Consider the following 576,716-nt stretch of genomic DNA (forward strand, 5'->3'; position numbering starts at 1 on the left):
GGACGTGCATCTTTATTATTTTCCACATAGGCTCTCAAAATGCAGAAACGCAAGACGCATCATGAACTTATCTAAAAAGGCTTGCTCACGCTTCTTCTAAGAACCATGTACCATAATGAAGAATATAACGGAGACACGATACTAAGGATAGAGCAATATGATATCATAACCTAAAGCGCTCTGCATCAAACGGTTCCACCTATGCACCAGGCCCAAGTAGGCCGCAAGCAAAAGCTTCCATGAACATTGAATGAGCAAGAACTGGGTTGCTGACCCTGCAAAATGAGCCCGGCGAAAGCACACCGCCAAGGGCACGATGTTGCAATCTCGCACGCTGCAAGCCAACGCCAAGGTCGCACCTGCAAGATAAACCAGGCACACAGTAGGAAAACAATAATAATTATGTTGAATTTTGCCTCAAACATGGTCCCACCTCACGTGACAAAGCCAAACCTGACAAGATGCCAAGCCCAGGAGGAAGGAGACGCCTGAATCCCACGTTTCAAGACACAGGCAGATACAATTAAAAGACTCATTGGACATCTGCAGCAGTGGGAGTAGTCGACCTCCCAACATATGAATAAATCCTCACATTGTTTACACCTACCCATATTAAAAAATTGTTGCAAATTACAGGTGCACCGCGAGCTGGGAACAGCGATAGTCCCAGACTGGGAGGCTCGCGAGCGGACCAATCAGAACATGGGGCTCTTATCACTGACGGCATTAACATTGACCAATCCTCAGAGGTCTTCATGTAACAATTTTCATGTATCAAATTGAAGGGACAGCCCAGGTATACCACCTGACTAACCCTCAACCACTAACACCGTTCTCTATATGTGCGCTATACTAACCCTACCACTCGAGTAACCAATCCAGAGTGGAGATAGGTTTTTTGCTAAACTTTCCAAGTGACGCAAGTAGCGCGTCACATTAAGGTAAAAAGGGCCTGCGAGCCCCACGACTGTGTGTGTGTCAGGACGGACGCGTACGCTCCTTGACCCATCCCTGCCGTTTGTCTAATAAACAGCAGAGTCACCTTGCTTCTTGCGTGTGTCTCATACTCTATCTCTTTTGGGATATACGGGAGGAGTTGGGGCCTCCCTGCCCGGAGGTCTGCGGACGGCCCGGCCGACCCCGGCAGAATTTCCCCCCGACAAGTTGGAGGCACTGCTGAGATCTGTTTAAGATCTGCTTTTTTATTTTTACTTTTTTCCAGGTACTACTGTTGCGAGGAGGCCCGGCGGCGCGGCCCCCTCTGCCGTTGCCCCCTTCTGAGGACTACAGGACCATCGCGGAACTGCGAGAAGACCGGACAGCGCAATCCGGATATTGGCCTTCGGGAGCCGGTTGAGAAGTATCCCGCCCGCGGTTGTCGAGTGTCCAGACGTGGTCCAGACGAGGGGAGGTGGCGAGCCTCTTGGAGGGGTGCACGCAGTCGAGCGGCCCCGCATCAAGAGAACTTGGTGAGCATGCCACGCACAACAAGCAATGTGAAATTGTGAGGGAGGGGGGAGGAATTAAATACGGGAGGTGGGAGGTGTTGCACAGGTGCGCGGCGAAGGTTTTGACAATTTAGTGTTGGCAATGAAATGAATGGTAGCCGAACGAGTGCGAGAGCAGTCGGTTACGTTACGCGAGAGAGGGGGGCGGAGCACGAAAACATCACGTGCGGCCGCTCGTAGACACTGATTGGCCTAGGTCGCGACTACGTGTAAGGGTGTGTGTGTGTTTGGTTTCCTACGATTTGGCATTTATTGATCAATGAGTAGATAAGGATCCCTATTGTTCGAGCAAGAAACTCGATAGGTAGATGACGTTTCCCTGTAGGCGGTAGCTAGTCAGTTGCCCAATACGGAAGATAATTGGCTGGTTAAGCCCTCCTGTCGAGGGGCGTATCACACGCGAGGCGACGCAGTGTGCGCAGTCCGATTATATTATTGATTACCTTGTTCCAGGAGTGACAGGAAGACAGCTGTGAGGTTAACGGGGGTAGATTGCAAGTGTATTTTGAACTTAAAGAATATATGAAGAACTTACCAGTAGCTCGAAGAGATCGGTGACGTCACCAATAGGGCTTTCATAGGATATCCCGAGCACAAGGCATCTTTCCTTCTGAGAGTGGTGGGGAAGAGAACTGTGGTAAGGGAGTGGGAACGGAGATAAACGGTCATGAATTGATCAAGGAAAGGCGAAACGGGGGACGTGGCGGCGCACGGAGAACGCCGGCCATGGCAAGTGTAGAAGAAGGAGGAGGAGCAAGTGAAAATAGGACGATTGTATAAGAACGTCATAAGGGGTACGCAGCCGCAGGGGGCTACGTGCGCCTCGGCCGCAGGGGGCCGTAAGGGTGTCGTGTAAAGGAAGAAAGAAAGAAGAAAATATACAAATGTAAATACTATATTTTAATAATTTTCCTTAGCGGACTATCGCAAGTCCCCAAACTTACGGGGCCAGGTAACGATATAAGGCTGTATATTGTAAACTGCTAGTGAGATAACCGCTACCAAATAGGGGAAGGGTAACAAGTGGAGCGCTACTATGTCACACGGGACAGGATCGGGAGGGTGGGGGAACACCCTCACTACCCCACTACAACACATATGTACCACACTGTCACCCCATAGGGAGAAACTGATTAAGTATAGCATAGAATGGACACAGGGGACGGACAACAAAATGATAACACCATGGCCGCCTAATGGTAGCTTCGATCCATATGCCCAACATTCACTATTAAACCATCTGCATAATACATACAAAGGGAAGAAGTTGGCAAACCACGTGGAGGTGTTTAACTTATGGAGGATGTTCCAAGGGTCCCGACCAGGACCAAATGGAATGTTCACTGTGGGGGAAATACCGGAAGAAAAAGAGATTAAGGAGGAAGGAGAGGATGGGAAAAAGGGGAGTGAAGACCCAAAGAACACGGGGAACGGACAAGAGGGAGGAGAAAAGAATAATAAATCAAATGAAATAAAAAAGGAACCGAGCAACGATATACCCCTAGCAAAGGGAGTGAAAACAGAGGGAGGGGGGTTGTACCCTTTAAGAGAATTAGGAGAAATAGAAAGAGGTCAGTTAAGGGCGGCTGAGGGGTACTCGAACCCGGCATACAGCCCTCCACCATATGTGGCTCATAGGAAGATGCCAGCAGGGGAGGGGAGGACTGGAGAAGAACAAACTGTGGAAATAGGAAATGATGAGTGGGTAGCTGCACAGATACTATTAAAATTACAAGGGTCATTAACAGGAGAAGAGAAGGAGGTAATAAGGAAAACAGACGAGGATAATACCAGGGAGAGTGGAATGAGAGGGGAAGAGCTGTTACGACAAAAGGAAGAGATTTTGGAGGAACGACTAGCAGAGTTAAGGGATGAGCAGAATGAACTGATCAAACAGCTCGAGAGGGAGGAAAGAGAGAGAGCGAGGAAAAGGAAAGAAGGTAAGAACGAATTGGAAAAAATAAGGGAACGAACTGAGGAGCAAAGGAGAGAAGCTGAACGGGTAAAAGCAGCAGCAGAAAGGGTATCAAGAGCAGTGCTGCGAGAAAAGAAAAGGGAAGAAGAAGAGAAAGAAAGAGAAATGGCAATGTGGAAGAGGAGATTACTATCAGAAACGACTAAGAAATACGAAGAAGGGAGGGTGATAGAGAGTATATTAGAAAGGGAGAGGGTGAGATGGGAAAGGAAGAAAGAGGATGAAAGGATATTGGAACAGGTGAGTAGTGAAGTAATGGAGGAATTAAAACGGAAAAGGGAGGAAAATGGTAGGGAGATGGAGGAGATAAATGAAGGAGAAAGAGAAGATAGGAGAAGGGAGAGTGAAGTATGGGGGATGTATATAGAGACACAGAAGTAGCAACAACATCAGCGCAAAGGGGAGCGGTTGATAAAGGAGAAAAAGGAGAACTGGACCTAATATACTTAAAAACAGTAACAATCAAAGGGGAAAAAGACCGTGTGGGGGGTGCCGTTTATGACTGACTTTTGTAGTGAAGAAGAGGAAGGAGTGGAGAAGGAAGGAAGAAACAGTGAAAGGGAAAGCCTAGATAAACTATACATCACCCGGACCAACACAGACTCACCATGGATCCGTAGGAGAAAGGATGAACTGGAGAGAAGTGAGGAGGAAGAGCAAGGAATAGCGGAAAGACAGACACATGAGGCTGCACCGTCCCCATCACGCCCTCTCCCATCCCACCCTACATGCTCAACCACCTCACGCTCGTTACGTACAATAAAACTTGCGCCCTTCACAGACGAACTGACACCCTATGCATGTCGGCTTAGAGACCTCCCTAGACGCAGGCAGGAAGGACGAATACACATGCCCACATTAAATACAGGAAATGATGGAAGAAGGGGAAAAGATGGAGAAGAAAGAGTTACGAGCAGGGGAAATACGGACGAAATTGACGATGTAGAAGAGAGGGAAGAAGAGGAAGGGTGTGAGGACTCGATTTTATGGAACACAAAGGGTAAAACGAGACATAACTTAATGCCACTTCTGGAGAGGGGAGGGGTTAGACCACAGTATGTCCCTTGGAAGCATACAGACAAAGAAAATATAAAGTGCAGGCTCCCATCATTAAGTGGAGGTGCGGGTAAGTGGATATATGAAATGGAAAAACACACCGCAGGACAGAAACTGGCAGTGGGAGATGTAAAGGGCCTTCTAATATCGATATTAGGGGATGCAGCGGATGACATTTGGAAGAGAGCGGGATTCCCTGGGGTAACAATAGTAAACACATCGCACGATGGGGCACCATTCGCAAACTGCAGACATGCACTGTGGCAGGCACTGAGGGTACAGTACCCAGACACATCAGACATAGGAGCAATTACCTCACGCAAGATGCGTGAGAACGAAGATCATGTTGATTATATCCAGGAAATCCAAGAGAAGTGGTGCATGGAAACTAGAGAACAATGGGACAAAACACCAGCAATATTTTATCATATACTAGTACAAGGGCTCCCAGAAGGAGTTCAGAAACAACTGAAGAAAGTAGTGGGAATGGAAGCAAAGGCATGGCCAGAAATACAACTGACAATAGTGCATCATTGCAGGACATGGCAAGGAAAAATGAAACAAAAGGAAGAGGACAGGAAAACGGAAGAGGCTAAACTAGTAGAGAAAAAACTCACTAAATACACAATGGAAGGGGCACTAATAACTACGCCTGCAACAATGACCCAAAGCCCCACACAAGTAGTGGCTGCACAAGATCCCTCCCAAATACCACCTTCACAGACTATAACACAACAGATGCCGCCACTCCAACCATACACGACCAACATGGGAGGAGGATACTCAATGCCAGGAGCTGGGTATTATAATTACAACAGGGGGAGAGGAGGAATTATGAGAGGGAGAGGATACGGATATAACACACCACAGCAGGTGGGAGGACTTAGAAATTCCTACCCCACAGGGCAACCAGTATACCAGGACAACACAGGGAGCTTTCCATGGCAGAGTAGGGAACCACCGGTGTGTTGGAGTTGTGGATTATTAGGGCACATGTCACGCACGTGTAGAGTAAGACCAGGAACACCATCATGGAGTGAACAGGGACAACCAAGGCCCACACAGGAACAGCAGGGCATACAGCAACAGCAGACGTTGCAACAGGGAAATGAACAGCAACAACTAATAACACAACAACAGCCACAGACACATTCACTGCCACAACAACAGGTAGCGATAACACAACAACCCCAAGTACAACAAACACAACTGGGTAGGGTGACGGTCCTGGGACACAACCCTTACACAGGAAATGGTCAATCGTTGTACCCTCAATAGGACAGCCCACAGACGGCCTTGGTGTGTCCCATCCTGTCAGTAACACCTAATAGTGCGGAGGAACCACGCATAGAGATAACGATAGGTGACAAAAAATTATCATTCCTTGTTGACACCGGGGCGACCCGGTCTTGCATAAGGGAAGGTAAATTTAAGATGTCAGGCGAAGCCATGAACACCCAAGGATTCTCTGGGGCTAGAGGGTTGGTTCCTTTTACAGATAACATTCCCTTATCTATAGGAGATTATGACATGTCAGTTCCACTTTTATATTATAGTGCCTCACCAGTAAATATACTGGGGAGAGACATAATGAACAGGTTGAATATGACGATCTCCTTTACTGAGGACGGCATAATTTGCTCTACTCCAGGGATTAACATGCTCACAGCACGACAGATTATGCAAGCATACTGCGGACAGACAGCGATTAGGGCGGAGCCAGTAGATGGCAAACTCTTCCAGTACGGGACAGACATGGCATTTGCATGGATGCCAGGAATAGAGGGAAAGATCTGGAGGAGGCCAGCAGCCTATTTGTTCAGACCAGAAATACCAGTCAATGAACCAGAAGGAAAGGTGGTTCCAGTGGACATTGAGAGCATTATAGCAACAGCTGATTACATTGCTGTACATGCCCAAGACAGAGAAGGAAGAGCATGGAGGGCAGTGATAGCACTAGCAGAAGGATGTAGACTCACCCAGGTGTCAGATGAGGAGCTGTTCTCAGAAGAAAAGGAGGAAGGTGAAATGGTGTTTATGATGAGTGTGGAAATATGGCTAAGAGTGGCGTACAAACAAGTAGCACAGAAAATTGCAATGGCACTTGAGACACCCACATCCACCCCAGTTCCCTTCTTTAAGGAGGATATGACAAAGGTACCCACATCATTGTGGACTACTAGCCCCTATGACGTGGGGTGCATAAAAAGTATAGGGGGAGTAAGGATAAAATTGAAAAAAGGTGCAATACTCCCCAGAGTGAAACAGTACCCAATATCAAAAGAGGCAGATGAGGGCATATATGAAACCATAACGGCCCTTATAAATAATGGCATATTGGTCCCCTCAGAATCACCATGTAACACGGCTGTATACCCAGTGCGCAAGGCTAAAGGGGGGTCTTGGCGCTTCATACAGGATCTCAGGCCCTTGAACAACATAGTAGAAGCAGAATACCCCATAGCAACAAACCCGGCCACAATATTGTGTGGCATTCCAGCAGAAGCATCACGATTTACAGTGATCGACCTTAAAAATGCATTCTTCTCAATACCATTGCACCCAGACTCACAAGATCTGACAAGCTTCACTTACAGAAACACAAAGTGGAAACACACCAGATTGCCACAAGGGTATTGCGAATCACCCTCAATTTTCAACAGAGTAATACAGATGGATTTGGGTAACATTGAAGTGGAAAGCACAGTGTTGCAGTATGTCGATGACATAATAATTTGCAGTACAAACGAAAGAACATGCAGAGAGGACTCATTAAAGATGTTGACAATATTGGCTGAGAAAGGTTACAAGGTAGACATGGAAAAGTTACAGTACTGTCAAGAACAGGTACTTTACATTGGTCAGCTCATATCCCAACATGGAAGAAAGATTGCACCACAAAGAGCACAGGCCATTTCAAACACACCAGTGCCACAAACAGTGAGGGAACTGCAGCAGTTCCTGGGTCTGTGCAACTACTGTAGAGCATGGGTATTTGATTACAGTTCATAGATAGGACCCCTGCTTGAGGCGTTAAAGGAAGCTAATAAAGGGGAGAAAAAGTTGGGGTGGACAATGGAAATGAAAGAGGCTTTTTATGAATTGAAAGATGCGATATCAACTGCTCCGGTACTGGCATCCCCAGACTATGAGCGACAATTTTTTATATTTTCACATTGCGACTCAGCAGTAATGAAAGCAGTGTTGGCTCAAAAAACAAGCATGGGCTACAAACCAGTAGCATTTTACAGCGGCCACTTAGATCCTGTGATGTTAGGTCACTTCCCTTGCGAACAAGGTCTCGCCGCAGCTGCTTTTGCGGTAGAGAAAGCATCAGCAATCACCATGGGGTGCCCAACTACACTGTTTGTGGAACATGCACTATTTGCGATATTGAATAAACCTAAGTCCACCCTAACCATGCAAAGGGCATCAGGTTATGAGATCATTTTATCCAGAGCTGAACTATCAATTGTTAGATGTAGCACGGTCAACCCTGCAGGGTTCCTAGCAGAAGTAATTGAGGAGGGAGATTATGCCCACGACTGTACGCAAATAACTGAAATGTACTCATGTACTAGAAAGGTTGAAGAAAACGCACTAGAGGGAGGTGAGCTCTTGTTCATTGATGGGTCATCAACTATCGACCAAAGGGATGGTATAAGGAGGACTGGGGCAGCAGTGGTAAAAATGATGGAGATACCGGTGTGTGTGGCAATGAGATGTGTACAACTACCACAGCATTATTCCGCTCAAGCAGCGGAATTAGTTGCACTGATCTTGGCGTTGAAGGAAAGCTTTGACAAACGAGTGACCATATATTCCGACAGCGCATATGTTACATCCACTGTCCACTCAGGGCTGTCGAAATGGAGAAGAAGAGGGTTTAGGAGAGCTGATGGCACTCCAGTGCAACATGCCCTCCTATTGGCTGAACTAATTGAAGCAATAAATGACCCCCAAGAATTAGCTTTGGTCAAATGCACCGCACACACCAATGGTGAAGACCACATCTCAAAAGGGAATGCAGCAGCAGACGCACATGCGAAGTATGCTGCATACTTTGGTGAGATATGGAACCCCCCAGAGTCACAGAGAGGGAGAGGGAGGGGAATGCCTAAGGAGATGTTGATAAGAGAAGGGTACACCCATCTCCCAGCCACACAGATTATGGAGCTACAAGCGGCTGCACCAATGGCCGAAAAAGAAATATGGCTAAAAAGAGGATGCACAATGTCACCAACCGACGCACTATGGCGCCAGGGTGACACTGGAAAGATTGTAATACCACTGGCACTATTGAACACCGCCCTGAGCCAACTACATTACCCAGCCCACACAGGCAAGGAAGTAATTGCAGCACGAATTAGGGAAGACTGGTTCTGCCCCGAGTTAAATTCTCATGTGTCAAATTTTATCAGCAATTGTCTCACATGTCAACAGTTTACGGCCGGTCATACTCTGAAGGTGATAAGAGGTACTATACCCCGGCCAGAGGGACCTTTCCGGCATCTCCATATTGACTATGTTGATATGATCAACGTATGTCAAGGAAATAGGTATATGATTGTAGTAGTATGCCCATTCTCGAGGTGGATTGAAGCAGGGCCCTGTTCACACCCAGATGCATTTAGAGCAGCTAAATTCCTAGTGAGGGAGGTCTTCCCCAGGTGGGGAGTGTGCGAGGTACTGAGGTCAGACAATGGCCCACATTTCGCAAACGAAATGTTCCAGCACATCACATCCTTGCTGAACATCAAGCATAAATTTGCATGTGCATACCACCCACAGGCCAATGGTATATGTGAACGCCTGAATGGCCTATTAAAGGAGGCAATTGCAAAAATACAACAAACAACAAAGAAGAGTTGGTTGTATTGCCTTCCATTAGCCCTATTTGAGCTAAGGAATAGACCAGGTTCCGACCACCACCTCACCCCTCACGAGGTGGTTACCGGACGTCAAATGCGCCTTCCCCTAACGCCAACATCAAGAGCATTTACCGACCACGAGAGTACTGCGAGTGTCCTTGGTGATGAAATGTACCAATATGTGTCTTCTTTGATTACTAGTGTAGTGTTTGTGTCTCAACAGCTCGAGCGCACGCGGGGCGGGTCTAACAGCGATCAACAAGAAGACGTGGATAAAGAATTGGAAAAGGAAAGACCGTGCAAAGTTGCTAAAGGTGACCACGTACTACTTCGCAATTTCAACAGAAAGTGGAACAGTCCACGATTCACTGGCCCCCATCTGGTAGAGGAGGTATCAACGAGAGCAGTAAAGCTACAGGACAAACGTGCCTGGAACCACCTACACGACGTAAAGATCTACAAACTCCAGACCCGCCCCAGCGCCACCGACAGGGCCACTGGAAGAACAACAACAGCGTCACCAACGGAGGAAGAGACTTCTACCACAACTAACGGCCTAAGTGTCCCCATACCCTGCCACCCCCAGATTCCCCAGAGACAACTATTAGAAAAGAAAGGGGTGATCCCCATACCGCTCACCCCATGGTTACACGATCAAAGGGTAAAGAGACTTCCGCCAGTTGAGCCGCAAACCCTCTGCCCATTGACCCCCTACCCACTGTAGTAACAACTGAACTGAAGGACATTGTTTTGCACATATACACATGTAAACACCTGAATGTTCTCTTTCTTTTCTCTCGCACATGCAGGTACAGCGTATTATTGTACTGTTAAGAAAGTAGATAACTAACCAATTCACTGCCCAGGAGTAGATGGTACCCTCAGACGATAATTACCTAGGAGAATTGTCACACCAATTTGTATATGAAGTAAAAAGGCCAACGTACCTTAAAAGAAGGAGGGTACGTGTCTACTACACGGCATTCCTCTTGGCCATAGAACATTCAATGCCCCACCTCCAACCATACTTGCCTGCCCTAAGAGATAGATCGCTTAGATTGGCGTGGGAACAGCTCTTCGCCTGGGCACTGAATGACTACCTGATAGGGAGAGCTTAAAAAACGACAACTAACACCAATAACAAGCATATTAAGAATTTTCAGGCGGGCAACTAACACGTCGCAAGAATAAGCTGCCGGACTGCAGCAAGGTAAGAGCAAAATGCCGGTGAAATTAGCATTTGTAATAAAATTGATAGGGATTTTAATGATCACCGGGTTCTTGGCTGCCTCTGTATGGCAGTACAGCTATGCTATCAATATTATTGCTGTACCCAAACCTAATACACCCCCACCCCCAGCTGCAACAGGTGTTATGTCAGGTGGTACTAGTAAAATCCCACACAAGGAAAATAGAGTTAAACGCAGCACATACTCAGATAATAAAGGCATTGACAACTACGTACAAGATTCAGCACACATCTCAAACAACATATGGTATCAACACATGACCCACATAGGTAAGCAGACAACAGAAGACAGCTGCTACGTTTGCTCATTGATCCCATACGCCATGAGCGCTTCTCGAACATTTGTTGCCACGGAGATAGATGGAAAAATAGTACGATGTATAATATACCTGGCACTGTTCCAGACGAAAGGAAGATTTCAAGGGACAGTGGTGCATCTGGTGTGGAAAACACGAGATACATATCCATATGAAAACAACTTCCTCAAGACTTATTTGAGTTACCACAAGAGCAGTTTACATGCTGAAGGATTCAAATACGGAACAAGTGGTCCTGAAAAAGGAGAAACAAAGAAGGTAACACTGCAGTACCTACCATGTGATTGGTACTCCACTGAAGTCCCTGGTAAAAACGGATGTTGGGAAAGACCACTGATGATAATAACAGGGAAGGTGTACATGGACAACAAATGGGACATAGGAGTGGTTGGCAGCAACATGGTAACAAAAGAAAATATTTCAACTATTGATGGACATAACCATAGATGTTGGATGACTTGGATCAAGTACGTACCCATGCTCACGTGGATGGAGAAGAATGAAGACCCAATAACAATACTGCCGCTAACTGCGCCTAAGGTATGCTACCAACATAAAGGAGAGGTGGATGTAGGATACAATACCAACTGTGAAAGCGTGATGGAGTTACTTGAGGGGGGAGCAGGAACAGCAGTAGTAATGGACCATTACTGGGCCTCTGGAGACAAGGCGTATCACACACTGCCCCCTTTGTGGAATGGTGTATGCACTATAGTACACGTTAATGTACCATCACTAGTGGTACCCCAGAAGCATGTGAATATGGCGAATTTCCCCAAGATGGATGAAGGGAACAATATGAAAAAAGAAGAGATCTGCACAGCCTCGGAAAGGGCCAGAGAACAGACGCAACGGCAACAACACTGTCCTCAACAGAAGGAAAAGAGAAGGAGAACCTCTGACAGGAAATTACCTGTGGGGAAGGTCGGAAACAGCACTGACCTCAATTCCGCCGGAACACAGACTATTCAGCAGAGCAGCTATGTTCTTCTCCTCAATAATACATCCTGGACTGCAGGCCTACGCAAACGCGAAATGCCTCCAGATAACTAGGTGGGAACTAATGATGACAATTAACTCTACAGTAAATGGATTCAACGCAATAAAAGAGGAATTGCGAGCAGTAAGAATGGTTGCACTACAGAACAGATATGTACTGGACCTCCTCACAGCAATGGAAGGAGGAGTTTGCGCAAAGATAGGACAATCATGCTGCACATTCATTCCTGCTAACGATGCTGACAATGGTACACTCACGGAAGCTGTATCACAATTGGCCCAGATGCACTCAAAAATGATGGATGAAAGTAAAGGTGTGAAAAAGGATGAGAGCTGGTTTTCAATACTATGGTCATGGATGCCATCTTGGCTGTCAGATGGACTGAAGATTATAGTTGGATGTACTATTTTGGCTGGAGCTACACTGATCATAATAAGATTTTGGAAAGCCCGGAAGGCACGCACCACAGACGAGATGATCGAAATGGTTGGTATACACCTCTTGATGCCAACAGATGACGGCCAACACACAGGCACAATCATAAAAGAGAGAGAGAAGTTGCGCAACCAGATCATCACCAACCACCTGGACCCACCATCTGTGAAGCTCGAAAACCCAAGAAACCCAAGGAGCTACATAGAGAAATGGGTATACTGCACTCCTGGAGGAACCTGTGAATATATGTATTGGTCATTTGAAGACCATGTTAACCACTATGGACATTTGGGAGGAATAACTAAAATATGGAGAGTAAGAGGAGATAAAGAAAAGGATATGTTTGTGGTCGACAAGTCGACCAGAGGGGGGACTGAAGTGGGAGAATGGAAGACCAGGCTCCCGCCCTTCCCCTCTCGCGCTTGGCCTAGAGGATCACGGCCTAGACACCCGCCACGAGAGGAGTTTGCCTATCTACCAGACGACCAAATACCCTGGTACAGGAACATACGGATGTGCCCATCTACCTGCCCAACAGCCCGCCCTGTCCATGCCGACACCTGCGGCACGGATCAACTCGACTAAACCTACACGTCGTTAGAGATGCCATGACGACCTAGCCAACGGTCAGCACACCTGTGCAAATAAACACACCGGACACTCCCACACCAATCCACACGAAGAATATACTCAGTGCTATGACGTAGGCGACAGACATACTCACGGACGTGCATCTTTATTATTTTCCACATAGGCTCTCAAAATGCAGAAACGCAAGACGCATCATGAACTTATCTAAAAAGGCTTGCTCACGCTTCTTCTAAGAACCATGTACCATAATGAAGAATATAACGGAGACACGATACTGAGGATAGAGCAATATGATATCGTAACCTAAAGCGCTCTGCATCAAACGGTTCCACCTATGCACCAGGCCCAAGTAGGCCACAAGCAAAAGCTTCCATGAACATTGAATGAGCAAGAACTGGGTTGCTGACCCTGCAAAATGAGCCCGGCGAAAGCACACCGCCAAGGGCACGATGTTGCAATCTCGCACGCTGCAAGCCAACGCCAAGGTCGCACCTGCAAGATAAACCAGGCACACAGTAGGAAAAACAATATTAATTATGTTGAATTTTGCCTCAAACACGGTCCCACCTCACGTGACAAAGCCAAACCTGACAAGATGCCAAGCCCAGGAGGAAGGAGACGCCTGAATCCCACGTTTCAAGACACAGGCAGATACAATTAAAAGACTCATTGGACATCTGCAGCAGTGGGAGTAGTCGACCTCCCAACATATGAATAAATCCTCACATTGTTTACACCTACCCATATTAAAAAATTGTTGCAAATTACAGGTGCACCACGAGCTGGGAACAGCGATAGTCCCAGACTGGGAGGCTCGCGAGCGGACCAATCAGAACATGGGGCTCTTATCACTGACGCCATTAACATTGACCAATCCTCAGAGGTCTTCATGTAACAATTTTCATGTATCAAATTGAAGGGACAGCCCAGGTATACCACCTGACTAACCCTCAACCACTAACACCGTTCTCTATATGTGCGCTATACTAACCCTACCACTCGAGTAACCAATCCAGAGTGGAGATAGGTTTTTTGCTAAACTTTCCAAGTGACGCAAGTAGCGCGTCACACTAAGGTAAAAAGGGCCTGCGAGCCCCACGATTGTGTGTGTGTTAGGACGGACGCGTACGCTCCTTGACCCATCCCTGCCGTTTGTCTAATAAACAGCAGAGTCACCTTGCTTCTTGCGTGTGTCTCATACTCTATCTCTTTTGGGATATACGGGAGGAGTTGGGGCCTCCCTGCCCGGAGGTCTGCGGACGGCCCGGCCGACCCCGGCAGAATTTCCCCCCGACAGAACCGTTAACCGTTGATGACACCCATGGTCACAGAGAGGGTAAATGTCAAAACCTTTGTTTTATGACCACTAGATCACTGTGTGGGTGCTAATAAATGGCTAAGTCGAGGAAGATTACAGTTTAGAGCAATGATGCGGCAGAAGGTAGGGGGTTGTAGTATTTGGCGCTTGGAATCGAGGGGGGATGGGTACAGGCAGACCCACATAACCAATCTCCGGATGTGTAGTGGGGGTCGACCTACATGGCTTAATGCGTGGAAGGAAGGGAAATAGGTTGGGCTCAACCAGGGAGAAGGGAGGGAAGGTGGGGGGGTTAAGTTTGGAGGGGGATCATGTTTATGTTGGGGCAAGGGGGTGGCCAGCTGCCAAAGACACTAAAGAAGTACATTTTCGCAGATGGAAGGAGTAAAAACATTCCGAGTCCTATCCTTAAACCTTAGGGGGTTACATTTCCCAGTCAAAAGACGTAAACTTGGGTCGTACTTGAGACGGGAAAACCGAGATGTAGTAACGCTACAAGAGACACACGTGTCAAGAAAAGATGCAAATCAGTTGAAAATATACAGTTAGGAGCAGGGTGGGTCAGACAAATCAATGACCCCCAACGAAAAAATTGAAAAAGATCATGACCATGACCAACCTATCACTAATAGATGCGTGGAAACGTTTTCAACGATTGATATATGTGGGTTTCGGTATCCTTATTGGGGCGCATATAACAGATTGAAATAGGTCCAATAACTTTATCGGATCATGCACCATTAAAGTTTTCAATTATTCTAGACAAGGAAGGGTCACGTCTGTGGCGATGGACATTTACAGAACAGGAAATAAGAGAGGAAGTGATAGGTAAAGACATTTGTGACAAAATTATAGAATATTTTGAACTTAAAGGAGTTCAGGACTCACCCGAAATATGCGTTTGGCATGCTTTTAGTGCTTAAAGCAATCATAAGGGGAGAACTACTTAAAGAAAAGCCCAAAGGGAGAAAGTTTTAATAGCAACCCAATTGGACCTGGAGACCAAAATAAAGACAGTCATGAAGGAAATGGAAACCAATCAAGGGCCACGTATTCGTAAGGAACATAGGCATTTAAGGGGACAGTTTGTATCTCCTACAGACACGGCACGCCAAGAGAGCCCCGTTATACTTAAGAAAGCAATACTATCTCAAAGCCAATAAGGTTGACTCCCTGTTGGCACGTCAGGTTCGAATGAAAGATGGAACTAGGATCATCTGTACCATAGAATCCGCCCAAGGTTGAATTGGTTTCTCTTCCCATCACATAATAGAGGCGTTCACAGAATACTACTCAGGTTTATGTACTTCTGATAAAGCAGACTTCAAAACACAAATGTCCTATTTACAACAATGTTGGTTAAACAAATTGGATCAAGCTGGTAGGGAACGGTTAGAGGGAGAGATAACACCGGAGGAAGTGCGGAAAGTGATTAAGTCATTGCCCCTTCATAAGGCCCCGGGTCTAGATGGTTTCCCAGCAATATTTTATAAAACTTATATTGAAGAATTGATCCCAGTCTTGACATCTTTGTTTAATTCTTTCAGGGGGTGGGCAACATTACACCCTCAATGGAAGAGGCAAAGGTGGTGCTCTTCCCTAAGCCAGGGAAAGATATGACCCAATGTGGATCCTACGTCCTATAGCTCTTATCAATAGTGATGCTAAGCTATATACAAACATTTTAACTAAAAGGCTGAGCAGGCTACGGCCCTGTTTGATTCACCCAAATCAATCTGGGTTTGCTGCGGGTAGGCAAACATTTGACAACACCAGACGTGTAAGCCATCTGATAGAGAAAATGAACAAGGCGAGACTATCGGCTGGCGTAGTTACACTAGATGCTGAGAAGGTATTCGATCGGGTTGAATGGTCTTTTTTATTTTTTAACAATGGAAAATATGGGATTCGGACCTGGGTTTTTGCAGATGGTGAGAGCAAATTATAAAACCCTGATTCTACGATTAGCTATTAATGGGGACCTGTCTAATGAGATTCGAGTAAGTAGGGGGCCTAACAGGTGTGTCCATTGTCTCTGTTACTGTACGCATTACACCTGGAACCTCTGCTGTCTAGAATTAGGGATGGGGAGAATATTAAGGGTATTCAATTTGGGGGAGAAGATCATAAAGTAATGGCTTTTACAGATGACTTATTGTTAACACTGACTGATGCTGCTTCCTCCTTAGAAGCTTTAACATCAGAATTGACGGAAATTGGTGGAGGTCGCAGGTTTAAAAATGAATATGCAAAAATCAGTTCTGATAAATTCAAGATGGGCAACCAACAGGAGAAAAGCAAGGCCTTGAAAACCAATTTTTATCTACGACACAGTGAATGCGATATCTGGGTATACAATTAACAGACTCCTTGGAGTGTCGAACAAACTAACTTCCTCTCCTAGACTCAATGAGGCAGTGGCTTAAAAAACATAATTCATGGACAATATCGTGGATGGGAAGAATACTCTCACTTTAAAGAATATCAAATAAAATACTCCTACCTTAAAATGCCACCTGGAGCCCTATGTGCAAATGCTAAGCAATCGAGTACCGGTTTCCATGCCGTTTTATAAAGCTACTGGAGGAGGCAAGGTTTGCATCAATTTTGTGAGACCCGCAAGTGCCATTTTGCTTTAGTGTATCACACTGAGCACGCTTTACCCAAGTAGAACCAGTAGGTGTATATATAGCACTATGCCAGAAAAATGTCAACCACAGGGTGAACATATATATTCTAACAGTGTCCCTCCAGTCAACTCCCTACACTCTGCCCTTTGTAATCAATCCTATGTGGACATATAAAATAATTTACAGGAAGAAAACCTCAGTTTACTCCAAACAACACTGGTTTATGAGTATATAAATGAGACATGGCTTCTGATCTAGACTAATTTCTAGAGTACACAAGTTAGGTACTTGGCAAATAATTAAAACTGCAAATAGAGCTGCAAATCTGCTGGCATTAATCAAATGTTGCATTTTGTCTTGATTTAAAATCAAATCTGGCTGTTTCTGAATCTGCTGGCTTAACTCAAAAGTTACATGTTGGCTGTATCTTGATATCAAGTCCTGTTGCTCTAAATCCCTTGGCTGTGCTAAACTGCTAGTCTTTTTTTTTACCTATTTGTGAATTCCAAATCAGAGTACTCTTTGCAAAACACTACTGTGTCAAGTGCTAGGCCTTTTACCCTTACATTTACTGTCATCCTGGATGCTCACTTTTGACTGCTCCTGCTTATTTTGCTCCCCACTGCCTTTGTAACTTAGGCCCTATTCCTCATTAACCCTTGATTTACTGTTTCATTGTTGCATCTGACTCTTCTTCGTCCGACTTGCTGCTAGGCAATCGGGTGAGTTTGTTGTGCAGTCCCTCTATCTGCTCTCCATCCTCCCTTCCTCTATGGTGCTCTCCTATCTACTCTAATTGCTACTCCATTACAATTCCTACCTCTCTCTCAAAGCCTATAAGGAAAAAATGTAAGAAAGCATTCCTGCTCTCCAACCCAGGACAGCCCATTGCTGACACCTACATCAATGCTTCCTCCAGGCAGACTATCACTGACATCCTCTTTAATGTCCCCTCTCCTGACCTATGAACTCCCCATATGATCTCCATCCTCTCTCCTTTTTCTTCCTCACCCAATAATGGTGGAACCAAATGGGAAGTTCTCTTGGCACACTTCTCATCATCTAGGAGTGTATCATTAATGTCTATCAGAATGGAACTATAATGGCCCAGGGCTCTCAGCCCAACCTCCTCCTTCTTGACAGGTGTCTTCCGTCTCTCATTAACTTCCTCCCTTCTCCTGCCATGCCTCCATCTGCCATCTCTGTGGCCTCTTCGCCCCCACCTCGTCCCTGTGGCCTCTTCGCCCCCTCCTTGGAAGACCCTTAAAGCTTAGCTACCCTCAATTCTCGCTCTGCTGTCAAACACTCCTCTGACATCTGTCATGTCCTTAAAGACTTTGACCTTGACGTCCTTGCTCTCACTGAGACGTGGTTCAATGCCAGCTCTGTCACTGCTTTGACACTCTCCTTCCTGAGGGCTACAAGATCCTCTCCAAGTCAAGTTCTAACCGGTCTGGAGTCAGAGTGGCCCTTGATACGATACAGTGTTTATAACGCACCTGTACACAAGTGTTTCTAGGTGCAACAAGGCAAGGAGAGGGAAACAAAGGGAGGACAAAAACAACGATCCTACTAGGCCTTCTATCATTCAGATCGTGCATGTGCAGGGAAGAGGGAAGGGAATAAGTGGCGGGGGGCTAGAGGGCGGAAGAAGTGCAGGAAAATCAATAAGTGCAGCCAGCAGGTGGCTCCTAAGTGCAGAGTGAAGGGACTGCAGGGTTGCAGGAATCGCCCATTAAGTGCTGGGGGAGCCCGGAGTCAGTGAAAGGGCAACTGCACATGCAGTAGCATGAGGCTGAGTTCAGGGGGTATCCAGTTGACCAGTGTGTGGAGCAGTCAGGTACGTCAGCAGGGGAGACGAAAAGCAAAAGCGAAAAGAAAGATCTTGAGTTGCTTCCGAAACCCGCAGTGGTTCTGCTCAAGTTTGAGAGAGGCAGGTAGGCTGTTCCAGAGAGAGGCCCCAGCAAAGGAGAGGGATCTGTCCCCAACTCTCTGCTTGGAGAAGTATCTGGCCCTCAGAGTTGGAGGTGGATGAGTGGAGTGCTCACGAAGGAAGATGTTTTGGAAGAGAAAGTTGGAGGAAGAGGTGTCCCTGGCCCCAAAAAGCCTTGTTGACGATGCAGAGAGTCTTGAACTTTATCCTTGCACCCGCGGGGAGCCAGTGACGACATTTCAGTCCTGGTCAGATACAATTCCTGGGCTTGAGGCCAAGGAAAAGTCTTGCAGTCCTGTTCTGGATAAATTGTAAAGGTCGAAGAGTAGAGACAGGCATATTTGGAAAGAGGCTGTTGCAGTAGTCCAGCCTAGAGAGGACCAGAGCTCTGGAGACAGTGAGCTTCTGGGGGAAAGTGAGAAAAGGAAGAATACCTCTGGGGAGGTGCAGCTGATAGTCTGACTTCTTAGAGACATCAGAAATGTGAGGAGAGAAGGAGAGGGTGAAGCAGAAGATGACACCAAGGTTCCTAGCCTCACAGGAAGAAGCAGGAAGAGAGCCCAGAGAGAGGAAAGGAGGGAGCAGGTGTCCCAATGAGGAGGATCTCAGTCTTACTGGCATTAAGGCAGAGATCGTTGGCGGCACACCATTCATGAATTGCGGCCAGACAGTCTGGTATGAGAGAAGGAGCAGAGGTGGCTGAGGGGAGCCTGAAAGAGAGCTGGGTGTCATCGGCATAACACTAAAAATTGGAGCAGAAAGTAGCAATCCAGTGGGCAAGAGGTGCCATATTGGTTAAACAGCCAGGGAGAGAGGGCAGACCCCTGGGGAACACCACAAGTAGAGAGAGAGATAAAAGAGAGTAAAAATCCCAGTTGGACCTGAGAGGGTCGGTCAGTGAGAAAGGAGATCAACCATGCCAGGGCCTGATCAGTGATACCCAGGTTGTCATGGAGGCCTTTGAGCAGGATGGCATGATTGATCATGTCAAAAGTAGAGGATGGATATAGGAGACAAAGGACAGAAGGGATATTAGAGTCAAGATTGGAGAGCAGGGCTTCACGGGTGTTCAGGAGAGTGGTTTCCATGCTTCTGGTAGCTCTGAAGCCAGACTGGTAGTCGTGGAGGCACCAAAGTATGCAGAATAAGGTGGAAGATGGCCAGTGCTTTTCCAAGAGTTTGCCCAGCAAAGGAGTGATGGAGATAGGGCCATAGTTAGCCGCAGATCAAGGATCGGCTGAGGGTTTCTTAAGAAGGGGGTGCACAAGGGAGTGCTTGTCTTCCCTGAATGGGTCACTGCTTCCATCATACCCACTCAATTCTACTCTTCCTTTTAATGTCTTGTCTGCAAGCTTTGCATCTCTCCTACCCTCATGCTCACTCTTGCTACCATCTACAGGACCCCCTGTGCCAATCTCCCTCTTCCTTTTCGGAGTGGGCCAACCTCGCCTCTTCTCTTCTGGCTCCCCAACTAAGCCTCTGCCTGCACTGCCAGTCTCCTTCTCCATCATTGGACCGATGAAGCGAGATTCGGTAGCTGCTTTTGCCACCTCCTTCATTCCCCCACTCCTGCTATTGACTCTCGCACTGACTCAGTCCTTGCTAACCTTCACCTCCAACACCCTTGACATCCTGGCCCCTGCCAAAAGGATCCGCATGAAACCTGCTTCCAAGTGCAATAGTTGGTATGATTACGACCGTGCCTCATTGAAACGCAAGTGCAAAGTTGCAGAACAGAAGTGGTTGGCTTCTACATCCTCTGACAAACTAGCCTGTCGCCTGCTTCCAAGGCAATACAGATTCTCCATCCACTCCAAGAAGTGGGCCCAATTCCAAGCTTGCATCTCTGGGGCCACAAATAACACGGCTGAACTTTTAAAAATCTGTAAGAACTTGCCAATCCTACTGCAGTCTTAACTTCCCCTCTTCCTTCCCAGGCCCTCTGCATGGCTTTGGCCTCTGATTTCAGTACCAAAACTCAGGACATTCTGTCCAAAGGCACAGAAACTGCTCTCCTGAACAGCCGTGATGACTTGCTCTCAAACCTCGACTCCAGCTCTCCTTCCGTTCTCATCCTCCTCGATCTGTTCTCTGCCTTTGACACAGTCAATCATTGCACCCTCATAAATCGGCTTTGTGATACCCTTGGCATCACAAACCTCTTTCCTTTCAAATCGGCGTTCCCAAGTGCAACTCGGCCCTTTTCGCTCCTCTACCTTTGGCGTCCGTTGGGGCTCTATCTAATCGCTGTGGCTTTTTTTTAAACACTTATCTTGCCCCTCTTGCCTACTTGATCTCCTCCTTCGCTCCTCATGTCTCCTTTAAGCTTCCCTCCCCTTCTTCCTCTCCTTACTCTCTCATTGCCAACTGTCTGACTGCTATTCAGGTATGGTGCGCTGCTAACAATCTGTGCCTTATTGCCTTATTGCCGGTAAGATTGAGATCCTCCTCATTGGGACTCCTGCCCCCTGCTTCCCTCCTACTCTCTGGCACCCACCTGGGGACCCCTCCCCTTGCCCTCGTGTGAGGCTAAAAACCTGGGTGGCATCTTTGACTCCTCTCTCTCTTTCTCACCGCACATCGCTGACCTTGACAAGAAGTCCCACTTTCAGCTTCACCTCCTCAGAGGCAGTCTCCCTTTCCTCACCTTCCCCCAGAAACTCAATGTCTCCAGAGCTCACCCTAAAATCTATCCACTGGCTCCCGGTGGTTGCAAGGATCACATGTCATACCCTTTGTATCATCCACAAGGCTTTCTGGGGGCCTGGGACCTTATTACATCCAGAGTTCGCTCCCTAAGTACCTCCCTGCTAGAGTACTTCGGTCCTCTAGCTCCAACTCTCTGCAAATCAGACATTCCTCCAAGCAGAAAGTGGGGGTAGATCTCTTTCTTTACCAGGAGCCTCCCTCTGGCATGGCCTACCCATCCCTCTCTGACTTCAGCCAGATCTCCTTAAGTTCCAGAAGCCTGTCAATACTTTCCTTTTCTCCTCCTTCTTCCCTCTACCCCTCCCTTGCTAGTCCCCACCGGATGCTGAGACTGGTTGCCTGTTCCTTTATGAGTCTTACTGGGGCCATGCCCTCCTTCGACCAGTCTCCTTCTGCAACCCTTTCTACCAGCACTTGCTCTCGGGCACCCTCCCTGACTATCCTATTGAGTCTGGTCCACCGCTGTATTCACATTTGTTGACCCCCACCCCGGTTCCCTGGGGACTTACCCTCTGGGCTCCCCTTAGCACTTGCCCAGCCCCCTACCTCCTGCACTTCTCCCTCTTCCCCCTCTCCCTAACCCACCCCCCTGCTCTGCCACCTCACCCTGCACAATCCGAATGTCGCAAGGCCTAGTATAACAGTTACTGTTGTTTTCTCCTCTGTGCGCCCCCCCACCCTCCCACCCACTTCTTGTCTTGTGGTGCCTGGAAACACTTTTTGCTGTATAGGTACCTTACAAATGTTCAATAAATAAAATAAAGCCAACAGGTATCATGGGAATCTGGCAGACAGCATGAAGCAGAAATATTGGGATATTTGCAAAAAGGTCTCCTTCTGTAAACATAGCAGCGTTATTTGTAATGGTGCGACTTACTAAGCTTTTGTGTAGTATTCAACCTTTTCTTTCTTATGAGAACTTAATTATCCTGCCCTCGGTTCTCATTAACACACGATTGCACTACTGTAACAGTCTGCTCAGTGGCTGTTCCCACACCATCATAGCTGCTCTCCAGGTTTTGCAGAACGGCGCATTGCATGCTGTTTCCGGTCTTACCAGACGAGCCCATGTCACCGAGGCCAGACTGAGCCTACATTGGCTGCCTGTTCAACTTAGAATCAGGCATAAAATCCTAACTCTGACTCATGCATGTTTGATAAACATGGCCCCCCAGTACCTTACAGCGCGCCTTCAACCACATGTTCCATCTTGTTCTCTCATACCCCAACACCGTCTTAAGGCCTCATTACGAGGTTGGTGCTAGTCATGGCGCTATTAGCGCCATGACTAGCACCACTAACGGGACAGTGTCCGCCCTCGTTCAATGGGGACTTACCGGTCCAGTCCGACCTTGGCGGGACCGGTAAGTTCCCATTGTAAAAGCCATTCCCCATTCCCATTTGAGCCGCCATAGGGCTCAATGGGAAGGCGTCAATAACAGTACCTCAAATTGCGGTACCGTTATTGACCCCAGTATCCCTTAACAGGTACCGTCCATAAAGCCTGGTAAAACCAGGCGTTAAGGGAGGGACCCGCTAAGGGACCTCGGAATAGGGCGCAAAGGGATTACCGGCACCGGTGTCATTACCGGTGCCCGGTATCCCTTTGCGTCAACCTCAGAATGAGGCCCTTAGACTGGTTAAACCCAGATTCATGTTGGAGAAGGCTGGGGGTGCAGTTTCAGTGTGAAAGGCCCTAATTTGTGGAACTTGTTGCCTTCGACTCTGAGAGCTGTGGAGACAACAGCTAAGTTCAAAAAAAAGCTGAAGACGTTTCTCTTTAATTTGCCACCCCATTAGGACCCCTTTCTTCTTTATGAGCCACTCCATGCCGACCCCGAGTCTCGTCCCTGGTTTCTCTCTTCGCAACGTTTTTAATGATACATGTTTTGGTTATTTGTCATGTGGTCTGATGTGTGTGCGTTCTGAGGCCCATGGGCATGTGTCGCAATGTTATAAGAACTTTAAATAAATAAATAAATACAATCTTACCCCCTACATTTACAAAGCCAAACTAACTGGCTTTGCCAGTGCTTGTTTTCATATGCACCCGTACTTCTTGTACTGTGTCGATTCCTTCTTTACTCCCCCTGGATACTACCACCTTTGCATCTCCGCTGATTCCATTTCTCGCTGAATTGTGTTCACAAGGACTGGTGGGTTTAACAACTGGTTGTGGGCCTGCTCATGCTTTGTTCCCCAGGTGTCACTTGCCAGACTAATTGCACCAGACAGTTAAGTTCCGCCCTTTCAGTGCATGATGGTCCTAATCGATCGAGTTTCAGATTTCACATAGGTAGTGATATAGTAGCTAGTTAAGCAATACTCCACTCCATATATGTTCTGGGTTGGAATCTGACACACATGTCAGGCCAAGAGTGGCTAGGGAAGGTTGAGTTGTAATTGGCCTTACCTCAACCTAGAACCTAGAGGCCACAATGATAAATATGGAAGTAAAAGTGGTGTGGTCCGGATGATTGGTCAATTTGTGCGATACCTGGAATTTGAGGGGTGGATAATAAATATACACCCTAGACCAACCAGCACAACCTTTGTTGCTCCGCAGTAAATATAAGTAACAGCAGGTTAGGTTTATGAATATGAAAATTCCTTACCCAATGTAGTCCAAGAGAAATCTCTGTAGATACAGATGAAGTCCAGAGTGAAAGCAAGCCAAAATCATAACATGGGTTTAGAGAGGTTGATCTACTTCAGGCCTCAGGGGCCGGAGCCATGTTCGGTTTTCACAATACCCCTCATTAATATTCATGAGATAAATGTGCATACAGTGATTCTAAAAGCTTGCACATGTTTGCTCATGAATATTAATGAAGGATATCCTGAAAACCCATCAGGATCCTGGCCTTCAAGATCCGGAGTTCAACAACCCTGATCTAAAACAAGGAAATTAGCATCAGGGTCTAACACAGTCAAGGGCACGTGAAGGACGTCAAGGAGTGGCAACTAGGTACTCTAATCTCGGAATAAACTAGACTGGGACTAGTATTTCCATGAATGGTGTGTGCCTTCATGCAGTGAGATCCCCAGCATGCCTAGGAATGGGAATCAGTTTCACTGTGCGACATCCTTTTTGCCAAATGCGTGCCTCTGTAGACAAGGTGGCCGTCCCAGGCCTGCGTCCCATACATATCCTTGCTTCCCCCAAGCGAAGCCTCCTTTTTCCTACAAGAGAGAATTGCCCAGTGTGGGTGTTTACTCATTAGCTCTGCGGCTACCATCTGATGACAAAGTCTAGTGTACTGCAAAAGCTAATGCATTCACCACCTCAGCATAAACTATTCAGTTAGCCCAATAAAAGGTACCGAAACTTGGATCTTGTATGATTTTGATCAATTGCATGAATATTGATTGTGGTGTCGCCATTGTTTATTTGTTCAGAGGATGAGTCCTCTGTTTGTTGCCATTAATCAGTGGGCTGCGACCCACGTGTAGGAAGGGGCGGGGCTACCGCCAGAAAGGCAGTTCGAGGCTGACGGCCATTAAGTAAAGAGGTGTTGCACCCCAGCTCCTGTGTCGGTGTATCCTTGTGTGAATGAGGGTGACTGACTTGCAGTGTGAGGAGGTCCACTTGCGAGATACTACATTGGCGACAAAGCGGACACGTGTCTTCCACCGTGCCCGCCACCTCAGGTCCAAAGCGCTCGTGGTGAGCAGTGAGGCACCACTGGAGCCGCAGGACATCTTCCGGTCGAAGACTCCCGAAGACAGCGGGTTGAAGCATGAAGGCTCCACGCCGTCGAAACGAGCCAAAGCGCAAGCTCAGCCAAGGCTCCAACTCGCACATCCCACGCCGGTGGAGCAGCTACAGCGGCTCCCCGCATATCATCCGTCCGAGCGGGGGGGAAGGGAAAACCTTCCCGCCAATGGCAACAACGCCGGTAGGTGCATCCAATCAACTGCAGGTGGAGCAGCGGCTCCCTGTTCACATCTCCGGGAGGCTAAGGAGCACTGACCTCCCGCCAACGGCTACGGCGATAAACAACTCTGAGAAGAGCGGCAGGGACACGGCTTCCCGATTTTCTCCACAAGTATAAGAAGGGTAACATCATAAACCCCAACGCGCACAAGGCTCCAGGGCACGCTACAAAAGCTAGGCCCCACAGACCCGTCAACACGTGGCACAGCACCCCTCCCCCCCTGGAGTCCCAACAACGGCTGCACACAGGACAGTAGGCCTCGCGAGCCACACAGCTAGTACAGCGCAAGAAGATCAGTCCATGAGTGGATCGGAAGGGGAGTCACTGACAATCCCAGTGACTCCAGCCAGACCAGAGCCCGGAAAGATGACAGACAGCCTCTTAGCCCAACTGCCAGCAAATTATGACCTCACTGACACCGGCACCCTCGTATCAAGATGGAAAAGGTGGTTGAGGGACTTCGAAGTATGCCTAAAAGCGGCCGGACCACTAGAGGATGAGCAAAAACTAAACCTCCTAATCCATGCTGTAGGATCTAACATGCGAGACATCCTTGACGAAATACCTGAAAACACCATAGACACCTACGCCAAACTAAAGACAACGCTCACAGAATACTTCACGCCCCACACAAATGTGGACTATGAACGGCATGTATTCCACACCACCAAGCAGAACAGAGGAGAAACCATAGACGCATTCGTCATGAGATTAAGATCAAAAATGAAACACTGTGATTTCAACAATTACTCCAATGAGGGGGTTCTTTAATGTAAGTAGGGACCAGTCAGGAGGCAGGCAGGTACAAATGGAAGTAGACTTTATTAGTTTCAGGGTACAGTTATGAAGAGGGAGTAGGAGCTATAAAAATCTCCCATCCTGAATCTTAACTGCCATTCATGGAATCCTGAACCAGCAGAGTTCCATGCTTACCTCATACATTCTACTGCCTGCATCAGTGCACTTGATGCAGAGCAGCTACATCCCAACACAAGATACTACACATCCCTTTCCTTTCAACAAGCACACACAACCATAACAAAAGAACAGGCTCTCTCCACAACACATCACATCCACCACAAACCAACCCGACACAACTGCTACACTCGAAACCATCACAAGGTAACTAACATTCCACGTAACTAACATTCCCCAACAATCATTAAAACACTAATCCACCATTTACTCAGATCTCTCACACCTGAGTCTCACAGCTGCCACCTGCAAGCACTAACCAACAACAAACCACATTCCATCACCTTCGCAGCTCCTTCCACTCCACCTGCCACACGGAGATTCGGGCCTGCCACGCCCGCAGCACTAAACTTCATCAACCACAACTTACTAACAATCAAATACACACTAACATACATCATCTGTCCTCACCAAGACCACCACTCATCACAACAATAGAAACCTGTCAATAGCATGGCATAACACTTAGACAACCATTCTAACATTCGCTCACTAACTACCCGGAAGAAAACATTGAAAAGTAGGAAATATAAGAAAAGTTACAAACAACACAAAGATCACATAAAAACAGCGTAACTGCATAGACACAGCACGTGAAAAGAACACACCATGACAGAAAGTTGGCCAAACTACCCGTCATGTGTACAGATCTCTCCATTAGAACGAATGCATTCACCAACATATGCGCAATTTTTCTTTTATACTTCATCTTACCATAGATTTATAAATATATGTTATTATGCCATATAACCAATATCCATACAAATTGACTCAGAGCTCTTCCACAAATTACTCACTTGGGCATCACATACATCCAAATAACTTAACTCTGGCTCAATTTTGATTAACAGACTAACATACCTCACATTGACCAGGAGCGCTACCACCCAGACAACATAACTCATGCTGTAATCTCAATGCCAATTTACTAACGCCTACTCTTGCACTGGCATTGTAATTCTAACATGCCTAACCCATTTCACCATGACCAATATTCACCTAAACACCCAATGTCATGGTCACTTAATTACTAAACGCAAACATCACAATATGCCCATAAGGATTATACTCAAAATACAATACATTTTCTATATTCCACATGTAAATTCACTTACTAACACATTTCTCAATATATTTTCCCATAGAAAATGCTTTAAAATGTATTCAATGGGTGCCTATATGTCCAGGGTGCATAACAACATAATCCTAACCCTGCAAATCCTCAAATTGGTAAAACACTAAACATCCATAAATATTCATATTTAAAAAAAAAATAATTCAACTCACTGCACTTTCTATAACTATTGTGCACCTTCTATACATATTTGCATTTACTAATAATCTCATGACATTCAATATGTACTCATATATTTCTAGATTTACCTTATCATGACATTCAATATGTACTAATATATTCCTGAAAATCCATGGTGCGTCCATGCGTGCACCTTAATTCCTGCAAATCCTCAAAACGTTAAAACACTTACCATATAACCTGTTGTATTTACCTAACACCATAGCACCTTCACAGCAAGGCGCCATTACTCAAATACACTCTTTTCCTAAGCAAAATCGTAATCATACATTAAAGCAAATATTTATTTGAACAAGAATGAAAACTGCATTAACAAGAATGAAAACTGCATTTCACTATGCACCATAACATTACTAAAAGTCCATTAATTGCTCGGAGCTTCTTCCTTAATCAATGGCTACTCCCAAAAACATGTTGCACTTTAACATACCCATCACATTACTCAAAGTCCATAAATTACTCGTAGATCAGTTGCCATGAAAACTTCTCATTGCACACTAGAACATAAATGCCATAAAATAAACAGTACCTCATGTTCCAGTTCCAGTGAAGAAAAAAACAATTCCACACACAAATACATTGCTGCTGTTCGGAACATTGCTGCTGTTCAGGAACATTAATTCTTCCTGTGCACACAGCACAAAACACTTCCTTTCCACAAACCTGTGATACGATCACACGGATTGCCACCAGCTGTCTCCTTCCTCCTTGACAGCCGTTGATTCTGCAGGCATTGTTTCTCCAATGAAACAATTTATTTTCTTTTAAAAAGATGACCGCATCCACACGCGGTTAACCGAGACTGATTTCATTTCCACATGACAATGCATTTCGGCAACTTTGGGGCAACTCTTCATAGAAGCACTTCCTCATCACGTCATGCCGTTGGCCACGTACGCATGGCTTTTCCTTTACTGTAACCTTCACTCAGAGGCAGGCGCTTCAATTGTTACACGTGCAGAACATACCTGCATACCAGAATATCTTGGCTGTTTTAATTTATTCACCCCCACGTTCCAAGGGGTAGAGTCACAGTTCTGCATATGTCAGCATGTTGATGCTACTTACCAAGGGCCATTCCTCGAATGTTTTTTCCTATTCTCTTGATAATACAGTCATAATACGATTTGAAACCGTAGAAAGAACCCTTTCGCATCAGTATTCAGAGCTTGCTGGGAACACTTGTTCAGAAGCGTTCGAACTTCGCCAACACCCCATTACATTCTAATGCGTCATCATTCAGAAGGTGAGTCTCACCCAGTACTCATCTCTGGAGCTGTGATATTTCTAGCGGTCGCAACGACGCTCACCTCTGCATACAATCACGGATCCGGAATCACTTGCAGCACGCATATGCACATTATAGGTGTTGGCCGTAATAAACAAAAGTCACGGCATGAACGTTCCCTTTTGATTTAAAATGCTAGTTCAGTGTCATATGCACTATCAAGGTACTGAATAATCAGAGCTTCACCAGATACCATATGTGCACATCACAACGCGCTATCTCCGCTTCTGTGGCCTCATTTAATATGATCTCTTCATGTATTACAGCCACTCTTGAATTAATCTTCCTCATCTCTGGGGTCGGCAAACTATCACATCCATTTGTCACAGTCATAACACAGTACAGTACCTTTTATTGTAAAGAAAGCAGGTATTTCCCACATGTGGCAGCTGAGGAAGATCAATATGAGAACGTCACTGAAATGAGAGAGAAAGATACGCTCACGAAAGAGAACATGAAGAGAGCTGCCGATGCCACTCGCAGGGCCAAGAGAAGTGACCTGGCACTAGGGGACCTGGTAGTGGTCCGACAACCTCAACAGCGCAAAAACGTAGCTCCATTCAATGAAGAACCACTCATCATCGTCAAGAAAAAGGGATCACTCATCACTGCAGAAGGAAACCGCAGGGTCATAACAAGAAACTCATCTCACTTCAGAAGGATGCCTGATACCCCAGTCTCAGGCAACACAAATATGAATGACACGTTACTGCAATGGGATGCTCCCTATGAAGGAGACAGCGAAGCCTCCGAGGGCGACACAGCGCCAGAAACACGGACAGACTCATCGGTGAAAGTGGATTGTCGACCACAGAGAACAAGAAAGAAACCACATCGCCTCATCGAAGAAATGCAATGAGAGCACGACTAAATGTTTAGTAACGGGAGGGTGTGGTGTCGCCATTGTTTATTTGTTCAGAGGATGGTCCTCTGTTTGTTGCCATTAATCAGTGGGCTGCGACCCACGTGTAGGAAGGGGCGGGGCTACCGCCAGAAAGGCAGTTCGAGGCTGACGGCCATTAAGTGAAGAGGCGTTGCACCCCAGCTCCTGTGTCGGTGTATCCTTGTGTGAATGAGGGTGACTGACTGGCAGCATGAGGAGGTCCACTTGCGAGATACTACATTGATGTGCCTGTAGAACCACAGGCATTGTTTAATGGAGTAAGTGTAATAGGAAAATGTATTAAATTGCTTCAATATTATTATTACTTGTTTAAATATCGTAAACTCTGCTTACGAGTAAAAAAAATAAAAAATAACAAGTCGCTCTCCCTTCTTGTTTTCGCAGGCAGTACCAGCAAGCTCGCTTGTATGAGAACGCTATCAAATATAATCATCGAATTGAGTCTATTGACGTCACAGGGCTGAAGAGAATGCAAAGTGCTCAAGACCCACTGACATTAACCAAAAGGCAGAGCAACAGCAGACCCAGCTGCCACATTTATTTCATATACGACAACTCAATGATGGCAGCCGAGGAGGGCGTAGACGGAGAGCGGAAACGCTTACCGGAAGCGGATCAAGACATCAGCGCAGATACTGCCATTGGGAGGGACACCGGAAGCACCAATGGCAAACACCCCGGCACTATTGCTGATCCACAAGTGGTCTATGTGTAACAGTGAAAATGCACCCAACACAATGTAGCGTAAGCAGTACTCCCTTCGAGTTAGTAAAATGTATGTAGCACCAAAGGCCATGAACACTCTATCCAAGCGCTATGTGCTTGCCCACTTCAAATCAAGCATACCATGTGGTGGTTCAGTTGGAAAAGAAGCAGAACAGAGCAAGAATATTTACTGTTTTTTCGTTCAAACGCCAGCCCCACCAGCATCTCAACTTCATAGGACCCCATAACATTCATTATAACTGGAGACGGGATCAACCCATCTGCTGCCACTGGGCACAGGAAAGGGCAGCTGGTCAGTTTACCACAGAAATATTTCCATGTCAAAGGATTTTACGGCGCCTGCAAAAAAAAAAATATATATATATACATATATATATACGTATCCCAAGACTCCATTCCCTACTGCATGTGCCCATCAAACCTTGCCAGGTGGAGTTTTAAGGGGTAGTAACAGCGATTGCAGTGAGCAACAAATTACTCTTATTACAATGGCAGGTGGAGAGATTCAGAAGCATGTAAACAACAGCTAATTTAATAAAGATCAATACAGATACATTTCTTGTGTGGGTTTTTCTGGAACCCATTCCTTTTATTTATATATTTCTGTAATCTCTGTGTTTTCTGCAAAAAAAAGTGCATTGAGACAGTGGATGTCCCCAGGGGAGATGTTCGATTTCATGTGATATGCCAGTATGATTAACCTGTAAGAGACCATACAAATATGTAAAACCCACCACTAAGGTTTACAATTGGATAGATTCGGTTTGACCACGGTATATTTTTAGGTACAAGGTCAGGTTTCATTCAAACATTGTGGCCAGAGATGGAAACCTTGCAAATTGAGTCCCATGCCCATTGCATATTAGCAGTGTTGAAGCCATTAACGAAAGATGGCAGGTTGCTGCCTATTGCAGAGGTAAAGGTGTTGTATTGGTTTTAGTAGAGAGGATAAGTGAACACATTGTGAATACAGCAACATATGGAAACGCTTCCCCTCTTTAACCCCGCCCATGGCAAAGGTGCTCTACTAGTCCTAGAGTGCCTGAGCGTGCTGTGGTGGTGCAGACATGGCAGATAATTATCCATGCATCCATGGGGGGCGTGTGTGTACGTCCCATCACCAAAGGTCCAGGCCTGAAAAATAGCCACTGCGCATGAAGCGGTAGGGGCTCTGAACTATCCGCAGACTCGAAGTGTGCTGGTCCATGAAGGCCTGCTGGTAGTTCAGGCCCCTACCAGCAGGCCTTACATGCTGGTAGTTCAGGCCCCTACCAGCAGAAAAATCACGGAAGCACCGGCACCATTTTGTAACAGTGCTGGTGCTTCAGTGTTCCCATTCCTGTGGAGTATTGTGGGAACTTACTGTTCCGCTGCCTGTAATATCCTGGTTATATCGGGATGTCGGATGGCAGAAATGGTAAGCCGAGGTTGCCGGTTGGAGGGCAGTAACAAATCTGAACAAGCGCTTTGAGCACAGTGGGGTGCTCCACCCACCCCATATATACACACACTGTTATTCCTGGTTCCACCTCTGTGGACATACCCAGGACAGACCCGCCAGCTGGATACCCCAAGCAGCTGGGGCAAGGCTGTCACAATCAGTGTAAACAAAGCGCTTCCTGTTTTTTCCACGGTGGTGAAACCCAATCCTGGGTGGGATTAGCTGGCGCTGAACCGCACAGGTTCATTGTCCCTCAGAAGCCTATTTATTTAAAACAGTGGGACAGGCGTGAAACAATACGGGGCACAAGCGCGCTATCACTCAAACGCAAGCATTCACAAACATGGAAGCCACTCGTCACACACAAAGGAGGCAGCACCATGACGCGAACATGTAACCCTCGCCGGCACACATCTGCAGTGTGGGCACCACAGAAAGAGTGAACGTTTTGTGATCACCGTACTGGCATGACAGTAAACTGCAGAAATAAAGTACATTTCTTCCAAATATTCAGACTTATTTTTGCTGCAAAAACGTACAAAAAATAAGGTCACGGCACCAACTCGAAGCCCCTCATCATGTTGCGTGGGTTGGCACAAGTGGGTTCCACATCACTAAACAGCACAACAAAACTCGCTAATATTGTATTAAACTAATTGGCAGAACACGACACGGGGGGCCCGGGGGAAACGTTTCCCCCCGGGGAGTTTTTTGGCGATGCACATGGCCAGCGAGTGGCCGTGGGGCAGAGCGCCTCCTGGGGGGTATTTAAGGGCTCGGGGAAGGTTCGGGAGGCAGGCGACGGTTAGGACTTGATGATTGTCCTGTCGCCTGCTCCCGAGCCTTCCCTGCAGCTGGGTCTAGGGTCGCGGTAGGAGAAGAGGTAGGGGATAGCAGGGGTTTTGGTGGCGGGGATAGGTTTAGTAGGGGAGGGTGTAGGTGTGTCGGCGGGAGTTTTGTTAAAAAAAAAAAAAAAGAGGGGTGGTGCTTGCGGACTCCGCATATTAGGGGGGTATTGTACATAAGGTACTCCCCACCCCTCCCCCCCCCTGCTTACCGGAGCAGCCGTCGGTGGTTTTGGATCAGGGAGGGCGGGTCACGCCAGCTGGGGCCGCGGCTTCGGGTTGCCGGGGAGGGAGCAGGAGCGCCGCTGTGAGGTGCATCCCTCGTTGGGTTTAGTGTGGTCACGGGGGGTTCTCTTGGTGGGCGTTAGGGGGCAATGGGTCGGCTGGGGGGTCTGTTGTTGGAGCCGTTGCGTGCCGGGCTTCCCTGGTCCTCGCGCGCGGTGCTGGCTTCTGAAGTGAGGGGGCAGAGCGGTCCTCTTAAAGGGGCCGCTCTCTCTTTCATGTAGTGGGCTGCTAGGCCCTGCGGTGCGGCGAGTGAGCCACCAGGGGGCAGGCTGTGGAGGTGGAAGGGCACGGTGGGGCCCAGTTAGATAAAAAAAAAAAAAAAAAAAATATAAACGGAAACACACAGCAGGCGAGAAGGGAGGGGGGTTTGGGTAGGGGTTTTCTCAGCAGTAGGGATATGATATGGCATTTGAAACGCTCCTATACACAAGTGTTTCAAGGCTGTGCTGTGGCTCCTGGTTTTTTGGGTTTGTTTCTTTTTGGGGGGCATTTGTCAGAAAATAAGGAGGAAGTTTTGTCTGGGCAAAGGTTAGTTTAAAAGAGGTTAAAATAAAAAAAAATATATATATATATATATAAGAATAATGGCGAAATAGAGCATACAATGGTCTCTTTGGGGTATTATTATGTGGAATTAGGTTAATTAACATTCTGGGATACCTTATTTTCTTAGCTTAGTTCCCCTTTCGGGGCTTTCCTTTGCACTGGGTAAGTTCCCACGGGAAGGGCTGGCTCGGGGGTTTAATGGCTAGGTGTAAGATTAAAGGGATTATTGAGTGCACGGTCATTTTATCTGGGCACTATGGTGGGACAGGGAGCTAGTAAGAAGGGCTGGGTGGATGCCAGGGTGCTGAGGGAGGCCCTAGAAATTATTAACAGGGCATCTAAGGCCCAGCTTGAAGGGGCTGTAGTGGAGGTTTCGGGAGAAGGGGAGGTGGGGGGGGGGGCAGGCCGCAGCGTAGGGCAGCGGCGGATGGCAGGAGAGTCATGTCAGTGGGGGTGATGGGGCGCAGAGTGGGGCAATCTGGACAGAGGGGAAAAGGGGGCAAATACCTGCGGAAGAGTGCAGGTGGGAGAAGGAGGGAGAGGTCCCCATCAATTTGAGGAGGTTGGAATGGGGCGCGGAACGGCCCCCCCGGGTAGGAGGAGTGAGGGCGGAGGGCGCTGTGCAGCCCCCGCTGGTCAGGGGGAGGTAGAGAGTTTTACAACGGCCCCTCCTCGGTCAGCGCAAGGAAAGCCTAGAGGGTGCAGTACAGCCCCTAGCAATGAGGATTCCAGGGTGGAGGTCGGAACGCCTCGCCCGAGAGAAGAGGACCAGGCAAGGGTTTCCCACAACCCCGCCGAGAAGACGTCAAAGGGGTGGCGGGGCGGACGCCCCGGGCTCGCATGAAGATCATCAACTCAAACTGGGCATGAGCTCGCATCCGCAATGCTATTTGAGGGTAGGAGCCCTCTATGGAAGGAGAGGAGGAGCATCGGTGTGGACGCCAGACTACGGGCGGCAGGTGTGGAAAGAGGTGAGCGGGAAAGGGAATGGTCATCTGCATGGCAGAGAGGGGTTACAAGTAGGTGGACGGGGGAGGAACGGGCTGGTTTTCAAGGTGTAAGGAAGGAAGTTGGTGTGCAGGCCATTGGAGCCAATGGGGTTGAAAAGAGCATTTGCTCGGTGGAGGTCCAAACGGACAAGGTGAGGGAGCCATTGGTGCTCGAAGTGCAAGCTGGAAAGGATAAGGAGTGTGAAGTGAAAAGAAAGGGGAACAAATGGCCATACATGGGGATAACAAAACCATTGGGGGCGCACTTGAGGGCAGCGACCAGGGAAAAGATTCAGGCAGGGGAATTGGTGGATGTCTTTAAATTGCTCCATAGGGAAGTGAGAGCAAAGGAGGGGTCTAAGGAGGTAGAGAGGGAACTGGCTTCACGCCCAAGGGTCCCGGTGACCATTGAGAATTGGACATCGGCGTTTATTATTTATGCCAGTGTGTGCTGTAAAAAATTTACGGAGCGGTGCGTCCCTGCTTAAATATATGGACGTACTTAGGAAGGTTTTTCACGAGTTGGGAGTTTTGTTTGGGTACGCTATGATGAGGAATTCAGAGCGAGAAGGGCGGAGGATAGTTAGGCGGTCTGGGGGTGAGATAGACATGGATCTTTGGCTGCAATGGATGGCTCCAACGGGGCCTGCCCCGACATTACACACAGCAAGTGGGCTGCCTGTGCCTTACCGGCCCTTTCTTGGTCGCCCCGCCCATGAGGGGGCGGGGGGAGGAGGCGGAGGACAGCCCTCAACAGCATGTTGGGAGTTCAATAAAGAAAGCTGCATGAGGTGGAGGTGCAAATTTAAACACGAGTGCAGCAGGTGTGCGGGTTGGCATCCGGTTACAGATTGTTTTCAGGCAGGGGACAGTGGGTCAGGGCGAAGAGCGGGGTAAGGAAGTGGGGGGGAAGGACCGCATGCCAGGTAAATTGGGGTGTGCTGGTAGGTCGGGCTCAGTTTATCGTAAAGGAGGTGGGGGGCACAAGGTTTGATGAAAGGTTTGTTGGGAGCAAATTGAAGGGGACAGGAGAAAGGTGAGGAGGAAGATGCGTAGGGAGGGGAGGGCCCAGGGGGGAGGTATCGGTGGGAATTTGTTAAGGGAGAGGTAGCTGTCGTTGGGAGGGCAGGGACGACGGTGGTGAAGCCCTCATGCTTGCCGCACGACAAGGTGAGTAGGCTTCAGGCTGCATGGACAGAGGTGCGGGAGCACCTCTGGTGCAGCAGGGGGAAGTGGGGAGATGGGTCTGCATGGACGGGGGTGCACTAAGGCCCCTGGTGCAGTTAAATTAAAAAAAAAAAAAAAAAGTGAAACAGAGAAGCGAGGTGCCGGAAGAAGAATTTATGTGTAATGGTCTGCATCGACGGGGGCGCAGGTTTGGCCCCTGGTGCAGCGGTGGAGAGGAGTAAAGGAAAAAAGGGGGCCTGCATGGACGGGGGTGCACTAGGCCCCCTGGTGCAGGTGGGAAACAGGTGGTAATGGACGCAAGTAGCTTGAAGATGGTGATATGGAAGGAACTGCATGGACGGGGGCGCAGGTTTGGTCCCTGGTGCAGCGGTGGAGAGGGGTAAAGCAGAAAAGGGGCCTGCATGGACGGGGGTGCATTAGGGCCCCTGGTGCAGGCGGGAAAAAGGTGGTAAGGGATGCGAGGAGCTTAAAGAGTTAGATGGAAGGGACTGCATGGACAGGGGTGCAGGTTTGGCCCCTGGTGCAATGGCGAGAGGAGTAATAATCTAAAGGGCCTGCAGGGACGGGGGGGTTCACGGCAGCCCCCGGTGCAGGGAGGACAATGCAGGAATGTAAGGGAATAAAACTGGACACAACAAGTGGAACAAATGGTTTATTGCTTGTAGGGGAGCTGTTTGCGACCTGTTTTACGTGGTTATTGTTTGGGGGCTTTCAGGGCTTCTGAGTTGGTCGGGGGGGAAAAGAGGGGGTAGGGTGACTGCAATGGGAAGATGTTCAAATTACAGAAGAAGGTTAGACATCAAGATTAAAAGGTCTAAGACGGTTATGAAGGGAAGGGGCTCTTGGGTTCGGCTGGGTCGTGGGAGCAAGGTCTTATGCCCAGTTGCAGGTGCTAGGGGTATTGCGGAAGGAGCTGGTGGCAGTGGGAGAAAAGGAAGAGGAGTTTGGGACTCATTACTTTAGGAGGGGCGCAGCATCTGAGGGTACCGGGCTGGGTTTTTCAGAAGACAAGGTGAGAAGAGTGGGACGTTGAAGGTCTGGGAAATACAAGGGGTACGGCAGGGAGTTTGATAATGGGGGTGTTGAAAAGGTGGTTAGGACTTTGTGGGCCAACTGTTGTTGAAATATTTTTTGACTTGTCAGTGATTTTGTATTTTCTTTTTCAGATGCTGCGCGAAAGGAAGGGGAGTTGGCGCATGTTTTGATTTGTTGGCCATTCAATTGTTAAGTGGACTGGGAAGGAAGTGGAGAAAGGGGTTTGGAAGGTAACAGGGGTGCAGTTTCAAGGAAGTGGTGGTGAGACGGCACGGGTTGGGGGGCCTGCGGTGGGATCAGCTGCTTCCTATATTGGCAGGGACGAGGGAACGCTTGGGGTTCCAGAGGTGGTGATTATGCATGCAGGGGAGAATGACCTGGTGAGAGATTCGGGGTTGGCTCTGCTAAGGAAAATGAAGAGGGACGTAGGGGGGGTGCGGGAAATGTGGCCTCAAGCAGTGGTGGTATGGACTAAGTTGTTGCCGCAATGAGTGTGGAGGGGAATGAGAAGGGGGGAGCAATGGAACAGGCCAGGAAGGGGATAATCAGGGAAAGGGTACAATGTTGTGCCTCGGTGGCAGTGCAGGTCATGGACCATAAAGAAATAACATTTGAGGGTCTCCTTATCTTTAGAGAGGTTGGGGTACACTTGTCCGTGTATGGGAATAATCACTACCTGGCGGAATTTGGTGCTTGGCTGGGAGAATGGGTAAAAAGTTTGAGGTAGAAAAGTGGGGGGGGGGGTTGGGGCAGAAAGAACTCCTCGGGGGAGGGTTTTTCTGGTGCTGGGGGCATGGCCCCTTTTGATGTGGGGGGAGGGAAGCACAATGGGGGAATGACACGGGAAAGGATGGGGTGGCGCTGTTTGCACAAGCAGGTCACCCCGGGGGAACAGGTATTGAGCCTGGAGGGGCATGGCCCCTGGGAGAAAGCGGGACGCCTGGAAAAGGGGCAAGGAGACGGTAGGATCCAAGGGATCATTAGGGAGGAATTGGGTTATTTAATTATTTAATTGTTGGGGGAAAATGAAAATGTTTAATTTATTTAAGTGGTGGTTAAAATATTCCTTTAGTTTGTTAGGCCATGGAGCCAGTTAAGCGTTTGATTGTAAGCTTTGGCCTGTCACATTAAAGCGACCTTTTCCACTTTTAAACGAGTCTGGGTTTTTGTGCATTAAGCCAAAAGGGGTGGCCCGGGGGGAACGCGAAGCGTTTCCCCCCGGGGAGTTTTTTGGCGATGCACATGGCCAGCGAGTGGCCGTGGGGCAGAGCGCCTCCTGGGGGGTATTTAAGGGCTCGGGGAAGATTCGGGAGGCAGGCGACGGTTAGGACTTGATGATTGTCCCGCCCTCCCACCCCTTTCAGTTTCGTTAGGGTAGTGTCTGGTTAGGTAATATGGGGGGGGCATTGTTTATGGGATTATGCAGGGGGTTCTTTAGATGACATGGCAGGTTCATGAGTTTTGGGGTCTGTTAAGAAGGTAGGGTTGGTAGTTTTGTGTGACAGGTCAGGGCATTGTGAAAGTGTGTGTAATATATGTTGCTGATGTGGCAGGTCAGGCTGGCTGCAGGTCATAGGAAGGGGGAGTTTGGTGTAGAGGGGAGTTTGAAGGGTGTTGAAGTGGGTCCGGGCGCCGGGGGCATGGCCCCTTTTGATGTGGGGGGAGGGAAGCACAATGGGGGAATGACACGGGAAAGGATGGGGTGGCGCTGTTTGCACAAGCAGGTCACCCCGGGGGAACAGGTATTGAGCCTGGAGGGGCATGGCCCCTGGGAGAAAGCGGGACGCCTGGAAAAGGGGCAAGGAGACGGTAGGATCCAAGGGATCATTAGGGAGGAATTGGGTTATTTAATTATTTAATTGTTGGGGGAAAATGAAAATGTTTAATTTATTTAAGTAGTGGTTAAAATATTCCTTTAGTTTGTTAGGCCATGGAGCCAGTTAAGCGTTTGATTGTAAGCTTTGGCCTGTAACATTAAAGCGACCTTTTCCACTTTTAAACGAGTCTGGGTTTTTGTGCATTAAGCCAAAAAGGCTTCTGTCGTCCACTCTTAACATACTATATACCTCATATTGCACGTAAGCCGGATATAGTGCCCCCTTTTCAAGTGACAGCAGAGCTGCATAACCTGTTTTTGTTGCAGACTGCAGGTGTCCTGGGAATATGAAATAACACTAACACCCTCTCCCCCATTGACACAAATAGTTGATATGTTTGTGCATCGCTGCAAATGTGCTTGCCAGATGCACACACACCCACAAGCGCGAGGCACAGGAGATGACAGGAAGAGCAGAAACAGCTCCTGTCTGCCCCACTAGTTAACTGGATAGGATTTTTTGACAGAGTGGATGCAGTCTCTCGAACTTTAAGAGACATATCGCGTTATACTGCAGACAAGGTATGGATGTTTTCTCATGCTGTCTTCACATTGCTGCAAACTCGGTACTTGTTCAAGTCCTATGGGGTTTCTCCTAACCACAGCAGTATCTTGTGCACGACCCAAGCCGGTACCAACGAGCACCTATCGCCCGTCACAAAATCATCCTGGGTGCAAATCCTGGACTTCCCATCGCAAACACCTGTGTCAGTGCATCTTCCAGAGTGTTATTCACCAATGTCCTCTCCCCTGTCCGTGCTCCAGACCTATGGACGTCTCATGTCTACTCCACTCTACTTTCTCCCCTTTCACATCCTCTCCCATTAATGGTGGCACCAAGTGGGCGGGCTTCTTCTCATCACGCTGCATCATTTATGTCTAACATATTGGCACTATCCTGGTTCAGGGTCCCCAAGCCAACCTCCTTCTCTTTGACCAGATCCTGACGCCCCTCAATAACTTTCTTCTTTCTCCTGCCTCTCCCCCTATCACTCCCTCTGCCCCCCCCTGACTGGAGTACCACACACCTGCACTCCACCTAAAAAAACCTTCAAATGCAGAGGCCATCTCCATGTGACGACTCTTAACGCCCGCTCAGCCAACAAACATTCTGCTGACATCTGCCTCCTTCTTGAAGACACTGACCTTGACATTCTCGCTCTTACTGAGACATAGTTAATGCCAGCCCAGTCACTGCTTTTGACTCCCTCTTACCTGATGGATATAAGATAATGTCCAAGCCGCAACCTCACTGTGCTCTTGGCGGGGTTGCCTTAATCATACACTAGTGGGTTCCTTCTTCCATCTTACTCACCCAGTTCTACTCTTCGTTTGAGATCCTAGTATGCAAATTGGTCACCTCTCCCTCCTCCACCCTGACCATTGCTGCCATCAACCGGCCTCCAGGCACTGCCTCCATGTTCTCTCTTAATGGGCTGATTCTGTTCCTCCTTACTTTCAACCTCCTCCTGCTCCTCTTGGGTGACTTTAAGATCCAATTGGACTCCCCTGGCACAGCATCCACTTTTTTCATTGACCTCTGCACCTCTCTTTCCCTCTCCTTTCTCCCTTCTGGTCCAACTCACACTGCTGGACACACTCTGGATGCCCTCATCCACTCCAGCCTCACACCCTCATCCACTCTGACCTCCCTCTCTCATCCCCTCTGGTCACCCCACTCTCTTCTCTCCTCCGACTTGGGTCCCTATGGCCCTGTAACCGCACCTCCAAAAGCCCTGTCAAACTCGTTATCGAACATCTGCCCAATGAAACGAGTGTAAGCTGCTGCCTTCACTTCCACCGTTATGCCCCTTTGCCCCCCCCAACTCAGACACTACCAGTGACACTGCTCTCAGCAACTTCCACCTGTCCATCACCAACACCCTTGACATTCTTACCCCAGTCATGATGATCCGCCCGAAACCCGCCTTTAAGCACAACACCTGGTCTGACTCCGAACTTGCAGCCCTGAAACAAAAGTGCAGAGCAGTGGAAGAGAAGTGGCAAATTTCAGGGTCATCCTCTGACAAGCTGACCTGCCACCTGCTCCAAAGGCAATGCAGACTCTGTATCCGTGCCAAGAAAAGGGCCCACATTCAGGAACGGGTATCTGGAGGATCCAACAACACGGCTGAACTTTTCGAAATCTGCATGGTACTAGCAAACCCTTCCGCAGTCTTTTCCTCCCCTATTCCTGCTCAGGCTCTCTGCAATGCACTGGCCGCTCACTTCACCACCAAAACTCAGAACACCCTCCCAACCCATCCCTCACCCCCTTGCCTCCCTCGGCCACTCACCCTCCTCCTTTCTCCTTCTTCGCCCTTGTCACACCTGAAGAAGTCACCAGTTGTCTGCTCCATGAAGGTCTCTTCCAAACAGGTTTCCCGTTGCTCACCGAGAACCATCAAGTACAATATTGGCTCTCTTGCCCCTGCTCTAGCTGATCTCTGCAATCACTTCTTTGCTACTGGTTCTTTCCCCTCTTCCCTCAAGGAAACCCTTGTGAACGCCCTCCTTAAAAAAAAATTCAACAGACCCTAACTGTCCAGGCAACTACCGCCCTATCTCCATCAGCCCCTTCCTGGGGAAACTGCTGGAGAAGTTGGCTTTGCCACAACTCCACTCTCGCACTAAACTTGTTGGTGGTCTCCATGACCATCAATCTGGATTCAAAGGCATCTTGAGGCACTGAAACTGCTCTTCTGAACACCCGTGAGGAACGCCTTGCATCCCTGGATTCCAACGCCCCAGCTGTCCTCATCCTTCTTAATCTATCTTCTGCCTTTGACATGGTCAACCACTCCATCCTCATACAAAGGCTCCATGACACCCTTGGTATCTCAGAGCGGGCACTGGACTGGCTGACCTGCTTCCTAACTGACTCCTCCTGCCAAGTCATCCTGGGCACCTTCTCCTCTCCTACTTCCTTCTCAACCTGCGGTGTCCCCCAGGGCTCCATCCTCTTGCCTTGCCTCTTGCCTTGGCTCTTTAACATCTACCTTACTCAGCTGGCACTCCTCATCTTCCCTTCACTCTGGCCTTCCTCCATGGGCTCTCCCCTGCTCCATCTTCTGAAGCCAGAAACATTGGGGTCATCTTCAATCCATTTCATTCTCGATTAGACAGAGTCACGCAGAGCCGCTATAGAGACGGTGTGGCTTCGCTCCCACCAATGATGCATCCCTTGGTGCTCAGCACTCACTCAGCAGCCACATTTCCATGGAGACGTGAGATGTCTCCACGGAGACGTTGCCCACAGAAATGGCCACATCTCCGTGAAGCCACGATTAGACCACTAGAGGTAGCAACTTCAGCGCACCCAGTTTGAATTGGGGACATGTCATGTCACACACTCTGTTGGACAACCCTACCTAATCATCAAGGGGCTTACTCAAGCACTCTGAACGCTAAACCCATAGGTTTCACTGGAGGGAGGGTGGCAAAAAACATGACACACTTAGACGGTTCTTTCTTTTGGGGACGGGAAATTATACCATTGGTCTTTGGCCATAGGTGGCAATGCCTATTTAATATATTTGTCTTTTTCACTCAAAGAACACCATAAGCCAGGTCCTTCCCAATGGTGGTATGCTAAACCCACCAGAAGATGCACTCTAATGACTAGCCTGTTGCCTTGGGAGACATAGGAAAGCGACATTGAATGTAAACTCTGTCCGAGTTTAGGGTATGTATAAATCGCACCACTTCTGTAGACACATGCCACAGGCTCGGCTCCCCCCCATCCATGCACTCTAGAATGCAGCTACTGCTATGTCAAATTCGGTCTAGCTGCTCGCATAGCCGTCCGCACTGAAACCTCTAACGTGCCTCAACACCTCCGCCATAAGTATACAGCGACAACCTAGGAACAATTGGGTCTAGATGTGCACACATTGAGTCTCCTGCACTAGCCCCCTGTCTTAACCACCGACAGCACCTGCCCACATACTTGACCTCTGGGTTGCTTACTGGAGCCTAGCCAGCCTTCCGAAGTCCTACTGGCACAATGCCCACATGCATCTTAAAGTAAACTCTTAGAACTGGAAATCGGTCCCAGAGGGTGTTCCAACCACAAAGCGCATTGAGGCCATGCAAATGAGGGAATAGTGCTATGTACCTGACAACTAACATTTTTTTTAATTGTATTGGACATTTGTATGGCTCCTATACACAAGTGTTTGCAGGCGCCACAAGGAATATTGGGGGAGGGGAACATAGGAAAGCAAGTAGAACATCAAAAAACAGTAATATTGGCCTTGTGACAATCCTACCTTGCAAGTGCAAGAACAAGATGGTAAGTGCAGGGGGGTGGAGGTAGAAGTGCAGGGGGCATTTTTCTTCAGTGCTCTTCAGTGCTCTCCGCAGATGCAATCTTCATTTTGCTCATGAAATATTGCTCAATTCTTTACTTCGCCATCAGATTCTATAAGGTCTATCTACTCTCTTCATTGGCATCTCTTCTGGGTGGGTCATTTCTGCTTCATTTGACTTCGCCAGTCTTCTCTTTCATTCATCTTCATGCTTCTTCCAGGACTTCCTTCAGAAGACTGTCATTTCTTCGTGAGTACATCATATAGCGTTTTCCCAATGGATACCTTGTTTCAAGGACTCTTCGCGGTATAGGGACCATCACTGGCATTGAGCATGTTGCATTTTCCGGTTTCCAACGTATAGGCAAAATGGGGGGGCGGGACTTTCGGTACAGGCATTTGGCTCCTCCTCTACAATAGATTTCACTCACAGGCCTCAAATATTGTACTAGCACCTGGGACAGAGAACACTGGAAAAAGAACCTTAGAACTGTGGGAAAGAAGGTGCTGGATCACATCAGGAGAACAGACCCCAAAATCTGTAAGATTAAGCTCACAATTTATTGTATCCTTTGCCGGGGGACACCTGCCCCTGAACTTGCAGACCATTGTGCTTACTGTGAAGACATGTACATTGTACTTTTGAATTTCACATTATTATTATATATGCGCCTTGAAACACCATTTGCTGCTTATGCGCATTATTTGTTTTAATGTATTTAATGTGATATAGTTTTCATTAAAAACTTTACACATATACAATAAATAATACAAAGAGATAATAGTACACATAAATAAAACCAGAATTTACAAAAGTCACCAATGAGCTATGAACCCAATCAGAGGGTTTGGCTAGCCAACTATGATTTTATGATGTACACTTGCCTCAGAAACTAATACAGTTGTGTCCTGCGGGGAGCAGTTAAGGATTGTCAGGTAAGGGTGCTTCAGTCCGAAAAGGTGTTGAGTACGGAGGCAGTCAGGCACATACGATGTGGCCTTGAGGGATGCAAGGGTGGCATTGAGTGGCTTGAAAATTATCAAGATCACTGTGGTTTTGCGAGATGGGATGTGCAGTGTGCTGTCAGTTGTAGAGTTGGTTTCAGCATGAGTGCAATTCTTTCAGTGAGGGGAGGTGGGGCAGGACCTCTCGTCAAGGGTGTGACACTTGCATGAAGCAGCACTTCTCGACAGGTGTGTGATACTTAGCAGTACTTTATGTGCCGGAGTCCCATCCACTACCCAGGCAATGTTTGAGCACGAGTGCAGAGAACCCACAACCAGCCCTCCTCAAAAATGTTTAAGAAATATGTAACCCATAAACCCATACCCTGCTTCAGGTACTCACGGTGCTTTAAGTGGGGTAAGAAATTGAAGGTAGGAGCCCTCATTTGGGGGCATGCCTTGCATCATGGCCGCGATCTAAAATCTGATGGGCGTGGCCTAAAGACGAACATGTAAAAAATGGTCTGGCCTACATAATTAAGTGCATATCGCAAGACAGTCTGCTTGCTACATTCCTTAAAGTATAACAAATCAAAGCTCAAGGTCATTATTTATTGGACCCTTAACAAAAGGGTAGGTGTTGAGGTATATTAGCAGGTTCATTAGAATCCCGCTACATAGGTCGGGCAAGACAAATCTCCAAAGCCACTACTCTCCTAAAAAAAAAAGAAATCTCCTCTGTCGGGCCTTGAAAGGAAGGGCCAGGCAAGAACCGCTTTTCAAGCGTTACACATCAGTCCGACGACTCGAGCTGTCCTTCATTGTAGGGACTTCTCTGAACCATTTTTTCTTTTTACATACTGACACTTCAGGTACAGGGCTATGTGCTGTAGTGTTTCACAGAGAGGAGGAAGAACAACCCATGGTGTTCATTAGTCGTAATTGCTCCCTGAGGAGACCAGATATGCCACCATTGAGAAGGAATGTCTTGCAGTTAAATGGTCGATGGGCGTCTTTACGTTACTACTTGCTGGGACATCACTTCACGGTCCTCTCTGATCATGCTCCATTGGTTTGGTTGGACTGCCACAAGGGCACCAATCCTAGGGTTCTATGATGGTTCCTGTCCTTACAGCCTTTTTCATTCACTCCCGAACACATTCCTGGTAGTTATCTGGCTCATATACGTCTTGCTACTTTTCCCTGCCCGAACATCAGAGCTTGGTGAGGGGGGTATATGACACATCTAACCAGGAATCCAACCCTCCGAGGAACCCTGAATGGGATGCCAACACCTACCCACGTGCACGGGACCCCGAATAGGAAGCAAACACTCCTCTCCGGGAAACCGAATCTTGATAATCCCAGAATTTGGGGAAAACTGAAAATACAAGTACCCTAGAGAGAAGAGGATTTTGGGGAAATAGCATAACCCCAAGGTTCATGATAGTGGATGTACGGTGTGAAAGTTCTGAACGGATTTTAGGGAGAATTCTCATAAATGGCTAATTTCCCTTACCTAATGAGCCCCTCAGCAGCTTTGCTGGATTTCTAGGATTTATTTTTTTCACCTGGTAAGAGTGTGAACCTTTTTCCCACTCTTACATGTGTTTTGCCATGTGTGTTTTTACCATTTTGTGTGTTCTTGGGCTCTGGAGCCTCACCTACTCCATGAGCACCACATTTTTGTGTGTTACACAGCACCTTAAGTGTAGTAACACAGGAATGTCTTTTAGACTTCCCACTGACTCCATTTTTCTGGGGCTGACTACTGTCCCACAGAAACATGTAAAGTTGCCATTAACTTTATGTAGTCTCTTTAAACCACACACCCAGTACACCCCATTTTACATGGAGTATTGGAAAGGGTTAATTCTTATCCCTTTTTGTCTGTGCCTCTTGGAGCCTTGTTTCTCTCCCTTAACATTAAGACTTGGCTGGTGGCAGTTGTAACTACCCAACTTTCCTACCGCGATTTGTTTTAGGCTATTATATTAGCCTCGAACATAAACCCGCTTGACCAAAACATATTTTATTTTGGCTCCGGCTGGGTTTTTTTTGCCATTTCTTCTTGTTTAAGTCTTTCTCGTCATTTTCTCTGCGCGCCAAACCGGGGATGATTCCTTTGTTTGCCGTCTTTTTGCGGGCTTCTGCACAGAAGCCCTCCTTAAGGCACCTGATAGTCTAGGTAGGCAGGATGTGAGGGAGGGATCTTTGGACCTCTGCCTTGGGTTCCCTTGGTAACCCAAGTCACACTCTTGTCTGATTGGCTATGGGGACTGGCCTTGATTGACATCCAGGCTGTATGAATGGGGGAAAACTGCATAAAAAGCAGGTCTCTGGGATTGGAAAGGCAGAGTCGCCACTGGAACGCAAGAACCAATGAGGAACTGGAAGAAGAGGACCCCTACCACGACTGAACTGCCTGGTGAAGCCCTGCTGCAGGTCCGAATTTCCGAATCCGACGAAAGAGTAGATCCTCCAGGAAACTTCTTCCCCTGAGCTGGTGAGACCAACCAGTTCACCCAAACTACAAGCCAGGACCCCTCCTCTGGTCGAATTCGCTGTACAGAGCTACAGTGGGCGGGATAGCCAGGAAGGTCGGACCCTGCTTGGGTTTTAAGGAGCGCACCTTTTATTTGTTGTTTGGCTCTGCTTCTGGCTTCTTCCCTGGGTGGCGCAGGACCCTCCAGTCTTCCTACTTCGTGTCAGTCCGACAGTCGCTTCAGGAACCATGAGCCTGCAGGAACCACCAGGAACGTCTGCCGCAGCTACAGCTCCCTCTCCGTTTTAAGGTACTGTGCAAATCTGGTTGTCTGTTTCGTTCAACCGCGGTGAAAGTGTTTAAACTCTTTTGCCAATCCGAGGGCTTGTCCTTCTCTTCTCTTTGAACTAACTTTTCCACCAACCAACCTCGTCCGGAACCTGTGCTACGAACTTTACCGCAAACTACCCTGAACTGTGTGATTTGGCCCTAAGCCTTTTCTAGCTGATGTCCTCACTGTAGTTTCTCTTGTTCAATTTCCCTGAGTACTTACCTGTTGGTTGTGCCTAATTTCTAATAACTTTGACTTTCCCTTCCTTTTAAATTGCTGGAGTGCCATTTTGCTCCCACTTCATTTTGTGAGCTTAACTTGTCTGGAATTTAAGGGAAGTGGTGTGGTGTATTTATAATTGTGATTCTCAACTTGCTTAGAATAGTGAAATGTTATACAACTGTTGAGTAAATAAATAAATATATTCTTTTACTTAGAAACCTTGAGTCAGTGTTTGCCTGAACCATAGTAATTGCTGACCTTTGTGTAACTATTTGTACTGCTCACTTACTCTTGAGATAGGTCTGGCTGCTCCGCTACTGCTACCACTAAAACTGTGTAGTACAGGCTTGAAACAAAGGTGCAATTGTACTGTCAATTGTAGTCTTAATTGTGTGTAGTGTTCCCAAAGGGTATATATATATAATTCTGCCTAACACAGGGGGATATACCAGGCATTGTGATTGAGAGTCAGGGACCCGACCCAGAAAATATAAGTCATTTTTAACGCACCTGTACACAAGTGTTTCTAGGTGCGACAAGACAATGGAGGGAAGACAGAGGGAGGACAAACAAACAATCTTGCTAGGCCTTGTGACATTCAGATCATACAAATGCGATATTGCAAGTCCGTGAGGGGGGAGTGAGAAGGAGGAAGTGCTATGGAGAGGGAAAGGGGAAGTACAATCAGTTAGTAGCTGAGTAAAAGGGTGAGTAAATTAGTTTTAGTGCACTCTACACGTGTGATAAAGTTTTGTGAGTTTCTGTTTAGTTTTGTTAGGGAATTATCCAGTTGCTGCATGGCTACATAGGGACTGGTATCCACCAACCAGTCGAAATGTGTATTGGTTAAGGTTTGGGTTCCCTATGCTAGCCTGTGCGCTTTAGGATCAGTTATTAAATTTGAATTGTTAAATACATGAGGCTAGATGCGATCTCATTGTATGTCTGATTTTTATTTTGTTTTATTCATAGTTACATAAAACCTTTATCTCAACATCAATGTGTGTGTTGTAGTACTGTACAATGGTGCCAATGTTTGTATTGTAATGCTGTACAGTGGTGCCAACAATCTCCACCTGGAGGCACGTGTGAGTGTTTCACCCTTTCTCAGGCTTTTTTCAAGGCACAGGTTATACGAATCAGTCATCAATCAATTATTGTGTGACAATACATTTGTCCTAGCATGTTTCATTCATTTTGCAGTCATGTTACAGGCCTATTAATCCTCTTATTTAACAGTTTCATAATGCTGAATGGACGAGTTTCCAGTGTTGCTTTCTGAATGAATAGGTAAGAATGGGATGATCAAATGTTGTGATTGTTGCATAAGCAGATTTGCTCTCTTCTTTGTTCAGTATTAGGGGGGTTCAGTATAGCCCAGAATGAGCGCCCATTGTTGGGCACTCAACGGCAGAGAGCTGAGGAAACGAGACGGGATGACTGTAACCACAGCATATTATATAACCAGGAATAAGGAATAACCCAACAATGGGAGAGAGAAAGCAGAGGCGAAAAGGAAGGTCTTGAGCTGCTTCTGGAATTTCAGGTGGTCCGAAACATGCTTGAAACGGGCATGGAGGATGTTCCAAAGAGAGGCACCTGCAGAGAAGAGAGATCTACCCCCCACCCTCTGCTTGGAGATTTGTTGGATCCTCAGAGACCTAGAGGTGGCTGAAAGAAGGAACGTGTTTTGGAAGAGAAAGTTGGATGTAGTGCGGGCCGCAGCCCCAGAAAGCCATGTAGACAATGAAGAGGGTCTTTAACTTGATCCTTGCAGGCACCGGGAGCCAGTGGACGGATTTCAGGGCTGGAGAGATACAGTCCCTGTGCTTGAGGCCAAGGACAAGTTTTGCAGTTCTGTTCTGGATTAGTTGCAGAGGGCGAACAGTAGAGGAAGGCAGATTGAGAAAGAGGCTGTTGTGGTAGTCCAGCCTAGAGAGAACCAAGGCTATGTAGACAGTGAGCTTCTGGGTAAAGTGAGAAAAGGAATAATTCCTCTGAGGAGGTGCAGCTGGTAGCGGGTCTTCATAGCAAGGTCTGTGATTTGAGGAGAGAAGGAGAGAGTGGAGTTGAAGATGACACCAAGGTGTTTTGCCTCACAGGAAGGCGAAGGAAGAGGGCGGCCAGAGTGTGAGATGGAAAGCGGGAGCAGGGGTCCCAATGAGAAAGATCTCAGTCTTACTGGCATTAAAGCAGAGATCGTTGGAGGCGCACAAATCCTGAATCACGGATGCACAGTCAGAATGAGCGAGAGAAGAGGCTGAGGGGAGCCTGAAAGCGCAGAGTGCCATCCACATAACACTGTAAGTTAGAGGCGAAGGTAGAGATAGGGTGGGCCAAAGGGGCCACATAGACATTGAAGAGGCAGGGTGAGAGGTTTGAGCCCTGGGGAACAGTACATGTGGAGAGAGAGGTGGTGTAGAGAAAGGACCAAGTTGGTCCTGGGAGGGTCAGTCCACGAGGAAGGAGGACAGCCACTCCAAGCCTGAGCCATGATGCACAGGTTTTTATGGAGTCAATTGATCAGGATGGCGTGATTGACCATGTCAAAAGCAGATGAAAGATAAAGGAGGATTAGGAAAGAAGGAAGTCTTGAATCGAGATTAGTGAGCAGATCTTCATGGGTGTACAGGAGAGCAGTTGCCATGCCTCTGGCTACTCTGAAGCCAGACTGATGGTCATGGAGACAACCAACCGATTCAGTGTGGAGAGTAAGCTGGGAGATGGCCAGCTTTTCCATAACTTTGCACAGGAAAGGAGCGATAGAGATTGGGTGAAAGTTAGCCCGTCAGGTAGAATCGGCAGAAGGCTTTTAAGGAGGGGGTGCACAAGGGAGCACTTGCGGAGAAAGGGGAAAGTTCCAGTGGCAAAAGAGTGATTGCAGAAATCGGCCAGGACTGGAGCAAGGGTGTCAATGTGGTCCTTGATGGTTCTGGAGGAGCATAGGAGTGCTTGTTTGGATGACACTTTCATTGATCTGACTTGTTTAGAAACCTCATCAGGTGTAGTCGGAGAGAAAGAGGAGAGGGAGAGGCAGCCAGAGGGGGGCAGAGAGAGAGAAAGAGGAGAGAGAGGACAGGACGTTTCAGTGGTGAAGTGAGAAGCCAGAGCTGTACAGAGTGCCTGGCAAGGAGCAGGAGAGGTGGAGCCTGCAGAAGGATTGGCCAGCTCCTTGTAGATTTTAAAGAGTTTGGCCATCTTGTTAGAGGCAGCAGAGATGCAGGCTTGGATGTGGGGTCCGTTCTTGATCAGGACAGAGAGTCTGTAATGTCTTTGGAGCAGGCGGCAGGAAAGTTTGTCAGAGGATGCGCCCATTACCCTCCACTTCCACTCAGCCACCCTGCACTTGCGTTTCAGGGCGGTAAGGTTGGAGTCAAACTAACAGTTGTACTAGAAAATAGGCTTCAGACTGATTCTCATGACAGGGGCAAGGACATCCAAAGTGTTGCAAATAGAAAGATGCATGTTAGAGATGGCTGTGTCAGAGTGTGAGTCAGCTGCAGGCATAGGAGAAGCAGAGAAAGTAGCGCCAAAGGCATCCACTGACACACGTTTCATGAGCCAAATGACCGAGAAGGTAGGTGGCAGTGCTGGGTGGGGACTTAGCATGGCGGACAGAGAGCGTCAGGTGAGTGGAGAGCAGATAGTGGTCAGTCCTAGAGATAGGAGTTGTGAGAGGGTTCGAGAAGGGGATGTCTGAGGAGATGAGAACATCCCAGGTATGCCCGGGAGAGTGTGTCTGACCAGAGGGTAGAATGGAAAGAGTGTTGTAGTGGTTGCGGAAGGAGGAGGGATAAGAAGCATCCAGGTGCTTGTTGAGGTCTCAGAGAAGTTAAGAGGTAGAGGCAAGGAGAGAAGAGGAGAGGTCAGCCCACTCAGAGGAAGAGGGTGACCTGGCCAGAGGGCCTAGATATGGTGGCCACAGTCAGAGAGGCCAGGAGAGATAGCGAGCCTGCAGACCAGGCATTCAAAGGAGGAGTAAGCCTGCATAAGAATGACATAAGCAGGGACCCACTCCGGAAAGATCAGAGTTACTCACCTCCAGTACGGTTGGTTCATGGATTCAGAGAGGATCTTGTAGTCGTCAGGGAGGAGAATGTCAAAACTTATGACCAAGCTGGCTGTGAACCATGTCTCGGTGATAGCCCTGACACCCAGGTCAAGTTCTTCTAGGGGGCGGCAGATGCCAGAGGAGTGTTTGACAGCAGAGCGAGAGTCGAGAGTAGCGACATGGAGCAGGTTGCCACATTTCAGAGACTTCTGTGGAGGGTTATAAGTATGAAACACATCATGTGAAAGTGGCAGAGGCGCCTACGAGTGGGCAGAGGTGGTAGAGGGAGATGGCAAAGTAGTCGGAAATAAGGAGGAGAGTGCCCAAGAGGTGGCAGAAGAATGAGGTGGTGGAGGAGCAAGAGAGGTACTGGCAGGAGTAGCAGGAGAAGGAAGGAAGTTGATAAGATGCGGGAGACACCTGTGCTGAGGGCCCTTAACCAAGACAGTGCAATTCAGATAGACATTAATGATAGTCTTGGAGGAGTGGAAGGGGGCCAGGAGGACCTCCCACCGAGTGCTACCATTAATGGGAGAGGAGTAAAAGGGAGAGACAACATAAACCATATGAGGAGTTCATAGGTATGGAGAGGGAACGTCAAAGAGGATGTCGGTAAGAGTCTGTCTGGAGGAAGCACTGACGTAGGTATCAGTGATAGGGAGGCCTGGGTTGGAGACCAGGATGTCCCTCTCAAACATCTTCCTTCCTGACTCAGTGAGAGGTATAGGATAGGAGATAGAGTAGCAGTTGGAGAAGATAAGGGAAATGGAGAGCACCATAGAGTGTGTGAGGAGGAAGCAGGAGGAGGGTGCGAAAGAGAGGAGAGATGCACAGCCCATCCCCGCAAAATGCAGGATATGCAGGGGGGGTCACACAGTCAAGAACACACAGAAGGGGAAGATAGGTACACACAACAGCACAGGTCCTAGAGAAGTGGGGGAAAGCCTAGTGGGTAACAGTTTACAGCGGTAACAGAATCACAGTGGGGAGGAAAAAAGGAATACTGTTGGTGTGGAGTTTAAAACTGATTCTCGTGGGTCTTATAATGCCACCCTTTACTTTAAAAAGATTTTTTTAAGTTTTAACACCATTAAAAGAGATCTCTCCATCCATCTGGAGGATACTGCTGAAAATCCCAAGCCTGAGGACTTTCCTGGTTTCAAGCAGGTAGTCAAGAAATGGATCAATCTCACTGATGCATGTGTGACTAAGGAACAAAGACAAAAGCTGAAACAGGTCTTCCTGGAATTCCAAAATATCTTTTCAGTGGACTCCTATGACTGTGGACGCACATCCATTCATTCGACCACCATACCCAGGGACCCCAAGATGGCTCCAGTATTTGTTAAACAATACTGGTCACCTCTCGCGTCCATGGTGTCACTCACAGAGATTACTAAGAACTTAGAATCCCGTGGGATAATTCATCTGATCCACAGTACCTTCAACAACCCGGTACTGGGGATACTCAAACCAAACAGCCAGTGGAGACTATTTGAAGACCTGAAGGAGTTTAACAAACAGGCCCAGGTGTCAAGATGGCCACTTCCCTACTTCAATCAGTGGCTGGCACAGATCCAAGGGACAAAGGTGTACACCACCATTGACTTGACCAACTGCTGTTGGACAGTACCCGTGAGTAGGGAAGGCCAGTACAAGCTTGCCTATACCTTTAGGGGGCAGCAGTACACGTGGACCCGAACCCCCTTTGGATACATAAACTCTGGCAATGATTTCAACATCTTTCTACATAAGGCAATGTCGATTTGGGCGAAAAGGGAAAGCTGGCCTATGTAGGTGATGTTATGATCAAGGGCTCAACTGTAGAGGAACATATAGCAGAGATCTGCTATGTTCTAACCCAGTTGCAGAAAGCCAGAGCAAAACTGTCATTCAGAAGGTACAGTGGCTTAAGATCTGAGTGAACTTCTTAGAGCACGAGATCACCCCTGAGGGTCTTAATCCCCAGGCGAAGAAGATGGAAGCCTTATTGAAATGAAAAGACCTGACTACTTTATTAGAATTGAGAAGCCTTCTTAGACTCACTAATTATAGTTGGAATTTAATTTAAGACTATGCAGAGGTCACTCGATCTTTGGTCCATTTATTAAAGGCCGGGGTCAAGTGGGAGTGGGGTCTGGAACAATCCAAGGCAGTTAAACAACTAAAAAGAAGCCTTTTGCAGGCTCCTTGTTTTGCTTAGCCCATAAAGAACAAGGAGTTCTACTTGGAGACATGTTTCTCAGATACTTGCCCAACAGGGTGTTGTACCAAATGCACAACAAGGTCAACAAAATCATCTTGCACATGAGCAAAACGTTATCCTCTAAAGAGGAAAAATTCAATGACTGTGAAAAGGCACACCTGGTAACGGTGTGTGTGTTGACAAATTACCACCCATTCATCCAGGGTGGATCACATCATTGTCGAGACCCCGCACCAACCCTTGCAATAACTACAAAGTGACAGAATTTGGGCGGGGAATGTTCGTAATTCCAGAATTCCTTCCTTGATTCTGTCCATGCAAGGCTTTCCTGTGGAGGTCAATTATGGGCAAAACGAAAGTCTCCTAGCGCAAATCTTGGCACACTTACATTGTTGTGCTCAAGAAAACGGTCTTGAGGATGGAAGTCTAATGACCAACAACAATATGGAGGCGTACTTAACTTCCCTGCACACGGTCTATGAAGAAGACATGTGTTGGGATACCCACAGTCTATGTGGAGGGTGCTCCTATCATATTGATCACAAGATGGGAAAAGAACTGGTAGCTGGCATTGGGAATGCCTGGTTGAACGATACCCCATTACCTTCTGCTGGTTACAAAACAGGACCCGAAGTAGTCAGGTTGCAGAGTTGATGGCCGTTCGTCAAGCTATCCTCACTGCAGTGCACCACCAACTGAATGCACTGGTCATAATCATCGACTCCGATTATATCAGGAATGGGTTCGTGTGGCACCTGATTAACTGGGAGATTTAAGGCATGCTTTGTGCCAACCATAAACCCTTAAAGCATGCTAAATTGATCCAGTCAATTGAAAATCTAGTGACCTCCAATGAGATGATGGTCTATTGGAAGAAAATAAGGGGTCATTCCAATATAAAGGGCCCAGATAAGACTTGGAATGACCTGGCTGACCAGCTGGCCAAAACCAAAGCTCGGCAGGGGGATTTCATTAAAACCGGATCCCTTCTGGGTGAAATCCACGTGGCCGATATCACCAGGTCACAAACTCATGCAAATGCCTTGCCCATCCGCATCCCATGTGGTGTTCCCCAAGGACCAAACCCTTATTTGACCTCCTGGACAACCTCGGCATATCCTACACAAATTATGCTGATGATACCCAAATCCTTCTTCCCCCGACAGGCTCTTATGACACAGACTCATTATTGCTCAACAGAGTATATTTGACAATCCAGTTTTGGATGGCAACTAACTACTTGAGTCTAAACGATGACAAGAATGAGATCCTACTGGTAGGCTCCCCTGTAGTGCTAAAGAAACTCAGCCTGCAAGTCACATCCTTCCTGATAGATGGAATCCAGATTCCTTTTGCAGATGCAATAAAAACCCTAGGTGTTTACCTAGACGCCTCCTTATCCCTCAACAGACAAGTCAGAGCTATTGCCTCATCAGCAGCCTATACAGCAAACTAATCAGCGGAGCAAGACAATTCCTCACCACAGATAGCTGCATGACCATTGCCAGAGCAATCACGGGCGCAAGATTGGATTACTGCGGCATCTTATTTGTGGGCACATCCAAAAGGAACTTAAATAAACTGTAAGTAATACAAAATAATGCCCTTAGAGCAGCACTGAACATCCCAAAAAAGGACCATATTACAGCCGCCAGAAAAAGGTCTCACTGGCTCCCGATTAAAGAAAGGATTATGATATAGCATTTATAACGCACCTATATACAAGTGTTTCAAGGCGCGACGAGGCAAGGGAGGGGGAACAGAGGGAAGACAGAGACAAACAATCCTAGTAGGACAGGTGACATTGAGATTGCACAAGTGCAGGGGAGGGGAGAGGGAAATGTGTAAGGGGGAAGGGGAGGGGGCAGTGCAGTAAATAGGATAACAATAAAATAAATAAAACCAATGAATACAATAAATAAGGAATGCAGCAAAGTGGTGGCAAGTGCATGGGTAAGTGCAGACGTCAGGTGCTTGTAGGGGGCTGTAGGGATACAGAAACAGCCCCTGAGTGCAAGGGGTTGCCAGGAGGGCAGTGCAGGAGTGCAACAGGCATGGAGGGGACCTGGGCCTGAGAACAAAGGGTAGCCAGGTGACCAGTGCAATTTCAGATTCAGCCAGGAGTTCAGCAGGAGAGAGGAGGAGAGAAAGCAGAAGCAAAGAGAAAGGTCTTGAGGTGCTTCCGGTACCGGAAATGGTTCTCTACAAGTATCAGAGATGCAGGGAGTCTGTTCCAGAAGGAGGACCCAGCTGAAGAAAGGGACCTACCACCAACTCGTTGCTTGGAGAAGCGACTAACCCTGAGGGAGTTGGAGGTGGATGAGCGAAGTGCTCAAGAAGGAAGATACTTAGGAAGAGAGAGTTGAAGGTATTTAGGCCCCAGGTCCCAGGCCCCAGAATTCCTTTTGGACAATGCAGAGGGTTTTGAACTTAATCCTCGCAGCCACTGGGAGCCAATGCAGGGATTTCAGTCCTGGAGAGATACGATACCTGGGCTTGAGGCCAAAGACAAGTCTTGCAGTCCTGTTTTGGATGTGTTGCAGAGGGCAGAGAGTAGAGGCAGGCAGATTTAGAAAGAGGCTGTTGCAGTAGTCAAGCCTAGAGAGAACCAGAGCTCCGGATACAGTGAGCTTCTGGGGGAAGGCGAGGAAAGGAAGAATACCTCTGAGGAGGTGAAGCTGGTAGTGTGACTTCTTAGGGACGTCAGAGATGTGAGGAGAGAAGGAAAGTGTGGAGTCGACGATGACCCTGAGGTTTTTAGCCTCACAGGTAGGAACAGGAAGAGGGCCAAGAGAGGCCGGCCAGAGAGTGGCAGGAAAGGAGGGAGAAGGTGTGCCGATGAGGAGAATCTCAGTCTTACTGGCATTAAAGTAGAGATCATTGGCGACACACCACTCCTGGATAGAAAACAGGCAGTCAGAGATGAGAGAAGGAGAAGAAGTGCCTGAAGGGAGCCTGAAAATGAGCTGAGTGTCATCCACATAGCACTGAAAGTTAGGGCAGAGAGCGGCAATGCAGTGCGAAAGAAGTGCCAGGTATTGGTTGAACAGCCAGGGAGAGAGGTTAGAACCTAGGGGAACACCTCAGGTAGAGATAGAGATAGAGGAGAGGAGGGGAAGGACCCAAGTTGGACCTGGGAGAGTTGACCGGAGAGGAAAGAAGTCAGCCAAGCCAGGGACTGATCGGTGATACCCAAGTTATCACAGAGACAGTTGAGCAGGATGGCATGGTGGACTGTGTCAAAGGCAGAAGAGAGATCAAGTAAGATCAGAACAAAGAGGATGTTGGAATCGAGGTTGGAGAGCCGGTGTTCACGGATGTTCAGGAGAGCAGTTTCCGTGCTCCCGGCAGTTCTGAAGCCAGACTGATGATCATGGAGACAACAGATTCAGTGTGGAGATTAAGCTGGGAGATGGGCTGCCTTTCCAGGAGTTTGCCCAGGAAAGGAGTGATGGAGATTGGGTGACAGTTAGCCAGGCAGGAGTGGTCGGCAGAGGATTTCTTAAGAAGAGGGTGCACAAGGGAGTGCTTCAGAGGGGAATGGAAGACTCTACTGGCAAACGAGTGGTTGCAGAAGTCGGCCAAAGCAGGAGCCAGGGTGTCAATGTGGATCTTGATGGTTTTAGAAGAACAGAGGAGAATCTGTTTTGACGAGACTTTCATAGATCAGACTTGTCTAGAAACCTCGTCTGGGGAGAACAGTGGAAAGGCAAAGAAGGGGGGAGGAGGGGTGGCCAAAGAAGGGCCAGAGGGGGAGCGGGGAGTAGAAGGAGGAGGAGGAGAGGACAGGATGTCCTGAGTTTTGAAGATGAAATGAGAAGCCCGGACCGTGCCCCTGACCCCCTCAGGTATAACAGCCCCTTGGCAGCAGCCCTTCACACTGGCCCCAAGGGCCTAAAAACTCCATCAGAAACATACATGGTGTCAGTCCTGGTGCCTTTGGTGCCAGGCTCATTATCAGGAATAAAGCAATACCAGTTTCTGAACTCGATCCAACATGGAGGCCTACTACGCAGCTCAGTTCTTTAGAACCAAGCCATGCGGTCTAATGTTTTGGGTGTGGCTGGGCCTGGAACTACTTGGCCTGGAACTACTTTACCTGGGCTATTTAAACCACACCCAAACAGCAGAACACGCTTCGCGTTATTCTGCACTCCTGCAGCGTAACGCTCACCGTGTCCAGCTCCTGCTCATCTGCTTCTCCGGCGGCCCGATCCTAAAGCCCTAGATCTGGATTCCAATAATAACCTGGAAGAACAAGAACAGCATTAGCGAGCTAGAGCACTTACCTGTGAAGTAACCGGTCTTGAATCCATCCTGCACTTCGCTTACCTCGCCCATCTCCAGAGTTTGCCGCAACCTGCAAAGGTAAAGAAACAAGGACAGCATTTTTTTTTTTAAACAATTTTTATTATTTTAAACAAACAACACTCCAACATTACAACCCTTTAGGACGTTCGTGATCAATGTTAAAACATTACATTATTTAATGCTCTCCTCCGTCCTCTCCTCTCCTTCCCCAAAAACTTGAGCTAACATAATCTGTCCAAGAGTTCGCTGCTAGCCTTTTGCAACTCTCTGGTCTTAGCACTGTCTTTCTGGGTGGTCCCCCCCCTTTGCATCAAGTCCTCTAACTCTCTTTCTGTTTCCTGCAATTCTCTTTCTATACCCCATTGGAGCCCTTTGGATTTTGATATGGCTACCCCACGTACCACCACCTTGAATGCCTCCCATACTGTTCCCATAGATCGTACGCTGCCGGTATTAATGTCAAAATATTCCGCGATGGCCTCCCTCAGGTCCGCTCGGAATCCCGGGTCCTGTAGGGCCTCAGCTCTGAGCCTCCACGTCGGGATTCGCGCTCTAGGGGGGTGGTGCCGGCATTCCAAGACCAAAGGTGAATGGTCCGAAAGTACCCTGGCTTTATATTCTGCGCTCACCATTTCTCCCGCTATCTCGGCGGCGGCGAACACATAATCCAGCCTAGTATGCAGGTCATGTGGCGTAGCGTAATGCGAGTATTGCCTGTCCGTTGGGTGCAACCTTCTCCACACATCCTCCAGTCTGAGGTCTATCAACAGTGTCCTCAACGCTTTAGCTGCTGGCATGGATTTTGCTAGCTTGCTATCTGACCTGTCTATCCCGGGGTTCAGGGTGCAATTGAAATCACCTCTCCACAATATCGCGCCGCCCAACAGGGGGCTAATTTTACTATATAAAGATCTAAAGTAAGCTGCGGTATCATGGTTAGGGGCATATAAGTTTATGATGTTCACTTCTCTGTTCTCCAGGAGTCCCTCCACCACCACCATTCTACCTTCCGGGTCTGTCGTCGATTGGAGCAGCTGAAACGGCACATGTGGTGCTACCCATATGCCCACCCCTCTTGCATATGCCGAATATGTGGCTCCCGTGACGCTTCTCTTCCATTTTCTCCTAACCACCTCCAGTTTCTCCTTGGTGAGGTGGGTTTCCTGCAGCAGGGCTATATCAATCCTCATCCTCTTTAGGTACATCATTACTTTATTACGTTTTAGGTAACTATTGAGGCCCCGCACGTTCCAGGTTACAACTCTGAGGTTACCCTATTCCATTGACTTGATGTCCTCCCTCTCTCCTCCGCTTCCCATGTCATTCCCGATGGCTCGTTTTCTGGCTCACTTCCCTCCCAACCCCAACAACTTGCCCCTCCCCCCTTCCCCAACCCTACCCCACTGCACACAACTCTTTCCCTCCCGCCTCCCTACCCAAGCCCAACAAATGCCCAGCTCCATCCCTGGATCTCAGGCCCACCCGCGTCTGGTCCTTTCTCGTAGCACCGTGGATTAGGACCCCGCGGGGCATCACCGGACTACTAGTGACCTAACTAAGCGTAATGCTATGGGGGTTCAAGGGTTGTCTCCCAGGAGCTCCCACTTATATAAATAGGATTATTCAGTTCAAACAGATCTTGCAAGCATGTACTTTCCAAGCAGCACATTCCCTGTGAGCCTTACTTAATGCTATATTCTAGTCCCAGTGTCTTGCGCTATGTCCCCTAGGGTGCCACAGCCGCATGTTACTTATCTTCTTCGGCTCCTGTCTGGATACCCAATTCTTGGGGGCGGCTCTGCATATCCAGCCACTCCATGGCGTCCTCTGGCGTTTAAAAAAACAAAGTTTTGTTCCTGTGGAACACCTTCAGTTTGGCCGGGTAAAGCAACCTATATCTATATCCTGTTTCTCTCAATCTTCTTTTCACTGCTCCGAAGTTCATTCTGCTGCAAGGTGTCGTCTGGGTATGCAGTAATCTTTGCAGGCCCCTTTTCGATCGTTCCACCCTCCTGGAAGAATTTGAGTATTTTCTCCCGATTCCGGTAGTTCAGAATCTTTTCAATCAATGCCCTGGGGGGGTTCCCGGGGGCGGATTCCGCGTCAAAGCCCTGTGCGCCCTTTCAACAGCAAACCCCTGGGTCAGTACCCCTCCAGTTATTTCCTGCTGTAACATGGTGTTATGTACTGACTGCTCTTCAATCCTTTTCCTGGCATACCCATTCTAGTTCTATTCTCTCTTCATTCCACATTCTACAAGCCACAACACATGGTTTCCACGTATTCTGTCAGATTAGGCCCTTCCATTCCTTCTGGCAATCCAACGATGCGGATGTTAATGCGTCTGGCGCGTCCTTCTGCTTCTTCCGCTCTATTTTCCAGGTTGCCTACTCACTGTACAAGGACATGGAGTTCCGATCTGTGGGCGGCACATTCCGCTGTGTTTGGGGCCATCTCCTTTTCCAGGTTTCCAGTGCGCTCCGCAAGCGTTCTCATATCTTGTCTTAGTAAGTTCACATCTTCCTGGACCGCTCTGACCTTAAGGTCCAGTGCCACTTTCAGTTCGTTCATAGCCAGGCCCAGTTTAGTCTCCCAGGCAACTTTCAGGTCCGCAATCGCAGCCAGCACCTCCTGGATTGTGCCCAGAGCTTCCTCCATCACAGTGGTAGTTTTGTCCTTACCCCTGGTCCTCTCTGCCCCTGGAGATGTCTTGGCATAGGCATCCAGCGTGGGCTGCTTGCTCTTCAGTCGTACAATTTTGTGCCAACTAGGTGTGGGCCAGCACAGCTACCCCTTGCATTAATGTTGGCGTGATGTTGGGCTATTCCTGATGTTTAGGGCCTGCTTTGACCGTGTTTGGGGTATATGCCTACTGCCTGCTGTGCTCCTGGAATGGGCTGTGTCCTCCCACGTGCCTGCTCGAGCTCAGTATTATTCCACCAGCCCATGCCGTGTTTCTCTCTGTTGCTAGTGGTCGGGCTGCTTCGCTGATTCCACACACTTCTACTCCAGGACCCGACAGGACCCCACTGCCATCTGGCCCACAGTCGTGTCTTTAACGCCTTTATCGGACCCCATGCCGGCACAGGCTGCCTTTTGCATGTTCTCTGGGGTTCAGCAAATGTTCCGGGGTGAGCTGCCTGTTCTACCTCGTTCAATTGGTGGTGGGGTCCCACAGGACTCGCATCTCGTCCAGGCGGCTTGTTATGTTGTTTACTTTGTTTGGTTAGTTGTGTGGGATCCCCGGCACCATGTAGATGGCTCCAACTCCGGTGCAACCCTCTTCCATCCTCAAGCTAAGGTGCACAGTTTCCCCTTTTCGCCAACCTGTGTTCTACTGCAGCACCAGCTCGTCTGCTGCGGACGGCGCACTGTGTTGGGGACCCGTGCTCACCAGCGCACTCCAGGGCTGCATATGCTGCTTTTTGGCCCTATTATGTGCCACCGAGGGGCCCGGCTGGGCACAACCCTCTGGGCGCATCCACTGTCCAATGGAGCCTTGGTACCCAGTGTTTGGGCTCTCTTTGCCAAGTCGGAAATGTGTGCCAGATAGCTGTTATACTCCTGGAATGGGCTGTGTCCTCCCACGTACCAGCCTTGGTTCAGTTCACTGGCCTGTGCTTGCACTGCAGCTCTCCCAGGCGCCGGTGGTCAGGCGCTTCAGCTGGCCTCCACGCTTCTGCTCTGGGCCCAGGTAGGACCCCTCGGCCCCCCGACCGATGGTGGTGTCTTTAGTGGGCCCCCAGGACCTGTGCCAGCACAGACTATCCTCTGTGTGCTCTTCTCGTGTGCGGCGTATGCTTTGAAACGTATTATGCTGGTCTGTCCCGTTCTATGGGCAACCGGGTCTATTGACACCGGGGCCTCGTTTAGGCAGTTCACTGATTCCTCTCCTTTCCATGGAAATCGGTGTGGGCCCTGGCGCCTGGCAGGTGTCCCTGGACCCAGTTCATGCCCCCTCTGACTCTAGGTCTGGGCACTCCGGTGTCCTTGGCTTGACTTGTGCTTCATCTCGGCTGCCGCTCCATGGCTGCGGGTGCTGCCTTGTATCAGGTGCTTGTGCCCTCCCCTACTTTCCAGGGCCAATCGATCGTTCCGGCGCTCCTGCTACGTGTCGCTCGGGAGACCCCCTCGGCACCCCCTCATGGGAACTCCGATCTTCTGTCGGGTTCCCAAGTGTTCGGAGATGTCTCCGGTTTTGGCCTCCTTACTCCGCTCCTGGGTGAGATGGGTCTCCACCCAACCACCTCAGGCATCCACTGAGCCCAGCTCTCGTGGGTCCCTTCGCAGCCGCGGAGCAACTTCAGATTCCGGCCTCGACCACCGGTGATGCGGATCGCCACCGTCCGGCCTCCCCTGGCCCCGACACTGCGGGGCCTCCGCACTGCTAGGTGGCCCTGGATTCAGCCACAAAGCCCCAGGCTCGCAGCGCCCGCTGTCCTGCCTTCTCGTCCTCAGTGGCGGCAGCGCCGCCGGGGGCTTTCCATTCTGGCGTCACACAGTGTTTGGCGATCAGTGCCGGCATAGTCTCTCGCCGTATTTCAGCTTGTCATGGGCCTTGGTGCTCGTCCTTCGATCTGGTTGAGCCGCTCCAGGCGTGTTCTGAGCTCCGCTAATGGACTGGACTTATGTAGTGGGCCTGTGTCGAAACAGGCTCGTTTGCTGCCGTACCAGCTAATGTTGTAACTGCGGCTCGTCCTACAGGACTCCACTGGCCGGGTATTTAAGTCTGCGCACCGCCTAGGCTGCACCAGTAAGCCTGCATCGCAGCGGCTTCGGTCTCGGCCGCCCCAGCTGCTATTGCTGCGGCGGCTCCAGGATCAGTTTATGGCCCTTTGTCCTCCGTCGGCCATCTTGCTGGCCTTTAGGTCTCGGGCACTCTGCATTTTCGGTTGCTATAGCTTCATAGTCCTGCTACTAATCGCCCCCTCTTGGCGCTCTGTGTATGCACCGGCTATTCACGCATCTGTGGATATGCTGCCGGCATGCCTCGTTTCGTGGCATTTTTTTTAACCGGTGTGTAAAGGATTGGAACACACCAGATCACCATTTTCAGGGGAAGACACAACTCCACTCATTCTACATTCAAGGTATGCCCACACGAAACAACATGATGTAGAGTTGCTTTCAAAACAATATGATTTCTTAACAGATTGATTTGGAGACGTGTAGTGAGTATACTAGTGCACACTGGCTACAGTAGAGGCCTTTGAAGTTAGAATAACTTTGTTTATCATGCTAGAATGTCTTTTTGAACTGTGCTTAGAATGGTATATCAACATATACACGACTAATTGGCAATGGTATGTATAGGTTGATACACCGATGTATATACGTGATGTTCATGTGAAAAACACAGGATTGAAACAGTTTCCATTTATTTATGTTTTCCAGTTTAAACCACTTGGCTCAAGAAGAAGGGATGGCACTTTTGAATTGTATACATGGATTATCATTGCTTATCATTATATTCTGTTGACAGCTAATTTGGCTTTTGCATTTTAAGTCTTAATGGTGAACTGATTGTGACTACAATTAAAACCTCTTTGGTTCTTTATTAGATGAATGATCATCTTTGTTATTCATAAAACTAATATATTATTGATTAATAACAACCAGCTTATTTTTTTGATGAACCATCTGGTGATGGATTTAAAATAGAGTGCAGGGGACGGGAGGGCTCCTACCTTTGGATCCTCTTTTCCTTTCCTACATACATGTTGTGGTGATCCTGTGCCAGGGTAACGTTTCCTCCCCCTCACCTGAAAATAATATCAAATTAACACATAGAATTGAGAAAGTTGACTTTTCATACAAAACAGAAGGTAGTGCGCCTACTAATCCTCTTCTTTTCACAGGGAGAAGGAACAAGGTCAACATTAACAAAGCACATACCTAGGCAAGCAGCGCTTCGATCGCTCATCACTCCGGAACATCACCGCAACCTGTACAAAAAAGGGAAGAGAACACAGGTTAGCAATTAACACCAATAAACAGTGCAGCGCTCTGCGCATCAATAACTCACCGTGGTCTTCGCCATCGGCGCGGCAACTCCGAGATCGCAACCATCCCTGTGAAAACAAAAAGAGACATTGTTAGGGAACATCATAGTGGAGCAAGACGCCGAGAAGACAGAGAAAATGGAGGGAATGAAAGAGACAGAATAAAGACAGAAAAGACATTATAACTCACCTGGAAGACAGAAAGCAAAGTCCGAGTCACAGCCGGTCTGGACCCGACATAAGGGCACACGGACCAGTGAAGCAACTAGGTACACGGAACGCCCGCACCAAGCATGCGCCCCTGCACAGAGAGGCAGGACGGAGAGTTCAACGCACAAAAACCTAAGGTGAGCAATAACCCTCAGGGAGTGGATTTGGACCAGAGGGAGGTGGGCGTCCATCCATCACAGAACCAATATCTTAACCCTCCATTCTCCTGTTATAGGTGCTACCCAACATCTGGCACATAACCAAGCAGAGAGGGGTCCGGGATAGCGCTTAGACCTCCATCGAGTATCGTGTGGCGCTCCGTGCATACCAGGTGAGCGTAACAGCCAGCTCCTTGCAGATTTTAAAGAGTTTGGTTGAGTTGTTGGCTGCCGCAGAGATGCAGGCTTGGGTGAGGGCTCTCTTCTTGGAGTGGACAGAGAGCCGGTAATGCCTTTGGAGCAAGCAGCAGTCCAGTTCGTCAGAGGATGAACAAGAAGCACGTCATTTTCTCTCAGCCACCCTGCACTTGCGTTTGAGGGCGACGAGGTCAGAGCCATACCAGGAGTTGCACTTGGCTTTGGGTTTCAAGCGGATCAAGAGGCAAGAACATCTAGAGTATCATACATAGCAGAGTGGAGCATAGAGAGGGCTCAGTCAGGGTTTGAGTCAGCCGAAGGGGGATGGAGGGTAGCGGGTGAGAAAGTTGCGGCAAAAGCCTCAACTGACACACACTTCATGGGTCGGATAACCGAGAAGGTAGGTGGCAGTGCTGGAGTTGGCTTGGCCAGAGGGGTAGAGTGGGTGAGCTTGTAGGAAAGGAGAAAGTGATCGCTCCAGAAGAGAGGGGTGGTGAGAGGGATCGAGAGGGGAAGGTCTGAAGAGATGAGAACATCCAGAGTGTGCCTTGCAGAGTGAGTCGGGCCAGAGGGGAGAATAGAGAGTGAGAGAGAGTCACAAAGGTCGTGAAAGAGTCCAGAGGAAGGACAGGAAGCATCCAGGTGGATGTTGAAGTCTCCAAGAAGGATGAGTTGAGTGGTCGAGACCAGGAGGGAAGAAGAGAGGTCCGCCCACTCAGAGAGGAAGGAGGAGATCTGACCAGGTGGCCGATAGATGGTAGCCACTGTAAAGGATTGGCCAGGAGACAGAGAGAGCCTGCAGATGAGGCATTTGAAAGATGAGTAGGCCTGCATAGGAATGACAGAGGCAGAAAGATTGGATCTAGGCGCAAAGCAGATCTTGTAGCCATCAGGGAGATGAATGTCAAAGCTCGTGACAGAGCTGGCCATGAACCATGTCTCAGTGAGACCGAGGACATCGAGGTCAAGTTCCTCAAGGAGGTAGCAGATGTCAGAGGAGTGTTTGACAGCAGAGCCAGAGTTTAGAGTGGCAATATGAAGAAGGTTGCCAACCTTGAAAGACTTTCGGGGAGGGGTACCAATCAGAGGTACGCCCTGCGGAGGTGTAGAAGAGGCCCGAGGGGTTGCAAAAGAGGAAGGAGGAGAGGACAAGGTATCCAAGGAGGAGACAGCACGGGGAGGTGGGGAAGCCGTGGAGGGGAGAGAGGGGACAGCAGGAGAGGAAAGGAAATTGACGATTATCTTCAAGACTCTCTCTATCACCCACAAATGTTTGAGTAAGACTGCGCCACAGTACCTGTCCCAGAATATTGAAAGACCAAAATCCAACAGGCCAATAAGACCCTTGCATACCCACAAACTATCCAAACAAACAGTGGAAATAGCCCAAGGAGGGGGGCGGTAAGCTTCCCAGCAGTCACAGTTAGCCACTGTAAGTCCCTACCAGCAGAACTAAGAGCAGAAAACTCATACTGAGCCATCTGAAAAACCTCGAAAACCTAACTCTGTGCCTAAACCACTGTCGACCAGGATATTACCCTGCATACAATCTATAGGCCTCATTACGAGAATTGAGGTAGCCATGGAGGTATTAGCTCCATGGCTGTCTCCATTCTGGGCTCCATTCCAGGGTCCTGCAATGGGGACTTGTTACTCCGACATAGGAGGACCCGGTAATTCCTCCTTGAAGGAATCCATCCCCATTCCCATTTGAGCCCACATAGGGCTCAATGGGAATGGGGAGGGAGGTAATAAAGGGCAGATTACATCTGGCCCGTTATTGCCTCCCTCTTCCCCTTGTGGGACCCGGAAAGCACGCCTGATTTTACCAGGCGTGCGATCCTGGTCCCACAATGGGAAGCTCGTAATCGGCGCTCCCGGAATGAAGGGGGACGGTCCCGTACCAGCCCCCTTCATTACGGGAGCGCCAGCCTTATAATGAGGCCCTATGTCTTGAATGTCCTGAACTTCTTTTTCCTAACTGAACGTCTTTGCCCAGTGGATTACTGATATACCGCCTGTTATGAATCAAGCTTGTGTATAAATATAACTGGTCTGCAACAGCTCTCTGGTGCCTGAGGGTTTAGGCGCTCTATAAATGGAAAAAAAGGAATAAAATAATAGTGAACTTTTGACTTCCCAGTGGAGATTTGATCACTGCACAGAAAGAGGACCCACCCTATTATTGGAAAATTCTATGGACACATTGAAGACCCTGTGAGTTTTCCTCTAACAGAATCAGATTATGCCGGTAAAGAGGATCTCTGGGTGTTGATGAGGTTTTCCAGGATGTTCCAGATCCAAGATGGTTTTGTGGTACATAGGGCCCTATCTGAATGTGACCAGTAGGTGGTATCTACCTTACTCTGAAGACTGATGTTGAACAACGCCAAAGATGCAGCCACTGCCGGTCATATCGGGTTTCATATGAAATTAATTAAATCTGTATTGAGGATGTGCAGGAATTGTGGATATATATGCTTATTGTAGAATTCTGTTGTATATATGCGAAATTGATGTGATTTACTAAAAATTCAATAAAGAAATCTTTAAAAAAAAAAAAAATTTAAAAGAAATTTTGTGCAAGGTTGCTTACTAGCCATATATGCACCAGGACGTTGACACTTACCTTAAAGGGTGTCTGGTGTGTGCTCAATTCCAACCCAGTACACTCACACACACAGCTCCCCTACAAAAATAGTTGAATAACACTGCCTTGGTCAGATTGGCAAGTCGATTTCATTGGGCCAGTGACAGAAAACAAGTACATGTTGACTGTGACATGCTTGTTCACAAAGTGGCTGGAGTGTCTTCCAGCCCTGAATTGTAACGCAGAGACAGCTGCCTCACTAATGATAAACCACGTCTTCTCTCATTTTGGCCTCCTGTAAAGGATTGAGTCAGATCAAGGAAGTCATTTTACCAGCGGTGTGATGGCAAAGAAGTGGGAGATTTTCAGGGTAAAAAGAACACCCCACATTGCCTACCGCCTATCTTCGAATAGAGGGTGGGGGTGTGAGAGGTGCAACAAGACAATTGTGAGCATTTTGAAAAGTTTTGTGGCAGACTCTGGGCCTAGTTGCACCATTCGGTTATTGCTTATCCTAATGGCCATTAGATCTACCCCATTTTCTGTAACAAAAACTTCTCCATTGAAGCTCATGACGAGACAATAATGGTGTTACCTCAGCATCTGCTCTATAGAACTCAAGAGCAGACACTGATAACCGCGTCCACTACACATGAATACATAGAAAATTTAAGGAAACACCTCAAGCACTCTTTTGCTTATGCCCAGCGCAACTTAAAAAAGTCGGCAGAGGGAATGAAGACATATTATGATTTAAAGACCACTAAGAAAGAGTATGAGGTGGGGAATAAGGTTTACCTGTACAATCTTCAGAGTAATCAAACCAAGGAACAGAGGTTAGTTCCTTCCTTCCTGGAGGGGGAGCTTTGAGATCATTGATAACATCTCACCTTTTGCCTATAAGATATGCATCCCTAAAGGAGAGAAATGTGTCCATATTAATCAGCTATCATCCCCGGCAAGCTCTGTGACTGATTGAGGAGCCTCATGAAGGTCAGATTGTGGAACCATCTGAAGAATGAAGAACCGGAAAGGAGAATAAAATATCCAGGGAGTAATTTACCACCATGAAAAATGTCCAAAATAAATATATGATAGAATGTTAGCCAGACGTGATATATGCATAAAGGTATTGTCAGTTCTTCAACGTTTTACCTTAGTAATTAAAAGTTGTTTTTGTGGATGTGTGTAAATATTCCGGGGAAATCCGTTCGATATAAAATACTTAACCTCTTGTTTTACTCCTCTGTCTGGACAAACTAACCCCCCTTCAATTTCCAGCCTGTGGAGGACCCTGGGAAAGGGGACCAAAGAAATGAGGGGGTTTTACGTGGCAAGTACTAAAACCTATCAGGAGGTGAGATTGGTTCTAATTGAATAACTAAGCATAGGTTCCATATCTGTATGGAGTAACAGAAAGAGGTAATTGGATAGTTAACATCAGGTAAGGCAACTAGGCCCTCCCTTTAAAATGGCCACTATGAACGTCACTAAATGTACGACGTCCCATTGGCTACACAAACTATAGGGCCCCCAACTACATGGTCCCCTACAATTGGTTGGCTTCTAACCCCCGTCAGTATTTTTCCTACTTATGGTAGCAGCACGCAGACTGAACAACCAGGTGCAGGTCAGCTCGTCTTTGCACCAGCTTCCCACCAATTAAAATATCATCCATCATCACCTCAATGGTCCCGTGTCAATTAGTGCTTTGAAGTTGGCCTTGAGTTTGTACTGTTCTCTGAGAATTTTTAAGAAATATGGGAACTAGCCGGTTTCCGTGCATAGGTGTGATCATCTCACTCGTTCAACTTCTTTCTATCACATGATTGGGCACCATGAAATTGAGCCTTTTTGTGTATTTGATTTTATTCTTCAATAGTCCTGTGACGTCTTTTGTTTTCTCTTGACCTTTCTGAACAGGAGCTTCTGTTCTTTCACGTTAATTGTATCCAATGTCAGCCAATTCCAGTATGATAAGACCTTGGCTCAGAGAACTCCTTAGCTGAACTTTTATTCTGTTTAATTCAATCGCTTTTCTCAACTGCAACACTAAAATGAGGCCTTCTTGCTTTTGTTCAGTACTGCTTATATACGTAGTGGAAACATTCCTCTTTTACTTGTCCCTATGCATCTATAGAGATATATATGTGTATATTGTTGGCGCTTGCCGTGGTCTAATCCATATAAAAGCATGTGGCTAGCTTCATGATTGCTTTGCTGCTTGCGTTTCATTGCATCTGTACACGTTTAAACTAACTAAGTATCTTCATCAGGTCTGTGGTATAAGTCTCTTCACCTTGATCCCAAGATGTCACTTATCCTTGGTACTTCTTTGTTCTTTATAAATCGTCTGCCTCTCTGGTCCGGTTATCTGTCTATATGGGTGTCGATTCAACTTTGTATGACGCCACCATTCATCCATGTCGTTTAGTTTCTTTGTTTAATCAGGAATCTTGTTCAAATGGCCATCATATTGTCTTGGATGCAAGTATGGTTTCCTCAATGAGTACTGTACTTCACCTCCCATATTCTCTTAGGTATAGGTATTCTTATGGGTACTGCAGAGAGTCCACGCTCTTCTCTTTGCTGGTTTAACTGCTCAGTATACGTCACATACTTTGGTTCATACGTTTCAGGTAATGTAGGCGGGGCAGTTGGAGTGGGGGTACTTGGCTTCTCCTCTACACTCCCCCCTCTGGGTGATTTATCGACCACCCTCACATCATATTCTATATCTAGACATCCCGGTCTGAAGAAATGCTTCTTAGGGATCCATATTTTTATGACTCCCTTCAAGCATCCAGCTGATTTCACATGCTCATCCTTGTTCCATGTCATGAGCATGCACTGTCCACTTGGACTGCAATAGATCCATCTTCCCACATATTTCTTATGGTCCTTTGGATACAGGAACTTTGTTCCCTCAGGTGCATGAATACTGGCCTTCACAAAGTCTCTGATTTCTTCATCAATCAGATCTTTAGGCTTCCATCCTGTTTCAACATCAATCATAAACTTCATCCCTATGGCTTTCATTGCTGTCTTCTTGCACTATAAGATTATTATCTTGATCACACAGAATGCAAGCATCACTAATAATGACAAAGCTCCACGAAACTTGAACATATATGCCATCCATTGTGGAACCCATGAGAAGAGTGATCCAAACCAGCTGTCATCAGAAATGTCTTCAACCTCTTCTATCACCTGGCCATGAAGCTTCATCAGCATGTCTATGGCCTCTGTCAAGGTTCCATTCTCATCATCATGAGAAGGTATAAATGTGCAACAAGATTCTCCGATTCTGGCGCAATCCCCTCCATCCATTGCTGTAATCATGTCCAGGATTTATCTGTTCTGGGGGGTCATCAATCTTACAGCTCTCAATTATTCTCTGATTGCATTGAATCCCTTTATGGTAGTACTAATCGACTGCAGCAATTCCCATCTGGTGATCTGAATCCACTTGGTATTTGCTCCAGCCTGGATCCTTGGCATGAAGATCAACTTGAACACTGAAGAAGTCTGGCTGAACAGTCTATGTTCATACGGAATAGCATCAAAGGCTTCTATTGATTTGGCAGAGAAGTAGTTCTCTCTCTTCATTCGATTTATCCACTCCACAGATCTCTTCTTCCTTAGATGAGCATCTGCTTTCGGGAAACTATCAATGTTCAGGTCACCTTTAGGAATCACCAACGCAGGAACATGGACACTCACCAGTTTGCAAATTCCTCCCCAATCTTTACGCAGTCTGATATAGACCTTGGATCCACAAGCCCAATAATGATCCAGGATTACTGCTGTTCCGATATTCATTCCTGGTGCATCGAAGATTCGTTCACAGTTCCGATTCTCTCCCATTTTTCTTGTGCCATTATTCCTGAAGCATAATTTAGAACTTTCCATTGGTACTATCTGCAGGGGTCCTCCTCTGTCTTCAACCCATGTCAGTAGTTTAGCAAGTTTTGGCCATAACGGTTTATACAACATTTGTGCATTCTCGATTGTTGGTTGGTAGTGACCCATTATCACCCAGTCTTTGCAGATTACTTCTCCTTCTTCCCAGCCATCTGGTGATAAGACAGTTGCCCAAATCTGCATCTGGTCTCTGTTTTTCCATCTCCGGATGTCTTCTGTAGAGTGTCCTGGAACTTTGTTTTTTTATTTAATTCTCTTCTTATTCCAGTTCCTTTTACTCCAGGCTTCTCATATCTGATCACAATATTCTTTGTCTTGGCATTGTTTCTTGTCTTTATGTCTTGAACATAGTCATCTTCATTTGGATCTGTTCCTTCAGTTCCCATCTGATAGAGGCTGTTCGATCCATAAACTGGCCTCTTGTGCTACAGAAAGCTAGGTGCACTAAGCAGTGTGCAGTTAGGACATCTATTTCAATAGCTATGAAGATCTTTGACTCCCCATACTGTATGGCAGGAGCGCACATACGAAGCATTCTTCATCGGAGGTCCTTTTTACAACTTCTTTCATGTGTTGGTACCATATGTTATTTCCCAGGTGTGCTGTGCTGTCCAGATAATCATTCAATTCATATTTATCTTCTTGGGTGCTTCTTTTGGTTCTCAAACTCTTCATGTAGTTTTTTATGACTGCGTCTCTAAATGCATCAACATAGCTTCTTCTGACCGGTGTGTTTGCAGGAACACCCGTACGGGTTCCTGCGTAGATGAAAGTTCAGCAAGTCTTTCTTTATCCATCTGTCTCTTTCTGGCAACAGCTAAAAACGGCCTCAAAGATTCTGCTATAATCTCTGCGCGTAACCTTTCCTTGGGTCTTTTGTCACTGGACCAGGTGTGCCTGCATGCATTATCTGTGTAGGCCTAATCTTTAGCAACCCCTTACTTTGCCTGATTCGCCGACCCTGTCTCTGGCGTTTAAAAAGAGTTTCTGAACCAAGTGCAATTTGTGTGATTGATTATTAACAACATCCATTTCAAGCTCAGGTATTTTCCCATCTGTTCTTAGGACAGGAATAACTATGTAGGGTCTAGGCTGCCTTGTAGTTGTTATGCTCACGTTTTCCTTCTGCTCAGCAACATATGCAGGAGTCTTTGCCCCATGTGCTCCTATATAAAATGCAGTTCTCACTGTCAGTGAAAGCAGTACGAGTATGAATATAATGCATGTGTAGATGGTACACTGGTATGTGAGCTTGCAGCATCTACTTCTTGGACAATGTGTGCATCTTTTCTCATGCGGCAACACAACATTGCTATTAAAGTTCCCCATCTAGATCATTTGATGCTAAGGAAGGAAAAACAAACTTTAATGGTTCTGCATTTTTAGATTGCTTTCTGGAAGCTGTTGTCTTCATTCAGCATTCGTCCTCTATCAACTATCTGCTTTCTGGATACCAAGAAATGACTTTATCTTTCTTTCAGGAAACAATTTTTTCACCAGTCAGGGTGCAAATGTTGCTTTATCGTGTAGAAAAATGTTCTCTGTCAGCCTCTATGAAATCTGCTTCATTTATCAGTTCCCAATAGATACCTCGAATCTGCTTCAGTCCAGATGACATGTTGCTTCCCTGTCAGCATGAACAAACGTTTTGTCTTTTATTTTCTTCCTCAATCTGTCCCTCGGAGGAAAGTTTCTACGCTGTTCTGTGATTTCTTTCAGAATAGATTGCCACCTGGATTATAATTCCTTCTAGGATTACATTCAAGTTTGCAGTGTTTCTTGGATCTTTCTGAAATGTTACCACATCTGTGTGTCTTCCAATGAGATGTGGGTATTCTTCAATTAGGTGAAAGAACACCACACTGACCAGTATATGTGCTGCGTTGGTTGATAAGGGCATTTGTGTTTTCTTCACTGTACTCGAGCAACTTCAAAAATTCTTCAGTGATGATTATGAGCAATCTTCTTATGAGCTTTTCAATAAAAGCTGGAATGCGACAAGTTCTCCCCACCAGTGATGGATACAAGTGTAACACCAACTCAAAATACATAAGTATGTGCCTAGGAAGGTCCTCACTGGGCAACACCATGAGTAGAACCAAACAAGACCTCTGTGTAGAAGGAATTGGGGATATTGTACCCTCTTCCAATTGCTGTGTCCACCATCAGAATCTGGCATATCCTTATTCTTATCAAGGTTTAAAAATGCCTCAGTCCAAAGTCAATAAACCTTTCTCACTTTTCTTGTTATTAAGGCTTAAGCATGCCTTAGTCCAAAGTCAATAGCTACTGTGGCTTTTAAGCATGTAGGTCTTCCTTTACTCTGCACCTAAGATGCACAGAGTGTTTGAATGTGTCATTTTACCCTTTTATTTATAGCTCAAAAAGGGAGTGTCCAAAATCAAGCCACAGTCCACTAAAGGGTTCTTTACGCTTTCCACTTGTCAGGTTATGCGTCCTTCTTCCTCGTCATAGATCTCGTCTGCACGTGCTGTGGTTCTTCCCCGATGATTGTAGCTTCTTTGCGGAGGGTTGTAGGCAGTGGGGGTTTCTCCAGAGTAGATTAATGTCCCCCAGGAAGATCCAAGCGTGCCTACCCTGCAATTTGACAGCAGATGGTGTTACATCCTCAACAACAAAAGGACCGTTGACTCTGGGCTCGTCCCACCTTTTCCTTGTGTGGTTACGGACTAAGACCGTATCTCCTGGATACATTTTGGGAAGTTTAAATTCCAGAGGTTGGGTTGTTGAAGCATCTTCTTCTGTGTTCTGTACTGTCCTACACCCTCGTCTCTGCAACTGTCCTGAAATTACAGAAAATCTGGAAGTCATACAGTTCAAATAGTTTTGCATTCCAATCCTACAACTTCTGATGTTGGCTGAGTATCACTTCTAACTCAGGATGGAGGCATTAAGGGTTTTCTCATTCGCCTTCCTGTCACAATTTTGTGCGGCATAAAATGGTGGTCAGAACCTGGTTGGTTCCTTAGTGCATATAATGCCAGTGGTAGGCAATGCAACCACCCTTTTTTCAAAGTAAGCTTAACTTGGCTATTCTTTCTTTCAACAGGCCGTTGAGCTTTTCACAGATCCCATTTCCTTGCTTAAACTGAAGAAAACATGTGTTTTATACCAAGCAACAAGCTAATCTGCTCGAAAATTGTATTAACAAAATGAGGTCCATTATCAGATCTCATTACCTCGCACACTCCCTATCTAGGAAACACTTCTCGCACTAAGAATTTAGCTGCACAGGTAGAGTCTGGGTGTGTGCATGGACCTGCCTCTATCCATCTAGAAAAAGGACACACTACAACAAGTAGGTATCTATATCCATTGCATGCTTGTATCATGTCGACATAGTCGATATGCAAGTGCTGAAAAGGGCCATTGGGTCTTGGGATGACTCCCCTCACTATGCGCAGTATATGCCGAGCCGTGAATTGATGGCAAACAATACAATTTACCATCAAAAATGCAACATGCTCCATCAGGTTCGGTACGAACCAATCCTCAAGATTCTCCCTAGTTGTATGCGCTGGGTAGTGTAACTGTTCTAGCGCTACCCTTAATAAGGTTATGGGCATCACTGGTTTACCAGTGCTGTCTTGTCGCAACAATGCTTCAGAGGGGTTTAAAGAACACCCTCTTTGCTTCCACAAATTCTTTTCCTCTTGGAGATCCACTATCTGTGTTTTAGACATATGATTATATCCCTCACCCACAATCATCATCACATTCATCCTTTCATTCACATCAATGGTTTCAATATTCATCATCCCTGTATCTGTATTGGTTATGCACTTGGCTTCAGCGTCTGCTGCTTGATTTCCACGCGAGATAGAATCTGTCCCTTTTGTCTGAGCTGCGCATTTAACGACTGCTATGCCCACTGGGAGTTGTAGTGACTTAATAAGCCTGTCCAATAAGGCTGTGTGCTGCACTGGCATGCTGTCCACTTGGAGGTAGCCCCTCCTTTTCCAGCGCGCTAATCCTGCGTGCACTGTCAACGTCACATAGGCGAAGTCGCTGTACACTGTTACTTCCTAGTCTGTGTGATTCAACTGCGAGTATCAACGCCAATAATTCTGAAGCTTGCACTGAATAATGAGATGGCAATCGAGTACTGAGAGCACTCAAAATTCTCCATTTGCCAGATGTTTCACCACCGCGGCACCTGTATATCTGTGCCCATCATTTTGATAAATTCTTGAGGACCCGTCAATGAAGCCAATCTCTCCCCCTGCGAGTGCATTTCCCTTTACTCTAGGGAGCTCATCACAGAACTCCTCATAGTTTGGGCAATCGTGTATAGGTTCTCCTTCTGTGATTGGCTCAGCTATAAACATAGCTGGGTTCACTATTTTACATCGAGCTACTTTAATCGCTGGATTAGATATGACTACCTCATAGGCAGTATCCCTTTGAGAAGTCAACGTGCCTTTCAGTTTTTCCAAAATAGCAAATAGTGCATGTTAAACAAATAACGTCATAGAACATCCCATCACTATGCTTGTGGCTTTCTCTAAGGCGAACGCAGTGGCTGCCAAACTTTGTTCGCATGACCTCATTACTGGGTCTAAAATTCCACTGTAATATGCAATGGCTTGTACCCCAATGTGGTTCTCTGTGTGAGTACTGCTGTCATAAAAGTACCATCTGTATGCAAGAATAAAAATAATTCTTCTGCATAATTGGGGATCCCTAGAACTGGGGCTTTGCAGATTGCTTTTTTCAATTCATCAAACCCGTCTTCCATTGCCTCAGTCCACACAATTTATTCTTGTGTTGCCTGTGCTTTCTTCAAGGCCTGTAAGAGGAGCTGTGTATATGAGCTGTAGTCAAAGACCCATGTCCTGACATAGTTGCATAATCCTAGAAAACTCTGCATCTTCGTTATCATGTGTGGCTTAGCTGTTTTTAAAATGGCCTCAGCTCTTTCAGGGGTAACCTTTTTTCCCTCATGTGAGATCAATTGGCCTATGTACAACACTTCTTTTTGACAATATTGTAACTTTTCATTGTCAACCTTATATCCTTTATCAGCAAGTATAATCATCGGCTGAACAGAATTGCGTCTCCACTCTTCCTCTGTGGAGCTGCAAACTAAAATGTCATCTACGTATTGCAGCAAAACACATTCTAAAACAATATTGCTCAAGTCCATCTGGAGGATTCTGTTGAATATTGATGGGGACTCACAGTACCCCTGGGGCAGCCTTGTGCTTTTTAATCACACTTGTCTAAAGGTAAGCAATGTCAAATCTTGGGAGTCTTTGTGCAATGGGATTGAGAAAAATGCATTTTTCAAGTCAATCACCATGAAATAGCGTGCATCGACAGGTATATTACATAGAATTGTAGACAGGTTCGGGACTAAAGGGAACTTGGCTTCTACAATTTGGTTTATCGGCCTAAGATCTTGTATTAGTCTCCAAGACCCCCCTTAGATTTCTTGATAGGATAAACTGACGTATTACATGGTGACTCTGACGTCACTAAGATACCTTGGTCCATCATGGTGGAAATCGTCTTGAAAATGCCTTCATCTGCCGCTCGAGACATGGGATATTGTCGTGCTCGAGGTAAAATTGCTCCTGGTTTCAATTTAATCTTCACTTCCCCAACCCCTTTCAATAAGCCTATGTCATAGGGGCCAGTGGTCCATAATGAAACTGGCACTTTGGCCATATCTTCATCAAAATATTCAGGACGCTTCTTTGCTAGCATCATTCTCTGCAGAACTTCTCTCTTGATTGCCTTTACCCAATAAGTAATGCGCATTTCAAATATCACAAAATCATAAGATAGGTCAATTCCTCATCATTGACATCAATCACTCTGCAGACTTCCATAATGGAAATTATTGTGCTCCATCGTCTACCCTTATCATCAGTTGCATCGAGCAAAGCCATATTTCCTCGGACTATAGCTGCTTCTAAGTCGAAGGGAAAAATGTGCCCCTCCTCTTCGTCCATGGGTATCTGAGGCCTAAATAGAAACTCATCTGGTACTCTTATGGTTCTGCCTACTAGACCTGGTAGCCATGTTAACAGAATACGTACCCCATAATGGATTACCTTGGGTTCAAGAGGTATCGCTCTAGGCGCTATTTGCCCTGCGAATGCCATGATTATTTCACACACGTTTAAATAATGCATTCCCGGTGTTGAGCATGTTATTAAATCTTGTCCTAATATGTTGACAGGTGTTTGCCTCGAATAAAGAAGTGGCACCTTCATATTGCATTCTCCTATGGAGATTGGTAATTCTTCTGTGAAAGGAACTCGACTTTTTGCTCCTGGAAAGCCACGAGTATTCATTCCATTGCCAGACATTAAAAATGTGCCCTCACATATACATGAGCGTGTTGCACCCATGTCCACTAAGAATGAAAAAGCTTTGCCACCTATATATCTATCCTTGGTTCATCATGAGGATTCCGCGTTATAGATAGGACTGAACACATCAGGTCTCCCAGTGACCTGTCCTATCTTGGGTACAGTCTCACTCCATCACTCATGAATGGATTTCCTCCATCAATAGCGACACCTCCTATTCTACGCGTCATAGGCGGTTCTGTTTTCGTGTTCTGCTGAAGTTGCATAGGAGATTGCTGCAATTGTCCTTGCGGTTGATTACCTGTAACTTGCTGTGATTGCAAGCCTTGCCGCACCTCAGCACTTGCTGCTGTACTGTTTGATCTTGCGCAAATCCATTTCTGCTTTGCTGCGAATATGCAAGTGGATTTGGCATTCCCTGTCTAGAAAACTGATCATTCTGCACCATCCCTTGGCTTATACACATTTGAGCCATGTGCCCTGTCATTCCACATGTGCAACATATAGGCGGCTGTCTCCCCATCTGCCCATATTGCATGTTTTGATGACCGTTTTGCATATTCTGAAAATCTCCCTGATTATTCTGCCAATTCTCTTGATTACCTTGCCAACCTCTTCCTCGATATCCCCTTCCTCGTGGAGCATATCCATAATTGGTCTGATCAAACTGTCTTTGATTATTTATCAGTGGCATGTTCACTGCCTGCTGCAAATTTAATTCGCCTACGCTAGTTAACATTGCCCCTTCAATGACGTACTTTGACTGTTTTTTCAGAACTAATTTTGCTTCTTCACCTTTTTTTTCGCGCATCGTCCTTTTTGCGATTCTTTTCCTGCAGGAGTCTGCAATAATGTGCAATGGTTAATTGGATTTCCGACCACGGTTTAGCTTCAAACCGCACTAATTTCTTGAGCTGCTTCTGTACTTGCTCTGGCAGTCCTTGGCATAATATATGATAAAATACAGGTATAGACTTCCCCCAAGCCTCACGCGTTTCAAGCGTACAAGGATCTTGAAAACTCTGACTGTAAAGCAACCGATCCTCTCCTTCTTTCATCTTTCTTGTCATTAAAGCTCCCATATTGGACGTGTCCGGATATATAGTACTCGTAGCGCTTTCCAAATCGCTGCTCTATAATTATTAAACAGCGCTCCAGCGTGCGCGGTGTTGACTGTAGTCACACCAGGGTAACCTACCCGTATCTATACATCATCAGCTCTCTCACCAAGTATGGCGATTAGAAGACCTTTACTATCCCCTATTGCTAATGTATTCCCTTCCTACATTGTTTCTAGCTCATGTATCCATTTTCCAGCGCCCGAATTTAAACTCAGGAGTTTACATTTTAAATGATCCCTGTCCATCTGGGGCCGATGGTATATACTGCGGCCTAGCCCCTCCCTTTTCTAACAAGGGGAACTGTGATGCTCCAAACTCATTCTCATCTCTCATCATTTGTCCATCTACCACCGGGGTAATATTCCAACATCGCCGCCTACCTGGTAATGATCTTAGCCTACTTACATAAGGCAGGGACTCCACCTTCTGACCGTGGGGTTGCCCCATATGTCGGTTTGACTGTGTCAGTGGTTCTGATGCCTTAGACATAGGTATTTATAAATCTGACCATCTTACTCCTTTATCCAAAGGCAAATATCCCTCTGGATCACATATATCACTTCTCCCTTTCTTTGGGCCTCATTACGACCCTGGCGGTAAGGGGTTAACGCCAGCGTTAGCTGCGCCGACCCCTTACCGCCAACTACGAGGTCCCTTAGCGCCATGGCGCTTTTAACACCTGCTTTTAGCAGGTGTTAAAATCCATGGCGCTAAGGGACCATGGAGTTAATTACGCCACCGTAATTTACGGTGGCGTAATTAACGCCTTCCCCACTCCCATTATGCCCTATGGGGCAAAAATGGGAATGGGGAAGGGTAAATGGGGATTGGGGACTTACCGCCCCGCCGACCTCGGAATGGGGCGGTAAGTCCGCCAACCACCATGGCGTAAACGTAGTTTACGCCATGGTGGTAAAGTCACGGCCCAGGCGGTAACTTACCGCCTGGGTCGTAATGAGGCCCTTTGTCTGATACTTCTTGTGCCCAACTCGTGCGACTTCTCTCATCATCATCTCTATTTAATGTTAGTCTGCCTAAAGACAGCTCCTTATGTCTCGCACTACAGGAGGCTTCCTCAGTGTCATACAACTGAGTGCTCTCGAGACAATCATTTTTTCCCTTCCCTTGTTATTCTTTCTGGGCTTGCATTTAGTGGTATACTTATCTATCGTTTCCCCAATACTCCGCGAGTCAAACTCGTCTTCTAGATTTACTCTTGACGTGCCTGGTAACGACTCGGATTTGGGAAAGAATTCTTCTATGTCTTCCCATGCTACCCGTGGATTGAGATTTCTTACTTCCCTTTCCAAATACTCAAGATCGTGTGCTCTCTGTCTTCTTTTACGTTCCATGTAGTCATCGACTTCTCTGCGCTTTCTCGCTTCTTCTCTTACTCCATCTTCCTCTTTCTTTTTCATATCCCTTCATTCATATGCCCTTCGTATTTCCTCATCCCTTTCGTCTTTGTATTCTTTTCTCTCTTATCCATTCCTGTTCATCATCTTCTATTCTTTTTCTTTCTAGCCTTTCCTGTTCATCAGCTGTTCTCTTTCTATTGTCACGTTTTCTTTGCTCCTCTGCGCTCTCCTGTTTTTTAGCTTGCTCATCTTGATATAACTGTTTTCGTCTTTGTCTATCCTTTCTTTTCGCTCCTTCATCCTTCAATCGTTCCTCACTTTCTTTGTCTTTTCTCTCTTGTTCGTCTTGATCTCCCCTTTGTCTTATATCTTCGATACATTTGCCATCAAGTTTAAGTAAAATCTGACCTTCCATCCATTTGTTCTGTAAGAACATCTCATTAGTTTTATCCTTATCTCCTTTCCATCTCTCTGTTTCTCTCCTTGTATTTAGAGATGTACTTGCTCGATCACTTCTCTCCTTGTCGCGTCTCTCCTTGTCCCTTGGGACTTTGGCGGTTATATCTTTCTCAGTATTTTTCACCGGGCCCTCGTCACTACTTTGCGTAGGTGACTCGTATGACGGATTACTATATCTCGTCGCTGCTTTAAGTTCTCTTAAGGGGTATAACCCTTAGTTATTTTTAGTTTTGTTTTTTATTTCAGACGGGGAGGGTGGAGCAGAAGGCTCTTCACCCCCCTCTTTGCATATATTGAGTATCCAATCTAAAGGAGGTTCCTCCTCCTCCTCCTCCTCCTTCTCCTACTCCTCATGTTCATACATTTTCCAAAGCTCTAAACTTGCTGGGCGCTTTTCTAACATTTTTCCTGTGTACGCCGCATGCAAATATGTCATCATATGCTGCAGAACTGCTCTCGATAATGAGCCGCCTTGTGGCCATGGCATAAACATTTGTCTGTGGTCCCCTTAACCCATTCTGCACTGTATTGTTTAAGCTTAAGCGCATGTTTCGGTAGCTGTTTTCAGAGATGCACTAATGGAGTAACTTCTCCCATTTCTAACCTTCAGTTCTCTCTTTGCTACCGCTCGCTTATGCCTTATTTATAGTTTCCAATTTAAGTCTCAATCAAAATGCTCTTATGAGCGAGCACCAATCATCGCAAGCTCCCATCCCGTCACAACACCATTTTTTACTTTAATCTTGCTAAAAAGCAACCATCAAAGTTCACTTATAAAACAATCCATTTTCGCTTCTCAACTTCAGGCTTCTCTATTACATATCATTTTTTCCTTTCAACTCTGACATCATCACTCCTTTCAATCACATAAAACAAACAGACAAACTTGACCGGCCACATGTACTGTTCCACAATCTTTTTCTTAAGACTCGTCTTACCCTCTAAGTCTGCTCCGAATGGAACTTAAGCTAATTCCTTTAAGACTGTCTTGGAACAGGGCATATTCTCTTGTCGCGGCCTCACTCACGACTATTCCTCTTGATATTTTGCTCTGCCACACTCAAGTCAATATCTTGTTTCCCATATACCTATATATTACACTCTTACTGTAACGTTATATTTTACCCCACCTCCCTCAATTACTTTCCACTATTCACTATGCATGCATCCCTTTGCCAAAGTCTTTGGTCTATTCACTCACCGTTCGCATTTTTTTTAATCTTCGGACCCTTGGTCTCACCGCCTTCATTACCGCCTCTTCGAGCCGCTTTCTGATCCGCTACATGTAGATATGGGAGGGGTTTCGATCTTAAAATAGGGGTCCCGTCAAACCGTCCCTTGCAAGGAGTTACCTATTCTAACCACTTATACGGGGAGCTTCACGTCCTGTCTGCCGAATGGCAAAGGTTGTGCGATATTGCGATATTGCTGAGACTCTAAAGTTACTTATGTTGACGGCCGATGGTTTATCTTACCTAACCATCTAATCTCTGCTACCAAGTGAACTGGAGGCTCTGTCCAGCCCTTTAAGATGAGTAGCGGTACCGTTGAGATAAATAGGTATGCAGATGTAATTCATACATCAATAATCAAGACAACACAAATAGTTTGGCAAAAGTTAGTCTGTTTTAATATCAAGACTCTAAAACAGGGAGTACAACGAACATCAGCAATCGGTCGATAAATTGAATCTAACTACTTCATAAAAAACCAAAGTGGTCATCACTGACATGCTGACCTGCGTCATTACTAACTTAATCTTACGTGGCAAACTACTAAAACCTATCGGGAGATGGGATTGATTCTAAGTGACTAACTAAGCATAGGTTCCATATCTGTATGGAGTAACAGAAAGAGGTAATTGGATAGTGAACGTCAGGGGGGCCAACTAAGCCCTCCCTTTAAAATGGGCACTATGAACGTCACTAAATATACAACGTCCCATGGCTACACAAACTATGGGACCCCCAACTACGTGGTCCGCTACAAATGGTTGGCTTATAACCCTGTCAGAGTATTTTTCCTACCTACGTTAGCAGCACGCAGACTGAACAACCAGGTGCGGGTGAGCTCGTCTTTGCACCAGCTTCCCACCAATTAAAATAACATCCATCATCACCTGAATGGTCCAGTGTCAACTAGTGCTTTGAAGTTGGCCTTGAGTTTGTACTGTTCTCTGAGAATGTTTAAGGAGTATGGGTACTAGCCAGCTTCCGTGCATAGGTGTGATCATCTTGCTCGTCCAACTTCCTTCTATCACATGATTGGGCACCATGAATTTGAGCCTTTTTGTGTATTTGATTTTATTCTTCAATAGTCCTCTGACATCTTTTGTTTTTGCTTGACCTTTCTGAACAGGAGCTTCTGTTCTTTCACGTTAATTGTTTCCAATGCCAGCCAAATCCAGTTTGATAAGACCTTGGCTTTCTTGGCTCAGTGAACTCTTTAGCTGAACTTTTATTCTGTTTAATTCAAATTGCTTTTCTCAACTGCGACACTAAAATTAGGCCTTCTTGCTTTTGTTCAGTACTGCTTATATACGTAGTGGAAACATTCATCCTTTAATTATCCCTATGTATCTATAGAGGTATATATGTGTATATTGTTGGCGCTTGCTGTGGTCTAATCTATTTAAAAGCATGTGGCTAGCTTCATGATTACTCTGCTGCTTTCGTTTAATTGCATCTGTACGCGTTTAAACGAAGTATCTTCATCTTGTCTGTGGCATAAGTCTCTTCATCTTGATCCCTAGATGTCACTTATCCTTGGTACATCTTTGTTCTTTATAAATTGTCTGCCTCTCCGGTCCAGTTATCTTTCTATATGGGTGTCGATTCAACTTTGTATGATGTCACCATTCATCATTGTCGTTTAGTTTCTTTGTTTCTTCAGGAATCTCGTTCAAATGGCAATCATATTGTCTTGGATGCAAGTATGGTTTCCTCAATGGGTACTTTACCTCCCATATTCTCTTAGGTATAGGTATTCTTATGGGTACTGCACAGAGTCCACGCTCTTCTCTTAGCTGGTTTAACTGTTCAGTATACGTCACATACTTTGGTTCATACTTTTCAGGTAATGTAGGCAGGGCAGTTGGAGTGGGGTTGCTTGACTCCTCCTCTAGACTAGAAGGTTTAATAAGAGCATGGAGAAATGTATGTAACTCGAAGGATTGTAATGGGTTTATCATTGGGATATATAAAGGCACAGAATGCTTTGTTATAAGGACCCCATACATTTTGGTAGGGATGGGGTGCACTTGTCGAGTGTAGGTCATGATATTTTCCTCCTAGGCATCTTCACAGAACTCAAGAGAGCAGGATGGGAGTAAGAGATCACAATGAGTATGTTTTGCAGTGAGTGGGGGCATTGGCAACTGTAGGGGGGCCACCCCCAGTGTGTGGCAGAGTTACATGCCAGTCCTAGCCAGGGAGGAGACCCGCTGCAGATGCTGCTGCAAGCTTTACCCTCTGGCTGCAGGAGCCACGTTGGAGTTCTATGGGCACTGACACCCTTATGGACAGTTGGGACTTCTTGCAACTGCAGATGCCCAGGGTGACGCTCTTTAGGGGTGTATGGGAGTGACTGTCCTGGCAGAAAAATAAAGAAAGGAGCGAAAAACCAATGTGATGGGTCACCAGTTTGTGTGAAGCCCGGGAATGGCAAAGGGCCACCGCGAGAGGTGTTTTACAGCAGGCCTGGTCAGGGCTGGGGCAAGGCTAAGACCGCTCATGGGTTGACTCCAATAAAGTGATCTATATGTTTTCAAACAGAAAATGTGAGTCTGTGCAATCATTGGGATAAGGGGTGAGGAATACAGTATGTCTGTGGTGAGGAGGGGCAAGTAGGTTTTAGCCCCACTAAGCATCAAAGGCCTTTACATTTTCTTAACAAGCCAACCACTGCCTAGTACACACTAGATGGCTCCATACTGTGACTTGGCACCTTGATTAGGAAAGCAGGGTTCATTGTGTGTCACCATGCAGACACCATGGCAAATCAATTCAGTGATATGTGTGCATCAAAGATTTGTGTGTTGCCCAAGTCACCAACCTGTTGGTTAATGCCATCTATGTGGTGCTCCTCTATTTGACAGCACATATGCCCATATGCCGGTTGTGTCCCATGTCCATACAATAGCACACTGGAACACAATAATGGTGGAAACGTACCCAGGGGATGCAGTTTTGCTAATCATACATGGGCACCACATTCACAGGGCGCAGGAACAGTATGGGGCGATGCCTACTTGCAATGTGGAAGGCTTCAGGCTCAAAATTGAGATGCTCCCAAGGATGAATTGGGATGACGGAAATGTGTCCAGGTACATCCATAAAATGATAGCAACTAAATCTTTTCAGGCCCGCCAATGGGCGAACAGCCATATCACAAGGCATTCAGCAGACTCTGGGGGAAGAGCTACATTCATAGCAACGACAGGGGTAAGTGGCGCTTTCGGAACTGGGGAGGATGGGCCAAACTGGGGGTTTTGGACGAACTACAACCTGCTGGAAATTTGAGAAGGGAGAGCGAACTGCAGGTATCACCACGCATGCAGCAAGTGTGGTGTGGACCATACTGCAGTCAACTGTAAGGAAAGACAGAAACAGGCATCCAAACAGATAGAACAGTCAAAACAGATACAGGGGTGAGGGGGGAACTAGGGCATTTGGAAGGGATCTGATGCAAGTCTACCTGGAAGTATTGCGGCCACTACTTAACGTGTATCACAACAAGGCAGCAGCAGAGACACTTTTGTGTAGATGGGTTTCCCATCCCGTGCCGCGATAGTCCAGGTGGAAGGAAGCCACGCAACCTCAAGTACGCAATTTGTCAGGCAGAGATAGTGGAGCAAAAGATTAAAAAAAAGAGACATAATTGGGGAGGATAGAGGACCCTTTTGCCACACAACCAATGAAAGATTTTGTGTTGTCACCGTTCCGGGTGGTACCTAAAAAAAAAGGAGGACACTCCTAGGCTGATTAACCATCTCTTGTACCCAAGGGAATGCTCAGTGAACAGTGGAATTGTCCCAGAAATGATGCTCACACATCATTTGATGAGGCCTTGGATCTGGTAAAAGCATTGGGAAAGGGAGTACTAATGGATAAGGCGGATGTCAACGCGGCGTTGAGTCTTCTTCCAGTACATCCACACAGCTTTAGGCTTCAAGGATTTCAGTTTCACAACGAATTGTACATTAACAAATGTATGCCTATGAGTGTCCTGACACAATTTGGAGCTATTCCGAACATTCGAGTGGGCAGTAAGAAAAGATGGGTAGGAGCGAAATTGGCACATTACCTAGATGACTCCCCCCTTTGTGGGAAGAGAAAGGAAAGGGGGCTCTGGAAACAGAAAGTAGAGCAGTTCCAGGGGGCAGTGGCAGCTGTCAGAGGTAGAGCAAAAGCGGCACTGGCAGAGCTGCAGAAGTTCATATGTCAGCTCAACTTCGACCCTGGGAGTCGTTGCAGAATGTTCACATAGAGACGGGCATTAAAGATGACCGGCCTAACAAAATAATACCATCATGTCCAGCTGGGAGCAGGAGTGAAAATGGACCTAGTAATCTGCAAAGAATTTCTGTGGTACTTCAATGGGATATCGGTTTGGAAGGAAGGAAGGAAGGAAGCATGGCAGTCTAGCAGACAGCTGAAGCTGTTCACTGATGCCTCCTGGAGGCGGGGAGGGGCTTTCTTTAACAGCAGTTGGTGTTCAGACTCTTGGACAGTGCTGTGAAAGGATGAACACTTGGCAGAAAACATACCGTTCCTGGAGGTGTTGCCAATTAAAGTTAGTTTCCAGATTTGGAAGGAAAAACGTAGACACAATATTACGCTATGACAATCAGGCAAGTACAAGTGGTTAACAGTGGCTCAATGAGGTGCCCCTCTGTGCTTGAATTCCTGAGATTTTCGACGTTAACATGACATTAGATTTTGCTACTGCTATATAAATAATACGAAACATAGGGTTAAAACTGCTGAGGCACTGTTCCAATTCCCCAGGAAGGACGGCAGCAAGCTATCATAGGGTTAAATTGCTAAAATTCCTCACAGGCGGTTTTGCAGGGAAGCAAAAAAATGAAATTGCATGCCATCAGATTTTGCTACCGCTATATAAATAATAAAACATAGGGTTAAAGCTCCAATTCCCCATGAAGGACGGCACCAATCTACCATAGGGTTAAATTGCTAAAATTCCTCACAGGTGGTTTTGCAGGGTAGCAGGAAATGACATTACATGCCATCAGATTTTGCTACCGCTATATAAATAATAAAACATAGGGTTAAAACTGCTGAGGCACAGCTCTAATTCCACAGGAAGGACGGCACCAAGCTACCATAGGGTTAAATTGCTAAAATTCCTCACAGGTGGTTTTGCAGCTGCCCCTTGCTCCACTGCCCAGTGCAACATAGCGTTAACGCTCCACTGCCCAGTGCAAAAAAGAGTAAAAATTTCTGAAATTCCTCACTGGCACAGCTCCAATTCCTCAGAAGATGCTATTGGTAGGATTTTCTGACAGGTAGCAAAATCTGTCATTACAGCTGCTGTCAGATTTTCCTACCAATAGCATTTTCTGACAGATAGCAAAATCTGACGTTACACCGGCACAATTGCTCCAGAGAGGTAAAGTTAGTCCTCTGGGCCCTGGAGAGCAGCATCAGAAACTGCTGTGGAAGCAGTATTGGCACAGCCGTAAAGTACGCTGTGATAAAAAACGCATAGGGAAGAACAAGGCAGAAGTGGAACCAGTGCATGCGAACCTACACTAGCACAGGTTCAGAGTCGTATAAACATTAGAGGAAGGAACATTTGAATGTCAAATGACGTGCTACGTTGTCTCAACTCTAAAGCGTGTTTGCAGTGTACCTAGAGACATTTTGAAAATATGGCCATGCAAGGGATCACAGTACATCCCCCCGAAAATGTCCTTCCCAATCCTGGTCAATGGCAGTTCCTTGGCCAGAGAGGAGGGACTATTGGAGAAACTACATTAAAACTGTTGAACGAGAAAACCTCACTGCAGAAAAACGGAAGTTACTTTTATTACATGTGCTCGGTCCAGAGCGGGCGTGCAAACATACAGAACTCCAAGTCTTATCAGAATTGGATGGTGGACACTTAGACGCACATGAGTGCAACATTAAGCAACTGGATAATTATTACACGCCACAGACAAATGTCGCAATCAATAGATTCAATGTGTACATGAGAGTGCAAAAAGGACTGACTTTTGAAGAGTATGTGTACAAGAAATTGACACTTGCGTGCAAGTTTGGCACGGGTATTTGGATTGAAGAACTAATACGTGATCATATTATCATACATACTGAGGATTCTGCAATTCAGGAGAGGCTGCGGATAGTAGGAGGCTCGTCACTACAAAAGGCATTAGCAATTGCAAAGAGGATAAAACACACTCGGAGGTGGCTCTAAGAAGATTAAAAACAAGAAGAAAAGTGCAACAGTCGGAGGGAAACAAGGAACAACAATCAAGAGAACAGAGACGTGTAAATGTGGTCAGAAAGAAAAAGGAGACACGAAATGAGAAAGAGGAAGAACCCAGTAGTGAGACGCAGCAGGGAACGCAAAGGTACAATTTCTAAAGAAAAGAAGAAGTCAGTGAAGAGGGGCATATACAGGTCAGGAAAAGGAAGAGCAAAAGATAGATGTTTCAGGTGTGGAATAGCAGGGCACTATGCTATGTCCAGAAATTGTCCAGCCATTGACGAGATATGCGCGGCATGCAAGGGCAGAGGACACTTTGCAGTGGTTTGCAGGTATAAAAAGACTATGGGCCTCATTACAGGTCCGGCGGTAACCCTGACGGTGCAACCGGCGGGTTGCAGCCAGAACGGTAATATTTTACAAGTGCCTGACTTCCCGGTGCCACCGTGAGATTACAACTCCAGTGGCCCAGAAAGTCTGGCGCTGGCAAAATTGAAGTCCCCATTCCCTTAGAGTCCCACAGGACTCTATGGGAGTGGGGGCACGGAAGTGATGGCTCCGTTGCGAACGCCGCCGGCGCTTCCGTGAAGTTTTTGCCTACCGTGGCCGCTTTGCCCGGCACAGTCAGACCTGTCGGGCACAGCGGCCACGGCAGGCAAACACAGAGTTTGCCGGTCCAGAAACAAGAGTGCCGTTGAGCATACCGGCACCCTAGTTTCTGGACTGGCAATCTCATGAGGCCCTATCAGTAGTACAAGAAGAGTCCGACACAATCATCAAGGAATGAAGTGTCCTAGTTCTGAAATTGCGGTAAAAAATTGGATGTTAAAGGTGATGGTGGATAGACTAAAGGAAGTGTTTTCTAGTTCAGTCAGAGTTGGGGAGGGGATGGTACCATGTGGAACAAGTTAAGATTGAGGAGAGCTTCAAAAATTGAGGGTTGCAAGAGAGTGCCTGCAGCTGACTGACCCGCCTTGCTGTCGTGATCGCCACTAAAAAGGCAATCTTCAAGGCGAGAAGCCTGATGGAGGTGAAATGTAAAAGCTCAAGCGGAGCTGCCTCTGAAAAAGTCAGAACCATGTTTCGATCCCAATCTGAGACAGCAAAAGGCAAAGGAGTTAACAAGACCCTTAAGGAACTGGGCCACCACTGGGATAGAGAAACAAAAACGTATTTTGGCATCCTTTTAATCAAAGAAAGGGCGGCCAGGTTATCCCTTCACCATACCCAGTTTGAAGCCATGATTTGGCTAAACACGACATCGGGTCCACTCCTTTCACCTTACAACATGCCACAAACTTTCTCAGCTTGCACATATACACAGTGACTTAGTTAATGGCCTGCATGCAGCCAACAACCCCTTTAATACTTCTTCGCCCAGGTCACAGTCCCGTACCTTAGCCTCTGAACAGCCACGCATGCAAAGTGAGAGGATCCGGGTTCGGGTGCAGCACCTTGTCTCCCTGACTGTGACAAGGAAGTCGGAGAGTGTAATAATGACGGTCCTGACTCAGGTAAGACACATGGCCAGTTCTAGAACATCAGGGTATCATGTCCTCCTCACCCATTCTGGGGAGGTCAGGATCAGGCAAGCCCGGAACCTCCACAACCCCGAGAACCCATAAGCTGACCGGTATCGTTGAGAACGCATAGTGGAGCTCCAAGACCCACTACGCCAGGAACGCGCACCCAAGAGGCCCCTGGGGGAAATTTCCTCGAGCAGAACTGTTCACATTTTGCGTTGTCCTTTGTCCGACACACACAGTGGGGCTCTCGCAACAACCTCTGGGCATAGCTCCCCACTCATCAGAGACCGCGCTCTGCCTGCTCGGAGCGTTTGCCATCCCATTCTCCACCCCTGCCAGATTAACTGCAGAGGCAGAGATATTATTCTACAGCATCCAGAACCATAGTTGCATGGCCTCCCTGCCCAGGGGAGTGTCCTCGCGTCTCCCTTCTTGTTGAGGTAGTGCATGGTCACTGTGTTGTCATTCAGGACTAGGATAGGTTTTCCCTGGAGGGAAGGCACAAACGCTGTTAGCACTAGTCTTACAGCCCGCAACTCCAGCAGATTGATGTGACATTTCTCCTTCTGGGACCAGTGGCAGCTGACCTGGAGAGGCCCACAATAAGACCCCCAGCGAGGCGTCCAGAAGCTCTAGAGCTTCTGGCCATGAGGCCCAGAACGGCTCCCACCAATAAGTTTGTCCTGTCACTTCACCAAGAGAGTTCACTTGAAGCACATCCGACGTCTCACCCAAGTACTGAGACCATTGGCTCCTGAGAAGCCACTACAGGGATATGATCCAGAGTCTCGCCTTTGGCACTAGGAATATATAGGATCCCAGGAGGTCGAAAAAGTGCCTAAAAATGGACGCTGGGAAACTGATGGAATTCTGGAAAAGACTAACCAGTTTAGCCACATTGGTGGCTCTCTCCTCAAGAGGAAAAGCCTTCCCTTCACAAGTGTCCAGGACTGCTCCTATGAATTGGACCTTCTGTCCTGGTGAGACCTGTGATTTGTGTAATTTCAGGGACAAGGCCAAGTCTTGTAGCAGGAAGCAAGTGAACACAAGGTGTCTCAAATCCTGCTCTGGGGATGGACCTCAGATTGAAGGGGCCCCTCAGGGACCCTCGAATGTGGAAACAAGGCACAATCACCACACACGAACTGATACGCCAGACACGAGGTTGTATTCCCAAAATCTAGGATTTATTGCAAAGTAAATAGTCCCAGTTGGCCAAATGGTCCCACGTCCCGCGACGTGTGTCTAACACACCTCGGGGGACGCAAGAGAGCGAGAATCGTACATCAGTTACATATATACAAAATGAGCATCTTACAATCAGTAATGACACATTTGATGCCGCCCCTAAGTCATTCCCTTTGAATTGGAGGTGATGATTGACCATAGTGATGAATATGACACCTTAGACCATTATATTTAGCAACAGTTTATAATCTCGGACCTACAGACACAAGTCTTTATTTTAAAGAACACAACGCTTCTGTTTTCGTGGACAAGCTGTGCGTAGGGGGATGGCACATTCCAGGCCTTGCTATCTCCTGGTTTCTATTCACGCTCTAGAGGTCAGAGGTTACTCTCTGGGGATTCACAGTGCTCAAGAAGGGGGGCCGCAAAGAAGAACATAATTTAAACCTTTTAATATTAGTTTCGTACATTGCTATTCTTCTAGGGAGACTCGCTGGCATCTGTGTACTGATTAGAATGACTTGCTCCTCGCCTCCAAGGATACGTGAGGGAGGGAACCGGGCATTTCTTAACAACCTTGGTCCATTGAAGCAGAATAATATCTCAGCAAAGCAGTTTTACATGAGGCAAAGAGGCCACGTTAGAGAAAAAGAAGAGAAGACAAAATGGCGATTTTGGTCATCTTAAAATGGCTCCACTCTAGTTAAGCTAATGACTACATAATGACTAATAACTATATATTCTTAACACTGAAAATGAGGCGGTTGGTCTTCGGCCAACCAAGTATCCTACATTGCCTTCCGTTTGAGGGGCATCTAATTTTTCTAGACTGACAAACCCTCCTCTTGGCAGTATGCCAAACACCTCATCCATACATTGCATCTTACTTCGACCAAGTGTCTGCATCTAATTCTGATTCCAATTCTGGATCCTGCACACTCGTCGTCTCCCTGCATTATCATCAATATCGATCACCATGAATATTGTTTTGGATTCATCACCACTGTTTGTGTTTGCTTTAGTAGTGTTTTTTTCTCCATCATCTGTAAACAATTTTCACTAATCTCTGTGCATACTATAGGGAGACAATGTATGCAACAACAACATGTCATGAATATTCCTAGAATTGCTACTAAGATTGCAAATAGCTTCCATCCCCAGGATCGTAACACCTCCCAAAACCAGGAGCTTACGTTCAATTCCCATCCTCCGTCAGGGGGGTGAAGATCAGAGCTCAAAACATGTAACTTTCTGATTGCCTCGAAAATCGTGGGGGAGGAGTCGCTTACAAATACGCAACACGCTGATGCCACAATTTTGCAAAAACCGCCGCGATCAACTAAGATTACATCGAGGGCCATTCTATTTTGCAGTGACATTAATCTAATTCCTTTTTCCTCAAGGGTCATATTATATAATATGTCGGTTGTTCCATTCATTGTTTCCTCTAATATTCTGGACAGTCGTCTTATATTATAAGAGTTTATTGCTTGGCCCCAAAATGGTATAAATGGTATAAATGATTTTGCTATGTCCTCTACAATCAACTGGTCAATTTGGCTATGTCTGCTGTTGTTGAAAGGAACACCCCAGGGAACAGGAAACCTAAATAACATGTACCTCCCCAGTTTGTAGGTAACCAAGGATATGCTTTTTCTCCACATATAAAGTACACAGGGTCCCCCACATATATTGGCTCTACTTCTTTATGAAGGAATGCTATGTTCTTGCATCTAGTGAATGTCCCCACCTGAAAGGAGCCTTTCTTCCTTAAACAAAAGGGGACAGAACGTGGATTATAATTTACTGTATAGGAAAGGGGATCTGCATCCTTATTTCCTTCTGGGTTCACATGAAACGTGATCACAGATGATTTATAAGGCACAGACAATCTATCCTGTGGCATTATCGCTGGTGTAATCAATCGTGCTTTATGGAATATGGAACAATCCACGGGTTTCATAATCACTTCCTCAAATTCATTCATGTTTGTCATGTCTAACTGACCAGTTTCACTCTCGTTCCATTTCCCATAATACAAGGCACTCAGAGAGGCATAGCATGCAGAGGTCAATGGCAGGGGCTGTACATACCATCCTATTCCCTTACCACCATGCTGTGGCAAGTGGGCACACACCCAACAATTGCTTTTTCTTAGTATTGAGTGTGTCATGTTCATTATTAATAGTAATGTGTTATTCCCATACCCTTCTCTATGTCTCTCTTCCATTGGGGATAGGGTATAGGAAATCACATGAACTGGGCTTTCCATTGTGGAAATGTTTATAACAGGCAAGTGTACCTCTAGAGGGTGCATTTCTTCCAAGTACCATAATACTGATACTGTCAATATTGGGGCCAGTATACTCATTATACACATTATCATTGTTAAACCCAACATACAATTCTTCCGACTATTCCCTTTTTGTAACCTTCTACGTGTTGCGTTTAACTCATTATCAGCATTGGTGCAGGAGGGGGCGAAAGCTGATTCCGGCATCTTTTCTCACGGTTCTTCTTCTTCCACTGTGTTTGTCATGAATATTTCCTGTCGATGCACTCGTTGGAATGTCAGAAAGTTCGATAAATGTCTACAGTCTTTCTATGCCAGTTTATATCAGCCTGGATTGCTCATTCGTTTGGCAAGATTTCCGTGCATCTGCACATCGCTCTAAAGTTTCAGAGCAGTTGCCTTTGTACCATGTGCGCCCCGCTTGTCCGCTCGGGATCAGGACACATGGATTTAGTACCGAGGAGCCGTGTTTGTTGGGCTGTCTGACTCGCACAACCCTCATGCCACTCTGCTCTAGGCCTCCGGTTCCTACTTCATCCGAGAATAGGAAACAGAGGCAACAAAATCACAAAAAGATGAAGAGCGTGATCACTCCTTTTTTCTGCTTCGCAGGTTATACCGATTTGCTCCCGGTATTGTGTGATCGACAAATAGTGCGGGTGCACTTCCGGACTCAAGCTTGGAGTGATCCTGGGGCGCAATGACAGATGATGGGCGCCCAGGCGATGATGCAGGCTGTGGCGCAACAGAGGATGGTGGGCGCAACAGAGGTATACGCTTGGTGTCGGCCAGCAGTGATGCAGAATCTGCTGGACAACGTTGGGGCATTCTTTGCCCTTTCTCTTTTATGGCAATCTCATCAGGCTTTGTTTCAGGATCAGGCAGTTTCTGTGGCAAAGAACTGGCAATTGTTGCTTTCGTTTCTGGAACCGCTGTTTCTTTCTGGTCGCCTCGATCAGTCAAGTTTGCAGATGGTGACGGGACCTTCTTGGCGTGGGTTGCATGTATCCACGCCTTGCGGCCATCCACTCGAATGGCCGTCTGCATTGTCAGAAGTATCAGATAGGGACCACGCTATCTGGGTGCTAACAATGATTTTCTCTCAAAATGTTTAATTAGCACCCAGTCTCCTGTCTCTAGTGATTGTCCTGGGCCAGTGTATCTGATTGGCAATGCCTCCTGCACCTGCTGATGAATCAAACGCAATTTTTGCATTAACAGATTACAATAAATTATGAGTACAAGGTGTTCCACTTCCCTCAACCTTTTCGGCTGAGGTGCACACCAAACATTTGCCGGTCTTCCCATGACGATTACGTATGGGGAGAGCCCAGTTCTCGCCTTCACAGATGTTTGCATACACAGTAGCGCTATTGGCAATGCATCCACCCAACTTAGCTTGCTGCCTGCACAGATCTTACTTATTTTGGATTTCAGGATGCCGTTGTGACGTTTAATAAGTCTGGCACTCATGGGGTGTCTGGAGCAATGGAATCGCTTATCGATTTGGAGGCCTGCACAAATCTGCAGTATTACTGCACCTACAAAATGCGAACCATTGTCCAACCATATGCCACGGGGCAGACCAAAGCGGAAGAAGTACTCCTTCAACATTACTTTCGCCGTACTTATGGCAGTGCAGTCTTTTAATGGATACACTTCGACCCACTTGCTAAATGCACATATAACCACCAGAACATACTTCGAGTTTTGGCATCTCTCCATTTCTATGAAATCAAAATGGATCACCTCAAACGGCATAGAGGTAGGGCCAAAACTGCCTGTTGGAGTCACCGTTCCCTTCCCCACATTGTGTTTCTAAGCATGTGATACAATTCTCTACCAGCCTCTCTGCATTCTTTTTTATGAGTGGATTTTCCCAAACTGTGACTAGATGTTGAATTATTTTCTTTGCACAAATATGAGTGGGGCTGTGAGCCATTGTGACCATTGCATTTACATAGGCATTTGGCAACATCCAATTCCTGCTCTTCTTGTCCACCCAACAACCCTCCAGATCTAATTCTGCAGAGCCCTCAGCCCACCCTTGGATTTCATCAACAGTGGCTTCCACCTGCATCTCTGACAGTGACAGTTCCATTCTCTATCATACAGGGCACTTCCTCCTACTGTACTGTTAACATTTTTGTATTCAAATCAGTGGCAGTTTGTTTCGCATCCTGTCTGCAAATGCGTTTCCCTCTCCCACTTTGCATGTCACCTTTTTATGCGCTTCACATTTCACTATTGCCAACTGCTTTGGACAAGTAAGTGCAGACAGCAATCGTACAATCAAAGGGCCATGTTGGATTCGAGCCCCGTGTGATGTTAAAAACCCTCTCTCGGCAAACAGTCGGCCAAAGTTATGAACCACGCCAAAGGCGTATTGGCTGTCAGTATATAGATTTACACTTAGGTTTTCAGAAACTTCACAGGCTCTCGTTAAAGCAATTATCTCCGCTGCTTGGGCGGAGTTGTAAGGATTTCTTTTACTCTATACAATGCTCTTTGACGTGGTGATGGCATATGCGGCAGTTGAAGTGCCGTCAGGTAATTTAAAGCAGGAACAGTCACAAAACAGTTCTCCATCTGGTTCTTTTAGTGGGGTATCACTTAAATCAATTCTCCCTTTTGTTTCTTCCTCAGTAACCATTAAGCAATCATGGGGGCGGGGGTGGTGATTCATTTCCACCAACTTTTTACCCGGGCATTGGCATTAATTCTGCTGGATTCAAAGCGCTACACCTCATAATTTGGATGTGGGGTGCAAACAACACAATTTCATATCTAGTCAATCTAGCAGAGGTGAGGTGTTGCGTCTGCGTTCTATTGAGTAGAACGTCTATGGCATGTGGCACCATTAAAATTAAGGTGTGCCCCAATACCATCCCTTCTGTTTGTTTCACTGACGCAGCAACCGCTGTAACAGCTCGCAAACATCTTGGTAGAGCGCGCGCTACAGGGTCCAGCGCGGAAGAAAAATAACCACACAGCCTATTTCTTGCCCCTTGTTCCTGTGTTAAAACAGGTAACGCACAGCCTTCACTCTCATGCACAAACAACCTAAAAACATGTTCATAATTTGGCGTGCCCAGTACTGGAGCAGAACATAGTACATTTCTGAGCCAATCATATGCTTTCTGACATTCTTTATTCCACTGTAAAGGCATCACAACATCCTTTTTTGTCAATTCCAACATTGGTTTTACAATTAAATCAAAATTCACAATCCACTGACGGCAATAAGAAGCCATGCCTATTATAGCTCTGACTCCTTTCTGTGTCTTTGGAATAGGCATACCAGAAATGCTCTCTATTCTCTCTGGCGTTAGTCTTCTCCCTTCTTTTGAAAGTAGGTAACCCAAATAAGTTACTTCTTTCTGGCAGTACTGGAATTTCTTTAAGCTTGCTTTATGGCCGTGCGCAGCTAGATGAGTAAATAACAGGACAGTACTTTTTTTACAAATCTCTTCAGTGTCAGCAGCGATTAATAGGTTGTCAATATACTGTAGCAATACACAGCCTGCCGGTAGTTCTAGCATATCTAGCTGTTCTTTTAATGCTCTACTGTATATACTCAGACCTTCTGTGTAGCCCCGTGGAATGTGTGTGAATGTGAATGATCGTCCTCCTAAAGTGAAGGCGAATAAATATCTGCTTTCTTTGTGTGCCGGAATGCTGAAGAAAGCATTCTTCAAATCAATAACACTAAAATATTCTGCAGATGCAGGAATCATTGTCAAAATTGTGGTAACATCTGGAACCAACGGGAATTGAGGATCTACTACCTTGTTTAGTGCACGCAGATCAATTATGAAACGGTATGGTACTTCATTACCACCTTTCGTATACACTGGAAGAATGGGGCTGTTACATGTACTGCCTGTAATCTCTTCAAATCACTCCCAATTTCACCAAGTCAGAAACAATACTTTTCAATCCTTTCTCTCCCTCTGCTGAAATTTGATACTGCGGACTACGCGGTAGCGTTACTCCTTCTTTTAAAACAATTTTCACTGGCTCTATTTTCAGACATCCCACATCAATGTCATTCATAGCCCAAATGCAAGTTGGCACCTCACTCAATTCCCCTGTTAATGGTTTAGACACAAATTCAGATATTGGCACATTCTGTGGAGAAATAATCAAGAACACCCCATCTGGTGTACAGTGGATAACTGCGCTTAGTTTTTTCAATAGATTCAATCCCAGGAGATTTTCCCCAAAATTATCCATTAAAAGAAATGGACAATGTTCAGTAAAAGGGCCTATTGTTACTGCTAGCGGCGTGGACTCAGGATTTATTACTGGGGTACCTGCGAACCCTACTGAAATATTTTGTCGCCCTGACAGTGGTATATCTGGAACTAAGTGATGGTCTATCGAGAACTTTTGCACCCCCCGTATCCACGAGGAATCTATGCTCTTCATTCCCGACTCTCATTTCTACGTAGGGTCCTTTCTGATTCACGGGAATAGATACTTGTTCCGACCCCTGTCTTGGATTGTCCTATTGGGGTAACAACACATCATTCAAAGTGTAGTCACTGCTATTATTGTAGTATGCACCCGTTTGAGTATCAAAAATGTTCCCGCCTCTTCCTCTATTTCCATTTTCCATACCCTGATGATTTTGATTCTGGGTAAAAGTAGTTTGATTTAGAGCCTGGCCTTGATTCTGTGCTCCATTCCCTTGACTATTCTGGTGCTGCTGCATATGGTTTCTGTTGTGGCCATTTGTTCCTGGGTGCCCTCTGTGCTGTCTTCTCTGACCGTACCCACCTCTATTTTGCAAGTGTGGACATTGCGCTCGCCAGTGTCCTTCCTCTCTGCAATACGCACATTGATTTAATCCCAAGGGCCCTCCATGCATGTTCAAATTACACCTGCCCTCTGCATTTCCCCTTCCCCTTTTTTATGTCCTGATACTTGCTGGAGTAACACCCCTACTATCGTTTGCAGGGCTTCTATTCTTATTTGCAAAGAATACTCATTGCATATCTCATTTATCTCCCACACGGAAGTCCTAGGGCTCGACATCCATCTCATTGTTTCTCGTATACACACTCGTAGTCTTTGTCTATCACCTGTCTGCCCTGGTGGCGGCAAGAATCGCTTCTGTCTAGTGGTTACTGCTTCTTTTGTACCCCTCTCAATATCCTTCCTCCTATACTCCGGTGTGGCAAGTATTTCAGAATATTCTTCATCAAGTTCATTCTTAAGTTCAAAAAGTCGGTCCACATGCTCTTTTATTTCTTCATCTCTCTCCCTACAATGAGCTAATGCATTCAAATCCAACAATCGTTGTGGCGGTAACCTCCCAATTAACTTTTTCCATTGTGCCGACAGATATTACCCCATGCATTCCAACAATACCTGTCTTTCATTGCTCCTCCTGAAATCATACATTGACGCTAACGTGGCCGCCTCATCATTCTCGTCTATATACATTTCCGCCTGCTCTTGCAGCTCTCGCTTTCTCTCCTTGCTGATCGCACTGCGGGTTACTCTCACACATTCACTTTGTTCCAGTTCGCTTATTGGGGGAGCAGTCGGGACAGAGACACCCTCCTGAGCGGGAGGTGCGGAGGGGGCAGTGAGAGTGGGAGATGTCTGTTGGGGCTGTGGTAATTGCGAAACACTCGGGGCGGGCTGACTAGTGGGCAGCGCGGTTACTGATGCAGCCTGTGGCTGTGCTGGGGTTGGGAGGGGCTGAGCAGCAGCTACGGACGCAGTCTTTTTAGTTTCTACTCTCGGGCCTTGTTTTGTTTCAGTTAATATTTTATTTATCAACTTGTCTGATGAGTGTAGCTCTCTTTGTGGATATATTTTTGCCATGTTCAACTGGTCGTGTCTATTTGCCTTCCTCAAACTATTACTCCACTCCTCATCCTCCTTTTCCTCCTCTTTCTCCGCTTTTGACCTATGCCTGCGCGCATGTTTGTCTCTACTTCTAAATCGGAGCGTTGCTTCCCTTCTCCAGTCCCTAAGGATATCAAGTGCTGCAGGGCGTGTTTTCTTACTTATCAAAACCTTTTCCAGGTTATCTATTCGGTCCATCTCAAAACTCCCATTCCTCGGCCACTGAAGATCTTCCTGCTTTCTGGTTTGCTTATGCCAAATTTCACAAAACATTATCCCTCCCACACCATACTTCACATACATATCATAAGCCGGCGTTCCCCCGGAGGTGCAACCTGGCCAGTTTCCAAAGATTGTCTGCCGCAGGGGAAAAGCCCCGCTAGGGTGGACAATACCCCAGGCATGTTTTAAACTTACCCTTGGCTAATCAAACTTACTCTAGGTGTTTGATTTTGCAAAATCAACTCTCAACCAATATCAGAATTACTTACAAATCGGGGCACGACTCACCTGATTAGTCAATTTGTCTTTCCAAGACACAATTCGTCCGTATACTGACACAACCAATGACGTTGTGTCTGCATATCTTGGCTCTGCCTCGTTTCGGGACCCTCGCCTCCTTGTTCACTGGCTGGGCACGTCGATCAGGGATCAGCTGTGTGCAGATCTGCAGAAAGTAGTCTCATCGCTTACGCATGGGCGTCCCGAACACCTCTTGATCCTGGCTCGATCGTCCAGTCCTCGCCATTCTTACCGCCTTCCTTATTTCTCAACGTACACGATGGAACAAGTGGGGGAGGGTCCCTATTCGGGCGCCATCTTGAAGGGGCCCCTCAGAGACCCTCGAATGTGGAAACAAGGCACAATCACCACACACGAACTGATACGCCAGACACGAGGTTGTATTCCCAAAATCTAGGATTTATGGCAAAGTAAATAGTCTCAGTTGGCCAAATGGTCCCACGTCCCGCGACGTGTGTCTAACAGACCTCGGTGGACGCAAGAGAGCGAGAATAGTACATCAGTTACATATATACAAAATGAGCATTTTACAATCAGTAATGACACATTCGATGCCGCCCCTAATTCATTCCCTTTGAATTGGAGGCGATGATTGACCATAGTGACGAATATGACACCGTAGACCATTATATTTAGCAACAGTTTATAATCTCGGACCTACAGACACAAGTTTTTATTTTAAAGAACATAAGGCTTCTGTTTTCGTGGACAAGCTGTGCGTAGGGGGATGGCACATTCCAGGTCTTGCTATCTCCTGGTTTCTATTCACGCTCTAGAGGTCAGCTTACTCTCTGGGGCCTCACAGTGCTCAAGAAGGGGGGCCGCAAAAAAGAACAATTTAAACCTTTTAATATTAGTTTCGTACATTGCTATTCTTCTAAGGAGACAAGCTGGCATCTGTGTAATGATTAGAATGCCTTGCTCCTCGCCTCCAAGGATACGTGAGGGAGGGAACCGGGCATTTCTGTCTGGTTTACAGCGCTATGTTTCAACATGCCTTTTAACAACCTTGGACCATTAAAGCAGAATAATATCTCAGCAAAGCAGTTTTACATGAGGCAAAGAGGCAGCGTTAGAGAAAACGAAGAAAAAACAAAATGGCGATTTTGGTCATCTTAAAATGGCTCCCCTCTAGTTAAGCTAATGACTACATAATGACTAATAACTATATATTCTTAACACTGAAAATTAGGCGGTTGGTCTTCGGCCAACCAAGTATCCTACATTGCCTTCCGTTCGAGGGGCATCTAATTTTTCTAGACTGACAGGATCAACCAGTCCAAGTACGGTAATAAGACTATGCCAGATCTCCTGAGGTGGTCCACCACCACTGCCATCAACTTGGAAAAAAAACCTGGGTGCGGAGGTCAGGCCAAAAGCGAGCACCTTGAACTGATAATGTCACCATACCAAACCTGTTCAGGAACTTGTTCAAGGCCTTGAGGTCCAGGATGGGACAGAGTCCCCCCCCACTTTCTTGGGAACCAAGAAGTATCCAGAGTACCAGCCCAAACCCTTCTCTCTGTGGCAGGCACCTCCTCCTCCTCCTCCTCTGCTCCCCTGAAAATAAGGGCTTGTAATCCCTTCTGGAGTGCCTGTTCTAGCTATCAGGTGGGGGGTGACCAGGCTTATTGTTAAGGTGTGTCCTGGGTCACTTTACGAATGGGAGGCAAATCCCTAGCTCAACCACCGGTAGGCCCAAGCATTGGAAGAAGTGATCCCCCTTCATTCGCCTATGAGCCCGCAGACTCCCCCTCCAACCAGAGATGCATGCGGGTGGAGAGCTCTAAGAGGTTTCTGAGGCAAGGGTGCCATCTATGTAACAGCAGGGGCAGTCTGCCCAGACACTCCTCTGCCTTTCCCCAGCTGTGGGAACCTACATTGTCCCAGCCTGGCCTGAGGAATCTGCACCCTTCTCACGAAGGTGGAGCTCCACCTGTAGCCTTGTCCTCTCGAACCAAAAGCAAAATTGTACTTCGCAGGCTCCTGTTGCACCACCAGCCCCAATGACTTTGCGGTCAGTTACATTTACAACTTACATTTCTCCAGGGACTTATTGGATTTTGGGCAAAATAAAAGTTCCCAGTCGAAGGTCAAATCCAGAAGGTTTGCCTGGATATTCAGGGAAAACCCTGAACTCCCAGGATAGGCTGATCTGCACAGTGCCATCATTGTGCTCATGGCATGACCTAAACAGTCCGTGCGGCCTCCAGCCCAGGCAAGCCATATCTTTTCCATCTCCAATAAGATCCAGGAAACCGTCCAATATCTCCCCCCCAATGGGAAGATGTCGGCTGCCTCATTGATGCTGTTCCACAAAATCTGCAAATATTTCCCAAAAGCACAAGAGGCTGCCTTTAGCACCATGTGCCCTGAGGTAATATGTTTTTTGCTAAAGCGTTGACCTGCTTCGACTCCCTATCCGTGGGGAGGGTTCACATCAAGATGGGGGGGGGCCTTGAGGGCTGCACTACAAGCCCTTCACGGTTCTGGTGCAGCATCAGGATTGGGAGATTGAGTCTCGCTGACTTTGTTAACTCGAACACAGATGCTGCCAAAAACGCATGACTGGGTCCATACCAGTAGTGTTTAATGGCAGGGCTTGTTCCGCCTACGGTCTACCATTGTGAATATCGGTTAAGACGTACAGCATCAATGACTTTGATGGAGCACTGAGCCAGAGGCCATGACTACCTACTCGACTGCCTTGCGTTAATGAGCATTAGGATGCGCATGTGGGGCCGCTTGTTGAAACTCGAGGTCTGGGGATGTGTCCAGCCCACTTGTGTCATCGAGGTCCTCAGCCACCTCTAGTAACCCCGCTTCATTGGCCATGAAGTTGGGCAGGGTGTGCATGGCATAGCCCGCTAGTGGCTCCCTCTCAAAAGTGAAAGAGTTGCCTTCCTCATCGAAGATCGAGCTCATTGGGTCGAAGAACTCAGTTTTCAATTACGGCACCGAACTTTGCTGAAGCAGTTAATCCACCAGTTGAGGTGCTTTGTGGTCCCAGGCGAGTGTCGATGGAATCGGCGCTGGTGCAGGGTTCCCGCTTGAGGTTGAGCACAAGGAGGTTTGGCCTCCCCTGGCTGCCTTTGTGCCGGATGAACCGGGCACAGTCGAGCAGAGTCTGCCTGCGGCATCTAAGGATGAAGCCGTGCTAGCCACAGCTTTCTCAAACACCTGCATAATTTTTATAAATTTTCCGTACATGCCTCTATGCAGGGTAGGACTTAACCCTTTCGTCCAACGAGTAAGAATCACATCTGGTTTCTTTTTGTAGGATGAAGAGGAAGAGTGGTGGGACTCACTGTGCAAGTGGGTCTGTTACTTGGATTTCTTATTAAACCTGCCCTCTCGTGTCTTGGGGCAGGCTCTTCTGTATAATGCTGAGGATTGAGACGGACTTACTCAGGGATTTTGAAGTGGTCTACCAATCACCAGATTTTCAGAGCGTTCCTTTACCACCTTCGGATTCATGGCCAGACAAGAACCACAATGCTCCGTATCGAGCCTGACACAGAGACATCACACGCAGATAGTGTGTGGATCAGAGAGGGATATCTTGGAGTTGCGTCCTTGCTGAGCTTGAAACCAGACGGTTTAGGCCCTGACATTCTGGTGTAGCAAGTTTATTTAATCAAAGAATCAAACCAGTGTTCCGAATAGCGTGTTGATCGTGCGGAAAAAAGGATATAAGGTAAGGGGCATAGTGCATCCTTTTAGTGCAGCCATCGACATTACATCCGAAATCAAGCAGTGGTGCTTTCGAACACAAGAGAGTCGAGAGACTATGTCAAGCCGAACTACACCCTCTGTCAAAAACAATTGCAAGCACCTAACGCTGGATGGACATCTATCAAGACCAGGAATCTGTGGGAGAATGCAATCTATTGAAACTCAGTTACTCTCAGAAGATGGAGACAAGTGAGGACATCCACCCCATCCTTGGGCACAACTGAAATGTACTAATCTTACATGCATCACATTCACGCAGCATTCCTCGAGCAGACATTCACTTACCAGTACCAGTATTCTACAAAGAAGCTTGGAAAACGAGTAGAACTAGCTCACAGGACAACCCATACATGTATTTTGCAACTTTTTTCAATTCCACCTTTTCAAACTTTGACCCATGTAAGATGCTCCAAGACCCTCTCGATAGAACCAGTGCTAAACAAAAATTCAAATAAAATCTCGATCAAAGCAAGAGCACAGGCCTTGGCTGCCATACATTTCTGGAATTCTCTTCCTGTTTCTTTTAGAAAGCTCCCTCTTTAGTGGCATTTAGACACCAGTCAAATACATTCTTGTTTCTTTAACCTGCCCACGTGCTCTTATTTCTGTACACTAGTAATTGGTGTATAGATTATTGTTATTTCTACATCATTGCACAATGCACTCTGAGAGACCCTGGACAAGATGAATGCTGAAGTAAACATTAAATACAATAACATTACATTAAAGACTGGGTCCACGGGAGACATTTTCAAAATGTATGCAGTTTGGGGGGCCTGGCCTAGAGCGCCACTGATGAGGCTGCTCCTTTAATGGCTTCTGTATGAAGCCCGCATTTGCAATAAGAAAAGATGCAGTTTCTGACCAGCAATCTGACAGATGAAGCTAGCCACAGTTCCCGGAATGACTTGTGCACTGCTGGCAGTGATCTAAGCATCTAACGTCGCCTTACTGCCCCGGACCGCAGCCAGCGACCATTGCGCCCGTCCACAGCGCACCCAAAGATGGCGGATGGACTTCGCGCACCAGAGAGGAGGAGGTGCGCCCGCCCAGAGTCCAGCTAACTGGCCCGCATTAGACCCAATCTGTACAACAAAGCTCGGCTGGTGCCTCTGACCCCAACACGGCACTTAAGCTCCTTTCAGTACCCCAACTGCGCCTTCACTGCCATAATACGGATGTAACGTTACCTAATGACGTGGGAGCACAAGTGAACTCCTCATGGTCCCGCACCACCTAGTGACACGAATCCTGGCCCCCGAGCACGGCGCACAGCAGGGGCTGCCACCATGTGTACGCCTTCAACACTCAGCGTTCCTACGTGCAACAGGCTTCCATGAGGGACGCAAGTCCTAGGACTAAGCAGCCACTGCAACCTCCATACCCACAATACGGCCAAGGTTTCTTCCGGCATTGCGCTCTATCCAGCAGGGCGAGTACAGATAGTGCTCTTGTGATCTTGGGGACCCGCGCCAGATGAAGGTACGAACACCCGCTCTCCAGCGCGTCAGGCAGTGGGGGCTGCTAGCACTCCCTAAACGCCGGAGGGACCCGGGGCTTCCATAAATCAGCTGATTCCCCCAGAGGGGAGAGCCCTGGCTACCCTGACCAGCCCAGGAACCCCTGGGAACCACTATAGCCACGAAAATAAAACCCACAACATTGAGCTGACAACGATAAGCTGCAACACCACTGCAAACACAATTAACGCCACAGGCTTAGCATTAGCTCCTAATTGGAAGGCTTGTGCCGGAGGCCCTGTGAACAGATCTGAGATCTCAGGATATATGCTACCTTCCCACTCTCCCCCCCCTTACTGGCACGTAAAGGGAGTGCCCTTATAGGGTCTGCAGAACTCTGCTTAACACAGCACCGGGAGAGGGATCACTAACCCGCTCCCGCCCGCCTGGAGCCCCTACCACAGCCAGCAGAGAAACAGGACGTCCCTTGTGCGAAGGGGATCTAGGCGGGAGCCCACATCAGTACCTACTCCTTCAGCCTCCATCCTCTGCACCTTAGTGGGGGCTTTCCGAGGCATTCCATAATCTCACAAAATGGCAAAACACCTTAAAAACCCCAAAAGTGCGGATATCACTACCATGCTGCTTCCAGCAGAGAAAGGGAAGAAGTCAGAAACTCTTAAATCACCGCCTCAAGCCCCATGAGAAGGTGCTGGCCAACTGGCGACCAAAGGAGACATCCAAGCCTTCATGCTGGACATTAAAGCAGAGTTCTGAGCCTGTATGTCGGAGCTCACCACTAAACTCAAACAGACGGAACAGAGGGTCTTGGAGGTGGAACAGAGGGTTGGAGAAATGGAAAATTTAACTCAGGAATACTCTGCGACTCTCCTGGAAGTACAATGCAACATTCAGATCCTAATTAATAAGAATGAGATCTTAGAATATAACCAAGAAGACATAGAAAACAGGGCTTGATGGAACAACCTGCGCATACCGGGGTTCCCCTCCTCGATCTCGGCCCAAAATCTTGCGGAGTATGTGGGTGACTTATTCCAATCTCTGTTGCCACACTTGGAGAAATCTCAACTTCAGCTGGACCGCACCCACAGACTACGCCCTCAAAGGGGGGTAGAAGCGGACCCCCCCCAAGATGTAATCACCAGGGTCCATGTCTACACAACCAAAGAGGCAATCATGGAGATTGGAAGCTCCCGAGATGAACTATCTTTCCAAGGAGCCCCCTTCAAATCTTTCAAGACCTTACTGTGGTGACGTTGCAGAAGCAAAGGGCCTTGAGACCCTTGGCATCATTCTTCCGGGATCAAAACATCAGATACCGTTGGCTGTTCCCAACTGCACTACAATTCTCCTACAAGGGGGTTTCCCGAATGATTGGACATCTGGAAGATGCAGAGATGATTCTGCACCCTACCTCACCGGCGAATGAAGATGGCATCGCCACTGACTCCCCGGAGGGGGGCGCTGCATAACCCCCCCCCTAAACAGAGGCATCCAACCTGGTTGAAGGACCAGAAGGGTCGGAAAATGAAGTGACCAGTGAGATGCGCGATGCTCCGAATGTCTAGATATCTGGCATTTCCTCATTCTAACGGCCTGGCACAGTTGAACCTGTAGACACCAAAAATAACTCTGAATACTATGCATCACTAGAGCTGCGATGGGCGACATGTGGCCCATGCCTGCCTCCAGGGTGGATGTCACCTGAAAACCCTTGGAGTGAAATACAGACAGTTTTGTTTCAGTTGGTTAGGGAAACGGCCGACGAAAGATTGTCAGTATCCCTTAAGTTTGTTGTTCGGGCTTCACGTTGGAAGCCTTGGCTAAAACCCCAGTTGCACTGCGATCCTATCCACCCAGAAGACTTTGATGGCATCTGAGCATAACCCAGATCCCATTGCCCACCCCCAGAACGCAAGCACCCTAGAGGAACGCCCACCTCATCAGAAACTGAATTTTATCTCACTGAATATAAAGGGATTGAACTCTGCCCCTAAATGGAAATCAGCACTAAAATGGCTCCAAGATATGGAAGGTTCAGTGGCCTGCAGGAAACACACTTATTGCTGTAAAACCTCACTCACCTCCGAAACAGGCAGTTCCCACTCCAGTATCTGGCTTCTAATGAGACTAAAAAAAGGGGGTTCATCCATACTCTTTGCCAGAGTAGTCCAGTTCAAGAAACTAGAGACATTGCCTGGAGGGACGTTATACAGCAGTCAAAGGCTTCATATATGGGCAGCTTTACCCTCTCGTTTCTGTCTACGCCGCCAATGAGGGACAGGAAGCATTCTACGAAGCATTCTACGAAGCACTGGGAAGAATCCTCCTCCCATTTGTAGGACAGATAATTGTGGGAGAAGACTTCAATGGGGTCCCAGATCCCCGATGGGATAAATCTCATCCACCGGCTCCCAAGGACGTTAAGATCGCTAGAGCTCGCTGCCACTTGTTTCAAACACTGGGGGTCGTAGACTCGTGGAGAGAGCTACACCCGGGCGAAAAAGACTTCTTCTTTTCACACATACACAGGACATCCTGCCGCATAGACCTTCTGCTGACCTCCCATCAAATCCTCACCTATGTGGACGAAGTAGCCATTGAGACAAAGGCACTCTCGGACCATGCTCCCATCAAACTGACTCTTCGGGCACACAACCCTGACCCGCCACCCAGACACCGCTGGAATCTGTATGACCCCATTTTAAATGACATGCCTCTTTCGAGAGAACCCGGTAGAAGATACCTTCCCAGCCAATACCTGACACGCCATGAAAGCCGTTGTGCGGGGAGAATTGATCGCTCATGGAGTGGCATACCGGAAACGCCAGCAACAGCCCTGCAGGGATCTGACAGAAGAGGTCCAAAAGGCTGAAGCTCATCATAAAAACGGCTGGAGCCCTAAAAATCATCAGGCCCTACAGACAGCCAGGGAAGAAATTGGAGGCCTACTATGCAGAGGATACTGCCCACTTGCTGGCCAAAACTAAACAAGGCTATTACGCTAAGAACAACAAAGCTTAAAGATTGCTGGTGGAAAAAGTAGCGAAGACAAAGCTAAGGAACACCGTAGTGGAACTATGCGATCCTCAAGGCAGAGTCCACTACGCAGGCAGGGAGAAGTTACAACTGGCAGCCACACATCTCTTCGAAAAGATGTCGGCATCCCCCCGGGACAAAGCGGAACAGTTGAGCTATTTGCAGGGTGCCACCCTGCAACATCTTGAGGGGCTTGACAGTGAGGAACTGGATGCCCCAATCACAGGTGAGGAGGTGGAGGCAGCCATCAAATCCCTAAAGCCTAGAGCTCATGGCCCAGACGGGTTCACAACAAGGTTTTATAAAGTATTTTGCCACCAACTAGTAGCCCTGTTGACTGCCATCTTTAACTTGTTTAGTGACACCTCTAGCACGGATTCGGGAGATGAAGATTCCAGACGGTACCAAATGGGCCCATATGAACAACAAAGAGGTATGAGACAGCCTTTTTTAGGATCAGGGGACCCCAGAGAATATTGGGGTCCCAACAATTTCTATCAGAACCGGCACCAATCGGGACGGAGATTTCAACGGCCCAGGAGACGCACACAACAGAGGAGGTGGATAAACAACTGACTCTTCCAGTTTTCAATCTAACCACTACAGAACTTACCAGCAATGAAATATCATTGCTCAGCAAAGGTTTATCCTTTATTCCCACAAGCAATACTGATTGGTACAATTTGGAATTGGAACTAGGCAGATTTTTCAAGAGTCTCTGACTAAAAACTTTTTTCAGGGACAAGGAAGCACAGCAGGAAATTGAGGATACAGGTCTTAGACCTAAATCCACATTTACACCCCATGACAATCAGATACCTAAATAAATATTGGCCTATGAAAAATGTGTATTACAAGAAATCCTTAAACTACAGACTCACCAAACTCACGGCCGCAACAATCTGACAAATGAGGAAAGAGCGGCCCTAAAATCTCTAGAGGTCAATAAAAATATTGTCATTAAACCCACAGATAAGGGTGGTATGGTTGTAGTGATGGAACATAGCAGATATCGAAAAATGGTTATGGACCTACTGGAAGTAGAAACCAACTACAAGAAACTTGGTAAAGATCCAACTTTAGATATCCAGAAGCAAATATCAGAAATTACGGGGATCGGTCTGACCAACAAATGGATTACAGAAGAGGAACATGCTTACCTCAACACGAATGAGGGTAGGATACCATCTATGTATATAATCCCTAAAATTCACAAATGTACCACCAATCCACCAGGAAGACCGATTATCTCTGGATGCGGGTCCATTTTGGAGCCCATTGAAAATTTCTGGACATCTTTTTCAAACCTCTGAGCCAACTCACGGAAATATACTTAAGAGACACTATGGATGCCATTGCATGTTTCGAAGCCACCAATGTTGAGCAGTCTATGGACCTTTTGGTCACTATGGACACCCAGGCTTTGTATACTAATATTCCACAACAAGAAGCAATTGACTGTCTAAGGGAAGAACTTACAGTACAAGAAATACAAAGAAGGGTACCCACAGACTTTTTGATGGACCTTTTGTCATTGGCCCTCAATCAGAACTTCAAGTTCGACAAATATTTTTATTTACAAATTAAGGGCACAGCAATGGGGGCGGCTTTCACCCCCAGCTTGGCAAGCATCTATATGGCCCACTTTGAAAGACTTCATGTTTTGTCAGCTACCAATCCATTTAGAGACAAGATACAGAAGTGGAAACGTTACATTGATGATGTGATGTTCATATGGCACGGCACCCCAGAAGCTTTGGAGGATGTTCTTCTCTGGCTCAACACATGAAACTCTAATATTCAGTTCACGATGTCATGGAGTCAAGAAAAAAATTAATGTCCTCGATCTATCCATTTGGATTGATGAAGAATCCTTGAAATGCACTGTTTTTAAGAAAACTACTGACCGCAACACTTTGCTCCATTATTCAAGCCATCATCCAACTACGCTACGTAATAACTTACCCTATGGACAATATTTACGCATAGGACGCAACTGTACAGACATCAAGGATTATCAGGAACAAGCATCTAGACTTGATGACAGACTCAAGGCTAGAGGCTACCCCAAACACATAATCAGGAATGCACACAAGAGAGCAAGTTGTACCCCGCGGGAGATCCTCCTAGAACCCAAAATAAGGAAACAGCCAGATAACAGGCTCATCTGTGTACATACATACAATAGACAGACTACCAAGATCAAGGACACGATTAAGAAATTCTGGCATCTGGTCCAAACAGTGCTACCTGATGAACTTACTCCACTGATGGCACTAAAAAGATCGAAAAATCTGAGAGAACATTTGACTCGAGCTGGAGGAACACCCTATGGAATATGAGAACTATCCAGGGGCATTTCCCATGCCGTACTTGTAGGGTATGCAGATACACCAGAGAAATGCAGTTTCGTGACCAAAAAGAAAAACTGGACATTTAAACACTTTTCAAACTGCAAAACATTGAATGTTATATATTGCATTCAGTGCCCGTGTGGAAAAAAGATATGTTGGGCAGACCAGTTCACAAGAGAATTGTAGAACACAGGTCAAAAATCGGGTGCAAAACACTAACAGCACCTATGGTGGCACACTATGTCAGGAAACAATACACACACAATGATATTCTCTGGTGGGTCCTAGAGGTGATTACCAACACTTCTAACATACGCAGCACCCTGGACCACAAGGGGGGGGGGTCGTGGATCCACCATTTGAACACGAAGAAGGATGGTTTAAATTAAATACATCTAGTGCTTTGAATATCACATTTAGTGGCTTTTCATCCACTAACCCTAGTGGACACCTACCCTCCCATACATGCGGGTTTCATTTGGCATGTCCATTGCAGTTTTTTATGTGTCTGTATTGGCCCACACTGTGTGCAGCCAACAGGCCACAACCACGGTTTAGCCCACGATTTTGGCAGGGGGTCAGATTGTACTTCTGTTAGTGTTTAGCATATATTAGGTTTCAGTCCTACACCTTTGCACAGGCTTGCCAGTTGACTATTCACTATCATTCTTCCCCGTTTACCATTTTTACATTACATTCCGCCAGACTTTTATTATCATCACAGTGTTTTTAATATGAGTCTGTGACTCTTCTACGAAACAAGGGAGTCTTGTAACTATATGATTTATATAACAATTTTATCTTGTGCACCCTTCATGACTTGAAGTACAGAAGGTGTGTCCCCGTACCTGGACCAGCCCCCTCCTTACCTTTACTAGACAAACTTTGTTGGAGATTTTATTTTGCCTTTGTTTCTTTTTCTTTTTTCGCGGCTGATTGGCCGTGTTAAACATCCCGCACTAAGCAGCCCTGCTAGACGCTCGGGCGGCGTCATAGCGTACAATTTGACGTTCCGCCCACTAGCAACACGCAACTGTTGCTATAGTAACGCCTTCTACCGCCCGGCTCTCTATAACCTACACGCTAGCTGGGTACACGTCCACGATTTCTTTATCGGCTTGCGGGGGAATTGTTGCCTTTCTTCTGTGTAACCAATGGAGTACACAACGAGCATTAGATTGCCGGATGTAAGTATCTTCCCAGACCTCGCCCTGCAGTGTATTAGTTTTCAACAGCACGATCCAGCACACATATCATATATGCCGCTCTCACGTTTCCATCTGACTTTATGGCAGACCTTGACTCCGTGGCTATTGCAGCACCGCTTTCTGGCTGACTGACTTATGCATTTATTCTGGCTGCACTTTCTCTTTTTTTTCTGTCATATAAGTGTATGTTCCATTCTGCTTTCGTTAGCATTTTCTTAATTCTTCCTTCATGGTTTCTGTTTTTATCTCTTCCTTTTGATGTATTCCTACTCTGACTGCATTGATTACTAGCTTTCCAGGCATCTTTCCTCTTGCTGCTGAGACACACCTGAGCCCAGAAGTCTTTTGCTTTATGATCTGCACTAGACATGTTTTCCTATTATCATGTATCATAAACACCTGTGAATTCCTTCATATGGACAAAGGGGCTCCGGGGGGCCAGAATAGAGGGCAGCTTACACAAGACTTTCCTGCTGGACTTGATCTGACAACTATCCAAACTATGTGGATTTATTCACCTATCCGGTGCGTGTGAGCTGGATACCTTTTTATTCTTTTATCGATATGTACCATTTAACCCTCCAGTGGGGGCAGAACCTTTTCCCTCCAATGATTCATGATTCCATTACTACTTTTCTTTTTGTTCTCCTTTAATTTCCAGTCCCTATAATTAGATTGCTGAATTTCTCATTATTTATGCACACTTAGGCCTTTCCACCCATGGCCCCTTTGAAATACTTTCTTGATCCTTGTACACAGTTACCTTTAGCTCGATGTGTATATTTTGAGGAATTTTAAAGCCAGACTTGTCGTCTGTTTGAATGAAACACCTCCTCTTTTTAACTTTTTGTAATTTGTGCCATTTATTATGCTTTTTATTTGCAGCTGGAGTCACTCACCTTTGGGTGTCTTCACAAACTTTGTGTAAAGCTGCAGATTGGCTCCTTTATGTGTAAATGTTAGTTTTTCTTGTTTACTCACAGTTTTTGCTCCAGCCTCTTGCACTCTACATGGGTAGCCCTTTGAACCCTTTTGTTTGGGCCCCCAGTTGAAATTGCAACTATTTTCTTGCTAGGTCTTTGTACACTATTCAGTAGTGTTTGCAATTGGGTACACACATACTCCTTAGTGATGTATGTTTATATGCAGGATCCTCGAAAAGAAATTACTTTTGGGTCCTGATGAAGGCTTTGGTCACCTAAATCCTAGACACCAGCCGAAACGTCAATCTACCTAAAGAAGAAGTTGCCCAATATTCATATTGGGGTCCAATACATGTTTACAAGGATATGATACTGTATTAAGATTTGTTATATTCGCAATATTGCCTGTAGTATAGGTTTCATCGACGTAGACCTGCAGTTAGATTTACATGTATGTTGGGCTGACAAATAATGGACCCTTGTTCCACTCTTTGGTACAGTCTCAACCGTTTTTTTCACATAGGGTTGTTCAATTTTACAATTCATATGATGAACCTATGAGATTTCGTAATCATTCAATGCTTGTGGTTTCACATGACTGTGTTCCTTTGTTTGACTTATTTTTGAACACGCATGTTATGTTTATTTATTTTTCTTCTTTGACTTCTTCTTTTCCTTGTGCGTATATTTTGGTTTTCAGTATTTAAAACTGACTTTATGTATCAATGTATGAATAATGATTCATTATTGATAACATATTTATGTATGCAGAAATACTCAGATTAAATACGAATATTGTTGATTTTGAAGAAACTGCACTAGCAAGGATTGATTATTTACTACTATTCCATGTCCCCTAATTAATGGTTCATAAAAAATTAATATGTCTATGAAAACTATGTCTATGAAAAATGTTGATATGTGACCTAATTCAATACTGGTCCACAGACTGTCCTGTTTTTTCAATTCTGAAGATAGTCGGATGGAAAAATTGTCCACCTCAACCTTTATTATCTTGACTTTGAAGTAGCTTTGCTGCAAATTGCAGCTACATGTTGGGAACTCCCCCTTTGTACCTCTTTAACTCGTTTGCCACCTCAGGCTCCATCACTCCATTGATGCAAGAACCCATAACCATCCTTCTGCTCAAGCATGGTAAACACCTCAGAGACACTGGCTCATATAGACCCATCTCTTTGCTAAACATCGATGCCAATACCTACTCCAAAATTCTGGCAAACCGCCTGGCAGTCACTCTTCCCCAACCGGATCGACCCAGATCAAACAGGGTTCATAATAAATAGGTCCACCGGGGACAACATCTGGAGAGCCTTAAACCTGGTAGACATAGCAATCCAAGACTCACACAAATTGGCCCTGACGTGTCTAAGGCCTTCGATAAAGTTGACTGGACGTTCCTAGAGCTGACCCTAGAAGCCTTCCACTTTGGCCTGAACTTTCGCAAGATGGCTCTGGCCAACTACCGATCTCCTAAAACCTTTCTCCAGGTTAACCACAATCATCAAATCCTATTCCCCTGTCCTGTGGAACGAGACAGGGATACCCCCTCTCCCCTCTCCGGTTTGCTCTGGTGATGGAGCCCCTTAGCCGGTGGATTCGCATGGATCCCTCTATTAGGGTACTGCCCCTTGACGACTCCCAGCACAAGATCTCCCTCTATGCTGATGACGTCCTCCTCTCTATAACAGATATTAACCCTTCTCTACAATCTTCTCTTCGGGAGCTCCACAGATTTGGGAGGGTTGCAGGGTTTATCATTAACTTTGGGAAGTCAGCGGCCCTAGGAGTAGGCCTGAAACCCGAAGAGTGGGAGGGCCTCGAACCTTTATGCCCAATTCAATGGAGCAGGAAATCCATTCCCTACTTGGCGGTCTAGAACCCGGCCCATCCTAAAGAGGTATATCCCTTGAACTGCCCCTTGCTCTTTAAAGAGATGGAGAGAGACTTAGAATGATGGACCGCACAGGAGATTTCTCTTTTTGGGCAGATTACCGCCTGCAAGATTAATCTTCTCCCACGTTTTTTCTATACCTGTTCCTCCCTGCCCACCACGATCCCACTAGCCCCCCTATTGTACTTGCAGAAGAAAATGCTTCGCTTCACATGGAGAGGTAGGAAGGCGAGAATTTCCCAGAAGGTGATGATTGGCAGATCCCGTATGGAAGGCTTAGGGGACTCCGACCTACGGAAATACCAAGTGGCGTCACAAACGGCGCACGGTCAGGCCTGGGGCACAACAGATAGGCCCCCAAAGGGGATGAACCTGGAGCAATCCCGTCTCCCACTCCCCCTCTGCTTTCTCCCACACATCCCTCCCCCGCTCCAGAAGTCCTGGGCAGGCATTCTGCGTCCACCAAAAACACCCTTAGTACTTGGGACTGGGCACTGAAATATAAGGGTATCCCACGGGGCCTAGGCATGTTCTCCCAGATTTCCCATAACCTGGCCTTCTCTCCTGGATTATACCCCTCCAACTTTAAAAACTGGGTAGCTGTAATCCCTGGGGCAACTATTTGAGAACGGCCAGCCCTGCACCGTCAAACTCTGTAAAACAACCTTCCAGTTGGCTGAAACTAATGGGTTCCCTTATTCGCAACTCTGGCACTGGTGCTCCAATCCCCAAATACGACATGAAGCCACGCAAACCCTCAGCCCTCTTGAACTTACCCTCCAGGACTTGCCACTAAAGGGAAAGACCTCCAGCCTCTATAAGCAACTGCAAGAAACCCCGCTTTCCATCAGACTGCCATGTATGGCACAATAGGAGGCAGATCTAGGTCATCCCCTGGAAGACCAGGCATGGTGGACATATGGACTAGAACTCACTCATCCTCTTTCTGTATCCCCAATCTAGAGTGTGCCAATAAATTGCTCTTACGCTGGTACAATCCCCCGATGTGCCTCCACCACTTCAATCAAGCCCTTGACCCTCAAAGGCGCAAATGTGGACAACCCGGCTCATATCTGCATATCTGGTGGACTCGCCCGACCGTGCAAACATTCTGGAACCAATGCCTTGCAGCCATAAAAGACATTACGCAAGTAACAATTCCCAAGGAGCCAGAGGCTGTCTTTGTGATGCTGGAAATGCATTGGAGGGACAGGGCTTCATATCCCTGTCCTTTATTGCTTTATCATGTATGTTCTGTATTGTTTTCAGCCCAGGAGTCCATGTGGGACTCCTGCCAGTGCAGCTCTTCCTCTATTTGGTTTGGTGTATAGACCCTTGGTATACCCTTATGGCTCCCATGGGTGGGGGTACAACCCTGTTCCACTAGTGTATGTTTTTGGACACCTGTGTGTGGCCCACAGAGCAGGGTATGGGCTGGTGGCAGCTCCATGCTAAATTTGACAGGTGCTCCGAGTAGCCACCATTTTGGGATACCCTGGCCCTGTCATTGAAATCAGTTGATTCCTGATAGGAAACCAAATGGCTCCTGTGGCCTCTTTCTTTCTATTGCCTGTTACCTTGTTTTTCCCCAAAGTCCTGGGAAGCCCTGGCTCTGTCCCCCCCCCCCCCCCCGACTGGCTGTTGGCTGGAAGTTCCATATATGGTATTGTGGGGAAGTCCAGGCCAGATTGGCTGGAGCCTTCCCAATGACTATGTTGTGGGTACGCCCTAGGGAAGGGACTTGGGTGAATGGAGTGTGTGACCAATATACACTTCATGTTATAGGTGTCTGGTTTCTGGTATGTGACACAAAGACTGAGACAGCCCTGCCCGAAACTGGTTTAATGCATTATGGAGTGCTGAATGGCTGGGTACTTTTCCCAATACACATTCCTTGTTGTGAGTGTCTGGAGGGAGGAGAATGGCCTGAATGCACTGTAAGCCTGATTGGCTGCCTGCCTGCATGAATGCCCTTCTGAATGATTGGTTGCCTGAGCGTGATCCAGTAGAGTGAATGAGCGACCAAACAGTATATCTGGGATCCTCTCACTGATGGAAATCGTTCAGAAGCTGAAGTTGATACTTTATGCTCAACCTTGAAGCCCACTGGAAGAAGAATTGCTGCTGCTGTCCTTCGCCAATCTGGAAGCTGCTGTGCCTTCAAGAAACTGATCGAAGTGAGGACCTGGCTAGGAGACCTCTCCCCGAGCTACGATCTATCCGACACACTCTCTGTCGCTCCCAATTATGGCAATTCGAATGCCTGATCCCCCTGCCTTCCTGTGAGTCTGTATCGACCGCTGAGCAGCGCTTCTTCATTGCCGCTCTATGCACTGTGCACACTTGCTGACACAGTATTGACTACAGAGCAGTAATTACCGTGCACTGTCCTATTCATTTATTTGCACGTGTTTAGGTGCTGCATTTGTTTGATACCGCACTAACTCTGAGCTGCCTTAGCCTAAACTGAGCCATTAATGTTGCATTTGCCCGTGTTTATGTGCTGCATTTGTTTGCTACCACACTCACCCTGGGCTGCCTTAGCCTAAACTGGGCCATTAATGTTGCATTTGCCCGTGTTTATGTGCTGCATTTGTTTGATACCGCACTCACTCTGAGCTGCCTTAGCCTAAACTGACCTATTAATGTTGCATTTGCACGTGTTTATGTGTGGCATCCGTTTTGACACTACATCTACCTGAATTGCTATAGCCTTAATCCACCCCATCAATGCTACACTGTTTACGAGATTAATGGTGGCCACTGTATTGAACACTGAGTAGTGATTACTTTAACCTGCCTACAGCATTCCCACTACTATGATTGTCCAGCCCACTCCCTCTGGCTATTTGTACTGATAGGTCCTTTCTAATGTTGTGTGCTTCACCACACTTGCTACCTCATCACTGACCTAGCTCCCCACAAACCACCTACCCCTTCGCCCAGTCCAGCCACAATTAGCAACCATCATGTATCCTCATCCATATGCTCCCAGCATTACTAGGTCCCCGCGCCCCTCTCTGCATCAAAACTCACTAGTGGTTACAGCCACTACTGCCTCTTACAGTAACCCTTACCTCAACTTCCCCTCCCTGGATGCAAAGTGTTCAAGCCAATCAACCTTGCACGGGGCCCTTGAGCAATTTCAGACTAGGATCCAGACTATCTCACGCCTCCCACCACCGCAGTATTATCAACCAGCAAACCACCCGACTTCACCTGGAGTCATCAGCCCCCACCCCTCACCACTCTCCCTCACCCACAGTAGGCGTAAATCTTAACTTGAGCACCCAACCCCAGTCCCACCCCATACCCCTCAACGCAGCCCTGATCAATACCAGATCACTCACAGCACACACACTTGATGTGGTTGACCTTATCACCACTCATGACCTTGATTACATAGCTGTCACCGAGACCTGGCTCCATGCAGCTTCAGGCCCACTCCTATCACTAGCGATCCCTGATGGCTACACGATTATAAGAAGTGACCGCAACACTTGCCAATCTAAAGGAGGCGGCATCGCCTTCATACATTAAAAACACCATCAGTCTTTGCCTCGCCACAGTTCCCCAAATCAGCTCTGATGAGTTATTCTCAGTGAAGCTTGCCATCACCCCCAATCAGACTATTACACTCCACCTTATCTACCAACCCCCTGGTCCTTTATCCTCATTCGCTGAAGATCTCTCTCACATCCTTACTGACAACACCAAGACAAAATCCAAAATCATTCTACTTGGTGACTTCAATTTAGGCTACCTTGACCCCAATGATTCACCTGCATACGACATCAACAACCTGCTACTCAAACTAGGCTTCTCACAACAAGTCGACTCGCCAACACACTCCAAGGGCAGGACTCTCGACTGGTTAGCCACTTTAAACTGTGACACCAACATTGTATCTAACTAACCTTGTACCTGGACAGACCACCACCTCATCAACTTTAGTATCCATACTAAAATCACCCACACTGCACCAGATATCGCACTTGCCACGGCCACAAGAAATAAGCGCAACATAACCTGCGCTAAACTACTCCCTCTCATCCTCCCCCCGCGCTCAACGATCTCTCATTCACATGTTCCGTTCCGACAGTCTTGGTAGACACGTACAACCAGACCATGCTGCAAGCACTAGACCTCATCGCGCCTACCAAACTCAAAAAACCCAGACCTCGGGCCCACCTCAACTCCTGGTTCACGCCACAATTGAGATTCCTTCGCAAGGAAAAAAGTGTTTGCGAATCACGTTGGAAAAGTCACCCAACTGATACAAATAAAGCCAGTGTCTCGATAGCTACTCTCAATTACAAAGAAGCCATATTGCAGACCAAAAGAGACAAGTACAAAAAGCACATTGAACATGCCCAATCCAACACCAAAGAACTATTTAGAATACTTAAGGAACTTGAATAGCCTGCCACCCCCCCCCCCCCAACACCTGTTCCAAAGACATCATTTGGTGTACCAACATTCAAAAGGCCATCTTCGGCAAAATCGCCACCCTCCAAATCAAAATCAACGACAAAAAAAACAGCTTGAAGTCTAGCTCGCAACAAAAAATCTTCCAGGCCAACACTAATACCAATCCTGATAACATCAAACCTTTCAGCTTCACTCCTCTATCTATCCCTGAAGTTGAGCACATTATCAACAACATTAAACCCTCAAATTGTGAGGGCGACCGCTGCCCAGCCTCCATCATCAAGGAGGCTTTGCATAGTCTAGCACCCTTCATCACCACCCTATTAAACTCCTCCTTCAGGTCTGGGTCTGTCCCCGACAACCTCAAGGATGCCTGGGTCATTCCCCTCCTTAAAAAACCTACCTTGGATGCCAACATACCCACTAACTACAGGCCCATCAACACGGTCCCGTTCCTTCTGAAGATTCTTGATCGAGCGGCTTACCTGCAGATCCTAGATTGCTTGGAAACTAACAATCTTCTGGGACTTAGGCAATCAGGCTTCTGACCCCGACACAGCACGGAAACCGCCCTCCTAGACCTTAAAACACAGATGAAGACCTAAAAGACAAGGGCAAGTTAGCCCTCCTACTCCTATTAGATCTCTCTGCAGCCTTCGATCTAGTTAACCACCAAATCCTATGCCGCCACCTCAAATCCGCCGCCCACTTCTCGGACAAAGACACGACATGGATCTCCTCCTTCCTGGAAAATAGATCCATGCGAGTTGTCTCCCCCTCGCCAACCCTGCACCGGTCACCTGCGGGGTTCCACAAGGATCGTGTGTCTCCCCAACACTCTATAATGTATTCACGAAACCTCGCTTTGTCATACTGGACTATCTGGGTGTCACATATACCAACTACGCTAATGACACCCAGATACTCATCCCCATCTCTGGTCATCACAAAACTGACACTCTAGCTATCAACTCTATTTACCAAGTAATTCAAGCCTGGATGGCGCAACATGAATTGTGCTTGAACGATGAAAAGACAGAGATTCTCATCCTAGGTTCTCATCAAAGACTTAGCAAATCGGGTCTGCCCTTCAAAGCCTTCACACTTGATGGCAACTCCATCAAAGTAGCCAAAGACACAAAAATGCTTGGAATCTATATATCGACTCCTCCCTCTCACTTTCCAGGCAAATCAATGCAGTATCCTCTGCTGCATCGTTTACTTGCAAACTCATCACGGCCTGCCGGCCTTTCCTATCAACAATCAGAGCGGCATTAAACATCCCCAAGAACTCCCACATCTCAGACTCTAGACGGAGTCTTCGCTGGCTTTCAGTCTCCCAAAGAGTCGCACTCAAAGCGCTAGCACTAACCCACAAAATCATCACGAACCAAGCACCTAGCTATCTGGCCAGTAGATTCTCTCTAAACATCTCCTCAAGACCACTCAGAAGTGCTCAAGTCAAATGTCGCTCCATTCCCCGATTCAACCTCCATAAATCAGGCGGGAGCAGCTTCCCAGTCCTGGCTGCAAAACTATGGAACACATTACCCAACCCACTCAGAGCAGAACCATCCATGTTGGCTTTCAAGAGCAAAGCCAAAGCTTGGCTATCCTCCCTAGATTAGCCTTGATTCCCTGCACCAACTGCTCACTCAGACACGCTACTCTAGCGACACCCTGACAGTTGATCTTCCTCACTGTTGATATTATGTATAGTATTCGTTTGCTAGCCTCAGTTATCTATTTATTGTATTGCGTGTACTCTGTTGTATGTAATTTGCAGTATACCGGTCACCTCAGCGCTGTGCCCCTACTATGTCTGTAACCCATGCGATGCGCCCGTATGCCCTTGGGCCTGGTGCGCTTTACAAATACAAATACGAGGAATCCTCGTGCACCAGCTGACCTTTGCCGAAGCGCCCTGGAAGTCAGTCCTCGAAAGGCTGCCGACCGGAGACTGGGACCGCCACAGAATCATGAAGCAAAACGCCCGGACATTGAAGTCCATTACTGTCGACGACCGCGGTCACCGACCAGAGCCGCAGTGCTCCTTTCCCTAAGAACACTTTGAAACATGCACTCTCTTGCTCACCACCGTCGACCGCTTCCATCCTGGTGGAGAAAGTCAAGGTCGTCGACGACAGAGGAGAATCCGCCAGTGGGTTTCCCGCCACCCGAAGACCGTAGAGACACTGATGACCTTGCTGAGCCAAAGTTGTTCAGTGACTCTTTGCAGCAACAAACTATCGGTGTCGAGGTGCCCCGCACGCCTCATCTCTGCAGGACGTCCACGACTGATGGTCGACGAGCACCGCCAGGACCGAAGCTGCTGCTCAACGCCTTTGTTCATTTCCTCGTGGGATCTCGACGATCCGTGGCTCCTGCCTTAATGGGTGCCATTCAAGAAGGATCCATCGACGACCAGACATCAAAATCTGGGCTTCCAGGTGCATTGGGGCGGTAGAACCTTTTTAGAGGGAAATAAGACTTATATAAACAATATATGGACTGGGCTTGTATTAAATCTTTATTTACAGGTTGCCCAGGTGGGGGGATCCTCACACAGAACTGTCACTATTGGTAGGGGCCAGTATTCTGCGTATTGTTTTAACCAACCTGCTTTCCTCCTATGTCTATTGTTGGTTCACATTATTAACTGATTTGTATGACATTTGAACTGAGTACAGTTGTTGCATTTTAATGGAATCAAAGAGTAATTGTGGTACCACATAGAAACTGTATATATTTACCATTTTAGATTATCTTGAGCACAAAGTGTGTTATTGTGAACATAACTTGAGCCTATTTATATAAACAACTGTGTTTACACTAACCTAGTGTGTGGACATTCCTTTCTGGGTGCTTGGGGACTACACTGTACTTAAGAGCCAGCCTGCATCATCTCCTGAGAGCTAAGCCTTGATAGCTCGTCCATTGCTACCAACAATAGAGAATCTTGGATGGGGTGTTCTGTGCCTCTACTCTGCCATATAGAGGGCAGGAGTACAGATAAACCCTCCTCCAGTCTTTACAGTCTTATTGGGCGCACCGGTCACAGGGGCTTACCCAAGGAAGGGGAGAACGGCTAACCTTCTCACACAACTACTACTGGCGGGCAGAATTACAATTGCCCGCACTTCGAAGACCACACAGGGCCCCTCAATGCTTCTATGGATGACCAAACTCTGGGACCTCCTGGTGGCAGAAAAAGTCACGGGGCCAAGGTGGGCCTCCTCCACTGCTTTACAGATATTTGGGCCCCACTCATGGACTATGACCGCAACCTCCCAGCGCAAACTCAAACCTTGGCTAACCCGACTATCCCTACAGCTCAACTCCGAACCAACTGGGGATGACCCTGCCTTGCTGGACTAAAGGAAGACATGAGCCGGAAAGGGGAGACGAGGAGGGAAAAGGGCGATACAGGGGGAATTGCACAATATTCACAACAGATACGCAGTCATACCTAGCTATGATGATCTGTCCATCTGTGTTCTCTGTACCTATGTGATGTTTACGCTTGTGCAACCGACCTAAAATAAATATTAAAGTGGGAATAGTTAAGAAAGAACCCTGCTCAGGTGTTCTCTTAGAGACTGAGATGGCAGCTAGAAACCACTTCACAGAGAGCATTTTGGAAGACATTGCCCAAAAGAATAGGTTGTGATTGTGAGGGAAGACTTACACTTCATTTGTTGTCCTGAAGAAGGTCGGAATCACGCCTGGCTGCAATTTCAAGCCTTTGTTTAGCCGACCGAAACATATGTAGACAGTGTCAATAAGCTACGCTATTGTACATATATACATACCAATAGGAGATATGGGTGTAATGTAAATAATAGACTCTGTGTAGGAATACAATAAGGTTTCCAATGACAGGTGGACCTTTGTGTATTTTATTGTGAATATTGGCATTGGATGTGTGAAAGAATGCATGAGTATGAAAGGTGGTAAGAATTAGATGTCAAGAGTATGATTAGTTTTTGAAAAATGTGTGTGGCTTTTTAACATTGTAATTAGTGAAATAAACTGATGTTTTTGTACTGAACAACATTGTGAATTGTGTCCGTCCAAACTCATCTCCAAGGTCCATTGTTTGAATACGCTCAGACAGGATCAGCCAGAAGGAACTAACTGGCTGTGATGCTTGAGCTAAAATATGGCGCTGGTGCACAGTGCATTCTCGGGGCACTCAGAGCCATAATGGATATTTATTCCATGCCTCAGTGGAAGCTGCACTTGTACACAAACTTTCAGCTTGGTTAGCAGTATTTCACGTTATTCGTTGCTTGTGTTGGTTTGCATGGCTCATCCAAGGACTCAGAGCTCGGAGAGGCTAGAATCTGCAGGTGCCGGCTGGCACCAGATAAGGTTCGTTAAGCCCGTGCCAAGGTTGAAGATGAGTTATGGAATTGTTTTCCGTGGTGCTTTAGGAGACGGAAGCGCTTTGTTCCTTGGGGTAACCGTCGGTCGACCCGGCCAGCAACCAACGGTTGCTCATCAACGCGCAAGCGCTAATGCCAGAAGGATCGAGAAATTGCCAACACTTTGAGGAGGGCATATAATGCAGGGCTCTGGAAAGGTCAGGTGGAAAAACACAAAGACCTCAGTCGGAGGGGGGACGCTTCGCTCTGAAATACCTGGGGCTGTTGTGCTCTCAGCCTGGCTGTTACCAGGGTCTTCCAGCCGCTTCTGGCGAGATGAGGAATTCAGTTTCGCCCACAGAGATGTATTTTTGTTAGCTTATTATCTTTTCTGTGATTTATTTCTGTGTTATCACTTATTGCTTTATGTATGCTTAACTATGAATAAATAGCTGTATAAGAGAACTTATTCTCCAACTGCGTGTGTGGGTGTGAGTCATTGTTTCTGCCTACCTGCGTTCAAAGTATTTGCTCTGCTGTGCAATGTACTGGTGAAAAATAACTGTCCATGCACACTTGGTGAGCAAGACATAATTTGGCGTCACGAACAGGATATTTGTGATGAATGGCTCCAAATATTTAAGAATCTGTGCTTGAACGCAGACAGGCTTCGCTTACATTGCAAGCAAAAGTTTTTCATTTGGCATTGAATGTCAGACTGTATTAATCAGTGTTTTTTGTGTGCATTTTTGCGCGAGTGAAGGAGTGACTGCAGAGAGGAAAAAAAAAAGGTTTTGCAAATTATTGTAATGATGAATAGTTTGTTCAAAGTTTGGGCGTGCGGCGCGGGATTAAGCGAACCATGGGATGACAGTTTAGGAGAGGCTGCTCTGGCACAAGTAATGTTTTGTTTACAACAGGTTTCAGTGGAGAAGGGAAAGTAATGTGCCGCGCTAGGCAGGCGGGGCTGGGTCCTCCTACATGCCTACAGAAAGCTACATCAGAGAAATGTGGAGCTGAAAGAAGATATTTTGCGATTAGAGAAGGAATTGGCTGTAGAACGGCAGACTGCGTTAATGCAGCAATTACCAATGAAGCTTTTTAAAGACAAGGCTGATAAATATCAGACCGTGGCAGAGAGGGCAGCAGTCAGAGTGGCCCGTTACAAATATAGGAAAAGACGAGGGGGGGTTAATCAAAGGAAGGTGGCAGCTGTAATTGCCACAGCAGGTGTAGATTGGGACCCCGACCGGTGGGTTGGAGACATTTTTGACTCAACAAGCCCCGAGAGCAGCTCGGAGGATGAGTCAGACTCTAAAGCAGAACTCAATCAAAAGACCGACGACTAAGCCGGTTAGAAGACGGCGTGCCGGACCCCACCCACAGAATCCTGCAGGCGAGGTTGTGGATTTAACCACGCTGGAAGATTACAGTCAGCAGGAGGTTGAGGAAATCATTACTCATTTGAAGCAAAAGTCAGGGGAACCTTTACTGACATGGGTGGTGAGATTGTTGGATGGAGGCGCAGCAGGGCTATTGGTAGACACGACAGACTCGCCGCGCTTCCTGCCTTTGTCAACCAACACCAGTGTACAGGAGGTCTTAAGAGAAGGGCCACCCCCTGAGGATGATGGGCAAGCTTCACAGGTGTCTTTGTTGCACCTAGCGGCCCAGGCATGTAACCGCAAGTATCCTTTTACCGTAGACTGGCCTAGTGAGGAAAAGAAGAGGTACACTTTGAAAGAGGCGATTTAAAAAGGTCAGAGAGCATGCTATGAAGGAGACAATTCACATAGATGCACTAGGACACATGGGGGCCGTGCCGATTTCAGTTTCAACCAGGAATATGGTGGTAGGAACTGCCCCACCTGCATACAAAAGTGTCATTATGACATTGCTAGTAGGTATGACGGGCAAACCCACTGATGAAGTAGTGGAGGCCATCCGGCAACTGGCAGACTTAGGGGAATGGGACAAGAGTGAAGACAAGCCGCGGGAGAGAGAGGGGCGTAGTGAGAGAAGAACTGAAGGCAGGAGGCAAGATAGTAGAGACTCCCGAGTGTCCAGAAAGGACATGTTTCTGGCCTTGTTAAAGGATGGTGTGCCACGAGAAGAAATTGATGGCATTGAAACCAGGGTAATGTATGAACTATACAAAAAGAGAGGGCTTGCAGCCAAAGAGCGCTATAAACAGGTCAAGAAACAGGTGGTGACACCTCACCTTCAGCCCCTCCTGAGGAAGAACACGAAGAAGGGTCTATGGGGATTCCTTCCCTGTACGTAATTTAAGGAAGGTGGTGAGTGCAATGTTCGAGGCAGAGTCGGGTTACACTCATTCAAAATTTGACTAGAGTTACGGCCAAGCTCCGGCAGCGTCTGCTCGTATAAAAGTTGATAGGCGGCCTCATGTTAATTTTAAGATTTTTTGGGGGCTGGGAAATACACAAGTGGTGCGAGCATTGATAGACACCGGGGCGGAGGCCTCTCCGATTCATGGAAATCAACACGATTGAAATACAAATCTCTCACTACATTGATGATATTTTGATTCAGGGCAAGCATGAGCAAAGTGTGCAAACCCAGTTAGAAGTCATTATGGAAGGATTGAAGAAGGAAGGGTGGGAGATTAACCCAAACAAAATTCAAGGGCCAGCTGAGACAGTGATATTCCTAGGGATTCAATGGCATAATGGGCATCGAGAGATGGTGCCGAAGGCCCGACAGAAAATACTTGAGTTCACCACTCCAATGAACAAAAAGTAAGCTTAGCAGTTCATAGGGCTGTTTGGGTTTTGGAGACAGCACATTCCCCATTTAGGGCAGATACTGGCCCCTACAAAGTAACACGAAAGAAATATGAGTTTCAGTTGGGGGAGGAGCCGCAAAAAGCATTTGATTTGTCGAAAGACACCGTGCAGCAGGTGCTTGATTTGTGGCCATTGAAGGAAGGCAAAGTGGAATTAAATGTGTCTGTGCAAGACAATTACGCTAACTGGAGTGTGTGGCAAAAAACAAGACAGGAAACGTGTGCCATTGGGGTTCTGGAGTCGTAAGTTGCCCGATGCTAGTAACGCATACACTCCGTTCGAGAAGCAGTTGCTGGCTTGTAATTGTGCCTTTGTGGATACTGAGCAAATGACAGTGGGGCATGATGTGTTGATGAGGCCTGAAATCCCGATTATGCAATGGGTGTTGAGCTCTCCTAAAACACACAGAAGAACAAGTTACTTTCTTACCTGGTAACGTTCTTTCGATGGGATGGTCCGACGACGTATTCCATATCTATGACAGTAATCACCACAGCTGTGCTGCTTCGGAAACTTTTTCGGCGTCTGCGTCCTGCGTCGATGACGTCGATGCGCCGCCGTCGAGGACCTCCTCCGACGTCCGACGTCATCCGATGTGATAAGTAGGACGCACGACGCCAGTAGCCTCAGTTGTAGTTTTTTCCCCCAGAACGTGTGACAATAGTCAACTGCCAGTCCGACACAAAGCCTTGCGGAACGTAAGCTGCAAACGCAACAGAAATTCTGCAGCGGGGAAGGCAGGGCGGGAGCGATATGGAATACGTCGTCGGACCATCCCATCGAAAGAACGTTACCAGGTAAGAAAGTAACTTGTTCTTCGAGGGGATTGGGTCCTCCGACGTATTCCATATCTATGACAGACTCCCAAAGCAGTACCAAATCAAGGAGGAGGGAAAGAATTTAGAAACAAAATTTAGAATAGCCAATCAAATAGCAGAGCAAAGGACCGCCTTGCCAAAGGCCAGATCCTGCCCTCTGATGGAATCGAGGGAATAATGCCGCACAAATGTATGCACTGAAGCCCAGGTGGCAGCATCACAGATGTTGCGAATAGGAACACCCCTCTGCAGGGCAGTAGATGCAGCCAAGCCCCTGGTAGAATGGGCCCGCAAGCCAGCCGGAGGGTCCTTGCCCGCCAAGCGGTAACACTCCGAGATGGCCAAAATAATCCAGCGGGACAAAGTCTGTTTCGTCACAGCTTGCCCCAAGCGCTTACCAGCGTAACCAATAAAGAGTTGATCGTCCACTCTGACCCGGGACATGCGAGAAACATAAAAGCTCAAAGCTCTCCTAGGATCAAGCCTATGGAGCCTCTCCTCTTCCTTACCAGGATGCGGAGGAGGATAGAATGCCGGAAGAACAATCTTCTGGGCCAAATGAAATTCCGTCACTACCTTCGGAAGAAAAGAAGGACGAACTCGAAGGACAACCCTGTCCTTGTGAAATACAGTGAAGGGTGGCTTAACAGAAAGTGCCTGTAACTCACTCACTCTGCGAGCGGAAGTAACCGCAACTAAAAACACAGTTTTCAAAGTCAACAGCCTCAAAGGGCAAGAATGTAACGGCTCAAACGGAGCACCCATAAGAAACCTAAGAACAAGGTTCAAATCCCAACCGGGCACCAGGAAAGGCGACGGAGGGAACACATTAGTGAGCCCTTTCAGAAACTGTGAAATTAAAGGGATTTTAAAGTAAGAACATTCTTCAGATGAGCGCTTAAAGATGGACAGCGCCGCCAGGTAACCCTTAACGGTACCCACTTGCAAGCCCCTGTGGGCCAAAGAAAGCAAAAAGGACAGAACCATGGGGATGTCACATGCAAAAGGATCCACATTCTGAACTCTGCACCAGTCGCAGAACTTACGCCAACGGCAACGGTACAGAGACTTAGTTGCGGGCCTTCGGGCCGAAAGCAACACCTCCATCACGTCTTCAGGGAGGTCCCAATCCTTATACCTCAACCTTTCAGAAGCCAAGCGTGAAGGTTGAGGGATCCGACCTCTGGATGGAGAACCTGACCCCCCTCCCGTGAGAGCAGATCGTCTCGGTAGGGAAGACGACGTGGAGGGCAGATGGACAAGTCGAGAAGGTCCGGGTACCACGTCCTCCGAGCCCACGCCGGAGCAATGAGGATCATCCGGGAACCGAACTTCCGTAACCTCCGCAGCACTTGCGGGATGACGGGGACCGGAGGAAACGCGTACAGCAGCGGGAACGACCACTCCACCACGAACGCGTCTCCTAAGGCTCCTTTTGGAGGAAATTCCCGCGAGCAAAACCTTTCGCACTTCCGGTTGACACTGGAGGCAAAGAGATCCACTTGAGGGGTCCCCCAAAGGGCGAAGATCTCCAGGAGAATCTCCTGAGCCAACTCCCACTCGTGAGAGATCGTGCTCTGCCTGCTCAGAGCGTCCGCCGTCACGTTCTCGACTCCGGCCAGATGAACTGCCGAGATCGAAACTTCCTGCTGGATGGCCCAGAACTCGAGCTGCATCGCCTCCCTGCACAGAGGAAGTGACCCTGCCCCCCCCTTTTTGTTGAGGTAGTGCATGGCCACCGTGTTGTCCGTCAGGATCAGGACACTCTTCCCTCGCACAGTCGGCAGAAAAGCCTTCAGGGCTAGCCTGACGGCCCTCAGCTCCAACAGATTGATATGGAGTCTGGACTCCGACGGAGACCAACGACCGCTGACTGTCAGCCCGTTGGCATGAGCTCCCCATCCCGTGAGGGATGCATCCGACACGATCGTCACCTCCGGCCAGGGAAGCCAAAACGGAGCCCCCTTCATCAAGTTGCCTTCGACGGCCCACCACAGAAGGACCCGGGCGACCGAGGGCGGCACCTGAATCGGGTCCGACATCCTGCCGGAGGACTGCGACCATTGCATCTTGAGTGCCCACTGCAAAGATCTCATTCGCAGGCGAGCCTCTGGCACCAGAAGAATGCAGGATGCCATGAGGCCGAGCAACCTCAAGAACTCGAACGCTGGGAGCGTCTGGGCATGCTGAAACTTGCGCACCATCTGCTGAATGTGAAGAGCCCTCACCTGGGGAGGAAAACACTGCCCCAGGGAAGTGTCGAGCACTGCTCCGATGTACTGGAGCCTCTGCGTTGGCGTCAAATGGGACTTCTTTAAATTGAGGGAGAAGCCCAGCCTGTGAAGGGAGTGGCAGGCGACGGACAGATGATCCAGGACCTGCTCGGGAGAGCTCCCCCTGATCAACCAATCGTCCAGGTAGGGGTAGACGTGAATCCCCCCTTGCCTGAGATGCGCTGCCACCACCACCATGAGCTTGGTGAAAACCCTCGGGGCGGAGGTCAAACCGAACGGCAGGACCCGAAACTGAAAGTGCGAGTCGCCAACCGCGAACCTCAGGTACTTCTTGTGCTTGGGATGGATCGGCACATGGAAGTAAGCATCCTTGAGGTCGAGTGACACCAACCAGTCCTGAAGCTGAAGGGCCTGGAGGACTTGAGAGAGAGTAACCATCTTGAACTTGTCCTTCCTGAGGAGTTTGTTCAAACCGCGCAAGTCCATGATGGGTCTCAATCCCCCGTCTTTCTTGGAAATCAAAAAATAAGGGGAATACCATCCCTTGTTCCTCTCCGCTACAGGCACCAGTTCTATGGCGCCTTTCTCCAGCAGGGCTTGAATTTCCTGCGCAAGGAGCGGATCCGGACACTTCAAAGAGAGGTTCCCCGGTGGATTGTCGCGAGGCCTGTGCCGAAAGGGAAGACAGTAGCCGTGGGTTACGATCTCCAGAACCCACACATCTGAAGTAATGGCACGCCACTCTACAAGATGCTGCGCCAGCCTTCCCCCAACCGGCGAACCATGGGACAAGGCCTCATGACTGAGTAGGAGCGGCTGCGGCGTTACCTGAGGGCAAAGAGGCAACTGCCCGAGCGGCCTTGGCACCACGGGTACCCTGTCGTCCACCTCTGGTACCCCTGCGTTGGCCCCTTTGACTGCCAGCTCCTCTCGCTCTACCAAAGGACGAGTAATAGCGAAAGGAGCCACCCCTCCACTGCTGTCCCCTAGGACGAAAAGGCGGAGGTTGGCGAACTGCAGCGCCCAACGACTTCGCTGCAGCTTTTGAGGTCTGCAACCTCTCAAGGCTCTCGTCAGCCTTGCTGCCAAAAAGATGTTCACCATCAAAGGGCATGTTGAGGAGCCGGGACTGCACATCAGGAGCAAACCCCGACTTCCGCAACCACGCAAACCTGCGTATCACGGTGCTCGCCGCCATGGACCTACTGACGCATTCAGCTAAGTCCAAACCCGACTGAACGGACTCACACATGGCATCCTTACCATCCTGGACCAAAGCAAGGAAACCAACCCGTTCGTCCCCTTCGGGAATATGTACAGCCGCTAACGCAACACAGTTCCACAGAGTGTGCGTGAAACGTGACAAGGCACAAATGGAGTTGGCCGCCTGAAGCGCCATACCACCAGAAGAAAACACCTTCTTCGCCCAGCCATCAAAACGTTTGTCGTCCCTATCAGGAGGGATGGTAGGGTACGACGCCTGCTTTGCCGGGGCCGTGGCCGCCTGCACCACCAAACTTTCCGGAGTGGGGTGCCTGGTCAAGTAGCAGGGGTCGCCACTGGCTGGACGGTATTTCCGCGACAAGGATCTGCCCACTGCCGGGAGACTCTCCGGAGCAGTCCAAGCCGCCGCCACCCTACGCTGTAAAGCCATATGGAATGGCAGAACCGGGTCAGATGGGGGACCAACATCAAGGATGTCCGTCAGATCATCCTGCACAAACTCCCCTGGGGGAGCAGACCATCCCAGATACTCAGACACCCTAGCATAAGGCGCCGGTATGAGGAATCGGCATGGGAGCCAGGCTCAGGCCGACCAAATTCCACCTCCGGAGAGGTGTCCAGACCACTAGCATCATGCAGCGACTGCCTCAATTCGTCAAATTGACTATGGCCCGAGACAATGTCATCCGGCACCTGATCAGGAACCAGGCCAACCGAATCCTCATCCGCCTCCGAAATATAATCCAAGTGGTGGAAAGGCACCTGAGAGTGCCTGCTCTTAGCCAGAGCCTTCCTAGGGGGCACACCCGAGACACGGGGCACCTCCGACACGAAAGGCGTCGATGGCGTCGAGCGAATCGGCGCCGCCGTCGAGAAAACCGGCAACGGCGCCGAGAGGATCGGCGTCGACATCGAGGAAATCGGCGTCGACGTCAGATGCAGCGCCTCCAATATCGGCGGCGTCGACACAGCCCTCGAAGCCGGAGCCCCGAGCGTGTCCCTCGACGACCTGAACGTCGACGGCTTCGACGACTTCCTCGGAGCCGGAGCCTCGAGAAAGCCTGTCGACGCCCTCGACGCCTCAGACGTCGATGTCTTCCTCGAAGACATCACAGGTGCACACGGTCTCGATCGCGTCGAGGACCGGGACCTGGAACGGGTACGGCGAGAACGAGCCTCCTTGTCCGAACGGGACCTCTCCCGTGACTCGTGCCGACCACTCTTGCGAGCGGCGTCTCTCGACCTCACACGGCCGACCCCACTCGGGGGCGCGGACGGTTGAGTACCCTGCGACTCAAGAATCGCCAACATTTTCTTCCCGAAGGAAGCCCATTCCTCCGGCGTCGCACGGCTGGTGGGATAACCGACGTGCCGGGCAGAGTCCTCGGAAGAGGACCTGGAAGGCGACCGGTGACGGCGCTTCCGAGAACGCCTCGAAGAGGCAGAGGAGTGGCGAGACCGACTCCTAGAAGAAGACCGACGAGACCTCCGACGATGACGCGGAGAGTCACCCCTCGAATCATCCGTCGAAAGCCCCGCCGACTTCGACTTCCGGGGCTTGGACACCCGACCTACCGACAATTTCTTCTTACGTTCGCGTAAGGCCTTGGAAGTGAGCGACAGGCAGTCGACACAGTCATCCGTGTCGTGGGCCTCCCCGAGGCACCAGAGGCAGGCGTCGTGCGAGTCAGTCACCGACATCTTGGACCCACACACCCCGCACTTCTTGAAGCCCGGACGCGGGGTTGAAGACGAAGTGGAAGACATCGCTGCGAAGGAATATTCACAAACGAACAGGCTCGAAGAACCAGAAAGAACAGAACTCCAAAGAGTCGAGGCTAGAACCGAGAAACACGAAGCAACACGTTCGCGGAAAAAACGGAACTGAGGCTACTGGCGTCGTGCGTCCTACTTATCACATCGGATGACGTCGGACGTCGGAGGAGGTCCTCGACGGCGGCGCATCGACGTCATCGACGCAGGACGCAGACGCCGAAAAAGTTTCCGAAGCAGCACAGCTGTGGTGATTACTGTCATAGATATGGAATACGTCGGAGGACCCAATCCCCTCGAATAGGACACGCTCAAGAAGCCAGTATAATTAAATGCAAATGGTAAATTCAAGACAGCGCCAAATCAGGCAAGGGTGGGGTTGCAAAATTACATGAGCAAGTAGCCAACATACCACCCTCCGATTACATACCACCGGAAGTGACGGAGAAACGCAAATCTCCCGTGAAACGGGGAGTACCTTATGGTGATTTGACCGTGGAGCAGACCGAGCATGCCTGGTTTACAGATGGCTCGGCTCTATATGTGGGAACCGAGCGATACTGGAAAGCGGCGTCATACAATCCCAAGACTAAAAAGATTTTGACCACGTCAGGGAAAGGGAACAGCAGTCAGTTTGCAGAACTTTACACAGTTTACCAAGCATTGAAACAAGAGACCCCTGGTCGATGTCATTGTACACATATTCATGGCCAGTGGCGAATGGGTTGGCGGAGTGGCTGCCAACCTGGCAAAAGAATGGGTGGAAGATTCATTCAAAAGAGTTGTGGGGAAAAGAACTGTGGCAAGATATTGTGGAAATGTTATCACAAAGTGAAGTCACTGTGTATCATGTAGATGCGCATTGTGCTACAGATTCATTAGAACGTTGTTTTCATTCTGTTGCAGATGAACACACCAAGATTTCATCTGTGGATGTGGAGGCTCAGGAGGACTATTTGGAGAGCCGTTGTGCCAACACCAACAGCATAGGTCTATCCCTCAGATTGTCCAGGGCACGTTGCTAAGAGGAAAGTTACCAGGTCAAATTTGGCAGATCGATTATATTGGTCCTCTGACAATCAGCAAAGGCTGTCAGTATGCATGCACCATTGTGGATACATACTCTGGATATCTGATGGTTTTGCCGTGCAAACGTGCTACACAACTGAATACCATTAAGTTGTTAGATCAGATCATGTTGCATTACGGTGCAACTTTGCAAATTTAAAGTGACAATGGGTCAAACTTCAAAGGCAAATGAATTCAGGAATATTGTCAGGCAAAGAGTATTGAATGGTTGTACCACGTCCCTTACCACCCAGAAGCGTCAGGTTTGATTGAGAGAATCAATGGGTTGTTGAAAGAACAGCTGCGCAAATCCAGAGATGGCAGTTTAGCAGGCTGGCGTGATCGTGTGTTTGATGCGGTGCAGGTGCTAAACAATAGGCCAGTGAATAATCATGAGACTCCATTGTGATTAATGACTGCTTTACAGATTCAACCCAACTCAGTCAGAGAGACCCTATTGTACTGGGAAATTACCCCGGGTTCTTTAGTTCCCTATTGAGCGACCCCAGAATCAGCAGGGGTAGACTTGGATTCTTATGAAGAAATCAGATTGGACCCGAGAGGGATTGTTGTGATTGAAACAGGGATTGGAGTACAAATTCCTCCAGAACATATGGGATGGATTGCCCCTAGATCTTGATTATCATTGAAGGGAGTTCAAGTGCTGGGAGGGGTCATTGACGCTGATTACCAAGGCGAGATCAAAGTCATCTTAATGAATAGTGGAGACCAAGTGTTACCAATTCATAAGAGCGATCGAGTGGCCCAGTTGATTTTTGTTCCGGTTAAGTTGCCCATGATCAAAAAGGGGGAGCCTCTCACAGTGTTAACTACTCGTGGGGATCGTGGTTTTGGCTCTTCAGACAGTATGGTACCAGGTGCAAAGGTGTGGGTCAAAAGACCATGTGGTCCACCAGTGCCCGCAGATGTTATTGCATCAGGCAAAGACCAGGTAGTGTTAGGCAGTATGTGCCCACAGACAAATGTTACCTAAGAGAGTGATTTTCAACACTGATATCTCTTTTCGGGTTTGATTTGTAGATCCTGTGTCTGGCTGGTGTAATTGTGGAACTAAATGGACTCCGTTTGGGAAAGTCAAACGGCATGCTGCAACCAGTGAGAAATGTCACATCTGTGCCAGTGATCCATGGGAAACTGATGATGACGAGCAATGATGTCCGAAAGCAACCCAATGCTGATGCCGAAAAGCCAGCCAGCCGAAGAACTGGATTTGTGGAATGCGGAAAACACGTCCGGTGCAAGGGCAAACAGCGTTGATGCCAGCTATGCAAGGGATGTCCTTCGGGCGACGGCGATATGCACCGATGATTGCCCAAACCGAGAACATGTGGACGTATCTCGCTCAGTACATCCTGAACTTCTCCCATTTCTGCCTGACGTGCATCATGCAGAAGCTTTGCTGACTACCTGTTGAGTAGCGGTGCCGACGCCGGCTCCAATCTTGAGGCACATTTTCGGCGTCATGCACAATGATTCTGCGGTCCAAGATTCCGATGTTAGGCAGTCTTTTTCTATCTATGAGAACTGCAGGTTTTGCCAGCAAACAGATAGCAAGTGGAGAAACTTGACACAAATTATAACATATAACATCACCCAAGGCGATGCGTTTTACATCATGACCTGCAATGCAAGAGAAATTGGCAAATGCCAACAGCTGAATTTAACCAAACAGAAAAATCAAACTGCACTTGGGAAGAGATTGTGTGCACGAGTTCCAAGCACATGTGCCAATGTAAATAACACAATTACCTGCAATCACACAGTGGTAGCTGCCAGTCATTTAAATCATGTGAAATGTCCAACAGGATGGCTTTTCTCATGTGGCAATATAACATATACATACATTCCAGCTAACATTTCTGGAGGTCCATGTGCCTTAACTCGATTAGAGCTGATGCTGTTTCCTCTACACCCAGCAATTTATCGAAGCAAAAGATCAACTTTCGAATCTGTGTGTTTATCTCCAAATTGTGATTCAAAAGTGCATTTGTTATCAGAGGCTGAGGTATGAGCATTGACCTTGTCATTAGTGGGAGTTTGGGGTTTAGCTGCTGGAGGTTATAAAACTTTAATCAAATTAGCGTGTCTAGTAGTAAAAGGACTTAATTATACTTCTCAAGCATTAGAAGAGTTGCTCCTCGATAGCAAAGTTATTAGAAAAGCAGCTTAGCAAAACAGGGTTGCCGCTGATTATCTATTGCTGAAACATAACTTGGGTTGTAACGCAGTTGATGGTATGTGTTGTTTTAATCTGAGTGACCATTCACAATCCATCGAAAGTCCTATTCGAGGTTTGAGGGACTTAATATCCCAAGTGTCTCAAGACCATACTGGGAATTGGTGGGATTGGTTATTTTCATTGATTCCTGATGTTGGGGGGTACACTGCGTTACACCTTTGCTTGCATTTGTATTATATTAGCTATTATTATTGCTGGTTGTTGTTTTATTCAATGCATTCCCAACTTCGTTCTGATGTTTTGTCGGTTTCAGAGACCAGCTCCTCTGCCACTGGGCTATGGAAGGTAAATATCCAAGGGTGGATTGTGATGTTTGAGCTAAAATATGGCGCTGGTGCACAGTGCATTCTGGGGGCACTCAGAGCCATAATGGATATTTATTCCAAGCCTAAGTGGAAGCTGCACTTGGACACAGATTTTCAGCTTGGTTAGCAGTATTTCACTCAAAAACATGTTTTCAACGTTATTCGTTGCCTGTAGTGGTTTGCATGGCTCATCCATGGACACGGAGCTCGGAGAGGCTAGAATCCACAGGTGCCGGCTGGTACCAGATAAGGTTTGTTATCCCCGTGCCAAGGTTGAAGATGAGTTATGGAATTGTTTTCCGTGGTGCTTTAGGAGAGGGAAGCGCTTTGCTCCTTGGGGTTACCGTCGGTCGACCCGGCCGGCAAATAACGGTTGCTCATCAACACGCTAATGGCAGAAGGTTCGAGAAATTGCCATCCCTTTTGAGGAGGGCATATGATGCGCGGCTCTGGAAAGGTCAGGCGGAAAAACACAAAGATCTCAGTCAGAAGGGGGACGCTTCACTCCGAAATACCTGTGGGCTGTCGTGCTCTCGGCCTGGCTGTTACCGGGGTCTTCCAGTCGCTTCTGGCGAGATCAGGAATTCAGTTACGCCAACCGTGATGTATTTTTGTTAGCTTATTATCTTTTCTGTGATTTATTTCTGTTATCACTTATTGCTTTATGTATGCCTAACTATGAATAAATAGCCGTATAAGAGCACTTATTCTCTAACTGCGTGGTGGGTGTGAGTCATTGTTTCTGCCTACCTGCGTTCAAAGTATTTGCTCTGCTCTGCAATGTACTGTTAATAAATAACTGTCCGTGCACAATTGGCGAGCAAGACACTCGCTTTTCTCCAGTGACCCATTACATCAACACTATGACTAGTGATTATTGGGAGCCGGGTCTACACATACTAAATGGCTAGAAGGGTGGCATGGATGGCAGAAAGTCTATGACATCTGGGGTGATTGTGTAGTAATCAAATGTAGTTCACCAGCATTGTGGAAGACATTTTAAAATCTTTGAATTATGATCCCACAACCTGCTCCCAGATAAAGCCTGTACCACTCGGGATCTTCTACTATCCGCATGAGTTGGGCAAATCGCCAGGCTAACGGAGGGGGCAGGAAGTTATTCTCACATCCAACATAGAATGGTACTCTTGACTGTTGGCAAACAGAATCGGCCAATGGGGAATTTCCACAGAGACCATAACTCCACATCATATAAGGATCAATGTAATTCCGGCTGGGCTGTATGGTATATGGAGCCAGAGGCAAGACAAAAGTCTTACAAGAGACCTGCGAAACACCCGACCCCTCATAGTGGCGCATTACTCAAATAGGTTTGATGTTCTAAGCAATTCGGACAACAATTGGACTTTCTCATCGCCATGTACGGGATATGGATGGTCCTCACCCAGCGTGCCGAGTAGTTCTCCACATTGACAATTAGAATATAGCGAACTCTCTGCAAAAAAGGATGACCAAGACTTACCTATGTTTTTAAGAACCCTTGATGTCATCCTTTAGTAGAAGAGTAGGCGGAATCTCCTCCACTGTTGGACGGTTTCACATGTGTGCTTTCAAATGCAAAAAGAGCTGCAATGGGCCGTAACATGGGGGTCTTATTACAGGGATTTCTACGAATTTAGATATTCAATCCATAAAGATACTCCTGTACACTGATGTAATCTTACTCACATAATTGTTACTTAAATGCCGCCATAGCCTTATTTTAGTAAAGTTTGTATAATGCAACAAGAGGTCTGACGAATTACAAATCCCTAGATCATTTTAGGCTGTCGATTGACAACTTCTTAGAGAATAGGAAGAATTAAAGACTATTGATGGGGGGTGGAGGTGTTTAACCTTAAGATAGGCTTGTATAGTGACCAGGACCCCAAGCTAAGCGTCCTGCATTGTACGGATGATATGGAGTAACAGAAAAGTTGCAACTTGGGATTTCTTCAACATCAGGGAGAAGGTGATGGGTGTGTTGCAGGTTAAGTGGGTAGACACCAGATATGGGGTGCACATTTCTATCAGCCATTCATCCCAATTAGAAAAAACTTGAATGTCTGCTAGTTGGAGCAAACACAGCCAGCTTGGTGAAGACACTTGGGGGCGGAGGTAACCCAAACCACATATCTCAGGTGCTTCCTGCTCTTTAAACGGGTACATGGAAGTAGGAGTCCTTAAGGTCCAGCAACACCAGCCAGTCCTGTCGGTCGATGGCGTGGCTGGCCACAAATCCAAGATGAGATGTGGGCCCCCATTCTGCTTTAGCACTCTCAATAAAAAAAGGTTCCAGCCCTTTCCCCTCCCCATGGAAGGCACCAGCTATATGACCTGCTTCAAAGGAAGGAATCAAATCTCCAACAAAACGGGATTCATGCCCCAACACATCAAAGTCCTGAAGGCCACACAAACATCCCACATGTAAGCATTACACTAGAACGTGACAACATTCTGTCACTGGTTTTTGCATAAAGACAAGTCCTATAAAGTTTGAGAAAGCATCCTAATTGGGTCCCTTTTTCTTTGCGGACCTGACATACTCGGTATCAAGCTTGAATCACGGCACACTAGTAAGCCATAGGAGCGTCCATAGACCAAAATGGGCTCTTTACTCCATGTCCAACCTAGTGGTTAGAATGTATGTTCGATTACATCCAAGTGTCCACCCGTCCTACTCTTCAAGGGATCTAAACATAGTGCTTTGTTATCTTTTGCATAAGCATTTTGACGCTGGAAATCTGTGGACCTGAATTCAGTCACATAGAAAATACATTTCCTGATGGATCTCTCTTAAGTGTGGAGAGTTGGCGAGATTCAAGCGCTCTGCTCAAAGGAACCTTTTCTCACTTTCCATAGAGGCAAGGTGGCTTCTGCATTCACTTAATATTTTTTCTGACAGTTGTGATAAAGTTCCACATTAAACAGAAGATCGGTATTCTGGTGTTTTTTTAAAAACATTTTTAAGACTTCCCTTTTGAGTTAGGAAGAACAGCCCACAAGCTCGACATTAACCAGGCCTGAAACATTTATCAGGACTATACAAAGGATACACATCAACCAAAGAGCATTTTGTGATGTATGGTGGCCATAACGCATGGCAAAGGACTTCAAAGGCTATGCCAGAGAGATGTAAACAATTAGGAAAGTTCCACCTCCCTCAGACATTCGTCCCCTTCCACAGAGGACAAAAGCAGCATCGATAGCTTTTTGAAACCATTTCCCTTATGAAGACATTCGAAAGACATACAGAATCCATACTTTGTGCAAAAAATACACACTTGATGCAAATTCTATAACAGATTTCCTTATTTTGCAAATTCCTCCTAAGAAATAGTTTGAACAGTTTATATGAAATTCTTAGTACACATCATAACATCCACTAAGAAGAGTGGGTGCTTACCACTCTCCAATGAGTACGAAGGAAAAGGGATGAAGTAAAGACATCTGCACGCCTAGTTCTCGGTTCCTACAAACTCCTAACCCACCTACCTAGCTAATTCTCGCTCATGTGTAAAAGCCTGACAGTAGCAGCATGCGTGAGTAAGGATATGTGAAAGGGGCAAGCCAGAACATGGGCATGTCATACTGCTTTTTTATATTATCAAAAGCTGCTCACACCTCAATCTGGCTCCATCCTCGTAACATCCTCTTCCATTCCACAAGTGTGGAGGACAGGGAACTTTGAACTACATATACAGAAGTCACTTTGGTGAGTAACATTTGCAATTAATACTACAAATAGACCTTTATATCACAAAAATCAATTCCCTAAAAATACTCCACAATTTGCATTGTATAAATAGCAAATTTATTACATTTTCAACAAGATTAATTATTCACCATTAACATAGGGAAGAACATGGCCGTCCCTACTGATCAGTACAGTGCAATATTTATGTGCATGTCTACTGATTTGTAACATTCTTTCTTTACACAGCCAGAAATTAATGACATTTTGTTTTCATCAAGAGTGCAATGTACAAATCCGCCAGCTCCTGGCATCAATATGCCAACCATAGTGTTTAACTGCTTAAAAGCCTGCACACCCTCATCGACCGTTCTATGGGGAGAATCATTGTCCCACTGAGTACACAAAGTACTTATAGTAGTTGAAAGAAACAACATAAATATGAGTTTGAAAACTTTTATTCAACTAACATAAATAGAAATGGTCATTCAATGAAGTTGATGAGCAGTACATTTGGCACCAAAACCTTTTATAGCCAAATACCTGATGAAGAGCTAGGCAGCAATTTGTAAAGTATGTGAGAGTCTGAAATTGTATCTAATAGTGCAGTTGTAAACTATTTTAAATGGGGAATTAATGTAAAATCTAGGCCCATCACTCGTTTTCTTTTTATTGTATTGTTTATAAACTTGTTTTTTGCTTTTTCACCCATTATCAAAGTTAAAGAAAAAGGCAAAACAGTATTTCCAAATTAGTATCAAAAGGGGATTTTTCCTTGGATCCAGCATATTTGAAACTAGAACGTTTACAGATGTAGAACATGAGGCTGCAAGTGGGTTGTCCTGAAGGAGTGGTTAATTCTGTTTGGTGATGGGCTCAGTCTCCCTGATAAGCCACTGCAGAGCTTCCCTTCGCCCTTGTGTCTCCAGCTCTGCTCCAGTGACTTCTCTGCACTTCCTGTGGTAATTATTCACCCAATCAACCTAAAGAACACAACACATTTGTTAAGTTGAACCTACAGTGAAAGATGTTTTAAAAACACTGGTAAATGCATTTGATGTTTGTACGACACAAATATTCTAATTGTTATAATAATAGGATCCCATGTCGTACCACAAAGAAACAACGTACTTACCTTCAGTAATATTCTTCCTGATGGGTGTAAACTTTGCCCCACGGATTCTGCATCTTTTGAAATACAGCCGTGGCGCAGACTGGGCCAGACACTTTTCAATAGGCACAAGAGGGCACAATGTGGCTCTTGCTTGAGCTTGGCATCACTAGCATATATGAAAGGAGGTGCGCAAGCCACATGACCTCAGTTCCACTGATTTCCCCACACACAAAGGACAAGGAAAAGTAAAATGGCAAAGGACAAGCTATACGTCAGATGGTCATGGAAGGGTCAATGAGGTATCTGTGGGCGGAATATTGCATCAACCAGACAGAACATGGCCAAAAGGTAATTAACATGTTCCTCCAATTTGTGATATCATTATCATTTCCAAAGCATTAAGAAAAGAAAAGGTGGAGGGAAAGCGAAGAACCAAGATCTATAGTATATACTTTTAAAGCACAGCAGGACACACCGTCACGTGCTAAAGAATCCAAGAAACAGTATATGGCAAACTACCATGGGAGCCAACTTTGCAACATGACAAAAGTCCAGAGTGTGAACTCCTTGTTGAATAAGCGAGGTAGCTGTTTGACCCCTCCACCACGTCTCTTTAGTAACAGCCCTACATTATCAGATCCATTGAAGTCCACAAACAGAAAATAATCCATGAAAATAATCCTTCAACCGTCATAAAAACTGAGAGCTCACTCAGGCGAAGAAAATGCTGTGCTACTTGCAGGGATAAGGAGTATGGAAGACCAGTAGATGAACCTCCAGTGCAAGATGGCACTCTGTTACAAGTTTTGGCAAAAAAAAGAAAGTCTAAAGCTTAGGGTTACTCTTTCCATTTAAAATACAAGAAAAGGAGCTTCCACTGACAGTCTGATCACTCTCGTGTCGTGGGGAATGGATTTAATCAAAACCAAAAAGATAACCTTCAATGTGAGAGTGGGGGACAGAACTAGTTCAAAACGAAACCGTGATCAGGAAAAATAAACACATTCACATTTTAGGACAGGACAATTAAAGATTTAGGTAATACAGTCAAACTCCATAAAAACTACATTGCCATTGATCGTGATAAATAGCTAATTTGCTCAGGGTTCTCAAACACAAGTTGCAGCCACATTTCGGTTGACCATGCCAACATTAAGAACTCTTTTGTTGAGGAATAACAAAACATCCAAAACAGAAGCCAGCACTAACAGGAAATTCAAACTAGGAATGGCCAGCTAAAGCACCCTGCCACAATCTTGCAACAGCAGACCCATCCTAAGGGGTAACTTCCAGGGGTACAGATGAATAAGTCCAGGAGGTCTAGGTACTACTTCTTCAGGACCTAAACTCGAGCTACCCAAATGAAAGAGACTCAAAAGTGGTGACCTTTTCATTCCTTTTCAGAGGAGTCAGAAAGCGTGAATCATTAATGTTGATTCAGAGATTAGCACATTTGGAAAATTGCATCTCTAAATTTCCTAGCCACGTAAAGATCGGGGGATAACTCCCCAGAGACGGTTCAGGTCCACGCATCATTTGCTGAAGACCCTGGATCATTGCTTCCAATGTTTGTCATGGTTTAAAGATTGCAGTCTGAAGCAGGAGACCACCTGGGAGTGGCTCGAAAATAATATGGATTTTCAACCTGTCTACTCAAGAATCTAACAGGGTATTATTTTGCTCACAGGGGTTTTAGAGTTGCAACATAAGCATACCTTTTGCAACCATCACTTTGGCTGCCGGGAGGTAGTGTACACCACACATTTGGTAATACTTCGCAATTAAGAACATGAATTAGAGTGGTGTACTTGGATAGAATCAAAAGCAATATCCAGCAACAGTTTTGGAATAGTGAATTGAATGAGTTAAAACACCAGCTGATGGAAGGTTGGCTTGATTAACTCAGTGGGGGTTACATGAACAGGGGGTAAAGCTCCTCTCCCCTTTCTTCTCCATCCAACCTAAATCTACCCTCTAGGGTTACAACTCCCAGATCTGTAAATGTCTTCATGATTGAATAATTTAGAGTTTATTTAGCATTACAATGCAGCCATGGCTTTTCATGAAATAAAATATGTGGGAGAGTATTATTTTATTGTAGGTCTGGTGGGATTATGTAGCGATTGAAAACAGTTGCAATATTAAACAATGAAAACGTAGAACTAAATAAGAAATGAGTGAAATAAATAACCAAGCTAAAGAGGAAGTCACACTCACTGTAGAAAGAGCAATCTCAAACAAACAGCAAGTGCTTAAAGAAGTCCCTTAAAAACAGACAAACCTGCCCTGCTTGTGGTGACTTAACTTATTACGACTCAAAGGCCATATCCAGTTGACCATCTGCCCTTTGGCACGATAATGAGCATATCACGCTTTGCGCACCAATGATATGTGGGGCAATGAGGGGTGTGTCATATTGGTGAACAGTGACTGGAGGAAAGGTTGAAATGAAAACTAACCAGAACACCAACGCTCGAGACCCATGTCCCCACGAACTACAAAGTCGGTCACTGAGTAAAGTACAAAATTACTGTAGAATGGCTCCTCACACTGCCTGGGGCTATTTGAGCACAGGCATTAGTCCAGCATTAGACAAGTTATCGCTAAACAACATTTTTCTCATTTTGGCATTTATCTTTAAATAACAATTTACAGAATTCACTGGTGGAATGAGAAACAGGCATGTTTAAACAATTATGTCTTTATATGATCCCTATCCTTATTTGCAAGATTAACAAAAAGTATTTTACCCAGATTACCCTATATCATAGAATCCTGTTTAGGCTCTGCTTTTCTATGGTAGTCTTTTCTTGGAGGTGGTAAACAATGACTATGTGCCAAAGATTGAACCCTCTGTTAAGGTAATAATGACAAAGCCCCCCAATTTCATAAATCTAGGAACATAAAATGCCAGCGCAACGTGTACAGATGTGTACTCTTACTGCACAGTCCTTACCTCTTTTTGGGTCAATAAATCCACATTAATCATTTTTGCCTGCAGTGGTACCAGTGTTAGTGGCTCAAAGGTCAGACTTCCCCGGTCTCTGAAGTTATGCTGAAACAAAAACAAACACACCGAAACACCAAGACATCAGTTTATTGGCAGCAGTAACTAGCTATAGAATCAGAACTTTGCAGAAAGCTACATGGAATATAAAATACAGTTTCACAAAAAAGTGTAGGTTACAAGAATTCGAAATGGTCTCGCGTCTGAAAATATCAAAAATGTTATGTTTAAATACAAAACAGTTTGCATTGTCTATCATTCATATTGTCAATAAATTGTCATTTGCTTAACCATCCCACTTGACCACAAACAAATAATAGGGAGAGCTAATTTAACACTGCTTAGAAGGAGCAATTCATAAAGTATTTAGCTAAGTGCAGCTCCTGGTTTGCTTAATGAACCCCAAAGCATTGTTTCCATAATTAACTTTAAAAAAATAATTAGGGTATTTATTGAGCGCAGACTTCGCTTCAGGATTTCGATTTCAATGTAAAGCGCCTTGGCTAAGGTGCTCTATAAATGTATGTATGTATGTATGTATTTAGTTTTTATATAGCGCCGTTAGCCCGAGGGCATCAGGGCGCTTGTACAAAGAACGCTGAAAAAAAATAAATATGAATATAATAAATAATGAAATACAATGGCGCACTTTATCCCCTAGGCCCCCCTCCTCGAACGCAGGAACATTTTGTACATTTAACAGATGTGTTTTCTTTGTAACTACTACGTTCTAAACAAAGGCAGCTTTTCCAGTTATTGGAGTAGAACTGGTGCAAAAAGCTCCATAATTTTATAATACAATGAAAATATCGCCTCATACAGCCAAACTCTAAAGGTGACATATATGAAACAACTTTAAAAGGCCTGGCGATTGCTTCCTGCATTCTTTGCCCAGAGAAGTATGTTGTGCGCTTATAAAATGATGACCTGCTGTGGGAGGACAGTCAATATAGATGACAAATTATTGTATCTTTTCTTACAGTATTTACAGGACAGTTTATAGTCTGATTTTCTACATGTGGTTCAGGTACATTTATACATTAGGCGGCAGTATATTTGTCTAGGCAGTGTATATATTTCATTTGTTTTTTGTTTTACTCTTTTGAATGATTGATTTTGCCATGACAGACTTATTTGTTCTCTTCTTTGGAGACCGTTTTTTTGTAATCCTGTTATTTTGACATTCTAGCATTCAGCATGATTTGTGATTATCCTTCCGGGGTTCGTTTTTCCATGTCAGAGTTCAGGCTGATGATGGACCATGTTTCTGGATGCACTGGCCAGATCATATCTGCTTCCATGTAGCTCATGACAGAGATTCTTTCACATTAAAGCATCTGAACAATAGACGGCTTGTTTTCTTGCCATACAATTGATCATATTATTTATGAACGTTTAATGTTTTTTTGCCACCAGTGTACACAAAGCACCAAGGGAGTGGTTCTTGGTCTTCTATTTTGCTTAGCTTAACCTACTTGGGCCATGGTGAATTACTGTTCTCCTAATATTGATTTAAGTGTAATTTTCTTGTTCAATATTTAGGTGGTGTCCACTCTCTCACTTGGATTTGGTAGCATCCGATACTGAAAGGCCTTGCCCATCCCAACCCACAGGACTGCAACTGCAACACATGGTCTAATCTCAGGGACCAGATCTTTCTGTCAGTATAAATAGGTCATTAAAAACCCTTGGAATTTAACTTGGTGTCTGGTCTCGGTTCAGGAAGCAATATGACAGGTGCACGAACACATTGGCACCACTTTCCCAGAATCAAGTCCTATTTTGCTATACTTTTAAAGTCCTGCCTAGCATTCCAGTTTACTCTATAGGCTTGTCAATCATAGCACTTGTGATACGAGGCGTTAGGAAGATTTTTCAGACCCACTATAGAGTTCTCGGAAGCCAACCTTCGTGGACCTGCAAAGTTAAACACAAATGTCTAGCCAAACTCTCTTGGTAGTGCAGTAAGGCTTGGACTAAGGAGATCAGGATGTTGTGTAAATACTCAAAGAATAAAATGTCCAGACAGAAGAGTTAAAAATATACTTATGTAACAATTTGGATCTATTATGATAAAACACTACAAGGTAAGTAAAAAACATACACATATGTACAAACACAGTTAAGGTATCCAATTGGGACATCGATGAAACTTAAGAATTAATGCAGTTCAATGCTATATTATTAGAGCTAAACTGGGAGATTTAAGTAGATATTAACTTATACAATTGTTAGCCAACATCAGCACACAGTTACTAAATGTAATGAGTCCAACCCCAACCTAGACAACATTTATGAACAGAGTTCAAGTTAATTAACCAAGTTTTAAGTACTTCAGAGAGTTTTAAGAATTGGTCCAAATTCTTTCCCTTGGAAATGGGGCTCGAATCGGTCTGAGTGTAGTTGACAGTGACACCGTGTAATAACAAAATCATGTGTTTTCTAGAATGGAAAGCTACCAATTCTAATGTCAAGGGGGACCCCAGCATGAATTCATATACACAGGTTCCACCATCAAAGGTAAGCCTAGGGTAGCTGTGGTGGTGGGCTTTATGCCCAATGGGAAAATGAATAGCATCCAGGAGGACCAAAACAGATATGCAACGCAGACCATGAATACTGATCGAAATGAAGAACGACCCTAAATCTAGCGCACTGGAGAGCACTGCTCTTCCTATTGGTTATGGCATTGGAGATCCTGGGGTTGCGGGTGGAGGTGTTTTTATTTGGATCTAACCGTTTGGCAGCTCCGGTCAGCGACCTCATAGTTCTGAAGACTGCCATGCTGGAATCGGATGAGGATGAAAAAGGGCCTCTTCTTCCGATATCACGATGAAGAGTGTGACAGAATGCCATTTGCGTGGGTGTGCACTCCAAGTCATTTTGTTATTTTTGTTAATGACCGACAAAGCTCAATGGATTAACGTATCATCTTTAGCCCAATGCTAAATCTCTATGCTTTATCATCAACTATGACCACTAACCACCCCCTCTTACACACAATGCCAAGAAGATTCAAGCAGCAAGGTACCACCTAGCACTCCTCTGCAAAGTCAAGTGTCATCCCTGCCTTGAGTTTCAGAACTGGCTCGATCAAGGGCTCCTTGCTTTATCAAGGTTTCTGTCAACAGGCAAATCGAGGCTGTGTACACTGTGCTTAGTCACTAAGGAAGCCCATTCTTAATATTGTTCTAGGAGATCGTGAAACCGCAGAAGCAAAACCAATAATTTCCAAAGAATTCTTCTAATTCATTATGACATAGTGTTTGTGTGGTCAGAGAAGAGCACCCCAGGATACATGAATGCACCAACTCAAACAGCTCTTTCCTTTTGAAAGCTACACAATACCAATGCATTTGTGCTGCAGCATATACAGGCAGGTTGTTCCCAGCTTCAAGCAAGGAGGCCGCTAGATATCAGTCCTATGTGCCGTTATCCAATATTCATTGCAAATTTGCACTTGAAAAACGGACCATAGCCTGGCCGGAAGGTCTTTCTCCATAACTCTATTAGACCACGAGGGCCTGCGCACAACGATTGGGGATGAAATATTTGATTTTGCAGAGGGTAGCTATTCTGAGCCAGGCCATTTGGGTCTTCTTGGCTATGTGTCACTGGAAGGAAGGGCTGTGGTCTGTGTTGAATCGGAGAGTTGTGGATCAAATCTTTCTAGGTGTATATCACTGTTAGACTAGTTGTTCAGCGAGGGGCTAGATTGACAAATTTGGTCTTGGAGGTGTTAGGTTTGAGGTAACCATTCAACATCCAGGACTGGATGAAGGCTAGGTAATTGCGAACACGACTCATGTCCTCTGGGCTTTATAACTGGGTATTGTCTGCGTATTGGTGGATGGCTGTATCAGGATCTTTGAGGAGGGTGCCCACAGGCACCCTTCTCGATCTTCCTTGTCTTAAGGAATTTAAGAGATTATTGTCCCCCAAATCCTAGGGAGTGATTTGTATCTATACTTCCTTCACTGAGGCTTTTGTCTTTTTTCTTTTCCAGTCTCATCATTTCCAATTCAACACTTCTGCCATATAGATCTCCAGAATCAAGGGCATTTTCTTACCATTTCCATCATGTCCTGCAACTATTTTGAGTCGGCCCAATCTCCAGCTAAAGGCCACAAGAGACTCCTCTGGGAACACCAAACAAGAAGAAATCGCCTCATCCCAGCAAGACCAGGGACAAAAATCAGAGAGACCAACCACCTATTGACTAGGCGATCAGGTGATGTGACGTCACATCTGAACACTCTAGGGGCCCCCAAGTTAAGAGCAGAACAGTAAAGAGCCAAGACCAGCCATTGACAAACTTCCTTGCCTTGCTTTATTATCAACTACTTTGACAGTAGCTCTTCCCCCCCCAACAATCTCCTTACCATCGCTGAAACCTAGATTTCCTCGTCGGACACTACCATCCTGGTGGCCCTACACAACTCCAAACTAGCCTTCATTCACTCTCCTCGTCTGAATGGCAGAGGTGGAGGCAGAAATGTACTTGCGTCCCTTCTCAACACCTCAAAAATCTCCAATGTCACATCCTCTCCTGCCTCTTTTGAATTTGCCAACTCTACTACTGCTTCACCTCCCATCATCTATATCCATTGCCTTCTTGGCCCCTCTGGAATGCTCTGATGATCTTGGGAAACTCCTTGATTCTCTTTCCACTAAATGTCAGATCATTCTCTTATGTGACTAACCTTCTCTCGCCAACCACCTCAGAAATCTGTACTTAATTTCTTGATGACCACGCTCTCCACTCTATCCATAACCTAACAACCAACACCAGGGGGTAACACTTTGTTGTTCATTCACACCTCCCTTTGAGCCACTAATACTACTGTCGCACCATCCCTATCTGTTCACTCCATTGTTTCCACTACCATCTCCATTTCACCCTCCCACCTCTCCTCACCACTTGCTTCACCCATTACTAAAAAAGGTAATTTAAACCTTCTGTCATTCCCCGCTCTTTCTCTCGGACCTACAGCTCTCACTATCTCCAGCGTTCACTCAGTTTCCTCTCACTTCCCACTGCTAACCTTCACCCCTAAGACTCAGCGTCCTCAAACATTGGGTTACCCCATACATACAAACTCCACACAGACATGCGTCAGCTTCTGTGCAAATGCAGTCGTGCCCACTCGCATGAGGACTAGCAATTCTACCTCTGTGCCCTTGACTCTATCACCTCCTCTCTTAATAGAGCGAAAAAGGAAATCTACCTCAATCTCATTCACTCTCACTCCAACCATCCTCGTTGGCTACAGGGCACCCTAAACTCACTCCTCACTGCTCCTAAACCCATGACCATCAACTCAAATCTCACAGCTAATAACATAGCTGAAAGCTTTGCTGGCAAAACGTTCCAAAATTAGAGACTGTCTCCTGACTTTCCTCCTCCTACATTCTACACGCCACCTATCATCCTCTGCCTTCATCTCCCACTTTAGTGTCATGATTCCTACCCCGGGCATCCGGATCAGTACCATCTGTCCTAGGAGCAGGCATCCAGATACTTGGGAAAAACCCAGCAGCCCCGGCTAGGGGCTATCTGGGTACAGTCTTGGCGCTGTAGGCGCCAGGCTCATAGAAGGGGTCAGTCCTGGCACCATAGGCGCCATGCTTATTTGCTTTCACTTACCTCATGCAGACCATGCTGCTCTGCATTCAAGCCAATGTGAAGTCTGAAGGGGGACTACTTTATGTCAGGGACTATTTTCTTACTCGGGTGTGGTCTTGGGAACTTCTTACCTGGGACTACTTTGATGGCTATTTAAACCACGCCCGAAGAGCAGCTCACGCTTCGCGTTGTTCTGCTTCCTGCAGCGTAACGCTCACCGTGCCTGCAAGCCAGAATCCAGTCTTCTGCCACGCCCGCCTCGAGACTGGAGCTCCTAGAGAAAAGGGAGAAAGAAGGAAAAAGGTCAGAACAAGAACAATACTTTTTCCTCACCTGATTCTGGATCCATCGCGCCTTCGAATAGGAAGAAAGACATTATTTGATGCGCGTCGCATTGCCTGCTGCAGCGCCGCGCTATACTCACCAGCCTTCGCAGCATCTCCACGATCCACCTCTGTCTTCTTCATTTCTTCGCCAAACCTAAGAGTAATAAAGAACAGCAAGGTGAGCCGAGAGAATATTAAGGCAATATTAGTCACCACAATAGACTTACCTGATTTTACCACCGGAGGCATTCTTCATCTCCACGGGCCGGCGCGGTCTCCTTTCATCTTCGCCAAACTCTGGCATCTAAGGGGAACAAATGGACAGCCAGGTGAGCCGAAAGAACAAACCAAGGGAATCTTCTTCACCATAATAGACTTACCTGATTTTACCGCTGGAGGTATTATTCCTCAAAACACCATAATTCTCACTCAGCACCTGTAATAAGGGAGAAAGCAACAGATTACATACAGGTGTCATTTACCGGACAGTGTTGGATACTACAGACTCTTACCTGAACTTTACCAGCCGCACGAGGCAATCTTCTCTAGGGTCAAGCTGCAAGCTGAAAGGAATCGGACAAGAGTGAATGTCAGACATTTTGAACTCTTACGAACTATATACTTACGGCTCCTCGCCAGGAACCTCAGAGTCAATATTGTTCTGGAACTCTCCAATTCCTTCGGACCAGTGAAGTAACTGGTTATCCACGCGCCCCTGCATTCTACGCAGGATGGAGAGCTCATCCTTTAAAAACCTAAGGTGAGAATATAAAAAGAGACATTGGAGGTGATTAGAGGGGAGAACAGTGGGGGGTGGGGGGTTATCACTCAAATCCACGGGTGGCTAATTCCCTTTCTCCACTTTCAGGAGAATACTTCTTTGGGTCAAGCAGACGAGATTAGGTGGGCCAGTCCAGTCTGTCATCTCTGCACTACGCGTCACGTGGGTGGAAACCGCAGCTGTCCAGTTCCGATCGACGCCCCTGTGGGAGCCAGGTGAGCGTAACATTTAGTCAGACTAATACTGAAGAAGTCCCATCTCTACTGATTAAGGCTAATATAAGGCTAACCCCTCTTGTATCCCATCAGACCCTCTTGCTCCTCAGCTAATCAAGATTCTTGCCCTTTTAGTGGCCTCTCGCCTCGCTGAACTCATCAACCTGTCCTTTGACTTCGATTGCCTTCGCTCCATTTTCACAACGGCCATGATCATCCCTCTCCCAAAAAACAAGGGGCTGGCCTGAACCTACCAGCTAACTTTCTCCCTGTGTCTCTCCTTCCGCACTAGTGCTTGAAAGGATTGTTTAGCAGTCTTACACATTTCCTAAACATCCACAACCTTCAAGACCCCCCCTACAAGCAGGTTTCTGATCCTGACCTTCCACAGAAACTGCTCTCATGAATGTCTACAACTTCATCACCTCTGGTGCGCACTCAAACCTTTGCTCTATTCCAATTCTCCTTGACCTGTCCGCTACCTTTGAACATGGTCGATCACTCGGATCTCCTAAATACTCCCTTTTCTTGGGATTCACGATCAAGCCTTTGCCTGGATTGAATCCTATTTGGCACCTCGCCAATTCTGTCTCCTTGCACAACACCTCTCAACTCACTACTCTTACTGTTGGAGTTCCACAAGGCTCTGTCTTAGGTCATCTCCCGTTTACACTCTACACCTCTGCATTTGGGGCACTAATCTCCGACCTTTGGGTTCTCGTACCAACTCTTTGCGGACCATGTTCTCTTTTCCCGAACTCTCCTCTGATCCATCAACATTTCCAACTCTCTGCCATTATATATTGGATGGCTTTGTACTCTCTGTTAAACTCTAACAAAACAGAGGTGATCTTCTTACCTGCCAAATACTCCCATCTCTTCCCTTGCCGACCCAGTTCATACCCGAGACCCTCCCCCCTACTTCTCTTCGACTCCAAAAATTGGCATCATCTATGTCCCTTCTCACACCTTCTATACTTTCAGCTCCAAAACTGCAACAGCAGCTGACCGCAACCTCCTAACTATTGGGAAAATCAGGAACGTAAGTATAAACATACCACTCTGGTGGACACCAGGTGCAGGCATGGCTACCCGCACACATCAGAATACAGCAACGATCACGACAAATCCCATCTCGCTGGTCACATAATTGTTCCGCCTACTTAAACCAGACCATGCCTCAACACCTCTGCCATCAGTATTCAGCAAAGACGTACGACAAATTCAGGCCAGCTAGACACATAACCAGTCTCTTGTAGTCACGCTTTCTCCTGACCTCTCTCAGCACCCAGTCACATGCCTGACCTCATGGGTTGTTTTTTTAGCAGAGCCCAGGCAACCCTAATAAGCCTTATCGTGGCCAAATGCGCACATGCATTCTAAACCAACTCTATTTCCCAAATTCTGGACCACTATTCCCAAGGGCTTTTTCCACCGCTAGCACATTGTGACTATAATAATGGTAAAAGGCGCTCTGAAAAATGTAAACTACAATACAATATGCTAAAGACCATCCATGCTTTTTCCAAGGATCCCAAATGGACAGAAGCTATTTAATTGTCAAATAGATTTCTGGTTACACATTACAGTCCCATAGAGGATATGGGAATACTGCCTTTTCCAAAGGACTACAAGTGCCAGGAGAGCTGTACTAGTAGGAGTGCATTAAGATTTTGTGAACCTGACCTTTTTCCTTTGGGTCTGCTGCCAACAGGCAGAGGGGAGGGAAGGGAATTCCCCTACTGATTTTAGAAGGCGATAAGGCACCTATTCTCTTTCCTGCCTCATGGAACATGAACTCAGAGCATTCTATGCGAAGTATCCACATGGGTCAGTGCTGCGATTTTTGCATACAGCTAAAAGGAAAGCTCTCGAAAGAAACACAAATGACTACATTTTTAACAGTAGGCTTTCATGTCCTAATAGCTGTCCCTCTTCTGTGACACTGTCAGTGGCTATGTAAAGACTGAACAGGTATTTGGTTTTTCGGGGAGAGCAAAGCATAATTTGATCAAGTCCACAGTTTATCAACATGATAACCATCAATAGAGTCTGAAATCTCAGACATTTTCCTTCTTAAATGTGCAATTCAGCCCATTTTAGAGAAGAACAAGTTACTTAAATATTCTATTGACTGGATGTTCCTCCCACGTATTCATCATCTTTGATATATATATCCCAGTCTTCTTGCAGCTTGCTTTGGAATTTGTTTTTCATAGCATCGTGCAGTGTTGAGTCTTGGTCTTCGACAGCCTCTGTAGAGTCCTTTGCAACATCGACGCTGGTATATGAAGCACGCGTACTGACCGTTGGTTCTGTTCTAGATTTCTCCTCCTTTAAATTGCATGCTGTGTCATACGAGGACACAATCTTGACGTTGCAAGAAAGGAAGGTGTAAGACACAGAACGTCTAGGCAAGTAAGAGGGGATGGGATCGGAGGGCGATGAGGAATACGTGGGAGGAACATCCAGTCGAAAGAACGTTACCACAGGGAAGTAACTTGTTCTTCGAATGGATTATGCCCTCCCACATATTCCTCATTTTTGATAGACTCCGAAAGCAGTATGTTTTAGGGGGAGGGTGCCAAGAATTTTTTCATTTGTTAATATTATGGAGGACAGCTTCGCCAAATTTGGCTTCCTCTCCTGATAAATAATCTACACAGTAATATTTACTGAAAGTATAAAAGGAGGACCAATTTGCCGCTCTGCAAATGTCTTGCAGGGGCACACCTCTTTCCAGGGCTGAGGACCAGCCACCCCTCCTAGTGGAAAGCACCCCCCAATCTTCGCCTGCCAGAGAATAGCCAGATAATAGCATTCTGTTATGCACATGACAATCCATCTAGAGGTCCAGCCTAACCAATGAAGAGCTGGTCATCCTGACTAACATTTGCTGTCCGTGTGATGTAGTAACTAATACCCTTTTAGGGTCCAGACAAAGCCTTTCCTCCTCTTTTGAAGGGTGAGGAGGTGGATAAAAAGTTGGCAACACAATACATTATGCAAGGCGAAACTCCAACAATTTCAGGAGAAATGATGATCAAACTCTCAGTACTACCTTGTCCTTGAAAAAGGATGTGAAAGGTGGTTTAGAAAATAAGGCTTGTAGCTCACGTACCCTATGGGCAGACGCGATAGTTACTAAAAAGGCAGATTTCATAGTGAGTATTCTTAAAGGACACAAATATAAGGGCCCAAAATGAGCACCCATAAGACATCTTAGTACCAGATTCAAGTCCCATGATGGCATGATGAAGGGAGTAGGTGGGAACAATTTTGTTAGGCTGTTAAATTGTACCACACTTTAAAATACAACCCTTCATTTGTAGATCTTTTAAAGATTGACAGTGCCGCTGAGTAACCCTTCACTGTGGCTTGCAACCCAGAATGGTTCAAGCGGAGCAAGAAAATTAAAACACGGGGACGTTTACATATGAACGTATCAAGTTTCTTTTCCCCGCACCAGCTGTGAAATGTATTCCACCAGCAATGGTTGAGGGATTTAGTTGCTGGTCTTCTTAGCTGAAAGCAACACCTCCATCAGGTCTTTACGGCAGGTCCCAATCCCTAGATCTCATCCTTTCAGACATCAGGCGTGAAGATGTAGTGTCCTGATCTCTGGGTGAAGAATGCAAGTGATTCCTTCTCTTAATGCCCAGAACCAGAGCTGCATTGCCTCTATGCACAGAGGCAGCGACCCTACGCCCCCTCTCTTGTTGAGGTAGTGCATGACCACTGTTTTGTTCGTCATTATCAGGACACTTTTCCCCCGAATTGAGGGCAGGAAGGCCCTCAGCACTAGTCTGATTACCCTCAGCTCTAATAGGTTGATATGGAGTCTGGAATCCAACTGAGACCAGTGTCCGCTTATTGAAAGATCTCATGTGAGATCCCCATCCTGTAAGGGAGGAGTCTGTTACAACTGTCGTCTCCAACCATGATTGCCAAAAGGGGTTCTAACATTCTCTCGGCTGGTCCACAACAGGAGATCCTGGGCGAACCTTGTCGGGACCTGGAGCGGGTCCATTATTCTGCCAGAGAATTGAGACCACTGGGATCTGAGAGCTCACTGAAGGGATCTCATTCTCAGATGGCTTCCGGCACCAAAAAGATGCAGGCTGCCATGAGGCCGAGCAACCTTAGGAAGTCATAGGCCGGAAGCTGTGGGGAACTCGGGAATTTTTGGACCATCTGCAAGAGATGTTGATCACTTAATTCGGTGGCAAAGCTCCCCCCCGAGGCTGAATCCAGGACTGCTCCAATAAATTGAAGCTTCTGTGAAGGTGTGTCAAGTGGGACTTCTTGAAGTTCGGGGAGCTGCCCAGCTCATGGAGGAAGCAGCAAGTGTGAGTGAGATGACGAGACTGTTCCAGAGAACAAGACCTGAACAACCAGTAGTCCAGGTAGGCGTAGATGTAAATCCCTTCCCTCCTTAGGCTCGTTGCCACCACTGCCATAAGCTTGGTGTAGACCCTCGGGCTGAGGTGAGCCCAAAGGGCAGAACCCGAAACTGATCATGAGAACCGCCAACCACAAACCTCAGGTACCTTTTGTGCCTCTGATGGGCAGATTAAAGTAAGCATCCTGAAGGTCCAATGATACCAACCAATCCTGAAGTCGAAGGGCCTGAAGGATCTGCAAAAGAGTTACCATCTTGAACTTGTCCTTTCTAAGGAACTTGTTCAACCATCTCAAGTCCAAGATGGGTCACACTCCTCCGTCCATCGCGGGAATCAGGAAGCAGGGAGAGTACCAACCCTGGTTTCTCTCTGCTGCAGGTACCAGTTTCATTGTACCTTTTTCCAACAAGATGAGAATCTCCTGTTGGATTAGCGGATCTGGAACCAAGGCAGATCTGGCTTTCAGTGGGCAATCGTGAGGTTTCTTTAGGAATGGAAGGCAGTAACCATCCGCTACCATTTGTAGCACCCATGCATCATAAGTTACGCCTCACCAACTTCAGAGATGATATGACAATCTGCCTCCTACTACGGATTTGTGGGTGAGGCAGTCATTTTGCTACTCCACCTGCAGCTGCGGGTGTTGCGCGGGGAGTTCTACCTCCCCTGCCTCCCGAGGAACTCTCCTTTGACCCCTTTGTGAGAACTGTCCTCTTCCTCTAGAGATGGAGGAATAGAAAGGTATCAGGTAATAAAATCGCGGCAAAAATGCTGTGGTTTGATCCGGTAAAAGTGTGCCCCATTATACCATTTAAGGGGAGCAGGGTGTCCCCCGCTACCCTTAAATGGTATAATGGGTCCGGGAGTTGCAGGGGTGTACCCCACATATTTTACATGGATTACGGTGCAAAAACCACCGCATTTTTGCCGCAATATTTTGTTACCACAGCAATTTTTGCCATGATTTTATCACATGGAACCAATAGAAACCAAAAGGACATCCTTTCCATCCTTGACCTGAAGGTTGAGGTTGTCTTATTGCCGTCCCTAATGATGCATCTGCTGCTCTAGAAGCCTGAAGCTTCTCCAGACTGTTGGTCAGCCTTCTCTACAAACAGAAAAGTTCCATAAAAATGCATGTCTAGTAAACGTGCCTGACATCCGCATAAAACCCTGGTACGATTGATGGCTACGTTGCGGACCTCTGGTATAACTGTTGCTGCTTGAACAACCAGACCTTCTGGTGTTGGATGCCCGTTAAGAAAAGGAGGATCCAGAGAAGCTGTTCAGAATTTTTTTGTTAAAGGTTTGCTTACCGGGGGAACAGAATCAGGCTTCCGCCAGTTTTCCATAACCCTCACCCTTAAGGCAGCACGAACAGGTAGTACAGCCTCCTTAACTGGACCAATGTCTAAAATATCCATCAGGTCATCAATTTCCAAAGTAAGTGCGGGTTTAGACCACCCCAGATATTCATCAACTTTACAAATCACTGATCTGTAGGAGGGATCAGCATATCCAGCCACTTCTGTGTTACCAAACTCAGTTTCAGGAGATGTCTCCCAACTGCTGGTCTCTAAGTGTCTCTACCAGATTTTGCATCTTGGACTCTGGTGGAATAGGTTACCCAGGATCATTGGGCATCCCATACTCATAACCAAAAGAAGCTTGATCCTCCTCATCTTCCTCGAAGATGGAACCCATAGACCTCAACAAATCAGGTCGAGGAAAGGATTTGAATGACTTGGGCGGTTCAACAATTGGTTTCACAGCCTTTGTAGGCAATAATGTTCTGATGGTGTCAAAGGCGTTGAGGGTTTTGACGACTTACTTGAAGCAGTCAGTGAATGAACTGACTGTTTAGAATGCTTTGATAGCTTCAAATGTATAACATGCCTCGAAAGCTCAGGCAACAAACTTGACGGTTTCGGTACCTTCAATGAAGGCTTCAATTCCAGAGAAGGCAGCATTGAAAGGGTAGCTGCTGGCTTTTTCTTGTGTCGATGAACTCTTTCGACTTGTGTCGAGGAGTCTCTCTTTCCAGGCTCTTAGGTGCGCGAGAATGAGACACATGAGACTCCCTTCTGGTCTTGTCAGACGCGGAAGGGGTGGCTTTGTTTCCCCGACTCCTTGAGAGGGGCACCCAGAGGAGCTTGCCTCTGAAAAACAAGCATTTTTAAGCAGAGAGGTTTTCCTACTTTGCCACAGGCGAAGTCTTCTTGGGGGAACAATACTTTTTCGGGAGAGGAAGATGATGACCTGTGATGCAGTTTCTTACTCTTCTTGTGATAAGAGGACGAGCGTTGTGAACCAGACCTCGATCGTCTCAGATGTTTCAGCTGTTTTCTCTGAGGAAACATTCCTTTATTCGGACAACAACTCTTTTGGATTGGGTAACAGATGCAACGAGTTTCCCCTTCCTTTCCCGCAAGGCCATGACAGTCATAGATTGATAAGAGCCACAGTCGTCCACCTTGTGGCCCATAACCAAATACCACAGACACAGTGAGGGTCTGTTATGGATATTTATGCCCCATAGTCTGTACACCGTTTGAAACCAGTCTTCAGTGTCGGGGACATGTCGAAGAATATCGAATTGAATTGATTGTAGGAACAAACGCAATCGAAAATTCGCTGAGGCAAATCGCTCTGAAGCACGCATCAATGCGGAACAAACAGTACGGTCAGCGCGCGTGCTTCATATACCAGGGTCAACTTCACAAGGGACACTGCGGAGGCTGTCGAAGACCAAGACTCGACGCTGGATGACGCTATGAAAAAAATATTCCGAAGCAAGCTGTAAGCAGACTTGGATATATTTCAAAGATGAGGAATACGTGGTAGGACACAATCCGTTTAGAAATTAGCTTTATCTTTTTTAAATCATACATAGGGATGGTGGATTGCTCCAATATGAGCTACCAATAACGCTAGAAATGGTCTTGGTCCAACAATGGAGCATAGAAAAGATTATTCCCCTAAGTACAAGAGAAGGGGATATGAAGCCAGGGTACGAGATCATCCCTCCACTGTTGTTGAAATAGGAGCTACACAACAAGTACAATGCCTAACACAGAGCTTGCTCCCCGAAATGTTGCCATTTTATAGCCCTGTAACTTTTATCCTAAGCAGAAATTACTCACAATTATGATCTTTCTATCAATTCTTCTCCCGCAGATTGCTCATCTTGATAGATATCCATCATATGCTCTAAAAATGTTTGCCAGGGGGCGTAGTAGACCTCCACTCAGCAGTCGGTCTGTCTTGCCTGGCTCTCGATAGTCAGCTCCGGAAGTGACGCCAGCCGTCGTCTATATAGCACGTCACTATGCATGCCCGATGCTTCAGTTCCTCGCTTTTTCCCCTCTTCCCCCGAGAGCATGAACGCTGCAGAAGGAAAAACCACAGCAGGAGGCTAATCAGCCAGTACACATTTTTTTTTTTAAATTGAATGAGACTGAAGCAGTCATCTAATAGCCATCACCAGATGCCTTCTCCTTTAGACAGAAGTGACAAGCCACTGAACTTTGAGCGGAGATGGATGGTAGGCTCGATGAGGAATTTGCAGGATAAGAATCCACAGAAAGATCATTCCGTTGAGTAATTTCTCCTTCAATGGATTGTCTTTCACCTGCAGATTCCTCATCTTGATAGACGCCTCAAGCAGTTAGAATAACGGAGGAGGGCAGACCGATTTAAACCAGTAGATCCTGTAGAACCACCCTATCAAACCATGCATCAGTTCCCCGGGCAACATCCAAGGCATAGTGCTTGGTGAAAGTATGCAAGGATGACCAAGTAGCTGCCCGACATAGGACCCGAACAGTAAGCAGGGCTGTAGAGGAGGCTGTAACCCCTCTAGTTGAGTGAGCCCTGATGACCGCAGGAAGCGCCCTGCCTGCCGATTGGTAACACTTGGATATGCACAAAATAATGCAACGTCACAGGGTTTGTTTGGTTATGGCAAGATCTTTTCAAGAAAAAGAATGGGCCACAAACTACTGGTCTGACTTCCGAAACTCGGATATGTGAACAACCTAGAAGCTGAACAATCTCTTGGGGGTCAAGGCTGTTGAACTGCTCTTACTCTTTCGACAGATGTGGAGGAGGGTAAAAGTCAGGCACATCAATAGACTGGGACAGGAGAAACTCTGAAACCACCTTAGGTATGAACACGGCCCTGACTTAGAAAGACTCTCGAAAGAATCTTAGAAAAGGAAGTTTGCAGCACAAAGCTTGCAGCTCGCTTACCCTCCTGGCAGATGTGATCGCAACCCAGAAGGCTGTCTTAAGGGATAACAGCCGTAAAGAAAATGAGTGCATAGGCTCAAACAGACTCGCCATCAAGTAGGTCAAAACCAGGTTAAGATCCCAATCTGGGACGACAAAAGGGGGTTGGCAGAAACCTACTGAGAAGGCCCTTCAGGAATTGGGCCATCACCGGAATAGTAAAGAAAGATTCTTTGTCTGGGGAGATCTTGAACATAGACCGGGCCGCCAAATACCCTACAAGGCCAGTGACAGAAGGAACTCCATCACTGTGGTGTTGGGGCAGGAGATGAGGTCAATCTCGCTTTCCCTGCACCACACCTCAAATCTTCTCCACCTGCACGCATACAAAGATCTTGTAGAAGGTCTGCATGAAGCAAGCAACACCTCAAGTACCACCTCTGAGAGGTCCCAGTCATCATACCTCATCCTCTCAAGAGCCACGCATGTAGGTTGAGGAAATCCGGGGTCGGTGGAGCACTCTACCCTCTAACTTGGTCAGGAGATCTAGACACCGAGGCAACCAGTGAGGTGGATAGATGATCAGATTGAAGTACCACGTCCTCCTCACCCAATCCGGGGTGATTAAGATCATGGTAGCTCGAAATCTGTTCAACCTCCTGAGAACCCAAGGAATGACAGGAATTGAGAAAGGGGGTGGGGGGTGTAGTGGAGAGGGAAGGTCCAATTCACCAGGAACGCATCCCCCAGTGCACTGTTCGCTGGGAATTCCCTAGAGTTAAACTATTTGCACTTCCTGTTTTACTCCGTGGCGAACAGATCCACTGCTGGGGTACTCAAGAGAGCGAAGACCTTCTCGAGAACTTCCTGGCACACTTCCCACTCGTATGAGATGTGCTCTGCCTGATGAACTGCCGAGATGAGATTTGGTTTTCCCGTAACCAGAACCACAGCTGTATCGCCTATGTGCAGAGGGGGAGTGGGAGTGCACACAACCCTCCTTGGTGAGGTAGTGCATGGCCACTGTGTTGTTCATCGGGATGAGGCTGTGCTTCCCTCAGACACGGGGCAAAAGCACTCAGGGTAAACCTGATGGCCCGCAACTCCAGACTGTTGATGTGCCACCTGGCTTCTGATGGAAACCAGGTGCCGCTCACCTGCAAATCCTCGCAGTGGGCGTCCAAACCCTTCAGAGACGCCTGCCTGACCACTCGGGTCTGAGACCAAAGAGGCCAGAAGGGTTCCCCCGCTATGAGATTGCAGCGCATGTTCCACCAGCCAAGTTCGCGGGCTACCTGGCTGGACACATGTGAATCAGGAGTGCTCCCAGATACTGAGACCACTGGTCCCTCAGGAGCCACTGAAGGGATCTCATCCGCAGTGTGGCCTCTGGCACTAGAAAAAGGCCATCAGAGCCAAAAGGCGGAGGAAGGAAGCCGATGGAAGGGTGGTGTGGTTCTGAAACAAATACACCATATGGGCTATGTTGCCGACCCTCTCTTTGGGAGGAAAAGCCTTCCCTATCCGAGTGTCTAGGACTGCTCAGATGAACTGGAGCCGAAGAACTGGTGCCAAATGGGACTTCAAGTTGAGGTTGAAGCACAGCCTGTGCAGTAGAAGGCAGGTGTCTTCCAGATGAGACAACACGTGCCCTGCCGACTTCCCCAGGATCAGACAGTTGTCTAGGTACGGGAACATGTGGACCCCAGATATCTGGAGGTGAGCCGCGACTACCGCCATGAGCTTGGTGAAGTACTTAGAGCGGAGGTCAGCCCAAAGGGCAGCACCTTGAACTGATGGTGCTTGTCCCCTATGAGGAACCTTAGGAACTTCCTGTTCTTTTGGTGTATTGACACATGTAAATAAGCGTCCTGCAGGTCTATTCACACCAGCCAGTCCTGAAATTCGAGAGCGTGGAGAATGTCTCAATGTCAACATCCTGAATTTGCCTTAGCTCTGGAACTTGTTTTGAGCCCTGAGGTCCAGAATGGGACAGGGACCTCCCTTCTTGGATACCGGGAAATACCAGCCCAAACCTCTCTGTTCGGGAAGTACCTCTTTCACGGCACCCTTCGACAACAGTTTTCTCAGCTCTTCCTTGAGCTCCTGTCCCGGTTGGATTGGGGGTCTGTCAGGTGGTCTTTTTAGAAAGGGCAAACAATAACCCCAGCCAATCAACTGCAGGGCCCAGGTGCCAGAGGTTATCTCCTGTTTGTTTGTTTTATTCACTTTCTATGCGCGCCAGACCCAGGGGTAGCAGGGTGCAGTGGCATGAAAATACAAAACTTACAGGTTACATCATGGCAAAATGTACATTAAGATTACATTGGGTTAGACAGATCAGGCATACAGTAATTACAGCAAGTAAACAGATTCAAGGGGGTCAAGATACCCGTAGGAAGTAGGAACCCCCGGTCAACAAAGGTCAGTAGAGGTAAGGAGTTGAATAACTTTTTTCCTGAAACAACGGTAGGGCATGTCTGCTCTCAGGTCTTGTGGTAGAGAATTCCAAGTTTTAGCCGCCTTTACTGGGAAACTGTTTCCTCCAATAATGTTGAGTCTTAAGTTTGGTATTGTCAAACAGTTGAAGTTACCAGCTCTGGTGGGTCTAAGAGATGTTCTCCTATGGAGTTTGTCAGTCAAGTAACTAGTGGCAGAGTTATTGAGGGCTTTGTGGGTCAAGGATAGAATCTTGAGTTTTATTTTGTACTCTGTAGACAGCCAGTTGTGATGTCGTCTGGTGGACGAGATATGGGACCTTTTGTTAATGCCTAGTGCCGCTCTCAGGGCATTATTTTGTAATGTTTGTAGTCTCTGGGTTATTTTTTTATTAGTTCCAGATTATAGAGCATTACAATAATCTACTCTGGAAAGAATTAGGGCTCTGGCCAGGGTTAGACAACTCTTGTTGGAGAGGAAAGGTTTACCGGCTCTAATCAGTTTGCATGTGTAGGCCGTGGAGGAGGCAAGGGATTTTAGCTGTTTATCAAAAGATAGGGTAGAGTCAAGATAGAATCCCATACTTGGATGATATTCCCGTCTATGTTGAAGGAGGCAAATTCCTGTCCTAGTTTTTTGATATTGGCTCGGGTACCTAAGATGATCAACTCTGTCTTATCATCGTTTAGACAAAGGCCGTGAGTGGCCATCCATGCCTGGGTGATAAGGTATACCTTGTTCACCAATTCCGTGTCCTTAGCATGATCCCCAGAAAGCGGGAGGAGGATCTGTGTATCATCTGCGTAGTTAGTGTAGGTGATACCAAGATGATCCAGATCGTCAAACAGGGGCTTGGTGAAAATGTTGTATAGAGTTGGGGATACGCAGGAGCCCTGAGGGACACCACACGAGATCGGGGTGGGATCTGCCTCCGCGGAGGGAGAGAAGACTCGCATCGTTCTCTCGCTCAGGAAAGGCTTGATCCATCCAATGGCTTCTGACGAGAAATGAGCGGCGGAGTCCAGGTGGCTACAGAGGACTCTATGATCCACCAAATCAAAGGCCGCTGAGAGGTCCAGGAGTAGTAGGAGTACTGTTCTCCCTTTGTCTCTTAGCTCATCGATTTGGGACTTCAAGTCTATGAGGGCAGTTTCTGTTCCGTGTAGGGGTCGGAAGCACGATTGTCTTTCTCATAATAGGTTGTGTAGTTCCAAGTGCCTTTGAATTTGGATATAGGCGGCTTTATCCAGAATCTTAAGGAGAAACGGCACCGTCGTGATAGGGCGGTAGTTAGTAGGGATGAGAGGGACTAATGTCTGCTTCTTTAGGAGAGGGAGAACCCAGGACTGTTTAAGGTTGGCCGGGATCGTACCTGAAGCGAAGGATGCGTTGATCAGTTTAGCGATAAAGGGGGATAATTCTCTGGCAGCGTCTTTTATCAGCTGTGCTGGGCAGATGTCACCTTTAAAGTTTGAAGGTTTAAGCGACAGGATAACTTTTTCTACTTCCAGGGTGGTCATTTTGGAGAAGTGGAAGGTGTTACTATGCACCAATGAGTTCTTGGTATGAGGCGGATCCTGAATTTTGAGTACATTTTTTTTTTTTGCTTGATTTTATTTTGGAGTGTGATGATTTTATTGGTAAGGGCTTGCTGGATATCCGTACACCAAGGTTTGTCCTTGGTACAGGTGTCCTGAATGGCAACGGGGGACTCGAGTTCCTTTAGAATCGAGAAGAGCTCTTTCATACCGGAGTTGAATTTCGCTATGCGGTCATCATATGAATTACATTTTGCCTGGCAGACTTCTTTTTTATACAGCGAGGAGACAGTGGAGAGTTTGGCTTTATTGTCAGCTGATGGGCAAAGCCTCCAAGCGGTTTCACTCTTTCTTTTTAAGATACGTAGATCTTTTAACTGTGGAGTAAACCATTTGTTTAGATGAGCTTTCGGCTTAACCGGTCTAAGTTTGAGAGGGGCCACTTTATCTAAGGTAGTGAGCATGATAGTGTTAAATTCTTGCACTAGGATGCTGGGGTTTAGGTTCTCTGATAGCGCATTAAGGGTTGGTAATATAGCTGGGATTACTTTCTCTAGGGTGATGCATTTTTTATTTCTGGTTAAGCAAGGAGGTGCTGGTGGAAGGGCCGTGGGGTTGGGTCTGGCGGTAACTAAATTAAAGGACACCAGGGAATGGTCTGTCCAAGGTAAGGGCATTATGGATGAGATAGTAGTTGTACAGTTACAGTCAGCTATCCAGTCCAAGGTTCTTCCCTTTAGGTGCGCAGGCTTATCAACTCTTTGAGTTAAGCCAAGTGAGTGAATAGAATTGGCTATCAGTGTAGCATTAGTATCTGTAGTGTCATGGAGGCCTAAGTTAAAGTCCCCAAGAAGGATCGATTGAGAGCAAGGTTTAAGGTTATTTGTAAGTAGGTTGTGGAGGTCATCTTCGAAAGTGCATAATGGGCCAGGGGGTCTATATAGGAGGTGAATGATAAGGGTTTGGTTATTATTTAGTTGGAGTTTGGCCGATAGCGTCTCACAAGAATGAATCGATTGGGTGGGTACTAGTCTAAGAGAGAGGCTTATTTTAGAGATTATCGCAATGCCGCCACCTCTAGCTCCTACTCGGGCGTGTCTAACTATCGCGTAGCCATCAGGGATGGCTAGCATGAGCGCTGGTCCTGCTGCATTATGTAGCCAGTTCTCAGTGATAGCGAGAAAATCAAGGTTGCCTTCTATTATTATGTGGGCAATGTCTAGGGCATGGGCAACAAGCGATCTCACATTGAGGAGTGCTCCCACAATAGTTGGGGTCTTAGTGACCTCTATGGCTTGAAGAGGTGGGGTAGTAGACATATTAGGTGTATTTAAGATATTGCATTGAATTGGATTAGGTTGTAAGGGTTGTCCAGTATAACGCGGTTTACCAGTTTGCTTGAGATTAGTTTTGATATTGCTAGAGGGCAAGGATCTGCGGGTGGGTTCATGCAATTTCGAGAGTCTAGCACGGAGTCTGAAGTTCCTACAGGGAGTGTCGCATGGGTGCGATATCACAAGGGGCTCATGACTCGGGCATACATAGGAGTCAGGAAGGTTAGTGTTGGGGTGTACTGTGGGCTTAAGAGGTGGCAAGGAGTTAAATGCGTTAGAATCAGGCATGGTGAGTAGTTGTAGGATAGTCCTCAGTAGGGTTGTGTAAATACCTGGTAGATACATAATTGTATGGAGGTAACCTGTCTAAGGTACCACGTTAGTAATTACAGACTAGGCAGTGCAGGCAATCAATGGCTCAAAGGGGCAGTACTCAGGTGTGACAGGCTAGGCAGTGCAGGCAATCAATGACTCAGAGAGGCAGTACTCAGGTGTGACAGGCTCGGCAGTGCAGGCAATCAATGACTCAAAGAGGCAGTACTCAGGTGTGACAGGCTAGGCAGTGCAGGCAAACAATGACTCAGAGAGGCAGTACTCCGGTGTGACAGGCTAGGCAGTGCAGGCAATCAATGACTCAAAGAGGCAGTACTCAGGTGTGACAGGCTAGGCAGTGCAGGCAATCAATGACTCAGAGAGGCAGTACTCAGGTGTGACAGGCTAGGCAGTGCAGGCAATCAATGACTCAAAGAGGCATTGCTCAAACATAGTTGACTATGGAGGTACACGAACAGACAGTGCATGCACTCAATGATTCAAGAAGGCATTGCTTAGGTCTGGATAGTTCAGGCCGTGCATATGCAGGCATTCGGAATCAGAGGCATTACTCACGTGCAGAACGGTTTTGTGGTGGATGGTGGATAGGTAGCTACAGTGACCAAAGTATTATGGGCCAGTGGCAACTTGACTGGGCAGCTTGGAAACGTTAGGTGCACCTAATAAACAGGTAGTGGTCTTACCCGATGATCTAAGTCACTGGTAGGCACTCGAGATTGGACCTGTGGAAGCGGGACCTTCATACTGGCGCTTTCGAGAATGGGCCAGGGGGACTGGCAGAGGCAGAATCGGCACGAAACAGGCAGCAAACAGGCCATGTCCTTAGGCTGTGGTCCTTGGTGCTGGAGGGCCGGCTTCGCCTGCCGGTGACCAATGGCCACAGTAAATGGGACGGCGGGCAATCAGGAGTTGAGATGCAGGGGTGTGAGCCTAGTTACTGCTACTGGGTCTAATGCCCTGCCACTGTTCACCAACCAGTGCATTGTGGGAGGGGAAATCAAAGCGGCTTAGAGGGCACGGGCGCACCCACTGCTGCTGGTTGGCCTCTAGAAGCCTCTCTGTCCCTTCTGGGAAGCGAGAATCGCCTCTGCCCGTGCCTGGCTTGCGGGAGCGGTGCCTTCCTGCCACAGGGTACGTAACGCCTATAGCCTCTACCTCTCGAGGCTGGTTTGGCTGGCTGGGCCGCTAGGCCCAGTGATTTAGCAGCCAACTTGGATTCTTTAAACTTCTCCAAGGATTCGTCATCTTTCTAACCTAAAAGCATGTCTCCCTCAAAGGGCATGTCTAGCAGCCCGTTCTGAACATTCAGGGAGAAGCCATAAGTTTTCAGGTAGGCCTGCCACCTCATTACCACTGCTGAACCATTGATCGGCCAGCGCAGTGCGCTACGTCCAGGCCCGTTTGCAATGATTGCTTGGCTACCTCCTTCCCATCATTCACCAGCTGTAAAAATCTGTCCTGCATGGCACCCTCAGGGACGTATTCAGCAGCATGTTCCACAGCTTTCCACAAGCTGAAGGAGTATTTTGCGAATCTGCTGGCTATGTCGATAGCTTTGCGCGACATTCTGCCAAAGGTGAACAACTTTTTGGCTAATGCGTCCAACTTCTTTCCCTCTTTGTCTGGAGGCAGATTGGAAGTGGATGCTGCTGGTCTGGTGGAAATTGTGGCAGCCTGTATAACCAGCCCTTCCGGGAAATGGTGTGTGTGGCGAGGAAAGAAGGGTCTCCTCTTGCCGACCTATACTTACCTGTAAAATTGGCATTTACAGGGGGAATAGTGCAACGGTGCTGCCATTAGGAGGATAAAGGGTCTGCAATGGCTGGGTTAAATGGCATGTTATGCTCAACTGGGAACCCTCGCCCAAGATGTCGGTGAGCTCATACTCTTAAGAGGTGTGGTAGACTTCTTCAACCCAAGGGTTTCAGCAAACATGTCAACCAGAGCCCCGAATTAGCATGAGTATTGGGGTGGTGTTGCTGCAACTCAAATTCTGGGCCACTAGCGTCCTGTAGACCTTGAGCCAGGCCCAATAAAAAGGCCTGGTCATTGAAATAAATAGACACCACCGGCTCCTGTGTAAATGGGGACGACTTGGTCATCAATGCCGAAAATAGACTGCATCGAGTCAAAGAACCCCACTCTTGACAGCAGTACGAACGAACCATCGCCGACTGTCAAGGCGGGTTTGGATGCCGACAGTTCTTTCGGGGCTGAGGGATGCTCGGACAACCGATTGAAGCTGTGGGCCTCAGCCTTGCAGTCTTTCTGGCGATTTATGCCTAGTAGGCGTGACGCCCAAAGGCGTTTGAAGACGGCGGAGTGGCTGGCTTGGGGTCGGGAGCACAGACGCTGCTTTGCCACGAAAGCTTGCTGTCTAAACCTTTCAATCATAAATGTTTTAAAACGTTCCCACTCTTCCTGAGTGGTCGGCACCGCAAGGGCATACCTCGTTCTGACAAGCTGGATTTGCGCTGATGACTGTGGTGCTGCTTCTTCTGTGAGGAAGACAATGAGGAATGGCTCCTGGAATGGGACAATTTCTTGGTCTTTTTGCAATGTTTTTCCCCCCTTCTCGGGGGTGGAGGCCTCAGTCCCGGAAGATCGGCCAGTCGACCCAAGGCAAGTTTCCCGGCACGCTCACGTAGGGATTTCGGCTGCATTTGAGCACGCCGCCCATGCCTCTGTGTTGTGACCAACACCTAGACACCAGACACATGCTGTGGGGGAGTGGTTACGGACATTTTGGCCTTGCAATCGTGGCATCGCTTGAAGACCAAAATCCGGTGAGATGACGTCAAGGTTTTCTGAGGGAAACAACATTTAAAAAAAATAAAAATGTAGAGAAAACTCGAGATCCTATTCCCGATGCAGCGTGCAGAAAAAAGGAACTGAAGCATGGGGTGTAGTGACGAGCTATATATATGATGCCGGACGTCATTTCCTCTGCCAGAGATCGAGAGCCGGGCAATACGGATCGACGGCCGAGTCGAGGTCCACTATGCCCCCCTGGCGACAAGTTTCCGAACAGCAGAGCTGGATGATGGATATCTCTTAAGATGAGGATTCTGCAGGAGAAAGGCAATCCATTGAAATAATCGTACCAAATTAAGCAACCTCGAAATTATGAAATGCTGAGTGAGCCCATGCTGGGGCCAGAGCTTGTGCCACACAGGCCGACAACAGATCTCGTGAATTGGACCCTCAGTTCATCTGACTGGCCCTGTAACTAAACAGGACAAACACATCTCCTTTGCAACTCTCTCTGTAGCTCCTGTTTTGGTCACAAACCATTTAGTCACAACACTGCAAAAAAAAATGGGAGTGACAGAATATTATAAAGGATTTGTCTTGATGAGCAGAACAAGAATGTGTCTCACCTTAGTCTTGGCCGGAACCACTAAGACCACGTTTTCTATCCGTATTCCAAATGATCCATCTTCGTAGTAGCCAGGCTCTGTAAAGACAAGAGTAAACATACATAAATAAAGCAATACCTGCATCAGATAACCCAACATGGGGTGAGGGAGTGCAGCGGTGGGTGATGTAAATTCAGTGTACTGCAAATCCACTTTTGTCTTTACAAAACATTTGATGTTAGCACCTGGGGTTTGCGCACCAGACAAACAGCATTGGAGGAGTGCAGGCTTAATTGGCAGATGCAAGAGTGCGTTCAATGCTGATGGATGCCTCCTTCAGCCCTGTGGCTCCATTTCACTGTCGCCCTTGCCAACTTCGGTCACCTTTGATGGGCCCCCACAACCTGGACTCCCTCAGCCACCTCCTGAACTTCTGAACTCTCGCCTTCCCCCCTCCCCGTTTACTTTCACTCTGCAGTCTGTGCCACAACTTCCCTGCCTTCTCTACACAAAGGATACGTGCCATGGAAATGGATGAGATGGCCATCTGCAGTGCCATTTTTGTCCATTTGTGTGGAACAAGGGGTCGCAAGCTCACCTTGACGAGTCAGTTCACAGAAATATGCTGCCCTTAGCAGTCCAGTGTTTGGCCCTAGGGACTAATGGCAATAATTCTCCCTTGCAGGCATACCACGTGGTGACATCGCACAGCATGCGCAAAAGGCCACTACGTGGGCATGGGCAGTTATCGTCCAGTTCAGCCCCCAGATGTGACCAATTGCTATAATGTATCCCTCCCCACACACCCCTGTGACGCTAGGGAGGTGAGCCCGCTCTGCAACACCATCCCTAGGAGTCGAGGCAAGTGGAACGTCAATGAGATAGACAGCCCTTGGGGACAAAGACCCTTGTTCCTGTGAAAAACGCTAGAGGACATTCCAACAATGCCTCATTAAACCTATCCTATATTTATGTGAAGAAAATACAAGCAAATGTTATTATCAAAACTATGAATATACCTTTAAAGGAAAAATCCCCCTTAGCTGATACGAGGAGGATGACACGCGGAGGAGAAGAGAAGCCACTGGATACAGAGAAAAAGGAACACAGAACTGTGCCAGGGAAGTCCATAGCTCTGTAATATATTAACGGGGAGGAGACAGGAGACGAGAGAGAGAAGCCTGTGAGTTGAATTGGCTTTCACACTGACACGGAGAGGCTGGAGTCACAGCATCCTACTGTTGCGAGAAAGCAATAAGCCGAAATAGACACGCTTTGCCTTGTAACGGCCACAGGGTGAGAAACAAAACTGGACGTGTCGCATCCTAACACCTGGAGAGAGCGAGCACGTGCACGAGAGAGAGCGCACGAGAGAGTGGTAGTGTGACTACAATAAAATGGACCTGATGTACTGAGAACAATGGTGACAACTCTCTGCAACTGCCAAAGCAATTCAAAACAGTATCCGAAGAACTGCAAAGTCATCTTAGACGACAGCACGAATTGAGAGGGATTGAACGAACACAAGAAGCCAACCTGACAAAATGAAGAGATGAACTTGAAAGAATAGAAAACCCGGTAACTTTATCCCTAACAGCAACAGGTAATTAGGAAAGCGGGACGTGGGAGGGGGACAGGGAATCGCTATTTGAAGGCTCACACTCATCCAAATCGAGATAAAATACTGACATATAGAAAATTGAGTGCCTCTCAAGGAGAAATACATAAATAAGTGAATGAGAGTCATTGTTGGAATGCTCATATTAATATCAGTCAAGATAAAGAAAGAGTAATTTAAAAAAAATGTTTTATTGCTAGTTTATTTTAAACTTTTACCACCAATATCCCATTATCCATACACAAACATTAAATGTCCACAAATCATTAAAATTTAAGATCAGTTAAAAAAATGTATTAATCCTTATTTTTCTTAACCTATAAAACAAAGGATAGACATGAATTTACACAATCAATCCGACATGTGTTTTTAACACTTTAGAGCAAATATTTGGAAATGATCACCTCCACACATATACTCCAACCATTCTTCAGCACCTAGTGATTTTTTTTTTTTAAATTCAATTTTTATTGGTTTTTCAAGGCAACAAAGAGCTCATGCAAAAAATAACATTGGGGCACATGCCCGTGACAACTTCAGATAAAGAGCCATAGTTCTCTGAGGTATTCACCCTGCCTCTCCCCTCCCCCCATCGCCTCCTACCCCCTCCTCCCCAAGCCCCTTTTCTTGGGGCACAAGTTCCGCTTTTCCATGGTTATTCTCTTTGGGCAGCGCCAACCGGGCATATGAACATCAATAATTAGTAAACTTTCCTTAGAAAAGTGCAGTGAGTTTCATGCAAAAACTGGTTTCGGGCCGGGTGGAGAGCCCGTGTTACACTCTTGTCTTGTCCTCCGTGTTGACGAACACCTCCATCAATTGTAGCCAGTCGGCTTCTATCTGCGCGCTGGAGCCAGTGGTCAAAGTGAGCGGGAGAGGTCGGGAGCGGTGCTCCTATACTTTTTAAAATTACCTTGTACAGCTCCTATACTTTTATTTTAAAAAGAAACCATTCCAGAATGGTTTTGTTTTAAAATAAAAGTGTTGGAAGAAGTTGAAACCTTCACTTTCAGTGCACTGCACTGAACGTTCCCTTAAACAGCAGGAGCAAGTGTTTGGGGGGTGTATTGTGTGTGGGAGGGGTTGTGGCAATGGGGTTTGTGGGGAATAGTGGAAGGCCAGCAGGGAACATAGTTCCACTAGTTCTTTTCGTACGCTTTGACCACTGGCTGGAGCCCTGTATCGCTGCTGTTAGTCTATCCATAAAATAGATGTCCTTGGCCACAGTTACCCATTCTTTCCTCGTGGGAAGGGCTGCTCTCTTCCAAGTCCTAGCCCGCGCAGCTCTGGCTGCCAACAGTAGGGAGTGTGTCGGATCCGGGAGTTTCTCCCAGTGCTCGTCCCTTTGCTGAAGCCCAAATATTAGTGAAGTGGCACTAACGGGTAGACCCCCTCTCCCACCTTCTTGAGCCAACAGCACTTCCGACCAGTAAGCTTGAACTTTTTTGCAGGACCACCACATGTGCAAATAGTTGGCTCTTTCCCCGCATCCGTGCCAACACAACAGGACGACGTCTGGGAACATCCTAGAGAGGGTGATCGGGTCATATTGCCACCTATGGAGGAGTTTGATGGCGTGCGTCTTGTATTGGCACGAGATTGATGTCTTGAATGCCCTGCTGCAGATTTTCCCCCAGAGCCAGTCTCCAATGGCACAGCCCAGGTCCCTTTCCCATTTCCCTCTGAGGCTTTTGGTCGTTCCCTCGTGGGGAGTTAAGAGTGCTCCATACAGGAGGGAGATGAGACCTTTCATTTCCGTGTGGGAATCTAGAATTTTCTCAACCGGGGTGAGCTTTCTTTGTATGCGAGGCTTTAGTTTTGGCTTCATTAGGATTCCCTTGAGACAAAGGTATAGGAGTGGGGAGAGTTTGCCAATTTCCAGTGCCTCCTCAAGCTCCTGGATACTTATGAAGGTGTCCTCTCTCACCAATTGGACGACCCTACAAAGGCCTGCGTCAAACCATGGCTGGTAATGTTCATGCCCTGGGATTTCCTCTAGGACTGGTGTGGACCAGATGTGGCTCAGAGGCGAGGGCCATGTAGTGACATTCTCTCCATTTCCCTTCCCAGCTAATGCTTTCCACATCGTACCCAGTATTGGGTGGTCCCTAAATCTTTTGCAGAGCTTTTTCAATGGGACCCATAGCCATTCCCCTACGGTGACTGGGCGAAGGTAAATGTTTTCAATGTATACCCATTGTTTATTGGGGTCCTCTCTAAAATGAGGGGTCAAGGCCCTAAATTGGGCTGCTCTACGGTAGGCTTCAGATCCGGGAGAGTGACCCCCCTCTTTCATTGGGGAGGGTGAGGGTCCCATATCCTATTCTGTGTCTCTGGCCCTGCCTTATGAACTTCATTATGCGCCTCCTGGCTTCTCCGAGGTACGTTTCTGGAGCCTCCAAGGGGAACATCTGGAAAACATACAGCACTCTGGGGAGCAGATTCATTTTTATGGCATTTATTCTTCCCATCCACGAGATTTGCCCCCTGCCCCAGCCCTCCATATCCCTAAATAATTTGTCAAACAGCGGGGGGTAGTTTGCCTGGCTCAAATCCTCATCGGGACAAACTATATTGATCCCCAGGTATTGTATCCCCTCTGCACAAATCTGGAGTCCCAGTCCGATAAGTTCAGCCACATTTCTGTCTGCATCAGGTGCAAAGGGAAATATCACTGACTTGCCTATGTTTACCTTAAATCCCGAGAAGTGACCGAACCGTTCAATCACCTGCAAGGCGGCTGGGACTGACCTTGTGGGCTCCCGCAGTGAAGCAAGATATAATCTGCATAAAGGCCTAATTTGAAGGTACGTTCGCCCACATCAATACCCCATACCCTTGGGAAGCCTCTGAGGTATTCTACAAGTATCTCCATTGTCATGGCGAAGAGGAGCGGGGAGAGGGGGCAGCCCTGCCTTGTCCCTCTTTGGAGGCGAAAAACACACGACAGGCGCCCATTGACTGTGACTCTAGCGGTTGGTGACAGGTATAGGGCCTTGATGGCTTGTTTGATCCCAGTTCCGAACCCCAGCTTCTCGAGTACCGCCTGCAGGAACCCCCAGTCGACTCGGTCAAATGCCTTTTCAGCGTCGATTGATACCAGGACAGGGTTCTCACCCCTCGGTGCTGCCTCCCTCAACAGATGCAGAGTCTTACGGAGGGTGTCCGCCCCCTGCCTTCCCTGTATAAAACCCACCTGATCGGGGTGAATTAGCCTTGGCATATGGCTGTCCAGCCTCGTAGCAATGATCCTGGTGAATAGTTGTGCATCCACGTTCAGGAGGGAGATTGGTCTATAGGAGCGGCAGTACGCCAGATCCTTCCCCTCCTTTGGGATCACAGTGATTAGTGCTTTGCCAAAGGATGGGGGTGCCTTCCCTGTCTTCATTATATTCGAGAACAGACCCCGCTAGGAACCCTCCAGTTGACCCATGAAGGCCTCATAGAAGCCTGCCGTGAACCCGTCCTCCCCCGGGGCCCTGCCCAGCTTCAGGCCCGCTATGGCTCTAAGCACCTCCTCCTCTGTTACTGGGGCATCTAGGGCTGATGCTTCTAGGGATCCAAGAACCAGAAGGGTGACCCCATTGAGATATGCCTCACATGCTTCCTTCTCTGCCTCCCCCTCTCTCCCGTACAGGGTCTAGTATAACGCTGCAAATTTCTTTGCTATCCCTCTGGGTCGGATCTTTCCCCCTCTTCCCCACTCGCTAGTCTTGCCACCCAGCTGTCAGCCTTTTGGCCTCGAAGTTTTGCTGCCAGCATGGAATCAGCCTTGTCCCCTTTTTCATAGTATTTCTGATGTAGATGCTGGAGTCCCGCTACAATTTTGCCCATCTCCAATTCCCGCAATTCTTGTCTTCTCCCTCGCTATGCCAAATTCCCTCTCTTTCTCTGCCTCCTCCTTCCCCTCCGACCTTTCCAGGGAGATTATCTCCGACCTCAACCTGTGGGTCAGGAGAGTGCTAACCAGTTTTTTTGGAAGCCCCTTCACTAATCAGCCTACCCCTCCAGGTTGCCTTTACCACCTCCCACACAATTTCCCGGCTCACTTCTCCCGTGTCGTTTAGCTCGAAGAATTCTCTGATCGCCTTTGTCAATTCTTCCTTAAAGACTGCGTCCCTCAGTAGGAAATTGTTGCATTTCCATAGGGATTCCCTGGGTTTCAGGCCTGATATGCTAATGTCTGACCAGACCATGTCGTGGTCTGACCAGCTAACCGGGCAGATCTCGCAGGCCTCTATTCTGCTCATGTGCTGGTGCCCCGTGAATAGATGGTCTATTCTCGTCCTGGTGCCATGGAGTGCAGAGTAAAAAGGTGTATCCCTTTCGCCTCGGGTGTAGTTCCCTCCATATGTCCACCAACCCCTGTTCCCACATTAGATCCCATAGCCCCCCAGGAGGTCGTCCCCCTCTACTGCCTGGTGGGACTGTCTTCCCACTATGGTCCAACCTCTTGAATGAATTCCATCTGACCCACGTTGGGGCAGTATATCGCTGCTAGGGTGACTCTGGAATTAAGTAGGTTGCCAGACACTACAAAGGATCTCCCATCCTCCCTCCCCCAACAGGACACCTCTGTTAGTTTCTGATTCCTGTGGAGTAAGATACCAACTTTGCCTCTCTTTGCATGGCCTGATGCCCAGAAGGTCGGGCCCACGTGTGATCCTGGGTGGCCCTCTCCTCCCCCCTCACCGTTCTGGTTTCTTGCATGAACAAAACATCTACTCTCCTGTTCCTCATTTCCTTTCCCAGAAGGGAGCACTTTGCTGGGGAGTTGAGCCCCTCGACATTGAGTGAACCCATCCTGAGTGACTCAACCCGGCCCCCTTCCTCATTGTCTGCCATTGCTTTCCCCTCTTGTGTTCATTGCCTTCCCGGTCCTGTGGGAGCTGCCCTGTTTCCTTTTGGAGCTGGATAGGTATTGTGCCCAAAGACCCTTACCCCCAACTCCCTCCCCTCCCCCCTCTCTTCTCCCTCCCCTGTTCATGACGCCTGTCAACGGGCAAGCCACCAGAGTGAGAGCATGTCCATACACCGCAGTTCTCTTGATAAAATCTGTGTCCCCGGCCGGAGTTGCTTATGAACTGACCTTAGCCTTCCAGTTAGTTCGTCTTTATTCATCTAATGGCCTTCAACTTCCGACATCGGGGTGTTTGGTTTCCTGAATTTTCTTCTGCCCTTTGTCTTCTTTGTGGACCTAGGGCCTGCCGATTCTCTCCTGATTTCTCCTAATGCTCGGGTGTCCACCCCATTTCCCTCCTCCGGGGCGTCTCCCTTAAGCACTTGCAGCACTTGCAAGGCTTCTTTACCACTGGCCACTCTGTAGTCCACCCCAGCTCGTTCAAAGGATAGGGCAAAAGGGAAGGACCACCTATATCTTATATCCTGGCTTGTAAGCCACTGGGTGAGCGGACGACATTCTCTTCTGTGGGTGAGCGTGAGGGATGATAGGTCCTGGTAGATCTTAATTGTATCGCCTTAAAAGATAAAGCTCCCCAGCCTTTTTGCCTTATCCAAAACTTCCATTTTCTCTCCATAGCAGAGGAAGCGCACTACGATGGACCTTGGGCTTCCCCCCCTTGCGCCCTCCACCTCGATGCGCTCTTTCCAGCTGGACCTCCTTGCCACCTTCCAGCGTGAAGAGTTGGTTTATCAGACCCTGGCCCTTCCTCCCCATGTCAGCCGCTGTCTCCCCTCTCTCCTGTGTTACGCCCATGATGCGCAGGTGGTTTTGGCGCTCTCAGTTTTATAAATCGTCCATCTTCAGAGTTATGTCCTCCTCTCTCATTTCTAGATCTGTTAACCTCGCCTCATATTTCATGTCCAGCAGATCCGTCTGGAGGGGATTATTTTCCATCCCTTCCATTTTCTCCTCCAGGGTATCCACCCTTCCCTTGAGATCCACTATTGAGGCTTGTATGTCTGTTCGAATTGCCATAATCTCTTGGAGGATGTCCTTGAGGTCATCCTTAGTGAGTGGCGCGGGTGGGGGGGGGGGTCACTGCCAGCGGGCATGATGGCTCTGGGGACCTCGCTTGTGGCTGTATGGGGCCGGCGGAAGCGCTGGAGAGAGATCGCCCCGGGGACTGGAGTCCGCTCCAGGGTCTGAGTCTTCCGGTGCACCCAGGGGTGGCGCCGCTATCAGGGTTTCCCTTGTGGAGGTCCCAGTGTTGAGGTCAGCGGCCCCGAACCTTTTCCGTCGCCGGGGTGCTGTGATCTTGGGTGGTATGCTTTGTGTTGGCTTGTGGCTCTGTGAGGGGTGCCGTGCCCTAGGCCAGGGCCTGCTTATTCAGGTAGGGCCTCTGGGGTGAAGGCCGGGGGAGGAGCAGCAGTTCTCATAAGGCTCAGGCCTCCCTATCCCTCTCGCTGGCTGGGCGAGGCGCCGATGTGTGGCAAGGAGAGGGTCGTGGGGGAGGGGGCGCTGCCCCTCAGCGCTGCATCCACTCCATTTATCCCCCCGCCCACACTCTCCTCACCTCCGCCCATTCACAGTCACTGTGTTGGGCCCTGCCGGGTGGCCTCCATGCCCTGGAGTGCCTCAGTGGCGCCCGCAAGGCCGACGCTCCGGATGGGGTGTTTCCTTCATGAGGGCGGCAATGTGTGGGTCTATGGATGGGCCGCCACGCTCCGGAGGTGGACCAGGGGGGCCCTGGTCCCCGCAGGAGGGGGAATCTCCTTAGGGTGCTGGAGGGCACTCTCCTTAACTTCCCCGTTCTGGTGTGCTGATATGGGGTGGGGGCCCGGGCTGCGTTGTCCTCGGCCCGCGGCTCTCTTTCTTGACGGGGACCGCGTATGAAGGTCCTCTGCCCCGTGCCTCTTACAGTGCGGTGCCACCCCCAACACGCATCTGCCAGGCGTATATCACCCTCGGTGGGGGGCGCACGGCTCCCCGGGCCTCTCCGCGGCGCCGCATGGTCAAGTGCCTCCGGTGTCACTAGTGCTCACCGAGCCCTGCGGCTGGCGTATGCCTGATGGTCCTCCTCTGGGGTCACGGCCCCAAATCGCGCTGCAGCAAGTTCTTGCTGTGGGCCCCCAAGCACCCTCTCTGGGTGGGGCCAGCTGCGCGAGGGGAGGGTCTCTTCCGGCTGAACTCCGTACTCCAGGCCGGGGACTACAAAATTCTGCTAGGCCCTGCGGTGCTGGCAGGAGCGCGAGGCTTATGCGTCCAACATGCTCCGCGCCCCCTGGTGGTCTTTGTGATGTTTTTTTTAAATATACATTTGCCTAAATAAGTTTATAAGTTGTTCTTGGACAGAATAAAGTTTTTACACACTCTACAAACTCGATCTATAAAGTCCCCTTGATTTCGAGATATTAAAACCTCCTTCGTATGAAATATATTCATTGGAAATCTCAAAAACAGTTCCCAGTGGCGAGGGCTAGGGAACTTGGCCAGATATTTTGGATGCACATTGAATTATTTATTTGTATAGAGCGTATACACAATGCGTTTCAAAGCGCTTCAAGGAGGGAGGGAACATGGGAGAATAAAATTACATTATTACAAGTCCTTGAAACAATTCATAATGTGAAAAAAAACTATCCTAATCAGCCTGGCGACATTTCAGATAGTGCAAGTGCAAGGAACAATTAAGGATAAGAGGGGAAGGGAAGAATGAGACAAAACCAGCAGTAACATTACTATGCCCAACGACAATTGATGAAGTCCATGAACAACAGGAGGAGGGGGGTGGGGGTGAGGAGAGAGGGAGGAGGAGAGGAACAAACAAAACAAGCGACTATCATAATAGGTCAGACAACGAATTCAGAATAGTGCTGGGGGGGATTGGGAGGAGAAGACAAGGAGGGAAGGGGGACAGACAAGCTGCTATAATGTAATATACAATGTGTAATGTACACCTAAAATGTAATATTTAGGTGTAAAATTAAGGTAAACTCTTTTTTCCTGGTCTCTGTTTCCATCCAATCTTTGCACCACAACTTCTTTTTAATGGAATTAGGATTAACAGCTGTACAGTTGCACCCATACTTGCCACAATTTCAATACCCAGTCATAAACACAATCCTTGCCATCCTTTAAGATAGAAAATTGAGGCGGGCTATCATCCATAATTAATTTACGAAACAGCATGAGAGATTTCCAAATAACCATATGATGAATTTAAAGAAGACTCAGTTTATACCTTATGATTGTAATTGGCATACAATTTGGCAAGCACAGGATTCTTCTCCAAAAAGTGCACTCCAGTGTTCCCCAAATTTCCCATGGGAGGCACAAAGACGACTCCGTCCCATATGATAAAACTGAGACCACTTTCTGTTAATAGAACTTTAATACCGGAATTAGTGAAAACTCCTTCTGCTGCCACTTTTCGCTTCGCAATCCACGGGGAGTCGGTTACGCTTTAATTTACACACATTCCGAAATATCTTATCACTTCAACCGGTCTTACAAACTCTGTTAATAACTATTGAAAAGGACCTTTTCTTTTTACTGCCTGTCAACTTCTGCAACAGCAAAATCTCAGATTTAGCTACATTTATTTTTAGTCCGTTCTGTTTTACAGAATCCACTGTAATCCAATTGGAGTTTCACCAAGAATGACCAAATCATCTGTGTACATGAGCCATACCACAGAGAGGCCATTTATCCTCTGTGCCAATGCATTTGGCTGATTCAAGACATCTTTCAAGTCCGAAATGAATAGACTGAACAAAGCAGGGGCCAAAGGGCACTGCTGCTTCTGTCCTCCGTAGGTGTTAAACTTTCCAGACAAGTGGCCCGAGGTATTCAGTCTCATTTGAACTGAAGGTCCCATATAAAGTGCTTTGATCGACAAAACAAGGTCTCTTGGACCGTTCCAAATAAGCATTTTCTTCCATAGCAGCTTTCGATGTATGCTATCAAAGGCTTGCTCTAGGTCTAGGTCTATAAAGGCTAGGTATAGTCTACATTCTTCCTACATCACTAATCTTCAATAGATTGATCAATAACAAATTCAAGCTACACCCAACCTCTTTTACAAACCTCATTTGGCGGCCATCATAATACTCGGACCTCAACACCCATTCTTTCAATCTCACAAATATCAATGATGCAAATATTTTTCCCAAAACAAGAAGCGCAATAGGATGGTAGTTTTTAGGATCCCCCTATTGAAGACTGGGACCAGTATAGCCAAATTCGATGATGATGGAACTTTCTTGCCCTTCATGATTTGGCTGCACAGGATCATACAAAAATTCGCCCATTCCTCTGGACCAGTCCTCAAGATATTAGTCCTGACGCACGGGAGGTACTGGCTGTCCTAAACAGAACCATTCTCTCTTCTTTGTCAAAAGGGTTTCCCCATTCTATTTGATCCTTAAAAAGCAGGTCTGGCTCATTTGCTTCCAGGGCAGCGAACAGCCTCCCATAATGTTGGGCCCATTTGTCTTCCGACGCACAATTTTGCTCTTTAGAGCGATTTGGCAATTCCCTGTGCTATTTAAAACTTGCCACAGATTCCTAGAGTTATTGGGAGATAGCATTCTGAGCATTGACTCTGCATCATGTTGGAGGACAATGGTCTTGTGTGAAATTAACCAATTATTGTACTGCTGTCTCCATGTTTTACGACGTGCAGCTCTAATCAGACCAGGAATTTGGTTTCTGATGTCCTTATGTAGCTTTTTCTTTTAAGTGACAATGTCTTTATCATAGGTATGCCTTGGTTTAAACGGAGGTTTCCCCCTTTCTGTTTTAAGTTCAATAAAATCAGAAAGTGCAGAAAAGTAATCAATCCCAATAGGGCAGTGCCTCAACGCGGTCAAGTATTTTTCGGTCAATAGAGGCACATCTGTTGGCTTTAAACGCAACCTGTTGTGTCCGGTTTATACCTCAACCTTAGCCAGCCCCCAATCTTGATTCCTCGCTACAGAACGACACCGTGTCAGCAATATCAACAGATTCAATTGCTCTTAACTTTGCAATATGATGATAAAGTTGCAGCACATTATTACGATTCAATATCAGGCCATCGTCCATGGTTAATATTCTCTCTAGGGTTAGGGTATTCTCTGTGCGGTTCACCCCCTCAACTCGCACAGTCGGAGTTCTAGTTTTAGTTTGATGGGATTGGCTAATGATCCCCTGGTTGCTGTTCTTTCTGTACTCTTTGTATTACCAGTTGACAATAGATCCTTGTTAAATTTCCAGACAGCATGACACTGCTTTTTGGTGGTCTTTCCACCGTTCTAAAGGTGTTGTCTGCCCGAAGAAGTTTTTCTGCAAGAGTCAAAAAACACAGCTCTTTGGTCCGACCTGTTTGAACTTTCTTCAACTTCACTTATGGGCTGTCACTTTATTTGGTTAGCCCTTGTGTAAGAACGTTGATTAACTCCAGGAGGTAAATGCAATGCTACTAGATCTTCCATTTCCTTGTCGTCATAAACTGAAATAATCATTATGTTGTTTCCGGTTGAGATGAACTGTACAGCCCCATTTTCCTCTTGTGTGGAAGAATTTACATCTTGTTTTTGCTATGTTCTCTTTGATCCAACTTTTCTCTTTGGGGCTCTTCATCTATTACAGGTTCTGGCGAAGAACATCTCAAATTACGCAAGAATGTTCTTGAGTCATACGATTTTAAATGTTTCACACGTGGCATGTTTGACTTTGTCTGTTGGTTTTTGTTGGCCTTACTCAGCTGTTTTTCCCCCCTGTTGTGTGTAAAAAAATGGAAAAATGAATATCATCTTGGGGGGCTCCAGATGAGTTTAACCTTGTATCATCAGTCATTTCCGTTCGTTATCCCCCTGGTGAAAGTACATTTGACTTGATTAGACGTTGTTTCAGTAGGAGAGGGATTTCTCCGGGTTTCAATCTCAGTTGTAACACTCCTCTCCAGTCAACACGAGACTGTTAACATTCCTTGTTCACATTTCTTTCTTTCAGATCAACACACAGTTGATTATTGTAAACTTTTTCTATTACCCTTCTTTCTCTACTTTTTTCCACCTTCCATCCAGGTGCCAGCACCTTTTTTGAAATACATAGGCTATTCAGCCGCACAACGAAATCCTCGAGGATGCGTGTGCGTGATGACGTCATCACGCAACAACGTGCTTGCGTCCGACGTCTTTGCGCACACGCTACCGCGCAACGCCATATGCTCAAAACACACCGTTGTACACCAGAACGGCAGTCATTTTCGAACGAGAAGGACCCTTCTAATCCGAGCGGTAAGCCGAATTGCTTTCACCATTATGCCTATCTCTAACAAAATGTCCATCAGGAATCCTAACAATATTTCTGCATTAACTTACCGCTAGCTTTAACCAGCCATGTTCTCCACTACCTGTCTATCTTACTATATCAATGCATTAACTCGCCGCCAGTCACCATTGGCTTTGCCCTTTACCTTCTGCCTATCAAATCTTTATAGTGATACCCGCATTAGTCTTTCACTTTGCCTATCATTGCTACACTTTTAACTAATATAACCTTATAACTATCCTAAGACCATTTCTTTGTGAAAGTATCACAACTTTGAGCCCTTTAAAATAAGAGTACCCACAACTGAGTGCTTGTCATTACTTTAGACCAGACCACATGGAAGAATCTATTCATGTCACACAGACTGAAGCGATCTAACAACTTTCATCATATTGACTCCACCTAATTAGTAAGTACTATGCTTGATGTATTTATCTATCCATACAGAGTGTTACTCACAAGCTCTACAGCACAGGACTTAATGCTCATGCTAATCTACCTTCTCCGCTTCCTCTCAGACATATTTGCTAATATACGTTACACTCCTCCTGAAGAACCGCCGCGACTGTGCGGCGGGGAAACACGTGTTGAGGAATCACTGCTTTATACACCTCCAAGTTGAGGAAATTGTTCGCTACATCACCAGACCTAGTGAATTTAACTAAGGACTTTGAGGAATAGCTGATTTACATACCTCCAAGTTGAGGATTCTGTTCGCAACACCACCAGACTTAGTGAATCTAACTAAAGACTTTCAAATCATCAGGATCCATCTCAACCTAGATAAAGACCTAGTGAATCCAACTAAGGACTTTTCAACCCACAAGGATCAAAAGACCTAGTGAATCCAACTAAGGACTTCTAAACCCATTAGGTCAAAACTTAGTGAAAGTAACTAAGGACTTAGTTTCGTATTGATTGGACTAACATAAATCTAGTGAAAATAACCAAAGACATCGTACCTTTTCATTTATTAGACTTGTCTTGACCTATACATTCCAATTTTGATGTCTACAATTTTTTGATTTATATGTGTCAATCTCTGAAATTTCAAATTAAAAATTAACTATTCTCTGAAGCCTATCATTTGTGTAAATATTATATTTTGAGAAGCGCAACAGGAGGGCTTTTTCTCATCAAGTTTGCCCAAGCCCAGGTCAGCCTCTGTGGCATCCCTCAGCTGCAGCATCTCTACCACCACCATTTTATAATCCCCAAACATTTTCCACTTAGAGCGTCATCACTGTTTCTAAGGCTGATCCTCTTTTTTCCTATAACATTCCTCTCCTCCTGATTCCGAGGTAAATTATCTAGGACAGAAGCTCCCATAGCCTCGGTTGAACACAATGATTACCATTTGTCAGCACTTCTTCGGGCCTCCTTGTATTGGTCTGCATGGTTGCGCCGTTCTTATTCAAGTTTATGTCCTCATTAACTGGCATAGATAAGGTAGCCTCTTCCTTGCTACACTTCTGCATCCTCAGTGCTTCTCTTGTTATCTCAGATAGCAATTTCGTATCGTCCCTATTCTGTTAGGAGATCTAATATGTGCTTGTGTGTATGATTCTCCGATTTGGTTCCTCGCTCCAATCTGGTTTGCATGGATGCTATGAGGAATGCATCATGGTCGTCAAGGTAGCCTGGTCCTTGTTATTACTGTTTATCGACTCAACGTTTTAGGAATGGAGCCAACAATATCGTAAAGGAAGACCATTTGCTTGAATATGTAAATCTGCAGGCTTCTCAGAATTATGAACGCTACTAGGTCTTTGCCTTATACGAGATCTTCTTGTTTTCAGTGGCTCGCTTTTTTTTTTTTTTAATTCTTTTTTTATTAGGCAGCGTGGCAGCAAAACAGGCGAACAGCGCCCAGCAGGTACATACTGACAATACAGTTCATGGTACAGTCATACGGAGATTGCACACAAAATGATTCAGAGACAGAATTACAAACGACATGTGAGGAGGGGTGGCTGAGCAAAATAATAAGGAAGGAGCTCTCACACTAGTGGGAAAGAGCAGGTGAAGGGGGAGCAGCCGGAGTCATGTCCAGGTCGGACAAGTAGGAGCGGAACCTAAGCCAGATGTCCCTAGGCCTGGAGTGGGTAGGTTGCATGTGAGACCAAGTTTCCTCGGAGTCAGAGGCCCAAGTAACCGCCTTTACCCATTGGACATGTGTGGGGGGAAAGGGGCAAAGCCAACAGAGCAGGATGGACCGAACCGCCAAGAGCATGCAGAGGCCAGCCAGTTTTTTGGAGTTTCGAGGGAGGCCAGGGAGGTCGTGGAAGAGACAATGCTGGGAAAGGATCAATGGGGTGATCAAGCATAGCAGATACCGTCGAGCAAACCGCTCCCCAGAACAGTGAGAGGCGGGGGCAGGACCAGATCATGTGGATGTAGTCCGCGTCATCATGCCCGCATCGAGGGCAGCTAGACGGATGCTCACTGGACATGCAATGCAATCTGACCGGAGTATAGTGGAACCTATGCAGCACCTTTAACTGAATGCGTTTAAATCGGGAATTGAAGGATACCCGGTGAGTGCGGTCGCATAAATGTGCCCAGCGGTCGTCTGACATTTCCACCCCCAGGTCCCTCTCCCAAGACCCCCCGAGTTTAGAGAATTCTGGGAAGGATCTGGAATGCAGCATGGAGTATAACCTGGAGATTTTACCTTTCATGGGTGAGGGGGAAGTGAGTTCCCCGATGGCCGGGTCGTCTGGTGGTAACGCAGGGAATGTTGGATAATGACGCTTAAGGGTCTTACGGAGAGACGCGTATTGAAGCCAGACACTCCGGTCACTCCTCAAGGGTAGGGGGAGATCAGTCCACTCAATAAATATGCCCTGGTCAAACACGTCCCGCAACAGCTCATAGCCTGCTTCGGCCCAGCGACGAGCAGTAAGTGGTGCGACCTGGGGGACCCCCGGGAGGAAGTTCCAGAGGGGAAGGTTGCCATGGAAGGCGCGGGCTACTCCAAGCAGCTTCCATGTTTTGGCTAATGCAAGGGATGTGCAGGCGACCGGACTCTGTGAATCCAGTACCAGAGGGGCGGGTTGTATAACCAAAGAGCGAATTTCGCGGTCGCAGACCGCAAGTTTCTCGAGCCAGACATGAGGGGGGGGGGGTCAGTCGTGTTGAACCAATGGGAGATATATTGGATCTGAGATACTAGCCAATATTTAAGAAAATCAGGGGCACCAAAGCCCCCCCTGGCCATGGGGGTGGACAAGGTCTCATACTTAAGCCGGACCGCTCCTGAGTGCCAAAGGAAGGAGTTGATTGTACGAGTCAAGTCGCGAAAAAAGTCTGCGCCTGGCCACAAGGGTACGTTGGCAAACTTGTAAAGCAGCTGAGGTAACACCACCATTTTCAATAGGCCCATTCTGCCCGCGAGAGAAATCGGGAGCTTGTCCCAGGCTAAAACCTTAACGGACAGATGTGTAAGGTACTTCCGAAAGTTCTCTTCGAAGGTTAGTGCCTGTTGGCGCGTTACTGCTATTCCCAGGTAAGTGAATGTGGATTGAGCCCATGTGAATCCCAGAGTGTCAGGGGGGGGGAGAGTGCATTCCGTAAGTGGAAAAAGGGTGGATTTCGAGCAATTCACCCTAAGGCCCGAGACCCGGCCAAAATAGATGATATCCTCCAGCACTGGAGGCAAGTTGAAAGATGGAGAGCGAATGAACAACAACGCGTCATCCGCATATAGGGAAACTATGTCCGCCCTCCCGGCAGTACGGAGGCCTCTGTGGGCATGGCGGTGACGAAGCATGTCCGCGAAGGGCTCTATGGCAATTGCAAAAACCAAGGGAGAGAATGGGCACCCCTGCCTCTTCCCCCTGGCGATCTCGAAGGAAGGAGAGCAGTGGTCACCTGTACGGACCCTAGCCACGGGGGACGAATAAAGTAGCTTGACCCAAGAGAGAAAGGAGGAACCAAATTTACAGCTCTCGAGAACCCGCCAAAGGAATTGCCATGATACCGAATCAAAGGCCTTTTGCATGTCCAGCGTGGCCGCTACAGCCTGAGTCTCTGGGCTAATCCTGTCAATTATATTAAATATACGCCTTAAGTTCAGGGAGGTGGACCGCCCCGGGACGAAGCCCGCTTGATCGGAGTGAATGATGGATGGTAGGATGGGGGCCAACCTGAGAGCCAGGGCCTTTGCGTATATTTTGGCGTCGCAATTTATAAGGGAGAGCGGACGATACGATCCACACTGCGAGGGGGGTTTGCCAGCCTTTAGCAATACTGTAATCGTGGCCTCACGTAGCGAAGGGGGGAACACACCTGTCTCGACCGACTCCTCCCACACAGCCAACAAGTGGGGAAGGAGAAGTGACTTATAGGACTTGTAAAATTCGACTGGGATACCATCCGAGCCGGGGGCTTTCCCCGAGGATAGGGAATCAACAGTGTCGGAGAGCTCCTCCAGTGTAAGTGGGGAGTCAAGAGAGCCCGCGGCCTCAGGGGATAAAGTTGACAAGGGAAGGGAATTGAGAAAGGAGTCGATTTCTTCCACTGATACTTCGTCCGAATTGGAGTATAGGGACTTGTAAAAATTAAAGAATTCCGTGTTGACGTCCCGGGAGGAGACAGCCAAGGAGCCGTCCAGTCTCTCAATCCCGAGAATGTGTGGGGAACCTGTCTCATGCCGGATCAACCTCGCCAGGAGGCCACCAGGGCGCTCGCCCTCCCCGTATTTCCGCGCGATGCCTGGGTTGTCCAGAAACCTCTGTTCACGATCAGCCAGGGAGCGGAACGTAACCAATTCCGCCCCAATGGCCGCTAGGTTACCCGGAGAAGAGTGAAGTGAACACGCAGCCTCCAGGGTCGACAACCTGGATTCACTCTCGGCTAGATCTCTCCGAATCGATTTGAGGACTCCGTTTTCCTTGGAAAGTGCAATCCCTCTAATATAGGCCTTGAAGGACTCCCATAATGTGGCTAGCGATGGTACCGAGCCTGCGTTTACCTCAAAGAACTAGTCCTCGAGCTCGGAATGAAACTCTGGATCGAGTAGGGCGAGGGGTTTCAGTCTCCAACAGCGGGACCGGCCAGGATCAGGAGCCCAGCTCACGGTGATGGTCACTGGAGAGTGGTCGGACAAGGTTCTGGGTAAAATCATTAACTGTTTCACGTCTTTAACCAAGACATTGGAGATCACCCAGCGGTCAATTCGGGAGTATGAGTCGTGGACTGAAGAGTAGAATGAATAAATGCGGGAGTCGGGGTAAAAGAACCTCCATGCGTCCACCATGGCCAAACGGGGTAGGGATGATAATGCAGCATAGGCTGCCCTGGAGAGATGACGGGGCTTGGACCCAGATCTATCAAGGGCTACATCGAAGATAGTATTAAAGTCACCCCCCCAGAGAATTGGGACAAGGGGGAAGCCACCTAAAAGGGACGTGACCTGTCTGTAGAACTCAGGGTCATCGAAGTTGGGGGCATAAATGTTCAACAAAACCACTTCTTTCCCTTGAAGCGTGGCGTGTAACAGAACATACCTGCCCAGGGGGTCAATATGTGAAGAGATGAGGGTGAATCGGAGACTCTTGTGAATGAGGGTCATGACCCCACGACTTTGAGTAGAGAAGTCGGTAAAGAATCTATGAGGGCCCCAGGTTTTGGCGAAACGCACGCATTGCTCCATGCGAGCATGTGTCTCCTGCAAAAAGAGAATCTTGGACCCGTGGCGCTCAGCCTGCAGCTGGAGCTGCCTCATCTTTCTATAGTTCCCCAACCCCCGAACGTTCCAGCTCATAAAGGTTAAGTCCCCCTCAGCCATAGATGTGATAGTGGTAGAGTCAAAAAAGGTGTCCAAGACCAGTGGATGAGTGCTGCACCACGGTCCGCCTTCGCTGCCAGCGCCAATTTTCTGATAATAAAACCCCAAGCATGTCCCACCCCCACCCACATCCCCCTCCCAAACAGAGGAATGACAATCCCAAACCCCTTCAACCAAAACCAAACTAGAGGCATCAGCGCCTGGGGGCCTATAGGCCGGGCTGGCCGCAGCGCTCCGGGTCGCAGCAGGACCAGTAGAGCTTAAGGTGCAACTACAAACATTGTATGTAACTTAAACAGGGTGTCTTGCACTTAGCAGTATGGCACATCATTGAAATGAAAGGAGAAACTTGAACAAGCCGAATCCGGGAGAGAGGATCAATGCGGCACCGGTGACGGGGAAGGGCCGGACCCGGCCGCCCCCCGCAGGGCCCAAGGGGGAAGCTGCAGAGCTGTGGACAGAAGAAGGAAGTCAACCTGGGAAGTGTTAGTCCATAAACTTGGAGGCCTCCTCCGGGATCGTGAAGAAGAACACCTGATTAGCATGTTCTATACGCAGTTTGGCGGGGTAGAGCATGGCATATTTAACGGAGTGATCTCGCAGCCTCCGCTTCACAGCTTGGAAAGTCTTGCGTTCACGTTGAACGGCAGTCGAGAAGTCGGGGTAAAGATGAATCCTCGCACCTCCCAATAACAGCTCGCCCTTGATCCTTGCGGCTCTGAGTAGAGTATCACGATCCCGGTAGTTCAGGACCCGGGCGATGATGGGACGAGGCGGAGCCCCGGGTTTGGGTTTAGCGGAAAGGGCACGGTGCGCCCGCTCAATAGCAAAGTGAGGGGAGAGCTTGGGCAAATCCAGAAGTGACATTAATGTGTGCTCAACGAAGTCCTCCATTGGCTCGTGTACCTCGATCTCAGGGACCCCAACGATACGAAGGTTATTGCGCCTTGAGCGGGATTCCAAGTCCTCGTTCTTCTTCTCCACCTCGAGGACTCGGCTCGAGAGAGCGACAACCTCGGAACGCAGTGCACCCAGTGCATCCTCGGCGGAGCCGACCCGTGTCTCGACCTCAGACACGCGACTATCGGTCCTCTCGATGTGGGCCTTGATCGAGGATATTGTGCCGTTCATATCGTCCAGTTTTGAGTGTAGGGCCGTGAAACCCTCCCTGATAAACTCCATCATGTTTTGGGATTCAGGTGGCACTACGGACGACGACGCAGCCGGGACCCGCTCGATGGAGTCCTCCGGGGATTTCACAGCTGTCTTCGCAAACATGTTGATGGAGCTCTGTTTCCTCGCGCCCCCCTTGGTCATTTTGACAAGTGTGATGGTTGAGTGGGGTAAAGGGGTACCACCAGCAGCTCCGAGAGGGAGACGGGGAGATCCCAGGCCGTGCAAGCCAATAATCCAGGTAGGGTACGTGACAAGAGAGAGAAGCAGGGAATGTCGTGGCCACGCGACTATGCCGGAGAAGTGTAGACCGCAGGGCCCCAGCCCGAACGGGAAGGTGCGGAAGACAACAGTGGGGGGCCTTGAAGGTGGGAGATCCAAGCGATGGGAGAGCGGGGACCCGCGGTATTGACGGCACCCCTCTGCCGAGTATCACTCCGGGTGGAGTGGCAGTAGCCTCCAAAGCAATGAAGCGGGGAGAGGCCAGCCCCCGGTGAACGATAGGGCCACACAGAGCAAGGGATACCAGCCAAGGTAGAAGCAATGTGAAGTTGGTGAAGGCCGAGTAGCCCCCCAAGGGGGGGGGGAGGGCAAGAGCTGGGCTTCACAGCAGGAGAGCCAGGAAGGTCAGGGCTCACCAGGCGGAGCCGGTAGTCGCCGCCCCTGGGTTTCCGGCACCCCTCGGGAGGGGAAGGCCCACCAAAGAGGGGCGACCCCAGAGCCCCGAGGCAGGGAGGCAGGGAGGCGGTAGTTCAGGCGCAAAGATTCAATGGAGCCTCCACAGCTCGCACCCGGAGGCCGCGCCGCTCCAGCAGCGCAGCGCGTGCAGGCCGGGGAGGAAGGTCCCCACGACCCCCCCGCCGGCCTCCAGGAAGAAGGGAAGGAGATCCCACGGCGACTCCCAAGCTGGGAAGAAGGAGCAGTCCAGGCGACTCGCCAGGAATGGCGGGGGCAGCGCGTCCCAGGCCCCCTCCAGCAGATCGCAGATGTAGGAAGGAGTTCAGCGAGGTCCCAGGCGGATTCGTCCACCCTCCGCCGGGGCTGGCCGCGGCTCACAAGGTCACCCCAGGCCCCCGGTCAACGCCCGGGCCGGGGCCGCAGGAGCCCCGAGGCGACGGTCGCAAGGTCGCCCCCGGCGGCAGCGAGATCCCCGCAGCACGTACCTGGAAGCCGCGCCGCTCCAGCAGCGCGGCGTGTGCTGTCGGGGGGGGGAGAGGCTCCAGCGACCTCCTCGCAGGCCGCGGAGACCCTCCGGAGAGGGCAAGGGGGGCCCCCGAGGTGAAGTCTGCAGCAGGGAAGAGAGAGCGGGGCGGCAGCGCCACAGGCCCGACGTCCCTCCAGGGACACGGGGGCAGGGCACCCCAGGCCGCACCGTCCCGGAAGAAGCAACAGCTCGGCCGGCGGGTCACGGTCCCAGGTCTCCGTCGACCCCGCCGCCGGGAAGGATGAGGCACGCCGGCCCCCACCGATGCCCGGCAGATGTGGGAAGCAGCGCGGCAGGGCCTCGGGCGGGTACGTCCACTCCCCGCCGGGGTTGGATTTCAGGCACGCAGGAGCGCCGCAGGCGGGGGGATGGGCACTACGAAGTTGGGGAAAGCCCTTCAAGGCTCCGATTTGCGGCAGGACCGGGTCCACAGGATCCCTGAAGCAGTGGCAGTAAGGTCGTGTGCCCCGTACACGGCAACAGTCAGAGAAAGCACCATAAAACAGGGTTATGAGGTCCGCTCGCCACGGAGCTCACGCATCAGGCGGCCATCTTGCTCGGCGCACAACAGCGCCCCCCCAGTGGCTCGCTTTTAATGTAGTAAGACTGAGAGGATGAGGATCCAATGTCCGAAGTAAGGACTACCCTGTTGGCACCCTCGTTTCTCAAGGGGTCCAAATTATCTAAATGATGTTCCTCAAGGGAGAAAGGCTAGCTAGTATTAACAACCAACATCAGCGGCGACTCAGATAGCTCTGCAGTGCTTCTTTGGAGGCATACTCAGTCCAGTTCCCATAATCATTTGATCGTTTAGGTCAGATTTCTTGCGAGTCACAACCCTACTATTTTCAAGCTGTATTGAAACGTCTGCTATATCCCGATATAACCTTGCAGCCAGTTGCAAGTTACATTCCCAGTCATTTCGGCTTGCACATCTGGTTTGGACAGGCACCGAAATGCAGATTGAAATTGCAGTCTTAACCGGGACAGATACGGTCTGCTCGAATTGAAGTCAGAAGGCAAGTCCAGTGCAATGGCTATGAGCCCTTTCTGCATACGAGGTTTAGGGGTAGATGTTCCATTGGATACATTGACTTCTAACACAGGCTCCACATTAGTAGGTATTAGCATTGGATCGGCCAAGCTCAAAGAGGAGATGACACCAGCCAACAAGTCAGTGTCAGTCAGCTCAGAACACTTTTGCCCCCCAGGAGCTTCAGTTGAGCTCAATCTCTTCACTGACACTCCAGCTCTGGAGCTGGCATCCTGAAAGGAGCAGGTAGACCTAGGCATGGGCAGGGTTATCAGCAGTCTGTTCAAACTGACCGTCGGTAGGGCCAGTTCCACTAATTCTGTGGCTCTACCCGCCACATCCATTGCCTTGGCTACCTAGTCATAACACACTGCCCTAGGGACCCTTGTGTTGGGGTCCAGGCAGAGTCTTCCCCCACGCGAGCTTCCTGGCTCTTCCCCAGTCTAAAGCCTTTCTCAGTTGGTGTAGATTCCACCTCAAAGAAAACAAAGGGGGCATTTTGGGGGGTAGACAAAGGAGGTGGTTACTTGGAACTGTAAGCGGGCTTGGCGTCTCGTCCTCTGCAGCACTCCCATTACTGTGTACTGGTCCTGCTCCACGGCCGACATCTTTTCTCTGCGAAGCCGCAGCAAGCGCAATGTAACACTAAAAGTATGAAGCAAAGAGTGTTTCCCAGGACCTCGCTCTCCAACTCACACAGGGAACACTCCAGCTACACTCTGCGACTCCCAGCGTCTGGGCACAGTCTTTATACAATAGCTCCTCCTCACTTCAGCAGATCAGCAGACAGAAAAAGAAAAAAATGGATACTGAGCACCTCCACACAGGAAACACTCCGCTTAGAAATACTAATTAAAGAAGAGAACCAAGAGATAAAAGAAAAGCCTAAAGAGAAATTTGGAACAGCAAATGAGTTCAAAAAGAAGCCATTGACTGAACTGCATAAAAAGGAAGAGAGGAACAAAGTAGAGAGTCATAATTGTTGGGTAACTTTACATTCGGAAGAGAGAAGAACAACTCTCGATCGAGAGAATCAAGAGGAGAATAATAAAACCCTTAAGAGAAATAATCAAAGGACAGACGAAACAAGAGTTCAGTAAAGTGTTGAAAGAATTATATGAACTGATGAAAACAGTCACTGGAGACTACCTGAAAACTGGCTATTGAAGTAGACGTTTGCAGGAAGCAAAGATCCCAGGAGAAGGGAGCCATTCTCCTGCTTTTAGTTGTTGTCATAGTGGTAGGGTCAGTTGGGCATAGCTTGGACAGTGGACAGATTCTATTAAAGCATTTACCTTAGCTAGTTTTATTAGGGAGGGACGCCTCACAGCAGAGTGAAAGATAGATGTTTATCTTTTTCTTTGATAATCCATTTCAATGAAATATTTGTTTAGCAGCTGCATCATCCTTCTGACCCACCACACAGAACACAGCATTATTGTCATTATTTCAGCAATTTAGGGGAACACAGGCAGCACAAGTAAAAGTAATTTGATGAGATTTGCACTATTCAGGCACTTGGGAAAGTCCTATTTAGATAAAAGGTCTCATTGTTGCACTGTGGAGGATTCGGAAACTCAGCCCCATCTGTTTCCCTTAAGTGGCATTCGTGTTTAAAATCTATTAAGCAGAATAAAAGACCAAACATCAAGCATTTTGTCCAAGAGTTGCTTGATTTGTCTCACATTTACTAACGTGCAATTCTACTTTTTTTCCTCCTAGTTTAGTCTGGTCTCCTTACCTTGGTGTGTAATAGCAACTCAGTAACTGGACATGTTACAATTTTATATTAATTATTGTTAGGGCATTTTATTGCTTTTACTTTTGTCCCATTGTCAACATGCGATTTGCTATGGTGGAATTGTCATGCTTTCTGTATTATTTTGCAGAGTCTCTGAACCAAAAACAATAGTTAAAAGATATGATAAACATCCAATGCTCTTCATAGGTGAAGCCTTACTTTAAAATACATTTTAGAAAACAACATTCAGGAGATCACTAGGGGGAATGAACCAACATGGCTGTGTGATTCTTGGCTCTGGAGACTCCCTTCTTCCCACGATGGGTTAGTGGAGTTGGAATGCCCGAAGAGCAGTGAAAAGCGTCCTTGTGCGACAAATGTTGAGATGAATTTCTAGAATCTGGCATGGTGGACAGAGATTAGGAGGGCACCCTTGTTTTAGTAAACAGATGAACTCTGAGAGGTTAGCCAAACCCAATCAAGGTAAGCATGGAGAGTGGTCAAGACTATTCTCAGGGGAGTGTGAGTGGGGTCAATGGTCCACACAGTGAAGCAAATAATTCTATTTACACTGGAAAGTACAACAATACAATATTTATTCTAGCCCAAAAACAAACTAGGAAATGAAACAAGCAGATTATAACATCACACAATACTAAATTATCAAACATATATACAGTCACCTTTAGATTCTTAGAAATGCATACAATAACAGACAACAAAAAGAAGGTAAGCAGTGATGCAGTAGAATGAAACCAATTCACACGATTTATGCCCCAACGTTATAAGTCTAATCCATATGATGTATGGGGCTTTGTGCCCAAAAGCCACAAAGCTTCTTCTTATGAAATGGAAGCGTATGGGTGGAACATTTTCATTCTATATTTATGGAAGATAGGGTGTGGGGGCAGACAAAGGCTATCCGGCCCCTCCGGTGGGTCAGACTTGGGACTTAGATCTTGACAGGGAGATAATGTACTCTATAATCAGGGAATCAGGGCCACAATCTCTTCCAGAAACGATGGCCCAGATGGGATCCGAACCTCATTATAAAGACTGATCCGAAGATCTGGGAATCTTAATTTTGTTGTTTAGGGATATTGAGAAGTATAACGTGGTTCCCGAATCTTGAAAAATGTCCATCTCTTAACCAAAAAAAAAAGTGGACAGACTGCTGCCGATTAATTACTTCCCCATTGTTCTACTCTACTATACTCATGTAGCTAAATCTCTGCTGCACTAGAACAGCTATATTTTTGGGTTAGGGAGTCTGGAAGAGTAGATGAAAATCAGGTAGGTTTTGGGAAGGGATTGGGCACCTTAAGAAATTAATTTCTCCTGGCTCTTTTGCAGAAAGCAATGACGCAAGATAAGAAGCCTTTCTGTATATGTCTCGTGGACCTATCCTCTGCATTTGATAGTGTAAATGGAGCAACCCAATGGAAAAAAACTACAAGGCTGGGGGTATCGGGGAAACACTGTTGGAGATGCTCAGAGCACTGCATGTGTGGTTAAAGGTGAGGGTTAGGCTAGATGGTAAGGGCTCCCCGTCTAGAGTCATTAGTACTGGGAGGAGAGTGACCAGGGGAGATATCCTGGCACCCTCCCTCTTTAATCTATATTTAGCGTATTTCGGAGATTATATGCAGGAAGACAAAGCCTTTATGCCGTGCTTGGGTTCCATATGTGTCCACTACCTTGCATATGAGACAATATGGTCATTTTTGACCAAACCCTGATAGGCCTGCAGCACTCACTAAATACCTTTGTGTACTTCACGAACCTCCATGAGGTATCTGTGAATACATTAAGAATGAAGATAATTCCATTGGTGAAATATTTTAGGACAAAAAAAATCATACCAGCACTTCTTTATGAAACATATCTGCTCTGTGAAGTTCAGGAAACAGGTTGGCAAGCCGTCGAGGGGCGAATGGTTTTGGGGCTTCCTAGCAGGGGCCCTGAATCAGAGATCAGATACGATTTGGGTTTACTATCGATTGCTGCTCGGATGAACTGGAAGTACCTTGCTTTTATATTAAAGATAATTTGTCCACCTGAGCACTCAGTATTCACCAAATTGAATATCCTACTGGACGAGGAGTGTGTCCCATGTTTAGGGAACTGGGTGGAAAGATTTAAAGCTATTTTGCCCCGATGATATTGTTCAGTTCAATCTATCGAGTCCGCTCCACAACCTGTTAAAAAGGTGCTGTGTGGAGTTAAACGGTGTAGGACAAGATGGGCAATGACTAATTACATCCTCTTTCATGGAGTCCTATCGAGGGACAAAACCCTGTATGATGGAAAGCCGTACAATAGTAGGTTTCCTTGTGCTAAATTTAGAACATTCTTAAGATGAAGGTTCAACCTTTTACAAACTATGCAGGTTATGGGTGCTCGTAAATGGATGGAAACATCTTTAACATTGTACAGATAATGTAATAACAATGAGCACTTGGAAACCGTAGAGCATCTGACCGCGGAATGACCGGCAACACTGGAAATAAGGCAGAAGTCTTTTAATAAGCTCTTAAGCCGCAAACATTTATGTAGACGTGAACATTTCTGGAATAGGATTTTGAATGGCCTAGAAGTTTCATTATCAATTGCAGTTTTAAGATGTATAGAGTAAATATTTTTGATAATGTGTGGATATTAATTGTATTTATTGTTATGGAATTGTAAGATCAAACTAGAAGCGAGGCAGTAATTCTGTATTTTGTTATTTTTTCGTCTTTCTACCTATTGTCAAAAAATTATTCTTGCTATATTTTATGCAAGGAAATTAAATGTTGTTATTATGAATGTGTTAATTGTATTAATTGTTGAAGTGTGTAAGATTTTATGTGATGTGTAAGGTTTTATTATAAGCAATTCTGCACATAGAAAATAAAATAGAAGAGTTCATGTGGCGGTGAAATGTTCCAGAAGATAATAAACAAAGTTACAGGTAGGTAAAATGATATTCCTCTCTTTCAGATGATAGCTTTTAGATTAAATGATCAAAAAGTAATGGAATGGAATAACCAAAGATCATTCTAAGGTTTATTCTAAGGATAACAGGGGGTGGTGAATGCGTTGCAACTAGTTATCTCCACGCCCCCACCCCCACGACTATGATTTTCCCAGATGACTAGGTAGGTCGACTGGGGCGTGGGGGCTGTCGCTAGAAGTAGGTTTTCCCACCGTTGGTTCCAGCAAGATGCCCAGGAGATGTGGGCACAAGGATTCTTCTGGTCAGTTCCAGGAGCAGAGTGAAACCCTTTACCAAGACGAAAAGCAGAAGGCAGGGAAGCAGACCTCTTCAGGACTTTTCACCAGATGGAGGAAGGCGAGTTCTGGTGATGGCTACCGCACGCAGGCGACAGCAGGTGTCCTTCCAGTCACGTTTCAAAAAGACTGTCCAGTGCAGGAATGCAACTTCTACCACGAGCAGGCGACCACTGAAGTTCAGGCGACGAATGCAGAACAGCAACGATTGTACCGAGGTAGCCCACTGGAGAGCTTGTAAGTCCAGACACATATCCGAAGGCTCAGGACTGCTAGATCTTCTAGAATGCTTGGAGACTGGATGGTCCTACAAGTACAAGGGTTGAAGCACTGCTCATGGCCTTTCGCAGATCAGGTTGTCCAGCAGGGATTCACTGGGCCAAACACAGTAGTCATCCATGGATCTTCAGTCGGCTGCTCTTCTACACAGGATACTTGTCTCCAATGCGGATCTGAAGAAATGGCTGCAGGAGTAGTCTTCTTATTATAAATACTGGCTGAAGCAAGTCCAAGCCCACCAATGGTAAGAATCTGCACCATTCCAACAGCCGGCAGTGGTCCAATCAGAGACCACTGTGGGTTTCATTCATGCCACCCACCAAGACGTTCAGGCACCACGGATGTGGAATGCGACCAGACAGTCCCACCACTTCCAGGGCCAAGTGCACACAAAGATATCACTAGCCAGCAGCAGCTTCCCCAGGCAAGTGCATGACCTTATATGGGATTGCCCGACCTGAGAAGGACCCTGGGGTCGGTGGTTGTACAAGTAGAGGCCGAGTGCCCCACAATCCTTTTGCAATCATGGAGACCCTGCAATGTTTAGAAGGCAAAGTACCCTTCCTCAGACTATGGATCAGGAGCCCCATTGCAAAGAGGCAGAGAGGGAGTGGACTGAAGGAGCAACCAAAGGGCTATACATGGGACATATTGCATGAAATCAAAGTCCTCAGGTCAGACATACAAGTGTCAGTTGCAGAGTTGACAGGGAGAGTGGAGACGATGGGGGGGAAAGATGGAGGGGTTGAGACCAACCAGTGAACAGCAGACATCCTTGAAATGAAGATGGATGCTAGGATGACAGACTTGGAAACAAGAGGGGTGGATTTGGAACTCAAGACAGGTGATCCCGAAAACGGAGAAAGGCATAATAGCCAGAGAGTTCTTGGTCTAAAGGCAGTAGAGGTGGAATCCCATGCAGGGGAGGAGAGGAAGTTCAGGGCATCATAAACTTGCCCTTTAACAATGAGGGTGGTAAGGCGATTGGCATTGGGAGGGCACACAAAGGGGGTGATGGGGCCAGATGTCTGAGATCAGTGGTTGTTAAGCGTGCAAGCTTTAAGCAAAAGACTGAGGTGTTAACGAGAGCTCAGACGTTAAGCGAGGTTTAGTAGGAGGGGTCTTGTTGGGACTGACTCTTATTAAACAGGGAAGGGCAAACGGCTCATGTTGTGGCTGAGCAGAAAGGGCGTTAGGTATTGATGGGGATTCCAGTTGGCACTAGTTTTTGAGTTCAGGGGAGAGGACTATTGCATTACCAATGCAGAGGTGGCGGACTGAGCAGTCTGATTTGTGTCAAACAACAAGGGAAGAGCCCGAACTGGCAGTGGTGACCCAAGTAGTGAGAAAGGAGTTGAGAACACTGAGCGCAAGGAAGAAAAATACATGGGATCTGCAAAGTCTGCAGAATGAATACACCCACACTGGTTCACTGAAGTGAAGTGGACATGCACACAGGATGGTAGATGTGTTTGGGGGGAGCGGTGGTTCGGGGGGGGGGGGGTTGGTGAAATGTGAACTGATGGGGAGAGTCTGAGAAACACAATGGACCAGTAGGGGGACATTTGGGTTATGTTGTAAACTGGAAATTCTGTTCATGTAATGCGGGCGTCTCGTCAGTGGGGTTTTCTTTTCTTTTTCTTTTTTTGCTTCAATGTCGTTAGTTAGATTAATATGTGCAGGATGGTGGGGGGAGGGGAGAAGGGGTAATACCTTGGACAGATGTTGGAACTTCACAGCATGGTAGTTAGTGGAGTGGGCCCGAGTTAGAGGGGGAAGGCCTGAAAGGAGGAGAGGGATCGGATAACACTGAGATGAAGGGCGGGACTGACAGAGAGGTCCTGGGAGCCTTAAGTGTGGCCACACCAAAAATGAAGGGATTGCATTTCCTGACCAAGAGATCCTTGGTGGCTTGAGAGTTTAAGAGAAACAATTGGGGAGTCTTCTTCCTGCAAGAAACTATGCTACTGCAGGGGTCGGGGTGTTTAGAGTGAGCGGGCGAGGGGCTCAGGATTCCCAGCAAATTTGTGGAGCTCGCGTTTAGCCTTGAAGACAATAGTATTTACCGTCTGATTTTGTGCACCGTTGCAGGGAAGGAGAGCGAGGCATTATGGACCAACACTAGGGAAGCTTGGGTGTTGATGCGGTGTAGTCGGGGAGGACGAAGCGTCCAAGAAACGTGAACACGGCACCCAAACTGGCGGCTGGAGGCCTCGATTGCACAGGCTGAAAGCAGAGTAGGTTCCAGAGTGAGGCAGCGGTCCTATGCCGACCCAAGCACAAAAAACGGCTGGCAGACAGGACGGACCAAGCCTGGGGAAAGGAGGGAGAACAGCAGAGCAGCGCTGGAGAGAGTGGCGGCTGGAGAAGCCCATGGGCACAGGGTGCGGAAGACCGGAACTGAGCGATGTGCTGCCGTGAGTCCTGGCCCAGACCGAGGTGGTTCAGCACAATAAAGCAAGTGCACCGCTCAGGTGCTGGCTTCTGGACGAAACGAGAAACCTCCGAGCACGAGCGCCGAGCACTGCGGTTCCAGTGGAAGGAACGTATGTATGCATGCCGCAAATCGAGGCGAGACAACTCCACGGCTCCCAAACACGAACCAGCAGTGGCTGAAACATGGGGCATATATCCACTTGATGCATTGCTCAGGACAACTTTAGTAGAACCAGGTAAAAAAAAACGCTGAAATGCTGACCTCAAGTATGCCAAAGGGATGATTTAATGTCCCTGGATTTAGAGCCCTGTTTGCACACCCCAGTTGGCAAATGCAAAACGATTGTTAGGAACGTGCACTGCCCAGTGGGAAAAGGCCATCAGATGTAACTAAGCGAGAGACAGCTGCACGTATCAGCACCTCACGTAGTTCTCGGCATAATAAAGTGCAGATAATCAGCTATTTGAATGAAGCACATGGTGAGAGATGCCCAGTACGTAATGGACTGCCTTTACTGTTAGAAACGAGACGCTGGGAACTATGACATGCAGCGTGGGAAATGGCACCAAGACACTGAACCCAGGTGGCCACAGGGCACACCAAACGTCTTGGGGGACCGGTTGGTGGCGCAGGGCAGCACCACTGGGTACCAGGTCGGCACACCAGGGAGTCGCATTGAAATACTCAACAAGGCAGCTCTCGGAGACAACGTACATACAAGATTTGGAGTGATAACAGAAGAGTTAAGATCACCACTGCGAAAAGAAAGCCAAAACAGTGCGAAGGATGTGTACATAATAGACAAGAGTGAGTATCTGAATAGGGGGTATGTGTGAAGAATTTCTTGGCAGAAGGACGACGTCCAGACACTGGGGGTGCACGATAGGGGTCGGAACTTATTCCAGTAAAACTGCAAGTAACTGGGGTCAGGGAAAGAGAGCAAGAGAGCAAGAGAGAGAAGTTAACAGATCCGCAGGCACACATGCCTGGTGTTGTGGATTGTGGTTGAGCACAAAGTGGTAATACAACCCACCGTGAAGAGCACATTGGTGTTACAATACCGCTACAAGAGAGAAAGTCAAGCCAGTGACACTCAGCAGGGTGGTTGGCGAGCTTGGAGGTAGTTCACCTGTGAAACACACTAGCTGTCAGGAGGGGATTCATTGTGTCATTATAACACCTGCATTAGTTTGGCAAGGATAATACATTTAAATTCCGGACAAGTGTCATAAGGGTAAAGCCAGACAGACTGTAATAGAGGCTTACACCTGCAAACAAGGGGAACAATGCAGTGGCATAGGAAAATCTGAGTGCTGTGTTGGCACCATCATGGATAGGCCCGCAAGAAGAGGGCCCCCCCACCCTGGCAGCGATTGCAGCACTGAAACCCGCACTAGAACACAAGATTGATGCAGTCATAGCAGATGTCTGGCAGACCGATTGGGAGCAGCAGAACAGCAACTACAAGACAACAACTAATATCGCTAGTGCCCAGACTCAAGTGTTAGACCTAGTTGAACAGGTGAAACCCCTAGAACACCGGGCGGAGGATGCAGAGGGGAGGGCTTGCAGGAAAAATATCAGAATACTGGGCCTTCCAGAAGGAGAGGAAGGCAGTGACCTCACGGCTTACAACAAAAATATGCTCCTGCAAGAGGTGGGCACGGGCACCCTAATACAAAGGATTCACTGTTGAGAGAGCGCATAGCTCCCTGACGAAAAAAAAACACCTCTTGGAGACCAGTGATAGCTAAAACCATGAACTATAAATACAGGGAGAGGGCCCTTGCCTTTTTTAAGAGAGGGAGGAATATCGTGAGAAGCTCTTCTAAACTGGTGATATATCCCGATTACACAGCTTTAGTGCAACAATGCAGAGAAATGCTTGGTCCAACTAAAGAATGATTAAGGAGAGCACATTTGTGGTATATGTTGATATACCCGGCCAAATTGAAGGATTTACACAATGGAAGATGTAATTTCTTCGACAACACAACAGAAGCACATTCCTGAATGGACGTGCAGGGATTGCCATAGCTGCCGAGTAGAAATAACAATGTGCCTTATTGTGTTAACAATATAACATGCCAAAACACTGCCCTTTGCTCCTTGTACCGACATCCGCAATTTAGAGGGAAAAGGCAGAAAAAACAACAAGACGAATTCGGAACGCACGTAACAGAGACACTTGAGACTGAGAACAGGTGACCAGATGGCTGCTGCTTTGGGCAGCTGCCATATACCCGGGCTGTAGTTTATGAAGCCAGTAGTAAGGCATTTTAGCTGCTGCAGGATACCTAGGAGGTGGGGAGGTGGGTACGGAAGAGGCGGCCAAGTTGGAGTATGCAATGCACTGCTGGGCTGTTGAAGTTGGGAAAGGTTTTTTGGTTATCAGAGTTATGGTTTGTTGGGATGGGTGGGGAGAAGGGAACAGGCAAATGGGTGGGTTAAGGGGGGAGTGTTTGGTGTGAGGACAGGTACAAGTGTGTTTGATATAATACCAGTGAGGAGTATGAGAGTGGGAGTGGTTTTCAGGCGCTAGGTCACTCAACTGGAGGAACTGGAGGTGGGGCCCTACTAAGCAAAAGAGAGAGGAGGAGCGAAATGTGGCTGGTAATGCAGGGAGAGCGATCCGGAATCAGGGTCCCAGAGGGTAAATTGGCCGGGCAGTGGGAAAATGTAGGCCCAGTCAGCGCTTTTTATGGCAAAGGTGGATGATATGAATATAGTTACCCGGAACATCAGGGGGCTTAACTATGTTAAGAGATTGCACAAGTACATGCTTGTTTGAACAGAATGAGGGCAAAGGCAGCACTACTACAAGAAACACATCTAACGAGTGACAGACAAGCTATGATAGCTAGGAAATGGGGTGGTAAGATGTACGGTTCACCGTTCCCGGCGTACGCAATGGGGGTCCTCATTTGGATTGCTTCCAGTGTCCCCTTTCAGTTACTAGCGTTGAAAAAGGATGATGAAGGCCAACATGCTGTAGTACATGGCTTGTTGGAAACTAGAAGTCTGTTTCGTGAATACATATGCTCCAAATCATTATACCACAGGGTTTTTCCGATCATTATGCTCAGCCATCCATATATAGAGGGGCACACGAGTCTGAGGTGGCGACTTCAATGGCACACTTAACCCTAGATTAGATAGATCAGATGAGAAATATAAAAAAACAGCACTGCCGGCCAGAGCCCTTTGCTCCCTTCTGAGTCACTTATAATTATAGGGAGAAGCACGAGGAGATGGGACTACTACCATTTTAAGACTCCCCCATGGCGTACATGCATAGATAGGCTACATTTTCACTGGGCAGAGAATTTGGGGAGTTTTCGGACATAGATTATATAGCTAGGGTTCTCTGTGTCCACGAGTGACAACATGGCAGGGTGCCGTGCAAAAACAGCCGATTCGTACTTGAGGGTTGAACGAGGCGGCTTCGGCTTGCAGACGAATATAGTAACTACCTGGGGGACAAGATTGAGGAGTATTTTGACATTATCACCAATAGTGTTGCAATGGTAGGCACACTGTGGGACGCATGGTCATGTGCGGGGCAGCGATTGGACAAATGGGGGGTCTCAGAAAAGATATATTACAGGCTTAAACAGACACTGAAAATGCCATTGGGCAGAAAGGGAATGCTGAGGAGCTGGGCAGTAGAGAGACGGTTGAATTGGTGGAATTGCACCAACAATGCATTATGATGTGTGAAAGGTTGGGCAAGTTTGACTTTGCCAGGTATACAGACTCTGCATGCAGAGAGAGACAAACGGCAGGAACCGAAAGACATGATTAGTGCCATCATGGATGAAGATGGTGTGGTCATAAGATCCCAAGGAGGGATAAATTAGGCTTTTTCAAGGTTCTACGAATCCCTGTACTCGATTAATAGAATAACAGAAGAAAGGGACATCAGTGAAGCCCTAATCCAAATACACCAATCTAAATTAGAAGAACAAGCAGATATGCTTGATGCTCTACTGACACGAGAGGCAATTAGGGCGGTAATAGCAGAACTCCCAACGGCCAAAATCCCAGGACCTGACCGGCTCCCAGGTGAATTCTTTTAAAAGTATTTATTTATTTAATTTGAATTTATAAAGCGCCCAGCGGCCCGGAGGCATCGTGGCGCTGTTACAGCAAGTTACTTAGTACAGTAGGACAAGTAATACATAGGTAGTGAAGAGGTTGGTACATGTTCAGTGACAGTGTTGAGAAAGAGTTCCAAGGGTTACAGTGGAACAGGGTGGAGAAAGTACATTTGTAAAAGGTGTTAGTTAAATAACTTTGTTTTTAGCAGCTTGCTGAACTCTGTGAGAGATTCTTCGCTTCTTAAGTTGAGAGGTAGTGCGTTCCAGGCTATTGGGGCAAATACTTCAAAGCTGGTGCCGCCAGCTTTAGCTCTGTTGAACGCTGGGACCGATAGTAGTTGGGAGTATTGGTCACGTTTAGGTCTGTGGGCTGGAGTCTGGTGTATTCTGTCTACTAGGTAGGCTGGGGCGGTCTTAGTGAGGCACTTATGTATGATGGTAAGGGCTTTGGATGTTATGCGTTCTCTGATTGGGAGCCAATGTGCGTCCTTTCTTGCCTTGGAGATGTGCTCTCTCTTGGGTATGCGGAGGGCGGCTCTGAGAGCGTTGTTTTGTGCACTCTGTAGTCTGTTAATGTTATTGGCAGAAGTGCCTATGAGAAGGATGTTACAGTAGTCAAGTTTTGCTCCAATTGTGGCTCTCGCAATGTTAAGGAGATTGCTTGTAGAAAGGTGGGGTTTTACTGCATTTAGAATTTTTGTGGTAAGGGCAGCGGAGGATGAGTTAGGGTAGAGTCGAGGTAAACCCCAAGGGTTTTCACTGATGTGGAGGCTGTAATGGTGGCATTCTCAATAATGAATGAATTATACTTCTCATTCAGTTTTTTTAGCGCTTCTTTGGGGCCTACTAGCAGGATTTCGTTTTTTTCCCAACATCACATGGAATTTAAGGAGGCTTCCCCATGTAGTAGACAGTACTAATCATATGTTAGAAGACTGTGCAGGGGCCTCTTGGACGCAGTAAAAGCTTTCGATTCAGTTTGCTGGGATTGGCTGCTGGAAACTCTTCAGTGTTTTGGGATAGGTGTGGTGTTCTTAAAATGGGTAAAGCTGATTTATAGGGAACCCAGCGAAAACCGGTAGACAGACCTCCAAGGTATGGGAAATACACAAAGGCACTAAACAGGGCTGTCCATGGTCACCAATGTTCTTTATAGTAGCGATGGAACCGCTGGCGGTCTTCCTCAGAATGGAGTAAGCAGAAGCAGGGATAGTGATTGACGGAGTAGAACACTTGATCTCTTTATACGCAGATGATATGCTGCTGTATGTGTGCCAACCAGAGACTAACCTACCGTACCTGTTGGATATCATTGATCAGTTTACAACCCTTTCAGGTATCCAAGTTAATAGGGAAAAATCCTGTTTGTTCCCATTAGCAGGACTTCGAGAACTCACTATGGAGCAGCTACCAGTGCTGGGCTTAAGGTGGACGAGAGATTCCTTTTGCTGCTTGGGCGTCAATGTGTGGCATGATCCAGCTGCTTCACATGAGAATAATACACAAAAAGTATTAAAAGTGGTAGCTAGCTCCATGTGTTATTGAAAAACCTACCTTTGGGGGTACCAGGCAGAGCAGCATTACTTTTATCCATAACCAAGGTAAGCCTATTGGATTTCTCCCACTGCTTTCTATGGGAACTTCAAAAGTGACTAACGGGAACTTAGACAGACAGTACTATTTTTACTAGATGCCCCCGCGGTCCTTGACTTTTTTTTTAGCAATTTGTTGATTTTAGGAAGTATCCGTAATTTATGAAAATGTACAAAAAAAAAATCACTGTCGCTCACCTCCTGGGTAGTTTGTGTATATTGATGCTGCTTTGTTACGCTTGTTTCCTATGGGCCGTTGAGTGTACTTGGACCTGTATTGGCCTATGACACTTGCTTAATTTTATTTCAAATTTGGAAAATTACTATTAATGTCTGCCCATGTGTTTTAACCCTTTTATCCCTCCATGTACTACTATGTGCTCAGCATTACTGTGTTAGAATTGTCTAAAATGTATGGGAGGTATTAGGGAACATTAACTAAGCAAGGGTGGTTGGATGATGAGAGTAACCTTACCTGTGTATACAATTGTTCTTCTCTTCCTTTAGAAATCCAAGTTGTAAGGTGTACCACCAGGTATTATCCCAGACAGTGGTGTAAGGCCCGGGAAGGATCTTCTTCAGGGCCCGTTACCTTTTTTATAATGTACACATCAACTCTTCTGTATTATTGAATAGTACCTATTGGTCTCCTTATAGCCTATGTATAATATTTTAATACAAAATGTACATATTTATAAGCCTGTTTATTCACTAGTATACCATATTCAAGGAACTACTTAAGGTTGGTGACTCAGGGCACTGCCAAGGTGGACACATTTGCAGACAGGGGCAGTTCAATGTATTACAGCAAAGACTCCAACATGGGCACTCTCCTAACACTTGAACACAGGCAATCCCAGGATCTCCAAAGGGAAATTACTACACTTTCCTGGGCAGAAATCCAAAAGACCACTTTAAATCTCCCCATTCACTGCTCAGCTGGTCGATGTCCACCAAATTGTATAGTACACAATGCAACTATTTCACTGTTCAAAGTGACTATTATTAAGTTATGAGTTAGAATTTAGGAGTTACAATAATTGCTCACACTTAAGTTATTACTGATAAAAAGAAGAACACTCATTCTATATTTTAAATGTTCACATTGATTTTCAGCTTCATACCAGACTTTACACTGTTCTTTCAAAAACAATCTTACCATCAGAAACAATCATGCCAGCTTCTAGAGGTTCATCCGCAAACGTTTTATAGCTGATACCACAGGGTCCTTCATGCACGTTGAGAAAGGATCCCACTCCGTGTCCTGTGCCGTGCAGGTAGTCTAGCCCGGCCTCCCACAGCGCTGAGCGTGCAAAGGAATCCAAGAGATGACCTGCCAATCAAAGATGCAACACACAGTAAAACGCACAAACACTTCATATTACATTTAAGTTCCAAACCACTTTGAAATAATGATGATTTATCACTATTGGCTGAGGGTTAACCATCTGAACAAGTGAAGAATGCATTTTTAATTGATGAGACTGAAAACAAAACATAGTTTAATACCACTGTTAACTTATTGCACTTGGAGCTAATCTTTAAAAAGCAAAAATGTGGTAATTGTGTTAACAGGGTTGAATCTGGAATATAAGGCAAAGGACTGGGGATCCGATAATGCATAGATATTTATCAGTGACAGCCATTCACAATGGTTTTTAGAGTCTAAACATGTAAAGGTTTCTAGAAACGGATTAAAATGACTGTTCTACGTAAACTAGTTGGCCACAGATGGAGTAACAACCAGGCTAAGGCAGCAAGGGTGGAGTGAAGAGGCAGCCACTGTGCTCTTCTCACTGCTTTAAGTGTGGCTTGACACTGCAGAAGGGATGTGTGGTGGAGAAGAGAAACTTGAGATCCCACCAATCAGAGGGTGGGTTCCTCTACTTCAGTGTGGAATGTGGTGGCAAGGAATGAAGAGACTGACCAATAAACCTATCGGTCAATGGGGGAAACTCCAATGGGGGGTTTCCCTACCTAAACTAAAGAAACTCTACTCCGCGTCAGGAAGTCTCTAAGTCAAACTCAACAGGCACCGTCCCAGGCATAAATTAGTTTTCAACAATGTATTAGCAGAGTTTGCTAATGTTCACTTCCTTGATTAGCAAACAAACCCATTTGATTAGCAGAGGTATACTAATATCTTTAATGTCACCAGAAGTTTTTTGAACCCAAGACATAAAACATGCAACAATAGATCATTTTTGTGTACCGCTGAAGTAAGATATTAGTGAAAAAGAGTCCGGCCTTGCAAATTCTTAAAAATTCTGCTAGACCTGCAGGTCTAGTAACTTAGTTTACCTACTCCGCCTAAGAGAAATGAACTTGCCACTTAGCAACAGTTGACAAAAAATGTAAATGAACTTTCTGTAAAATGCTGAAGGTCACCAAGAACCCCACGTCGTTTAGCACGCTGCTGCCACCCAAAGGCCAGCCATGCACAGTGAAACGTATTTGACATGTACTGCAAACAAAGTGAATATTACATACAAGTTTCAAATGCCCCCTGCAAAAGGTATTCATACAATGCATCTTCCCCAATAAAATAAAATCTAGTTGACACTGAAATTTAGATAAACTAACCTAAACTTTATTGTAATGCATGAAGACACTGCAGTGTTTTACAGTAGCAATACTGCAATTATGAATTATGTAAGGAATGGAATTGTATGACTGTCTTTTAGAAAATATAAAGTTAACACATACTGATCTTTGCCAGAAAGGATAGTTGGCTTGATAAAAGGGTCATCCTGATTACTTCTGGCTTGCAATTATTTGCTCAAAAGACATTCTTGACTAGCACTCCCACACAGGCCTACGGCACTTAAGATTGGAGGAAATGATTACTGCAGTGATCAGAGTAAAGGGTGGAGAGAGGCCTGAGGGCAAGAGAAATAGCTATTTTTGCTACACAAGTGTCAATTTAATTAGCAAACCTGCAGAATTGAATAGCAAATTGCTATACAACACTGCTTGTTCTATGCCTTGCTACTCTGTCCTTGTCACTACAAAAAATCATATAAAGTCCTGCTCATGCTATAACAGAGGAGAATGTCTCCATTCTGGATGTAAAGTGCCCCAAAGATTCTCATGTTGTTCAAAACAACACTTCTCCCTCTTTTGTCTCTCTCCCCCCCCTCTTTTTTATCTCTCCCTCTACCTCTGCTCCGGCCCCTGCCCCTGCTCCTGCCCCTGCCCCTGCCCCTACCCCTGCCCCCCTGGTGTAACGTCCGTTCCATTGGTAACAGCTGGTCAAGCTGACAGTGCGCTCAAGATTTCCCTCGTGGCAGTAGATCGCATGAAGACTGTCTGACCCAGAATAATAACACATGGTTTCTGACATAATTCTAGGAAAAAGAAGTTTGGGAGATGTTACTACCATATGGTGTCAGGAGTTAAAGGGGCCATGTCCCTGATTCACGTCCTTGTTCCCAGCAGGTGAATTCCTCTCCATGCGTTCCTCCCGCATATTACCACCCCTATAGGGACTATTGGTTAGCGACCTCATGGAAAGGGTCTCCCCCGGGGAGAAGTGACGCAATCTGAAGATCGTCACAGGAAGCAATGATATTCTTCGGTATTCATTGCCATGGCAAGATGTGCGAAAAACTTGTGCCACTGGGTTCTGGAACATCAGATTAGCCCAAGCCTCTAGCAGTTACTGTCAGCTGTTATATGCAAAGGTAAGCAGTAGGCCAGTATCCACCTCTCCCCAATTCCCTGGCATCCGTGCAGTGGGTGTTTCTACACAAATGTAAATACAAAGTGGGAGTGCCTGTGCCTCTTTGCAATATTTTTACAGCTGGAAACACCCCCTGCCCCATCTAGTGCCCTTAGCATACTTGCCCAACAAGGGTAACTGGACTGGGACTGTGAAGAGCCAGGCATGAGATGCGGACACAGAGGACTCCTGGTTTCTGGTTATAAACTTTTATTGAAAAAAATCGGGTTTGGAAAATGCCTCACTATCCCTAATCTAAGAGATTTCCCTACCTTAACCAAAACTAATGGGTCTGTCCTTTGTCATGATCGCCAAAACAAAAATATGTCCGGTGTTCAAAATCCTATTCTGGCCCCCTCACTCCAAAAATAACTAAGGTGTAAAGGGTATTGTCTCGGATTCTCAAAATGTTCCAATCCAACACAAAAGTTCAAATCCATGGAAAAGGGTTCCAATGGACAATTTACACAGTTACAGGGAATGACTCCCTGCCCCAGATTACTTGTAATAGTGTGTCAAATCCAAAAATAAAGAATAGTGAAGTTCCTTAGAACCCAAGAGGATCACGGTCTCCTAATGGCGTGTTCACAGTTCGCTGGGAAATAGCTCCCTTCCCCAGGTTTCTCTTTACATTAAATGTAATTCAGATCCTAAGTGTATGCATCTTCCTAGGGATTCTCCTTTCACTTCGATACAATTTAGATGAGAGTGCAGGCTCTTCTCAATTTACAATAGTTTTCAATCACAAGGTCATGGGTCTTCAGATTCTCCTTTCCAGATTTATAAAAGTTCACACTTCAAGGCCATGAACCTTCCTCGAGATTCTTTTTATTGTATACTTGTACACACACTGAGTTTGCCTGGTGTAATCCGCTGCCAGTGCTTTCATGCAGTCTTTCAAACACCGTTCTTCACCAGGTATACTCTCCTGCAAGGACTTTATTTTATGACTTTTCCTTTCTATCCAGGAAAAAAAATTAGCCTACTTCTGGCTTATCCACTTTTGTTTCACACAGTTCTTTTCAATATTTGCACCCTCTTTCACAAAAGGGTTCTTTGCCCCTTTTCCACAAGAATTTCCTTCTACTTCGCTGGTGGCCTTCAAATACGGGTTCAACAACCCGTTCGTAGTTTGCTTCACAAATAGGCTAACCTCTTCATTAGCCTCCCTTTGTGGCTATCGACTTATTCTTATGAAGCACTACACTTTGTCAGGCAACCTGGTAACCAGTCTGTCTTCCCTGGGCTTACCGGTTGCTCTCTGTGATCCCCCACTTCAGTTCTCTTCCTTCTGTGTTATTCTAACGGAGCGACATAACCAGTCTGTCTTCTCTGGGCTTACTGGTTGCTTCTTGCGTTCCTTCGCTCTGGGTCTTCCCAACTTGCTGGTTCGGCATGCGTTCCAACACCGCGGTGCTCTTGCTGTGTACCTTTCTAGGGTGCATGGTTCCTGCTGCCTTCTGTTCTCGAGTGGCGAACCATCTGCACCTGGGCTTCTTTCTCCCACATTTGGGCTCGCTTTCACGCCGTCTCCTATGGTGTGGTTCCCTTCTACGTGGTTCTTGGCGTCGGCACACATAGCAGTGCAGCCCAGCATCTACAGTTCTCTCCTCCCCCCCCAGTCAGCTATAGCAGATCCTGCTTTAAATGTCCTACGATGATTGCATAGTCTCCAAAGACTAGACCTTTGCGTTGGTTTACCTGTCTTAGTCATCTTTATTGTTCCACTGCTCTTTCTAGTCGTTGTTACGAGACTGTTTCTTGAATGGCGTTGAGAAGGTTTACAAGGTCATTGACATTTGGATGCAGAGACACGGGATGTGTCTAAATAACAACAAGACAGAACTTATGATTTTTGGATCCCGTCAAGCAAGATCTAAATTAGGAGCACAATATAAGGATTTCGCTATAAAAGAAGCCACCATCTCAGTGCTACCACAAGTTAAAACACTGGGGATGATGGCGGAAGCGTCAGTTGGTGCCCAAGCCCAAGTTAATTACTTAGCTAAAAATAACACGTACTATTTGCGCCTCTTAAGAGCCATCAGACCCTTCATTAACGAAGCAAATACTGCAAATATTGCAAGAGCGATCTTACTGTCTCGTCTAGATTATGGCAATGCACCGTTAATGGGAGCTACAAAGAGGGAGCTACAGAGATGTTAGGTCCTGTAGAACGATGCTGTCCGTATAGTTAAGAAAACTAAATACTGTGAACACATCAGCAGGAAGGAAGGAAGGATCTTCATTGGCTTAGAATAGAAGAGTCAATTTTAAGGCCATGACGATTGTCCACAGATGCCACTTTGGAGTGGCTCCTACCTATTTTAAAGAAAAATTCTCGCTTTATATGCCAAAGAGAAGCCTCAGATCAGCAGATGTAGGTCTCCTGATGGTTCCAGATGTTAAACGGGCAGCGGGTCGAGGCAGAGCTTTTCCAGTCAAGACAGCCAAATTTTGGAATAGGCTCCCAGCAACCCTGAGACAGGAAGGAAATTACATCACTTTTAGGAAATCATTGAAAATCTTATTTCAGTAAATCTCTAGGGATTAAGGCACCCTCCAGACATAGCTTTGGTTAATCTAGAATCTTAAACTTCCACCCTTTCATGGGAATCTTATTCTTCGGTTCACCGTGCCCTGATGCCTGCGGGCTTTCGGCGTGTTACAAGCACATAGAAATAGCAATAGAAATAGAGGAAGTTGATACTGGTCTTCAATGGGAGTGATCATTACTAGTCCCTGTGTCTTCCTCGTCCGAATTGTTATACTATTCTTTGTGAGATGTTGGGGAATATGAACTGTGGATCTAGTAAGAGGTTGAGGGAGAGTGCTACAATATGTCATTAGGGCATGTGGAACAGAGGAATCACCCCTAGAAGGGAATCGGGGTAAGTGGGGGGTGTAATACAATTTCCTATAACAATGCCATGTCATCTCCCGGGGGGTCACCTCCCCTCCAGGTGGTGCTCCATCATATAGCAGACCCAAGGTCAGGATCAGGTAGCAGCTGTCGTCCCCTGGACACATAGGGAGAGGCTACCTCAGGGAAAGGAGTGGTGACATTAGATTCATCATAGGACCCATTGCTTAGTAGCTTTCCAGACCTCTCCAGTGATCTGAAGTACTCGGGTACTCAAGTATTCAAATATTCAAGCACCTCAGCAAATGGCTATCATGTTCTTAAATATGACAACCTACATACGTTTTATGTGAGGGTCTATCAGGAAAGAAACAATGCTCTTTGCGAAAGAGACCAATGCTATCCCTCGATTCTCGATTTTACATAACTTAAACAAACTATCATTTGTTACTAGAAGGTTGACATTAATTGTATTCAGGTGAAACATCTTGCATATAATTTGACAAAGTGAGATCCACTAGAAGGGATGTTCCATTTTTGTTTCTTAAGTAATTAAGGTCAGCGCTAGAGGAGATCCAGATTTAAAATGTACATAAACCCAACTGCATGGTTTATGCCATATTGGGCAAGGAAAGCTGAGAACAAGTAGCAAGCTAAGAGGCAACCTGATCGACCATAAGATAAGAATAGCACTGTCACGCCACATACTTCAACACTCCAGAAGCAGGTCTGAGTCTCTTATCTGGAGGGTTGAGTTTGGAAGGGAACAAAAGAGTGACACTTAGGATTCGAGATCTCATCTTTGCAAGAAGGGGCAACATTTTGCTTGATTTTTCACCAATTAGATCTTTCATTCAGTGGGCAACCACTGCAGCCTCTGCCTGTTGGAGAACACTACTAGCTTGGAGGGGGGTGAATGGGAAGAAGAAATGAGATGGGATGACTAACTCCAAGACGGCTGTCCAAATTCAACTGCTCTCTTGGGTATTAATGGGAAGAGCTGCGGGGCAAAACTGCTAAGGATACTTACAGGACCATGTGGACAGTTATGCCTTACTGATTACTTTAAACAACTTTTGGTGCATTTGTTTGGTTAAGTGGTATTTGCTAGCCCCAGAAAATTGCTGACAAGATATATCACCACCAAAAGACTTCTAATTTTAACTAGATCTAGACCAATTTCTTGAAATGTGTCAGAATATGAATAAATTTACACATTTATGAATTACAAAATGTTGTACGCCGACTTTCTATTGGAAATTATCTTGTTTTGGAGACATCACTAGCAGTCATTAGTGAGATAAGGCATTAAATAAACAAGATATGTGATGAAAAAAAATAAAGAACAACAGATGAACTTTGCATCTCAGGGCTTTACCAAAAAAGGATTACTTTTTGGTTTAAACAAATGCTTATGTATACCTTTTAGACTTTCAAACTAAGTACAATATAGGTACACCTTCATGCTTTGGTTTAATTATTCCAATTTGGTTGGCCTTCATGGAAAGCAAAGTAAAGTGAAAGAATCATCTAGCCAGGGATGCAAATAAAGAAATACCTTGGATCTAGTAGGAAACCTTAAAATTGTGCCTGTGTGTTGAATTTACAGACCTGTGTTTTTAGAGGGCCAAAAATAGATTCTGCCTATTCCTCTTGCCAGTCCACAAGGCAGTTTACAACAAAATAAAACCCACTCAGACTGCATTGGGATCACAGAAAAACCACTGATTCTCTGGTATGTCACGATATGTGATGGTTATGAAGCCATAGAGCCAGTAAATTAGTGGTCCTGCTTTACTTTATAAGTAAGCAACACAAACCTTTGGTGCCATTTGGGAAGACAGCTGCACTCACAGCGATGTGGCCTTTAAGGACATAGGTGAAGCACTCCTAGGGGCAAAAAAAGAGCAGAGGAAATTAAAGAACAAGCAAATAAGAAAAAATATGTTCAACACAGTGTACCAGCCGCTAACAACAAAACTGGGGCAAGCAAAGGAAAGTAGTTTTGTGGAAATGGCAACAAGCATACAGTACTTAGAAGACAGACAATCTATGTTACAGGGTCCCTCAATGTGTACACTACAACATCAATAGCTCTTCATGAAGCTCTAACACTGCCACCTGAGAGGTATGTGGTTAACCATAAGGTGTACGCACCTGGAGCCAAAGCGTTTGTGCATCTTTGGCAAATAATACACAGCATTACTGTTTTAAACAATATACGTCAAAATCCACAAAGCACAAAACGCCTTCTAAAACACATCTCCTTGAATCAGCTTTAGTGATCCAGATGCCTGAGAAAATGCAATAATTAGCCTTCAGTATCACAGTTTATACTGAACATGTCCATGTATGTATGTCCAAATGATGAGAACCCATCTACTGGGAACAATAAAAGATAAATCAGCTGCTCATGGAATAGTGCCCACATATGGAGGTCTACCTTAGCGTCTTATCTCACAGTAATTTAGCAGAGGAGAAAGATTTCTTCCTTGTGGACGGTACGAGACTGGTATGCAATCGGCATTGAAATGCCAAGCAATTTTCCTCTGAACAAGAGTATCACAATCAACACCGGACACATGCTTCTGTCTTGCTGGAGGCAAGTGAGGTATGGCTGAGGTTCATAATCTCTCTGAACACAGCACAAAGTCCAGGACTGGATTACCCTTACTAAAGGAGGTTCAAAGACCTAATTAGCTTATGTTCCTTTCTGTGTGGGCACTATCCCACTGAACTGGCTATTTGGCAGCGATTGCTCTCAGTAGCAAAATGCTCCCAGTTTTGGCATATGGGGGACTCTATATGAAAGAATGCATGTAGGTTTTGTAGATAGCATGGGTGACCAATCCACCTTGGGTACAAAAGAACCACTTTTCACTGTGCATGGTAGGGGACAGGTGACAGAGGAAGGCACTGTACTAAGCTTGAGACTGTTTAACTTCCTGAGGTAAGCAGCCTGTCATTGTGGGTCCAAATGGCACCAAAACACTCCACAGCGTGCCCCACCATTTTGTCTTGTTAGGACAGTAACAGAAAGTGAGGGTATTTCTCAGCCTTCTCTTGCTTAAAGGCTTAAACATACATGGCCCATCGGGCTGTGAACCTGTAACTGTTTCAGAGACATTATGAGCACAATACCCCAGTAATAGTCTATGCAGGCTGAGATGTTATGTCGGGCCAAGACCAGGCCTCGCAACCCAAAATATTCTTTGCAGACCAAACAAATGAGCTCTGAGATCCTCGGTGGTCACCCCAGTAGAGCAGTGGATTGCCACAGGAGGAACTGTAGAATCCCATCTGGATCCATCTCCTTCTCCAAAAGAGTTGCTGCGTTGGGGTGCAAGAGTTAAGAGGGATACTTACCTTCTTTACTTTGGCTATGACGAACCACTGCAAGTGATCCAGTGGCACGTGTTGTAAAGACCTTCACACTTCTGAAGTCCCTATTTGAGGGCGATATGGGAAAGTGAATCTTAGGCCATATAGGCGACCCAGTGGTGACTGGATCCCAGGCAATCCAAGCAGAGTGAGTGGGAATCATCCATTGAGAATGGTTGAGTGCATGACCTGCAGCTGTAGAAGCTATTTGGCCAAAACAAACTGCAGAGGAAACAGTGGCAAGCCAGATGAAAAAGAACAAGAATCAGAAAAAACAAGGACAAGCAGGAAAAACGCAAATAAAAATAACTGCACTTGTGTAGGTGTCTGATGCTGTCGGAATAGAAAAGGGGGCTAGGGCGAGTTGAAGGCAGGCAGAGGCAGCAATGTGGAGGCCATGTCCCATATGTGTATGCTGCATCCATGTCAATTTGAAGGACATTTCCTTTGCAGGATGTAGGAAACCTGTGTATATGCATAAATGCTAAACTAATGTTGAAACTACTGAATTGCCACCCTGAGGCAGTGGTAAGAACTGATGAAGAAAACATTGTTTCCTCTCAAAAGAATGGCCCACTCGTGGAACATATTTATATGATTTTTGTTCTAAGGGCAGGATGGCCTGAAATAATCCCAGTAACTAAATAATTCCACTCTGGCACTAAAGTGTTAGGTAGATATTTCATTTTTATGTATAGTTTCCTCCACGAGACCCCCAGCACTTTTTGCTAGACTTGTGGATTTTTTGTCTATGTTCCTGGGTGAGGGGGAACATTTTTACCGCCCACACACCCCTTCTTTCCTCCAAATGTATGGGCATCGGTCAGTGAATTTTGCTGCACACCACTGTGCAGTGTGGCTGGGAAAACTCATATTACCAAGGGTAGGGGGATATTCAGTATCCTTTCCAACTTTTATATTGTGAGATCAACACACCCACCCTTATGAGGAGTGCTGAGGGCTTAACACTGTATCCCCTTTCTCACTGCTCCTGTAACTTTTTGATTACAGTGACAAGCAAACATGAATGGCTGGTGGCAATGGTTATATCCTACCTACATTTGTGCATTTTTTACTTTCCAGGCTGTACTCTCAGCTGTGGCAGAGCACAGAAGGGACACCATTGACCCAAATGGTGGTTGTATTCTTTTTTTTGGCATTTCTCTTTTGCCTGTCCCACTTGGTCCTTCTGCTGTGCTGTGTGAGGAGGTCCTGATTTTACTTTTGTCTTCGAAAGAAATCCTTTGTGAAGCCCGCCATGGCTCCAGTGCGTCTGAGTGCACGAAACGGGGGAGGAGTCAAACTCTACTGTTCTTTGTCTTCCAATGTGCCTGCCTCAAACCAGTTCCAGCTGAGGGGCAGCCACCACCCAGAGTTCGAATGGTGCTTGGGTGCCGATTGGCTGGGTTCCTGGATAAAAGTCTTGGATCCTGATGCTGAAGGCAAGCTGACCACTGGAACTGAAGGAACGACAAGGAAGAAGAGGAGAGATGCCCGGAGACTCTTCCAGACGACTTAGATGCCTTCTGTGGAACTACTGCTGTATGACCCCCCCCCTCCTTCCAACCATCAAGAGAACCCCAAAGGGGCCGACTCTCCCTTAGACTGGTCGGACCAATCAGTCTTGAAACGACTGACATTTTTCGAGCCATCCCACAACAAGCTTTGACCTTCATGCACTGCAAACCGCCAATACCCTGGGACCTGATGCCACTGTGCAGTGCAAAGTCTTCTGGATCGAATCCTCCTGCAACTTTGATGGACTCCTTCCAGACATCCAGAGCCAAGATTCCACTCCTTGAAGTCCCCTCATCAGTGTGTTGGACCGAGATAGCGAGACAGATCGACCCGGTGGGAATCGTTCTTCACTGGTGCTTCCCAACAGGAGCCAAAATCACAGAACTAAGAAGAACTCTTTGCTGGAAGCCTCTTCACTGGACTGCTGCTGTGAGATCCACTCCAGTGTCCCTTCTTTCATCCGACTGACCAAGAATTCAGTGACTGGGTCTGGTGCTGCTACATCGTGGGGGCATCGTGCTGCAACTTCTTCACCAACAAGGTACCGTGAGACTCGAGGTAAAACTGAACTGGAATTCCTGTGCTGCTCTTGTGTTCCTGGAGTGCTGATTCAGGCATTTGGGACTTCACCCATACACATTTGCCCAGGCCCAACGCCTCGGCGCCTTCAGGGAGCCTTCTCTGACCCTTTTTTCCAACCAAGACTGTTAATTGCTGCAGAAGACTTACTCTGTTGGCCGTTGATCAGACCATGCAGTTTGTTAAATATGTTTTGAAGGAATTGGAAAACCGTTGCGAGAGTTTTGGTGTGAAATATCTCCTGTGCTTGGATTCTTCTCTATGGAAGAGCCCGGCTATACGGATTGACAACAATACACTTTCCTGGTCCTCTTGGCAATCTGTCAGTATTTGGATACTGGGGCAAGACCATGATGGTGTGTCTATGCTTGCCTTCCAATTCCTCGTATTCAAATATAAACTTTGACCATCACTGGTATTGTGTGCTTTGTGAGGCTTTAAATAGTTTGTTTTCGCCCTTGAACACTGCTTTGCATGATGTCCCCTCCATTATGCATTTGGCTAGGAGCACACCTCTTTCAGCCTAATTCCTGTACAAACGTCTCACTCCGATAGTTGTTAGCAGGGCAGTGTAGTGCTCCGATTTCGGTCTTTTTCCGATGGTGAATATCACTTCATCTGTACTGGCCTGTATACGTTTAAGCTTGACCTTGATCTGAGGTTTACACATCAGCGGATTGTGCATTGTATTTATTGGACCCCGTCGAGAATGAAGAAGTGTAAACTTGTTCAGGATGATACATGTTGGAATTGTAAGTCATATTTCGGAACAGTTCTGCATATGTTTTAGTCTTGTACATTTTTTAAATGTTTTTGGGAAGATGTCTTGCAGTGTATGGACCTTGTGTTGGGTCTTTTCCTTGCCATAATCCTTTGATGTGTGCTGGGTTTTGGTTCCACTAGTCGTTTGGCTGTCGGCTTGCTCTTCTGGGCTTCTAGAGCACTATTGGTGGCCAAGAAGCATATTTTGACATGCTGGAAGAGTGAACCTCGATGACTGCTTACACAACTTGTCAATTCTTTCATGTGCACAGACACCCCCCCGTCCTTTTTTTTATTTCTTTTTTCTTCTCTCTCTCCTTCCCTTTTCTCTTTTCTTCCTCTATACGTAGAAAATTGCTTACACTTAATGTTTTGTTCTCAATGTTCTGTTGGTTATTTGATTGGATTTTTATTGTTGTATTATATTGAAAGTTTAATAAACAAATTTAGAGGAAAACTTTCTAGAGCTTGCGACTACCTGTTTTGCCCTTCAATCGGACTCTGAAACACTGATAACTAGATAGGAATTGAGTTCTAAATTGTTAGGCCTCTGTGAAAATATTGCAAAGTATTTACTTACCATGTGCTGGTTTGGTTTCATTTATTGTACATGAAACAGTTATCACCCAAGTATTTTACTGCATGCTGCCATTCTCAAAGTACAGAAAAGGGTATTATTTACTGTGAAATTGCATTGGCTATTCTATGTACTGATTGTGTGCTGTAGTACTTACTTTTTACCTTGCCTTAGTGTATATTGTGAGGAGCCATGAATGAGACGCGGACACAGGGGACTCATTGGTTACAAACATTTATTACATGAAAAGGGTAGTGGAAAATGACTCACCCTATTCTAGGACGGGTTACCCTACCTCAACCAAAAAGAATGGGTCTGTCTTTTGTTACGATGTCCAAAGTAAGACTACGTCCTGTGTCTGAAATCCTATTCTGGCCCTCACACTCTAAATCTCATTTTAAGGTGCAAAGGATATTGTTTCTTGTTTTCAAAAGTGTGCAAATGTTCCAATCCAACACAAAAGGTATACATCGAAACCAAAAATCTCCAAATGGTAAATGTTCAAAGCTCCAGGGGATGGCTCCCTTCCTCGGGTTTCTTTTAACAATACCAATAAAATTCAAACTAAGAAAAATCAAGTTTCTTGAAGTTCAAAAAAAGGATAACTCTCTCCTTTGGATACTGCATTACAACAGCACGCAGTCTCACATGTAGGATTCTTCCTTAGGTTTCTTTCTACAGCAGGTTATCTCACACACTGGACTATGCCTGGTATAGTCAGGTCTTGGATATAATCTCTTATGCTGTTTTTCATATAGTTAGCTTTGCCCAGTGTACTCTCCTGAAGAGGACTTGTGGGCAGCTCTTGAAACACTTGACTGTCTGGCAGGGTCTTCTGCCAGGACTTGTGCACATTTGTTTTCAACACTTGACTTAACCTGGTTTACTCTCCTGCCAGACCTTTGCTTTTTGTGATCAATCAGATGCGATTCCTCCCAGAAACCAGGCCTGGGATACTGCTCATGTGGCCAGGGAAAGGCAGACACTTCCTGATCCCGACCCTGGGGATAGTGTACTGCAGGAGGATCACATGGGGAGGTAGGGCGTTAAACAGACCAGGAAGACTGGGAAAACCTGTTGAACCTTCCCCATATTGCCACACTTTTGATGGCTGTTTGCCAAACAGTAGAAGGTAAAAGAACTAACTTTGTTGTTGTGGACTACAAGTCCCATAAACTCATGAGTACTGGTAGGAGGAAGAGGGCTGAAGAGACATGCTGTAGCAGTAGTCAGGCAATAAAGCCTAACCACCCACACCTAAAGGAATCTGGGAGGCATAAAAGGCCCCCTCAGGTAGGAGCTGGAACTGTTGCTGGAGTTTGTGTTGTAGTAGCAGAGGCAGAAAGAAGAAGACACAAAGTTGGCAATCCAGGCAGAAGTGGAAAAACCCGAAAGTTGATGCAGCAGATTATAACTGCTTGTTCTGTGAGGGTCCGGTTCCCCCAAACTCTGGGTTGCAGAGGCTTTGTAGCTGATGGCATTCAGGAAGGCTGCATTTCCCCATGTGAGCCCGATTGTAGAGATTGCTGTGCCAAAGGTGTCCGAGACCGAGGAGCTGGTGTCAAGCCATGGGTCTCAGGAGCGAGAGGGGTGTTAAATGATAGCTCTTTTTTGGTTCTTTATTCATGGGCCTGTGAAGACATCAATTGAGCCACCACTCGCCCATCAACCGTCTCCAAATTGATCTCCTGAGCCTTCCGGTTTCCAGGGATGGAAGGCTAGGGCGATGGAACATAACATCTCTCCCTTCACAATAACAATTACAAACCTTTAAACTTAACAACATGTGAAATTTAAAAAAAAAATTAAACTTGGGAAAAACAATGTCTGAACACATCAAAACAAACGGGTAGCCAAACACATGTAGAATTAAAATGTCCAACAAGACTGAATCGAGTATTAATGGGGTAACATTTCACACATGACCATCTCGTTCAGGCACAAAATCCTGCAACCATTTGGGTTCTCGTCTCCATCCCTTAGATAACTCGACATCACCAGAATCAGTCAGTATCACTTGACACCCTGCTGAAACCATTCTAACATTTAGCCAATTTACCCATTGACCACACCTCCCCTCCTTCCACTATCACCACACTATTACTTACAGCTGAGATTCTCTTAGGACAAATACATTTACTCTCTATGCATGTATGCGTGAACCTTGGATTCTGAATCAAAACCCACTCTCCTACTTTTCATTCTTGTTCCTTCACCCTCTTTACCCCCCCCATCAAACATCTCCTTGGCATTTCTTTTACTCTGTTTTATGAGATCCATTATGCCTTTCATGTCCACAACCACCAAACTCGCCAGTCCTAACCACCCCGGGCACAATTTAGTACCTGGCTCGCTCTCTTTTAATGAAACAAACAGCATTATCTTTGTCACAGAATGAGGTGTGGTGAGATAACTCCACATCATGTGGTCCAAGACCTCCTTCCATGGCAAACCTGACTTCAATGCTAACTGGATACCACCCTTAATAAATCTATTGGTTCTCTCTACAATCCCATTTGCCCTTGAGTGATATAAAGCCGTGCGTGTATCCTTAATGGCATAACTGTTGAGAAACCTCTTCATAAATTACGAACAGAATTGAACACCACTGTCTGTGACAATTTCTGTGGGAAAGCCTTCCCTCAAGAAAATCCTCTTTAAAAATGCCAGCAGTCGCCCTTTGCTTTCACCTTCCTGATAGCACTCAACCCATTTAGTGAGGAAATCTACTAAAACGAACACAAATTTTAACCCTTCACCCAACACTAATACAGGGCCCACTATGTCAGTCGCCACTTTCTTCCAAGGCTGATCAGGAACCAAGTTTAGAATGAGTGGGGTTTCCCCTACAACGTTGGTCTCGTCACTTAAACAACATGGAATACAATTCCCGATATAATTTTCTGCTAACCTGTCCATCCCTGGCCACCAAAAGCTATGTATTAGCTTTCTCTTGGTAGCACTTACACCCAAATGCCCCATATGAGCCATTTCCACTGAGCTATAAGCTTCTCCGGAGGTATGATGCACAACCCTCTTCTGAGCCTCTCATCAATGACACTCATCTTAACTTCCCACCAAATCTTAAACCTCTTTTCTAAAGTCTCTATCCACTCTAATGATTTGCAGGTCTTCATCAAGGTTCTTACAGCTCTCCCACTCCATTTGTTCCACACTTCCTATTTCGACTTCAGCAACAATAATCTCCTCCGACTCCCTGCTCACTTCCTCATCCAATGTTACTGGTATTCTTGACAGGTAATCTGCAACTACATTGCGTTTCCCTGGCAAATAAACTATGAAATCACAACCTTGCAATCCTAAATACCATCTGCTAATTCTTGGTGAGCCTGCGGCTCAGTTTCCACACTCAAACATTTGAGCTAACGGCTTGTGTTCTGATCTGATAATGAATTCCCTGCCCCACCAAAAAAACTTGAAATGGACAATCGCCCAAAACACTGCCATGTCTTCTCTTTCGAGGACAGAATAATTTCTCTCAGCTCCCTTGACTGTGCTTGATGCAACCGCTATCACGCGTTCTTCCCCATTACTGTCATATTGCGCGAGAGTTTCTCCCACACCCAAAACACTTGAGTCTACTTTTAAAACACATTGGTCCTCTGGTGAAAATGTTTCTATTGAAGGTACACAAGGTCTTCCTTTATTCTTTGAATTGCCTCCTCACATTCCGTTGACCACTCAAATGTGATACCTTTCTTGAGTAAAGACCCTTAGGGGTGTGGATATGACTGCAAAGTTCCTTACACATTTGTAATAGTAGTCGGCTAAACCCAAACATTATCTCAGTTGGTCCTTGTGCTTAATGGTATAACTGCCATGTTCGTAGATGCCTTGACTATATTCTGTGATTGTGGCCTTAGCTGAATGTATAATTTTCTCTTGTTTATTTTTTTTCTTCACTTGTCTCCATTTGGTTTCCTTAAATTCTGATCACATTAAGCTTAAGACAGGTCATTTTCTTTTTCTTTAAACCGTCTCAATGTCCTTTAAATAAAAAATGTTGGCTCTGTGCTGTGAGCCCGTTTGCCTGGAGCTGTGTTGTGGGTCCGTTTGCACTGCCTGTTTCCAGAGTGCTATGTTTATAGGCCGGTTTCTATGGAAGCCTTGTGCGTAGTGTTGATGCTCGCAGGTCCTTTTCTCGAACCCGAAAGTGTTGCACAGTACTTTCTGCCAAACTTGTGAGGCCCGCTGCTTACCTCTCCCCATAAATGTGCGGCTGTCAGGAGGGAGACGAAGATTCTGCTCGCTTAGATGGCGACCGTTGATTTTGGCCGAGATCCACCGCTCCTGGCCGCGCATGCGGCCCCAGCTCTGTCCTTCAGCGCGGCTCTCCGTTCTCCAAACATGCAGATGGAGTCTCCCACAGGCCAGAGTACCTCTCGTTGGCAGTGTTATATGATAGACTCACACAGTGAGTGTCTCTTTCTTGGTTCTTTATTCACAGGCCTGTGAAGACATCAGTCGAGCCACCACTCGCCCATCAACCGGTTCCAAATCGATCTCCAGAGCCTTCCAGGTTCCAGAGATGGAAGGCTCGTGAGATGGAACATAACAAGGGGCTCCTTAACGAAGTGGCCGGACCAGAGACACCTTCAATGACGAAGGGTGTGGGTCCCTGTGAAGCCGAAGTAGTAGAAGATGTGCCCGAAGCCCTAGAAGTTTAGCAACCCGCAGAACAAGGATCACAGAGGCCGGCAAGTCAAACCTGGCATTATGATGCTTTGCGCAAGCACTGCCGGCAACAGTATCCAGTCCAATCTTAAATTGCGAATAAGCAGGAGAGCTGAAGTTGATTGTTGAACTTGTTAATGGGACAATGAAAAAGTAGCACTCGCCTGAGATCAGTAATTTTGCTTTTCACTCACATGAAGAGCAAACGCTGCAGAAAGCCATTGTCAAACACTCTAAACATTGTAAACTTTATCAAGACGTGGTCACGTGTGCCTAATTTAACTTTTCTATGGAAGAGTGACCTGCATCTTTATTCATGTGAATGTTAAATGCTCATAGAGGTATTTACATGTTTAAACCATTGTATCTACAGTTGGAGAGAGCAAGAATTGCCCAAGCTAAGATTATTCCCCTATTAAGACCGAAAGCAGCCTTTCCTGCTAATGAATATTATTTGAAGTTGACACAATCTTTATTGTAAAGACTTTAAGCAACAGAGAGAAGCGAGTCATACAGGCACTTAAGTTGTTGTGGCAGACAGACACGAGATGCAAAGAGGTTGCCCCTTTTGAAGAGAGATTCAGAGGAAGAGTGCCTTGCCTATAGAAGATGTTATAGTGAATTAACGTAAATCTTTTCAGAACTCAAACTTGTTTGAAGTCACTGAAGTTGTGGTAGAATCACAAAGGTGGAATCACAAAGTACTGAAACTGTGGTGGCGTATCTGGGTGTCAGTAGATGCAAAATGTCTGTATTACAAATGTAGTGGAGTAATAATGTCCCAATATATATGGTCGCCGTACATAATGTCGCTGGGAAAAGTTGGTGGCGATATATATATATATATACACACACACATACAGGGTGGGTTACCGAGGTGTCCCCTGCTCCCCTTGAAGAAAATAAAAAAGGTTTTGGGGGTTGCAGGGTAACGTTCTTTGGATGGGATGGTCCGACGACGTATTGCATATCTGACATGTAATCACCACAGCTGTGCTGCTTCAGAAACTCTTCGGCATCTGCGTCCTGCGTCGATGACGCCGATACGCCACCCTCGAGGACCTCCTCCGAAGGCCGACTTCACTGGATGTTATAAGTAGGACGCACGACGCCCGTAGCCTCAGTTGTAGTTTTTTCCCAGAACGTGTGGCACCAGTCTTCTGCCAGTCTGACACACAAAGCCTTGCAGAATTGTAAGCTGCAATCGCCTAAGAAATTCTGTAGCGGGAAGGCAGGGAGGGAGCAATATGAAATACATCGTCGGACCATCCCATCGAAAGAACGTTACCAGGTAAGAGAGTAACTTGATCTTCTAGGGGATTGGGTCCTGCAACGTATTCCATATCTATGACAGACTCCCAAAGCAGTACCAATGCAAGGAGGTGGGAAAAGAATTTAGAAAACAGAAATTTAGAATGCCCAATCAAATTGCGGGGTAAAGGACCGCCTTGCCAAAGGCCAGATCCTGCCCACGGATGGAATCGAGGGAGTAGTGACGTACAAAAGCATGTACCGAAGCCCAGGAGGCTGCATCACAGATGTTACGAATAGGAACACCCCTCTGTAGGGCAGTAGAGGCAGCCATACCACTGGTAGAATGGGCCCGCAAGCCGACCGGTGGGTCCTTACCCGCCAAGCGATAACACTCAAGAGATAGCCAAAACAATCCAGCGAGAAAGTCTGTTTCATCACAGCTTGTCCCAAACGCTTTCCAGCGTCACCAATGAAGAGTTGATCGTCCACTCTGACCCGGGACATGCGTGAAATATAAAAGCTTAACGCTCTCCTAGGATCAAGCCTATGGAGCCTCTCCTCTTCCTTACAAGGATGTGGAGGAGGATAAAACGCCGGAAGAACAGCCTTCTGGCCTAAATGAAATTCCGACTCCACCTTCGGAAGAAAGGAAGGAGGAACTCTAAGGACAAACCTGTCCTTATGAAACACAGTGAAGGGTGGCTTAACTGAAAGTGCCTGTAACTCACTCACTCTGCGAGCGGAAGTGACCGCAACCAAAAATACAGTTTTAAGAGTTAAAAGTCTCAAAGGGCATGAATGCAAAGGCTCAAACGGAGCACCCATCAGAAACTTGAGAACAAGGTTCAAATCCCAACCTGGCACCTGGAAAGGTGACGGAGGGAACATATTAGTGAGCCCTTTCAGAAACTGAGAAATTAAAGGAATTTTAAAATAGGAACACACTTCAGACAAGCTCTTAAATATGGACAGCGCCGCCAGGTAACCTTTAACGGTACCCACTTGCAAGCCCCTGTGGGCCAAAGAAAGCAAAAAAGACAGAACCATGGGAATGTCACATGCAAAAGGATCCACATTCTTAACCCTGCACCAGTTGCAGAACTTACACCAACGGTACAGGGACTTTGTTGCGGGCCGTCTGGCTGAGAGCAGCACCTCCATCACGTCTTCAGGGAGGCCCCAATCCTTATACCTTACGGTATAAGGATTGGGGCCTCCGGGCCCATGCCGGAGCAATGAGGATCATCCGGGGACCGAACCTCCGTAACCTCCGCAGTACTTGCGGGATGACGGGGACTGGAGGAACCGCGTACAGCAGTGGGAATGACCACTCCACCACAAACGCATCTCCTAAGGCTCCTTTTGGAGGAAATTCCCGCAAGCAGAACCTCTCGCACTTCCGGTTGACACTGGAGGCGAAGAGATCCTCTTGAGGGGTCCCCCAAAGGGCGAAGATCTCCAGGAGAATCTCCTGAGCCAACTCCACTCGTGAGAGATCGCGCTCTGCCTGCTCAGAGCGTCCACCGTCTCGTTTTCGTCTCCGGCCAGATGAACTGCCGAGATCGAAACTTCCTGCTAGATTGCCCAGAACCAGAGCTGCATCGTCTCCCTGCACAGAGGAAGTGACCCTGCCCCCCCCTTTTTGTTGAGGTAGTGCATGGCCACTGTGTTGTCCGTCAGGATCAGGACATTCTTCCCTCGCACAGTTGGCAGAAAAGCCTTCAGGGCTAGCCTGACGGCCCTCCGCTCCAACAGATTGATATGGAGTCTGGACTCTGACGGAGACCAACAACCGCGGACTGTCAACTCGTTGGCATAAGTTCCCCATCCCGTGAGGGATGCATCCGTCACGATCGTCACCTCCGGCCAGGGTAGCCAAAATGGAGCCCCCTTCATAAGATTGTCTTCGACGGCCCACCACAGAAGGTCCTGGGCGACCGAGGATGGCACCTGAACAGGGTCCGATAACCTGCCGGAGGACTGAGACCACTGGAGCTTGAGTGCCCATTGCAAAGATCTCATCTGCAACCTGGCTTCTGGCACCAGAAGAATGCAGCATGCCATGAGGCCGAGCAATCTCAAGAACTCGAACACTGGGAGACTCTGGGCAAGCTGAAACTTGTGCACCATCTGCTGAATGTGAGGAGCCCTCACCTGGGGAGGAAAACACTGCCCCAGGGACGTGTCGAGCACAGCTCCGATGTACTGGAGCCTCTGAGTTAGTGTCAAATGGGACTTCTTTAAATTGAGGGAGAAGCCCAGCTTGTGGAGGGAGTGGCAGGTGACTGACAGATGATCCAGCACTCGCTCGGGAGAGCGCGCCCTGATCAATCAATCGTCCAGGTAGGGCTAGACGTGAATCCCCCCTTTCCTGAGGTGCGCTGCCACCACTACCATGAGCTTGGTGAAGACCCTCAGGCGGTGGTCAATCCAAACGGCAGGACCCGAAACTGAAAATGAGAGTTGCCAACTGCGTACCTCAGGTACTTCTTGTGCTTTGGATGTATCGGCACATGAAAATAAGCGTCCTTGAGTTTGAGAGACACCAACCAGTCCTGAAGTTGAAGGGCCTGGAGGACTTGAGAGAGAGTAACCATCTTGAACTTGTCCTTCCTGAGGAGTTTGTTCAAACCGCGCAAGTCCATGATGGCTCTCAAACCCCCCCGTCTTTCTTGGAAATCAAAAAATAAGGGGAATACCATCCCTTGTTCCTCTCTGCTACAGGCACCAGTTCTATGGCGCCTTTCTCCAGCAGGGATTGAATTTCCTGCGCAAGGAGCGGATCCAGACTCTTCAAAGAGAGATTCCCCGGTGGATTGTCTTGAGGCCTCTGCCGGAAAGGAAGACAGTAGCCGTGGGTTATGATCCCCATAACCCACACATCTGAAGTAATGGCGCGCCACTCTGCAAGATGCTGCGCCAGCCTTCCCCCAACCGGCGAACCATGGGACATGGCCTCTTGACTGAGCTGAAGCGGCTGTGGCGTTGCCTGAGGGCAAAGAAGCAACAGCCCGAGCGGCCTTGGCACCTCTGGCACTCCTACGATGGCCCCTTTGACTGGCAGCTCCTCTCGCTTTACCAAAGGATGGGTAATAACGAAAGGAACCTCCTCCCCATTGCTGTCCCCTAGGACGAAAAGGCGGAGGTTGGCGAACTGCAGCGCCCAACGACTTTGCTGCAGCTTTGGAGGTCTACAACCTCTCAAGGCTCTCGTCAGCCTTGCTGCCAAAAAGATGTTGCCCGTCAAAGGGCATGTTGAGGAGCCGGGCCTGCACATCAGGAGAAAACCCCGACTTCCGCAACCACGCAAACCTGCGTATCAGGGTGCTCGCCGCCATGGACCGGCTGACGGCCTCACACATAGCATCCTTGCCATCCTGAACCATAGCAAGGAAACCATCCCGTTCGTCCCCTTCAGGAATATGTTCAGCCGCTAAAGAAACAGTTCCACAGAGTGTGCGTGAAACGTGACAAGGCACATATGGAGTTGGCCGCCTGAAGCGCCTTACCCCCTGAAGAAAACACTTTCTTCGCCCAGCCGTCAAAACACTTGTCGTCCCTATCAGGAGGGATGGTAGGATACGACGATTGCTTTGCCGGGGATGTAGCCGCCTGCACCACATAACTCTCCGGAGTGGGTTGCTTGGTCAAGTAGCAGGGGTAGCTACTGGCTGGGCGGTATTTTCGCGGCAAAAAAACTTGACCACTTCCGGGAGACACTCCGGAGCAGTCCAAGCCGCCGCCACCCTCCTCTGTAGAGCCATATGGAACGGCAGTACCGGGTCAGTTGGTGGACCTTGGTCGAGGATATCCATAAGGTCATCCTGAAGAAAATCCCCTGGGGGAGCAGACCATCCCAAGTACTCGGTGACCCTAGACATAAGGCGCCAGTACGAGGAGTCAGCATGAGAGCCAGGCTCAGGCCTACAAAACTCCACCTCCGGAGAGGTGTCCAGCCCACTGGCATCATGCAGGGACTGCCGCAGGTCCTCAATCTGGCTATGGCCCGAGAGAATCTTCTCTGGCACCGTATCAGGAACCATGCCATCATCAGAGCCCTCATCCACCTCTGAAATAAACTCAAGATGGCGGTAAGAAGGCACAGAATGTGGAACAAAGCCATGCTTGACCTTGGCCAGAGCATTTCTAGGGGGTTCCACTGAGCCCAGAGGTACCCCTGTCAAAACAGCCTCGAAAGGCGTCGAGGGCGTCGAGAGAATCAGCGTCGACGCCGAAACGCAGCGCCGACAGCATCAATGGCGTCGACACAGGCCTAGAGTCCGGAGCCCCGAGCGTGTCCCTCGACAGCCTGGGCGCCGATGGCGTCGACGACTTCTTCAGAGGCGGGGTCTTGAAAGAGTCCGTCGATGACCTCGGCACCACCGGCGTCGACGTCTTCCTCGAAGACACCACAGGTGCACACGGTCTGGAGCACGTCGAGGACAGGGACCTGGACAGGGCATGACGAGAACGATTCGCCTTGTCCAAGCGGGCCCTCTCCCGCGAATCGTGCCGACCACCCGAGCCCGAAGGCGTGCAAGCAGTGTCTCTCGACCGATCACGACCGACCGCACTCGGAGGCGCGGACGGACCAGTGCCCTGCGATTCGAGAATCGCTAACATTTTCTTCCCGAAGGAAGCCCATTCCTCCGGCATCGCATGCTTGGTGGGATAAGCGACCCGCCGACTGGCGGAGTCCTCGGATGAGGACGGGGAAGGCGACCGATGACGGCGCTTCCGGGAGTGCCTCAAAGAGGCAGAGCAGTGGCGGGACCGACTCCGGGACCGAGACCCACTGGACTTCCGATGACGATGCGGAGAATCGCCCCTCGAATCGTCTGTCGAAAGCCCTGCAGACCTCGACTTCCGTGGCTTGGACACCTTACTTACTGACAACTTCTTCTTGCGCTCCCGCAAGGCTTTGGACGTGAGCGACAGCCAGTCGACACAGTCATCCGTGTCATGGGCCTCCCCGAGGCACCAGAGGCAGGCGTCGTGCAAGTCCATCACCGACATCTTGGACCCACAGTCGCCGCACTTCTTAAAGCCCGGACGTGGGGTGGAAGACGAGGTAGACATCTTCACGAAGAATATACTTCACAATACGAACAGGTTCGAAGTACCGAGAAAGAACAGAAACTCCAAAGAGTCAAGGCGCGTTGAGATCTCCGAAGCGAACACGTTCGCGGAAAAAACAGAACTGAGACTACGGGCGTCGTGCGTCCTACTTATAACATCCAGTGACGTCGGCCGTCGGAGGAGGTCCTCGAGGGCGGCGTATCGACGTCATCAACGCAGGAAGCAGATGCCGAAGATTTTCCGAAGCAGCACAGCTCTGTTGATTACATGTCATAGATATGGAATACGTCGGAGGACCCAATCCCCTCGAAATAATGTCTCGGCAAAAAAATTGCCATTTTTCAGCAACTTTTTGCATGCCGACATTTTTGCGGGGACATTATCACATGGAACCGGAGAATGTACTCATGGTTAACTTTGGTAGAAGTGAAGTTGTTGAGTCGAAGCAACAGCACTGTGAAGTCATCCTGACAAAGATATATACTGTGAATCCTAATAATGCAACTAGTGAAATAATAGTTTAACCAGAAACTGTCTTTAGCTAGCAATTGTAGAAGTTGCATTTCTTTCGAACTGTGGCAAGTCTTCTTGGATTACTGAAGTGGTGGCAAAACATTGTGGCTGGGAATACCATTGGTGCTATATTGAGGAAGTGGAAAGTTGATATTTCACCAAGAAGAACACACTTGCTATTGTTGGAAGTTTCGTTAACAAGATGTTATCTTGGCATTGAAATATCAAGAACTGATCTGAGACTATCTTACCTGCAGGGATTTCCTTGTTTCTTTTTATTGAACACTGAAGTTGAATTCACTTTGAATCCTGGGGAAGGAACTCATCCAGGTTATTGAGAGGTTATCAAGAAACTGTGAATGTTGTTGATGTTACTTGAATTGCCATATATTTTTTCTTTGTATTGAATGTTTAAGTGTGAGGGCTAGACATCCTGTGTTAGTGTTTTGGTAGGCAGGGAAATCCTCTGGAAAGTAGGGATAGTGAGGCATTTATTATTATTTGTACCTTAATAAAATGGCATGTTTTTGAACAATCATCAAACAGTTGTCTGCCTCGCATTGCTGACCCCTAACAATTTCGATTCAAACACATTTATTTTCAACACCGCGTATCGGTACTTCTCATCAACGCATTATCATTAATGTCGGTTTGGTAGTTTTCATCTGTTCATTCAGCTTGTTTTACAAATATTCGGTAGACCTTTTCATGATGGTGCAACATACATTGTCTTTCTCTGGTTTCCCTCCTTGGTCTTCCCCAAGTTTGTGTTGAGGGTCTGTGCTGCTGGAAATGCATCGGAGGGACAGGGCCTCCGTATCCTTGTCCTTTACTGCTTTTTATCGTGTGTTCTGTCGTGTTTTCCGCGCAGGAGTCCATGTGAGACTCCTGGCGGTGCAGCTCTCTCTCTTTTGGTTTGGTGAACGGACCCGTGGGATACCCTTATGGCACCCATGGGTGGCGGTACAACCCTGTGCCCCTAGTGTATGTTTTTGGGCACCTGTGGGTGGCCCGCAGAGCAGGGTATGGGCTGGTGGCAGTGCCATGCTGAATTTGACAGGTGCGCGGAGTACCCTCCATTTTGGGATACCCCGGCCCTGCCATTGTGATCAGTTGATTCCGGATGGAAAACAAAATGGCCCCTGTGGCCTCTTGCTTTCTATTACCCATTACCTTGTTTTCCCAAAGTCCTGGGAAGCCCTGACTCTGTCCCTTCCCCCTGACTGGCTGTTGGATGGAAGTTCCATATATGGTGTTGTTGTGAAGGCCCGGCCAGACTAGCTGGAGCCTTCCCGGTGATGTATGTTATGGATACCTCCTGTGGGTGGGACCTGGGTGAATAGAGTGTGTGACAAATATGCATTCTGTGTTGTGGATGTCTAGTATCTGGTGGTTGACACAATGACTGAGAAAGCCCTGCCCGAAACCGGTATGAATGCAGCTTGGAGTATTGAATGGCTCGGTACTTGTCCCAATACACATAACTTGTTATGAGTGTCTGGAGAGAAGTGAATGGCCTGAATACCTTGTGTGCCCAATTGGCTGCCTGCCTGCATGAATGCCCTTAGTCGTGATTGGATGCTTGAGTATGACCCAGCGGGATGAATGGGAGATCAACAGTATATCTGGGGACCTCTCACTGCTAGGAATGGTGTTCAGAAGCTGAAGTCCACTACGACGAGTAACTGGAGTAACTGAAGTTTGACCTTGAAGCCCTGCTGGACGAGAAGAATTGCTGTTGCTCTCCTTCACAATCTGAAAGCTGCTGTGCCTCCAAGGACTGACCCAGAGAGGACCTGGTAAGGCGCCCTCTTCCCGAGCTACGAGGGACCATCGTGCACAGCTGCCAAAGCTCTGTGGTAGACAGACCTTCGACACGCTGCCGACCCGAGACGGGGACTGCCGCGGAATCTCAAAGAGAAACACCCGGACTGTTGTCCACCACTGTCGCTGACCAGAGGCGCCGTGCTCCCGTTTGCCTAAGAACTTCATTTTGATCATCGGACGCTCTCGTTCTGCATCATCGCCCGCTTTATCCCGCTGGAGAAGGCCCGACCGTCGACGCGCCGAGGAGCATCCGCCAGTGGGTTTCCCGCCACCTAAGGACCACAGAGAGGCGACGACTCGACGCCCTTGCTGGGCCACAGTTCTCCATCATCTCTTTGCGGTCCAGAACTATCGTCACCGAGGTGCCCCGCACGCCTCTTCCTTGCAGGATGCCAACGCTCTGTCGTCGACGAGCACCGCTAGGAACGAAGCTGCCACTTCACTGCCGCAGTTCCACCTGTTCAACGTCGAACGTTCAACGACCCGTGACTCCTGCTTTAAAGGGAGGGCACTCAAGAGGGGCCGTCGATTCCCCGACACCTAACACCGAGTTCCTCAACGCCTCTCGACGCTCCGTGGCTCCTGCTTTGAAGGGAGTCACTCAAGAAGGATCGGTCGACGCATCTTCGGAGAAATCTACTCCACAGGTACATTGGGGGAGTAAAACCTTAATAGGAGGAAATAAGACTATTGAACATTCCATGGACTGGGCTTGTGCTATATAGCTTTATTTACAGGTTGCCCAGGTGGGGGGGATCTCAACACAAAACTGTGCCTATTGGTAGGGGTCAGCATTCTGCCTATTGTTTCAACCATCTTGCATTCCTTCCTATCTCTATTGCTGGTTTCCTCGTCATTGATCTGTGTGACATTTTAACCGTACAGTTGATGCACTTTAATGAGATTTGATAACATTGGTGGTACCACTTTAGAATTGTATATATTTATCATTATTGACTTCCGAGTACAAAGTGCGTTATTGTGATTGTGTACATACCTTTGAATATTAATTATATAAAGACTGTTTTCAGTAATACAGTGTGTGGACATTCCTTTGTGGGGGTTTGGGGACTACACTGTACTTAAGAACCAGCCTGCATCACCTCCTGAGAAGCTAGGCCTTGATTGCTCGTCCATTGCTACCCAATAGAGAATCTTGGCTGGGGTCCTCTGTGCCTCTCCTCTACCATATAGCGAGCGGAAGTACAGACACCCCCTACCAGTCTTTACAGGGTGCCAGACCCCAGTCTGATTATCTAGGGCCTTTGTGACACAGCCCGACAGTGCTTCGGCATTGCAATCCTTTCCCTGGACTCGCCAGCTTTCTATTCATGGCTGCTCAGCGTTCAACTCGAAGACAGGCATTTATCTAGCTCTCGCAGCTCTCCCTGGTGCTGTCGGTGTCTTTGGTAAGCGTCTGTACTCTGGACGGCGTCCCAGCATCTGCAGCCTTCAGGAAGCACGATTTGCTTCCTCGCGTTCCGCTCCGCCGCCTGCAAACCTCTCCAAAGCGTGTTTGTCGCCGAGCTGCACGCTCACCTCGTAGCTGCCTGGACTTCAGCGCGGCCATCGGTACCTTGCTCTGCTGTGAGCTGGAGAACTCCATGCTCCTCTTCCCAGCATTGTTTTAAATCCCGTCGGGCCAATGGTCTTTTACCAGCGACTAGACCCCTGCTCATGATTCTTGTGAGGAGTGATCATCATCACTCTTCGCCTCCTTCACGTCTCAGTTGTATTGTTTCTGATGTGATGTTGAGAAAGATGGCATTGAACATCATTGGGAGTAATCATCACCGCTCCCTTCTTTTTCTTCGTCCCATTTGTTAATAACCTAGTATTTAGGGGGTATCGTCTTTTGGGGAAGAAGACTTGGTCAGAGATTCAGGGAGAGTGCCACAATATGCCATCAAGGCATGAGGAGGAGAGGGAATAGCCCAAAAAGGGAATGGGGGTATTTGTCAGTTTCTGATGACGCCATGTTATCCCCCTGAAGGTCGCCTCCCCCATGTGGCCCTCCCTCATATAGCCGCCTACTTGGTTAGGATCAGGTAGCAGCTGCCGTCCCCTGGCCACATGAGAAGAGGTTAACTTGGCAAAAGGAGTGATGACATTATCAGATTGATCACAATATATAGAATAAACCATTATTATTTATATAACTTTAGTTTGCAGTGTTTATACACTTTGTACCACCTAAAGCCCTGTCTCATTCCCAAGATAGGCCTGGCTGTTCAGCCATTGCCACCAACATACTTGTGGGGTTCAGGCCTCTACTAAGAGTTTGAGCCGTGTCCCCAAAGTGTGAGTCTTCTAAAGTCCTACCTTTGGTGGACATTTATAAAACTCTAACGGAAAGTAGGCCACAAGTGTTATTACATCTAGCTGTACATCAATAGAGCTTGTTTAATGGTTGGAGCTCAGAACAAAAACTGAGCTATTGTGAATATCAGGACCTTAGAGATTGGATGGGGGGCAAAGCGCTATGTTGTTACCATCTACTTTAGACGAGAATGTATGAGGTTCTGAATGGGCCCTGTAGAAGATCCGGAGCACCTTCTTCGCACGTGCAAGAAAATGTTTGGGAAGCAGCGGGTGTTGATTTACCCCCCCAAACCACACCATTTATATCCATTTCAAATGAACCTCAGAAATGGGAGGCATTTGACCTCTTACACAGGAGGCTTAAAAATGTAATGTTTTGCAGTCATTTTTATGTCTGTCTTTTCTTGCAAAATTGATGAGTTATGTGTTCCTTTTGTGGCTAACACTAGGTTTAGCATGACCATGTTATGTCGCAGATAATTTCCAAAGTGTTAAATCAGTCTGTAATGTACTTATGTGCTGTCTGGTGCTCTTCCTTTAGGTCACCGATTTTGTGATAAGGGGTAATTCGGCTGACTTTTTAAATGCTACTAGCTTGAAAAACGTTTATCTCCAGGTAACTTGTAAAATTGTATCCGGAATCTAAAAGTATCTTTTTGCTTGAACGCGTCATTTATTTGCACTGTGAACAAAAAAACAAATGTGCCTTGTTGAGCTAGAGAAACATCATTAGTAGATGTATTCAAAACAAGTCTACATTACTCTTCCAAACCTTTACTCACCCGGTGGTGCATCATGCTCCTTTACCCCGGAATTCTCTTCCTATTGGCCTACGCCTCTGCCCTCCACTTGCCAATCTCAAAAACTGTTTAAAGGATTACTTATTTCAGTCCATCTATTTTCCTACATTGTAACTTTCATAGATGTCGCTAGCTGCCCTCCCGTGTGACAAATGGTTTCATGAATTGTCCCTTATCTATATTCCAGTAAAGGACTTTTGATAAAAAGTGCCATAAAAACCAAATAAAATTAATAGATGACTAAGTAGTTTTCTAAGCATTGCAGTTTCAGTGATCTCGTCCTATCAACAAAAGGGAACAGATGGAAGGCTCATTTAGCGAGACAGATCGAGCATAACAGATTCATAAACTAGCTGAAACTACTGTAACATGATAGGTTTGTTCAAAAGAACATAATTATCATCCAGGTTTGAACGTTAGGAATTACTTTTGGAATGTGTAAGGCCAGCTAAGGCAATGGCAATTGTAAAATCAAATTTGATATTTAAAATGTTGAATGACATCTGTATTTTATGAGGCATGGTTTACTGGATTAATTTCTAGTTAAATCATTCACTTGGCCTTACTCGATGGGTTTCATGAAAGATATGATATATGGCATTCATAACGTGCCTGTACACAATTGTTTCTAGACACAACAAGACAAGGAGGAGGTAACAGAGGGAGGGCAAAACAACTATCTTACTAGGCCTTGTATCATTCAGATTGTGCAAGTGAAGTGGAAGGGGAGAGTGCTGAGGGTTGGAGTGGCTGAAGTGCAGGTAATTAAAAAGTGTAGCTAGCGGGTGGCTCAATGCAGGTAAATCAGAAAGTGCAGACAACGGGTGGCTCATAAGTGCAGAGAGAAGGGACTGTAGGGTTGCAGATACAGACCACAAGTGCTGAGGGAGCCAAGAGGCAGTGCGAGGTGCAAATGGACATGCAGGAGTCTGGGCCCAAGTTCAGAGGTGGGCCAGGTGACGAGTGCATGGAGCAGTCGGGACATCAGCAGGGGAGAGGAAGAGAAAGCGGAGCAAAGAAGGTGGTCTTGAGTTGCTTACGGAACCGGAGGTGGTTCTGCTCAAGTTTCAGAGAGGGAGGAAGGCTGTTCCAGAGGGAAGCCCCAGCTGAAGATGGAGCTCTGGCCCAAACTCTCTGCTTGGAAACGAGACTGACCCTCAGAGAGTTGGATGTGGATGAGCAGAGAGCTCGAGAAGGGAGATGTTTAGGAAGAGACAGTTGGAGGTAGTGCGGTCCCAGGCCCAAGAAGGCCTTGTGGATGATGCAGAGGGTCTTGACCTTAATCCTTGCCACCACTGGACGCAAATTAAGAGATTTAAGAACTGGAGAAATAAGATCCCTGGGCTTGAGGCCAAGGACAAGTCTTGCAGTCCTGTTCTGGATAGGTTGTATAGGAAAGTAGAGGCAGGAGGATTTAGAAAGAGGCTGTTGCAGTAGACCAGCCTATAGAGAGGACCAGAGCTCTGGAAACAGTGATCTTTTGTGGAGAAATGAGGAAAGGAAGAATACATCTGAAGAGGTGCAGCTAATAGTTTGACTTCTTAGAGACGTCAGAGATGTGAGGAGAGAAGGAGAGGGTGGTGTCGCCTCTGCCCACTTGTCAGGCAGGAACGCCAGAAACAGGCCCAGTTTGTACCACAGTTCCCTGTCGTACCTGGCCAGGATCGCCAGCACGTTGGTCGATTTGACAGTCGACGTCGAAGTAGATGACCTTTTGCCGCATTGCGTCCACCTTCTTCCCCTCGCTGTCCAGAGGGACTGAGGACGATGATGAGGGGTTAGAAGATCTTTCTCGCAGCTGCCGACACCACTGAGTCCGGCAACAGTAGCAACCGTAGGCACCTGGGAGCGGACTCCGGCACCCAGTACGTTTTCTCTAGCCTATCCCGCTTGGCCAGGGGCAGGATCGTTCAACAGCACCAGGCCTTTCTCCCACACAACATCCAGTAGGGGCACCGCCATGATTGTCTTCCACTTGGCCTAGCGCCTCTTGTATAAGAAGCCTTCCTTTTTGGTCTCCTCGGGTGTGAACTGAAAGAGCTCGGAAGCTCTGGTGACCATGGCATGAAATGATCCCACCTCATCCGGTGGTGAGGACCTCGGCTGCAGCAATCTGCCCTCTGTGACGATGTCGCTGTGGCCGTGTCCCTCAGGTGGGAGGGCACCTGGCACGGGTGTGGAGGTTGATGCAACAGTGTTGGATGGCACTTCCTCTTTTTTGCAGGAGGGCACCGGGGCCATCCTTTTCTGCATTTCAGACACTAACGTTTGTAGGGTCGAAAGGATGTCCAGAGATACATCTCTCAGTGGAGTCGGGCGGCAGGCCTACTAGGACCAGCGCCATTGGCGTTGCAGCATTTCCGCCGCAGTCGTTCTCTGCGTCCATCGTGTGTACAGACTCATGGTCCTCCTCGTACGAGGAAGAAGCATCCATGTGTTGGGGTATGGCCTGTGGCTGGCCTGGGACCTAATCGTGCCCCACACCTTTTTGCACCCTGATCGGTCTCATCCAGTTTCAGCGACAGCATCCTCTTTTTCGGTTTCTTCTCCCCTGCCCCTGCCGAGGCCTCCCGCCTTAGGGTAGGGACAACCCTGGGCGCAGTCGGGGCTACCTTAACAGAGTCAGCCCTTTTGGCCTTTGAGAGAGCGGCAATCACCATCTCAATCGTCAGCGACTATTTTTCCTCTGGCACCTGAGCCTTCTTGGGCAGGTTGATTTCCTTTTTGAGGAGGAGCTTGATCGATGGCTGGAGATGGAGGCAGATGGTGAGGTTGATCGCGCCCTGCCCCGACATAAACGGACTTGCAGTGCTTAGCATTGTTTCGGGGCCCCATGGATGGCGTGCCCTCAAAGGGCTTAGAAGCCCGCTCCTCGGACAGGCTGGTCCTGGGCGAGGCATGACCCTGTTTTGGGCACGGGGCAGAGGCCTTGGAGCTTAGGCATGCCGCCAGTCTACTGTGATGATCCTTCATCATTCTCTTGGAGAACCCGAGGCAGATCTCACAATCCCCTTCTTGTGGTCCGGTTGAAGACAGTAGAGGCATTGAAGGTGTTTGTCCTCCACAAACACGTTCTGCAGTCTGCAGCTGGAGCAGAGCTTGAAAAGGAAACTTCCAACCAGGGAGGTAGGACCGATGGCCTTCTGGAAACTTTGATAAAAAATCAACGATCCTTGCACTTGCGGGGCGCTGAAATGCACCGACAATGGATCTCCGCTTGTCGGTCAACGAAGAGAAGAGCACACTGGATCGGTTTTAGGTATTCTTCTCGAAAAAAGCACGAAAACCGTTGAATAGCTCAAGGAGCAAAACTCACAGACTCCCAACACTTGAACGTGCGGTCAAAATCTGAAGATGGCTGGCAGAGAAGGGGCTTGGGGAGAGGGCAGTCATTGGCTGGGGGCACGGCAGTATGACGCAGAGTGCAGTGATTGGTTTAGAGGAGAAATTCAGTTTGTAAGTGAAAGTGAATCTTTTTTCTTTTACATAGGATTCCCAGCATGACGATGGGGAATATTCATGAGCATGTGAATCCACGCCAGACCCCATGCTGGAGAACCACTATAATATTATTGTACTATTACAGTTTGTACAAAGTGCTAAGTGAAGGAGTTCCAATTGCTTAGAAACAGATACTGTTGTAAAAAAGCCTAGTTTTCTAATACAACACAACTATTTCTCTGAGGACTACTGCATCTAGGGCAACTCCAAGCTGATTCATCTGCCCCTGGGAGTAGACATGAATGCTCTAGAAGGGGATGAATGTGCATATATTCATATTTGAGAACATGATGACTAAACTGTGCCATAAAAGTTATGGACAAACAGTCATTGCACCTAAACCATAGACAATAAAGAGATGCGTTAACCCTTGCGCATGTTTTCTTTTCCAGTTACATGGACATGCCTGAAGCTACCAAACTAAGTTTCCTTTTACGATTGGTCTAACAATATGCACTTCACATATGCTTATTGTGAATATTTTCATGTCTTTAAGGATGGAGCACATATCTTGAGGAGAACCATCTCCGGTTCCGGAAGCACCTCAAAACCTTCCTCTTTGCTTCTGCTTTCTCTCTCCCTCTCCCCTGCTAAATTCTTCACTGAAACTGCACTGAATCTGCAACTGGGCCACTCTCACCAACCTCGGTCCTGGGCCCAGCCACTCTCCACTTGCACTGCCTCCCTGGCAACCCCTGCACTGCGGGACTGTCTCTGTATCCCTACAGCCCCCCCTTCACAGCACTTGTCTGCACTTACCTTGCACTTGCCACCATCTGGCCCTATTTATTTTTATTCTACTTACTTTGTACTGCACTTTCCCCCTCCCCTTGCACTTTTCCCTTCCCCCTACCCCTGCACTAGCACGGTCTGAATGACACCTAGCCTAGTAGGATTGTTGTCTGTCTTCCCCTTGTTCCCCTCCTCCCTGCCTCGTCGCGCCTTGAAACACTTCTGTATAGGCGCGTTACAAATGCCATATCATATATCATTAAATGTATATGTTGAGACTGGATCAATGGAGATGAACAAGTTACTTAACAACTGGTAACGTACAAAGTATTCTACATCTTTGACATGTCATGTCCACAGCTGTGCTGCTTCGGCGGGCATCCTGCATCGATGGCGTCGGGTGACGTCATCGGATGTTAGAAGTAGGACGCACAGCGCCTGTAGCCTCAGTTCATCTTTTTCCCTCCACAATGTGTGTCATAACTGAATACCAAGCATCTATGACTGCAGAAAGCCTTGTGGGAACGCAAGCTGCAAAAGCATAGGAAATTCTGCAGAGGGGCAGGCTGGGAGGGCGATGTGGAATACGTTGGACGATCATCCAGTCGAAAGAACATTACCAGTTGGTAAGTAGCTTGTTCTTCGAATGGATTGTGTCCTCCGACGTATTCCACTTCTTTGACAGACTCCCAAAGCAGTATCAGTGAACGGAGGAGGGAGAAGAATTTGCATATACCCAATCAGATGGTAGAATAGAGCCCTGCTTTACCAAAGGCCATATCTTGACCATGGAAAGTATCCCGGGAGTAATGCTTGACAAAGGGGTGGATGGAACACCACGTTGCAGCATCACAAATGTTTTTAACAGGAACTCCCCGTTGTAGGGCTGTGGATGTAGCCACGCCCCTGGTGGAGTGAGCTCGTAAACCCTCAGGAGGGTCTTTGCCAGCCAATCTGTAGCATTCAGTAATTGTGAGGATAATCCACCTGGACAAGGTCGGTTTGGTAACAGCCTGGCCCAATAGGTGTCCAGTGTACCCCACAAAAAGTTGGTTGTCCACTCCGACCCTGCACATCCTAGAAATATAAAAGCTCAAATCTCTCCTAGGATCCAACCTATGGAGTCTCTCCTCTTCCTTACCAGAATGAGAAGGAGGATAGAAAGCTGGAATTACCACCCTCTAGCTAAAATTAAACTCAAGACACTACCTTAGGTAGAAAGGAAGGGCGGACGTACCCTCAGTACAACCCTATCCCTGTGGAACACAGTAAAGGGTGGCTTAGACGAAAGTGCCTGCAACTTGCTCACTCTGCGAGCAGATGTAACTGCAATCAAGAAAACTTTCTTGAAGGTCAACAGTCTCAAAGGAAACAAGTGCAAAGGTTCAAACGGAGCTCCCATCAAGAATTTCAAGACTAAATTCAGATCCCAAACTGGCACCTGAAAAGGAGACGGCAGGAACACATTTGTGAGCCCTTTTAGAAAATGGGTGATCAAAGGAATCTTAAAATAAGAACATTCTTCAGACGAGCGCTTGAAAATAGACAGCGCTGCCAGGTAACCTTTAATGGTACCCAGTTGAAGACCCTTGTGGCCCAAAGAAGCAAGAAAGAAAGGACCATGGGAATGGAACACTGAAAAGGATTGACATTGTGACCCCTGCACCAGTCGCAAAACTTACGGTACAGGGATTTGGTTACCGGGCTCCTGGCCGAAAGCAACACCTCCATCATGTCATCCGGGAGGTCCCAATCCTTATATCTCAACCTTTCAGAAACCATGCGTGAAGGTTGAGAGTCTTGACCTCTGGATGGAGAACCCGACCCCCCCTAGCGCAAGAGAAGATCCTCTCTGTGGGGAAGACGGCGTGGAGGACAGATGGACATTTCTAGAAGGTCTGGGTACCACGCTCTCCTGGCCCAATCCGGAGCAATTAGGATCATGTGGCACCTGAACCTCTGCAACCTCCTTAGAACCTGAGGAATGACGTGGGACCGGAGGAAACGCGTACAGAAGTGGGAATCACCAATCCACGACAAACGCGTCCCCTAAAGCTCCTCTTGGAGGAAATTCCCTTGAGCAATATGTTTCACACTTCCGGCTGGTACCGGTCGCGATCAGATCACTTGAGGGCTTCCCCAAAGGGCGAAGATCTCCTGAAGGACTTCCTGAGCCAACTCCTACTCGCAGGAGACCGGGCTCTGCCAGCTCAGAGCGTCCGCCGCCGCATTCTCCTCTCCGGCCAGATGAACTGCCGAGAGTGAGATTCCCTTTGCCCAGAACCAGAGCTGCATTTCCTCCCTGCACAGCGGCAGTGACCCAACACCCCCCTTTTTGTTGAGGTAATGCATGACCACTGTGTTGTCCGTCATGTTCAGGACACTCTTCCCGCGTACGAAAGGCAGAAAAGCCTTCAGTGCTAGCCTGATGGCCCCCCAGCTCCAAAAGATTGATGTGAAGTCTGGACTCCGACAGAGATCAACAACCGCTGGTGGTCAGCTCGTTGGCGTGAGCCCCCCATCCTGTGAGGGAAACATCCGTCACTACCGTCACCTCCAGCCACGGTTGCCAAAACGGCTCTCCCTTCATCAGATTCCCTTTGCTGGCCCAACACAGAAGATCCCATGAGAACTTGAGCAGAATCTGAAGGAGATTGCCCGAGCAATCCGACATCTTGCCCGAGCATTGGGACCACTGCGTCCTGAGAGCCCATTGAAGGGATCTCATCCACAGTCTGGCCCCCGGCACCAGAAAAACGCAGGATGCCATCAGACAGAGCAACCTTAAGAATTCGAAAGCCAGGATATTCTGGGCGTGTTGAAATTTGTTGACCATCTGGACAATGTGATGAGCCCTCACCTTGCGTGGCGAGCACTTCCCCCAAGGATGTGTCCAACACAGCCCCGATGTACTGGAGCTGTTGGGACGGTGTCATGTGACTTTTTGAAATTGAGGCAGAAGCCCAGCTTATGAATGGAGTGGCTGGTGAGGCTGAGATGATGCAAAGCCTGTTCGGGAGAACGCGCTCGGATCAGCCAGTCGTCCTTGTAGGGGTATACGTGAACCCCCCCTTTCCTGAGATACGCTGCCAACAGCACCATGAGCTTTGTGAAGACCCTCGGGCGGAGGTCAACCCGAATGGCAGGACCAGAAACTGAAAGTGTGAGCTGCCAACGGCAAACCTTTTTTCTGTGCTTTAGATGGATCGGCACATGAAAATAAGCATCCTGTAGGTCCAATGACACCAACCAATCCTGAAGTCGAAGTGCCTGAAGGACCTGAGAAAGAGTGACAATCTTGAACTTGTCCTTCCTGAGGAACTTGTTCAAACAACGCAAGTCCAAGATGGGTCTCAGTCCTCAGTCTTTCTTGGGAATAAAAAAATATGGGGAGTACCAGACCTTGTTCCTCTCCGCCACAGGTACTAGTTCTATAGCACCTTTCTTCAGCAGGGTCAAGATTTCCTGCAGAAGGAGCGGATCCAGAATCTTCAAAGAGTTTCCCTGGTGGATTGTCGCTGGGCCGATTTAGGAAGGGTAGGCAGTAGCCGTGGGCTATTGTTTCCAGAACCCACACATCTAAAGTAATGGCTTGCTACTCTTTGAGATGCTGAGACAGTCTTCCCTCAGCCAGAGAACAATGAGACCTGGCCTCATAGCTGTTTTGGAGCGGCTGCGGCAGCGCCTGAGGGCAAAGAGGCAGCTGATTAAGCGGCTTTGGCACGGTGTCCCCTTTGACTGGCCGCTCCTCTCGCTCTACCAAAAGAGTAGTAGTAACGAAAGGAACCCCTCCACTGCTTAGGGGACAGCAGTGGAGGGGTTCCTTTCGTTACTATGGATGGATGAAAAGGCAGAGGTTGATGGACAGCTGCGCCCAAAGATTTTGCAGCTGCTTCGGAGGTCTGCAACCTCTCAAGGCTCTCGTCAGCCTTGCTGCCAAAGGGCCACGATCGCTAAGGCGTTGGCCGCCTTCACCACGTTAGCGGCCGCCTTGACCGTCGTCGCCATCAAGTAGATGTCCTTTCTACTCATGGAATCCATCTTCTTCCCCTCATTGTCCAGGGGAGCAGATGAAGAAGACGACAAATTCAACAACTTCTTCCTGCCGACCGCCAAGTCCACAGAGTCTGACAATGGTTGCAACGGCAGACACCTGGGCGCATATTCCAGCACCAGGTACGTCTTATCAAGTTGGCCTTTCTTGGCTGAGGAGGAATGGAAGGATCCCACTTTGTCCCCCGGAGAAGCACTCAGCGGTGGGGACTTCCTGCCATCATCGTCGGTGTACGTCGTCGCCGTGTCCGTTCCTGTCCCCCTAGAGGGGTAGGGGAGGGCAGCGACGGTTGGAATGGAGGTGTAGGGTGTCTCCTCCGTTTCTTTGGCGGTGGTGACCCTGGTGTCAACAGGGTTGTCGCTGGTGGTGTCGCTGGTGGTGCCGTCAGCAACTTCTTCTGTATTTCCGACACCAGTGTGTGGAGGGTCAAGAGAATATGCTGTAACAGATGTCTGGGAGCTGCCTGGGTGAACAGGGTCGCTGGGCCCAGCATTCACATCGTCCCGTCGACGTCATCGTAGTCGCTTCCAGTGGACGTCTCCTCAACGTAGTCGTCACCACCCTCCTCCGGGATGATGTGGACAGAAAGTATCTCTTCGTCGGACAAAGAAATGTCTGTGCCCTGGAGTTCTTCCCCATCCCCTCACTTATTTGGGTCCTGAGGGGTCAGTATCGGGCTAAGTTCCGGCATCCTCTTCTCCAGAGTTTTTTCTACTGGCTTGGACGAAGCCTCACTCCTTGGAGGAAGAGCCGCCCTGGCCGCCAACGGGACACACTTAACTGGGTCAGCCCCTTTTGCCTTCGAGAGGGCGCAGCAACCATCTCGATGGAAGAGGACGTTTTGCCCTGGATCACCTGGGCCTTCACGGGCAGGTCGGACACCCTGTCCCGCTTGGCCTTCTCCCGCAGCTTCCCTGTGTAGCTGACTTTCTCTTGAACGAAGAACTGGAGCGGTGGATGGAGATCGAGGCAGATGGAGATGATGAACGTGCCCTGACTGCCGTGGGGCCTGCTTGCGCAGTGACCTCGACTGAAGTAGCTTTGCGTTGCTTGGCCTTGTTGTGGGCCCCCACAGATGGAGAGCCTTCAAAGGACTTAGACGCCTGCTCTGGTTGGCTGGATCCAAAGAGGCATACCCCTGTGAACCACCCGGGCAGAGGCCCTGGCCTAGAGCCATGTCGCCAACCGGACGCGTCGATCCTTCATCGTGCGCTTGGAGACCCCATGGCAGATCTCACAATCTTCTTCCTTGTGCGTCGGGTGTAGACAATACAAGCACTGGGAATGCTTGTCGTCCGTGAAAACATTCCGCAAATTGCAGCTCGTGCACAGCTTGAAGAGGGAAGATCAGTCTTTCTCCTCCGACATGAGCCGGCGCAGTGTAGGCCTGATGAACATCTGGAAGCTTCCAAGAAAAAACACTTGACAATTTCTGCCCTTGAGGGGCGATGAAAGATGCCGAAAAATTGATCCCTGTTCAGCGGAAGGATAAGTGATGGAGCATACGGGCGCAAGTGAACCGAAAACAGAGTTTTCCTACCCAAAATAAAACGCAGAAAGCTCAAAGAGCAAAACGCGAGGACTCCCAACACTTGAACGTGCAGTAAAAATCTGAAGAATCAGAAGATGGCTGCCAGAGGACGGGCTTCGGGAGAGGGCAGTCATTGGCTGGGGGCAGTATGACCCAGAGCTCAGCGATTGGCAGTTTATAAACGAAAGTGAAACTGTTTTTTCCTTTACGGAGGATTCCCATCCGGACGACGGAGAATATTCATGAGCATGTGAATCCATGCCAGACCCCATACTGGAGAATGGTGGACGTTTGTAAGATCAACATTACAAAACCAAAAAAATCAATGGTATTTGGTAACAGAAGCAAGCATAGAGAGTTAAGATTGGCCTTGGATGAGGGCCCCATGAAACAATTTGATTTTTACGATCACCTGGGGGTAAGGGTAATGTCATCTTATAAATGCAGTATACACTTGGACAAAGCAAGGATAACACTGGCAAGGTACACTGGTGCCCTTACAGGGTTCACTAGGGAACAAGACAATGGTGTAGCCTGTTTTTCCCTGAAGGCTTATAAAGCCCAAGCTAGACAATTTATGGTGCAGAGCTATGGGGCAAAAGTTCTTGGCTCTCTAGCTGTTGCAGAAAATAATCTTAAGGATATCTTGGGGCTACCATTCTCTGCGCCCAATTTACCAGCATTCTTGGGAATTGGGATACCGAGCATTGAACACATTTGTTGAGTGCGGCCTGTCTATTATTGGGCTCGGCTATTGTCAAACTGCTCCCTGGTAAAAGTATAAAGATGCTTTGTTGGATGTTATAATTCAAGCTGGCAGCCTTTCCTTACCGTGGGCCATGCACGTTAAGAATGTGCTACGTGACCTGGGCCTTGGGGAGTATTGGAATAAACCAAGCATCACATCCAAGGAAGTGATCAAGGCAGCAGCTCTAGATAAGGTCTTGTGAGACAACAGCTCGAAGGCCTCAGGTTGGACGGTCACGACACCTTATTGCAGCATAAAGGCAAAAGGTTATGGCAAAAAGGTTATGGCAAAAGGTTATGAAGAGTACCTAGACTACGTAAAACCTAAATTTGAAAGATCCCTATTCATTAAGTTGCGACTAGGGATCTAAACGACCGCAAGTCTTCGCCACAAATGGAACAATAATGTCCATGCCACATGTCTGCTGTGTGGTAACAGGTACACAAATATTGATGGTATGCCCAGTAACCTTGAAATTGAGACAACAATATCTAAAGCCATTATTTTTGTCTCGAGGCTGTCAGACAACAGCAAGGCCATGTCAGTTGGTCTTATTTCTAACGATATGCTTGCAGTGTATGACACTTGTAAGTATCTTGTGTGGGCCTGGAGACTAAGAGCAAAATAGATACTGGTGCACTGATAATGCTGTTGGGCTTTTGTAATTTATGAGAATATTTTACTGATTGTTTTATCCAGTTTGGTACATCAATATTTTTTCTCTTTGTGTGTGCATTGCTGATGTTTTTTTGGTGAATGTTGCTTTTATGACACAATTTGTGAAAATCAAGCATTATGAAATGAAATTAAACACATTATTTAGTTTCATCATATACTTTCTCCACTTGTATTGTTGTCTAGGGTTACCAGTTTTCACAGTTAAACAGAGTATTGGCCTACAGATAACTCAAGGGACACCAGTTGTCAATTATAGCAAACTAGATTCTAAACCAGTTGTGGACAAGCTGCTGCCCTCCAGAGAGTTTGACGTGACCAGTTTATGGGTGAATCCCTGTCTAAGGGCCCCAGTATTGGGATTGGAGGAGTTGAGAGAGAGCCCTGTCCCCTTCATGGGTGGAGCTGCACACATACATTGGTGCCTCTGTCTCAATGTCCATCAGCCTCTGTCCCGGCCAGGTCTCTATTCTTTCAGGCGATTCCCAAGAAACTACAATAATTATCATGCACCAGACTCTTAAGACCATGGGATGGACAATGGTTCCTGAAAAGCAGCACTATCCAGAGATAAACTACACACACCTTAAAATTCCTAGCCCCAATGGACAAGGCCAAGCCTGGTATAGGAGGAACAGAAATGGGAATGAACTAGGTTACCCCTTTAGAAATTGAATAGGGGACCAAACACCTATGCCACAAATCCCATTCTCGCTATAGAAGAACACTGGGGCAGCAGTTGAGGAGTAGAACCAGCAGGCAGACCAGAGAACCCTCCCCAAAACCTTTGTAGGCAAAGACGTACTTGCTCAGAGATGGGAACAGAAAACAACAGACCACATTGACTACACGGCAAAGATGGAGGTAAAAAAGGGGCAGGCTAGAGGTCTTTTTGAAGACTTCCAGGGGACGTCCCAGCCAACAAGCGGATAGCTCAGACAGAAATTGGCCCCATGGAATCAGCTGAAACGAGTAGCAGGGGGGAAGCTTCTCGGTAGGAAGGGCAGGGGAACAAAAAGACAAAAGAATCAGTTAACTGTGAGAGGTGTAGGGAGATAACAGAGCAGGTGAAGGAGGACCAAAAGACCAGAGAGGAGGGTGCAGCAGCTGGAGTAGGACTTAGAAGAGGCGCTATAGTCTTTACACACAGATGAGGTAAAAGGGCGTTGGGTGAAAAAGAGGTACCAATTGAGTGAGTGGTTGGAGGTAGTTTTTGAGGTTGAGAATAGGAGGAAGGCACGAGACGGAAGTGAGCATTGCGAGAGTGCATAGACACGGTAGTGTTGGGGGGTGAGATTTGGAGGAAAGCGGATCAGGTTAGGAAGTAGCTGGAAAGTGAGAGACATGAGGAGATGGAGGGGTAGAGAGAGAGAGAGAGAGAGAGAGGGAGGGGAAAAGGGCACCAGGACATCCGACTAAACCTCAAGGTCACCTAGAAAGTCCCTGAGGGAGAAAGACTGCAAGCCCCAAGAACCTGATTTTGTAAACACCATTTTTATAATCAGAACTGAAACGCTATTGGATTTGTCTTGCGAGTCATTGAGAACCTTGTCACAGAGTGCAATCCCACGATTCCTCACTATTGACATTGTGGGATAATGGGTGATGGGAGTTGAAGGCCAACACATCTGGAGGGCCACAGGTCGTCCACCACTGATCTAAACCATTGACATAAAGAGTAAAAGGTAAGTGGGCCATAACAAACCCTTGATGTACTCCTTGATGGATTTCAAACGTGTGGATTCCCATTCCTGCCATAAGTTACACAGCCCTGTATGTTTGGGTACATCTCTACTGTTAAGCACAACAACTGCGTCTCAAACTCATATCTTCGAGTACTGACCATGGCAACTGGCAGTTAACCTTGTTGAATGCCACTTGCAAGTCAATGAAGGCAAGGCAAATTACCCTGAAAGACTCCAAGCTGGTTGTTGAAAAGAGAGCAGCTCCCATAATGCTTTGTTAAACAAAACAAATCGCCAAAAACCAAGTTGACAAACAGAAAGTTGTTCAATTTTGCCCGTTCATAAAGACACAAATAGATTTGCTCGATATTTTAAGCAAACTATTGTCTGTGGTATTGGGGATCACTTTGGCTGCATTTTAAAAATTGAAAGTATAGAAATTGCATCCATGTCTCTGCTAATGCACATTTTGGGATCAATACTTTAATATGATCTGGCCAATGTGCTTGTTGCATTACTCTACCTTCCTTTTCTTACGTGCATAGAATTTCATGGTACCTTTTCGAAGGCTGTAGGTGTGCCAAAGTGCATTGTTCGCGTGACATCTGTGGTTCCATCCCTTTGGAAAAAGAAAATAACATTTAGATTTTAAGATGCAAACAACGTACACATCCCCAAAAATCAAAAGCCCCTCGGGATTCAATGTCAACCCTACACATCTCAATAAGATTACCAGTGGATGTTAGAATGGGGCATTGGTTTGGCCTGATTTTCCTTATCTAAGATCCTTTGATTTTTAAATGGTCAGCACAAGTAAAAAAAAAATTTAAAAAACAGATGAAAGGAACAAGCTACTTACTTGTAACTGTTGTTCTCCAGCATGGGTATGGCATGGATTCACATGTTCATGAATATTCCCCATCGTCAGGCTGGGAATCCTTGGTAAAGAAAAAATCAGTTTCAGTTTAGTCTTTCTACTAATAACAAATCACTGGTCTCTGGGTCATACTGGCCCCAGCCAATGACGGCCCGCTTCCTAAACCCCTCCTCTGGCAGCCATGTTCGGATTTGATAGCACGTAAAGCCGCAGAGGCGTAGGCGGCAGGGTTCGCATGTGAATCCATGCCAGACCCATGCTGGAGAACAACAGTTACAGGTAAGTAACTTGTTCCTTCTCCAGCATGGAGTCTGGCGTGGATTCACATGCTCATGAATAAACAATACATAGTAGTACCCACATGCACAACCATGGGAGGTGGCAAGGATCAACATTAAGCATCTCTTACCTCCTCACCAGGTTCACCTTCAAGCAAACAGGTTGCGCAGCACTGCTTGGCTGACTCTGGACTCCTCCCTGGAATCCCGGTTGATGCAGTAGAATTTCGTGAAGGCGTGCGTCGACCTCCACGTAGCAGCCCTGCAGATGTCCAGCAGGGGCACACCAGACAGGAACGCCATAGTCGCAGCGATTGCTCTTGTCGAATGGGCCCTCGGACGGCCAGGCAACGGTCGGTTTGTCAACCGATGACAGTGCGTGATGCAGCCGGAGAGCCACTTCGAAATGGAAGCCTTGGAGAGGGCCTTCCCTTGGTTCACAGGGCCAAGGTTCACAAACAGCTGTGATGTCTTCCGAAAACTCTTAGTGCGGTCCACGTAGAACTTCAGCGCTCTAGCCACATCCAGCAAGTGCAAAGTCCTCTGAGCCGCCGACGAAGGCGACAGGAAGAAAACAGGCAAGACCAAGGGCTCGTTGAGATGGAAGTCCGATCGCACCTTGGGAATGAAGGAGGGGTGCATCCTCAGCACGACCCTCGTTCCGTGGAACGTCAAGTACGGAGGCTTACAGGAGAGGGCCTGGATCTCTACCACTCATTGTGCGGAGGTGATGGCCACCAGAAATGCTGTCTTCCAAAATAGGAATTTCAGAGGCGCCGAATGCAGAGGCTCGAACGGAGGACCCATGAGCCAAGTCAGCACCGCATTGAGCTCCCACGCCAGGGCCGGAGCCTTCACCGGCGGGAATGAATGGAAAAGTCCTTTCATGAACTCCTTTAACCAGGTGATACGACCACAGCGACGACCGTCCGAGTTCTGGTGTAGTGGGAGATAGCCGTAAGATGCCGGGATCTCGTATCCTCCAAACTTTAGCGCTGTAGGAGCCAGGCCTGCAGGTTCAGTGACCCCGGTTTGTGGTGCAGAATTGCTCCTCCTTCCCTGGCAAGAAGATCTATGTCCACCAGAAGCTTGATTGGAGGGGAAGCTGACATGTCCAGAAGGTCCGGGTACCATTATCTGCCTCGTCACGCCAGTGCGACAAGGATCATCCTCCACCGGGACCATCTGAGTTGACTGATGAGTCGCAGAAGCAACAGCAATGGTGGGAACGCATAGAGAGACAGGCTGTCCCAGGGGAATGAGAACGCTTCCCCCATGCTCCCCGCTGGGGAAACCTGATGGCAAACCTCCGGCACTTGGTGTTCGTCGCCGTCGCAAATAGATTGATCTGGGAATTGCCCCATCATCGAAACAGTAGGTCCACCTGATCCTGCCGAAGCTCCCACTCTTGGCAAGAGCGCAGCTCCCTGCTGAGTGAGTCGGCAACAGTGTTCTTCACTCCTGCCAGGTGAAAGGGTACCAGGAACATCCTCTGGGCGACGGTCCAGTGCCACAGGTCCTGCGCTTACTTGGAGACAGCTGGGGATTTGGTGCCCCCCTGATTCCGAATGTAGAACATCGTGGTGGTGTTGTCTGGGAAGACCCGCACCACCTTGCCCTTGAGGGACGGAAGGAATGATTTGAGGGCCCAAAACACGGCTCAGGGCTCCAGGATGTTGATGTGCAACGACTTCTCCTCTGGGATCCACAGGCCTCTTGCGTGGAGATATCTGGTATGAGATTTCCGGTATGTGCGCCCCATACCTCCAGGGAGGCGTCCGTCGTCACCGTGTCCTGATGTGCTGGGGTTTGAAAGTCTGTGCCCGCTGCGAGATGCGCGCGGACACCCCACCACCGAATCGCTTGACGGAATGTCTCGTTGAGGGCGAGCTTGTCCTCAAACCTTTCCGCCAGTTGCATCCAACGGGCGACGAGGAACTCCTGCAGCGGCCGCATCCGCAGCCTGCACAGCTAAACGAGGTAGATGCATGACGACATCATGCCGAGCAGGGACTTGATGGACCTCACCCTGCCAACTTCCATGGTCAACAGCCGTTGCACCTTGCCCAGGATGGCTTTTATCCTGTCCTCCGACTGTGAAGCTAGGCGTGCCACCGTGTTGAGTCTGGTTCCCAGGAGCCGAGCGTCCTGCGATGGCTCCAAGCAGGACTTTGCAAAGTTTATCGAGAACCCCAGTTCCGTGAGCATGCGGACAGTCCTTGCTGTGTGCTCGACGGCGAGTTCCCTGGACTTCGATCGGAGGAGCCAATCGTCCAGATGGGGGTAGACATGGATCCCCTGCAGGCACAGCCACACTGCCACCGGTGCCAGGCACTTGGTGAAGACCCTTGGTGCCGACTTCAAACTGAAGGGAAGGGCCTCGAATTGATAGTGCTGCCCTTGGACCACGAAACCTTCGATGCCCCTTGTGTATGTGGAAGTAAGCATCCTCCAAGTCCAGCGGCGACAGGAAGTCTCCTTCCTCCAGCTGTCCCAGCACGTGCAGAAGGGTGACCATCCGGAACTTCTGGGATTTGATGTATTTGTTGAGGTGGCGGAGATCTAGAATAGGCCGCCAACTGCCGGTCTTCTTTCGGACGAGGAAGTATCGTGAGTACACTCCGGAGCCCTGGAGCCTTTTCGGGACGAGTTCTATCACGCCCCTTTTCAACATCGCTCGGGATCTCTAGAAGCAGTTGTGGGATGTGGTTTTCTATCCTGGCCACAGGTGGAAAATGGGGACACTTCCTTTGGAACTCCAGGGTCTGTCCGTGGGCCAAGGCATCCAGCACCCAACAGTCGGTGGAGATGGACTTCCACATGCCGACAAAGTTCGCCAGCCGGGCTCCCACTGGGGTGCTCGGGTGGGGGCCCGACGTCATGGCCGGTTCAGTCCTGCTTCGCCGAGGCTGTACCACCTTGAGCTCCTTGGCGATGACGAATTCCTCCGGTCTTGTTGCGGCCTCCTGGGACGAAGAACGGGCCGCTTGACAGTACGAAGGAGAGCTGCCACCGAATCCGTTGGAGGCACCCTGTGACTTGCCTCCGGGAGACCAAAAGGACGGCCATCGTTGTTTGAGTGTGTGCAAGGCACGGGCCGTCTCAGTGTCTGTCTTGATGGCGGGCTGTGACTCGTCCACCGCCTTGCCGAACAAGTTGTCCCAGTCGAAGGGCATGTCCATTACCCTCACCTGTACGTCCTGACGGAAGTTGGTGGCCCTGAGCCAACCACGCCGGCAAAAGCAAACGCTGTTGCCCATCTGGCGGAACCTGGTGTCGGCGATGTCCGTGGCCACTGTGATGGCATGGTCTGAAGCCACCTCGCCTTCTTGGAAAATTTCAAGGGCCTCTGCCCTCTTGACATCTGGGAGAAAGTCCAGGAGAGGGGCGATTTTAAACCACAGCTCCCTATCTAAGCGGGCCACGATACCGAGAGCGTTGGCAGCCTTAATGGTCCTCGCCGACATGACCCGCCGTGCCATGGCGTCCATCTTCTTTCCCTCGCCCTCCGTTGGGGAAGTGGAAGTCTATGCCGCCGACCCTGCTGATTTCTTCCCGGCCCCCGCGGAGACCACTGAGTCCGGGGACGGTTGCGCTCCGAGGCACGGAAGGAGGGAGGATAGCTCAGCGGCAACGTGCTCGCCTTGGAAGATGGACAACACAGAGCCAGACAGGTTCGATCCCCGGTCCGCGCTTAGAAACCTCTGGGTATTAAGCACGTTATAAATAACCTATCATGTCTTCATGTCATGTCACATCGGTGCAGAGTCTGGAACACGGTATTTCTTCTCGTACCGGTCTCTCTTTGCTGGGGTCAAGGATGGGTTCTTCAGGAGGGACAGCCCTTTGTCCCAGATGTCGTCCAACAGCAGGACCGAGAGCACAGTCTTCCTCTTGGCCTCTCGTCGCTGATAAAGGAAACCCTCCTTTTCCTCAGGGTTGAGCTGAAACAGCTCTGAGGCCCTAGAGATCATGGCGTGGAAGGATCCGATCTCATAGGGGGGAGAAGCCCTGGCTACCGGCGACGGGAGATCTGTTCAGTCGTCGTCGCCCATACCCATCGTTGCCGTATGCAGCTCCGACTTGTCCCCCTGCAGAGGGGGTGGAGGGGAGGGGTGGTACGGTGGAGGAGGATGGACTCTTCTCTTAACCGGTGGATCCTCTGACGGTCCAGGCGCCAGAACGCCCGTCGGCGTGAGCAGCCTTGTCCACATCTCCGTGCACAGGATGTGCAGAGCTTGCAGGATGTCCTCCGACCTGTCCGTCGGTAGTGGAGGCGGTTGCAACGGGAGTGGCGTGGGGTCTGGTTCCTCCCCGTCCTGTTTTTCCTCATCGGTTCCCTCGTCGCTCTCCCCATCCGCCTCGTCGGGGTCCTTCCCGTAGGGGCCGGCCTCGAACCCCCTTCTCAGGCACGGTCAGGCCTGAAAAATCCTCCTCAGAAGAGATCTCAGAGTCTAGTTGGACCACTGCGCCCCCCTTCTTCTCGGCCAGGGGCGACAGTGTCGGGGAGATGAACGGCATCTTCATGGGAGTCTTCGCAATGGGCACGAATGACGATTCCCTCCGGGCGGGCAGGGAAACACTCGTCCTGGTGGATGTCTCCTGGGAACCCGAATCTGCAGCCTTCACCAGGGATGCCACCACTCCCTCAATAGACGCTTAGGCCTGGTGAACCTGGGCCTTCACGACCGTAGACGCGTCTGAGGCCTTCACAGGGGGGGAGGGTCAGCACCTCGCTCCCCCTTGACTTTCTCTGTCGGAGACGATCGGGCCTTCTCCCAATGCTTACCCGGTTGCTCCGACTTCCTTTTCTTTGGTGAGCCAGAACGTTGGCTCGTGGTTGACGGCGTCGGCGAAGCTGCGCCCAGTCTGGCTGCCAAGGAGCCCATACCAACGGCGCTCCCAGTGCCCGCAGACTCGCGGTGCTTTGTCTGCTGTTGGGCCCCCGTCGCCGGAGCGCCCTCAAAGTTCTTAGAAGACCACTCAGATTTCCTCTTGGGAGAAGTATGTTGCCAGGGCTCACCTGCAGCTGGGTTGTCTCCAGCCACTCAGCGACCAGCTTGCGACGGTCCTTCATGGTGCGGGCGGACATGTCCTTGCAGAATGCACAGGCCACCTCGACGTGCGATTCATCTAAGTGTAGGCAGTAAAGGCACCGGGAGTGCCCATCTTCCAGGAAAACGTTCCGTAGTCCACATCTTGGGCAGATCCTAAACAGAGGCGTCGAGTCTCCCTTGTCTCCGGCCAGGTCCATGCGTAGGCCTCAAGAATATTCCAGAATACTCAAAAGAAGTGAAGTTCAATGAAAATTTGCCCTTGAGGGGCGTAGAAGCTTCCGAAAACGGGTCCCCGTTAATCGGATGATGAATCGGTGGAGCTTGAGGCTCATTTGACCGAAAAAATTGAGAAAACTCTCTGAAAAAAAACGCAATACGTAGTAGAAGCTCGAGAGCTATAGCACGAGGACTCCCAACACTTGAACGTGCGGTAAAAATCTGAAGATGGCTGCCAGAGGAGGGGCTTAGGTAGAGGGCAGTCATTGACTGAGGGCAGTATGACCCAGAGACCAGTAATTGGTTATTAGTAGAAAGACAGTTCAGAAACAAAACTGAAACTGATTTTTTCTTTACTGAGGATTCCCAGCCTGACGACGGGGAATATTCATGAGCATGTGAATCCATGCCAGACCCCATGCTGGAGAACTTTAAGTTCCTCAGACTGCTTAAAATATCACTTCCAGCCATGGAGTCGCAGATGCATTCTTAAAAGTGACTGACATGTTTTATTTCCCCATGATCGTGAATATTCGTTCAGGGACTTTTTTTTTCCTACATTCTTACTTCATTACTCAGTCAAAAGAGAAGATACAGAAAAAGAATTTAGATGAATTCTGAGATCAAGATCTGTTTCTCCTAAGATAAGTATGGAATAGTAATCCACACAATACGGTTGAAGCTGGTGTGTTTAAATACGGTGGTTCATGTCCTATACCATAGCACTGATGATAGGCAGCTGAAATATTTATCAATACATTGGTTCTGTGTAAGAAATCATGCTCCCCACCAAACCATTCAAACTCCAATCTGTATTGACAGAATGTGTAAAAGGTGGTAGGGTAATATCCCCGTCACTCAATCGAACATCTACTTTTTTGTTACAGAACTCATATCAACACAACATTTTGAACATATTTCGTCTTGCAAAAAAAAAGGCATCAATTACAAACTGAAATTGATGGACATTTAACACTTCCACTGCCAAGGAGTCCACAGAAGAGCTGGGCGGTAAGCCTTATTAGGACAATTAATGCAATGAGGTAATTAATAGTAACCAGCACACACAAAACCTGAAATTATTTCAGTAACTTCCCAGAATACATAATGAAAGGACAAAACAAAACTTCAGCTTTACCGACTGTAGTTTAGGTTAATAACGTTTGCTCATTAAAAATGCTGTAAAGTAATTGGCTCCAAGAGCGGCTGATAGCTGAGAAAAGTTTTTTTTTTTTTAAATGTCATTGACCAGGAATGTACTGAATAACTTAGCAAAAAGGGTGTGGTTTCAAAAAAGTGTTTTTCCAACATGAGGAATAGCTCTGAAACGTTAATGAAAGAGTTTGCTCAGTAAAAATACTAATTAAATACTAATTAACATGTTTTTAGCATGTAACATTGAGGGACAAGGGAAAAGAAATACACAAGAAAAGTATGCAAAAACAAATGTGATTTTGTTAAATAGAATATTTTGTGGAGTTTTACTGGTGAATAAAATGAATTATCAGTGTGGGATCAAATAAGAATAAAGAGATAAGAAACAGGAAGTAATTTCCCGAAAACATTAATGGAACACAGTGTCAAATACCATGTCATTATAGACTGGCATTCCACAAAGATGACCGGCTGAGGGCAAAACAATGTGTCTACTTAATATATGAAATCCTGTTCCAAGGCCTATACTGGGTCGTAAAAGCCTGTGGCCCAGGTTAATAAAGTGGCCCCCGGGGCTGGTACTAACAGGTACAGTCCATGGAACCTTGGAATAGTTTATTATTTCTATTAGCACCACGGGGAAAGAGTCAGTACTGAGAGACTGGGCCTCATTACGAGTCCGGCGGTAGCCATGCCGTAAAAAACGGCAAGCTGCCGCCGGACCAGTAATTCCATTCCGCCTCCGTGATTGCCGGTATCACCGGGGAATTACAACCCCGGTGACCCGGTAATTCTGGAGGCGAAATTCTGTAAAGCCCCATTCCCATGGAGTCCTGTAGGACGCCATGGGGATGGGGAACATGGAAACACTGGTTCCGTCTATGACAGAGCTGGTGTTTCCATGTCCGCCTGCAGGCGGGTGGTGTTACTTCTGCCAGGATTTACCGCCACCGTTCTTTCCGGACTGGCGGACTTGTAATGAGGCCCACTGTCTCTTTTGGTATTTTTCTATTTTTTCAACACTTTATAGCCTATTATAACGTTTTACTTAATGGCTTCCTGGTTACTTTGAGAAAGTGCCAAAGACAAGCTGGTGGCAGGTGTGTGATTTTTACGGTTTATGATATTTTTCTCCTGCGTTTCTGCATTTACCGCAAATAGAAATCCATCTTAACACCACTCTTAGATCTTTACCTTACACCACTGCCACCACCTACCCCCAACCCCACTCCCTACACAAGGCCCTGGCCTACTTACTTGTACTGAGCTCCGGAGTCCAGCAGAAAGACTTCATTTACAGACAACAGCCTGTTTGTTTCCGGAACTGGCCTACAAATGAAGCACAAGAGAATCATAGTAATTCCCTAAATGTTAAATACATATTGCAGATATATGTTCATTCCTGTTACGGCAGACATCAGCGCATACTAACAAATGGTACATACAGACCCTGATAACAACGGCTGGTGGGGCCACTATGGCCGGATTTCCTATCCAGCCACTTCAACTCGCAGGGGTTGCACTTCAGAAGCTGCTCATCCACTATAGTAGGCCACTCCCCCACCAAAGTCCAACCCGGTTTCACTGCTGCATGGTCTAGTAACACCAAAAGACTCCCCTCACCCATCCTCCAATAGCACATTCCCCAAAATCACAGTGTAACGCCTTTGCCCCCCTGACTGCTCCCCTGGCCACCTCACTATCACTCTGCCATCCCCCCTGTACCCCCTCCACCCGAGTCGACAACTACCAAACCTAATATATTGTCCGCCACGGGCATCAAACTACCAAACCGCATAGATACTTGCATGTATTGGTTGGTATTCTTTTTATAGTCCAAGAGCACATTAAAACAAAGAATTCTGAATAAACGTGTCAAAGGCAAGTACATAGGAAGGGAACAGCAAACTGAATGAATGCACTACTGGGGTTGGAAAAATAAGTGTTAATGTTAAAAGGTATTTATACCGCTCACCATCGATGCAAGTCCTTGTGTACTGTTGGTGCGACTTATGTGTTGATTGTTTGATTTTGCAGTGTGTGTGGTTTGCTGTGCGAGAAGTGCTTGTGTGGGTTTCTTGTGAGTTAAATATGCAGAAATTTGAGCTTTGGGTTAGTGGGTTTAGATGTCTCTTAATCCTTGTATTCTTGTTCTATGTATCCGGGTGTCATACAGGCTAGGTATATTTCTTGTCTGACTAATTTCTGTGGGCAATGGCGAGGCTGGTTCCCAGCTGTGTTGTTTCAAACTCAGTAGACTCGGTTGGGCGAGCATTATCTCCACACAGGTATTGGTGCTGTATTTTACCTTCACCCGCTCCCTTCCTATCTATTTACTGTCAGTGGTCCATTGCTGCCTGCGTTACCCTGTACGCCAAGGTGTTTGATAGGTCATCCTTACCCTTTCATCCCGGTCGATCTACAAACTAAAATCATTATTTAGTATGATTCTAGATTATCTATCTTTCAATTGCTAGGTTGGATTGCTGTAGATTGATATACCTTACTTCCGTTGATGGGCGATGGCTTAGGTATAGGGAATCGGTTTCCTCTCTTAGCAGTGTTCAGCTTTGTATAACCTATGGGCATTCTTTCTAGTTATGGGATGAAGAGCCAGGATTTGAGGAGTTCGCAATAGGAGGTGATCTCTTGCGTTACGTATATTCTTTGGTAGTTCGTTCCAGGTTTTTGGGGCGAGGTGAAAGTGGATCCTCCGAGTTTCCTTTTGTTGCATGAGTTTGGCTCCAAACGGATGTCGCTGCTGGATTTGAGTGGCCTTCTTGTGAGATGCAGGTTTATTTTTTTTCCTAAGGAACTCTGCACCTTGGTCGTGGATTGCTGTGCGCGTAATGCACATTGATTTTAACTTGATTCGCTGTTTGATAGGTAGCCAGTGTAGCATTTTCAGGGCTGGTGTGATGTGTTCTCTTCGTGGAAGTTTAAGGAGCAGTCCGGCCGCAGCATTTTGTATGCGTTTGAGTTTTTTTAGAAGTTGCTCAGGAATGCCTAGATATAAGCTATTGGCGTAGTCTACTCTGGACATGACGAGGGCAATGACAGTCATTGTTTTGTTAGTGAATTATAAGAATGGTAGGATCCTTTTTACCGCTCGAAGGAGAAAGAAGCATTTCTCGATTAAGGCGTTTACTTGTGGCTCTAGAGTAAGTATGTTGTTCATTAGGACTCCCAGGTTTTTTATTTTTACAAATCGACGATGGGGCTGGGGTTTCACCAAGTTCTGTTGGCCTGGGCATGTAGTTGTTGTCTTTTGTGATGATCATTATTTCTGTTTTGCCTGGGTTGAGTTTGAGGTGGTTCGAGTTAATCTTGTTGTTTATTTCACAAAGGCAGTTCTCTAATGTTGTGTTTTCTTCTTGTGGGTCTTGTATTGTATAGACTATTTGTGTGTCATCAGCGTAGCCGTAACAGGCGAGGCTGTGTCTTTCTATGATCTTGCTTAGTTGAGACAGGTAGATTTTGAATAGTAATGTGGAGAACGATGATCCTTGTCCTGCATGACGGCTCTCTTGGGCTGGAGTTGAAAGGTTTCATCCACATCATTTCTGTTCTGTTTGTTAGGAAGGGTTGACAGCGATTCCAAATGCTTCCAATCTCATGATGAGGATGTCGTGGTTAACTGTGTCGAATGCTGCAGAGAGGTCTAGAAGTATCAAAGCGGTGCTGTTGTCCGAGTCTACGTTTCCCTTTAGATTATCCCAGATTGAGAGAAGTGCGGTTTCCGTTTCTCTCATAGGTCTTTTTGTCTGGTTTAAAAGCTGATGTTCTTCTATGAATTCTAGGGTTTTTCTATATAACATGCATTACTTAATGTAATAGCATTTCTGATGATTGTATCCGCCTAGACTCACATGCTGTGCATACAGTCCGACATCCAGTGGCAATCGCTGGATGTCAGAGGGCCAAAAGGAGACGCCGACACAGGCACGCCCGCAACATCATCCCCAATGTGACACGCAATGCACTCAAAATCCCCCACGCGTCGAGGTCCCCCTGGTTGCGCTCCTTCTGCCAGGAGGGAGCCTTATGACTATTGTGAGTGACATCTTACTCCTTTCTCCCTTTGTAATCAATGTTCCTTCTACTCCAAGTGGGGAGGAAGGGTGGGTGCATGGGAATCTAAGAAGATACAATCATCAGAAATGCTATTACGGCGAATAATGCAGGTCTTCAGATGCTTGTGAATCTGCCCAGAATCACAAGCTAGGCATAGACTAGTGAGCAGTACCCAGAGATGGTGGTTGGATTGGTGAAGGAACAGTAGTAAAGAGATGTCTTAGTAGCGCTTGTCCCACCTGAGAATCAGACCTAGAGTGTGTATCCAGGCAGTAGTGTTCTGTAAAGGGGTGTACATAACTCCAGGTTGCTGCTTTACAAATGGACTCAAGAGGAACATTTGCAATGTATGCTATGGAAGCCCCAGTGCCCAGAGTAGTGTGTGCTATAGGCTTGAGGGGCAGATCTCTCTTGGCAAGAGTGTAACAGTGTGATGCAGTTTACGATCCACTTTGAAATTGCTGATTTAGAGACAGGATCCCCTTCTCTACCAGCTGCCACTGAAACGAAAAACTGGTTCATCTTTCTAAATGGTCTTGTCTTTTCCAGATAGTAGATGATTGCTCTCCTTACAAGTGTGTAGAGACTTCTTTCTGCCACGTTAGTGGGGTTCTGAAAAAAGGTAGGTAGTTCTATTGATTGGTTGACATGGAACTTTGAAATAAATGTTGGCGCAAATTGTGGGCGAGTGTGCAGGACCACCTTTTCTTTGTGAATCATGACAAATGGGTCTAGGGCTGAAAGAGCCTGCAGTTAACCAACTCTTCTTATTTAAGTGGCTGCCACCAGGGAGACGGTCTTGTAAGTGAGAGTCTTAGGGTGCGCTTATGCATAGGTTCAAATGTAGATTCCATTAGTCTAATTAATATCACATTTAAGTCCCATCAGGGAGATGGGTTGGAAATAGGGGGATGAAGTATTTTAACCCCTTCCATAAAAGCCTTGATTACTGTGATTTTCCACCACGAAACCTTTTTCTGGGACGTAGTGTAAGCTGAAAGTGCAGCTAAGTGGACCTTCAGGGAATTAAAAACCAGACCGAGTCTAGTAGGCGAGTCCAGTACTGGACAATATGTGTTGGTGAGCAGTCTATGGGTTTGATGCTCTTGGAATTGCACCAGATGACTAAGCGCTTCCATTTATTTGAATAGCAATGTCTGGCGTTAGGCTTTCTTGCTTCTCTAAGTATGTCCTTGCATCTCTGAGGAAGTTGGAGGTGTCCGAACTCTATGACCTCAGGAGCCAGGTCAAGTTGAGAGTTTGCGGGCATGGATGGAGTGTTTCCCCAGTCTTGTGATAGCATTTTGTATGGGCATGGTGGCTTCCTCGCAGGGGAGACTGACATTGCCATCAGATGAGAGCCAGGGTTGGTGGGCCCACATAGGGGCCACCAGGATCATCGTGACTGGTTCCTGGTGCATCTTGTGCACTATTTTGTTGAGTAGGGGAGTCGGGGAAACGGGTGGGGGTCACGTAATCAAATTTCCCTGACCATGTTATCCATAGACTGTTCCCCTTGGAGCGGTTCTGCGGGTACCTGGAGGTGTAATCTGGGCATTGTGCGTTCTCCAGAGTGGTGAACAAGTCGATCTCTGGGAAACCCCAGTCTGTGAAGACATTGAAAATAATGTCTTCGTGCAATCACCACTCGTAGTAGTCTCTGCTGAGAACGTCCGCCAAAAGGTTGAGTTCCCCTAAAACGTGTTGTGACAGGAGGAACATCTTGTGTTTGTGAGCCCATTTCCATATGTTCTGAGACAGTTTGGATAGCCCTGGAGAGTGAGTGCCACTTTGCTTGTTCAGGTAATACATGGCCGTGGTGCTATCTCTGAGGACTAGGACTGTCTTTCCCTGGAAGTGTGTTTGAAAGACCTTCAGGGCCTTGAATATTGCTAGCAATTCCAACAGGTTTATGTGGCTGGATGCTACCTCTATGGACCAAACGCTGTGCGCCGTCTGATGAAGGAGGTGAGCACCCCCGCCCATCAGAGATGCGTCCGTGGTGAGAGTGGCTTCTACTGTGGGGGTGGTGAAGGTCTTCCCCTGCAAGAGTTTTTCCCTCGACCACCACAGCAGAGAGAGAACGAGGGCTGCTGAGACAACCACTAGGCCGTCCCATTGTCCGCTGGCCTGACACCATTGGCTTGAGAGCCACTTTTGCATGGGGCGCATGGGCAAACGTGCGTGTGGGACTAGATAAATACAGGAGGGCATCATTCCCAACAGTCGCATGGCTTTGCGTACAGTCACCTCGCGATAGGCTACAAGTGTGGGAAGTGGTGGGTAACAATTTGAAAGTTGAGGTTCAGGGGACATCAATGCTGTAGCAAAAGCTCATACACTATGTGTTTCAGCTGGGAGTCCTTGGGGACTGTCTTGTTCTATGAGGTGGGCCTTGTTTGCAGTGGTGCTGGAAGGTCACTATCAGATGGAGTCGGAGTGTGCGACTATCAGAGCAAAGGTTTGCAATCTAGGTGTTGCACATGGGAGCCTAGAGGTGGGTTGGGTTGAGCATAGAAGGGTTAGGAATGTTTTCTCTGCCCCCACCCCCTCTACATCTTGAGCAGGAATTTCTTAAATTTGGAAGCTCCTCAAGACTTTCCTCTTTACCCCCTCCTTCCTCCCTTCTCTCCTTTGCTAATCTCACAGTTGCTTTGATTGGGTGCCAGGGCCCTTATGCATCCTCGGGCCCTGACCTCCCACACGCAATCGCCCCCAGCTTCTGTCCATCCTCCGCACTGCCTCAGCAAACCCTCCGCATTTGCCTGGGCACAGCCTCGGTCCTGGAGGCTCGCACTTACCTTACCATGCACTACATCTGCTGCTCACCCATGAGCATGGGCACCCCAGCACCTAACCCCACAGACCCTTCCACTGCACTTGCACGTTCTGAATATTCACAAGGCATAGTAGGTTTGTCCTCTTTCTCCCCTCCATTGTATTTATTATTTTATGTATTTTAATGTTTCTCATTACCATGTCCCCTCCCTGTTGCCTTGTGGGCACTTTGAAACAGAATTTACTTGCTTTATAAGCAAGTAACAAGAAGGGGTACGACAGGTTTTTGGCTACTTTGAAAACAGGTTTTCCCATCCATAAGCCAAGGGCATGCTGTGGCAGGCTGAAACAATAACTTAGCAAGCCATGGGGAAGGGTCAAACAACCCCAATCGTTTGAAGGCGTGCGCTCCGCTTCAGCAAGGAAACTTCCACCAACCAACAATTGCCTAAACAGAGAACTGATTCAGCGGACATCTCCTGATCGGTCAGACTACAGACATGATCATTTTCATACTAAAACAGAATTTAAAATAAGAAGAGACAAAAACATTTGCACATTTTTGTACTCTGTGAATGTAAAGCTAAACCAGCATAATCCAGATTTTAATGGACCACAAGACCATAGCACCTTTATATGCAATATATAGAATAAATGTAGAATGGGGGCTTCATTCTGTCCATGGGATGTTCGTTCACCCAACTGATGTAAATCTTCGAAAAGTAATCGTCAAAAGCTGTTTGGCCACTAAAACGTCATCCAATTGCCCCATCACTAGAAGATCTGCTAGCGGGCTGGAACTCTTTAATATACTTGTACAATGCAAATTTGTGCTGGTTTCAGGGGGAAATTGGGATTTCCAGGTTTAAGCCAGCAACAGAAAAGGCAATATCTCAGCACAGGATGGTAAACTTTCCATGACTGATGCATTAAAAAAAGGTGAGAAAACAGATGCACAACTGAGAAGAGCTGTTAAACCTTGAGGTGAGAACTGCTTCAAGCTCAACCTCTTGGATATGAACAGTAAATGCAGCAGCATCCTATACTAAGTCGGAAGGTTGCTGGTGGCAAAATGTTAGCCTACAGGCAGCACAGGTTTGACAAGGGTGCCCTGTCAAAAATATTATCCAAATAGAACAAGGCTTTTGTTTTCCAGTAATAGGAAAAATATAAACCGGTTTCCTTACCGATAGTGAATGATGGCACCATTCGGTCCTGTGCTGGAAATCGTTGGGAAACTCAATTCAACAAAGTCCTCCTGTTGGCTGAAAGAATGTTTTGTTAGCCTTCATGGTTTGCAGCATACAAAAAGCGGCAATGAGAAACACAATGTATCTTAAAGTGAGAGTTTCAGTTCATAAAATACAAAACCTCAATCTTTGATGACCTCTCTGCCATAAAAGAAGTCCCTATTTGTATACTTCCGCACCCTGGTTTATTCCTCATTGCAGGCATCTGTCTATTCTCTGCTGTCTACTAGTGTCTGCTTCCACTAGGTAGCTTTCCCATCTCGCTTTACATCATTACCTCTAGCAAGTACATTAGTAGGCAGAACATATCAAACATTCTTAAAAAGGACCAAACTATCAACCACTAATTCACAAAAACATGTAAACCTACGATGCCAAATTAGAATGTCATAACCCTTGATTACAAGTATTTCTGGGCCACTGCTGAAAATGGATAAACCTCAAGGTGCTGAAAATCTCCCTTCCTTACTGGTACAACACAGGCATTTACAAACTAGCCAGCATGCACCACAGAGGCAGAGTTGTGTCATTGCACCGATCATAATCATAGTAATGGGACTGGATAAATGATGCATTCAGCAAACAGTGTTTAATGAAAATGATGGGGTGGTTTGTAGTTTTAAAAGTTTCAGGTTTTTATTTTAAGGTTCTGATCCTTGATGCAGACACGGTTCCTCGTCATGTGGGGACCATATTTATTAGTCTTGCTCATTTGACTTGAAATGGAGCATTTTCTTGAAAATAACCTAATGCTTTGCTCATCTTTGGATGTAGACAAACGTGGTGCGGGGCCTAGTAGGCTGTTCCAGGGCTGAAAACAAAGGGCAAGAGGGACATCCGGGTTGCTCCCAAAACCAATAGGCTTTGCAGCTGATTGGCACCAGCTCAGAGCAAGATGTCAATTCAAGCAACCAGTCCATGCAACCACAGGGCTTCAGTCTAATGGATGACCACTGCTGTTGGTCACTGAAAAAGTGCAATTCTGGACTGCAGCAGTGCAAAGTCTTCACCATCAAACATCACCAGGTAAAGTAAAAGAATGAAAATGGGACAGGGCACAAGGGGGACGAGGAACCGTAAGCAGGAATATAGATTGAGAACAGAAGGAGACCAAAAAAAAACAAGGGAAGAAAGATTATGAAGAGATGTAAAGAAAAGACATAAGAAATTAAACAAGTAATTAAAATAAAGTCATGCAAAGAGAGAAGTGCAAGGTTAATGGAGTCACAAGCAAATAAAGAAGATGAACTGAATAATTATAAATAGATTTAAGTGGGTCTAAGTGAAAGGTAGGAAGCCCGAAAAGTAACAAAGAACAGTACAAGAAGTTTTGTGGCATGAAAAGAAAGATAAGGTCTGGTTTTATGTGTATTAAAGAGATGCACTCTACAAGAGCAAGCAGAAGAAGAAATCGGATTAGAAAAAGAATGGGAGGAATCAAGGTAAACTCCTAGATTACGAGCGACCAAAAACAGCTTCCCACCATCCCAAAAGGCAAACCCACACAGCAAACATCGCCCCTACCTGCGAAACTCTTCTGCTTTATCAGAGGCGAAGATTTCTGTAACTGTCCCACTGGGAACCTGTGAACATAAGAATACAAGCAAAATGTTCAGATCAACTAGAACCCACAAAACCTCATCATCATCACCCGAACTGGAAAAAGAGGGTTTCTTTTTTTTTTAAAGCCTTGTTAAATAAAAGTGTCAAATATTGCTTGAGGAATGTCTTCCAGAAAAACCACACAGGGAGACGATAAGCTAGGCTTCCTCCCTCTCAACTCCAATAAAGAGGGAATCTCCAATTACACCTGTTGAATCAGTACTAACCCATCCCAAATGGAACACAAGTCCTCCATCACAGACCGAAGAGTCACACTCTTCCTCTTGCAGAAAACAGCAGATGACAGAATACTATGGAAAATTACCTTTACTGCCACACTTGAGATGATCTGTGGAAGCCCCACCTGAAGCCCAGAAAAATCTACCTCTGTGAATATATATGGAAACAATCTCCAATTAACTCCCTTGATCTATTACACAGCATACAATGGTTAACGGAACATCTATAAATCTCTGGGTACATTATTTAGTTTTCCTTAAATCGATTGGCAAAATGAGCCTTTAAAATGGATTTTCAAAACCCACCCTGTTAGATGGTTTTGAGAGGTCAACCTACTCAGAGAACAGTTACTGACACTTAGTCTAGCCAAACTCGATCAAGGTAACGAGAGCCAAATAGTAAGGGAGGCTTCAGGAGCTATGGGGGTGGTGCTTGTTTGTTTGTTTGTTTATTGTTTTTATATGGCGCACCAAACCCAAGGGTAACTGAGTGCAAGCAGTACAAGGAGGCTTTAGGCTTAATGATACATAGAGTTACAGTCATAGAATTACAGTCATAGAATTGCTGGTAGGCGGTTAAGGACATATACAATAGATTACAATATATACAGTTGCATTAAGGAAGGCAGTATAAGGCAGTAAGAGGTGAAGTTTCAGTGCCAACTTATATGGTGGCAGGTGCTGGCTTGATCTGTTTGATACTAAGTTGTTGGGTGAGCGTCACTGGTTCTAATCCATTTCTGTATGTTTCGTCTGAAACTGGGGTACGTTTGATCAGCCAGAAGTGAGTAGGGGAGTGAGTTCCATGTTTGGGCTGCCATGACTGGCAAGCTTCTGCCGCCAGATTTGGCTAGGTTGAAACGTGGTATGCTAAGGTAGCAAGAATTGGAGGATCTAGTTAGGCGATTAGTAGTTTTCTTGGCTAGCCGGTCAGAGAGGTACTGTGGTGCGGCATTGTTGAGGCATTTGTGGGTCAGGGAAGTTGTTTTGAGCATAATTCTGTCTTTAATTGACAGCCAATGGTTTTGTCTTCTGATCGCTGATATGTGATCTCGGTTTGGGATATTTAGTGCCGTTCTCAGTGCGTTTTGTAGCGTTTGGATTTTGTTTAAGATGTATTTGTTGGACCCCATGTAGAGGGCATTACAATAGTCCAATCTTGAAAGTACAGGGGTATTAGCCCAGATTAGTTTGCATGTGTATGCTGATGTGGACGCTAGGGAGTTGACTTGTTTCCTCGTGGTTAGGGTGGAGTGGAGGTAGAATCCAAGTGTTTTTACTTCCTTTACAACCTTGATGGTATTTCCGTCAATGTTGAAGGAGGAATACTCGTTGAGTTTTTTAATGTTGGTCGGGGTACCTAGTATTAGGAGTTCGGTCTTGTCGTCATTCAGGCAGAGGCCGTGCATGGCCATCCATGCCTGAATGAGGAGGTAGATTTTGTTCACAAGAGCCGGGTCAGTGATGTAATTGCCCGAAAGGGGTATGAGGATCTGTGTGTCATCTGCATAATTGGTGTAGATGACACCCAGATTGTCCAATTTGTCAAAAAGTGGCTTCGTGAAGATATTGTACATGGCGGGTGAGACACATGTTCCTTGTGGAACGCCACAAGTTATTGAGAGAGGATCTGCTGAGTCTATCAGGGAGAATACTCGCATGGTTCTATTGTTGAGGAATGATTGAACCCATGGTACTGCTTCCTTAGAAAAGTGAGCCGCTGAGGCAAGGTGTTCGCAAAGGATTTCGAGGTCTACCAAGTCAAAGGCAGCTGACAAGTCAAGGAGGAGCAGCATGGCAGTTTCCCTTTGTCAAGAGTGCCTCAATTTGTGTTTTTTAATCGATCAATGCAGTTTCAGTGCCATGTTGTTGCCTAAAACCTGATTGGCGGGTGCTGAGGAGATGATTAGTTTCCAGATATTGTTGTATCTGTATGTACGCTACTCTGTCAAGTATCTTTAAAAGAAAGAGAACCGTTGTGATGGGCCTGTAATTAGTTGGAATGGCTGGATCTAAGGTTTGTTTTTTCAGCCGGGGTAAGACCCAGGATATTTTCAAATTACTTGGGACAATGTTAGTTGAAAAGGATGCATTGATGAGTTTGGTGATTAATGGTGACAGGTCTCTCGCTGCATCTTTGATTAGTTGTGCTGGGCAGTTGTCGCCCTGGCATCTAGATGGCTTCAGAGAGGAGATGATTTTCTCTACTTCAAGGATGGACACTTGGAGAATTTAAATTGGTCTGGTTTATTGGTTGGTGTGTCGGTAGTTTGGGGGTGAGCATCGTGTTTGGTGAGGGAGGATTTCTTAATCGCAATCTTTCCTTTGAGGAGTACAATTTTGTTGGCTAGAGTGTTCTGAATGTTGGTGCACCAGGCTTTGTCTTTTGTTATATTGTCGGCTGGAGGGATCGGTGGCTACATTTCTCTTAGTATGGTAAAGAGCTCTTTTGCGTTAGAGCTGGCTTTGGCAACCCTGTCGTTGTGAAGATCTTTCTTAGTGTTAATTATTTCTTTTTTGTAGTGGTCGGCACATTTAGTTAGGTTAGTTTTATTTTCTGCTGATGGTGTGTGTTGCCATAAGGCTTCCAGTTTCCTTTATTTTTTCCTAAGTTCTTCTAAATGTGGGGTGAACCATGCGTTTAGGTGTGCTTGTGATTTGCTTTTGCGCAGTTTAAGAGGTGCGATGGAGTCCAATGCCGTGGACATAGTTGTGTTGTAGGTGTCAACTAGTATGTCGGGGTCTGTGGATGCAGATAGATTGCTTAATGAAGGCAAGATAAGTGGTAAGAGTCTGTCCATAGTGATATCTTTTTTGTTCCTGGTGGGTTGAGGAGGGGCTATAGTCATGTTTGTTTGTGTCCGTTTGTCTATTACCATGGTGAAGGTAATCAGGTGGTGGTCAGTCCACAGCAGTGGAGAGATGGAATTGATAGATAGGTTACAATTTAGGTCAGCCACCCAAGTCAAGGGTTTTGCCTTTTGAGTGAGTTGGTAGGTTTACTTTTTGGACAAGTCCTTGTTCTGAGAGCATATTAGAGATAGCTTTGACGTCATTGTCTGTTTGGTCATTAAAGCCAAGGTTGAAGTCCCCTAGGATGAGTGCCTGAGAGGTTGTCTTTGTATTATTGGAGAGGATGCTTGAAATGTCATCCTCAAAGGATCCAATGCGTCATGGAGGCCTATACACTAGGTAGATTGTTAGCGTCTTAGAGCTAGATGAACAAGTTACTTTCTTACCTGGTAACGTTCTTTCGATGGGATGGTCCGACGACGTATTCCATATCTATGACAGGTAATGTCCACAGCTGTGCTGCTTCGGAAAATCTTTGGCGTCTGCGTCCTGCGTCGATGACGTCGATGCGCCGTCCCCGAGGACCTCCTCCGACGGCCGACGTCACCCGATGTGATAAGTGGGACGCACGACGCCCATAGCCTCAGTTATAGTTTTTTCCCAGAACGTGTGCCACCAGTTTTCTGCCAGTCAGACACACAAGCCCTTGCGGAACGCAAGCTGCAATCGCAAAAGAAATTCTGCAGCGGGAAGGCAGGGAAGGAGCGATATGGAATACGTCGTCGGACCATCCCATCGAAAGAACGTTACTAGGTAAGAAAGTAACTTGTTCTTCGAGGGGATTGGGTCCTCCGACGTATTCCATTTCTATGACAGACTCCCAAAGCAGTACCAAGCAAGGAGGTGGGAAAGAATTTAGAATACAAATTTAGCATGCCCAATCAAATTGCGGAATAGAGAACTGCCTTGCCAAAGGCCAGATCTTGCCCTCTGATGGAATCAAGGGAATAGTGACGTACAAAAGTATGCACTGAAGCCCAGGTGGCTGCATCACAGATGTGACGAGAGGAACTCCCGTCTGCAGGGCAGTAGACGCAGCCACTCCTCTGGTAGAATGGGCCCGCAAGCCAGGCGAAGAGTCCTTACCCGCCAAGCGGTAACACTCGGAGATAGCTAAAATAATCCAACGAGACAAAGTCTGTTTCGTCACAGCTTGTCCCAAACGCTTCCCAGCGTAACCAATGGAAAGATGATCGTCCACTCTGACCCGGGACATGCGCTAAATATAAAAGCTCAACGCTCTCCGAGGATCAAGCCTATGGAGCCTCTCCTCTTCCTTACCAGGATGTGGAGGAGGATAGAATGCCGGAAGAACCACCTTCTGGCTCAAATGAAAATCCGAAACCACCTTCGGAAGAAAAGAAGGACGAACTCTAAGGACAACCCTGTCCTTGTGAAACACAGTGAAGGGTGGCTTAACTGAAAGTGCCTGTAACTCACTCACTCTGCGAGCGGAAGTAACCGCAACCAAAAACACAGTTTTCAGAGTCAACAGCCTCAAAGGGCAAGAATGTAAAGGCTCAAACGGAGCACCCATAAGAAACTTAAGAACAAGGTTCAAATCCCAACCTGGCACCAAAAAAGGTGACGGAGGGAACACATTAGTGAGCCCTTTCAAAAATTGCGAAATTAAAAGGAATCTTAAAATAGAAACACTCTTCAGACGAGCGCTTAATTATGGACAGCACCGCCAGGTAACCTTTAATGGTCCCCACTTGCAAGCCCCTGTGGGCCAAAGAAAGCAAAAAAGACAAAACCATGGGAATGTCGCATTCAAAAGGATGCACATTCTGAACTCTGCACCAGTCGCAGAACTTTCTCCAACGGCAACGGTACAGAGACTTTGTTGCCGGCCGCCTGGCCGAGAGCAACACCTCCATCACGTCTTCAGGGAGGTCCCAATCCTTATACCTCAACCTTTCAGAAGCCAAGCGTGAAGACTGAGGGATCTGACCTCTGGATGGAGAACCTGACCCCCCTCCCGTGAGAGCAGATAGTCTCGGTAGGGAAGACGACGTGGAGGGCAGATGGACAAGTCTAGAAGGTCCGGGTACCACGTCCTCCGGGCCCACGCCGGAGCAATGAGGATCATCCGGGAACCGAACCTACATAACCTCCGCAACACTTGCGGGATGACGGGGACTGGAGGAAACGCGTACAGCAGTGGGAATGACCACTCCACCACGAACGCGTCTCCTAAGGCTCCTTTTGGAGGAAATTCCCTCGAGCAAAACCTTTCGCACTTCCGGTTGACACTGGAGGCGAAGAGATCCACTTGAGGGGTCCCCCAAAGGGCAAAGATCTCCAGGAGAATCTCCTGAGCCAGCTCCCACTCGTGAGAGATCGTGCTCTGCCTGCTCAGAGCGTCCGCCGTCTCGTTGTCGTCTCCAGCCAGATGAACTGCCGAGATCGAAACTACCTGCTGGGTGGCCCAGAACTCGAGCTGCATCGCCTCCCTGCACAGCGGAAGTGACCCTGCCCCCCCCTTTTTGTTGAGGTAGTGCATGGCCACCGTGTTGTCCGTCAGAATCAGGACACTCTTCCCGCGCACAGTCGGCAGAAAAGCCTTCAGGGCTAGCTTGACGGCCCTCGGCTCCAACAGATTGATATGGAGTCTGGACTCCGACGGAGACCAAAGACCGCTGACTGTCAGCTCGTTGGCATGAGCTCCCCATCCCGTGAGGGATGCGTCCGTCACGATCGTCACCTCCGGCCAGGGCAGCCAAAATGGGGCCCCCTTCATCAGATTGCCCTCGACGGCCCACCACAGAAAGTCCCGGGCTACCGAGGGCGGCACCTGAACAGGGTCCGACAGCCTGCCGGAGGACTGAGACCACTGGAGCTTGAGTGCCCACTGCAAAGATCTCATCCGCAGACGAGCCTCTGGCACCAGAAGAATGCAGGATGCCATGAGGCCGAGCAGTCTCAAGAACTCGGACGCTGGGAGGTTCTGGGCAAACTGAAACTTGTGCACCATCTGCTGAATGTGAAGAGCCCTCACCTGAGGAGGAAAACACTGCCGCAGGGACGTGTCGAGTACTGCTCCAATGTACTGGAGCCGCTGCGTTGGTGTCAAATTGAGGGAGAAGCCCAGCCTGTGAAGGGAGTGGCAGGTGACGGACAGATGATCCAGGACTTGCTCGGGATAAACCAATCGTCCAGGTAGGGGTAGACGTGAATCCCCCCTTTCCTGAGATGCGCTGCCACCGCCACCATGAGCTTGGTGAAAACCCTCGGGGCGGAGGTCAATCCGAACGGCAGGACCCGAAACTGAAAGTGCGAGTCGCCAACCGCGAACCTCAGGTACTTCTTGTGCTTGGGATGGATCGGCACATGGAAGTAAGCATCCTTGAGGTCGAGACACACCAACCAGTCCTGAAGTTGAAGAGCCTGGAGGACTTGAGAAAGAGTCACCATCTTGAACTTGTCCTTCCTGAGGAGTTTGTTCAAACCGCGCAAGTCCATGATGGGTCTCAATCCTCCCTCTTTCTTTGAAATCAAAAAATAAGGGGAATACCATCCCTTGTTCCTCTACGCTACAGGCACCAGTTCTATGGCGCCTTTCTCCAGCAGGGCTTGAATTTCCTGCGCAAGGAGCGGATCCCAACTCTTCAAAGAGAGGTTCCCTGGTGGATTGTCGTGAGGCCTCTGCCGAAAAGGAAGACAGTAGCCGTGGGTTACGATCTCCAGAACCCACACATCCGAAGTAATGGCTTGCCACTCTACAAGATGCTGCGCCAGCCTTCCCCCAACTGGCGAACCATGGGACCTGGCCTCATGACTGAGTGGTAGCGGCTGCGGCGTTGCCGGACGGCAAAGAGGCAACTGCCCGAGCGGCCTTGGCACCTCGAGTACCTCTGTTTCCACCTCTGGCACTCTTACGATGGCCTCTTTGACTGCTAGCTCCTCTCGCTTTACTGAAGGACGAGTAATAGCGAAAGGAACCTCCCCTCCATTGCTGTCCCCTAGGACGAAAAGGCGGAGGTTGGCGAACTGCAGCACCCAACGATTTTGCTGCAGCTTTGGAGGCCTGCAACCTCTCAAGGCTCTCGTCAGCCTTGCTGCCAAAAAGGTGTTCAGCGTCAAAAGGCATGTTGAGGAGCCGGGACTGCACATCAGGAGCGAACCCAGACTTCCGCAACCACGCAAACCTGCACATTACGGTGCTCGCCGCCATGGACCGGCTGACGCAATCCGCCAAGTCCAAACCCGACTGAACGGCCTCACACATAGCATCCTTGCCATCCTGAACCATAGCAAGGAAACCATCCCGTTCGTCCCCTTCGGGAATATGATCAGCCGCTAATGCGACAGTTCCACAGAGTGTGTGTGAAACGACACAAGGCACATATGGAGTTGGCCGCCTGAAGTGCCATACCCCCCCGAAGAAAACACTTTCTTCGCCCAGCCGTCAAAATGTTTGTCGTCCCTATCCGGAGGGATGGTAGGATACGACGCCTGCTTTGCCGGGGCCGTAGCCGCCTGCACCACCAAAATCTCCGGGGTGGGGTTCCTAGACAAGTAGCAGGGGTCGCTATTGGCTGGATGGTATTTTCGCAACAAAGACTTGCCCACTGCCGGGAGACTCTCCGGAGCAGTCCAAGCCACCGCCACCCTTCTCTGCAGAGCCATATGAAAAGGCAAAACCGGGTCAGTGGGTGGACCGAGATCAAGGATGTCCGTGAGACCATCCTGAACGAACTCGCCTGGGGGAGCTGACCAAACCAAGTACTCGGTAACCCGAGACATAAGGCGCCGATATGACGAATCGGCATGAGTGCCAGGCTCCCGCCGACAAAACTCCACCTCTGGAGAGGTGTCCAGTCCACTGGCATCATGCAGTGACTGCCTCAGGTCATCAAACTGACTATGGCCCAAGATAAGGTCATCTGGAACCGGAACCGGAACCAGGCGGCCATCAGAGCCTTCATCACCCTCTGAAATGTACTGCAGGCGGGGAGAGGAAGACCTCTGCGGACCAAAGCAGTGCCGGACCTTAGCCATAGCCTTTTTAGGGGAAAACCCCATGCCACGGGGCCCCTCTGACACCATTGCCTCGAAAGGCGTCGAGGGCGCTGAACGAGTCGGCACTGGCGTCGACAGAAAAGGCGTCGACATCGAGCAAATCGGCATCAGCTGCAATGCCTCCAGCATCTGCGGCGTCGACACAGTCCTCGAAGCCGGAGCTCCGAGCGTGTCTCTCGACAACCTGGGCGCCGACGACCCCCTCGAAGACGGAACCTCGAGAGAAATCGTCGACGACCTCGGCGCCACAGATGTCGACGTCTTCTTCGAAGACGGCACAGGATCACGCGGCGTCGTTTGCACGGAGGGATAAGCGACCCGCCGACAGGCGGAGTCCTCAGAAGAGGACGGGGAAGGCGACCTATGCCGGCGCTTCCTGGAATGCCTAGAAGAGGCGGAGGAGTGGCGAGACCGACTCATGGAAGGAGACCCACCGGACTTCCGACGACGACGCGGAGAGGCATCCCTCGAGTCATCGGTCAAAAGCCCCGCAGACCTCGACTTCCGGGGCTTAGACACTCGGCCTACCGACAGCTTCTTCTTGCGTTCCCGAAAGGCCTTCGCAGTGAGCGACTGGCAGTCGACACAGTCGTCCGTATCGTGGGCCTCCCCGAGGCACCAGAGGCAGGCATCGTGCGAGTCCGTGACTGACATCTTGGACCCACAGGCCCCGCAGTTCTTGAATCCCGGACGCGGGGTCGAAGATGAGAAAGACATCGCCACAAACAGGTCTTCACAACCAACCGAACAGGTTCAACGAACCGAGAATAGAAAATGGCAACTCCAACGAGTCGAGGCGTACCGAGAACTGAGGCTATGGGCGTTGTGCGTCCTACTTTTCACATCGGGTGACGTTGGCCGTCGGAGGAGGTCCTCGGGGACGGCGCATCGACGCAGACGCCAAAGATTTTCCGAAGCAGCACAGCTGTGGACATTACCCGTCATAGATATGGAATACGTCGGATGACCCAATCCCCTCGAAATTGGTATTTTTTCTATAAGCATTTCACAGGACGCGTTTGGGGGTGATGGTATAAGTCTGATTGCTACTTGTGTTTTAGCTACGTTGGCGATACCTCCTCCTCTATCGTTCGTTTTATCTGCTCTGAGGATTTTGTAGTTTTCAGGGACCGCTAAAGCTAGGGCAGAACCTGCTGCATCATGTAGCCAAGTCTCAGTGACTGCTAGGAGGTCGAGGTTATTTGAGGTGATCAGATCTGCTATGTCCATAGCATGTGCTACCAGGGATCTAGCGTTTATTAAGGCCATATTGAGGATGGCGGACTGGGCAATATGAGAATGAGTTTTGATGGATTTGCTAGGGCTGGCTTTAGGTTTGGCAAGTTTCTGCAGGGTATCTGAGGCTGTTTTATCTGGATAGTAGGGTAGTTTAGACTTGGAGCAGTTATTATTTGGGTGGTGGTCCTGTTTTGATAGGACATTAGCTTGTGTGTCATGGACGCGAGGTAGCCTAGCTCGAAGTTTGATATTCCTTTCTGTGACTGGACAGGGTATGGATTTGGTACTGGTCATGGTCGTCGGGGCGTGGTTTACTGCTAGGCAGTTAGTAAAGGTAGTCTGGTGGATGATTATTATAATGGTGACTGTTAAAGAAGTTAGGGCGAGGTTTCTTATATTCATATTTGCAGTAAGGTCGTCCAATTTGTTTGGCAGTTGTGTGCTGTGCCGGGAGGGGGAAGAGGTGGAATCAGTTCAGGTGGGTTGGTCCTGCAAAGGGCAGTTCACAGTGGGCAGAATGGGCTAGTGCACATTGATCAGTACAGGGCAGGCAAGGTGGGCTGGTGCACAGTAGGCAGTTCAGGGCAGGCAGACTACGCTAGTATGCATTAGGCAGCTCAGACAAAATATGCTGGTACACAGTGGCCAGCTCAGGACAGGCAGACTAGGCTAGTACACATTAGGCAGCTCAGGGCAGGCAGACTAGGCTAGTACACATTAGGCAGCTCAGGCAAAATATGCTGGTACACAGTGGGCAGCTCAGGGCAGGCAGACTAGGCTAGTACACATTAGGCAACTCAGGCAGACTAGGCTAGTACACAGTGGGTAGCTCAGGCAAAATATGCTGGTACACATTAGGCAGCTCAGGGCAGGCAGACTAGGCTAGTACACATTAGGCAGCTCAGGCAGAATAGGCTAGTACACATTAGGCAGCTCAGGGTAGGTAGACTAGGCTAGTACACATTAGGCAGCTCAGGGTAGGTAGACTAGGCTAGTACACATTAGGCAGCTCAGGCAACATATGCTGGTACACAGTGGGCAGCTCAGGGGCAGACTAGGCTAGTACACATTAGGCCACTCAGGCAGAATAGGCTAGTACACATTAGGCAGCTCAGAGCAGGTAGACTAGGCTAGTACACATTAGGCCGCTCAGGTGGAATAGGCTAGTACACAGTGGGCAGATCAGGCAAAATGTGCTGGTACACTAGGTTTTGCAGGCATTGTGCAAGAGAGTCAGTTTAGTAAGGGGGAGCATGTAGCAAAGTCATTTCATGCAATTGTGATGTGCCTTGGGTATTTTATCAGGTTACATAGTGGTATGTGAGGGCTGGAGGAAAATGGGCAGGGTTTTTGGCCCGGCCTCTGAAGCCTCTAGATAGGCTTGAGACAGGCGATGATCCTTGTTGTAAGGATCCTTCTTGGGAGGGTCGGCGCTCACCTGCCGGCGCGTGATTGGCCCTTTAGAGGGGTGGCTGGCCAATTGGAGCGCATATGCTCCGGTTTGTGCAGGCAATGTGCATAAATTATAAGTTACTCACTGTAGTGACTAACATACTCTTAGTCCATAGTCCCCTTTTCTCCATACTGTATGGGCGTCCCTTCCAAGGGACTGGAGACAGAACCTTTTTCACCAGAAAACATTCTTCTTCCCACTTAAATTTAGAGGCGCGCGGCCCAGGGAGCATGCGCTGCCCTGACACCGGCCTCCTGCGCCACACCTCGGTCCTCATTGACGGGTCGACAATAGATTTAACACTGCCTAATGATACCAGTATTATTAGGGGGGAGGTTGGTGCGACGTATGGAGGAAAGGGGACTAGGACTAAGAGTATGTTAGTCACAACGATGAGTAACTTATAATTACTCTTACGTCCCGCCCCCTTTCCTCCATCCTGTATGGGCGGTTACAACAGACTGTAGCACCAGGGTGGAGAGGAGACCCTCTTTAAGCAAATAAGTTCTGGAGAACCGCCTTTCTGAAGGCCGCATCAGATCTAGAGCTGGCTTCCAAACAGTAATGCTTGCAGAAAGTCGAGGGAGAGGCCCAAGTGGCCACCCTGCTTATGACTTGCCAAGGGAGATGGCACTGGATTGCGATGGCCGTTGCCTTGGCCCTGTCTGCGTAGGCATGTATGTTGGCTGGATGTGGCTTGTGTTGGCCCACGTACACTTCTTTGATGGCCGAGACCATCCAGCGGGATATGACAGCCTTAGAGGCCCGATAGCCTGGTCTTGAGCCTCCGAAAGTGACAAACAGGGCGTTCGATTTGTGAAAGCCTTTGGTCCTGTCCAAGTAGAATTTCAGGGCACGCCTGACATCCAGGCAGTGCAGCTCTCTCTGTGCTTTGGTCCTGGGGATCGGGAAAAGACTTAGGAAGGACTATTTCCTTGTTTAAGTGGAAAGCAGACGGAACTTTGGGCAGAAATGCCGGGTGCGGCCGCAGGACTACCTTGTCCTTGTGAAAGGTGGTATACGGCTCAGAGGAGACCAGTGCCTGGATCTCGCTGACTCTACGAGCCGAGGTAAGGCCGACTAGTGAGGCCGTCTTGATGGTGACCAGCCTGATGTCCATGGACGCCATTGGCCCGAATGGTTTGTGCGCCACTGCGCCCAAGACTATGTTAAGGTCCCACACCGGGTGCAGTCTCTTGATGGGTGGGTAGAGCCTAGCGAGTCCGTCAGATGTTTCTTGACGATAGGGTTGGAGGAGGAGAAAATGCCTCCTACGAGTTCCTGTAAGCCCCAATGGCTGCAAGTTATGTGTGACAGGTATCCACCTGCACGGCTCAATGAGCGAGGTGCGCCGAAAAGGAGAGCACGTCATCCAAAGTGCACGCCAAGGGGTTGATTCCCTTGGAGTCAACCAAGTGGCAGAATCTGGTCCATTTGCTTTTGTACTGGGCCCTGGTAGCGTTGCTCCTGGTACCTTGGATGATCTCCAGATTGGCCTGTGAGAGGCTAAGGTGCCCAAGCGTTACCTGCTCAGGTGCCATGCTGCGAGGGCATGTTTCCCTTGGGCAGGGTGGATGACTCCGCCCCCCCTGCTGTGCCAGCAGATGTGCTGGGCCCATTGGGAGGTGAATCGGGGGCACCTCCGAGAGGCTGAGTAGCTCTGAAAACCATGGCCTGGCCGGCCACCATGGAGCTATTAGAATGATGAGGAGTCAGCGAGATTCCTTGATTTTGGAAAATTACCCTGTGGATCAGGGGAGTGGGCGGAAAGGCGTAGGCTTTCATGCCTGTCCACTGGAGGTGAAATGCGTCGCCCAGAGAGCTTGGACCCCGACCTTGCCAGGATGCAAACTGGGGACACTTCTTGATGTGCCAGGTGGCAAAGAGATCCGCGTGGGGGAGAACACACCTGTCGCAGATCTCCTGAATAACAAGGTCGTTTAGCTGCCACTCGTAATTGTCCGCTCCCAGCCTGCTTAGCCTGTCAGCTTCCAGGTTGGATTCCCCCGGGTAGTGGACTGCCGTGAGGCAAATGTCGTTTTCCAGGGCCCATTCCCACATGCTGATCGCCAGTCTGCACAGAGGAGGGGATCTGGTGCCTATCTGCTTGTTGACGTAGTACATGCTGGTTGAGTTGTCTGTCTGGATGAGGACAACCTTGCTCCTGAGAAGTGGTAGGAATGTTCTGAGCGCTAGCCAGTTGGTGTTCAGCTCCAACCAATTGATGTGGTATTCCTGCTCCTGTCGAGTCCAGGTGCCGTGGACCGATGTGATCGTCCAAGGTGGCTCCCCAGCCTTCGAGCGAGGAGTCCGTGGTGATGGTGGCCCCTTGCCCTCCGAGGGGGGCGGGGGGAGACCTTCTCGGAGCACATGTCCCTGATGAGGCCCAGGAATGTCAGAGTCTGTGTAGGCTGCTGCAGCTGTGACTTCTTGAGATTGAGCGAGAAGCCCAGATTGTGCAGTGTGTTCATAAGGGCATGGGATGAGTGGTGCACCGCTTCTGGAGATGTAGTCCTGACGAGAGGGTTGTCGAAGTATGGGTAGATGTGGAGGCCCTGCACTCCGAGGAGGGCCGCCACGGCATTCATGAGTCTGGTAAAGACCCTGGGGGCCGAGTTGAGGCCAAAAGGAAGGACCTTGTATTGAAAATGGTAGCCCATGATCCTGAACCATAGGAAAGCACGATGGGGCTGCCAAATCGGGACGTGTAGGTACGCGTCCTTCAGATCCAGGGAGCACATCCACTCTTCCTTGTCCAATGTCTCCGCTTTAAAAGCTGGCGTAACCATCTTGAATTTTTGCAGGGTTAAGGAGAGGTTGAGGGTGGAAAGGTCCAGCACAACTCTCAGGCCCGCCTGGTTCTTCTTCTGTATGGCGAAAATCCTGCAGTAAAAGCCAAAGCCTGGCTGGGAGGCTGGGACTTCCTCCACTGCCAGGCTCTCTACGAGCGACCGGATCTCTGCCAAAAAAGTTGCTGTCCCAACCTGTGGGAGTGGAGGGTAGGAAGGGAGAAGGGGAGGAGGGAGGAGAGGCTGGGATAGGAAGGCGGTACCCAGTGGATACTACTGATGGGAACAAGGGAGCCGCGAAATTCTGGCGCCAGAAATGTGCATGGAGAGCAAGCCTGCCCCCCACCAGACCCGAAGGGGCATGTCATGCCCTTTTTCCCTCAGAGGCTGTCACTGAGGAGGGGGACTGTAAAAAGCCCTTACTCCCCCCTGCTTTTTGTCGTTTGCGCTGGCTCTGAGATGGCGAGCAATCTGGCTGCCTGGATCTGCGTTCCTGGAAGCCGCGGAACCCTCCATATGTACGACCCCTCTCCGAGCGCTGTTGAGATTGGATGTACGATTTGGGCGTGGTCTTTGTAAGGATGGATAAAGACTTTGCCGTCTGTGAGCCGTTTTTCTTTTTGTCCAGCTCCGCGTATCACTCTGAGCCACTGTGGATTCCATGAGGTCATGCGCCACCAGCTTGGCTTCAGCTAGCCCCGCCTTAAAGCACGATTGGCTCTGGGTGGGGAGTTCCGGGAGGAAGTATGCAATTTCCTGCCATAATCTCTGGTTGGTGGCAGCCAGCATGGCATCGCCGTTGGGTTGACGTAGATGTAAAGAGGCGTTGGAGTAGAGTTTTCCAAGATCTTCTCCTTGCCTAACAGTGCCGCAGAGGAAGAGGCCGAGGACGACTGGGGCTTGGAGTATAGTGATGCCGCAGCGATCACCAAAGAGTGTGACTGAGGATGGGCTGAAAGCAAGAGAAAATCCCCCACCACCTGCATGTACTTGGCGTCCAGGTGTCGATTGACCGGCTGGGCCAAGTGGGGTTTGAGCCAGCCCTTCTTGGCCAGGGAGACTACATCGGTTTGCATAGGAATCCCCGAATTGCAGAGGGGCGTCACGTGAGGACTTCAGCCAGAGCCCCCTCTGCCGGCTGCTCGACCTTGGGTTGGGGGAGGCCCAAGTACTCCGCCAGACCAGCAAGACATTCGTGGAAGGCACTGGCTGAGGATGGCATGTCTGGATCCTCCTCCTCGTTCGTATCCTGCGGCTCTGGAGGATCCTGTGGAGGAGGAGTAGTAGTAGTTGGTGCCGGAGGCTGGGGTACAGGACCCGCGGCCAGAGGCTGAGGATGCGGTGGAGGCTGCAATGGAGCCCCCTGCGGAGTCATCTGAGGAGCCGGCTGCGCGGGGCCGTCGGCAGAGACATCTGTGGTGCCACTAGCATTGCGGGGAGGACTTCCCTGGTGGCGTCTTTGATGATAACCCCCATCTGATGTGAGTTCATGAGGCCGAGAAACTTCTCGAAGAGCACCTCCTCACTGGCCAGAGAGGTGGCAGGGGGTGCCGACAGGGTAGCGTGGAGGTGCTGGAGCCACTGCGTACCATGTCCATATGGACGCAAAGGAAATCTGCCCTGCGCAAATGAGGGGTAGACTGTAGGCCACGTACCTGGTTGAGGCCAGTCCCACCTTGACACTTGTTCTTCGCCGAATTCCTGGAATGGGTGCCTTGTTCTGGCGCAGCGGCCATTTTGACGAGCTGTCTGCCATGTGCCTGCGACATGTGGATCACAAGGCCTACCCTGCTCCTCAGGCCTGGGCCCGGTAGGTGCGACACCCTTCACCCGGGGTCGGTAGAGCTGCGTTTAGGCGCCCCCTCTGATGTATTGCCAGTATTAGGGCGTAACCCCTCGGCCATGGTGCCGGTAAAAGACCGGAGCCCCTCGGGCGTAGATCCGGTAAAAGAACCTTCCGGTCCCTAAACACTGTGCCCGGTAGGATCCGAGGATCCCTCGACCCGAAGGCCGGGAACTGGAGCAGCCTCGGAGCACGTGCAGGTAGAAGGACCTGACCGGTAGAAGGACCTGACCGGTCCCTCCCGCGCGGAGAGTCCCTGGGAAGGAGTCTCCCTTGCGGGGTGCGATGGAAAATATCGGCCCTACCTTGGGCCTGGTTCAATGCTTCACAAAGTTCTTGAGATCCTCTGGAGGCGACCTCTGGAAGAGCTCCCTCCAACTGGCTAGTCTGTTCTTCAGCGCCTTCGAGGACAGCGAGTCACACGCCGAACATGATTGTCAACCGTGGTCTGGGCCAAGGCAACGTAGGCAGAGGGCGTAGGGGTCTGAAGTTGGGAAGATCCTGTAACAGGATGGACACCCGCTGAACCCTGTAGAAGTCGACATGCACCGGGGAGGGGCGTGAGCCTGAGGACCGAGTACCTAAATGATAAACGAGACAAAGAGAAGTATCATCTGCACGTGGAATTACATGGCCGAAGCCAAACCCAGGAATGCTGGTGAATTCGGCCGTTGGTGCGGAAATGGGGACTGGGGTGTGGCGCCAGAGGGCGGAATCAGGGCAGCGCATGCTCCCTGGGCTGCACCACCGCACGCCTCTAAATTTAAAGGGGAAGAAGATTTTTTTTCTGGTGAAAAAGGTTCCGTCTCCCGTTCCTTGGAAGGGACGCCCATACAGTATAGAGGAAAGGGGATGGGACGGAAGACCATATAGACTGTAAAATATTAAGTACATGTACATAAATATACTAATTTATCATGTCTTAAAACAATAAACGGGTGACATGTAAGAAGTGTGTATCACACAACACACATATAGAAGCATATATGTACATAGTTGGCAATTTCAATGGGAGATTACCCACTGTTAAGACAGTTTTTGACAACCATTAGCAGGGGGCTACATAGCCACTAACCTTAAGATGGGCATGTACCCAAACGAAAAAGGAAGCCAACCCTTGCCTAAAAGGGTTAGGTGACAAGCTTAACTCAAGGGAGGGGAAGCAGGCCGACACAAAGATACAATTAGTATACACACACACACTTATCCATAAAAATGCACCACACTTGTAAACTGAATAAAATACACCTTCATCAGGTTACACACATATATACTTCTATTAGCTAATAAGTAATTTAGCAAACAAAACACGCAGTACAAATACCTTATGTATGTATATAATACAATATATTAAAAAAAAGATTAAATTGTCATAAGACACAACAGCCAACTCCTTTACTATACTGTAGATCCACTATCTGGTGAAAGGCACATTGCATATAGAGACAAGGGGTGGGAAGTGAAGGGAACCAGGCATTAAAACATACAGTACTAATAATGTAATGCAAGTGGTCTTGTATAGCCCCCCGTCTACCACCATCAGTGGCATTGCTGTAAGAAAAAAGGCTGGCGGGCTCATTGTGGGGGTAGTGGAAAAGGCAGATGTGAAGTCTGTGGTCTCGATAGGTGCAGGTCCGAAGTATTCGGTTTGCGTGTGCCAATATGCTTTCTATGGCATCAGCAGAGAAACTTCAGAGCATGTTATCCATATGGAAGAACCCATTGTTTGATAGACAACAGCGCTTTGGGTCTGGTTAGCCACTGATGTATTAGAGTGTGTCAAGAGGTGAGCTTAGTTGTAGTTAGGTTAGTGTTGTGATAACAGCTAGGCCTGTGGTGGCAGGCTTTGGAGGGTATGTTGGTGTAGTTCAAGGTGGTAAGAGATTTGAGAGGAGTCGGTTTGTGTGGGTGGGGTTGGGTTAGGTGGGAGTAGTCCTTACAAGTCAAAACAGCCTGCAACCCTGCACTCCTAACCCATACCATTTGGAGGCCAGTTTCAGGTAGGCTAACCAATCCAAAGTACAAATCTCCTTTTCCAGGAGTGGTTTACAGGATGCGACCTTCTGGCAACTTGTGCCTGGGCCAATGGCAAACCCAATGATCACAAGAAAGAACAAACGGCCTTCCTAGGAGTAAACCCTCCAGGACAGAAGCAAAAGTAGTGGCAAGTAGGACTCTGAAAAGGATGGAGGAGAATGCAGAAAGGCAGCTTGACGAAGGAGGAGTGGGTGCCGAGCCACAGAAAATCGTCCTTAGGCCAAGACTATGGTGGGGGTGACCCAGGACAGCCATGAAGAGCAGATCAGGTGGTGTGTTGGGCCCGCAATGACCAGCACCAAGGCAGAGCGTTCACAGTAGTAAACCAGGAAGCTGGTGGTAAAATGGCCTGCAGAGAGACCCAGCTAAAAAGGACTGGCCGAGCACATGAGGGGGGCCAGCAGGAGGAAGGAAGAGCCCAGGATCGACAACCAGGTGCCAAAACATCTCAACAGAGATCTGCCCATGTCACAGGGTTCAGACAGTATGGTCAAACGTGGTCCTAAAAATACTGCAACAGCAAGAAAGCAGTGAGAAGTCCTCCAGCAGGGAAGTAAATCTGATTATTCCAAGAACTGCAGAAGAAAGTAGTGTAGGCTCTCCCCAAATTACACCCCCACACACAGGGGCTGGCTTGGGCCAGCATAGCAATCACACTAGGGGCTAGAAGGTTACGTGGCAAACCAATCTGGTTGCCCCCTTAATCCACCACTCAACCCACACCACCACCCTGGGATGTGATATGGAATGCCAGAGCTAGGCTCACAAAGAGCCCACATATGTACAACAGCCATTTAGGGACAACTTCCTGATACCCCTGGACAAAGGAAGCCCCTACAATAAAATGGCAGAGTTCAATTTAAAATAAAATACATTTGTAACCTAAAGGCTACAAAAAGATTCATTGTGCTACCAATACAGTAAACTGGTTTCGACTCTGTGTGAAGCGAAAACTAAATAACAGTTTCCACTAAAACCACTGTAGGGCAGTAGAATTACCCCAGGGCCCAAATTGGACACTTAAGAAGTATCCCCGGGTTTGGAGCCTTGTCGGCGAACCAGTACCTTACACTAAAATTATTGATAAGAGTCGGTGTCAGGAGGACTTCAGTAGAAGTGCCCCTGGCGACCAGAAATAGATCAATGACCCACAAAAGAGTAAGGGAAAAAAAGGAATTTTCTATGTCCTTTTTAGTTTCCTCTTAACATTGCGATTGTCAACGCCTACACTTCACACTCAAAACCAGTCAAACCAGTTCAGTACAGCAAAGCAATAAAACTGTAGAAGGTAAAGTGAAAAAACAATGCATTAAAACAAACGATATACCCTGCCTTATGAACAGAACGTGTACTCCTAGCGTTAGCAGTTCTTCCCCCATCAGGTAAGTAGGCCTAGTGCCTCAACCGAGTCAAAGTTCCAAGTAAGTACCCGAGGGAGCAGGAAGTCTCAAAAGCTCCCCTGCACAAGTCTTGGCAAAGTGAGCAGGTTGGTAGAAATATTTAGTTCAAAAGTACCTTTGTATTCAATAGGTAAGTACGCATTTTAGGGGTGCACTCACAATCGCAACTCCACTGATCAGAGCCAGGCAAGAGGGTTAGGGAGTGGTCTTTGTGCTCATACAATATCAATTGTGGGAGGGGTACATGAAACAGATAAGTACACTTGCACACCTTACTCTGATTTTCTGAGTGACCACCCCTGGGGTATTCAATCACTGGGGACTCTTCTGCCAAAGTACACATTGATGGAGGTCCAGGGATCACAGGTGCAGGCTGAAGATGGTGTTAGGATTGGATCTGGCTACGGAAACTGTCTCAATCTCTGGTTCTGGCCTAGCTCCGACAGGCAAGACACCTTCGGATAGCAGCCACAAAAGGTTCCAAAATGGGAAGAGACCTCCAGGGCATGCCAGAAGCAGGGCATCAGAGAATAAACCCTGGTCAGGACTCAGCAGACCAGATTGGTGGCAGCGTTAAAGATCTGACTCCAGGACGGCCCCTCTTCATCCAGGAGTGCAGCAACAGTAGAAGAGAAGATATTAGTCCCCCAGTCGATCTGCAGAGTCCCAAACCTCAAATCAGGATGGTAGGAGTGCAGCAACAGTAGAAGAGAAGATATTAGTCCACCAGTCGATCTGCAGAGTCCCAAACCTCAAATCAGGATGGTAACCGGTGGAGCAGATAACCATGATACTTCAGTCGTCCTTCGGCAGAAGGTTTCAGGCAGAGGGCGCAGGACTGGTGGGTCCTACTTGTCCAAGGGACAAAGCATAGATAAGTCTTCTGGGGTCACAGCAAAAGCAGCAGGGCTTCACCAAGATAGCTCAGGGGTCTTGGGAGGATAGCTCAGGGACAATGTGCTTGTCTTGGAAGCAAGACGATGCAGAGTAACACAGGTTTGATCCCTGGGTCTGCGCTTGGAAACCTCTGGGTAACCCATTTCAATTACAAAGAGATGGTTTGGCAATGCTGGTTGTCCTTGGCTGCAATCCCACAAAACACAAGCAGCTGCTCCTGGAACCGAAACACCTATTAAATGATCCTCCACCTCCTTTGCTGTTTGATCGCCTCACTATTTTCCTAAGAACATTAAAAAACTCAGTACCACCTGGGAGCCAGCAATGAGGCAGAATGCACAAATTAATGGGGCGGGTACATTGTTTTTACTGCTATTAAGGCATAACTTTCCTTATCTCCCTCACACACTCTTCTAATGCCATAGTTAAATGTTAAAGGTATTTGTACCGCGCAACGTCACCAACGGAATTGGTCCCCAGGCGCTCAGGCGGATCTGTAAACGATAAAGGTGGGATGGGTTAGTAAGGTGAAGAAGGGAGTAGGATGGTGAGAGGAGTGGTGTTCTGTTGCCAGCTTCAACTCGGTATACACTGGGTGCTGAGCTTTGGTGCGGGTATCGGATCGGAGTCAGTCCGCGTGTGCTGCTGTTCCGGATTATGTGTTGTTGCACTGTTGTGAAGTGCGTTCGGCTTGTTGTGCGAGAGATGGTTGTGTGAGTTTTTTGATTGAGATAAGTATGCAGAGTTGGAGCTTATATTGGTTAGTGGGTTACCTGACCTTTACCTTGCTAACATTCACAGTTCTGTCTGAGTGTGGCACATAGTGGTGAAGACACTGGTGAATGCGTGCCTTGGTTACACAAACACACTATGGAAAAACAAGGGGGGTTCTGGGAATCTCTCTACTATCGGCCTATATCCCAGGTTAGAGTCTCAACCAGAGTCTTTAGCTCACCATCCTTTCACAGAAGAGAAATTTCCACTACATATCAGCTTTGTCCTGCCCAAGGGCAGTCCAGCACCGAAATGCCTGGCAATTCTCTGAACAAGAGTACCAACAGCAACCCCAGACACGTGTTTCAGCCTGGTTAAGCCTAGTCAGTAAGGTGAAGCTGTGTCTCTCTAAGAACAGTGAGCAAGGGTTCCACATCTGGATTACCCTAGTAATTTAGGGTGAAAGCAAAAACAAGGGGGGTTCTGGGAGTTTCTCTAGTTATTAAGTAGCTTGGTGAAAGGAAGGTAATCGGAAATCCATAACACCCATGCCAAGTGTTGATCAAGTAATTAGAAAGGAGATGATTTGCTTGCTGTCATTTTGTTGAATGGGGTAGAATAAATATACATTGAATTTTACCTTCATTAAATGGATTGCACTTTGTGTTCATGGTCTACCTAGTTCATTGTGTATAGTAGACAGTTTTAACTGCAAGCGTAGGCCTATAAAAACATGCCTTGACTGCAACAATGTTGTGCTGCACCTATAAAGATTGTTGAATTCCGCCAGTTGTGCCACCCATCGTGACTGGCAATAAAACGGGCTACTCAGTTTATTCAATGAGTGTGTTGCAACTGTATACATTTTTCTTTCAAAGACCAAACGGCACAGAATATACAATACCTCCTTTTCTAGCCAGTTGAAGAGCTCGCAGAGAGCGACAGCATCTTTAACCTGCAAGAAAAGGTAAAAACAGAAATCAAATCGGACAATCACATTTGAAAACCTGCCTGCAAGGCAAGCTGCAGATAGATGGGTGGATAACAGAGTCACCCAAAAGGCTGGAGGTACATTTAACGTCTACAGGAAAACAAGGTGCAATAATTCCTGCTGCAACATTTAACAAAAAAACAGTTGTCCATCAATGACTCAGATCTCTAGAAAATGTGGTCCAGGAAAAAGATACTCCATTATTTCTGGAGTCTGGGGCATCAACTGAAAGTAAGCGGCCTCTTTGCTTCACAAATTCGTTAGTAGGCATCTGACAATGCAGGAATGGCATGGTTCTAGACTGTGAATAAGGAGCGAGATTGGGGTTTCGCAGTGGTTCCGATTCATTCAGAAACGTGAAGGTCGAGCACTGGATGCCAATAGACGTTTGCAATGAAGCACGTGATGCGTACTCATGGTTGGAACTGCCGCCGCATAGCTCTCTCTTATACCTATACTATAGCGAACTATTGAAGCAAGGGCAGGGAGAATCTAATTTCGAGGAAAATTAAGACACTAAAGAAAATGAAAAATATCTATTCCCAGTGCATGCAACATTAATCATGCATCCCAGCAGCTGCACATTACTCACATGGGCTCTTCGCATGCCTTCAATCTCGGTTGCATTTTTCACGGCTTTCGCCATGCAGATGGGAGTGTACGCTGTGACATATTGGTGCGTCTGTTAGAAAAGGAGAGGGCACCAGGAGTAAACAACACAGAAACAAATAATACGATATCTTGCATGTTTTACTTCAAAAGCATTATGCAATTTTCATGGCACACAGACAAACATTCACACATATTTGCAACGGCCAACTGAAAAAGTGCATTCTTTGGACTGACCTGCGAAGGATGGCTCCCTTCCAGGATTCGCACATGTGACTAGGGTTACACAGGCCCAAACCAGTGATTCCCTAACCATGCCAGGGATGTTCAATTTTGCAGGGCTTAATTTGTTTTGATTACCGCGAATGAATCAGAAAATGTTAAATTGTAATCAAAACCAGTGAAATCAACTTCACTGTTTATTCTTTTATTTAAAGAAAACCTAGGGTCTCATGACATGTTTGCCAGTATCCTGCTGGCATTACCGGCAGGATGCCAGCAAACGAATACAGTTCCCGCCACTTGGTATGCCGAAATTACCAGCAGATTCCAAGTGCGTGAAACGCCGGTAAATCCCCATTCCATGGAGTCCTCTAGGACTCCAAGGGAGGGGAGGATTTGCTGGGCCGGTAATACAGCAGTTTTTTGCCAGTAGGGTGGCGGATATACTTTGAACTCGGGCCGGAGGAAAATCCACCACCCTACCGGCACATGCCAGTATGCGGTAATGCAGCATGTTGTTACCACACCCGCACACTCATGAGGCCCATAAAGTTTGATAGAAATGGCAAACATGAATTACTGGCGGCAACGCAATCAAATCTAAACTGCACAGATGGATAAACACTTGGGCTGACCGTAGGACAAAATCAAACAGAAGCGTCATCTCCAACCTGGGTATTACAACTCTGGAGAGGAATGGAACACAGGGCTGGGGAGGAGGGAAACGACAGGCTCAGGGGGAGGGGTGGAATGGAATGGCACATTGATGCAATCAAACAAGGCACCAAGAAACCTATCCTTGGTATTGGGTGGAACAATTTAGTGTTCCTCACATTGACAAAACAAATTAACAAATATGAAATCTCTTGTATAAAATATATACGCATTTTTTATTTAAATATAAATCCCATTCATTACAAGACCACAGCCAGTAAGATGCTTTCCAAAGCATTTCGGATCTTACGGGTCCATCAGAGAATCGTCTGCGTCATGGATGTGTGCACCACACTGCCACAACATGCTTGTACAGCCTTAGCCCACCCATCCAGAGGAGCGAGGTAGTGTGGACATCATCAGCAGGGACTATCTTACCACCTTCCTTCCCCAACCCCCACGTGATGGATTAAGCTTGAGAACAAGCATTTTAGGGGGGCTGGCATGAGCTGGATGAGCTTGCCTTTAAGACCGGAAAGAGTCCCAGTTCCCCCACATGGGGCACATTCACTTTTCAAGCTCGGTATAAGAGGACTGTAGATCAGCAAGTACAGCCTGGAGCCTGAGATGTAAAAGCCGATAGGCGTCACAGTATTGCCAGCTGTGAAGGGCAGGCCAGAGCAGTCCTTTCTTCAGGTGGCAGATGAATCCTCAGCTCTCAGTCTTGAAGCTTGCTAGGCCTCACTTCTCAAGCGTGTACACACCTCTACCCTCCTGTAGTCCGAGCGCGTCAGCAAAGTCACTGGCGTGGCAGCACTACGAGGTCAACTGGAGAAACACAACCTTTTACTCTACATCTTTGCTGCTATAATTGATCCTCAGAAAGCAGTTGGCCGCCTCCATTTACAAACTGAATGACAGTAAGAAAAGTCTTACAAAAATGTAAAGAACTGTAATGCAAGTACAGTAATGCATAAATAATGCCTTTCGGACACTTTTGGTGACCTCTCTGCAGAAAAAGTGGATTTGGGGTGGGGAAGCAGGCGGAACAGTGGGAGAGGCAGATGCGGATCCTGTGGTGTGGATAGGTGCAGGTCAGAAGTACTCGGGTCCTGTGTGACAATCCGCTTTCAGTGAATTTGATGAAGAAACTTTGGAGTATGTCGCAAAAGAGAGCTTCGTCATGGCTTGATTAGTGCTAATGGCTAGGCCTGTGGTTGTGGTGTTTGGGGGACTAGTGTGTGACGTGTAAGGTGGTAGGATATCATAGTAGGGAAGACAGTCACTCGATGGATGAGGGGAGTAGGCCTCAAGGAAAAACAACCAGAAACCCTTCACTCATATGTGACCAGGTAATTAACACGACCCTGTCAGGAGAGGATTGAAGCCCTTTCTGCCTGGTGTGGGAGTCCTACCAGGGTGGAAGCCAGAGTCAAACCTACCCTCGAGGGGGACGGCGGCAGTTGAGGGCCCCATTTCCTGTGCCCTCCCCAAGTCCCTGTCTTCACATGTGCAGTACCAATGTGCACCATCCCAAGCCTCAAGTGCTGCCTAAGTTTTCACTGTTTTCCAGTCACTAAAGAACCCACAATGGACAGCGACCCCTCAGCGCTGCAGGCAATCCATGTGCAGAAAGCAGAGAGTGCGCCAGCGAGGGAGGAAAGCGAGGGAGGAACCAGACACCTTACGCACACAAAAAGGATGTGAAAATGGTAGATGCCAGAGAGGGGGCTCTATCAAAACTCCATGTATAACCATAAACTATACCCTGAGACCTATCAGACTCAAGGACGTTTCATCAAGGGATAGGTCTGATAGAAATAGGAGAACACAGGGCATGCATTATTTTGTGAAAGGTGCATGTTCGTTTTTATAACCGAAAACGGAGAAGTTCATGCCAAGCCCATTCATAATATGTTTGATCCTTGTAATTACAGTGGTAGGGCTCTGGCGACTCACGGGTGCCAGCTGCTGGCCTATGGTCCTAAGGTGCACATTACAGATTATGCCCAAAAAGGCCAACACACATCAGGGGTTCCTTGCAGCCCTATGCAGAAGAAATGTGACCTAACAGTTTGTGGTGGACTGCCCCTTTAGGGGTAGAATCATGACTGATTTGCATACAGGTTTCCCCTTTCGCAATGCAACGAAAGGCCATTAGGAGGACATCTCTTCTCCGAACAAGGCGGTTACTTGCTGCCATATTATACCTGCTTTCCTAACTCTTGGAAAGAGTCCAGTTTACGATAAATAACACATACAAGTCAGCTCTGGAAATAAAGGAGAGTCCAGTTCCTGAGTTCCCTTATGTTTTTTCCAAGCGTCCATCTCATCTGGGTAAGATTTTTCTTTCTTAATGGAGACTCGTCAGCGAGAGCCATTTCATCATATACATTTTTAAAAATAAAACATCAGTACTCCAGTAGGTTTGCCAGAGGACCTGCAGCGATATATACAAGCATGGGACAGGGCTGTAGCCCTCGGAAATACCCCTCGCTTGACTCGGTGTGTTACCTCTGAATGGTGGGCCGCAATGACCTACCCATGTTACCACCTAAAAACATGATGACATGCACTCTCCAAAGCGGTTTAGGCTCACGGTATCCTCGTTTAAAAGAATACTGCACGGATATTTATACTGGACAGCACTTTGGATAAAAGTGCTACAAAAATGTAAAGTAAAATAAATACAATTCCCACAGATACCCAAGGGACAGAAATGACCCATTAATGTTCCATCACGGCTGCTACTATACATGCAAAGATGCATGCCTTGTGCAGGTAAATTAGTACACAGCCACATTCACAGCAACAGCTAGACACTAGGGTTACAGTAAAATGATGGCAAGAGGGGTGCAGATTCAGTGCGATCATAAATGAAGTATCGTTTAGACAGAGAGAATAAAGGCCAGCACGGAAGATTGGTGCAATTGGCCTTCCCTGCACGACAAACCAACCTTCGGGATGGCTTCAGACAGCGCGTTACTCGCTTTATCGCTGATCCAGACTTTCTCCTTTGGCGCCAAGTGTGCGCAGATTTCCTGCAGAACTTGCAGCACCGACTCGTAGGGCTCCACCTGGATCCTTAGCTCCGGAGCTGGGGGCGCATCAAGCAGCAGATGCCCCCTCACCGCCGGGTCTGCCACGCGCTCTCCATTCATGAAGAGTCTGGAAGAAGCAGTGAAATGAATCTCGATTAGCAAAGCACAGCAACCATTGACCATACCATTGACCATACCATAGCAGGGCAACACATGGAGCTTCCCATCAGCGATCATTAAGCCGGTCAGATAGCACAGTGAGCTGAGCGCTCGCCCCGGATATCTGTGCGCAGCCTGCTGTGGCAGGTTAGAATCCCAGCAGGGTCAACTCAGCCTTTCATCCTTCCGAGGTCGATACAGTGAGTGCTGCTCTGTGCGATAATCAGGTCTTCAGTTATTACAGTGCTCTGAGACCTATGGCTGTGTAGCGCTACATAAGAAATGAATAATTATTACTATCAGCGATTAAGCCATGTAAGTTTATGTATTGGGACCTAGATGAGGTGAATATATGAACATATGAAACTTGTAGGAGAGACTAAACCCCTTCCACGTTTAAGGTGAGGTAGAGCAACTCGCTGCAGTCCCACCCCCCCTCAGGCTCAATGAGCAAAAGCAGAGAGATTTGTCACAAAAGGAAATCTTTTGTGATATCTCTCATGCTGAAATCCAATCATTATTAGTTCAAGCTCCCCCTGACTGCAATTTCTCCATTGAGTGGCATGCACACATCGGGCAGAGGGCCAAGATGCAACTAACGCCACCAATGGCATCCACGGTAGAAATGCAGGGAAGGTTTACAGATGCCATAGCGATATACTCCACACACACGCACACACACCTTCACTTCTATCTAGAGAAGAAATAAGACAAAAAGGAGGAAATAAATACAGTACCGGATTGTGTCAGTCCCTATGATGGCATAGGAAAAAAACAAGGGGTTGTAGTCTATGTCAGAGCCACGTAGATTGAAGAGCCCTAGGTAAGAAAACAAAAACTCGGTTACAAACCCAGACTGAAAAAGCTGGAAGACGGGTGCGAGACACTCCACACACTCCACACCGTTTCACCAATCTGCACCAGATTTTGACGTGACTTGTTAGGACCCTCTGGACATTACTGGCTAGATGACATTTGGGCACCCCACCCCTTTCCCCGGATTTAAGCACCTTCACATGAGACGGTTACCTGAAAACAGCGAAACATCAAAGTGGTGGTCGTAGAAAGACCGGTCCTCAACCCTAGAATGCACAGTTTCTTGGACATATGCACCGAAACGAACTGCATCACGCCAGGGTGAGGCAACAGGTGGAGAGAGAACACAGTAGGTCCCAGTATGCAGCAGCCTCTCCCCAAAGTCTGCTGAGGTATGTCAGCCAGCCACACACACCCATTCTCAGTGCAGTTTACTTCAGAGTGCAAACAACATAAAGCGATAAACGAATCGAAACAGCGACCTAGGGGATCACTGATTTTCAGCAATTAATGAGAGTGTAGTCATGACTCTCTACAGAACCCGTTCAAAGAACAGGTACTTTTTGCTAGTTCAGGTCTAATGCTGTGATATTTTCCAAATGCTTCATTTCATCTCTGGCTGAGAAAGTGGTGACATTCAACGAAAGCTCGCAAATATGCAAAATAAATGAATTTGTTAGCCTAATTAAGGTACTGACTCATTGTTTTCTTGTGGATCAACATTCTATACAAACATACATATACAAATATCTTGTTACAGTGTCCTCTTGCATATTTGTATATCCCCACATGGTGGCGCCAACAGCCTGCCTAATAAACACCCACTAACTGGAAATAGTGCGACTCTTTCTCTCAACATTGAAAATACATACACTTATGCTGATGGTGGAAAAGTCCAGCGGGAAATAGCCAGGCCGGTGAGAGGGTGCAGGGAATGTGGATGAACATGAAAGAGTAGGGGTATGGTGATGTAAGGATGAACAATTTATAGAGGCTGAATGAAAGTATAAGGGCAAATGATAGTGTGAGGAAGGATGAAGGCATACGTTTGACATAGATGAATGGATTATTGGGCAGTATGTAGGGATGGATAAATGATCATGAGGATGGGAACAAATGAGATTGAACAAAAGTCAGTGATAGCTGGTCATATGTCTCATTAGAGTTGCGTTAATATATCCACTGAATCAGTGTAAGCAATTGAAGTTCCCAAACCAGTTTCAAGGTGTTAGAGGTGGTGGCACGGAGGGAAAGTGGTAGTGGGGTTCACATCAAAATCTTTTTTTTTTAAAAGAAAGATTGAATCGATGCATTTTAGAGCCCAATTGTGAAGAGAAACTAACCAACAGATGGATGCCAAATCAACAACAGCATACAGGAGAAACAACAGTTTCATTATGAATGTGCTCACAATACAATCCAGCACTGCCACTAAAGCATAGTTCGTAATATTAAACTAGTTCAAAACACTTTCATGATGGTGCAGACCATGTATGCCAGAATGCAACTTTGTGCCTGGACGGGAGCTCCCTTGGTTGCTGTGCCAAAGGGAAAGCAGCTGGAATCCACTGATGAGGACCAAAACTGCAGAAACATGTTTGGGGTTCCTTGGGTGTCCTTGCAGAGGAGACGTAGCCTAGCAATTTAGGCCAGAATACGCCAATTGGTGGCAGGATGAAGTCTGATTTGCATGTGGCTGCTCCGCTTCTGCATGAAATATGATTGTTTGGAAAAGAAAAGCCTAGAGCAATGCCAGTGGTTAAGATGAATTAATACAATACCCTTTAGAAAAGATTTCTCTTGAAGCAACTTTTCCTCCTTCATATATGGACTCTCCAAACATTTTGCATATGTTACTGTATCCTGATCTTACTTTTTACAGTGGAGCACAGCCTTCAGCTGCACTCCACTGTGCTTTCGCTCATTGTTATGGGGAAACAGACACGTCCTTCAGGCTGTCAATATGAAGAAACCTTGTTTCTCTTAGTCTTTAGAATTTATTGCCACTGGTTGGTAACATTTTATCACTGCGCAAAGTACCTTAAAGTACCGCGCAATGGGGCCATTGTGTTTTATGGCCCTAGACACCTTCTAAGGAATTTGTGGTGATTGTACAAACTGGTGGCAGCAGTAGTGTATTCTCATATTTTGGTAACTTTTTACCGAGCCCTAGCGCAATTGGCTGATGACTGCGGCTAGTGTCCAACATGGCCGTGCCACAAGGTCTCTAGTCTGTTCCTTTGCCCATTCTGTCTTTTGGCCTTCCTTCTGCCCTTCCAGGTGCAGGACTTCCTTATTTGGGCATGCAGTTGCCAAAAAAAGCTGCTTCTTTCACGGTCCCTGCAAGTCACGTTTGTGGGCACCCAGGAAGTGGGCTGAGACTGTCGGGTCCCAAACCACATTACTAGTGCCAGGGTGTCTTGTGTGCATAAGAACATGAGGACCTCAGTGGTCCCTGATTGGACCACTGCTGCTATGCATGCGTGGGGAAGATCTTCTCATTGGTAGGCCAGGTGCGAGCACCCGCCTGACTTTGGATATGAGGAGTGGCCCTGCATCCACTCCAGCAGATCAACAAGAGATTCAAACAGATCTGTAGAAAGAAACAAGTATCCTGAAGAGCAGAGCAGAACAAAGTATGATCCCGAGATGCACTGAAGAGGGCTGGCACCCGAAACCTGTTGTCCCGGTCGAGACCTGCTTTGCACTTGATCTCAGAAGACTTGTGAAGGTGCTTCGAACCCTTGAATTGGTGTGACCAATCACTCTTGACACCTCCTGTTAACGATGCAAGTAAGCCTTCTTTGAAGTGTCTCTGGGCTATCCGGTGGACTGACCAGCTAAAACATTGGGTACCGTGCAGGAGTTTTGCCGTTTTGAGTTTCAACGCAAAACTTTGGAGAATCCCAGCATGCTCCACAACGCACTGTACTGGAATTCTGCTATCCCAGCACCTTTGGGTCACAAGATAAGAGTCTGTCGTACCGTGAGAGTTGTGTGCCCTTGCACCACTGTACAACAGTGACTATCAGTGAAGGCAGTTTTCCAGCGGTTCTTTCCTGTCCCCCAAGACCTTCTTCATCAGTGATTTCTTGGTTCTTCTTCTGAATCAAGAGTAGCAGCTCCTGTCCCATACCAGACCTGTGTCCGCACCAGCAGCACCTCTGCATCTGGAAGCCTAACCGAGGGTGGGAAATCAAACCTCTGGCAACCGCCTGCAGACCTGCCAAGTCTGGACCAAAACCGAGTTAATGGCAGTGAGTAGTGAAGTCACTTAGCAGTGGCCCTTTCTTCCGCCAAATGTATTTACGCATTGAAGGTTATTTTTGCCTTCCTTTTGGCATGGTTAGCATTTGCTCCCTAAAGCCCTCCAAAAGTCGGAAACAGCTTTGTTCACCATAGCAAAACCTCACCTGACTTTTGCAACCCATCTTACCCCTTCAGAATCCGTTCGCTAACTTTTACCTGCCTCCAAAAAAGTACTATGTGAACTTTACCCACGTCAGGGTGCTTTTACACACGCTTCGACCATTGAGCATAAGGTTCCATTCATCTTAGGGGTGGACTTTTGTCATCTCTGAAGGTTGTCTGTGCTATAAAAGTTATTCGCCATTTTCCTTTATAGGTTTTGGTGGAGTTTTTAACTTTCTCAGACCGACTCCAGTGATTCTATATATGTTACATAGTGTGTTGCTTGTGTGGCGTTTTACAGTAGCTTTTCATGATTCACTTGTGTTGTTATTGAGCCTATAACAAATAGTATATTTTTAGTATATGACAGTCTAATTGTAATTCTTGGTGTTTCCCTGTGTGTTCATTGGAGACCCCTGATCACTCTCACCCCTCCTGACATTTAGCCTCAACTGCTCTCCAAGCTACTGTGAATTGGTCTGGCTATCGTCCCAGAAGTTTTCCCCTGTTCATCCAACAAGGGTGCCTCCTAAACATTTGTCCACCAGGTCAGAGTTTAAAAATCCATTCTAACAATACCAAGCAACCCATTGTTAGTTACACAGATGTCCCATCATTTGGAGTGTGGTGGGTAGAAATAATGCCCTATAACACTCCATAATCATGATACAGACAACATATCAAGTACCACAAAACAAAGTGCAAAAGCTATGTGCAAATTTATAAATCATACTATTAGTGCAATACATCAATATCACTTGTCTCACCCCATAATATAAAAAAACATGAAATCAAGTTTTTTTTCTGATGTTCTTGGAGTGAAAAGAATGCAATCTTTCTCTATTGATAATTGGCCTTAACCCAATTATAAAGCCCTTCATGTTTCAATCCCTTAGAATTAGTGTGAGGATTTTCTTGAGAGGCTGTAAACTTAATTCATAACCTTCCACCCTTCACATCTTTGGATTATAGTTTGTCTCCCTATGTGAAAGAGGTTATGGCCAGGTATAGGTCCCATGCTCACTTTGCCATAGGGAACCAATCTGCAACTCAGTGTTGAGGCACAAAAAGGCTGAAGCATGTCTGGTGCTGCTTGTGTTTTAGAGATGTGGTGAAGCAGTTTGCAGTGGGCTGCTCCCTGTGATGGCAGGACCAAGACTTGCATATGGCTGATCCTCTTCTGCAATGGCACACACTGGATAACAAATGATGCTGTAGAAGGTTTCCCAGAGTAATGCCAGTGGTTCAAATATATAAACTTGCAACCATCACATAAGGCTTCAGTTCACACTATATGCCAGCATTCAACTGAAAATACACATTCATACTCTGTGCTGCCCCCTTCACTCACACACACACTCAGTTATTCACACTTTAATACATGCATACATATAATCACGTACGTGTGCCTTAATTCAAACTCGCTTGCACACACATCGCCATTCTAACATATGCACATACGCATTATGTAACACGCATATCCACATACAAAAACATTTATTTCAAACCAATAACTTCTCATGCGATCTTGCATATCATCGACCTCCTTGGACATCTTGCTGGCCAGGAGATATACGCTACCAGAGCGACTACCGAAGCTAAGAAATGGGGGTGGGAAGAAAAAGGGGGTTGACCAGCAGAGTCCCAGGAAACTAGTGGGTTTTACCAATGTATGATTTTTTTTTTTGTTTTAAAGGTTCTTTGAGTGCTGTGCAAACATCAGGTGGAGCTGTCTTCTTTCTATTGTTAGAAGGAATTCCCATCCAATAAAAACTCGGGGTTCAAAATTGAGGTGAGCCTAAAAGAGCCTTGTTAGCTTGTCACCAAGAGCTACTTTTGGCTCCCCAGGTCAAATGATGCCGAACAAACATACCTACATGAATTTATCTCTGCGCGTTGGGACAATCTATAAATACACATTAGGACACACCTCTATGAAATAAGGGGCCATACATTATATGTTTACATCTTATGTGGAAGTTAGATTTGCAGAACGCTATATACTAGCTCCTCCTTCCAGAGTGGCAGCTCTTTGTCTCAGGTTAATGCTGGATACCCAGGAGCTACCTCTAGCCCCTGCTGATCAAATCTTAATTCCGATCACTGAAGACTACACCAAAGGGCACTTTCGATATTAGATACAGTCTAGCTTTATATAGTAACAGATTTGTGCAGAACATTCTACAGGTACCATTGTATCTCAAAATGGTCTGCATAACCGGAATTAGCAAAAGCCTTTGGGGACTAGACATCAGGTAGAAACAATACATTACTTACATGCAACTTCATCCAGGGCGGTAACAACGAACCAGGTCACTTTTCTCTCTGCCATTTTCGTACGCAAGGCTGTGATCTTTTCTTTCCACGATAACCCTAAAATACACAAGGTGGGACATATTTACTATGACTGTTAATATTAAGCTTCCTGGACCCCTTTCCCTTTGACCTCAGCCCTACGCCTCAAACCTTTTCTTGTGCCCTGCAGGATTTGTACACAAGTGGAAGTATCTTTTACATCAACTGCTGATTGGGGTGACATGTTTCTGAGCTCCTATAACAGGAGGCCAAACTGGAGAGGGTCCAATCGACTTCACTACTCGGTGTAGCGTCTCAAGGTGCTGGTCTTCTCCCTGTACTATTTAGTATCCACACATTCAGCCTTCTGAACCAACACATTCATTAGCCATGAATGTAGCTTCCGCAGCTGCACACAAAATGCTTTGATCTGTCTAAATGGCTGTGCTTTGTAAGATCAGCAGTGTCACCAAACGCATAGACATTCAAAGAATGCAGAGAGACTACAATACAACAAAACAAACACTTAAATACTCCTCCACTGCCCAAGAGGAAAGCTTTACTCCAACGCCAATCACTCTTGCGGCCGGAGCAGAAGCACGTTGGGGAAAAGTAGCGAGAAGTGGGGGGCAATTTCTAAATGAGCATCGGCTTAAGCACCATTACTCAGGTGTTAACTAAGGGAGCATTTATTCAGCTACAACAACTTAAGAGACCATCAAGGCACCATCCCTGAGCTCTGTTCTGTGGCAATAACCACCATTATCAATCCCAAAGTAGAGTAGGCAAACACCATGTATGTCGGCCTCCCAGACTAGCAACTGGTTAAACTGTAGAAGGTACCTAGGCATTGCAGCAACACTCCTCACCTGCCTTAGGAAGCAGGTCTGTCTACTCTTCTACGAAAGCGGAATTAGCTCCCTACATTATGGTAAGGCTCAACATCATCAGGCTCCAACCTTGACCTGTCTCCCCACATATCCATCTCTACTGCTCTGCCCCTTGCAAAGTAAGCACAGTATCACTTCTGCTCACATTTACATGCCATGTGGGCCCTTTTATTCCTCCCATAGCGCACAAACACCTTGCACAACAGCTGTTATGCAGTGTTGCTACCCAATCGCCCTACAGAAGTCATACGTCTTGCAAGAAAGCTCACCCAACCCGAACATACTTGCCCTCTCCTTCTCAGCTGCACCCCAGCTTCTAGAATGCCAAGGTATCAAATCCTCCGCGCCCATACACCCCTTTCCCCGCATACAGGATTGCTGTTCTCTTGCTGCTACCATCAGGTCCCCATTAGACCCACATAATACCTTGTCTATCCTACATACTCTGCTACAGAGCAAAGAGCGCAAACAACCCGCATCTCAAGTTTAAACATGGGTGAGCATGGAGAGTAACTCCTTTAAATCTTGCAACCCCCCCCCCCTCATCTCTGGGCTGACATCATACCAACGCCGAGAGGCAGAAGATCACACTGCCTCCTTAGAAGCTCTGTCTCTAAGGAGGGACAGAGCACGCAGTCCCTGAGTTGGTACATACAATCATATCCAAAACCACTGGGGGAAGGAGTGGGGCCCAGGGTAAGAGACATTTTGAGCTGTTAACCAGTTCCATCCACATACACCTATGGCATGTTAGAATAAGGGAGTCCTCTCCAGGGAGCTGGGGCAGGGAAGGGAGAGAGAGACAGAGACAGAGAGATATATATATATCCGCAGGCGAGAGAAAAAAAAAAAACATGGGGCTGGGGAAAGAAGGACCAAGAAAGTTGTAAATAAGACTGCCCAGTTAGCTGTGGTTACAAAAGAAGGAACATATACAAAGGGAATAGATATGGAGAAGGTGGTGGCAGAACATAAAGAGTCTGTGGTCAGGGAAACCATGGAGGTGATGGTGTCGAAGCCAGCCCTTAATACAGAGTTGTCTAGAAAGTGGTGAACAGTAAGAAAATAAATCATTTAAGGGAAGGGCAGCGAGGTGAGGCAAATAATGACAAAAAGTAGGAGGAGGAAAGTGTTCAGATAGATTTCTAGAATCTGGCCTGGTGGACAGTTAAGACGCCACCAAACAGTGGAACACAGAGGTTAACCAAACCCAATCAAGGTAAGTGTGGAGAGTGGTCGAGGCTTAGTCACAGGAGTGTGTGATTGGGGTTGGGGTCCACAAGGAGTTCATGCTATGAAGCACACAATTCAATATAGATAGTACAAAAATACTATATTTATTCTAGGCCCAAAAACACACACTCGTAAATTAAATAAGCAGGTAGTAATATCAGATAATACTCCGTTATCAAACATACATACAGTCAACTTTGGTTTATAGAAATGCATTCAATAACTTGGTAAGTAGTGATGCAGTAGAATGAAACCAGTTCACAAGAATTATAACGTAACTTTATAAGGTCTGCTCCAAAGAGAACAGGGGGAGGTGAAAGCGTTGCAATTACTTACCCCTCTGACTCCAAGATTCCCAGATGAATAGATGGGTCGACTGGGGATCGCTGGAGGTAGGTCTTCCTGCTGTTTGTTTCGGTGCAGGATGTCTATGGGTTGTGGGTCCGAGGATTTCTCTGGTCGGCTGCTGATGCAGAATGCAAACCCTGGCAAAGAAGGCAAGCAATATTCAAATGCAGGGCTCTTCTGGATATCTCACAGGACACAGGGAAGAGGCTTCCACTGACGGTCACCACAGAGTGATGATGGCAGGTGTGTCTCCAGTTGTGGCTGAAGAAAACCTTCCAGAGCAGGAGCCCTTGAAGCTGGAAAGCTGAAACTCGGCAGGAAGGCGACTTGTGGCAAGAGCTGACAGACACTGAAAATCCAGCTATTAACGCAGCACAGCAACGATTCTGCAGAGGTATACCACTGTAGAGCTGGTCAGTCCACCGGGGGAGTTGGGGGGGGGGGGGTCGAGAGACACTTTTGAAGGATTGTGAATGCATTGCGACTGGTTGTGGTCCCAAAAGGGACAAGGTTTGAAGCACCGCTTCGGGCCTTTGCAGAACACGCAGTCCAGCAGGGCTTCACCGGGCCAATCACAGCAAAGGATGCTGGGCCTCTTCGGGAGTAGTCCACAGATCTTCAGTTGGCTGCCCGTCTACACATGAAACTTGGCTCCAACGCTTATCTGAAGAAATGGCTGCAGGAGTCCTCTTCTTACCCCAAATCCTGGCTGGAAGCACATATCCAAGACCAGCAATGGTAAGGACCTGCACCATTCAAACAGCCAGCAACTGTCCAATCAGGGACCACTGTGGGTTTCACCCATACCACACTCCTACACTCTGGTGCCCCAGATGTGGAGTGGGACCAGACAGTCCTACCCACATCCTGGGTCTACACACACCAAGCCAGCAGTAGCCTGCGAAAGCAGCGGCTTTCCCAGGCAAATGCACAAACATATAAGAGATTGCCTGACCTGAGAAGGCAGGAAGGCGGCTAAAACACAATATGGCCAAAGAACAAGTGAAATTTCTTGTGGCACACCCATTTTAGGGCACTAGCCACTTTTAGTAGGCGTACACGGAAAACGTGAATGTGCACACTAAAAATAATGCTCAAATTGTAAAAAGGTATCTGTTGTCACCAGCTTGTCTTTAGGCACACATAAAAGGAACCACAAATCCCAAGTGTAAAAGAATAGGGCGATACGAAAGTATCCCACTGCACTGCATTGTAAAATGCTGTGCGCACTGTCAAAAAGTTACCAAAAAGGTAAAAGGTAAAAAGATCAAAAGGGAAACAGTTTCCCAGTACTGATAGCCTGAATGACCGAGCAGTTTCCCCGTAACAAAATGAGCAAAAGGCCAGCGGGGCGAAGCGGAAGGCTTGACTTCCCTGAAAAGGCCAGGACAGGATCAAAAGCAAAACGTTTGGGGGTCCATACAATATGGAGGAAAAGTTGCCAAAAGATCAATCTTTCCCAACAGAAACGAATATCGGGGGACAGAGAGGAGACATAGGTGGCACAAGGGAAAAGCCCAAATCAATTGTCTAGTAGGTGCATTGGATGCACAAGGATGACAGAGGGAGGGGAGGAACAAGAGAAGGTCCTCCCAGGTACGAACTTGTGGCAAGCGATCAAAGAGAAGAGAGATTTTGTTGGATAACAAGGAAATCAGGTGAAGTGGGGAAACTGAAATGGCCTTTGCGTAGCCTTCATTCTACCCGCGGATCCATGCCTTAAGTTTAAGCCAGCTCCAGCATTTCACTAATAAAGGAACCCCTCATTGGCGTCCAGGGCGGACTACACACCCAGACGGGAGTTTACCCACCATAGCTAGCTGCACAAGAACATTGGTAAGGAGACTGCCAGTAACACCAATGGAAAACCAGTATAACAGTTTTCTTAACTATTTTGAATTTTAAGAAGCAGGAAGGAGGAGCAGAGGTTTCCAGATGATTTGATCTTTTAAAAAATGAAGATGTTTCAGGAAGACTTGATGAGAAAAACAAAGAGGGTCCCTAATACATGTAAATACAATAGGTATCCCCTACAATCTGTGTGTAGACTGCACTAAGGGAGAGCCTAAAGGCTTTTGTCTTTTCTAATCCTCTCCCTCTGGAAATTCCCATGGATCTAAAATGTCAAGAAATGGTATTATGAAAATTCAATACAGGTCTCGCACATTTTTCTCTCTCTCTCTCTCTCTCTCTCTCTCTCTCTCTCTCTCTCTCTCTCTCTCTCTCTCTCTCTCGCTCTCTCGCTCTCTCTCTCTCTCGCTCTCTCTCTTGCTCTCATTCTCTCTCTCTCATTCTCTCTCTCTCATCTCGATCTCTCTCGTTTTCGATCTCTCTCGATCGATCTCTCTCTCTCAGTCCTGTTCTCCTCCCCCCTCTCTACTTCCTTTCTCTGATATCCCCCTTCGGTGCTCTCACAGTCCAATCCTTCTCTTTCACCCTTTATTACTGCTCTCCAACCTCCCCACTACTACCTCCTCTCTCTCAGCACCTTTCAATCACACACCCTCTCACTTACACAGTTCTCATTCACCCTTCGACACTATACCACTTCTCTCCTCTCCTCTCCTCTCTTCCCCCACCCCCATATCCCCTCACCAGTCACTGACACACACAAAACTCGTTCAAACTAAGTACCACTTTCACTCTCACATAATAACTCATCTTCACTCCCAAACACTGCTGCAGTCTCCTTCAGCTCTCCTCCCTGAAACACCACTCATTCATCTCTGTATGAAGGGGCTTTCATACCCCAGTCTATCCTGCTCTGCTCCCCCACCCCCGGTCCCCAATGGCTTTCTGCGTTACCTGTTGTTGTGGGCCAATCTTATAATGCATGTTCCCCAGGTGGTTGGGAATTTGGTAAACAAGTATCAAAAATGTTATTTAAGCCCCAAACCTTTTTAACTCTGCAGCGTCCGCTCCATCATTGTAATGTGAAGAGAGGGTCCCAGTCCCTGCCTACTCAACACATTTAACACTGGCCAGCAACCTATGCCCGCACAACACCCTCTGTGTCTGGTAGGATCTCCAATATCATCAGCCATAAGGAGACAGGCAGCGAGAAACCAGAGGGGAAAATGCAGAGCGAGCAAAAAAAAGCCATGCAGGAGCCAAGATGAAGCAAGCTGTTATGAGACCTGCCTCAGCTGGAAAATCAGAGTCAGAGAGTGAGCACTCTTACCGGATCCGCCCATTCCAAGACAGCGAACCTCATCAGCGCAATCAGAGCATGTCAGAGTCCGGATCACCTTGCAGGACTAACACCCTAAACAACATGCTCCCTTTACAAAGGGGTTGTGAAATCGGCTACTTCATCAAATCGTCATTCTTAACCTTCTGTGAAGTCCTCACACAATCAAACTTTAAATCTTGTGTGCCGCCATTGCCCGAGACTAGCAGTCTCCTGTACGAAAAAGGCGTAGGTGCTTAAAAACCCTATTGAATGATTTTGTGATGGTATCACTTCCAGTGGGGAAAGGATAGACAGCATTTAGCAGTGGGAACCAGGTAAGGAAGATAGACAATGGCGAGGGAAGGAGGTGGGTAAGAGGGGGCCCAGAAGAAGCTTGAAGGTGTGGGTTGTTCAGGAAGGTCAAGGGTCGGAGCAAGAGGACCAAGAGACTATGTGGAAAAGAGCATAGGAGCGTGTGGGAGACTTGTTGGAGTGTGCAAGGAAAGGTATTAGTTGGTCAGAGAGAGGGGTAATTGGGTTTGAGTGTGCAAAAAAGGTTGTGTGTGAGATTGTTCGAGGGAGATTAGGGAGTCAGAAAAAAACGACTGGGGGTTTCAAAGGAGAGAAAGTGTGAGTGGACTGAGCAGTATTAGTGTGGAGTGGGTAGTAGTAGTGTGGAGAAGAGAGTAGTAGTAGTAGACAGGCGAGGGGAGCATAAAAGTATACTTGAGTCTGGAATTACCACAAATGGGAAGCTTTCTCAAGCAAACAGGCAGTTTGTGTGAGCCCGGATGTGGGGGTTGGGACGGTCTGGTCCCAGTACAATGATCCTAGTGCCTGAATGTCTGTTGCTGGGCAAATTATTGGTTAGCCAACGCCGATTTGAATTGTGCAGTTCCTTACCATTGATGGACCTGGGCGAGCTACCAGTCCGAATATTGGATAAAAGGATGACTCCTGCAGCCATTCTTCAGCTCATCGTTGGAGCAATGTCCTCTACGAAGAAGAGCAGCCAGATGACAACCCATGGACGAGCGCTGCAGTTGACCAGCACCACCTCAAGTGAAGTCCCGTTGAAATTTAAATACTCAGCCTGATCTCATGAAAACCCCCATCGGGGCTTCCACCCCTTGACCGGTAGGAGCAATCAGTCTCGACCCCTGCTGGGGGAAACGTGGCTTCTGAGCCTGGACCAATTAGCTCCATCATAAGCTACCTCGCGCTCCAGCGGTCGCTGTTCCAAGAGCATCTTTGGAACTTGGAAGATCTTCAACTTGTACAACTAGACGACTGCTCTGGCATTTTAAGCCTTCCATCAACTGAAGCCTTGTACGACCTGCTCCTTTTTATGTTCATCCCTGAAAGATCACATGTCACCGCCTGATCATGGTGACACCCATTGCAATCAGTCTTCAAGGGTTCTGAGGTTGTATGTAACTGATTTCTAAGCACTGCGACTGACCGAGACCAAATCCCACATTCAAAAGTGACCTGTGCACCTACAACTCATGGGCCTTCTTCGACCAAACTAAGCACAGAAGACTGTTGCCAATGGATTCCTGACCCGCAGCAGTGGTCTCTGGAGAATGCATACCCATTAACGCGCCTCTCAAGCCCCCCTGTTCTGCATAGGGTTACATGGGTGTTACGTCCTCTCCCTAAATTATTCTTTCCTGACAGTCTGTGAAGGCATGGGCAAGAATCCCTTCCTAGGTTTATCCTAGTGCCTGTGATTGAGTGAGTTTACTAACCTGAACTTCTCCTTTTTGACTTTTGACAATGCCAGATGTTATGATTCAAATCCCTTAGTAAAACTACCTGAAATTATAACTTTGGAACCTGAGACCCATCTTAGCGTTTCACTCATTCAGTGTTAGGAAAACTGTTCTGTGGTTATTCTCAAGTGTCTTTATTGAATTTCATATATCTGAGTACTTGGCTGTGTTTCACTGGTTATTGAATCATATGCTTTCTTTCTTCTCCTAAGGGTGATAATATATCTGTTTTATAGGTGTATGACAATATTTGCCTAGATGTTTTACTTGCTTGGTGTGTTTTTTAAGGCCTAACATGTATATTTGTGAATTTATCTGTCTAACTGGAATTACTGGTGGTGGTGTATGTGGACTCTTTGTAGCCCGAGACCACTCCCACAGCCCTCCTGAGACCAAGCCTTGCGTCTCAGCTATCCTACCTCGACTGGATTTGGCTAGGACTCGGTCTCCCTGTCCACCATAAATAGTTGACCAAACAGGGTGGATTTTGGAAATCCATCTGAACAGTGTGTCCAAGTCAGTAGAGGGCCCTTTTAGGCAGTGAGAAGAGTGTGAGGGGTGGAGGGTAATGGTCTTTGCGCTAATATCCTAAGCAGTGATGCATTGTTGTCTTCAGCAGCTGGATGGCTGGAATATTCCACGGTTAAGGACTATAGAACGTCGATGGGAAGGGGTAAACTAGCGGGCAGGGTATTAATTACTAAAGGGGTGCGGCTGTGCAAAATTGAAATTGATAAAGGCAAGTTCAACATCAAAAGGAAAGCTTCTAGAGAGATGTCATTGGTCAAGGTAGGGCAGAATGATTCGACTTGAATAAATATTTGGTGAAAGATAAGAGAATGGGAGAGTGGGGAGGAGGAATAGCGAGGGTCAAGTCAAAGAGAAAATGGTAAGAGGGGAGGGGTCATTTGTAGAAGAAGAAACCTGAGTGGAAGACTGGACCAACGATGCCGCAATTCCCCTTCTCATATCACAAACAAGGGCTGCCCACAAAGTGCTGTCCAAAAGCATCTTTATTGATCAGGGTGTCAGGCAGAGTTTGTATGCAGTACCCTTTGGGACCACTACACACAACTAAGACTACGAGAACGGTATCCAGGTGGCTTAGGGTTCGAGTTGATTGGTCGCACCAACTCAAAAAGGGAGAAGCCGTCCTTGCAGGGGCTTCTCTGTCGAGGTGAACTTGGCGATTTGGACCTGCAGCAGGGCTTCACCGGGTAAACCAAAGGTCCAGGAGTTGCAGCAGCAATGCTCTTCAAGCTCGTCTTCGGTTCTTTCGTTCCAGTGGTCGACTTTGCCTTCCAAGCCAAGAGACTCGCCTTTTATTTGGTTCTCTCCCTTTCATTCCAGCCTAGCTGTCACTCACCCAGCAGGGTGGCTGTCCTTGGCGGACAGTCAGCCAGCCAATCACGCTAGAGTGCATTTGGGTCTCCTAGGAGACTAAGCACTGGGAGTTTTGGGCACCTCCCACACTTCCTGCCCACCCCAGACACTCAGGCGCCAGAAGGACCAAACTCAAGAAGGACCTTTCCAAAATGAAACGGCGAAAAAAGAAGACCGGGACCTGTTTTTACAGAGGGGGCTCAGACGCCATCTTGAAAAACATGGCTCCCGCGATTTAACGCTACCGGTGTTCGGGGTCGGGAAAAATCATGGTAGTTCGTTGTAAAACCACTGCCAACAGCCCTTTCGAGAGGAAAGGGTAGCATTTGACTGCTACATGAGTATTTAGACACAGGGGATACCAGGTAACCCCTCCAGCACTCTATTGTAGGATAGTGTGTGCAGGGTCTAGGAATTTGAAAAGACTAGTAAATTCAATTTCACTTTACATTCGCTGGGAAACAGTTTATCCCAGAGAAGGTATTTAAATCGTGGGAAGTCTAAAAGACATCCCTGTGCCACTGCACTGAAGGTGCTGTGCGACACATGAAAAGATGATGCCTATGGAGTGGTCTAAAACTCCATAATCAAAGAACAGAAGAGTAAAACACACATCAAAATACATGAGGGAGAGTGAAAAAAGGCTCACACTCTCTCCAGGTAAGACAATCAAGTCCTCAAAATCCAGCAAAGTTGCTTTGGGTCTCTAAGGTGAAGGGAATTAGCACATTTATGAGAATTCTCCCTAACTGGGAAAGGCCTCAGCCCTTTTCGATAAATGCAACCACCTTGCCAAAGAACTAGTTGATGCCCACGCAACTCTAAACTCTAGTTGCCCCAGCCAAAGTATTTGCCCCTTGGGACCCACCCAAGCTTGCTGAAAGCCAGCACTCTATCAGATCCCTTGAAAAGCCGTGGCGCAAAGACGACAGCCTAGAAGATCCCTCATCCCTGCGTACCAAACTCAGACACAATCTGTAAGGCCAAGTCAACTTACTAAACCTCCACCATTGAGTCAGCCTCTAAGAGGAGCAAAGCCTTATTAGAAGCAGTTAAGCACTGATCCACGCCCCACCTGTCCCTGAGGTGCTGACTTCACAAGAGAGATCTAAAGGAATAAACGGCTTCTTCATTAACAAAACCGATAAAACCAGAGGTCACATTGATGCCTAACCAGACAGAGCCCCGATAGTCATCCCCCCCAGGCACTGCCCTGCTGGAAAGACTTCAACCTACTCTCTTCTAAGGCACTTTTAGATACACACGCTTCACCCAAACCCACTACTTAGATGCTGCGAGGAGCCAGTAATGAGAGATGGATACAAAGATCTCAGGATTGTGGTCACAAACATGTATTCAAAGTAAAAGGGGGTTGGAAAATGCCTCACTATCAAGCAAAACTAAGTGTCTGTCCTGTGTCAAGATGTCCAAAGCAAAAGTTTCCTGAGTCTGAAACCCTATTCTAGCCCTCACGTTCTAAAAGTAACTATAAGGTGTTAAGGGTAATGTCTTTAGCCTTGTAAAACACAAATGTTTAAGTTAAAAAGAATGGTGCAGCTCCAACAGAAACGTTCCCAACAAATAGCATTCACAGTTCCCATGAATGTCTTCCCTTCCCCATATCGCTCTTCAGCAACCCAATAGATCAACAAGACAAGTTCCTCATTGCCCAAGAGGTTATCTCCTTCCTCCTGGTGTTGCAATCCACTTCTAGGAAGGTCTCCTTTCTACAAGTCTTTTCAAACATTCACAATCCTAAGAGTATAAATCTTCCTTGGGATTCTTTATTCAACAAACAACTTGATAGCAAAACAACTTGGATGCGGCCTCCAGACTCGCAGGACACCTGGGATACTCCCACTGTGTGGGGTTTCCACACTTATGCAATTTGACTCACAAACTTATATTTACCGGGTATACTTTTCCTGCCAGACCTTTTCAATGTGGTTCACTTTTTATATTCACAAACTTGACTGCCTGTTACACTCTCCTGCCAGGGATTTCTCATGTGATTTACTTTACACCCTTGCAAATTTGACAATTCTTATTTCTTACATTCAATTCTGGTATTCTTGATTTTCAAATATTTGGATCTCAAATCGCTTTCATTCACTGTGCTGTCTCTTTTCTTTCCTTAATAGCATTCCGAAGAGCCCCGTTGACCAAGCTTCCCTTCCTAGGACTCACTGGCTTTTCGTGGCTCGCTTTGCTCTCCTCGCAGTAACGTGAAGCAGCTCTGCAGAGTCCCATCTCCACTTCACAGGCTCATCAGTTTCACACAGCAGCTTCCACATCCTTCGCGGCTCCCGTTTTGCTGTTGAGCACCCTCTCTGTGTTCGGACGAGTTGGAACTGCCTTCCGGTTCCAGTCAGGAAGACTTCCCTGGACTTCACTTCACTTCACTTCCCACTATGGTCCCAGCATGGCAAACCTGCTTCTGCAGTGCTCCTTCCTCTGCCAACTTCCCAAGCCTTCCAGCTCCACGGTCTCCTCTACGGCCAAGCAGTCTCTCGATCTGCACCAAGGGGATTAGGCTCCTTCCGACAGCACCCCTTTGTTGTATGCTGGCTTGGCGTTTTAAGTGTCCCAGCACCCATCATGCACTTGCAAGCACTAGAGCGCATCCAGGGCTTCTCAGCTTCCTTGATCTTCCTTGCTACATTCAGCCTCCTCGTCCCAGTGTTTCCATACAGGTGAGAATAATGGGCAATGTTTGGTATTTCATTCCCAGAATACTGAAAGATGTTATTAGCAGTTTTTACGGTTGACCGAAGGGGTCTACAACAGTGTGTCATAAAGGCAGGAGGAATTGAGGCGATATCCCGAAAAAGGAAAGGGGATGTGTGTTTTCATCCGATGTTGAGCCATCCCCTTGAGCGTTGTCTCACTCCCATGTGGTCCTCCCCATATAGCCTTCCCTATGGTTGGGGTCAAGTAAACCCTGCCATCCCCAGGCCACATGGGAAGAGGCTACCTGTGGGACAGGATTGATGACATCATCGGGTTCATCACAACGCACATCTTCCTCCCAGCCTCCTTCATTAAACCACTCGCTGGCCCAGCACTTCACGCAATCAGTATTGTGAATGCCTCCTTCAGTGAAGGGGCATTCCTAGATGTGCTGAAGACAGGTCTCAAACAAGCCCTTCTCAAAATACCTTTTAACCCAAAGGACCTAGCCAGTTACATAACTATCACAAGCCTCCCGAGAAAGTAGCTGCGATCCAACTACTTGCCAAATTCGACCAGCTTGACCTTACATTACAGTCTGGCTTCTGCCCCAAATGCAGCACTGAGACTGCAATCATACAAATGGTGGACAATGCACTCAATCTCTGACCCTGGGGACTCGTGTCTCCTAGTCCTCTTCGACCTCTCGGCTGCCTTTGACACAGTTGATCACCAAATACTCCTCTTTCTCCTCGCTGACAGGATGGGATTTTCCGGAAATGTGCTAAAATTGGTTTGCATCCTACTTATCCGTCAGACAGCAGGTCGTACAGATGGGTTCATTCAGATCCAATTGACTCCTAGACATGTGGGACTCCCCCAAGATTACTTTCGCTCCGCTCCCCCAATAATCTTCAATTTATACATGTAACCCTAGGGAATTCTCCTAAATTACCCCATCATAGCCATCCATCAGTACACTGATAATACTCAGCTGTACCTCAAGGTCAATGGCCTCCAGGACTTTGCTTGCCTCCACGAATGCCTGGCTACTATCCAAACATGTATGCCAAATGTTTACCTTAACAAACCATGCAAAAATGGCCGGATATGGCTTGAAGACACGTGCCTAGAAGGCTTCACCCCTCAGCTGTCAGCCAAATCTTTCGGCTTCATTGTTGACAGTAGCCTTTCCTTACAAAAGAACATAGCCAAAAAAGGCACAAGTTGCATGGCTACAGATCCACACACTGCACATAATCAAACCCTTCATTCCCCTGCAAAAATGCTGTATGATGGTCCAAGTACTTGTTATCTCATAGATCGATGGGGGACATGTACTACTTACTTGGCTCTTAATCTAAACCGGAAACCCCAGACAACTCAGGGGACAATTTATCTTAGTCCTTCCTACTAACTGGGGAAATTAAATGTTTCCTTATCAAAAAGGAAGGCTTACATTGAAACTCATCCCTCACTCTGGCTTGTAACACTCAAACAGACCAGCAATACCCCCCCCCCCTCCTCAATGCAATACACATCACTATGGACCACCTCCTTACAGATGCCCGTGAATTAGACTGTTTCTCTCCAATACTGCCCATGCTTCACTGGCTCCCCCTCCCAGGCAAAATCATATTGAAAATTACATGCATCACCTACAAAGCAGTCTAAAACGGAAAACAAACATACTTGTCAGCTAAACAACATACCTCTGGAGCCAGCAATACCTCACGTAGTAAAACTATCAAAAGGAAGGAATCAAAGCAAGCTCGCAAAGAGAAGACTGAGACATCCAAGACCGACAGTCTGGAACTCCATACCAGTAGAGGCTCTTAATGCACCTGCCAACCCCCAGTTTCACAAAACACAATAAATATGTTTCTTTCTACAATACCTACTGGAGGAATAAAAATCCCTCTCCCTCAACCAACAGTAATGCATTACTGCATAAAATGGCAAGCCCAATTCTAGCACAATTCTGTTGTAAGGCGTTCCACTGCTCTTGAGCTTGGTTTGTGCTACAAGCAATAAAATACAATTGGATTGAAGAGTTGGGGAGGAAGGTTATGTAGGTGTGACCAGGCATGCTCTCAGGCCCTGTCAAAGAGGGGTGGGGGGAGGGGAGGTTCAGTCCTCCCCACCCCAACCGGTGCCAGAGTGAGGACGGACCCCTCCAGCCCGCCTTACCTGAAGGAGATTGGCAGTGAGGCCAGGGAGGACCTCACCATGGTTCCATGTAATAATGTCCCTGCAAAAAAATGTCATCTTACAAAAACTCGCCTTTTGCAGAGATATTATTACATTTAACATGCGGGGGACACCCCCGCAACTCCTGTTTTTTTCTTTTGTTCAAATGGGAGCAGGGGACATCCCCGCAGCCCGTCCCGGCAACATTATGCATGGGGACATTATTACCCGATGCCCTCACCGCAGCAGCGCAGTCTGCACTATGCAACAGAGCGCAGCAATCGTCATGACACTGGCCCACGGAGCACGGGGAGTGAAAATCAAGGGCTGGTGCTGCTGCAATAACACAAGCCGCCACAGCACAATGCTTCATTAAGTCCACTAGCAAGGCTATTTTTATTAAACAAAGGCCCCAAAGGGGCTTGCACAGGGGAAATAAGTCCCACTAAGCCACAAGGGAAAATAAATACAAGGTCCCCAGAACAGCCTGTATTATCCACTAAACCAGCAGGGACATGTATTAGTAAAAGGCTTCAGGGAGGTTTGAAAGGATCAAGCACCAGGTCAAGAATCCAGCAGAAGGGGTCAGCGCTTACTATTCCCTATGAAGCCTCCCCCAGTCACACCCACTGTAAACGGTATCAGGTTATACATTTGCGCCAAAAATATCACTGGTAAAAGAAAATGGTGGCAAACATACCGTGGTTTTACCCGGTAAAGGTGTACCTCACTATACCATTTAAGGGGAGCGGGGTCCAGGGGTGTCCCCTGCATCCTTTACAGGATTTTGGCCTGCAAACCACAGCATTTATGCCACAATATTTTGTATTCACTGCCATTTTTGCTGCGAGTTTAAGACATGGAACCCTGTAAACATGTAAGTGTTTTGCTTGGATAAGTAGCCAATCCTGGGAGGGTGTATAAGTGAGTGTGAGCAGCTGAATGTGCGTTAGTTGGTTGAGGACAGGAGTTGGTGGAGGATGTCTGTGAGACCAGAGGAGGAGGAGGCAAGAGACCAGAGTGTGGAAACTATTGAATAGAGGGGGTTTGTGAAGTATTTGCAATTGAGTGGATAGTGTGAAAAGTAGGGGTGGAGTAGGAGTAGCAGTTCGGTAGTGGTAGCAGGGGATTGGAAGTAATAGAATGGTGGTGGGAGTAGGAGGTGGTAGTAGTGGACAGTAGTAAGTCGTAGTGAGTGGTAGTCGGAGACAAGAGATAGTGGTAGCAGTGCGGTGGTAGTAGAAACAGAGTGGGAGAACAGGAGTAGTGGTAGGACATGAGAGGTGGTAGTAATAGTAGCAGAGGAAGCCTGGAGGAAAGTATAACATTGACGAGAGCTGTAGAGTGATAGTTGGAGATCAGATTGATAGTAAGAGCAGTTTATATATGAATGAACTGCATGACGACTTGGTGCTTCTAGAAGCTGAAGCACAGCAAAATGGGAATAAAATGATACCACTGCTCACTTATGCTGATCATATGGTCTTGATTGCTCGCACTCCTCGAGCACTACAGAAACTGATTTCAGAAAGCAGGGTCGTCATGAATGGGCTTGCCTGACCATCAATGCGGCCAAGTCATCTGTAATGGTTTGCTACAGAAATAGAAGGACTCCCAGGTTCCCAGCGACATTCAGTAAAGGTTTAGTAATACTGCAGCTTAAAGAATTTGATCACCTGGGAGTCTGCTTCTTTTTGACATTTACACAAGCTCCTCATATAGCAAAGCTCGCTTCCAGGTTTAAGCAGGCCCCTGGGGTTTTGGGGAGTATGACGATTTAGGTTAATGTCAAACCCAAAGCCAGTAGATCTGGTATTAAAAGTCTCTCACTCCAAATTGGGGGTCAGTGGCCAAATATGGCATGTCACTCTGGGGCTACGCCAACACTAACGAAATTCAGGTCATAGAGAATTATTTCTTTTCAAGTACATTTTATGACTTCTGTGAGCCAAATCAAATCATAGCACTCATATGGAACTGGTCTGTTGACATATGAATCACTGTTGAACCAGATCTGCATTGGCTGTGTATGAGAAAAAACAATAAGGCTGCCCTCACCCAGAATCTCAAATGTTTTACTAACAAAGGACAACTCACTAAAGATTCCATGGTTCAAAGATATAAAAATGAAACCCGCTAAAATAAATACACTGCACTTTTTTGAAGCACAAGACATTTCAAATAGCACAATGGCATGTAATTTAAAAAAGAAATTGGTAGCATTTATCAAGGATAGACGCAAGCAAGCAGAGCTGTAGAAAATGTCCAATCGATGGCTTTGTGGTGAGTCGGAAGAAGGATTCAGAACATTGTATACATTTAATCACTGTAAATATCTGTGGCACAGTGGATATAAGATCAGCAAAAATAAACGTGGGAGCAGGAAGATCATGGCAGGTATGAGGATAGTTCATAGTTCTTATTTGATGGTACAATTCCCAGTCTACCCACCTGTGTATTTCAAGCCAAGAGTCATGAGAGGCCGGCATGTGCGCTTGGGACGATCGGTCCAAATTGCATCGATGAGGTTCCCTTCTACTGGTATGAGGAAATGGCCAGCATTCTTCAGAGCATTCGACATGCTTTTCCACTGATCTGCCAGAACAATAAACATTATGTGGTATGCAAACAGTGCATCATCTCCTTGATGACAGATGCTGAAACTATGGTGGCTCATCAGGGTAGACTCAACCACATCACATCAAGGCAGCTATGCCATTTTCCATCTCTTCATATAGTTGAATAAACCTCACAGCAATTTCAATGCATTAAAGCCACATTTTAGATTTTGTTCAAGTAAGTTGGTGGGCTAGTCTGTGCCGAACGATCTGGTGGTGAAAACGAGACAGGCCAGGTAACCAACTGCTCTATCACAAGCAGTATCTAAATAACCTTTCTTATTTACTTCTACACAAGTCCAGGCATTATAGTTCGATTTCTGTTACAAATATCAGAAGAGGAACCAAACAGAGAATACCACCATTTAGTTGTACTATGGGGAGCTACTGTCATATTGTAAAAAGTTGCAAATAGCAACTTTTAAGCCAGATGTGGTTGAGCCCTCTTATTAATTGTACTTTCATTTATTGAAATGTGCTTGTTTTGATACTTCACTAGGTTTCCCCTTCTGCATATTTTTATTTCGCTGGGAAGTTTTGTAAACCACTTACAACAGAAGGGGAACTGGAACCAGATATGCATGGGCCATGGCTTTGTGCGTGCAAGGAAGAGGACGAATAAGCAGTGCTAGAATTTGTTGTTTCCGAGCATTCCTTTGTGCCCCTTCTTGGTCAGAGTTGACTCTTGCGTCCTTCATTTCCAATATTCCCCAAAGGCAGTACGAATTCTGAGGTTGCAGACACCCCTTTTCTGTTTGTGCTCACCCACCGCATGCAAGGATCTTCTCCTTGCCCAGGGCCTAGCCCAGGGGCTGATTATTTAGAGTGTGAGACCCCCCTCTTAATCCCCAATAGTCCACCCATGATATAACCCCTATGCATGCCATTTTGTGCAGGGAAATTAACATCCTAACATTGACACTAGAATCCAGGATTCACATATCATATAAAGCACTGAGATTTTCCAAGGGAGAGTCACTCTAACCAATAATGGTGGAACATCCTTGGGAATCATCACAGTATCAGTGACAATAAGGACCAGGGATTGTTCTGCATTCAGAAATGCTACACATTTAAAAAAAAACTGCATCTTGCAATGCAGAATCCATGACCTACTTGGACTACAGTGCAGAAGACTTGTGGTGCAGAAGGCATAAGAGACGTGGTGCACCTGGATGTGCCCCTTTTCTGCAAGTGGCTTTATAACAAGCCACAAAAATCACACACATTCTCCAACAATGTGTTGATCATTAAATCGTCTCATCTAGTGTATTAGTATACTTCATATATATTTGTTATTCATATCCTTATGATTACAAATGTCCTCAACATGTCATTGTTATGCTTATATTCAACCAATACACTTCTCCTTATTCAAGGATACTGTTTCCTTGGTCACCAATCTATACATCCTCTCAGAAAATTCCTTCAAGTCTAATATTGTTTTCAATTAATGCAAATGAGTATGCCAGTTTACCAACATGTGACTCAGTCATAGATCAAACTTGCTTTACTTGGCCTAAGCGAGCTTGTTCAGGGAGGTGTATTAATCCAAATAAAGCATGCATAGCCGTCCTTTGCATTTGTATATATTTAATTGATGCTGGCTTTTTTTCTTGCCCAAGTTTCTGTGTCTTTAATGTGACTTTTATAAATTAATTTTATCAGTTTACTTCATGAATCGTGGTAAACGCCATTAAATGCGGCTCTGCCGTGGAGCGACAGGATGAATTGATGAGGCAAAATGATTGGTTAAATTGATGAGGCAAAATGATTGGTTGAATAAAGCATAACAATGACATGTTGAGGACATCTGAAATCAGAAGGATATGAATCAAAAATATATATGTGTAGTATACTAATAAAATAAATGAGATGATTTAATGATCGGTGCATGGTTGGAGAGTTTCTGTGATTTTGATTGTTATATTTCACATATGCAGATATAGTGTTGCAACTCGCCCTATGCAGCAAGGGAGAATAGCTTGCCCTGGAAACAAGACACAGAGCGACACACGTTCAATCCCCGGGTCCGCGCTTTGAAACCTCTCGCAATTAAGCGTGTTATAAATAACCTATCATATCGTATAGTTGATAGTTGTCACACTACATAAATATTTAGGAATATTCACATCAGCGCAACTAGCATAGTCACAGGTACCAGTACACTTAAAGTGACACATTACACAAACATCCAACCACAAAAGACCTGGTCATTCTTAGACCAATGTGCACTGCTATCAGAACTTGGATGGAGGTCTTTCCACCTCACCCTTTAGAGCAAAGATTTCCAGAAAATGTTCAAAAGCAACATTTATGTAGGGTTTGTCAAAGTTTCAACTAAATTTCACAACAAAATAGGTTTCTTAACGTTTCTGCCTTTTGAACAGTGATGCCCAATCATTTCTGCAACTTTTATGCTTTCTTTCTAAAACCGTCTATTAGATTTATTTCCTTTATTCCAAGTTCTGTTTTCAAAAAGCATGTTGCCCTTTTCCATTCCAGGAATTTGTAGTTAATGAGTTAATGATTTACTCTCATTGTGAATTTATTGAAGTCTGGTTTCATACACATTTATTTTGCTAAGGTTTGTATACCCATTCACTGTCATAACTAAAGTGAAATATTGTGCGCTGTACCAACTACTGTGCCACAAGTGTAAAGTTTTGGTGGCTTTTCAAAGCCACTGTCCCATCTTCGTTAATCTACTTGAACCCGATGTACAGGCCAGGCCGTGAAAGACATAGAAGAACCTCCTCATCCTTGCATCCTTTGAGAGTAAGAAAAAGTAATCAAAAATATATTGTTGGGGGTTAACTGCTATGGGTTGTAGTACTGGCTTTTGGAAACAAATGCAAAGGTTAAGCCTTTTTTCGACTTTTTACAACTCAATATCTGTTCTCTAACTTGGCAAATACTGGGTTGGGTGTGGATAAAAGAGGCACATTTTTATTGAAAATGTGTGTGAATGTGCATGGCAGCTTAATTTCCAAACACAGCTCGATAAACATTTGAAATCCATGTATTTGACTACCTCGCTTGCAGTGTGCGTGGACACATTTTAAGAGTGAGTTTAGCCAAGCCTTCAATGTAGGTCTGCCTTAAAACGCCTGCGCCTTTAATCATGAGAATTCAAGTGATGCATTCAAGTAGCTAATTATTTAAGTATGCCATTGTGAAACAGAGTGGTTAATTGGCACAACTATTTGCTTTTTACACAGGCAGGATATTTTTCTCAGTAGACATTTCCAAGTCACAGCAATGACATGGATCCATCCAACTATATGCATGGTGATAACTGGGATGGACAGTCAGCGAAGGCCTGGAACAGAAGAACATAAGCCCAAAGAGTAGACCAAATTGTTAGACCTGTGTATGGCATCTCAGTTGTGCTCAGTCCCTATGATAAAAGAGATGAGAATCCTGGAAAGGTTATAATTTGAATTGTTCAAGAGGTTCTTTTTCCATTTGCCGGAGTGAGATCATTTAGGTCAGGAAAAATTAATTTTTCTTCTCTGAACCAAATTTGGCATTTAATTGTTGATCAAGTTCCTATTAGGATTTGCATATTGTAGATCAAATATTCCTAACTGCAATATTTTAGGTTTAATGGGAGGCAAACAATTGCTTCGATTATGGAACAGGAAGCTGAATAACCTAGTAATCTACTTTTTTTCTAGTTCATATTCTTTCCATTCTATGTTTCTAGATTATTTGTGTGTGCTCTCTTTGACGAGTGGTGGTGAGATTTAAATGCTGGCATTTCACTGAAAGAAGAGCACATACCTGCGGGTATAATGAATGGATCCACCCCGACTTTAGAACCTTCTGGAAGAACGCTTACTAGCCAGTCTTCCTGGGTTGGGGTTTCCTTCAGACCTATAGAAAGTAAAGACAAGAATTACTTGAGAAAAATGAAACTGCATTATAAGCATATACTGTTTACCATGTGAATTTTGCATATATCCATTTGCAGAACATCTCAAAAGGTAATGCTATCTCTCTCTCTCTCTCTCACTCAAATGCATGCACTCCCTGACTCACTGGTATGAATGGGCACCAGCTCTGGTTCTCCCGGGTTCATGCTGTCTTTGTATTCATCACGTCTGCCATGTCAACATTGCTGTCTGTCTGTCTGTGTCTCCCTATATGTTCGTCTCTCCCTCTATGGGTCTCCGACCTCCTTCTCTGCCCCTACCTCTGTGGGCAAGAGGTACATTGTCCGGTGTGCTTTTGTTAGAGCAACCCAGCAACTGCAGAAAGCAGCGTGAGCAATTGAGATAAAAAATAGCTTAAGGTGGGATTTGGGTGTGGGACGATTGGACAAGATGCTGTTCTTTCAGGTCTAAAGTAAAAGGAGAGCAGCAGCAACAGAGGCTTCCCTCCTCCACCCGGATGTGGCAAACAGCTTGGTATTTGGAGACATACATTGTCATCACGTGTGTCCTGCAGGAATGTCACCATCAGACAGATGGCACATTGTCCACAGCGAGAGATGTTAAGGTGACACGACACAGATAAACTCTGCATTACTTTCTTGAAAGTCATGAAAACATAGACATTGTTATGGCCGTGTATGACGCTTATTTGGGAGTGCTACTTCATTTAAAGAGTAAGCATGGTTGACTTCTGACTTTTTCCAAATAGTGTACAAGAAGTGTATAGAGGAGGTCCCAAGCACGAGTCACACTCCAAACACCCATTTTTGAAGTACCAGGAACATTCATGTCGGAATATGTGACGTATGATGAACAAATAAACCAGCAGAGAGCCGCAGTTGGGCTCTGTCCAGTACCTATCAGACTGACAGCACCTATTGAAGTACCAACACCTAAGAAAACTTGGACAGTGAGGTACCCATTGAGAAAACCATATCGACAAATGAGACAGAATGAGGATTGTCAAAATGCAATACCTGAAGAAGCCAAACAGATACTAAAAGAAGACGAATGATGACATCATAAGAACCGGGACAAACTCCCATATAGAAGATAATGACGACCTGTGAATTATGAAGAGACTAAACACCATGGATAAGTGACATCCTGAGTTTAAAGTGAAATAATTGATGTCAAATGTCAGAAACTGTGCCATGAACGTGATGAGGATATCAGCCAGTTAAAATGTATACATAAGCAAGGAACCGCAAGAAGCAAGAATTCATGAGGCTTGCATAAGCTTAGTACTAAGATAGATTGCAGCAAACGCCACCTATACATATTTACCTCAAAAGGAGCACTTTATATAAGTATACTTACACTATGCACAAGAGCAGAATCGGCCAAAGGTTATTAAAAGGTATCAAGAGGAGAGCGTTGCAGCAAGCAAATCAAGAATTAAAGACAGAACGAAACTCAGACGAAGGCAACTCATGCCAAGAAGCCAAGGTCGTATCAGCTGAAATAGCCCAACAGTGGATACAATTAATGAAGGGAAGAACAGAGTATCCTATTCTGAAAGGTCAAGATAAGCCACAGAAGGCTGATGGCTGGCAAAATAAAACCAAATACACAAATTGCACAGAGAATAAGACGATTTCACGGTGTCGAAATCACGTGACCAAGCAAGCAGAAGGGATGAAACTTTCACACCTACGCATGGACTTGTGCCATGCCCAGACGCCTGGACTTTTCCAGACCAAGAAGCAGTATCGAAGCCAAAAAACAAAAATTATTGACACATGACCACTGAGGTGATGATTGACTGTTGCAATAATTGGAGGGAGGCTGGGGGTGCAGACGAACTACCTGCACCTGGCTGGCTATTTTGCACGCTGCTAAGCTACTGGAAAAGTATGAGTGGGGTTGACGCCAACCCAATCATAGTGGACCAAGTAATCTAGAGTCCTATAATTAGTAGAACCAATGAGACGTCATATTTTAGTGACGTCTGCAGTAGCCATTTTGAAGGGAGAGCTTAGATGCCCCACCTGACACTGCTTATCTAATCCCCACACTTTGTTACGATATACAGATATAGCACCTATATTAAAGTTACCTTCCTAGAACCAATAGAATTGCATGCCAGATTTTAAACATCACACGTCAGCAATGACAAGTTTTTTGTATAAATGATGTGCTTATTATGAAATTAAATGGAGTTGAAGCGAGGAGGATCGAGCGATTGCTGATATTCATTAACTCCCCATTTTTGTACTTGTCATTAAACAGACTCCCTTTGCCAAACCACTGAGTTGTAATTATTGATTTGATGCAAGTATTAATCTGCATCCCCATCCATCTCAAGGGTGCTGCTGCCTCATCTTAAAGTGCTATTGGGTAACCCCCAGCTCTATGGACCGGTTGGGGCCCTAGTGCACAAGTGCATATGAAGAGCTGAATGTCAAATGAAATATTTTCCCACTATGGCTCAATTGTAAGCGATTGCCAGGCACATTGGGCAAAGAGGGGGGAAGCCAATCTGAAAACTCCCAAAAGAGAAATCTGAAAACTAATTTGTTCAGTGGTCTCCACGAGGGGATGTGTTCAGTGGGTGTACTTCCAAGATGGCATTTTTCAAATTTGGGTGCAGACTCTGCTCACGAACCCTCAACATTATCAAGCAGCCCCCTTTCCTTGACAAGTGTAAACAAACCCTTTCTGATTACATAACGTTGAAGTTTTTTTCCTTCGAGTCAGTGTAATTAATTTCGAGGCTCCCTGACTCTTTTCTGCTCTGTTCAGCTATCTGCCAAGTACGCCACTAAGAACCAGAACTTATACTGCCTAAAATGAACTCAGTAGTCTGTTATGATTTAATAATGTCTTATATTATGTACAAATGTATTTACCAAACCATATTTTAATTCTACTTTAACATGGCATGTTCTTTACACGTGTCCTTGCAAACTTTCAAAGTTTGAGCCTATTAATCTTGTCTTTGCACAATGGGTTTCAGCCCTACCTGTATGAGCCCGAATAGATTCAGAAGGGAAATCGTTGAAAGAGAAAGGATTTGAGATGATGGGGAATCAGATGAAAGTTGTGGCGATCAATCGCTGGAGCCTGAACCCAGTGCATGGAAGACATTTCCACCTGGTGTACCGGCCATCGTTGTGAGGTTATGCTAACTGTGTTGGAGAACTGCTGTTGCAGAGAAAACTCTGGCTGCTTGTCCTACATTGCCGAAGGAGACGCCACCATGATGCATTACTGAGCTGCACGACTTCAGGGCCGCCTGCCTTACAAGATCTATGTTGCGAATGATGATGGTCCTTATGCACGAAATTCAGGCTACAGTTAGCTCTCGTAATCCAAGTAACGAGTATGTTTACTCTATATATGTTGGGTGTTTGACAACCAAGACGTCTAAAATTGCATGTTGTTCACCAACATCATTAAAACTTGGATGGATCATGAATGAAAGGATTTTTCTGAAAATGTAATACATTTCTCTTTCTAATCTCAAACTAACGTATTCATCATTAGATTTAACGTCCGAACAATTTAAGTTTCTTTCACTTGGAAGTTCAAAACAATATTTCCCCATTTCCCGAACAATTTAAGTTTCTTTCACTTCGAAGTTCAAAACAATATTTCCCCATTTCCCAAACTGTTTTTGTTGGAATGTGCGTTCACATTTTTAACTGATACCTAGTTGAAATCACAAGTACTGTCAGTACTTTGCACGAAAAGGTTCTTTTCTAAAGCATAACAATGCTTTACATTTTAAAAGGTAGTGGTAACAAAATCATTGCAATTATTGGGTTCAGTCAAGTAAACAATTGCTGTATCTCTTACACAGGTGGTAGAGGCTTGTGGCCTATTGTGTGTTTAGATCCTGGATTCCTAGAAGACTGGGATTCCCCGTTCAACGAGTAATACCTGCCTGTGTGGTTCGAGCCATTAAAACTGTGGATTTATACAGACAGTATGTCAACCGCAGCAGTACACTTTGCAGTTTGTCATTGCCATCCACTTTAGCAAACTAAATGAAAAAAATGAGTCGATATCGGGAAAGATTGGTGTGCTTTAAAAGTTTACTGGCCTATTGCACCCCTCACCCACATCCAGTATCAATGGCAGTTCGCACCTGTAGCCGTGTACTTGCAGGGGGGCTTGGAGGATGGGAACACTCAAGGTGCCGAATACCATGTACACCTCAAAGGGTTCTTTGGCACAGGGGCCATTGGCCGCATGGCCACCCCAGAGCTTGTCTCTCTAGACTCCCCTTTGAAGACCTTGTCCCTGCAATATACATCTCAGTCCTTTGACTGTGTTCCGGGTGTATTGTGCTTACCTCATCCACATCCATTCAGCCCTCCAGTACCAATGGCAGTTCGCATCTGTGGCCGAGTGCTCACAAGGGGGATGCACTGGCGGGATTGAGGTCAAACATTGTCAGAGCCCTCGTGGGTGTGAACAAACACGTCAGACATTCAAATACACACCAACTTCTGTAAGTCTTTATAAATACTGTGAAAGTTACAAAGAAAACATCTCTGAAATTGGCAAAACAGATATCGCCATCGATCCACTTTTTACCTTGCTTGCTGAATTGGCTCATCTGTTCTTCTAAGTAATGGTTAGTCACCTTTTACTACTGGTTTCTGTAATGTCAATGTTCACAGTTGGGCCACTTTCTATTGCTTTATACTCAATGTACACCCTATTCTCATTTTAATGTATTCAAAAAGTCTACAACATCCCAACCGTCCTATGTTTTTTTATCGCTGCAATTAGCACATAACATTCCATAGTATTGTTTTCAAATGTAATCTTTCGTAGTGCATGTTTTCAATGCATTTTTGCTTTAGGTGGCATTTTTTATAATGTAAAAAATGTTTTATCATCAAAGCAATGTGATGTCTGATGGGTTCTATGTGAAATGACCTTATTAAAGGTCTCAAGAGAAAAAGACCTTTACAATTTTGATTGATTTACTTTTGATAGAAAAACCGTCATTGTAAAGGTCTTTTTCTCTTGAGATCATAAAAAAAAAAAAAACAAGGGAAAACCGCTTTTTAAAATTTGGAGGGTTTCACCACATACTATTCTTCTACTGCAACCGGTTTGGTTGATGATGTATGAGAAGTGATAATGTACTGAATTATGTAAATAGTTAATTAACAATATCGTTTAAATTTAAGAGAAGTTATTGTTTTGATAATTTGCAATACTGGCAGTAAATTGCAAAGCATTAGATAAACAACCTTGTATTTTTTCGCAGAAATACATACAACAATGAACGTAAACCTTCAGAAGAGCTTACCTTGTTACTGATGTAAGGAAGGCATGGTATCAAATACTGAAGACAGACAAAATCACAGTTCAAGAGTGTTTATTGAACTTCAAATGGTTTGGTTGAACCGCTATCTAAACCTAAATCTAAGGATGGGAGAAAGCTACGACCATCAAATAATAACGCAGTCCCAGTCGAGTCTTTGTCAAATAAAAGGGCCTATACTAATAAACCTATTGCCAATCCTTACTTCTAAATATAAAAGGGTGTGGGACAATGGTGTATGCAAAATGAAAAAGTGTTCAAGGAATACGTCAGGACGGTTGAGCAGTTGGCTTTCCTTTCCCATGTTTTCAGCACGGGGCAAGGCGGCAAGTGTGAGCTTCGCACACACTCTTGCTTCTTGGCCACGAGGTCACAGTTCAAAATATAGGCATCAGGGCCTTCTGCCAAAGTCGCTTTCCTAATGAGTCTCTTATTGCAGAGGGCCTAGGTAACAAACAAAACACAAAAGTTCCTTTCCTTTGTCAAGGGTTTCACATTCACAAGTTCACAACTGGTCTCCCTCGCTCGGGCTCAGACCACAGGTCTCCCTCATCTGGGCTCGGATCCTCTTACTATCAGAATTGAAGACTTTTGAATGTGCAATGGGTTTTGCTTAAACCGTCACAGGACCACTTTGATTCACTTCACACAATTGTATTTAAAATCAATCTTCTACTTTCGTTACTCTTGACAGGATACCTTACATAGACTTTTGATTGAGCACATTTGTGGTGCCGGACCACTTTCAACGGTATTGTAACTTGCCTTTTCAAGTTAAAGCATTCATCGGCAGTTTAATTTTATTTGCGTCTTTCATGAAACGCGTTTAACAATGTTTGTTCCTGCGTTCGTCATACAATGTTGCCGCTTGCAACCTTGATTTCAACACTGACCAGTCTTGCATCCGTCTCCCCAAATCACCGGCCGTGTTGATCTCTCCATCACTTTTTTGTTCATGGATCCAAGGATGATTCCACAGCGTCTGCTGCTCCTCCCCGCCTTGGTCAGTTATGCGGGAGGGCCCTAGGTATGTTCGACACATAATGCAGGATTCATCAGTCTGGTTTCCAGGCCTTAGGCTTTCTGCCTTGTAGGATTCTTGAAAGTAACAGCGTCTTGCCGAAAAGGTCAAGGGTGCTTCCCTTCATGATTTATAATTCTATATCATATACCCTATTTTACATACAAAAGACTGCATGGTGTTCTTCCGTTGCAACATATCCTTGATGCCCCTTATCCTACGATTACTCACATTACAATATCACATCCATGTTACCATGTTTTGCCATCCATTCACTCTTTACCGACTTCCCTTCCCTGGCAAGCAACCCATTTCAATTGCCCAAGTAGCCCTTTGAGTAATTGCTTGAAAATATCCCCCTTCCATTACCCTGGTTTACATGTACATGCCAGATCACATTTGCCATTAATGTTATACAAGACACGAGAAGTTGTAGTCGGATGGCTGATGGTAATTGTAGCTATGGAGACTGCTCATGGACAACACAATGAAAGACGCCGAATTGACTTGACTTTTATTTTCACATATTGCATTTTCTTGTAAGATTTGGAGCATATTTTAACTCATGGAAGCAGAGCTAACTGCGTTAGTTGTCAGCCATGGTTAAGGTGATGGAGACGGAGTGAGTCTGACCAATAATTTGTGTTGTGCACGAAGCAGAGGTGCTTTCCTTCGAAAGACTTAACATTTTCAGAAAGGGGTGACAACGATGGCATATCAGATGCAGACATTCTCGCAGCCTTTCACAGGAAAGGCTTTAAGGGGACTATATTGACTACTATGTGCATAAAATATTACCATTAATGGGGCTATTATAATAATATGTAATACCCGACTGTTACATCCTTCTGCTCGTGTTATTGACCTGTGCACAAAAGTGAGTGCCACAATCTACCATAATTGTATTATTCATGGTTATTACAGGGGGTGCTACCAAACAATGTATTTGTAATGAACTCACAATAGCGCAAGAAGATCTGCAGAAAATTAGGGCAGCAAACATACAGAATGAAAGCAAGGAGAAAGTCTATTAAGATACAGAAGATTTGTACGTTCCAGCGAAGTGGCTGTAGATTGCAAAAGACCAAAAGGTTTATGTGCCACAGTGTTAGCCAACATTGAAATAACGGGCAAAAGAATATGTCATTTAAATGCATACTTTGCCAATGTGCACTATGAACATGCACCTATGACCTTTTCTCATTTTCATCTTACTGAGAAGGTCCACATGCGGCGGACACCCAGGCATGCCTGAAATTATGCATCAATGCAGACATCAAGACGATTGCTGGAATAGATCTCCACAGAAGCCACTAAGCCTCTTTCAAAACCGAAATGATGCTAGGCATGCTGGCATATTAGTGATGTAATTTCTTTTTATTGTTGCTCATCCCACGTGTGGCCATGGGTGCAACAGTCCACTGAGCCTTGGCAAAATCGCATTTGTCCCCCCCAAACCCCCCTTCTCGATTTGCCTGTGCCGTCTCAATATATTAACCCACCGCTTTTCATCCTATATCCATGCACCTGTACCTCATGCTGTAGTCATCTCTATATGTCAAGTATGATTACTGAAATTAGTTTGTGCATTTGTAATGCGCAATGAAGGTGGGTAGCAAATAGTTTTAGCCAACAGCAATACATACTTATCAGGTGTTGGAACAAGGTGCATTGAGTAATGTTGAAAAAGGTTGCATTGCCCCAACAGTGAAATTATTCAACCAATGGACAGAATTGCCAAAGTCGTCGTATAGCGGTCAAGGTGGAAAAGCCTGTTTTCCTGATGTGTATTTGAATTCTGTTTTTTTGAGAAAACAAAAGTGGCCCACGGTATCATTTTGCTTTTTTTTTGTTGCCCATTGCGGTATTGCAGTATTGGCGGTGTAGGGCAGTCTGAGCCAGTCTGCACCTCGCCTAGGCGCATCAGTGAAAAAATCTGGAAATGTGAGACCAGACGGATTGATGCTGTTAAAATAGAAGTACATATTTTGCTATGTGGAACACTTGAAATATTTAATTGTGTTTCACTGCACAGCATGCCATTAATATTGTTAATTTTTGTGGCATGTGTTCCCTTGAACAAAACTTGCTGTGGCTCGTTGTGAACACTGGATAAAAGGGCTCATTGTCATTTGTCCTTGAATCCACTGTACTAACAATCTGAATATCCACAAAGAATTGGTAAGATGCACTATATTGAAAGCGGACATAGGAAAGTTACATTTCTTTTAACGAGATCTGTCTTTCAAACCAGTTAGTCATTCGTCACATAGAGAACGGAAACTCAAGACATATTGCAAGCAAAGTTTTAAATAATATTTAGGCAAGTGAGGATGGCAAGTGTGCTGTATGCTACATGATTAACGATGGGACAGATAATGTTCAATTTGACGCAAAGAATAGACATTGTGCGTGTTAATTGTAACTTAAATTGATAGTTAAAATATTTATGTACTGTGTATATTCCATTATGAAGTGGGTACTGAAATATATTTTTGCATTCTCGATTTTACATAGTTCTATTCTACCGATGTGTGCCTGTCATGGGTTCAATCTTCCAGTTGACGGCTTCTTCAACCGTAATTGGACAATAATAATCATCAACAACGCATCAGTGATATCCATTATCTGGGTCCATCGCCACAGAAACCAATCTGTCCTTTTGTGGTTGCAGTAATAAGGAGCGACATGGCAGCCTAGGGATCTGAAAACATGCAGATGTGAAAGTGTTGCATTTGAAAGTGAAACAACTCCTTTCTTCTCACTAACGCAACGCCATGCACGTTGATCAAAAATCGTTGATGGAACATAAGAACTTTCTGTGAAGAATGCAAAGACGGGGATTAATCCATTGATGAACAGAATCAGCATTATAAGTTATTACAAATATTACACAGTTATACAAAAAACACAAACCATTCAATGTTCGCGCGCTATAACCGATACTGGAAAAATTCATCCATGTTTTTGTGGACACATTCTCCTCTTTTCAGTCTTATGTCAAAAATAAAAGTACTAGTTATGCTCTAGACAATTGCTGTTTTCTTCAAAATATACTTTTTGTGAAAAGAAACAAATGTTTTGAGTTGTGTGGATGTGTGTGTTTATATTCTTGATTCTGCGTTCGATAACGTTATGACGTGGGTGATAATAGGGTGTGTTTGGCTATGCTGCCCACCAACGTCATTAATAGATGGAGCATATCAATTTGGCTCGTGATGCCAGCTTTGGGGGCGGGTGATCTGAATTACTGCTCGGAGGGCACTTGAATTTAGGGCGATGGATCAATGGATAAGATTAGCACAAGATGGCTGTACTGGACCTGCTCTTTTCGCATATGTAAAAGAGAGAAAAACTGAGGGAAGATGCATTAGAATTTTATTTTAAGATCGAGGTATGCTCAAAAATACATGCCTGATCGATTGCGCCAATACAATTTCTGAGCAAAGTACTCCTTTAATGGCCCATATTTTAGTTTAACTTATTTTTATTGGCATTTATTAACTTACATTTGGTTACAATCAATTGTATTTTATCATTGCTGTTCAGGTTTGCAACAGTTGTTTGCATTAACATATTAACTCAACTATAAACAAACAAGAAAGGAAAAAACCAAAACAGTCTTCACATGGCGGTGGAGGGTCACTACTAGTGTCTTTACCACTCATGTTTGGGTGTTTGATGGACTTCTATCTCTTTATCTAGGAGGAGGGATAGTCACAGGGGGAATACGATCCGTTTGCAGCATCCACAATTTGAATAAGTTCTACATATATGTAATGTGTATATTCAAGGGGGTTTATCATCGGACGGGTGAAATATGTGCCACATCAGCGTTTTTCAAGTGTCGTATGCAACACTTGTATCTTCCTCAGATCTGGATATCGCCTCTCCCCATACTCCGGTTTCCACCTCAGCCCAATGTTCAAATTGCCTATGCCATCTCACATATTGTGGGCCACCAATATTTTTCCATGCCATGCAAATAGTTCTCTTGGCCAATATGCATGCCATGTCCATGAACTTAACTACATGTTTGATTTGACTCATTCTGGAGTAGAGACATAGCAAGCATTCCCCTGGGGTCCACTTATAGCGCATTACTCCATCTTTCTTGCAAGCTTGTTCTATCTGGTCCCAGAGTTGCCGCACCCGCCCACATTCCCAGAACATGTGCATTAACCCAGCCGATTCTGCGTTGCACCAAGGGCATAGCTGACTAGCAGAAGAACTGAACTTGGCCAACCTGAGTGGTGTCATATACGTGCTGTACTGGACAGTAAGTTGAATCAAACAAAATCTAGGATTCCTGGACACTTCTCTGGGTTAATGGTCCATAAACCAGTGTTACGCGCCTTATCTGCACTCAGGCTTTTAACGCTGTCTTCAGGGCCCATGATGCTCAGTGCAGCCTTCAGATCTGGTCTATTAAGATTAGTTATAATGCCTACAAGTCAACAACAATATTTAAATAAAGGCTTACTATCCTTTCGCACACTAATTTCAAGAACCTACCCGTTACCAAGCTTGCTACCATTTACCTGCTCGCTCAACTATGGCCTTTCACAGGGGCCAAGATCTGGGCTAGAACCCCCATTACATTGTAAGCAAGGGTGCTTCCCTGCCAACTGAAAGACTTTCCATGGTCTGCCTGATCTTTTTTATGCACCTTGTTTTATCACTCACCCTTGCCCTCTTTCCCCTTCCTTCCTATGTTCAAAGACTGGAGTTTGCAGAAACTCAAGTGCTTTTGTAATCTCACTGGCAGACCACACACACTGTTTTTTGAGGGTAGCAATCTCTATTAGGGTTGCAGTCCTGACTCGCAAAAATGTCCCATGCAGTTTTCTGGATTTTCGGTCTTCTCCTTTTAGGCTCTTGAGGTCTGTCTAGGTCAGCCCAGCGAGCAGGCTACGGAGGGAAGAGAAATTCTGGGGCATGCCTCTGTATACCACCTATGGAATCAGTATCGCAGATTGCTGGGAGGCGTTCCTTTGTTCACAGAGTCTCTCGCACCCTATGTCACACCACACAAATGGCAAACCTTGCCTCAGTGTGTCACACCAAATGGACACCAAATGGACAGTGTTGTACCCTGGTGGTGAATATGCATTGGCAGATACAATGGATTAACTTGTATGGAGTGTGAACACTTTACCAGTCATATGCAGGTAGGTGGAAGCCAGCCACTACATGATGTGACATCTGGAGCATGTGTAGAGTGTGGATTCCCCAGAGTCAGCCTTTTGCGCAAACCACTGTGGGGTCTCCAGATTACAGGAAAGCAGAAGGAGAAGCATACCAGGAGACAGTCAATGGTTTTGTCATGTATTTTCAAAACATAATGTGGAGAATAGCGAGTGAATGCCTCACATGCTGCGTTACTTCCACGATTACTAATGTGTAACATGCGCATAAAAGATCGGCTTCTAGAGGGCTATCCGTGTCACATAATCACAAAAAGCCAGAGCCTAATGTGTGCTGCGTTTAACAGCAATATATATTTAACAAGTGTTAAATTTAGGAATGCTCATTGAAAATACTTGAACGTGTGATTCATAAAATACTATGGGCCAAGTGAGGCCTGTGTTGGGATGCGCGTACAGCGTCCCAGCCAGGCAAAAAGGTTCAGGTTGAGGAAAAACGATTAACACATACCATTGTGGGAACAGACAGAGGTTTACACAGTAGAAAGCGCATGTATTGTTTTAGTTCATTTTGACACATAAGGCCCAGTATATCTGGAACAGAATAGAACCCAGGCCCTGATGTGGAGCTGCGTCTCTGTTTAGCTCCGCTCAAAAATCAAATCCCCCGCCCCATTTCCGAGGAAAGAAGCAGAGGTTTAAGGCACCATCTGTCCACAGATAAACACTGATTGTATCCAGCTGCAATGCTTGAACTTGGTGGGAACTGAATGTTTACTGCAGGAAGAGCAGGAAGGGATGCACCCTTTGAAAGACAAATTCATGAGAATAGGGCCTACGGTTTTGCAATGCCAATGGCCAAGGAGAAGATTTAGAGTACGATTGCCCCCACCAAGAGTGGTCATCTTATTTTCATGTATAGAGCGCAGATACGCCAAAGCATCTTGGAACTACAACAGGGTTAAAAGGCAATATTACAGTATTTAGAACTAGTAAGTCTTTAACACGCGGCAGAAAGCAAAGTGATCTCTCACAGCATGGAGAAAGAACAGGATAGAGTTCCATCATTTGGCTGCTGCCAGAGAAATATCGACCGCCCACCCGCTCAAACCGGCAGCGAGGCACCGGGAGAAGGCATCTGTCCCGAGAAAGAAGCCCATGGGGTAGTTGATAGGGGCAGAATATTTCCTGCAGTTACTCTGTCCCATGGCCATGGAAGGACAGGTGGACCATGCAGAGAGATTTAAACTGCACCCGTTGTTGTACAGGTAGCCAGTGAAGTAAACAGAGAACCGGCAAAATATGAGAACCATATGCAGTGCCTGTACAAATCTGGGCGGCAAAGTTATGATGAAGCTGAAAACGACAGAATAAGTAAAGAGGGCAAGCAAGAAATCAGGAGTACGGTAGTCTAGCCCGCTAAGGACCAGGGAAGCTGTCACCAAAGGATGGAAGTGGGCCGGGAGAAATGGATCCCATATCAATTACAAGTAAACACACAACCAAAGCAAATAAAGTCCTGAAATTCAGACTCAAGAGCGGTGTCCCAGTCACGTCATTAATGGGCACTTAGGGTTTGAAGGAGAATAGTGGGAAGCTATGTCTGGAACGTTTCGTGTGTCGTTTTGTCCCCAGCCAACTGGGTCTGCCTCAAGTCTGCCCTCTGGGTTGGACTCTCCGCAGAATCCCATTTTTTCATTACCCTTGTCCCTGGTCCTCCCTTTCACCAATTTCATGGGTCTCTCCTTGGGATTTCTGCTCCAGCTCCTGCTGCTCCCTTTGCAAGCTGTGTCCAAATGAGCCAATGTATGGGGAGACAAAGTTTAAAGTCAGGTACTAGAGGTGCCTTGCATTAACACTTAAAGCAAAACAATAGGAGGGACCAGATGAAATTAAAAAATAGTATCAAATTTTAATAATAACGAAGAGATCGGCAGGTATAAAACATCCAATTAAATGAATTGGTCCATGACAGTACATATAAAAAAACTTCCAATGTACAAACAACAATAGGGAATACATAACAGGATTACATGGCCACTTTACAAAAATATTACCAAAAGAATACGACCACTGTGGGTACTCGTCTAGCAACAAAGTGTAGTACCCATCCACATATGGATCAATATGTCATATAATATAATCCCTGTTTAAAGTCCAGAGATGTGTCTCGACATGTTTCTGTTCCGTAGGACAAAGTGTGGAACATTCATCAGGAGGTAACAATTCAACAGTATAGCTTATTTTACAAGAAATGGTGGTACACAGATTCATTCAAGCCTCATAGTACCTGAGAGGGATAAAAACAACAATAAACATCCAAGAGTTAGTTCATGACTCACTATGTACTTGGGTAGGTTCAAACAATGAACTTGGCAACAACAAAAGGGTAAAATTACCTATGGTGGTGCCAGTGGGGGCTCTCTACTTAAATTAGTAGGTGTAGGGAGGCGGCCATCGCGACCCTACAAAAAATGTGGATGAAAATTGCAGTAAATGATACACAATCCAGCCTACTAGCACATATAACATAGCAGAAAATACCTAGAGTATGACGCCCAGGAGAGTATCAGTAAAAATATATAACCACCTCTTAGAGAAGGGGCCGATAGCAGTGTGTTACAACTCGGTGCCTAGAGGGCGAAGAGAAGCGGGGGATGACCGTGAGGGTGGGGATCTACAAAGCGTTGTAACCCTTGCAAGCAATTAGCCCGAACTAGGAAGATACCAGAAGGGTCCCTAAATCCGTGTATGGTGAGAGATAGAACAGAAAAGTGTAATCGTGCATATCCGCGGTGACCGGTATCGGGAACAAACAATGCAAAACACTTTTCCTTTTAAGACGGAGGAACTGACCAAACGGGAGGTTATCTCGTAAATGTTTAATGTGATGGCTGGAATAATCCAGAAGGGAATTCCTGTCTGTGGGTTTGCGATAAGGTTTTATTTTCAGAACGCCATTCAGGTGGTAAATGGTAAGATCCAAAAAATTAGTAAACTCATTGCTAGAAGTCATCGTAAATTTCAGATGGGGGTTGAGACCATTAAGCCAGGTGAAAAAGTTGTTGGCTTCATCCTTTGTACCTTTCCACAGTACCAGAATATCATCAATATAGTGACTCCATTTAGTGGTGTTTCTGCTGAAAGGGTTGCCATTGTCATAAATATGTCTTTTTTCGAAAGTTTCGACATAGAGATTGGCTACACTAGGTGCCATAGTGGCACCCATGGCAGTGACCTCGATTTGTTGGTAAAATTTCCTGTTGAACTCGAAGTAGTTCCATTTTAGTGCGAGTTCCACACACCATAGGATAAATGAGGTGGGTACAGGATCATTATCTGTTCGAGTAAGGAGTGTTTCTTCTATGGTGTCAACTGAGGCTTGTTGGGGGATGTTGGTATATAAGGAAACAACATCTAAACCCATGAGTAGATCAGTCGTAGGGTCAAAAGGCAGATTCTCATAGCTGTTAATAACGTCTCTGGAATCTTTGAGGTAGGATTGCATTTTTTGTACATATACTTTCAAGTAATGGTCAGCAAAAATTGAAAGTGGTTCAAGGACAGAGTCGATGCCCGCTACAATAGGTCGTCCAGGTAGGTTATGAAGGGTTTTGTGTACCTTGGGAAGGGTGTAGAACGTAGGGATGCTCGGTTTTTTGTTGACAAGAAAGTCTGCTTCTTGTTTTGAAATCCATTCACGATCTTTGGCCTTGCCCACTTTATCAGCTATCAGTCGTAAAAGTTCTGGAGTTGGGTCTTGTGTGAGCGGGTGGTAGTATGAGGTATTGCTCAGTTGTCTCTCGCATTCATCAATGTAGTCGGTCCGGTTTAGGATAACAATTCCTCCCCCTTTATCCGCCTTTTTTATGATGATTGTGGGATTGTTGGACAATGAATCGAGGGCTTTTCGTTCCGAATTCGATAGGTTGTGAAATGCTCTCTGGTGGTTCTTTTCCATAGCGGTAATATCCGAAATGACTTTCCTTTCAAACACGAGTGAATCCGGGGAGAAACTCTGAGAAGGAGGATAAAATGTAGATGGATTGCGTAGACCTGTACAGTTAAGAGGTCCTTCATTGATGGTGTTATTGAGGGGAGTGAAGAATTCCTTAAGGTGGATTTTTCTCATCAACTTCTTGAATTCAATTTTGGAATTCAAAGGGATCATGTTCCTTCGTCATGACAAAGCCCAGCCCTTTATTCAAGACTTGTTGTTCCCTTTCAGTAGGTATGTAATTTGATAGATTGATCAGAAGCGATTCCCGCTCCGTGTTTGTTTCGAACCGTCGTCCCAATTGCTTCTGTTCTGGGCCTGATATAAAAAACGACCTTGGTTTTGTCTTCTGCCTCCATTGGTTTGTCGTCTTGTTGGTTGACCACGGCCCCTTCTGTTAGGAGTTTTGTTGCCTGAAGATGTACCTTCTCCTGCATCATCCGGGTCGCTGCTGTCGTGGCTTGTGCTATAGGACGTGTTACGGAACCTCACCCGATTTCTGCACTTGTGGGGTTTTCTCATTTATTTAATTATTTCTTTTAGAGTTTGAGCTAAGATTGGACTTTTACAAGAATGTTTTCAATTTTTCAATGGTCTTGGAAATGGTTTCAGTTTAAAGTCCATGTTGGTTTTTGATCTGTGTACTGGTGTTTGTGACACACCAAGTCGGGCACATAACAAAGACTTTGGGCCTCAATACAAGTTTAGAATTTTTTCGGGGGTAAATCTGAAAAAATACAGCCGAACGGAATTACTCTTACCGCCACTTGGTCCTGTGGAGTTACCATGGGATTAGAAGTGGTAGTAATTCCCCATTTTTGAAGTCCATAGGACTCTGAGGATTTCTGGTGTTATTACTGCATGGTAAACAAGGATTTTCAGCGCTGGAGATGAATCCACCATTTTCCCCTCTGTAAACCAATAGTTTGGAGGTGCAGTTACAGCCGTTTTTGGCCACACCACCAATTCATAATGAGGCCCAGTGTGAGCAATTGGGGCGGAGGTTTGTTTAAAGAGTGGTGCAGACCCCCGCAATTGGGGGTTGGGTGCCCTTTTACCCAGTAGCATCTCAGAGATTTGGACAGAGGTTGGGTATCCAAGACTAGCCTGGCCTGCTGGACTGGTGGATTGGGTAGGGTTTAGAACCTAGGACTGGCCTTGACTGAACAGAGAAGTGATTGTTTGTTAGATGTGCCAGCATTAGGAGGGTGTGACCTTAAGAATTTATGTAACTGCCCTCTGCCTTCAAAACAACACAGGGGACCTCATTACACCCTTACAACCAAATAGCTCTGTCAATCTGCAGACTTTCTGCCTTTCATGTCTCATGGCAATATAGAACATTAGACCACAGTTAACATTGATGCATCATACTTCCATATCGCTGAGATATAGAAACACTGTGCAAATGTAACTTTCTCTCTAGAACAGGGAACATTAATTGCTGTAGAAGTACATTTCAAATTAGCCAGCAGCTCACCTACCCATTTTCATGAGTGTCCAGTTGCTGTCCATTTGTTGTGATGCCTGCAGAAAGTAGCGCCCATCAGTCCACAGTGCCGCACTTTGCTCTGTAATAATAGCTGTGCCTGTTCAAGAAGAACAAGAAAAGAAGGGTAACGCGATGTGCAAAGAGACTCGTGCATCTCGGCTTCCGTAGCCAACATACATTGGTAATGGTTCAGTGCAATGCAAAGACTTTCTGATGGAAGAGGACATTCTGGGTTATAAACTCTAAGGAGGGAAGGCCATCATCATCACCTATACAATATTAGTGAGCTTGCTCCAGAGTGTGCTTAATAACATTCCTCCTGCAGCATTGCTTTCTATGTGGCTTTCTCAGTGGGTCTGAAGTTTAATAAAGAACTATATTAAAACCACCTCCCATGATGAAGGTTCATTTGGCAGTTGTGTATGGCAATGGTAGGGTACATTTCATCCGAATGACTTGAGGACAGAAAAAGAACAATTGCGGGAAATGTAAGGTGACTTACCAGCTGAGCCATCAAATCCAGATATAAACTCACGTCTACAATCACAGGGAGCTATGTATTCACTCTGAAAAACATATGATTCAGAACATTAGATACACCGAGTCACACAGATGATCTAGGCGCATGATAATTAATAATATAAAAAGAAAAATAGTACAAGGGGGCGAGGCTCAAGCTTACTGCTCACAAGGACATTGAAATGTGTCTTTAGATAAAACAATATTCGAGTCACAAAAACGATCACATTCAGAAATTCAAACATAATATTTGGGCAAAAAGTCTCAATCAACTAGATAAAAAGAGAAATTCAAAACCATCTGACAGACATTACAAATTAGTAAACAATGTTATTTGGCATCTGTAGAATTAATCAGATTTAAAATAAATGAATAATAGTATATTTGTTCGAATTTCGGCTGTATGAAAATTTTAAATACATATACCATTCGGTGCAATTATAGTGAACAAAGGGTTGTTTTCCCACCCCATGTTCACTATAAAGGCATTGTGGGTGTCCCCTGTCCCCGATACAATAAAGTTACTATAAAAAGGACCATGCAGCGCCGGTTCCCAATAAGTGAGGGGAAACAGCATTGCAGAGGGACGGAGTAGTAGGTGGCACAATGCAGTGTGCCGCCAACAGGTTAGGAGTCGGGTGGCGGGGAGCTATGAATTAGCCGTGGCGCGGATTTCCAATACAGGGTTTCCGCATTCACTAATTTCGTCATTCGGTTAAGTCATGGACAGCCATGATATTTCATGTCATTCCAAAGCACCAATGTCTTGGCCATGGTTACATGCGGTTACTTCCTGCCAAACTCAAATTAAGTAGTACACATGTTGGGCACACTGATGTTCATGTTTTTGGATTAAAGACGGAAAGATGTCCTTCATGCTCCACAGTGAGGTGGCCTTACTGTGGCATAAGGCACTGCACAAGGATCAAACTATGTCGTAACTTTATGGTAAGAGTCCTGTAACAGTCGGCTGCTAGCACAGACTCAATTTAAAATCGATTAGGAGAATATCAAATCATTCTCCCCCATTTCTAAATTCAAGGCTAGCAAAATATAGTATGCTACCACAGATCCACAGCAACTGATCCTACCCTTTTGTTCTCAATTTATTCACCTTTCACACAGTCTTTCAACAACTTTCCACCCGAAGATGGCGAGGGAAATACTTTGAGCCAGAGTTAAGCAACCTGAATAATTCTTGGATCAGCGTTTACCAAGAGTTGGTTATTAACATCTGAGTGGCTACAAGTATTTCCTAATTAGTTTTAAAAATGCTAAATACAGCCGTAATGAGCATGAACTCGGATTTAATCCCATTACTTAGCTGAGGACGTAAACATTCTTACCCAACATGGCCATAGGTCTTTGTCCTTAGATATTGCTGCCCCAACCATTTTGAAGATACAAATAAGTAAACCCCAAATGCATTATGCACAATTGATCAAAAAACTAAAACGCAGGTAAAGAAAACACAGAACAAGGATTTAAATCTAATGTATGACCGAGATAACGAAAACAAAATTAGTTGCAGTGGTCAGCCCTGATATGGATGATCACTCAGTCAACCCACCTTAAGAGGACTGGCTCTGTGGCATGTACCGTTACAGCTATGTTGCAAAACGGCTAGTGAAACCAACTTACAAGGGAATGGATGTTTCATAAGTCAAAAGACGACAACATTTTGCATATAGAAGAGGAAGCAATTTTGGGTATAACACTCGTTTAGAGCCTGGGGCTCACAGCAAGAAGATCTAACTGGTGTATGGGCTCTGAAGAATCAATGGTATTCCCCCTCCGCCCCAAAGGGTGAGCCACCCCCTTTGACGCTAGGGAGGTGAGACTGCTCCGCAATAACCTCCCTAAGGTGGACAAGGACCCACATTCCTATGAGGAACTCCCTAGATTGCTCATAATCGTGGTGTATATGGAATTGACTGCTGAGATGAAAGTAACATCTTTATATGTTACTGCAGGCAATGCTGAAATGAGTATCAGAAAGAAGAAAAGACAATGGGTCTTATTCTAAGTCGGCTGGTCCAATAAACATGTGCTGGTATTGATGTGTACCAGCACTTTACCGGACCAGCCGACTACAAGTTTGCCAGTCGGGCACCAGTGTCAACTCCAGTTTAAAGCTGGAGGTAAGGCAGGCACCCCACTGACAAAAAACGTTGTCATTGCCGGTAATTATGGCAAATCCCCTCAAGGAGTCCTATGGGACTCCATTAACGGGGGTGAACACCGGCGCTCGTAATCGGCAGCAGTGCCACCAGGCCAAGTGCCGGAAACAGTAAGAGCCTTTGCCATTCCCCCGGCGGGGTTACCTATCAGGATACCGGCAAGGTTAGAATGAGCCCCAATGTCTCTTTAAGACGAGACATATATTTAGCTGAGGTGAATGGAGCAAGAAGTAGGAGAGAGTATGGCTCACAAGGGAGCCCCCTGACGTGTACATGCCTTGGTGGGGTGGAATAGAGCCAAGTTGCGGAGCTGGCGAGAATGACAACAGCGAAACCACTGCCTGAGAAGCTGTTAGGCAAAGTTTGTATGCAGTACACTCTGGGACCACTACACACAACTAGGACTACAGGTGTAAGCAAACCAACCTTTGGTACAAGTCTGTACTACACAGTTTTGGTAGCGAGCTGAGCAGCCAGGCTTATCTCAAGAGGGGATGTGAGCTGTAATGATGTTACACAGAGGTCTACAATCACAGTTGATCAAATAAACTCTTACACTCAAGGTTTCTTGGTTAAACACTTATTAATTTATGTAACAGTCAGTTATAAAACATTCAATAGAAGGAGGAAATTATATAATCATACACAAATATACTTCAGTACTGTACACTTTAAGTTTCTGAATCAGATAAGACCCTTTTGGGATGGCCCACAGACACAACCTACACCCACAGGTGACGTTATAACAAGGTGCTGGGAACATTAATACCTTAGTGTTGGCATTCAGAATACTTTTCAAGAGGAGTAAAAAGACAAAGGTTATCAGAACATCAGAAGAAAGGCTACACTTATTCCTAGACAGTGCAAATACTTTTGAGCTCACCAGAACAGTCAATTCAATACAATAGGTTAGGCCAAAGTCAATGGGTTAAAGTATTGGATAGGATAAAGCTGTTCTGGTAAGTAAACGGGTAAAGTCTCTGCAAAGGTTCTCAGAAGTAGTTGTAAAAAGAAGAATCATATGTTGGGTCACAAGCTGATTAGGCCTGCGAGTTGCAAAGGTTTCAAGCACTTTCACCGCAAGTAAGTTCTCTCAGTCTTGTTTCACAGTACCTTACAATGAAGAAAACGAGGCAGCTGATGACTTCTGTTCCTGGCAGATCTCGCTGTTCCTGGGCCTCGGTCGTGGGGACAAGAGCGAGGACGTCGGGGGACTCCTGCACTGCTTCTGGGACAGTCAAAAAGCTTGCAACTGGCAATATTCAATTCCTTTGGCTATTTTCCTTAAAAGTAAAGCATACAAACTAATGTCCCTCTCTCTGGTTATCTTCGACCAGCTCCGAGATGAGTGTCCAGGTGGCTTACTTTAGAGTTAATTGGTCCTACAAACTCAAAAGGGAGAAGTTGTCCTTGTAGGGGCTTCTCCGTCGATGTGAACTTGGCAATTCGGTCCTGCATCAGGGCTTCACCGAGCAAACCAACGGTCCAGGAGTTGCAGCAGCCGTCCTCTTCAAGCTCTTCTTCAGTTCCTTCGTTCCAGAGGTCGACTATGCCTTCCAAGCCAAGAGACTTGACTTTTATTCAGTTATCTGCCAATCATTCCAGCCTAGCTGTGACTCACCCAGCAGGGAGGCTGTCCTTGTAGGACAGTCAGCCAGCCAATCACTACAGAGTGCATTTGGGTCTCCCAGGAGACTAAGCACAGGGAGTTTCAGGCACCTCCCTCACTTCTTCCCTACCTCAGACACTCGGGCGCCAGAGGCGGTTTCCACTCATAAAGCCTGCCAAAGGCAAATGAATAAAGAGACCAAACCTGGTTTGGCGCGCAGAGAAAAAGTTTAGAAGGACCTTTCCACAAAGAAATGGCGAAAAAAGAAGACCGGTACCTGTTTTTACAGAGGGGGCTCAGGCGCCATCTTGAAGAACATGGCTCCCGCGATTTAACACTCCCGGAGCTACGAATAGTTTGCGGTCAGGAAAAATCATGGTAGTTTGTTGTAAAACCAATGCCACCTGCCATTCTGAGAGTAAAGGGTAGCATTTGACTGCTACGCGAGTATCTAGACACAGGGAATATTAGGTAACCCCTCCAGCACTCTATATTAAGATAGGGTGTGCTGGGTCTAGGAATTTAAAAGACTAGTAAAGTCAATTTCACTTTACTTACTTTGGGAAACAGTAGTTTATCCCAGAGAAGGTATTTAAACCTTGGGAAGTCTAAAAGACATCCCTGTGCCACTGCACTGAAGGTGCTGTATGACAATTGTAAAAGATGATGCCTATGGAGTTGGTTAGACTCGAAACACACAGTGTAAAATCACATTAAAATACATGGGAGAGTGGAAAAAAGGGTCACACTCAAAAATCAAGTCCTCAAAATCCAGCAAAGTTGCTGGGGGTCTCTAAGGTGAAGGGAATTAGCACATTTTTGAGAATTCTCCTTAACAGAAGCAACAAGTATCCAGGAGCTGGTTGTGGTGCGACCACGATTGCCTCTTGGTGGGCAAGACACCCACTGAACAAAGCAGAGTATCAGAACTGGGAGCGTGAGAAGCACCCCATTGCCCGTCTCCCTAGACGGCTGGAACGCAAGTTGTTCCCCAACGCAGATGAAAGTACCAGGGAGAACGGAAAAAGCGGGAGGCCGCCGGGGAAAGAGTAAATGAAGAGTACAACTCGTCCCAGTCAAAGAAAAGATATGAAAAATGTAAGTTGTTTGATTACCAATGTGAAAGGTTCATAAATCAAGTCACAAATAACCCAGTGAGAAGAATAAAGAGGGATTGGAGACAATTACCCAGGGAAAAAGATAAAGGAAGAATATAAAAGAAAGAACCCAGGAGAGGGGGAACGTAAAAGGTGACCTAGTACCGCATAAAGTAGCCAAGGATACATTGGGAGACTGTGAAACAGTCCTAAGTGAAGACAAGGCACACTGTAAGAAGCATATGCTTAAAGAGAGCACCAAGCCCAGAAGTGTTTTAAAAGAGCTCATGAGGAGATATCCAGAGCTTACCAAAGAAGGATGCATAAAGTAACTCAAATATAAGAGACATTTCCATGCAGAGACTATCAGGAACTACGAGAAGTATAGGGGAAGAAAGAACGTCTCTTGGCAGAGTTCAAATTGGTTAAACTAATGATCCGGTAGAGATAGGTTTGGACCAAGGACATTTTTACTTTAAAAATTCCTGATGACAGACGAGCACCCTTAGTTTCTTTAGATAGACAGAGTGATCCCTTTAACAATAGGGAAAGTTAGGCCTTTTCACAAAATGTCATTAATTAAAAATTCATAATGTCCTTAATGAGTCCTACTCCTTCCAACCCATCACAACTCAAAGTAAACAAAAGTAATTTGGGCTGTATTCAGAAAAATATATAGTGTGTGGGGAAAAGCAGGTTGTCAAACAGACAGGAACAATAATGTAATACTATCAAATCTCTTCAATGAAGATCACATGGTGAAAAATAAAAGTCTTATTACTCTCCCTGCATTCATATCTTTCATGCACAAATCGGAGGACTGCCTTTTGTTTGAGCCATGGATGTTAAAGTACAACATACAACATGTAGTTCTCAAGGTTGGCACAGCGAGTAGAGCACTCTCTTTGACATCCGTGCAGAGCCTGCTGATGCAGGTTCGAATCCCGGCAAGGCCGAACTCAGCCTTTCATCCTTCCGAGGTCGATAAATGAGCACCACACACCGTGGGTAATAATAAGCAGCGCTCAGATACCTGAGGGTTTGTAGCGCTATATAAGTGCCAAATTAATTAAGGTTAGGTAACAATCAGAGACCAAACTAAGCAAATCACAGGACAACTGCATAGGGAATATAATATTATAATGTAGCCCAAGTGGGGTGGTTCATCTGCGCTCAATATTAGGATTTTGAATAATTCCAATAAGGGTGCTTCTTAAATACAAATTTGATATTTATTTCTGTGCTACATTCCAATCATAGCAGGTTTAAACAGATCATCTGTATACATATCATCGGGTCATTAGCTTTCATCACATTTGATCATGGCTGTTACTTGGATCATCTCTCAGAATAATACACCCTGTGAATATTTATTTACATTTCTTTGCACCACTGAGTTAATCATTTTAGAAATTCTTGCATTCTATTCCTCTCTATGCCTTGTTAGAGGGTTAATTGGATTCTATTTCTCTCTACACGTGTTTCACCACACCCAATATGTGGCCCCTCATGAGAGAAATTATTGATCTCATTTTTTCAATAGATTATTACCATTAAGTATTCAACTTTAAACGCTAAAAACAAATTCAAAGGTTTTTGAGTCGAATTATATTACATTAATAAAGAGAAACTGTTAATTAAACATTGGTTGAGTGAGGTCTACTCACTAATATGCTTACATTAATTTTGTGCCAAGCTTGTGTCAGATAGAAGTTTTTCTTGGAATGATAGCCCTGTATGAGAAAAAGAGGACTCCTCAGTCGCAATTGTTATGCACTTTACAAATTAAGGGCTTGTTTAGTTTTCATTTAGTTTTCATTGGGATGTAAGAAGGGAAATGTTTAGTTGGTTTTATGGTAGGATACCTGTGGATGAGGATGGATATGCTAGTTCATCCTCTAGCTCGAGCCCGGAACGCCAAATCCGTGTGGTTTCGGTGTTCCAAGATGGCCGCTAAAGTTTTATGCCTGCATGCAACTTCATCGTGCTCTGGATACGATGTTGTGAAGCTCCCATAATTCAATTGTAGGCAAAACCGTGACTGCTGCAAAAATGTTACTAAACAAATGAAATAAATATTTATCCACCATTATTTAATGTCTGTGCTGAGTTTTCATGAGTGGGTTGGGCCCATATTTTAGGGCTCATTGATAATCAATTGTTGATGTAATTGCTAGCTTTAGAAACAGCTGGCTAGATTATAGCTACATACTAATACTACTCCATTGGTCTTTAAAGTTATAGTTAATAGGTTTGCGCAATGCATCATAAGCATCCAAACACTAGGTCTACTGTCACACTCACTTTTTCTCGCCTTATTGAGGCTTCATGTTGGTTGATTTCGATTACCTTCCTAGAGAGTTAATTCGGAATCCTGCTTGTATGTGCAGTCTATACACACAATTGGTGTTAAGTTGCATACATCTTAAATTGAGTTCCAAGAAATTCTTAGATTGGACGGTGAGAGACGGAGAGAAATTCAACATTAAAACGTATCAGTCCAGTGTTCGAAGAATAAAGAAAAGAACAAATAAAATAGGATAGAATGTCTTATTTGTACCAGAAGCATAATAGGTTCTGTACCTTATGTTGATTCAACAAACGAGTATAGAACGCATTATCTTGATTGAGTCCTGTAAAGCATGTTAATTCATTTAGTTTATTTTTGTAAAAGTAACAATTCTAGGTTTCCCCCTTGGTGGCATGTCTATTCTTTCTAGACCCACTACTTTAATGTTTTCCAGTTTATCATTGGGATGTTCTGAATTGAAGTGCACTGGTAGTGGGTAACGGGCGTCTTTGTTGACTATTGCTCTGAAATGTTCCATTATTCTTATCTTTAGGTTTCTTATTGTGATTCTAATTTACAATTGTTCACATAACGAATGTATTCCAATGACAAATTTAGTATTACAATTAAGTGATATATTGTTTTTTTGCTTTCCATTTGGAAGATCTACGAGTTGTTCCAGTCATCATATTTGGACAAATTCTACAATTTGCACTATGGGTGGGTGCATCTTCTGCTACTCTCAGAAACCTGGGCATAATCTATGATGATCTCCTCTTCATTCCTAAAGCAAATGTTACTAGTCCAAAAACCCACTTTCTCCTCCAATCTCACTTGCCCTCGTCATAGGTCACAGGTTAGAACTCAGAGTCCTGATTCTCATAACTGTACTATTACAGCACCACCTACCTGGGGAATACTAACAAGATAACCGACTAACTTTAACTCCTAATTAACTAATCTGCTAAAATGACCTTGAGAATCAACATATGCTATACCCAGCATTAAAAGTTGCTGTCTCAAAGAGAAACAGGTTTGTTCTCAAATGGCTCGATGTAACACACCAAGCACTAAATGTGAATAGCCTTCCATCGGACGCGTACCCCATCAAGATCTTCAAGACTGGTTTCACTCTACAGGCTCGACACCCTCGATCCCCAGCATAAAAGAATCAAACCTGAAGGTGAAGCTCTAACAGGAGTTCAACCCTCAGAAATGATCATAACAAAACCTTCAATCGGAGCACCCGTCAGGCCTTTCCCAACTCATATTGATCCCTACTTAACACAGGGTCTCGCCTCCATGAGCCGCTGCCTAATTCTGTGCAATGTATTACCCGAGGAAACGTGTACTTTGGTTAACAAGTACATTTTGTTAATGTACTTACTGGGTTTGATTTACCTCTCCACTCCACTAGTTTTCCACTCTCTCCATCCCAGACCCAGTGCCCACCCCCTTTCTTCCCAGAACACAGCACCATTCTTTTCCATAGCACCTTAAAGCAGCTTAGGGTTTCTATATGTTCGTATGTGTAAAATAACCACCAACTTTAAAACTTTAAAAAAATGAACCTGTCGTTTACAGAGAATAGAGCAATACATGGTTTCCGTTAAGTTGCAGACTCAAAACAGTTCCAGCTACATTGCAAGAAATAGACAAGGATTTTTTTTCTTTATGTACTTTTTTCACAGACATTGTGTTGTACATAAAGTAATAACAGGGTTATGTCAAATGTCACAGACCCTACATCTGTTCATTTTGTGGGTCGTATTATTTACAAGTTGCTTTGTTTTTATGCCCTATAACTTATTAATACAAAAACATTTACAAAATATTTGGCGCATACAGGAGACTGCAGTGAGCATTGAAGTACATTATAGCACACAAACCTCAACAACAGACCAACTCGTTTGCAGCTTGCTCAAGGATGCATAATTGGATAGGGGAATGTTATTGGAGCAAGCACAATAATTTACTGGAGTTCATGTGTTCCTCTTTTTTTAAACGTGCACGCTTTAACCGACTCATCAGCCCAGCCACCGTAACAAAGAACTTGTCCGCAAAGATATGGATGAACAGAGGATTCTTGGCCACTGAGACAATCACCGCTGATGGACTTAAGCTACAGAATAATGTACACCCAAAGCTCTTCAAAAGTTCTATGGTTCTAATTTTTACAACAAAACCGAATTAACCATTTTTATTTTCACACGTCAAATGCAAGCAACAGCAAACTCAACAAATTCAATGAAAACTTAAACTGTACAATCAGTGTAGGTGAACAATGAGACAGTCTGATTATAACAAGTAGGTCAAAAACAACATCAAGGCATTAGTGAAAGGGAAAAAGATATTTTTTAAAATATTTCACAAAAACATGCAATTTCATAAATAGTAAGATAATTGAACGAGAATAGGTATAATGACATGGATAAGATCATATTCGGAAACACATCTTAAGGGTAGCTTAGCCATATAGATCTAGGAATGGACCCCATATGTCTTTGAATTTATCAGTGACTCCAGACTGCTTGAAAATGGAAATTGGCCTGCTCGTATGTTGACCCAGACAATACTTACTCCACCGAATCATCGATGCAGAAGGAAGAGGATGATATCCAAGCCCTTAGAATCATCTTCTAAGCGAGCATACAGCTCCGGAGCAGCCCAATTATTTTACAAAACGGAACATCCTCTAATGAAGACACATCCACAAGAATGAAAAGCGAAGCTTTCCTTGCGATAGCACAGTTCAACATCAGGCTCAGCCTCTCATAAATCCCTTCCCAAAAGTCTATGGTTCTCTTGCAAAACCAAAGTAAATGACTAAGTGAGCCTTTTGCCTGCTTGCTCTTCAAGCATTGGTCACTCTCCAAAAGATGTCTCTTAAACATTAGTTCCGGAGTCCAATATGTTCTAAAGAGGATTTTGGTTTGAGATGCCCTCAGACCCCAATCCATGCTGACCAAACTGACATAGTTACAGCATCTCTGCCAGCAGTCTGGGTCAATTGATTTATCCAGATCACCAGTCCAGACATTTACAAGCTCAGACTCCCCTTTACGATTAGAAAGCAGAATACCATACATAGTGGCAGCCGGATGGACTGCGCGTCCACAAAGTTCTGGTGCTGACCAGGCCAAATTCTGCATTGCTGTTGGCTGAACAAGAGCAGTTTTCGCTGCAATGATCCCCCCCCCCCCACAGTTGCCTGTATTCTGCATAGGTACAGTCTCTGAAGTCAAAATCTCTGCACAGTTGTGTGAAGAGAATCCATGCTACGATCTCGAACAAATCCTTGATGTATCGAATACCGCCCCGGAACTAGGGTGGCCTGAAGATCACTTCCCCTGTATAGTTAGAGCCAAATGGAAGCATCTTGAAACCGGTACGGATCACTGTCCAGCTTTTGGGAAATACAACGCCAATATTCCTGCAAAAAGAAAGTCAGGGGACTCAACAGCTCAGATGTCCTCGAAACCATTGACAACACGGCCTTGGGTTCCAGGTGAGACACATTATTAGACTCCAATTCAAATTCATGCCACTCGCCCGGGTTCGTTTTTGTCACTCGACACAGATGCCTAATAGTAAGTTCGGCAAATTCATACCACCCAGCTTCAATGGGAGTGGCTTCTTCCATAGGGCTAACCTGGGCGATTTGCCATCCCATAAGAACGTCTGAATAACTGCATCTATTTCCTTGAACAGACTTAAAGCGTCTTCATTGGAACCATTGAAAGTATATAATGGACTCTTGGTGCTATGTTCATTTTAATGCTGTTACTTTTGCCCCAGAGGGATAGTCTCAATACTGACCATCTGTCGACAATCAGTCCTCAGTTTAGGCATTATGGAGTCCAAGTCGATCTTCAGCAACCACGTCATCCATGGACCAATCTAAACACCCAAGTGTCTCATCTTCCCAGGGCTCCAGTTAAACTCCATTTGGTCAAACATGCATTGCAGGCAAGTTCCTGTGACGGAAAGTATCTCCGATTTGTTCCAGTTGACCGTGTAGCCAGATATCCCAGAGAAACACCGGATGAATGGGATGCTAGAATCTGGGTCACGCACAACCACTAGTAAGTCATCCGCGTAAAGCCAGATCTTGTTAGTTCCAAGGACACGAATATGGTCATCAGACCTCAGCATCACAGCTAGGGCTCCATTGCCAGAATATACAGCAAATGTCAAAGTGGGAATCCTTGCCTAGTCACCCTTTTCACCCAGAAGGAATCTGAAACAAGGCCATCAGTAAGCACACTGGCAGTGGGGTCTGCACAGACAAACCCTACCCACTGCCTGAAATTCGGGTGACTCCCATTTTCAAAAGGCATTCGAAGAAGTAGGGCCACTCAATCCTATTGAAGGCCTTCTCTGCGTCAAGCAAGACCACTGCAACGGGAAGCACCCGCTTACTTCCTTCGTCAATTGTCAGGAGTCGTCTTCTCATATTATCCGCAATGGATCTTCCGGTGAAAAACCCCACCTGGTTCTCTTGCACTAGTGAGGGCATGATCAACTCCAACTTTTTGTCTAGTATTTTCACTAAAAGCTTACAGTCTGTATTAATCAGGCTAATCAGTCTATATTTCGTACACCGTGGCAGAGATTTGTCTTTCTTCAACTGGACCGTCACGAAGGAACGCCTCATGGTATCTGGCAACAGCTCAGTTTCAAATGAAGTGGCAAATATGTCACAAAGCAGCTGAAGGGCGCATTCTGATAAAACTCAGCCGGCAGTACCAGGTATCTTGCCACTTCTCAGCGTAGAAGCTGTAGAGCAAACTTCTTCCAATGATATTAAGGTTTCAAATGAAGCAGCAATGCCAACCGTCAGCCGTGGAACCGAAATATGATTAAAAAAGGAATTTGAGCCGTGCCCACATGTTGTCACTTGTTCATAGAGATGTTCCTAAAACCCTGTAAATACTCCATTTATGCCCTTTTGATACGTTATTAGGTTATCAGATGTATCCCATACTGCCGTAATGTTCCTTTCACTTTCGGCTACCTTCAACCTATGTGCAAGCAGTCTTCCAGCCTTTCTCGCCGTTCTCAAAATAGTTAATTTTACTTCTGAATAATGCATAGTCTAGCCTGTCAGAAATTATCTTGTTCAGCTCATACTTCTTTCTGAGTTCAGATTTCACGTATTAGTTGTGACGGACAACATAGTACTTTTCAAGAACTTTAGCCTCCTTGGACAGTCTCTTCAACTCTCTTTCCTTCTCCTTCCTACAGCATCCCATTTTTGACATCAAAATTCCTCGCATGTACCATTTCATGGATTCCCAAACTGATGAACCTGCGACATCATCAGTTCTATTAATTGCAATAACGTTTTCAATTTCACACACAATCTCATCCTTTATCTGGACGTTCTGTAGGACAGCTGTGTTCATCCTTCACATGAAGGTCTTAGTCGGCATGCATCGTAAAGAGAGGCATATTGACACTGTTGCATGATCAGTAATCCCAATGAGTCCTATCTTTGAATCATAGTAGCTCAGTGTTACGCGCCCCAAAAAGATCAATGCGTGAATAGACGTTATGAGATGCAGAATGAAAACTGTAATCCCTTTCCGACGGGTGTTCTAAACGCCATATGTCGGCCAGTTACAGTTCAGCAATCGAGTTTAAGTGACCACCTAACTCCTTGTTTGCATCCTTGACCTGTCCCCATTGAAGCGGTCGAGCATTGAGCATTTCATTTACAACAAAACCAGCATCTATATCTTTTGGTGTCTTCAACAATTCAATCCATCAAATTGACCGATTCACTTTAGGATGACTGCACACACTAGCTTGTGTTCTTTGGAAGCATACAAACTGGCCTAAGAACTTTGCTTTGGTGCACATAAAGGGAATGGCTTCCTTCAAAGTTATTTTAAACAATGTGTAAATCATGTACACACTTGTGGGTTTCTTGACAATGGGGAGGTGGAGAGCTTCAAGGCGGGAAGGGAACAAGGGAATACAGTAATCATTCTTTTGAAGTTTCCGAATTATCTAAAACAGAAAAGCTATCATACTGGGCCTGACAGCATTTCTCCTAGTGCAAGTGCATGAAGTGTTAATTGCGATCAAGCTAGGGCGGGGGGACAGGAAAATGAAAAGAAAAAAGGGGGGTGGGGGACAAGACAGACGAACATTACTAGTCCTAGTACATTTAGGTCATGCATGTGTACAGATGGAGGTGCGAGGAAGAGGGCTTGGTGGGGGGAACAAACGCATTCAGCTCCAACAAGGCCCTGGGTTGAGTGCAGAGAGGTTGCCTCCCTCCTGGAGCCTAAGCTGAAAGTGCAGTAATGATGAACATAGAGCAGTGGCCCAGAGGCAAGTGTAAAGACTGATGGGGGCTGGGGGCACTGGGACCTGTCCGGCTCTGGAGATGAACCAGGCAACCAGTCAGCAAAAACAGAACAGAGTTAGGGAGGAGAAGGAGGGTGTAGAGAAAAAGAACAGAGGTTTGCAGGGGAGAGCTCTTTTGGAACTTTGTTTTGGTAAGCCAGTGCCTGCAGCGTGGGAGAAGGGTCCTGAGCTACTTTTGATGTGTTGTGAATTGGTACTTGAAACTTGGGGAAAGGAAGCCCGAGTTTCCTGAGAACATTTTCTTTGGAACTGTATCCTGAACTTGGGAAAGTGAGCTAGAGATTGCTCCAGACTTTAATTTGGACACTGTTTTGAGTTAGAATATCCCTGCACCACATTTAGGTATTAGACGTGAGAGAGAGCACAGGGTTTGACACAGAGTTTTGTTTTGGACTTCTGAACATAGACCTTACTTCTTTAGGTAGGGCAATTCCCACCATAGCTATAGGGCAAGTTAGAAGTTACACCCATCCAGGTATTTCAATATAGGTTTTCAAAACGGTTACATCTGTTGTCTGTGTCATCACTTGATACCATGCCTGTCTCACACCTGAAACGGTTCCAAGCACACACGTGTCTGGTCATCAAACCATATCTTATACCTCTCCTGACACACCTCTGCCCTCCGAATAAGCTCCGGTCTTATTACCATTACTGGGCCTGGCGTGACCAACCAGTCTAGAGCCAACTCATAGATGGGCTTTCTTCCTCTTATTGACACAAATGGCGACACCCCAGTTGAAGAATAAGGTGTGGTTCTGTATGCCCACACCATATCCCTCACCATCACAACATCCAACCGGGACAGGAAAGCTAGCTGTAATATCCTCTTCATCACTAGATTAAATCTCTCCACCAACCCATTCTGCCTGGGACAATACAGAGCCATGGTTTCACGTTTTACACCGGCATACTCAGATAATTTGCAAATACATTGGATTGAAACTGTACATCATTGTCTGCTGGCACCACCGATGGAAAACTCTCTCTACAGCATATACCATTAAAAAATCCACCATAGAAGCGGGTGTAATCTCGTCAGCCCAACCCACACATGGCCAATTGCTGTGGTAATCCATCAACGTGAACATTAAACTTATGCATTGATAGCATTTAGGCAATGGCTCAATGATACCCAATGCCACTTTCTCCCAGGGACATGTCAGCATCCGGATCAGTATTAAGGCGCCGTTCTACAGACACATGCGACCATTCACTACCATCTCAGTCCATGCCCGGCCACCAATATGTTTCCCTAACTCTTTTCTTAGTCATGTTATGACCCAGATGGCCCCTATGTGCCACCTCACGAATTACGGGTCACATGCCTTTGGGAGGCACAATCTTCTCCCCCTTATACAACAGATTGTCCTCCATCCACAACTCGCTCTGCACCTGATCAAACTGAACACTCACTCCTGAAGAATGTTTTTGGCCACCCTTCCTCTAACAACCTACAGGCCCTTTTCCATTCATCCATGGCACATTCTTCTCAACTATTTCGTCGGCTCCAAAACTGCACCTTGGGTAACATGTGCTACCACTGTCTTCTGCTCAACAGCCAACGTATGCACCTCCTCAATTGGCAATCTCGATAAACAATCTGCAACTAAATCCAGGCATATATACCATTGTGAAATGATATTCTTGCAGGGCAAGTGCCAACCAATTTATCGTAGGAGAGAAACACTTGTTGTACTCCCATCCAGCCACCCACCCACCCACAAGGTATGCACTAAAGGCTTGCGATCGGTCTTCAACAAAAATTGCATGCCCCAAAGAAAAAAAATGTAAAATTATTCACTGCCCAAAAGCAGGCCAATGCTTCACCCTCCACTCCTTTCTGCCCCTTATATGGCCCTTGAGGCGAACGCAATTATAACCTCCTGCCCTTCTGTCACCTGTGTAAGGACAGCTCCCAATCCTACTGCACTCACATTTGAGGTAAAACACAGTTTTCCTACAATGATCAAACATCCCCAGCATCGGGGCACGGAGAACACCTGCCTTTATTTTCTTAAAAGCTTCATCATGACACAGACCATGTACAAACCACACTTTTCTTCATTAAATCTCTAAACAGAGCACTCAACGTGGCAAGTGCCTCGACAAAATGAATTGTACTCTGCTAACCCTAGAAAAGCCTTCGAGGTGTCTTGGTAATGAGGCGCGGGAGCCTTTACAATAGCTTCTACCAGCTTGGTCTTCGGTCTGATGCCCTGTTCATTGATGACATGGCCCAAATCAGACACTTCCTTCACCTTGAACCTACAATTTTCTTTCTTGAATGTCAGCCCCGCCCTCTGAACATCAAAAAATACCTTCCTTGCACATTCATTATGCTGGTCTGCATCAGATGTGAAAATCAGGATATCTTGGAAACATCTCACATTCTGCATACCTCCAAACAATTCTATCATACACTGAAACACAGCAGCCGCAGAGGCTAGACCAAAAGGCATCCTAACTCTTTATGCTCTAAACTAAATCACAAATGATGCGAGAGCCCTTGACTCCGGGTGCAACTCTATCTGGTGATATGCGCTGCAAATATCTATAGTCGTGACGTGCCTTGCTCCGTGTAATACTGTTATCATTTCCTGCACCCTCGGAAGGGGGTGCTGATCAACACATATATTGTTGTTTAAGGAGTGCAAGTCAACACATATGCAAATGCCTCCATCCGTTTTCTTTAGCTATCACCACAGGGGAAATCCACTGAGCTGCATCAATGGGCTCAATTACATTCGCCCGGCACAATTTATCCAACTCTACTTTGAGTTTGTCTTTTAACATTAGCGGTACAGCCCTTACTTTGTAAACAACTGCCTTTGCATTCCTCTTCAAAGTAATCTTGTGCTGAAACCTATTCAAACAGCACATCTTGTCACTGAAAACGTCCTTAAATTCACTAGACAAATCCCCTTCCACAAGCATCACAGGTTCTTTTGCATTCGGGTTAAGGACAATTTGAAAAGATTTCTGATGCCTCCAACTCAACAGAGACACCCATTTGTCGTCCACATACAGCCTACCTACCACAAGCATTCCTGCCCTTAAATCCAATTCTCACAATCTTCAACCTCAAAATTCTTATCGGCATGCCCCCATATCCTCTAAGGTTAATATCTGAGGCTTCAAGCTCTGACCTCTTGCACCTTAAATTCTCAAATGTATTCACACTAACCATGGTGTACTCTGACCCTGAATCAGACATCCTGCGCAACTCATGACCATCTATCTGAACAGTGCATCAAGGTGCTGACACATCATGTTCATCTAAGGTGGCAATTAACATATCATTTACTTCCTCTTGCAGGAATTGAATATTGTCATCCACACACTGCACATCAGTGGTAATCCTATCACCGCTGCACAATTTTGCCACGTGACACATTTTTTGCATTTACTGCATACATTTCTGAGAGAAAACAATTGCTTGTAGAGATCTGCCCACTTGCGCCACATGCAAAACACTCCATTTTGTGCACTTTTGATTTGTTCAGCAACAGTTGTTTGAGATTTCCACCATCCGCCATATTTCATGGAGTCTGCCCCTTTTCTGCTGGTCTTGACATTCTTCACGTCCACTGTGTGGACTTTGCTTTTCTTCGCTCCAGATAAGGTTGCAGAGTAGGCTGCAGACTGCTCAGAAAGCTTTGCCATGCCCACAGCCTACTCTAGAATCAGTTCTCTAATCATCAATAGTCCCTCCTGCAGCGCACAATCTGGTCTCTGATGAGGCTGTCTAACGTTGCCAAAAGCCCAATTCTAGGTCCTTCCTCTTAAAGGCACAACATACCAACTCACTTTCCTACCAGATCCTTGTTGGTGAGAAAAATAAAATAAAAAAAAATGGCGTTCCAGGACATTAACGCAGGGCGCAAACGGCTGCAAAAGGGCTTGTTCTGTCGCCAGATAAACATCCCGTTCATCACAATCATCATCCCCAAAAGGAACTGGAGGGAGTCTCAAAAATCTTCCTTTCCTCCACGCCAAGACAGCTCAACTAAACGGCCCGTTTTCTCTCAACATCAAATGCTCTCCCCCACACGGCAACCAAATACGTGTAAAAAGTTCATGCATTTAAATGCAAGGGGGAAGGGGGGAGTGAGAGCATTTATATATATTACAATTTCATGTAAAAATGTTCAGCAAAGATGCATTTAGGAATCCAGCACATCAGATGTTAACAGACCAATTCTGCAAGTTAGACAAACTCCCTAAAAAAACATAGTTGCTATTGTGTTCTGAAACACTAGTCTTGTAAACGGACACTAGTAGTTTCTAAAGCAGTGTAGCTCGTTGGCCTTCTTGATCAAGTCAATGAAGACATTACTCTCTTTGCAATCAAACTAGCACTGGGCCCTTCCTCACCTAGCAGTCAGAGTGTTTGCTACTTGTCCTGTGCGACACGACGCACCGTCGACCTCACCCATTATACAAACGGAGAAGTGAGTTACAGCGCAGCATGCTGCCACAGGGCACGCACAGAAATAGTCGGAGTGTGACGGAACATCTTTAACGAGCGACTGTAATTAAGCACCAACATAACGACGCAGGACGGCGCGACGCAAACATGATCCTGTTCTCAGGCGGCCCAAAAACAGCAGATGGCCAGACGGAAGAGCCAGAGCTCTGCTCACCAGGGCGTCTATCGGAATACAGCAATCCAATCACAAAATGTGCAGTTGCCTTTATTTTTAATTGATGATCCACTGCGGCAGATGCAAACATGAAATACAAATCCACAGTCGCCAACTATGTCCAGTGCCAATGTGTGGCTTCAACACTGCCCAATATGATGGACACCTCCAGGGACACTGTCAGAGTCCGCTTCAGAGCATCATTGGATTTTCCCACTCTCAGGAACAAAGAATGTTCTCAGGGTCAACCATATTTCTTTCAACACACTAAAAGGCATTGAACGATTGAAACTGCACCCTCATTTGAACAGCCAATGCCAAATATTACACCTCTGCAAAAGCAGAGACCACTTTCACGAAAACCCCAATATAATTCTCCCTACTTCCATGATATGTGGAAAAACGTGTGGGTATTATTACATTGATAACATTTCTAAAATCAGATGCCACGTTGATACTCCGCCTTCTTAACGCAGCACCTCCATCCATCCGCTTCAATCGCAAGGAAGATGCCAACATGGTCCAAATGCAGGCCCATCGTGGGCAAAGGGCTGACATCCTAGGCCCGCAACATAGACTATTACATCTCACATCATCAAACTCATCAAAGGCCAAACAATATTGGCTCTCCAACAAATGACCAGTCTCTCCCCCTCACAAGGGACCTTCTCGCTCAAAACGGGCTTACTGCGTCTCAAAAAAGTGAACCTTGATGCCGAAGACCCATCTAACTACTGTCTAATTACCAGCCTTTCATTTCTAGTAAAGGGGTTATAAAATGGCCACTCTGCAACTACATGAACAAATAGAGCAACAGGTCTACCAGTCTGAGTTAAGGTCCAGAGCAACTGTAGAGGCCATTGGCGATGCGTTACAGTGTCGCACTACATATTAGCTAGGGTTGCTCTCGATAGGAACCATGGATACATACATACACAAACTCCTAAGGATAGTCACCGAGGCACAGACGTAAACAGCCAATCCCCAGCCTCAACACCCAAAGCATGTATGAACACAGCTAAAGTGCAACTCACATATTAGCTAGTTTGAAGAAACCTGCATGAAAAAAAAATGAAAAACGCATAATCTGGTGACTCGGCCTGATGTTGGTCCGCCCTATCTGAAGGTCTTGCGGCAGAGGCAATCTTCTCAGGGCCACCCGCATTTCTTTCAAGTAGACAGATAAAATATTAAGGTATGGGGAGTGGGCGGGAACGGGGGTGGGGGGGTTCAAAGGTATGCAGTTATTGAGGTACATCCGAGGTCTTCCTGCCCAAGAGCAAATTGATTCACTCTGCTGTGCACTGCAAAGGACCACACTCACTCCAAAAATAATTATTTTGATGCACTTTGGTTATAGCCAGTTAGGAGAGGCAGTGGTTAGGCCACTGGAGAAGCAATACTACCCAAGTCATCAGTATCACGAATACGGTCTTCTGTGTCAATGCCCTTGCTAAACAAGAGTTGCCACTTCATTTGAAACCTTTATTTATTTGAAACACCATTGCCTTCAGTAGACTGCCAACAGCCTTCCCTTGTGCAGTGCCTAGAGAAGGGCACATTGTTTTATTACTATCCTGCAGCTTTTCATCAGTTTTAAGGTTAGCTAAAAACATCAGCTTAGACTCACTACCAAAAAAATCGTATCCACGTCGCATCAAAAATGTACGGGGTTGGAAAAGTAAGTATTCATTTTCCATTACAAGTCATGCCACAATTTACACGGCATACAAAATGTCAAGAAAGGAGATGGGAAGAAGCGAGAGATCTGAGCAGATGGAATAAACACCAACTTTCTCGCAGATGCTGTAACCGGGTGACCACGATATTCCAAACTGCAGCCTTAGGGTGGCAGACGCGGACGACATTCATTCGGGCTACAAAACCGATAACGCCATTTGTAGCTTGTGGTGAAAACGAAGGATAGCATTTAAACCCTTTAAAATTAGTACTTTTGGATTCGCCTCCAAATAGGCCCATTTAGGGACATATCAAAGCTTGCATTTTTAGTTTAATAGGTCCTTTCCAAAGGCTTTTTGAATGTTCTTAATGTTTGGATGTAGGGCTCAGAGCAGAGAAAAACGGCACCCTTTCCCATTCTCAAAAGAGATCCTTTTCATGTACAGTAAAATACTCCCCTCCCCCCTTCGCCCTCTCCCAACGGTGGCCTACAGCGTCACCTTGTTATCTTCACAGCTCAGGTGAAGGGAACACTTTGGAAGTGTTTTCTTCTTTCTCACCTTAGTGAATTTAAGATAATCTTACAGGTCCAAAGGATCACCCTCGGAGCCTCACCCCTAACTGGCGCTCCTGCAAGACTCACCCAAGCGGTTACATTCAAGCTCAACATAGCACACACCCTCTGGCACCGTTGCTGGAAATGTAACTGCTCTTCCAAGATACGAAAGGAAGTCCAACATTAAAGTTCACATCAATCTCTGCTCGGACAACACTGGTGTGCAGGCTTTCCTATCAATCTTCACTTTGTTTTCCAGTTTTCGCGTTTTAAGCTATTGCAGACTGCGCATGGCTAATACTTGGTCTATTTTTGGAGTGCTTCTTCCCTTGTGCCCAGAGAGGTTTTCATGTTAGTCGCCCATTGACAAAGTGGCCTGTTCGTCTTAGTGGGTTGCAAAACAAGCACTTAACTCATAGGATAATGGTCAATAATCTGGTTCTTTTATAAAGGGCATTCCTGTCGGACCGGCAATGCAGGACCACTTGGCTCCCCCTCCCGGGTGCTGATGCTGCTCCAAAATCCATGTAAACTAAAAGTGGGACCTGAGCTAGACTGACACATCCCAAAGACCGTCAGCTGAAGCTTAAGGAACAAGGAGGAGTCAGGCACTTCAAGAGGGAGAACTTAAGTTGTCAAAGCTGCAAACTAGATCAAGAGAAACCACCACACCAGATCCCAATTTCAAAAAAAGAGAGGCTGGAAGGAGGTGTTCAAAGCCTTCTAAAACATTAAGGGATCAGTTAGTAGACTGTGGTGGTAGACCAAACTGTGAATGCGCTCACAAACGCAAAACCAGCAGCATGGAGCAGAAAAGCATGGCATGAAGGGTAAATATTTAATCCAGGGTTGCCACGTTATCTGTAAGTACTCTCCTGGTGCTGAGAAATCAAAACATTTGCATGCATTTCTCTAGTACCGATACCATTCTTGTCTCAGCCACAACATGCATCTCTACTGTGAAAAGCAACAACACACAGCTTTAACTGCGTCACAGATTCTTATCTGTTGAAGAATTCCTCTTCCTACTATACTGGATTGTCCTCACCAATTCAAATCCTCGCCTACCCCGCTGTTTGCTGGGGCCAGACCTCTGTGGAATATCCCAAGTAGCAGGCGCTGATATTTTTACACTCTTGAGGCTAGGTAGCGGAGGGAGAGTTCTGCTTCACTTTCAGCCCATCCATGCCTCTGTAGTGATCTGGAGGGGCAATGTCCGCACCACAAACATTTCACCCAGGAAATTGCTCTGCAGGGGTTGAACAATACACACATTATCTCCTGGCCAAGGGATGGATGACCAGTGGAGAGATTTCAAACCTGCAGAACACCTGGAGAAGGACCATTTTCCACCCCTCAGGCCAGTCCTTAGGGTTATCCTCACAAAATCGGTAATCACACAAAGTACAATTTCAACCGACCACATTTTGCACATGCAAAAGCCTCTCTGTGAATTAGCCACATGTATATAATTTTTTACAACCAAACTGAGCAATATCAGATTCAGGCTTTCATCTTTTCCCTTTAGCTTACTCTTTCCCCAGCAAATGTCCATCATCCCCATACCACCAGTTTTCTCCTTTGGTTAAAAAACCCTTCTAATCCCTCGGTAGTGGAACTGCTCTTTCCCTTTTGGTAATATGCAAAGAGGTCCTGTGAGGGCCTGGATATTCAGTTTCCATGTGTTACTTCTAGTGCTTGGTCCTCTCCTCCAAACCCTCCACTTGATCCATTAATCTTAGTACAGGCTACTCTGATATACATGATGTATTCAGTTTCCTTGCACCAGCTGAACAAAACGTGGCTCTTAACTAAAGCTAAGGAACGGTGCAGCTGTTCATTAGATGTTGCCAGGAGGTGCAGGCAATGGCCCAGCAACTCTTGTCAGGCACGTTTCCTCTGTGTCCCAGAAGTCATCTTTACGTTTTAGGTTGTTCCATAACAATAGGCATCCAGCGTCCTTTTACCAGAGTCTAGTCATCCGATGTTCCTGCCTCATTATTCAAGGACACTCAGTCCAAGCACCAAGGTGTCTTCATGGAGGAGTGTGTCCTGGAGACTTGCAACTGACTATGTCCGGTGGATCAGAGGTTGGAAGGGGGGGGGGCACTGTGCGTCATAGTTCCCCTCTAGTCTAGAGTAGAGGAATATCTGCTGATCCAAGCAGTGCTTCTCCTTTAGAACATGATCATGGACAGATGACGCAAAGGAGCTACTGGTTGGCACCCTTCAGCTGGAGCAGTCTTCTTGAGCGTTTCAGTAACCGCACCAATTATTGACAAAAGGTAAGGTGCCGATTTCTGTATTCTACAGAAATATTGGCCGTCTACTGTAAACCCATCATAAGCATGGATCTTTTCAAACTTTTGGTGGCCAACCAGTCCTTCAGAGCTGCGGAATTCATAACTTACCAGGCTTCATCTAGGGCAAAAACACAGAAGCCGATTGAGCCTTCAATCCCCAATTTATAATTTAGTCACTGGCCAAATCTGATCTTGGCCACCACTGCCTCAGCCTTCTTGAGCATACCTAGCAATAGCTGTATCCTTTAAAAGAAATGAAACCAAGTTTAGCTACGAAACGCCTAAGGGCTTTCCAATACAAGAGTTGGAAACAAAGATATGTTGCCTGAACATCAGCCCCTATGTGGCAAACACACTCCAACAAGTATCTGTGCCAATCACTGCCACACCCTGGGTAGTATGATAGGTACAGAGGCAGGGTTATTTGTCCAGGCAAACACAGAGCACCTTTGAGGCACCCATACCGTAAGGTCACAATCACAGAGTCATGTCCCTTCTGTAACTTTAGTTTATGCCTCCCTATGGAAAACACATTTTTAGGAAAAAGCAAAACGTTCAGGGTCTCAGACAAGAGCTAGAGTTTAGGACTAAATGGCCAACAATAGGGAAGCTTAAGGTCCCACACAGATGAAAGGGCAAATCCATTTCACCCAAGCAGGGACAGAAATATCCACTAGTTTTCTCGCCTCACTCTTCAACTCAAATCCTCTAGCAGTGGACATATCTGGACTTGTGAACATCAATGGATCAACTACAGACTGTAGCCCAGCAAATTTGGCATAATAAGTGGCAGTTTCCACACTGCCCTCCTTCTTCTACCAATCCCCTGCATTTTAACCTTCTTACTCAGTCATCCCTGACTCTGCTCTAATAGACAGCATACACCTTGTCAAGACCACGACCTTGTTTCTGGGAGATTTTCTGTAAGGTACAAGGCCAATAAAATCAATCGGGAATGCACACTACACAGACTGAGCACATATCAAGCCGATCACACGGCCACATGCCCCATCATTACCACGCCTAGTTACAAATACTAAACACTGAGAATAGAACATAATCCCAAATGCAGTCTACACCTCAGACTTTCAATTTTAATTTATGAACACAACTTTGCACAAATCGAGAATTTATGGAGGGCATGCACTGAAACCAAATCCAACAATTCCCCCACCTCCATGCTTTACCCAACATATCTTTTTCAACCAGACCCCCTTCTAGTGCACCTACTCCCTAGCCCTCGGTCCCTATGCCCTCCCCCTCATACCACCCCCCCCCTCTTCCACCTACAAAAGACCAATGCCTGGCAACCCAAAACATAGATACAATACCTTCTTTTCTAGAGACAAACCTCCGTGCTGGCAGACCATTACGGTGGTTACTTGAAGAGTATAAATGCATATTACATTACAAAGATCAGATGTTATGAGGCGTACTGTACCTGATGAGCATCTCCAGATGGCACAATGTAAGCCTGGATTGGGTCCGGGACAAGTCCAGAGTTTTTCATCACCTGCCTTAGCTGCCTAAGCAGTTCTGTGGTAATCTTGGGAGTCATTTTGTCACCTGCAAGAAAGACGCCTTTCAGATTTTCACAATAAACAAATTCTTCTGAGTGAACAACATTACTACCATCTGTGCGGGAACACAAACTTACCTGTAGATATGGTTCAATCTCCGAAGCTTTCATCAAAGCGCTGCTTTGGTGATATACAATTCTACGAGATTATTTCTAGAAAGTTTGCAGCACAAACATTAAAAAGACAGATGTTTCACCATTATAAATGGCTTGGTACTAGGGGCATTCTAGCAATTACACACTGAATAGAGGGAAATATAAACATTTTCGGGCCAGGACTGTGGGATGTATCAACCCACTCATCCAAGCCCTGCAACATCACTGTGCATTGCTGGCAGCAGAAACATCATAATGGCCACTGGAAAGCATGCTGCTCGCTAGAAATCACCAGAAATTGCGCAGTGAAAACCTGAAAAATAGGCCACCATCTACTTTTGCCTATGTCAGTGATAACACAGGAGACCACTGCCAAAAACCACCATTGGGCTACCCACAAAGTAGCCTGAAACTACTTGGAAATAGCAATGCTGATTGAAAAAGAAACACAGAGCTGTTTGAAAATCCATTTTCTTGGTTGTCAAAAATTGCTAAAATCATGGCTCACAAAGCACCTAAAAGATCCAACCTCTTTGTTGGGTGTTCCACATCATTACTGCAAGAATCCACATCAATACAATATCAGCAAAAATCATATGTTCTCAGAACAAAATCCCCTTTTAAAGATCCTTGATGGAAAGACAGCTGTCCAAAATGGGTGTAATAACGTTGCTCACCTCTACCAGAAAGCCGGTGTTTTAAAACCATTTTTTTGTTGTAAAGTTGAACAATTGAACTCAAACTATGCCCAAGAAAGACTTGCTATCAGAAGCGTAAGAGGTGGATACAATTTAAAACTATATTCTGAAAAGGCATGAAGGAAGAAATTGTTTAATGTATGTGTTAAAAATGTGGGTTATATTATAAGAAAAGACAATTTGTAGACATTGAGTTTAAGAATTAAAAGTTTCCCACACAGTGCTTCAAACGAAGTTCACACCTTTTCCCTGGACAAAGGAAGCTTCCCCTGCCCTTGGCCAAGAGATTGACAGGATGGTGTGAACAGGAACTAGCAGAGGCACCCTGGCTTGTTGCTCTCAGTCAAGACAATGGATTCTTTGGGATGAATATAGGAATATGTTAAATTCGGGTGTAACTGTCAACAAAGTGTTGGCAGAAAACAAGACATGTGACCCTATGAGTCAGCTCAGCTCTAGGAGGCGGACCAGACTGAGATGTGAATTGAAAGCAAATGTATGTTTTATAAAAATGCTTATAACAAATTGTACCAAGCTGCCAAAAATGGGAAACTTTGAGGTTCTTAAAATGAAAAATTCCCTCACAATTTAGGACTAAGCTGGACGCTGTGCGATGTTCTGAGACCAAACCCCGGAATGTATTCATCTTGTACTGCTGTGTTGTTGCTATGAACATAAGAAATTACAGTAATATGCCCAGAGAGGATATGAATGCATGTCTAAAAATGGGTGCAGAAATAATGTTGGGAAACACACCAAAAGTGCAAAAAGTGGTCATTTGTGAACCAAAGCTCCTAGGAAGATAAGAGTTGGACAGAAATGTACGTTAGGCAATCTGTCATGCAATTTAGGTAGCATTAACAAGTTGTGTATATTGTAAATATGGGTTTTATGAAAAATCAGATATGCTGTACAGACACAAAGGGGAGTGTTTTCACCGAAGCCATAAACATGACACCGGGTGACACGCTGATCCTTTCTCCAGTCAGGGGACAGGAAATCCTTTGACCAATCCAATCCTTAGAGGGTTGGGCATAGAGAATCAGCTTCCCCACCCACTTTGGAAATACATAAATAAGGACTGCTAGGACAGATAGCACACACATTTTTCCACTACTCAACTGATTTCTTGGCGCAGCACCCTGCAGGAAGACTCCAGATGTAGAACCAACTCTAGAACCAAACTCTAGAACCCTGAAGCAGAGGCCTAACCCAAACTGAACTCTTTGCAGCAGGGCCTTCAGAATCTTTTGCAACCCGATTCTTACCCCTAAACTTCCACGGGGCCTAACTAAAGCATTCAACAGCCTGGACGAGCTGTTTTGCTTCTAGCTAAGAACCCGGTGCTAGAACCAAGGTCCAGACCCAGAAAGCAGCGCTGTATCCAGAACCCGTCAGATCCAGTCCAAGAGGCAATCCAGAACGCAGTGCAGTGCTGAGAGCAGATACCAGAGTTCCTGAGACCTGTCCGGTGGTGAGAGTGAAGCCAAACCCTTGACCAGATCTTTGACAAGGCCCATTCCAGTCCAAAGCCTAAGAGTGAGTATTTAGTCTAGAACTGTCCATAACCAATCTCTTAGTTTAAAGTAATCCTCTTCCATCCATTTCAACCTGTCCAGAACTGCATTATAGAATCTTGTGTCCATCCTGTTGATTCCAAATCTGTAAAGCGCAATCTGTCATTTTGAAATCTTGACTTTATTTCTGAAAATCTAAATTCACAAAAACCTCAGTAACTTTTGAACCGCATTTTAAAAATTTAACTGTCATTTTGAAGCTAAAATCCTAAGCTTTCCAACGAACCCAAAACGACATTCCAATTCCTTATACCTTTTCTGTAATCGCGTTTCACGCACGCGGAAAAATTGCTGCGAATTGCAATTTGGCTCCATTTCGCCACATGTCAGAATAGCTGTTTCTTGTTTGCAACTGCTGAATTTGTTTTCAATCTGATAATCCTTCATGAATTATTGCTAGTGTTGACCTGAACCAATCCAAAGTAATTCTCACTAGTGCTGAATCTCCTTTAGTGAATTAAAATCATTTTAGCATATTTTTCCCATTCATTGCTATTCCATTCAAAAGTATTTTTCCCTGTTTTAAAATCCTACCTGTTTTCTCTAAGCTTGCTGGGGGAACTGGAATTGAACTGCATTGTTGATTAATATTCCTGAAACCTGTGTGCCCTCATTTCCACCTCTTCATATTGCAGAGTGGGGGGAGTGAGTAATAACAGGGGAAAAAGTGATCATATTGTCTTTTGATTGAAACCATATCAAGTTTATTTCTGTGTTGCATTTTTCCGGTCTTGTATTTCCTTGAACCCATACCAAGTATTCTCTGCTCCCTTATCCTTCCTGTTCCTACTCGTAATTGATTAAAGAGTTGTTGATATTGTAATATTATCCAGTACTGATCACTGTTCATATTCATAAGTGTGCTATTCAGATATTATTCTATTCATAAACGTGTGATATATATATTGTTCAATTCTTCAAATAAACCTTTCAATTTGCAAAACCAACCTACTTCTTGGCTCAGTGAGGTCCGGGAGATCCAAAGAGAGGGGCGTTATATAAGGGTTCATCATCCAGATTTAAAGAACTTTGACATAAAAATATATAAATAAGGGCTTCCATTGGACATCCCAGACTAGGCATTGACTTAGTTGGAGTGCTGGATTGAAGTCACTTACAGGACACAAAACCAAAAGGAAGATTTGAAGGAGGGTGACGTCATATGAAAATCGAACTATTTGCATAATACTACTTTCATGTAGTTGTTATTTCAGGTATTGACACTTGCAGAGTAGCCTTATCTTTACAGGATTCGAAATTGAGGAGCTATTTTTCTCCTGCTTGTAGCCTAGAAGAGCCTGGTTAGTTTTATACCAACAGCTACCAGGAGATACTTTTGGCTCATCAGGCCAATGAATGCAGAACAAACGGAAGATTAACACTGTGTGCTTGAGACAATCTATAAAAGAGTATTAAGAGACATCTATATGACATTTTAAGCATAAGTGCTTTCTAAATGATGGACAAGTGTTACATTTGCATCTTATGTGGAAGTAAATTTGTGGAACGCCAGCTCCTCGTTCCGAAGTGATAGCTCCTGCTCACCAATTAATGCTGGATACCCAGGAACCGCTTTTAGCTCCTGCTTATCCAAACTGAATTTCGATACCTGTATTTACATTGATATTTTCGCAGTTGATTGCTTGTTTTCCCAAAAATATATGGATCCAATAATCAGTCAAATAACCCAAAATTGGCACATTTATTGCCGTTGAAGGAAGCAGATTTAGGTCAACTCGCTGCTCCTTTTTCCTCCAAGGGTTGCAGAGTTCTACTGAATGGCAGAACAGGGGTATAACAGTGCCTCAACATCAACATGTAAAACACAATCGTTCTCTCAGGGAAGCATGTGGGTCGAGCTTCAACTCGCTATCCAAGTCACTGCTAGCAAAGATCCATTGCTCAAATAGGTCTTGTTGGGAGGGATCATGAACAGCTCTTCAAACCTTAACAACATAATTCAAGATAGCAGACCGCCCTCCACTAATGGGAAAGGTGGTGCTGAGGAGACTGGCAGTAGCTGAAATTACTTTACGTACGCTTTTCTTGACTAGGTCTGCTCATTCTACCCAAGTGTTTCGAATACCCTGAAGTGGATCTGAATGAAATTCACCAACGACAAAAGAATATTTTAATAGAGAAGAAACCTTTCTATGCTGGGTAAAATAATCAAGCAGTTTAAATAAGACATGCATGAGTTAGCAACAGAGGTGATACAAGGGCAAAGAGATCGGAGGAAACTGCGTTTTGACTTATTTAGGTTATTCAGTAAGCATGGAACTAGCTCAGAGAACCAGCAGAACCATGTACACGGTACATCAGAGGTTAATCAGAACACACATTGGTGGCAAAGTTACAACACAACTGTGTTACATTACAGTGAAGCAACAGGAGCAGTAATTAAGAGGTGAGGTGGGCTGGAGGTGCGATCAGAGGTGTTATGGTAAATAAAGAAGGTGCCCCTTGGAGGAGTGTCTTGAGCTCACTGCTGAATAGCAAGAGGGAGGGTGAGTGCAAGCCTAATATTTTCACTACTCTACACTGGGTGTTTGGAGATAGTGTCAGCTTTTAATTCACTAGTGGTGTTGCTGTGTTATACACCATGCTAGAGCACAACACGAGTAAAACAACATTCATCATGAAACGCACTCAATGCAGGATCACATCTAGGCAGGTAGGCTTAATTTCCTGTGAATAATAATTTATAATTTCTGTTCTTATAGTTAGGATAGGTTATGTTATTGTGTATTATATTGCACCTCACTGCCATTTGCATGGTCTCTTGGTGCTAGTGGCACTAAAGAAAAGAGGGGCAGAGTATGGTTAGTGGAATCAGAAAGAAAATACAAAATAGCTTTGCTGCTGTGTCGATAGAGTAAACAAGTGCCACTAGCATGGTCTTCAGGCAATATGGTGGATATCAAAAAGATTGGTGTCAGAGAGGGTAGTGGGGAGGGGGGAAAAGGCGAGATAGCTTTGCTGCTGTGCGGATGCATGCATTTCTAAAGTACCCTGGTAGTGTGTGTGTGTGTAGGTCTTTTCCTAGGTGGTCTGTGCGTGTGTCAAAGTTCAGTGGATCCCTCTACTCCCAGGTCCGGCGGAATTGAATTCCAGGCTTTGAGAGCAGCAGCAAATAATGCACCCTTGAACATCTGGACTCCAACTGGTGAGAATTTTTGGATCTAAGGGTTCTGGGATTTGATTTATTCATGATGACTTCAGAGAGCTGAAGGCACGACCTGAGCCGTCCTTCTGGGAGCTCGGGCATGGCTGGGGATTTCTGTGGTCTTGCAAATTTGGACCTAGTGCATGCAAAGCCGCATTTACAGCGCAGGCCTTCCCTTCTACCTAGGATTACTAATATCTACGCAAAATATCGATGATGCTCGCACCTTGAGACACACCATGTAGTTAGACTATGTTTGATTATATTAAAATCGGATCCTATTATATGGGAAGGCGCCCCTTTCCCTGTTCCCCTCCCACCTGGCCCATCACAGTGCCTCGAATGCATCTTGCCTCACTTTAAAGAAGTGCCTGGACGGTGGGGGGGGTGGGGCTGCCCTTTCCCAACATCACCCCCTTTCGTTACTTTGTTTCTTAAATGTTTATTGGTTTCACAGAATTAAAACCTTTTACATTCACATCAATTCATATAATATCTTCTTTTCACCTTTTAACATCTCAATCAATTAATCTCCAAATTCCTATTACATTTGTCATTTCATCTCCTTAGGCCATACAAGTAATTACACAGTGCTATTTAGGTTTAAACGTCACATTCCCTCTCTCTATTATTCATTGCCTTTCAGCACATACTCTGCAAATTTCATCAACGCTAATACAAAACTCGCCCTTTCTTCCAGTAGGACCCATTTGCACCAATTTTCAGCCGACTGTGTTGAAATTTGTCCAGATTGGCCCTCCAGGTATCTTGATCTTTCTTCTACAAGGGCTTTGCAAGAGGTTACTAGATGAAAAAGTGTTTCCACAGTATCTACAGTGTGAGTTTGCCAGTTCAATTTTCTTCCTCGCCAGTTGGAGGTCTCTGGTGGCCAAAATGTTCAGTCTACATCGGAGCAGAAGATCTCTATAATGTGTTGATGGCAATTTTTGGAGTTAAATTGGTAGTTGGTTTAGGCCCTTTCGCTCCGTAATTAAGATTGGTCTCAATGTATCAGTTGCCCTGCCCTCTATAGTATCTATCCAATCCAACCATTGGAGCTTTTTTTCACTTTGGTAGGATTGGAGTTTAATTCCTCCAATTCAATATTCATACCCGACAAGAAGGCATCCAGCTTGTGTCTCCACCAAATCAAGCCCTTTTTCCTGTTCACATTCCTGCGTTTTGAGGATTGAGAAGGGGGCCAAAGTGTCAGTCAATATACATTTTATTTTCTATGTAGTGTTATTGTTTTCCACAACACTACGGAGGCCAAAGATTGTAGCCTCAGCTCATATCTTATGAGATTGTCAGATAGCACAGCGAGTAGAGCGCTCGCTTTGACATCCGTGCAGAGCCTGCCGACGCAGGTTTGAATACTGGTAGGGCCAAACTCAGTCTTTCATCCTTCTGAGGTCGATAAATGAGCACCACACACCGTGGGTAATAATAAGCAGCACTCAGATACCTGAGGGTTCGTAGCGCTATATAAATGCTAAATTATTATTATTAATATTATGGCGGGAATAGGAAGGGGATTAAGTAGTTTCAGGGTCCTCCGCCAGAAATAGCCCTCCAAGAATCCCCAGACCATAGCCATGATAGGATTTGATATTGTTTTTGCTGGGATTGGAACCCTCCTGTACGCTAGCGCTGGATCGGGTGATAACCCATTTTCAATTGGCAGTACGTTACTTCAATAATATTGTACACCTTTTAGGTTTTGAAAAAATATTATATTTTAAGTGCACTTAAAAATCCTAAGCATGTAGCTACATGCTTTGTATCGAGAACAATGTACGCACTGGGATGTATGTCACATAAGTGACAACCAATGAACGTGTGTAAACAACTGACACAATAAAATTTAATATTTTCAAAAAACCTAAAAAAGGTGTACAATGTTAATGAAGAACCTAACGTACTGCCAATTGAAAACGGGTTAGCACCCGATCCAGCGCCAACATACAGGAGGGTTCCAATCCCAGCAAAAAAACAAACATTTACTTAGAACTTGGACTGCAGGAGCTCTGTCCTTATTGGAAACCCACATACAGGCAGCAGGAGATAACCAGTCCACCATAAATCGAGCAGCAACACAGACTAAGAACCTAGCGCAGAGATCCACAGTTCCTCCAAGCACCAACCACAATTCACTAAGGCTTTAATATTGCTTCTGCTCCATGGGTCAAAATCTGGATCACTTTCTGACGATAAAATATGAGGGGGCGGGAGAAATCAGGGAATAGCTGCCATATCTTCTGTGCAATACAGCACCCTGTACTGTCAGCTTTTTCACGTTCTCCCTCAATAACATGTACTGGCCCTTGTTGTCTATCACTACACCTAGATAAATCATGGCATCAACGACTTCCAGCTCCTGGTCCTCCACACAAACGTAACCTTTTGTTTCTGAATGCCGATGCCATAGCCAACCACCCCATGTACTCCATAACTCTTGACATCAGTTGCCTGTATGTCACTTCTGCGTGGTCACCTGGGTTGCCCTGCCAAATTCAACCTCTGGTGAGGGGTCTATTCCACTAGCCTCATGTAGGCATTCCTGTACATTTTTCATACGTGAATCTTCTGAAATCAATGCCTCAGGCACTGATGGTGTTCCATATTGTAAACCAAAAGGTCTGGATTCATCAGAAGATTCCTCTGCATCCTCATAAATGGAGGAGAGGGATTTGAAAGAAAAAAAAATAAATAATCAGATTGTGGCAAAGGCGTACATGTCTTTTCCAATGTAGTTGTCATTATATTTGTGGTCAGGGAAACCGAAATCTTCGAGACCGTCGACTGCTTCGATGGTTGCGCCGATGGCTTTGGCATTAGTGTCGAGGAGGGCAAGACCGCATTCTTGAACACCTTCATCATTCGTAATCGAAACTCTGCCCACTGGGCTGGTGAACTAGATTTAGTGGGGCAAATGACCCGTTCCGGTGATGAACTTGTATACGAGGAAGATGTCGATCTATGGCGCCGTTTCTCTCCGTGTCTAGAGGTCGACGAGTGGTGTGAACCACTGTGACCGGGAACGTTTGTTCTTTTTGCGACAAGGAGAAACTGTTCTCGACTCGTCCAAAGTTTTTTGCTGTTTTGACGGAGTGGAAGGGGATTTTAGGGTCCTACCTGCGCAAGCTTCCCTCTAAGCTCTCTCGGGCCTTGGCCGTCATGGATAGGCAGCCTTCACACTCAACCCCAGGCACCACTGGCAGATCCTGCGAGGATCTGTCACGGACATCTTCATACCACAGTTTTTTAAAGCCAGATCTGGGGGAGGACAATGAAGACAAAGCCATCTTCACGTTCACTGGAAGAATGAGGAAATTATCGAAGAAGTTATCAAAGATATTTGTCAATGAACGAGGTGTACAGCATCCGAAGTGTAAGCACAGAAAAACTCAGGCCAACGGGCGATGCGAGTGCTACATTTACCTTCGGTGACGTCGACATCGAGGTGGAGGACTCCGAGGGACATCGAGTCGACAGGCATCTCAGCTCCCCCTATTGGAAAAAAATATCCGAAGCAGCAAAGCTAGATATTTGATATAACGAACATAAGGAATACGTGGGAGAACACAATCCATTCGAAGGATGTTTTTTACAGAAGGTCGAACTGGAAGAGGCATTAGGAATAAGCCCCATGCCACACCTGACATACTTACAATTAAAAAGCACCCCGACAGACCAACACTGGGTGAACAATCTGAAGCGCCCCTTGACGCAGTTCAAACAAGTCCTAAACACACACAGGTCTTATTTCAAGACTATATGACTCGCTTTTAACCAGAGGCAAACGAAGATCTACCGAAAACTCAAAAGCAGCGGGCCACCAATCTTAAACCTACAGGAGGACCTAGATATATGGCAAATTATTTACAGAGCAGTTTGGTCCTTGTTAGGCAGAATTGCATGCAGTACCCTCTGGGGCCACCACACACAATTAGGACTACAGGTGTAAGCCAAACCAACCCGTACCACACAGTTTTTGCTAGCGAGCTGCAGCCAGGCTTATCTCAGAGTGAATGTGAGCAGTACAAGTCACAGACGTCTTTCAATCACAGTGGTTTAAGTAGACACTTAAACTCAAGGTTTCTTTGTAATTTATTACACAATCATTTAGGAAACATTCACTAGAAGGAGGCAACTTAATATTATATACCAATACACTACAATACAAAACTCTAAGCATTTGAGACAGTTTGAGCTCCCCTGAAATAGGAGCCAAATGACAGCTCAGTTACTTAGAAGTGAGCAAAAGGCAGAAGGTAAGTAGAATAGATCACATATACTTAGACAGTTCAAATAGTTTCAGTTCACCAGAACAGTCAATAGGCTTAGGCCAAAGTCAATGGGCTAGTGTTCTGGATAGGAAAGAGCAGTTCGGGTATCAAACGGTAAAGTCTTTGCAAAAGTTTTCAGAAGTAGTTTAGGCAAAAAAGAATCATATGTTGGGTCACAAGCTGATTAGGCCTGCAAGTTGGGAAAGTTTCCCGAACTTTCACCGTGAGAGTGGCGTTCTCTCAATCGGGTTGGCACAGTACCCGAAACAAATGCAGCTGAAGTCGTGGGTTCCTGGCAGTTCCTGCAGAGCTCACTGTTCCTGAGCCTCAGTCATGGGGACAAGAGGGAGGACCTCGGGGGACTCCTGCACTGCACGGGATCGTCGGAAAACGCAAACAAAATGGAGTCACTTCAGTTCCAGTAGCTGTTGATTCAAGCACACAAGCTGGTGTCCCTCTCCCTGGCTAATCCTAACCAGCCTTGAGAATGGTATCCAGGTGGCTTAGGAGTTGATTGGTCCCACCAACTCAAAGGGAGAAGTCGTCCTTGAATGGGCTTCTCTGTCCAGATGAACTTGGCAATTCAGACCTGCAGCAGGGCTTCACCGGGCAAACCAACGGTCCAGGAGTTGCAGCAGCCGTCCTCTTCTAGCTCTTCTTTGGTTCTTTCATTCCAGTGGTCGACTCTGCTTCCCAGTCCAAGAGACTCGCCTTTCTAAACAGTTCTCTCCCTTTCATTCCAGCCTAGCTGTCACTCACCCAGCAGGTTGGCTATCCTTGCCGGACAGTCAGCCAGCCAATCACGCCAGAGTGCATTTGGGTCTCCTAGGAGACTAAGCACAGGGAGTTTCGGCCACCTCCCTCATCTTCTGCCCACCCCAGGCATTCAGACGCCAGAGGCGGTCTTCAGTCCTGAAGCCCGGCAAAGGCATATGAACAAAGGGACCAAACCTGGTTTGGCACGCAGAGACAAACACTAGAAGGACCTTTCCAAAAAGAAACAGCGAAAAAAGAAGACCGGGACCTATTCTTAAGGCGCCATCTTGAAAAACATGTCTCCTGTGATTTTTAGCTACCGCTGTTCGCGGTCGGGAAAAATCATGGTAGTTTGTTGTAAAACCACTGCCACCAGCCTTTTCAATAGGAAAGGGTAGCATTTGACTGCTAAATTAGTATTTAGACACGGGGGATACTGTGTAACCCCTCCAGCACTCCATTGTAAGATGTGTGCTGGGTCTAGGAATTTGGAAAGACTAGTAAAGTCAATTTCACTTTACATTCTCTGGGAAACAGTAGTTTATCCCAGAGAAGGTATTTAAACCTTTGGGAAGTCTAAAAGACATCCCTGTGTCACCGCACTGAGGGTGCTGTGTAACACACATGAAAAGATGATGCCTATGGAGTTATCTAAAACTCCATAATCAAAAAACACAAGTGTAAAACGCACATCAAAATACAAGAAAGAGTGGGAAAAAAGGCTCACACTCTTTCTAGGTAAAAAAAATCAAGTCCTCAAAATCCAGCAAAGTCGCTGGGGGTCTCTAAGGTGAAGGGAATTAGCACATTTATGAAAATTCTCACCAACAGTCCTCCTCTACAGCAGTACAATACAAAATGCACAACGGCAGACTCTTGTTCAGGTGGCATTTAACCCCATATAGACTTTCTGAAATGTGTCCCAATGCCAGCCCCCTGTGTTGGAGACACTGAGTTGAGGTATGAATGGCATTTATTGGCATATGTGGTGGGAATGCCCCTTGGTACAATGTTACTGGAAGGAGGTACTAGCATTGCTTAAAGAGATATATGGTATAGAACGGACCTCGCTCCATTGCTGGTACTATTCGGTCTGGAACTTCAAGGGAATAGTTATCCACAACTGTCACACATGACAAGGAACTTATTGTTGGCTGCAAGGGTATGTCTCATCACTCACTAGCAAAAAAATTAAAAAAAATAAAAAATATCACCTACCGAGGAGAACTGAATGATCAAGAAAAGCATCTGAATTAAAGGACATGGAAAGTTTGACGGCAATATTTCTTGAATCCCACGCCAACATTGACATGGAGTGGCTACCCTTTCTGGAGTATCGTATAACACAAAAGAGGGCAGGGTAAAAAATAGGCCAGACTCATGGATCCTATCGACCTCAGAAGAACCCAGAGTTGTTTTATCTTGTACCCATTATGCTACCTGAGCATGCAAATGGTACAAACTGCATGTTGGAGATCCTCCAAGTATGCAGTGTCTGATACGCCCTTTGTAATCCCAATACTATTTCTAATTTTACATTGTTTTTTCGGAGGCAGGAGGGATAGCGGTCCATTTAGACTCGAATGGTAGGTAAGTGAAATCCTGGATTATTTTTTTTTTATTTTTTTTTAGTGGTGCCATAACCAACTGTTTGGTTTGTTTATTGTTTGAATTGTGCTGGACCACCTCCAGTTCCTTATTTCATGTTGTAATTTCAATCCCTCATGAAAACTCTTCTAAATAAGGAATTACAAAAAAGAAAACACATTGTCCCTTAAAGATTGGCATGACAGTGTTTGTAATGGCGATCACCTACCAAAATAGGCTACTACCTAAAAGGGGAACCCCAAACCTGCCTCTACCAAAATACCTCTGCCATCTCCCCTCCCCTACCTACGCTCACAAAGGTAGGGAATATAAACATGTACGTTGGGCGCTTTGACGGTTAATATTGACACGTCTACTTAGCTGCACATCACTATGTCCAATAATGCCGGTGCCCTGCAAATGCCCATTTCTGTCAGTCTAATTAACATTGAGCAAGTGTAAGCCGTCATCAATTAATATTTTAACAAATGAAGAAATGAAATCTAAAACACACGATTTAACCAACAATGGCATAAAGCGATAGCGATTTAACGCAACACAATCTTTGCACCGGTTTCTGGGAACAATGTTTTGGGAATTGTGAAATCACTGGCTACCGGCCATGCCCCGGTGACTACTCGCAGAGACAGAACACCATCAGAAAATGTCTCAAAACCTAGAGGTTGACGGGACCACCACAGACACATTTGCCCCACCAACAACACTACATGACTTCTGCCTTCAGTCTAACAGCAGACTGATGCCCTACAAGTGGTCTAGCCGAGGAACTTCAAATAGGCCTCACCAAGAGCCTTTCCAACTACCTCTCCCTCCCTGAACTAACCTACTCACCTTTCAGTTCATTAACACACAGACCCCAACATACGCTGCAGTTTTAAGTCTGCTAGCACAACCACTACCACAGAGTTATTTGGAGCTCATAGCATGTGCCCAGACCAGCAGCTCCCTTGTGTCCCAGCACTGACACAGTTACTAGATCTTGGGTTCTACCCACTGTATGAGACATGCATGCAGGGGTCACCACCACAAACCACTTGAAATCATGCCAGCACACAGGATTTGGTTATGTACAGGTTTCCTAACTGCCTCTACAACCCCCCTGCTAACCGCCTTGTTCCTCTGTAATTCAAAACGGCAGAAGTGTGCTATACAAGACCATTTTACAATACATCAAATGCAGCCATCAGCAGAAGGGAAAGTTGGAGGCCAAGTACATCAATTTGTCAAGAGAAGGCACGAAAACAGGCATACATAGATGGGCCTGGCGATTCATATTTGACACTAAATGATGCGTTTTATCGGGCAAGTGCCTTGGTGTTAGTTTTCCTCCAAATATCGCCCTATTTCTTTCTCTTTGGGGGCAGCACTTAGGAGAATGCAATATTTGTCCAACGGGAAAAAGGCCACAAGAGACTGGACTTTGTCAGCGTCTCGCAATGCGATGTTAGAAGCAGTCATGAAACAGAGGTGAATAATTTAATTAAGGTGGGTTTTTGTGTCTCCCCTGGGACCTGGCCATTATTGGCAAACCATTCCAGAACACTTTCCTCCTTATTTCACAGCAGTAACCAACCAGAGAGAAAGTCAGGCATCTGGCCAGAACCAGAAAGCATTGTCTATCATTATGCTAACCAGAGGTTTCATTTCAAGGGAGCACAGAGTATACTCTGGAATCCCTGAAAAACAGGACTCGTCACAATTTGGATGGAGACAAACTGGCTGAAACGCAGCTCAAATAAGGTGCAGACAAAGACAATAGGCTCTCACAGACACCCAAGACAGACCGGGCAGAATGTAAGCTGCCATTAACTAACAAAGTGCAACCTCTCCACATAATCCACTTGTGCAGTCTGGACGTCCGGTTTGAGCATAGGGACAAACCGAGGCATGCACAGACTTAAGTCTTCCAACGATCTAGGATATGTGGCTTGACTAGAGGAATGTATGATTCGCAAAGAGCCTATTGTGTCTAACAGACATTCCATCTGATGGGAAAACCTGCTTGAATGCTGCAATGTTTTGTGCTTCGAGTATATTACCCCAATCTGTCTTAATTTGCAATGGCACAAACCACAAACTTCCCATAATGTGTCACTAAACATATCATATCCAATTCACATCACACTGGTTTGACCAATTATACATTTTAAAATGTGTATTCACAAGATCAATCACGATGTAGACGGGGACGGCCACCTGTTTGGATCGAGCAGTGTAGTTAGCTGCCTCGGTGGATGAAACGCGTGAACTGTGAAATGATAAAACCTGCTGTACTGGCGCCGGCAAGCGCATTGGGAATCTGATATGAATCTGATAACATCTGCCGGAGGAATTTGAAATTAATTTCTGAAAACATGTGAGAGTTTAAAAGTGGTGCGATGCAGGTTATTGGTTTCCCTGGACCCACTGGGAGGATTGAACAATAGAAATGAAGTCGCGAGACACTGAATCGTACTCTCTGCCTTGCCTGCACACCGCCCCCTTTGTACAGTTGCGCGAGCTGGGATGTGACCAACTTCATCTCTGACCCTAATGAAAACTGGTTATATTCATCATCAATGTATGGAAGACATCTGTCGCCCTGATGAAGGCTGGGCTTATGTTAGTCGCTTTAACCTGATTGCCAAAACTCGAGTAGGCCAACAACAGATTGAGTACTACTAAAGAAGATCTCTTACAATTAGTTTGGCCACAGTTGCATAGCTTGAGTCCTCGACATTGGCAGACATTTTTTTTTTTTAGCACACTGCATCAATCGAGGTTGCCAGACTGGAGTTTATGCAGTCACAGGTTTACATCGATTGTTATTTTGTATTGTATTGCATTGTTTGCACTAGAATTTTTTTTACACATTTCCTACTGTGATATGTATTGTCTATGTGGTGTATTAGGTTTTTATGTATGAGAGTATGCTTGAAAATGTTAGTGTTATGACTGAGATGTATGTTAAATGTATGTCAAACTCGTGTTTTGTATGAATTTTATCATGTGAAATTGCTTTGGAAGGTACAGCTTGATTAATATTGCGAATACAAATTTAAAAATGCATAATTGGTCAAACCCGTGTGACATGAATTAGATATGGACTACTAAGTGACGCATCATAGAGCTTCTTGGTTTTCGTCCTATTGGAGCTCCACATTTTCCCATACTACTAATTTAAGGTAGTGGAGGACCTCAGGTGGTTGTTTTTGCTTAAATGGCAATGGCATCTGGTTTCCTTGTAAAATACAAGCTGGCTGTCGTGGCTTTTAGAGACTTGCGTAGCACTGCATTTGCAACCTTGTGTGGTATGCAATAGCACACTTTTGCCCCACCCTTAAGTCCTAAAAAGAGCTGCCGCCTCAGAAGAAACAAGAATGTTGAACCTCAATCTACATTTGTACGCTCTTAAAACGTTGACTTTATGTTTTAATTGCACATTCATCTGCTGCCCTATCAAGCGGTCGAGAAGTTGCAGTTGAACAAACGATGGTAGATGATACAAGGCTTAACTTAGTACAACTGAGTAGCACCACTTGAGGCAGAACGTCCCCAGCTGTTGGAGGGGTTGCTAAATATCTAATAGAGCCACACAACGTATGTCCTGCAATTTCAAATGCTTTGATCGGCCCCGACTATAGTACCCTGGAAATAGACGTAGACCGCCTGGATCAACTTGCCCAAAACAGTTTTCTACTGCCATACACATGCCTTCCTTCCACTCAAACGAATGCAGCCAATGGAGGTCTTACAATGACATTAGAAAATCTAGCTTAACAGACACATGAACTTTAAAAAGGTTGATGTGAAAAGTGGACGAACACCAATAAGGCTTGGATGGCTTCTGCTGAGGGCCAACTGCCTACACACTGGTTCAGCTCATGAGAATGCTGGAGGACTAAAAGCAGGGTGGTAAGGATGATCGCAAATATCCAGGCTGCATACAATCTGTACCTGCTAACGCTGCTGGTGACAACCAATATCACAATTTTGAGATTCATACATGCAAACAGGCCCCATTCCATTCAGAAGGTGATCGCCCAGTCCTGGTCTTACCTTTGTATTCTGGGAGTTGGAAGTTCTGGGTTGTCTCATTATTAACTAAGGACTACAATTCATAGAAGGCAAAATTAAAACCAGGACTGGACTAGCATCTACCGACTGGAATGAGACACGTTGGCATGTATGGAAATTGCAGGGTCAAAATGAAACTTTGTTTTCCATTATTGTGGAGCCGATCACATTTACTGCAAGTACAGATGTGATTTAGCACAGACACTGCATTCATATGCTGGAGAAGAGCCTTTCACGCAAAGCTGTGGAGCAATGGAAACAACACAAACATGGAACTCTGACCGACTTCAGCAGGAGTGTCCACAAGAGAATCCACCATGTAAGAAAGCATGTATGCCGGATGTTAGGGAGAAATAAAGGCAAGGCAAAGGCGTCCTTCACTTTGCAGACCCATTCCAGGTGAGCCGGCCACAAAAGCATCACACACCTGTCAACCAGTTGATTTTCCATGGAACCGGAATGGAGGTCTTCGGAAGAAGATCCTGTTGAAATTAGTGGTGACTTTTTCAGGAAGGTGGTGAAGGTTTGCTGGGAGATGGGGTGTCATCACATTGAAATCCATTGGAGAAAACAGATTTTAAGGCGAGGGTGAAGTAGGGTTGCAGGTGGGGTAGCATGCTCCACATAACTGCTCAATGGGAATCATGCACGAATCATGCACCATGTGTCCTTATAAAAGTGAACTTCCCCAATTGTTTTAAAACAAAGTACTAATAAATAAAATAGGACTGGAACATTCTAAGCCGCAACATACAGTAGAAATCAAAGTATGTGATTGTTTTTGCAGTATCAGACCTAGCTGCGCAGTCTCACCTTCCTTCTCTGCCCTGCACCACGCCGTCCAGACTCCTGAGCCACCGACTGCCGCAGTACATCCACGCTCTGCCCTTTATCCCTTCACAGCATACTCATCAGCAACTTCTAACCAGAAAGAAAGACAGGTTTAGCATTATCTTGGACTTTAAACGCCAATAAAACCTGCGGGACTGTATCGACTACAACTTGGGCAAACTATGTAAAGAAAGTAACTCTACGTCAAGGTGAAATACCTCCTACTCCAAAGGTCTTTTCTGCAGATCAGAGTGATATTGATTTCACCCATTTTTATATCCCCATGAAAGTACAGACTTGTTTCACACCGTACAGCCAATCACCACTTGCCATAAATATTTTCAAGGGCTATTTGGATTCCGGAGTTGAATCTAAAAATGTCACGCTGCCAATTACAGGTCTTCATATGTTTTGTCAAGTAATCAAAAAAGAACAATGGGGAAAGAAATACAACGCAACAAAAGACCAGGAAAACATTAAAGTTGTAAGAAGGGAAAGAAAAACTATGAAGAAAACCTTTAACACACATGATAAACATTGCAAGATACAAAGCAGATTTCAGGCAGTTTCTCAGTGAAGTTTTAATGAGCGGTGCATACTTCTGAACAAAAACAGTTTTTCCTCCTTGACGCTATAAGCCAGCCAGTCTGAGCTTATCCATCCAAATTCAGTGTACTTTCATTTTCACCATTATAAATATAGACCAACAAGTTGTAGCATGCAGATTTCCACATAATAATTTAAGTAAACGTGTTTATAATGCACCCATGCCACTACTAGGCTGTGCAAGTCACAAGGAACACAGAGTAGGGTAGGGCAGGTGGCTGAGTGGGAAAAGTCTGAGAAGGATGCCAAATGTCTGTATGTAGGGTAAATGTAACAGGCATGGCCCTGGGATCTTCAGAATTCCATCTGGTCAAGTCCAAGGTGATAATGGAGAGTGAGAGAGAGCCACTGGGGGGCTGGGGGAAGGGGAGGTGGAAGAACACTGTGGTTTAAGCACTTCTGGTAGAGGAGGAGGATATAGAAGTTGTGCACTTGCGGCACGTTGGTCTCTACTGATTCAGTTGCAATAGGTGAGATAGCACAAAGCAACTGACAGCCCACGCCGGATTCTGTGGTTGGTAAATTGGTGGCACAGGAGGCACGGTTTGATCTGCAAAGGGACTAAAGTGGACTGTATGCCTGCATTACATTGTGGCACCTATGAAAGGGTGGCGTCTGTGGTGACAAGGTTATCTTGCATTCGAAAATATTCATGTGTTAACGTTACGTGTATTGGTGCATGGTGGATTGTATGATGAGAGTGCGTGCAGATACATGAAAATAAATGTAATTTGCTGTGCGATAGGTTTTTTTTAACATTGAGGGCAAATCCACTGAGTGACTCCAGAGCGGGAGAGATGGGAGACTCTGTGGCAAAATTATTGCATTGGCTCCTCGATAATTATTCAAAAATGCCTTCTTCCTTGCACTACAGTATCAGACAGTGCCAGATGTTGTGATGGATAGGCTTGTGAGCAGGGTTTGAGGCGTGGTCCAATGCGGGAAATCGGATAAGGAAGGACAAAGGCGCACTGAAGCAACAAGCTGGATGCCTGTCTCCTTCCATATGCTGAGGCAAAGAGAGAGGTGGGGGGGGGGGGGTGTGTGTGTGTGCGTGCGTGCGTGCGAGAGAGAGAGAGATATTCATCTAGGCCGCAGTGTGCAAGAACGACGCCTCTCCCCCTTTATTCCAATGGAACTCTCATCCAGTTTGAGATGCATCATAACTTGTCAGGTTACATGTGGAAACCATACTTGCCAAATAAGGATGTGGGTTGGAGGAGTCTGGGGGAGGGTCAAGCATACGATGAAGAGGATGAAGCATCTAAAAAGACAGTACTGGATGACTGTGTCACAAGCCACTGGGAACTAGGACAGCTAAACTACCTCTGTATGTTTGGCAGGGTATCCCTGCAGATGAGGCATTTTGCACATACAATTTGATTTGACCAGATTATTTATTGCTTTTCATAAATAAAAGAAAATCTCAAGGGTGCTCATCAGGATGTAAAACGAAACGCATCCGTCCCGAATCCTCTTCTGACCTATGCCTTGTGCCATCTTTCAACAAAACACAATAATAATAATAATCAACAAGACTGGGGGATTGATTCCGTTTCATTTCATTGTGGGATGTTTTTTAGCGGGGGTTTTTACAGCAGATATTTCAACAAAAAACTCAAAACCCTGCATTCTCTTTAATTTTGTATCTATTCCTGAACACCCACTCCCCATATATATATTTTTTTAAACCCCCCCTAAAAAGTTCGATGAGTCTTTTGTTAAAAAACATCCCGCGATGAAAGGACGTCATACCGACTCGGGGCACCATGAACGGGAAGGGATTGCTAATGGCTTCTGACCCGCAACCCTGTGTCCCCATAGTTCAAAATAATAGTCTGTTCTTGATGGGTTGGACTGTTGTCCAGAGGTCTCTAGTCCAGTCCTCCTATTTTGCCGAGGTGCTCTCAGTCGCTTGCCCATTCTGGGGGTCCTCTCCTTTGCACTCTACACTCTGGGGTTCTTCTCTTCCTCCCTCCCCACTCTGGGATTTTTGGCTTCTCAGGGCAGGAACAGGGAGTCACCGGAGCCCTTTTATGCCATCAGTGACGATGCTCAGGCTGGGCAGTGCAGGAGAATGGAGTGCAGCCGCTACGACTGACGGATTAAGTAGGTCCGCCCAGCCCCTGCTCCATCTGTTCCTGCAGGCCACCTGGCCTCCATTTCTTTCGTATTGTGCATTTTTGTCTGGGAAGCGGGGACTGCACAGTGTGGGCAAAATGGAAATAATTGCTCATAAATAAAAAATAAATAAAACAGTCCTGAAGACGGCTCGGGTGCTCGGAGGAATTGTTTTCCTTTTTGGGCATTTCTTTCCATTTTGCCCACGAAAACTGATGGACAAGCCATGAAGGATTAGAAGTAGTTTAGTGAAGATTTTTGTACAATGCTCTTCTTTGTGTTAAGAAAGGGTGCATGCATCTGGTTATTTGTGCAGGTCTGTTCAGAGATAAATATTTTAAATTGTTTGGTAAAAAAGGTATGTAGTTCCCAGAGTGAACTCCAGCCCAGGCATTTCTAGAATGGGCTTTTGGCTTGTAATTTTGTATTGTTGCTGAATTTATCATTAGCTTTTGGGAAATGTGTGATATCAAGCTGATCCCAGGTTCGTAGCTATGGGGTGTCTGGAGTGATTGCTTAAAATCTCGAAATGTTTTGACCTTGTACCAAATTCACCCTTCAAACCCGTCAACTCGATTATGCAAGGCTCAGGGGGCATCTGTTGCAGCGCCCACAGGCCGAGGCAGGCCAAGTCAGGTCGGAGTCCCATTAATGAACTTAAACGCCCATTCCAAGTGGACCTGGACCACTGGGCAGCAGAGTTTGGCGTGTGCGCCCATTGCTCTCAAGAATGATCGTCAGTGTTTCATTTCACTAGTGCCGACAGCTTGGCCTAATTCAGTTGTCCCAAACAACATTTAAGGTGCAGAAAGGGCCCAGAGAGGGCTCCTGTCCCCATCCTTTACCACTTCATTCTGGATGCTCCTCTGTGATGCACATGTAGAGTGCACCACACTCAGTGAGGGTGTGCATGCTTCATAAAAACAAAAATAGCACGAGGATGTGAAAATGTGTTAAGTTGATGCATCTTCTCAACAAGGGGCTAATCAGAATAGACATGATTCTGTAATAAGATACCTTACATTTGTGTGATTGAGAGTATTGAACATCATAGTGTTATGGGCAAGGCAACAATTCTGAACTCTAGGTTCAAATCTTATGGGTTTGGAGAAGCCTATGTAGCTGACCTGCACATAAAGACTCTTGAGCTGGAACTGAACCAGTTTATGGGTAATATAGAATCTGGCAGAGGAGATTCAACGTGCAGGCCTCCACCAACAAAACAAAACAATAGAGACCGATTTCTGGATGCTGATTTCCAAAAATAAAAAGTGCTGACAGAGCAAAAATAAAATCTGGCTGAGGACATTGTAGTTCCGTCCACAGATGTCTTTTTTATGGTGGGGGGCAAACACGCCAAAATATCCCAATCTATCTAAATCGGCATTTAAATACCTCTGTGGAACAGCCACGTCTGTTCCCAGTGAACAATTCTTTAGTAAAACTAGTGACTTTGTCAGTTGTAGAACAGCATGTCTGAAGCCTGCACATGTTGAAATGTTGGCAATGATTAAAGCGATCCATGCCCAATGTCCACCAATCGAATACAACGTGTATGGAAATGTGCAAACGTAACACATGGAAGTCTAAGTGGCTTTGAAGTATTCCATTCCAGGATGTACATGGCTGCGCTTTTGGCTCAGCCCGTGGTGGGCTCCTAGAGTCAGGCCTGAACCAGGCTCTTCCCTACCCATGAATTTCCTGGCTGCTGAGGTTGCCTGTGATCTCGTGCAAAAGAGATGAGACCTAGCAGAGATGGGACCAAGAATACTCTCCATAAGGCCTTTCCCTTTTTGTAATGGTTTGGCAGGTTGAAAAATGCTGGCCAAGAGGGTTTCCCAGAGAAATACCTTTGGTTATGATTAATTTAAAACCTTTCAGCCATCACTTCAGTTTTGCCTATGTCATCCCAAGTGAAACTTGGGTTCTGGAACCTGCTGTGACTAGCGACCCAAGCTACACCTAAGTGATGACACCCCATGAAGCAGACACATATCTAGGATTGCTGATTTTCTCGTGCAGTGGTGATGTATCTAGCAGTTCGGGCTGAACTGCCTCTTTTGGGGTTGGACCAAGTCGGATTTGCATATGGTCTTTGTCATTCTGTAATAGCTTGATACGCTATGCTGTAAAACTATGGTCTGGTGGGTTGTAAAATACTGTACCAGCTATGTCCTCTCTGTGGCACGAGACAGGTCAGACGAGACATCGCTTTACAGCCACCCCTGATCAGAGAACCAGGCGAGCATCTATTCCAAGTTTAGGACATGGGTAGTTGCTTATAAATCGGTTATAATTCATCATTTCAAGATTTATACTTTTGTATTCAATGTTCAATGTATGGACAATATGGGGTCAAGTTTAATTGTAAATCAAGTCAGATTAAATGTATTTAAGTTTATAAGAGGCGAACAACTTCAATAATTGTGAAATAAAATAGGAAATAAGATCCACTGCAATGTGGAATAGCAAATAAATCTTTTCCATCACCTATGGGGTGTAAAATTTTAAATTGCAAGCTACCAACCAGGCAGGTCACTCCCGGACACCAATGCCAGTTCTCCACACGCGCGCACACACACAGAACCCCATGTCTTACTCGCCAAGAGTCTCGCTTATCGCAAGTTTAGACGGCAACTTCACAACACACACATTGAATCCATGTATCTAGGGTTCTCGAAGGCAGAATCATGACGCAAGCAGAAGCTAGGGACATGCACATTTCTGCTGAGGAACACCCCCTTCTGTATTAATGATTGCAAGTAAAACCTCTACAAAGTGGCACGAATTAATGAAACATAGCAAAAGTCAATCGGCAATCAGGTTAAAGAGCATTCATGTATGTCATAACCCTCCTTTATTGCTGAAAGACATTTGGATAAGGAAGCAATATTTTCTAATCAGCATTTTTAAATACGTTTCGAGGCAAGCAGCAGAGGCCGACGGTCAATAGAGCTGCTCCATTAGTAGTAGGACATGCATGGGGTACAGGTTTTTTGTATTGAGCTTTCGAAATCCAGAAGCAGCTTCAAAGCACCGACGATCACTTCAAAGAGAAGATACAACGATAAGGCAACATGTTAACTTATGTGGGCGAATAGAGGCAGAAAAACAAGGCTACATAACCATCAACAAGGGAAGAAAGGGGGAGCTTGACAGCACCCCACATAGCAAAACAAGAAAAAGAAACTGTCACCATATAGGGACATGATTTGTTTGCCAAAGATTTTCACGGGTACATGTTATCCTGTTCGGTTGTTAATCCATGTATATTTTTACCTAGAAAGCACACCTTTAGCAGTGTACATTATGCATAGTCCTGCCGATTTCCAACAAACCTGCTCAGTACATTGTAACCAGCTAGCAATGCGCGCAGGGGTAATCATTTCAAGTTGCATGAATTCCATTCCTCGACATACACACCATTTCTTACTGGCTAGTGGCAAGTGCAAATATTGTGACCCATTTTTGCCAATACTTCTCCAGAAGAGCAGATCTAGAAAGAGTGCATGAGAGCGAGCGTGTGTGTGTGTAGCAGAGACATGCTACCTTAATGGTGCATGCGTGTTTGTCAGAAAGGTTTACTTGAATTTGTTATTTTTATGTACACCTTCCCTTTGTTGTTGGGTGGATGTCCACACACAAACACCTGTCTGGACTTCCACTATCTCCGTCATTGCATCCAAATCTAACCTTAAACAACCTTCTGTTTTTCTCGTACATAATGTCTCCCTTGCCAATTGCGATCTTGTAACCAAATTTAAACTGTTTTGATTTTGATGTGAATTTGGTCATTTTCTGTATTATTTTTTGGCACTGGACGCCACCTGTGTTAAAATAGCTGATCAGGTTGTGTCTTCTTATATTTCCTTATGTCATTAAACATTAACGCTAAGTGTCAAGCGCTTCAAAGCAGCCATACTAAGGTGGTAGGTAGTACTCCACAAAATACCTAAATAAATAAAACAGTTAGGAGCAGCAACTAGTGAATGAAAAGGGTCATAATGCTCAAAGTAGACCTACAAACATAGAACACTCCACCCCTGTTGGATCTAAAAGCTCCATGATGCCATCTATTAACGGGAGAAGGTAACTGGAACCTAGGTTGTGAATGTTAGACCACACTGATTATGGAGAGTAACTCCCAGAAGAGGCCAACATGAGCCCAAGAGGAATCTTGCCTCCATCACCACTATAACGATCCCAAGCAACCCTCAACTTAAGCACTCCTATGAAGTCCAGTCTAGGGATTTGCTCCCAAAGAGGCCACAGTTTAAAACCCAGCCTCATTTAAAAGTGCCAGTAGTTCCTCCCAGCTTTCCTATCTACTGAACATGTATGGCCTATGGAGTAAGTAGAAGAGCGTATGCTCGCTGGTTCTCTTAATGTTTGGTTTCAAACACCCAGGCCCACAATTGCAACCAGGCAGCTGTGGAAGGCTTAGAATCCTGCCCCCAGCCAAAGACATACTCATATCATCACTTCACACGAAAGGGAGCCAGACTGTGTCTGCATACAGGGGGACAGACAACTGTCCCTTTCATCCCTACCTACTCCATCATGCAACCACATCTGACTTTGCTGTGTCTAAATAACACAGCCTGCATAAGGAGCTAACAGTGTATTTGTTTTCACTTTTTCAGGATGGTTATGTATTACTGTACTCTGATAGCCTACTGCCAAGTCGGGCAACACACAGTCTCCTGGTGAAGTAAAATAAATTAGCATGACACAAAACAGAACAAATTGTTAAAAAAACCTTTGTGACACAAAGCGTCAGTCTTCTTTCATTTAATTGTATTCGTTTTGACCATTCCATTCCCCGATCTGTAGGTTTGCCAATTAGATTAGCACTTGTGTAGCAACGCTGGCTATTTAAGTAACCCTGTTCAATGAAAGCACAGCTTGCCCTGCATTCTGCTCTTGCCTTTAGGGCTTTCTCTACTTTCTTTTCTCTGTTCGCTGCAAGTTCCAAGGGGCTGATGCAGAACGTGTGCAGCAGTAATCCTCCCCTCCACAAGTGACAAACGCCTGCATGGGAGTGCTAGGCAAGATGTTCTTTTCTTTTTCAAATAATTGCAAACCAGAAGTAATCGGGAGGATATTTTGATTAAACTAACTAAATCCTGTCTGACAAAGGGTTGTGTGTGTATCTAAATCTCACAGTGTCAACTATATTTAATTTTGTTGGTGAACTTTTGAAAAAATACATGACCAAAATCTTTTGATGGCAAGCCTCATTCTGCAACTTGCTAGTTGCATACATGTGCGCAACTGGTTTTCAACCCATGAGCTGATCCCCATACTCCAAGGCATTCTATTTTACCACCCTGTTGCTTTATATTAGATAACCTGAAAGCGAGATGGCCACAAACTACAATATTCCACCTGGTTTGCCCAGTTCAAAGCCTGTTACGCCTGCCGCTCTGCTTAGTCTCTTACCTTCTTTCCTCTTAGATACTAAATACACAAAGCTAAATAGGTGTTAATGCATAGTAGTGATCAATAGTTCCACCCAGTCTGCACATCTACAGATCTACTACAATACTATGCACTGTAGGTAGCCTCCAGAGCTCGCTTTGCATTATGATTGCATTACATAGCAGCACCTGCGGGAGAGAACTGGCCAAACTGTTTTCAGGGCCTTTTTATCATATCTATTTATGTGTTTGTGTCCATTCATTCTGCTAACCTTTTACATTTTACAGACACTCATCCAGTGCTTGCAAAGTCCTTTTGGTCAGTCGCATAATCTAGTAGATTTTATGAAGGGAGAGTACCATTTGCAGGGGATATTTGAAACTTTTATTTAACATTTACTTTTAGTAAATGTCTAAAAGTGGCACTATGCATGGCTGGACTCTTGGTGGCATCAGTGTGCCAAACAAAGTGGGTTTGTGGTGAAATGCACCATTTTACATAAAGCACATTTAATTTTGTTGTCATCCTTTGCCATGGGTTGAGTGCATTACTCTACTCGACATACAGGTCTAGTGGAATTGCAAGAATTTGCAAGGACCAACTAATCTCTTACTTTAGCGGTAAACAAAACTGTTGTATTGTTGCTCATTTTATGTCTTCGGTACAAATAACTTCTGGTGACATTAAACATATTAATACAATATTGCTAATTAAGTGGGCTTGTTTACTAATCAAGAACAATTTGAATTAGCAAACTTTGCAAATACATTTTTGAAAACTAGTTCAAGCTTTGCTTTGTGCATGAGCCAAAGCGCTGCAAAGTGCTAATTTATCTATTGGTCATTTATATTCCACCTATACACTTAACAAGCGTTTCAAAGCGCTCCAACACAGGGAGGGCAAGAAGCTAGACAAAGGTTAACATTCTTAAAAAGTATTGGGATATTCAGAATGGGCAAGTGCAATGCGTTTGGAGGTACAACATCATATAGGAGGAATATAAAACTGTTACAACATATGACAAGGAATATTGCACATGCCCGACGTAGACGTAGTTACAATATGCAAGAGCTAAACATGAAGAAAGGAGAGAGGGGATGTAGGGTAAGACGCACAAAAACAAAAAATAAGAGATAATAAAGACGGAGAGGAGGGGGCGCACACTACACAACCAGAAACAGAAAATGGCTGCAGATGAAAACACCTTGATTTGATTTCCAGGCAAGGCACACTAAAAACCTATGAATCAACAGTGAGATGTGAAAGTGATGGTGAAACCAGATAAGATACCCGATTATTGCAAACACTGTACAAATTAATTCAATGAATGACCATTCCGACAACATTTATAATAAAATACTTGTAAATAGAAATTATAACATACATTAACTTCTTTCATTGGTTCGCCACAAATCTAGGATAAGTAGAGCATTACACTAGTCACTTTCGGAATTCACTAGCCAGGCACCGTCAGATGCAAATCTCTCTGATCTCAGGAATTCAACCAATTACAGTACATCTAGGAATTCTTGATTGTGCTATTTTGCAACGCTGCTGCAGTGCGAGGAAAAACAGATCCTAAGAATCTTATGAGAAACAGTGAAATTTAAAACCATCTTCCAACAGGAAGCTTTATTGCAAAAGTGGAACGGTCTTTTAGAGAACTAATAGACTACCTACCAGCTATATGAATACGTGAGTGCATGATCACAGAAGTGGGCAATACAGTTTCATCCGCGGTTTGTAAATAAACCAAGTTAGCAGATGCACTGTGCCAGTGCAGTATTAAGATACTGCAAAAAGGGTAGAAATAATTATAAAAAGTCATTTAAATAGTACTTTTATAGAAGGAGCTTTACAAAGAACATGTTTGTTTACATCATCCTGAAAGGGGGGAAGGGGCGCTAGCCAATCAGAATGCTCGGAACGCAGTCTTTATTTACTGTGTAGTACAAGTCTGCGTTCCGAGCAGCCTTGGAAGTCAGCGGCCCCATGCCCGCTTCCCTGCTCCCCCCTTCACCTGTATAGTTGCCTACACAGGTGCTATTGGGGTCTTTTTTTGTAAATAAAAAAAAAAAGAAACTTACCTTGCAGTGCTGCTTTCCCTGAAGTCTGTTTCCATGTTGATGTCACAGTCCTTAATAGTGAAATAGACTTCCAGGACACCAGCACTGCGTGGCACCGGGCCGCGCAGCCATGGTAAGTTTCTTTTATTTTTTATTTAAAAAAAACAAAAACCACCATAAGCACCTGTGTAGAAAGCTACAACGGTGCTAATGGCGATATGCCCTGTGGCAGCGGGCCGAGGCGTTCAGTAACAGCCCGCAACACAGGTTAAGGACCCGAGCAAACAGCACAGCTGCCCTCGTTAAGGGACCCTTGCTTCGCTCTGGCCCTTGCGGACAGGGTCGGCCTGCCACCTCAGGGCATATCGCCTCATTATTACCCAATCAAATCTGGAACTCACATAATCAAACTCAAAAGGATGGAAGCCAAGTGGAACTTGCTGGGTTCAAATCTGCAGCCTGTACGTCACAAATTACAGCAGCGAGCACTTAACCCCGCCAAGCTTTCTTACCATCCTCCTTATAATGGATAAGCAATAAAAGATCATCCATACCATTTTTGACTTATACAATACAGATCATTATATCTTGTAATTGCCAGAGACCCAAGAGAAGATTTAAAAGGACCTTGTAACAAAAATGGATTCCTGGTGCACACAATTAGTTGGGAAGAACGAGGCCATTTACTTGTTAATCTTCCATTTTTACAGACCATACATTTAGGTTGTCAGAACCAGATACACAGTGTCACCACTACGACCCATCATAAGTAGGATTGGATCAATAACAAGAGTTTCTATAGCTATATCTCAAACCAATGTTTATGCTACAGAAATCATATATAGACGAATGGTTAAAGAATGTTCATGGGAAATGTAACTGCAAGGGAATTTAACCGCAAGAGAAGGTTGATTCAAGACAGATTAGGCTTTAAGGAATCAATTTTGAAACGTGTGTGGTGCAATGGAGAAGGGAAACTTGGCAACTAACAATGTATTTACTCACAGGTTTGTATGCTGCTATCTTTGCAAATATTTATTTGGAAATATGCTTACTCTCCCAAAAGTATATTTTGAAGTCAGATAGATAAAAGGTACTTCAAACAAATGCTGTTAAGAGTTAAAGGCAAAGGCTTAATTATATTAGAAGCACACATCACATTAGTTATCTCTGAAGACTGGAACATGTCCAGGGGCTTCCAAGTTTGCTTGGCTCTTTAGTGCCAGACATTGAGGGAAGACTGAAATCCTTACTAGTGAGATCATGAATTCTTCCACACATTTTACTGAAGTCAACATGCTGAAAAGGTATAAAGAACAGTCTATAAAGGGTCAGAATAAAACAGTAGTCTTAGAATGCATGGGTATTGTACAAGCTTTTCTGTGTTCATGCTGCAGTGCCGCTATTAAAGATTTGGCAAACCAATCTGACCGGAGATCTGAGCCGAGCTTCTGTTTTCTGCGAAAGTGATAACTGAATTTTGGTGAGAAAGAAATGGTGTGATGCAGTTATGAAAGAGGATTGGAGGGGGCAAGTGACTTTGTGCCTGGCAAGTAGCTTGCAACTTGAAGGGTTTACCACTGATACAGGACACAAGTAACCAGGTTTTAAAGTGAGGGGAGCCATTTAGCACCTGCTTATAGCCTATATGAGCCTGCTTAGCTTACCACCAACGGCAACCAGGAGCTACTTTTGGCTCCCCAGACCAACCAATGGCGTACAAATACACCTAGTGAGTTTAACTCTGTGTCTTTGGGCCAATCTATAAAGATTAGGACACACCTATACAACACTTACATTTTAAAGAGTTATTAATGGACAAAATGTAAGTGTGCATCATATGTGAAGTAAGATTTGCAGAACACTATGTACTAGCTACTCATTTCCCAGTGGTAGCCCCTAGTCACCGGTTAATGGGGGAAACCAAGTAGCTGCTTTTAGCTCCTGCTAATCAAATCTTAATTTTTACCCTGAAGTAAAACTATGTACCATACACACTGTCCTTCTGAATGAGCCTCAACCACTCGACCACCATTACAGCACACGAGGCTGAATCCATTCCAAGATGGCCGCTCGTGCCTTCTGAAGCCTCCCCTCCTCTGTGCTTCCTTCACCTGACCTGAGAAGACTGATGATTGGTTCTCCCAGCGTGCCTCTCCACCTATCAGGCGACGAGGCGTGAGCCCAGCCCCCTGGAAAGGCTCTGTGATACAAAAGCTCAGTGCCTGATGCCCAGAGCACTCGAAAATCATCTGTGCTGGAGCAGGAGCTCCTAGCCACTGCTGGAGCAGTGACCCATTGCTGCTGCACCTTGTGCTGGACTGCACCAAGGTATGTCACCTAGCCCTAGCAATTGTGACTCCCTGGGTTATTCTTAGTGCGTTAGGCGTGGTAACCATTTAAAATCGATTCTTGGTTTGTTTTTGCACTACAATTCAAACGCTTGCGATTGCTGCACATTGCAAATTTTGTAAAGTTGTGGCTGTCCTGACTGAGCCTCAACCACTCGACCACCATTACAGCACACGAGGCTGAATCCATTCCAAGATGGCCGCCCGTGCCTTCTGAAGCCTCCCCTCCTCTGTGCTTCCTTCACCTGACCTGAGAAGACTGCTGATTGGCTCTCCCACCCTACTTCTCCACCCATCAGTCGCCGGGAGGTGCAACCCGGCCCTTCTGGGAAAAGGCCCTGAGGGCAAGGCCAACAACTGTCCAGAGACTGTCCTGAGCTGACCAGAGCCCAGGGCCATACCCCCTGCTTGTTTCTTATGAGGTTGTGAGTAATCCATATTTGTCTTACCTACTGCACCTGCGCCCCTTACCTTGTCCACTCAATCTGCTCCCTTTATTACCTTACCGGCATCTGCTGTGAGTCCCAGCCACTGCATTGGACGATAAGGTTGCTTAAAACATTTGCAACAGTACGCCACCTTTAGTCGGACCTATGTACTCTACATTCTGGTAGACATCTCTACTATCCACTCTCCTCATAGACAAATCACATTTATGTGTTTGTTACTAATGCATTTGAACTTGTGCCTTTCTGCATTTTAATCAACTGCCTTTTTGGCTCCCTCTGCTAAAATCGAATCTAGGTATGTTTGGATTATGTATTTGAACTTATGCCTTCTGCATCTTAATCAACTGCCTTTTTGGCTCCCTCTGCTAAAATCGAATCTAGGTATCTAGGGATCTAAGTATCTGTACCCTAATACACTGCTACAGCGGTTACTGCTGCCTTACTTTCTGTGCACGCCACTGCATCTATGGTGGTCACTGTTATTATTGTTTAACATTGTGTGCAATTGCCTACAACAGCACCTCTACCTCAACCACCCCTTTTGTAGATCTGGCAGGCATCTGCTTTCAGACTGTATCAGGCCAACATGCCCTCCACCCTCACTACTCTGTTTTCAAGAATACTGCCCACCCTACTCTACCTCACACGGCACACCGGTGGGACAGCACCCAATTACACCACCGCCTCCCTCCACTACCCCAATCTTCACAACACCATGACTATGCCGTCCACTGCTCACCACACCAACCCTTACCTCAACAACCCAGCCTTATGACTCTAACACTTTGCTTCCAGACCTTCACCAAACATACCATGTTCCATCACCCTGAGAAATGCCAGACTTGGCTTGCGACTCACGCACGCCTCCCATCACTCTGTGCATCTTAACAAACAGCCTCTGACCTCCACCGCATCCACACACTTGGAAAACCCATCGTCACCCAACCCCAACCTCCCTAACACTAGCAATATTAAGGGTGCATTAATCAATGTCAGATCACTCACGGCTCACGCTCTAGAAGTGGCTGACCTTATTCTTACCCTCAACCTCGACTTTATGGCTATCACCGAAACTTGGCTTCACGCAGCCTCTGGCCCACTACTCTCCCTTGCCATCCCTCCAGGTTACAACATTATCAGACACGATCGTAACTCTAACCAGTCCAAAGGTGGTGGCATTGCCATCATCCATAAAAATGCTCTAAACTTCCACCTCTCCTCTGTGCATCACTTTTCCTCTATGGAAGCACCGACAGCCAAACTAGCCGTCACTCCTAACCACTCTATCACCTTCCATCTACTTTACCGGCCACCTGGGCCGCTATCCACCTTCGCTGAGGACCTCTCTAACATCATCACTCATAACACCAAAACCAAATCCCAAGCCTCGATATTAGGGGACTTTAACCTGGGCCTCACTGATCCCAATGACACTGCTGCCATGACTATTGATAATATGTTTATGAATGCAGGATTCATACAGCATATCAACCAACCTACCCACGTTAAGGGCAGAACCCTCGACTGGCTAGCCTCCCACAATTGTCCTATCCATATCATCTCTAACCAACAGTATGCATGGACCGACCACAACTTAATTACATTCAGCATTCAGTCCATACCTGCCAACCTCTCTCCTACCATTGCACCGGCTACTGCCACCCGCAATAAACGTGACATCACTTGCGACAGACTCCTCCCCCTCCTCCTCCTCCCAGCTCTCAATGACCAGGTTCGCTCATGCTCCGACCCCACGGCTATGGTTGACACCTTTAACCTTGCTATGCAAAAAGCCTTAGATATCATCACCCCATCCAAATTGAGAAAACCCAAACCTCGAGCCCACCTGAACTCTTGGTTCACACCCCAGCTCAGAACCCTGCGCAAAGAAAAACGAATTGCGGAATCACATTGGAAAAGCAACCAGTCCGCAGCCAACAAATCGTGCCTCCTCCTGGCCACCCTTAACTACAAGGAAGCCATATTCCAGGCTAAAAAAGACACTTACAATAAACGTATCGAACAAGCCAAATCCAACACCAAAGAATTGTCTAGAATCCTAAAAGAACTTGAAACCCCTGTCACTGCACCAGACACTTGCATCAAAGATAGCACTTGGTGTACCAAAATCCAAGAGGCTCTCGTCAGCAAGATTGCCACCCTCCAAATTAAAATCAATAACAAACAATCAAGCCTACAATCCAACCCACAACCCAACCCTATCCCCACCCTAAACCACCCCATCCCAGACTCTCTGACTCCTTTTAGCTTCTCTCCACTCTCCATTTCCGAAGTGGAAAAGATCATCACCAGCCTTAAACCAACCAATTGCCAAGGCGAGCTCTGCCTGGCAGCTATAATTAAGGAAGCAGCTCATGACCTAGCGCCATTCATTACTATGCTCATCAACTCTTCCTTTAGCTCTGGGATCGTACCTGACAATCTAAAGGACGAGTTGGTCATCCCCCTATTGAATAAACCTACCCTGGAGGCTAGTATACCCACAAACTACAGGCCAATCATCACGGTCCCGTTTTTACTAAAAATCCTCGCCCGTGCAGCATATCTACAAATTCAAGATTACCTTGAATCTAACAAACTCTTGGGACTTAGGCAATCTGGGTTCCGGCCACGTCACGGCACTGAAACTGCCCTCATAGATTTAAAAACACAGATTGAAGATCTTAAAGACAAAGGCAAACTTGCTCTCTTACTCCTCTTGGACCTTTCTGCGGCCTTTGATCTCGTCAATCATGAAATCCTCTGCCACCACCTTAAATCAGATGCACACTTCTCCGATAAAGCTACAACCTGGATTAGCTCCTTTTTAGACAATAGATCTATGCGCGTGTTCTCTCCACTAGCAGCCGCCCCACCTGCACCTGTCTCCTGTGGCGTGCCACAAGGATCTTGTGTTTCACCCACGTTGTATAACGTGTTCACCAAACCTCTCTTCGATATCTTGGACTATCTGGGTGTCACTTACACCAACTACGCCGACGACACCCAGATACTAATCCCTATCTCAGGTGACTACACGGATGACTCCCTCGCTATCAATGTCATCTACCAGGTCATCCAGGCGTGGATGGCTCAACACAGACTCTGTCTTAATGATGAAAAGACCGAGCTCCTTCTTCTTGGTTCGCCACAAAAACTTACCAAACTCGACCCTGCGTTCAAGTCCTTCATCATCGATGGGAATATTATCCCAACCGCCAAGGACACAAAAACCCTAGGGATCTACATTGACTCGACCCTATCCCTGACCAGACAAACTAACTCAATCTCTTCCGCAGCGGGATATACCTGCAAGCTTATTACAGCCTGTCGCCCTTTCCTCTCCGCAACCAATTGTGTCACCCTGGCTAGAACTCTTGTATTATCCAAGATTGATTACTGCAATGCACTATACCTAGGCACCAGTTGCTGCAAACCTAAAAAGTTGCAAATTGTCCAAAACAATGCTATTAGAGCTGCCCTCAACATTCCCAGGCGCCAACACATATCCGACACCAGACGCAATATTCGCTGGCTCTCAGTCCCACACCGTATCTCCCTGAAAACCCTGGCTCCTACACACAAATGCCTTCATAACCAAGCTCCCTGCTACCTGGCTAACCGATTTGCCCTCCACAACTTCATTAGACCCCGCAGAATGGCTCATTTAAACTGCCTTGAGGTTCCACGTTTCAATCTCCAAAGATCAGGTGGAATTAGCTTCCCCATCTTGGGACAAGGTGAAAATTGTAACAATGTTCAACAAACAACAGAAAACTATATAATAGCACAAAATCATATCTTGAATAGGGGTATGACATCCCAAAATGCATTAACAAAGATAATTCTAAAATTTACACTAGAGCATTGACCCATACAAGCAAGTTTTGTCCAAGCTTCATGCAAAATATGAACACAGAAATGATCTTAACTGTCGGAAACACTGACTTTTTCCAAATGAGGGCTGTGCAAAACCTGCCCGCATGCTTTAAACAAAAACAACGATGAGTACAGTAATTGAGAAAAAAAAAGAAATCAGGACATAGACTGCAATGCAGAATATAAGTCAAAACCTTAGAGAGGGGAGCAGATCACAGAGTCTCAGGTAAGGTGGGAGTGCAGATGTATGCGATTCTACAAAAATTTTTTACCTAATGGAGATTTCACAGATTCCATTTCACCGAAAAATGGAATTAACTTTTTCCACTTTTTTTTTTTTATAATGCGGGGGGGGGGGGGGTCCCCTCACGCCTCCCTACCCTAATTTATACCCTTTACCCCACACCCCACCTACTTTGTACCATACATATACCACTTTACCTCATTAGGTAAAATGGTATTCAGTGAAATCTATGGTAACAGGGAGTGCAGGGTGAAATACGTGCTGGAAGCGTAATCCCAAGGGACCCTAGACATCGAATCTGTTTGATAGTGAGACAGAGAAGACGAGCAACGAAGATGAAGAGGATAGAAACCAAAAAGGAGTTGGGGCAGGAAGCGGCAAGAAAGAAAGGTTCAATTCAACATGTTTAAGTGAAAGGGAGAAGAGGAGAACAGAAACGAAAAGGCCTTTTGGTTGTATGCTGGTAGATTTGGTTCCAGTTGCCAACTGAAGCACTGAAGCCAAAGAAAGTCAGTCAGTGATGTTGCCTGCAGGTAGATAAGTGATGAAAGGAATGTATTTTGCATGTTGTAGATAAGATGAAAACTAATTTTTTTTAGCACTTGCTCGTCTAAATGTCAGGTACAAAAGCTCGAGTGAACGATTGGTTTAGAAATACCAAGCATAATTCATGTTGATAACCTAGGAAGACCTAAACATTTTTCCATAATAAACCTAAAAGGGTGCAAAATTAAACTTAGCCTTGAATTCTGTTTTAATGAACACCACTGAATCAATGTTATGTTCATATACGATCCCTACTGATGAAGGGTATGAAGACCCTAGAGAAGCTGCAAAGTTCAATGCACTAAGACACAACCTATAGTGCATTCGCACAGCTCCTTAAATCCTCCAAATTATGCTTACAAATAAAAAGGTCACAACAAAGTTTAAGCCTGAATGAATCACGTCACACACCAAATTACATCTTCACATACTATTTTCTCATTTTCTTTGCATTACTGAAGAACATCATATTAGTTCATTTAGATGAGCAGTAGGTCCATTATCAAAGTAGCGTTAAGGAGAGTGGGCCAGGTCAGAGGAGAAACTGCATCCCTGCACACTCGTTAGATCCAATGCTGGCAAACAAGCCTGTGTCGTTAGCGCCTCCTCTGCTTCACACAAATATGCTTAAGAGCCCAGTAGAAAGGGGAGGGGGAGCACAGTCACTGCAAAGCCACAATGTGGCTTTGTGTAAATGTGCGGCTGCCCACCTAAGCTACCCATGACGGACAGGTTCCTGGCACTTCACAATAGCCTAAGGGATGTGTGCACTATTAGTGAACTTATGGCAACTGTCTGCAACCTGAGGCTCTGACTACAACACTCATGCCCCTCCGATGGAAGGTGTAGCCCGAAACATCTGGGGAGCCAAAAGTGCCAGTCCCAAGCTCTTTGGGAACATTGAACCCTGCATTGTGGTTCCTCTCTTCACCAGACACTACGTCACGCTACTATTCTTTGATTTGCAACTGCTTTGTTACTGCCAACTGGAGTAACTAAATAAAGGAAGGAAAAGGGGGGTTGGGAGTTGGACACCTGCCAACAAAAGTATATGTGATGCATAGTTTTAGGGCCTAAGAGAAAATGTAAATAGGTCCAAGTTTGAAGGTGGAATTTCTAAGAGATGCTGTGTTGAGAGCCAGGCCCACAGTGCAGGTGATGCCATCTCTTTACTAGAATTGAAAAACAGTTCTCGGCAGGGTCTGCTCATATTCTGGCCTGATGGTTATTTAGTCTCCTCTGGCTCGGTCATCTGCTTAGCATGGACTGTTGCCTTTCTCTGGCTCCTTTAACAACGTAAATGACCCACTCCCCCTGACCCCCTCCCCAGCGGGGAGGGTCACTGTGTATCCAGGCAAACAATCCCTTCATTCCAATCCACTGGGGACAATTGGTGCCAAAACACACCCAGGCTTAAAACCAAAATCAGCACCCGAGGTTTTGAGAAAAAAAAAGAAAACAAAAAAGGTATACTGCCACTTTAAGTGACCACCAATCAATAAACCTAAAGTGCACTTGGACCATAATTTGCACATTCTTCCACTGCAACAATGAACTTAGAATGCAACATGTTCATGCATAGTAAATATACATGGTCAGCCTTCTTTGATCCAACATTAACAGAGACTCCCTTAAATAGTTGGCGATAACAATGTATCTTGTTCTGAGAAAATGTTGCCTCATGGACTCCCCCCCCCCCCCCCTCTTCCATTCCTTGCAGTATATACAAAGCCATCGCCCTTTTACAGTTGTCTTAACTCAAAATGTCGTGTCACTTGAAAACCTTGGAGCTGTTGGCAGTGCAGAGGTTGCATCCTACACTAAGATAAAATTGCAGTAGGGAGTCTTTGCAGCCAATTCATGCCAACTTTGTTGGTTCAGCTGATGCAGCCTTGGGTCTGGCGAGATGCACACGTTTCTCCTCCCTCTCCGTTCAGCCTCTTTTCTGTGGCCCTTTACAATTTCTTCTTGACATTTTTTAAAAGGACTTTACAGCGTCTCCTCCCCACCTAAAAGTCTCAAAGGTCTTTTATTGGATTGAGATGGCACAGCTCAGAGCACAGGCTTGCGCTTAGTGAGCAAGGCAACACCACACCTAGGTGCTGCACGGCGGACACTTGCACTCCATGTGCCATACTTTTAAATGCAGCTTCTCCACGTTTCACTGGGAACTGTAATGGCTCTGGGAAGAACAAAACGTAAAAGCAATCCGACTGTTTTTATTCAGGTTTACTCAACTATCAGTGGCAGACACTTGATTAAAAACAAGTGATGAGATTTTCTAAATTGGCTCTTTAGAAAAGCAGTCTGCAGCCTGCATGCATGTCTCACTCCTGTCAGTCATCGCGGTCACCCTGTGTGGTTTAAACAGCCACTCATAGACTCTGGGAATTTAGTGTTGCCACTATTTCTTTCTTGGGCTGGGCCATGCTTGGCTGGCATAGGATTTGTCAGGATGTCGCTCATGGAGCTTCGCAGGCCAATTTTTAGGTGCCCCTGGCGTTTCTCTATTCTCCTCCAGGCTACATTTTGGAGACCCTGGCAAGGGTTTCTGGTACCTTTGTGACTTATAAAACAAAGCTGTGGCGTGCCCCTTTACACCCCATCTGTGGGCTGCACTGCGCAGCAGGGGGTTGCCCCTGGGTCCCCTTCACCTAGCCTATTCAAAGAAACCATCACAGAACGCACATAAGTGCACAAAGCTTTCTGTCCTTTCATATTTTGGATGGTTTAGGGGACAGACGATTCAGAGGCTCACATGTGCGAGACATTCTGCAAAAGAAATAAGGTATTTATATGAGAAACATCAGGTAATGTAGGTACAGAAGAAAATGATAGCTAGGTAGATGTTATTTGTGTAACACAATACCAAGGAAACCAGGTGTAGCCATTTCTGTATGTATGGGGTGTATAAAGTGCAAACCTAGCTCTCTTAAAGCCCTTTAAGGCAGGTATTGTAACTGATGTGAACACATTTCTTTGGACCACAGGGCGAAGCAAAATATACATTTGTCTACGTTCTAAGTGAGGGAGAAGGCAAACTCCAAGAACATTATGTGGGGGAGTTCAAAGTTGAGTCAGAGATATACATTTCAGAGATATAAATTACTTTAATTTAGAGAGCGAAAGAATCAAATGACAAAACCGAATTTATGTAGCCACACTTCAGGATGCTGATAAATCATGTGACTCCGAAACCCCTGGAGAGCAGAGGTTAAGTATTAATACTCCGCCCAGCTCGATCTCCAACTGATGCCTACAGAAATTAAGAATGAAATCAAGGCCAGTGTGGCAATGCTGTCCAAGCCAATCTCAGATCTGAACAAGCATGTTCAGGAAGTCGAAAAGTGAATGGATGAAGCCGAAACAACCCTATGTGAGCAGGGTTTTGAGCAGTGGGGGAACTAGAACAGCAACTAGAACTCGTGATGAATGTTATATTGTGTTCCCCTTTTTTGTTGAAATGTGCTGTGATTACGGAACCCTTGGCTGGAACACTTCCATGCATTCTAGGTTGGAGTGTTGAGGGAAGGAAAGTGTCAGTTGGAGATTAAGAGGAGGCAACCACCTGTGCTGTATGATCTTAAAAAAGATCTCTGATGACAGAAGCCTATATGTGGGAGGGACATCATTTCACTGGCAACAAGGAACACTAGCAACCCCAGGCTCCCATGCCCCCCACACCCTGCTGAGCACTACTGACCTTGCACTTTGGGAAGGCTGTCCTGTTGCCGGCACATCCCTGGAAGGACAAGAAGTACAGCCATAAGGGAGGTGAGCAACGCCCTTGTAGTCGTCGGGTAAGCGGAACGGTGTTCCGTTTGTGTGCTGCGGGGGGGAAGAGGGAAGAGAGAGATAAGGAGAGTGGTGGACTGTGCTCCAGGTGCTGCCATGGTGTCGCCTCACTGCCGAAAAGCTCATGAAGGGCTTTTGGGTTTTACGCCCCTGCTGCTCACCCCGGTGCATAGTATGCACCTGTGCGCGTGACCAGAGAAGACAGAATCAGCGTGTGAAGTTTGCAGAGGCCTGCATTCCAAAAAAAACCCGGAACAGCATTGCCGTCTGACGCATGGCTTGCGCTTTGTGTTCGGTTTGCCCAGGCAACGTTGATACAGCTAAGTGAGAATCATGCATTAGAAAAGAGGGGCCCCCCGGAACAGTATTGCCGGAGGAGGCACAGCGCGCACTTTACGTTTTGGTTGCTAGGGCAACATTACTGCGGCGAAGCGAGAAGCCAGCAAATAAAAACAATTTGCAGCTTGGAATCTGGAATAAAGTAACACATTACGAGGTTCTCCAAAGGGAAGTGCAGGACAGATAAAGCAAGACTGAGTTTTGTTTTGTGTTTCATAGCCCAGAAGTAATATCTACTAGTGTATACATTGGTTGAAGCTCCTGTTGCTTAAAATGGCAATGCCAGGTGTTCCGTGTCCTCCAACTTTTATGCCTTCCCCAGGTCCTATTAAAATTAAATGGGCCCAGTGGGGAAAAAAGGCTTCCTCCACTATGTTGGAGCGGCTTGCGGGAACATAATACCGACTGATCGGAAGGTGTCCCTATTAATGCACTTTTTGGGCTATGAAGGGCAGCGTATATACAAAACCCTGCCGGAACTGAATCGAGCAGAGGAAGAGAGCGTTTCAAATGAATTTGACTTGGCTCTGCATAAATGGATTTACATTTTCATCTGAAGTCTAGTACTATTCTGGAAAGATATCATTTTGGTGTTAGGGAGCAAGAGAAGGGAGAGACCATTGAGGAATATCTTACTGCCTTGCGTCATTTATATCTTACGTGTACATTTGGTGAAAAGTTAGATGAGCAGGGACCAGTTTATGATACATTGTTGAATAACAAAATAAGGGAAGAGTTATGGCTAAAAGACGAGCCATGTCTAGATGAAGTCATAGTAATTGCCATGCGAGTAGAGCATTCAATGGCTTGTGTGGCTAAGTTGTCTAAAAAGCAAAGTAAAAACGTTACTACAGAAATTCTGAGGGTAGTAGATGCTGGGAAGGGGGAAAAAAAGAAATTCAAGGGTCGTGGGCAACGGCCTCGAGATCTTCCAGGTGGAAAGGGAGATAAGCCCAAAACCCAAAAGAGTGATGGGAGATTATGTTTTAGGTGTGCCAGTGCAAGTCATTTTGTCAGTTCGCCAGTATGTCCTGGAAGGAAAATTACATGTTCTAAACTAAATGCAAAGGATGTGGGCATTATGCCTTTTGTTGTAAGAATTTCTCTTTTGGTCTTGGCTGCAAAGTATTTTATATCAATGAAGACATTCAGAAATCTTCGGGTGACGAGGATGAAGAGCAAGTGGATGGTGTTACAGTGAACATGGTCAATGTGATGAAGATGATGAGTGCGACAGCCCATTTACAGAGATTGCTGTAAATGGTAGGTGTGTCCAAATGATGGCAGATTCTGGGGCAAAGGTGTCCTTGAATGTCCCGAGAGATATATAAGCAACAGGTGGAAGAGCAGATATGTGACCCGTTACCCAAAAGGCCAGGAGGATACAACTTGCGCAAGATGGACATCATAGGGTATTTTATAGCTCATTTAAAGTTCAAAATGAGAGAAACACATGGAAATTTGTATGTTACCAAGAGAGGGGACACCTTGTTGGACTGGAGAGAGCAGAAAGGTTTGAAGATCTGCCTGGATCCCAATGCGGATGAGCAAGTAATGCATGTGGGGGACAATGTTTGGGGTGGTAGAGAAGTTACGTAATTATTTTCAAAGAGCATAGGATGTGCGAAGGGTATGAAGCATATGATTGTCCTAAAAGAGGGGAGTGTGCCAATTACAGCAAAGTTGCGTCCCGTGCCATTGGTGATGCGGGAAGGATTTAAAATGAAATTTAAAAAATTGAGAGTCTGGTGTGATAGAGAGTGGGGGGGGGAAAGTGTGTAATGGGTATCCCCGTTGGTTTTTGTGAAAAAGCTGACTGGAGAATGGAGATTGTGCATGGACTTGTGGGAGCTCAATAAATGTTTTGTTGCAGAGAGACACCCACTTCCCAACATGACGGAGATGTTATCTACGATTGGAAAGGCAACAAACTGCATATAGCTTCCGCATATCACCAGATTGAGTTAGGAAAGTAATTGTGAAAGTGGACTGCTTTTATTACCCATGGGGGGATATTTCAGTTCCAGAGGATGCCTTTTGGGTTTGTTTCTGCCTTGTCAGTCTTTCAGAAGATGATGGACATATTGTTGAAAGATGTGCTGAATGTGCATTGCTTTCAGGACGACATGTTGGTTTGTTTAGAGACGTGGAAGAAGTATGAGGAGAATGTCAGTAATGCTCTGGAGAAATAAGAGAAGAGAGGTATTCTGTTGAGAGCAGAGAAATGTGTGTTGGTAAAGAGTCGGTTGAGTATTTGGGTCATGAAATTTCGATTGATGGCTTAAAACCCAAATGTGAAATGGTGGATGCGATAAGGACGGTGCTTTCTCTTTAGGATAAAGGGGAGTCGAGGTCCTTTCTTAGCATGATCTAATTACCAGAAACGTGCACAGAGTTTCGCGGATTGTGAAAATGAGGACCCTATTGAAGAAAGGTGTGGAATTCTGCTGGGATTTGGAGTGTGGGAAGGAATTTGTTCAAATTAAGAGTGACATTGATTTGGCAAGATCCTTATCCGTGTTCAACACTGAGAAACCGGAAGATGTCTCACCCGCTAGTCCCCGGGGATCTAGATAGGTGGCCAGGCCACAGCCATCGCTTTTGGGTCCCAGTTCCTGGGGGTGGACCAGTGCGGGAGGATCATCTGGACGAGGGGTCTTCGGGAGTGGAAGTGGGACACAGGATGGTGAGACGCGGTATCCCCTTCCCTGTAACGCCTTTTAGGATACTTGGGAACTCAGCCCCCCTTTTCCGACAAACACTCTCTCACGGATAGCTCACTGTGAAACCGGAGCCTTATACCAGACATGTCCCAACACAATGGTCAGGCAGTCAGGAAATTACTGATCATTACACACCTGACTTTCATCACACTTCCTGAGACAGATAAAAGGCGAAGCACGAAAGCACACTAGGAAGCATCAGTTCCAAGATGGCAGTTTAATACGAGGGGAGAGACTGCAAGACCAGAGAGGGTTACAAGGAGGGAGTGCCCTTTAATTTTTCAGAGAAAGACTGTTACTTTCATGAGCCGTCGAGAATAAGTAACATAAGAACTGAAATTAAAGCTGAAGAAACGTGCATTGTGTGTTGGAGGTACCCGGGGCTCTCACTCATCGTTAGCCAAGGCGTGGAAGAGCGTTTGCCGCCGTGGTACTGTCCTTGGCTCCTACAACAAAGCAGCAACAGTAAAGTCAGCACAGCCGGTGAGTCATGTAGACTGATACCAGACTGGTTTGTGTTAGAGCCAAGGTTGCAAGCAGCAACATTGTATGGAGAAATCAAAAGAGAACAGTGTGCGAAGCGTATGTGACGAGTGACGCAAATATAACTTAACAGCAGATGAGCAACTGAACTTTTGAAGCCAAGACAGATAACGTAAACAGAGCGGTCCGGTGCCACGTGGGTGCTCATTCGAAGGTCTCTGTTAGGTATCCAACCAAGAGTTGGAAAATATAAAAAGGAATTGTGAAATATTAGTGGTCCTGAAACAGGTCAAGCTAAGCTCTGTGCATAGTCAAAGGTTTGATAGTTAATACAAACTGAAATTGGTCCGAACCCGGCTGAGGGAGACTAATTCTGTAAGAGGAAGGATATCGAATTACCAGAGCCCAGCTGAGGGGCATCCAGGGTGAACCGTGAGTCACTCGAGAAAGAATATTCTCTGAACATTGTAAAAATGGATCTGAGCCTGGAAGAGGTGGATCCAAAGTAACGATTGCTGTATAAAAAGGGATCTGAGCCTGGCTGAGGGGGATCCAGGGTAAAGAGTGAATCATCTGAATTGAGTACTTGTAAGAGGAAAATAACTGTTTGTTTTGGTACATCAGGCCCTCTGAATCAAGAGGCTTTGATAAGTGAAGAGACTTGAGCAGAGAAGGCCCTGATGCTAGTAATTGAACTGCATCCTTGGGCCGAAGAAGCCAGCGATTGTGCTATGCTCGAGTGAACCGCCTTGTCCCGTGCTGAAAACATGGGGAAGGGAGGCCAATGGCCTGAACATCCCTATATATTTTTATGAACACTTTTCTTTTTCATAAACACTACCCCCACACTATTTGTATTTAGAGGTAAGGATTGTCAATAGTTTTTATTTTTAGTATAGGCTCTTTTATTTTGATGAGACTCCACTAGGACTGCATTATTATTATTATTTGATGATCGTAGCTTGCTCCCATCTGAAGATTTAGGATTAGATGGGCGTTCATCATACCCTTGTTGAAATTCAATGAACACCCTTGAACTGAGGTCACTTGTGTCCGTCTTACTGTTGACACCATGCCTTCCTTACAACACCAGAAGGATGAGTGTGATTTCTGTGGATGTCAGTGATGCAGGTATTGGTACTGTGTTGACTCAGATTGGTGAAGATGGATGCAAGCACATTATCACACATGCGTCAAGGATGTCGAGACGTGCGGAAAGAAGTTATTCTGCATTGGAGAAGGAAGTCCTTGCAGGTCATTGGGTAGTTGGAAAATTTCGGAATTGTTTGAGTTGCGGAATTTACCTTAAGAACTGACCACAAACCATTGAAAGTGATTATTGAACAGAAGGGCATGGACAAAGTGTCTAGGGGGGTTGCCGGATGAGTGGACAGGAAACAAGGAAATACATTTGTCATGGTTGCGATTCCTGGGAAAGAGAATGTTTTAACTGATCATGTGTAAAGGCTAGGTGGGATTGTGGAGCATGATGTGGAATGGGCTAAATGGGTGCGAGAAACCTCAGGGTGTCTCCCTAGCTAGTCCCCAGGGACCGTTCATCTAGGTGGCCAGGACACAGCCATCACTATTGGATGCAATTCCTGGGGGTGGACCAGTGAGGGAGGATACCCTGGATGGGGATGGGTGGGGTCGTCTTGGAGAGGAACACTGATGGGTGTGACGCGGTATCCCCTCTTCTTTCAACACCTTTTCCCATTTCTACCATGTAGGACATTTCAAAACCACTGCACCCCCCTTTGCTGACACGAACACTTTCACACGACACAAGAGAACGTACTAACAGCAGAGACGTTTACCTGACATGTTCCAATACAATGGTCAGGCAACTGATCAGAATTACACACCCGACGGTCCTTCCCCATAAGGATAAAAGGTGGAGCAAGAGAGCATAGTATGAGGAAGGCAGACCGCACAACAAACCAGCTAGCCAGACCCGGCAGTTCAAGACAAGGAGACATGCGGCAAATATCGAGAAGCTGATGAGGAGAGGCACGACCTTGCCCTCTTAGACAAAACCCTGCGAACCCTATGCTGAAAGAATCGTAAGGCCTATAGCCCAAGTGTGCTCCAGCAGATGTCAACGGTACACAGAGGGTATCGACGCTGATAAGCCAGAGCGGGGGAGACTCCTGCTTCCGTGGTACCGGCCTTGACTCCAGTTAAAGAGGAATGCCAAGTGGTTAAGCAAAGCCGGTGAGTCGAGGGGAGAGCCAATAAAAACCAAGCTGTGGTGAATGAAAGTCGCATGGTAGTCAAATAAGAAGTGCTTAAAGAACTGTAACATTGAAAAGGGTAGACCAACTGCAAAAGGGAGCCAGCACCAGGTGGGTGCTACCCCATGAAACCCTGGTCAATCCCCGTCTGAAGGAAAATACAGATACCAGAAGGCCGTAGGAGAGCTGCCAAGATCAATGTGGTCATGCAGGAGATCAAGCAAAATCCCTGTACAGTCGAAAGCCTTTGACCCAAGAACTCTGAGAAAGCAAGGGAAGTGAACCCCACAAACATTGAAAACAAATGCAAATGTGAAGTTGGCAAGAGTGAACCCGGAAGAGGGATGCTGAACAAAAGGGGGCAAGTCCAAATGCCCAACAAACAGTGTGTTGACAAGAGTGAACCCGGTCGAGGGGTATCCACTGGAATGGTTTAAAAAGACATCAAGATTTGTGAACGAAGGAAAAGCCATAGTGAAACCGGTGGAGGGAGGCTGCAACTAAAGAGGGGTCAGCGCCGAAAGAGAAGGACCCAGGGGTGAAAAATCGCCACCCTAAGTGAAACCAAGAAAAAACTTATTTTGTTGAAGGAATGTTTTGTTTGGTATTTGAATATGTCAGGCCCTCAAAAGGCAAGAGACAAGAGAAACGAGACTTGGCCATCGACGGTCCTGATAGCTGCAAGTGGAACTGTTGCCTCGTGCTGGAGAAGCTCGAGAGTGTGCTGTGCTCCAAGATTCTGCCTTAACCAGTGCTCCAAACATGGGGAAGGGAGTCCCAGTCTAGCGCATCCTGACATATTATTTGAGAACATTGCTTTCTTTTCTTAAAAGCTACCCCATGCCCTTTTTGTGTTAGTTGTAAGGTTTGGCAATAGGTTTCTTAGTATAGGCCCTTTTTATTTGACACAAAGTCACTAGGACTGCCTTATTTTAATTTGATGGTCGACGCTTGCGCCCATCTTAGATTTAGATTAGGCATTTTTCCAACCTGCATACAGTTTAATAAACACCCTTGAACTGTGATCACTTGTGTCCGTCTTTACTGTTGCCACCATGAGTTGCTTACAGGGGTCAGAACAGACACAGAACACACACAGTTTTTGTGACACATGATGGCATGGTTTTTCGTGAAGAGTGGCAACGGTCCGTCAGGGAGGAAATGGTGTTCAAAATTAATGGAATTTGTAAGCAAGGGGTGGCCTGAAAAAAAAGTATTACTCAATGAGGAATAGTGCTTCTGGGAAGTTAGATCGGAATTAAGTGTCAAGGGTGGTATTTTGTACAGGTGGGATTGGGTGGTGGTCTCCAAGTGTTTGAGAAGGAAGATGGTGGAGATTGCCCATGAGGGTCTTATAGGTATCACCAAGATTAAAGCGATCTTGAGGAAGGAGTATTGGTGGCGTGGGTTTGACCGAGATGTGGAGAGAGCATTGGGAAAGTATTGAGTGTCAAGCAAGTGGGTTGTGGCGCGTCTGCAACCAAAGATAAAAGTGGATGTTCCAGAAATGGTATGGTGCCATTTGGCGTTGGACATTCTGGGTCCCCATGACCTAGGAGGAGGATGTGGAAAGTTTTTTTAATTGTTGTCACATTAGACAGAGTACAAAATTGTACAGGATATTACTGGATTCACTGTGGTGGAATTTCTACAGAGTGTGTTTGAGAGGGAAGGGTTACCCAGTTCCATTTTGACGGCCAATCAGAAGCAATTTGTGGGAGGATGTTTTGAAGAATATGAGGTGTAGTGGTGTGAAACATAAGAGAACTGCAGCTGATCACCCTAAAGGGAATGGTCTCTGGAGAGGGCGAATAGGTGGATGATGGAAGATTTGAGGATGGCGGATGTGTGTGTGGGAAGACAAAAAGGTTGCAGTGACAGATAAACTCTATGCTTTGCGCATGGTGCTTCATGCTGCCACGGGTGCGAGTCCATTTGAACTGATGAGGGGAAGGAAGCCTAATACCAAAGAGTCGCCCCCCCCTGGCTGGGAAGGGCACGGGCAAGTGACTGTGTGGTGGAGGTTTTGATAGTGATGCTTGACAGAAAAAGTGTTGAATGGGTAGAGAAGGTGAATGAAAAATCTGGTAGGTGCAGTGTGGTGGTGTTGGTAGGTGATTGGATACACAAAGAAGGAGGTTGTGAGGAGGAAAGGGGATCTGTTGTATTCAGATCCTGTGCAAGTGGTGGAGGTGTTGAAGGGTGCATGGAGGGCAGGCGTGGAACTTGTTAAGGGTGGCCTGCATTAAGCGTGGGTAACCGCAGAATAATGCAGCATCAAGTACTCTGTTGTCTAAAGTGTTATAACAAAAATTGTACATAGTTTGTGCATCAGGAAATAAATTTTGTAATGAAACAGTTCAAATGTTGTTGTTTACTGTTTGGGGAGGTAGATGTGTTATATTGTGTTCCCCTTTGTTGTTGAAATGTGCTCTGGTTACAGAGCCTTTGAGTGGAACCCGGCCATGCATTCTAGGTTGGAGTGTTAAGGGAAGGAAAGTGTCAAATGGAGATTGAAGAGTAGGTGACCACTTGTGCTGGGGGTTGCTGTAGTGTATGATCTTAATAAAGATCTCCGATGATAGAAGCCTATATGATATGATATGATATGGCATTTGTAACGCGCCTATACACAAGTGTTTCAAATGTGTTTCAAATGTGTGGGGGACATCATTTCAATGAATAAACAGGTGGATGCAGAAAATCAGCGGCGTGGGATCCCTAAAGCAGTGTCATATGCAGACGCAGGGCTCCTATGTACGTGCTCTGCTCCGACAGATCCTGATCGCCTTTGATGAGAAAGAGATAGTACATGACCGTACGCACCAAGCTTACACTGTACCAGCAGAACAAGAATGTGATCCTGGATGTGCTCACAAGGGTCTACCTGTTTCAAACTAAAGAGGATTATGGGAGCTGCAAGACAAAAGTGGTCAGGTTCAGAGATGCCTGTATGAGGATCCATCAGGATTTAGATCAGATGACTCTGCAGAGGCGGAAGAGTCTCCGGCTGGTGACTAGCTGGTTGCAAGTGAAGGGAGTGCATTACCAATGGACCTTTATTTGCAGTCTGTGTTTTAAGTACAGCAGGAAAGCCTATAACATCACTAGGAAGAAGAGGTGGTGGGGTTGCTGGAGGGGGGTGGAATTAATCGACAAGTAAAGGGGCCGCAGGGATTCTGAGGAGAGTGGGGGGGTTAATGACCAGTAACCAATAAGGGGGTGATTTTTCCTGCGTTATTTACCTTTTGCAAAGCTCTGGCAGAGTGGGTGTTAATTGGAAGGCTTAAATTTCAACAGCTTCTTTCTTTATTGAATCCTGGGGGTGGAGAGAGAGGCAGAGTAGGTGGGGGGCGGGGGGGTCACTGTCACTCGATCTAGCCCCTGTGGATCCCGGAATGGAGGTACATACCCTGGAGGCATGTCTTGGATGGGTGTTGGGGGGGGGGGCACAGGGTATAGGGATGCAGGAAAGTTCAAGTTTCCTTTTAATGTTTACTGTGGCGTGAGGACTGGATCAAGATGGTATAAGTTGGGAAGGTACATGAATGGAGAGACCTAGAACCGGGGATGGTCAAGGCGACAAGTATTTACACGAACATACAGGGTTTTAATTCTCCCTCAAAACGACAGTCTGTCTTGAAGCGGTTAGCTGAAATTAAAGCTTGCATTGTTTTTCTTCAGGAAACACACCACTTATGAAAAACGGATGAGAAACTGTTCCCCCAACAATATTATGCGTAATCTGGATAAAAGAAAAAGGGGGTGGGAATCTTGACCAGAAATAACATTAGCTTTAAACGATTCCTTCATAAATATCCGGAAGGGAGGTTCTTGATTTTGAAGGGATTGCTCAGGGAGCACCTTTTTACCTTGGTAGCACTTTATGCCCTCAATGAAAGGCAGGACCATTTCATCAAGATGCTGGGGGTACGTCTGGGAGAGTGAGGGCCGGGTACTTCAATTGTACGATGGACACCCGGATGTACAAAACATTGTCTCAAACGGCTAAAGACAATAGACAGGAGCTGGCAAGGTTTTTAAGGGAGTTTGGGCGTATTGAAACTTGAAGGTTCTTCCGGGAGGAAGAGAGGGTGAGTATAGGCATTTTTCAGCGGTGCACAGGGGTTTTTCTAGAATGTACATGTTAATAGTTTCTTCTACGTTGATTCCAATGGTTGGTTCTGTGGACATAGGCCTACGGTGTATCTCTGATCATTCACCAATTTTGTTGCAGGTTGAGCTGGAGGGTATGTTATCGAAAGAAAGGAAGCCATAGAGGCTGAATGAGGTAGTGTTGCGGGACATTCCACTTAGGGTACACATGGAGGATGTTATCCAAAATTATTTTCAGGAGAATGACATGGAGTGGATGGACTGGCGGGTTGTGTGGGATACTGCAAAGACAGTGATTAGGGGGGAGCTCACATGCGAAACAGCTGCATTCCTGAGGGTGCAAGACTCAGTAAGGATGGTTTTAGAGCAGGAGTTAGTGACAGCCGCAAAGGCTCATAACCACAAGAATAATTTAAGATCACGGAGGGAGCTGCAGAAAATCAGAGCATGATTGGAAGCCAATGTGATGGATAAGTCTACCCAACTTTTGCCCAAGACTAAACAGTCAAATTATTGTAAAGGAAACAAGGTAAATCGATTCTTGGCAGCGAGGTTATGTAAGCAACAAACTAAGAACTATTTCACGAAGATACAAATATAGTAGGGTGAATTACGAAGGGGCGGGGAAGAAGAGAAACTAGGCATAATGGAAGCCCATTATAGGCAGTTACCGAAAACAGAGAATCTGGGCCCCACAGACCAAATCGTTTTTTTATACAGAAATCGGACTTACATCAGCGGTCTGAGGAAAAAAGGCAGTCCAAGAAGGCCAGATAACATTGGAGGAGGTGTGGAGAGCTATTGACTCACTGCTGTCCAATAATACACCGGGCCCTGATGGGTTTGGGAACGGCTTTTATAAGGCCCTGGCTAATACCACCTATGACTAAGCTGTTTAATGTGGTCCGGGAGAAGGGAGTGATCTCACGGGACACGGGTATTTCCACCACAACACTGATTCTTAAACCAAATAAGGACTCCACGGAATGTGGAAGTTACCGCCCAATATCCCTACTAAATAATGATGCATAAAATGTATTCTAAAATACTAGCCAGGCGAGTAATGGGGATTCTTCCCAAAAATATTTGTCCTGATCATGCGTGATTCATAATGGGTCGTCACACACAGGACGACAGTAAGAGGGCCGTAAATCTCATTGAATGGGGTACGAGAACGGGACACAAATTCTCAATTGCAGCCTTGGATGCCACACAGGCTTTTGATTGCATGGACTGGGGCTATCGGCTGTGGTCCAGCCTTTGTCTGGATGGTTCTTGCAAAATTCAAAATCCCATCTATGCAACTAGTAGTTAATGTAATTGATATCAGGTAGGGTACACGCAGGGTTGCACCCTTTCCCTGCCGATTACCGCTTTGGCAATGTAACCTCAGGCCTCTGTGACAGGACGCAATAAAGATAAACTAGGGGTTTAGGGAGTTGGGCGCGCGCACAAAATAGCCTTCTATGTGGACAATGTGCTGCTATTTCTACGCAACATTTAAGGAACTTAATATAATCGGAGAGTCCAGGGAAACTGAAGGGGTGGTGTAGGGATTTTCCGCTTAAATGGGCTGCGAAAGAGAGTATTTGGGGATAAAAATTATGGCGGATTATGACAGTCTATATAGGGCCAATATAGCCCTGTTATGGATGGGATTAGTGGACTATCTTCAGAGGTGGCATAAGCAAGACTTGCGTTTCAGTGAGACATTTATTTTTTTAAAAGAACTTAAAAAGCTGAATGCTCATTTACTGCACATTCGGCATGGGAAAAAAAAAAAAAAGCAAGCCCATAATGTCGAACAAGGGGATCGGGGATTGCAGGGGTGACCCCCGCTTCGATGAGATTGAAAGCGGGGGACAGAGTTTTTTTAAAAAAAAAGAAGAAGAAGAAAGAACGATGCAGCACCAGCTCTGACCCACGTTAGTGGGGTGGAACGGACGCTGCAGGGATACTGTGGAGTTGCCGGCACACACAGAAGTGTGCCTCTGAAAAAAGTAAGTAAGGGGGGGTAGGAAGATCCGGAAGAAAGTCATCCATGTGATCACAGCACCGCACGATTATCGAATTCGAAATTTTCTGAATTTCACACACGCGCAGCAATCACGTAGATCCCAAGATTTTACGTGGTTTGCCACGCAATCCAGCACTTAAAACGACACTGCTGCCCAGGCTTCTATATATGGTGAATTCTCTTCCGGTTACCATACCAGCGCCAATGGTTTGGGCTCTACAGAAGGAGATATTCTCCTTTATATAGCAGAAAAAGACACTTAGGGTCCACAGACGAGTTCCTATGTGGGCTACGTCATTGGCTGGGTTGGGAGACTCCAAAATCGAGAGATATATCATTGCGGCGCAGATAGCTCCTGTGTTGGAATGAGCTGTGGAGGATAGCACGAAGGGAGGGCGCAGCCAGGAACAGGGAGCCATATCTATACCGCTGAGTTCCTTGCCATTTCTGGCAAAGGCTGCACAAGTGGCAAGGGGCCCCCTCTTAAAAGCCACTAAACGTGCCCTACGGTACTGGACTCAGGCATTGAGAAAGAAGTGTTTAACTCCTGAACTGGTCCCTTGTATAACGCAATTCAGGTTTTAGCCAGGGCTGCTTGGGTAGGTTTTCGGAGGCTGGAGCAGATTTGTATAAGGAGGTTTCTCCCCTTTCGTTTGAAGATGTGAAAGTGAAATACCAGGTGGGCAAAAGGGAATGGTTTCATTACATACAGATTAGGCACTGGAACTCGCATAGGGGGTTAGAACTGCTGGCACTAGACCACTGATAGGACTGAAGTATCAATGAAGGAAGGGGTCCAGAACAAGGTCTCAAGGCTCTACCGCTTGCTACAGAAAGTGGCTCCGGTGGTCAAACTACCATTCATGAACAATGGGAAAGAGACCTGGGAGTTACGATCTCTGCAGACGTATAGGGACAAATGTGGTGGAGGGCTCAAAAGAAGTCGAGGTGTTCGACAATTAAAGAAGGAAGTTATGCTTTCGATGATATCTCATGCCACGGAGACTTCATAACATAAGCAGTACTCACCTCTATGTTGGAGGAACTGTGGGGAGGTCAGGGATTTGTAGCACATGTGGTGGGTCCTGCCCAGAAACGCAGGGTTTGTGGAAGGAGATCTTGGGGCATATTAAAGATATTGTAGGGGTGCAATTGCCCCTTTCCCCAGTCATAATATTCCTGGGGCGGTAGAGGAGGGATGTATGTGAGTGGATCAGGAGCCACCTTAATCACTGATATGCTAACAGCTGCCAAAATGTTCCTGGCTCACCAGTGGAAAACTACTGAAGGCCCGGGGTTGGCTTTACGGTGGGTGAAGCTGTGGGGAGTATTGGCATTGGAAAGGGTGTATGCATTAGCAGGTCACCCGTTTCACGAGTGGGTGAAAGACAGAGAGCACCACTACAATAGGCCGTCGTTACTAAAGCATTTCTCAATATTGTGAGGGTGAGTAGAATGGAATAAGGGTTTGTACTGAGAGAGTAGTCCATGCCACAGTGACTGTTAAAATGTTATTGGTTACAATTTACCGTTAATGTTCCAGAGAGACAGAACTGATGCTTGTGCTGAAATGTATCTGTAAACGTTTAATGTCAGCAAAGGTGATTTATTATACTGTGCGAGAACATTTACTAAGAAAAAATAGTTAATAAAAAAAAAAATACTCTGCCGAGTAGGCTTTTTAAAAGGCACGATTCTAGTTGTCTGGTAACTCAAGTGTTTTATTAGTCATAGCTGTAAAGAAAACTTCAGCACTGTGAGATTGCCGTCTCAAAGTTCAACGGGCAGTACATCTCTGCATCAGGAAATAGGGAAAAAATACAAGAAGAAGAAAAGAAGGAAAGCCATTTTGCGCAAGGAGGAAGGCTGCAATGCTGGCGACATGGTACAGAAATGCAGGCAATATGGATGTGTGACACACTTTGCACGCGTTTAATGGCAACCAAATACATGGACAGAGGTAGAAAATGCAGACTTGCTTTCTGTAGAATGTGTTTTTTGAGAGAATGAATGACACAACGAACATTATGTACCGGGTCATCTGATGTGCACATTCTGTATCTCTCAGTTAATATATTTGCAAACTTGGAGCCTGCATTCACAGTTATATTAAGTGTACAGTTCCATGTTCATTTATCGACAGCAATTATTTGGATGGGATTTTTGCAGATTTGTTTTACTTCGAAAAAAACATTGAACCTTTTTGGGGAAGGGGGTTCCCCCACCAAACCCCACTCCCCTATTGATTGTACGCTATTCCCAATCCCCGCCCCTTATATGCCCTTCCCCACACCCCCCCTATTTTTTTCGAGAAAAACAAAATCTGCAAAAAAACATACCTTCAGTTCGTTGTTTCGAAAACGTATAGCTCAAACGTAAAGCTGGGCATACGTGGATAGTAGACCATCACATAGTAATATCAAAGTCACAATGAAATACAAGGCTAGATTGAGGACAGGCAAGCAATATTTCGCTAGTAGAAGATTCTCTATTTAACAGCACGTTTACCAATGTGAACTACAAAAAAAGGTATTGCATTTCTATTTATTGTATAGGAGAGCAGGTCAGGTGAAATGCACTTTAAAATATTCAAGTGAAGTACAAACAGCAAACAAATAAAACATTAAAAAGAAAAATCACATACCTTGCCTACATGGGTACATCAGATCAATTTAAGTAAATAAAGTGTTCAAGTCAAACCAACATAGCAGGGTTCTTCTTGACAAAAGGTTAGGGCTGAAAAGCTAAAAATCATCTGCAGGTAAGACTTCAGAGCATTATGAAAAGGCAAACTGAAGCAAGATCCACCTCTTTCTCCCTCTGGCACTCTGAAGAGGGGAGGTGAAAGATCGGGAACAAACAGATATGGTGAAGAACATACATAGAGAGGGCATTGTTGAACACAAGATCTTCGTAACCACCTACTCTCTGCTTGTGAAAACCTGGACACAGAGGAGCTTGTGTGTAGATTTAAGCAAGTTAAATAGCAATATTTGCAGAGTGAGCCTAATATGAATAAATGACTATCCAATTAAAATTATTTGTATTAAATCACAACTAAAATGTGCCCATTAAGAAGGGCTTTTACAGTTGGAATCTTGCCACTCCTCTTTAGCTCGTAAAGGTGATAAGCCTAGACGCCATCACTTTTTCAGACTGACACATCGTATGCTCAAAAAACATGCAGCAAAATCATAAATGTTGATAACGCATGCTGGCAGTAGGAAATCTTGTACAAGTTGGACTATGAGTGCCCAAAAAACTGAAGAGGTCCGAGATCCTAAATATTTGTGCTCCTGTTTTATGAGACAAAGGTGGTTCCTAGGATCTCCTGGGGCCTGGAAATATACCACAAGCTAATTGACTACAGCTTTGATTACATTGATCAAAAATCTGTGCATGTGGCTTTTATAAGACTAGAGTTGGGTATTACCTCACTTAATGCAAGGGTACGGTGGAAGATGGTTCCCGTGTTTAAAACTAATCCAGCCACCACAGAGCTCAGTGCTGGAATACTTGGACCGAGCTAGGTTTGGAAGTGAAAGCCCACAGCACTGTAGAGCTCAATTTCAGAAAGCCTCTAGTAGCATGGAAGAGGCAGTTTTAAATCCCAGGCTGGCAAGAAAATAAATCTTTAAGTTTGACTGAATTAAGGTGAAAAATCGTATAGCTATAAATATTTTACAGATTTAAACCAGGTAAACCAGAAATTGTGATGTGGCGCTTCGTATTTGTTACTGTATACATGCTGGTTTTTCACCAGAACTCTTTATGCAGTTCCACCTAAATCTTTTGCCAACCAGGGAAAATAGATTCTGCTGAAATGATGAGGAAGTGGGTGACTTAACATGTCAGTATTGTAGCGCACATGTAGAATCACTGAAGTACTTTGTGTGCGAATGTGCAGAATTACTAACGTAGAAATAGCACTTTTGGTCATTTTTTTGAGGGTATTAGACTGAACCTTAGCGATCTCATATGGGATCGTTTTTATCAAGATTACTGTTCGAAATCTCTACAAATTGCACTATTTTGTTATTTGCGGAAGCTGGGGTTCTTTTAAATAAGTAGGTGATCCTTGTATTTATGAAATGCAAGTTAATTGAATGTAAATGTGTGGCGTTAAGTCCTATTCATTTAGGCTAGTGACACAAATAAAATAAATATATATATTTTTTTAAAACATGATCATTCCGGATGGCATGCTGATGTGTGCGGGTTGGGGGTATCAAACAGAACTCAGGGGTGTTAAAAAAAACTGATGTTTTAGAGAAAATTATGAATAAAAGAGGAGAAATGTGCATTTTGAGCAACAATGTAGCGTATTTAGGCAATTCAGATACTAGAATTAAAGTTTGGAGGAATGTGTTGCTTGCCCTGCACTGCAGGGTAAACCGTGAGCAGGAGCTACAGACCATTGCAGTCCTGTATATATATATATACGTATTAGCAACTCCAAACTGTTATCCAAGTCCACTGAGAAAGCACACAGTTTAAGTATGATGAAGAAAACTGGTGTTGGATTACATGGGGGAGGGGGAGAGGAAGAAGAACTTCCCATGCATAAAAACAGATCCTACTGGATAGTCATTTAATACAGACGGGATATACTCTATTTTTACAGTTGAAGCCACGCAGAAGAAATGCAATAGAGAAAACAGTCTCATCTGCATCCAATGTGCGCTTTGAACTCGTTTGGGGGAAGTTATTCAGTAATTACAGTGGAATTCATGATATGTGCAAACGCCTGTTTGAACTCCAGCAGGTGTTTCTAGGACAGCAAGGGTTCAGGACAGAGGTGGTGTGTTTGGTGCATTAAGCTCCTTAAATAAATGTGTATATTTACAGAGCCCAGAAGGTCCCAACTCGCGTTACTAGAATTGCTGCAAAGGCGAAATGCTAACACTAACAAATGCAATGTGTACCTGGGTGTCAACAATTCAGATAACTTCCTAGGATACCACCATGAGGGGTGGGGAATTGATGTATTGCTACCTTTTAGTCTGCCACATGCATGCACAATACAGATCGCCAGGGGGTATCCACTAATAAAGGCGCAGAGATTATCTTGCGGTAAAAGGCACTTTTTCACATATATATGTGGGGGGTGATTAACGGTAAGTATTTTTGTTATGGGGGTGTTGGGAGGACTACGGTGGTCTCCACCCTCATATATATGTGAAAATTGTTTTTAAAACAACAAAAAAGACAAACATTCAGCATTTTTTACAGCAGGATTTATTATGGCGACTTTATTACATGGAACCTGCCAGGGGTGGGAAATGTGGGTAAGGGGGTAAAATTCACATGGTCTAACAGTACAAGGAAGGAAAATGGTACAACATTTCAAGATATTATCTGGCCTACAAAAAGGTTAGGCGATTCCCATTTTGGTAAATAAGACATTTGCTTTCGGAGATTTTGAGATCAGAGGAGCGCAAAATAAGGAGCCTAACAGTGTAGGAATATTTTGCAACTTCATCCTGTGAAAGCCCTTTTGTAGGGGAGGGACTTGTGGGGGCCTCGTGATTTTAGGTGGCTTGACTCCAACCGCAGATTTCTTCTAGTGTAAACAGTTCAGGTCCAATGACAGCTAGTCTACTCTTTCCGTAGATCGTCCTTTTGAAGGACGCTGAGGATAGAGTGGTTGCTGCGTGGGATCAGATTATGCTCGTGGGGGCAAGGCTGGCCGGGACACTGGACCACCAGTGTTCCACACTGTCTTTCTGGTGATGGAAAGGGTTTTTGAACTCAATTAATGTTTTGATCCCCAGGTTTTTGGCTCCTGTGACCTGGTCAGATTTTCTTAGCAGAAACACCAGTTGAACTGCCCTGTTCTGGATCACTTGATGAAAGGCCATTTCTTTCTTGGGAAGACCCATCTCTAGACAGTTGTAATAGTACTATTTTGATTTGTTTTTAAAGTGCCTTGTCAAGCTGGTTTCTGCCGCTAAATGACAATGTTAGGAGAATCTTCTGACGAATGGTCACAGAGAAGTGGCAACTGCTAACAGTGGCCGAGATATGATTTGTGGAAAGTAAGCTGGTGGGTGAAGGGGACACTGAAATTCTTGATTTTATTACCCGACAAAGGGGCTCGAATGAGATAAACAGTGTAAAAGGTGGGAACGATTGCTGTGGATGCCTGCCTGCACAGGAGGATTTTAGTCTTTATAGCATATAGAGTTAAATGGCTGGCTGGATACAAAGAATTTTAAAGTATTCATTTTGGAAGGGGTTATTGCGACTGATGACATCACCATGAAAAAGGACGAATGGTAGAGAAAATGAAATAGGGAAGCAAACCGGCATGGTTGCGTTATGCAGCATTTACAAAGTACAACTTCTGGCATTTAGACATGCCCATTAATAGAGCATCCTCTGGACATTGTGCATTGCCCCGTGGATGAAACCCTGCAACCTTCCCCAACATGCGTGCAGGTGCGTGTGCATGCATCTATGAGCATGGGTCTATCTGATGCAGGAGCCCCACAAACAGTTTGGCTAGGTGATTTGTCTGTATCAATCAGCATGAGGGTTGTTTAGGTCTCAGTAAAGAGGTTTTCAATGACCAGGCCTGACAAGTACAATCCTTATGATGACAGGTCATCCTTACATTAAAAACACTTTTTTTTCTCTTGTTTTTTATACAAGCAAGTGTAATAAAAAAGGTAATATTACAGAAACATTCACTTTGATCCAATTAACCAACTTTGCCCAATATCAACAAAGACGTAAACATAAAATGGATTAAGGTGAATAAAGATAGGAGTGATGGAGATCTTCGCAAATACAGTGCAGGGCTTGAAACAGAGGGTTTCTATCTTGATGCTGTTGGTTCTAGTCAAGGTCAAGTCTTGGAAATGCTTTTAGCTGTAACTAGTTGGGTTGGACTTCCTGGGAGCATGCATTAAATCAGTTTCACTGCGAGAGGAAAGATGGAGGTCTCAGATCCCAGTCAGGCAGATTTGTCATGCCAGATCAGTAGTATAATGATTTGTTATTTATATATCGCTTACGTCCAAGTTCTGTACATATAACATTTACATACATTAATCATCCCAACCGAAATGGTACTCATTTATCAACCTCGGAAGGATGAAAAGCTGAGTTGTTCTTGCTGAGATTCGGCCCTGCAACCTGCAGATCACACACAGATTCACAGCAACGAGTGATCAACCCGCTTAGCTATTTTATCGCTATCTTACTGTATCTTAGTAGTAAACATTGCTGAGAAGAAAAAAAGTTGGGGGGGCAGTTTCAAATAAAGAATAAGAAGTGGAGCGACAAGAAAGATTAACCCGCCGACCTCGTCGCAGCCATTTCACCGTATTTGTGAAGCGTCTTGGGAGCCAGTAGGAAGGCATGCAGGCCTCGGGTAAGGCTCACGACACCAGCAGGTACAAAAAAGTATGTTCTTTATTAGTTGCAGTTCAAAGTAAGAAGATATTTTTGCATTTATTACAGAAAACAAAACCCTCAGGTATCTAGGCGCTAGTTACATTGAGGGAAAAGAGGTGGTGCGGCAAGCATTGGCATGAGAGACCCAAGTCTTGGGAGGAAGGTCCAGTGGCCGGTTCGTTACTGAGTGCTACAAGACAGAGACATAGGCAAGCACATCCTCCCAGGTCGTGCTCCCATGCTGCTGTTCCACTAGACCCTAGGGTCCCCGCCAGCTCCACATTCCATTCACACTCATTTTGCCCCCCCTTAAAATGCAGCAATTAACACAGTGAAATGAGCACGAGGTCACCAGAGAGGGGAGATGGTGAGATAGAAGAGGTACGAGAACGCCAGGGAGCCTGGGGTGGATAAGAGGGTTTAGGACAGGGACAAAAGAGACCTAGTGTTTAAGGCAGAGGTCTTCAAACTGTGGGGCACGCCACCCAAGGGCCCGTGAAATTACAACAAAATTATTTTTCATTAAATGGCGGAAATGGGTAGGGGCGGCTCACTGGGTCGGACTGCAGCATAAAACTGTCTCGGGCACCAATGAAAAAGTGTCCCACAGCTGCAAATGGCAATTCATTCCTTTAGTGACAGACTATTTGAATAGTACGCAAGGGGGTGTTTTGTGTTAAAATGTAAGCAAATTGCGATAGTTAAGGAATATTTATTCAGCAACAATGGTCAAAACTACTTGCTGCATAGTGAAGTAACTCATTGAACTGGCCCACATTGGCCAAAAACGTGACCCATTTAGACAAAAAAAAAGAAACTGCCCCACACTAGCACTTTGAATTTTTGGTTTAAGCATTGCCCTATAGGCCAGTCCGAGCCTGGCGGCTCATCCATAATGGGTGAGGGGGCGTCGACCCAGTGGCCCCTTCACCCATCAACGAGGAGCCAGCCTAGTGAAACACTGAGCACTCCCTCAGCTGCTTTTTCTAGCTGGGGGGAGTGCTTCAGGGCCGGCTGAACTGTCAAAGGGAAACAATGTTTCCCTTTGACAGTTCAGTTCCCCAGCTGCCCATGATCACTGAGCCATGCAAGGCCGAGGGCGTTTTGCTTCACAAGCCTTGTATAGCTCACTGGAAAGGCTGGCTGGCGAATTGTATGTATGCATGTATGTATGTATGTATGTATGCATGTATATATATGCGAAGGGGAGCTCCTGCGCCTCCTCACACATATGGACAGAGCACTCTGGAGCTCTACCCACCTGCCAAAATAAGCTCTACTTCTGAGGTGCTGGGGAGCCTAGCGGACAGGGATGGTATTTTTGTATTGGACATCCATCATAGATGTCCAGCCAAAAATACCATGCTTTCCCCCTGGCACCTCCCAGAGCCTTGCATAAACACAATCATGTTGATCGTGTTAGGCGCTGTGGGGCCCAGGCATGGTATCTTTTTACCATCATAGAGGTCCAGTAAAAAATATCATGCCTGCTCCCTGGGCTGCCCAGCGGCAATTGCAAACTGTTTGGCTTTTTACCCAATTTTATTGTTTAAGTATGCTCTAAAATGCAACATTTTAACCCATTATTTTGAAAATAATTCCCGGGGGGCTGGGGAGGTGCAACCCCCGGCCCACACACCCCGAAACCCCGTTGATTGGTTTGGGCTCCTTGCTACGCTCAGTCTCTATGGCATATCTGGGGGAAATATTTATGCCCCTCCACTTTAAAAATTTCCAAGCTTTCACTGGCCCTGGGAGCAGGGTGGGGGGAGCACAGCGAATGTGGTGGGAGCAGTGTGGGCGGGAGCCATGGGATAGTGGTGGGAGCAGGGCGGGGAGAGCCCAGGGTCTGGGTAGGAGTGGGATGAAGGAGCCCAGAGACTCATGGAAGCAGGTGGGGGAGCCCAGAGACTAGACTGGGAGTAGGGTTCGGTGACAGTTCATGATAGTTCATAGCCATTTGGACTTTGTGTTCATTTGGCATTTTTGCCGGGGCCCCGGCCTGCCCACATTTTATTTGGGGGGGGGGCATGCCTAAAAAAAGACCACTGCTTTAAGGTACCATTGCTGCAATTGCTTCCCTGACCACCCCTGCTCAAGTACCAACAGTGCTATTCTCTAAAATGTCTGTTCTCCTAGATGATTTGGTTTTTGTTTGTGTTTTCTTGTAAGGTGTTTGCAGTTTTGATTGTTTAAAGTATACCTCTTTTTATAGAACCTTGGTTGGACATTATTTTATTTTGGAGTCTGTAAACCATTGCTGTGATAACTTCACAACTCTCCAGGCAGTATAGCCTGGCCGCAGCCCATCCCTGGTCTAAAAGGATGACTTTAGCGACAATCCTAGGGTCATCTGATGATCATCAAACTACACTAGAAGCCATTCCCGCATCAGACGTCCTCATGCTGTTAAAGTCATCAGCAACTATCTCAGAATGGTGGGTGATTATTCGGGGATGAAAATGAATATGCTAACATCATCCCTATTTTAGTAAACTCTTTGTTCCTGATGCTTTTAGGATAACTTGTGTAGAGGAGGTCCCGAGTGAGGCCTGCACTCCAAGTGCCCATTTTGAAGTACCAGGAACGTTCACACCGAGATATGTGGCGTATGATGAGCAAATAAACCAGCCGCAGTAGGGCTCTGCAAAGTGCCTATCAGAAGAACAATACCTATTGAAGTACCGATAACCAGACAACCATGGACAGGAAGGTATCCATTGAGAAAACCCTACCAGCAAATGAAACGAAATGAAGATTGTGTAAACACTGTCCCGGAAGAAACTCAAAAGGCCTTAACTGAAGACGAATGATAACGTCATGAGGATCCGGACAGGCTTGCAGATAGAAGATAAGACGACCCGAAGATGTCACAGAGACGAAACTCCATGAATAAGGATATCGTGAACCTAGAAGGAGAGACGATGTTGAAATATAAAGAAACTTAAGCCGTAAGCAGGATGAAGATATTCAACCAGCTAACGCCTAATCATATGCTTGAAACCGCAAGAAAGCTAAGAAAACAGTGCGGCTTGCTATGCTTAGTAGAAGATAGACTGCAGCATGTGCCACCTATACATATCTACCTCAAGGAAGCACACTATACACGTACGAGTCCACTTTACACAAAAGCAGAATTAACTCAGGTTACTAGAGGTGAAAATAGACAGGCTTCATATTCCAGCTAAAACGAGAAGAGATGGCTGAATCGAAACTCAGCAAGAGCAACTCGTGCCTGGGGAGCCGAGGTCAGACCAATAGAAGGAGCAAACAGTAGCTTTGCGGAATCGAAACTTAAGAACAGAACAGCCTATCTCAGGAAGGACAAGATAAGGAGGCCCAGGCAGGTGGAATTAAACGCGCAAATAGAAGGAAACTAGGCAGATTCACGGTGTGAGCAGCACGTGACCACCTGAGCAGAAAGAGGCACAGGTTCACACCTACGCCTGGCTGTCGCCCAGACAGAGATACCATAACTTTTCCTGACAAGAAGATACAGTTTCGAGGCCAACCACAGCCAACTAATTGACAAATAGCCACTAAAGTAATGATTGATTGAAGGGAGGCCGGGTGAATCTCGGGGCATCCTGCACTTGGCTGACCATTCTGCGTGCTGCTAAGTAAAGTAAAGTGAAGATTTATGCATGGGGTTGATGCCAACCCAATCACAATAGACCAAATAATCCAGGGTCCTATAGAGAGTAGAACCAATGGGACGTCGTACTCTTAGCGATGTCTACATGAGTAATGTTAGAAGGAAGGGCGCAGACGATCCCCTCACTCAGTTACCATATACAGATATAGTACCTATAGTAAAGTTACCTTTTCCTAACCTATAGAATTGCATGTTAAATTTTGAGTGTTGCACGTCAATGATGAGTTTTGGGTATAAATGTTACTGTTTGTATCAAGTTCTGGGGAATTGAAGCGAGACGGACTATCGCATCACTGTTGATTTCCATGTTTCCCCGTTTTTGTACTCGTCATTAAACGGGCTACCCTTTGCCAAGCCATTGAGTTGTCCTTATTGATTGGTTGGAGTAATATACCTGCACCCCCATCCATCTCAAAGGTGCAGCTATCTCGTCTTAAAGTACTGTGGAGCAAACCCTGACTATGGGCCGGCCGGGGGTCTCCCCAGTACACTTGGTAGCAGAGGATGGTTGGACACTATCGATTAAAATAAGACACCTATTGACCGTCGACATAAGGTAACTTTAGGTCTTCGGCAATATTGCGAGTCCTTTGCCATTCGGCCGAGTAGACCGTGAGGCTCCCCGTAGACCATTGTAGTGTAAAAGAAGTCTGCAGAAAGAGCCTGAAGGGAACCGTTTTCCCACATATCCCTTCACATTCCTACAGGCAGCTGAGCGAGTGAAAAGCTGAAGAAGGCGGTAACAAAGGCGGTGATCCCGAGGGTCCAGAGAGGAACCATGCGAACGGTGAGTGAAGAAAGAATTGAGTGCTTTGGCAAACAGTGTATGCCTTAGAACAAGTAAAAGGGAAAAAGTAAAGGAGGGAGGAGGAAAAACAAAATAGTTAGAAGTAGAGAAGATATATATATATATATATATATATATTAAATAATGACTCGAGAATAATAAAATAAATAAAGGTTACCGGGGTGGACACCCGAGAAGAGAGAGGTTACCAGGGCAGACACCTGAGAAGTGTGAGGATTCGCCTTATTCCTGCGCTTTAATATAGCGGCCAGAAGAAACGTGTACCCAAAGTCCCACATAATGGGGAATGAATAGGCTACCACAACGTTAAAAGACGTTGTGAAAGGGGTGCGTTTACACTCCATGAAGGAGTAATGATTAGAGGCAGAGATATTTGTGTCCAGCTGGTGTCCGTCTAGTCTGTTAAGCGTCTGTCTTATATGTTCTTTGTTGTGATGTCATATGTATTGAACATTAAGAGAACTGTTTTAAAACAAATTCGCACACAAATTGTTGGGTTTTGAGTAGATTAGATTATATAAACTTTTGAGAAAATTTGGATTGGAGCTTGCGGTGTTAGTGCTCGCTCATATTGTCAGAAGTTGGGTAAACCACACGAAAAAATTGACAAGTGTTGCATGAGAGGAAAGGAAACAGATTTAAACATGGAAGACATTACTCCATGGGCACACTTATGCAAGCAATTGCCAAAACACGCACCCAAGCTAAAGAAATATAGTACTGAGTGGGTTAAAGGTACCGCCCACAAGAGGTTTATGCCATGGCCACAAAATGGGTCTTTATCTAAAGCCGTCTACATATGACGACATATTTGCATGCTACATATAAAGGCAATAAGTTTGAAAAACACCTTGCTTTTTGAGTTGTGGAAAATGCACAAACAGGTAAAGGAGGAAGAGCCGCTAACAGATTGGATACTTAATGTATGCACAGAGGGGGGTGAGACGCCTACCGCTCCACCCGCCCTACCCGAAACGAAAACCAAAGAAAGTAAGGACGAGGGATTATACCCGTTAAGGGAACTCAAAGCAGCCACGGGTACAGCAACCCTGCATATGGGTCACCTACACACAGTAGTGACGACAATCAAGGGAGAGAAAAGGACAAAAATATTGCCTTCGTAGTCCCAAGGGACAAGGGGAGACGATGATGAAAGAAAAGATCAGGCACAGACAAGTGCATCTCAAAAAGGAGAGAGAAGGGAAGCGATGGAAAGGGAGCAAAGACAGAACTGATGAGATAGCACTCGTAAAAGACGAATGGATGTGAGGACACATTTTATTGAAACTCGATGGGAAAGGCAGTGATGACGTGAGACAAAGGGAGAGGTTAGATGAGACACAAAGGGAGGGGAAAGAAGGAGTTAAGAGACGAAAGGATAAGAAGAAAAGACAGACAAAGGCGAGAACAGCTATATCGCAAAGAGCAAGAAAAACAGCTCGATCGCAACCGAAGAGCGGCCTATGAGCAAGACAGACAGCAACAGCAAAGGTTAGAAGAAGAGCAAAGGGTACACGAGAGAAGGATAAGGAGACAAAGAGATGAGGAAATTCGAAAGGCAGATGGACGTAGAAATGAAAGGGCAAAGGAAGAAGATAGGGTCAGAGAAGAGGCAAGGAAGCGCAAAGAATTTGATAATGACGTAGAACGTAACCGAAGACAAGAGAGCACGCGATCTTGAATATCTGGGGAGAGAGGTTAAAAAACCCGCTCCAGTAGTAGATTGGGAAGACATTGAAGAATTATTTCCTGCGTACGATTCAGTACCAGGCACATCTAGGGCAAACATTGATGATGACTTTGACACAAGAAGCATCGAAGAAACGATCGATAGAATATATGACGAAATGGGGCTAGAACAAAAACCCCAAGTGGAGGGCGAAGACGAGCGCCTGGAAAGCACTCAGCTGTATGACACTGAGCAGCTCACTCGAAGTAGTGGGAATAGAGAGCTATCCCTGGATAGATTAGAAAGAAGTAGGAACAAGGAGGATACCAGAAGTTGCGTGAATTGGGGACAGACAATGTCCGACTCCGAAAGCGAAGAGTGCGAAGAAAACGAAGAAGGGAGGCAAAGTGAAAGGAGACTCCCAAGAGAAAAGGAAATAAGATGGTCAGACGCTAGCAAGTCTGCACCAAGAACGTCAGAGTCCGCCACGCGGCCTGACTGATATGAAGAAGTATCTCACGGTCAGAGGGGGGTGTCTTCGCCACCCTATGTAGACAGACTGAGGACATTGCCAGGTAGACAGCGATGCGGGAATATTACCCCTACAATAGACAGAAAAACAATGAGAGAAGAGAAAGAGGGCTACACATTCCAATTTTCGCTACTAGAGAAGGGGGGAGTAAGACCACAATATATTCCATGGCCACACATGGATCGAGAAAATTTGAAAAACAAGCTTCCAATGCTGACATCGTGAGCCGTAAAATGGATAGATGAGTTAGAAAAATTGACAGGAGGCAACACGCTAGCTATAGGGGACATCAAAGGTCTCCTGATCGCCATACTTGGTGAGAGAGCAGACGATGTGTGGGCACTAGCAGGGTACCCTGGTGTAACCACAATACTGCGCATGACGGAGCATCATTTAACAATTGTAGAGCCGCAGTATGGAATGCGCTATGAGTACTTTACCCAGATACTTCCGATATGGGAAGCTATAATGACTCGAAAAATGAAGGAGTCGGAAGATCCGTTGATTTATATACAGAATTTCCAAGACGCGTGGGTGCTCGAAATGCATGAATCTTGGACAAAATCAATACCTGTGTTTTACCATAAATTGTGCCAAGGATTACTAGAACCGGTACAGAAACAACTCAAGAAATTGGTGGGAATCGAAGCCAAACCTTGGGCAGAAATACAGTTGACCATCGCACATTATTGTAGACTGTTGCAAGAAAAGAATTGCAAAAAGGAAGCAACTCGTAAGGGTGAGGAAGCGAAGTTGGTGGAAAAGAAATTGTCAAAGTTTGCTCTTGAGGGAGCCATGATAACTAGCACAGCTGAATCAGGCATGCAGCAGGTGGCTAATCCACAGCAAAATAATCAGGGCAATACGGTATTCTATCCCAGGGGAAGAGGATTTAGGTGGAAGAGCAATCAGGGACGTTTCCAAAATAATCAAGGAGGCTTTCAAAATGTTGCAAAATGGTAACCAAAATATGTCAAATGAGCAAATGATCCGACCACCGCCAGTTTGTTGGCTGTGTGGAATGACAGGGCATTTGGAGCGCACATGCAGAAGTCAAGGCATGATGCAGAACAGCCAAGGAACAGGCATGTCAAATCCACCTGCAGGTTTACAGCAGGGTGGTGCACAAAATCACAGGGTGCAACAACAAACACAAGGGTCGCAGCAAGGGGTGCAACCACAAAGCATGGGGAATGATGATGATCTGATGATGATCTGTTCGAAGAACTAGCAGAAACGGGAGAGATAAGTCTCACCTTTTGGGTAAAGATGATTAAAAGAGGAGTACCTCAGAGAATGATGTTGGCGCTAAAACGTCCTGAATATTTTGATTATGATATAGCTAAAGTGCCTGTCTCAGTGTGGACTACCGGACCCTATGACGTGGGTCTCTTGAAGGGGGTTGGAGAAGTAAGGATTAAACTGAAACCAGGAGCAATCCTACCAAGAGCCCGACAATATCCCATGTCCAGAGAGGCAGATGAAGGGATTTCTAAGACAATTTCTGCCATGATGGACCAGGACATCTTAGTGACGTCAGAGTCACCATGTAATATGTCAGTGTATCCTGTCAAAAAAAAAATCAAATGGGGTAGAGGGGTCTTGGAGGCCAATTCAAGATCTAAGGCCGATAAACAATATTGTTGATTCCGAGTTCCCTTTAGTCCCGAACCCGGCTACAATATCATGCAATATGCCCGTTGAGTCAAATTATTTCATGGTGATTGACTTGAAAAATGCATTTTTCTCAATCCCGCTGCACCCTTACTCACAAGATATGACATCATTTACGTTCAGACAAATGCGTCTGAAAAGCACGAGGCTGCCACGGGGTTACTGCGAGTCCCCTTCTATTTCCAACAAGAGTCCTGCAGATGGACTTAAGCAATATTGCATTCAAAAGTGTCTCCCTGCAATATGTGGATGACATCCTGATCTGCAGCACAACAGAAGAGCAATGCAGGCACGATTCTATTCAACTATTGACTATACTGGCTGAGAAAGGATAGAAGATTGACAAGGAAAAATTACAATATTGTCAACAGGAAGTGCTGTACATAGGCCAGCTGATCTCACATGAAGGGAAGAAAGTGACCCTAGAAAGGGCTGAAGCTATATTCAACATGGCTAAGCCGCACATGATAAAGCAGATGCAAAGCTTTTTAGGCCTACGCAACTATGTTAGGGCATGGGTCTTCGATTACAGCTCCTACACTAAGCCTTTACTTCAGGCCCTAAAGAAGGCCCAAGTGACGAAAGAAAAGATCGAATGGTCTGAGGCCATGGAGAAGGGGTTTGCCGCACTCAAAAGAGCTATTTGCTCAGCTCCAGTTCTAGGGATTCCCAATTATGCAGAGGAATTCTACCTGTTTTCACACAAAAACGGCAGCATCATGACGGCAGTGCTCGCTCAAAGAACCTTGTTGGGGTACAAGCCCCTGGCATATTACAGTGGGAATCTGGACCCAGTAATGAGAGGCCACTTCCCTTGCGAACAAAGTTTAGCTGCTGCAGCGTTCGCCATAGAGAAAGCGACAACCATTGTAATGGGATGCTCCATGACACTGTACGTCGAGCACTCATTATTTGCCATTCTAGAAAAACCCGAAAGGTACATCGACATCTCAGAGAACTTCTGCTTATGAAGTGATCATATCAAACCCATTGATTAAAATAGTCCGATGTAAGGTAGTAAGCCAGCTACGTTTATAGCAGAGCCAGTCACAGAGGGAGAGCCAGTACATGACTGTGCAAATAACAAAGAATTCTATGATGAAAACCCCAGGGTGAAAGAAAATGCCTTGGCAGGAGGAGAGATCGTCTTTATTGACGGGTCTTCGAGGATCGATCAAAATGATGGGAAAAGATACACAGACGTCGCTGTGATAAAACATATAGCAAATGGAGAATGAATACCATCTCATTTCTCAGCACAGGCTGCCAAATTATTGGCGTTGATACACGCCATTGAGAATCACGTAGACCAGGAAGTAACAGTGCACAGTGACTCCGCCTATGTGACATCAACAGTGCACGCAGGCCTAGCGTGCTGGAAAAGGAGTGGCTACCTCCCAGCAGACGGCACGCCAGTACAGCACGCAGCCTTATTGGACAGGCCGATAGCTCCCAGTGGGCATAGCGGTCGTGAAATGCGCCGCCCACACGAAAGGGACAGATTTTGTCTCACGTGGAAACGAAGCAGCAGACACGGAAGCCAAGCGTGTGGGATCCAAAAGTGAGACGATTATGGAAGTAGAAGTAGCGTGCACCAATGAAAGAATGAAGCCTATAATGATCTTGGGCAAGCACAGTTAATGGAGCTGCAAGGGGAGGCACCGCAGGAAGAGAAAAACCTGTGGAAACCTCGAGGGGGTTCTTTAAACCCCTCCGACAGCTTGTGGCGACAAGACAGCACTGGTAAACCAGTAATGCCTGTAGCCCTACTAAAAATAGCGCAGGAGCAGTTACATTACCCAGCGCATATGACAAAGGAAAATCTAGCAGCAACGCTTGCGGAAGACTGGTTCATACCAAATTTAGCTGAGCATGTTGCATTCTTTATGGTGAACTGCATAATCTGCCAGCAATTCACCACTGGGCACACATTAAAAGTTATGAGAGGAGTCATCCCCAGGCCAAATGGGCCTTATCAGCACTTGCATGTCGATTACGTCGACATGATTAAAGTATGCAACGGGTACAGATACTTAATTGTTGTGGTGTGTCCATTCTCTAGATGGATAGAGGCAGGACCATGTACACACCCAAATGCTACCTGTGCAGCGACATTTATAGTGAGGGAAGTGTTCCCAAGGTGGGGGGTGTGTGAAGTCATGGGATCAGATAATGGGGTGCACTTTGTTAATACAGTATTTGAACAGATTAACTTGCTGCTTGGTATAAAGCACAAGTTCTCTTCGGCTTATCATCCACAAGGTAATGGAATCTGGGAGAAGCTCAACGGTTTGTTGAAGGAGAGAATAGCCAAGATGAAGCGTACTCTAAAGAGGGCATGTTTGCGCTGCCTTCCACTGGCACTGTATGCACTTCGGAACCAACCAGGCTAAGTCCATCATCTTACGCCACACGAGATACCCACAGGAAGAAGAATGAGAACTCCCCTAACAACCAGAGATAGAGCTAGTTGTGATGCCCAGTCAACAGGAGAGGTTTTAGGGTCTGAAATGCAAAACTATCTGAACTGCATGACAACTTGCCTTACTGTAATTTCAGACCAGCTACAGCGACGACGAAAAGGGTGCAACGCAGCAGAAGACACAGAAGGAGACACTGCAACAGACCCAACTCAAGGTCTACGTGTTCCACTCGTCTTCCCTGGAGACGCCGTCTTGGTGAGAAACCATACGAGGAAAAGGTGGGACGAGCCAAGATTCAACAGTCCTTTTATCGTAGAGGACTGCACTCAGTCCGCTGTGAAGCTACAGGGCAGGAGAGCATGGATTTTCCTCTGTGATATGAACGGAGAAGGCCCCCTGGCTGCACCCCAATGAGAGGAATAGATGAGCGATGGGGAAGAACCACAGCACGTGCAGACGAGATCCATGACGAGGAAGAAGGACGCATGACCAGCAAAACAAAGATAATGAACTTTTTGCAAGTTGTGGCTTAACTTGGACACTTGCTCTAAGCAAAAAAGGGGATAAGGACATAGAAACAGACACTCTGTGCATCCTAGTTGCAGGGTGAAGATGAAAATTGCACGTATAAGCCACAACATATTCTGTTGCTTTGAACTTTGGACTGAGGCCCACTTGAGCCTTGATGAGAAAAAAAAAAAAGACTATGCCAAATTTTGACCGAGGACATTTACATTGGAAGCAAATACAGTATCCCAAGTCAATCAGTACCGAGACCTTATTTGGAACCACTTATGGTGTCCCACAGTAGAGACATCACAGAGGACGTGGTCACCTATTTCAACTTAGTACTAAGGTCATACCCGTCACTGGTAGGGAGGCTCACCAGTGTCACAGACTTTTTACAAGATCCTGAGAACAAAAATATAATAAGACAACTGCTCAGGGTCATTGCCGAATAACTCATCCTACTCCCCGAGTACAGTGCGAAAGAATCAAATGCTCCCAGCACAGGGGGAAATAGATGAGCTCATCAACACACTTAGTCTTTTGCATAATCGAAGACTGCCCAACCCTTGTCGGATGAACGACAGATACACTAACATTTCTTCGAGATCCAGCAAACACTGAACATTTAAGCCATCTTTTAAATAGGATCATCATTTCAGTCGCACTCCACACGACCAGACAGTGCAGACATTGTTTACATCAAGGAAAGAACATATAATCCTGAACCTCAGCAAAGACAGGACAAATGTCCCCGTCACCAGAAGACAGCAGATTGGTATACCACATCTTCTTTCACCTTATTGAAGACTTTCCAGAGATAGTGGGAAGATCAAACAATGTTGATGTACTCACATTTCTCCGGAGATCCAGTAAAGCATACCCAGCTAAGCATGCTCCTACGTGGTATTGTAGCACAAGTCAAACTCTCGAATCTCCATCAAAGCCTCCTGAGGAGACAGTGAATTTTCCACCGAGGGTCAGATCGAGGAAGCAGATTGAAGAATTCCAGTTGTTATATTTGTTGTTGTTTTTCCCCATTTCTTCATACTGATCAGTGTCCAATATGTCCTCAGGACTGAAGCAGATTCGAGGAGTGGACTGGTAGCTCACGTACTTTGAACATGCACAGTAAAAGTGACTCACCGAAGTATTATTTCAATTGATTTTTCCCATAGTCTAGCAAAGGAACTGTAGTAAAAGACAATTATTGCTCGCAAGAGGGGGGATACTTGTGAAGCACCTGACACTTTTGACACAGAACTCGAAGAACGATATTGGGTAGGGGAACAATAAAATTGACATTGAGTAAATGATTGAGATGGGGGTCCAGAGTAGTAACCTGGTCCTCCCACAAGCAGAGAGGCACCCTCGCTTCTCTGGAAGAAAATGCTGTCGCCTGACTTATAAGGGCATAATGTACCTATGCATTATATTCATTATTATTCTATTGTCAATAACGATCAGAACTGCATTCTTCATTGGTGCACGAAGCGTTCCAATTTCAGTGCACGCACCTGATGTATACATGAAACCCACAAAAGCACCCAGACCTTATATAGTAATTCCAGTCTGATGGTAGAGTAAATGAACTTGAAATTAATGTGATTGATAGGGATATACACACTTTTATGGTAACAAATTAGCAGGAAAGCCGGAGACAGGGTCGTCATGAAATGAATGAAGAAAAAACACTGACAACTATACGCACACACACACACTGAATGCACACGAAACAGGCCTGGTATCAATAACCGCAGAACCACAAACGAAAGCAGCAGAGAAGATGAGACTGCCCGCCATAAAAACCTTTATAACTGGGGGGTTGTCCTACCCTCTACAATTCAAAAACATGCGAGACAGTTTAAATGCAAACTGGTTTTAAACCCTTTTGGAAGCCCATATAAGTGGGACATCCATAAAAACCTTCACAGAAGATAGTGCAAGAAAACAAGAAGAATTAAGAGGAAGACCAACAGAAGCAGGCATATCAGAAACGATTGAGAAAACAGAAGCGAAGTCAGAAAAACTGTCTGCACGGACAAAAATGATAGTAGACTTATTATTCCCATACATAGCCAAAGCGAGGAAACTACAAGAGGAACTGAAGAACAAAACGGCAGAGACGGTATCGACAAGCACACATGTTCTAACACAAGGGACAAGTACCAGTCCTACAATACAGCCATATACTGGGCCGGTGTCAGGCTGGTTGACATGGGCATTTGCACGCAGCAGAGAAAAGATGCAAGAGGACCAGGAAAGAGCTGCCAGACTCCCATCCACTCAAATGACGCAGATGAAGAGGCCTGCACAATAGACCAGGATACCTGAGGATACTCCAGCAAGAAAGAGCCATACAGAGGCGTGCAGAGAAGTAGTTATAGCGAACTGCAAGAAAACCTTAAGAATCAAGAGAAGCATGCATGAAGATAATAATGAACTAACCGACTACCTGGACAGCACAGCACATCGAGGAAACAACATTTGGTAGCAGCACATGAAAGAAGTTGGAAGATGAAATTCAGAAGGAGAGTGCTTTGTTTGTTTACTTCTACTATACAGCATGGGGAAGTCCAAGATTTTCATAGCTGTAGAAATCGATGTCCCGACAGCACACTGTCTCTCACACATACCAATGTGCAATACCAGAGGCCAGTTCATGGGAAGGGATGCCTCATTGACATGGGCAACTGAGACAGCGTATCCCGATGAAGATGATTATGTTCAGGACATTAAGACGAGAAACAGAGATCATACTAGGAATCACGTGATCAGGTACGAGAAACCCAAAGTTAAAGGAGCAGGAATAAGATGGGAAGTAAACCCGAGACTAAATGTCCAAGGAAAAACTCCACAAGGAGCTCAAGTTTGGAAAAACAGAGGTCAAATGCAGATTTGGGGAACAGTGCTTTCACCAAACGGACGTGAAGGAGTAGTGATCTGCCGAGCATGGATGGTCCTCGGAGCCTGCAAGGAAGCCATTGAAAACTCAGAGACTGTGCAAACCACTATGGCCTAAACTCGCAAAATTATTAACATGGGTCGAAGACAGAGGAGGACCCTTGCAGATAGTGCCGCTCGAAAGCCCGAAATTTTGCTTCAGGAACAATGGCACGAGGAAGATGGGAGAGAATCAGACCTGCGGACGAATTGTTGAAGCTCCAGGAATGACTCATGGGACTGCAGTAATTATGGATCATTATTGGGCATGCGGATCCAAAGCGTGCATCAGACTGCCGAAGAACTGGGGAGGCATATGCACGATAGTGAATGTCCACGTTCCAGCACTAGTAATCGCGAAAAGCGACCTGAATAGTGACAGTTTCCCGAAAGCAGATGCTCACCTGAGGAAGAAGAGATCTGTGGAACTGATAACCCAAATGAGGAGAGAGAATTACTTCTCTGCCAAATGAGAAAAAGCATTTCATGCAATCCCATATGAACACAGGCTGTTCAGCCTCACCTCATCAGTGTTCATAACGATCTTCGTGCCAAGAATCCAAGTTGGAGTAAACACTAAATGGTTACAGATAACCAGATGGGAGTTATTGCAGACCATCAACACGACCATAAAAGTATTTAATGCAATTAAGGAAGAGTTAAGAGCAATTCGACTGATGACTCTCCAGAACAGATATGTCCTTGACATGATCACAGCTATGGATGGAGGAGTTTGTGCGAAAATTGGAGAATCATGTTGCAAATTTATACCATCCCACGACGAGGAAATGAACTTTAACAGAGGCCATAGGAATGCTGACAAACTTGCAGAATCAGATGATCAATGAAACTGACGAAGTGGATGATGACAGTTGATTTGGATCACTGTTTTTATGGGTTCCACAATGGATCGCAGACGCATTCAAGTTTCTGGGAGCCCTGCTAGTGATGATATTACTAGGATTTTGTGTCATCAAGATAATAATTCCGCAAATGCCAGAAAACTGCGTAGAAATCCATAGGGATGAAGATCATGATTGGCGTCAAACCAGGATGGAAGCCCAGAGATCTAACTGAAGATGAAATAAGAGACTGTGTGAAGGTCAGTGAGCATGCGCCAGAAGGTACTAAGTTTCTTTACCCCAGGAAACGCAGAAATTATGAAGGAAAATTGATTAATTGCAGCCCAAATAGACAATGTCAGCTGATGACATGGAACCAAGACGAACATGTAAAGACAACTGGAAGCCTGAGAGGAGTGATAAAAATATGGACTCCAAAGAGACACTTCTTCAAACCATCATGTACAAACCCAGAAGATGAAGAGGAAATAAATACAGAAGAACCAAGTAAGATGAATCCAAAAGAGGAAGTGGAAGTGGTCAATGAATTGACCAGAGGGGGCAGTGTAGAGGAGGTCCAGAGTGAGGCCTGCACTCTAACCGACCATTTTGAAGTACTAGGAACGTTCACACCGAGATACGTGACGTATGATGAGCAAATAAACCAGCAGAGAGCCACAGTGGGGCTCTGTCTGCCCAGTGCCTATCAGAAGAACAATACCTACTGAAGTACTGATAACCAGACAACCATGGACGGTAAGGTATCCATTGAGAAAACCCTACCAGCAAATGAAACGAAATTAAATGAAGATTGCGTAAACACTGTCCCGGAAGAAACTCAAAAGGCCTTAATTGAAAACGAATGGTAACGTCACTCAGGTTACTAGAGATCAAACAAGACAGGATTCATATTCCAGCTAAAACAAGAAGAGATGGCTGAATCGAAACTCAGCAAGAGCAACCTGGGGAGCCGAGGTCAGACCAATAGAAGGAGCAAACAGTAGCTTCACGGAATCGAAACTCAAGACAGAACAACCTATCCCAGGAAGGCCGAGATAAGGAGGCCCAGGCAGGTGGCAAGCCAAATAAGAATTAAATGTGCAAATAGAAGGAAACTAGGTAGATTCACTGTGTGAGCGGCACGTGACCATCCAAGCAAAAAGAGGCACGGGTTCACACTTACGCCTGGCTGTCCACAGTCAAGTGAAACGTCTGAAATCTGGCTAGAAGCTCCAGGTCCTAAAGGACCCTCCAGAAGCAGGATGACCAGAGCTAGAGACTTGGAGCTTCTAGCCAGATTTCAGACGTTTCACTCGACTGCGGATTACTCGACCCCTGGCATTCAGTTCTTGCAGCAAAGAAGAAGTACAGCAGACAGGAAAGGTGGTCCAGTGGAGTTTGTCTCTGGGTTAGTTGGTCCCACTAACCCAAGGGGAGAAGTTGTCCATTCCGGAGCTTCTCTGTTGAATTGAAAAGGGAGTTTCAGCAAAGCAGCAGGGCTTCACTGGGCAATTCAAAGGTCCAGGAGGATGCAGCAAGCTTCGTTCACAGGTTTCTTCATTGGGTGTTTCTCCCAGTGGTCGACTCCGCCTCTAGTCCCAAAACCCTTGCCTTTTAAGCAGGTTTCTCCCATTCATGAATAGTCTAAGCTGTCAATCACACAGCAGGGTGACTGTCTTGAAAGGACAGCCAGCCAGCCAATCAGAATTGGTTGCATTCAGGCATTCCTTGAGACAAAGGACAGGGGAGTTTCGGGACCCTCCCTCACATCCTGTCCTTCCAGACACACTGGAGCCAGAGGCGGGCTTCAGGGTTGAAGTGCTCCAAAGGCAAGACAAACAAAGCGCTCGATCTATTTCAACAGACAGAGTAAACACCAAGAAAGACCTCACAAAAAGGAAATGGCAAAAAAAGAAGACAGGGGCTGTTTTGATAAAATGGTCACGCCTGGGTGCTATACTGCAGCCGAGGGTTCAGCCTGCGGTAGAAAAGCACAATGGTAGGAAAAATGTAACTAGTGCCACTAGCCATTTAAAGTAGGTAGGGTAACATAAATATGTTACATGAGAATGTAGGATAAGGTGCTACTAGGTAACCTCCCAGCACTCCACATATGATGGTGTGTGCTGGACCCACAAAGAGAAAAGGTAGGTAAAGTCAATTTCACTTTACTATTCTTGGAAACAGTAGTTGGCACAAGAAAAAGGTATTTTAAACCTTAGGAGAAATCTAAAGGATTTCTCAGTGACACTGCACTGAAGGTGCTGTGTGTCACTATACAATAAGTAAATGCATATGGAGTTTGTCAGACTCCCAAAACAGTGAAAACACATAATCCAAAAGGTCAAAATACATGAGGGAGTGGGGAAAAGGTCTCACTCACTCTAGGGTTAAAATTAAAAAGTCCTACAGTCCAGCAAAAGAGCTGGGGGTCTCCAAGGTTGAAGGGAATTAGCACTGAAATGAGAATTCTCCCTAACATGACTGCACCAATATATGCCAGTAGTCACAAGTACTCCTTCACACAGTATTCATGTTTGCTTTGCGCAAAATCCAATAATCAACACCATAAGCAAAAGTACCGGCAGGATAAAAAAATAAAAACACACAAAAGAAATAACAGGATCCAAAAAAGAAAGAAGCAATAAACAAACGGAACCACAAGGTCCCATCAACCGAGGTCTCACTACCCACAACCTACCAAATACAAGCAACAACAAACCACAAACAGCAAAGACTAAAGCCAAAAGACCACGAAAAACACCAATCGAAAGAGGACGCCCACTAAGGAGCACAACCCGCGCATCATGCCTCGCCACACTCCACACCCCCTATATCACCAAGACTGGAACAACAGAGGGGTAGCTACCCTATTTACCAGCCAGAATGAACCAACCCCGCCATAAACCTTATCGGTCTACTCGACAAAGAGATTGACCAACAAAGAACCACCCCACCCAAAAGACTCAACCGGGAAAAACCCACCTGGAACAGAAACCCAACCAATAACACACCGGTCAGAACAAACAATACTAACAACAACACGAAAGGGAAATCAAATCAACTACACTGCAGCCTCCTCAACGTTAGATCCATGGCAAAACACTCAGAAATCAATTACCTCCTAAGCGAAGGAGGCACAGACGTGCTCTTCCTTACAGAAACATGGCTATCAGACAACTATAAAGCTATCGCAAATGAAGCCATACCCGACAATTATAAGTTAATACACGCCAACAGAGAAAACCGAGAGGAGGCGGAATCGCAATTATACACAAAAAACACACCTGAGAATCTCGAATCATCACAACCAACGCAGAAGACTATGAATCCCTCCTAATCAAGATAGAACTCAACAACCAATCCAACATAGCATTCCTCCTGATCTACAGACCATCTTCTTATAACCCCAGCTTTGCAACAATACTAGCGGACGAGGCTGCCATGCTATCAACCCACCACGACAAACTAGGGGAAAGAGATCCAACTGATACAAACATAGATGCAACAGAAGACACTCAATAAATGGATCACCGAGGCCCTTGACCAATTAGCACCAGCTAAAACATTCAAAGCAACACCAAACAAACTGGCAGCAAAATGGTTCATAGAAGAACTGAAAAAGCTCCCAAAAAACTAGCGCAAAATATAAACAAAATGGAGAGAACAATACACCAGACAAGACTAAATAAAAAACCAAGGACAACTCAAACTGTACAAAGCAACAGTCCTCAAAGCAACTACGCCACAAGAATGGAATCGGCAAACAATTCACAGAAAGAACTCCATCACACAAATACTTTGCGACAGTCACTTACGCCAGAGCACAGTCTGTGTAGTAGCTTCACAGCAGTTACTGCATCTGCGGGCATTAGCCTGTGCAGATATTATTATATATATATATATATATATATACATATATATATATATATATATATATATATAGTCACTTACACCAGAGCAGGGTCTGCATAGCAGCTGCACAGCAGTTACTACCTCTGCGGGCATTATCCTACGCAGGTATGATTACATATGGAGTCACTTACACCAGAGCAGGGTCTGTGCAGTAGCTGCACAGCAGTTAGTGCGTCTGCGAGCATTATCCAGCGCAGGTATATATGTCACTTACACCAGAGCAGGGTCTGTGCAGTAGCTGCACAGCACTAACTACATCTGCGAGCATTAGCCTGCAGAGGTATTATTATATATCTAGTCACTTACACCAGAGCAGGGTCTGTGTAGCAGCTGCACAGCAGTTACTGCGTCTGCAAGCCTTAGCCTGTGCAGGTATTATTAGACCTGTTGTCACTTACACCAGAGCACAGTCTGTGCAGCAGCTGCACAGCAGTCACTGCCTCTGCAAGCATTAGCCTGTGCAGGTATTAGACATGTAGTCACTTACACCAGAGCATGGTCTGTGCAGCAGATGCACAGCAGTCACTGCCTGTGCGAGCATTAGCCTGTGCAGGTATTAGACATGCAGTCACTTACAACAGAGCAGGGTCTGTGCAGCAGCTGCACAGCAGTAACTGCGTCTGCGAGCATTAGCCTGCAGAGGTATTATTATACATCTAGTCACTTACACCAGAGCAGGTCTGTGTAGCAGCTGCACAGCAGTTACTGCGTTTGCAAGCCTTAGCCTGCAGAGGTATTATTATATATGTTAATGTTAAAGGTCATTTGTACCACGCACTATCACCACCGGAGTGGTCCCCTGGCGCTCTGGTGGCTCTGAAAGAGGGACGGAGGGTGGGTTAGTGGGTAGAGGCTGGAAAAGTGCAAGATTGCAGTGATGTGCTGTTGGCAGCCTCAGCCCGGTGGTTCCGTCGGCTGGGCCTGGGGTGTATGCGGCCGGTAGTCGTCGTGTGCTGATGTGCGAGTCTATGTGTGTTTTTGTTTTGTTGTTGCAGTGTAGTGATGTTCGTGCGGTTTGCTGCGCTAGAGGTTTGTGGTTGTGTTTGGTTTGGAGTTTGAGAGGTGTATGCAGAGAAGGAAATTGTTAGTGGTATTGGTTAGTTTGTATCTCTATCCTGGACTGAACCGGTTGGGCTCGTGTAATCTTCCATGACGGGATGCTTGTAGACCCTGAGCCTCAGGAGGTACGTGCCCGTTTTTTCATTCGAGGCCGTTGGAGGATTTAGCTGTCCCCTCCGCCCGCTCCCGTAATATCCTTGCATGCTCCTCACCCCCTCCACATGACCAGCGCAGCTGCTAGTGTCCATACTTCCGATTGTGTGGTGATTGGTGGTATCTTGTCCGTTCCACAGCCCCGTGGTACCTAGTTGTGGCTGTACGGGCAGTGGGGGATGGTAAGGGTTGGCTGGAGTAGTTGCCTATATGGAGTCACTTACACCAGAGCAGGTATTATTAGACATGTTGTCACACCAGAGCAGGGTCTGTGTAGCAGCTGCACAGCAGTCACTGCCTCTGCGAGCATTAGCCATCTAGTCACTTACACCAGAGCAGGGTCTGTGCAGCAGCTGCACAGCAGTAACTGCGTCTGCGAGCATTGCAGAGCCTGAACTGTACCGTAAATGACCTTCGGAGCAGCTACTGTGTCTACAATATCAACAACAGGCTGCCCGTGTAATGTCAAAACCAGATGTTTAGAAAGTCACGTACTTGCAGTGTTTAATTTCAACACGTGATAAGTACAATACAAGGAATTACAGCTTCAACGTGCATTCCGAGAGGTTGCAAAAGGGATCCTCTTAACAATATAACAACAATTGGGTGAGAACGTCTAAGTTGATGGATGCTAAAAGCAATGCATAAAAAATGCACTACAAGAGCCGGATCGCATGCGCTCACCTGATGCTGCCTCGAAACCGGACATGAGCGTTTCGTAAAGGGGGGTAGTTCCCATCCGAGAAACGGACCATAGCAACGCCGCGCCGCCGCTTCATCACGTGGGCTGCACTGCATCCATCACTTGGGCTGCTCTGAATCACGTGGGTTCCCACGTCCACTTCATCACGTGGGCTGCTCTGCATCACGTGGGTTTCAACGTTCACTGTGTCATCTTTTTTGCACCAGCCGGAGCGATGCCTCCGATGCATAGCACATTTCGTATAGTTGATTTTTGTTTTTTTGGTTTCTGGTAAGTCTTCAAGTTATCTCATGTTGACTGTTACTTTAATGCACATCGGCAATATTGGGAAGGGGGTATTTCAGTGTATTTTGGGAGTTTGGAACGTGCATCTGGTGAGATTTACTTAAAGTACTGGCGGATTCAGTTCTTTTTTGGGGTTTTCTCATGCAGATGTGCGATTTGCCCGGTGGAGATGTGTTTTATGGAGTGGGGCTGGCAAAGCGCATTCCTCCCTTCCCAATGGGACTTCCACTGTACCAGTGAACAGTTATCCTCCCCGCTGGAGTGGGGAGCCGGGGAGGGCGGGGCATACATGCCAACATTCTGAGGCACTTAGGAGGGAGAGGCACTTAGGAGGGAGATTTCACGAGAGAATTCGTGAGGCATTCATTTCCCCATAGGCATACATTGGGGCTAGAATTATTTTAGGCGGGAGAACGTGAAAAATAGCAATATTTTTCAGTTCAAATCGAGAGTCTCCCGCCTAAATCGGGAGGGTTGGCATGTCTGGTGGGGGTTGGAAGATTTGTTATGTGCAGCAGATGGAGATATGTGTTCTATGCAGACAGACGGATTTGGATGCAAATTTCCAGCATGCCAGTTTTTTCATTTGCCCCTTTGCAATGTGTGGCAGAGAAGGCTAAACGGAGGCCTTGTATTGCTTTCATTATCAGTCACACATTTAAAATCCCTATGAGACCCGATAGCTTTCAGTGAACGCTGAGCAGGGTTCGGGAAGCAGGAAGGCTGTGGCTGCCGGTGCAAGTGGGCATTTTCCTCGAGATACCGGGAACGTTTCTGCAAACCCCTGGAGCATCTGACTCCACACAGTGGTTTGGGTCTGGAGGGAGGGATGGGGACACAGTGGTGTTGGTCTGGAGGGAGAGATAGGGTACAGTGGTGTGGGTCTGGCGGGAGGTATAGGGTACAGTGGTATGGGTCTGGAGGGAGGTTTGGGTACAGTGGTGTGGGTTTGGAGGGAAGGATGGGGGCATATTGGTGTGGGCTGGAGGGAGGGATAGGGTACACTGGTGTGGGTCTGGAGGGAGGATTGGGGCACATTGGTGTGGGTCTGGAGGGAGGATTGGGGTACAATGGTGTGGGTCTGCAGAGAGGGGTAGGGCACAGTGGTGTGGGTCTGGAGGGAGAGATAGCATACAGTGGTGTGGGTCTGGAGGGACTGATTAGGGTATAGTGGTGTAGGTATGGAGGGAGGGATAGGGACACAGTGGTGTGGGTTTGGAGGGATGGATATGGACACAGTCATGTGGGTCTGGAGGGAGGGATAGGGACACATTGGTGTGGGTCGAGGAACGGATGGGGTACATTGGTGTGGGTCTGGAGGGAGGGATGGGGCACATTGTGGGTTTGATGGGAGAGATGGGGACAGTGGTGAGGGTCTGGAGGGAGGGATAGGGTACAGTGGTGAGGGTCTGGAGGGAGGGATAGGGTACAGTGGTGTGGGTCTGGAGGGAGGGATAGGGAAACTGGTGTGTGTCTGGAGGGAGGAATAGAGACAGTGGTGTGTGTCTGGAAGGAGGGATAGAGACACAGTGGTGTGGATCTGGTGACGGATGGTTCAGTGGTGTGGGTCTGGAGACCGGGATGGGGCACAGTGGTGTGGGTCTGGAGGAAGGGTTGGGGTACAGTTGTCTTGGTGGGTCTGGATGGAGGGTTAGGATACAGTGCTGGAGGGAGGATTGGGGCACATTGGTGTGGGTCTGGAGGGAGGATTGGAGTACAGTGGTGAGGGTCTGCGTGGAGGGATAGGGTCACCGTGGTGTGGGTCTGGAGGGAGGGATAGGGACACAATGGTGTGGTTCTGGGGACAGGGATGGATCACAGTGGTGTCGGTCTGGAGGGTGGGATAGGGACACAATGGCGTGGGTCTGGGGACAGGGATGGATCACAGTGGTGTGGGTCTGGAGACAGGGATGGGTCACAGTGGTGTGGGTCTGGAGGGAGGCTTGGAGTACAGTGGTGTGGGTGGGTCTGGCGGGAGGGATAAGGTACAGTGGTGTGGGTCTGGAGGGAGGATTGGGGCACATTGGTGTGGGTCTGGAGGGAGGATTGGGGTACAGTGGTGTGGGTCTGGAGGGAGGGATAGGGGCACAGTGGTGTGGGTCTGGAGGGAGGGGTAGGGACACAATGGCGTGGGTCTGGGGACAGGGATGGGGCACAGTGGTGTGGGTCTGGATATGATATGGCATGACATTCATAATGTGCCTATACACAAGTGTTTCAAGGCGCGGCGGGGCAAGGGAGGGGAAACTGGGAAGACAGACAATGATCCTACTAGGCCAGGTGACATTGAGATCGCGCAAGTGAGGAGGAGGGGGAAGGGTGGAAAAAAGTGCAGGGGGAAAGGGGGGGAGCAGTGCAGTACATAGGATAACAGTGAAATAAATAGAGACCATAAATAAAAGTGTGGACAGCTGGTGGCAAGTGCAGACCTCAGGAGTCAAGTGCTAGTAGGGGCTACAGGGATACAGAAGCAGTCCCAGAGTGCTAGGGTTGCCTATGGGGCAGTGCAGGTGTGCAACTGGTGGGGAGGGGACCTGCACCCTGGAGGGAGGTATAGGGACATAGTGGTGTGGGTCTGGAGGGAGGGATAGGGACACAGTGGTGTGGGTCTGGAGGGAGGGATAGGGACACATTGGTGTGGGTCTGGAGGAAGGGTTGGGGTACATTGTTGTGGGTCTGGAGGGAGGGTTGGGGCACAGTGGTGTGGGTCTGGAGGGAGGGTTGGGGACACAGTGGTGTGGGTCCGGTGGGGACACAGTGGTTTGGGTCTGGAGGGAGGGATAGGGACACAGTGGTGTGAGTCTGGAGGGAGGGATAGGGACACAGTGGCATGGGTCTGGGGACAGGGATGGTGCACAGTGGTGTGGGTCTGGAGGGAGGATTGGGGCACATTGGTGTGGGTGTGGAGGGAGGGTTGAGGTACAGTGGTGTGGGTCTGGAGGGATGGATAGGGACACAGTGGTGTGGGCCTGGAGGGATAGGGACACAATGGTGTGGGTTTGGATGGAGGAATATGGACATGGTGTGGGTCTGGAGGGAGGGATAGGGACAGAGTGGTGTGGGTCTGGAGGGAGGGTTGGGGACACGGTGTGGGTCCGGGGGGAGGGATAGGGACACAGTGGTGTGGGTCTGGAGGGAGAGGGGGGGCACATTGGTGTGGGTTTGATGGGAGGGATGGGGACATTGGTCTGTGTCTGGGGGAGGGATGGTTCATCCAGGTGTGGGTCTAGATGGCAGGATGGGACATCTTGCTTTGCAGATGGAGGGATGGTGGCATCTTGGTGGGGTATGCAATGGATGGGGCACATTGGTGTTGGTCTGCAGGGAGGAATGGGGCATCCTGGTTTGGCTCTGATGGGGACATCGGTGTGTGTCTGGAGGGCAGGGATGGGGGCACATTGGTGTGGATTTGATGGGAGGGACAGGCACATTGGTCTGGGTGAGGTATGGGGCACATTTGTGTGGGTCTGGGGAGATAGGAGGGAATATTGGTGTGGGTTTGGAGGGCGGGATGGGACATCTTGCTGTGGAGATAGAGGGATGGTGGGATCTTGGTGGGGTCTGCAATAGATGGTGGCCCATTGGTGTCGGTCTGGAACAGGTATGGGGCATCTGTTGGTCTGGAGGGTGAATTGGGGCATCCTGATGTGGGTGGGATGGGGATATCTGTGCATCTGGAGGGTGGGATGTGGCATATTGGTGTGGGTCTGAGAGGGGGTTATGGGGCACATGGGTGTGGGGCGGGGGATGGGGACATTGTTGTGGGTGTGAAGGAAGGCATAGGACACATTGGTGTGGGTCTGGAGGGAGGGATGGGTGCTCATTGGTCGGGGAGGTATATGGGGCATCTTGCTGTGTGGGGGGAGGATGGGACCTCATGGTATGGGTCTTTAGAAAGGGATTGGGCATCTTGGTGGAGTCTGGATCAGAGGGGGGCATCGTTGATCTGGAATGGAGGAATGGCATATGATGGGGGCATGTCAGGGAATGATGGAGCATCTGTGTCTGAGTGAGGACTGGAGCACTCTGTTGGGAAGGAAGTGGGGGCATCTGGGTGTGAATGGAGGGATGGGGTATGTATGTCTAGAGAGAAGGATGTTGGTTTATGGGAGGGGTGGGAGCATGTTGTCGAAGGGATGGGGTAATCAGGTGTGGGTATAGAGAGAGAGTGGGCGGATTGCACCATCTGAGTGTGAGTCTGGAGGTAGAGGTGAAGCATATGGGTGTGGCTCTGAGAGGTGGAGCTTCTTGGTGTAGGTATGGAGGGACGGATGTTGGTGTCTTTGTGTGGGTTCTGAGGGAGGGATGGTGGCAGTTGAATCTGGAACATGTGTTTGGAAGGAGAAATGGAAATTTAAGTGTGAATAGGGACATGTAGGGCTGGGGTATCTGCTTGTGAGTGGGGCATGAAGGATCATTAACAGCGGAGCAGCCTCAGGGAGAGCCGCGGGCCCGACCTCAGTTGCATCCCAGGCGTGCACACCCACAGCCCTGGGCACCTCTCGCAGAGCGGTCCAGTGTGTGTGGGCAACCAGGCGCTGGGTAGTGGGGATTCCCTTCGACCATAGGGGGTCCACGACCCAGCAGATGGACGGGGACACCTGGCAGGGTTGGGTTAACCTGCAGGGGATTTCCCCAACCACACACCGGAAAGGGAGCTCCGTGCGGCCTCCTCACCGAGCCGGCTGGTGCGCTGGCCATGGGCGTGCCCTCCTCTCTCTGCCCTGCCAGCGGGTGGGCATTGGTGGGCGCACTCGAGTAGGCAGGGAAGCCCTGAGTGGTGGCAGCCGGGAACCGAGGGAAACCTGACTGCTCTCCCCAGGCAGACAGGGGCCCGGCACAACAGATGCAAGCCCTGAGCCATGGCGCAGCAGGCTTACTCGACGGGCGGGCGTCAAGGTTCCAGTCACCCATATCTGTGGGTGAGCGATGGCCAGGTCTGCTGGCGCAGTGGGTGACCTCCCCTCTTGCCCAGTTACCTGGACCAGGTCCCTGTGTGGCCACGCTGGGCTTTAAAGACTCTAGCGGTCCCCCCCCAACCTCTGCCTGTACTGTCTGGCCCGCCTCACAGTCTGTCCCCCAGCATGCCCCCCCAAAAGGGGAGCGGAGGGGGTCGGGGAAGGATGGGTGGATCGGTCCGGGTGAGCCGGTGGCATAGCGGCCGGCCTCCATCTCCCTGGGAAGTGCCGTTCTGCTGCAGCAGCGGGAAGGTTTCACGGGCTGAGCGCCTGGATTATTATTTTTTTTCAACCACAATGGTCTCGGCCGAGCTAGACCGGGCGCTGGCCCGTCCAGCCACAGGAGGTGCTACCTCTCCCTGGCCTGTTCCTGCACCGGCTTGCGTGTCGATTAAGAGCACAGCTAGCTGCGAGAATTAGTGTGAATTGCAGGACACATTGATCAACACTTCAAACGCACCACGCGGCCCTGGGTTCCTCCCGGGGCTACGCCTGTCTGAGGGTTGCTTGTACATCAATCGCCCCAGGGTTCCGTTCAAGGGGCGTGGCTGGGGCTGTCACAGGGACCGCATTCCCATTGTACCCCCCTAAGCTCTGACCCCGATCAGCACCGTCGCAGGATCCCTGGATCCGTCGCACAGGTTCATTGCCAGAGCGTCCCGGCCTCCCCAGTTTCCCCGCCTGATGCGAGTTTCGAGAGGGCTGGGTGGCCGGCACGCCCCGGATGTGGTGGCGGTGGCAGCGTGCCTTAAAAAAGCCTGGTGCACCTTCACCCTACCCCGGGGCACCTGGCCATGTGTGTGGCTGGTGGTGGTGTGCCGTGGCTGCCGCCGCACGATGGCCATGGAGCATGAGCCTCATGACCGTGTGGGCTTCGACCGCAGATCTGGACAGCACACATTCTGTTGCTCCAGAGGCACAGGGCTGGGGCAACCCCCTTGTACGGACCTGAGGCCAGCTTCCCCCGATGTTTGTGCTCTCCCCGACTACGGCCTCAGATCAGACGTGGCGACCCGCTGAATTTAAGCATATTACTAAGCAGAGGAAAAGAAACTAGCCAGTGAAGAGAGAACAGCCCAGGTGTTGGAAATGTGGTGTACAGAAGACCGACTCCCCGACATCGCTCATGGGGCTCAAGTTCTTCTGATCAAGTCTCACCCTGCTGACGGTTTTAGGCCGGTAGCTGTCTCGGGCACGCCGGGAGCAGGTCTTCTTGGAGTCAAGTTGCGTGGGAATGCATCCCAAAGCATGTGGTAAACTCCATCCAAGGCTAAATACGGGCGCAAGACGGATGGCTAACAAGTACCGTAAGGGAAAGTTGAAAATAATTTTGAAGAGGGTGTGAAACCGTTGAGAGGTTAACTGGTGGGATCCATGCAGTCCGCCCGCAGGATTCAACACGGCAGGCAGATCGGTCGCTTGGAACAGTGGATGCCCTTGCAGGACTGCGGCCCTGGCAGATCCGCCCCCCGCAGGCGCATTTCCTCTGTGGCGGTGCACCGCGACTGGCTGGGAAGACCCCAGGGGGGCAGGTGCCTCTCTGCTCCGGCAGAGAGTCTTACAGCCCCCTGACAGCAGTTTTGCTGTGTCCGCGGGGCCGAGGGAAATTGACCGCTGCCGTGCCCTTCTCCGGCAACCGTCCTGGCCCCTCTTGGGGGTCGCCGGGGTGGCGACGGCAGACAGGGCTCCCGATGCGACTGTCCGGACGGCCCTCTGCACCCCGACCATGTCATGCCGCTGGGCAGGGAGGCCCACAAAGGGTTCCAGGGGTCTGAGGTGATGTCGGTTAACCACCTGACCTGTCTTGAAACACGGGCCAAGGAGCCTAACACGTGCGCGAGTCGGAGGGCCAAATGAAACCCTGTTGTGCAAAGAAGGTGAGGGCCGGCGCGTGCTGATTGCGGTGGAATCCTGTCGCAGTGGGCGCCCTACCGACCCATCTCACCCGCTTTGTCAGAGAGATGGAGCATGAGCGTGTGTGATAGGACCCCAAAGAGGGTGAACTAGGCCTGGTGGAGGTCTGTAGCGGTCTTGATGTGTAAATCGGTCGCCTGACTTGGGTATAGGGGCGAAAGACTAATCGAACCATCTAGTAGCTGGTTCCCTCCGGAGTTTCCCTCAGGATAGCTGGCGCAGGGAAACCCCTGCGCCAGCTATCCTGTTTCATCTGGTAAAGCCAATGATTAGAGGTCTTGGGGCCAAATCCTATTCTCAAACTTTAAATGGGTAAGCCTGGCTCGCTGGCGTGGAGGCGGGCATTGAATGTAGGTGTCCAGTGGGCAACTTTTATTAAGCAGAACTGGCGCTGTGAAATGAACCAAATGCTGGGTTAAGGCGGCGCCCGATGCCGACGCTCATCAGACCCCAGAAAAGGTGTTGGTTGATATAGACAGCAGGGCGGTGGCCATGGAAGTCGGAATCTGCTAAGGAGCCCTGGGGAGAGTTCTCTTTTCATTGTGAAGGGCATGGCACCCTGGAATGGGTTCGCCCTGAGAGAGGGGCCCAAGCCTTGGAGAGCGTCGCGGTTCCGGCTGCGTGCAGTGAGCTCTCGCTGGTCCTTGAAAATCTGGGGGAGATGGTGTAAATCTCACGCCGGTCCATACCTATATCCACAGCAGGTCTCCAAGGTGGAACAGCCTCTGTCATGGTGGAACAATGTAGGTAAGGGAAGTCAACAAGTCAGATCCGTAACTTCGGGATAAGGATTGGCTCTAAGGGCTGGGGCGCTCGCTGTGGCTGGACGAGGTGTCTCGCCCTCCCTCCCCCCGGGGGTGGTGCCGAGTCTGGATGCGAGCCGGGCCCTGCCTGTGGATCGCCCCAGCTGCAGTGGTCGCCTCTATCCGTTCGCTTCCCGGGATTCGGGGCCTGCGTTCTGCCTCAACCGATGCCTAGCAGCTGATTTGGAACTAGTGCTTAATTTAATGTGACTGTTTAATTAAAACAGCAAGGCAGTGGGTGTTGACACAATGTGATTTCTGCCCAGTGCTCTGAATGTCAGTGAATAAATTCAATGAAGCGCGGGTAAACGGGGAGAGTAACTATGACTCTCTTAAGGTAGTCAAATGCCTCGTCCTCTAATTAGTGATGCGCATGAATGGATGAACGATATTCCCACTGTTCCTACCTACTATTTAGCGAAACCACAGCCAAGGGAACAGGCTTGGCAGAATCTGCAGGGAAATAAGACCCCGTTGAGCTTGCCTCTGGCACTGTGAAGGGAAATCCAAGGTGAAGGATAAGTGGGAGGCCCTCGGCCCGCCGGTGAAATACCACTACTCTTATCATTTTTTCACTTACCCAGTGAGGTGGGGGCCGAGCGCCGTGGGGCTCTCACTTCTGGCTCCAAGCGCCTGCCGTGCGTGACCCGCTCCGGGGACAGTGGCAGTTGGGGAGTTTGACTGGGGCGGTACACCTCTCAAACAATAACGCAGGTGTCCCAAGGCGAGCTAAGGGAGAACAGAAACCTCCCGCAGAGCAGAAGAGCAAAAGCTCACTTGATCTTGATTTTTCAGTATGAATACAGACCGTGAAAGTGGGGCTTCACAATCCTTCTGATTTTTTGGGTTTCAAGCAGGAGGTGTGAGAAAAGTTACCACAGGGATAACTGGCTTGTGCTGGCCAAGCGTTCATAGTGACGTTGCTTTTTGATCCTTTGATGTCGGCTCTCCCTATCATTTTGAAGCAGAATTCACTGAGCATTGGATTGGTCACCCACTAATGGGGAACGTGAGGTGGGTTTAGAACGTTGTGAGACTGGTTAGTTTTACTCTACTGATGATGTGTTGTTGCAGTAGTAATGCTGCTCAGTACAAGAGGAACCGCAGGTTCAGACATTTGGTGTATGTGCTTGGCTGAGGAGCCAATGGGGCGAAGCTACCATCTGTGGGATTATGACTGAACACCTCTAAGTCAGAATCCCACCTAAACTGTAACGATACCGCATCGCTGTCTAGCCTCGGTTTGCCTAGGATAGCTGGCCTTTGGGCCGGTGCGTAGAGCCACTCGCCTTGGGCTTTGAGTGCGGACAGAAGGGGGCCACCTCTCTCGCCCGTAGTGTACCTCATGTTCCAAGGCATAAATTAGTTTTCAAAAATTGATTAGCAAACAGGCTGATTTCATTAACAATTTTGTACTAATAATGTTAATGTCACCAGCAGTTATTTCTACCCAAGACATAAAATGAGCAACAATACAGCAATTTTGCGTACCGCTGAAATAAGACATTAGTGAGAGGAGTCAGGCCTTTAAACTTCAACTAGACCTGCAGGTCGTGTAACTGAGTTTACCTATTCAACCTAAGAGAAATGCACTCGACCCATAGCAACGGAGGAAAACACATTTAAAATGTGATTTCTTTAAAATGGTGCAAGTCCCTACAAACCCACTCTGTTTGGCACACTACTGCCACCCAGAGGCCAGCCATGCACAGTGAAACTTGTATTTGACATTTTGCAGCAAAGTAAATGTTAAATAAAAGTTTCAAACATCTCTTGCAAATGCTACTGGCCCTTTATAAAAATCTACTTGACTATGCAAGTGGGTAAAAAGACTTTGCGAGCCATATGTCTTTAAAATATAAAATGTTAGCTGCATGAATGGACACAAATAAATATATAGGATTTAAAAAAAGCTATGAAAACAGTTTGACGAGCTGTCTCCTGCAGGTAGTAATATATAATACAATCGTAAAGCAAAGCGTACTCTGCAGGCCAACTACATTGTTTGTTATTGCAGTAGACCTGTAGATGTACAGACTGGACAGAACTATTGATCACTATTTTGCTTTAGTATCTAGTTTGCTTTATGTATTCATTATGTAAGCGGTAAGAAAGAGACTAAGCAGAGTGGATTACGTAGCAGGAAGACAACTGGGCAAACTAGGTGGAATATTGTAGTGATATATACAGAATTTCAAGGAATATGGGTTTCCCCAATGGTTTGACAACCAGTTGCAAGATGTATAAAACCTGCAGGTTACAGAACTAGGTTTTCCTTCAAAAGAATTTGATCATGTACATTTTCAAAAGTGTTCACTTGTCAATATGATGCGTCTTTCCCAACAAAATGAATTACAGTGGACACTATTAAATTTAGATACAATAACCTAAACTTTACTGTAACGCATGGAGATGATGCAGTGTGTAACAGTATTAATACTGAAATTATGCATAGTGTAATAACTTACATTTTAGGAATGCAATTGCATGAATCATTTTATATAAATATAAAGTTGATACATATTGGTCTTTGCCAGACAGGATCTAGAAAGTTTAATATAAGTATCATCCTGATTACTTCTGGTTTGCAATTATTTTAAAAAGAAATTCTTGCCTAGCACTCCCACATGTGCCTTTGGCACTTAAGAGTGGAGGACAGGAACTTTCTCTCCATTAACACTTGAAGTTAACACAGAAAAGAGGGTGAAGAGAACATCATGGGCAAGAGAGGAATGCAGGGCGAGCTGTGCGTTCATTGAAGAGGGCAACTTAAATAGCTAACTTTGCTACACAAGCGTTCATTTGATTAGAAAACCTACAGAATTGGTTATGCAGCAAAATGCTATGCGGCACTGCTTATTTTATGCCTTGTGTTCATGGGGAACCTTGTGCTAAATCATTCGGCGACCTGACTCTGATTCTGGTTCAGGGTTTCGTAAGTAGCAGAGCAGCTACCTAGCTGCGATCTATTGAAAGTCATCCTCTGAACCAAGCCTTTGTCGCAAGGTGCCGCCAAGGGTCTCCATCCTTCCTCCTGCTGTGCTGTGGGGTGCACGGGAAACTCCCACCCACCGTAGGTGCACACCCACGGGGGTGTGCAGGCTGGGCGGGGAGCGCTCTTCTCATCTTTCCTGGTCAGCCTGGCAGACCAGATGGCCTCAGCCCGGGCCTTCGAGGTGGTGCCTTAAGCCCCTGAACAGGGTTGGGGAAGAGAGGCAAGCCACCCCAGGGCGCAGGGGGTGGTACCATAAGCCTGTGCCCCTGGACAGTGTGGCTGGGGCAGGCACGGCCGCCGTACCAAATGGCTCGAGTTGCGGCTGGCGGACGAAATGGCTCTAGTTGCGGCTGGCGGACCAGATGGCTCGAGTTGCGACTGACTCCTGCATTTGTCTCCGGTTGGGTGCCATAACCTCCACCTTGTGGGGGCTTAATAGTCGGCGTGGAAGTGTCTCCCAGGCCCTGGCCCGAGTGCGTGGAGGTGATGCCTTAAGGGCAGGGCAGGGAAGAGAGGCGGCAATTTAAGCCCTCACCCCAGAGTTTGGGGGGTGGTACCTTAAACCTGTGCCCCTGGATGGTGGAGTCGGGACAGGCACGGCCGGCCGGCCATCTGGCCCGGGGAGTTGGCCCGAGTTGTGGCCGGTGGACCAGATGGCCCGAGTTGCGTCTGGCTCCTGCATTTGTCTCCGGTTGGGTTCCATAAGGCTTATTAGTCGGCGTGGAAGTGCCACTATGCGGGTGTGGTGCAGTTACCGGCCTCAGTTCAATGACGTTTGTCGGTTGCTCCCGGTCCTCGGGCAAGTGTCACCCGCGTGTGGTCGGGTCCAAAACGTAAAGCAATGGGGGCAGGGCAAGTAAGCAGAGTGGGACACTGCGCTTGCAATCAGGTATAAGGAAATGGGAGGCATCAGGTGGCTGGGGGTTGTGGGTACGTTGCCCAAATACACCACAGTAAAGTTTAAGTTAATTTGGGGTGTTTCCAGCCTCACTGCACCAGCACAAGAAAGAAATTAGACACTGCTTGAGTTGCAGATTTATTTGGTTGAAAGTGGTACAGCCTGACACGTGTTTCAAGCAATCCTTGCTCTTCCTCTGAGGCTAGTACATGAAAATTAAAAATATATTTCAAAGAAAACAGTCATAATATTATGGAAATGAAAAATTGAGGGATTTAAAAAAAAAAAAGGAAAAAAAGGAAATATTTCTTGACCAAAATTAAGGTTTTTTTTTTCTCCATTTGGATGATATATTAAAAGTAACGTTGGTGATGAAAAATAGATCATGAACACAATTGTGTCCACAAGGGCAGCGGAGCCGGTATACCAACCCAGTTAAAGGATGGGTTCCATGATTTTAGCACAATTTGAATGAAGTCACATTTATATTTACAGACATTTCAGTTCAGAATAGATCAAACAGATGAATTCAATCAAATGGGTACACACGTTTGCACATTACAAGTCATCATGAGAATTGGTATTAATGAAGAAAAAATTATTATAAAGTATGGTACCGTGCGTGTTGCATAGTAGTTTCATATGAAGCCAAAGGGCTGTGCAGTAGATTCATGGATTGAGAGGAAAAAATATAGGGGGGGGGGAGAAGGCAAGGGAGAGAGACAAACCGGCAACAATACGTTAGTCCAACAGTATCAGATATATTACTCAGTGTTACGTAATGTAAGTTCTGTCCTTGATAATGCACAGATCAATAATAGAATGAGTTGAAATACCTTATGTTGATTTAATTCTTATGCATGTAGTCATGCATTCTTGAATTGTACTGGAAGGGTACAATATTAGGTTAGCAAATGGACTAGCAGGTGATCGTAGAAAATAACAGCGTAAGATCGCTTTGAAATCACCATTGTATGAGGTTAAGGCATAGTCTGAGCATACCTGTTTAAATGTCCTCGCAATTGCGGAAGGTGATAAGTTAATAATCTGACTGAAGGTGTAGCAGCAGAATGTGATTTGAGAGAGGCGTTCCGGTGAAGCATGAAAAGAAAAAGAGGAAGTAAACAAATACATTTAGAACCTGGTATCGTGACCGCTGGATTTCTGTCACTGCTAATAGTTAATTATACCGTCCAGCGATACATTAAGAGGGGGATCCAAGGGACCGGGGAGATTTCCTTACCCTGGTGGTCTGCAAGGAAAGCGTCTGTTCCCCACGCATGCGCCGGACTTTCTCATTGGTTTTAACAGCAAATGATGCGCAGTAGCCGAAAAAGGCTGCCTAGAGTTCGGCCTTCTTGAAAAGGTGTTTTGAGCAATTGGATATTGGAGAAAAGCGTAGAACAGTATTCGTACTGAAGTTCAGTTGTATTAAATTGTGCTTTAAATGCAAAAACAGCGAAATATAATGTTGAGAAATAGTTCAACATAATTTAGCGTTAACATTAATGGCAAAATGTTGTATAGCATATTAGCGAGCAAAAATTAAAGTGTGATACATGTATATATGTACAAATCTGGTCTTTAAGTTAATTGTGAATGAGTGGAATTGCTGGTGAAATGATGTCTAATCCCAATTAGAAAATTATCCCAGCTTGTAGAGCCCACATGTATGTTCACCAGATGACAGAAAGGGAGCTAGCCTAACTCTTTAAGTAAACACTGTATTATTCATGTGATCTTTTGGAAGAACACAGTTGCCTCGTTCTCCTTGCCTTCTCATCTGGCATGTACCCATGTGTGGTCCAATGATTTCATGATTTTGGATTCATGTACGTGCGTGGTAGCGCAAACAGACAAAGGCACAAATACAGTTATATATATGGTTGGAGTAGAACGGGAGAGTGAAAGGAGAAGTATTAGGAGCACAGAGTTATGCGTTGGTTCTGGACAGTGCTAATACATTATAAAAACACAGCTAATTCATGGTCCGTGTTGAGGCCGTAAAAGACTGTTGGTGAAACTTCTGCCAATGCGAAGCCAATGGAAATTTGGCCTCTTGACTCGCAATCGTTGACAAATGTTCCTTGATTCGGGTCTTAAGAGGTCTGATTGTGCTGCCTATGTATTTATTGCCACATACACAGCTAATACAGTAAACTGTGAATTTAGTGTTGCAGTTGATGAACGAATCAATCCGGTGTCCTGGATTGAACAGTACATTATTAGTTACTAGTGCATATGGACACATGGAGCAGCTGCTGCATTTGTGAAAGCCTTTAAATTTGTCTTGGCTGAGCCAAAGTGGTTGGGCCTTGTCTGGAGATTGCTTTTTTTGGTTGTAGTAACTTGTAGTTACTGACTTGTCGGGCTGTGGCAGCAATTTATTTAGCATTGTAGGAATCTGGTCTGGATTAGTTTGCTTTCTAAATTGAATTCCTGTAATGTTGAGCAATTCCATCGCGCTCAAATTAGTTCTCCCTTACGGATGTTTGAGATGACATGTTTCTTATGGCAACTGTCTGCGTATAAAATTGAGTTCACTGAGGTAGTTTTTCTAAAAGTTTTGGTTGTAAAGCCACAGTCCGTATTGCAGATAGTGAGATCTAAGAAGTCTATAGTACTGGAGCTGGAGAGATAGGTGAATTGGATACCCCATGTGTTGGCATTCAGTCGAATGCAAGCAGTTGTTCTATGTTACCTGACCAGAGCATAAAGACGTCATCTATGTAATGTTTCCAAAGGTAAATACATGAATTGAATGCATGTTTGGAGAAAACGAATTCTTGATCACAATTATGCATAAAAATGTTAGCCAATGCTGGAGCAAAACTCGCACCCGTGGCAATACCAATGAGTTGCTTGTAGTATGTTTCATTTAAAAAGGAATATGTTGTTTTGAAGTGCAAATATAATGAATTGTTTGAGCATTTCAATATGTGCGTAGTATGACGCAGAAGTTTGGCGAAAAATATAGTCCACACTTTGAATGACCATGTCATGTTTAATCGATGTGTATAATGATTAAACATCTAGAGTAACCATTAGCAAGTTTGGTTGGAAAGGTAGATCATTCAAGATTTGTAAGACATGCATTGTGTCTCTAATGTATGCCAAGGTTGTCACAGGTTTCCCCCCTTCTCACCTGTCTGTGTTGCCTGATGTCCTCTTTAGGCGGAGTCTTCTTTCATATGGTTCGGGACTTAAATAAGCCCGCTCGGCCATCCTCGGCTTCCAGATTACGTTCAGCTTCGATGTCCAGGATCAAAGGAAAACTCTGGGAATATTCAAGAAGGAGTAGGGGGGCACGCAGAAGTGACACAGGGATTCCGGAGGATTTGATAAGAAGGAAGAAGTCGGGAGAAGGGAATCTAGGGGCCAGGGGATAGCAAGTAGTACAAGAGAAGGTACGGAGCACACGTCCGATCACGGCTAGTAGCAGCGTTGAGACGCGCGGGGCCGCGGGGGTGTGGTTTCTTTATAGAGGACGCTGCGTAGAACGTGAAGACTGGTGATCAACGTTCTGAGCTTGCCGCCATGTTGCTAGTATTATGGAGTGTAAGGCCCGACATGTCAGGGACCAGAAGGGGCGAGTTTGATGGTTCATGACAGCATGCCTCCTCCGGAAACTCGTTCCACTGGGTTTGCCCGGGTGCATGAGATGGAACCTTCTGAGTAACCTGGGGGTATTTAGATTTGAGATAGGTTCCCAAGTGCGTTCACTGGGGGGATATCCTTTCCATTCCACCAGGTACTGGAGTTTGCCACGTCTATATCTAGAATCGCAAATCCTGGAGACCTCGTACTCCAGTTGGTCATTGACGAGTACTGGTTTGGGCCGAAGGTTAGTTCAAGAGCTCTGGACATATGGCTTCATTAAGGACGTGTGAAAGACTGGGTGGATTTTCTTCCAGGAGTCTGGTAACTTGAGTCGGTGGGCCACTGGGTTGATGATTTCCTTTATAAGTAATGGCCCATAATATAGAGGAGCCAATTTATATGGTCGCAGATGCCGTGGCAGCAGTTTCGAGGATAGCCAAACCTTATCCTCTATTGTGTAGGAGGGGCTTGGTCTTCGTTTGGAGTCCGCATATAGTTTGGTTTGGGTCCTGGCCTTTTCTAATTGTTCTTTGGCTTCTCTTTGAACATTGAGTGTTTCAATCCAGGAGTCGACTGTTGGAACTGGTGTAGGATGAGGAAGGATGGAGGGTAGAACCGAAGGGTGGAATCCTTGGCTACAGAAAAAAGGACTGGTCTTAACAGCAGAGTGGTCTCAATTATTATAGGCAAATTCAGCCACTTGTATTAAAAGGGACCAATCGTCCTGGACCTTGGTAGTAAAGCAACAGAGGTATTGTTCCAAGGTTTGATTTACGCGCTCTGTGGCTCCGTTGGTTTAGGGATGATATCCTGAGGAAAGAGCGCATTGGATTCCTAGTATTTGGCAAAGATGTTTCCAGAACTGAGAAATGTATTGGGGCTCTCTGTCCGATATGATCTTGGAAGGAAGTCCATGCAGTCGGAATATGTGTTTCAGGAAAATTCCAGCAAATTCTGACGAGGATGGCAGTTTATACAGAGGTGTAAAATGGGCCACATGAGTGAACAAATCAATGGTGACCATGATGGTTGTGTATCCCCTGGAAGGTGATAATTCCACCATGAAGTCTGTCGCTATGAATTCCCAAGGCCTCGTTGGAAGTGGAGGTTGCTGCAATAGACCCGCCGGTCTTTTGTTGTCATGTTTGTTTTGATTACAGACAGAGCATGCCTGAATATACAGTTGTACGTCAGCTTTCATTCCAGGCCACCAAAATTGCCTTTGTACTAATCGGAGGGTATTGGTAATACCACGATGCCCGGAGTAAAGAATATTGTGACAGAGATTTATTATCCTTTGCTGTAGTTTTTGTGTTGGGATGACCAAGGCATTGTCTTTGAACAAGTATCCATGTTTGGTCTTCAATTTCCACTGGTTCTTGTCCGAGATATCTTTCCAGAGCTCCGAAGATTGAGTCTGAATGCAGACTTCATCCAGGAGGCTGGTCGCCTGGGCCACAAATATTGTGTGGGGAAACATCTTGGGAAATGTTCGGTCTTCAGGAGGTTCATAGTCAGGGCGCCAAAACAAGGCGTCAGCGATTACGTATTGTGTTCCCGGAACATAGTGAATCTGGAACTGGTATTGGGCAAAGAAGAATGCCCAACGGGCCTGACGGCTGTTCCTGCATTCCAGGGCCTGTAACACTTGGAGATTTCGATGGTCCGTTCAAAGCTGGACAGGATGTTTAGCTCCTAGAAGTAAATGACGCCACTCGGTGAAGGCTTGACGGATGGCTAGAAGTTCCTTTTCTAAGACTGAGTAATGAGTTTAACTGGAGGTCAATGTCCGTGAAAGATAGGCAATAGGATGTTCCAGCCCATCATCGAGTTCCTGTTTCAGAACTGCTCCGATGGCATAGTTAGCGGTGTCTGTTTCCACTAGGAATGGTCGATTTATATCAGGTTGAGCCAGGATGGGGGCTTGTGTAAATTCTGTTTTCAGACGTTGGAAGGCCTTCTCCTGGGCTGGGGTCCAATGATAGGGAGTATCTTGATGCAACAAGGAGATGATCGGTTGAACAATCTCAGAGAAGGATGGTATAAACTTCCGATAGAAATTGGCCAAGCCCAGGAAAGATTATCTGTTTTACGGTGGTCGGAGTTGGCCAGGATAGTATGGCCTTAACCTTGGATTGATCCATTCCTATGCTATCTGGGCTAAGGACAAATCCTAGATAGTGAACAGTGGAAACATGAAAAAGGCATTTCTCGGGTTTTGCTAGAAGCTTGTGTTCTCGTAGCCGTTGTAACACTGCTTTAACATGTTCTTCATGCTTGAGAGGATCCTTAGAGAATATCAAAATATTGTCCAAGTAGACGATGACGAAAAGAAATAGCATATCCGAAAACACCCGCTCCATAAAGCGTTGGAAGATTGCCGGAGCATTAGAGAGTCCAAAGGGCATGACCAAGTATTCGTAATGACCAAAGGGTGTTCTGAAGGCTGTCTTCGATTCGTCTCCTTCTCTAATACGAGTCAAATGATAAGCACCCCTGAGATCCAATTTGGTAAATATTACGGCTCCTCTTACGGCTTCCAGGATATCTGAGATCAAGGGTAATGGATAACGATCCTTAAGGGTGCACTGATTAAGACCTCAATAATCAAGACAGGGTCTGAGCTCCTTGGTGTCTTTTTTAGGAACAAAAAATAATGAGGCTCCAGCCGGAGACTTGGATGGGCGTATGGTGCCGTTTTCTAGGTTAGTATCTAGGTATTCACGAAGGGCCTTTTTCTCGGGTTCAGAGAGAATAAACATCCTTCCAAAGGGAATCACAGCTGAAGGTTCGGTTTCAATAGCACAGTCCTCAGGCCTATGGGGTGGTAAGGCTTGAACAATAGCAGAAGAGAACACATCGGCGTATTCCTGGTAGGCTTTAGGAACCTGGATGATGTTGGAGACCATAAGAGGACCTTGCTGAGTTGTTGAACGTTCTTCTGATGTTGTCGGTGAAGGATCCAGTAGCAGACGATGGGACATGCAAAATTCGGAACCTAGGAACAGGGAACCTGCTGTCCAATTGATGTATGGGTTGTGATTTTGTAGCCAGGGCATTCCCAATACCATGGGGTAATTGGCAGATTTTATGATGTCAAACTTTATCTTTTCTCGCTGATGGTTTATAGCAAGCCCAATTTCCTTAGTCTGAAGGGTTATGGGTCCAGAAGAAAGAGGTCTTCCATCAATTGCTTCTACAGGTTGCAAGACGTTCCGTAATTTGTAGGGAATATGATGTTTAAGGACCCATTCCTGATCTATGAATATTACCATGGCCCCACAGTCCACTAGTGCCAGAATGGGGTAGGATTCCTTCTTGGATGACGATAGGAAGGCCTGTAAGATTACCAGGGAGTTTTGTCCAGGAGAGTTCAAGGATGGTATAGATGTGGAGCCTGCATCTCTCTCCCGAAACTGAGCTCCATCTAGGATCGGGAGCTGGCGTTTCCCGAACGCCGTGGAGGGACTAAGGGACATTCTCTGACTAAATGCTTGTCCGAGGCACAGTACATGCATAAGCCATTATGGATCCTTCTCAACCTTTCTTGGGGGGATATGGGTCCACGGAAGGCCCCTAGCTGCATGGGTTCGGGTTCATTTGTAGGAACAGGAGAATCTTCGGATTTTGAAGGGCCCACAAGAGGATTTTTTTGGATGGGTGACTTGGTCTTCCTTTTCTCTGCCCTTCTTTCCTGGATGCGAAAATCAATCTGTAGAGCAAGATCCATAAGTGCCTGGTAAGAACTAGGACGTGCTACCCTGGCTAATTCATCCTTAATATCTTCATTTAGCCCTCTTCGAAAGAGGGTGAAGCAAGCTTCAGAAGGCCAACCCGCTTCTTTAGCCAATTGCTTGAATCGAGTTACGTAGGTGAGCATGTCCTGAGAGCCTTGCTGGAAATCGAGTAAACGTTCTTGAGCACTAAAGACCTGTTCTGGGCGGTCAAACATGGTTTTTAGTGCTTGAATGAATCCATCATAATCATCCAAAAGGGGATCTCCGGTGTTAACTAATGGTGTGGCCCAGGCTAAGGCATTCCCGGAAGGGTGAGAAATTATAAAGCCCACTTTAGCCCTGGGGGTGGAAAAATAATAAGGTTTAAAGGTAAAGTGGACCAAACAAGGATCCAGGAATCCCCGGAGGGTTTTTGCACAGCCATCATATTTGTCAACAATGCCGCCCAATAGCACACTGTCCTTTGTGGCAGAGTCACGTGAAAGTACCAATTGTTTTAGCGCTGCGTTCTCCGCTTTCAAGTTCTGTACTTCGGTTGTTAGTTCTTACATGCCACGCATAAGATCCTGGATGGCTGCCTCCATGTCTATATCGACTTCGGTCAGGTGGCGTCTCAATCTGTCACAGGTTTCCCCCCTTCTCACCTGTCTGTGTTGCCTGATGTCCTCTTTAGGCGGAGTCTTCTTTCATATGGTTTGGGACTTAAATAAGCCCGCTCGGCCGTCCTCGGCTTCCAGATTACATTCAGCTTCGATATCCAGGATCAAAGGAAAACTCTGGGAATATTCAAGAAGAAGTAGGGGGGCACGCGGAAGCGACACAGGGATTCCGGAGGATTGGATAAGAAGGAAGAAGTCGGGAGAAGGGAATCCAGGGGCCAGGGGATAGCAAGTAGCACAAGAGAAGGTACGGAGCACACGTCCGATCACAGCTAGTAGCAGCGTTGAGACATGCGGGTCCGCGGGGGTGTGGTTTCTTTATAGAGGACGCTGCGTAGAACGTGAAGACTGGTGAGCAGCGTTCTGAGCTTGCCGCCATGTTGGTAGTATTATGGAGTGTAAGGCCCGACGTGTCAGGGACCAGGAGGACCAGAAGGGGCGAGTTTGATGGTTCATGACGGAGGTAGTAAGCACTGTAGCTAACAGACTTTCATTAATGTATAAAGCAAGGGGCTCCAGGACACCTCCTCTTCCACTGACAATTGGTCTGCCTTCAGGTATGTTGGTGTACTCTTTAAGTAGCTTAGGCAGGAAATAGATTGTTGGCATGGTGGGGCCATCTGTTATTAAGAATTGTCTCTCTGTATCTGATAATACTCCTTTCTTATGCCACTCAAAAATCATTTTATTAATCTCTACTTTAATTTGATTAATTGGGTTAGAGGTTAGCTTCTGATAACAACCCACCTGGTTGAGGTGGGAAAGACCCATAGAGATGTAGTCTACCTTGTTCATCACAACAACATTGCCGCCTTTATCAGCTTCCTTGATAATAAGATCATGGTTTTGTGCCAAATCCTCAAGAGCTGTCCGTTCTGTTTGACTTAAATTCTGTTTTGTTTATCTATTGTTAGGTGCATGTCCTTTATGACTGCTTGGTAAAAGGTATCGATGATGTTATCTTGAGCAAATACAGCTGTGAATTTAGATTTGGAACTTAATTCTTTGATGGACAGATTTTGTTGGTCTATGTCAAAACGGGGTGCGTGTGTCAAGGGGCGCCCTGAGTGGGCCCCTTACCTCCACGGGGCATTAACAGCTTATAGCACCCGGCCTTGAGTTCCATGGTGTTCATCGGTTGCTCCCTGTCCTCGGGCAAGTGTCAACCACGTGCGATCAAGCACAAGACGGTGTGCGTGTGTCAAGGGGCGCCCTGAGCGGGTCCCTTTCCTCCACGTGGGGGTAAATACGCTTGCAGTGGCTGGCCCTGAGTTCCACAGTGTTTGTGGGTTTGTCCCGGAGGGAAAGGCTCTAATGTGGTGGGAGAAGCTCTAAGGGGGGCCGGCCAGAGCTCCAGGGAGATGGCTGGGCTGCTGCCCCCAGCCTTGGGTGCCTGTCTCGTGCCTGGTTTCAAAAGTCCCCAAGCCCCGTGGTGGTCGTGGGGAGCCCTGGTGGGGTCCCCATCACTCCCCACCGGGAACAGCGCTAAAGGTGCCCTGCTAAAGCTCCAGGGTGGCTGGGGGGTGCTGCCTTGGGCACCTGTGTCACGTCCATGTTGACTGTCCCCAAGCCCGGTGCCGGTCGTGGAGAAGCTCTAAGGCGGCCCAGACAGAGCTGCAGGGTGGACAGGGCTGCTGCTCCCACCAGCCTTGGGCGCCAGCCTTGTGTTTGTAGGTCAAGAGTTCCCAAGTTTAGTGGCGGGCGCGGGGAGCCCGGGGGGGGGTCCCTATCCCTCCCCTTAGGAAGAAGCTATAAAATGGCCCTGTTAAAGCTCTAGGCTGGCTGGGCGGGAGGGGGGGTGCTGAAAAGCTCTGAGGCAGGCGAGAAACCTAAGGTGGCCTGGCCAGAGCTTGAGGATGACCATTGGTGCTGGCCCATGCTCTTGGGCACCTGCCAGTCCTCTGTCCTTTGACGGGCGGGAGGCCAAAGGCCCTTCCCATCCAGGCCCATTGGAATGCATTGCCTTACCAGATGGCCGCTCTCCGAACGTTGTCGTTGGCCATAGTAATGACTGCAAGGACCAGATGGCCGGACTGTTCTGGAAGTCCCGATGGGCGTCAATTTGAAATGTTTCTCCAGTTGGGTCTATAAGGATCTCGGGTGCTTTTGCTAGGAGGTCCTACTCTGTCACTCTGGGTATACAGATTACAAGAAAGCTTGGTCACCTTCCTCTGGATTACTATAGACCGGGTGTGAGGGACTTGTCTGCGCTCCTCTTGGTAATCACTGCACCTCCCCGGGCCGGCCGGGGTGGGGGGAGTGCCCCACGTGATGCCCCAGTAGAGACTGGTCGGCTGGGGGCGCTCGTCCGAGCACTCCATGGGATCGATTTGGGGCACGTGGTCCGTCTAGGGTTGGACTGCTTTGCCAGCCTCTGCTTTTGTTTCAAGCAATTAGCTTCCACCTGCCTTGGGACTGTCAAGGGTATGCCCCCCTCGGGGAGGGCCCCCTCTTGTGGGTGGCTCTCCCCTCCGAGCAAAGCAAAGATCGAACAGCCCGGCAGCTCCCCAGTGGTCAGATCAGAGTGGATGGGGTCCCCCCGCAAGCCATGACACGGCCCCTCCACCAAGCATGTTTCTCCAGCAGTTCGGAATGCACGTTCTGGGGGTTCTGACCCCCTCTGTCGCCACACCGGTGGTGGCGTGCGGGCGCACCCCCTACCGCTTAAAGTTGTTCCTGGGACCAGCCTCTCCTTCCCACCCCGTGGAGTGGCGGAGCAGGCCGGGCCGCCTGCGCCTGTGTTACCGACCTGTTCACCAGACACACAGGCATCGGGGGACGGTCTTTGACGCTTGCGTCCCGCAGACGGCCCCAGAGGGTGCGAAGGTTAGCTCAGACGGGCACGTGTCTCCCCCTGTTGCCACCCTAGCAGGTGTGGCTACCTGGTTGGTCCTGCCAGTAGCATATGCTTGTCTCAAAGATTAAGCCATGCATATGTAAGTACACATGGCCGGTACAGTGAAACTGCGAATGGCTCATTAAATCAGTTATGGTTCCTTTGATCGCTCCATCTATTACTTTAACTGTGATAATTCTAGAGCTAATACATGCCGATGAGCGCGGACCTCCCGGGATGCGTGCATTTATCAGACCAAGACCAATCCATTTGGTTAACTGCCCTATCAACTTTCGATGGTACTTTCTGTGCCTACCATGGTGACCACGGGTATTCGGGAAGCAGGGTTCAATTTTGGAGGGGGAGCTTGAGAAACAGTTGCCACATCCAAGGAAGGCAGCAGGCACGCAAATTACCCACTCCCGACTCCGGGAGGTAGTGACGAAAGATAACAATACAGGACTCTTTCGAGGCACTGTAATTGGAATGTGTACACTTTAAACCCTTTAACGAGTACCCATTGGAGGGCAAGTCTGGTGCCAGCAGCCGCTGTAATTCCAGCTCCAATAGCCTATATTCAAGTTGCTGCAGTTAAAAAGCTCGTAGTTGGTTCTTGGGTTCGAGCTGGCGGTCTGCTGCGAGGCGAGCTACCGCCTGTCCTGGGCCCTGCCTCTTGGCGACTCCTTAATGCTCTTGACTGAGTGTCCTCGTGGTCCGAAGCGTTTACTTTGAAAACATTTGTGTTCAAAGCAGGCCGGTCGCCTGAATACTTCAGCTAGGAATAATGCAATAGGACTCTGGTTCTATTTTGTTGGTTTTCAGAACTGGGCCCATGATTAAGAGGGACGGCCGGGGACGTTCGTATTGTGCTGCTACAGGTGAAATTCTTGGACCTGTGCAAGACGTGCCAAAGCGAAAGCATTAACCAAGAATGGTTTCATTAATCAAGAATGAAAGTCTGAGGTTCGAAGACAATCCAATACAGTCGTAGTTCCAACCATAAACTATGCCGGCTAGCGATCTGGCAGCGTTATTTCCATGACCCGCCGAGCAGCTTCCGAGAAACGAAAGTCTTTGGGCCCTGGGGGAGAGTATGGTTGCAAAGCTGAAACTTAAAGGAATTGATGGAAGGGCACCACCAGGAGTGGAGCCTGCGGCTTAACCGGAAACCTTACCCGGCCCGGACACAGAAAGGATTGACAGATTGATAGCTCTTTGTCTCGATTCTGTGGCTGTATGGCCGTTCTTAGTTGGTGGAGCGATTTGTCTGGTAAATTCCGATAACGAACGAGACTCCTCCATGCTAACTAGCTACGCATTCCCCTTCCTCCCCCGCAGCAGTTGGCGTTAAACTTCTTTGTGGGACAAGTGGTGTTCAACAACATGAGATCGAGCAATAATAGGTCTTGGATGCCCTTAGATGTCCAGGGCTGCACGTGCGCTACGCTGAATGGATCAGCATGTCTTCCCTTTCACTGACAGGTGTGGCTAACCCACTGAACCCTGTTCGTGATGGGGATTGGGGATTGCAATTATTTCCCATGAACGAGGAATTCCAAGTAAGTGCGGGGTCATAAGCCTGCGTTGATTAAGTCCCTGCCCTTTGTACACACTGCTGGTCGCTGCTACCGATTGAATGATCTATCTAGAGGATGGATAGATGGATTGGATGAAATGGATAGAGTAGATGGAACGAATGAAATGGATAGAGTGGATGAAATGGATGGAACGGACGGAATGGAAAGAGTGGACGGAATGGACGAAATGTATAGGGTGGATGGATTGGATGAAATGGATAGGCTGGATGAAATGGATAGAGTGGATGTGTCTCCTGCCCTCCTGATTCCCATGTTGTTGCTACATATCCTTATCTCCCCCCCTCCTGTCGCTGTAATCCTAGCCCCTGTCTGTATATTTCTGTGTGTCGCTCTGTCCCGTCACCCTGTACACATGCCGGGTCTTGGGTGCTTTAAAGATAACCATCATATCACATCACTACGCTTACTCTCTACTTTACACCATCCAACAAGAACACAGCTATACCCCTGATTAATTTGGCCTAGCTGTTCACATACGAATAGGACCCCATGAACACCTCATCACCCTACTAAAACACAGCTAGCTGAGCACATTCCGGCTTTGTTGCTCACATATGCGTGACTCGGGCCTAACGCAGCCAGAGCTGAGTGTAGGTGTCCACCCACCAGACTGCACACATACAACTGATTTCCCTTGCACCACACCTAACGCTAGGATGCAGCTACCACCCGGCAATTGCATCAGCTGCTCACATATCTGGTGCACCCACGCACCCTACGACTCTACCTCACTCTACTGACCAGAACTACGGTTCCCGAGGGCGTTCAACCTAGCAGTGCTTTGAGGTCATATCAATGATATAAAGAGCGCTATATAAATGCCAAGTAACATAACATTACAGCGGAAGTAAAAGTCGTAGGGGTTGGGTTAACCTGCCGGGGACGTCCCCCCAACGGAGAGATGGAGCCCCGAACCTCACCGAGCAGGCCCCTGAGCCGCCGTGCGGGGGCACGCTCCTCCACCCTGACCAGCCAGCGGGCGGGTGTTGGTGAGCGCTCCCCGGTCGGCAGGGAAGTCCCGAGTGGCAGCAGCCGGGAGCCGAGGGAAGCCCGGCTGTTGTCGCAGGACACCTCCCCAGGCGGACAGGGTCCCGGCATACCGGGCGAGCCCTGAGCCATGGTGCAGACGGGTGTCGTGTTTCCGGCCCCCCACGTCCGTGAGCGAGCGGCGTAGAGGGGGTTGGGGAAGGATGAGCGCATCGGGTCGGGTGTGCCGGCAGCAGAGCAGCCTGCCTCTGTCGCCATGGGAAGCCCAGCCGCCGTGCTGCTGCAGGCAGCGGGCAGGCTTCCCGGGCTGAGGCCAGGATATTTTTTGTTTGTTTTGTTTTAAAACCCTGATGGTCCCGGCCGACTCCCAAGTGGGGAAGCTAGACGGGGCGCTGGGCTGACAGGCCGCGGTGGGCGGGACAGACGCCACTGCCTCCCCCCTGGCCTCTTGTCCTAGCTAATTTTCATCCCCTTTTTCTTCTTAAATTTCTTATGAGGCTTTTTTTTTTAACGTTATTTTTATTGGCATTTAAACATTTTGAACATTAACAATCCCCTTCCCTGCAAAGATCCGCACCCCCCCCCCCCCCCCCCCCGGATCACAGCGCTGCATATCTTCTGAGGCGAATGTACAGGGTGTTACGGGTCGTAGTCTATAGTATATCCGATAGTCTTAGCTTCGAAGGACATCAGTTCAGGGCGGTGTCCCACTCATTCTTGAATTTGGCTTAATCCCCCTGTATAGTGTTTTACCCATTCGGGTGAAGTGTAATGCCACATTTTTGCTGTCCATTCTTGTTTGCTGGGGATCATGGTTTGTTTCCACTTTCGCGCAATTAGGGAGAGGGCAGCCACACTTAAGACCATATATGCTTTCCTCTGTTTAGTCAAGAGTGTGTCCAGCACGTCACTCAGGCCCAGCATATCTTCTCTATATTCTCTCTGTATTTGGGGACCAAAGATGGCTTTCATTTCTTTGTTGACCACTTCCCAGAACGGTTTTAGGATGGGGCAGAACCACCAGACCTGGAGCCACGTCCCTACTTCTTTGCAGCCCCGCCAACACATCTATGATACTGTGGGGTATATTTTATGTAGCTTCTCTGGTGCCACTGCACCAGTAGCCTGGTCCACATTTCCCTGATCTGCATCCTTCTCATCAGTTTGGGGATTCGCTGCCAAACTTCCCACCACTGTTCTTCGGAGATCGGGAGGGGCAGCGTGTCTGTCCATTGTTTCATATAGGGCCACTGGACCTGTGCCTCTGGCATGGTGAATCATTTGTACATTTTACAAATCATTTGTCTTATCACCGGAATTTGTTAGCAAGTACCTTTCTAGCTGAGTGAATTCTCTGGTGGTGGATTGTTTCATATCTCCAGAAGAGAGCCAGTGCCGCAGTTGAGCATAGCGGTACCGATCATCCTCCCGAAACACATGGTTTGTTTGCAGAGCTGGAATGACTTAACCTCCTGTCCCTCCATCATGTCCCTTTCACAAATGCTGCCTGCCGCTTCCCACCTTGCATATGCTTCTTTCTCCAGCCCCATGGTAAACTGGGTTGCAGAATAGGGGAGTGAATGGTGATGGGTAGGACGTGATCTTTGCTTTTTTTTTAACCATGGCATCCCATGTATCCCCCACAAGAGCTGTAATTTGGCTTCTGTACATGTTGGTGGGATGGTCGGCTCTTGTGCTCCACAGGACCTCGTCCAGGGGCCTTCCCACCACTGCCCTATCCATCCTTCACCAGATGCTGTCGGGATTCCCATTGAACCTTTCTCGGATGACCCTCAGTTGGGCTGCTCGTTAGTACATTTGGAAGTTCGGAACTCCCATTCCCATCACCCCCGTGGGAGTGACCGTGACCCTCTAGGCCCCCCTCGGTCTTTGCCTTTGCCAGATGTAGTTACGTACTAGTTTATTCAGGGTTTTTAAGAATTTTTGGGGGACCGCCAGGGGGAGAGCCTGAAAGTAATATAGCGCTCTGGGGAGAATTATCATTTTAATGACATTGATGCGACCCATCCATGATATGTTAAGGAGCCTCCTCTCTCCCAGCCAGGTCTTCATAGTTTCCAACAGGTGGGTGTAGTTTGTTTGGTACATATCCTCTAAGGTACTGGTTATTGTCACCCCCAGGTATCGGTATCAGGTAATAATATCCCCATATATATGGTCACCGTAAATAATATCGCCGGGAAAATGTCGTGGCGATATTATTTGGGTGACCATATATATGGGGACAGTTCCATGCAATAATGTTGCCACAAAAAACAGCAATTTTTCGGCGATATTTTTGCATGGCGGGATTTATGTGGCGACATTATTACATGGAACACAGGTATCGAAGGGATCCCCCTGCTGGTGCGAATTGCCCTGGATCTGATGTTTCTGAGGGCGTGCCTTGTTGTAGCACCATTAGTTCCGCTTTTTGGTTGCTGAACTTTAGGCCTGCCACTCTGCCAAATTTCCCTAGGAGTGCCGTTAAGCTCGGGAGGGAAGTGTCCATGTCTGTTAGCACGACCAGGGGGTCCCCACCGAATGTAATCCCTTTTGTTCCCCTCTCCTGTCTAATTCTAGCTAGGAAGGGTTTGAGAAAGATTGTGTACTGGACTGGTGACATGGGGCAGCCTTGCCTAGTGAAGCTTATCACCTGGGAGACATGCCCATTGCTAGCAAGCCTGATCAGAGGTGCTCCATAGTTGGCTTTGTACAGGTGGAGAAAGCCCGGGCCAAACCCATAACCTCCATGGTAGCAAACAAGCATGACCATTCGACTCAGGCGAATGCCTTCTCGGCATCTAGCGCTAACACTCCCGCCCTCAGGCCCGCCCTGTTTGACTTCTCTATCAGGTGGGATATTTGCCTAATGTTGTCAAATGTTTGTCTTTCCTTGACAAAGCACGCTTGATCCAGGTGGATCTGGTCGAGGATTACTTTATCCATTCTAGATGTTAGAATTTTTGTAAAGATTTTTGCGTCAAGGTTTATTAGGACAATAGGGTGGTAGGAGCTACAGAGGATTTGTTTCTTGTTTGGCTTGGGGAATAGGATTACCTTGGCCTCCTCCATGGACTGGGAGATACGGCCCGTATCGGAGAAGGAGTTGAACAGGAATGTCATTAACAGGACTAATGTGGTCTGGAATGCTTTATAGATTGTGGCAGGGTACCCGTCCGGGCCTGGGGCTTTATTTGATGGTATTGATTGAATCACTGCACGCACCTCGTCTTCGCTAATCGTCCTTTCTAAAGCGCCACGCTGGCTCTGTTCTAATCTTTTTAGTTGGCAAGATTTTAAGAAGGCCTTTTGGAGGTCACTGTCTGGTGCCTCTGTAGAGTTGAGGCTTGTATAGAACTCAGTGAATGCCTGCAGGATCTGCTATGTACGTGTGGTTTCCTGTCCCCCAACCATCTGAATGACGCATATTGTACCTGTCACCTCCTTCTGCTTAACCTGCCTGGCTAAGAGCAGGCCTGTCTTGTTTGCCTGGAGGTAATACTTCTGCCCTTAGATTAGGAGGTATTTTACTCATTGTTTAGCTAGAAAGATATTGCTTTGCCTTCTGATATGCCTATTCTCCCTCCTGATCATTCCCCCCCTTATCGTTCTGTTCTCCATTCTCTCCATTGCTCCTTTTAAGCACTGTTCTAGGTCCATCTGGAGGACCTTCTCCTGTTTGGCTCGAGATGCCTACTTTGCTATGAGCACCCCCAGCATGGCTGCCTTAAAGGCGTCCAATACTACATGTTCCTGCACCTCCGGGGTCTTATTTTCCCCAAAGAAGTCGCAGATGGACACCCATATCTGGTCGCAAATTACTGCGTCTCTCAGCAGATGGCAGGGGAACCGCCACTTCCAGAGCCCTGTTCCCCCCCCCCATCCCCTTTACCCATTGGATTTGTAGGTGTAGGGGAGCGTGGTCGGACAGGGCTATGGGTCCTCTTTTATGTTCCGTACTTGGCCAAGAGTCCCCTTTTAGTTCATGTATCTGCTAATGCCATTCTGTTTATGCTAGCCTGTAGTTTACTAGATGGGCCTTATAGATGTGGGTGTCCTGTCCGCACTTTTGTCAGTGGAAGGGCACCACGCCAAGCTAAAATCCACTGTCGGTATTAGCTGGCCCGTTGTGTACTGGTTTTGGTCGTATCGCTGTAAAGCCATCACCACTTCTCTTGGCCTGGCCCCGGGTTCTTCTTGCTGTGGACCCAAGCAGTGAATTCTATCTATGATAATTTCTCCCCCAGCCTCTGTCCATCAAATCTTTGAACACGTGCTGCATTGTTTCCCTGAGGTTGGCATCGCTCACACTTTCTGGCAGCCCCTTCACTCTGTTGTTGGACCTTCTTGAGCGGTTCTCCAAGTCCTCTGCTTGGTTCTCCACGTTGAGTGTCGCTACCGCTAATACATCGATCTTCCGGGTGTCTTCCGTGAGTTCTTGAATGGCGTTCTCATTTGTATCAACTCTGTAACCCAATTCAACTATCTTGCCTTTGATTTCCTGCAGGGATTGTGCAAGTTCTGTGCGCATTAGGCGTAATTGTGTCTTAAGGGTTGCCGTCATTTGGTCACTGAATGCCTTAAAGCACTGTTGCAGCACCTCGCTCGTGACCTCCTGCCCCTGTGGCAGCACTGGGGGTTCCTCTGACCCCTGCCTCTCTGTCACTGCTGGGCCATCTTCCTCCAGGGCTTCCCCCTCCTTTCTCTGTAGATTTTGGGGGTCCCTTCTTGGTTTTTTGAGATCTTGGCCCCTAGGGGACCCTCTTTGGCATCCTTGGGCTTGTTTTGCAACGTTGCCGGGTGATGGCGAGTGCCTGCCTGCACCTTGCTGTGGAGTGCTTCTCCCCAGGCCTCTGAGGTTCCTCTTGACCCCGGGGTATTGGCCAGTTGTTCGGTATAAAGGGGATGCTCCTCTCTCCCTACTATGCCCAGCGCGGGTCTAGCTCCCCTTTAGAGCTTGGGTTAGTTGCCCCCTGGAGGCCTTGGGGCTAGTACGTTCAAAGGTGACCTTGAAGTGGTCAAGGTCATGGTGTCACACAGGCCCGAAGCCCCAGAGCTTCTTGAATTTCTTCCCAGGGTGCCTCCCAAGCTCCCACTGCTCCTGGGCCTCTAAGTACACGCTTGCCCCCCCCGGAGGTTCCTTCTCGGTTAATCTTGCATGGTAGGGTTAGTTTTCATGAGGGTTGGCGGTGGAGCGGAGCACCGCTCCCCTGCGGAGTCCAATGCTGGGGGTTGGGAGCACCTGCCAACCCCCCCCACCCCTCCGGGTTCCTTCCCTGCCCATTGGCCGGAGGTGGGGGGGGATTCTGCAGGAAACTTAGTGCTGTCGACCTTCTATTACTGGAGTTTGCCTCTGATGTTGCTGAATGGTATGCGTTTGGGCCTTTGCCTGGGTCCGGGTATGCTGCAGGTCTTCTGCCATATGAGATCCCCTTCCAAGTTTAGGTTATGGTGCATTGGGGCAGATACTTTCATAAACCTCCATGTCTGTTGTTTGGGAGGGGAGCGGCTTGCGTGTGCCCGCTTTATGGCTGCCGACTCCCTTAATTATGCCTGCTCACCATCCAGCCGGGGTGCATCACAGCTCATGGGGGCCTTGCCTTGCGCCGTGTGGTTCGTGGAGGCCCTGCGCCGTGCCTGCTGTACGGGGCCGAGGCGGGCACAGGATTTCAGGGGAACACTACCAGCTCCCCCTCCTTACTTTTGTAGCTGGGTGTCCGTGCCGCGCCGGCTCTGCTGGATTGCTGCGGTGCGTGCATGAGCATGTCCCGGCCCCTGTGGGCGCACTGGTCCGGCAGCCTCGTCTCTCCCGGTCGGCCTCCGTGGATCCGCAGTGGTCCGCTCACACTCCCCAGTCTCGCCTATGTTGCTGTGGCTGAACGGGCACACCGTGTGTTCTGCACCACCCGTCAGGGTTCTCGCTGATCCCCTCCGGCTCGGCTCCCAGTCCCCACGCAGGCATCGCTGCTGGCAGTCTCAGGTCCGCTCACACTGTCCCTCTCTGCCTTCAAACACTCCGGTTGGAGGTTTCTTGGGGACCGCTCGGTTCTCGGATCATCCCATTTGCTTTTGCTGCCATGGGGTCTTGTTTTTAGCGCTGCTTATGGCTCCTTTTTCGGGTCGCTGGGGAGGAGTGCACTCCTTGCAGTGGAGTGGTCACGGTGGCCATCTTGGAATCTTCTTATGAAGCTTTTTGAAGCCTTTGTCGGCACTTTCTTGAGTAATCTTTCTTCTTCCACGCTTCCCAATCCGGATTTCGTCTAGGATGTGGCACAGAGGTGTTGCTGGTCTCCAACATTGACTATGTGGTTTGGCTGCACGACTCGGGTGGCATCGGTGCTTAATTGTTACTTGACTTATCTGCCACCTTTGATACCATTGACCATGCCGTCTTGCTCGTCCGGGCCAGCCTTTCTGATGCCGTTCTTTCCTGGTCTTCTTCGTTTCCCTCTGACCAAACAGTCAATTTCCCTCCCCCCTTTTAACTCTGTGCCCACTGCCTTGATATGTGGAGTCCCTCAGGTTTCCTGCTCTCACGGCTTCCAATGTTATTCTTAACAGATGACATGGATCCTGGACCGTTTAGATCGCACTCTTGTCGAGACAGCAACCAGATTTAGGGCCTGCCGCAAATCTGTGGTTGCATTGATGTGTAATAGCTGGCTCAAGTTGAACATGGAAAAAATGGAGGTCTTGGCGCTGGGCCCTCCTGCCTCTACTATTTCTTGGACCCCCTCCTTTTGGCCATCTTTGGCTTTTCTGTCTGCAGAATCTCAGAAAAGTCCAGTATGTCAAAGGGGCTATCTTCAACTGAAAACCCATTAGCAAGGTTCTTTGTTTACTCCTTTCTCAGTTACGTGCCACTGTGGTGTCCTCTCTTGTTATGTCCTCCATGGATCACTGCCGCACCCTATTTCTGGCACAACCTGTCTACCTCTTATGGCACATTGAGGTCCTGCAGAACGCTGCAGCCAGAGTAGCCACTTGTTGTGCTCACATTACTCCAGTTGTGTACCATCTTTATTGGCTACCCATGGCCAAGCCCATTCAGGTCAAGGCCTAATGTCTAGTTCATCATGCCTTTTTTGGAACTGGGGCAAAATATCTACAGGCCAAATAATGTCTGTACGTTCCTGCTCGGCCACTCCGCTTGGCCTGCTCGTCCATTCCGCCTGATGTTAAATACTGACAAAACTGCCTTGTACATACAAATCCATTATACATCCATATAAATTTGCTGAGTGCAAAATGCGTCATAAAGTCAACACAGAACCATATTACTTTACCTAGGCAAATCATAAATATTGGAAATGCCTGGCTAAAGTGTAAAGAGTATAACTGATTTAAAAAGTGCCTGGTGTGCTTTCCAAAAGTGTCAAGTGTTTCTGAGTTCCTTCCACTCTAATCACATTTTTTATTTTGGGCAGTGTGAGTTGCTTTTCATGTTATTTGAACTCACTGTCATATAAATCCATATTTGAGTGACATTTTTAACTTGGAAATGTTCTTTCTGAGATCTTTAGTTGTCTATAGTTTACCTGTACTTGTTCACACTACAGCACCATTATGCAAAGCAAATAATTTATAGATCGATAATTGTGTCACAAACCTCCGACACTGTGTATCAGCGTGCACCTGGTGAAGGTGTGAAGTTGTGCTATCGGTTGAGCTCCTACAGGATATATTGTGACGAAAGATTGTGAACATTTGCAATAATAAAGTTTACTTTTTCTGTTATCAAATTCTTGCTTTTCATGTGCAGTTATACTGTTTTCCCACAAATGTTTCACTATTCGGCTTCTTTTTCTTCCAATCTCCCCAGGTAAAGTAGGTTCACTCCATATGGCTCCACCAATTCGATCTTTGGTTTTAAAAAGGCAATTGCCACATAAACTGTGTAAGGTATGGTATGTATCCAGTCTACACATGTATATGTACTATTTGTTGCTTTACAGTGTAAGCACTTGTCATAATAAAAACACTTCCATTACCCAATTGTCTATTTATTTCTTTAAGCTAATGTGTTATTCGTTTTTTAACCCCTTAACTGCCAATGGCTCTCTCGTGCCAAGCCCTTTTCTGGTGGTTTCGGTATGTCGCCATTCAATCCCTTGTAACCTTTTTGTTACATGTGATATCTTGGCCAAATTTGTCTCCCTTTCTTCTCACATGTAGGCGGTCATAACTCCACCAAGGAATCCTAGTTTGCTGTATGGAGGTGAGAGAAAAAACCAAAAAGGAACACATTTTGTGTTTTTCCAGAAAATACCAATAAAATGATATACAAAGAAGCCTGTCTTTGTGTCCTTGTACGAGCTAGGAACACATGGTTTGCTGTGCTGAACTCGCCATTTTCCAGGCTTTCAAGAAAAGGTTGAGTGGAAACCCCCCAACCTTTTTTTTTTATAAGGTTACTATTAATTTTTTGAGAGGTAGGTGATTTTTTTTTAAAACCTTTTTCCCCCCAATAGTCCATGGGTGGACGGAATGGAAGAGGAGGGTAGGATGCTGAATGGGAAGACAGAAAAGCATGCATTTCTGAAAGTAGACAAAATTCCAAGTTTAGGGAAGGGTGATTTGCGCAGGTCAGGCAACATCTATGTAGGGAAAATGCCCATAGTTTGGGGGAGAAAATGGAAAAATGACATAAAAAAGGTATGTGCTGGACATGCTTGGACCTGTAAGGTAATGGCTTCTGTGAATATTGAGAAAAGAAATACCCGCTACATTCCCCTGACTCTTACAGTTAGGAAATCACACATTTTTTTGTATTGTTTCACAAAACAAGCAATACCACAAGCCAAGAACAGAGCCATGGTACACAGGATTTTTATGCTAACGGCATAAACAGAAGTACTTAGCATGTGTGAATAATGACAATAAATGTGAGGAATGGCAAGCATACCATTTTTTAAAGAGCACAGGCGGAACCTTTGAAGGGTAGGTGACTTGTGCAGGTTACAAAAGCATACAGTGCCTAAATCAGCAACTAAATGTAGGTCATATTTGGGAAATGAAAGGGTTGTGTAACAAAGTGCAGTAGCAAATGTACAGCCGCCCAATGCCGTGGACATCACCTCCAACCATCTTGGAGCTCTGGCTGGCCTGTGTTACTGCTTTTCCCCACCAGGGATCGCTGGCAGTGTGCCAATACCTCCACAGAGGGAAAAGCTGTAACACGGCCCAGCCAGAGGTGCAGCCTGGGCTTGTGGACAGTCAACCCACCTGGGAGACAGCCACTCCCAGGGAAACGCCAATGATTTGCTGGCATGCGTGGCAATTTTGGGCCTGACCCTGCGTTTGTGTCCGAGCCCACAAAATACCTCCCCACTCTGCCCAATCCCATAGAATAAAAAAAACATTCATTACCTATGTTCAGCCCAGCAAAAACAAATCATAACTATCACGCTCCGATCACCACCCCCGCCCCCTTCAAGCCATCTCTAATGGTCTAGTGACCTCACACCCCAGCAAAAACACAGATTTGAATTAAGAATATTAGTGACCATAACACCAGTTAACAGTATAAATATAGGTTTATGGATTTTGGTTGACTCCCTGCCCGCGCCCCGAGATGGTTGAAAATCCACTGCCCCCTCTGCTCAATTTCTGAAATTTATTTTTAGCCCCAAAGATAGATGGTGGGTTGGAGTCAAGCGATTTTGGCTTGTGTAAGGGGTGGGGAGGTGGGTGGTGGAGGGGTGACCTACCCCACAATCTTACATCTAAAAAAATTAGGTATGAGACCAACATGGGGTGCGGGACAAGATGGCCGCTTAATCAAGCTGCTCCCACTCCCTCTGGCTGAAAAAGGTTACGAGATTGTGTTACATTGCCACGAAGAAAGGATCAACCCGCAGAAAGTTGCGGGACACGTTCTCCAACTGAAGTGCCAAACAAAGAGAACGGAGAAGTGAAAAGGCGCACTGTGGACTGGTGCGCAGTGAGGCCACTTTTCAACGGAACGGTGGACTTGTCGCCCCGCGAATCACAGCCGAAAGCACAGAAGGACCGCCAAACAGGAGGGAGAGCATTGGGCAGGCAGAGAAGGAATGGGATGGCAGCAGCGGTGGTGGGGACCGGAGTCCGACAGACCCAGAAAGGAGCTGCCTGACCCCACCTCTTGACCCGGGTCACACAGGAGGTGCTAGACGGCCCCATACTCCACGAGGAACAAGGGAACAAAGTTCCTGTGAGGCCGCTGTGGAGCCCGCACGTGAAGGCATAAGCATGAGACAGTGGACCCCTGGAGAGCGCAGCAGAGGCAGAGCGGGCCAGACAAGGAGCCCCGAGGGAGAGGACCCACGCCGACAGGTACGCCCCCGCAGGCCCGGAGGTAAACCAGCAGAGCGAGAGAAAGGGAGACAGTGATAACACGCGGCCAGAGGACCCAAGGGGGCGCACTGGACCCCAAACACTGAAGCAGGGGTCACTGGCAGAGCAGCGAGGACCCAGTTAGGAAACGGGAGCCCGCACTGGAGAGCAGGTTGAGACAGCATCGAGGGGCAGATAGACCCCCAGTGGCTTGAGGCCCCCCACCCTGTGAGGCCCAGTGCTGTAGGCCCCGACAGTGGAGCCAGGAGAAGCCCGGAAAACATGCAGGCATAGACATTGGGGACAGGCCCACGCAACTCAAGTGAAAAGGACCTGGAAATAAGCTTGACCGGAGCAAGCCTACACTCCATCTGGACACCCCCATGCACAATATCCATAAGAGGGGGTAACCGTGCCACAAAAGCGGCTGAAGCCAGCAGCGGGGGTGGAGGCCTACTCTTGCCCCCCCCTCCACCATGCCCTCCAAAAGTGTGGAAGAGGTCCAAAGTGAACATACAGTAGGAGACCCGGACCCCTTTGGAGTGAGGCACTGGATGAGGAACAGAGCCCACCCGTAAGCACCGAGAGGTACAAGGCATGACAGCGAACCAACAGGAGGTGAGGAGCTAATGAGGCACATGAGCACAACCTAAAGGGACAATAGAGGGGGCCCGCCCTTGCCAAAGCACTAGCTACTGGGCAATCCAAGCTAACCCTGATTACCAAAAGAAGCTAGCCCGCTTGAACATGATACAGAGATTTGACTTGGGGGCAACAGAGTTCCCAGGCTGAGAGAACCGAGAATCACCTCAATTAGCGACCTGAATTCAAGCCCCAGGATTAGGGAGGCTCTCCCCCAGAGGTGAAGGGGTACATGGGGAAGAGAGGAGGCGAAATGGGGAAGGAGCTGCCCCCTAAAATGGATATGTCCAGGTTCTCCACCAAGGAAGACATCCGGCACATACTGGCAGAGATTAAGGCCCTGAGGGGAGACATACAGGCCTCTCTAACAGACCTAACGGGCAGAATAACCTCCATGGGAAACAAAGTTGAGAACTTGGAACACATCCAATTAAATGCTGATATGGTCGAGATGAAATTAGATGCTAGAATGACAGAAATTGAACTCTGTGAAGAGGAAGTCATGCTCAAGATGGATGATTTGGAGAACCGGGAAAGGCGCAACAATCTACGGATACTCTGCCTGAAAGAACTGGGAAGTGAAACCCTGAGGTAGGTGGAGGAAAAGGTCCAGGGGCTAATGAACCGGCTCTTCGAGGCAGAGCGGGGCAAAGCTGTGTAGATCGAGCGGGCACACAGAGGTGGCAGGCCCTACAGGAATGGCCCCCGCTCAATATTAGTCAAGTTCCTGAGGTACACAGACAGGACCGAAATCTTGAACAGAGTCAAGCAGCTAAGGGAATTTGAATTCTAAGGTTCCAAGGTTGCAATTTATCAGGACCTCTCAAACCTTACCCTGGCCAGGCGCAGAGCCTGTAAACCCCTCACGACATGGCTTTGAGACAAGGGAATAAGATACAGATGGGGCTACCGGTTCTCATTGGAATTTGAAGTTGAACTGGTAGGATACTGCCTGATGTCGGCGGAAGAAGCTGAACAGGCCCTGAGCCACCTAACATCGGATATGGGGGCCGAGCCGGGGAGCCCACGGGGTCCGTCCACAATCGGTGGGGAGTCGAGACCTGCCTCAGGCCCATGGAGAAGGAGAGTTGGGACCGGGAGGAAGTACATGAGGCTTGACGGCACCTCGCCCCGCAAACAGCCTACAACACAGGATAATAGACCAGAGCAAGAACACGGAATGAACCATGTAAGGGAAGCAAAGTATCAGAACTAAACCTGACGAAAGCCTGCTAGACAATATGTTCAGCCGGAGGGAGGCAAACCACTCCGCTACACAGTGACCCCTCTTGGATGGGGGGCGTCTCAAAGATCATGATCAAACTCAAGCACCAGTTAATTTTAGTTGAAAAGTTGTTAAGGGGTTGTTTCAAAAGCCATGGCTCACCAGATGAAGACATGACGGGACGAATACATCGCCCCAACGACAAAAACAAACACATAGGAATGGAACCACACATCAAGCTGAAGATAGGCACCTGTGATGGGGAGAGGTGACGCAGCAGGGGGTCTGCTAATGAGGACGCCTGGATGTTCTCTTTTTACAGGAGACGCGCCTTATTCATGGAGTAGAACAGCCACTATGAGGAGCAGGTATTGGGCAAGTGTACTGGGCATCAGGGACTGTCAAAAAAGGGGGAGTCGGTATAGTGCTACATAAAAATTACAGGCTACAGGAGTGTACGACTACCCGCCTCTTGGAAGGGAGGTTACTGATTGTTAAAGGGGTTCTGGAAGGTGCGAGGGTACTCCTGGCGGCGCTCCCAACCAGGGACAAGTGCAGTTCATATCTCACGCACTTAATGTAATACAAGAACAAGTGGCAGACCTCTACGTAATGGGGGGGGGACTTCGACTCCTCGGTGGACGAACTAAAAGACAGAAAGACCACGTGCCCAGTAATGTGGGGGAAAGGGGTCCCAAACCAGGACATCTGCGATGCACACTGGTGGCCCGGGGACAAATAGATGTGTGGAGGGAACAGCACCCGGGGGAGGAGGGATACACATTCCACTCAATCCCTCACCACACATAAACCAGGATAGATTATCTCCTAATCAATAGGGGCCAAGGGGGAAGAGTGACTCATAGCAAAATCAGGCCAGTATGCTGGTCCGATCATGACATGGTCCTCATGTCCCTAGAGGTCACAGGGCTCTACAGGCCAGACACCAGTTGGCGATGTAACAAAACTCTATGGGAAGACCCCATATTTTACAAACAGATGGGAGAGGCAATTACGGAATACTTCAAACTAAATGACAAGGGGGAAGTAAGTCACAGAGTACTGTGGGATGCGGGAAAGTCCACCTGGAGGGGGTTGTTCATCAGGGAGGGGGCAAGACGTAAAAGGGAAAGGAGCATTAGGGAGGAGAGACTGAGGCGAGAAATAGTGGAGGAGGAGGGGAGGATGCATGCAAAAAAGGGGGATGTCAGTGAAATTGGAGAATTAATACACTCCAAAAGAGTGGAATTAAAAGCATTAAGACGGGGGAAATGGTGTGGAAACTTAGGTACCTCAAACAAAAATACTACGAGAAAGGGGACAAAGTGAGCACAGAGAGGTGGGTATCCTCATTAGTGGGCTCAGGGGGTAGTCGGGGACTCCCCTACAGAGATAGCGGATGGGTTCGCTCAATACTATGAAACCCTTTATAAATCTGAAATGCAAGAAGGTTGTGCAGGGATAGGGGAATACCTAGACAAGAGAGACATGAAACAGTTTACAGCCCTAGAGAAGGAACATTTTGAAAGTCCTATAACAATAGAAGAGGTACAGGAAGCAATATCCCGCCTCCCCAACGGTAAAGCCCTAGGGGAGGACGGATATACCATAGGTTTCCGTATATACCATAGGATTCTACAAGAAATTGTCGGAGATCCTGGCCCAGCATATGACACGGATATACAACCACATTCTCGAAATGGGAGAAGCCTCAGAAACCTTTAGCAAAGAATTAATATTGGTAATCCCAAAGAGGGGAGGGACCCCATGCAATGTGCCTCCTACCACCCCATCTCACTACTTAACGTGGATGAGAAGAACGTAACACGTATATTAGCATTGTAGTTTGAGAAGAAATTACCACAGATAATACACCCAGATCAGATGGGGTTCATAGCGGGAAGGCAGGGCCCTGACGCAGTAGGAAAGACCTTAGATCTGATGGAACATGTGGAAGGTGACCAGGGGGACCACGGGCTCCTAAGCCTCGATGCAGAAAAAGCATTAGATCGGGTGGAATGGGGGTTTCTATTTGCGGTGTTGCAGAAAATTGGGGTGGGGGAAAGAATGTGCAGGGCCATCCAAGCTATTTACTCTAGCCCGACGGCGAGGGTAGTGGTAAACTGGGGGAAATCCAGAGAATTTCGGGTTGAGTATGGGCACCAGACAGGGTTGCCCCCTGGCCCTGCTCCTATTCCCCATAGCAATATAGCCCCTGGGGGAGGCGATCAGGAAAGATGCACAGATAAGGGGAATATAAGGGTAGGAGATGTGTCCCACAAGTGAGCATGTATGCAGACAATATTGTTGTGTACCTCTCGGAAGTGAGTAAGACAGTGCCTAGAGTACTCCGGGTGGTGGAAGAGTATGGACGCCTATCGGGTTTTAAGATTAATGTCGCCAAATCAATCCTTCTGCCGCTGGGCAAGATCACGGCGATACAAAGAAGGAGTTGGGAAGCTTTGGGGATACAAATAGAGGAGAGTAGCCTCAAATACCTCAGAGTGATGATCCTTAGAGACCTGGACGAGCTGTACAAGGTAAGGTTTCCACCCCTACTGCATCGGCTCTTTAGGGATTTAGACAACTGGGGGGAAATTGACCCTCTCCTGGCTAGGACGCCTTAACGCGCTAAAAATGGTCCTTCTCCCACAGCTGCTATACTTGTAACAAGCTCTCCCGATAGGACTCGCGGACATACACTTTGGGGAAATGAAAAGGCAGATGTTCAGATTCCTCTGGGGAGGGAAACAACATAGACTATTGGTACAGCCCAATGAGAACGGGGGGGGGCGATTGGGACTCCCAGATATGCGCACTTAATACAGAGCGGCTCAGTTTAGGGCATTGGTCCCCCACCTGAGGGAAGATAAAAAGAAGTAATGGGTGAGCATTGAGAACCACTTCTTCCCGCCTGTGACACTGGGGGATGTCTCTGGGCCCGAGGGAGGCCGCTCCAAACAAAGTAAAGCGACATAGGATTCTGGGGCCGCTTTGGTCCTTCGGGAGAGTTCAAAGGAAAATAGTGGGGGTGACAACCTGGCCCTCTCCACTCAGCCATATTTGGGCACCTCCCATAAAAGACAGGATCCCCGGACATGAGAGGTTCCAGGACTGGTTTGAAGGAGGGGTGGAAAGGGTAGGACAGGTCCTAAAAAAGGATGTGTTTATAGAGCTGAATGAGTTGGAAAATAAGTTAGGGGGGTGGGAGGATCTCAGCATTCAAATATCTACAACTGAAAGGGTTACTGATGTCCGCAGAATGGAAGGGCAGCCTACAGAGGGAATTGACACGTACGGAAAAGGTGTTGGACATGGGGAAAGGGACTGAAGGGCTTATATCGGGGTTAAATCAGGCCCTGTTGGAAGCTCAGGGAGGAGATTTAGAGGTGTACAGGAGGAAATGGGAAAGAGACATGGAGATAAAAATGGAAGAGACCCAATGGCAAAGACTTTGTGAGAACGCCCACCGCACCTCAGTAGCCTGCCAATATAAACTTCATGGGTTGAAACTCTTGTACAGGTGGCAGTGGGACCCAGTGAGGCGATCATTGATGTATCAGGGGGTCGACGCCCGGTGCTGGAGGCAATGCGGACGGAGGGCAGACTACTGGCACATGTGGTGGGCATGCGATAAGGTACAGAAGTATTGGAAGGAGATCCTGGGCTGGATGAGGGACCTCGAAGCAGTTGATAAGTGACTGGATCCCCACTTGGTGTTATTTGGGATTGAGGTGGTTGAAGGGGACTGGGTCAAACTCCCACACATGCCGCACTTTCTGTGACTAGCAGCCAGAGCATGCATTGCAGGATGCTGGAAAGGGGCAGAACTCCCCAGTGCAAGACAATGGGCAGCCAAGGCCTTGGACATATACCGAAGGGAACAATTTACCAGGCAATCACACAACAAATCCCCCTCAAGGGAAATGGAATGGGCTCCCTTCCTGGAAAGATATGACCCCGAAAGGCCCCAGATGAATGCCTCTAAATGAACTGGGGGAGGGGAATGGGATTTATTTGAGAAGTCGGCCAGACCCCACAGCAGACCTCGGAGCTGGAGAATGAGAAATGCAGGAGGAGGTTTAGAGTGGATTCCAAATGAAAAAAGAATGGAGGTGGAAAAGGGGCCATCTGAGGATAGGCCCCAATTAAACTATAAGAACTGTCCTGTCTGGAGAACATGTGGCTGGAATGGGGGAGGGGGTAAGGGGCACACATTAGGGGGGATGGTTGAGGTGATTACTTTGTTTTATAACAAAAAAGTCTAAATCGTCACATGGTACGAAATTGAAGTAGAAAAAGTATAATTGCAATTTGATGTATGCTGCCCAATTTTATTCACTAATAAAACAAATATGAAAAATAAAAATGAGGTACAACACATTTGGAAAAAAAGCAAAAAGTTCAGGTTCAATTTGAGCACATAGATCCATAATTATGCCAATGGCTAAGATATATTACACTTTGGTCTAATTAAATGGTTATAATAAATCTTGAATATGATAAATATGTAAGAACCATGAACTGATAACTTGAGTAATATATTAAATAAAAAATAAGGCCTACTTAAAAAATATAAATACTTTCATGGAATATAAATGACTGAAAATATGAAACCGTCAATGAAAGAAATTACATATTGAGTACAACAATGAACTGAGTTACAGCATTAAAAAAAGGAGAGAATTGTGACCATGTTTCTAGGTGGACACATGGGAATAGAGCTACAAGGCCCTGGCAGGGCTTTACCTTCAGAGAGATAATAAAGCAATATGAGCCGAGCAGTGGGGGCATTACCGACTCAGATAATGCCCCGGGACCCATAGTTATAACGAAGGCCCCCACCGTGAGGGTCATATAGCTATCAGTACCCAGCCAGCAATATCTGCGTGACCAGGGCACTAAAAGCATTTTTTTCTGTCCCGAAACACATTTTGGGAAAAAAAGAAAAAAACACCAGGAAAATGCCTGCCGGAAAAGGGCGCCCATCGGGAGCGGACGCGCTGGGAACGGAAGTGTTTCCAGTGCGTCCGCTCCCGAAAAAAAAAAAGCAGAAGAAGGTAAGTGGGGTTTGGAGGGTGGAAGGGAGGGAGGGGGAAAAAAACAAAAAAAAACATACCTGCGTCCCCGGCAGGGGACGATGGAAGCCTCCAGCCGTGTGGAGGCGCGAAAGGGGGATGGCCCCGCTCCAAGTCTGCACACAGCTGGAGGCTGCCATCGTCCCCCACCAGGGACAAAGGAGCAAGAAGGTAAGTGGGGTGGGGTGGGGAGGGGAGTGAGGGAAAACAAAAAAAAACTTACCTGAGTCCCCGGCGGGGGGAGAAGGCAGCCTTCAGCCGTGGGGAGGCTCAGAGCGGGGATGGCCCAGCTTCGAGCTGCCTCATTGGCTGCCACGCCCCCTGCCGTGGACAAGGAGGCTGGAAACCCAGCTGAGAATCGAGGGATTCTCGGCTTGGTAATGACCCTGCAAGAGCCAATCAGAATGCGTGTTGCATTCTGCTTGACTCTCGCCGGGTACTAATAGCCAGTATATAAGGTATTCCCACGGCATCTACCCTATCCACTTTGTCCATTGCCAGGTACGAGTCTGTAATTCAAGACCTGGTAGAGTTTTGAAGAATGAACAACTGCATTAGAAGGCCAAAAGGTCTGTGGGTATCGTCTTTGATCCAACTAAAAGTACATTTGAATACACAGTCTGCAGGATGGACTGTGAAAAAGATCATCATGAGCTTGAGGGTTTGCAATGAAGTTGGCAGATGAGGTTCAAGGTTGGCAGAGTTATTGTGCAGATGCCTGAAGGAGGTACCATGGTGGGGTCAGACAGCTACCATGACAGCGCTGCTTGACTTCAAGTTGGCAGCTGCCAATTTATAACTGATACAAATCACTAGATCTGAAGTTGGTGAGTTACTCAGAAGAGCCAATTGCTTTGTCACGTACACACAAGGACTTGGGCACATTAATTAACACCCTTCCTTTTCTAGTTTCAAAAGGGGCAGGACTATACAGGGAGGCATGGGTAGAAGGCCTAATATGGGAGTTTGGAAATGAGTGTTGCAGTAAAGAGCGGAGTAAAAGAGGAAGAAGAAAGGCGAAGGGAATGGAAGGAGAGTAAGACTTGGATGGGAGGGGAAGGTGAAGATGCGTCAAAAGAAGGGAAAAGGGAGAGCAGCGTGAAGAGGGGAAAACTAGCAAGGAGGAAAAGTAGAGAGATGGCAGGTGAGACGCAAGAGAAAGGAGGAAATTACTTGGAGAACAGTTTAAAAGGTACAGACAAAATCGGTGTAGGAATAAGAGGGCCACCGATGAAGGAACATTTTGGCAGAGGTACTGAGGAAGAAAAGGGGCGTGCAGGAAGGAAGAAGTGCAGACGTTGGACCGTAAGGTAAATACTGTGGAAGAAGGCCTGTGTCCATTAAGAAGTATGCTAGCTGGCACCTGGTTGTACATCTTAACCTAATAACTAGCCCATCAAAAGTAGAGAGGGGTAGTGGAAAGACAACGAGGAGTGCAGTACCCTGGGTAAACAAACTTGACCGTGGCTTAAATCTCAACACCAAGGTGCGTGGTGCCTCTCTAGCAGCAAAGCCATGCATGCACACTACAGAACACGCATCGTCCGCTGTTGCCAGTTGTTACCTGGCAATTTGAGACATAAGGAGTTGACATGTCTTTTGCTTAGCTATGTAACAAGCTGAAGGCCTTCAATGCGGGCACTGTGCTCCGTGCTGTGCCCGTCCCACAAGCAGTGTAGCGACTGAAAGAAACACTTGCACACATAAATAAGTGAGCATGCCGTAGCACAATTGGCTGTTACTCTGTGAGGGTTTTTTTCATTGCAACCTTAAAAGGGAGATTACAGACATTTGTCCCTGTAAACAAGGTCACAAATACCAAGGGCACAAAAATAGGGAAGCAACAGAAACGAATTCAAAGATCATGGCAAATATGCCATGCACTAGGTTATTCTTAGGTCATTAAATGGAAAGAAAGATTGCAGAAGTATATGTTGGCAGTATATGGTACTAATTATTTGAGTAAAAAGAAAGAGGTACTGTTCATTGTCGAGGTAGGGCTGGACAACAATTTCTTAAAACTACCTGAATACATCGAGATGGGCAACCGACTCAGTTTGATATAGTCATAGCCAAGATAGACAAGCATTACGAGGTGGAGGGGAATAACATTTTGGCTTGTTATCAATTTGCCGTCAGACAACAGAAATATTGTGAGACCATTGAGGAGTTTGTTACAGCACTGAGGGTTGGCTACAGTGTTTTATTTTTTTTATTTGTATTAGCACTTTGGTTTATACAAAAAATGAAAACATTTGGCTAAACAAGTAAACAAATATGTACACACAAAAATCAGTATCCTCAGCTAAAAAAATCTAATTAAGAAATCTAATTAGTTTTTTAAAAAAAACCTGTGTCACATCATAGTCTCTTCAAAAGTTCTTCCTCCTTCTCCAACTTAACCCACGGTACCAGTGTGTGCTCTTTCCATTTTGCCAACATCTCCGTGTTATAGTCATGTATTCACACATTTTTCCTCTATTTTTGCAAAAATGATCAGGACAAATTTTGATATCGCCAAATTAACTGAGATATTTTCCCCTTCCAGCAGACATCTCCACCAAAAGTCAGTTTCTTTGGACCAATATTCCTTCCAAATGTGGCCCAAGTAAGTCTGTCTTTCCTCTCTGAGAATCGGACATTCCAATGACAGGTGTTTCAGGGATTCGACCACTGTTGTGTCTTGACATAACCTGCAATGCTTTGGTTCGTCTTTGGTTCTATTCCTATAGTTATTATCTCTACATGGCCATAAATTAAGGCGGAATCTTAGGTAACCAGATTTCAAGAACCAATTAGGAAATGGCAACAAATATTTTGGTAGTCTGTTCAGCTTTCGGGAGACTGGCCAGAAATCTTCGTATCCTTGATATTTGTAAAGATCTTCGTTTGGTTCAATCCAGTCAAGCCTGTACATTTATTTTCTTTACCTGGTCTGGATTGTTTAATAGCGGTTCTTCAGATTCATTCAGGTTTTGTAAGATTGCCTGACATGTTTTAGCCCATTGCGATAATATCGGCTCGGTTTGATTGTCCATTGCTTTTTTCAGGACTGAGAATCCTTCCATTGAAGATACTTCCAGACATTTCCGGAAAAAATACATTATCTTCCACTCTGAAATAACTTTCAATGAAGACACCGATAATTCTCTTTGTATTATTTGACTTGGGTAGGATTTAGGTAGTCGAAGAGTCGTTCTCCAAAATGTCCCTTCTAAAGTTGGCCATATTTTAGCGTCCAAAAGAAGCGAGGTTTCTGCTCCCTACGTAAGGATTGCCACCACTTTCGCTCTATAAAAGTCCACCAATGGTTTCAAAGAGAATCTGCAAAATCGTGTCAATAGGATCTTTGCTTGTCCCGTCAGGTTTCTTACTTTTTTTCTCAAGTCCTCGCATCTGGGTAATTCACTTTATCGTTGTTAACACAAACCCCTAGATATGTAAAAGCAGAGACTTCTGTGATTTTTTTGTTGTTTAGAAACCATTGTTCTCTTTTCGGTTTGTTTTCCCCTCTTCGAATGACCAAATCTTATGATTTTCGATTTTGCTGGGTTGATAAACATTTTGTTAGTGGCCACATATCTCTCGAGGGCACTTAGTTGGTGTTGAAGGCCTATTGGGGTTTGATCGACTAGAACTATGTCGTCCACGTAAATTAATCTGCCAATTGTCACGCTTGCTATTTTTGCAGGAAAAATTCTTACGTCGAAAAAAGGCATCCTCCATGCCTGAGGAGTAAGAGTTGTATAATTCAGGTGCCAATGGGCAGCTTTGCTTTAATCCAATGGTCATCGGGATAAACTCAGACAGTAGGCCTGCTTGATTTTGCCTCACTCTAATTTATGTGTCTGTATGTAGATCTTTTACATTGTTGAGGATCACTTCTGGACAGTTCCACTTTTTTAGTTTTTTCCACAAGTCGGGTCTATCCACCTTATCAAAGGCCTTTGATAGATCAATAAAGGCCACAAAGAATTTCACCTCCTTATTTCTTAGTGTTCTAGCTTTTAGTAAATTTAGGATGAATATATTGAATGGGGTGCCTCATCCCTTTACAAAGCTTGATTGCCATTCGTCTCTACGTCCTGTTAGTGCCGCCCGTTTGGTCAGGGCTCTTAACAGGATGATGGCAAAGATTTTCCCTGCCACGTCCAGTAAGGCAATTGGCCTATAGTTTTCTGGGTTGGTTCTTAAGCCTTTTTTATATATGGGGACCACTATACTTGTCTTCCACAAAGTTGGAACTCTTCCATATTCAAGGACGTATTTAAAGAGTTGATGTAAAACTTTGGCCCACTCTACTGGATCTCTTTTCAGTCCCTCATTTGTCAGACAATCAGGGCCTAGAGCTCTTCAGTTCTTCAATTTTCTGATGATCTGTTCCAGTGTAGATGTATCGATGTTGAGCAGGCTTTCATCCAATCTATGTGAAGCCGATCTACTTAGCGGTGTCTGTAACGGAAGTTGCCTTTGTTTGTAATACAAATTGACTTTCCGGAATTGGGTTGGCTGTTAGAGCATCTTGAGGTGTTTCCTTTTTGTTTATCAGGGCCCACGTATCCGCCGTGTTTCTCTTACGGATGGTAGCGGTCATTTTCTGAGAGTCCTGATTTAGCATTGTTTTCTTATGCATAGTTATCCAGTTGTGATATTTTTGTTTTATTTTCTGGATTCCTGTAGTTTTATCGGTCATCTTCGATTCCTTTAGATATTTTAGTTCTTTCCTTAGGTTTCTTTTCTTCATGACCACTGCTCTGTCATACACATTGTGATTTGTCATTGTTGGTTTGGTGGTGCCCTGTTTGCTAGTGACGTTGAAGATTTTAAGTAACGGGACATAGTCGATTGTCTGCAGGGTTGCCTGTGACTGGAGCCCAGTTATCATTGACGTCAGATTACTGTTCAACGTCAGCAGTTTAGATGGTTGCATTTTTAGTCTATTTCTACCAGGATTAATTTCCAGATCAAATGGATAAATTTATGGTTTCCTTTTGGCAGAAAGATCGGAACATGTCAACTTAACCGGGTTGTGATCACTCGATTGCATAATTCCTACTTCTAGTTTTCATATGAATCTTGATAGATTTGTTGAAACTGTAACGTAATCGAGTATTGCCTCTGATTTCAGGCCCCACCAGGTTGGCTTCCCTGGAATGTCTCCAGACATTAACCCGTTTAGAATTGTGCAGTCCCGTGATTGTACAGCAGTCCTCCAAGTTATTCCTCTTTTTTTGTTTCGTAGTAGCCCTTACTGGTTCATCTCTGATTGCGTTATTGCTTTCATCTAAGCATGTGCATTTGAGATCTCCAACCATTATTATCCAGGGATCTTGCCATTTCCCTCTTAGATCGTCAATTATAGTTAGAATATCTTTAGGGAGGGATTTTTTTGTTTTCACTCACGGCGTCCAATATATGTTAATAAAGATTAGGCACTGTAGATGTGTTTCGCCTGGCTCTTTTGGTACTTCCACCCCAATATTTGAATATAAGGTGACGGATTTGCAGAGTGTATCATGTTCCAGTTTAGTTAATCTTTTATTGCTATAAGAAGGCCGGCTATTGGTCTTCCTATTTGCCCTTTCAACGCTGGGTTGATAAATACAGAGTATCCTTCCATTAGCGGGATTTCTCTAAGCCACGTTTCTTGCAAGCATAGTACTTCAGGTGGTTCTTTTAAGAATTTGTTTTTTTGTTAGTAGGTGGCTAAATCCTCTTGTTTTCCATGTGACAAGAGCCCAGTTTTCGGGTTGGCATTCCTTTGGGCGTTATTGAGGTTTAATCTTTTCCTCTGCCAGCTTGGCCAGCCATTCCCATCTAGCCTGCTCTACGTCCGCGAGAGTCACGTGGGGTGGTTTCATGGCTTTTTTGTGCGTGTCGTATGCCTCTTTTTCAGTTAAGTTAAAGCCCATTCCCCACAAAGACCGCTCTTCTGTTAACAATAATTGATGAATTAATTGTGAGCAAGTCAAGACCCACACTCTGTCCATGTATGTTTTATCTGGAAATTCAAATTCAATTAGGGCTATATCGCTAGAACTTATTAGTCTCAGTGCTGGGACATGATGCAGCAATCTTAGCACATTGGCCCGGTTTAAAATTAGAACACCATTTGTGTGCGATATTCTTTACAGAAATAGCCCTCTACCCTTTTCTTCAAGATGTTGCCTTGGTTTAGGTAGTCTCAGTGGACTTATCAGGATGTTTTTATCTCTGATGTTTTGATCACAATCGTCTTTGATATAGTCTTGATATTTAAGCGTGTACGGTATGCTCTTCGGGTTGGGAGCTCCCAACTACAGCACCGGGATAACCACTGGGGTTCCCAGCCCCCCGATCACGTTTGTTTTACATTTTATTTGTTAGCTCTTTTTCTGGAGTTTTGGTGGCACTTTTCCTTTTAGTTCCTATGTCAACTTTGTTAGGTGTCTTTATGTTAGTTTTTGTTTAGAAGTCGGAGTTTCTTTCTTGTTTGCTACTCAATCCAATTGACCAGTTTCTTCCTCTTCCAGCGGCTTGTCCTCTTCCTGTTTGTTTTCTTCTTCGCCTGAATCGTCAACAGAGGTATTTGCTGTTGAAGCTTACCTGTCTTCATCCGAATAGGTAGATAATTCCATCAAGTCCGGATCTGGGATGTCCTTTGTTGTTTCCTCTTCGTCCTCTCGGTTTATTACGACCTGGTCGTCGACTTTGGTTAATTGGCTGGATCTTTGGCTAGCCATTACTCCACTCGTGTCTTTTGGCTTTAACAGGCATTTGAACAATGTTCTACTTTTATTAGATTTACGTGGCCTCTGACTAGATTGGTTTTTCGGTTTCTTAACCGTCTGCAACGTGCGGGCCATCCTCGGTTTCCGTTCAGCAATAATGGGTTTATCTTTTGTCCGCTTAGCAGGTACGACCGGCACCGAGTTAACTTTTTTCTTAAAAATTTCACATATTTTTGGTTCTGGTTTATCGAATGTGGGTAAGTCACGTTCCATCCTGGTTTGTTGGGGTATGGATGTCATTTGATTTGAATTTTTCCTTTTCCTGGGTACTCGTTTAGCCTCTTCTTGGGAGGGATTATAGGCAAGGTTTTCTTGGGCATGGTTCCTAGGTTTGGTTCAATAGATCAATATCCTGTTGTTCCGACAGGGTTTGGTCCTTAGAGGGTTGTTCTAAGTTGAGGGTGCCCTCTTCCACTTCCTCCCTATCGTTCCCAGTTGGATTTGCAGGCTTGATGCTAGGTTCATCTGCGGGGCGGATTGTAGAATCAAAGTTGGTATCTCCTGAATCCTCTACGATCATTCCTTGTACCAGTTCTGGCAAGAGCCCCTCTAGTGGAGCTTGTTGAATTGTGTTCTCTATGTTCAGTTGTTCCTTTGCTGTTTCCGTCACCTGGAGCACGGGATTGTCGAGTCCTCCTACCGATTCTCTTCGCGAACTCTTCCAGCGATCTCTCTTTTCTTTCATAATGGGTTCCAGGATGGTGTGCAATATTTGGGAAATTCTATGTTCCACATTATGCATGTTATTTTGTAGGGCCGTAATAAATCCTTAAATGAAAATAGTCTTTGAATGTACCATAGCAAGGAGTTTAAGTTTGAGTTTATTTTATTTGTAAAGCGCAGCCAGGCCCAGGGGCAACCGGGCGCATATTCTTAAATACACAGTTACAAATAATACAGTAAACACAATTACAGTACATTACAGTATATATACAAAGTCACAGTATATTACAAGTCGGTACCAGATCTAGAGTGGAGGTGCTTTATGCGTTCTGCGTGAACAGCCAAGATTTGGTATTATTCTTGAACGTTAGGAACGACGGCTCAGTTCTGATGGAAGCAGGCAATGAGTTCCAGAGCTTTGAGGCTAGGACAGGGAAACTCACACCACCCGCTTTTTGGAGTTTAAATCTAGGCAGGATGAGGCTGTGAATTTGTGCTGTTCTAGTGGGTCATGTGGAAGTGTGGAGTGTGAGGCGGGAGGAGAGGTAAGGAGGGGCTTTGTTGTCCAGGCATTTATGAGTCAGGGCTAGGGTTTTCATAGCGATTCTATGTTTTACCGAGAGCCAACATAGATCAGATCTGACGTGGAAATGTGGGACCGTCTAGGGATGTTGAGAGCTGCCCTGATAGCATTGTTCTGGATGGTTCGCAGTTTATTGAGGTTAGACTGGCTGGTCCCCAAGTAGAGGGCACTGCAGTAGTCGATTTTGGACATAATGAGTGTTCTAGCCAGGGTAATGCAGTTATGAGGGTTTAGAAAAGGTCTGCAGGCGGTAATGAGTTTGCAAGTATAAGCCGATGCTGACCTTACTGCATTCGTTTGTCTGTTCAGAGATGAAGCAGAGTCCAGGTAGCCGCCTAGAGTTTTAGTGTCTTTAGAGACCTTGATGTCATTGCCGTCAATGTTGAAAGACTTGAAGGCTTGGTCAAGTATATTGAGGCATTGAGTTGAATCTAGTAGTAAAAGCTCTGTCTTTTCGTCATTAAGGCATAATTCGTGTTGTGCCATCCAGGCCTGGATGACCAGGTAGACGTCATTCAAGGATTTGGTGTCTGCTATGTGATCACCAGTGATGGGAATGAGTATGAGTATATTATAAAGAGCGTAGTGTGATCCTTTAAGGTGTCTGTGGCTTCTTCGTGCAATTTCATGTAAGGAGCCAGAATTGCAGCCATTGTTGTGACCATCAAGAAGTTGTCTTTTTCTGGTCTTTCTTCACTTAAACCATTGTTTGGTCGGGTTGTATACAAATTGATCGTTTTACAACTGCTCGAATGACAATTGACCTTTTCACAATTGGCCGAATTGTGAAGGTCAATTGTACCATATATGTGGGGGGAAACCCCCCACCCAACGCCAAACCCCCCAAAACACATATATATATATATATATATATATATATATATATATATATTCGGTCAATTGTGAAAAGGTCATTTGTGACCCTTTAAATTCGGTCAATTGTTCAATCGAACAATTGTAAACGACCAATTTGGGTAATACCTTTGGTCGTTCTTCCGTACATCTTTGCGAGGACACTGATATATTTGGCAACTCTGTCGATTGTGGTTCTTCTAGGTGCTTAGTTTGTGTGAGTTGATTTTTTTGTTCCCCACGGAGTTGTTTGCGTGGCTACCGCTATGGACAGAATGTTTTTTTCCATAAGTGAGGATTTCTCCAACATAATGTCGTCCGAAATTTCGCTTGTTTGTGAATTCTTTTGAGAGTCTTCTTTACTGGATGGATTGCAATCACCCCAGCCTAAATTTAATAGCGATTGTTTCTCAAAAAAGTAATCATTTTAGTCCTGGCCATTTACTGATGATAAAGAACGGGATTTCCATATTTCTTTTCTAAACCTGTGTATCTTATAAAGTCCTTTTTGGATGATTTTAGGTAGTTGGTCTGGTTGCGTGATATTGGCATTTAGTTGTCCCTAAATCTTTTCTGGGTATGTTTCCCTTTGTCTAGTTTCCTAGCATTGGTTCTCTTGGTGTAGTTGGCGCTATGTCCATTTGAGTATGAGACCCGGGAAAACAGCCTTCTTTCATACTCTCTAAAGGATTTGATAGTTCTGGAGATCGATTGTTTATGATCATATTTACTTCATCCTGTTCATAGAACACATTGCTTGTCCTTTCATGGTTTGGTTGTTCACTTTGATATAACTTTAGGTTATTTCCATGAATTAACTCGATGGGAGTGAGGTCATTGTTCGTCTCCGGCTTACGCTTGTCATCTTGGTTTCCAGGTGGTTGCTCTGGGTAAGTGACATTACAAGAAGGCCTGATCGCATTAGTGGCAATGCTACTCCAACTCTTTTCCTTATTCTCTTGGCTGTGAATTGATTGCTTCCATATTTTGCTCTGTTTGCTTTCCAATGTTTACTTCAATCGTAAACGGGCACTTTTTTTTTCGATTTGGTTTAAGTCTTTGTTTGCTGCAAGGGAAGTTAAGGACTGAGCGTTCTCACCACGAGGCAGCGCTTCCTCTAGCTTGTTCTCTCTGATTTCTAAGGGATCCACTGCGGTTATGCCTCCTGTTGTCTGCTGGGAGCCCAAAGACCCCTAATACCGCCCTACCAGTGGAGTTCCAAGCACTGTTGCCGCCATTGATGTACCTTTGTGATTTTAATTTGGTTTCTGCTAAAACCCCACAAGATTGCCTTTATGTTTCACCTCACGCGCCCCACCGAGATCTACAAATAGTAAATCAACTCCCTTGTAGTGACGCTTAAGAGCCTAAGGTCAAGGCAGAAACGTCCAGCCAGCAGAGTAGGGTAATTGTCTATCATGGTAGGCGGGATCAAAGGGGACTCAGCCCCAACAGTCTCCCGTCTGCCGGCCTGATTGTTCAGGATGTATTCTTGCCACCCTGTGTTTAGTATTCATTTCCACTTTGCTTCCTCAGGCTGCTGGGTCAAATATAGCGGAGGTTGGGCCTTCTGAATATGAACAGTTTATGAACTCATTACGGGCTCAGTGGATTTCGCTTTCCACCGGGAATATATGGGGAAGATGTCTTTTATGTTTTGTGTGCTTGTTGTGACTTGATCGGGAGATCGTACTCGGCCGTGGGAGGGAACACGTACGAGTGCTCACGTGCCTGCGCTCCTTAAGGATTGTATTTTCTGGCGATGAATACCCCCCAAATGCCCCAGCGCCCTGCCAAACAGGAAACAGAATGCAGCAATAAGGTCCTCTGGACTCAGAGTAAGCGGCCAATAAAATTAAAACAAAGTGTCGACCATGTTAGTTTAAATGGCACATGCCACATGTTGAACAAACATCTGATCATATTGAGTTTCATTTCCAAAATAATCAAATACCTGACATTACAGTTATTGCTGTAGGACAACAAACGGGTGATGGGAACTCGTCTCCATTCCTGAAAATCAACCTTCCTTCCAGTTTCAAGTGGCATTCCACACTGGAAATACTTTGAAATTGTATACCAATACACAATCTGAAAATCCAAACTCTATAGTAAAAAGTGATGAAAAACCAGCTCAAAGTTTAGCTGACATTCAGAAAATTAGAGAACAGCTGTTCCTCCTTATTCAGTTAAATGAGGGGAAGGAGTCTGTTCTTGCCAGAGTGTGCCTGAACAACGGAAAGAGCTTCATCAGCGAAACCATATTCAGAAAGCTCCCAAAATATCCAACCATTCCCACATTTAAATTGATTGATAAGTGGGAAATGGGACTGGAAACTCCCAATTCCGAACATCTCCTTCCTATCTGATGCATGCTCAACATTTCTATAGGTAACAAAAGCACAGAGCATAATTGTTGGGTCGTGCGGGATGTCCCTGCTGCATTCTATTTAGGCAGTGACATTCTCAATTGGTTTGCAATTAATTTGGACCTTATCAGTTACAAGGCCTGGTCGCGACTAGGGGGCAATCCCATGGGTTTTGATAATTCTGAAAAAGCATTTCGGTCAGCCCAATTGCTGCTGAATGCAGTTGAAGTTCAAATTGGAGAGGAGGTCACCATCCCAGGACGGACCCGACAATTCCCACTTGAATTAAAAATTAAAAGAGGACAGAAATTACAAAATCCTGATGCATATGTACACCCCAATGCCCATCTTCAACAGCAGGGGTTGGGGTTAAACTCAACACCATTAGTCAATGTAGAACACAACATAATTCCAATAGTGGTGGATAACAGTGACCTCAGGAGTATCACTCTGGTGATATCTCTGCCACCAGTTGAAACAGGTGTTCTTAGATTTACAAGATATCTTTGCTGTGGACTCGTATGTCTGTGGTCACTACGGACCCTGGAATGACTCCTGTGTTTGTGAAGCAATATCGCTTGCCTCTCGCATCTATGGAGTCCCTGACGGAAATAATCAAAAATCAAGAGTGCAGTGGGATAATTCGTCCAGTCCACAGCATGTTTAATAATCCGGTGCTGGGGAATTTAAAACCAAATGGCCAATGGAGACTTTGCGCAGACCTTAGGGAGCTCAACAAAGAGTCCACATGTCCCGATGGCCCATGCCCTACATTGACCAAGGGCTGGCCCAGATCCAGGGGTCAAAGTTATACACCGCTATTGATCTGACAAATGGATACTGGACCGTGCCGGTCAGTAGGGAGGACCAATACAAGCTGCCCTTTACCTTCGGGGCCAGCAGTAAATATGGACCCGAACTGCCTTCGGATACATAAACTCTGGCAACAAATTCAACATCTTCTTACACAAGGCCATGCCCGACTTGAGTGAAAGGGCTAACATGGCCTATGTGGATGATGTCCTGATCAAAAGCTCAACCTTGGGGGAACACATAGCGGAAATCTGTTATGTTCTGGCCCAGTTGAGGGTTGCCAGAGAAAAACTGTCCTTCCAGAAGGCACAGTGGTGCAGGACCCGTGTCAACTTCTTGGGACGTGAAAGAACTCGTGAGGGTCTCTGTCCCCAGGAGTAGAAAGTGGAAGCACTACTAAAACTAAAAGACCCCACAATTCTGCGTGAGCTAAGAAGCCTCCTTGGACTGACTAATTATAGTAGGAAGTTAATTGAGGATTACACAGAGGTCACAAGACCCCTGATCCATCTATTGAAGGAGGGGTCAAGTGGGAGTGGGGTCATGAACAAGCCGAGGCAATAAAACAACTCAAAAGAAGTCTCCCACAAGTGCTTTGTTTAGTTTACCCTGTAAAAAACAAGGAGTTCTTCTTGGAGACAGGGTTCTCGAATACATGCTTGACAGCAGTATTATATCAAAAGCATGACAAGGTCAATAAAGTCACCTCCTGTGCAAGTAAGACTTTATCCTCTGTGGAGGAAAAACTTCAACAATTCTGAGAAGGCACTCCTAGCAATGGTGTGGGCATTGAAAATGTACCGCCCGTTCATCCAGGGGGAGCACATCATTGTGGAGAATCTGGGCCGGAAATGTGGGTAATTCCAGACTACTTCCTGGATTCTGTCAATGCAAGGCTTTCCTGTGGAGGTCAGATATGGCCAACACAAGAAGAGTTCCCTCGCACAAGGTCTGGCTGACTTGCATGATTGTGCAAGAGAAAACTGTAGAGGACGAAAGTCTCAAAACCCTGCACAACATGGAGGTGTACCTGAATTCCCAGCGGAGTCTATGAAGAAGACACATGCCAGGGGATGGCCACAGATTATGTGGATGGGTGCTGCTACCATGTTGATAAGAACGGGGAGAAGGAACTGGTGGCCGGCGTTGAGAATGCCTGGATGAATGATGCCCCGGAACCCTCCACTGGGTACAAAATCAGACCCTGCAGTAGTCAGGTGGCGGAGTTGATGGCAATTCATCAGGCCATCCTCACTGCCGTCCAACACCAACTCCACGAACTGGTCATAATCACTGATTCAGATTAGGTCCGGAATGGGTTTGTGGAGCACCTGGTCAATTGGAAAACCAGAGACATGCTGTGTGCTAATAACAAACCACTTAAACATGGCAAGCTAATACAAAATATTGATTATCTGGTCACCTCTAATGGCCCTTTTTGCCCCTAGTGGACAAGTCCTGCATAATAATGGGAACTAGCCTACTCACAATGAGAAGGCTAGTTCCCATTAGAGAAATGGCCCGTTTGGCTCCTAGTGGCCAAGCCCTGCATAATAATGGGAACTAGCCTACTCACACTAAGAAGGTTAGTTCCCATTAGAGAAATTGCACTTTTTGACCCTAGTGGCCAAGACCTGCATAATAATGGGAACTAGCCTGCTCACTCTGAGAAAGCTAGTTCCCATTAAATAAATTGACCTTTTTGCCCCCCCCCCAGTGGCCAAGTCCTGCATAATAATGAGAATTAGCCTACTCGGACTGAGAAGGCTACTTCCCATTAGAGAAATGGTCCTTTTTGCCCCTAGTGGCCATGTCCTGCATAATAATGGGAACTAGCCTACTTGCACTGAGAAGGCTAGTTTCCATTAGAGAAATTGTCCTTTTTGCTCCCTAGTGGCGAAGTCCTGCATGATAATGGGAACTAGCCTACTCACACAGAGAAGGCTAGTTCCCTTTAGAGAAATGGCCCTTTTTGCCCCTAGTGGCCAAGTACTGCATAATAATGGGAATTTGCCTACTCACACTGAAAAGGCTACTTCCCATTAGACGAGGGGACCTTTCTGCCTCTGCAGGCCGGTGGGCCATTTCTCTAATGGGAAATAGCTGCTTCAGTGTGAGTGGGCTAGTTCCCATTAGACGAGGGGACATTTCTGCCTCTGCAGGTCGGAGGGCCGTTTCTGTAATGGGAAATAGCTGCTTCAGTGTGAGTGGGTTAGTTCCCATTAGACAAGGGGACCCTTCTGCCTCTGCAGGTCCGAGGGACTTTTATCTAATGGGAAATAGCTGCTTCAGTGCGAGTGGGCTAGTTCCCATTAGAGAAATGGCCCTTTTTTGCCCCTAGTGGCCAAGTCCTGCCCTCAACATGTGACTCAGATCCTGTGTGAGGTTCGGGACCTGGCATTCCATTTAGGACACCCGTTCCGGCTGGTACAGGGGTCTTTGTTCAAACATTGGTGGTTCTCGGGAAGGGTAGCTATCCCTTCTCCGGGAGTACCCTGGGTATTGGGGATTCCCTTGGTAATCCTATTTAAGTCTGGCTGCCCCATGACACCCAGTTCTTGTGAACCGGCGGACATGAAGTCAGCAGTGTCTTGTGCATACAAATTGGTAAATGGGTTTGTGGCCCTTGGTACAGAGGGCATCACACTGTGATCATTGGTTGCCCTGTCCCTCTCTACTTGTTCGGGTCCCTCAAGTTTGGATTCAGCCTAGCATACTCTTTCTCTAACAGCTCCAGTTTCTCCTTTTCAGCTCCTATTTCCTGACGGTAGGCAAAGGACTTAGCCTTTTGCTCTGGTATCAGGGATTTACTTACTTCTATGATCTTTTCTTGAGCTGCTACCTGACTCTGGAGTCCACTCTTCTCTTCACAGAGGGCTTCATTGTATTTTTGTGTTGTCTGTATGGTTTGGGAATGCTGAGACGGTTTTAGTTACAGGAGATTCATCTCCTGAATTTGCATATTTTTAGTTTGGCTGTTCTCTTCTAGAGCACCTTCTACTCGTCTGGTGTGCCCCAATGAATTTTCATATTCTACTTTCAGTTCATTTAGTTTCTGGAGGTCTAACTCTCTTTCCTGCAGTTCGGTTTTTAGGTTGCAAACTTCCTGACAGAGGACATCTTTTTCCTGATGCAGGGCACCCCTTTGTTCAGTCAGGTCATCCTGCTGTTGCTTGATCGTACATAATGTCTGGCGTTGTTGTTTAAATTCGGTCAGGAGGTTGAGTTCTTTACTGATTAATTTGCTTTTTTCCTCTTCCAATTTTTGATCTGATTTTGTAAAATGGTTATTTGTTCTGAGCAGGTTCTGTTATATGTTAGTTGTTGATTCAATTTCTGTTGACTATCTTCCAGAGAGTCAGCCTTTTCCTGACACTCTACCTTTAATGCATCTAATCGGGTCTCTTGTTCTGAATTATTTTGTTGTTGTAGAGCCAAGTCCTCTTTTAGCTGTTTGATGTAGTTTCCAAATTCTACCTCAGAATCTTGGCTCTTTTTCAATTTCTCTTCCATTAATTTTAATTCAGTCTGGATTTGGTTTAAGAAACTGGACTGGTTTTGTGCAAGGGTTCTATTTTCTTCCTATTTTTCCTCCATAATTCCCATGTGGCGATTTAGGTAGCCTGTGATTCTGACCATTTTAATCTGCTCCTCTTTAAATTTTGGAGTCATAAACAACTCGCTCAAGGCTTGATGTAACAGGCTGCCGTCTTGCCACACATCCAGGTTCATGGCGGTGACCTGTTGCATCATTTCTCCTAGCCAGACCTCCTCATCTTGCTGTGCCCATTCCCCTCTGACAAATAATTTGTGCTGAAGGTGTTGTCTAGCCATGTTTATCACTACTGTGGTCATTTTGTAGAGTGTTCTTCCTTTATTAAATTATTTATATAAGAGTAACCTGTATTCCGTTTCTTTTGTCTAATTCGGGGTTGATTTTACTTTAATTTACACACAGGCCTGATACTTAGGGTCTATGTTTTGGGAGGGCGCTTCTACAGTATAAAACAGCTTTCCAATAACACAAAGTATCACTACCTTGAAGATTAGCTTGCTGTGTTAAACTGTCACGGGTGGAAACACTGTCTCAATCCCCGGCAAGAGCCCCCAATCTGTTAAGGATTTTAAAGGGGTGTCACACACCAGACCAGACCAAAACTCTTGATACTGGCCTAGGATGCAGCGCACAATTAAAACACTTTTACTTAATGTATTATTATTTGGTTGAGAAGGCCTCCAACCCGTCTCACACCGACCTTTACAAACACCACGGGTTTCAATGGACCATGAACCACGCTGCTGTGTAATTATACAATATTTATTTATTTATTTTTAAAATCTCAATGAAAATCACACACATTTAATATAGAGCAGCAATCACCAGTGTGGTGATAATTACACTGTAAAATGATAGAATACATTTAGTTTGACCTTCTAATATAACATACCCAAAGCATAAATGAATGGGAGCAAGACTACTTTTCGGTTAGATAGCGCCCCAGTTAAGATTTCCCCCTGCAATACTCCCTCAAACCCCCTATTAACTGAATGTTGTATGAATAGAAAGGAGTAGCAAGGAATTAGGTATACTAGGCAACAAACAAACAAACAGAATCCGACCTTTCCCAGGAAATGGGAGGCATTTTAAACCCTTTGCAATTGAACAAAATAGCACTTGGAATTAGTAAATATTTGTTTTACATGTGCGGTTGAATGAATGAGGTATAAATGAGGATGGATGTACCAAAGAAGTCAGAACACTAGTAAACTACAAGGCAATGTACTAACTATGGGCATACGGTTCAGAAAATCATCTTTGGAAGGAACATGCAGTGGAGCAAAATCACACATAGAGAAATTACACTTGCTTGATTTCACGGGTTTAAAATGACAAAATAGCTTGGATAGTGGGATACACAGGCAAAATCAGAATCGGAATTCGGTTTTGGTGCTAAAGTTCAAATACACCTCACAGGTAGGATATGAAAGTGAAAGGGTTACTCTGAATGAATGACAGGAAGGGATTCTTAAAGGGGAAGGAAAAATCGGTTTTAAAATGAAATCGGTTGCACACGGAAACTCGGTTTAAAAAGGAAGTGACAATATTTACTAACACTACATTTTCGTAACTAGATTATCAGGGAGAGAAACGCTACCTGTGAAAAGGTTAAGCTGCAGTCTTAACTCCCCCACGCCGATTTCTCCCTATGTGGGAATTCATTCATTTATTCCAAATATTACTAAGGATTTATGCAATGGACTATAAGGATGTGGAAGAATGGCGCTAACACCTGGGAATCAAGGAACAGGATACACAGAGGGTTTTGACCATTTTAAACAGGTACTAGTGTACTTTTGGGATTACTTGTAGGGTTGAACAAATGGCAAGGTATCAGGATGGGATATACTATGTTTTGCTATGGGATAGGGGTTATACTTACAACAAATTCCTGAGTGGGGTAGCTTGGACCACTAACCATGTCTCTGGACAAGGGACAGGAGTCTGGTCACTGCGTAGCAGATAGGCTCTCCTCTAGGGACCCAGCTTGGCCTGGTCTGGTCACTGGACAGCGAGGTGGATCAGCTGTGCTCTCCTTGAATTATTGGGATATTTGTGGGGTTTCATTCTGAAGGGTGGTTTTGCCTGGATAGGAGGGTCTGGATCAGCTATCCCTGTTCTGGCAGTGGAATCTGGAATCTTGCAGGGTGAATCTGGAATGTCTGGATCTATGGATGTGCAAGAGCTGGGAAATTCAGAAGTGTATGTCTCTGTGAATCCATGCCTCCCCTTTATATAAGGAGCATGACATCACAGGATTTTACTATGGGCAGAACTAAACTAGACCTACCCCTAAGAATCGGATAGGTCAGCCTATGTATGTCGCCTCCTCCATGGAAGCAGATTGGACTGAAGGAGGTGACTCAGTTTTATGGGATGTTTTTACAATGTGCGTTGTTCTATCAAAGTTACTTTTTGCCAAAATCAGTTATGGAGCAAAACACTCATATTTACACATGTCATCATCAGGAAACTTATACGGGCAGACTACATATCTTATAATATACACGCTAATCCAACTCTAAAGATGGTGTGCTGCTATTTAGTCATTCTAGCAATCTTTTGCCTTTTCCAGGGAAAAAGTTCACCTAGAATTCTACAATTTTATATATGTATACACATTGTCACTGGTCATGTTCTCATTAATTTTCAAATTTGCATCATATATGTTCTTCCCGTAAGTTACATTTTCCTGGCGTTTGCGTCCCCAATATGCTAGGAAAAGCTTTAATGTCTTATTTTAATGGCACAAAAATTACATTCAAACTGTTAAAATTTCACATTCCTGCGTTTTCAGGTTGCAGAAATAAAAGTCTTAAAGTTTATTAAATAAGAAAAGTCTTTTGCCTTCCAAATAAGGGCATTTCTTTCCAGGCCATAGCCACATGTCAAGCCCTGGTTAGTTCAGCCCAGTGATGTCAGTATTTACGTATGAAAAGTGACCAACGTCGGAAGCGGCCAGTTCTCAGCTCTGTTTCGGATTGTGAGCTTTGAACGTGGTGCGGCTTGACGTGCTCGTTCGTTTTGTGAGGTCCTTTCCTCTACGGCGTGGAGCGTGACGAAGAGAGTGCAGAGGAACTACGAGCAGCGTCGGAGAGATGCAGGAAGCGAAGCGAGTCAGGGCCTGCGTTTGATCTCGACCCGCCGCTCCTATTACCTGCTCGCCACCGACACTGCCCGCGCTGCCGCCAGTTTCCCACTGACACCGCGACCTCCTGTCTGGCCCTTTCAGTAACGGGACTCCATTCGTTGCATGGAGGTAAAGTGCGGTAAAGAGTGGTAAAGTGCAGCCGTACGAAAATTGGTGCCCTCCTGACCTTGCCTTGCCTGATTTTGTCTGATATATTAATCAGTGGGGTGTCTGAATACTGGCACTGAGTGTGGAGGGTCAAAATTGCTGGTGTAAAGATACTGGCTGGGTCTACCTATCCTCAAATTATAGTTTATGTGGGGCATAATCAGTTACTCTTAAAGCCTTACATCTCGACTGCTGTGGTGGGTCTAGTCTGCTTGTGCTGCCTTTACATAACATACGTACAAGCTAGGGGAGACTGCGGGGGAATAAATTCTCCTTTGATCCCACTAGCTAACTCTAGAGCCCACTCTTTTTGAGTTATTATGCCGCCAAAAGTGAGCAGTGCTAAAACGTCTTACAATTTGAGGAACGGTAAGACAAATAATCCAAAGATGCCTGTTAATAATCTGCCTGGAGGGGACAGTTCGAACTCCCCAGCTAAGACTAGAGGCACTATCCCGGCATTGTTTGAAAAAATCCCACAAGTACGTCCTACAGATCATACGGAGGAGACTCGCCCTACAATCCACAATGGTAGCCGTCCCCTGGATCTGACGAATTTTGATGACATAGATAATAATTCATTACTCGATTTGTGTCTGTCCATACAGAAATCAATGGCCCCCCCTACAAACTCTGAGGTGCTGGGAAACCCCAAGAAGGTGCCCACTCCGAGGGCAGCAAGTATGACAATTGAGGCTCAGGTACTGCAACCAGAAAATACCGCTCTGGGGTCTCTCTGCTCGGGCTGATTGTCGGAATCACCTAATCTTTTGATTGATATAGATCAGCCTGGGAATCACGACGCTGATTGATTTAATGAATTATCACTGTTGAATTCTGCCGTGATTGCCGATCTGCAGGCGTCCTTAACTTCTTTGCAATTTGCATTAAAAATCCTCCTAAAACTATGTGGGAAAATACATGTAAATAGTCTTGCAGCTAAATTTACCTGGTTCAGGTTCATCCCACAGAGTGGAGTCTGAAGGAATTAAGGAGCCTGATATATTGATAATTCCAACTAATACAGAGGGGGGAGAGCCCTCTCCAAAAGAAGATCATATTCACTTGACTAAAAAACAGCGCAGAATGGCTAAGAGAGCGGCTTTAAGAAACATTCCAGTGGAGGTGGCCTCTCCACTTCCCAATACAGCGAATCCCCAGCAGAAATCTAAAAAAGCAAAAAAAAGGGCTCTGAAAAGAAAGAAACACTGAGGTAAGGGCCCGGGAACACTCACGAGCTGGATATTGCCGGAGAAGTCCAAAGAAATATCCACAGTGAGTAATGACAGTCAAGACTCTATTCTTATTGACAGCCCTATTGCTATGGACAGCCAATTTTCCACCCCGCAAAGGAATAGTCTAAACAGTACCTATGAAAGCATGAACTCGGAGAAGGCATGTCCAATCCCAGCCAGAGATGAAATTAAAGATGAAAATAGGATCTGCATCGTGAAGAACTTGAATCAAAAATGTGGAGGCAAGTGGTTACCACGAGAGGCTATGCTTGAAAAACTTCACTTAATACCTCAATTAAGAGTTATTAGGTCAGAGGACTTCTCATTTGTGGAACCACTGTGTAGCACCAATCCAAATGTAACGGCACTCCATTGTACGGTTTTGGCTTCCACACAGCTGATCCGTAAATGTAGAGGCAATCTGGCGCAGATGGGGTTGGGGGTGGATGTTAATCCTAACGATGAAGACCCGTTGATTAAGGATAAATCGAAATCTACTAAAATCAATGACAAAATCAAACTCCCCCTAATTACCGGTAAGCAAGTACAAATGAGTGATATTCAGAATACACTTAAGTGGTTAACAGAAGCTCTGCCCATGGCTATAAAAAAACCATGAACTTGCTCATTGTTGTCCTGGAACACGAGGGGGTTTAAACATTTTATTGCAACTAATGGGTCACTACCTTTCATTATGAACCATTCTTTTTTTATGTTACAAGAAACATGATTGATTGCTCCGATTGTGATAGACAGTTTTAAACTATACCACACTCCTGCTAAAAAAGGGCAAATGGGAAGACCATTTGGTGGTTTGATGACATGACTGGGGTGGCCAAGTCTATAACATCAAGAGAAATACCCACCGAACTAGAGGATAACATTAATGCGGTGGAGGTGGTCACATTAATTAAGGACCACTGGGCTAAGTTATTGCTGATTAACCTTTATAACCCCCACGATGCATCTGTGAGTGACCAAATTCAAGATAGATTGCATGATTTGCTGAGTTATTGGAAGAGTGAATGTAAAAGCAATCTCATTGTTATTGCAGGAGATTTTAATTGTCTTATCAAGGGAGAAGGAGGTACGACCAATAATAAATTACTATACCCTTATACTCTTATGCAACATAACAGTAATGAGGAAGGAAAGAAATGGTTGTGTTTCATGAAGAGTTGGGAGCTGGAATGTCTAAATGGAAGAACTATGAGCGACCGTCCAGGTCACTTCACATGGGGAGCGGGTGGGGCGCATCGTACCCTGGACTACTGTTTTACTAGTGCAGAGGTGGCATCCCTGGTTAATGATATGAGAGTGGTTGAGAATGATTGGAGTGATCACAATGGTCTCAGTCTAACCCTGAATAGTTATATCAAATCACCCCCTAAAATGATGACGGGAAGCCTTCTTGTTAATCAATTTCTCGACTAATTTGGTAAGAGAAAAATATTTCTAGAGCTTGCCGGGATTGTGGTGATTGGGATAATAATCATTATAATAGGTTTGTTAAATTATCTATGGAGGACTTGGAAGGGTGGATTTATAACTTCACTGGTAAATATAAAACCAAACAATCATTATTGGTTATTAGAGAACAGGGTTCGACTGAGACCTATGATAAGACAATAAGAGATGCTAAACGCACACTTAGAAGGGAGATACGTAAAATCAGAGCTACCACAAAATCCATTATTAATATTCATGCCAGGATTAAAGAGATAAAAACTAGGTATAAATCATGGCTGAAACAATGGAAAAGGGCGAAAAAAACTGGCATGTTGGCAAAAGACTGTGAGGATTATTTGCTCAAGAAATTCCCGTAATATTTGGGCACTTCTGGGGGATGCGAGGGGTAGCAGGGAAACTCCGCAAATAAACCCGATTGATGCAGAGGAATGGGTGAATTTCCTTCAGAAACGTAATGGGACTAGGGTTGCTAATTCCGAAATAACCGGAGTACCTATACTAGCTCTGATGTCCCTCGAGGTGAATTTGGAAGAGCTCATAGATAAGATCTCTAAACTCAAAGCCTCAAGGGCTCCTGGTCCGAATGGGCTTTCTAATCTGCTTATGAAGAAAAACCCAGTGTTCTGGGCTAACCTCCTAAAAATACTCTTTGAAAAAGTGCTTCAAGAGGGGAGAATACCGGAGACTTGGCAAAAAGCAATTCTGGTACCCGTATTTAAAAAAGGAAATAGATCCGATCCGGGAAACTACCATCTGCTCTCGATGTTAGACTGTTCAGGTAAATTATTTGCATCTTTACTTTTACAGAGATTGCAGACCTGGGCAGAAAATTCAGGTATCCTGGACCGCTTTCAGAGTGGATTTAGAACGGGATATTCAACTACGCATAATTTATTAATTATGAATAGTCTAAGAGATAAAGCCCTGTCCGCTAATAACCCTCCTCTGTATGCCTTATATATTGATTTTAAGGCGGCTTTTGACACAGTTAATAGAGGAAAATTGTGGATGAAGCTGAGGGGAATGGCATGCCCGGAAGGATTGATCCATTACCTACAACTCCTGCACCAGAAAACCTCTGTTCAGTTGAGGCTTGATGGAGGTGGATCAATCACCAGGGCGATTAAACAATTCAGAGGGGTGACGCAGGGATGCGTAACTGCACCCACACTGTATGATCTGTTTGTCTCTGATATCCCTGAACATTTACGCACGGTACGTAACTGTCCCCCGAAAGTTGGTAGCCAACATTGTTTAGTTATGGCCTACGCGGACGATGTGGTTATCTTTGACCACACGTTCAGTGGAATCCTCTGCTCGGCTGAGAGGCTCTGGGAATATGCTAAAGAGAACAAACTCACTATTAACCACACGAAAACAGAATTGATACTGTATAATCATGGCAAGGTGAGCGGCCCGAGAATGACGTTGAGAGGAATGGAAACTCATTACACACAGTGCTACAAATATCTGAGAGTGGAATTTGATGCTAGTGGGAATTTTCAATCCTGTGTGCAAAACCATAAAATAAAAGCGGCCCAATTAACCGCTCTGATCTGTAAGTTCTCTCGCAACCAGAGTGGTTTTTCTATTTGGGCAGCTCGCCAACTCTACATCCAAAGTTGGGTCCCTATGGTGATATATGGACTGGAAGCCCTGGTCGATCTTAACCTTGATTGGCTCCAAATACTGGAGGGTAAATTCTGGCGTAAGATTTTAGGTTTACCACAGGGAATACCGACGGCGATAATGAGATTAGAATTAGGCCTACTCTCGTTAAAAGCATTGGTCTTAAAGAAAAGAGTTGTCCTTTTCATTAAGATGCATATGAACAGTACCAATCAACTCTTGATGACGATGAAAGAGAACATAACTGGGAATAAACAGGTTAAGCTTGTGAGAGAAATGACCACTCTATTTGAGATGATCGAGTGGACACCCAACTGGGGTGATAACTTTGAATACTCGATAGCTCAAATGGGGGAAAGACTAAACATTTGGGACTGGCAAAACAACTTTAAACATCTGGAAAGCCTACACAGCTATGGGTTTATATCCCATTTACTTTACACCTATAGAGGGCACAAAGATATCTGAACTTCTGCCCTTTGGATAATTTAAGACGCTTTATACTACTCTTGCGTATTAATCACCTACCTGTCTTAACTGGGATAGGACCTGAACGGGCCACTCCCAAACATGAGCGATTCTGAAGGATGTGTAAAAATGAAATCTCACCAGAAGCTGCGAGACACGTCCTTACGCTATGCCCCAGACTGAGTCTAACTTATATAAAACACTATAGTAGCTATGTCCATAATTTAGATCACATTAAGTCGAAAGATTTTTGGTATATGTGTATTAATACTTTGAATGCAAGTTTACATCTGGCTCTATATAGAGTATGGCATATGGTCAAAGGAAAACTTGAAGAATAGTTACTCCCCCACTCAAAGTTCGCTTAAGAATTATAGGTGATTGGTGATTGATGCTTAGTATCCATTGCTTATAGGAACGGAGACTTTATGGCTCTGGGGGATAGCCAGTTTACAAGAACAATTAAGGGATGGACTGATTAGTGATCAATGGATTATGGGTGGATTGATAAATTACATTCTCCTTGCACGGTTAAAAACATTTTCTTTTCTACGTATGGATTTTATTCAACACAGGTTTATGTGAAATTAAAGGTAGTGTACTATTTTATATTGTATCTAATTGAATGAAATTTGAACTGAGTATCTGATGAAGTTATATGAAAGAATAGATGAAGATGAAATATGTGTAACTTGATAAAAGTATATGATGAAGATATTTATTTTTATTTACTGTATTATGTAATTTGATAACAATTTTATGAAATCATGTGTAAAGTTTTTGTTTAAAAAACTATATCACATTAAAATAAAATAAAGTGTTGTCATGGATTCACCTTTGAAGTCCAACAGTTGGAGTAGAGGGGAGGTGTCACCAGGACTTCCCACCTATGTGTCCTGGAAATCCATTGTCTCTGGCTGGAGCAGTGCCACTTCGTCTGACGAGGGTGTTACATTCTCCACCTTGCCCATTCATAGTTTCCAGGGGGATGGCCCACTTGGGGGAAGATGATTCTGTTCCCAGGAAAGGCAGGGCCTGCAAAAACCTGTTCTGCTGACCTCACAGTAACTTTTAATTATTTATTTATTTATTTTTCCTTGACCAGAAAGCAAGTCTTTTAAAATTAAATATCCTATATATGTTTAAAGCAAGCCCCCAACATATTTCTATGCGAGCACAGGCCTTAGTTCAACATTTTAATTTTTTTAAAAGGCATTTTCTTGTTTGTCAAAAGCACCATTTCACACATGGGTTAATATTCCTTGAATGTTCCTTTCCAAATGCGATTTTCTCTTGCATCTGTGTTCTGAGCATTTCCATGGTCCTAGTCAATTTCTATCACACAGGAGTCTGTCCAAGGCAAGGGTCCAATGAAATTGACATAAACCAAGAGCGAGAGGGCTTTTTTGGGAAGAGTTTATCTGTGATATTTTGTTGCAAAAAAGTAAAACGTTTTCTGTATGGCTTGGAGTGAAGTTCTGTTATTTCACAGATTTTGCTTGACACCACATGCCATTCAGTGAGAAATGCCCTTGTTTGCTGGTGTACACCCTGAATATGGATGAACATAGCTGTGTCTTACTGGAACCAAACTGTGTACTGTTGAAAAGATGGACAGGGCATCAGTGCGCAGTCATTTTTAAATGCAGAACATTTTCATTTTCAGTGGGAAGTTCTGAGTTGGCAGCATAGCAGCGCTGCCTGTGAATTATTTTCTTTTGGTGCACATGAAGAAAACACTGGCAGCCATTCTTGGGGTGTTCCTTCTTACCCCATATGTGCTTGGCAAAGACAGTGCAGCTATCATTTTTGTAGTGGCAAAACCCAGTTTTGATGGAAGGGAATAGCGCTCAGCAGAGCCAGCGCTGCCATTCTACTTGTAACTGCTGACAATGCAGTTTGGTGAAGTGGGGAGTTTTTCCTGGGCTGGTAAATGTACCCCACAGATGGCATGAGTGATGAGAGACATTGGGCTAATTGGGTGGGGAGGTAAAGTCAAGTCCACCTCCTGGCACCTGGGTCTGAGCTCACGTGCTGGTAAGTGAACTGACTGTTCCAGACATGGCACAAGCGTGTCAACCAATTGTAGAGGGCCGTATAACAAAGAGCCTTATAGTTGAAAAGCCAATGATATATGTATCTGCACTTCCTAGTGTAGAAGATGACACGTTTTAGAGGTAGGCATAAGTAGTCCACATGACAGTAGCTATCCAATCACAACCTCACCCATTATAGAAAGTATACTTAGAAGTTCCCCTTAAGCGCATCACAATCCCGTTGTAGGTTTTTCTCACTTGCCACTTAGTATGACGGCACTCATGACACATCTTTTGTATATAAATGTGTTTTTATGAGATATACGCAGAGAACTTGCGCAAACGTCAGTTGATGTCCTTTGTAATTCCCTGTTTTAGAAAATTGATATTAAAACAGTAAACTTTGCCATCTTCCTGAGTTGGTTCGATTTGTTTTGTGTCAGAGTTATTCTACATCCCACCCACTGCATGCATGTTACCCAAAGAGCTCTGAGCTCAAAAGCTTAATGAATAGCTCTTGTTTTCGACTTCTGAATCACGTGTGAGGAGACGGCAAATGTATACATTTCAACCTCTTATTTACTGCTATTTGATTTAATTATACTGAGTGTTATTACACCTCTTGGCCTCTAGAGACTTGCTCACTCCATCTTGCATAGACTTTATACACATTTAAGTGTCAAATACTTGGCTCTTGCAGATGTTTTTGTCTTCTTTAATCTGAGAGAAATATGTTTTATATACAAGGCTTATCCATCTGACTCCCCTTGTGCCTTTGCAATTATTCCTTAAGATCCCAGGCCAACATAGACTCCGCTTTATTTTGCACACAACAGTTTTCCAACATCTTCTGACACTGCAGCCCTGGTCTGTCTCTGAGGTAGCTGGATTGAATTGACATGAGCCTGTGTCCATCTTCCTATCATGGCCGTCCTAGCCACATTATATTTTCCTCTGTAGCAAGCTTCTATATGTCTCATCTACCTTCTGTTACTGCATATTTACACTTATTGGTCAGCAAGTTGCTTTATCTTTGCATATATGATCACTTAATCATTTCATACCTGTTTCTCTTATTGCTTCAGTTACATCGTCACTCTTAAATATTGTGATATTGTTTCAGTATGTTTTCCTATGTCTGCTTCATGACATCACTCTGCCCTCACCAGATTTCACTCAGTTCTCCATGATGTTCACTGGTGCGTGCTGACATTCTTCCACTCTTTCAGTGAAAGAGTACATTCGGTATGGTTGTCTGAGTGAAAATCATCTCTCGTACACTCAATGTGGTATAGGCACGATACACAGAGTCCCATTCAGGGTTCTTCTCCATATGACGGCGGTGCGGGGGTGGGAACTATGGAAAGAATGCCGGTCTACCCCTCTACATTCCCTCCTCTGGTTGAGTCCTCGACCATATTTTCCTCTTCAATCTCCTTCATCTTCTTTTCATACTGCCATTTCTTTAGAATCCATATCTTTGTCACCCCCCTCAGGTGACCTGCATTCATTATATGTTTATCCACACTCTAAGGCATGTGACAGCAATCTCCTGATGGTTGACAGAATATCCAACGTCCTGCATATTTTGTATGATCCTTAGCATAGTAGAATTTTGTTCCTGGACGTGCCAGGGTGCTTTTCTTTATATTCTCACAGGTACGTTCCTCATCTTGCATTTCCTCACCAGTTCCAGCATTTATATCAATCATTGGGCCTCATTACAGGTCTGGTGGTAACCGTGCCAGAAAAACCGGCAGGTAGCCGCCGACCAGCAATGAATTACCACTGCCTGACTTGCTGGAATAACCGGGGCATTACAGCCCCGGTGGTCCGGTTAGTCAGGCGGCAGTAAGTGTTAGTCCCCATTCCCATTTGAGTCCTATGGGACTCAATGGGAATTGGGACCACTGAAACACTGGCACCTTGTAATAACGGTGCCAGTGTTTCAGTAAAAGTCTGCGGGCAGGTGCCGTTCTGCCCGCCAGAGGAGACCTGGCGGGCGAAAAGGCAAACCGCCCGCAGACTTGTACTTTGCCGGTACGGAAACAACGATGGTGGTAAGCTTACCGCCACAGTTGTTTCTGGACTGGCAAAGTTGTAATGAGGGCCATTATCTTCATCCCATTAGCTTTCTTGGCTGTCTTCTGGAATATCTTCATAGGCATTTACTGGATTTGATGAGAAATTGTTCTCTCTTTTCAGCCGGCGGAGGTTGAACAACCCCTTTTTCCTCTGGTGTTCATTCATTTTCAGAAATTCATCAATATGGAGTTCACTTTGAGGAATCACTAATGCTGCAACATGTATTGCTACAACAGAGCATACTCCTTCCCAATATTTAGGCAACAGCATGCAAGCTCTGGATCCACAGGACCAATATCTGTCCATTAGTACTGCAGTTCCTCCATTCAATCCTGGGACCTCGATTGTCTGCCCACATCCTTTGTTCTCTCCAACCAGAACCAGGCGTTCATTCTTGAAGCATGTTATTTCCTTCTTTAGTGGTATTATAGATACTGGTCCTGCTTCGTTGTCGACCCATGCTACTATCTTAGAATACTTGGCCCATGATTCTAGGCATCTGTAATTTACTATTTGCACTATCCTTACCGGGTTCCATCTTCAATAAGTATGCAGGACAAGCTAATAGGCCTTCTTCCCATCCAGTACTGGTGGCAACATACCCATAAACCAATAGCTGAAGTCGCTCCCAGCATCCTGGCTCTTCCTGATCTTTCTCTCATATCTGAGCATTCCATCCTCTTCATCTCAACAATTTGTATTCGTTCTCCATTCTAGGATGGATACTATGAGAAACCTGAGGTTTTCTCACCCGCTAGTCCCCAGGATCTGTCATCTAGGTGGCCAGGACACAGCCATCGTTTTTGGATCCAGTTCCTGGGGGTGAACCAGTGCCAGAGGATCACCTGGATGAAGTTTCTTCGGGGAGTGGGAGTGGGATACCGGATGACGAGATGCTGTATCCCCTTCCCTGTAACACTTTTTCCCCATCCTACCAGGTAGGATACTTAGGAACTCAACCCTCCCCCTTTCCCAATCTGAACACTTTCTCATGGACAGCTCACTGTGAGAGACAACGGACGAACCCCCGAGCCGTATACCTGACATGTCCCAACACAATGGTCAGGCAGAGTCATGCAATTACTGATAATAATTACACACACACCTGACTTCCATCACACTACCCCACATGGATAAAAGGCAGAGCAAGAAAGCACACTCTGAGCAAAGCAAATCACACGAGGAAGCAGCAGTTCCAAGATGGCAGTTTAATACGAGGAGAAAGATGGCAAGACCGGAGAGGGTTGCAAGGGGGAAGTGCCCTTGACCTTTTCAGAGAAAGACTGTTACTTTCAAGAGCCTTCGAGAATAAGAAACAAGAAGACCCGGAATTAAAGCTGAAGAGACCTGCATTGTGTGTCAGAGGTACCCGGAGCTCTCCCGCATTGATAGCCAAGGTGGGGAGAAGCGTTTGCCACCGTGGTACTCTCCTTGACTCCTACAACAAAGCAGCACCAGTAAAGTCAGCACAGCCGGTGAGTCGGGAGACTGATACCTGTGGAGGGAGTCGCAAGACCACCCATCCGCACCACCAAGTTCATGTCAGGATGAAGAGCTCAAAACGCTTGCAGCCATTCATCTTATGTTGGACAAATCACCAATGATCGACAATGATCCTCTCAGTCAGCCATACACCCCAAACAAAATGCAAGTCTACCCGTTTGTGGGAGAAGAGCCAGTGATCATGGACAGAGACACCTATATGGACAGCCTCGTCTGAGCATCAAGAAGCCATGGTACTAACGTCATTAGTGACACCACGACATAACAGCGTTAGACACGAAGCACATGTGCAATACGCACTGCACCACAAAAAAAAACATACACTCGTATACATGAAGAACATGAGCTCACAGTTCTATAGCTAAAGTACAGATACATATACATGCTGTCTATGTTTTATTATTTTTGCCATTAGCCAAATGCAGTAATGCAGAACTGCAAGGCACAAGAGATCCTGAGCAAGCTTGCTGATGCATGAAGCCAATATTCTCGTGGACATACAGGAGTATATATGGAACCTGATCGAACCATGTATAGCTAATCCATAGAGAACGTAGCACAACATAGACAACGTAGAAACTGCATTACAGGGTTTATGAAAATTACAGTAGGCCTCAAGCCACTGAATTTGAGACGAGCAGAGCTGACTAATGCTGCACAGAGAGGAAGACGCGTGAGACAGGCCCACAGCCAAGGTCAGAGATATGAAGACACATTCCAATCCCCAGACAGTATGCAGAGAAACAGAATAAATCCTCATAATTATGAGCTGAAGAGCTCAAATTTGTGGTCTCTAAACACGTGATGCAGCCAGACGAGACAATGCACAGTCATCCACGGTGACAAAGTGGAGCTGATCGCTGATCCCAGCAAATCAGATGCAGACCGCAACAAGTGTTGCTACCATAAGGAGAATATTCTCATAGGCAAAGGTGGTGTGCAAAAGTTACAAAACAGTCACATAATCATTCACATCACCTTGAAGAGGTGCACGGCGAGCTGAGAACTCGATCGAGTCCCAGGCCTGGGTGAGTCAGCTCTAACCAATTACAGTTTAGTATTCCAGGGGTGGAGGGCAAGGGGCATGAACCAATATTAAGCCCACTACTCGGCAACAATGTAATAGCTCTTGGGGATAGGACAGGCCAGCCACCTGACATGCTAGGACCAGTAGAATAACACCTATAGGGTCCACTATAGGTGGTAGAGACTCTTGTTAGCCTATCCCTCATGGCAACACGTTTTTATGGGAAGGGGCCGAGTGATGACGCAATAGTGCTAGAAAAATGGCCTGTGCGCCGTGAAGCCCCGAGCTGTAAGTGAATCTTTCTGTGTTCTTGTACTGATCCCTGTTGGTTTTATGCACAATAAACCACAGTTTGTAGTTCTCGTCTGTCTGAGTCCTCTGTTTGTCCTGGGGAGGGTGTTGGAGCCTCCGAGTCCACGGACCCGCAGCATCGTGCCTGCCATAACTGGGAGTCTCACCCAACAAGTTGGTAGCAGAGGATGGTTTGCTGCGTCAGCCCGGCATGAAGTCGTCTCCTCTGCCGCGGAACGTGAAAGGCTGCAGCAGGCCTGGACTGACCCACCGGGACACCGGGACTTTCCCCAGTAGGCCCTGGAACATAGGGCCTCTTTTTCTTGGTGGAAGGATCCATGGTTATGGTCCATGATTCAGCTCAGCAGCAATAACCTTACACAGCCTGCGCATTATGGTGGTGGGAGGGCACCACACGGGCGATCCGCACGTGCCCTCGTGTGCTGCTGCCTGCTCCTCACAAGCGCAGGTTCAGTCCTTAAGTCAGACTAGGAAAAAAACAACAAAGAAAATTTGGTGCGTTCCAAAAATTGCTTTTAGTTTTGTATTTTTCTGTTTGCGCTCTACTTTCATACAGGTTATTTTTTTTATAATTGTTCACAATTCTTGACGATCTATAAAGAAATCTTACTGTCCTTGTAATGTCTTATTTGACTTACATAGATTCTATATTATATTCATACACAATGATTTTCAAAAATTATTCACAGTTTCTTGCAATCCTCAAAAACTATTTCTTGGCAGTATATTTGTAAAGATTTGTGCCTGTTTGCATAATGAAAACTTGGTACCCCTCTACACGTGTTTCTCCATCCCTTCAGATGGTTCTTCAGGAGGGTTTAATGATCTGATTTATTGTTAGTTAATTTCAAAAAGTGACTTGTCCTGCAATTTGAGGGAACAAACAAACTTAAGTCAGACTAGTCTACGAAGTGAGCTCAGCTCAGCAGCTGCCGGCCGCCTGCTCCCTCTCTGTCGTATTTTGGAAAAAGCCAAAAGGGTTCACTGGCAGTGCCAGCAGCCAGCAGAGCCAGTGGGGCAGGGTTCCAACCCCGAATCCGAACCATCTGACGTCCCCTGTACCCGTTGGGGTTTCAGCAATAGCGAGCAATACCTGGTGTGCCATGATTGGGAATGCAGCTACCAGCAGTCTCTGCTCTCAGGTCTCTGGATGCCTTGCACTGGACGTCTCCATGTTAGGGTATTTGCATGCCTGCCAAAGAATCAACGGTCCACAATTTAATGTGAACAACAACAAAAAGGTCTCATAGCATTGCCTGGTATGACGTACTGTGATATGATCGCATGGCATGACGTTTGTCTGCCGTTTCCCCCCTCGTGAACATTTAACCGGAACTTCAATCTTTTTTTGCTCATAAATGCTGTTTGGACTGCCCAGTGTTCTGTGCTTTCTGCACTGATAGTGAGCAATTATTATTCGGTCACGAGACCGTCTGCTGGAAGCCCTCGTGTGATTTGCTTCGAACACACCAATGTTTATGACCATCAGGAAAAAAAGGGGGAATAAAAAAAAAAACACATGGCTAGACATATGGGCTGAAGAGAGGGCGCTTTAGAAGTGGAGAGGCGGGCGCGTGCTTCACTGTGGAGCCTGTCTGGCTGCTGCTTTAAAGATGAGGACTTTGGGGGGCCTACAGGAGCCTCGGATGTTGTACGGGCCTTAAGGGGATAGAAGCGTTTTGGAGGCAGAAAAACGCTTTGGAAATCAGAGATGCGTTGGCTACAAATGTGACATGGGTAGTTTTCTGCCTTCCGGTTTGCCGTCGAAACAAGCCGGATCGGACTGAAAGTAAGGTAAGGCTGAGCCAAGAATACGAGGGTGGCATGGAGTGGCTCACTCATTATTAGGTATGGTGCATTCTGGCTAATTCCTGCCTCCTTCAGTGTGCCTGACAGTATGTTCAGGGCAGATTGATGCTGGACAGGCTACATCGCCAGGCCTTATTGGTAATCTCGAGTACTATACTGGTCTGGAAAACAGTTGAGACGGTGGTCTTTGGTGACCAAACATAGAGCGTACCTCGTGTGTAGCACTGTGCATTGTCTGTAAATGCAGGCAGTGTCAGGGCTGGTTCACAGGGGCCAGGGACCCCCAGACAGCACTGCAGGGGTTAAGGGTAGGCACTCGGGAAAAGTTAGATAAATGTTGCTTTCCAGGCTGGCTCTTCACATGTGTGACGAAGACGGGTGCTAACAAAGCAGCTCTTCATTACTGTGTGTGAGATCTCCAAGCACTCATTTTAAATGTGCATGCTCCTATATAAACTGCCATTTAAAACTTCCTGCACTATTTAAGTGTATAGACTAACCTGTTGTGATAGCTATGAAGAAATCATTCAGCACATTTAGAGATTCGTCTGTTTAAGCACATGTCTGGCATCCGAAGCATGTTGCAATGTGTTTCTGCCATGCATGATTACGGATTTTTTTATTAAAGATAAACCCCCATGTCTAAGGGAAAACCCAACATACCGACACTTTAGGTGCAATCTTATCAACTGGTTTAAATCTAAGGATCTCTAAAACCCTGACCTTAGAGATAAGGCCTTCTTACTTCTCCTGCCCACTATCAGCCCCTTGATCTCCTTCCCTTCCAACCAACCTTCATGACCTTCATTGGCTGATATTAGCTTCGTGAAAAGCGCCTATCGTGCCACTCTCATTACTGACGTATCCTGTCACCCATGCAATGCCCTTTTCTATAACCTGTTTTTTCTTTTATGTAATAAGGATGTCATTTGTAAATATAGTAAATTCCTTTGTGAAACATTTTTTCTTTTACACTGTACATTCTTTAAGTGATAAGTATGTATCTTGTAAATGATGTTAAACTCCTGTGACACATTCTGTAACCTGTAAGCTTAAAATATCATTGTCTCCGTGCCCTGATACCTCTGGGTCTGGCGCGCGCTACAAATAAAGAAACAAACAAACAAACACAAACAAAGATCATGTGACACGGATCCAAGCCCAAGGCAGCAACCGATGCTGGATCAGAAAGGAGACACTAAAGGACTACTTTACAAAGTATTTTTCCTTCACCTAGATTAGGTGATGCACACAACTTTTAATAAACATATTAGGCAGCTGTACTTGAAAGTGAGAGCCATTCACCTTCCGCTCTTATGGACGGCCTTCCTGCATTTGGGATGGGAGCGCGCCCCGGCATCATGACAATAGCCTGGTGTCGTTCATAATATGCCACACAGTCGCTGTACTGCCAGCGAAGGCACACTCACTCCTCGCCGCCTGAGGACCGGGCCCAATGTATTTGAATGCTAGCCATCTCACATCTGCCCATGCCCTAGTAAAGCCACCTAGAGGAGAGTATTGTTTCCCAGGTAGGACTGGGCTTATATAAGGAGTCTACAGCTCTACAGATGTGTTGTACTACGACTCTGTGATTCCTCAGCATGGACTATGAAGGTAAGGAATGATGGAAGTTGTAGTCAAAAAGATGTGGGAGCCAAAGATTGCAGACCCAGGGTGTCAATGGTTGATTAATATGAAATTCAATTGGTTTACGTTGCAGTTTGTTGAACTTTTTCAATGGTGGAATGCATGAGGATAAAATGTACATGTCATCACTTTAGCACATGTGCAAATACACCACAACTAATTTTCACTGTAGCTAATGTAGTTGCAAACATTCAAATACCTTCTGTTCACGTGAACATGTTTTGTAGTATGGCCCCAGGAGTCTCATTACAGAAATGTTGCACCAGTGCAAGTGCAACGCGGGTTCCATGTGTTAATTCCGCCGCAAAAATATCACGATGCAACAATATCGCCATATTTTTGCTGCAAAATTCACACATGTACCCTGCGGGGGACACCCCCGCAACCCCTGCATAATTTTGTAATGTGTGGGGGGCACCCCCGCAACCACCGCTCTCACATAATATCTCCCCCAAAAATATTGCCTGTGGCGAACCAAAAGGCCATATCTACGGCGATATTTTTATTGGGGATATTATGTAGTGATACTGCAACTTTGCAATAGGTTAAAATTTCGCCTGGGCAAAAAAGTCTTCCTTCAAGGCATTTTTCCCTATGGTGATCTTTGTCGTAATGTTACTATGGAACAGTATTGGCACCAGCAAAATGTGCCCTTTTACAAGAATGCATCGAACAAATATATTTTTTGCATTGCAGCAATTTTCTCCCTTCTGCACATGTGGTTCAAAATCACTTTTGCACCGGCACAACTTTTCTGTATAACAGCCTCTGGGATTATGGCACTTTCTGTTCTGCACATTATAAATTGCAAGCTGCAGACCTGGCTACCTGCTACCTCAGCAAAAGAGGTTTTAACGCAAGGAAAAATTAACAATTTGAATGTGCAGGTTGCTGTGAATACGCAAGCCCACTTCCAGGGTGTTATATTTTGCACAGCAATGTCATTTGCACATTTTATTCCTAGTGCATTACTCACCTTCCCCCACCCCCCTTCGCTACACAGGTGTTAATCAACACCTCAGAATGTGATTGCATTATGGGTAATGAATTTGGTGGTCTCTGCCTGGGTTCTGAAGTTTTTCTTCGTCTCTCCACGTTTAGTTTGCTCCTCCACACAATCATCACCATTGAAGAGGCATGTGTTGGGAACAGGGGTGGACTGGCCTATAGGGAACTCTGGAGATTTCCCAGTAGGCCTCTGCACCCTTGGCCTATATTCTGTCCTAACCTATTTTATTTCCACATTTTCTCATAGGAAAAGCATTGGACTTGCTGAAAATGTGTAATGTGGGCCCACTTTGAACATTATGTCCAGGGGCTCTTTTGGTTCCCAGTCCACCCCTGGGCTGCAGGCCACTCACATATCTTGAGAAAGACGGGTCCTGTGGACACCTGTACCTGTGGACAGGCCGTCAGGAGCCAGCTTGGAAAATATCCTGCCCAAAGTCAGAGAGGAGTCCAGGCAAACCAGGACAGGAAAGTGGCAGCTTTGGAGGACACGAGAGCCGAGCAGCGCCAGCAGACCACAGAGTGTAAGTATTGACCCGGTCACACGGCAACTGTGGGTGTGAGGGAGGGTATAGAGTATTGTGGAGTATTGTGTAGTATCGTGGACTATTGTCAAAGTATTGTTTAGCATTGTCAAACTAAGTAGGGACAGGATTGGAGGTAGACTCATTATTTGTGAGCAGGTCATATTCCAATTTAGAGGTAAACGGTTCTGGTGAATAACCTAGACTATTGACTCGAGGACACGGATGACAAAAGTTATGTAAATAGTGGATTTCCTGTGAGTTGGGTCATAGATGACAGTATCCCCGTAAGGGTTAGCAAGGGAGCTGGCCTAGATTGCGGAAGGTGGGTCGACTGGTTAAGTCTCCTGTAGTGAGACGTTTTGCACGCGAGACGACGCAGCAGGTACAGTTCCATCACAAGAGAAGAATGGTATACTCTGCCTGAAGGCAGGAACACAGCTGTGGGGTTTGTGCTGGGGTTTGTGCATTTTCGGAGTAATGGGTTGTAGCATTGTGCGTGAGGTATTCCCATTGTCAGCACTAGTCAGTAAATTGGTGACATCACCCATAGGTTTGTGCATAAGACACGGAGAGCACGAGACAGTGTGGAGCTAGAATTGGACAACTTGGCATTGGCAGATGAGGTGAAGAGCGGCGATGCTTGTGGGTGTGCCTCAGGAGGCCGTGATTGTTGAAAGAGTGCGGTGCGCGGAGCACGCCTGGTAAGGTGTGGAGCCAGAGAAGCTCTTAGTAAAGTAATAACATTGTGATTGAATTGTGTCCCTCCCTTAACAGCGGACAATCAAAACCCTCAATTTGAGGTCAGGTAAAGGCAAAAGCAATGTATCCAGGGAAGTGCGGGGGTGCCACGCCCCTCCAGCACCTGTGTAAGACGCTCCCACTTTATCGGGAGAAAATATACAAATATAGCATAGAATGGTCTAAAGGTACCAATGGGAAGTTAACTAAACCATGGCCACTGTGCAGAAGGTTTTCCAAAGATGTGCAGCAATCACTACTGACACAAATAAATGGCACCTATGATGGGAAAAAGCTAGCAAGCTGCATGGCAATATTTGAATTGAGGCGCACGTTTGAGGAGGGCGAGGGGGATGCAGAGAAACATCAGTGGATGCTGAGGCAGCAGGGGCCAATGGCCCGCATCCAGCTCCCCCACGTGTCCTTACGAGTGTGGTCTCTGATGACACAGACGATGAGCAAGGGATGTACCCCATACTAGAATTAAGAGCAGCAGAGGGATGTTCAAATCCGGCATACAAGCCTCCACCATATAATGGGGAAGAGGGGCCGAGAGGTGCAGGGCAGCCGATCACTGAGAGGGCAACATACAGTGAGGTGCAGAAGGGCGAAAAGGAGGGGCTAGTAGGAATGGCCATGGGTGAATGGATAGGGGGACAAATCCTCCTAAAGCTAGAAGGGAAGACAGATGGGGGCGCAGAAGGGGCAACTAAGGCAATGGAGGGTTGAAGGTGAGCAGAGAAGCATCGGATTGGGCTGAAAAAAATTGAGGAAAAAGATAGAAAGGAGAAGGAAAGAGAAGAGAGAATAGTAAGAGAAGACAGGGAGACGAGATGAGAGGAAGAGAAGGAGCAGGTGCAGAGAAAAAGAGAAGAGGGGATAGAAAGCAATCGCAGAGAAAGCAAGAGAGGAATGGGAGCAACAAGACAGAAGGATAAGGGAAGTAGAAGAGATCGAGAGACAGAGGGAGGTGGCAGAGCAGGAAAAACAAAGCTGCTTGAGAGGGAACAAAGGAAGTTGCAGGTGGACGGTTTGGCAAGGGAACGTGCACACAAGAAGGAAGACGAGCGAGCAATAAGGGTGGTTAAGACACAATGGACAGCGGATAGGGGAAGCAATAGCCTTGAGGGGGCAGACGACCAGAGCCAGACAGTACAACCTCACGGGACAGGAGTACAAAAGACCGGGACAGAACAGGCTTAGGGATCTGGGGGGGAAGCAGCAGATATGACTTGAGAGAAATAGATATTGACTTGAAACCTAGCACGGACACGACAACCGGGAGACTGAGCTTCGTAGACGTCTTTTGTAGTAACGTGGGCTCGGGATCCGACAATGAAGGATGAAACAGTGGGGACGAGAGGGGGGAGCAGTGTAGCAGAAGTTAGACTGACCAGAAGTGTGAAAGGGGCGATAGAGTTCACACAGATGCCCCTGCTTGCAAAGGGAAGGGGGAAACCCCAGTATATTCCTTGGAAACACGCAGACAAGGAAAACGTGAGGTGCATGCTATCTTTGTTGACCGTGGGAGCGGGGAAATGGATTTATGAGATGGAAAGAATGACAGCGAGACAGACGTTAGCAGTGGGCGACGTAAAGGGACTGCTAGTGGCGATCCTTAGAGATGTTGCTGATGATGAACAGAAGAGGGCAGGGTTCCCCACAGTAACAACTCAAAACATGGTGCACAATGGATCGCTGTTTGTAAACTGCAGAGCAGCTGTATAGTGAGCACTAAGGGCACAATACCCAGACTCCCCTGACATTGGGGCGATTATGTCCCGGAAGATGAAGTGGGACGAATACCATGTAGAGTACATTCAGGCGACCCAAGAGCTTTGGCGCCTTGAAACTCGTGAACCGTGGGATAAAACAGTAGCAGTGTTCTACTATATAATATGCCAAGGACTGCCAGAACCAGTACAGAAGCAGCTAAAGCATGGCCAGAAATATAGCTTACGATTGTTCACCAGTGTAGGCTGTTGCAAGAAAAGCTTAAGAAAAAGGAGGAGGACAGAAAGATAGATGAGGCAGTGCAGAAAAAAATATCGAAGTATGCCATAGAAGTGGCTGTACTGATGAGCGCAAGTGCACAGGATACACAGCAACCGCATCAGCAGTATACACAGCAGCCCATGGGGGGAGGGTTCATGGGGTGGGGTCACATGCAGCAAGAATTTAGAGGAAGAGGGGGGCATCGAGAGGCCACAGTATGAACCGCAAACACATCACAACCAATGGGGATTTCCAGAAGGGTTTTGAGGGTATGCACAGCAGGGCCCAGGGGATTATGGGTATTGTTTCCAAAGTCAAGGGAGGGAGCCACCACAGTGTTGGTCATGTGGCAGCTGGGACACATTTCGAGAGCTTGCAGGAACAGGGGGATGCAGCAGAATTGGGGAGGGCCTTACCAGCAGACATATCAGGGGGACCAGGGTGATTACTATTTTCAGGACCTACCACAAATACAGCAAGGACAGACACAGGAGGTGCCCCAGCAGGCACACTAGCCCATGGCACAGATACCACAGATGCAAGCACCTGTTCCACAGATGCAAGCACCAGTATCACAGTATTTGCAAGCACCACAGATTTGAAGAGGCACACAGCAGGTGCCACAAATACAGGACAGAGTACAGGCCCACTTGTGGACTCCATGGACACTGTACCCATTAGGAAACTGGGAGGGGGTCACCATGATAGGGAACAACCCATTTACTGGAAATGGGATGTCCATTTCTCCTCAATAGGACAGCCCACAGACTGACTTGATGTGTTCCATCCTGTCTATCACACCCAACCCTGTGGAGAAACCTTGTATAGAGGCGGCGATGTGTGACAAAACATTTTCCTTTCTTGTGGACACATGGGCGACTAGGTCCTACACTTGGGAAGGAGCATTTACATTGTCAGGCGATGCCATGATTACTCAAGGATTCTCTGAGTTGTGCTTGCAGGTGCCTTTCTGCCCACCAGATCTGACCTGGCGGGCAGACCGGCAGCCGTGAGCACAACTCGTCAGATGCACCGGCACCATTCATGAATGGTGCCGGTGCATCTGACCTCCCCATTCCATGGGGCTCAATGGAAATGGGGAGTAATGGGTACCGGCATCCGACAATGGGTAATTACTGGGTCCGCCGGTATTTGCCCATTGCCGGGTGCTGGTATTTTTACGTGTTTGGCGGCAGCCATGCCGGTTTTACCAGCACGGCTACCGCCAAACTGTTAAATGAGGCCCAATGTGTTTCTAGCCTTTACTTTACTCTCGACAGACACCCGTAAACATGCTGGGACGAGACATCATGAGTAGACTGAACATGACAATCTCATTCACAGACAAGGGGATAGTGTGCTCCACACCAGGAATACATATGCTTAATGTAGGAGAGATAGTTCAAGTCTATTGTGGATGGAAGGTACAGAGTGGGGCGCCAGTGGACGAGGAGCTGTTCCAGTACGGAACTGGCATGGCAATTGCTTGGCTCCAAGGGACTGCAGTAAAGATGTGGCGGATGCCAAATGAGTACTCGTTCAGACCAGAGATCCCTATGGACGAGAAGGAAGGGATGATAGTGCCAATAGAGATCGAGGCAGTAATTCTGAGGGACGAGTGGATAGCAATACATGAGGTGGACAACATAGGTTGGTCATGGCGAGGAGTAGTTGCGGTGGCACAAGGGTGTAGGCTAACCACATTGACAGACGGAGAATTATTCAGAGACGAACAATCAGAGCAGCAGATGGTGTTTGAGATGAGTGTGACCTACTGGCTGAGGATACAGTTCAGGGAGGTGCCACAGGGGATGGCAATGGTGCTGGAGGCACCACCATCCTTCTGTAAGGAGGATCTGGCCAAAGTACCCAGGATCCTATGGACCACAAGACCCTTTGATGTGGGGCTTCTGACCATAATGGGGGGCTGAAGCTAAAGTTGAAACCAGGAGCAATTCTACCCAGAGTAAAACAATATCCACTGTCAAAGGAGGCAGATGAGGGCATTTATAATATGATTGGAGCACTAGTGGAGTGAGGCATCCTAGTACCAGAGCCAGACAGTACAACCTCATGGGACAGGAGTACAACAGACCGGGACAGAACAGGCTTAGGGATCTGGGGGGGAAGCAGCAGATATGACTTGAGAGAAATGTAACACGGCTGCATACCTTGTCAGGAAGGCAAAAGGGGGGTCATGGTGTTTCATCCAGGACTTATGCCCCCTAAACCACATTTTAGAGACAGCGTATCCTTTGGTCCCAAATCCAGCAACAATTTTGTACAGCATTCCGGCAGAAGCCACCTGCTTTACAGTCATAGACTTAAAAAATGCATTTTTCTCAGTAGCATTACAACCAGACTCACAAGACTTGACTTTCTTTACGTATAGGAACCAGAAGTGGAAACATACAAGGCCCGCACAGGGGTACTGCGAGTCACCCTCTATATTCATCAGGTACCTCCAGATGGACCTAGGCAATGTACAGATGGTAAGCATGGTTTTGCAGTACGTAGATGACATTTTGATTTGCAGCACAACAGAAGACATGTAGAAATGACTTGGTGCACATGCTGACAGTGTTAGCAGACCAGGGGTACAAAGTGGACAAGGCCAAACTACAGTACTGTCAGCAAGAAGTACTATACATTGGAAAGACAATTTCTAAAAATGGCCAACAGATTACGCCAGAGCGGGCAGAGACAATACGCAGGACAGCCAAACCCACGGCAGTAAGAGAAATGCAGCAGTTCTTAGGTTTGTGCAATTACTGCAGAGCATGGGTATTCGACTACAGTACATACACAAGGCCATTACTGGGCGCTCTGAAAGAAGCACAGAAGGGACACAAGACAATGAACTGGACCGAGGAGATGACTAAGGCATTCAATACACTAAAGGAACCAATATGCACAGCTCCAGTGTTAGGGATCCCAGACTACAAAAAGGAATTTTTTCTGTTCTCACACGCTGACGGAGTAGTGATGAAGGCAGTACTGACACAGAGGATACGTTTGGGGCACAAGCCCATAGCTTACCACAGTGGAACACTTGACACGGTAATGAAAGGAGACTATCAGTGTGAAAAAGCTTTGGCTGCTGCCACATTTGTAGTGGAGAAATCAGCAGGGACTACCATGGAGTGCACTACCACACTTTATATGGAGCATGGACTCTACGCGATACTGCACAAGCCAAAGAGCCCCTTGACAACACAGAGCATGAGGATATGAGGTGATACTATCAAACGCTTCACTTAAGATAGTGAGGTGCAGACTTGTCAATCCAGCAACTTTTCTTGCAGATGTTCTGCAGGTAGGCGTCTATGCACCCGACTGTACAGAAAACATACAGATGTTCAGTGACACCAGCAAGGTTCATGAGGACGTACTTGAGGGGGGAGACATACTGTACATTGATGGGTCTTCGACAATTGACCAGACAGATGGGATCAGACATACAGGGACAGCCGTGGTGAGATTGAGGGAAGATGGAACAAGTGAGGTATTAGCAAATGGGCGATTAACACCACATTATTCAGCACAAACAGCACAATTAATGGCTTTAATACTAGCATTAGAAAACAGCCGGGCAAAGGAAGTGGCAATATACTCTGACTCAGCATATGTGACGTCAACAGTACATTCAGGACTGTCACGATGGATCAGGAGAGGATTCAGGAGGGCAGATGGGACACCAGCACAGCAGGCACTTTTATTGGGCACACTGATACAATGAATTGATTACTCTGTGCAGGTAGCCATAGTGAAGTGGCAGGCGCAAACACAAGGGGAAGATGCTATTTCAAGAGGAAACAAAGCAGCAGACTCAAAAGCAAAGCATGCAGCGTATTTTGGATAATTATTAGAGATAGAAGCAGCATCAAAAGTCTGTACTGCAGGGACAATGATACTAAAGGAATGGCACAGTGGGCCTCCTTATGGGTCCATCAGTAACCGTGCCAGTAAAACCGGCAGGTAGCTGCCGGACCCGTAAACAGTTATAGGCACCTGACTTGCCAGTAAAAATGGGGTATTACAATCCCAGCAGCCGGAAAGTCAGGCACTTGTAAAATGTTGTTCCCCATTCCCATAGAGTCCCAAAGGACTCTATGGGAATGGGGCCACAGAAACACTGGCACCGGTAATAACGGTGCCGGTGCATCCTTGAAACTCTGTGGGTGGGTGCCGGTCTGCCCAGCAAGTCAGACAGCCGGGCGGGAAGGCACCCACCCGGCAGAGTTGTACTTTTCCTGTTCAGAAACAACGGTGCTGGTAAGCTTACCGGTACCATTGTTTCCAAAACAGGAAGGTTGGAATGAGGCCCAATGTGTTGCCAGAAGCACAGATAATGGAGTTGCAGGGAGCTGCACCGAGGGAAGAGAAGGACTTCTGGACAAAAAGGGGATGTACAGTATCTCTAACAGACACCCTATGGCGGCAAAACAACACAGGAAAGATGGTGATGCATCTGGCTCTATTGAGCACAGCATTGACACAGTTACACTATCCCACGCACACAATGAAAGAGATAATTGCCACCAATATTAGAGAAACATGGGTCTGTCCTAATTTGGCGGAACACATGGCTGGATTTGTGAACAATTGTCTTGTATGCAAACAGTACACAGCAGAACATGCATTGAGAGTTGTGAGAAGAGCCATAGAATGTCCAGCAGCTCCACTCCAGCATCTACATGTTGACTACTTTAACATGATCCAAGTGTGCCAAGGGTACCGCTACATGATAGTGGCTGTATGCCCATTGTCTCAGTGGATTGAGGTAGGCCCCTCCTCTCATCCTCATGCCCTCAGGGCAGCCACACTCGCCAGATACAATGGTCCCCGACAGGCACAGAAGACAGCGGAGAAAGCAACTGTGACAACGAACCAAAAGACTCTACAGTAAAAAGACAGGTTAACGTTGGAGATTCGGTCCTGCTCTGCAATTTTATCTGAATGTGGGATGCACCCAGATTTACGGGCCGCCACACCACTGCAGCAGTTGTAGATACGGCTGTCTGACTGAAAGGAAAGACAGTCTGGAACCACTTGTCAGATGTCAAACCTACAAAGCAGCAGTCTCACCTGGCAATGAGTTCAACAGGGCCAACAATCAACAGCAAGAGGAGCAGCGAGACAACTGTGAACTTACTATGCCGAGCGGAGGACACCCAATGGTTACTTTCTCAAGGGCAGTAGAGATAGGGAATGGACCGGGCTGTGTTAGCACCAAGGCTGTAAGCGGCAAAATTGTATAGAGAAATCTGAAGAGAACAGTGTGTGAAACGCATGTGACGAGCAACATGAATAATTAAACAGCAGATGAGTGACTGAACTTTTGAAGCACATACAGATATGGTAAACAGAGTGGTCCGGCACCACATGGGTGCTCATTCGAAGGTGTCTGTCAGGAATCCAAATGAAAGATGTTGTTGTAAAAAGGAATTGTGAAATTAAAGTGGTCCTGCAATGGGTCAAGCTAAACCCCATGCACATTTGAAAGTCTTCGATAATTAATACTCAAGGAAATTTGTCTGAGCTCGGCTGAGGGAGACTAATTGTATAAAAGGGGATCTGATTCCAGAAGAGGGGGATCCAAAGTATTGAACATTGTATAGAAGGACCTGAGCCCGGCTGAGAGGGATCCGGGGTGAACCATGAGTCACACGAGAAGGAATATTCTATGAACATTGTATAAAGGGATCCAGGGTGAACCGTGAATCAACTGAATTGAATGCTTGTAAGAAGAAAATTACTTTTAATTTGTTTTGGTACATCAGGCCCTCTCAATCAAGAGACTTTGATAAGTAAAGAGACTTGGGTAGAGAAGGACCTGATGCTAGTGAATGAACTGTATTCTCGTGCCGAAGAAACCAGAGATTGTGCTACGCTCGAGTAAACCACCTTGTCCCATGCTGAAAATGTGGGGAAGGAAGGCCAACGGCCTGAGCATCCTTACATATCATTTTTGTGAACACTTCTTTCTTTTTCATAAACACTACCCCTGCACTCTTTGTATTTAGAAGTAAGGAATGGCAATAGGTTTCTTAGTATAGGCCCTTTTTTATTTGATAAGACACCTCTAGGACTGCATTATTATTTTTTGATCGTCATAGCATGCTCCCATCTGTAGATTTACAATTAGATAGGTGTTTATCACACCCTTTTTGAAGTTCAATAAACACCCTTGAACTGTGGTCATTTGCATCTGTCCTACTGTTGATGCCATGCCTTCCTTACAATACACATGTTTTTTGCTCGCCCACCCCATTCCACTTTCCATCCTCCTTGTTTTCATATAAGTGTCTTCATATGGAAATGTTCCTCTTGATCGCCATTTGCCCATTTTCCTTCTAATTGCCCTTTGGTTGTACATGCTCCTAGATGAATGAGACACTGCATCCTGTGCAGGCATTTCTTTGGCAATAAATGTTGTTGCTGCCTTCATGGCATCAGTATTAAGGGACAGACATAGAAGCTTTTACCTGATGTTCTCTCTTTCTCCTCCTTCATGTGCTGATACCATAAATTATTCTTTAAATGAGCCAAATTATCAAGATATATCTTCATGATGTTCCTCAACATCCCTTTTAAATCAAAATAGGTGCCTGGTAAGATTATACAGAAGACTGTACTGTCATTGGGGACAATAATAAATGTGTCTTTGTCACCCACCAATCTGTATTGTTCCTTATAACATATCTAAACGCCACAATAATCAGGAGGGAAACTCAAATCATAATACAGAATGATATTGTAATTATTATACCCTGGAAACACATACATTTTCTCGATGGCAATGAGCCTCTTATATGCTGAAACCTCTTCAACTTTGCAAGGACTTTTTAATATTTTAATATATAACTTTGTAATTCTCTATGGATCACACCTTTATATCAAGAACTGCAAAATGATTGCTGTAATTATTTTGGAAATAATGTCATTATTCTTGGGATTGCCTCGCACTCACCCCATCTTGGGAACACCTAACTCACAAGGAACTTGGTGGCACATGTAGAATTGGGGAGTGTACTGTGAAAAGCCAAGGGGTATTCTCCCCTGTATACCCCGGGAATCCACTATTCATGTGGCCAGGGGAGGGCGGTCGCTCTCGGATCCCAGCCCTGGGGGTGGACCAGAGTGGGAGCATCATCTGGGTAGGGGAGTTCGGGGTTATACCCAGGAGAGTACCCTAGGTACAGCACAGTATCCCAATGTGATGTGATGAGAGGAAGGTGAAGTCACAGAGGATGTTGGTGGGTATTGTCACCCAGACCCTGTCTTACCCCTTGACTTCCCCTCAAAAGGAAGGAGGACAAAGAAATCTAAGACCATAGGTAAACCTCCTTCCTGACTGTCATTCCCAAATAATTCACTTAGACTAGGGATATCGGAACAACCACCCATTCATTAGTTACCATAATATTCCCCATCAGAAGAAATTAGGAACACTACTCCGTCTATATCATTCACAACACTGTAGTCCTGAGGTGAGAAAGAGAAGGCTAAAGGCATTGCCCATTTATTATCAGAAATACAACTCCGGCTCCCCATTTCCACAAAACACTAGGACAAGAGGTGACTAGGAGTCATGATGATTACCCATAAGAACAGCCTAGAGCAAGTAAGGGCAACCGACTTTAGAAACAATGTCCCACTAACGAGGGTCAGGCTAGCAAAACCCAGAACTCACACCGCCAGCCTGTTAAAGAAGCACAGGTGTAAAAAAGGTGGTGTTCCTGGCAGAACGTAGAGCAGCGTTGGGAGAGCAGAAGGGAGGCTGTGTGGCTGAGTCCAGTAGGGGATCCCTTCACAGTCCCAGCCCAACTTTCCACCTGGACCACTGGACCAAGGGAGAGCAGGATGCCGAACGTGGACCTGGTGTGGTTGGATGGTTGCAGCATGGCGAGGGACCCGTGTCTCCAGGGGGCCAGAGCAAGGAGAGTGTCATGGCCCGAAGGGAAGATGGTCCCTTTGGCGTTGGTGGCGGCGAGCTGCCATGGTTACTAGTTCCTCGTCTAAGTTGGTGGCGAGATCTGCAGGGAGCATTGCAGTGTTCTTGGTGCTCCCGTCTGTGGCCACGCCCCTCGGGTGTACGAGGAAAGCTTATCTGAAAGCCACGACTCAACAGCAGTGTGTCGCTACTCTCCATGCAAGATGCTTTATAAGTTCGATATTAGGATTTTGAGCTTTACTCGCCTCTGATCTCTGTGATCGTTCACTCTCAACTCTCAATTCCAGCAATCTGTTTTGGCTTCTCATTCTGGCTCCATGAGTTCCGCATCGAACACTTCCTGGATTACTTTGGACGCAAGTCTGTTGCCTAGCAGAAGTACGTCGTTCCATTTTGCTTTATTTCCTACTATCTTCCGATCCCAATTCCTCCGGCTTTCTGATTTACCTGCACATTCGATCTTTTAGCATATCGGACCCTAACCATTCAGAACCACTTACGCAGCAAGCAGACAGCCTGTGCCGAGAGCGGAAACAGTACATCCCGAATCTCTCTACTGTTTACTTTCCCTCTGCTCGACCGTGCCACTGTAGGCTATATAATCCTCCCCTACTTTCCTCTTCTAATCTCTGTTCTTTTACTTAAGCAATATCTAATCTGATTTATAGTTCTTTCCTCCCCGGTCCCATCAGGGAGATATGCAAGCCGTCAGCAACTGGACTCCATACTCTGAGCTCTCCAGCCTTTTCTTTACAAGGGCAAATCCTTTTCCTCTCTCATTACTCACTATAGTTTGGGACATAATAGAAATTCACGTTATCCTTTCAAGGCCATTATTGAAGCAGAAGCTACGATTTCTCTGACCTGCATTCAAGAACCGCTCTACTGTCTGAAGAGATTCGGAGATCCACGCTTCACCAGGGTTTTCTTCCCCAGAGGGTTTCCCTGGGGGTTCAGCTCCCTCTGCTCTGTGGATGCGAGAGGCTGGCGCAGGGTCACTGGGGATTTCCCTCATTAGCACGAGATTTACATCTGGTTCAGGTTAGTGCTATGAGCCTTACTAGTTTGAATTGTGAATCACATTCTTTGTACAGGTTTGACAGAGAGCTGCTCATGGTGGGCCAAGTCCAGGCCAGTTCTGCTTCCTCAGGGATCAGTGCCGGTCCCCAGGAAGTCAGAGGGGCAGGTGGTAAGACCCTGAGCGCAGCACTGAAGACGGCGAGCCTTTTCCCGAGAGCATTGCATTGGGCGGTGAGTTTCTGAGCGATGGGGAAACCCGGCACGTGTGTGAGGCTAAAGCAGGAGTCTTGCAGCTATATATGAACCCTTTTTTTGAGCTTGAAGTCCACTATTGACCATAAGAAGGGTTGCTTTATGGTGGTACTTGTATTGAAAATACAAAAATTAAGATATCTGCGAAATGCCTATCAACTGTGAAACTAATTTGGCATGAGAACAAAATTGTACAGAAACAAGCTTTGCCAAAGCCAAGAGGGCCTGTATGAAAGAAAGAATTGGGGTGACCTCCAGGCAGGGGAAGGACCCAGGAGGGCCACATAGACCCCACTGTAAAACCACAAGGAAAGTTAAAGCAATGGGGTGGCCCTGAGGCAGGGGAAGGACCGAGGAGGGCCACAGAGACCCCACCATGAAGAACTAAGGAAAGCATTGATGCTACAGAAGCACACGTAAACTGAATGGGAAACAACAAAGTGGTCATACATGGAAGTGTGCTGTATCGAAATTCTTTACAGTGAAATACCATGCGAGTGAGGCTCGGATCCAGGTGAGGGACACCTGGTCAACCATTGTCAAATTGTTTTCTAGTTTGTGAAAACCTCAAAATAAGACCCGTACTCAGGCGTGGGTAACCTGAGGGGTCTGTTGTAAAAGAACTTTGTATACAAACTGTGATAGATTTATGATGAACCAAGGTGAGGAAAGCCTAACAAGATTGAACTATTGAACCCAGGCCAAGAGGGCATGACACTGTAGTGTGAACTGTCTGAACTGTATTCAAGTTACTTCAAAGATTGTGAAACCAGTGAACTGTGTAAGCCAGCTATCAAGCAAGAACTCCTTTGGATCCCCTGTGATTTGAACATGCGGAAGAGAGTTATAATCCAGTAACATGGCTATCTGACTTTATTTGATTCACCTTTTAGTTTTTCATTGCATACCCCTTCACCCAGTTATTGTTTAAGACTTAGGGCAGGTGTAAGCATATTAGATAGTCCTTCATTTTGACTGAAAGACTGATGACTAGGATGTATTTTCTTTTATTTAATGGTCTAGATTGTTCCCATTATGGTGTTAGGGCAATATAGGAAGATTCCAACCCTATTGAAAACTTTAATAAAGCTGTGTTGAACTTGCCTCTTTTGTGTCAGTGTCTAACTTGTGATACCATGGCTTGCTCACAGTACATGGACCTGCCTCGATCCAGCTACAAAAAGGGCATACCATGACCAGCATATATCTATAGCCGTTGGATGTCTGCAGCATATCCACAGAGTCTATATGGAGGTACTGAAATGGGCATATTGGGTCTAGGGGTTCCTCCTCTCACTGTTTGCAAAGTGTGCCCTGCAGTACATTTCTGGCACAATTTACAATAAACTGTGCCACATGGTCTAACAAATTTGGTAAAAATCAATCTTCTGCAATTATAGCAGCACGATTCTCTTGAGTCATAGCCGAGGGGTAGTGGAGTTGCTCCAGCGCTACCCTCAATGCTAGAGGCATAACTGTCTTTCCAGTGCTGTCCTGCCTCCATTGCCTCTGTGGGGGATAAGGAACACCCCCTGTTTCTTCCATAAATCCTTCTCTTCTTGTGGGGTTCTACCTTGTATCTCAATTAACTGAGACAAGAGACTGCATGTTAAAGCCCTCATTTACCAACCTGCATCCCCCTGTCATCTGTTTACCACCTTCTATTTCACAATTAGAAATGGTTGGGAAATAGGCTGCCCTTTTGGCTTCTAAATCTGGAGCTTCACTTCCGCTGGAAATTACGTCTTCTCTTTTAGTATGCGCTGCATATTTTATGACTGCAAGTGTTAATGGTAGTTGTGAAAAACCTTATGGTTTTTCCCTTCCCACTCCCGGGGGACCTTCCAAACAGATGGCCGGGGGAGGGCCATCGCTTTTTGATCCTGACCCTGGGGGTGGACTAGCGAGGGAGGATCTCCTGGGTGGAGGGTCCCTTGGGATTGAGGAGGGATTACCCGAGGGTGAGACATTGTATCCCCCCTTTTCAAATGACCCCCTACCTGACATTCCTTTAGCCTATTGTCCACCACACCCCTGGTTTCCCCAGAGACAATGTTTATTCCGTCATAAATAATAACATCATGACAGAACATATACACTCAAAAGAATTCTTCTCTTACTTTGAACATCCCTCTAATGAGGCCAGGTGAAGCCTGGCACTTGACTACAATCACAAACACCTGAATCCAATTGCGAACTGAACAAGATATAAAAGGCAGAACCTAGACTCACAAAGAGAGCACGGAAAGCTAGGAAGGCAAGGGCGAGTTTGAGAAGGAAAGCTGACAAGAAGGCGAGCAGCTGGGCAACGGCTGTTGAGAACCGGGCTTGAGAGAACAGGGCGCTGAGATGTTTCAAGGCTGCAAGTTGAAGCAGGTAAAAGCGTGGCGAGGGGGCCGTGACTCCAAGAAGCCGAAAGGGTTCATCAAAGGAAGCTGAGAAGTTGGGTAATCTCTCCGAACTGTGTGCCAAGGGATTGCTCATTTCCGTGGGACAGCGAGGGCACCCAGGAAGGACTGAGGGGCAAAAGGGGAGCAACCATGACCTAGGTTAAAAGAAATGTGTAGGACGCCTCGCTAAAATATAACCGGTAAATTCAAAGTGATGAGAGAGCCCCGTTTGTAAAAGACGTGAATAATTACAAAGTGACAAGGAGAGATCTGCGTACGAAGCAAGACGTGTTGAAAGAAAGCATTGATTGTTTGGAACTGTGATGAAACAAAGCAACAGAGTGGTCCTGTGGAATACCACATTATCGAAGTCTCTATGAAATGTGAAAGCTAAGCCAAGTAATGCTGAGGTGAAAAGCAAATTGTACAAGGTTGATTAAAGCAGAAGCCGACAGAAAACAAGTTCCTGACAAGGGTCCCATGATACAGAAATGAGTGAATAGTTGATTAGACAAGGAAATGGAATTTGTCGTGGTGCTAGTAAGCACATTTGAGACAGTACGAAATACAATGACCAGAATGCAGCAGTGTCGGAATGGTCCATCATAGTAATGAGTAAAGTCTTCAACGTAAAGCATTTGATGAAAGCAGGAAGTCTTGGGAAGGGAGCCCCGAGTATCAAGAAGAAAAATAAATGATGTAATGGGAATTACTAAAAGTTGAAAGGATAAAAGATCCAGCAGGCGAGATATTAAAGCAGAACTGTGTTATGGTAGAGAGCATTGAATTAGGAAAGGGAAGCCTGATAAAAGGAATATTGATTGAAACAGAAGTGTGTTGTACTAGAGAGGATTGAATCAGACGAGGGAAGCCTGAGAGAAATATATATACTGCCTTTTTTTGTTTGAACTGTTTGGAAGCCGAGTAAGACAACTGTTTAACTGCCCTTTTGTGAACTGTTCAGAACAAATGGAACTATTGGAGATCCCAAGCAACTTCAGCTTTGGGAAGAGTGCTAAGAAAAGGCACCACGATCATCCTGATATTCTTTTGAGACACTTATATATTTTATCCAATACCCTACACATCAGTAAGTTAGAAAGTGAGGGCAAGCATAGGTTTGACACAGACAGATTCTTTTATTTTGACAGACAGACTTTTGACCATTCTTCCTTAGTTTAATGGTCAAGACTACTCACATTTAGAAATAGTGCAAGTTAGGCCTTTTTCAACCTCATTTCTACAAATAAAGGTTTTTGAACGTGTATCCTTGTGTCTGTGTCTACCTCCCAGCACCATGCCTTTCTTACAGAGTCCTAATGTTTCAATAAGCTTATCCAATAGGGCCACATGTTGCACCGGAGTGCTGTCTGTGCGGAGGAAGCCCCTCCTTTTCCAGCATGACAAACCTGCGTGGACAGTTGACGTCACATAGGCGGAGTCAGAATACACTGTCACTTCTTCATCTTCACAACTCTGAATCGTGGCAATCTGCGCCACATGTTCTGCAGCCTCTGCTGTGTAATGCAAAGGCAATCTCGTGCTTGTCACTACCTCAAATGTACCCTTCGGTTCAGCTTCACTACTGCTGAACCTCTATGCCTTTCATGAGTTGTTTGGTCAATTTCTGAAGACCCGTCAATAAAGAGAACTTCCTCCCTCCGAGAGCATTTTCTCTAGCTTGTGGAATCTAATGATAATGTTCATTATACGTTTTGCAACCATGTACATAATCATCCTCCCCTACTGGTTCTGCTATGAACGTTGCTCGGGTCACTGTCTTGCAACTAACAATTTTAATCGCAGGGTTCAGAATAATTACCTTGTATCCCGATGCTCTTTGTGGGTGATGTACTTTTGGGTTTCTCTTAAATCACAAATAATGCGTGCTCCACAAATAATGTTACTGACCACCCCTTTGTTATACTTGAAGCTTTTTCGATCGCGTATGCACCAGCAGCTAAAGATTGCTCAAAAGGGTAATGCCCTTTCATAACTGGATATAAAATCCCACTAAAATAAGCTAATGGTTTATGTCCATGCCCTAAAGTCATTTTCTGTGTAAGGACTGATTTCATACCTTCTCCATTTGAATGAGAAAACAAATACAACTCTTCATGATAATCTGGAATTCCTAACACAGGGGCTTTGCTGATTGCCTTTTGTAATTCTTCAAATCTTTCAGTCATCTCAACTGTACATGTTATTTTACTCTTATCCACTTGTGCTTCTTTAAGTCCTTTTAAAAGTGGTTGAATATTTGTACTGTCATTGAAAACCCAGGCTCTACAATAGTTACATAGGCCTAAAAATGGTTGCATTTCCCTCACTGTTTTAGGTTCTAGAGTCTTCATAATTGCTTCTGCTCTCTGTTGTCACTTTCTTTCCTTCATAAGAAATCAACTGTCCTATATACAAGACCTCTTCCTGACAGTATTGTAACTTTTGTTTGTCCACTTTATACCCTTTCTCCCTTTTCTCTGAGAGTATAGTTATAATCTTAACTGAATTTTTTCAGTAACTTTCTTCTGTCTCACTGCACACCAAAAAGTAATCTATGTATTGCACTTTTGAGTTGAACATTACCTAAGTCCATCTGAAGGACTCTATTAAAGATTGAAGGGGACTCACAGTACCCCTGGGGCAAACGGATATGTTTAAGGCTAATATTTCTTTACGAAATGGTAGTCAAATCTTGTGAGTCTTCATTGATGGGAATTGAAAAGAACACATTCTTTAAATCTATAACTGTGACATATTTGGCCTTAAATGGGATGTTCCACAATATTGTCACAGGATTTGGAACTAAAGGAAACTCAGCTTTGACTATATTGTTTAGGAGGCGAAGGTCCTGTATGAATCTCCACAACTCCCCTGTTGATTTTTTCACTGGATGCACAGCCGTGTTACATAAAGAATTGTATGGCACCAATATTCCTTGCTGAATTAAAAGGAAATGGTCTGAAATATACCTTCATCCGCTTCCCTAGCCATAGGGTATTGCTTTGTTCATGGAAAAAGGGCTCCTGGTTCAAGTTTGATCTTAACTGCCCCAACTCCTTTCAATAGACCCACGTTATATATATATATATATATATATATATATATATATATATATATATATATATATATATATAAAAAAACAAGGAAACCTTCCAGGCCACTGGTGTACTCCTCCGACCGGTTTCTGTGCCAATACACGTCATCACGGAGGCTGGGTGGACTTGCAGCTCACCGCAGGTGCAAGTGATAAAAATCTGCTGCAAGGGCTACTGGTAGATGTAGTCATCTGGTCAGCAGAGAAAACGCTCATGCCCAATCCCACAGTGGATAAAGGGGGGGGGGGAGTATAGCCTCAAGTGAGGCACTCCAAAGCTGGGCATATATAACCCTGGTGCGCATCTTGACAGGTCTTGAGGATTCCACCCCTCAAGGTCCTGCAAAAAATGAAAAAACAAGGAAAGGTGCGCACTCCAATTCTCTGCATAACCTTCCAGGCCACTGGTGTACTCCTCCGACCGGTTTCTGTGCCAATACACGTCATCAGGGAGGCTGGGTGGAATTGCAGCTCACCGCAGGTGCAGGTGATAAACATCTGCTGCAAGGGCTACTGGTAGATGTAGTCATCTGGTCAGCAGAGAAAACTCTCACGCCCAATCCCACAGTGGATAAAGGGGGGGGGAGTGTAGCCTCAAGTGAGGCACTGCAAAGCCGAGCATATATAACCCTGGTGCGGCACCCTGTCAGGTCTTGAGGATTCCACCCCTCAAGATCCTGCAAAATATGGAAAAAACAAGGAAAGGTGCGCACTCCAATTCTCTGCATAACCTTCCAGGCCACTGGTGTACTCCTCCGACCGGTTTCTGTGCCAATACACGTCATCAGGGAGGCTGTGTGGACTTACAGCTCACCGCAGGTGCAGGTGATAAAAACCTGCTGCAAGGGCTACTGGTAGATGTAGTCATCTGGTCAGCAGAGAAAACGCTCACGCCCAATCCCACAGTGGATAAAGGGGGGGGGAGTGTAGCCTCAAGTGAGGCACTCCAAAGCCGGGCATATATAACCCTGGTGCGCATCTTGTCAGGTCTTGAGGATTCCACCCCTCAAGGTCCTGCGAAAAATGACATATATATGTCTGGCATCTTCTCTAAATCTTCCTGCAAAAATTACGGTTTCTTTTTTAGCAGTGCTATTCTCTGTGATATTTCTCTATTCTCTACTTTAATCCAATAAGTGAGACTTATGAAAAATACTAATTCATCATCAGAATGATCATCTTTAAAAAGCTCTTCGTCTGTCAAATCTGTCAACCTATATACTTCACTGAGAGCTATCACTGTTCTCCATCCTCTTTCCTCATCATCTGTCCCATGAAGAACCACCCTTTCCTCTGTTCACTGCCGCTTCTAACTCCAAAGGGATAGTCTGCCCTTTTTCATCATCCATGGGAATGTCTGGTCTAAACAAAAACTCTTCTGGTATCCTTTTTATTTTTTTAAACGTTGTTAATTGGTATTTAATAACACAGAAAAAACAAACAGCAATACATTATGCCATCACACACCCCCTTTCCTCCCCTGGTACACCCAATTTTAACAGAGATTCAGTGCCAGTTGTGAGTCCTGGTGCATTATTGTACCATGTGTTGAGTCACTGTGGTCGTGCATCTGTGCAATGGTGATGGTATTCACGCACAGTTCCACCTTAAATCATATTGTCACGGCACACCACATTGTTTTCGTTAGTTAACATTCTACTTCTGTAGCTGGCAGTTCCTCTTCGATATTTTCGGATTGTCAAATCAGATGAGTGTATGCATCCCACATTTTGCCAGTATTACCTCGGCTATGACTCAGAGATCCCCAACCATTTTCCATATCAAGACCGTATCTAATATCTAATTTCCATTGCAAGTGTTCCGAGCTCTTTGACCCCAACCAGTGCATCGCTACTCGCCGCTTGGGTAGAATAAGTAATAGGGTGACCAGTTTCCTAGAATATTTGAGAAATTCTTTGGTAAAACCCAGTAGACCCATCAATGGATCCGTATGTATGGGCTGGCCCGTTATATCGTTAACAGTCTCAAAAACCTCTTCCCAGTACTGCATCATGGCCGGGCAGTTCCAAGACAAATTAAGAAAGTCTGCCTGTTCGGTGTTACATTTTTTGCATCCCCCTGTGGTGTCTGGGTAGTATTCCTTTAACTTAGCCGGGGTATGGTAGAACTGGTGAATGTATTTGAAGTGAACCAGTTTCAAACGTGTGTTAATGGCTCCCTTTCTAATCACCACACAGCAGAACGTCCATACTGCCTCCGGGATTACTCTCCCCAGGGTTTTTCCCCCATCTCGCCTTCGGCAAGATTCTAACAGTACTCTTAATGCTCACATACACGGCATATAGCGCAGGCGCTACCTTATCTCCAATCAACCCTTGTAGTGTCTTATCCAGCATTGGAGAGATTCAAGGCTGTTCCGGAAATGTAGTAAACACCTGAGCCAGGCCCACCCGTAGACGAAGGTACATAAAAATGTCCAAGGCCGACATTGCCCCTTTTTCTTTTAATGTCTCCAAAGTTACAAATTTCCCCTCTGGAAAGATTTTCCCCGAAGTTCGCTATCCCCAGCCTTTTCATCAAAGCTATGAAGCATGGCTCAGACCTCTCCACCTCCACATGTCTCCTGTCCCCCTGTGATCCGTACCAATGTTTTAAGTATCCTGCCTGTGCCACATAGTAGTATATTTCAAGGTCAGGTAGTGCCAGGACCCCTGCAGCGATCAGAGCTGCTAACATATCCCCGGACACTCTGGGGGGTTACCCCGCCCACAGGAACTGTAAAATGATCAACCTCGTGTTCTTAAAGTACTTCCTAGGCACCGTTATTGGGGCATTGAGGAATACAGAAAGGAACCTAGGGAGCAGTGTCATTTTCACTAGGGATACCCGGCCATATAGGTGCAGAGGGGGGTTCTGCCACCATGTCACCGCTGCTCGTGTCTGATTCAGCACTCTCAGGTAATTGCTATGATAAACCACTGTTTCTTCCCTAGCAACATTAATACCCAAATAGCGAGTCTGAGTCATGTGCCACTGGAAACGCCAGCCATCCTGATACTGCTCAACTGCCTCCATCAGTGGGAAGAGCACTGATTTAGAGGTGTTCACTTTCAGACCAGATACCTCCCCAAAGCTCTGGACATCTCTCATTATGGGGTCCAGATTGACCGTAGGGTCCCTGACGAATAGTACCATATCGTCCGCGTATAGTGAAATTACTACCCTGTTTGTGTGCAGCTGTATCCCTCCGTGTAGCCACTGCTGTCCGTGAATCCAGCATTGCAGGCATTTGCAACACATTTGATTCAATGCACGCTTTTCACCATCCAATCAACCGGCATGTCTGATGTCCAAGGATATCACGCCGTCCTCTGGACCAATCAGAGGCCTGTCCACGGAGCAAACAGGGAAATAGGTCTGCAGACCGAACCCAGATATCAAAACATTTTTACCTACTTTTTGGCCATTTAAAAAAAAAAACGACTGACTGTATTTACACCAAATCTACAAAAGCACACTTTCGGGGCCAAGCTAGTTTTGTGAAAATCCGTCTAGCGGTTTGGGCTCTAGGCGTGAGCAAAGATTTTTTTTCCATTGCATTTATGTCAAAAACACCAAATTTTAGGACCCCCCTACAACTTTGCCCTCTGTGCGCGAAACCTCACCAAACTTTGCAGAATCAGTCTGACGGGGCCATATACTTCTTTTGCAAGGAGTCATCCGGGGAAAGAGTGAAGTTATAAGCCGCCCAACAAGTGCCCTTCCTATGAGTTGACCATAACTACACAGGCGCTACCACAGGCCATATCATATATTATAGTGCAGCTGTTAAGTCCCCTTCTCCCAAAACAGTAGTGATATCTCCCATGGCGCTTTGTAGCCGAGAGGCTTTTCAGAAATGAAAAAGTTGCCATTTGTTTTTCTTCTATGCAAGAGATAAATGTGGTTATATCCGCAGCTACCCGAAAATGAAAAGGCCGAAAAATTCCATTTGGAGAAGGAAAAACAATGCAAATGCAATTGCATCAGGCTAGTGGAGGGTGGGGGTAGAGGACACCTTGTGAAATTGGGGAGTGGGACAGGGCTAGGGACCAAGGTAAGAGCACAAACCTTTCCTCGTAGCTGTAGTTATTTGGCAGAATAACTGTGGCTACAAAAGAAAACAAGATCAGGAACAAGAGTTACGAGGGACCTGGGAGAGGGCAAGGGAGGGCAACATGAGTTTAAGAGGGTAGGACGAGTATGCCAGGAGGAGAAGGGCACCTGGTGAGTGACTGGGAGGACAGGGTAACATTTTATTTTGTAGTTGGCTATCGGGAAACTACAGGTAACTGCAGGTATCTATAGTATGTTCATATTATCACCCTGGTTAAATGGGGAAGGTTTTTTTAAAAAAGGGAATAAAGAAAAAAAGTATTTGAGCTGCTACAGTGAGGTGGATGTGGAAAGTGGATATGGCCAAAGGCTGTGGCCACTGGAGATGGACAAAGGCATGGCTAATGGCCCGACAGTCTTTTAAAATATAGACTGGGTACAAGCAAAGGCCATGCTCACTAGCCAAGGCCGAAAGCCATGTAGGCCGTGGCCACCTAGTGGGTGTAAAAGAAACATATTGAGGGAACATATACACTGGACATGACCCAAGGCCGTGCTCACTGGCCAGGGCAGAAGGACATGGCTAATGGGTCCAAAAGAGAGGGGGAACATGTTCAGTGAGGAAGTCCATGGCTAATGGCCTGGTGATGTTTTAAAATTTAGAGTGAGCACTGATTTTGTGCTCACTAATCAGGGCCTAGTGGGCCTGAAAAAAAAGGACAATAGACATGAACAAAGGCCATGGTGAGCGGGCAGCAATGAGAAGTGGACAACCGTTAGATATTTGTCCAAAATATGCCATTTTATTAGTACAAAAACAATATCAAAATGCCTCACTTGCCCTCTTCTACTGTGGGTGTCCCTACCTAAGAAAACTAAGGGAAAATATTTGAACACAGGAGTGCTGGCCCTCACACTAAACATCAAATACAAAATAAAATATATGGCAATTTATTTAACATCAACAATAACCTTTCAACAGAATGGGTAAACTCCCTTTCCCAGGACCCAAGTTATATTCCTCTTCAATGTTCATCAAGACAAGGAAAGTATAAGGAAATCCACATAGGTAGCAAAGTCTCAGTTCAGTTCTTAAAAAGTCAATATCAAGGTAAAGATTTGTCAACAACAGTTGCAACAACAACAAAAGTTCTTCTTCTGATGGAATAAAGCCCTTCCAAATCCTCAGAATGGCATCAGTGTTTTTCTCAGTCGCAATGCATTTTTACCACTTTCCTTTTATCCAAGAAGACTTGACACAGTTCAAAAAGAATGGAACAAAGGTCTTGGTAAACAATGATTAGTCATCTATTCAGTTTTAGAATCACAGTAGGTATATATTTCAGGATTTCTTCTGTGAGAAGGGCATGGTGCTCAGAGGTCACACAGGCACAAGGATGTAGGTTTCAAAAAACTTTATTTATAGAAATAGGGTTGGTTTGGAGAATGCCTAACAAGCCCTATTTATAAAGGGGAGTAGTCTCAACCGTTAAAATAAAGATAAAGAAAACAGAATAGTCCAAAAGACTGTCTGACAAAATTAAAGAATCTGTCTGTGTCAAACCTATGCTTGCCCTCACTCTCCGACTTAACAATGTGTAGGGTTTTGGATAAAGTATATAAGTGCCTCAAAAGAATATCAGGATGATCATGGAATTTCTTCTCAACTCTTAAGCCACTCGGGATCTCCAAAAGTTTGGTTTGTTCCAAATGGTTCACAAAAAGGCAGTTCAGTAGTTTTCTTATTTGGCACAGTTCATGTACTTCTCTCAGGCTTCCCTTGCCTGATTCAATGCTTTCTAGCATAAAACAATTCTGCTTTAACAATATTCCTGGGTGGATCTTTCAGGCTTCCTTCACCGGAGCTTAGACCCTCTTTACTTGTTACTTTCAACTCTTTAGTATTTTACATTACAACATTTCATCATCTTAATACACAGTGTTCCCTTCCCCAATCTTCCTGCTTTCATCATGCAGTTATGTCAAAGACTTTCAAAATGGCATAGCTTTACTCATCCCTATGCATGTCCACTTTGACACTGTTGCATTCTGGTTATTGTATTCCTTATACTCTGTTAGTCTTTCCTCAAGGGTGCCTTCTAGCACCACGACAAGTTCTACTCTCTTGTCTCTGTCTCAACCATGATCCTTAGCACTTTGACAAGTTCCACTTTTTTGTCAATTCATTTAATCATTCAGTTCTGTTTCATCCGATATTCTCAATATTCTTTTTGTAGCCTTTCCCGTCGGTTTTCACTTCCATTCACTTGATTCAACCCGCTTTTCACCTCAGCGAAACTTTGTTTAATGTTCACATTTCACAGCGACCTTCGACAATGCAGTATTCCACAGGACCACTCTGTTACTTTGTTTCATCACAGTTCAAAACAATTGCTTTCTTTCAACGCGTCTTGCTTCTTATGCGTAACTTTGCTTGCAACTTGGTCATTCACGTCTTTACAGACCGGGCTCTCTCATCACTTTGTACTCACTGGTTGTACTTTAACATTGCATCCTTCATGATTCTTCTATCCGAGGTCAGAGTCTCTCCTCTGCTGCCCCTCAGACCTTCCTGTACGGCTTCGATGTCCCAGGGAAATTAGCAATCTCTTGAACACAGTTTGGAGAGATTAACCAGTTTCTTGGCTTCCTTTGATGAACCCTTTCGGCTTCTTGGAGACAGGGCTCCCTCGCTATGCTTTCTCCTGCTTCAGCCTGCAGCCTTGTAGTGTCTTGGTATCCCATTATCTCAAGCCTGGTTCTTAATAGCATCTGCTCAGCTGCTCACCATCTCCCTGCTCTCCTTCTTAAACTCGCTCTTGCCTTCCTGGCTTTCTGTGCTCCCTTTGTGAATCTGGGTTCCACCTTTTATACTTAGTTCGGCTATCAATTGGATTCAGGTGTTTGTGATTGTAGCTAAGTACCTGACCCTGCCTGGCCTCGTTCGAGGGACAGAGCCATGGAAGATTGCCATAGGTAATCTTCACAGCTTTGGCCTTCTTCCTCGTCTCAGTATTGGGACTGTCATAGGGAAGATGCGAGTTGTAGTATCCTCTAAGGATATGACAGGTGTCGGGTCTGTGATTGTTAGAAAAGGGGGGATGATGGTTTTGTGGTGTGTTCTTATGTTTATGAAAACCTTTAGAGTAACAGGAAAATGGCATTCCTCTTTTATTCTTTTTCTCGCTCTCTTTTGGCAAGAATGAAAATGAATGAAAGGTTTGGGTTTCACAACAACTCTGAAAGGCTGAGGAAAACGAGGATGGATTGATATAATTGTTAGAAGGGATATTTCTTTTATATTTGAATGCAATATTTCTCCTTTTGTTTGGTGCTTTCCTTTCAGTATAGGGTTTTGATGTTTTCTCAGGTTTCCAAGATTGGGCTTTAGAATATCCCATAAAGACTTCTGTTATATTGTTCATTCTTTCGACTTGTGGAAATTACAATGTCTCACCTGAGGTAACACGCCCCAAGAATTCTTCATCCAGGTGATCCTCCCTCACTTGTCTGCCTCCAGGGTTGGGATTCAAGAGCGATGGCCCTTCCCTGGCCACCTGGATCAAGGATCCCCAGGGATTACATTCAGGTTTCTCACACTTCTCAGTTCTGCTGCTTCTACCTCAACCACTTCACTTCTACCACAGTTTATCATTAGGACATTCTCCTTGGCCCCATAGCATTCCACTTCATTTGAACTACTGAAGTCTTGCATCCCCTGAAAGCCCAAATATGCCACCACATCTTCAGTACGTTGTATTGTAAAGACAGGTTTGGCTTCAGTACTTTATATTTTAAAGACAGGTTTGGACAAGATTCACTTTAAGTTACTTCAACCCTTTAAAATAGGTGAGAAACCCGTCCTCTGAAAATCTCCTCAAAAGGTGCAGCCTCTTTGTCTCTTTTGTCTTTCTACAACCATGACAACTTCAGCATTGCATATGAGCAGCGAAGTTCCGCTTCCCCAATTTTTCCTTCACCTCTTTGCCAATGTCAACCACACAATTACCCAGAAGCCTTGGTGCCACTCTCTTGGCTTCAGGAAATGCTTGCACACTTGTATCTTAGGCAAGTTTGATCTTCTATCGGACTTACAGCATTTGCTACAACTGTTTCTGGATTTGAGAAAGACTGCTTTAAATCTCAATGAGGGAATGTTCTTTGCTTTGGCAATGCTAGCGCACACTCCAATTGCAGATAGAGAATGTAAACACTTGACTTCTCTTACTAGCAATAATTTTTTGTTTCAATAAAGAGGTCAAGTCACTCTTCACTTTGAAAATGAAATTAGGCACACACAACCACTTCTTCATGAAGTTAAAAGGATTAAGTGTTTAACAATGGTGTTCCACAATGTGCGCTCTACTTAATGAGAGACAGGCGACCAGCAAAGTTCACTCTTCATTTGGGAAACAAAATGATATATACGTGACCACTTCTTTATGAGTTTAAGGGCTTAACAATGTATTTTGGTAGCATTTGCCTTCACACGAGCAAAGGAAACCTTTCCATTCAAACACAACTGTTATTTTCCATTGTTCCATTGTTAGTGAATGCTGCAAACAACTTCAGCTTACTTCGCTTCTACATGATTGAAGGAAAGACTGGATTTTGTTGCTCAGCAGCGCTCGTCTAAGGAATCCGAACCACAGGTTTGACTCAGCCGCTTCTGCGTTCCTTGTTCTGCGGGATGCTCGACTTCCATGTCTTCAGACACAACTTCTACTACTTCTGGCTTCACAGGGACCCACACCTTTCCTCTGCTCAAGTGTCTCTGGGCCAGCCACTCGATCAAGGAGTCCCTCTCGCTCCCAAGACCTGCGACTCGTGCACAGCTCCTCGCCTCGGTCTCTGACATGTTTACTGCACATCAACCACGACAAAGAGGCTCACATGGGGAAATACAGCCTCTCTGCACATCTTCCGCTGCACAGCCTCTGCACTTCAGAGTTTGGGGGAACAGGACCCTCTCAAAACAAGCAGGTGAAATCTGCTCTATCCACATTCTGGCATCCCTCTGGTTCTCCCACTTCTGCTTGGTTTGCCAGATCCGTGCCTTCTTCTTCTGCTGCACGCATTCCAGTCACAGTTCCAGCTCTTTCCAATTGCCTGTACATGAGGGGGGCTTTTATGCCTCCCAGGTTTCTTCAGGTGTTGGCTGCTAGGCATAATTGCCTGACTGTTAAAGCAACATGCCTCTTCAGCCCTCCTCCTCATCCCAATACTCACGGGATTATGGGACATGTAGTCCCCAACAACAAAGTCAGTTCTTTTAAGTGTTTGTTTGACTTCAAGGATAGGTTTACTTCCCTTAAGGTTATTTAAAATTAAACCTTTAGAATTTGTTAGTACAGGGGAAGATTATCTATTTAAGGCAACAGTTCTAGATTAATTTACATTATTATTTTGGGGTAAGAAAGGGGTTTATCCTGAGCAACTTTAAAGGATCTGTCCATTGGTAAGACTTGCTCAAATTTAATGATTCTTGTGTCCAGGGCCACAGGTTTTATATGTAGGCCAGGGACATTACAATGACAATATGCAATTACCTGTTTAGGAAACCTGGAAAGGTTTTCTTGTCAAAGGATAAATACTGTGTCTCGCCCCACGGGATCTCCTCACCACTCTGGGCCTTGTCTCCTCCCAGGTCAGCCTCCCACAGTACACCACCCCCAAGGTCAGGATCAGGAAGCGTCTGCCTTTCCCTGGCCACCTGGGAGGAGACTTTAGGCAGGGTTTCAGTGAGGGATATGTAAGATCCTTCACACCACCTAGTGGGTATAAAAGAAACATATTGAGGGAACATATACTGTGGTCACGGACAAAGGCTGAAGGCCATGTCTAGTGGTTTGGTAGTGTTGTAAAATATACAGTGGGATGGCCAGGGCCAAAGACCCTGCCTATTGGGCCCAAAAGAGAGGGTAAAGATGTGCAGTGGCCATAACTGAAAGCCATGGCTAGTGGCCCAGTAGCGTTTTAAAATAAAGACTGCACTCACTAGCCTGAAAGACATGGCTAGTGGACCGGTAGTCTTTTAAAATACAGTGGGCACGGCTAGAACTGGCTAGTGAGCCAGAAAGACATGGAAGGTGTAAAAGAAACATATTGAGGGAACATAAAACGTGGACACAACGAAGGCTGTGGCCACTGGCCATGGCTAGTGGTTTGGTAGTGTTGTAAAAAATACAGTGGGCACAGCCAAAGGCGGTGCCCCCTGGCCAGGGCTGAAGGCCCAAAAGAGTGGGAGAACATGTGCAGTGGCGAAGGCCATTGCTGGTGGCCTGTCAGTGTTTTAAAATATAGAGTGGGTACGGCCCAAGACCGTGCTCACGAGCTAGGACCTAGTGGGCCTGAAAGACATTGAAAATGGCCACAGCTAAAAGCCACCTAGTGGGTGTAAAAGAAACATATTGAGGGAACCAATATAGCGGACACTGCTGAAGTCTGTGGCCACTTGCCATGGCCGAAGTCCATGGCTTGTGGCTTGGTCGTGCTGTAAAATATAGGCCCTTTTGCCCTCATTATCTGGACCCACGCACGGACTCCCCACAGAGCACAGAGCAGGCATCGCTGCAATTGCCCGCCTGACCTTCTTTTGCCTGACCCTGTGATGTCGGGCGCGACGCGGCACCATAACGAGGCTGGTGCCCCGTTGCTAAGCTACTAGCCCCATTTAGTAGCGGCCATATCCGCCGGCAGGCGGAAAAAGCCGGAGGCCGCCTACGAAGGCCCATACAAAGGCCCCTGTTTGCCCCCTGTTCGCCTAACTGTGCACATAAAGAAAATTCACAAAAACTGAATTCCATACCCCTCGTTTTTGCACAGCAAGGCACACTGACGAGGTGTGAGCAAGTCTGAGACAGCGCAAGCTTTATTTGTCATCGGTACTCGGTACCTCGCCTGTCAAGACACGAGTCAGAAGGTCACATTCTATCGAAGGGATCTCTTTCCAACAAGTTTGTGGAATCAGAATGAGCTGCATAGCTGACGTTCCATATGAGTGAACGGTGCTCCTGTACACTGGTTTGAGCCCTTCGGGAAGCCACATGCAGAGAGCCAGCGGGTAACCTCCTAAAAGGTGCACCTCATGTTATTACTGAACTACTAAATAACTAGGGTGAAGACATTAACTACCTGATCCCTTCCTGCATCCACCCAGCATAAAGCTGTATTTTTACCAAGTACTACTACCTCTTGTACACCACTGTTCGTGCCAGTACTTACTATTATGGTTCACATTCTCTATACCTGCCGCAGCACGATGTGCATCTCTTACTTGCCCCTCTCCTTCAGGCTTCTCATTACATCCCCTATGACTTAAAAGTATATTCTGTAATGCCTGACCAATACCATTTCAAATCTAGATGCCCCTGTACTGTGCCTATTGACCTGATTTGCACTGCTGCTAGCTGCCTAATTGTGCCATTTGAATCTAAATGCCCCTGTACTGTGCCTATTGACCTGATTTGCACTACTGCTGCTAGTTGCCTAATTGTGCAACTTCGAATCTAGATGCCCCTGTACTGTGCCTATTGACCTGATTTGCACTACTGCTGCTAGTTGCCTAATTGTGCAACTTCGAATCTAGATGCCCTTGTACTGTGCCTATTGACCCGATTTGCACTGCTGCTAATTGCCTAATTGTGCCATCTCGAATCTAGATGCCCCTGTACTGTATCCACTGACCTGATTTGCACTGCTGCTAGCTGCCTAATTGTGCCTTTCCAAATGTAGCTGACTTTACACCTTGCCTATTGACCTGATTTGCACTACTTCTGCTAGTTGCCTAATTGTGCCAATTCGAATCTAGATGCCCCTGTACTGTGCCTATTGACCTGATTTGCATTGCTGCTGCTAGTTGCCCAACTGTGCCATCTCGAATCTAGATGCCTCTGTACTGTGCCTATTGACCTGAGCTGCACTGTTATTGGATGCCTATTTGCACCACCTTAACTCCCTATACCATTTGTCCTGAGCCCGTATAATTACATCCTCAGTCCCTTGAGAAATACAAGCTGCGACATGCAGCTAAGAACCTGTGCCAGCACGGACCTTATATTCACAGTCCTCTTAGGACTATTAGCCTGCACTGCTGCCGCCTACCGTGCTAGCACCACTAAGACCTTCCACAACAGCCAACCCACTCTCCCTTCAACCATGCTCTACCATCCTGACCCTCCATCAAACCCCTACCTCAATGACCCAGCCCTTTGGCTCAAGCACTTTGCTACCAAACCCACTCCAAACATTCCATGTACTCTACAACAAAGGAATAGCAGACTTAGAACTAAACTGCCTAGACCCCCTTGTACTTTGCACAATCGTTCTGCCCTCCCACTGCCCAACTCAACCGCAACGCCTAGTCCTCCAATCTCCACCTCACCCGTCTCAGCACTAAAGGGAGCCCTTATCAATGCAAGATCCCTCACGGCTCATGCCCTTGACATCGCAGACCTCATCACTGTCCAGAACCTTGACTTCCTAGCTATTACTGAAACCTGGTTACATGATGCCTCTGGCCCACTCCTCGCTCTATCCATACCTAAGGGCTATACCATTACTAGAAACGACCGCCATTCCAACTTGTCGAAAGGAGGAGGAGTCGCTTTTATACATAGTGACAAAATCGTTATGAGAGCTGCTCCCCACACATAACTTAGTTCTGCAGAATCTCTCTCAGTGAAACTATCGCTCTCCCCTACCAATACAGCAACACTCCACCTTATATACAGACCTCCAGGCCCACTGGGCTCTTTCATTGATGATGTTGCCTCCACCCTGTCGACTAACACTAAGCCCAACTCTCAGATATTGCTACTAGGCGACCTCAACCTAGGCCTCTCAGATCCCAAGGACCACATGGCCGCTGAAGAAGACACCACCCTCTCCAACCTAGGCTTCCAGCAGCGCATTCGTGACCCCACACACTCAAAGGTAGATCGCTCGACTGGCTAGCCGACCTCAACTGTAACACCAATGTCACTTCTAACGATGCATGCGCCTGGTCCTACCATTATGTTATTACCTTCCTCCTACCAGCCACCAACCCCCAGCCCACACCTACCATAGCCCCCGCTATACCTACCAGAAATAAAAAAGATATCACCAGGGAGAAATTGCTTCCTCTCATCCTCCCTTGTCTGAACACTCTTGCTGCACAGCACAAGGATAAGGACCCTACTGCCTTAGTAGACACTTATAACAGCCTAATGACCATTGCCATTGAAAGCATAGCTCCACTAAAGATCTGCAAAGCCAGACAACAGTCCCACCTGAACTCCTGGTTCACCCCGCAGCTCAACGCTCTGCGCAAAGAAAAGCGCAAGGCCGAAGCCCTTTGGAAAAGTCACCCTAGCGCAACTAATAAAGCCTCCCTTCTGATTACCTCTCTTAATTATAAGGAGGCCATACTACAAGCCAAAAAGGAGACATACAATTCACGAATATCCCAGGCAGAATCTAACACTAGAGAATTATTCAAAATCATCAAAGAGTTAGAATCTCCCTCACCCGCCCCGGACACATGCACCAAGGACAGCACCTGGTGCAACAATATACAAAACGCCCTTAACAAAATATCCACCTTGCAATCCAAAATCAACGCCAAACAAAATACCCTCCACACCCCTATATTTAGCAATACCAGGCCACCTAAAATAACTACCCCTGACTCCTTGGTGCCGTTCAGCTTCACACCGCTCACCGTTCTGGAGGTTGAAAAAATCATCTGCAACTTAAAACCTTCGAACTGCCAACGGGACGCTTGTCCAGCCCCGATCATTAAGGATTCGGCTCATGACCTCGCCCCTTTTATCACCACTTTTATTAACGCTTCCTTTCAATCGGGAGTGGTCCTCAATAACCTGAAGGATGCTTGGGTCATTCCTCTCCTAAAAAAACCCACCTTAGACCCAGAGGTTCCAACCAATTACAGGCCCATCACAACGGTCCCATTTCTGCTAAAAATCCTAGATAGAGCAGCCTACCTCCAGATACAGAACTATCTGCAATCAAACAACCTACTAGGCAGAGACAATCCGGCTTCAGACCGAAGCACGGTACGGAGACTGCCCTCCACGATCTCAAAACCCAAATCGAGGATCTCAAAGACAAAGGGAAACTAGCCCTCTTACTACTCTTAGACTTATCGGCTGCCTTCAATCTGGTTAATCACCAAATCCTCTGTCACCACCTAAAAACTGCGGCTCACTTCTCCGACATGGCCACAAACTGGATTCAATCCTTCTTGGATAACAGACAGATGAGGGTATTCTCGCCCACCTCCGCAGCTGACCCTGCACCAGTCCCTTGCGGAGTCCCCCAAGGTTTGTGTGTATCCCCTACCCTCTATAATGTATTTACTAAACCCTTATTTGATGTGCTTGACTATCTGGGTGTCACCTACACAAACTATGCTGATGACACCCAGATACTCATCCCCATCACGGGTGATTACACAGTAGATTCAAAAGCCTTAAATGACGTTTACCATGTCATTCAAACATGGATGCCCCAACATGAGCTCTGTCTCAATGATGACAAGACAGAGCTCCTCATCCTAGGCACTCAGCAAAGACTAAACAAACTGAACCCTATGTTCAGTTCCTTTAACATCGATGGAAATCTAATAAAAGTCTCCAAAGATACCAAAACGTTGGGAATCTACCTCGATTCCACCCTCTCCCTTCACAGACAAACAAATGCAGTTGCGGCCGCCGCCGCCTACACCTGCAAGCTGATCACAGCATGTCATCCTTTTCTCTCCACGTACAACTGTACTACCCTTGCTAGGACCTTGGTCATGTCCAAACTGGACTACTGCAATGCACTGTACCAGGGCACTAATCAGGGTAACCTAGACAAGCTCCAGATCATACAAAATAACGCCATCAGGGCAGCCCTCAACATTCCCAGATCTGCACACATTTCGGCTACCAGGAAGAACCTTCATTGGTTGTCAGTCACCCAAAGGATCTCACTAAAATCGCTTGCCCTAACCTACAAATGCATGAATAACCTGGCCCCCACTTATCTCTCCACACGTTTCACGCCCAGCTCGCTCACTTAGATCTACCCTGAACCAGAGCCTACTGATACCTAGATACAAGCTCCAAACAGCTGGTGGATCTAGCTTCCCAGTCCTGGCAGCCAAATTGTGGAACGCTGTCCCCTTGACTATCAGAAACCTCCCCTCTTTCAACCTATTCAAACACAGAGCCAAATGTTGGCTAGTCACTACCAATGCCCAAGCTACATTCTAAAACGTGATGCAATAACCTATGTATGGATGTACTATTCGACAAACCATGTATCGCTGCACTACTTACCTATGCCTACTTCTATGCTATATTTATTGACTGTTATATAAACACTGTATGCAATTTATGTAACCATTGCTTTCAAGATATGCGCCCGGTAGCCTCCGGCCTGGTTTGCGCTATGCAAATAAATAAATACAAATACAAATATACAGTGGACATAGATGAAGGCTGTGCTCATTAGTCAGGGCCTAATGGGTCTGAAAGACATGGCTGGTGGCCCAGTAGTCATTTAAAATATAGAGTGGGTATGTCTGAAGGCCATGCTCGCTAGTGGACCCAAAAGACATGGAACATGGACAATGCTGAAGGCCATGGCCACCTAGTGGGTGTAAAAAAAACATATTGAGAGAACATACACAGTGGAAACGACCGAAAGCTGTGGCCACTGGCCATGGCCGAAATTGACTTCATAGCTTTGTATAAAATACAGTGGGCCCAAAAAAGAGGGTGAACATGTGCAGTGGCCTGGTAGTGTTTTAAAACATGGAGTGGGCACAGCCATGGCCACCTAGTGGGTGTAAAAGAAATGTATTGATGGAACATATACAGTGGCCATGGCTGCTGTGGAGGGTTTTGACCTATGTGGAATCATTAGACGGGGTAAATGTGGGGATTAAGCTGTCGCTGCCCATCATTTTACCCCAGAACAAAAATAAATCATTGGAGTGGGTAAAGATGGGGATGCGCTGTCGCCGCCCATCATTTCATCCCAGAATCCAGGAGAGCTGCGCAGTTGTGCGCACACCAAAATGGTTGCCTAACTTGCCACCCACAAGTGTAAAGAAAGGTCTTTGTTCACAAAATCCACTGTTACTGATGTCAAAAAGTTGCTGAAATCGTGACTCATTGGACCACTTTAAAGATTCAACCCTTTTGTGGGGTTCCACATAACCATCTTACTGTAAGGAGCCCCATCAAAACAATGTTAAGCAAGGATTTACTACCATGTAAGAACCATTCCTGTTTAGAATGCATTAATCCAAGAAAGATCCCAAAATTGCATGCAGTACCAACAAAATCCTCAAGGCGGCACTAGCGGTCTAAACTCTGACAGGAGAGCTGTCTTGCAAAACTGTCTAGTGCAAAGAAAGGGGTCTTATTTAATTAAAAGTTCAAAGGGGTTGCCTGTCCTGAGAACTCTTGACACTTCAGAACTCAACACAAGAAGCCAGGAAATCACAGGGTTCTGTTAATTAAATGCAAAGTGGCTCCCTGGCCTCCTGATCTCAGCTTCCCAGAGACCACACAATGGCCCCTCTCCTCTGAAAGGAATATGTTGATTTTTACTGTTTCCTGTCAACAAAGGCCTGCCTGCCAGAGGACACGTGACTGACCCACCCAAGTCTTGGAGGCGGACTCCAACACTCTGAGAACTGAATTGAAAGCAAAATATATATTTTACAGAAACACTGATAACTCTTTGTAATCAAATGACAGAAATGTATAACTTTGAGAGCCTTAATTTAAAAAAATGTACCTTCAATTCAAGCCCAAACTCCAATTTGTGTGATGTTCTGGGGGCAAACTAGCAGTTAAGAGGATATTACTCAAAATGTGTGCATGTGAAAAATCTGACACTTCATCAATTAATGTCCATACTCCTTGCGCACATGTGTGTAAATTTGGGGTAATGTACGGTATCGCAAACCAGTTAAAAAAGTGCAAAATATTGCCATTTCTGAATGCAAGCTCCCAGGAAGAGCAGAGTTTGAACAGCGGATACCTCCTGTGATATGTGAGGGGTTCATGTAATTTTAAAACAATATGTACCTCTGCAAATATGTATTTGGTTCAAATCTAGATTTGTGTGTAAGTTGACAGGAGGAGTGGACTTTCTGCAGGCTGTAAAATGACATCACTTTGACACAACTTAGCTCCCCCAATCAAGTGAGGAATGGAAGTTTGACCAATTAGAAGCTGAGAGAGAGGTAGGGCTAGTGATGCTGCTCACACACACCCATTAAAAAAACACATAAAAGCAGACAGACAGGACAGGTAGGGACCTTGAAATCCATTTGCTGCGGGACGCTCTGCTGGAAAATCCATACTTTACCTCCATCAATCTCTAGAGAAAGCTGTGCAGAAAGATCCAGACTTTAAATCCCTCAATCTTCAGAATCCAGAGAGAGAGCAGACCCAGATCACTGTGAAGTGCAGAGACCAGAGTCCAGTTTAAAACCTGACCAGATCCATGGCGAGGCCCATTTAACTCAAGAATATAGTGAGTACCTAGAAAACTGTGCAGAACCAATCTCTTAGTTAAAATAATATAATTCAATCCTATTTTAACCTAAGTAGAACTGTCTCCTGTCACCTGTCATTTGTAAAGCTGTCACTTGTCATTTCCTAGTTGCAAGCTGCACTTGTCTTTTGAACTTTAAAATTTCAAATCTGAAAAACGACCTTTATTTAATCGCTCATATCTCTATGACCGTTTGTGCTAGAGACTTGCAGTAACTTTCATCTGGAAGCTGAGATCCTAGGCTTTCCTAGGACCCCAAAACGATAGTGATAGTCCTTGTAGTTCCTCTGTAATCGCGCTCGGCGCATTCGCAAATTTAGCCGCGATTTGATATTTTACCGCGATTTGCAAATTTCTTCACGTGTAAAAATCTGCTGCTGCTTGCCTTTCACTTGCCAAAAATTCGTTTAACCTGCTAGTTACACCCTAGATCCTTGCTAAAGTGAGCCTGGACTAATATTAACTTGATTTCACTCACCCTGAACCTCCTAGAGGGAATTAAAAGCATTTTAGCATATTTTTCCTTCATTGCCAGCACATATCAAAGCATTTTGCCTGTGTTTTCAACTTCTGTAGTCTAAGTTGCTGGGTGAACTGAATCACATTTAATTGCATTTCTGAGAACTGTGTGCCTTCCTTCCATTTCCTTGAATTGCATAAAAGGGGGGGGTGAATTGTACAAGAAAGTGATTACATTGTTTTTGCTGAAATCCTATCAAGTTATTTTCTGTACTGCATTTCATTCCACATTGCATCCATTTGAAACCATAAAAGTATTGTTGCTATCTTATCCATTTCATGTCAACTCCTTACTGATTATAAAGAGGTGTGCTAGTGCCAGATTCTCCGTTGTTAATCTTTATCATATCAGATTAAGTGTGATATTCAATTATTAATTTATTCTAAAGTGTGATATATATATATTGCTTTACTTCTCAAATAAACCTTTTAACTTGCAAAACAGAACTACTTCTTGGCTCAGTGGGGTCAGGGGGATTCCAAGAGAGGGGTGTTATATAGGGGTAGTCATCCAGAACGCATGAACTGGACATAAAGATATATCAATAAGGGTTTTCATTCAGTATTCTAGACTAGGCGTTGACTTGGCTGTAGTGCCGAATTGAATCCTCTTACAAATTGGGGGCTCGTGCCGGACGTTTGGGTTAGATCTACCATTTGTGCAGATTAATACAGCGTGCCAGCTGACCAGATACACATATCCGGTCGGATCACCACGCTGTGTTACGCTGTAAAGCACTCCTCAAAGGAACGCTCTTAGGAAAAGGTCTGTTTTGCAAAAATAAAATACAAACTTCTGTAAGTCAGGACAGAGACCAATCTCTAGAATGACGACCTTAGTAGACATGAAAATAGCCAGAGAGCACCTCTTACATAAACTATTTGTGAGAGGTGAATGGACTGAACAGGGCCAGGATGCCTGGTTGCAGGCCATCACGCGACAGGTCACTGAAACAGGGTCAGACCTATGGAGAGATCAGGGTCCATTAAATGTGGCCCTGAGTGAACTATATATGGCTCCTAAAGCCAAAGATGAGCACAACAAGATTGCCAGGGTAGCGGCATATTTATATTTACATATGGGAGCCATGCAGGACAAATGTGCTGAAGGCCAAGATCTGGCGAGTAGGCAACTGCTGGCATTACAGAAGGCCCAATCTGAGCTGGAATCTTCTGAGCAGAGGCTGCTCGGGAGCCAGGAGTCAGAAAATGACAGTAGGCAGTATATCATTAAAATAAAAGAGGACATGGATATACTGCAACAGGAAAAGGCTGACCAGGATACTAGATTTCTGGCCCTGCAGAAGGAGCACCAAGACAGTTTGGACTCCTTACTGCAGAGCCAGAAAAAGCTGGAGCAACAATTAGACTTTAACAGGGCATGCACGGAGCAGGTAGCCACCCTGCAAAGTCATCTAGATAGAGTGAAGGTAGAGAGCAACAAGCTGATTTCGAAAGACCTGGATACCCAGGCAGAGTTTGATGAAGAACGCCAGAAAGCTGGTGCCTTTCAAAGGCAGAGGGACGACCTGGCGGCACAAATGCAGGCTCTTAGTCAGGAAAGAGACACTTTAGGCCAGGAAGTCTGCCACTTAAAAAAGGAAATTGAAGAAAATCACCTGGCCCTCCAGGGGCTGGGTGAGCTCCAAAAAGAAAACCAGAACTTGGTAGAGCACACCAGAAGGGTGGAAGATGCTCTGTCAAGAAAGGAGCAGGCCAGTAGGGATGGGACTCAGGAGGTAAACCTCCTGCAGAAAAGACTGGCCCAGTTCTCCAGGACCAACCAGGAAGCACAGAGGGAAAATGAGGCCCTCTGTCAACACAATGATAGGCTCCAACAACAGGTAGCGATGCAGGAGAGACTGATAGAGTCCAGTAAGGCCTTAACTGAGGAACTGAAGGCACAAATGCAGGCTCTTGCATTGCAACAGGGAGCAGGGGCGGATAGAGATGAGGTTCGCTGGGAAAGGGAAACTCCGGAGCATAACCTCAGGAGCCCTAGTACCAGAGGCCCTCATACCTCTCAGTCCCTGGACTCTGCCACCCCCATGTTCCCCGGCGCACATGAGCACCGGGCCACCGGGATGGCAGACTACTATCCAGACAAAAGTATGGGGCTCATAGGCCAGTACCACCCAGGTATGGAGGGGCGGGCAGCCGGGTATGGGCACCAACGCACGGTGCAATTTAGTGGGGAACCCCAGGAGAGTAGGCCCATTAAGGGCATCCTGAAAACCTCTGCCCAGTTAGGTCAGTGGAGGGGGTACCCATCAAATCCTGGCAGCAAGGAGGAATCTGAAGACTCCTCTGAACTGCGCAGGACACAGGAGACCAGGTCCCCACATTCTGCCAGCCATTCCCAGGCTCGCAGAATCCGGGAAAACCTGGAAGAGCAGACAGGAACCTCTGGGAGCAGTGCCTCTGAGTCAGAGGATGAATGGACAAGGGTTACCCGAACCAAAAAGGCCAATAAGGCAAAAAGGGCCTTGCTTAAGGACCCCTTAAAGCAGATTAAGGCGATCAGGAGCATCATCACGCCTTACCATAAGAACGCTAAGTATTCTGTTTGGGAGCACTTAGAGTTGTTTGAGCAAATGATGGAGACTTTCCATTTGAAGGACAGCCAAAGCTGTATTCAATATGTAAAGTGGACCTTCTCCCCGGAATACTCCAGTTTCTTTGCGGGGCTGGAGGACCAAAATCATTTAAGATGGTCCACCTATAAGGCGGCCATCTTGAAACATTTTTCCATTCATAGAAATCCTCAAGAGGCTCGCAAGGCAGCCTACAATTTGCAATGTGGGGAGGATCAGGCCCCACAAGAATTTGTGCAAGAACTGAAACGTGCTTTTGCGCAGACCACCAGAAGGGTGCGCACAGACAGTAGAGAATTCATCAATACATTTTTTCATGCCTTGCCCAAATACATAATGACCCAGCTCGTGAGGGATTTTCACGAGAAAAGATCTTTAGACTGGGTCATTGAACAGGCTACCCGGATCTATGAGGTGCAGAAACCGGTAGATAGCAAAAGTAATGCCCAGAAAAACCCCAAAGCCAACAGCACCCCTGCTGCTGCCAAGGTGGCAGAGGTAAAGGTCACCCCCATTTTGGATTTGGAGATGGGGGGGCCTAAAAACCTACCTGCACCTAATAATGCTAGGCCCAGAAGGTCCTCGGGCCAGTCACAGACAGGGAGCCAGGGAGGCAGCCCCACAAATGGGGTCCCTCGCTCTCCTGATTATGTAAGCCCCCGTTACAAGGGAAACAGACCCATCCTGGGTTATGTGTGGACTCCTCCAGCCCAAGGGGGGAGATCCAGCCAAGAACCTAACCCAGGGAACTTTCCTCCTAACTTCCCACCGGAGGGCAGAAATTCTCCGAATCCTGGGCAGAACTTTTTCCCCAGGTATCCACCCAATTTCCAGCCCCAAAATCCTCCACCCTTCTTTCCCCAATTCCCTGAGCCCAGACAACCTAATCCGGGAGAGGGGAGGCCAAGGGTGGAGGGGTACCCAAATCTTCCCAACCCGGGGTATTACCAGAGGAGGGACAGCTACCCTTCCCGGGATCAGCCCAGGGGAGAAAACAGGGCCCCGTATCAGCCTGAGCGGGTTTCCCAGTTGGAGCGCCAGGTTCAAAACATGGCGCGGGATCTGGGTCACATACTGAGGGCTCAGCAGAACCCTCAGATCGGCATGCCGGCGCAGAACGCACCCAACTCTGGACCTGGTGCTCCAGAACAATGACGGGGGCAGCACCCCGATAACTCACCGGTTCCCAGGGAGGAGGCACCAAGGGAACGGGGGTGTAAAGCCTTGGAGGAAGCTTCCTTCCTCACTTGTAAACAGCCCCTGGAAACCCAGGAACCGGAAACAAAATCTCTTGCCCCTGAAAGTCTGCCTCCTAAGGAGCAGAGGGGGGGTAGGAGAAACAAAAGACCCAAACAGACTCAGTTTGAGGAGGAGGTACAGATATTCCAATTTGAGGGAGAGGGATCCTCAGAGGATCCTGGGAAAAGGATCTTCTCCTTCAGAGAGGGGGGAACTACTCCCAAAGAAAAATGGGTCCCTAGGGATGCAAATCCAGACTGGGGAGATGGGGAGACTGAGCTACCACCGCCCACCATCTCATCCCAGAACCAACAGCAAGAAAATCCCCTGGTTCAAACCCATCCTGGTGACTGCCTCCAAAAAGGGGGGGGCGGCCCAGAACCAGAGCCAGGGGAACCCACAATGGCTCTGATCTCCAGTTGCCAAATTTTTCTTTCAGATTCCCAAGGCTCTCCACAGAATTCTGCCCAAATTTTTTCTCTTGCAATGTCCAAAACCAGAAAATTAGCCCACCAGTTGTCCAAAAATGTACATTATCTGTGCCCCCTTGAGGAGAAGGAGGGAAGATATTATGCCCCGGTACAAGTACAGGGGCAGGGGACAATTTTGGCACTGGTGGACACTGGATCTCAAGCTACCCTTCTGTCCAGAAGGGCCTTTGACGAACTGAATGCAGGAAGGGGAGAGAATTACCAAATTCCTCTCACCTCTCTTCCTGGACAACTGCAGAACTTTGACGGGAAGGAAATTCCCGTTGAGGGGACTGCAGACTTGGACATTAAGATCGGGCGACACAAGGTGAAACACCCGGTCATAGTTGTGACTCCAGAGGGCACCCCTTGTTTACTAGGGAATGACCTCCTGAGAAGATTGTCACCCCTAATAGATTGCGTAAACAAGGTCCTCTGGACCCAGACTAGCCGACCAATAAAATTAAAACAGAGTGTCCACCATGTTAGTTTAAACGGCACCTGCCACATGGTTGAACAAAAACCTGACCAAGTAGAATTTCACTTCCAGAATAGCCAAATTCCAGACGTGACAGTAATAGCAGTAGGACAACAGACTGGTGATGGGGGGTCCTCTCTATTTCTGAAAATCAACCTTCCTTCCAGTCTAAAGTGGTACTCCACGCTGGAAGGAAACACTCTGAGATTCTATACTAACCCACAATCAGAAACTCCCACTCCTATAGTCCAGAAAGATGTGAAATCAGCTCAGAGCCTGGCTGATATTCAGCAAATTGGAGAGCAGTTGTTCATCCCTATTCAGTTAAATGATGGGAAGGACTCTGTTCTCGCTCGAGTGTGTGTGAACAACGGTAAGAGCTTCATCAGCGAAGCCATGTTCCGCCAACTCCCAAAAGATCCAGCCATTCCCACATTCAAACTGATAGACAAATGGGAAATGGACCTGGAAGCACCTAATTCCAAACGTCTCCTGCCAAGCAGGTGTATGCTCAAAATCTCCATTGGCAACAAGAGCATAGTCCACAATTGTTGGGTCGTGCGAGACGTCCCTGCCGCCTTTTACTTAGGCAGTGACATTCTCAATCGCTTTGCCATTAGTTTGGACCTAATAAACTTCAAAGCTTGGTCCCGATTAGCGGATAATCCCATGGGCTTTGATGATCCAGAAAAAGCATTTAGGTCAGCTCAATTGCTACCTTATGCAGTTGAAATTCAGGTTAAAGAGGAAGCCACCATCCCAGAAAGGACCCGACAATTCTCCCTGGAAGTGAAAGTTAAAAGGGGACAAGAGTTGAAAAACCCTGATGCTTACTTACATCTAAATGCTTCTCTCCAACAGCAAGGGTTAGGGGTAAACCCAACTCCATTAGTCAACATAGAACATGACACCATTCCAATAGAGGTGGATAACAGCGACTTAAAGGGTATTACTCTAGCCGCAGGCACCATTATTGGAATGGCGGTTGTTGACCGACATTTTTCCATCGTCTTAGTAAATGAACTGTTAGGACCAATCCCCAAGGACTGTTTTGACAGTGACAGTGAGGACAATACAACACCAGACAGGATTTTTACACGGCATGGGGGGAACTTCCTGGTGTACACTTCCTGCCCCTATGGTAAGGAAGATGTGACTTGTGAATTCAGGAGGGATGAGGTGATTTTCCAGGTCCATGAGGGCTGCCTTTCCCACCTGAAGCCTCCGGTCCAAATCAGCACTCTGACCAGGGACTTCTCCACCCAGCTGGAGGAGGCCGCGGAGATAGCCAAACCAGAAGTCTTTCCAGGCTTCAGGCAGATGGTGGAAGAGAGAGTCAACCTAGCTGATGCCTGTGTGACTCTGGAACAAAAGCAAAAGTTGAAACAAGTTTTCTTGGATTTCCAAGATCTCTTTGCGGTAGACTCATATGACTGTGGTCGCACTGACATCCACACAACAACAATCCCCACGGACCCTGGCATGACTCCTGTGTTTGTGAAGCAATATCGCTTGCCTCTCGCATCAATGGAGTCCCTGACTGAAATAATTCAGAACCTTGAGTCCCGGGGAATAATCCGTCCAGTCCACAGCACCTTCAATAATCCGGTGCTGGGAATATTGAAGCCAAACGGCCAGTGGAGACTCTGCGCCGACCTTAGGGAGCTCAACAAACGGGTCCATACTTCCCGATGGCCTCTTCCCTACATTGACCAAGGGCTGGCCCAGATCCAGGGGTCACAGGTATTCACTGCAATAGACCTGACCAATGGGTACTGGACCGTGCCTGTCAGTAGGGAGGACCAATACAAACTGGCTTTCACCTTTGGGGGCCAGCAGTACACATGGACCCGGACTCCCTTCGGATACCTCAACTCCGGCAATGAATTCAACATTTTCCTACATAAGGCCATGCCTGACCTGGGTGCGAGGGGTAACCTGGCTTATGTAGATGATGTCCTCATCAAAAGTTCATCTGTGGAGGAACACATAGCGGAGATCCGTTATGTTCTGACGCAGTTGAGGGCCGCCGGAGCAAAACTTTCCTTTCAGAAAGCACAGTGGTGTAGAACCCGTGTTAATTTCTTGGGGCATGAGATTACTCCTCAGGGTCTCTGTCCCCAGGAAAAGAAAGTGGAAGCACTTCAGAAACTGAAAGACCCCACAACTCTGCGGGAACTAAGGAGCCTCCTTGGACTGACTAATTACAGCAGAAAGTTCATTGAGGGCTACGCAGAGATCACCAGACCCCTGATTCATCTCCTGAAAGGGGGGGTCAAGTGGGAATGGGGTCCAGAACAAGCCGAGGCAGTAAGACAACTCAAGAGAAGCCTCTCACAAGCGCCTTGCCTAGCTTACCCTGTCAGAAACAAGGAGTTCTTCCTGGAGACGGGGTTCTCTAATACGTGCTTGACGGCAGTATTATACCAAAAGCATGACAAGGTCAATAAAGTAATCTCCTATGCGAGCAAAACTTTATCCTCTGTGGAGGAAAAATTCAACGATTGTGAGAAGGCACTCCTGGCAACGGTGTGGGCATTAAAGAATTACCGCCCGTTTATCCAGGGGGAACATATCATAGTGGAGACTCCACACCAGCCTCTGCAATATCTCCAAAGTGACAGAATCCGGGCCGGAAATGTGAGTAATTCCCGAATTACTTCCTGGATTCTGTCAATGCAAGGCTTTCCTGTGGAGGTCAGATATGGCCAAAACAAGAAGAGTCCCCTCGCGCAAGGTCTGGCTGACTTGCATGATTGTGCCAGAGAAAACTGTCTCGAGGACGAAAGTCTAAAAATCAAGGACAACATGGAGGCATACCTTAATTCCCCACACAAAGTCTTTGAAGAAGACAAGTGTGAGGGAATGACCACTGTCTATGTGGATGGATGCTCTTACCATGTTGACAACAACGGGGAGAAAGAACTGGTGGCTGGCGTAGGGAATGCATGGGTGAATGAGTCCCCAGAACCCTCCGCTGGATACAAAATTGGTCCCCGAAGTAGTCAGGTGGCAGAATTGATGGCTGTGCATCAGGCCATCCTCACTGCTGTCCAGCATCAACTCCGCTAACTGGTCATAATCACAGATTCGGATTATGTACGGAACGGGTTCGTGGAGCACCTGGTTAATTGGAAAACCAGAGGCATGTTATGTGCTAACAATAAACCCTTGAAACATGGGAAGTTGATCCAAAACATTGATGATCTGGTCACCTCGAATGAGATGACCATCTATTGGAAAAAGATCAAGGGTCATTCCAAAGTAGAGGGACCAGACAAAACTGGAAACGACTTAGCTGATCAGCTGGCCAAAACCGGGGCCATCCAAGGGGATCTAATTGAGATTGAGTCCCTGTTGGGGGAAATCCAGGTCACTGCTATCACTAGGTCCCAGACAAATGCTCACAACGACCTTTCAATTGTACAATGGAGGCCGCTCTTCCTTTGTCGTCCTAGGAGAAAGAAAACCTGGAGACGGGCCAAGGAGGATGATCCGGAGACGGGAACGAAGATCCAATGGGCCCGGGGTACCGCCCAATATTCCCATCAGGACCGGCGAGGAGAACCGATCGACCAGTACCGGATGGAGGAAAATATGCTGAACTGTGCCATCTACAGAATTGGAAGAAGATAATGTGGACATACCAGCGCCAGGGTTCAAAACCTCCCTTGCAACCGACTCCCCCTCGACTCAAGTCAAAGCGCAGTCGGGCGGGGGGGTTTGTGGAGGGTTTTGACCCATGTGGAATCATTAGACGGGGTAAATGTGGGGATTAAGCTGTCGCTGCCCATCATTTTACCCCAGAACAAAAATAAATCATTGGAGTGGGTAAAGATGGGGATGCGCTGTCGCCGCCCATCATTTCATCCCAGAATCCAGGAGAGCTGCGCAGTTGTGCGCACACCAAAATGGTTGCCTAACTTGCCACCCACCAGTGTAAAGAAAGGTCTTTGTTCACAAAATCCACTGTTACTGATGTCAAAAAGTTGCTGAAATCGTGACTCATTGGACCACTTTAAAGATTCAACCCTTTTGTGGGGTTCCACATAACCATCTTACTGTAAGGAGCCCCATCAAAACAATGTTAAGCAAGGATTTACTACCATGTAAGAACCATTCCTGTTTAGAATGCATTAATCCAAGAAAGATCCCAAAATTGCATGCAGTACCAACAAAATCCTCAAGGCGGCACTAGCGGTCTAAACTCTGACAGGAGAGCTGTCTTGCAAAACTGTCTAGTGCAAAGAAAGGGGTCTTATTTAATTAAAAGTTCAAAGGGGTTGCCTGTCCTGAGAACTCTTGACACTTCAGAACTCAACACAAGAAGCCAGGAAATCACAGGGTTCTGTTAATTAAATGCAAAGTGGCTCCCTGGCCTCCTGATCTCAGCTTCCCAGAGACCACACAATGGCCCCTCTCCTCTGAAAGGAATATGTTGATTTTTACTGTTTCCTGTCAACAAAGGCCTGCCTGCCAGAGGACACGTGACTGACCCACCCAAGTCTTGGAGGCGGACTCCAACACTCTGAGAACTGAATTGAAAGCAAAATATATATTTTACAGAAACACTGATAACTCTTTGTAATCAAATGACAGAAATGTATAACTTTGAGAGCCTTAATTTAAAAAAATGTACCTTCAATTTAAGCCCAAACTCCAATTTGTGTGATGTTCTGGGGGCAAACTAGCAGTTAAGAGGATATTACTCAAAATGTGTGCATGTGAAAAATCTGACACTTCATCAATTAATGTCCATACTCCTTGCGCACATGTGTGTAAATTTGGGGTAATGTACGGTATCGCAAACCAGTTAAAAAAGTGCAAAATATTGCCATTTCTGAATGCAAGCTCCCAGGAAGAGCAGAGTTTGAACAGCGGATACCTCCTGTGATATGTGAGGGGTGCGTGTAATTTTAAAACAATATGTACCTCTGCAAATATGTATTTGGTTCAAATCTAGATTTGTGTGTAAGTTGACAGGAGGAGTGGACTTTCTGCAGGCTGTAAAATGACATCACTCTGACACAACTTAGCTCCCCCAATCAAGTGAGGAATGGAAGTTTGACCAATTAGAAGCTGAGAGAGAGGTAGGGCTAGTGATGCTGCTCACACACACCCATTAAAAAAACACATAAAAGCAGACAGACAGGACAGATAGGGACCTTGAAATCCATTTGCTGCGGGACGCTCTGCTGGAAAATCCATACTTTACCTCCATCAATCTCTAGAGAAAGCTGTGCAGAAAGATCCAGACTTTAAATCCCTCAATCTTCAGAATCCAGAGAGAGAGCAGACCCAGATCACTGTGAAGTGCAGAGACCAGAGTCCAGTTTAAAACCTGACCAGATCCATGGCGAGGCCCATTTAACTCAAGAATATAGTGTGAGTACCTAGAAAACTGTGCAGAACCAATCTCTTAGTTAAAATAATATAATTCAATCCTATTTTAACCTAAGTCGAACTGTCTCCTAACTGTCACCTGTCATTTGTAAAGCCGTCACTTGTCATTTCCTAGTTGCAAGCTGCACTTGTCTTTTGAACTTTAAAATTTCAAATCTGAAAAACGACCTTTATTTAATCGCTCATATCTCCGTGACCGTTTGTGCTAGAGACTTGCAGTAACTTTCATCTGGAAGCTGAGATCCTAGGCTATCCTAGGACCCCAAAACGATAGTGATAGTCCTTGTAGTTCCTCTGTAATCGCGCTCGGCGCATTCGCAAATTTAGCCGCGATTTGATATTTTACAGCGATTTGCAAATTTCTTCACGTGTAAAAATCTGCTGCTGCTTGCCTTTCACTTGCCAGAAATTCGTTTAACCTGCTAGTTACACCCTAGATCCTTGCTAAAGTGAGCCTGGACTAATATTAACTTGATTTCACTCACCCTGAACCTCCTAGAGGGAATTAAAAGCATTTTAGCATATTTTTCCTTCATTGCCAGCACATATCAAAGCATTTTGCCTGTGTTTTCAACTTCTGTAGTCTAAGTTGCTGGGTGAACTGAATCACATTTAATTGCATTTCTGAGAACTGTGTGCCTTCCTTCCATTTCCTTGCATTGCATAAAAGGGGGGGGGTGAATTGTACAAGAAAGTGATTACATTGTTTTTGCTGAAATCCTATCAAGTTATTTTCTGTACTGCATTTCATTCCACATTGCATCCATTTGAAACCATAAAAGTATTGTTGCTATCTTATCCATTTCATGTCAACTCCTTAGTGATTATAAAGAGGTGTGCTAGTGCCAGATTCTCCGTTGTTAATCTTTATCATATCAGATTAAGTGTGATATTCAATTATTAATTTATTCTAAAGTGTGATATATATATATTGCTTTACTTCTCAAATAAACCTTTTAACTTGCAAAACAGAACTACTTCTTGGCTAAGTGGGGTCAGGGGGATTCCAAGAGAGGGGTGTTATATAGGGGTAGTCATCCAGAACGCATGAACTGGACATAAAGATATATCAATAAGGGTTTTCATTCAGTATTCTAGACTAGGCGTTGACTTGGCTGTAGTGCCGAATTGAATCCTCTTACACCGCGGTCGACCATTCCCCCTTCTGCCTCCTTCTTGACAAGAGCCCTGAAAGGTTATGTGATGGTGGCTCAGTTCATGATGAATATGATGCAAAATTCACCATGCCCAAATAGCTTCTAACCTCTGACTGGAAGTCTTGTATAGTGGCTACATTTTGTTGATCCGGTGATATCCCAAACCTTGGAACATAAACCCAAACAACCGTACTTGGGGCTAGAGGAAGTTGCATTTTTCTCTGTGTAGTGTGAGGTCCTTGTCCCTCAGATGATGGGATATGGCACTCAACAGTTGTAAGGTCTCCATTTGGGTGCATTGGTAGATCCACACATCATCACTGACGTTGATAACTCCTCTCCGTCTGGCTAGTATGTGCCTGATGGTATGCTGGAAGACTTTGGGTGCAGAGGTGACTTCAAAGCTGAGCCTTTTATACCAAACTGCCCAATATGGGGGGAGAACGTTGTGCTGCATCACAACCCCTCATTTAGTGGGACTTGGTGGTAACCTGCTTCTGCTTCCAGGTCTATAGTGGAGAAAACTGTGGCACCTTGCAGGTCATACAGTATGCCGTTGCGAATGGCTGTTGGGTGCCATTCCCTCTTGATTGTTTTGTTTGGGATGCACATGTCCACACACATCCTTACAGCACCAGGTATTTTGGACTTAGGCACCTTCTCTATGTCACTCTCCTCGATGGTAGGGATTCCCACGTTTGGGTAGTAGCTCACCACCAAATACGTGTCTGGGTATTCTTCACATAGGGTGGCAGTTTTGCCGCCCTGCCCCTTACCAACTGTTGAGACCTCAGGGCTGGCCCTATTGGCCACAGGGCTCTGCAGATGTTTGCAAAGTGTCCTAGCTTCCCAACCCGGCCGTACTGATGCCCTGATGCCGGGCACCCCTCCTTTTGCAGTATTGTCCTCCACAGGACTCAGAGGGACGTCTCTCATCTTCTTTCCTCTGTGGAGGTTGGTTTGGCCGTGGTTTTGTCTTCTTATATTTTGAAGGTTACTGGGGTGAAGAGCTGATCGCTTGCGCTTCCTCAATGTTGAGGCCTTTTATTGCATCCTCCATGAGAGTAGCCCTGGAGGTGGTGAACTCTTGTGCTCGCCTCCAATATTCTCATGAGCAGCAGTCGTGGTTCCTTGAGAATATGCTTCCGCTGTTTGGAGCTGCGTGTTTGGATGATCTGGCCGTGCAATTCCCCCTCCTCCTCTGGGAATGTGCATGTCACTGCCAGCTGTCAGAGTTGGGTATAGAAAATGTTGAGTAACTCATTTGTCTCCTGTGCTGCTTGTTGTAGCTGAAACGGTTCATAATCCACATTCACCATCGGGGTGAAGTAGTTGTACAGGGCCCTGCCCGCATCACGGTAGGAGCTGTCACCTTGTGGGAGCGTCTTCACAGCTTTCTCAACTCACTCCCTGAGTAGAGGGAGTGAGTAGGGGGAATAGCTGTGGGTCAGCGTGTTTGTCTTGGAAGCAACACAACGCAGTGCAACACAATGTTCAAATCCCGATCTCGTGCTTAGAAACCAAGATCTGGTATTAAGCGAGTTAGAAAAGAACAATTGTGATTAATTAATAAGAGCATCAATCTTTTTCTTGCATCGTCCAGCACCCCTGCCGTGTTGAAATACATTTTGAGGCGTTCTACCCAGAAAGCCCATTTGCGTTGCAGGTGGACTCTGCATGTCAAACTCGGGAACTGGTAGAACAAGGTGGTCCAGAAGGCCACTAAGAACGACCAGCGCTAATGCCAATAGTTATGAATATAAAAGGCAGTGTTCAACATGAATTTTTGAGGGTACCTAGACCAAGTGCCCTCGGTAAGAAACAAGGTCAATATAATCAGTGAACTGCGCCAATTTACAATAATACATCAATCAGTTGAGTTATATTTTTAATTCCATTCCACAGCCTGACACGTGTTTCGAGCAGAGCTCTTCTTCAAAGGCTGTGCATCAAATTACAATTTAAAACCATTAGCATGTTGACCAGTGTATACGCATCATACCAATTGGGCAAACACATAGGGGTTGAAAAAGGGGGAATTGGCCACAATCATAAATGTGTGATACATAACAGCATTGTTTAAATCATTACAGTGTTACATAATCAGTATGATTGGATAACCATAAATGATAAAGAGAAAATAAAAATAAATTACTGTTTCCAAAAGACATTCATCCGGTTCCGAAACCAATAAGAAGGATGACAAAACAACATGATAAGAAAATAAGTGAGGTGCGCTGGCTAAGCAACACTGGCTGAATTACCAATAATAATTAAAATATGAAGGTATAATTACCATTGATGCTTGTCGAAAGCGAATAATCTGTGCAACAAGAATTAGTGTCCAAAGTCACAATTATTGCAAAGTGCCATGATGTTGCCAAAATTAATGTGACAAAAACCGAAAACCAAGATTAGCAATGTATTGCACTTACCAATAGTACGATTAATTCTAGGGTACAATTCCAGGACTAGACAGGATTAAATTAAATACAACAATAAGTGTTAGAGCTACATAGCCCATTCAAAGAGTTTTTAATTTTTCGCAACACATTATTAATGGAAATAAAAGAATTACCTTAATGTAAATTGCAATTGCAATGACTAATTATAGTAGACTGCAAAGATCCGCAATGGAGGGGGGAATGTTGCCCACGAAGATACAATATATCCGCCAATTCAAAGTAGCCACGATAGTCCGATGTCAGTTGACAATTGAGCAATTAGCAGAAAAAGACAGAGAGCCAGAGCACGGAGTTAGGTGAATGAATAGTAAACGAACATGATTAAGTGTCAGGGACCGTGTCGAAGGAGCAGCATCTCACTTACCAGCCTTCCGGCAACAACTGTATCCAATGGAGAGTGCGCGCGCGCAAGATGCAGCTGGTGTAGTTAAACAGGAGAACTAGGACACGGGAGCAAGACCGTAACGAACCATCCAGCAGCCAGCCTAAATTTGATGATGTGTCTAGATCGCGCAACAGTAGTGCTGCCTCATCCCCTGCCAGCTCTGATGTAGAAAGAGATGTAGATAGACCTAGGTACAAAGCTGTCCCAGGGACTAACCCACCTGAGGATGAGGCTCAGGATGAAGAGGATGCTGACTCTGTGGAATTACCTGTACAACCTACTTTGGCTCCGCAACTTAGAACAGATGAGAAGATTCAAAAAGGGCAACCGACAAGAGGCCATCAGAAAACAGGTCAGGTTCCGCTTACCACCCGTTGCCAATACCGCAATGCTCGGGCCCAACCAAGGGGCTCAAGGGGTGGCCAACACAGGCGGCGCCAACGCTGTTATGTATCACACATTTATGATTGTGGCCAATTCCCCCTTTTTCAACCCCTATGTGTTTGCCCAATTGGTATGATGCGTATAAACTGCTCAACATGCTAATGGTTTTAAATTGTAATTTGATGCACAGCCTTTGAAGAAGAGCCCTGCTTGAAACACGTGTCAGGCTGTGGAATGAAACTCGGGAACTGGGCTGCTGTAGAATTGTGGGCTGTGGGGTGGGTTTTCCACCCTTGGTAGTCTGCTATGTGGCTGCGTGGCACTGCTTTTAGGGGTCGTAGATGACAACACGATATCCTTCTACTCCCCATTCAATTTCAAATGTCTGTGCCTGTACATGGTGGGGAGTCTCCTGTGCGTGCAGTGGTGGGGTGCGGTGCTCTCCTGCATCCCCTTTCACTTTTTAGTGTGTTTTTCGTCCACGGTCACCTCGTGTGTCAGCCCTCTCCTTGTCCATTTACCTGCATTCTCTCACTGCCAGTTCCTCACTTGTATGCAAACTGTAGCCCAAACAAATGTGTAACAGCAAGGAATTTGAAAAAGCTGACTCCACATCTGCTATGCTCACAACTTCGAGCCAACTTTCTTCCAGCTAAGACTTTTACAAACCCAAATGACCTTGTTGGTCACATTATGCACTATTATTAACATCATGGACACCCTTGCACCAAACCCAAAAAATGTAAACTAGTTAAAGCCAAATCAAGTAAGAGTGTCTGGTTCGGCAGCACCATTGTCACCCCACCCTCTGGTGCTCGAAAGGTGATCGGCAGACAGGTTAAAACAGGCCATTATTGATGCTAAATCAAAGAGCTTTAATGATAGAATGTCATCTGCCAATTCGAATTTACGCAATCCCTTTCTAATTTTGAAAGAGATTGCGGGTAGACACCATAGGGACCCAACCTGCCAGAAGGAATCTGATTGGTGTCAATTGATACATGATGAGCTTAACCAAACAATTGTAGGTCACCAACATGTTATAGCTGCTCAGCAAAAACATTGCCTTAGTAAGGCCATTTGTCTACCTGGCCATACCAATATCTTAGTATCCAATGCCAACAACATACAGGCACATCCGATATTTGAGTTTAGTCCATGTACTGAAGCTCAGATTACTAAAATTGTTGCAGGTATGAAGCCCACCTCGTGCCTCAGGATAACTGCCCCACCAACATTTTCCAGACCTGAATGGACACCTTTGCCCCGTGGGTGACTTAACCAGTTAACGTTTCCTTTGCATAAGCCATGGACCCTATGGTCCTCAAAGAAGCGTTGATTACTCCACTCTAGGCCAATTACTAATTACCCGTTTAACACTTAAAATTCTGGACCGTGTTGCTTATATACAAATCAGGGAATTCATAGAAAGTAACAATTTACTCAACCCAAGACAGTCGGGTATTAGATCCAGGTACAGACGGAGACTGTATTGCTGTATCTGAAATCTAACATCACCAGCACTGTAGATGAAGGCAGGGCAGCACTTCTCATGCTGCTTGACCTAGCCTCCACATTTCACCTAGTGGATCATTCCCTGCTAATCTCTAGGCTGAGTACACAGGCATTTTGCTCCAATAAGGCCTCTCAGTGGATTTCCTCCTTCCTTGGACCGAGGAACGCAAGAGTGGCTTTGGAAAATGCCAGCTCGTCCCCCACACCCGTTACCTGTGGGGTTCCTCAGGGATCATGTATTTCGCTGCTCGTGTTTAATGTTTATATCATGCCCTTTTTTACTCCTACGACCTGGGTGTTCAGTACCCCAAATATGCAGATGACACCCAGGTTGTTCTGGAAGTATCGGTAGAAATTCCCGAAAAAAGGTTCGACCTATACAAAAGGTCGTAAATGCATGACATCAAAGGTTCGAACACCAAAATACAGTTTGATGAGTGGGTGTTGCTAGGGACAACCCCGAAAACAGAAAAAAAAACACAGGCTGCGGGGGTTTCCCCCACAACACCCCGCTCACTACACTGTACAGTATGGTGAATGGGGTATTGCGGGGGGACACCCCTGAAGCACACCTGAAAAAAAACAAAAAATTAAAAAACTGGGGCTGCGTGGGTGTCTCCCGCAACACCCTGCTCACTATACTAGAAAGTATAGTGAGCGGGGTTTGCAGGGGGAAACCCCTGCAGCAGCTTCAAAATAAAAAAAAGAAAGAAAAGAAAAGGACCCAGCAGCGCCGGTTTTCACAAAAGTGAAAGGGATTTGGTGCAAGGTAAGTAGGGTGTGCGTGGGGGAGGTCTTAGTGGTGTGGGTGGGGGTGTATTGGGGGTGTGGGTGTGTTGTGGGTTTGAGTGTGGGTTTTTGTCGTGTTTTTAATAATATGTTTGCATGGGAAATGTATGAACATTTTGTGTTTGTGCATTTCCCAATGCAAACTTTTCTGTTGCCGTAAGCCGCGCTCGGATCACACAGATCCGTTCTGGAACAACGAAAGCTTTTTCATAGCAGGGAACAAAATCAAGGTGTCCAAGAAATTGAAAACCTTGGGCATTGTTCTCGATGCCGAACTTTCAATGAAACCCCATGTTGCATATGTTCCAGCATCCTGTGTTTATATTACAAAACGATTGCATCCTATCATACATCTTGCAACAAAACTGCTCCCTAGTGGCTAAAGTAGGGAGCTGGATTTTCTTTTGGGTAATTGGCGCAGCTGGTTTTTTGTGTAATTGGCGCAGAATGTTGACCTCATATTTGTATTAATTTAACCCTACTGGCTTAATTAACGCTAATTAATTAACGCTTGGACTATTGCAATAACCTGTTATTAGGTACATCCAAAGATAATCTTCAGGTGTTGCAGGTCATTCAAAACGGGACAGTTAGAGCTGTTTGTGGCCTTTCCAGGAGGGAGCATGTCATGGAAACCCAAAGAGATCTACACTGGCTCCGGATCAAACATCGCATCACACGCAAGTCAGTGTTCATTACGTACAAATATCGTAATGGTGAGGCACTGCAATATCTGGCAAACCGCCTTGCTACCCGGCTGCCTGGTCGCTGCTTACACCCTTATGAACCCACAAAATTGGCACAACTCAGATTTAAGCTGAAGACTTTTGGAAGTTCTAGGTTTGATGTTCAGGCTCCAACCCTCTGGAACATACTAACTCCTGAGCTCAGGCAAACAAACTCTCCAAATTAAAAAAAAGGTGTCAAGACTGTTCTGTTCAACCATAACCCAGATTAACCCGTTAGGTTCTTTCTCTCTCTTCTACTCAGGTTCCTGACATTGTTAACTGCATGGTTCCGGACTTGTTTTGTTTCTGTTATGAGCTTTGAGGCTTATGGGCGATTTAGCGCTTTACAAGAATTAAATAATAATAATAATAATAATAATAATAATAATAATAATAATAATAATTGCTGCAGGCCTCACGGTGAACGCATAAATTAGCGGGACACAGACACTGTCAGTTCGGATTCCAACTGATGCGCCCAAGCATGGGGCATCCCATTTCTTTTCTTTTCTCATGACACCGGCACGTACCACCCTGGTGTCGTGCTTGCGTCACCACAGAGCTGACAACTAGGGTTAGAGGACAGCCGCTGCCACGGTTGTTTTACTGCACGGGCCTTAAATAAATGAGCCTTACACATACCTGCCACTCTTTCTTCAAATGGTCTGCTTTTAATGGCGATACTCTTGGTCCTCACTTATGTGGTTCTCTGATACCGGATCCAGAACCTTTTTCTAAAGCATTTTGTCCTGTGTGGGCCACCGTGATCTTCCTCCCCAGGTCCCACCTCCTCCTCACCTGTCAGAGACTGTCACCGTGGCCACCTCGCCTAACTCCCTTGCCCTCGCCATTGCAGCTGCTGTTGCCCACTTCTCGACAAGATGAGCGGGATGTGAATACTGTGTGAATACTGTGACGAGTGATATCAGCTTCTGTGCAGTGAGGATCACCACTCACAAGCAAGACTCTTAAACCTCTCGTGTTCTATACATGATAGTTTCAATGGTGTATGAAGCAAATCAAAATTATTTATTAATTTATAAAACTGCATTGCCCCTTTAAAAATTGTATCATCTGTATAGAACTGCACGCTCTTCACTTTCAATGCATTAGCTTATGTACGGCATTTCCAAAAGTCATGCCAATAATTGTGTGACCCTTTTTCTGCACAGGATCCGCCTTTCCACCTCCTTTCACTTATAAATGTCGTCAGTGGTCTGTGGTTTATTTCATTATGCCAGAATTTATAAATAATTCACATTACCTTTAGATGGCGCTGCGAGATTAAAAGACGACAACCGTGTATTCTCAGAACGGAGCCGGACGTTTAGGCGCGAGTGTTTGGGCGCCAGACATACTGCGCGGCTGTTTTGGAGAACGTCCCTTTTGGCGCAGGAACATTTAGACACGAGTATGTTTTGGCGCACATAAACATGCCAAATGGGACCTTCATAATTATCCCCAGAGTATAACCCCACATCATTTGAAGTCACTGACCAATGGGACTCATGGGGCTTTACACTTCAAGGTGCAGACCATTGAGCCGGACGAAATGCGTCTCTGTGCCAGGTGGCTCTGGCTGCACATGTCACAGATTCGCACTGTGACATGACGGGCTCCAGGGCACCAACCCAGGCAGTTGCTGTGCACAGCCAGGCGAGGGCTGGGGGATCAAGAATAACCAGGTGAGGGGGGGAGGTGGGTGAGTTGGTACAGATCAATGCCTGACTCACATTGCAGAAGACAGGAGCACACTGTGGGCGAGAAGCAGAAGTACGGACACAGGGAGCTGCTCAGCTGCAGGGCAAAGCAAGGAGACACCGAGCATGTTACTAATATTGTGAGGGCTTGTGACTCCAAAGCAGGACATTTTGGCATATTAAAAGGATTTTATTTTTTATTTTAAACAATACATGACACTTTATGCGTGCATTTGAAGCGAGGGCCATTTATACATAGGCTGCAATGTCTGTCGTGTCTAAACAACCCTTGTGCCAAATGACCAGCGTCGAAAGGGGATCTGCGGCCAAAGTGTTGCGCCAAAATGGCCGGTGCCAAAAGGCTTGTGCCAAAATGTGGCATACTGTTCTCAGAAACTGAAAGAGGAAAATATACCTACAACAATTGCTTTGTGTTAAAATGCTCCTCTCCAGCACCTCCTGCTGCTTCTCTGGCCACCCTGTTGCCTCCTCCTCCTCCTCTGTCACCCCTCAGGCTCCTTTGCTCCCTCCTTTCTCAGCCGCCTCTCCGGCACCGCCCTGCTGCTTCTCTGGCCACCCTGTTGCCTCCCTCCTCCACCACCCCTTTGGCACCTTTTTCTTCCTCTCTGACTACCCTCACTTCTCTTCCTTCCTCCTCTGCCCATCCTAGGGCACCTCCAACACTTCTGCAGGGCCTACCTCTGGTATGTACCCCTCCCCAGAAGTCCTTCAAATGTGGCAACCTGTTCTCCATCACTACCTTCAACTCTCGTTCTGTCAAACATTCCTCTAAAATCTGCTGTCTCCTAGGAGAGCTTGATTTGGATGTATTCGGTCTCACCAAGACTTGGTTCACGGCCAGCTCTGTCACGACATTTGACACTCTGCTTCCCAATTGTTACAAGATCCTCTCCGAACCCAGAATCAAACACCCCTGTGGGGGTGTAGCCTTGATTTTCACCAAGTGGATCACTGCTTCTATCATTCCAATGCAGGATTACTCCTCCTTTGAATGCCTGGTCTGCAAGCTCTCTATCTCTCCTGGCCTCTCTCTCACTGTGGCCACTATCTACAGGTCACCTGGCCAGGTCGCCCTTGTCCTCTCTGAGTGGGCTGACTTCTCCTCCTCCCTCCTTGCCTCTTCCTCTCAACTTCTCCTCCTTCGGCCCTGAACATCCACCTGGATGCTACCTGCCCTTCTTCGGGACTCTTTCGCAACCTCTACAACTCTCTCTATCTTTCCCTCAGGGCCAACTCACTCTGCAGGGCACACCTTCGATGTTCTGATCTCCTCAGACCTCCCCTTCTCTGACCTTCTCACCCCTCCTCTCTCTTGGAGTGATCACTTTTTCCTTTCCTCCCACCTCTCTCTCTACCCCTCAGGCCAAGCCGACTCCAGCACTGCCACCTACCTTCTCGGTCATCCGACCCATGAACCGTGTGTCAGTTGAGGCTTTCGCCGCCCCTTTCTCTCCTCCTCCTGCACACTTGGCTGACTCACAACCCTCTCTAACTTTCATCTCTCCATCTCTAATACACTGGATGTCCCTGTCATGAGGATCCGCTTGAAGCCCGAATCAAGTGTAACTCTTGGTACGATTCTGACCCCGCCACCCTTAAATGCAAGTGTAGCGTGGCGGAGAGGAAGTGGAGGGAATCAGGTGCACTCCCTGACAAACTGGCCTGCCGCTTGCTCCAAAGGCAGTACAGAATCTGCCTTCTCTAAGACGAGAGCTCACATTCAAGCCTGTGTCTCTGCGGCATCTAACAATTTGGCAGAACCTTTCAAAATCTGCAAGGAGCTGGCCAATCTACCTCTCCTGTTCCCTCCCAGGCCCTCTGCACGGCCTTGGCTTCTCATTTCACTAATAAAGCTCAGAACATCCTGCCCACCCTCTCTTCCTCTCCCTCTTCTTCCTCCTCCTCTACCACTTTTGGCCCGTCTGAGGCCGTCCCTCCTTCTCCTTTCTCCCTCTTTCCCCTGTTCACCCCTGACAATGTTTCTAGACAAGTCTTCTCTATTAAAGTCTCATCAAAGCAGGTTCTCCTCTGGTCCTCCAGACTATCAAGGACCACATCGACACCCTTGCACCAGCCTTGGCTGATTTCTGCATTCCCTCCTTTACCACTGGAGCTTTCCCCTCCCCCTTAAGCACTCCTTTGTGCACCTTCTTCTAAAGAAGCCCTCAGCCGATCCTTCCTCTCTGGCTATCCTTTCCTAGGCAAGCTCTTTGAAAAGCTGGCCATCTCCCAGCTTAATCTGTGTACGGAATCTGTTGGTTGCCTCCACAACCACCAGTCTGGCTTCAGAGCTTCCAGAAGCATGGAACTGCTCTCCTGAACACCCGTGAAGCCCTGATCTCCAATCTTGACTCCAGTCTCCCTTCTGTCCTCATTCTCCTTGATCTATCCTCTGCTTTTCACACGGTCAACCATGCCATCCTGCGCAAACCTCTCTGTGACAACCTGGGTATTACTGATCAGGCCCTGTGCTGGTTGACCTCCTTTCTCTCTGACGACCTTCCCAGGTCCAACTGGGGTCTTTCCTCTCTTCTGTCTCTCTCTCTACTTGTACTGTACCCCAGGGGTCTAAACTCTCTGGCTGTTCAATCAATACCTGGCACCTCTTGCCCACTGCATCACGACTTTCTGTTCCAATTTTCAGTGTTATGCATATGACACCCAGCTACCCTTCAGGCTCCCCTCAGCCACTTCTGCGCCTTCTCTCACACCACACTGTCTGGCCGCAATTCAGGAATGGTGTGCTGCAAATGATCTCTGCCTTAATGCCAGTAAGACTGCGATCCTCCTCACTGGGACACCTGTTACCTGCTTTCCCCACTCTCTCTGGACACCCACCTGTGGCCCTCTTCCTGCTCCTTCCTGTGAGGCTAAGAATCTTGGTGTCATCTTCGACTCCACCCTCTCCTTCTCTCCTCACATTTCTGATGTCTCTAAGAAGTCAAACTATGAGCTGCACCTCCTCATAGGTTTTCTTCCTTTTCTCACTTTCTCCCAGAAGCTCACTGTCTCCAGAGCTCTGGTGCTCTCTAGGCTGTACTACTGCAACAGCCTCTTTCTTAATCTGCCTGCCTGCCTCTACTCTTCAACCTTTACAACTTATCCAGAACAGGACTGCAAGACTTGTCCTTGGCCTCAAGCCCAGGGATCATATCTCTCAAGCACTGACATTTCTTCACTGACTCGCCAGGGCTGCAAGGATCAGGTTAAAGACCCCTGTATCGTCCACCAGGCTTTCTGGGGCCTGGAACCGCTCTACCTCCAACTCTCTCTTCCAAAACATCTTCCAACTCTCTGAGGGTCAGACGGTTCTGCAAGCAGAGAGTTGGGGGCAGATCTATCTCCCTCTGGAACAGCCTTTGTGCCTCTCTCAAACTTGAGCAGAACCACCTCCAGAAGCAACTCAAGACCTTCCTTTTCACTTCCGCTTTCTCTCTTCCTCTCCCCCGCTGATGTTCCTGACTGCTCCACGCACTGGTCGCCTGGATACCCTCTGAACTTGGGCCCAGGCCCCTGCATGTCCAGTTGCCCTCGCACTGCCTCCGGGCTGCCTCCGGACATAAGGGTCTGTTCCTGCAGTCCCTTCTCTCTGCACTTATGAGCCACCTGCTGGCTGCATTTATTGATTTACCTGCACTTCTCCCTTCCCCTCCCCCAGCACTTTGTCGCTTCCCTGCACTTGCGCGATCTGAAAGACACAAGGCCTAGGAAGATTGTTGTTTTGTCCTCCCTTTGTTTCCCCCTCCTTATCTTGTCGCGCCTAGAAACACTTGTGTACAGGCGCGTTATAATGCCATAAATCATATCATATCAATGTCCTGTGTTTTGCTAGAGCTTAATACTAAGGCTTTGACATGCAACCTAAGATCACACAATTTGTTAGAGAATCGAGGATTACAGCCGAGAACTCCTGATTTATTTAGAAAGTAGATCAAATATCCTGAATACATGTTTTACCCACTGTCCTTTATTTTCTTTCAGTTTTACTTTACTTCGACAATTTGCTTGTAAACAGAAGGCATTGTGTGTCACAAGTACAAATAACTTTTGGATGCGCCACAAATGTTCGCGGGAACCGTGCTCGCTGTGCCATAGAAAGTGATAGGGGTCTACCACACTGGGACTTTTGTCTGAGAATAATGTTTTCACCAATGGGGAGCAGGGGGGTTGGTGATAGCAGGGGAGGTGGGGCGCACTGGCATTATTACTCTTGGTGCTCCCAGCCCTTTGCGGCTGGGCGCTCCAGAGGTGTGACATCTGTGTGCCCCAGCTCTCACATACAGTAGGCAGCCCTTTCATTCAAGGCGCCGCGTGGTTAAAAACCACTGACTCCTTGAATGAAACGGCTGCGTGATGACTCTGTACTCCGAAACAGGTGATGGGCTGAAGGGCCCAGTCTCTCTCCTTTGGTTTCCCAGTAAAGAGACATCATTCATCATGCAACCTCGTTTAAAAGGCTTCGTGCTGCATGATGACTCTTTACTCAGAAACAAAAGGAGAGACTGGGCCCTCCAGCCCTCCACCTGTTTCAGAGTTGAGAGTCATCTGGCAGCCGTGTAGCCAACGCCACGGTTACACTGGCTGTCTGCAGATCTCAGACCTTCCGAAGTGCTGACACCTGCAGGCAGTCCATGTAAGTGTGCAGCGCTTCAGTTACACATCTGCCTGAGGGGGTTGGCATGGCTGTGGCTAGTCGGTGAGGGCCCCGGCTCGGCAGCCGTTTCTGGAGACTTCCAGGGCTTGGCTCAGTCAAGCCCCCGATCACTTAACATCCCACGTATTAGGGAGAGCGGGTCAGTTTACTGTGGTCATGATACCGCAGTAAACCTTGTCTCACTTCTGCCTCTGAAAGAAAAGAAAAAACAAAACAAGATCATGGGGGTTTCCCCCAGACAGGGAGATATCGCAGTCAGTGTTGGAAATGGGCAGGAACAAGAGGGAGCAGGGACCCAGCAAAGTTTAATAATAATAATAATAATAATAATAATAAACTCAGGCTGCTTATTATTACCCACAGTGAGCGGTGCTAATTTATCGACCTTGGAAGGATGAAAGGATGATTTTGCTCTGCTGGGATTCGAACCTACGCAAGCGAGCGCTATAACCCCGGCATCTGTCCACCTATGACCAACATACAACATATAACCATAACTCTTTGCCCTTTCCCCCCCAGAAAGTGCAGAGCGAGACTTGTTTGTTTGTTGGCATAAGAAGGCCGCAGAATTTATTCCACAATAGAAAACCCAAACTGTACATAACTGTGGAAAAACTTTGTCTGCCATGTGCGGCGACTACTCCGTGTCCCAAGAACCTGCTTCCCCCTTTCCTTTCCCAAGAGTCCATCAGTAGGCCCAACTCTCCCTGCTTTGGTAGTATCCAAGCCTGTCCTGCCCCTGCAGGTGCTCCTGAGCGGGTAGAGTGCCGTTTCTTTGGGGGAAGCTGAGCCGTAATTGTCCTTCCCCGCCGCCCCTGCCGCTTAGGTTCCCAAGGGGCGTTGGGTCTGGGAAGAGCGAAGACCCTTCCCGCATTCTCCTGGCTCTTCCGGAGTCTGTCTCCTGTGTTTGTCTGTCCAAACACTGCCACGCCACGTGTGGGTTTCCGCCCAACGTGGCTCCCCCCTTTGCTCCTCCTTTACATTTCTAAGACCTTTGTGCATATGTTCCAGAAAAATAACTCCATCCCCAACGGTGATAGGTGCACCCCGTCATTTGAAAAATACTCTGGAGATTTTAGGTTAATGAGACCGTGCCTAATCTGGCCAAAACCCCTGCCCTTGCAAAATTTAGCCATTGCACAATTCAGCTTCCGCCTGGATTTTTCCACTGCAGCGTGGTTATCAGCACCCCTCCATTCCTTTCTTGGGATGATTTCTGACCATAAAATTTCTGTTTCCCCTAGCTGTCCTGCAATTTCTTGCAGTGAGTACATCATCTCCCTCATGAGAGCCCCTCTCCCTAGACTTGTTAAATCGTTCCCCCCCAAGTGAACGATCAACATGTCCGGTTTTCTTCTGCCGTTTAAGAGCTTGCGCAGATGGCCCTGCAGTTGTGCCCACTTCATGCCCGGCACCCCTTGCCACCCAATCCTGAATTCCCCGGCTGTCAGTGCTTCCTGCTCCTCTGACCAGCTGGCCCCCGCCCTGGACACAAAAGAGTGTCCTACCACCCATACGGATATCTTCTTCTTCCGGGCGGGTGCTACACAAAGGGGGGAGAAAGAAGAAGGCATGTCACCCTTACATTTTTTCCGGCCTAATGTACTTCTTAAAGCACCCTGACTTCCATCTGCCTATCTGTTTGATTGTAGCCTCACTCATCCCCATTGCCTCCGCTGATGTTGCAGCCCCTACCCTGAATGAATGCGTTCCAAACACTCCCTCTTTCTCTCCAATTTTAGCCAATGCTATCTCCATTACCCTCTTAAACTGAAACCGACTTAGAGTAGAGCCATCCTCGTGTATCAGAAACGGTGCTCCTTTCTCGGAAGGAGGCCTCACTCCGGGAAATGCCACCACGGCCTCGACTGGGCACACCGTGCTCCCTGTAATGGGTTGTAGTGCCACCGTACACCCCTTACCCACCTGATCTGTTTTAGATTTTTTCAGCTATAAGGATAGTCCGCCCTCAGAGACCTGTACATCCTGCATCTGCAAATATCCTGAACCCTTTGCGCCTTTGTTCTCTGGGATTAATCCGCTTACCCTAAAGGCCCCCAAAGAAGGCTAGCGAGAAGGCAGCTTTGAACAATGTTACCTCGAAATCCCCGTGACAGATGAACCTTAGGATGGCCACCACCCTCTGTAATTTGACGTAATCAATGGGGCGCCTCTCATCTCCTTCTGGTATTACTTGCCTGGCCCATCCTTTCATGGCCTTAGAAATATAATGTTCTTTAGTGGGATCGGGCTCCCCTTGTAATTTGGAAAAATGGGCGATGGCTGCCAGGTGATGAGCCATCCATGACCTGGACTTGCCTGCTTGCCATCCCCAAACCACAAATGCCCTTACAGGCATTTCCAACATGGTATTTCCCAGCTCCTATTGTTTGAAGCTTAGATACCATTTCCAGCATGCCTGATACTTTGTGTTCGTGCCTGGAGCTAACGCCGTCTGAATCAGGGCACTTAGATCCCCCAAATCATGTCCCACCACTTTGCATCGAATGGCGTCATCCCTCTCTCTGCTCCCGGGCAACACTCTGAAAATTTTCCCCACTATAAACGAGAGAGAGCAACAGCAGCTGTGTTATGTTCCCCTGG

The 576,716-nt window shown here is 46.4% G+C and overlaps 1 protein-coding gene across 1 annotated transcript; it reads right to left on the reverse strand.

Annotated features, from left to right (window-relative positions):
- Window positions 1-139,083: 139,083 nt before the first annotated feature.
- XPNPEP1 (X-prolyl aminopeptidase 1) lies at window positions 139,084-436,463 on the reverse strand. Its single transcript, XM_069611759.1, has 21 exons — window positions 436,327-436,463; window positions 374,654-374,761; window positions 357,457-357,581; window positions 333,260-333,323; window positions 332,750-332,854; window positions 315,662-315,754; window positions 311,709-311,852; window positions 295,579-295,674; window positions 289,812-289,893; window positions 288,832-289,042; window positions 284,982-285,071; window positions 284,303-284,353; window positions 262,832-262,890; window positions 261,245-261,322; window positions 254,463-254,534; window positions 246,181-246,241; window positions 211,210-211,279; window positions 203,965-204,138; window positions 167,368-167,444; window positions 142,712-142,810; window positions 139,084-139,624 (listed from the first exon to the last, which is right to left on the reverse strand). The coding sequence occupies exons 3-21, from the start codon at window positions 357,571-357,573 to the stop codon at window positions 139,496-139,498; spliced, it is 1,872 nt and encodes a 623-aa protein (XP_069467860.1). The 5' UTR covers window positions 357,574-357,581; window positions 374,654-374,761; window positions 436,327-436,463; the 3' UTR covers window positions 139,084-139,495.
- Between the last annotated feature and the right edge of the window lie 140,253 nt (window positions 436,464-576,716).

This window comes from Ambystoma mexicanum, chromosome 8 (genome assembly GCF_040938575.1).
Source record: "Ambystoma mexicanum isolate Mex_15411 chromosome 8, UKY_AmexF1_1, whole genome shotgun sequence".
Taxonomy (NCBI): domain Eukaryota; kingdom Metazoa; phylum Chordata; class Amphibia; order Caudata; family Ambystomatidae; genus Ambystoma; species Ambystoma mexicanum.

Coding starts and splice junctions, on each gene's coding strand:
- XPNPEP1 (XM_069611759.1), bottom strand. CDS start 357,573: ATGACTCCCAAGATTACCACAGAACTGCTTAGGCAGCTAAGGCAGGTG. Junction 333,324..357,456: donor CATCTGGAGATGCTCATCAG/GTACAGTACGCC, acceptor TATGTTTTTCAG/AGTGAATACATAGCTCCCTG. Junction 204,139..211,209: donor CTTCCCAAATGGCACCAAAG/GTTTGTGTTGCT, acceptor TTTGATTGGCAG/GTCATCTCTTGGATTCCTTT.